At 43.3% G+C, this 538,954-nt stretch overlaps 10 protein-coding genes and 8 long non-coding RNA genes across 67 annotated transcripts; 8 read left to right on the forward strand and 10 right to left on the reverse strand.

Annotated features, from left to right (window-relative positions):
* Positions 1 to 9,505: 9,505 nt before the first annotated feature.
* Positions 9,506 to 92,624, reverse strand: FGFR2 (fibroblast growth factor receptor 2). 4 transcript variants are annotated; one of them, XM_083843728.1, is made up of 18 exons: positions 92,170 to 92,624; positions 87,789 to 88,045; positions 72,585 to 72,851; positions 71,815 to 71,889; positions 65,001 to 65,170; positions 58,246 to 58,369; positions 41,298 to 41,488; positions 38,643 to 38,787; positions 36,405 to 36,601; positions 27,879 to 28,030; positions 24,494 to 24,615; positions 23,805 to 23,915; positions 22,854 to 23,044; positions 19,276 to 19,398; positions 17,965 to 18,035; positions 15,989 to 16,126; positions 15,046 to 15,151; positions 9,684 to 11,425 (listed from the first exon to the last, which is right to left on the reverse strand). In XM_083843728.1, exons 2-18 carry the CDS (start codon positions 87,961 to 87,963, stop codon positions 11,261 to 11,263), a joined length of 2,523 nt encoding a protein of 840 aa, XP_083699854.1. In that variant the 5' UTR covers positions 87,964 to 88,045; positions 92,170 to 92,624; the 3' UTR covers positions 9,684 to 11,260. The 4 variants fall into 4 exon arrangements, with proteins under 4 accessions (XP_083699855.1, XP_083699856.1, XP_083699854.1 ...); XM_083843727.1 differs by lacking the exon at positions 38,643 to 38,787 and adding an exon at positions 40,422 to 40,569; XM_083843729.1 differs by lacking the exons at positions 38,643 to 38,787; positions 72,585 to 72,851 and adding an exon at positions 40,422 to 40,569 and having other exon boundaries at positions 9,506 to 11,425.
* Positions 90,526 to 95,664, forward strand: LOC310902362. 2 transcript variants are annotated; one of them, XR_014586678.1, is made up of 2 exons: positions 90,526 to 91,158; positions 93,768 to 95,664. It is a non-coding gene; the product is annotated as an uncharacterized lncRNA (long non-coding RNA). The 2 variants fall into 2 exon arrangements; XR_014586679.1 differs by having other exon boundaries at positions 93,771 to 95,664.
* A 2,812-nt stretch (positions 95,665 to 98,476) lies between these two features.
* Positions 98,477 to 101,907, forward strand: LOC310902366. Its single transcript, XR_014586685.1, has 3 exons — positions 98,477 to 98,848; positions 100,413 to 100,481; positions 101,647 to 101,907. It is a non-coding gene; the product is annotated as an uncharacterized lncRNA (long non-coding RNA).
* A 10,015-nt stretch (positions 101,908 to 111,922) lies between these two features.
* Positions 111,923 to 116,823, reverse strand: LOC310902365. Its single transcript, XR_014586684.1, has 3 exons — positions 116,520 to 116,823; positions 115,911 to 116,063; positions 111,923 to 115,603 (listed from the first exon to the last, which is right to left on the reverse strand). It is a non-coding gene; the product is annotated as an uncharacterized lncRNA (long non-coding RNA).
* Positions 116,824 to 116,835: 12 nt separating this feature from the next.
* Positions 116,836 to 123,128, reverse strand: LOC310902363. Its single transcript, XR_014586680.1, has 3 exons — positions 122,984 to 123,128; positions 121,064 to 121,221; positions 116,836 to 120,946 (listed from the first exon to the last, which is right to left on the reverse strand). It is a non-coding gene; the product is annotated as an uncharacterized lncRNA (long non-coding RNA).
* A 35,730-nt stretch (positions 123,129 to 158,858) lies between these two features.
* On the reverse strand, positions 158,859 to 247,148 carry ATE1 (arginyltransferase 1). Of its 9 annotated transcripts, none has more exons than XM_083843753.1 (13): positions 246,787 to 247,148; positions 244,878 to 244,941; positions 243,329 to 243,391; positions 242,520 to 242,623; positions 241,294 to 241,554; positions 235,189 to 235,421; positions 233,391 to 233,519; positions 218,924 to 218,956; positions 212,248 to 212,429; positions 207,427 to 207,526; positions 204,544 to 204,621; positions 181,016 to 181,136; positions 158,859 to 162,078 (listed from the first exon to the last, which is right to left on the reverse strand). In XM_083843753.1, exons 1-13 carry the CDS (start codon positions 246,872 to 246,874, stop codon positions 161,900 to 161,902), a joined length of 1,635 nt encoding a protein of 544 aa, XP_083699879.1. In that variant the 5' UTR covers positions 246,875 to 247,148; the 3' UTR covers positions 158,859 to 161,899. The 9 variants fall into 9 exon arrangements, with proteins under 9 accessions (XP_083699879.1, XP_083699873.1, XP_083699872.1 ...); XM_083843747.1 differs by lacking the exon at positions 233,391 to 233,519 and adding an exon at positions 232,231 to 232,359 and having other exon boundaries at positions 246,787 to 246,937; XM_083843746.1 differs by lacking the exons at positions 233,391 to 233,519; positions 246,787 to 247,148 and adding exons at positions 232,231 to 232,359; positions 246,474 to 246,715.
* On the reverse strand, positions 163,939 to 181,009 carry LOC310902367. The gene is made up of 2 exons (XR_014586686.1): positions 179,267 to 181,009; positions 163,939 to 178,857 (listed from the first exon to the last, which is right to left on the reverse strand). It is a non-coding gene; the product is annotated as an uncharacterized lncRNA (long non-coding RNA).
* A 1,184-nt stretch (positions 247,149 to 248,332) lies between the features above and the next one.
* On the reverse strand, positions 248,333 to 260,981 carry NSMCE4A (NSE4 homolog A, SMC5-SMC6 complex component). 3 transcript variants are annotated; one of them, XM_083843766.1, is made up of 11 exons: positions 260,527 to 260,981; positions 259,441 to 259,521; positions 258,736 to 258,866; positions 257,496 to 257,647; positions 256,158 to 256,257; positions 254,911 to 255,001; positions 254,187 to 254,281; positions 253,049 to 253,097; positions 252,251 to 252,345; positions 251,610 to 251,701; positions 248,333 to 249,314 (listed from the first exon to the last, which is right to left on the reverse strand). In XM_083843766.1, the coding sequence occupies exons 1-10, from the start codon at positions 260,837 to 260,839 to the stop codon at positions 251,618 to 251,620; spliced, it is 1,191 nt and encodes a 396-aa protein (XP_083699892.1). In that variant the 5' UTR covers positions 260,840 to 260,981; the 3' UTR covers positions 248,333 to 249,314; positions 251,610 to 251,617. The 3 variants fall into 3 exon arrangements, with proteins under 3 accessions (XP_083699892.1, XP_083699893.1, XP_083699891.1); XM_083843767.1 differs by having other exon boundaries at positions 248,333 to 249,361; XM_083843765.1 differs by lacking the exon at positions 248,333 to 249,314 and adding an exon at positions 250,992 to 251,089.
* Positions 260,982 to 266,485: 5,504 nt separating this feature from the next.
* Positions 266,486 to 397,788, forward strand: TACC2 (transforming acidic coiled-coil containing protein 2). Of its 20 annotated transcripts, none has more exons than XM_083843716.1 (23): positions 266,486 to 266,594; positions 276,147 to 276,270; positions 281,283 to 281,360; positions 293,119 to 293,291; positions 301,553 to 307,255; positions 323,055 to 323,180; positions 329,962 to 330,093; positions 356,478 to 356,635; positions 363,517 to 364,834; positions 367,780 to 367,815; positions 369,305 to 369,365; positions 370,391 to 370,598; positions 374,166 to 374,227; positions 375,072 to 375,187; positions 375,957 to 376,128; positions 377,267 to 377,407; positions 383,226 to 383,369; positions 384,443 to 384,519; positions 388,708 to 388,751; positions 394,340 to 394,500; positions 395,033 to 395,139; positions 396,189 to 396,309; positions 397,226 to 397,788. In XM_083843716.1, exons 3-23 carry the CDS (start codon positions 281,328 to 281,330, stop codon positions 397,289 to 397,291), a joined length of 9,159 nt encoding a protein of 3,052 aa, XP_083699842.1. In that variant the 5' UTR covers positions 266,486 to 266,594; positions 276,147 to 276,270; positions 281,283 to 281,327; the 3' UTR covers positions 397,292 to 397,788. The 20 variants fall into 20 exon arrangements, with proteins under 20 accessions (XP_083699842.1, XP_083699847.1, XP_083699841.1 ...); XM_083843715.1 differs by lacking the exons at positions 266,486 to 266,594; positions 276,147 to 276,270; positions 367,780 to 367,815 and adding exons at positions 276,687 to 278,558; positions 282,774 to 282,833; positions 378,318 to 378,407; XM_083843721.1 differs by lacking the exon at positions 367,780 to 367,815 and having other exon boundaries at positions 375,075 to 375,187.
* Positions 271,334 to 284,713, reverse strand: LOC310902364. 3 transcript variants are annotated; one of them, XR_014586681.1, is made up of 4 exons: positions 284,321 to 284,713; positions 276,118 to 276,295; positions 275,194 to 275,415; positions 271,334 to 274,582 (listed from the first exon to the last, which is right to left on the reverse strand). It is a non-coding gene; the product is annotated as an uncharacterized lncRNA (long non-coding RNA). The 3 variants fall into 3 exon arrangements; XR_014586682.1 differs by lacking the exon at positions 284,321 to 284,713 and adding an exon at positions 276,389 to 276,508 and having other exon boundaries at positions 275,194 to 275,294; XR_014586683.1 differs by lacking the exon at positions 284,321 to 284,713 and adding an exon at positions 276,389 to 276,508.
* Positions 397,789 to 397,927: 139 nt separating the features above from the next.
* On the forward strand, positions 397,928 to 421,800 carry LYPD3 (LY6/PLAUR domain containing 3). The gene is made up of 8 exons (XM_083843785.1): positions 397,928 to 398,442; positions 399,297 to 399,413; positions 400,005 to 408,040; positions 411,696 to 411,837; positions 412,363 to 412,441; positions 414,146 to 420,277; positions 420,632 to 420,692; positions 421,268 to 421,800. The coding sequence occupies exons 1-3, from the start codon at positions 398,388 to 398,390 to the stop codon at positions 400,208 to 400,210; spliced, it is 378 nt and encodes a 125-aa protein (XP_083699911.1). The 5' UTR covers positions 397,928 to 398,387; the 3' UTR covers positions 400,211 to 408,040; positions 411,696 to 411,837; positions 412,363 to 412,441; positions 414,146 to 420,277; positions 420,632 to 420,692; positions 421,268 to 421,800.
* LOC310902359 (uncharacterized protein) lies at positions 408,197 to 413,521 on the reverse strand (the record flags this gene model as incomplete). 10 transcript variants are annotated; one of them, XR_014586670.1, is made up of 5 exons in its annotated part: positions 408,197 to 409,528; positions 410,161 to 410,290; positions 411,815 to 411,974; positions 412,791 to 412,845; positions 413,302 to 413,521. XR_014586670.1 is itself a non-coding variant. In XM_083843783.1 (4 exons), the coding sequence occupies 4 exons, from the start codon at positions 413,519 to 413,521 to the stop codon at positions 410,249 to 410,251; spliced, it is 477 nt and encodes a 158-aa protein (XP_083699909.1). In that variant the 3' UTR covers positions 408,197 to 410,248. The 10 variants fall into 10 exon arrangements, 2 of the variants coding, with proteins under 2 accessions (XP_083699909.1, XP_083699910.1); XR_014586671.1 differs by having other exon boundaries at positions 410,161 to 410,773; XR_014586672.1 differs by having other exon boundaries at positions 410,161 to 410,778.
* Positions 419,763 to 424,569, forward strand: LOC310902326 (uncharacterized protein; the record flags this gene model as incomplete). Its single annotated transcript, XM_083843681.1, has 4 exons — positions 419,763 to 419,809; positions 421,606 to 421,717; positions 423,748 to 423,852; positions 424,564 to 424,569. The coding sequence occupies 4 exons, from the start codon at positions 419,763 to 419,765 to the stop codon at positions 424,567 to 424,569; spliced, it is 270 nt and encodes an 89-aa protein (XP_083699807.1).
* A 16,120-nt stretch (positions 424,570 to 440,689) lies between these two features.
* Positions 440,690 to 473,861, forward strand: PLEKHA1 (pleckstrin homology domain containing A1). Of its 6 annotated transcripts, none has more exons than XM_083845110.1 (13): positions 440,690 to 440,853; positions 454,011 to 454,171; positions 456,077 to 456,133; positions 457,780 to 457,825; positions 459,945 to 460,042; positions 460,764 to 460,895; positions 461,778 to 461,921; positions 462,722 to 462,790; positions 465,967 to 466,031; positions 466,527 to 466,590; positions 467,856 to 467,945; positions 469,056 to 469,130; positions 471,382 to 473,861. In XM_083845110.1, the coding sequence occupies exons 2-13, from the start codon at positions 454,031 to 454,033 to the stop codon at positions 471,709 to 471,711; spliced, it is 1,311 nt and encodes a 436-aa protein (XP_083701236.1). In that variant the 5' UTR covers positions 440,690 to 440,853; positions 454,011 to 454,030; the 3' UTR covers positions 471,712 to 473,861. The 6 variants fall into 6 exon arrangements, with proteins under 6 accessions (XP_083701236.1, XP_083701239.1, XP_083701241.1 ...); XM_083845113.1 differs by having other exon boundaries at positions 469,090 to 469,160; XM_083845115.1 differs by having other exon boundaries at positions 469,056 to 469,160; positions 471,382 to 471,522.
* Positions 442,004 to 454,004, reverse strand: LOC310902890. The gene is made up of 2 exons (XR_014587056.1): positions 450,806 to 454,004; positions 442,004 to 442,812 (listed from the first exon to the last, which is right to left on the reverse strand). It is a non-coding gene; the product is annotated as an uncharacterized lncRNA (long non-coding RNA).
* LOC310902891 lies at positions 470,331 to 495,484 on the reverse strand. The gene is made up of 2 exons (XR_014587057.1): positions 481,225 to 495,484; positions 470,331 to 480,015 (listed from the first exon to the last, which is right to left on the reverse strand). It is a non-coding gene; the product is annotated as an uncharacterized lncRNA (long non-coding RNA).
* Positions 480,347 to 511,645, forward strand: HTRA1 (HtrA serine peptidase 1). The gene is made up of 9 exons (XM_083845109.1): positions 480,347 to 480,892; positions 495,491 to 495,590; positions 495,921 to 496,125; positions 506,211 to 506,405; positions 507,106 to 507,138; positions 508,457 to 508,571; positions 508,696 to 508,753; positions 509,371 to 509,466; positions 510,929 to 511,645. Exons 1-9 carry the CDS (start codon positions 480,406 to 480,408, stop codon positions 511,095 to 511,097), a joined length of 1,458 nt encoding a protein of 485 aa, XP_083701235.1. The 5' UTR covers positions 480,347 to 480,405; the 3' UTR covers positions 511,098 to 511,645.
* A 10,227-nt stretch (positions 511,646 to 521,872) lies between these two features.
* Positions 521,873 to 535,318, forward strand: LOC310902889 (scavenger receptor cysteine-rich domain-containing protein DMBT1-like). The gene is made up of 13 exons (XM_083845116.1): positions 521,873 to 521,931; positions 523,482 to 523,555; positions 525,093 to 525,113; positions 527,457 to 527,492; positions 528,319 to 528,330; positions 528,762 to 529,067; positions 529,527 to 529,550; positions 530,339 to 530,380; positions 531,017 to 531,028; positions 531,460 to 531,765; positions 532,218 to 532,247; positions 532,638 to 532,681; positions 534,042 to 535,318. Exons 2-11 carry the CDS (start codon positions 523,492 to 523,494, stop codon positions 532,223 to 532,225), a joined length of 831 nt encoding a protein of 276 aa, XP_083701242.1. The 5' UTR covers positions 521,873 to 521,931; positions 523,482 to 523,491; the 3' UTR covers positions 532,226 to 532,247; positions 532,638 to 532,681; positions 534,042 to 535,318.
* Positions 535,319 to 538,954: the final 3,636 nt, after the last annotated feature.

A 538,954-nucleotide genomic window follows, 5' to 3' on the forward strand; every position in this document is an offset into this window, starting at 1 on the left:
CTGGCTCCTTTTAGGCTCATGAGGTTGCTGACATTTTTGCTGCGTTATGTGCCAAGTTCATATTATTATATCTGTAATTTTTTTTAAAAAAGTCATAGGTATCCAGATATCCTGCTAGTCATGATTTGAAAGTGAACATCCCATGAGAAGAATTTATCTAAAGGCTGTTCTAATAACTTAGCAATAATTTAAATTTTTGGAGTGTTTTTTGCATGTAGCTCTTACAACATCAGTGTTGAAACTACATTTTTTATAAATTCATTTTCCTCTTTATCTAAAACAAAATGTTCTATGCTGATCAAATTGAAGAGCCAGTCTTTTCAGATACAAACAAGATGCTGCTATGCTGTGTGTGAAGATTACCTCTATGCAGAGAAGGCAATGCCTCCAGGCAATTAATTCCATCCTTATCAATTAGCTGTTGGGGTGGAAGGAATTTTATCTGGTAGAAATTGGAATGGGAGCTGCTCTGAAAACTTGGAATATTTTGCTAATTGAGCTCACAGTAGGGACACTACTGTGTGTATACAAGACCTCAAACCACTTGAATAACTCCTCTGCCGAAATGTAAATAAAACACCACAAAAAATGTCTAACAAGTTCATGAATGTTTATATTAACTTAATTAGATCTCAGTTTTAGGATGAAGTTAAGAGCCTAACAACATAGATAAAAGAATAAGCCCTCATCCAGTGAAAAAGTCATCTAAATATTTCTTTACGCCATATCTTTCAGTAAGTCTCATTAGAGGAGCTGAGAAGAAAATAACTTCTCTACTAAAGCCACTATTCAGATATGGCAGTAATGGCAATGGTGTTCTGGTAATACATCGTGTTCTTGTGGACCCTGTAAAACTTAGGAAAAGATGGAGAATTTCTTGTGCTCTTTGGCTATCTGCAGATCGAAGTGACAGATGTAACAGCAGCATATGATATTGGTCAAAGAAAGCTAGACTCAAGTGGGTGCTTTTCACTGCCTGCCAAAATGCAGCAGCCTTGAAATGTTCCTGTAAGAGGAAGATTTAGAAGTGTCTCTGATTCCCACTGTTCCAGCTGCTTCTCAGGCTTATGGCTTCAAACTACAATCCAGCTGCTGGTATTTTCATTCCAATTAAGTTCTGAGTGTTTTTTAAACAAAATATTTTCATAGAGTGACTATTAAGAGATTTCATCATGGTCTGATTTCAAACAGCAAACGCTTACTGAATTGTTGAGACGGAGTCTGAGAGATGAAGAAACGTATGTTTGGAGATTATAAAAATGCTAAAAGGATTTAACTTGGCAGGCAGAAGCTTGAGAGCTAAATTTGACTCAAGGGATGCCAAAGTATTGAAGGCTGTGATAAACAGTAACCCAGACCTCCTCTGTAAGCTGTCCATTAATAAGGGACCTGAGGGACACATTATAAAATTAATAATTGACAAATTTAAAACATGCATGCAGAGTCCAGGTTATACAGTCAACACAGTAGCTGTCTTTAGAAGATCATATTGCAGAGGCACTGGAAGGTGGTTATTTGTTCTAAAACAAAACTGAGATTCATTTTTAAGGAAGCCAAGTGGCAGCCAGTCTGGCCAGGAGGAAAGCTGCGTGCTCCTGCAGCCAGCAGCATTGACGTGGGTCAGGTACACGTGACTTGGGGAGCTTCAGCGAGAACGGGGGTCCCTTTGGGGGAAAAGAGCAAATGTGAGAGAATGCACTTTTACCCCATCAGCTGCTTCTTCCTCTGATGCTGCTGCTGTAGGAAGAGCAGCTGTGGGTGCCTGGCGCTACACTGGGGAACAGAGAAGGTGTTCACAGAGAAGAAGGTGTATATTATAAACAACATTCTTCTCAAGGACTTGGTTTTGGACTTTTAGTGCCTTTTTCCAAAGCCTTTCAGCAGCCATTCTGTGGAGAGACAGCAGACATGCTTACCATATCATACCAGTTACCACAAGATTCCAGGAGAAACCAACTCTTAAATCTATTAAATCTGAGAGCCAGTAATTGCTGCAGCAGGGCAGCTCCTGTCTGTAACTCCTGACTGTGACGCCCAGAGCCACGTGAGCTAGGACACAGCATGGCTGTCTGCTCTGGAGCATCTTCCACACAGCTGGGGGCATTGTGTTTCTGTAGGGGTGGCTGAATATTTAAAAGAGGTCAACACATTCCTTTCATGTGAAGCTTCTCTGTAACTAATTATTATCATGAAATGGCCAAGTACACGGGTGATAAATACACAGTGATAATTTCCTGCAGATTGATGGTCTCGGTATTTAAAATGCTCACAGCCATCTACACGCATGTGGCCATTCCACCTTCAGGAAAAGTTTACTGTACGTGATGCATGTTTTTCAACATAGTGTGGTAAGAACCAAGCGATGCACCCTTCAAATCTTCTTTGCCTTTCAAAGAATAGCACAAAATGGGGATATTGAGATGGAAACAACTTCCTTACTGCTTCACTCCAGCACAGTAAGAAGCTTAACCATGGAGCTTCTGGCAAAAGGCTGACTTCCAGCGGCATCACACATACCGAGATTTTGCTGAGCAAGATCCTTGTTACTTTTTGAAGTTGTCTTGATTACTTGCTCCATAGCAGATTCAAAACAGAACTACAGATAAAGATGGGATTATAATGAGTAATAAATTTTCAAGCATAACTATTGACCTTTCATGACTATCAACCACAGAACTAGGTGCCAGAAACACCAAAAGATTTATTAAGTGACCTAACACATAGATCAAGAAAAAAACAAAGATGTTTTGTCACTGTTGTTTTCCAACTTTCCTTGTTCATTTTGGAAGTTGAGTCTGACCTTTCATTGTCAGAAAAGTGTCGGTTTATTTCCATTGGGTTTAAAACCTGTTGGGATATCCCTTCCCCAGTGTGTGCACAAATATATTCTTGATCTCCTATATAAATTCAACTCAGTATATGTAGCCAGCATAAGGTGCACAGGCACTAATATTTCCGTATCTTTCCCTTTTGTACTATATGAGGAGTACATTTTAGTTTACACATGCTTCTAACTGCAACAGATATAGCAACAGCAACAACGTTATTGACACTGCATTTGTTAATGCGTCTAACCTCGAAGAATACTAAGGATTTCTGCTCAAAGGTTATATGATGGATGGAAGAATAAAACCTCAAAATGCTTGGAAATTATTACATGACTATTGCAGCTAATTTGAGGAAAAATAATTGTATTCACTACTAGGAGTAGTAGTAGTGAAAGCAGTAATTCTAATGCTAATGTTACTTTCACTCTTTGGTATTTTTCTGGAAGTTGCTGGGGTATGGGTGTACACAGAAACACGGTGGAAATCAAGAAATCCAAAGCTATTTAAGAAAGTGTTTACAAATTCAGCGTGCAGCTTTGACATGTTGCGATCATATCTTTGCTATGAATTAATTAGGCAGGAATGTTCCCCCCCAAAAGGAACATGCCATTCATGCCTGCTGTTCCACTCGGAGTGAAAGCAGACATTGCGCCTGCAGAAACCATAAAAGCGTAGTGACTTCCCACTTCGTCATTTGGTGTTCCTTTTACCCCCACTTTTACCCCAGGAGGGAAAGCAAACCCCTAGCTCTGAAATGGCAAAGAGATTCTTGGCCCTTTATTGCCTAAAAAAATACTGTTAGAGCCTTTGTGGTTTGTTTTTGCTGACTGAAATAATCTGGAAAAACTTCCATCTTTTGTTTTCACTCCGTGCTTCTCGAAGCCCCTGCTCTAATGCCGTTTGTAAAAGATTTCACTAGCAGTATCTGGAAACTTCAGCCGAACCGACTGATTGTGCTTAATTGCATTTTGGTTTCATAAACGCGGTGCCATAAATCTACCGACTGTCAAACAGAGGGGGCTGATGAACGGAGCAGCGGCCGTCTGTAGTCGAGTTACAAAGAAGTCTCAACAAATACGCAAGCCTTTGAGGCCGTCTGTTCCCCAACTACTGATGTGGCGTGCGCTCTGGCAGGGGCTGGGCCTGCGGGTGTGAGGGCGGCAGGAGGAGGCTCCACAGGAGAGACAGCAGGCCCAGGGCTACGGCAGGCAGCTAAGCATTGCTGCTCTACTTCTCATCTGCCTGCAACCGGCGAAACAAAGCGTGAGGAAAACCACAGCAGATTTTCTCTTCTTGTTTATTGCCCTAGTAAAAGGAGTTCAGCTCTCATATCATGAAACTGCGAAGCCAGGTTGTATACGTGGAAAAATAACGACCACAGGCTTTTAGAGAGGCCCAGGAATCAATGAGTTCCTCAGGGCTGGATCCGAGTGGCATCCTTTGTCTTTAGGACAGTGGGGATTGAAAGGGAGACGAGGCATGAAATTCTGGGGTGATTTTAAGACTGGTTGGAACTGCCCTGCACGTAACTGTTGTTTCCCAATTACTAAGCCAGATGAGGATCCACAGAGTATTTGTGAACAATGATGCAAAAAGTCAAATGAGAGGAGCAAGCAAAGCACTGCCAAATACTAAGGGAAAAACTGCTTTTAACTTGCATAATAAAAACATTTCTCCTTCAGAATTTCTTCTGGTTAGTTACATTTTTATTGAATCTTCCAAAACCCTGTCATGATTACATCTGACTACCGAACATTTAAATGACATTAACATCATGATTTAGCAATCTATAGGGCTGGACCTACAAGAATTCTTATATAGATCCAGTCTTTACAGATAATTAGAGATAAACAATCCATTTCTACTGGAAAATAGCCCCAAAAGGCTACTGAATATTAAAAAACAAACCAACGGATCACACTTCATTGAACAGCTGATAAAAAAGTAGTACATCTCCTCTCCAGTGAGTAAAGTCTTAGATTACATCAGCTGAAGAAGTCTGCCATTTGCTATAACATCCATCAGGAAAAAAAGCCTTGGAAATTTTAAATGAGGTGAAAAATAGAAATATAGGAAAACAGGCAGTTTTTTTTAATTTACAATTCTTAGAAAAATTCAATTTCTTAGCAGAAACCCTTGTTTTTCCCCCAAATCTGTGATCTGAAAAATGCAAATACTTTTTCAAAAATCTTATTTAGATAGCTACTAAAGCTGGAAAGAAGAGAGTGTGGATTCATGAAAGAAAATGCTTCAGAAAAGTTGGATGCAACAGGCAAGTTACATACTTATTTCAACCCTGTTGGCAGTCCCACAGGAGATGAGCACAGAGGCACTCAGGTTGGTGGCTTCCCGGAGTTGGTGAGGAGGAAATGAGCAGTTTCACAAGGAAGCACTTTGATTTAAGAGCCAGTACCAGCTGTGCAAGGTTTCTTCCCTCACCTCATAACGTATTAGCTTTTTGCTCGCTTGCTGCTGACCATCGCTCTCCTTCTAGTTGAAGGCCTCTGCGTGTATCTTCTGCACCACTGGTATGATGTCTGCACCAAAACCATCCCTCATCCCTCAACTAGTTTTGTGCAGGTAGAAATCATGCACTGTGGGCCCTGTCTTCTCCAGAAACAACAGCAGTACTTCTAATAACTTTGGTGGCAGAAATTTATAAGTCAGGGAATACATTTTGTGTGAAGATATTCATTTTGTGTGAAGAAATTCAGTTCTCTGTCAAGGAGAGCAGGTGTGATCCAGCGAGTCAGAGTGAAGAACAAAGGTGTCCTCCTGCTGCTGCGCCTGTTTGCTCTCCGGGAAGCCTCATCAGAGGCAGGTTGCAGGGCCACGTGGCCAGCGTTTCCTCAGATGCACTGGCACTAACCCTACGCCATGATAAACTGTTCCCAAGTGCGACTGGCACTTAGGACTTAACACATTACACTTGAAATCTTCAGGAATGATCGTCAGGGATGGTGTAAGAAGATGCAACTCCATTTTCTCCAGTGGCGTCACACCTGCTCCTTCCAGACGTGGACGTAGCCCTGACCATCACTCCCATCTCAGATCCCTCACCTTCTGAATTTAGTAATATAGCAGTATTTGGCTTTCAGTTTGTGCATTTCTGTGGCAACAAACCTTTGGAAATAAAAGTAATGTATGCTGCTGAATAGACCAAAAAAATAAAAATAAAAATTACAGCTGTGGCAGGGAAACATGTCTAGACAAAATACTGCACCTTGGCTACCTTTTCCTGAGATGTCTTCAAAACAGTCCTTGGCAGTATTGATTTTTTTTTTCCCCATAAATTTTAATTCACTTTGGTTCCAGTATAACAGGCCATAGATTTCTCCAGAAAGCAGTGACACCAGGGCTCTCCGTTTGCTGCCCTGTGTCTCCATTCTCTCCCTGTTGCCTCAAACAATTCAAAGGCACGATGCCATAGCAGAAGAGATGAGTTGCTCCACTGCCTCAGGGAAATATTAGTCCTCCTTGGAAAGCCTCTGTGGCTTTGGAAAAGCTTGTCCAGTAATGCAGCTCTGCCAGGGGAGTCAGCCTGGTCCCACGGCACATGGTGATGGTACCGGGCTCCTCACAAACCCTCCTGAGGCACTGGGTCCTGCCCTCACTTCCATCGGGGTACTGGGTGTATTGTGCCACACCTGGTGCATCAGACATTTCCTCAAGAAATTCTGGTATTTGGAGGGGAACAACAACAACAACGATCTTCAGTCTGAACTGGAAAGAAAACATTTTAAAAGCAAAATTACTTGCAGGACTTGCGTGTCACTTTGAGTTAGTCTTACCATTCTGTCTGGACAAAAATCAAAATGCTAAATTTTTACTTTGTCTTTATATATAATCATCTCCTGTTAAATAATTTCAACATAAAGTGACATCATTTCCTTCTGACAAGATAACTCTGATAGGGTCATGACATTCTGATAAGGTCAAAATACTTTATCTTTCTCAAGACACTCATACTTTAAAGTTTTTGACAAAAACTTGCAGTTTTCCACTGCCCAGGAATTCAGTCAGAAAGTCTTTGGCCAGCTGTGATAATCAAAGGCAAGCCAGAATCTGACTTTTAAAACTCAAAAGCCTTGATAGAGGGCAATCACAGTTTCATTAAATGCATCACTAAATTGAATGTACTGAACAATACATCCACCTCACAAATTTGACATGATCCACTGCACCTTTCGAGAACGCCCCTGCAGACCTGGGTTACCTTTAGCCAATAATGCAGATTTGCAGAATCATAGAAAAGGCAAAGCTGGAAGGGACCCCGGAGATCATCTTGGCCACCCTTGTGTTGAAAGTGGGGCCTTAAATGAGATTATCAAAGCCCTGTCAAGCCAAGTCTTGAAAATCTACATCGAGGCAGGATTCATCACTTCTCCAGACAGCTCATCCCAACGTTACATTGCTCTCACCGTGAATCTTTTTTTTTTTTTTTTTTACAGAGCCAGCCAGAAATTCCCTGAACCAACTGGTGCCTCTTACCCCTTGTTCTATCTCCAGGCACCCCTGTAAAGAAAACAGCTCAATCTTCTCTCCTTTTAGGAGTTTCATGGAAAACATAGTTAATAGGAGCATTGTGTGGGTGGCGTGCTCCACAGAGTCCACCACATTTAAACTGCACATGACATTCAGAACTCACAGTGGTGAAAGTTCAGAGGTATACAGACATGTTTACAGGCACAGAAGGGTTGACAGCCTTCCCAAGCACAAACTGTTGGAGGTAATTTATGCTTTATGTCTCATCACAGCAAATTTATTACATTTACTGGGGGATGGGGGGGATAAATTAAATATTTTTATTATACTTAGATTAAATTATGCAGACACCGAACCTTCTGACTACAGAATGGACAGATGACCTTCTAAAAGCACATATTGGCTGGCTTTTTTTTTTTTTCTTCTGTGAAGAGCAAATTTTTTGCTTCAGTTTTTCTCTCAAGTATATAAGGGTAATTAAAAGTAGTATAACATAAGCTTTCCTATCACAGACACGGAGGACAGGAGAGACCATTGCAGCCAGCTCACCCAATTTCTGGATTCTGCTCACTGTGGAACCACAGAAGACCATGGGGCAAGCTCAATGGCATCCATTGGTACGCTGCTCCTACCACTAACTTTTGCCATCAAAGTTATGCTTTCCACCAAGCCAGGAGGTGCCTTGTTCCACATTCCAGGCACTGGATCTGGAGCTTTTTATGGGAGAGATCTTTATTTAACTGTTTTACTCTAACAGCAGTTTATGTACTTTGATCATGACAACTCAACCTTCTCTTGGATTAACTAATTACAGTGAGGTCACCGAATCTTTCACTAGAAAAATGCCCTCCAGATCTCAGAATTTTGCGGTGCTTTTTTCTGAATACCCTTTCATGGATAAATAGACTGGCTTTCTACAGTTTTACGCATGCTAATTCCAGAAATAAAATGATAAACCTACTTGTCCTTTGACAACCTTGAAACACACACCGTTCAATTTACTCTTGTAAAAGCGTAACGCAAAACAGATACTGAATGATATCACATCAACAGATAACATGACAGAATAGAAGTTGTCTTATCTACTGAATATAGCCCGTGCTACTTGCTGTAGTAGAGTAAAACAGTGAAACAAAAACAAAACAGGCAACAGGAACTTATTCATGGATTTGAGCCAAAATAAACCTGGCTTCTACATCCATATATTCTCATACACTACACAGAGTTGATTTGAATCAATACTTAAATGAGAGACAAGACACAATTAGATGCTGCAGGAAGCAGTGATTATACACAGAACATAATCCTTACTACCCACATCAATATAAACTCGTTTTCTGACGTAGAGCTGTTCTTCATTGTTGCTCCTATGTCATCAATGGCAACTATTTTTAGACGAGATAGCAGTCCAAATTCCTAACCTCTCCTTCTCATGAAAGGGCCAAAGGTAGTCATGGTAATAAAGAATGTATCTTCTTTGGATAAGCACAAATGCTGGGTTTTATTTTCTGCTGCCTCGCTTCCTCTTGCAAGTCCACATTCACTTTTCTGCTTTTCCAGCAGAAACTGAGTGCTTCTGTGCCCTACTCTCCAACCAGTGTATTCATAGAAGGAAATTAATCAGCAGGCAACAGAGAAGAAAATCTTCAGATAACAGAAAAGAATAAAAGCTTAATCCAGGGATTACACGATAAAATTGGAAAAGGCAAATGGTGTAATATACTTCAGCCAACATTTGTAAAATTGTGGTCTATCTCCAAGGTGCAAATCTAATGCTTTGAGAGCTAAAACAAATATGAACAAAGCAAAGGAGAAAAAAAAGCCTATAACTAAAACAGCTTAACTACACAAACTTACATTATTTAACAGCTCATTTCCATTAGGTTTCTGTCTTTACGTACTTTTATTTTTAAAAGATATGGAAATAGTAATCTGCTTTAAAATTCATCTCAATATGAGCACATCAAGATTTATGATCTCCTGATGCCCTGTGAGAGAACGTTAAAAACACCGTGTCATTAAGAATACTGAGGTTTCTGTTGGACAGTAGCAACCACTGCTGCTAATAAGGCTACAGCTGACGAAATAAACAAGGAAATATATTTTGTCTGCACCATGAACACTTCAAACCTTTCACACCATTTTCCAGCAAATGGTGTCTCACCCCACAAATGCCAGAGATTGTACATATATTTACTCAAATAAGCCATGTTATTCATAAGTCGACATTTTATAAGGCAGAAACAGAAATATTATTCCAGAAGGAATTGCTTGGCAACAGAAGATCTACGATAAGGACAGAAGGAAGCATTTCTGGATGTGTTCCATCACTTGGTGTTCAGGAAACCAGTTTGTATGACACAAACGATTAGGAAAAATAAGCTGCATGACATTTATTTTGTAATTTTAACATTAATATTTGTAGAAACATTTTATTGTCAGTACAAAAGTTAACAGATTTTAATACTTTTTACCCAATTTAAAAAAAAAAAAAAAACACATAAAACAGTGTAATTTGCATTCATATTGCATGGCCGTATCAGTGTAAGTGTTCTGAAAGTAAAAACACAAGACTTCCGTACAAAGATACAAACAACAGTGATATTTTAGCAGAGGCCAGTGCTATACCTACTGTTATGGAATGGATCAGAAGGAAATACTGGAGTCAGCATGAATTAATCCCTTAAAAAGATGCTGATATTCTATGGCAAATTGTCATTATAAACAACTTCTCTCTTTTTAACATAAGTTACAATAGAGGGATAGTCTAAAATGCAAGAGATCCAGGCCAAAAGATCTGGAACCTATTATCCAACCCAGAGAAGAGAAATCTAGTTAATTTGATGCATGTGCAACTCAGGGTAGAAGCTCAGCTCCTTTTAGAGAAGTACGTTCTGCTATGGTTATAGACAAATTAATGACTTTCTTTGCTTTAGAAACCCATTTTAAGTTTTTCTTTTTTTTTTTTTTTTGTGAAATGATTTTCTTTTTGTCATTGCCTAAAGAGTTAAGTTGTTAAAGTGACAGATATTGAGAATAAAAGACATTCTTGTTAAAGGATTTGGTTCTGATAATAATCATTTGACACTGCAGTTTTTAAACACAAATAAATCAAAAGTTTAATTTCCCCAAATTAGTTATATACTGTAAATATTTCTTTAAAAAAAAAAAAAGATCTGAAAACTAGTAAAGTCTGAGCAATATATCTACTAGTTCTCTGTGCTGCCTGCATAGAAATGCCATTTAAATTACAAAAACACAACAACCCTATAAACGATTAATTGTTTTGTACATTACCAATTAGTTAATAAATTAATGATATACCATTTTCCCTGAAAGCAAAGTATTTTCCACCTTTGGATGGTGAAAATTAAGAAATTCTGTGTAAGAACAGCATTTAGCAAATAGCTGTTAAAAAAAGAGACTAATTTGCTAGGTGGATTGGGACATCCATTTTTAAATCAATACAAAAAATAATTCATTGTAAATATATATAATATATATTTATACATATTTTGAATATATTTACATACATCCAGCACCTATATACTGCATTTGTGCTCTGTAAGTGTGTGCCAACATATATTTTCTCCAAATATTACAAAATAAACAAGAAAGGCAGACACAGAGTTTGCCTCAAGTCCAACTTGTCCATTGTACAAAGTCTGTTGCAGCTTACGGAGAGCCAGAAAATTGAGAGGGATGAGTATCTAGATATAGCTCATAAACATTCTTCTTTGTTGGGAATATTTATTAAAAGTCGCAAATTATGAGATTCTTCTGTAGGATCTGACTGCTTTCCTCCAAGTTTTCTTTTTTTCCTTTTTTGTTCTTCCATATTTCATATGTACAAGCAGAAACATTAAGGTCCTGGAGAAAAGGTTTTGTTTAGTATATGGTAGGTAGCTTGATGTTCTTGTTTCTTTATTCATCTATATGATTCCTTTTCATGTTTTAACACTTCCATTCATGTGTTGGTACTTGGGAAGACAAGGTTCGTAAGGCATTGGATCGGGAGAAAAAACAGAGTCATCACCTGAAGAACACGAACTCCTTGTGTCAGGGTAGCTAGGTGAATACTGCTCGAGAGGTCCACTGAGGTCCAGATACTCCTGCAACAAAATAAATTGCATTTTCAAACAGTGCATAAAGCTGGCAGAAGCGTGTTACTACTGCTCAGACTTGGCTTGATCACACAATGGGTAAAAGAACAGGTTAAAAATGACAGTCATTTCCTTAATGCAGCTGCATTCAAAACTGCCTGTTGCTGAAATATCTAATGAAACAAGGAGCTCAAACAAAGAAAGAAAACACAAACCAATAAGACAGTACTTTTGTGAAGCCCAACATCACCCGCATTAGCCGCGTCAGTGGAATAAACATGCCAACCACATCAAAAGAGGACTTTTCACTTGCAATGATAAAAATGAAATTTCATCCTAAATAGAACCATTTTTCTTTAGCACATGGTAATGATTTGGAGAGGGAAAGATACTTCCAACTTTATATTCCTTTGGTCAGTTTAAATATCTGTTTTATATTCTGTGATATTAAATTTGTGTTTAAACATGTAGTGGCATATGTGCAAAAAAGAATTAAAAGGAAAAGAAAATTAAATTCTCTAGATCTGCCTTCTTTATGCTACATTTTCTTCTGTGTGCGCGCACACGCCTGCATCCAAGAGTAGCCATCACCAAAGCAGTCATTAAAAAGGGAAATAATATCTGCTGAATCCAAGTTCTGGGTTAAGGCTCTTTTGCTAGAAACAACAGTTTTGGCAGGAGAATAAAGTTATTTTTCCCCTTGAAATGTTCCTTCTCTTTCAACTTCTAAAGGCAGCTGCATTCATTTAAATGCAATCTCTTCATTTGCTAAACCGCAAGTTATGATCATACTGACGAGACAAGTCTTCCACCTCAGTCAGTGTTTTATGCTGCTGTGCTTAGGCTTGGGGTAATTTTGTTCTTTGGTTAACATTTTTTTTCCCTCAGTCAGAAATTCAATCATTACCACATTACTCTTTAAATATGGGCACCATTTTAAAAGGGAGGAAAAATACAAGTTTTAAAATGCTCACAAAAACAGTCGGCAGCAAGGGAAAGCAGTTCAGATCGATGATTACTTCTATCTTGCTGCCTGGACATTCAAAGATCCACAAGGCCAATCCTGGCATACATTTATGTATGAGCAGCCCAGTCTTATGTGACAAGAAATGATCGAGCACTTTCTAGACAGACAGAAGAAAGTATTCCAGCATTTAAAGAAACAGCTTTCTCATGGGCTTGCAGACACAGCTTGTCATATCAAAAGGCTTAATTTAATCCAGCTATGAGTTCAGAACTCCAAGTGGGACCCTTATCTCCTCTTCAGCCTCTCCATCTGATGTAAATGGCCACAGTCCCGTAAAGGGGCATACGAAGCCCCCAGCATCAGGATGGTTCCTGGTGCCGATACAAAAACAGCCACGAGGCTGACTCTTGGTGACTTCTACTCATACAGTTCTGGGAAACAGCGGGTGATACTCTGGAAACATGGGGAAGAGGGAAAGATACAGCAGGGTGAAGAGCAAGAGTCTTAAGCAAAAATAATCACTTTCACAAATTCAGTAGATGCTGTTGGGTGACCAGTTTCAGAGTTGATGAGGGTTTTTAAGGCTGATGCTGTACCAACAGTGTCATTTGGTGGGGGGGGGGGGGGGTGCAGCTGTGGAGTGGACAAGCACAAGTACGGTCACACCAAAGCATGAAGGAGCTGCACTTCGGCAAAATTGCAGATTACTCAAAATCCATGGTATCAAAACCGCAAAAGCGCAAAAGAACATGACAAGGTTTCAGGAACATCAAGTGTGCTGCACAGAAAAGTGAAGTCGTTTGCTTTCTTCATCCAGGGTAAACAGGACAAAAACAGTATCTTGAGTTGAAGGCTTAGATATTAGGAAAAAGACTTCAAAAGGTAAAGGTAATGAAACAGAACAAGGGACTGTCACAGGGTGATGCACAAATACAGCACTGGAGATCTTTAAGGACAGGTTACACAAACATGTCAGGGATGACAAACGTATAGTGCATCCTGCTGCACACTGATCAGATGGACCGGATATGTTCCTGAGGTTTTTCCAGTCTGTTTTCCTACGATTCAAGCCCAAAGTAATTTACATAACCTTAAAGGCCTTTTCAGGTTACCTTTGAGATCTTTCCAGGTCTACGAGCAATGCAGAATCGGGAAGGCAAGATGGTTAAACACACAAGAGGAAGAAATATCCTCTCCCAGGCTTAGAATTGCAGCCCAGAGCCTCCCTCTTGAATTCACAAACACAGATCCAGTCCAAGCCACCAAGCACTCTGTGGTGGCAGCCAGCCCACCGCCAACTGCCCTTGTGAAATCGTGTATAAATTAGGCAGGAAAAGATTCAGCTGGTATTGGATGAGGGGAAAACAAACAGTAATGGTACACGAGCTACGGGGCTGGCTCGGTCAGGAGCATGTACTCCTGCCTCATGCCCAAGCCACTGCTGAAGGTGACACTTTTTGGAGTAAGCCTTAAAAACAGAATCCAGATAAATTTATAGCTGCTACTGAAGCCAAAGAATCTATTCAAACAAACATAAGCCTACTACACTCGGCAAATGATGTTCATAGAAAACGGCATCTTCTTACTCAGGTTCTCCTGTCACCTCTGTAGCATATAAGAGGCTTTCCTAAAGCCTCTTAATATAATTTTGTTGTTGTTGTTATTTTCTGACAATTCTGAAAAATCAGAAATTAATGTTGGTGACACGTATAATATGATCCAAACCTTCTTTTCCACTTTTTTTCCCTATATAAAGAAGTGCTGTAGTCATAGCAAATATGAAAAATTTGTTCTGAAATGGTCGAAGAATTTGTTGCAGCGTCTTGTCCCCGTCTCCCATTATCTGTCATTATCATTTGTCAGAAATCACAGGGATTTGTAACACATTTCTGGGACACCAAGATTTTCTCTCATAAAGTATCCACCAAAAGAATCAACATTTCCATTACTTGTGATCTTCCTCAAAGGTGCGTGTGATTTAGCGGTAAGAGAACCGATCCCTGGGTGAATACGCTAATCAGCGTGTTCGTTGCTAAAACTAATAATATTCCAGACCTCTGTAAGAATGCTGTTCAAATGAAACCTTTCTGCATTCATATACCCCAACCTGAAGCAGTGTGAGGCAGGACCTTTGGATAATTGGATGGCTGTTCACACGCTCCCTGCGGGTTCTTCTTCCCTCTGCTGAGAGCTATCTCAGTGAACCTAATTCACTCTCAGACACACAATCTGAAATCTGCCATTGACAATTTCTTCTCTTCTGACCTAGATATCACGGCTGGGAATCAGACTGAGCTGATAAATGAAAAACACCACGAACAACTCTCCGTCACATGAAACTCATGTTAAAGTATAAACACTGCCTCTCAATCTGCCACGTGTATTCCCTTGATAGCGCTACGCTAAATACATCAAAAGATGCAAAGAGAAATAAACAAAAACATTCTAAAGATGTGTTTGTTTTGTTACATAAACCAAGGCATAATGGCAAGAGACCGAGTATTTCATAGGATGCATAGTTTAGCTGCGTGTAACCTCGGAGGACAGCAACAAACAGAACAAGAAAAGAACTTGAGCAGGATTTCATAACTGAATAAATTCCATCTGTCTCCTGAACCGTTCATCCTGATCAGCAGCTTATGGGGGGAAACAATTTACCTACCTCGTTAGTTGTGAGAGTGAGAATCCGATCCAAGTCTTCTACCAACTGTTTAAAAGTTGGTCTCTGTGAAGGCACAGCATGCCAGCAATCTCTCATCATCATATAGCTGTAAGAAATGCACATTTTCTTGGGTTAATTAAAATCACACGTCCTTCTCATAAGCCTTTTCATATGCAGCCAGTGTTCTTCATCACAAGTAAGGCAGTGAGCAGCCCGCAGCCCTCCACATGGACCACTGTCTTTCCCAAAACCATGCAATGCTGTCACTTCCCTTGAAGGTGCATTTCTATTTCTGTATCTCTACTTAGCTCAGTGTCTAAATTTCCTCTTTGTGGACCTGATTCCGTAGTCTTCTGTGACATTTCAATGGTATTAAATTACATGTGCTTAAATATTTTGTCATGTTAGGGATTGCAGCCTTTGTGAAGTGAAGAAATTAAAATGAGGGGGAAAAAAGTAAAAACAGTCAAGGGCTATACTGAAATGTTAGAAAGCGAAAGCACTCTCACACCATCACTAGTAGATAATGCATTTTTAATGCAGTTCCCAAATGCATTTTGTTATGTAAAAAAACAGCTTGATGTAGCTTACACAGGATTAGTGGTGTGTGCGCCATTTGAGAATTTTCATGTTTAATGAAATAAAACAAAAAATAAGGGTTAAAAATACTGACAAAGAGTGGCTTGTAGATGATCCCTTCTGTTTTCAAGGGGATACAGCAGGGTGTGTAAAGAATTGTCCTCTATCAAGATTGCCTGGAGACCTTTCCATGCCATTCCTTTATGTATCTATATACATGCACATATATCTATATGCACAGGTATCCACAATGTCAGAGTCAACAATTCTGAAAACGCTAGGTTCTGCTGGGGGTAACATGAAACATGTGATTGCAGTACGGTTTGCACCCCTCGGTCCTTGTACAGCAAATAAGGGTCCTTACAGTTCATTGGTGCAGTTGGCAGGTTTATCCATTCGGTGCCCTTCTTTCAGCAGCTTAAAAAGTTCCTCCACTGGGATTCCTGGGTAGGGTGATCCTCCTAACGTGAAGATCTCCCACATTAACACACCAAATGACCATCTACAAAACAAAGAGAAAACTGCATTAGTAGATCTGCCTTACTGCTGAAAACAGAGAGGTTTTTGCAATGGATGCAATGACTGTCAAGATCTCTTCAAAAAGCTCTAAGCTTCTCTTCATGCATCTGCTCATCTCTGAATGCCATGAGCGGGACATCAACCTGTAAGCACATCAGGTGCATCAGCAGCACACGGAACAGAGACTGACCCGGGCACATTCTCAAACACATCCTCAGCCTCTGTCTGGTGTGCTCTGAGCACTCGAGTTTCCAGGCCCACTGCAAAGAACTACGTCTTCACAGTTTTAGCTATTTGCAGAACATCCATACTGTTCAGCTGGTTTGCCAGTATGGGGTGGGATATTTTGGAAAAAGCAGGCTGTTCAAAACAAAAGTATCTTGCATTATTCTGCTCTTAAAAAAAAAAAAAAAAAAAGTTATTAATTTTTGTCAGGAAATGAAGGAGGGTTAATTTCAGGCAGTTTTCCTGCCTGCTTGCCACCTCCTCCATGCCTGCCCCGTCACGTCGTGCTGGCAGCCAGGGGCTCTCTGGCAGGCTGCTTTGCCAGGTGAGCACAGCACAAAGCCTGCCCTGGCTCCCGAGCTCCTCTGCAGCTCTGCTAGCTTTGCAGCAGTGTATTTTAGTAAACTGTTTGCACACACTTACAATAATATTATCCTTAGCTGCCTTCAAAGCCACCATGGGGCCAAAAGCCTCCCAGCTCCAGCACTAAAATCCGTGTGCTCGGTGCCTGTTGTGTGCTTCAAGTCCTGAACCAGTGAAGCAGTTTACTTCACATTCACTTAAATATTTTGTCAAGATGTTATTTTAAAGCAAAAGTTTGATCCACCCTTAACGTGTGTATATAGTTTCCTTTATAAATAACATAAAGATGGCAGGAAAAGGCTCAGTAAATGCTTTTCTTAAGGAGAGAACAGCTTGGGAAGAACATCCAAGTTAAAGGAGGAGGAGACACCTCTTATTTTCTCCCCGCTGCTCTTTTCTATTTTAACTCTGTGCTGACTTACATAAGCTTTTACACCTGTGCTGGGATGCATCCAGCCCTTTACGGTTAACAGCTTCTCTCAGAGAAATAAAAAACTTAAGATCTTCATCTGCACTGCATAAAAAAAATACACATCTTAGAGCGTAACGCGTGCAAGCACCGAGGATGGGCCTAGGGAACTTTAATGGGAAGCAGAATAAATCTGAGCTGTTGCATCAGCCAGCTACACCGCACACTTTAAAAGATTCTGGAGCAACAGAGTCCAATGATTTCCTACTACATGTGAAGCACTGCTGGGAAGCAACAACGTCTCTAAAAGCAGGGAAAACTCTTCTGGTAAACCCAGCCTATGTTTTACTGTACCTAGTCTTAGCACAAATTTTGACAAGAAATTTTCAGGATCTTTCTTTACTTTTTTTTTTTTCTTTCTTTCTTTTCTCTCTCTCCCTCCCTCCCTCTCTCTTTTTAACCTGTAGGAAGTGCAGACTATGTCAAAAGCCAAGCAAATTAGATAGACTCTTTGTAGCTGCACATCCGTAAATAAGTTCAAGGGGGGAAACTTCCGCACTGACAGAAGGAGGTTAGCATTTTCCACCTTTCATGTGCTTTGAAGCTGGGCAGATTAGTAACAGAGCACTGGTTAGCAGTCTACCATAAAATCCTCACTTTCTAAGGGCAAGTCCTGTTCCATCTATTAATATGTGAAACAGAATGAAAACACTTAAAGGTAAAGGACAGCAGGGAAATACATTTTCAAAATATCCCAAACTTTAACAAATACAAACCAGCTTCCCCACCTGCCCCCCAAAAAGCACTCAAATAAAACTACTTACACATCACTTTGATGCGTGTAAACTCTGTCAAACAGAGCTTCTGGAGCCATCCACTTTACTGGAAGTCGTCCCTGTACATTTGGAGGGGAAGGGAAAAAAAAGTAAAATTGAAGCAATTTGCCGGATGATTTCAACACTGATTTTTTTTTAAAATATTAATCAGTTCTCAGGGATCGGTTTACTGATGCAAACAGTTTACCTTTAAAACTTTCAGGGAAAAAAGAATCAAATCAAACGGGCAAAAAAGAGCAGATAATTAAGGAAAATGGATATAACGCTGACGATAAAATTAAAAACACTGAAAGCTCCAAAAATGTTCCCATACTGTTTGCAAGTAGAATCATAGGATAAGCAGATCAAAGTGGAAAAATCATTCCATTCCATTCCACATTAAAGTACAACACACTAAACCTCTGAAAAACAAGAAGCTGACCATTCAACCCAAAAATTTCATTTTCCTTTCCACTTTCTGTAGTGGCCCAAAGCTTGCAGCCACAACTACCTGTTGCTTTGTAAAAAAACTCTGCTCAGGGCCCAAGAGTCGCACCAAATTTGATATGAAGTGGGTTCAAATTTCCTCCAGCACCAACAAACTCATACCTGGTTTCTCTGCCTTTTGGAATGATGCAGACAGATATTACCATTAAAATGCCATTAATAGCTGACTGCTTATTTTTCATAGATGAACCACATAAGATGATTAATTAGTATTTTGTATAAATACTATTTACTATTAACAAAGTCTGAAGAACTGAAAGAGTTCTGCAAAGTTCCCATCTGAAACTTTGTCTCCTTGATTTGGTACAGGTTAAACAATAGTTAAAAGGTTAAAAATAGTCACAGAGGGGGGAAGTAAAAATCCATTTTCTCAGCCTCTAGTCCCACTTTGATACTACTGCCATAAGTATTTTTACAGCAAGTACAGCATTACCACACATAAATAGGATTTTTATTACAGTTACTACTATCACTGTTTATACATAGTTTTTCAAGATCCAAGAGCTGGTGCAAAACAAGCTGGAATCAATTTTCCACTTATTTCAAGTGATTGAAGGCACGGACACAGAAAATTAATACTTATATTCTAGCAATTATAATAAATCATAAAAAATAAAGCCTATTTGTTTATCTTTTAACTATCCATCACTGTAGGAGAGGGACAGAAATGCTTATGTCCTTGATCCCTGTTTTCTGTCTGTGATTAAAAGTGAGTCTGCCAGGCAAGAAGCCCATTAAGATTATAACCATAGTTTTAAAGTGAAACATTGAAAGAAACACTTGTTTCCAGAGATAAGAAAACCATCCACTTACATTAGTAGTCTTTTTATAATAATCTATATTGTTGATGTCTCTGGCTAAACCAAAGTCTGCTATTTTCATGACATTGTTTTCAGTTACCAAAACATTTCTCGCAGCTAGGTCTCGATGGATACACTGGAAGGAAAGAAAGACAAGACAAAAATGCCCACTGAAATAAACTGTTGTAAAAAAAGTAATTATTTCTACACCATAACCATGTCTCCTTTACGGATTTTAACCCAAATGCCAAGGTGTGAATGCCACATTTACTATAAGCGCATGCAATAAGTATGTTGTAGTTACTCCACTGCAACCCATCCACGTCCATCCAAGTGCTTCCAGGTGGAACAACTGACCAAAAGTCTCTTTAAAAAGCCTCATTTTTAAAGCCTCGTATTTTGCTAAAGCTTTTGGGTGGCGATCCAAAATGTTTCAAGCTGTTTGAGATCCACTTTTTATTACACATACCCAGGTACAGGTACTGTAGCATTTTCATTAGTTTCTTCTTTTAAATTATATTCGATCAACAGGGTTAAAACCTGATAGTCTGGGTAAGTGCAACCATTTTTATTATGAAAGATCTTAATAAGATATATATCTGCAGTATATAATTTAAAGCCAGATGTCTAGGGTGTGTATATTTACTTCAACCATGAGACTACAACAATTTCATTTTGAAAAAAAAAAATACAATATGCGCTGGACTGTTTGCTTTTTAAACAGCTCTGATACTGAAAGCAAAACCAGTATCTGCTCAGATTTTTTCCTTCATGTCAGCATTATCCTGAAAACTTGCAACTGATATTCCTGACACTGAAAGGAAGTTGTGACTGCTCTACGTATTACTCCTGTTTTAGCAGCTTTATTAGGGTTCATACAGGGTGGCACAGCAGGGGCATGGTGAGGAACATTGCATTTGGAGTCCTCCCAGGACATTTCACTTCTTTTCAAGTTAAATAGCCTTTTCTCTCTTTTTTTTTTTTTTCCCTCATCAATTTTGGTTTATTCTTTGTGTTCTCCTCATTTCAGGATGTGCACAGACATGCTGGACTGAACCACTACAAGAAGAAAACAAAAAAACAAACAATCTGAAAAAAACCCACCACAACATTTTACAACACTCAGTGTTTTTCTCACATTATACCTTGCCCCAGCAATTTTCTGAGATCTCTCATCCTGTATGGGGGTAAAATGAGTCTGCAAAGTTTCTGGTCCTCACTGGGACAGCCTAGGGCAGATGTCAGGAAAAAACTGCTTCATCAGTGCCTTCACGTACATAGGACCAGACAACAGCACATGCTTTCAGTGTCAAATCAGGCTTCTAATTCAGCGTCAACAATGCTACGGCAGCAGATATAACACCGGCCAGGCTTCCTGCTTCCCTATCCCTGTTCTCAAACCCTACAAGAACATGCTCCAAGACACTAGAAACAAAATGCACTTGCCCAAATACAAGAACATACACATCCTCTGAGATGCCAAGGTATCTTGCCAATACTGCCAGATGTGGCAAAGGATCTAGAGCACATCTTCCTGTTCCAGAACGGCAGGCTGTGGGCAGAGCATCTCAAACAGCATGCAGCATTTCTGCATGAGTCCAAGAAGTGAACCAAACACCCATATCTTCTCTCGGGGGTATCTCTGCTTTCTCATACCCCGCAATTTTGCAAGCGAGTCTCCTCCCGTCTTCAGAATGGTGCCATTATTGATTGCCATGTCTGGCAGGTTTCACAGCCAGCTTTCTGGCCCCAGTGATTTGCTGTCTTTTTTCAACGGTCTGGGTGAGCGTCTGCATCTTAAGTTTCCCTGTGGCTCTTGCACTGTACTGGCATGTCAGACAGGACACATCAACAGAATTTTAAAAAGCATCCATCCACCTTAGAAACAATATCCCACTTGCAATGTACAATTGCTTGTACGGCAAAAACTGGAGTAGGCACCCACGTATCTCTTTCACATATTAAAATTATATTCTGAGAGGATACTCTATGTGGGTTTTGTTCTTTTTCAAAAGTGTCAGTGAGCCATTTATTAGATTGAAATAACAAGAACACTGGCCTTCTCACAGTTCCTGCACGCTGGAAATACCGTGAGAAGACCAGCTCTCTTATTATTCCAGCTCAGTAAATGGATCCCTAAGGGGAAAAGAAATAGAGAAATACAAACAGAAATGGTGGGATATCTGAAGAACTGGAATGCACAGTTTTTCTATGTGCTGCCTTTGTTTTCCTTCTTCCCCGTGCCTTGTGCAATGCCTTACATTTTGTCAAGTTCAGCACAGCACTCATCAGGTGTTTTTGCAAAGGAACTGGACCACAGATGAAATGATTCTGCCATGTGCATTTGTGTAAGTGTACACCTTCTTGCAGTGTCCTTCAACAGCACTTCAGAGCTTCTCAAGATTTTCCAGAAAGATATTTTTTCCCTTTCACAACAACTTTTTTTTCCCTTGGGACATGGCTTATTGCCAGGCAAATGTTTCACTAATCTTAGGAAGAGATACCCTAAGGTGCTTTACCTAAAACAATACTCACGCTTACTCTACTAGAGGGGCTTGTCCTGGGGTCACACGTCTCCACGTTTACCTTACTGCACTAAGAATTAGTTTCCAAACAAAGGAATAAATGCAAAATTGGACTTTCTCCTCACCCTCAAACTCTAAAAGTGCAGAAAAACAATAAAAACTCATGACTCTACACCGCAGGACTGGAGGCTCACAGTCAGCTCTACTCTGCGGTTAAAAACAGCCCCGTACTTGCGAGTGGACTCAACTGGAAATTGGTATAAGTCCCACTAACCTTGCAGGGGATGCTTAGCATCAACATCTGATGCTCTGGTTTAGACTGGGTCCGAACTCAACCTAGGGTACGTGTGGTTGCCTGCCCACCAAGCCACAGCATGCTTACACGGGCATACAGGGCTAGCTAAGGTTCCATAACTGTAATTTAATCAAGGTACTGGTTGAAAAAACTGTTTGAAGAAAAGCTGAAGTAATAAGTGTCTAGGGACATGACAGGATAAATAAACTCTTTTGACAAGCTTTTAATCCTGACAAAGGCCAGCTTCAAGTACAGTGCATAACTTACAGTGACTAGTTCACTCCACTTATTTTTGCCTCTTCTGTTCACAATTTCTGCCCAGGCACCTTGTGATCTTCTGCACTCTGCCTATTATCATTCTGTAAACCCTTTCAGTAACTGAATTAATTTATTTTACATCATTGTATGAGCCTATTTGATAGGTCTGATTGCAAACAGAATACAAACGATGCCTTACTGTCTCATGGGTGGAGTAATGTGACTTGTATAACCAAGTGATTACCTGTGCTTATGAACTCAAAGTGCAGATAGATATGCAATATTTACTTTAAATGATTGATTCCAGACCTCATTTTAGCAATGTTGTTAAACACTGGTATAAAACTAAGCATATGAATTTTCCCACCGATCTTCTGTATGGATTATGCAACCTGTTTGAGAAAGGTCCTTCTCCCTGCAAATTCTTGACCATAAGCAACATGGGAACAAAACCAAACTTAAAAACAAATATGCACCAAGTACTTTGCACGCTATTTACTGAGTTCTACCTACTTTTTGTGATGCCAAATACTCCATGCCTCTTGCCAGCTGGTAAGTGCAGGATACCAAGTCCTTGAATGTCATCTGTTCCTCTGGCACCCTGTTAATATCAAAGGAATACTCCATCCCAGGGGGGCGGCGTGCTCGCAGGTACTCACGCAGGTTTCCTTTTGAAGCATATTCTACAATCACGTAGAGCGGACCTTTGGGTAAACAGAGAAGTGGAAAAACTGGGGTAAGGTCAAAAGGTAAAACGATTTTCTGTAAAAAATCTTCCAGTGTTCTATAAAAAAAATGAACTGGATTAAGAAATGTTTAACTGCAAAACCAGTAAGCACAACTTGAATGAAAAGGAAGTCCAGAGTTTGCTAAGTGGCTGGCCAAAGCTACATACATAGCAGGATAGTGGCAGAGCTACAATTAGCAACTGAAGGCACCTTAATCCTGACCCACTCAGCATCTATTCCCTCCAGACCATGCCATGAAAAGCAGACATTTCCAGACGCAAAATATCACTAGATCTCAAACAAGGTGAAAGTGTTACATTAAATTTTCTCATTTCCAGATTTTTCATGCCTTTCTGCATGACTTTATTTACATTACATAATTACAGTTTAACAAAAACACTGTGGTCTACAGAGAGTAAAATTACTCATTTCAAATTCGAGGGACACAAAAGCAGAACTGACAGTTCAGAATGACAGATGTGGGTAAAGCCACTGTAAAATGTCATTTTTCCCTACAGCAAGGGATTAGAGTTTTCATATGATATAGTACCCTTTCTCATATTAAAGCTGCAAATATAATGAGACACAGAAGTTAAAATATCGCTGCTAAGCTAGGGAAATATCTAAAAATCCCATCACGGCATGACTGTTTCCTTAAAAACTCTTGAAAAATGATGATTAATGAGTTTCAGAGACCTGCGTGAAAGTTCTGGCTTACTTTCTTTACTCTACTCACCATCCTGCGTACAGGCGCCAAGAAGATTGATGATATTTTTATGCTTTCCAATCATCTTCATCATCTCCATCTCTGATACCAGGTCCGATAGATCCTTTTCTGTAGCATCATCTGTACAAGACACAGGTGCAGTTCATATTTTCTATTGTGCCAGCTTCTCTAAGGCTCACCAGCTGCTATGAAGTGTGTGCTTCAAAATGTAGAATATGCGATCTGTTTCCTAGTATACATTGTGCATTATACAAAGTCATGTGTTATGTCCTAATGAAAAATCTCTGCCTCTTTGATGGACTGACTGCCTCTTCAGTCATATGTTAAGAGTCAGTAATACATGACATAAAAATGCTGTCTTTAACTATCAACCCTTAATAATCATGCCTTTCCTAAAAGCTTTATAATTAAATTCAAAGCAAAAAGACCCCAACCATCTACTCTAGGATCTACGCAAGGACTGCTGCTGCGATTAACTCAGCTAAAAGCAGGGAGACCCACACGATGCCAATACATCCAAATACTCGCGGCTAAAGATAAACAGGCTGTCAAGAGCCCAGATTTACACCGCAAACCACCGAAGGCTGAGGTCAGCTATGTGCACTCTGACCCCCCTACAATGACAGAGCTCAGATGCCGCAAAGGAAACTTTTCATGGCTAAAAGCAGCCTCGGACCCTGCTCGGCCAATATTCTTACCTTTCAGCATCTTCACGGCCACAGTCACTGCTTCTTTCGGCCGGTCTTTGTCAATCCCCACCGCTTCAGCCATGACCACTTGCCCAAAGCAGCCTTCCCCCAGGGGTTTACCCAGCGTCAGCCTGGAGGTGTAAACAGGAGATTAACACACAGCATCTGGGGCAGGGGCGCAGGCAGTGAAATTCCAGAGCTAAATATAAAAACCTTTCAACAACTTGCTGCAGCACGAAGCCCTTATCATATGGAACTAATGAGACGCCCGGCGCACATCGGCTTTCACACGCGCTGCGGTCTGTTTTCTTAGGGACAGAGCAGGGAGCGTCTAATACAGACGGATCAGTTGCTAAACCCAGCTTTTAAGCTGCCCTCCTGCTTGTAAAGGGAGAGGCCATACTCAATGGCTAGCTGGAGGGATGCACTGCTTGCAGGGGAAGAGCTTGCACAGAGCATCGGGCTGCAGCCAAAACTCAGGCTGCAGGAACAGCCAGCAGCACCCCAGCCTCTCGTGTCGTCGTGGCCCATTTTCTTCTTTCTATGCAGACCGCAAGGAGATGGGAGAAAGGCTTCTTTGTGCACGCTGCCATGTGTTTGCTGTCAGGCAGCTGGTGGTTTATATGGCAAAGGGTGGTATCAAAACCAGGTGGATGTTTTAGGTATTACTAACTCCTGTGATACAACAGCACAGGGATGAAACAGTCGAACATACTTCCAGATAGCCTAATTTTAGCTCAGAATTCATATCCTTGCTTTCTGTTTGGGCATGTGGGCCACGCACATTTGCCTAACGATGTCCTGTGCCGAAGGCATCAGGCAGGGCAGCGACAGCAGTGACAGCAGTGCAGCAGCAGCACTGGGGCTCAGCTGCAGGCAGTTATCGCACAGTTATCACCCCGCTCCTCTCCCCAAAGCTGAGGAGGAGGCCAGGCAGCCTTCTTGGGGGAAAGAGGAGGGAGGACGATGGTGAGCAGGGAAATGAGGCCAGGATGGGCACGCAGGGAGGGGTTTGTCCCCGGGGGATGCTGCTGTGAAGGCACTTGGCAGGGCTCGGCGTCCCCTACACACCGCCTTCTCCGCATCCACCCCGTCCACAGCAAGATCGCTCTTCTTACATCTTCACGCATTTCCCCAGCACTTTGATCCTTTAAGGGGCGAGACGGGAGCCTTTATCCGCCCACAGCTGGCTCTGGTACAGTCTGTTTCTTGGCTGCAGGCTCGCTGCTGCCACGGCTGTCACGGCTGAGGGTAGCAGAAGACACCTCCTCCCTGCAGCACCCGGGCTCTGCTCAGAGTGGGAAGCAGACGGGGGGAAAGTGAAGCCCCGTTATCATCCTGTGTCGATGTAAGGACCCTTTGAAGAGGAGCAGTCACTAACTGGGCCAGCTGCCTACGCCACTCCACTTTGTGGAGCACATCCCTGGTTGCAAAGCTCAGCTATAACAGACAGAGACTTCAATCCCAACTTGAGGAGGATAAAAAGATAAAATACAACAAAAACTTCAGAGCCTCTAGGCAAGATCTTTTTTGTTCCAGCACAACGCTCACAGGCCAGATTCTGTCTCCTTTTGCCGCAAAGAATATTGTTTAGCTCCAGAAGCAGTGCTGAAGCAGATGTCACAGAGAATGCTGAGTGAACTTGATCCAGTTAACATTATCCGGTGCTGGGGCCAGATTTGGACAAGCATTTTCGTACCCAAGTTCTTACGGTCGTAGCTTCCCATGGTCAAAAGCAGGATTCACAGATACGACGTAGGTAGGGGCTGGTTGCCAAAAGCATGGACTTCTGTCCTCGCCCATGAATCCCAGGGGGTTGTCGTACCATCAGCAGAAGGCTGTTAGACTGGGGCTAAGTGGTTTGCAAACCCTCCTTGCTTATCTGCTCGGGCAAGAGATAGAGAAGCAAAGGGCGCTTCCTCCCCAGGGCAGCCCACAGATGCTTTGTCAAGCACGGTCTCAGCCGTGGTGAGAACTCCTCAATCTGTTTTGGATTGGTTTCTAAAGCAAACGCTGGTTTAAAAAGGTGCAAAGACTGAAGGGCAGCATATGCTATGCTGAGGTCATCCTGCACTTTATCCAGAACTGAAATTGAATTTAGGATCTTGGCAGAGAACAAACATTTGCATTGGAAACTGGTTAATTTATGTGCTATTGCCCTGCTAGGACTGAAGTAACAAACCCCTCATTGTGTGCCTCTTGCCCCCCAACCTAATAAACTGCCTCTAAATAGCCTCCTTTCATTGGAAATCTGCTCCACCTACATTTGTGCTGAATGTCGGTTTTTAATGTTTAGCACTCTAAAATTTTCCGCATTTAGTGTATCCCCCAAGGGTATGGGCTGACAGAAGTATGTATACAGGCCCCCACTGTTGACTAGAATCCTGCAGGTGGCAATTACTGCATTTTGCACTAATTTTCAGCTACATAATTAAAATAATTTCCAGAACAGTTGTCAGGAGGTTCAAAATTATGGCTCTGCTATCCAAAAGTTACAGTGCTGAGCTTTCAAAGAAAACTGTTCATGATAAAAGGTGTTAGTTTCTCAAATCCACCTAAAGACTTCTTAAAATTAGTATCAGATTTCATATATAATCCTGGCTCTACCTGTATTACTATTATCTATTTTACAGGCCAACTTTATATTAAGCAATATGATCATAGCTCTGATTATTCAGCAGCTCATTTTGTATGTTATTCAACAGACTTCAAAGAATTATTTAGCCCTGTTAATTTAAATGTATCAAAATTCAGTACATTCTGCTTGCAACCTAATACTTTTAAACCACAGAAATTGTACACACAATTACATAATATGCAAAATTCCCCACTAAATCAAAAATGATCACCATTAATACAGGTTAATACTAAAGCAACAGAAAATCCTTTCCATAAGGTCTAAGTGAAAGAAAAGGTTGTCTAATTCCATATTCTAGACTTTCTCTATCTCCTACTTGACACTGTATTACATATTTTATAAACATTATACCAAACTAAAAAACATGGTTTAATGCACAGAGGTAATGCTTGGGCAAATCTGCCCTTTAACTATGGTTGTACACTGATATCTCTCCCAGCCTAGATCGTATATATTTTTAAATAAAATTTCAGATTCACTCCTAAATGAAGAGTTAGATTTCAGCAAAGTATCTGAAAGCCTTTAAGAAATCAGAAAATAAATCAGAGCAACAGGCAGAGGAAATTCTACTTCCATGTAAAAAAATAATAATTCAGATAATTGAATTGGATCTTGATCTTCAGAGAAGGTTCAGGTAACTGAAATTCACTTTCAGCTAAAGAAACCCTGAGAGACATTGGGAAAGAAGCTCCCTCTCATACTGCGTCATGTTGTATAGATGCACGTAGGTAGCACTAAGGGAAACAGGCTACATACTTATCTCTCGGAAACTCCCATTTCGGGTCTTCTGGCAATTCATATTCCGAGACTCCTGCCAGCATTGGGGCATCAGCAGTAGAGGAGAGGCGAGTAGTTATCCTCACCAGAGGCGTGTTGGAGTTCATGGAGGAGCTCGAGTCGGCTGACACCTGTTGTTGCAATGCAAGATACAAAAAACAAAAAGAGGCAGAGATGTAATCTTGGACCAAAAGCTGAAAAACAGCAGTACATGAAAACTGAGCCAGCTAAGAACAGTGGTATTAGGGACTGAACCTCCTGTCTTGTTTGTAGTGGACTGTTCTCCTACATTTACGCTTCCCTGTAAGCACAAAACTGACTGCAATTGCTGCCCTGACTGTCAGTCTGTCCCATAGGCTGAAAACCATTGAATGAAATTTTAAAATACATTCACTCAGAATGGAATTTAAATGTATGCTTCTTACAATTTATCTTATTTTTATTTTTAATCAAGTGAGTATTTACAGCACCACACTCAATGGGCAGCTTCTACTGTGAGCAGAGGTTACCAATAAGCTCTCTTCTACTCATTTCTAGCTTCCCTTGTCATCATTTCTTTTTCCAAATCAGTACAAAATTTAGTATTTTTAGGTGTTGCTATTAAAGTAAAATTTTCATTTTTTTAACTAAAAAATGGCATTTTTGCAAAGGCTCCTTCCATTTTTTCCACCAGTGCCAGTGACCAAGGTCACATGTTACTGTGAAGAAAATGTAGGATATTCCTTCACATGTTTTCTAAACATTTAACATTGAAAGCATCAAAAAGCCATCGCAACAGTTAGGGGTACTTCAGTTTTCAATGAACTCCATTCTTAAGCAAAGATTCTGCAAGTGAGGCAGAAAAGAGCTCATAAAAAAACATTTCATGTCCAACACTTCAAAATGTAATTCACTTTGAGTACAATTTGTCATTGTCCTTAACAGAAATACATTTTCCTTAGAGCATCAAAGGATAATAAAATAGGTAATAAAGAAATAATGATAGCTGCTTTGAAAGCAGAGCTATTCCGTCCACGTAACAAAATTCTGTTGGTGAAAATGGTGCGTCGTCCATAAGGTTCTTCTCTTAAACCTGCAAACAGCCTGCTGTCTGCAAAAATGCATACCAAAAATGCTTGTATTGCCACCATGTCCCCTATTGTAAGAGTAAATCCTCCTCCTCTCTTCAGAGGCCATGCCAAGGCTGTAACTGGTGGCCGTGGTGGGACAAAAGTCACGTCGCAATGCAGTCGCTGGTACCCATCCTCACATCAGGTGGCAGAAGATACTTCTCGTCCAGCGTCGTCAGGACCCTTCCCAAGCTGGAAGCCTAGAGCATCGGTATAACCACCCCTCTTGACCTTTCTCCTTGTCATCTGGAGTCAACCTTCACACCAAGTTTGCTTATGTAAAGTGTCACCGGGTCACAATTTTGTTTCAGAGGTCTTAGAGCTAGATAATAAAGGCTGTTATTGGCAAACAGATCCTAATAGCATTAAAGTGCAAGTCAGTGATATACAGTGATACGAACACAAAATCCTCTTGTCTCTGTGACACCTGGTAATTTAAGGGAGCACGAAGTTGCACTCACGTCCAACTAACAATTACAAGCCACCGAGTTACTCGAGCTTCTTAGCATGGGGCTGAAAGGCTTTTGCAACCACATCGTGCTCTTACACAACGCATTTTGACAAGACGAGGTTATGGCTCTCAAATTTCTCATCAAGGTTTTGACAAACTTTCGGCTTAGACGTCTTTTACCGGGTAGACAACTTCAAGCCCATCCCAAAAAACAGGTTTGGGTTCTTGGCACATTTTTCTTAGGCCACAGATTAAGACTGGAAAGGGGTTTCATAAGGAACAAAGTGTTAAGGACTGCTTTCAAAAGATTAACTTTGGTAACCAGTTCTGCAGCTGACTGACAGACTTTCCTTGACACCAGAAACTCCACCTTCTGCTTGCATCGAGATGTACGTCTAGGAACAAGCAAGTCCAACCGCACAAATAAAGCTTCCATTCAAACACGAGAGCTGGACCGCCTTCCCCCTCGCCCATCGCACTGTCGTTAGCATTAGTGTTTGCTTTCTGCAAATATAAGTACCTGGCACATTCCTCTAGTGTAATAAATACAGTGACCACTTGGGATACAAACAGAAAACAGCTATTAATGCAGACTACGTAGCCATAAATAAACCAGTAAATGAATGCTGAACGGAGCCCTTAGAGAGGGGCACTGCTGTGCCCAGCCCACGGAGGAACACACCTGCTGATGCTGAGTTGCTTGCTCAGAGCTGTACGGCAAGTCAGCAGGAGAACCAGGCCCACAGTCACATTTTTACTTACTTTTTCCCCTCATTTTCATGATAAAAATGATGCTGAATGAAATGAACCAGCCCAGCACCAAGAAATGTACAAATCTCCACATTGTGACAACTCCTCTCTCCCTGAAGTCCAGTTTTCTCCTATTTCTGATTTCAATTTTTTCATCTTTCTCACAGCAAAGATGCTGCTAATTCTCTACAACCACTTCCTCCATATTTCCAAAATCCACCCACTGTTCTCCAGCCATTCTACCAAGATTTTTTATTCAATATTTATATTTTAGACATCACGTTCACGTTCTTGTCTTCCTTTGTCATCATAGACATTGTTTTTGTGGGACAATATGAAGGCATGGAAGTGAAACTGCAAAATTTAGATGATACCCCTTGGGCATCAGAAATGGACCAAAATGTTCTGGGGTCTTTTTCTTCAAGAACTCTATTTTTATTAGACATTGTTCAGATCTCTGCAAAAGCTCCATCTTTCCACTAGCTCTTACACTCACAACTCAGCAACCTTAGAGTAGTAAAAACTGGTAAATGTAAACATGCAATAAACCGAAATACTCCAGTGATGCATTTCAAACACAGAAGTTAAATAATAATAATGCTATAGTAAAATAAATGAAAGATTTTGCCAGTTTCCCTTTCAACACAATTGAACGTGTTTACTTCACACAATAAATGGACAATTGGCTGGAGAGGCTGCAGCTAACCAAAGTGCATTAACTTGTAGAGGAATGATGAGAAATCCAGAGGAACTACTCAGTGTCTGGGAGAATTAAAATGGACTGCACTCCCAGGGAATATTCTTCTGATTGACTAACTGGAGCAGTGCAAGTGGTTACAGGAGCTGAAGGGCTATAAAAGTCTGCTCCAGAGAAGACTAAGCCAACCCAGGCTGGACTTCAGTTGGAGGAGATTCTCTGTTTTCAAATGGCCTTTTCCCTTTTATGCAATAGTAAAGAATTAACCTTTGAACTCATCCTTTAAGCATCTCCTTTCATTGCTTTAGAGTGCACTATAAAACAATGAGGAAAGCCCTACATATTCGAAGGTCAGTAGACGTGGTCAACTTTAATCTGCATGTGTACACACAAGGAGTAGTGTGTAGAAAGCCTTTTTCCAGCCTGCAACTTTTCCCCTTTCTACCTGCAGCACCACCCTCCAGGCCCTTACCACGCAGGTTCAAAAAGCAGTGATGGTCCTGCGAGGAACCTCCTTCTCCTTGGTTTCAAGTATGTGAGTGCTTTTTTCTGGTTTCAATGCAACAATTCAAGGCACATAGGACTCAGGGGTAACAAAGGTCATACTGAGATTTTGGAGCAAGCTTGTAATTATACGAGGCCAATATACAGGCCCCGGGCCACTTTTGGGTCTACAAGGTGCCATAAAGCAGCAGGTAGAAATTTGGGCAAAATGCACAACCTTCTTGGGCAATTCCCCAGCCCACCAAAACATGCTGCTACGTTGGGACGTGACAAAGGAACAAAGCAGACCTGGGACAGAGAAGCAAGGGTTCACCTTGATACGGGTGAATGAGCCATCTTCATGCTCTACTCACTGCATTGGTAATGCCTGTTTTAAGCGATGACGCTACACTGAGGAGACATTTTGGGAGCTTGATTAAAGCAAGAAAGGCATAAGTCAGCTCGACACAAGCAGAATACTGAACGGACTGCTGTGCTATATGTTACCCCCAACAAAAAGGTAGTTCTCCACCATAAAATGTTTCTTGTGTGCTTCCTTTTCACTTCTAGGAGGTCAGAACCAAGAAGAATATCAGCTTCAGACAGATCCTCAACACCATTCTTGGGCTTTGGAAGGAGAAAGGCCCTCTGTCTCCGAACCTCATGTACCAACGCATTGTTATATCCCCATTTTAACTGTATATTTGTTCTTCAGCCAACATGCTGTATTTAATCAGCTTTGAGATAATACTTTGCAAGCATTTCTAAGCAGTGGAGCATTTAAAACTTAAATGAATCTTTAAATGCCATGTGGCAAAATCAGCTGCAGAGCAGTGTGTAATTGTCTGTAATTGATTATGAAGGGTGTTTTCCTCCCCTGATGATTTATACCATATCCTGAAGCTTAGATCTGTCAGTTCTGGCACTCATGCTGTGAGATTTTAGCAGCCATGCAGTGATTTCCTATAATTGTCAGTCTTTTTGAAGGCTCTGCTATAAAAGTTAATATGAAGTCATATGCATATATGTATATAAATATAATTGATAAGCAATGCAATTAGCTGTTGATAGAAATGACCCATCTCAGCGACACGATCTAGGAAAATATAAGGTAAATTCACTAGATGGAATGTAAGGATTCATGATGCAAGTACTTGCACTTAAAAACACTTGCACATGCACAATCCTTTCATGAAAAGATTTCTTTTCAAAGGACTTACATAACAGCAATATAACAAAGAGTACAACTAGGCAAGTCAACAGTTTCTATATAGAGAAACCCAAGGATAAAGCAAGAAACTAAAGTATGTATTGCAGTAAATTCCTTGCAACACCTCCTACTACAAGTTATCTATTAATCTTTGTATTTCAGAGGCTATTCCTCGAAACGAACGATACTTTTACAGCTCAACACTACATGTAATACTATGGTTCTTTACTTGTTCCAGATTACTCTTCTTTTTCTCAGGCTCCAGCTGCCATCATCCTTTTGAATACAGCTATTTTGGTTGGTGAACCTCAGTCTTACTTCAGACCAACCAGTCTTTTCTCATTGCAAACATGTTCACTGCATGTTTATGAACAACCACATTACATGTAAATTAATGTGAATGTATTTAAAATACTAAGCAAAAGAAATCATTCCTCCCTTCTAAGACAGACACACACACATAGCTGAGTGGTCCAAAGTTCCACAAAATAAACGCACATCCTATCGACGACTACTCTTTACCCTTCAGTTGGAAGAACCTGTCACCTAAAGCCCATGCTGCAAACCAGCTCACAATGCTCACTCCTGCAAATCCTTCTTCCCACCTCCTCGCGAGCTGGTGCTCCCATGCAGAGCGTGGCTAATCCCAACGGAGCACTGCAGCTCTCTGTAACTGCTTGCTCGATTTCCCTGTAAGCGGTTTCTATTTCGAAAACCAAGTACCAGATCCGAGTGAGGCTTAGGACTGCAGGGGGAGGGAACTGATAATTCCTGACTTCATCATGACCCTTCCTATGAATGCGGAGAGAACCGCATTTTGGCAGGAAAAAATGCCTGCATGTGGGGAATGGTAAAATCCTGTAGTAGCTCAGACTAAATAGTCAGTGTACGAGAATCCAGGCCTGCAAATCAAACCATATGTTACTCAGCAAGACTCTTATCCCACTTAGACGAGATGGCATCATGGCCATGCAAATGCCTCCTCTTGAACCGGTATTATTTTCATATCCAGATCCTTAGGGAACTTGACCTCGAAGCGGAGAGCTTCCAAAACAATATCACAAATTCCCCAATACATGGCCTCATTTCCCTGGAATCCCAACAAATCATATCCACCGGCCCCGGCTCTCTGCCGCGCTCACACCATCTACCTGTCACAAGCACTTCCCCTGCTCACTCGCACTTATCCTCCCGACAGCTTGGCCACTACTTCTGCTCTTCCCCTGCACAGCACAGCACGCAGCCAAAGGAGAGCCCTCTGCACCCGAGCCTCTAAACATAGGGTCAGTGACAAAGCCCTGCAAGGCTGTAAATACAGTTATCTGAAATACAAATAAAACAAAAAAGCAAGCCTGGTGGTACAACAAACCAAACTGAACTACCCAGAAGAACACACTGATTAAGTAAAACACCTCCTGGATTATTTTTATTTTCATTTTTGATTTGTGACAATGGTTCTGAAACTGAAAACCAGCTTTAAAAGATGCAGAAACCAAACAACTGTCGCAGCCTTATAGACTGGCAAGGCTGATAACTGAAAATCTAAGAAATCTTCATGGTTGATGAGCAAGTTTCCAGGGACTGCTAGTTTCATGCTGCCTTTGTAATCCAGTACAATCAGTGAGATGACCAGTGAAATCATAGAAACAGAAATATAGATTTCTTCTTAATATTTATAGTAGCTGTTTTCCTCTGTGAAAATATGACAGCAGAGAGCCCTTGAATGAGAAAGTCCTGTAAATGAAAGTATACTCAGGAGAATTGAGAATGATGGAATTTTTGCTCGTGGGTTGAAATAGGATTCTCACTTTCAAAAACGTATTGTTTTTCAAACAAATAGTCCCACTTTAAAAGCAAAATCCCTTTTTTTTTCCTGCTAAGAAGTTTGAGAAAAACAAAGTTAACGGATAAAAACTGACCTGACGAGCATGTTATAAGACAGAGATGTTTTCCTCTGTGAAAACAATAGCTTTGGAGAAGTTCCATATTGCATCATTTAATGATAAACAGCAAAACTGTGGGCAGCGGTTGGCACTGGAGTCACACGCACTGAAATAACACTTTCCCCTCAAGGAACCATTTTCAAGGGACACAACTGAGCTCACACCAAACCCTGGGCGTTTTTTAAGCCATCAACTTATCTCCGGGTTATAATGATGCTTTTATTTTCAGGCAGAAGTCTAATAAGTGTCTTTTATCTAAGCAGCTAATATTTATCTTTCTCTCTCTAGTTAAGTATACAACATTTGAAAAGCCACCTTTGTCCAGAAAACTACACTGAATTTTAGCCATGGAGATGTGTCAGTTGAGCTGGGGACTTCTCACTCTTTGGAACGTACTCATAGGCAAAAGTACCTCTCTTCCCCAGTGACTTTCAAGCAAATGAGAAAAATTACAACTTTTTTTTTTTTTAAGTGGCAAAGCAAGTCAAACAAGATAGGAATTAAAATTTTTGCTCAAAAAAACCTCAAACCAAATATTTTTCAGATCGGACAAAGCTCCTGTCCCCCACCTCAAGACTTTGTGAGACACCACCCCTTAGAGGATGACAGCTGATGCATTACAGGAGGGATTTCTCTGCTGTATTTCTAACCAAGTAGATTCAGAAAACAATAACACCGTTTGAAATCCCAATACCAAACTCCACCCTAACTCTAAGCACATCCAAAGTTTCAAACACCCACCTCTATTGGAGAACTCTTTTTAAGGTACGGTATTACTGTGACAGCGATAACGTGCTGGACAGGCTACAAGAACCATCTGCAGGAATTCTGTCCCACTCATTAATGTTGCAGATGAACCAAACCCTCAGATCCACACTGCCCTGACCAGATCCAAGCCCCACAAAAGGTCCCTGTTGTTAATAGCGAGGTGAACCAAAGCCTCAGCTGCAGGCAGCCCTCAGCCCTGCAGCGCTGGCGGTCTGGGTGTGGGTCTAGCTGTCTATTCTGAAGACTCACTGCAAGACAATCAAAACAATCTAAAAGAAGTCTTTAGGAGACGATAGTATGTGGGAATCAGGGCTGTTTTGGCAAGCGATGGCCTGTGACAATGCCAAAGGCCTGTTACTTGTTCAACTGGTTTGTTGTTTGTGGCGCTGCCCTCTCCAGAAACGCTTGCTGCCAGTGACAAGTGATTGCAAAATCTACTTCGTGCAATCCTGTTGTGTGCATCTTACATCTGGCATACGCTTTTGTTCCTCACTCAACAACATCAGCATCTTAACCAACTGCCTGAGATCTGATTTAGTATTGCCCCTAGTTTTATTTTATTACAGTCTTTCTATTTTGAGGTGGATTCTGGATGCTGAGCTATGAAATTCCCTCCCCTCAGTTCTTAAAATTTTTTCCCGGAAAAATACCTCTCAGTATCTCGTACCTAGTTACTACAATAATAGTCACCTTAGAAACATTATAAATACACAATTAAATAGGATTCTGTTCCAAAGTCCATTTAAGTCAGTAAAAAAATTTTCCATTGACTTCAATAAGCTGTGGGATCAGGCCCCAAAATACTTCAAATAGATTTTTTTTCCATCTATAGACTGCTAATACAGAACATATTCCTTTCTTTTCACATTTCTGCTCTGACATCCCTGATTTCCTTGCCTTGAAACACATAACGCTGCATTGGGATGTGCTTTCTTCCCATGCCAGCCTCCTAGGTGCCAGCCTAAACCCATCCCTAAATGCGGTTTGGTTTAATGCTTATTTATACCCCTTCCAAACAAAGCTCTCATCAGAAGGAGGTGCTGGCTTCATGCTTTGGTAAAAGTTCTTCAAACTCTTTATCTACTTTCTGTTACCTGTCTGCGCAGAGGGATTCGCTTTGTCAGCTTGTGGACAGCCGGCTGGCTGCTGAAGTCGGGCTTCTTGGTGGTGTTCTTCATGCGGCACAGGATGACCGTCAGCACCATGCAGGCGATCAGGAAGACCCCTATGCAGTAAATTGCTATTTCCAGGTAGTCTGGAGATGTCGGATATTCTTTCTCTTTTTCAGGAGCTGGATTCGCAGGTTTTCGGGAGGGAACAATCATGCCACAGAGTTAGCACATAGTACAGTATGTATAGTTCAGCACAGTGCTTGGAACAACATGACATGGTAATATCAGCAGTTCTTTCCGTGACTTTGTGACACTCAGAATACTGTGGATATTTAGGCTATTTTGCAATCTGGGAACAATGCCTCTGTCTCTCACTGGTTTAACTTCTCATTTTGCCATCGTGTGTGCTTGTGTATGTAAGTAGGCACATATAGACACGTACGTGTGTCTGCCTGCTCAGGTAGACAAACACACATCAAAATATTGAATGATCAAATCTAATTTCAGGGGAAAAGAAGGAACTGGAAGTATTCAAACTAGGTTCAGGTTCATTTTGTTGCTCAAGTCAAACTTCAAAAGCACTGTAATTATTTTTAACCACATAAAGGCATGTTTAAAGATATAATGTTGAATTTGCTAGCCTGAAAGAAGAATGTCTCAACTCGCAAATATAAGTTGGGGCTTGAGTCTGCATTGCTTGTTTATCCAAAATTCTCTCTGGGAGCTTATAATACAGAAGGAAGGCAGGCTGGTCCCTCGCCTTGTTTCTAAATTTCGCTGAATTGCTAACAGCATGTCTTAGTGAGTGCTCCTTTGTCAGCCACGCTAAGGCTGCGTGTTTTAAGGAACTTCAACAGCGATTGCTAGGCTATGAGATTAGGTTTTAGTGGAAGTGGTTCTACCTAGCTGTTACTGTGACTGAAACCATTTTGAAATCATCTTTGAGACAGATATATGTGCAAACACAGTCCCCTAATCCCTTATCTGGGATTTACCCCCCAGATCAACAGCATTCCACAGCAATCAGCAGTCACTCCACAAGCAATACGCGTTCAAGCTGAAATTTTCTTGTGCTTTGTTGGAGGCTTATAAAATATTCCATTCAAGAAAGTTGGTTAAAATATGCTGTTCAAGCACTTGCAAAATGCAAACACTGCTAGCAAAGCAAGCTTTACACTGGTACTGCCTGCCTGCTTGGTGACAGACCGCGCAGGCTTGGTGTTCACGTACGAGTGAAATGTAGTAACGTTGCCTCATTCAGTATATTTTAAAAAGGGTTAAGAAATTATCTGCAGAAAGTTTCACTCATGTACACTGAATCTCGGCAATATGCACATGCAGGTTTTGTACTTCTTACTCAGGATTAACAATTAATAAATGGCAAGCACAAGATGACCCAGCAAACCTCAGGTGGTTCACATTTTTTCAAAGGAACTCGTAAGGCAGCTGCCAACAGTTATAAACAAGAACATTTGACTAGTGTCAAAACCAACTATGGTTACATCTTCTAACAGCTGATAACAATTTTCAGGCAATAAAGCACATTGATGTTTGTTTCTTTTAAGGACAGAAACATCATCAACCCCAGAACAGCAAGACATGCTTTGCAGTAAAAGCAAATGACTACTTGTTTTCTTAGTGCATGCAATGTTTAAAGATGCATGGAGCTGATTCCCAAGATATGGAAGGCACTGCTTCTGTACATAATCCATCGGCATTAAAATTAGAATTTTCATTTAAAATTTGGATGAGAGGTAAAAGTGAATTTCAGCATATTGAGTAGCTTAGGTACTTTGATGAATCAGTACATGATTATGGCCAAATCAGTCCCAAAGCTTCTTAAGAAACTCTGAATTTCCTCCTCTTGAAGTTTACAATGATTGATGTGGTGATTTTCAGTTACCACACTTAAGTGAGAAGGAAGCACAGCTTCCTATTGTTTTTGATGAACATTTAACAGATGTAAAAAAATAATTAAATTAAGTGCAATAGCATTTTACTTTTTTTTTTTTTTTAACGTTTTTGGAGTTGCAAATTAGAATGTCACAAGACAAACCATTGGCTTGAGACAAGTGTGTTTAAATAAATATTTTATATAAAATCATTGTAAAAACGTTGAGGAAACCTGAAGTCATTTTCTGAGACAGAAGCTGTGCTAATTCTGCAGCAATCAACAAGGGGAAAAAAGAGGAAAAACCACTGAAAGAGAGCAGTGTATACCTGGCAGAACTGTCAACCATGCAGTGTGAAAGGATATCCCAATAGAATTACCCGCCAAGCATGTATACTCCCCAGCATCCTCAAAAGTTACATTCCGTATATAGAGAACCTCAATTTCTTTGTCCGTGGTGTTAACACCGGCAGCCTAGAAAAAAAAAAGAGGGAAGCAAGAGAAAAAGCTAGACATTGAGAGAATTCTTGTGGATAGGGAGATGAAGCCACAGGGCTTTGCGCTTTGGAAAGGCAGAGGTGGAGAGATGCAAAGCTCCTTCCCCATCCACAGTCCCTCATCCAAAAGGCGTTTACCAACAGGTCCCAGCTCACCTCAGAAAGTCATCAACACCCTTCACCAGACCTACACTCACCACCTAGACATGCATGCAATCAAGTGACATGGAAAAATTAACCCACAAAGATTTTTTTTTTTCCTTCTTTTTCAACAAAGAGTTGAAAGAAAAACAGAGAGAAAACACAATAGGACAGAACGTGGTATCCTTCACGTGTAGTTGCCTGTTTCAGAGGAATAAAAATATATTCTGAAAGGATGAAAGAAGATAAATTCTGCTCCAAAGGACACCACTTAACAAATGTCTCCAGCAATCTGTGGTACTTGCATCATCCACTGCACTAAAATACTGTACATTTTGCAGTGTTGCCAGATCTCAGAGTTCAATCTGAAATCCGGTAATATCTGATGGTTTGCTTAGGACCACAGTGGACAGAGTCACGATGGTAGGCAGATATCTGTGCTCATGTTCAGAGAGGATCAGTTGTGGCTCTCAGATGTGGAGAGAAACTGGATCCCAGTGGTGCAAGAACGAGGGAGGAGAAATACATATTTTTCTAAATCTTAGAGAGAGAAAGAGGGGAAAAAAATAGAGCATTTTTCTGCCCTTCTTCTGGACTTGCTAGATCTCTGGCATGACTGGTCATTACAGAGCAAACCAGTTGGTGTATCAGTGTTTATCCAAACTTTTACAAATAGACTGAATCCAAAATCCAGAGGCTTTTAGACCTGGGACTTTCCAACTATCCCAGGATGTGCGCAACAGGGCATCAGTGCCAATACCTCTGTTATGGAGACTTAGGGAAATTATTTTAAAAAGAGATACTGTTGGGTTTTGTCTCTGTTCCATTGAAAAACATCACTTTGAAGTACGTGATGAGGGAATAAGCAATTTTTTACTAAATCATTTTCGAGCAAATTTAGTTGTGAGTCGTAGACACATCATTGCCAATCTTTATTGTTCGTGATGGATTATAACCCAGGCAATAATGGGCGAATACAACTGGGATACGCTCCCAGCCCTGCAGCACTGCAGGTGATGTAGGAGGCCATAAGTGACTCAATTGACTTGGCGTATGCTTCAGTGGCTACTTACGTGAATGTTTCATATATATATGCACACACATACGCACGAATGTGTGTAAAATACATAAATACACCAATTAGACTGTAATTACATTTCCAACAAGTACCCTGTACGTGAATTACAGAAGTATGCAGAATTAAGAACAAAACTAAACATAGACGTGTACACACAGAGAGAGCAGATACAAGACAGAATAAAGATCAACATCAGAAACCACTGCTTGTGGTACGCACAGAATATTGTGGGAATTTTTCCATGGCTGCTGGTTTAATACCAGTTGCATCACCAAAGGAGGATTACAAATATACCACAAGGCCAAGGAGTTATCCTACAAGCTGCCTGCAGTTTCCCAAATCACCATTTTTTCCAGCTTCTACATCCAGCTTTCTTTAAAAAACATTGTTACCTTGTATACTCGGCAGAACAGAGAGCCAGGCAGACTGGTTGGCCTCCCCTATATAATTGGAGACCTTACAAATATATTCTCCAGCGTCCGCCTCTGTCACATTGTACAGTGTCAGCACTTCAGCATTGGAACTATTTATCCCCGAATGCTAGAATAGACCAATAACACAGGAGAACAATGTAACTGCTGCCCAAAAAGGACACAAATCTGTCTATGGTCCCACCACCAACACATCATATGAATACGCCTTCCACTTCATGCAAGCATCAGGGTCAAAACGTTGAGGGTTTGGGTTTTGCTTGTTTTCTGCTTTGTTTTTTTGTTTGTTTGTTTATTTTAAATCCAAAGCATCGCCAACCAGCTCAGAAAACTCCACAGTGCAGAACAACCCGGTGCCACTGATATGCCACATCACACTGGGGAAAAACAGACATCTTTGAAGGCTCAGCATGCAGAAAACCCAACCCTCCAACAAACTTTTGGCAGCAGGTGTCACGTAACTAAACAGTCTTTGAAATAAATAGGCTGAGGGAACATGAAAGAAATAGAGCACATACTCCCAGTATGTTATGGATGCACTCTAACAATATATAAATGTCAATAAAGATCCTTAAGAGGGTTTTCATTATTTTTTTTTCTGAATAAGTCATGCCTGAAATGTTTAGAGATATAGGACTTCAAGGAAGTTTAAAAAAATGCGTCTATAAGCTGCATAATTAGCATTTAGACTACCAAATGTTTATTTAACTTATTTTGTTTCTAACAAACACTTCCACTTTCAAAAGAGGTTCAGATCTCAGAATTCTTGGATTCACATCAACTAAATACAATGCTTTAAAGAAGTTGTCACCACCGCTAGCATCTGCAATGCCTCACCTTTAAAACCTGGAGATACGGCAGTCCATCTGGTCCGTATTTACTGCCATTCTTCTCTACATGCTTTATCCACTGAATGTGAGGTTGAGCATCACTGTAGACTTTGCAGACAAACTCGACGTCACCTCCGACTACTGCAGAGGCATTTGCAGGAAGGCCAGCTTGGAGGATAGGCCTGTGCGGTGATCGCTCTGCTCGGATGGGGAGGGCGAGTGAGAGGGAGCAAGGGAGAGAAAGAGAGAGAAATAAAGATGCATAAATAAGCAGAGCTGCCAAGAAAACTGCAAGTGAACTCGAGCCAAAAAGCCCTGTAAGCCTGTTGGCTGACTCCTCCGAAATAACACTGCAGCCAAAACGTATAACAAAAACTCCAGTTCAAAGGAGATGACTTGAGCACTACACTTGTAATATAAAGAATAGCTATCTGGGGGGAGGGGAAAAACCTTGCCTAAAAGCTTTACGCATTTTTCATAATCCAATCAAGCAAGAAATAAGTAAAATGCCTTCTTTTCTTTTTCAAGAGTTACTGTAATAAGTACCTCTGAGCTTTGAAACATACTAACTGGACTAAACATCCACAAATTAGAAAGAAAGATTAATTTTATTTTTTTTTAAATGAATCAACAAGGTATTGAAATAAAAAGGAATTTCTCAAAACTAGCAGAAGCCTCAGCGCTGAAAGGCACCATGGAGGACACATACCAGGTAGCTCACCTTTTCAGAGCACCGATCCATACAACAACGACAGATGCTCCCTACACCCAGATACAGCAGCAGAAATTCCAATTTTTTGTTATCCTGAGCAGGACACAAGGAAATACCTAGTTGTCTAGAAAACCACTGTATATTTAATGTGAGCTAACGCAGCTTTTCATCTATTGACTTGCCTAAGTATTTCATACATGTTCCTCATTCAGCCTGCAGCGCTGAACATGCTGAGTGTAGCCTTTATCATCTGGGTGTCCAGAGAGCCACTGCAGCCGGTGTCCCTAGTGCAGCTTTGAGCAAAGTGTCTTTGAGCAAAGCAGGGATGGGAGCCTTGCCCTCAGCTACGATGGTGAGGCAACTTTCCACCGCCCTCACCAAGCCTGAAAGCTGCTCAGATCTCCTGGGTGGTAAGCAGGGCACAAGCCCAGCTCCCAACTCTCTGGGGCCACCAGCAGCCTTTTTTTGCTGGACGAGGCAAGTAGGCAAAGCATAAGGACTTTTCACTTGGCCATCACATAAGGGAAAGCCCTCAAAATGGCAGCACTAATTACCGAACCTTTTTATTATTCAGTGAGCAGTATGGACAACAGCACCAGCCCCCCCCAAAAAAACCTTCAGGGAGCTGTGGCTTTCCGTCATCTAAGTGGGAACTTCATGAAAACTTAACTCTGCCCTTTCCTTCTATAAGAATATAAAGTTAATAATGACCTCTGTACGCATTCAACCTGTGAATCTAAAGTGAAGAGCCCACTGCTCATCACTGCCTGAGCTTTTCTTTCCTCCTGCTCCAGGAATTCTTTCGAAGACCGGGAAAAAAAAGAGAGTGAATCTAAATATTTATTTTTAGAGGCTGTACACTGGGAAAGCTTTGACGTTAAGAGCCAAATCAACTGAATTTCAAATCAAGCACTCCTTAAACATACTAGTTTCCAATAAACTGTTTCACAAGCAAACATTGCGAGTGTAATAGCAAATAATGATGCCCGTGGAACAATGGGATCTTTCATACAGTCCAATATATTTGGCATGCGGCAAACATCTACTGGGAATTTATTCACTGAGGCTACGCTGGCAGCATACTACAAAGCAGCAGTCTTATTTTACTTGTGGCAAAAGTGCATTTGTATTGCATTTATTAAATTATTCCATGGCTATGTATGTCATTTTCAAAAGATCTAGGAACAGTTTAAACTTTTTTTTTTTAATTTGTAAATTACAGTAGAACATATAAATTACTATTTTACAGTTCTGGAGAAAACTTTTAAAAGTTTCTCACCTTATGCTAAATAAGCTCTAATTTCACCTCCCTTGCTCCTTCATTTGGGTACAAAAACAGCAAGCAAAATCTCTCTTTAATAGAAACCTTACACCATCTTCCAAAACTTATTACAGCTGCCTTCAGTATAAAATGAAACCTTAGAGAATGTTATTTAAAATGTTTTTTAGAAGTCAGTAGGCCTCATGTTTCATTTCTCCACATCAGGGTTTGATTTCCTTTGTGACCTTACTTGCTGCCCTTAAACAAACCAGAGAATGAGGCCCGAAACATCTTGGAAAAGTTCCTACTATGCCAGCATCAACACACAAAATGTGTTTAGTTTATCCCGATAGCCATCAATGATTTAATCTTTTACTGATGACTGTCAAACGTTTCCTCTACCAAAAAAGAAAAGGTCAAGCAAAGAAGTAAAAGGAAAGTTCTTGCATTCTTGTCCCAAATTCCTTAAAGTCTAAAGAGAGTGGGTGCACATACAGGTAAAACGTTTGTGAAATTTCTTCTGAGGGTAAGAAATTAAAAAAAGAAAAGTTAAAAAACAAACTTTAGTTACCCTCCAACATGTAGAGCGTTGATTATTGTTCGCTCAACTCCCCCGCTTCAGCAGAAGGGAGTATTCCTGTGTGCACACAAGCAAGCACAAAAGAACGTAACATCACGATGCAAACTCAGTGGGGTTTCATGACAAACCTGAAGTCCAAGGACCACAAGAAAGGCCATCAGCATCAGGGAAAATAATAAAATATGGGCAAACTTCCACTAATTACAAATGACCAGCGATAATTCTGTACAGAACCATTTCTTGGCGAGTCATTTCAGAATGTTATCCTGTCTTCGCTATTTCTCAGCAAACCATACACATTTAAGGACTCTGTTTAAGTATACGTACTGTCACAAACCATATTCATAAATCTCACATCACTATTTCACATGTAAAATACAACCCTTACATTTGTAAGCAGCTATCACCACTCAAACAACCGGCTACACTAATATTAGATGGAAGCAGTGTTTTCCTTTTTATTAAATACTAACCAAAGAGTTAAAGTTGCCTAAAAATATCTTAAAAGCTGGTAACACTGATTTTATCACTTGCCTTAAATAATACAATGATCATAATTAGAATCATCATTAAACTACAGTAACTACATACATCTCTAGTTATTTCACTCAAACAATTTTCTGATATGAAACGAGTTGACAACCAAGCTTGCAGCTCTATCACTCTATTGATCTCAATATTCTCCTTCACTCATTGCTATTGAATTGAATCCGAACCTCAAGAAATAAATCTTTGCTATCTGACCACTCAAAATTTAGTGTTCTACTTTCACTGCTAACACAATGCATTTCAAAAACAAGTCAACAGCATATGCCGTAGCATGGAAAATTGCCCCATAGATTAGCTGTTTTCAAGCATACTGAACACTACATCACAAAGACCATAAAAAGTAGTAGATAATAATTTTACTACCATAAATATTAGTTACTTAGTGAACTACAAACAGATTACAAGATTTTTCATAGATATGCCCTGCTTGCTTAAACAGTCTTTTCTGGTTCAACTGAAATGTTATGGATGTTTAAAAATGAAGTATATCTTCTGTATATTGACCTGAAAGTGAACCAAACTAATAATTATGTATACATCTCAACACATTATATTTCATTTTTGTTAGCATTCTTCCCAAAGAGTAACTTTATACGACTTTTAGACAGAAAGCATGCTTGTTTCTGGATTCCACCTTAACAAGTAGACACCAGTTTGCTTTCTCCAGTTTGCAGTTTGACTACAAAAAAAGGACAGCTCCATTTGAGGAGTCAATTATCTACAAAAGGCAGAGTGAAACTGATTGTTCATGGGAGGGATATCATATCCAAGGCTACAAATATCTAACTAAATTTTACACCACCATAAAAGTATCCAGGACTTGAGCATTTCTGCTCAGAATTGCTCCAGCAATTCTGCTTGCTTATCTATAGGCAAACAGACTTGCTATCGGAAAAGACGACTGACAAAGAGAACTGCTCAGTGACTCAGAAGAAACTGCCGTTTAGCCTGTTAACGTCAAAACTTTAGAATACCTTCCTCCAGGAGAAGTTACAAAGAATCCAATAGAGCTGGAAAATACCAAGTTTCTTAGAAACGGTCACAATGGAGCGAGCTGCACAGGAATCTCCCAGCCCTGCAGGACACGTGGAGATGGGTGGGAAGGAGCTCATCCTGCCACCAATGGTGGAAGGAGAAGTGGATGGAAGAGCTACCTTTGAAGTGACTAGCAGAGCCCACACACTTCCCAAGGAGGTCCTGAAAATGTTTAAAGAGCCAGCTGTAAAGCCCCAAGACAGGTGGTTCCTACAGAAGATCCTCATCTTTGATGTTTGGTTTCATCTTCCCCAATTGTTTTGCTGACCAACTGCAGCCAACACAGAGGGAAATCAAAGAGGTGTGAGACAGGAACGTCACGATGCAGACGCATGAGATGAAGATGCCAGGGGTTGGAGGACAGTGATAGGGGCCAAAAGACAATTTCACAGTCAACAGCAAACAGAAGGCCAGATCCCACCACCCCAGTCCTAGGGCAGAGGGCTACAGGGATGGAAACACAGAGGGAAGAGAGGCTGCTTGTCGAGTGTGCCAGCTGAAGGAAGATGTAGGACAGGACTTGCTTCTGCCAGAGGCTGAAGTGGAGCGTACTGTGACTGAAAAATTGCCACTGCCGCTACTGGAGTGCGCTGGCAGGGAGAGGAGACAATAACCCCGGAAGGGGTGAACTCCGGGTCCTATCCAGAGGCCAAGTCTCCTTAGCAACCTGGCTGTGCCAAGGGCTGAGAAGAGCTCTGGTAATTGTCTATCCAAGCCTCCCTGTCACCCCAGGACAGACAGTTCAGGACCTTTCATGGGAGCTAAAAGCCAGAACCAAAGCCCATTGAAGTCAGGGGAATAACTCACATGGAATTCAATGGGCTTTGGATAAGGCAATTGATTCATTTCAAAAAAATGAAAACTACTCTTATTTTCTCCTTTTGAATGTGCCTGTTTCCTCTCCTTGCAAATGTGTGATTCAAGTGCAAGCTAAGGAAATAAAAGCTGAATAGCAAATGCAAGAGTTCTGGGGACAATGGAGAGACCCTCTATTAAAATGGGTAAATAAAAGAAAAAGTAATCCAATTCTTTTCCACAATTTTTCATTAGACAGACACATTTTCCAGAGCCTTTAATATCAGTTTTGAAATGTTACTGAATGCTTAGGAGTCATCTTGACAGCTAACACTGTGAAGCTACAGAGCTCCCTCCAAGGATGCCTCCAAGTGTGGCATCAGCAACCACTGTGGCATCAGTAACCATTGTGGATCGATAGCCTTTGGTAGAGGTTCTGCATATCCAGCCATCGTGCAACATCTATTGCTTTGGAAAATGTCAATTATCCTTTAAATTATGGGTCTCAAAAATCATCCTATAGTCTTTTATGCTAGACTGCAATCACATGCACTTTCCATGGCTTTGGCTTCCCAGACTTGCAGGACTGACTCTTCAGCCTTTTCATCACAGGCTTTTCTACCATACATTTGGACTGAAATATTTCTCCCATGTTTCATCCTCATCGTATTGGCAGCACTCTCCCAGTGCTTCTGCTGAGCCACGTACCTAACATGGGAGGTCCCAGAAGGCAGCCAAGCTCGGAGAATGGCTGGAGGAACACCCTGCTACAAGGTTCCTTCCTTGAATGAACTGCACGTATCCTCCCCTATCCAACAAGGCAGCACACCCATGGATACACACCTGCCTGATATCCCTCACGCCACCAATAGGCCCATGGACAAGCCTCATGGAGTGGGAAGATGACAGCATCACCCGTCTCTGGGGTCACCCAGAGCCTGCTCATCTTCCAGACTATTCCCACAGGACTATCAAAACTGCTCCAAAGGAAAACACAGCCATATGGTAACTTCACCATTGCCTGGGGTTGACGGGGAGGTGAAACCTCCCAACCTTCTCACAGGGCCAGTGCACACCATGCCACCTCAGAGCTGAAATATTGTTTCTTCACAACAGCAGCACATGGTCAGGCAGCTCAGAAATAGCCAAACGAAGCCACTGATGAGCATTTCAGCTGCAGTTTGAGGGAACAATTCTCTCTACCTGCACAAGTCATTCAGTCTCTACACTCATTCAATTTTTGTCATCCCTGATGAGACTGTACACATGCAAACTGTTACTGCTGGCTCTGATGATTTTTTTTGGAGGTGTGGATACTTACCATCGGGTGAGGGCATATACTAAAGCCACTGGACTGAGCACAGTGCACCAATCTGTGATCACTACCAATCTGGTTTAAATATCAACCATTAAAAAAGATTAATTCTTATGAATCTCTCACCATTCAGTGAGCAAAGACCCTTCATGTTTCTGTCCTGTTCTGCCTGACAGACAAGGAACTGGTTTGGAAGGAGAGGCATGACCGTCACTGTCCTTCAGGAAAGACCTCACCTACACAAGCTGCTAATCCGGCCCCAGTTCATGAGTACTCGGAGCCTGGGATTAACTTTTGCTCTCTGAATTACAGAGCGCCTTTGAGGAGAGTTCCAGGAGCAGCCAAGGCCTGAGGAACTGCAAAACAAGTTTCCCTATAAATCCAGCATCATCCAAGTTCATATGAAGGACCTGACTTGAAACGACACTTGCTTTCCATACCTCTAGGTGGAGTGGCATAGGAGGGGTCTAACCAAACAGATGTCAGAGTCCCCACAGGAATTTCCTCCTTCAGGGTAGCTTTCTACACACAGGCCAAGCCAAACCTTCACTTCCCTTCTCCAGCAATAAGCAGTTGCTTACAGGGGCCTGTGCTCCATGAAAGGCTGGAAGGAAAACACTGCTACCTCCACTGTTTGCTCAGCGGTGTGGAGGAATAAGGTTGGGTGCTGGCTGCTCTTGCAGAAGATCAGAAACAACCAAGCAGGTGTAGGCAAAATGCCTCTACTAATGAATGTCATACACGGTACATACGTGAGCCAGGAGCTGAGTAGCTTCTACCAGATGCACGTCAGTTTGGTTTCCCTTCTGCACAATATGAAGCACTGCGTGTTGTTTATAGCCAATTCAGAAGTGCTGCTGAACTGTCATGTTCCATTTATACGAACATACATACACACCCCTCAAATCACCACCCCGGAGGTAATTTATACGCATCAAGGTATCATCCACAGTGTGTCAGAGACAATGCTCTCTTTGCAAGCTCTCTGCAAAACCAGAAGATGCTTTAAGGCTACAAGGAGTAACAGATCACTGTCATTAAACGCTGGGAGATTAAGACCATCCCTGGCAAGAGCACTTGACAAAGAGCAGGAGCCTTTCAGACAGACTAGCAGAATAGCCTGTGGATCAGACCAGCATTACCAGTGCTAGTGAAATCATGCCTTACAAATTTTGGCATCTTTCACCAATAGGTGCTAGCCAACAAGCATTCGTGCTATCCAGCATTCCTGTGCAGCAGGAGTCTCCCTGTGTAGCGTTTCCTATCGGGCCAACGCTACTCGAAGAAGCAGCCTCAGAGCCAAGAGCTCCAAGGGGTGTCACTGCAGCTGGAGCTCCCGGCCCTCACACGTCAACCCAGCTAGGCCCAGAGCAGCACAGGGACCTGGCCATGGGGCTAGTGATGGGGCTAACCTCCTCAACCACTTTCTATTCTCCCTCTCTCCTGTAATTTAGGTGCCTTTGATATAAAGGTGAGGTATTTCTTTCCACAGTTGTGCCACACACTTCTTCAGTGCTAATTACAGGGCCCAAACGTCCATCAGGGACCAAAATCAGAAAACAGCCTGAAGTAAGACACCAAGGGACCAGGCCCCGTATATTCCCTGCTGTCACTGAACACTACTTTCTCATTAAATTAAATATTTTAACACTGATTATTAAACAACTTGCATCCTAAAGGCTAACATTTTGTCAAGCATCTTCCTACCCTTAGCAAAACGTTTACCATCCCATCCAACCTCCCGTGCTACCTAAACCCTCCTCCTTACCAAGATCAGTCAAGTAGAAGGCAGTGCCTTTTTAAATCTTTGCAGAAACAAATCAGGTATATTCAAACTCTTTGTCCTTGGCTTTACCACCTTCACCTCCAACTGGAAGTAATGGCAGTGTTTTTCCAGCAGGCAAAGCTCCCGCTGATGTTCTCCCATCTGTCTCTTTGGATAGCTCTACAGCATAGCTATCACTTGCTGTCCTATGTGCATTTTAGCTAAAATTCATCTCTGCATAACACCTTTACAGCATCAGTTCATCTGCACACCTTTTCTCATATGGCAGCAAGCCGGGAAGAAAAAAAAAGCTGCAGCAAGATTGATTTGGCTCAGCACAAAGCTCGATGTTGGTGGAAAGGGTAGAAAAATTACAATCAGAACTAGCTAAAAACTATCCTTTCAGCTCACACATATATGGGGGGGTTAAATGAGACAGAGGAGTCTCCAGCAAGTCAAGGGCTAAGGCAGACGACATGAACGATCTTGTTGCAAAATGTGAAACCATCAACAGGGCTTTAGGACCAGTTTGTCCTTGTTGTCAGGGTGACATAGGTTTCACCAACGTTGTGGGACAAAAAAAGTCACAGCAGAAAGTTGTACAATGCTGATCCTGGGGCTCCCTTGCCATACCCCTCACATAGCACGTGCATAAGCAAAAGCTTCGTGCACGTCTGAACAAAGAGGGGAGAGTCCTTACTTTGGTTTGAGAAAAGCATGGGAAACGGAACAATGAGGAGCTGAAATTTTCATTGAAATTCTTTCCAACGTGCCCTAAAAGAGACTGCAAGAGAAAATGAAAAACTACTTGTAACTTTCTCACAGACAAGTGGTAAAATTTTATTGCTCTGGCCATTTCCAGAGACTGCATTATTTTTTATGCGTGGAGATATCATCCTTTGTACTGTGCACAGCTCCCAGCACTCAGCTGCTCCACCATAACCACAGAGACAATGCTGGGGTCCAGCACGGCTGCACTGGGCTCCCCAGCAGGCTCTGCCAAAGGTTTACCATATGCCTAGCAAATAGCATCTCTCCTACAGGGATGATGCCCTCTCCCAGCTGCAGTGGGTTTAACTCATCAGTACACCCACCAATACCATAAAGCATGCAGCAGGAGTGACTTTTGCTGCTGTTATTGTGACTTGACTGCATATTTTTTCATCCTCCAAATTTCTTTTCCTGCAAGCAGCTCTGCCTTCAAAGTAAAAACAAAAAAGATTATGTAAACCTTTAAATTTTTTTTTCCTGCAGCACACTCACTATATTGAGGTACACGGGTTTGAAAATTATCACAAGGACATCACAAGGGATTTTACCATCACATGGCCTGATGTCCCACCACCAGAATCACGCTTGTTTCTGCTACATGGAATCTGCAGCCTCTTCTGAGCATCAGACCAGATGCTGACACGTTCCTTTACTGTTCTCAGGAAGACCAGATTATATATTATGTGCCATTACATTTCCAGCAATTCAAGCACAATCAGGCAAAGTTTTCAAGACAGAATATGCAACAGCTTTAATGAAAAACACTTAGGCTGGGCATGCTTGAACACAAACTTTGTGCTTCAAAACAAGATTTTTTTTTTCCTCTTATTTTTACAGTTTTTGATCTCTCTTCTATGCCTGTTTTGTTCTGATTTGCAGCATATGTTTCCTAATCGACAACTTCTTACAAATGCAAAATCAGCACAGATATTTATTCGCATCTGTCCATCTATCAGTTGTTTACAGTGAATTAATATACGTGTCAACTTGTAAATACAGAATACATGAACAATTTTCGAACAACTGTTTTGATCACTCAGTTTACAATGGTGATCAAAAATCCCTGCAAATGCATGCTTTAGACTTCTACAAGTACCTTGTAAAAATGGCAAAAAACAATTCTATTCCAACTACTATAAAGTTGTATTGAGTTCTTCATTCAGATCAAACTCTGATAGTATCAGTATTTTTTCTTCCATGAACAGTCAAAATTTTTTACATATTCATGCAACCTTTTAAATAGCAACCTGAAAAAATAATCATAATATTTTATATTTACAGAGCAGTTCAATATTCAAAAGTGCTTAACAAACTACGATTTTTTAATGTGGCTTTTAAATTATAATTGCATTATATTTTACTTCATTTCTACGTTTAAATGCAGCAACTGCTGTTAAAGCTGCACCATGGGAGCAGGAGTAACCCAAAGATGACCTAATGACTCAAAATCCAGAAAAGCTATGAAATCCAGCCACCTCTGGATTTCAAGCGGCACGGTGGTTTGCACAGCAGAGAGAGGAGAGGACGCCCGCATGCAGGCTGTCAGGATAAGCTTTACTTAAGAGCCACAGAATTGCACATTTCGCTGATTTGTCCACCCTTTGGTACTCCCAGGTGTCTCACACTCTTATCTATCTCCCACCAGTACCTATCTATCCCTCAAGGTCTTTTCTCTCCTGCACTGTAACACCCTGGGAAGAGCCCCCACACCCTTTCACTGCAGTATCTGCCCAGTCCCATTGCCCCCAGCCTCACTACAGCCGCACACAACCCTTGATATCTACCACTTCAATCTACTTGTTCGGTGCCATCTCCGTCCACTTCCACCACTGCTACACCTCTTTTACCCCTAGTTTAATCCCCCAAACCCAACCTTGGGGGTGAGCATCCCAGGGAAACTCTCGCCCCCAAGGGCGAGCATCCCAGTTAAAATGTGTCTCACTGGTAGAAAGTGGCAGTGGGATTATCTGCAGGCACAGACGTGGCTTTCAACACGTGCCAACTGCACGTTGAACAACACAGCAGTCTGCCTAGCATCTTCAGGCAGCCCCTGCAAATTCCTACTTGTACTTCCACGAGTGTGATATTGCAGGAATTAGGAGGCATGATTAAAAATGATAATAACAGGGCTGAAACAATATCCTGTTCATCAGTCATCAAAAGGAAGAGAAATACCTGCCTTGGGGCTGCAATAAGACAGAAAATGGGACAGGGAGACCAGTCCTCCCACAGCAGGCTCTGCAGAAAGCGCTCCAAACATGACAAATGCAGTGCTCACCCAGCAGATGAAGTAATGACACTAGTATTTGTCCATAAAATGTAATTTAGCCAGACTACTCCAATGAAATCAGAAGCTTTAGCGCTATAAAACTAGGGTTTGGGAGTATTTTTTGCCTTATTAAGGAAGGCGGGTGGGGGGAGGCGCGAGCTTTCCTTTTCCCTCAGCTGAACCATCACACTGCGGCCTTTGTTTTCGGGAGCGAACCGCACAGCCTCCAGCACCGAACAATTTGCGTAATTTTGTCTCAGATACACGCACCTTGCCAAAAGCCTAGTGCCAGGTGTAAAGTCCACACTCAGGCTTATCAGCACATGAAACAAAATCTTCTTCCCTCTCGGCCTAACCAAACACCTTAGGGCAAGCATTGGTGTGGATGCCTTCACGCTTGCAGCCCCTGTCTCGTCATGTCCTGGACCGCAGGCACCTGGGTGAGGATGTCAAGCCGAAGCTTGTCTGCGCTAGGATCGTCAACAACTACAGCCCCATCTGCCAGAAACACAAGCTGAGGCTTGGTAGCAATACCTGCATTTAACTCCTGACAGGCACCAGGTGATGCAACGCACAGTGCAGGTATCTAGCTGGTGTCAGTGCCTTTTCCATATGTAACCTGAATCCTAAAAACAAAAGTCTGGAAATTAAGGAATGTTCTGTAGTCAAGGTAAACTAATTCTGAATTTCGACAAAACAAAGTCTAGGCAAAAACAAATAATAACGCATATGTTTTTATGAATTCAGGAATGACAACGTGGAAACGTCTTTAAAAAAAATATTTTTATATATATGTATCCATATCATGGTCACAACTAGAGATTCTGAGAGCATAGGAAAATCCAAAAATAAAAACTGACTCGGAAAAAAAAAAAAAGGAAGCAAAGGTTTTCTTATGCCTAAACTAAAGGAAATATAAACAGTGAATAAGTGTCAAGATGAAAAAGAAGATTCCATTTTAACAAAATTTTGTTTGTTTAATAACATGCTGTAAAAAGCATGAGTAATATTCACCCTAAAGCCCCCTAAACCTCCAAGAGTTCAGAATACAAGTGTTTTTCTGCGCACCCACCAGGAAAACCACTCATATGCAGAATTTCTAGGGCACAAGCTTTAAGCTGAGAGTCATTTAAAATACTTTCTGGGCAAGAATTTATCCTTGCCATGTTTTTATATGAAAATACGAACTACTGCTAAGGGACAACTGCATGGTACTGTTCTAGCTCTGGAGCTCATTCCTGCGTGATGTGAACCAAAGGCACGGCTATCAGGCAAACTAGAAACTCAATGTACAGCTAAACTGGTTGCAAAAGGACTTATATAAATATATTTATTTGTAATATATATTACATACACTGTATATCTTATATATTATCGTGTATATTTTATATATATATATATTATTTGTGATATGTTATGTTCAGCTTTATAGTAAACAGCAGAGTCTCCTCACTCCACATTCTTGAGAGATGTGTCGTGCCATGGCAGCTGCGTGTAAGACCCAGTAAATGAGGTAATGTGCAGAACTCCATCTGAAACCAAACCAATCTTTTGTTTCCCTGGATGATGACATTAAATAGGACAGAAATGGCTACCTGCACTATGCGTGTTAAAGACTAACCTTTTTTGCAGTTAAAATATAAATTCAATTAGTTACTTCCACGCTCAAACAGAACTGCCGCTGCTGAAATAGTACTCTAGTGATAATTGCAATCCAAGAGTGATCTAATTATGTACAGGTCTCAGTGGCTACATTCCCACGTTGCTTCCTACAACCCGGATTCACTACAATACGACTCATAAGTGCAAACCACATAGTTTTCAATCATTCTCCCTTAAGACTGTATGACTTTATATATGTTTAATGAGAACTGAGTTAGTCTATTAGCACGCTTACTATGAAAATGTGAGCTTCTACCTGCCATTAAACACACAAAAAAAAAAAAAAAAGAAAGAAAGAAAGAAAAAGGCACTTGAGCTGCGTGTAAAAACCAGCTGATGGGCTGAACTTTACAAAGGAAATAATTCTTTTAATTAAAGTGTTGGAGGAGGACTCAAGTACAAGCTTTATTTTTTTGCTCTGCCACCAGCTTCCTGTGTGACCCAGGGCTAGAAATTTCATCGCTTTACAGCTGTTTTTTCATCTATAAAATGGACAGTGACATTTCCTTCCCCCAGTCTCTGCATTTAGGTTGTAAGTAATTACTGTGCGCTGGCATGATGCCTCCGGCAACAAATATCTGATATTAATTGAAGCCTCTGGGTAGTACTCCAATGAATAGCTGGAGACTGCTCCTCTCCCTTCCCAACAGCGTTTTGCATGGCCACAATTTTCCACTGGTACCACCACCTTATCTGCAGAACCCTGCAGCCTGCTCCAGTCCTTGCTTAGGGAAGGAGAAGGCAGCCCATGCAGGTGTCCTGAACTTTTAAAGAATAACATCATCCAGCACAGAATATCCTGCCCAACTTCCCTGGACTGTTCCCTGCTCACACTGTCAATGCAGACAAGTATTTGGTGTTACACAGAGGAGCTGCTTTATTCGGCAGTATTTTCTACTCCCATTGTAAAAAATTCAGTACGACTGTTTTGCCAGGTTTGTAAATTTGAATGAGACCATCTGAGCAGAGCTGACTGTTTTAAGAGAGTTCTTGCAAGTAATTACAAGGTAAAAACGAGAATACTTCACACCTACATTGGGGCTGAAAAACTTCTCAGCCCTGCTGGCTCCAGGCTTTTAACTGTCGAAAGAGTTCAAGGTTTGGAAAGTAATTGGCATCAAGTAATACTGGATATTCCTAACTAGCATTGTGTCATTCTTTGGCACGATTTTTGCTGGGATACCTCCCAAATCTGTGACATAATCAGAGGGTTCTCTACATTACACCATATAGTCAGATGCTTGTGTTCATATAATACATTACCATGTTTAATACCATTTGCTATTACTTACACTTAATCAACTCTGGAATCAGTTAAACCATGTAGGAAAAGCAATTTCAGAGGCTTTCAACTGACAGTTTTCCACACACAACCTGGCCTAAAATTATGACCTGAAGTTTGTAAGATGCGGTCTACATATGCAATAGCCTCTAAACAAACATCCATAACTCTGCACAACCCTATGGGAATGGAAAATTCATATGGAGAAAAAAGAGAAACAAAAAAAGGCAGAAAATTAACTTCTGTAGAACTGTCTTAACTAGAAAAAACAGTCAGAGTTTCCCCTTCTGGCTGTTGTAATTTACTGCTTCAGCAATTTCTTGCCCAACCTCCACAATTACTGAAAGCTTTCAGCAACACGGAAACGGACAAGCTTGCTAGCATCAATGCCCCTTTCAGGTTACAGTTCCTGTGCAGCATCTCTTGAGAGACTCTCAGCAAATTCAATGCACAGTATTAGTTATCTTAGGGTGCACAATCCCATATGTATGTTTTCAAAGTAAACTAACAATTACACTCTTTCACTCAAACTAAATGCAAAAAGGGAATAAAATGATGAAGCATGCTGAGCTCCAAAACACCAGCTGTGCTTTGCAGAAGTGACTTCTGGACATTTGCTTTCCCATCTCCTAGGGCCTAAGTGTCAGAAAATGTTGAATATTCCCCCAGGGAAAATCAGGTCTCCTTTGGGTGCCATGAATATGACATTGGTACCCAGCACCCCAAGTCGCCAGTTGCTTTTGAAGAACTTGACCTCACTATTTACTTTTCTGCCTCTCTATAGGAAAGCAATAGACATTTAAATAAATGACTTAATCCTTATTGCCATTCCATTCATTCATGCAGGTTACTATAATTTACTGCCAGGAAAAATAAACTTTTGCATAATATTCCTCAATGTAAGGCATTCAAAAGGCTCAAAGGGAGAGGAGGTGAGAGGGCTTCTGACAAATATTTGCTCAAGTGACTGCATCATCCATGAACACATTTGCTAGAAAGAAAAACTGGGTACAGAAATTTACAGTCACCGTGAAGCAGACTGGGACCTCAAAGGCAACAAGGAAAAGGATCAGGGAACAGAGGGGAAGGGGGATTTTTAACTATTTTTGTTTGAGCAAGGTAAAATCCCAATATTGCAAGAGACTTCTTCATCTCATGCAGCCTACTAAAAGCACCTTTTAGCAAAAACGAAGTTGAATCAATCTAGGCTCCCCTAAAGGATTAAGCAAATAGCAAAACAAATGAAGAAAAAACCTCCACAAATCCCTCAGCTGGCCACCCCCTTACATTCTCCCCCTGTAAGTCCAGCCAGGGCGAGCAGCTCCACACCACACCGGGGCACACGGGGAGCCGTGTATTACCAGCTCTGGCAGCCACTGCTGCACCCTCAATAAATGGTATTCAACAAGTGTTCAAACAAGAACGGCTCTACGAGTCACTCGGTTTCACCTCAACAATATGCATGGTTCATCCTACTGAGGATGACAAAATATTGCTAATGCTATAAAAATCCTCAGTCTGTTTTTGGTGTTAACTACCTAAAGAACAGGGATAGGGGAGTTGGGTGGTTCAGACCATCTTTGAAGACTTCAGTGTACAAGTAGGGCTGCAGCCTGACAGTATCCCCATCACAAAATTCTCTCCCTCCTTCTCTGCTGCACGACTCCCCTTTAGATTTGGGAGTTTCTGCAGATTAAAGTGGTCCAGGACAAAGTAAGGTACTAGTAAAGAGCATCCAAAACAACACAAGGGATGCATTTTTCATTCATGTAAAAAATGAATCTACAGAATGCAAAATGAAAATTTTGTCATTGCTTTGTCCAACTACACCCAAACTTACAACAAGATTTGCTCTAGAAGAGAAGTTGGGCTTCCGATCACCAGCCAAAAATCACTTACAATAATCATATTTATTTTTGCTTTCAGTACTGATTGACCAAAGTTTTACTCCCAGAGCTTGTGAAGATCAGACCACCCCACAAGCCTGGGGAGACCAAAGTCCATTCAGACACACTTTAGAAACTGCAGCTCAGATCCCCAAAATTACTACTGCCAAGTCCTGTTATAATAGCCAAACTGATTACTGTGGATAGCAATCCCTGCAGATTCAATAAATCTACTCACACCCATCCAGGCTAATCAGCAAGACTAGGGGTGAATAGAATCAGCTCCTGAGATTTCAAGCCCTAATTTAGCTAAGCACTTTAATAAATGTGTAAGCCTTATTAAAGTCAACAGGATTTTGGTATTAAGTTAATATTACTAAGCATATGCTTAGTAGTGCTGCTAAATCACAACACAACTGCTATTAAGAACTCACACAGCTTTTTAGAATTTGTCCTCAGGTGAAACACTTCGTAATTTTTGCTGTCTGTGTCTCAGGAACGGCCCATAGCCCATGTAACGTGCTGCATTCAGACCTCCTTATAGTGCTGCGAATGCCAAGTACCTTCTCTGCAATCCAGATCTGCATTGGCTTCCCCGAAGTCAATATCTAGCATTTCCTAAGAGGATTATTTCAGCTGTAGTATCAGCCATCTCAAGGATCACTTGACAGTTTTCACAACTGCAGTTATTAAAGTTGATGCCAATACAATCGTACCAGTAATAATTAAGTTGTAATACTAATAATTAAAATTGCATTAGTATTTAGTATCTGTTCTTTGTGGTAAGCTTTTAGGTGTATCGCAGCAACAAGCAATTAACAAGAGCTTACTTGCACACACAGATATTACAGCTTTGCCTAGGTATGGGCAGATTAGTCGTGCAGACACGAATGAGACAAGCGAATACATTAAGTTACGCAGGAATTGCTATGCAGTGGATTCCTATCTTCAGACTACCATGAAATCATCTTCAAAACTGACACAAAATGTATCAGCCTAGTTCTAAATGTTTTAATATAGAAATCAGTCATTAATTAAAAACATCGCCACGTATTTGACAGGCGGTTACTTACCGACAACGTCAAGATGGTACGTGTGATTGATGGAGCCGTACTGGTTTTCCACGATGCACGTATAATTTCCTTTATCAGACGGGACTACGCTCTCCATGATGAGACTCCAGTGCTGGTTGCGGACCTGGTGGGGTTGCAGACAGAAATTGAGATCTTCCCTAGCACAGCATCCCCATCTCGCCCTCCAAAACAACTATTTTCACAAATTAATTCATCTTTTGTAGTCCATGTTTAAAATTAGTCTCTTTGGTGCTCGTTTAACAGTTCCTGACATTTAAATGCTTTATTTATGCCTGATTGGGTACAGCACAGGTACAGAAGTTTTCATGTACCCCATTATAAACATACCTCATCCCTAATTTGAGCACTTCAGACTTCAGCGCACATCCAGTCCTACCAGGCTTATGACGATGGCACCAATTAGCAGCAGTCATCGTACCGGGCTTACCTCTCAATCCACTCCAATGTGAATTCACACCCTCCAGATATTTCTCATCTGTCTCCAAACAATCATCTGGTAATCTTAACTACCCACAAGCAATATGGGATAGATATGATCCCCTAACATCCCAGTCTGCTTTTTGCTCTAATAGCTCAATTACACAGCCCGTATTTTGGAGAAACAAAATACAAAGAGGGGCAATGCCTGGGCTCCCTCCTAAAGAAACAGCGGGGCCGCATCTCTTACTGCTATAGGGCTGAAAGAAATGAAGGCCTCCTGAAAAATGCTTGAAGGAAACCCTCACTGAAACAGAATATAAGGATATACGCTTATTTCATACAATCCTTCTCGGACACAATGTATTAAAGGTGCTGATTCCTTTCCCATTTGAACTCAAAAGGAGCGTTGGCAACGGTCTCACAGAAAATAGGATCCGGCCCAATACTGGAAGGATATAGAGTCATCCAGTACACATATATATTCTCTGCATCATGAATTGGCTCCCAGAATGACCTCTTGCTGGCTATCCATTAATCCCTTGTTTCAGCATTACATTTTTGACAAAGTGCTCAAAAATCTTAACATCATGTAGCTGTAATGTACAGCTTTTAAACTGCGAAGTACATGTTTTAGCAAATGGAATAAAATACAATCTGGTACAGTAATTTTAATCATCCAAATGGAAAGTAGTAATTCAGTGCTGTATACCAGAAAAATTTATGGACCATATAGTGACACTTCCAGTAACTACACGTTCTTGAAAGATTATTACAACCACAGGTTTGAAACCCTGCTTCGTGCTCGCCTATTGTACAGGTCCTCCTCCAGCAGGAACAGGCTGCTAGGGCTGCATCCACGCTGCCAGCAGCCCTCACACCTGCTGGAGTAAAAACGCCTTCAGCCCAAAGCTGAGAAGAGCCCTCTCTAAGGGTCTCCCACTAGCTAACGATTGGCCATGTGGGCTTTGAAAAACAAAGAAAATGCAGGCAAGCCCCCAAGGAGTAGGTAAAGGGCATGGATGCTGACCAAATGTCGCAGAAACGTGTGACAACAGGACCCCAAAATCTCCAGCCCAAACTTACAGCCCCTCTCCCCAGCTCCCCCTTTTGGTGGTATGCATCAGAAGAATACATTGGCTTTTTTTCACAGCATCAGGAGCTCAGAAATAAGTTTGTAAAGCTAGAGCTTATCGATACTATTCTATTATCTCCTTATTCTGCTCAGCGACGTTCAAAGACAGCATTTGGTCAGGAATAACTACTATCATAAAACACTGCCAAATAAGAAATACAACAGCTGTATATATTGAACATCTTACTGTATGAGCTCTTTCGGCAAAGACTTGGTCAAAGATACCTGAACTTTTTGCTATTACAAATTTAAAAATTCAGAATCAGAGCATTTTTTAACGTATTTGATTGCAAAACAGGAAGAACAGAACACGGATCCAGAAAAGCTACAGTTTTTGTTGCACTTTTTTAAGTAATCAACTGATTGGAAAACACAAGAAATTGTGTGGCATTCAATAAGAAAACATAACTTACAGCTACAGGTGGATATACTGGATGGCAACATTAAAAACTATTTGTGTAATTTCCCTTCTCGCAACTCCAACGAGAAAGAGATAATATCTTTATACTAAAACAGCAGCTTAAGCCTCTTTAGTTTAAGCTAAACAACTGCTGCGAAGGCCCAAAGCATTTATGACACATCGTCACACAACTGGATTTATGTCACGAATCTGGATTCAACTAGATTCAGCTTGTTGGCTTGCTGCTGTCTGGTTACAACTGCAAAGCCCAGCTGAAGGCGCCTTTGCCGGGGATGACGGCGGCTTCCCCTGCTGACGGCTCCCAGACTGAGCCCCTCATTCCAAGGCACACTACGATCCTGCCACGTCCCTGCAGCCACCCCGTATGCGACACCGTGACCACGCAGGCTGTGTTAACGGGGCCTTTTATAACACCCAGCCCTAACCACCTAACCCCAGGAAGGCTCTCTTCGGTGCCACTACTGAAAACCATCACCGAAACCACACCAGGCCACGTAAAAGCTCGTTTCAAAGCAGTGCTTCAACAGCGCCCAGACCCTGCTTTCTGCATCTGGATGAACAGGGATGGTCTTTTTGGGAAAAGCAAACCAAAAGAACCCTGTGCCTGAAGCTGCAGAGGTTAGAGGTACCTAAGAGATGCTCTCTTGGGAAGGCAGGTTAAAGCCCTCCTGGTGAAGACAGCGATCCTGCAGCTCTCCAAATATTCCCTAACAACTTTCCCTGGGTAATAGCAGCTGGGTCCGTTCAGAAAGATGACATGAGCTTGTCTGGAAGGCAGAACATATTGGGGAGTTTATGAGAACTAATCCACTAGAAAGGGGAGAAGGAAAAGAAGAAACACACGTGAGAACAGCAACAAATCACTGAAAGTGGGAGCATCCTCACCAGGCAGATGGGCTCCAGAAAAGGACAAGTGCCCACAGCCACAGAGTTGTCAGTTTTAGAAAATTTCTCCAGTTCTCCAACCTGACTAGGTCTTTGCCAGTTATTATCCTGTTATTTCTGCTATTTTGTTTCCTGAAGCCCTGCTATTAACTTTGTTCAAAACCCTTGAGAATACCCACGCAGCCCATCACATAGCCTTCAGAGCATCCCTTCCAATTTGTAATGGCCTGTTCTTGAAATAGGGCAAAATTCAGGGAACAACTCCATTCCAAGTATCATGAATCATAGCTTGACCCTTCAAATGCTTCGTTGCCATAGTTTAATAACAGTTTTTGCACTCTTTTTTTAAAAAAAAAAAAAAAAAAAAAAAAACTTTCTGCTTTGCAATACCATTTTCATGCTGCATCTGCGCTTCACAATACTTAACCCCAGTGCCCAAGAGGGCACTTTCTCCGCAAAAGTGTTAGGACAATAAATATAATCTCAGTATGGGTTTTGCCTGACCATGTATTGACACTTCTAGCAAATTACTGAGATGCTTTTTTGGGCAATTTCCTCCACAATTTTCTTTAACCAAACCTTCCAGACAGTGTCTCCAAACAACTTAATTTTTAAACTAAATCATCAATATCAAATATATGCAACTGCATCCTTTAGATATAGCTTGGCAGCGAGCAAACCCAAACTAGAATCAAAATGTAAAAGGGCAAGGAAAATCTCATAGAAATTCTTGGCTTTTGGAGTATCATATAAAAAAATGTGGAAAGTTCTGCTAATTTTAAAAATACAAAACATCCTCAGTAACCAGATATATGATGAAAAGCTGTCATTTAGAAAAAAAGTAATAATAATAATGGTACAAATGGATCAACTTTAAAAGAATTTCAAAAAAAAAAATCAACACAATGTCAGAAACCAAAATCTGATACCCCACAAAAATCAGCACACTTCAGGTGAGCTGCTACAGCTCAGGCTAACAGAACAAGTGCAAAACATCCCCACAAAAGCCCCAGGTTTCTGCAGTTCCTATATAGTCACCTTTCTTTCCTTTTCTCTGTATTTACCTGACTGAATTTAAACGTGTGAAAGACCACTGCAGTGATGAAGCTTATCAAAACGCATATGTGAAAACACACACCTGTTAATACTTAAACAGTAGCCACTGACACAAGTACATTTGCTTTCTGGGTGGTGTACACAAAAGTGAAGGCTGCTGTGGTCTCACATAAATGGTGTAGAGTATTCACCCCAAGAAATCTTAAAATGCCTTAAAACGCACAAGCAAGAATTATCATCACTTTTGGGAAGGCATAAAAAAAATGCCTAATAAGGGTTTAGAAATTCAATAACCATTCCTCTTCTCCTCGCTGTGGGAACTTCAGATATGCCTTGAAAAATCATAAGAGGTTCGATTTTGAATTTCACCACCCAGAATTAGTCACAGCGGAGGAATTTCGCTCTGGGAGCTATCTTGGCCAGCGCATACGCCCTTCTGCTAGCCTGCCTGAATGTAAATTGACTCAAGACATTCCCCAGTCAGAGGGACAAAGTGCTACAGGCCACTATCTGATTGTGATAAAGAGCATACAAGGAAGAGATTTCTTAGCAGCAGGAGAGAGGTGGCTGGAGGATTACTGGAAAACTTCACATTTTCCTTCCCTTTCCTTGTTCTTAAAGTCATGACCATCTCTCCCAAAAGGAATGGACAGTGTTAGGTCAACTGGTAATGGCTGTATGGCCAGGTTCCAGCTCTTCTAGGCACTCCAAGTATTTTGTGTATGAAGATCTACAGCAGAAATGCTTTACTTGTTGCAATGCCTACACTCAGGACCATCCGGTGTACAAGAATTATCATGGGCTGCCATTCCAGCTGGCTGAACATAGGCGAAGAAGGGAAGACTCACTCCTTTCCGAGGATTCCTTCACTGCAAGTTTGTTTGTTTGCAGTTGTCAAGAAAATACAATTCTCCCCATTCCACAACAATTTTGAGTAAGCCCAAAGAGACCACATACAGCTCCTCCAACAAATACAGGACACAGCCTCTAGAAGCTCTGGAGACCTCATTCTTTAATGGACATCCATTGAAAAAAAAAAAATTTCCACCTTAAAAACACAGGTATTCAAAACACCAGCTGAATCTGGAACATACTTTGGTTTGATAAGCAGAATGACAATAAGTAAATGTTTCCGGATCATTTTAAATGTGATGCATTTACAAGCAACAAAAAAGCCTAAAATCCACAGCTGTGTCCCCCCCCCCTTTTTTTTTCCTCTAAAGAGATGTAAGAAGTTTTATGATTTAGAATTATAGGTATATACTTCACTTATCCAGCTGGCTTTAAAAATTGGCATCTGTTGTTTCTTCCCTGAGCACATACATAGCTAGGAAATTGTACGCATTTCATATACAAGACCAAAATTTAATTTGTGCCACTTTGTGTGTATCTGCTACAGAGTATGAATGGGCTCAACCAGGTGCCTGACACAGGCTAGCGGTGGTGGTAGGTTTACCCCACCACAGATCACTCTCCCAAACCAGAGAGATCAGGTATCTCCGTCCTGTCTTGCGAGACACTGATTTTCTTTCACGGTTTTCAAGAGTAATATCTGCATTTCCCCTTCATGAGACGTAAAGAGTGCAAACAATGTCTCAGTCAGTACTGCAACAGTTACTATTATTTTCCAAGACAGGATTAAGGGGTTTTTTAATTGGCTTTTTTTTTTTTTAAATAAGCACTGTGAGAAAGGTGAAAACCACTGAATTGTAGCCAATTCGTTAACACTCCATAGCATTATGAAAGGCAGAAGGTGCTGCCAGGTGTACACTCATAAGCAACAGCAATTTATGGTGTAAGCAAACAGATGGAAAAGTCTACTTAGATAATTAGTGTTCACGCGGGGAAATTTTCTGGGCTTCATTCTCTGCTAACACAAACGTTGGAAAAATTGACACTTTCTACAGTAAATCTAGTTACAGAGGAAAGGAGGCTATGGCTTGTTCTCCTCTGCACTGGAAAACATATTTTTTTGTACCAAGCAGGATCTGAGTCAACGGCACATGAAGCAACATCCACGCTTGCTCCATCAGGGCACCAGGGGCATGAGAAGCCGTGGATGGAAAGCTCCCAGAAGAGATCCAGGTAGCTCAGAAAGCTGGGGCAGGATGGCAAGGGGCACGTATGAACAGCAATCCGCCATCCAAGCCATGCACTCCCATTCCGGGGATAAGATGACCCAGTTCTGACTTCTGACCTGCCCTAGGCAGATACCTGGAGGTTAAAGGTCCGTGCACTAAGCCAGAGAAAGAGCTGGCCTCCCCGAACCTCTCTCTTAATCAGTAACCACCAACTTCGAATGAAGCGTCTAATCTGAAGCTATTTAAAATTCAAACAAACCCCTGTAAGTAATTGCTGTTACTTTCCCTCAAATTCTGCTTCCCATTTCAGTTTCACAGACCATAAACTCTATAGAAAATAATAACTTTTGACTTCCGACCCTTCCGTTATTAAACTGCGTATAATCACCCCTGCAGATAGTCATGGTTTTAACAATGCAGCTGAAAACAAATGGAGTAAAGCCTTCACATCTTACTGTGTTTTGCAGTGTCAGTCTTTAGTTTTCCAAATAAGTCATTATAAATAATCCTTAGCTGAACTGGTATTGAATTTAAGAAAAAAAATAAGTTAAAGCTCACTAACAGCCAGAGAAACCACCCACCCTTCCCCAGAAGAAAACAATTACTTTTTTTTTTGCGTCTAAATTTGATCCAAGTCCATTAAAAAAGATTTTCTGTTGACTTCAGCAAGTTTTTTTTGATTTCTTATTCAAGCCTTGGTCAAGAACAGAAATTGCAAAATAACATAATGAGATCTTACCTTATAGCCGCCAATACGATGTTCTTGTTTAAATTCTTTCCCATTTTTCAGCCATCGCATGGTTGGTGTTGGGTTTCCCATGGCTGGGCAACGGAACTTGACGGTGTTGGCCGCTGGCACTGCATGTAACCTTTTCTCCATTTTGTCCGTGTGAGTCCAATAGGGTGCCCCTGTTGGGAGGAGAAGCGTGCAGAAATGTCAGTGCTCAGCATCCGAGCTCCCTTTCCAGCCCCTTCCGCAGATGGGAAGGGCTGCCGCACTTGGTTTAGTGGGGACAGCGTGGTTTAGGAAGAGTACAGGACTGGAAATCATATGCTGCAAGTGTTGACCAGAATTTTGCAAACGGCTCAGTCTGCAGCCTGGAGTAGATAATTTATGACAAAATTCCAATAATTAACCACAGATATCCTTTGTTTTGTGGATGTTGAGTAAGGCAGTTTTCAGCAGACCCCACTGATCAGAGGCTTGAGACCTCAAGCTGAGTTACTGCGAGCACTCAGCAAACTTTGAATTCTCCAACCCCAGTTTTGAAGAGAGACAAAGGCAGAAGACCAAAATGAAGCTTCAGCCTTAATCCTGTCCCCACACGTTTGAAGGGGGATAAGCACACCTACCTGCCTAGGAGCCTGCTAACGCTCACAGACCAACATGGCAAAGCTAACTGTGCTGTTGAGAAGCCGTTAAAATATATTTGCAAAGGGAATATACTCCTGAAATCTTAACCAAAGACGAGGAAACCGAACCAGAAATCATGGATAAGCAAAACTCAGCAACTCATTTTGTTGTTTTTGTCAACACAGCGCATCAAAATACACATCTGCCCACCTCCTTTTACCCAATAAATTTTTACTTGAAATACCCAAGATCACCCCACGCTCTGGAGCCACACACCGCTTTGGCTACATTGCATGGTGCCTTCCTGATATTGCTTTGGTTGTATCCCCATAACAGCTGAAAAAAGTTAAATATTCAAGATCTGGTTAATACTAGGAAACATTAATTCCTTCCACAATGGCATTTTCCTGAAGCAAATCAGATTAGCCTGGAATTTTTAGGACTAGAGGGGTCCAGAAAAATAACTCCATTTCTCTCAGCCCTGTTTCATTTCCTTCATTAGCAGCCTTACACTCCACTATAAATAAACTCTTCCGCTCCTCAAATATTTATTGCCGTTCTTACAATCAGCACAAACTCAGAAATCCTGCCACCCTCCTCCCTAAATAAAAATACAGCTGGATAGAAAATACAGGAATAAATCCTTTAACAACATCTCTCTCTGTATAAAGAAAACATTCCAAAAGCAAGCCTTAAAACGATGCTAAGAACGATAAGTGATTTTTTTTCCCCGAAGTAGCAATTAGTGTTAAAATTAATGAAGTAGAAAAGCAAAGCAAATTTGTGCATGTAATCAAAACAGAAAATCAGGTAACTATTGGAAATTTAACTACCGCGCTAAGAAATTGTTACATGGACTAAAGTGAATTAGAGATGCAAGGAAATTCACTGTTAATGCTATTTGCTAAAACCAGGATCGCATTAAAACAACAGAAGCCTTTAAACAAAGCCAACCAAAGGAATTACCAACTACACGCAAAGACCAAATTACATTAGGTCTGTACCAGGTGAAGGCAATCACAGGTTCCTACTGATACATTACAAGGATATTTTCTCTGGATGGCTAAAAACGTATCACAGGACCAATACCGGGCCTACCCGTGGTGTCCACAAAGCCAACCGAGGCAGGTCAGGTCATCAACCATCCCAAACTGGTTATACTGGCATCTCAGTGAGCCCAGCACAAGAAAGTCACGGCGCCCAGCCCAGCGGGAAGCTCCCAGCAGAGCACAGCCCAGGACCAGGGCATGGGAGTTGGTCAGGATCTGGCCACCAACAAGCAGCTCCCACAACCAGGCCGCTCCACGCAGCCAGGTTTTTACACAAATACTTTACACGAGTACCAGCTTGCAATGAAGTATGCTCACGCTCCGGTTGTCTGGCACGTAATCCCTTGTCCAACAACCCCCACACCCTTTAAAAAAAATCGTGTAAAGAAGCGCCCAGGTAATCCTTGTATACAAGAAATGCACAGAGAGGAAACGCTTCGCTCAGTGGGAGAGGTGGGAGCAGAGAAAAGGCTGGGAGGATGCAGGCAGGAACGAAGAGGAATGGACACAGAGAAACGGGAGGGAAACTCTGGGCTGGGAGGAAGGACTGTGCTTGGAAAGCTTGCACAAGGCTCACATCAGCAGGCTCCGTAATGTTCCTGAATTACAGGGGAACTCTGAGGAAAAACATGCGGACATCACATGCTGAAACCACGGCCTGAAAGCGCGTCAGGATACCCTGCCGTTTTTCACTGGATAGCAGCAACACGTACTGGCAGCTCACCAGGGTGGTTAAGGGAAAAGAGAAAGGCAGCAATATCTGCAAACCCTAACAGTCACAGCCCTTCTGCGACACGTGGCATTTCTCTTCACAGATTAACTTCTCAAAACCTAAAAGCACCTTTTCCGCTTTTATTTCTCTTGAGGGCAAAACCATCCAGATTTGCTAAAACGAAGAATAAATGTAGTTTACCAGCACACACCGACCACTGCCAACCCCACACAGACCATCTCCATCCCCCCTTTGCCTACGGGACGGGTGAAGGGAGGCAGCACCCCTGGCAGGAGTTCCCACTAACATCGGGGCCAAGCCCGGCGCAGCGGCAGCGAGCAGCAGGGGAAGGGGTGGGAATTCCTGATGGCTTTTCGAGCTCTCATTAGGGAAGAAAATATCCTGCTGACCCGCACCGCGCTCCGCTGCAAATGCATTACATCTAATCAGGCAAATCTCCTGCTTGTGAAATTGAAATTAGGCAGCCCAGGGGACCACTTCACTTCAGGATTCCCTGATTATTATTTTTTTTCTTCACATATGTAATACAAAGAAATACAGGAGTAGCCAAGCCCAAGCCTGCCTGAGAAGCACCTTGAGCACGTCAGTGCACCTGAAACGACCACCCCAAGCTACCCCAAGGTTTTCAGTACACTTGTATTTGACCTTTAATTAAAAACCACTTCTAGGCAGCATCCAATTTTTGCTGCTCCCTTGAGCGGGTTTCCACTCTGCAGGATTTGATGAATTTGAACCTTGTTTTATCCTTTCTGAAATTCTTCAAGGCATGAAAAGCACAGCATGTGGATTACATTTAGATACTTTTTGTTCTCGGTGCCAATTTACCATTGCTTGGCCCAGAAGAAATTGTTTAAAGGGTGATAAGGAAAGAAAAAATCCACAAAGCTTCCAGTCGCCTGAGCAGAGTTCAAGGCAGAATAGCAGCATCTTCAGGGCTACTCTCTAGAAAATTCCTGTCGGTCTGAGCATCTCAGCCTGAGTGCAGCCATCACGACAGCTGTTGCCTTGCCAGCACTGAGCACAGAGAGCCAGGATAACAGCAGCCTGAAAGTCAGGTTACCTCCCAAAATCATGATGACGATGAAGCAACGAGTACCAGCAAAGCATTCTTCACTGCCACCAGCGGGAAGCGACAATGGCCAGGGCTTGTAATAGGAAGCCCCAGGTCAACATCCATGGAGGTGATGCCCCAGCACCAAGCTGACGCACCTCTTTAGGGCAATGAAGGTAAAAACTGAGTTGCCAACAAAGCCATTTTGGGGAGAGAGAGGTCTGTTTTGCAGGGGAACCAACCCTACACCTTCACCACGAGCACTAATCACTCCGACAAAAGCTGGAAGTAATAAAAAGCTATTCAGGATGCAGTCTGGAACAAATCTAGCACGTTGTTTTTTCAGACAGCTGAAATCTCTGTCAAGCTAGGAGGACACCAAACACAGAGTGAAGTCTGCCGTGCATGCCTTTTACTTAAAAACACACACGGGCCGAACGGGCACGTGTACGTGCGAGCGCCCTCGCCTCCCCAGAGCAGGCTGCTGCTGAGCCACCTCCAGCCTCCATCCTTCAGGAGCGCTTTTATTTTGGGGTAGCCTTGAAAAGCAGCCTAGATTTCCTCCTCGGTCCCTCTGCCTGCCTTTGAAAACCTTGGCCTCGGAAAACATGTTTGTAACGGAGGCAAAGCAAATAAAAGAGCTTAAAAGAATACTTCCACTCGTAAATAAAACAGCTCTAAAAGGTTTGCTTTGGTTTTAAATATGCAGGAATGAGAATGCCAAGGTTCAGTTTCCTGTGGAAGGCACTACAGCCATTTCCTGCCTCATCACGTCATAATTAACATGCCAAGACAGCTGGACTTTATCAGAATTGTTTCATCAAAAAGCAACAACCTTTGAAGACTATGGCCTTTTGTTTCCATCACTGAAGGCATAACCAGGCCAATTTCCACCGCTTATCCTTAATGATCACAGCTGTAATTTGCATGTAAATTATCAGTTAAACGGTTTTAGATCTGCGATGCTCAAACCGTGGTTCAGGAAACGCTCCAAGAGCTCTTCTCTCAAAGGGTAGCAACCAAGGACTGGTGGGACCCTGAGGTCCCCAGGCTCTGCCCAGGAAGGCAGTAAGGGATGTTTGACCGTTTCGCACCACTGCCACCCCGCAGCACTCTCAGGATGGACTTAGACCACTCCTCCGCCTTCACTTTTCAACCTGCCCTGAAGTTCAGTTTCCTAAATTCGATCTGACCTTCTGGGCGCGACATAAAACCTAGAAGGGGAACGGCCAGGAATACTGGTGGGAAGGCTTACGAGATACCAGGCTCACAAGCTCCGGCAGCTTGCAAAGGCACCAAACCGAGTCCCACCCCAAACTATCATGCAGCTCTGATCTTGCCAAATCACAACCATCTTTCAGCAAAGTCGTATTAATCCAACTGAGTTACAGCGATGCAAGTTTTCATTGAAAACAGACTGTTTGCAGAGTTGCGGTGTCACAGCCCTTCCTCCGGCTCCCGCTCTCACCGCTGAGAGCTCAGACCCCAGAAGGCCGGCGGTGCTGTGCCCAGCGCCCATCTGCAGCCTGAAGGGAGAGCCAGAACCTGTGGACACCTTACTGAAGGGCACTCTCAGAAGGACTTGCTTCCATGGTTCTACACTACAAGGGGTTTTTGCACGCTCACCGCCGTCCGAGATGTTTGAACACGCACGCTTCAGAGGCATCTTTCACTCTGAGCAGGGAAAGTGTGCCTGACCCCTGCTAAAGCACACAGCCCATCCCCGGCAAACAGAGGTGGTCAAAGGCTTTTCACCAGCTCCTCACTACAGATGGATTAACAGTAGCTTGAAATGATGCTCGTATTACAAGAGCACAAGCGGTGTTACAGAAGATACTGCAGGATAGTTCTCCCCGTTCAGCAAAAGGCAAGGCAGTTAGCACAAAGTCACACTGCACTTGCCTTGAAATCAGGTCCTCGTCTTTTTTCTCTCGCTATATGCACTTTAAAATCCGTTTGCTCACAGTTCATCTCTATTAGCACGGCTTGGAAGCACAGCAGTATCCCTCGCACACCGAAAATATCACAAGCCCTTTTCTGACAAGCACCAACGAAACTCTGAGGCGATAACAGATACAGGGACGTTTCCTAAAAGGAATGAACCCATGAACCCTTTTCAGAGGAACACTAATGTTGCTTGGGCGTTTTGCCTACACAACTCCTTTTAAAAGCAATGTCCCTTTTCCAAACTCGCCAATTATCTCTGCCACCGCATTCCTTTGTCCGAGCAGCCTCCAGCTGCTTAATCTCAGCCACTTCAGGCTGCACCTGTGAATCAGGCTGGGTTAATCACACTAACAGATGGCGGGGCCACGCCGGCAGCTAACTACTTCTATCATTTTAAAGAGCATCTAATGTTTCACAGCTTCAGAGCAGGGGCAGTCGTATACAACAGTAACTAACTAGGGTGGCTGAAACGAGGCTCGTGCTCCATCATCCGAACAAGTGGTTCAAGTCCTGAGGATCGCCGCCGATCGCTACCTGGCTGAGGAGCAAACACACTGCCTGGCTCCTGCCCTCTGCAGCCAGCTGACATCTCTAACAAAGGATTTCTGTGTTCACGTTATCGACTTTCCAAAGCACGAGCAACAGCAAACGATCAGCCAACCAAGGGGATTTTGCAATAGTGCATGGGTGCATAAGGAACCAATATGAATTTTACTTTTCTTTTTTTTTTTTCCTTAGTGACTGTTCCATTTAGAGCCTATTAATAGCTTTCTAAATTCTCCAAAGGGACTGAAGTTTAACATCCAGCTAGGTTTAAGACTCTTTTAGCCCATTTTCATCATGCGTAAGTAACATTAAATGTATTTTTAGTGCTGGATTGCTTTATTTGTGACAAACCTTGAGGTCCTTTATACACAAAAGAATCCCGTTGTCTCCAAATCTATTCTCCCCAGTGAAATTTCTGCTTAGGTTAAAGACTGAGGGATTTGCCTCAGTGCAACTCAATTTTTAAGGTTTCCATACTACCTTTTAACAAAGCGAGTTGGATCTGTGTTTCTTCTGTTAGATTTCAGTCCAGGTTCAGGGAAAGGGAAAGTCAGATTTCTCAAAGATCAGCTAAAACAGACAAAGACTGAACTTCTATTTAGGAAGACAGGAAACTTCAGAAATGCTAGCAAGAAGGGAGACAGAAAGTACAGACCAGTAAAGCATGTTTAGAAGAATATTAGTTTATTTTTTTCTTTTCTTTTCCAAGTTACGAACCATGTGAAACAGAAAACAGGAAAGGACAAAGATACCGCTACTTGATAGCACATGCAGTTAACAATCGAGAAGCTCTGAAGGCAGAAGAGCAAGCAACTGGACGTTATTTTCCACGTGGATCTTGCTAGGCACCTCCGGCAGTTTGCTGTTACTTACTCATCTGGTTGCTGTCATTCACGAAGTCTTCAGACCCATCATTGTCATCTTCATCGTCCCCAGAGGAAAGAGCATCTGCACATTAAAAATAACCAAGACTTTAAAACAGTATATTTTACAGACTAATAAACCAATATGCTACATCTTAGTTTATCTATCAAGGAGAACAGATGTCATGTTAGTTGTGCAGGTGCTATAGTAAAAGAAAATGCATAAATATATGTTATTGTTATAAAATTCTAACAAAACTAGCTAATAATCCTTAAATGCTACAAAGCTTCAAAAGAGAGCTTGTTAATTCCAAAAAAAATCTTTCTACTGAAAAATTTATGTTCTTCCTTAAGACATTCAGCTGACCAAAACCAAGTGAGTCTAGAGTAATTTGTCTCTAAACTTAAAGCAGTGCAAAAGGATGTAGGACACCCCTTTTCCTCTTCTGACGGAGGGAAGAAAGCTGGCATTCATTTTAGTGGCTTTATCATCATCGTCACCACAGTGACCATCATTTAATCCTGTCCACAGAGGCACAGAGTAAGGGGGCTACTCAGCAGTAGCATTAGTCAGCACAGACCCCGTTAAATAGGAGGGGGTATATACAAACTGATGCCATTTCAGAATCAGGACAAAGGGGAAAATACCCAAAATACCACAACTACAGATCCAGCTGGGCACAGTGGGTTTAGCTGAGTTTGTTTCAAGTTACATCACAACTTGTCTTTACATCACATTTTACAGCTTCTACATGCAAAACCTACGTTTAGCTCACTCACCTGTAACATTTACAATGAAGTACAGAGTATCACTGTCTAGGGTCCTAACAGCAGTGCAAGCATAGAGGCCCGAATCTCTGGGTGAAGCATCCTTAATTTGTAAGTACTCCCCAATAATCACTGTCCTATTGTCAGGCCCCAAAGGGACCCCATCCTTAGTCCAACTGATCATGACGGCGTCTTTCAATTGACAGCGCAACTCAAGTGGTTCTCCTGGAAGTGCTGAGTGTACATCTGGCTGAGAGATTTGGTATTTGGTTGGCGGCTCTGCGAAGGTGGAAGGAAAGGAGGAAAAAAGAAGAAAGAGGGAAAGGAGAGAATTTCCAACACAAGTCAGTGACGGCCCTTTTTATCCACAGCAATCAAGTTATGTTAAATAAAAAGTTTCATCCAGATTAGCCCAGCCACCTGTCTTGTAAAACTGAACCACATGCAGGTATAGATAGGCTTTATTTTCAAAAGGTTAACCACACAGAAAGCTCCTTCTCCTTTGAACAGTGTCTGGTCGTGTCCCTTGTCCCTTGTGCCACACAAAGTCACAACTTGTCCCACCAGCCACAGCGAGCCAGCCCCGGAGAGACGAGAGCTGCTGGGCCTGAGGGCTTCGCAGGAGCTTGGAGGAGGCAGGAAGAGTTCAAAAAGCAAATTCAGTTCTATATCACAGCATTTGTGTCTGAAATTCAATATATATCTTCCCTCACCTGACTGTAGACATAGGGTTTTCTTAAACTTGGAAAGACCTGTTTTAGAAGAAAAGGATAGCCAAAAAAAATGCAAACCCTCACTGAGCCAGTAAACATGAGATTCTATACACAGCATATACAATGTCCTTTATTTTTCTCCCTGCACCTTTTCCAAAGCCTCTACACTTGCCTTCTGTACTGCCAACTCTGCTCCAAGCGACAGTAACTTTTTCCTTTATTTTTTCCCTCTTTTCTTATTTCACAGCCTCTCCTGAGCAGGCACAGCAGACGCCCAGGAACACAAATGAAGCTTTCAGAGGCATTGTGTACCAGACCTTCAGAATGAAACGGCTCATCCATCAGGTCCCCTTTGTAACCAAGTGTCAGGAAGTATGTCAAACCACAGTCTTTTTCCAGAAAAAAAAAAAAGTCCTCGGAAAATGACATCTGCCTGCAGTTACTACAGCTTCATCATCCCCATGGGGCAGTGGGATGGCTTGGTATGGGGTGGAGGGACCCCCCCAAGCCACCCCTGTGAAGCAGCCAGGCTGTGCCACACATAAGGACTGCTTTTTTCACTGGCTTCTCCTTAAAACCACAACAGCCCTCTCCCAGTATCCTCCTTCCCTTTCCAGGGCTGGCATGAAAAGTAAATAGAGGAGAGAAGCAGGAACACGCTTTGTTTGCTCCTGGGGAGGGTCACATCACCCAGCCAGCTGCTGCCCAGCTCTCACCCCTGCGCAAGTCCTGCCGCAGACACCAGCTGTGCACCCGTGTGTGCACATAAAAATAAAACGCACCGCTTTCTGTATGTTGTCCAGAGTCTGAGGGAACACTAAAATAGATGACTCCTTGGTGCCCACCCTTGCTTCTAAGAATACCGAACCCAGAAAGCCACATCCCTCCTCAGTGTGCTCGTTCCTTGCATCACACCTCCAACAGAAGACTGAAACAAATGTCATGTCTGGGGTAGCCTTTAGGTGAGAGCTTGGTCACGCTGAAGCTGCCCAAACCAGCAGTGGCCACCAACTTGGGCAGCTAAATATTTTGCTGTTCTCGAAGTTCGCTGCGTTTGAAACCAGGGAGCCCAATTTCTCCTCCCACTCATTTGGGAATCACATAATTTCAGGGAGCTCAGAGGTAGCTTCCCTGAAGGAAAGAGAGAACAGATCCAGGGACGTGCCCCTGCAAAGCCAGCAAAGCTTCCCAAGTCGTCTCCCCTACGGCAAGCGAGTTTTGTCAGGCAGACCTGGCACACATCGCACCCAGATGGTGGCCAGGAGAGCCCTTTAAGCAAAACCTGAGCAGGACCATTGGTGGAAACTGTAATGCTTCTCAGATTTAGATTTTATAACTGGGACTCTACGTTTTCTAGAGTGCAAAATTCCATCTCGAAGCCCATGACAAGCTACAACACAGCTTTACACGTTTTACAAACTCGCTGAGCCTCGCCGATGCAGTCAGGAATCCACGGATCTGCGGTGCAGGTGTTTTACTGAGAACCACACTGTGCCGGTCCAAATCTCATTTCCAGAAGGAGCACGGCCTGTTGCTACCTATATTTCATATCAGCAACGAGTATGCTGGAGAATATTTTTAATTCATATTCCACTGTCAGATTACAGTTAAAAAAAACAAAGGCGCTGAAACCAGCTTGCTAATTTACTCAGAAGTTTATAAGACTTCTTTGCAAGCACTCTGCCTGCAAAGTACATTTCTTTTACAGAGTTTACACTGTGCCAACAATGTACAGGAGTCTTTTAAAATGTCTTTGTTTAAACTTTTTAAAAGCCACCATGGGTGAAGATAGCTCGGCCCTCCTTCAGGTGCTTTAAAGGCTTTGCCGAGTAGCCCCAGGACACTTGTAGGGTGCTCGCACAGGTTGCAGTGGCCTCCTGTGCAGTTTGCCCTTCTTCCCATACAATCACAATGAAAACTATTTTCTACCTACCACAATTGACTTCATCTCTTTTTAAATTACTAACCCCAGGTTTACTCTTTCAACACAAATCCAACTCCAAACTCAAAGACAGCTTTAAAAGGAAAATTAATTGCAAACCAAAAAAGAAATAAAAATAAAAGTCAAGCCGGTATTAGAGTTTGGTAAACATTATCCTCCTGCATTTCTTTCTCTCTGGAGGATCAGGGAAGATCCAGCACTAAGTGTTGTCATGAAATAATGAAGTCATGTTTGGAAATAGTGAGCTCTTTCAGGTGAGCATTTGTGTTGCCAAACTCGAATGTAGCAGCACTTAAGACTGTCACTTTTTATAATGTTTGCCTATAAACTTTTCCAGTGTGGGTTTGAAATGGTGCCCAAATGCAAACAGAGAACAGGTGGGATTCGGAGGCATTAGCCCGTCCAATAGCTTCACAAAGCAAACCAATGAGTTGAAACTGTTCACAAATTCCCTGCAGCATGTAAACAGCTGAACCCTGTGAGGCAGCTCCCCACAGGACCCTGCGCCCGTTCACAAGCATTTGCACACTGCTCTGGGATTTAGAGACAAGTCTTGCACTCACTTGCGTGCTATATAGTCACAGCAATGCTGCCCCTGAGGCTTACATGAGGATTATTCCCCCATTTCCACATCTTCTGAGCATAGCAGAGAAGCAAGGCTGCACACGTGCTCAGCCCGCACTTGTACCCATCTTCTGGCATTTGCAGAAGCATCCCCTGGAGTCTTCCCAAACTGTAGGATCCTAAGTGAAAACAACCAGCAACAACTCAGGAGCAGGAGGAGATGGCCCAGCAGAGGCCAAGCAAGGCCTGACGATGCAGCATCACTTTTATGCCCCTCTTGCCTAAAGCCCCATCCCTGAGCCACGAGCATAAGCCTTAAGCCATCACCAAACCCTTTGCAGGCCGAGTTCCCCACAGCCCCAGGATGGCAGCGCAGAATTCTTCAAAGGGGCTTCTGCAAATCCTGTAATTGCGGCATTAGTTCCTACCACCAAGGTGCTTTAACTCTTGCGAATAACACCTGCCTATCACCCTACAAAAACAATCAAACAACAAAGGCATGTGTAAAATTTCTGTTGATGTTCTTAAACACTAGAGGACACGGGAGGGAACCTTGCTTCTGCTGCTGTTTACTCTCAGCTACATCCTTATTTGCAATAGTGGTGCACACAATGTAAGCATATTTAAGCTTTAGAGGTGGAGCTATTGAACAACACCCCACGGAAAACCAAGCCGCTGTTAAATAAGCAGACAAACTTTTTCTTTGCCTGTTCATACAGTCTCGCAGAATGGTTTATGCCATCCAGCCATCAAATGGAGTAAATATTATTTGTGTAAAAGCCATGACCACAATAGAGGACTGGGACATTCTGAAAGCTGTGTTTCATATTATTATGAGGTTCACAATTATACTCCAAATCATGACTCTATTCACGACTGGTCACTGAAACGAAAGATTTATACTTCCTTAGGTTTTAAATTATTATTATTTGTTTCCATTTATTAAAATGTTAACAAAGAGCTACTTATCTCAAGGCTCAAGGCATTTAGTTACTTAGTTACAGAGCCAAATAATTAAACAATCAGCTAACAGCTAACCCCAGCAAAGATTCTCACACAACTCTCCATAACACAAAAGCCTCAGACCCCATCAAGCCACTTTCACTTCAAAAGGCTTTAGTAAATAACTAAACGCTCACTATAGCATGCCCAGAAGGGTCAACAAACCTGACCTGTCAGGAATCCAAGAGGTTCCTTGCACAACTGAATGTCCCCATGGGGGACGCCAGGCTGCCAACCACGCCTGCTCCTGCTGCTTCTCCTACCCCTTCTCCCATCCTGCTGTTTGTCCTGGAATTGAGGAAGATCCAGCAAGACCACGCTGGATGAGCACCACAGAACGGGATGTTGAACTGGGCCTGAAGGAGAACAGCCACAGGCCCCAAACCACGCTCTCCCCAGGAGTCAGCCCTTGGAGGACCAGGAAGCTCAAGTGTAGATCTGGTTTACAACCTTCTCATCCCTGGTACAAGCTGATGGGCTTTGCCATCAATTTAAGTTGGCAGCCTAATTAACATTAACGGTAGATTCGTGTCTTCTTCTGGTAGGATGGTGGATGGTAAACTCAACCTACAAAAGCAAAAGCCACTGGTTCAAAACTGCAAAGAGTAATTCCTGGCCGCTGTGACTATCTCCTGCTAGCTAGCAGCAAACTGAAGTCACAAAGGCTGAGCACGTCTCCTTACACAAAAGGGGACAAAATAGTGTTTGCAATTCATCCATCTGTTTCTCCAAAGTCACTGGATTCCTGCTGTCTCATTTGTGTGGTGTTTCCGTCAGCTAGCTGCCAGCTATGCCCGGCTCTGCCTCGGCCAGGCACAATCAGGAAGCCTCTGTACTCTGATAAAGTACTTTCCTTTCAAAGTTACTCAAGTTCCTTCCATAGTTTTAAAACACAAAAATCCCTTGTCATTATGAACAACGCTCCAAAGAGTGGGAATCGTTCCCCCTCTAATGCTTCAAATGTTAATTTTATGCCTGATGAAAACGATCCAGGCCTTGCAGAAAACCTTCACCAATGCACGGCACCAACAAGGAGGAGACACTTGTGACAGCCACAAACAAAAACATGGTGGGGTCTAAGTCTTCAGCTCTTTCTCTAAAACAAGCTCCCAGCTTGCTCTATTTGAAAACACAGTGACTTCCACAAAACGTTAAGCAGCAGACTCTCCAAAATAAACTGAGGTATTTTTTCCTGGCATCTTCTTTAACCCTATTAACCTTGCTCTGTAAGGACCGAGTCTTCTGATGGCTGCACAAGAGATGAAACCAGGTGAAAGAGAGGGGAGATCTGAGGAGCAGGAGGAATCCTTTAGCCCTGGAAGTAAAAATTTGCAACCTGAAGCAAGCATTGCCACATCACACATGCAAGTGTAGCAAGTGTAGGGCTTCTAGCTACCCTGACCTGCTCCAGGCCTACAGCATCATGTCAACTCCTATCAAGTGTTACATGTACTAAGATCATTAAAAAAAAGAATCTCCTCCAATTGAAATACTTGCCAATGTCATCACTGGTGAGGGAAAACATTACACCACACTAACGTTAAGCTTTGAAGACTTAGAAAAATAAGTAATTCTGGTGAGCAACGAGGAGTTCCATCCCTTGCAGATCCCCCAGTCAAGAGAGAAGCTCTGCAGATTCACAAAAAGGAGTTATCCCCATGTGCTTACATCTATCTGCTGTGTGTCATGCTCTTTAGCAAGTCAACAGTTACAGAACAGTGGCTTCTCTAGGTAACCACCCCTGGTGGGCCTACATCAAAACAGAGCAGTGGAGGCAAACATGGGCCTCATACTGTGCCCTGGGGCAGGCCCCACTCTCTTGGCATGTTAGCTGATGTGGCGCAAGGTCCACAAGGCATTACAGCACAGTACTGATGGCTGCTGAGCAGCTGGGTTGATGTCTCACACCCCATTTCCATGTTTACAGAAAGTAGACTCCTTCTCAAAAGCAAAAAAAAAAAAAAAAAAAAAAATTGTACATGTCTAGGCTTCATGCAGAGATTAAAATTCCTACAGCTTGTTGCCTGCTTGCTCCTACCTGTCTTTATAGCTGTGATCCTTGAGTTACGGCTGCACAGCCACGCAACACACGTCAAAAATGCCAACTATCACATGCTCATGGGCTTGGCTGTGTGCTTTATGCTTTTGGAAGCCAAGCCAGGGAAGACTCGGAGCATGCCAAGTTCAAAGTAAACAGCAGAGAGACCAGCACGGCCACCTCCTGCTGCTGGGAACTGCCCTGCGATTTCTTCCTGTTTGTCCCCATTCTTCACGGTCTGCTCCTTACAGGATGAAGACTTTTTTACACAATAGTCACCGTAGGACTTGTCTCCAGATACAGGACAAAGCAAGAAGCAGGGTAGCATCAGTATATCTTCTGCATAAAGGCTTTGTAACAGGGAGGGAGAAACCACCCCCAAGTGGGAGTTGCCACACGAAAAACCCTAAAATCGTTGCGCTGCGTTTAATGCATCACTGGTGTGATGAGAAGCTAGGGGCCATCTTCAGGGCTTGAACCTTTGGTTGCACGCATCAAATCTTGGCAATTTCTGTTCAAGTCAGAAACTCCATTAGCTGCAACAGAGTGCTGGCCCCTGTGCTAAGTAAGTGTACTGGGGAGTACACTATAAACCTAACACATGTAACACAATCTCAAAAATAATTAACTAATCTTCAGACTCATTACAGAAGAGTCTTCATGTAATCTATTACACAATACAAGGGGGAAATGTATCATTTTTTTTTCCCAGAAATTCAAATGAAGAGCTAAGGAAAAAAAAACCTATATCTTAAAGGTAGAATCTAATAAGAGATTGGGATCATTTGCTCACTGTTTTTACTTTCAGCAACAGCAGAAGATCAAATCATCCTGCCCATATTCTGCATATAACCAAGTAGCAGATCAATACAACCAACTCCACTGTCCAGCTTAGTGCTAGAGTCTGCTTGGGAAAGGCTCTATATAGGATAGGCAGCCTTGGGAAAGGTATGAACATGTATACTTAGTTGCACTGGGTTTACTATTTTCCATATTTTCCTGCATCTATTCCAAACTATAGTTTTTTTTTTTTTTGCAGGTCCCTTATTTGCATTTCAAGAACAACATAAAAACATGACAGAACAAAGCATAAATCCAAACATAAAAACACAACTCTTTTTTTTTCCAGGTTTGCCAAAGGCTGTGCTTGGGACTATTACTACTCAACATGCAAAAGGAATAAATTACAACTGAGAGGTTAAAAATTGCACAATTTCATGTTCAAGTGCTAGTTCTGGATGCAGAGAACATCTATCCAGATTCCCTATAAGCAAGTCAGCAGTTGTTTCTTTTGTACACGGTCCCATTTTTACTTGACTATACAAATCCTCTTAATTTTAGCAGCTTGTCTGGAAGTCTCATCTTGATTTTTCCCCCCTCTGCCTCTGAAATCCATCTTCCCCCACTTCCTAAAGTGAGATTTGGAAAAAGAGCCACTGGAAACAGTATCCCCAAAACAACCCCTCAGCACTTGTATAAGTCCTATCCTCATCACGTATAAACCGTAGGATGTTCTCCAAACACTTCAAAATGACCGAGCTTCAAGGCATACCAGGCTCCCTTTGAACTGAAAGCAGTATTTAGTCAAAAGGCATCCCGAAGCAGCTCGGGGGTCCCTGGCAGCTCGGAGAAGAAGCCAAACAAGCCCCGAAGTGAAAGCCAGGCTGGTGATGTGCGCTTCCAGGTGGCCGCAGCCATTTAGGTGACAAGGGTTATTTTAAACTTGCAGGCACCTCGGCCACTCGTTGTTTTAGCAGGCACTCCTGGGCGCTCTGCCACGCTAATGGAAGATGGTTCGGCTCTTTCTGAATTGTTAGTAGAAGGGCTATTAGCGAGCAGTGGCGCGCTGCAGATTTATTACGAAGCCTCCATGCTAAATCCTGCACATCTGAAACACCTGTGCTCCCCCGCGAGTAAACAGTATCACCTAAATCTGGATACTTTCTCGCTGTAATATCTAAGCATGATTGTTTTTTGTGATTAAACAATGCTTAACACAACCGAGCTCAAGAACTGCTCAAAATTTAAATGTTTTTTTTTAATTATTATTTTTAAAAACGGCTGTGTGGCCTAAAGCAACACTCGGAATTATATATGTTACTTTCCTTGAAACAAATTAAACATTGCAATCAGAGACACTGCACAGGGCTCTGCACAAACTGGCAAAGCTGGTCCCATGCAGCGTGCTGCCCGCCAGCTCACCACGCACCTCTCCGGGCCATCCCAAAGAATATAATGAACCTTATGCAGTTTTTCTACACCACATCTTTCCGTTATGTGCAAGAACTAAGTCGTAGCACGGTGCTCTGACCAAGTTCTCTTCCAGCCAACCATGATTTAACCTCCTACAGACTTGTCCTGGTCAGCGCAGACTGCATGAGCACGCCTGGCTCCGGCTCCAAATTCCATCCAAACTTGGCCACGATGCAGACAAGCCCCCCGGGAGAAAGCCTGAGGTGATAACTACTACGTCTACTATGTCACAAAACTCTCTTCCAAACAAACTCATGAAAAGCTAGGAGGGGAAATAAAAAGGAAAAAAAGAAAAATCAGGATTTTCTCCTGCCTCCTCATCCTCCCTTTCCTCTTCTCCAGTCGCCCGGCACATCGCAGTGCCCACCCTAGCAAACCCTCCTGAATGAAGGCTGTTTCCCTCATACAAATGGATTTTCCCCTCCTCTCGGTCCACCTGGGTTTGCGAGGCGGCTGAAAATCGGTCGATGTCCCAAACTGATGAGCCAGTTCTTTTGCGGGGGAGGAAAAGCAATAATTACACAGAACTTGCAACAACACGCGAGGAAGGGAATTAAAGTAGGTCACATCTACGAGCTCCTCAGCTTCTCTGAGGTTCACCAGATATGCTTTCACTACAGTAACTTCAAGAATACAATTAAAATAAAAATAGCATGACAGCCGAAGGAAGCCACACGGTAGAATTCAGCCAGCGCTGAGCTTGCCCTCCTGTCCCTCTCTCCGATACGGATATTGTCATTTGTGAGGTGACGAGCAGCAAAAGGACCTGAGCCAGCAGAAAGTGAAGTCCGTGGGGCATGCACGGCTCTGTACCAGCTGCTGACTGCTCCGAGGCTCTGAAGCAGAACCAGGAAAACCAAAGCTCAGTACTCCCGAATAAAAGGGTTTCTTCTTGCCAGAACAGCGGTGATACTTAAGAGATGGGATGGGACCAAAGATGTACGTTAATCAGTAAGTGATTTATAACCTGTTTTTAAGAGTTTAAAAAAAAAAAATCGACATAAATATTTACTCCTACTCCTTTTACCAAGCATCTCACCCAGCAGCTGGCACTCGTCAGAGGTGCAGCCCCCAGCACCCCGTGCCTGCACCTCCGGCCCCGCTCCCACGGCAGCTCCCCGTGCACCCTTCCTCACCATAACAGAAGCCTCAGATCTGCTCTCGTTTTAGGATGTGCCTCTATTCAAAGTCGCTCCAACTTCACTGGAAGGCAGCTTAAAAGCCTGCTCTGTCCCATGCTACACAGAGGTGGCTCTGATTTGGGGGTACACGCACGGTGACAAATTTAAAAGAAAATGCCACAGTCAAGGGGCACAGTGTGTGCTGAACCTAACCTCCAGCCCAGCCTGCTGTTCAGATCGCATCCCAAATTGCGGTAAGGGTAATTTTACCCCACAGGCTCTGCGCCAGATCGAGCGCTATCTGGCTCCCCAGTGCCATTGCAAGCACACGTCTGCCCGACTGCCTGCACCAGAACCACTCACGCCTGACCCTGGGCAGCAGCACAGCACGGCCAGCGCCAATAACCAGGGATCCAGGCCCTCATTCACGTTGGTGCAAGCCCCTTCATCATTTCAGACATGTTTTGGGTCCCTGATGTCTTTTCCGCACAGATTTTGGACTTAACTCCTCTGATATAAATGCTCTCTTCTAGTTAAACCAGGTGCACCACCGCAAGGAGACAAGACAAAACTTGCCTACACTTTGAAAATCCAGATTTATGCTGCTGCGGAGTGCTGCTTCCAAGAAGGAAAGTCTCTGTTTTCGCTGCAAAGCTTCAATCTTAAGGTCTCACAAAACATTTAACAGTTTAAAATCTGACAGCTAAGGGTAGTTAATTAGTTCTCTCACGTTTCCATCTGTACCTGAACTTGATAGTCACTCCAAGAAAATACTCGTCTTTGAATTTATTTCCTGAAAGGCAAGTGAGCATTTCTACTGAAGCTGGATACAGAGACGCACTCATTAAGAGCTATGCCGTGGTTGTTATTACAACACCAAATAGTCCATCATCGCATGCATACACAACCTTGCATAACTGGAGTTGTCAGCATTTTCATTGCAAATTCTGCTTTCGAAGGCTTGCAACTTGCCTGTAAAAAGTTACTATAGCCTGAACTTCACTGCATGCTCTCTACCAAGGAAGAATTATTTCTAAACTAGAAAACTACCCTGCCATTGGGTCAGTCACTGATTAGGGGTTTTATCAATACGTATGTTTAAAAAATAAATAAATAAATAAATAAATAAAAATAAAAATTCAGCAGGTTTCAAAACCTTTTGGCTCCAAAAATCACTCAAAGACCAAATTCTTCAACCTTAGCTACCCCCTGCTGCCCTCTCCCAAAAAAAAATAAAAAAAAAAAGAAAAAGCTGTGATTTTAAAACATGGCAGATAGGCCCAAAATGTCCAATTATTTGTGTTACTTTACCAAACAGTTACCATGCTGACACATTATGTGCTTGCAGTGTCTCAACAACACCACTGGTAAACAACAACCCTACCCACGCCTCATTAGTCTCCAGCCCATGGAGCTGCTGAAGGACGGTGGATTGGACCGATTTAATCTGGCTGCTTGTCCAGTTCCCCACGATCTCAGCTAGCAGTTCCTGCACTGGGCCAAATAACTTACTGAGATGTAAGCTATGGAGGGCATCCAACCCGAATCTGTGCGGGTGTCACATTCCTCCGTAATGGGCTGTGATAATTGCCCTTCCTTACGAAAGGAGGAAAAAAAACACCCTCTGATTTAACTAATCAGTTTGAATTGTTACTCATAACTTGCAGATATCAAAGCCACTGCTCTTCTAAAAAAAAAAAAAAAAAAAAAAAACAAGTAACATTGCACAAGAACCTTGGGTTGATTTTTTGTTTTATTTTCCCTTCCAAAGCAGAGAAAGCATCCTGGCTCCTCCCAGCTCTGCGACCTCGTGGCAGGGACAGGGAGAGGACCTGGGGTGGGCACACCTTATGCAGCCCTGCATGGTCCCCAGGAGCCTGAGAAACACCTCGCAAGACCCCACAGCCTCATCCAGGTGGCCCACGATGGTTAATGAAGCATCTCCGACCAGCCTGTGCTGGGACCACGTGCGACATTAGCCTTTGAGCACTTGCCTGTGGATAAAGCAACTTTTTTTTATGAAGACGTACGTACTGCTGTGGGTATGGCACTGAACGTGTTTGTATGTTGTTCAGCGTCCACAAGCGGAGGTAAAGGTTGGGTGACAAAGTGTTACTCACTTTGGAGCCCAGCATAAGCACAGCACATTACTCATTACAAAAGGTCTCACCCGCTGCAGCTCCTAGGAGCCTCCCAAACACGCATTTAAGGCCACTTCAAACTACCATGTTTTTTCGCAGGACGCAGAATTAGGCTGTCCCTTGTGGAAAGCTTAAATGAATCCTTTGAAATTTGACCTAAATTAAAAGAACTGAAACACATTGTTATTGCACAAGGCGAGGGCTCCGAGCGGGTGCTCCAAGGACAGCGTCAAGGCACTGGATGGGGAAGAGACTAAATTAGCTGCCCAGCAGAACGATAACACACAGCCTGGGCAAGGGAAGGTCAAGGGAGAGCTTGCTATTTATCAAATATATGTCTAAACTAATTATTCAGTTCACAAAGTAACCCTTCAACCTATGTGTGCGGTCAAAGCCCTTGTGAAACGTTGGCTGTCAAAGGCCTTTGCGGGCTGGGTACACAGAAAGAGAATGGTTCCTTTATACACGCCGGGGTAGACTTATTTCTAAATATTTAAAAGCAGAAAGTCTTTACGCTCCCTGGGATAAAAAAACGTTTCTGTAAACACTTGATGTGAGACAGAATTCGATAGCTGACAGTCCCCCAGCCAGCTCCTGCAGGCCCTGTTTCTGCTCAGGCCGCCCCCCAGCCTTGGATTTTCCTATCGCTGCATAAGAAAAGAAAGCACCACAACCGCTAACAAACAGATTCAGGATCCGGCCCTCGGCGAGTGTCCGCGATAATCAATATTGACATTATCATTTACAATGGCTCAAGATACCATCTTCAGGGTAAATATTTTTATAGGTACCAGAGTAGTAATAGCTAGTGGTCACAGACTCGGCACCCAACGCATCCAGCAATTTATGAAAGCACCTTAGGGAAGCGAGCTCCCAAAGGGATCAGGTACGCTGTAGGTAACCAAAGAAAGCAGGATCTATCTGTTGGGGTATCTATTTATCTGTGCACACGTATGTGTGCGCCCAGCTACGCAGCTGGTTACCCCAACAGATAGATACTGCTCCTGCTAACGTAGGTACGTAGCCCGATACTGAAGAAAATGGTTGCAAATATCCCTAAAGTTGTGTTTAGCTAAGAGCCGACAGCGTATTTTAACCCGGGGTTATTTATTGCAGGCAGCGGAACAAAAAGCCACGCTCTCAATTCCTGTTAATGGTGCATACAGCTTCTTGAATATTCTGACTCACTAAGACAATAAATAGCAACAATAAAAGCACTTAACACCAAAAAAAGACAAAATTCGGGGCATGCCCATGAAGGAACAGATCAACATATGTCACAAAAGGTCACAGCCCCGGCGACCTTCTCAGCTGGTCCGAGATGTCACCGCTCTAATGACTGCACCGTCAGCAGCCCCACCGAAAGCACACATTATTGGAGCACCTGACCCCCCTCAAATTAGCTCTGACCAAAATGTTTGGCATTTACTAAACCAAAAAACAATAACAATAAAGCAGCTTTGTCTTTGAAGACCTTTTTTAAAGTTTTTTTTTTTGTTTTCTTTTCAACTCAGAGAGCTTGTGGGTGGCAGTGATGGAACCCAGAGAAGGTGATTTTTTTTTTTAAGGGGTCTAATGAAGTACATAAAGAAGGTTTTATTTCCCAAATCTCAGATTTAAGTCCCACACAATTCACTGTATTCTGCAGCATAAAAGCTCTTATTATACCATTAACTTAGAAGCCTTTTTTCCCCTTTCTGGTAATGATTCAGGTTCTCACGTCTAAAATTATCTCATGTAAGTTAACATTCCTACCCAGGGAAGAAGTTTTAAATAGTTTTTAGCAATTTACACTTTGATAAAACCCAGATTCCCACCCACTGGATATTCATTGTGGAAGAAGCGTATTTTTAAAGTGTGCTTTTTAAAATAATAGAGCTATTCTTTCCCTGAAAAATTATCAGGCATAAGTCAAAAATGTTACTCTTCTCCCTGCAAAATACTACACCAATCATGCAATCACATTCTTTCTGATTTAACCCTAAAACGAGAGGACCTCACTACAAGCAGCTAATCCGAAACCAGAATTATTCCTGATTTTGTCATTCCTCTGAAAAGCCAAAAAGGCACCAGATGTGCAATTAACAAATCATACGGTAAGTGGTGATGAGAGTTGGGCTTTTTTTTTTTTTTTAATTCTCAAGTTACCTTCAGAAGGGGAGGGGAAGAAACGAAAAAGCTTCGCTATCAACAATCTCTGTCCATGACAGATGACAATATTGCTATACTGTGTTAATTTTTTCAGGAATGCTTGCTAGGGAGGAGGGCTCATCGTCTCTACATAATTCTTCCCCTGCCATCAATAAAAATGTACTTGGAACGGATTCTAAAAATGCGTTAGCTGGTGACGTCTATTTTTAGAGGCAGTGGATAGAAACAAATACGTTTTGCATGAAAATGGATTAAATAAAAACAAAGCTGTATCCCTGGACATGAGTAGCAGAACGTGTAAAGGCCAAACTCTCTCCAGAAAGCTCTCCTGATGAAAAATGTTTTATGGACAATTGCATTGTTTTGACAGATGAGTTATTAGAAATGTAAGCACTCCTCCAATGAGGGATAAAAACCTTATGAAGGAAGCCTTGCTTTCCCCGAAGGTGTTCAGAGAGCAGAAAAGATCCCCCATAGCATAGTAAAATCAATCTTAAATACAATAAGACAATAAAAACAGCAGCCCTTCCTTAGCTCTGTAGAGAAGAAAAACAACTAGGAAAGTCAGAGGAAGGGATATACCTACAGGAACGTACCAACAGGTGCAGGCTCAAAATAGGAGATTTTATCAAAACATCTCTTTTAAAGCAAAGGTTTCAACAAGTTTTCGCTTTCACAGTAATCAGCTGCTATCCTTGCCGTTCAGATCTCCACCTCTGTACTTCCAGAGTTGGCGAACCAGCCAGTGTGCCGGTTGTTCTTGGATATTGACAACAATAGGAAAGCCTGTAGCAACCAGCTACAAACAATAAAGCCATGACACCTGCTTTTGCAGAGTGCCCTGCAAAATTAAACAATCGCGGCACATGATTAAAAGCAATCATGATTTATTTTTTTCCCCTCTTAACCTTCCAGGTAGCTCAAATCACAAAGACATCCAGCCGTGTCGTTTCTTGAGCAATATGCTACAGGTATACAAGTGCAACAGACCGGTTTCCTTAAAGACCCATTCCTCAAAACTTTCATCTGTACACTTTGATTATACAACGTGATGACAGTCCCAAGTCAAATCACTGACACCGCTTGCTTGCACAAGATTAAATAAACACATGCTTGCATGAACATAGCCCGCCGCGTGAATAGGAAAAGTTGGAAAACATAACTGTTGAGGACTCGTCTGTTACTTGCCTTGTATTTACCAAAGCATATAAAGGTGTTGACTTTAATTTCAGATGTTGAGGCATTTCGAAATAACTTCTTTTGCAGAAATAAGCACTCTAGAACGATTTACCTTCAGGTTCCAAAGTGGCGTCTTCGACAACTAAGTTAAATGACGGTCGAGCCAGGGAAATTCCAGCCATGGTGACCACCACCAGGCATATAAGGCAACCCGAATTCCAGCTGACCATCTTTTTAGAGTAAATTCCTGGTCCATTTCCATATCTCCATGTGGACTTTAATCCCATCTGAGCACCTCTACAGAAGCATGGACAGGACGCGGTGCCTTCGGCCAGGGCAATGCCTCCTCACCAGGAGCGGAGGCTGCTGCTGCGGGGAGGAGATTTAACAGGGTCAGTGAAACCATCCTAAATGCAAACCAAAAAAAAAAACAACTCACAAAGCCCCAGAAAGAGCTGAGGTGAGAGGGGGAGGAGGAGGAGGATGGGAAAAATAGTTTTCCAGCTTCGAGAATATGTGAAAAGTGAGTGACTTTTCATTTTCTGTTAGCAGTTTCCATCATCACCTGAGGCGTAACCAAGTCCTCCTTGTTTTCAGAAAATCACTTCTCAGCACATATTTAGAGAGCTATTTTACTGACAGAAAGATATACAGTTTAAAAAAAAAAATAAAGGCACACACATGTGCAGGCACATAACCTGTAATGCTACAAAATTACCACAATTATACAAAGTATGTTCTTGTTATTGTTTGAAGGTTTATGTAAGTTTGCCTTGTTTTTCATTCCTTTACCTAGGCAGTTCTGCAGCCAGCTGAATTTTCACTAATTCAGTAATTTTCCACTATAAAAACAGTTGAAAAAATACTCTTTAGGCTCTGATAATCCATAAAGCTTTGTTGTGCCTCAGCAATTCCAGCTCTCCTAGGGATGCACCTTCTCCTACCTCAGCTCAGTGTCCTTTCAACATCTGAGAGTCCCGCACAGGTAAAAGGGTCTGGTCCTTGCAGAGGCGCTGGTTAACTGGTTTAACCAGCAATTAAAATCCATATAAAGTTGGGTATGGGTTGCACAGGAGACCTCCCCAGCACCATTTTCCATTCATATACACTAAACTGCGCAACGTGCTCATAGAGGTTGCTGATCCCTCTCGCTCAAAGATGCTTTTTAATACATGCTTTTCAGTTGGGGGGAGGGGAAAGTTTAATCAATTCCCCATAAAACTAATTTAAATAGATGGAGGTGACTGCTCGGTATTACTGCCACGGGCCGATGGAAGAGAGAAGAGGAACAGCGCCAAAGCAGCTTCAGGAGACCTGCTGGCACCACAGCCAGGTGCCGGGCGGGCGGTGAAAAGAGCATCCTCAGAGGGCGACCCAACAGCTCACCCAGACAAGTGCACCTTGTTCTCCTCCCCAGGAAAAAAAAAAAAGATGGTACCCCTCACGAAATGGGTACATCAAGGGACTGCAGCAGTCGTTCTGCTCTGGCCAGTGATTCACCTGAGATGCAACGAACGAAACCCAACTGAAGCTCTGAGAGCACTGCTCTTGAAGGAAAGAACAACATAAAACCTCTCTTCTCCCTCCTGCCCTCACCCGTCAAAAGGAAAAAAAAAAATAAAAATAAAAGTAAGAAGCCTGTCATTTGGATGTGCTGCAGTTCCTCAGCATCCAGTACTCAGAAACGTGGACAAATGTTCCCCCTTTGCTGAGCCAACCTTTAAGGGGTTTGTTCAGATTTCCTTAACCTTCAGCTGAGGGCTGGAACACCCGACCCCAGTTCCCAGGGCTACGGGCAGACGTGCTGTGGAGGTATCTTGTACCTGGGGTACGCAGTAACCTACGTAACTTCTGGGGTCAGCAGGAACAGGTTTTAGAGGATATAAATAATTGGGGAAACAGTTCACACACAGTACTCCAGGTGAACCCCCGACACTTTGGGGCGAGCTTGTCCCCCTCAGCCCCACGCTCCGTCCCTGCGGCAGGGGCTGAAGCGGAGCGTGACCACACGCTAGCACCCAGCACCACATCTCCAGCAAGACCGCCACCAGGCCACTGCACAGACACTCACGAGGAGCTCGCTGAGCACTTCTTTAAGCGAGGGCAGAGCAGGTGGGGAGGTGGCCCTGACGGGTCTGCCTTTGGCGAGGGACCCGAGCGAGCCCTCGCGGCCACCGCCACCTGACTGCCTGACAGCCCCCGCTCTGCGGCTCAGTTTATCCAGCTGTAAAGCGGGCATAAATCCTAATTAACAGGCTGCCTGCAATGCTAATTTCATTCCCATAAATCATCCTGCAAAGCCTGATTACAGGCTACGTATATGAATGCAAAACTTAATCACATTTTTGCAAAAAGACAACATACCAGAACGCTACCATACATCCCAGACTCCTTTCTCAGCAGCATTAATTCCACCTACTTCTCGGCGGAGGAAGATTTTTAGGCTGTGCTCGATGCCCTGTAAAGCACGTACAGGGCTGCTGCCCTCACCACAAGCCGCGGCACGAGGCCACCTGACAAGGCGGCTCCTCACCTGGAGGTTTCTGCCCGCTTCTGCACCTGAACATCTGCCAGCAGAAAGACGGGGCTCTTCCTCCACAGGGCGACAGAAAAGCCAAAGCCGAGGCTCGCGAGGGTGCAGCAAAGGAAAAACGGGAGCTCGGGGCCCACCCGTGGAACCGCGAGGCTTTACCACCGCCACCGCGACCGCGGTTTGAGGGCTGCCCTTTCCCAAACCAAGCGGAGTCCAGCGAAGATGAAACGAACCCAAATTCTTTTCATAGTTCAATCGCCACAGTTGCTGGGGGACGACTCCCTGGAAAGACCTCCTGCGCCGGGTAATTATGTACCTCTATGGCAGTGTTTGGAACACAGCCCCAGCATGCTTTTTGGCCTCCACAATTCTGGCTTCCTGACTACAATACCATAATCCCTCCTGGAGTCTCAGACTCAGTGAAAGCCACACGTAGTGTTTATTTTTCCCCTTGAAAGGGAACTCTGTCTCTCTTCTCAGCCTACACTTCGGGGAGGAGTTGTCAGCCTCCCGTGATTGATGGCTCTCCTTGCCACTCGCTCATCAAGTCAATTTTCACCTCGTCACATACCTGCCCAAATTTCTTTGCCAAACTGACAAGCATGGGAAAGCAGACGGGGTTGGGAGCCCAACCAAATTCCTCCAAGCTGTACTTCAGTTTAAACGCGCTCGCACACAAACAAGTAGTACTTGTTCAGCAGTGGCATTAATTAAATTCAATGCTCAGTGTTCTTTTTAATCTACTTCCATTGTTGTTTATAAGATGTTTATCACTCCCCAGGGAGAGCACAATTTGTAGAGTATGTTAACCAAATCAATACAGGGCTCGCTCCACGGCTCTTTAGCATCTTTCTCTGTTGAGCAGGGAATAGGAAAAGCTGAATGAAACGGGGCTCGCACCCCGCAAAGCGGCACCCAGCAGCCGAGCGGCTTCACCAGAAACACCCAGGTAGGTAAAGCTCTCAAACTAGCACTTATTTATTTAAATATTTACACCTATTTACATATCGATGCGTATATATGGACGCACACACGGATATATCCAACTAGCCTCCTCATCCCGGTTCAGTTTCCAAGCAAATCTGAGCATCACAGCTATTAAACATTAATTCTGGAGGACTAATGGGAACCGGCTGGCAGCTTCAGTACTTTTGCATTGTTTGAACTTCTTTCATTTGCTTTCCAGGACTATCCTGTTTTTCTCAAGTCTTTTGCCACTAAGAGATCAGGAAAAAAAAAAAAATCTGCATTTTAATTGACATTCCAGAGAGAGAGAGAAATCCAGAGGCTGCTGATTGCTGTCTATTCAGCCCAAACAGGCTTTTCAGATGAAAATGAGTAAAGGCCAGTGGAAGATTTACAGGGATTTGGTACAAAGGAGACAATGAAGTTTTAAATGTTGATAGCGTTTCACACCAAGCGCATAATGGCTCACTGTTTGAACGGGCCGCTTTGCATTTAAATCTATCTATATAGCCAGATAGAGCCCAGCGAGGGCTTCTTGCCCCGGGACGGGGCTGTTCCGTGCCGCCGGCCCCTCCGCTCCGGGGGGGCTCCTCAGCTTCATCCCATCCCGATCCCATCCCCATCCCCATCCCGATCCCATCCCCATCCCCATCCCCATCCCGTCCCGTCCCCGCTGCCCCCGCCGCCGTCCCGCTGTCAGCGCCGCGAAGCGTCCCGCGGGGTTTCGCGGCAGCGGCAGGGAACGGGCAGAAGGAGGGGAGAAATAAAGCACAACTAAAGCAGGAATAGGGCAGAAAGAGGGCAAAAAGAGGGAAGAGAGCCGGCAAAAAGCGGGCACGGAGCGAGCCCCGGCCGGCAGCGGAGCCCCGGGGGACCCCAGCCCCGCATCCCGCCCCCCGCCGCTCGCCCCCCGGGACCCGCTCCGGGTCCCGTCTCGCCGGGTCTCCCCCGTTTTGTCCCCGTTTCGTGTCCCCCCCCCCCCCGCCCCGGTTACCTGCAGGCGCGGAGCTCCGCGGGCGGGCTCGGCAGCGGCGGGGGGCTGAGGGGAGGCGCCGGCCGGGGCAGGGGCGCTGCTCCTCACCGTGCGGGCAGCCCCGGCCGCACAGCCCGCAGCCCCCGCGGGGCTCGGGGCTCGGCAGGGAGGCGAGGCGGCGGCCGGCCCGGCGGCCCCGTGCCCTGGCTGGGCTGCAGCGGCTACCGCCTCACAGGGGCGAGCCCGCCGTGCCCGGCGCCAGCAGCCTCCTCCCCCGAGCGGGCATCGCCGAGCAGAGCAGCGCGGGGCCCGCTCCGCTCCATCCAGCCGCCCGCAGCTTTGTCAAGCCGACAACCCCCTCTTTTTTTTTTTTTCTTCTTTCTTTCTTTTTTTTTTTTTTTTTTTCTTTTTTCCCCTCCCTCTCTCCCTCTCCTCGCACACACTCCTCCGGCTCCTTCCTCCCTCCCCCGGTCACTCCCCCCGCTGCAACCCGAGCCGTTTCCTGGACGGCGCTGCGAGGCTCTGCCCAATCGCGGCGGCCGCGGTGCGGAGCCCCTGCCCCTATTCCTTCCCCTATACCTTCTCCTATCCCTTCTCCTGCCCCTGCCCCTATTCCTTCCCCTATCCCTTCTCCTGCCCCTGCTCCTATTCCTTCCCCTGCCCTTGCTTCTGCCCGAGCCCCTGCCCCGTCCCTGCCCCTGGTCCCGGTGCCCTCTCCCAGTCGGGGATGGCCCGGCCGAGCCCCTCGACCCTAGAAGGCGTCCACTCATCCCTAAAAAGAGGAAAAAGAGAAGGAGGGGAGCTGGGGTCCCGCCGCCGTCCCGCCCGCTCCCCCCCGGAGCTGGGATGCGCATCCCGCAGACCCTTACGAGGGGGAGAGCCCGGCCCCGGCTCTGGCACCGAGGAGCGCGGCCCCAAAAGCAGCACGGCCCCGGGAAGCTGCCCAGGAGGGGCTTTGGGATCAGAGGGTTTGGGATCAGAAACCGCGGCTGGCAGCCCCACGGCCCGCTCCGACGGCGCAGACAGCCCAGCTGCCTCTTAGTGCACTGGCATTTTGGGCTGACCCCACGCTGCACCTTGCTGTGTGACGGTTCTGCAAACAGGATTTGCCTAGGCACCCAGATTTAGGACAGTCCCCAATATTACTATCTAAAATTCGGTATAACTTAGACTGATATTTGCTTAGCAAAACGTTTACTTGAGATACCATTAGCTAAAGGGTTGCTAATACAGAGCCTGTGTTACTGCTTGCTTTGTGGAATCAGCTTGACAACCGAATCAATAAGTGGGGGTTGCCTCAAATTAAATCACTGTTGATCAATTTAATGTTACTTTATTCAAGCATAGCTCGACTGTGCGTTTTATACGTTGCATGCAATATCGATTGAGGGGATTGTCGAGGGCTGTGGCTGCGCCGCACAGCGTGACCCCGCATTTACATACTTCCAGACACCAAAACATGAAAACAAGTTTTCTGGGTAGTACGTACTCACCTCCCAGAAAGTACTTTCCCACCGCCACCAGCAGCAATGTGAGCTTTGTGAGGGGCAGCAGACAAATTTGTAATTGATTAGAAACACAGGTTTAATTTATTTATTTTTTTTTTGTCGTTCCTAAAGCAGCAGACGTTTGAATGTTCTAATTGAGAAGCTGCGATGTCACCGTCAAGATCCAATTTTCCCAGCTCCAGGCATGTCCACTGCCCATTGAAAACATTGTTAACGCATTCTCACATAAATTATTGTCCGGCACAGGAAGCTGCGATACCTTTCCCCATTCATCGGTATCTTTGCATGCTCTGAAAGAAAAGGAAGCATTCCACTAAAAATGACAAATCAGAACACCTATTCCCAATGTCTGGAAGCACTTGTCAGAATTTATTCTTTTTCGGGATGAAAAGATAGCAGTCTATCAATAGCACCCTATTCTCCCCAACGAGCCACATTCTCTTAAAGTGGCCCACAGCAGCCGAACTCCTCCATCGGAGAGAAAAGCAGAAGCATGTTTGGAATTAGAAGGGGGGGCGGGCGGGGGGATCAATTCTGTCATCATATTTAGGCTTCAAGAGATCTCAGTGGGCCCAGGGAGCCTTTCATAGCAGTTAGGCTGCTGAATGAGAGCATAATCTCTTTACAGTTTTTTCCTCCTCCTCTCAAAGTGGCTGGGATCTTTTTTGTGAGCCCTCCTGCACGTGAATGGTGTGGCTAATAAGCCTATTAATGAGGTTCCACAGAGGAGTGTGAATAGGTAAATAAGCCCCAATCTGTTGAGGTTCAGGAGCAAGGGCAGTAAAGCCATCATGAACTAAAGGTGACAGTTTGAACTGAAATAGGAACAACAGCTCCAGGTTTCAAGCGAAAGAAAAGACAGACAAGGCGCACATTCAGGCTCCTTCTACCCCCTACCGAGTTCTATTTTCTTTCCCATTCTTCCTCCTTTATAAAATGTCTTGAGTAGTCACCCATTTTTTCAAAAGCTCTTGAGACGTCCTTTTTCATCCTGGCAATGATACATCAATAGGGAGGAAGGAAAATGAGGACACCAATGCTCCTTTGCCCCGCCGGTTTCAAAAGCACGAACAGTGCTGTCCCCTCGCATATGGGAGCGGGGGAGGAGAAAGCAAGTTAAATTGAATCTTTCAGCGCTGCCAGCCCTTTGTCACCGCTGTCAGCTGGGCCCTGGTCCCCCCGCCACACCGCACGCAGCAAGGGATGAGGTAAAATGTTCTCCAGGGGCACGGCACCAGGCAGCTGTGGGGCCACAAGGCCCGGCTAGGCCCCGTCAGCATGGAGAGGTGAGGAGGGCGAGGAGATGCGTTGGTTGCCACCAGGCATCGCCATTGCCCAACGGGGTAAGGAGAAGGCACGCCTGACTTCAGGCTGCCCCTGAGCTGGATCCACCAGAGCCCAAGCAAAACACTTTGAGGAGCGAAGGTGGAAGTTTAAGCAGAAGACAACTTGTGTCTGTTGAGAGATGAGGTGAGGCAGGCAACTAATTCCCTTGAATAATGTGGAAAGGTCACCTTAGAAACAAACATAACACGCGGCTGCTGAGCACTCCTCAGTTCTAACCCTCGCAGAGTCTCTGACCCTTTTTGAAGTGCTGGAGGTACCGGTGAAAGCAGGGCCTGTGGAGACCCGGTCCTCCATGGGAGCTACGCGAGGAAGAAGTCACAGCTCCCACCACATCGCCGGCAGACCGCAAAGGTACGTGATGGAAGCACATTCTCCAGTGCCAGCCTATTCTCCAGGTGCTGGACTTGCTAACATGCAACACTTCTAACCAGCTGAAATAGGAGCACAACACAGAAAAGGAAAAGGAAAAAACACGCATTAAAGCTATGGAGAACTATGGGAAAAATCATCTGCATCCTAATTGAGCCATGAACATGGCTGAGGACTTCGCTTCTCCACAGACGATAATGGGAAAACAACATTTCTTCCCTGTTATTTCTGTCCTGTCCAAAAATTTTCTTGACCATGCTGGATACAATTAAATATTTGTCCTTTTTTATTTTTATTGTTTGTTTGTTTTTTTTAAGTTCTTCTAAAGCTAAGTGCCCAAACCCAAACACCAACAGCTGGTTTCCAAAGTATTTATGGCTCCTTTTCCTGACAGCTTTGAGCTGTGCTTTTTAGGGTACCAAAGGAACCCACTTCTGAAAGTCTGGTCTCAGTAGCTTGCATCCTTTGATTTTCAGAGATAGGCAAAGTTGCTCCATGTATTTGTCTGAGTCCTAAGGGAAAATTACTTCACATTGATGTAAACACGAACCCATCCTAACATAAAAACTGCTACTGAGAAACTTCCATCTCTAGTCTTCTCTGTGTTACTTCAAGATGCTGCTAAACTGAAAAAATTAGATAAGAATTTCTTTAATGTCACTACATTCAGTAATTATCCGTGAAAACGTGAACCATTGGCTACCGAGTTCTTTTGCAGCAAAATGTGCATAGGAAGGGGGATTGCCATAAAGAGAGAGTTTTACTGGGTGTTTATCAACAAAAAAACTCATTTTGGTTAAACTACAGCATGCGGAAAATTAACTTCTTTTGCCTATCGATTTTTGATCTTCCTCTCCATTATGCATAGCAGAATCTTCTGAGAGATTAATTCAGGCAGTACTGGGAAAAGAGATTATTTTCACCATTGTAGTGATGTTTTGTAATGGCACTTAATACCAGAACTCTCTCCAGATTTTTATGCCCTGTAGCCATGTAACTTCTCTGGTACGCCTCTCATTTTGTATGTCTTAAGGAAAAGATTCAAAAAATACTTGCTGTTATTATTAAATAAGAGATATATTTGAACAGGAAATGTGGTGTGTTACAATCAGGGTATTACACTGGGATACTGGACATTTGAAGCTTTCTGTCCTTCTACATCAGCTTTCCTATACAGTCCTGGGAAAGTCACTTAATCTGCCCATGTCCAAACTTTCTAGCTATGAAATGAGGATAATAGATGTTTCCTGTCTCCCACCCTTTATTCATCTCATCTATTTAGATGGTAAGCTCCTCATTTCTGACCATGCTTTTATGCACGGCTTAGAACAATAAGACACTGAGCTCGGCTGGAACCTCCAGGCACTTCCATAATGCAGATATTGAGTACTAAATTATCAAAATAAAAGAAAATCCTCAATTTATTGTGTATTCCTTCATAAAAAAAATTGTTACACAGTGTCCTAGTAGAGCACCTCTGGCTGCTGTGGAATAGTATCTCTTCTAAGACAGGGGAAAGAAGCACCCGTTGGAGAATAACTTTAAAAAGTGAATCCCCCTAAGCAGAAACCATGTGAATAAAACCCTTCTCAGCACTGAGCAGGGCACAGCAAGACAGAGGCAGACTTATAAAAATGAGAAGACAAAGGCTGCAAAGACCATTTGTCTTTCTGTTACAGATCTTGAATACATTTGGCTTGTTGGGCCGCGCACTTTCTGTTTCCAGTTGATCAATACATGCTGGTTTGTTTCACTAAAGCTCCGTTGTCTAACTAGACCAACTGGTGGTTGTGGCAGCTTCCCCTGCAACGTTACATCAGATGGGATTTTTCTCTGGTGACACCACAGGGTTCAGCGGGCGAGCGAGCGATGACTTCCAGGCACAACCTCAGAGCAGGAGGTGCTCGGCGAAGCTTGCACCAGGGCTCCTGTTACAGTTTAAGCCCTGGGAGTGGCAGAAAACTTGGTGGCAGGGATCCACAGGGCAGGTACTGTGCTGATCCTCATGGACACGGTTCCTCACCCAGAGCACCACATCCCTGCAGACCCCTCCTGCTTCCCACCTCCTTCACTGGAGAGCCACGCTCCACATCTCCTGCTCTCTTGCACAGGCCCAGCTTCAGACACAGAAAGGCATGGAGATGGCAGAAGTTCAAAAAATAAAAAGTCGTCTTCTTACTTTCTACAGCCCTGGAGCATACGACAGTAATGCGGTACTAAATGCCTACAACTATTTCCCTGTCTCATTCTCATCCCTCCAACGTCTGTAAGTGAGAAGTCTCACCTCGTGTTCTCTCTTCCCTTTCCGGCCTTCACACATAATTTCACTCCTCCGTCTCCTACCAGAGTTTTTGCAGGAATTTGCTTCATCCCATGTGTGTCTCCTCCAGTGAAAGCCACCTCTTTTGCCACCCCAGTCCCCAAGGTGAGAGGAGCTCCTCGCCCCGTGTGCCAGGTGATTAAGGTACCCACCATTTCACCTGAGAAACCGGATTGCCTTGGAGAGAAGCCACTGTCCTGCGCAAGAAAGCCTCCGTGTAAACAGAGGCGCCTCGAGGTTTAACAGCCCTTGTTTGTTAACTCCGTAACCACGTTCACAAGTCCAAAAATGAGGTGAAAAGGTAATGGTCCGGCAGACAAAGCCCAGGCACAAACAGAGATTTGCTATTTGATATAGACACATGGATTTCCTTAAACAAAGGCCGTAGGTTTTACCCCAGAAAGGTTTCCCAAGTCACCGCAGGCCCAGGGCGCCTTCACACAGACCCAGACACACACTTTTTTCCTTCATGTTTCTGTGTTTTAAGGGGAGGATTACAGGACAGCTCAGTTTGCATGAAATCTAGACTTGGATCGCTGAATATTCATGCCCACAGCAATGAACGTTCTTATACGTATGAACACGCAGCAGCATTTCAGGCCTTGAAGAGAAGGCCGGCTTTTGGTTTACATGGCCAGGTTGAGGTCCCAAAGATCCTTCCCATCTCCTAACAGGTAACACCGTATGTATCAGCGCTTGCTGGATGAGAAAACCCAACGACAATCACGCAGCTCTTCTGATGCCAGCTGAGCAGAGAAACAGATACTGCGGGAGGCTTCCAGGGCTGCTAAATGCAATAGATCAGGAAATGTTTTACATTGTGGATACAAGCGAGGAGGCCAGAAACTTGATTACAGGGGAAACTTAGTTAAATATTCACTGGGATTCATTATGTGAAAACCACTAGAAAGGAACATGTTTCTACAGGAAGGGTTGGGCTGCTTTATTCTAGCTTCTGTTGTAAAATGCTGCTGATGGCTGTGCACAAGAGCTACCGTCCTCTAGTGGAAGGAATATGGCAGGTCTGGTGGATGTGCAGGAACTCTTCTGCTTGCTCTTATTGTTAGCTAGGGTTACCGCTCCTTTAATTTGCTAAATAGAGCCTCGCAGAGCCAACGGGGCTTGATTATCTGACGACCTGACATTTGACAAGCAGGTAACATGAGCATTTTGGGCAAAAGGAATGTTATAAACAAGATTTCTAAAGTCTTAAGTCTGTTGCTCACTCAGTCTGAAATAATCACGAGCGCAAAGACTGAGAGCAAGCTGCACAAAAGCTTTGAGGCTGAGAAAGCCGCACAGCACCCTCGCTCCAGCGCAGCCATGGGAAGGTGGTGTCTGGGTCCCAGCTCATCCGGCCCAGCCAGCGCTGGTTCGGACAGATGCTGGTGGACAAGCACGGTGCTGATCCCACCTTGCAGCGCCTGCTTTCCCCTTGGCCGTGAAGTGCTGAGCGAAGACCGAGCGCTGATGGACCTTGCTGCGTGCTGCCTTCCAGCTGGCTGCGTACAGCGGGAGCAGAGCTTCCTGGCCCCAGCCCTGCGCTGCTTGGGAAGATCAGGTCCCGAGAGCAGAAACGCAGGCAGAGAGGCAAAACATCCCCGAGATCCCCCACAGTGGGGACACGGAGCAGCGTTGCAGCCCCAGTCACAGCAGCACTAACAGCTTTTCATGGCATGCAAAGGGTGAAATGCCATGCTGGCCAACAAGGTGTCTACCCAGTAAAAAAAATACAAGGCAAATCCTCTCCTTTAAATTTTATTCCCTGAAGCCTTACATTCAGCAGCCTATTTTCTGAGGGGAAAAGAGAAAAAAAAAAAGACTCCTACTCCCACCCTGCTCAGCATGTAGCAACAGGCTCCCAATTAAATTCTGGAAAACAGAGAGGCTGAGACATTTTAAACAGAAACTACTGTGATCTGCAGGGTACAACGAAGAGGGAGCTGGGGGGAAAGCAAGAAGTGAAAAATTAAACCAAAAGCAAAGAAGCTGCATTTGGAGTTATGCTCAACAGGAAAAAAATCACTTACAGATAAGAATTAACACGCTGTTTAACCCTGTCCCCACAAACAAAGAGACACCAGCAATAGTCAGCATTAAATTCATTTGCACTTAAAATCTTGTATATAGAAATAACCTGGTGTAACAATGCTAGAGATTGCCCAGACAAGTTAATGTCCAGAAGGGTTTTAATTCCACGCAGGGCAGAAATGCAGGTTTGGGTCTTGTCTAGAAAGGAAAAAGAGCCTGCGAGAGTAGCAAGTGTTTGCTCCATAGCAGGTAAAAGGACAGTGACAAGAAGTTCACCAGGGATGAGAAACACGTCCTTCTGCTCCTCTAAAGCAGAGGGTGGTCTCTTTCCCTTTGGTTAACCCCACCTGCCACAGGCATTGACTTGCAAAAGATCCCAGCAGAAAATCACGCTGTGGTTCCATCATGTTAGAGAGATCCAGCTGCTTTGTCCTCCAGGAAAATCTGTCCAGCCCTCAGCTATATCACATCCAAGCTTTAATGCCGAGGCCTCTTCTCCTCAGCTGCTGAGGAGATCACCAGATGGGCCCAGGAGGAAACTCCTCCTCATGTCTTGCACCCAAAAACCTGACAAAACTGTAACCCACTTAGAGCACTTCTGTTAATGGCGATGATAAGGAAATTAAAGTCAATAGAGGGAAAAAAAATCTTCCCAGATCTAGGTGTCCATGTTCTTGCCCGCTGCACAGAGCTCCAGCGATGGGAAACGTTCAGAGCCAGAGTGGCGCTGGGTCCTTTGGAGATGGTTATCGCTACTGGTAAGTTTTTAATACGGGGGTTTGAGCAGCAAGTGAAAAGGACACCGCCGAAAAGGCCCTGGGACATCTGGTGTAAGCTAGACTTGTTCATCAGTTTACACCCGCTGAGGTGCCGGCCCACCAGCCAAGGGGCCCTTCGAAGAGAGCTAGCAGAAAGCGAATGGTTGGCAGAACTTCCCTCGCCTTGCTCTATGCGGCGAGGAAGCCTCAGGACGTGCTTCTTGCTTGGGAAGCACAGCACAGAGAGACAGTGGCCTCCCAGGGAGGAGGCTGATCCTCCCAGGGAGGCTGTGCTAGCCGGGGGTGCCAGGGGTGGTCTGCCGGGGTCGGGGCTGAAGGCGGTAACGGAGCCGTGAGGAGAAGCAGCTCGCAGCTGTTTGCATGATACATATCTCGCGAATAAATAAACGCCATCGCCAGTGCTGCCACTCTCTAAACATCGATAGAGACATGCGTTCACTCAAAACATTCAGAAAATAAACAGAAGGAGTGCTGCTTGGCTGAACCCTCCTCTAGCCGAGAGCCAGCGCTGTGAAGCTGTCACCTTTCAGCAGATCGGAAGGTCTCGTATCAGCCCCCCCAGACTCTGTTCCCAAGGAATGTTGTCTGCGTTTTTTGATGCAGAGACCTCAGAGACTGGGGGTTCAAAAATGATGTGCATTTTTTCTACACATTCTAGCAGGCAGGAGATAAAGAATAGTTAAGTGAAACACAAGTGGAGATTAGCTCAAAATGCCGCAAGCTGTAATTCACATGGATTACAAAATAACCTCAGTAGTTTCAAGAATGTAACAAGAACAGCCTTAAATCAGCACAAACCGACTTGCTCAGCCATTTTCATCTGAGGATTAATGTCAGACTTTCTTCTGCTGTGCTGTGGCAGTAAACCATCCTCTCTAGTCTTTTTGGGGAGGGCATCCGTGGTCCCAAGGAAAGGGGGCCCATAGCTGCGTGGGACGCAGGGACTCCGGATCCCCTCCGGATAGTGGGCAGGGGAAGGCTGCCACTGGGGAGGGCACCCGGAGGCTTGGGGTGCTCTGGAAAGGCTCGGTGGGTGTTCAGTGCTGGCTCCCCCTTGTTTCTACCTGCTCAGCTATACAGAAGGGCAGCTGTGGCTGCTTTCAGTGCTTTTCCAAAAGCTTTTTTATTTTTTTTTTCCTTCCAGGAAAGCAATTGCTGCAGCTGCTCCTGCGACACTGCCTGATCCTCCAGACAGAGCTCACCAGAACATGGGTAATTCTGGTATTAAATCCAAGGAGCTTTGTGTACAGACACGAAGCATCTCCAGCTTGCTTCCTCCCACCCTCGCCTGTTTAAGGCAGCACCCCGTGTCCCCCTGCCACGGGACCTGCGGGACACCGTGATGTGTCCCATGCTATGCTCCTCCTCACACCCTCAGCAAAAATGGACAGCCTTTGGATGCAGCCCTTTATTCTAGGATAAATTCTGGAGATTTCTTGATAGCCAGAGAAAAAAAAAAAAAAAGAGAGAGACAGAGAGACAGGGAGGCACCTGTGGCCTCTGGGGTAGATTTCTGCTTTACAGTCGCATGCAAGCTGCCCAGGAGACACACCCTGTCTCCCTGGAGTACAGATAAGCTCCCAAGGACTTCAAAGGGATTGCTGAACCAGACTGCAATGAATTTCTGCAGAAATGTAATGTGCAGCATATGTCTGAGGGACTGGAGAAGAGCTGGGGTGGTTTAGATTAGATAGTGCTGTTTGGCTTTTGAGGGGCTCGAGGAAGTGAAGGACACGTAATTGTCTTTTAAAGTGTAATATTTGACTTCAGTTCACCCACACTGCAGAGGGGCTTGCAGATAAGCAATGGAAAGTATTTCCGTGTGAGGGCTGGGTATCTAATCTCCCGAAGATCAGTTTTCCATTCAAAATATCATTGTACTGGGGGAAGGCTTGGCTATATGCGTTTGGTTTTGTCTATTCCTATCCACTTAACACTGAGTGGACCTGCTGCTAGGGAGCACCTCAGAGCCATGATTTCCTTTACTCAGACAGCATCACCGCATGGCCGGGTATTTAGTAAAAGGGGTCTGGAGACATCACAAAGTGCTTTGAGAAGGAGGAGTTTTCTAACAGTGTTTACGTGTATCCAGTATTCCAGGCCCTCTGCATCTTACAGAAACACCAAAAGAAGGTTTCAGCAGCTAGCTGGCAACACCATCTACTTTGTCTACAATTAGGGCTTCTGCCCACTGCCTCTGGCCTCATCTACTGGAATGTTAAGGCTCGTCTTTATTGTCACAAACATAAGCTACAAATATATAGATAATTGTCAGGAGCTCACTGTGTGCTCTTTTTTTTTCTTTTTGATTAGAAGTCAACAAAATCTTTCATGGTTTCAACATATGGATGTGTTTCTTCTTCTGATAGAAGGGGCACGCAAATAGCCAGCTCTTACTCACTTTCTTCTTAGGTGAATGTTCCCATTTTGATATAAAGGAAAAATTGTTTTCCTTGAATATGTTAGACCACAAAAACAACGTGAAAAATCACAGTGAATCTGTTAGCAGAAACATTTGTTCTAGAAGTATGAATTTGAAGAACAGAGAGCCAGAGTCAAGCCTAGGACAATAAAGATTGACTATTCGCTCCAGGAAGCATTTTAAAATAGAGTGTTTCTCAGGCCAGTGTGGAAACATCTGCCCAGCAAAAATTATCTACACAAACTTCTCAATTGTATGCTTTGAAATTCATTGTATAAATCAACACACTGCCCATCTTCAGGGTATTCTTCCCAACTTAATATGTACCCTCCTGGTGAGCTACAACCTTAAAATGCCACCCCGCCTGTCTGTGCTGATGAAAGCCATGAAGTCAGAAGAACATAAGAATTTTCCCAGCTGCCAGCCCTGAGTGCCAGCCAGGGATTACAACCCAGCAGAGCTTTGCAGGTCTGCATTTCATTGCCAGGAAAGGCAGCTTCTGCAAGGAAAAATCTTGTGTCTATCTATTTATTTTCAGTAAACAAACACTGGCAGATCAACACATTTATCAACATTTATCAGTGAAATATTCTTTATTTTTTTTAAATGCAGTTTTTTTTTTTTTCTTAGAGTGCTCTTTTTTAATGAAAACATGGATTATTCTGTTAGTTTAAATGAATACTGGGCACTAGTCTCTAAAAAGTCATATGAATTTGTGAAGCTGTTTTATACATAATGAAGAATAATTTAGCATTGGCAAAGTGATGGATCCTGGCTTTCACTTGATAACAAGTCAAATAATCATTTTCTGGTATTTTGTCCCTTGAGCATTACCTGCTTTTCACAAAACCATTCCATGAAGAAAATAGCTAATTCAGTTCTCCTCTAACCCTTCTCTGTTTAGAATAAAAATAACCCACATTTATTAGAATTATTTCTTAATGTACAAAAGAGGGAATCTGATAGAGTTGTGACACAGTTTGAGTGCTAATCAATCAGATAACAATAAATTTAATGTAAAATCATGAGATACACTAGAATCTCTACACCGATTTCTTCAAAAAAACACCTTATCTACTTTCTATTCTGGAATATTATCAGAAGACTCCTCATTCACATACAAGACAAACAAATTTCACAGTTCTCAGCTCCTGTACGCATTCATTCACCGCTACCATTAGTGACAGAGAAAAAGACAAATAGGCCGTGCAAATGGGCCTCTCTTTTCCTTTTTCTTCAGGGTTCTCATGTAGGAACAGCTGAAATAATCATAGAATATCCTGAGTTGGAAGGGACCCACAAGGATCATCAAATCCTACTCCTGGCTCCACACAAGGCCACCCAAAAATCAGACCCTATGACTGAGAGCACAGTCCAAACGCTCCTTGAACTCCAGCAGGCTCGGTGCTGTGACCACTGCCCTGGGGAGCCTGTCCCAGTGCCCGACCACCTCTGGGTGCAGAACCTTTCCCTAACCCCCAGCCTGACCCTCCCCTGTCCCAGCTCCATGCCGTCCCCTCGGGTCCTGTCGCTGTCCCCAGAGAGCAGAGCTCAGCGCCTGCCCCTCCGCTCCCCTCGCGAGGGAGCTGCAGGCCGCCATGAGGCCTCCCCTCGGCCTGCGCTGCTCTGGGCTGAACAAGCCAAGGGCCCTCAGCCGATACTCATATGTTTTCCCCTCTAGGCCCTTCACCATTCTTCATAGACCTCCTTTGGACACTCTCCAATAGTTTTCTGTCGTTTTTATACTGTGATGCCCCAAACTGCACACAGCACTTGAGGTGAGGCCGCACCAGCGCAGAGCAGGACAATCCCTCCCTCGCCCAGCTAGCCATGCTGTGCTTGAGGCACCCCAGGGCACGGCTGGCCCTTTCGGCTGTCACTGCACACTGCTGGCTCGTGTTCAGCTTGTCATTGACCAGAACCCCCAGACCCCTTCCTGTGGGGCTGCTCTCCGGCCTCGCATTCCCCAGTCTGTACATCCAGCCGGGGCTTCCCTGTCCCAGGTGCAGAATCCAGCACTTGCTCTTGTTAAACTTGATACCGATGGCGATTGCCCAGCTCTCTAACTTGTCAAGATCTCTCTGCAAGACCTCTCTACTGTCAGGGGAGTCAGCAGCTCCTCCTAATTTAGTGTCATCTGCAATAAACACAAGGGTTCATCTAGATCATCAATATCAAATTATTTTAGCAGATCTTTACATTGCCAAAAGAGTATGAAGGGTACTCCTGGATTGCAGGAGTTACAACCCTCTGTGGGGTTGTAACAGAGACCATTTTCTTACTCCCTTCTTTCTTCTCATCAAAAACCTGCTACTAACTGTTCACCAGAGCTGTGTGAGCACTGCTTGCCCCTGCCCCCCCATGTCATTTACAGTAGTCCAGTAGTATCTCCAGTTATGCCCATACTGGTCCCCACTAGGTGCAGGGGACTGCGGACACAGGGGACGGCTCAGGCAGGTAGCAACGCTTTGAATGCAGCTACAACCACTCTGCGGGGCACTGGCTGAAGAAAAGGCAGCAATCCTGTCCTAAGGAGGCAGCCCTGGGGCCGGGGAGCTCCCTGCCATGCCAGACACAGGGGCTTTTGTGAAACTCACTTCTACACAGCAGTATGCTAAGGGACGAGTAGAAAAAATATACTTCTTAATGGCTCAAAGTCATTACCATTACTTTATTTTGCATTCCTGAAATACTTAAACACATGGATTGTTTTTGCAGGAAAATGAGTAGAAAGAAGGCTGCTGTACTATGCAGTTCATTGCTTGGCCTGGGGTATTTCCTGGCAAATTATCCCTCTGCTCCAGTATTCTACCAGGTAGGCTCTATACCATTTCCCAGGACAAGAAAAGAGATTAAGAAGCTCTTCTAAAGGTGATACAAAGCCTTTCAAGTCAAACACATTTAATGTCAGTTCAAAGTTACTGAGGAACAGACACAAAAAAAAAAAACGCAGCCCAGGAAAAAAAAAAGTAATCTGAAAATATAATTTGTTCTCACTTTTTCCCCATTCCTACAGGTAGGGGAGGTTGAATTAGCTAAGATCCAAAACATTAGGGTAAGCAATGCTTTAATATAACATTCCAACACTTCACCCGAGCGGAGGCTTGCAGGATCTAGTCTGAACTCTTATATTGCCTGGGTCATACGTTCGATCCCAGAAGCTCCAGCACCAAGACCATAACTTCTGGTTGAACCAGGTTGTTTAGAAAAAATAACCCCATCTTAATTTAAATTTTCAAAGAGAGAATTCATCATGTCCCTAGGCAAATTGTTTCAGATATTAAATTCTTCAGTGGCCAAGAATGCACACCTAATTATTGTCCTGTATTCTTCAGCTTTAGCTTTTAGCTGCAGAACCTCATTATAACTTGGCTTATTAAAGAGCCCTTTCTCCGTGCAAGCAGCCTTAAACTAATGTTGTTCTGTCCACACAGAGAAGAGTGGGGCAATGCACAAACTGTTATAAAGGGTTTGCACAGAATAAGATACAGTGTTAAGTTTACTATGCAGTAATTTCCTGAGTAACCAAAATTACAGTCAGTCCTTTTCTTTAGACCAAGTTACCATTTGGAAGAAAATAAAGCATGGTCATGGTGGCAGGGCATGCTCCTAGCACACCCCAGCTATGCCACCTATCCAATGAAGGTGCAACGCATCCCCTGTTCTGATGACACCAGGCTCCCAGCTCCCAGGTAGGAGCAGCCTTGTGGCCCCAAGCCCTCAACCCACACAGGGTGGTGGTGATGGGGTTTCTTCCCACCACCGAGCCTTTGTTCTTAGAGGTTATCCCCATATGCCACGATCTCACCCATCTCCCGCAGCAAAACCTAGAGTTACACCACTATATCACTACTGCAGCAACTTTCTTTTTCAATTGAATAGCCCGGTGGGCTTAGAAGAGAGAGGTGATTTGCAGCGAATGGGTTATGGAAGCAGTACATAGCAGTGCCAACAGCACCCGGCAAGTCCAGTTGGAGCAAAGTTGTGTTCCAGCAGCTCCCTGCCCCGACAACGCGCTAGGAACACCGGCAGCTGGTGGCACAAGCCCCCGCAAGAGCCCCCATCCCTCCTACCAATAGAGCATGTGGAATCAAACATCATTAAACCACAAGATGAACACAACACCGAAGCCCCGCAGCACACAGGCAAGGAGCTGTTGCCTTCACCACAAGCCCAAAGCGCACAGACGCGGCTGTGCATAGTCACAGATCAGCAGGGAAACACGCCGCACGTAGGCTCTTTCTGTGACCATCTACGCTTCACAGCACAGGGAATGTTTATTGTGTTTGGCACAGAAAATCTGAAAATAAACAATACACAGTACCTGATCGTTATTTTCCATTCAATATTTGAGCGCTAAAGCAATGAAAGGCGAGAGAAGGCAAAGCACGGCTCCAAGAGGTGTGTCTCGGTGCCTCGTGCGTGTTGCAGCTTGACACTGGGTAGCAGTCAGGCAAAGAGGCTGCCTTGCAACTCCGAGTGATAGCACACCACAAAGTTAACTCACTGCTTGCCTCATGACATACTGCACGGGGAGAAATAACGACTGCCACAACAACATCACTGCATTCTCATTCCTTTACGCTGCGACACTCAACCACATTGCAATGCTCTGTGATTCATTACCACTTGAGGGCCAGGCGTGTTGCTGGGTGAAGGACGGAGGTGAAAAAGTAGGCATGTAGCTTTGGGCACGGCAAGTCGCTGGTTTTGTGCGTAGAAAAAGTGAGTTTGGAGGCCACTGTTTCAAGAAAAGCTCTGCTCCGAGGCAGGATGACCTCCTCTATGTCGATGCTGCATTTTCAGCGGGGATGAGGGGGGAAGCTGCGTTGCTAACAAGCAGCTGGTTGATGACATCCCAAATCTACACCATCATGGACAGCAAGTCTGCATTTTAATCAAGGGAAGGTACTTGAGGTGCTGGAGGGATCCCAATGATAAGTATCCATTTACCTATAATTCTTATAATCTCAACATTATTGTGAAAGAAGCAATTTATTTTCACACACAACTCATTATTAAGGCTGACAACAAGCAAATGTGTCTTGCCTCTGAGAGGGTTCCAGATCCAAGAGCTCTGCACTTTCTGATCATTTTTATATTAAAAAGATGTACATCTTGGCCTCGTATTACAGAGACCGCTTCTTGCATGTCAAATGGTGGAAGAGGCTTACAACATATTTCAGCCACCTCAGGGGACTATAAAACACTGCAGCCTTACAGAAGTTGGTTATGGGCTGTTGCCTTACCTAAGTCACCTCCTGCTACCCTCCCTCCTTCACTTGGTTCCAGTCTACCTTCCACTCTTCTTAGGCTTTCAACGGCTGCTTATTTTATTCATTTCTATATGTCCTTGCTTTGGAAATTAGGACTTTTTAAGGCTTCTTAAATTCTTTCAGTACTGCAAAGAACAAATTAATTGAAATGAATCAATTCTTTGAACTTCCTTTCAGTAGGCTGAGCAGTAACAAGGGATGGAGGAACACTGCACTTGAACAAGCCAGCAGTCTCACCCCAGGTCACGGGCAGCTTTTGGGCAGAGGAACAGGTAACCCTTCCACCAGGGAGGCAGAGGTTTTTAGGGATGCCAGAGATACCATCTGAAACTGGAAGGGGGTTGTCAGTATGGAGAGAGTCAAGAGGAGAGCTCCCAGAAGAGTCTTGGGGCTGGATATATTTGGTATTTCATTAATATTCACAGGAAATAAAAACACGTTGATGAGATTTGTTGATAGCATGAGATTAGGAAGGACCATCAAATAGAGAAAGATAGGAATATGCATCCTGGGAGAAGGAGATTAGAACAGACTAGAGAAAAACAGACTGAATTTAGTGCTGCGACAAATACAGTTGTGCTGCTCAGGATTAACAGTGACACTTTGTGCTAAGCTCATCAGCTGGAAATGACATGGCAATGTAAAAGACGTGGAAGTTAGACAGAAGTTAGAAAGTTTCTATTGATGGAGATACTGAAAAAAGCTTTCCAGGTGGCATCGTGAGGGTACATTCCTACCCAACCAAAGTCTGGAGCTCCACACGTCAGTGGGTGCTCTTGCTAATTAAACCCTTTCCATGATGACCATCTCCACTACTATTTTGTAGGGTTGGTTTTGTGTTTTTGTTTCTTTCTTTTTTTTTTTTTTCTTTTTAGGATCACCACCACAGTCAAGCTGAACATCACGTCTCCATAAGTACACATTGATTTGCAAAATATTTATACCTAACTGTTCAAAGCCGACCTTGCTCCAGACTGCAGCATCTTCTTTCCCGGCAGCAGAGATCCTCCTCATCCTCAGCAGCTGCCTGAATAAACTTTCCTCTACAAACAACCCATTTGCCGAGACACCAGCCTTTGTGTATATGAAATGCTCTTACACTAAACACACCACGTACTTCAGAGGGAAAAGGCAAGGTACGTGAGGGCACTAGCTTCTGAAGTAGATGAAAGGAAAAGACATCCATAACAAGATGGTGTGATAGGCACCAAGCAAACCCGAGGAGGGTCAATGAGAGTAAAGCTGGGGTGTGACTGAAAACAGGACTGTGCCGTAGTACGCACTCCCTCCTAAGCAAGTTATTACTCTCGGTACATGAAGGCTCCGTTTCTCCTAGTAAGATGTTTCCAGCAAAACCTGGGTTAGAAATAGAGATATTTGCAATGCTTTTATTACCATTATAGTTCATCCAGAATGATGTGTCTGGTTTGAAAGTCACAAAAAACATATTCTTGTTAAAAATGCTGCCAAAAAGCTAAATGAAAACAGCCCGCTGCCGAATCCTGTGTTTGCAGCATTACCAGCGCGTTTTTTCAAGGGTGTTTATATAGACTGAGTTTCATTTAACAAGGCAAAAGCCGGAGCTCTCACATACTCCATTATTTCTCTGCAGGTCCTTCTCACCAGGGTTAAGTCTTTACACTACTTCCAAGCAAAGCAGCCAAGAAAAAGAAGAAACAAATGCTACTACTACCGAGCACAGAGGCCTCCTTTGCAAGAAATGTGATTTACGGAATGAAGTTCCTGGCATGTCTGCCGCGGGCTGTCACAACGTGTGCCTAAAAGCCGAGGCTGAAATCTGATCCCCGTTCCTTCCAAGGCACACTGGGGCTTCTAGCAAGTTCTGCTGAAAGCACAAGCAACCCTTTTCTCGGGAGCTGGGCTCCTTCTGCCCGTTGCCCCCTCTTGGTAATCACCCGTTGCCTCTCTGAGAGCTGTTTGGGGTGGGGTCCCTCCTCTTTTCCTGCACCAGTGGTGTTAGCGAGCACCGCTTTATTGAAGTTTCGGGAAACTGGAAAATATTTCATATAGTTCAGAGAACTGACGCGCTTGGAGAGACGGAGAGCAAAGCTTGCCCTGGTACCTGAGGTTCTCTCTCTGTTTGTAGTCTTTAGCTCTCACTGCCCACGCTCGTACACTGTACACCTGATTGCCAGGAACCGAACCACCACGGGGGTGTTTCTCCATAAGCTGCCAAAATGGCAAGCAGACAATAGCGTCCTGAAGGCTATCTGGCATTTGCTAGCCCTGAGCAGCTGATGCAGAAGACATTTTCAACTCCTTTCTGCAGCCCTTTAGGAGTTCCTTGTGTCCTATACGAAGCAAATGCTTTTCCAGCATGAAGCTTTTCCTCAGCTATATTTCAAACCCAGAAAATATTTTACCTTCAATGAAAATTCCTCCTGATTTTGCTGCTGTCTCTAAAGCCAGTGAGACATCAGCGTGGGCACATCCTCACAGTCCCCCTTGCGGTGACAGAGACCCCACCACTGCAAGACCTGGTTTTACCAGCGTGTCCCCAGGCTGCAAGGTGGCCCAGCCCCCACCACAATTTTGTATAAAATCCAGTGTATCAGTTGCAAAAAGCATAAGAAAGGAGAAATGCTGCTGATATTATCTGCATGATGAACAGGCATTTTCTAGCAGTAGCTGCTAGCAAACTGACAAACCTTTCCTCAAGACAGAGGCAGACAGAAATGAATCAAATGAAGTCAGCCTGACCATTGACTTTGCATTTGCTTCAGCAGGTTTTGGCGCTGACCCTGCTTGAGCCACAAAGTTTTGAAATCCATGCGTTTCTTCATTCTCATCTTTCAGTTTTACAGTAGACTTTTTTTCCCACAAATGTCTCCGAAGCCTTGTGGGACATGGTCCAGCTCCCATTAAGGTCAATGGGACTCCTGCCACTGGCTTCCCTGTGGGTCTCAGCCCTCTCCCATTGTATTACATTTCCAACTGCAATTGGAGACAGCTTATTTCCATTTTTTCCTCTCATAGTGCCCACAATGGGCAAAGTATTTTCCAAACAGAAAAGGAGGTCCCACTGAATGTCCCTGAATTCTCTAGAGATACTGGAAAAATCCTTATAATTAAATACATTTGACATGCAAGATCACAACTGTTCTTTCATAATGTCTTTTTTTTTTTTTTTTTAAGGCTTCTCTCCCATGTAGTTTTACTGTAAAATAGCAGGGATTAAATCCTGATTCTGCTGAAGCTTATGGGAGTTTTTCCAGCTTGCTTCATTGGGGCCACGTTATCCTCCTTTGTCTCAACCCTTAACGCTACTGAACCACTACAGAAAACACCCTGGCAGGAACCAACGGTGGCATAAGGGTCAGTTTGTCACTGCCCGTCACACACTTGTTTGACAAGTAATCAAAACGCACCAAAAAACCTGCAAAAGGAATGGAAGTGCATGAAAACTGTGTCCATCTTCAGAAAATCTGATGTCTTGTAGAGTTCATCAGGCTCGAGGTGCGACACGTGCAGCCTGGCAGCAGGAATGGCAGGGCAGGGTCTGAAACACCCCAACACCACGAGCTATTAGGGAGCCCACAGCGAAGGTTTGAGAGATGCAGCAGAGCTGAGAACCGCTTGGAAGTGGAAATGTTAAACAGAGATCTGTTTACAGAAGGCCTCATCCTCGTATTAACATCTGTTTGGATGACCTGTTCATCTTCGGAAAAAAATTAGTAAAGTTTCCCCCAGACAGCAAACTAATAAAGAGCAAAATGTTAGTTACTCTGTCTGATGTGGAGTTTTAAGAAAAAATGCTACAGGCAGGTGTTAACCTTGAAGCTCTCTCAAAAAAAAAAAAAAAGATACTTTAAAGACACCACAGACATCCCAATGTGGGGATTTTGTGAAGGAAAAATGAATTTACAGTGATGAAAAAAGTCATCTGTATGCATGAAGTGCTCGGCCTCTTTTCCATAACGAATTGATTAGGGGGCATGTATTTGGGACTCAACCTAGTTATCTAGGAAAATCCAGGCAACGGCTGCCAGCCACCAGACAAACAACCGAGAGGGACCGAGCCCCGGTCCTCTGCCTGTGCTCCAGAGATCTGCAGCACCTTGCTCTTATTCCTGAAGCGAAACCAGCTCGGTTACATGCTGTATTCACAATCCAGGCTTTAATGCAGACGTGGCTTTATGGATGCTCCTAGCTACCCAACTTCTTCCACAGCTTGGGGAAAACATGCGGATTCATTGTTATTTTACATACACTACAACGCCACAGATGAATTGCATCATCTACCAGTGCCATTTTACCACTGCCATACTCTACCTCGTCTGTAGTTTTTATTGATTACCTGTATTATTTGATATATCAGGACTTAGCATTCAGCAGCCTGGCAGGGCTCTGTGCCCCTCCAGGCTGTCCTCTCATGGAAGATCCTGCTCATTGTGCTGCTCCATCAGCCTTAATGGCATCGATATTGCTTTTTTTTTTTTTTTTTGCTTACAAAACCCTAAGACTAGGCTGTGGTTGCTGGTAGGTCCCTGGCTTCCAGACCAGCCTCTCAAAGCCATGAACTCTGCGCTAGCGTCAGGCTTACACATACACCCCCACTGTGTTTACCAAGGTAAAGTAAACTGCACGCATTCTTTATTTACCAGAAAAATATCCCCATTTCAGTGGCACGGACCCAAAGTAGGATCTCTGAAACCACTTCCTGCTGCTGCTGGAAAACGGCAGAGCCAGGATGTCTCCAGCCACATCGGTCTTGGCTGAACTTGTAGCTGCTGTGTGGGACTTGGAGCATCCTCAGCCTTTCTGAGGCACCTTGTTGGAGGGAGCTTGGGCAGGGCTCCGCAGAGCCAGCAGTAAAGGAGGGACGTACACAGGCATACACAAAAGATTCACTGAATTGAATTATTTCTGTAAGAAATATATGGACAACACCTGGGCTATCTGCCTTGCACAGGAATGTGATAAATGCCAATTATGATATGGATTCCATAGCATTTCTGTCCCAGCACAACTCAAAAGCCATACCAAGTTACTGCCAGGGAGCTTTGGTTCTGTTAATCACCTTGCAGAGGGTTTGGAGGGTGTGTTAGACTTCTTTCCTGTTTATCCCCCTTTTTTCTCCTGTGCATTTTGGTGGGTAGGGAATAAAGAAACAAGGAGCATGTCAAAAGTGCAAATGCCCCAGGAGGGAGCTGCTTCTGTTCCTCTGCCCCCGCAGCCACCTGCCAGGTCCTCCTGGCTGAGTTAAAGGAGCACTGAAATATCTGCCCCCTTTTCTAGGGTCTGCTGTTTTTCACAGCTGTGGGAAAAGATGCCTCCTTGGTTGACTTCCTGGGATGTTAGCAAGAGAGAAAGTTCATATTTGTAGGATATGTGACATTGGTCTGCCCCCATTTTAGGCAGACTCCATTTTAAGCAGACCCCAATAGCCAGCCCGTGGCTTCTCAGCAACCCCAGTGAAATTCCACTTCCCACTAGAGTTTGGAGCGAGACCTGGAAATGCACCATCCTTGGTGTGAAGATCTCTCAGATCAAATGAGAAGGCAGGTGGGAGATCTTTTAAGGAGCACCATGCTTCAAGCTGATGCACTCAGAATCACCAGCAATGGTGGCAGATCATCAGCCACATGAGTCAGGCATCTCCAGGGAATCCAAGAGGGAGAAATACCCTTTGGCTATTTCTTTCACATATTTAAGCATGAATAATGCTACTTGGAAGACAGAGAATGCTGTTATATGTAACTATCAAGACAAGCTGGACAAATACCATTATCCATAATTTAAAAACAAAAGCTGGAGCCCCAGCTTAGCCAAATGTTTATTATACATTGTTATTGAAAATGTGTAAGCCCCATTGACCCTAATAAAACTGAAATATATGCCCACATTATTTGTTCATTGGGGATCATTTCAGGGATGTAAAGTACTTCCAGTGTTCAAGGAACTGAACTGAAGTCACTGTTCCTGCTCTCTCTCCTGTTCTCATTACTTACTCATTAGGCAACTTCTTCACTTTTTCCTCCATCATCTGTTAATGGCTCTCAGCTACAGCTGTAAACAAGATTCCCCTCCCATATGAGGGTACATCATGCTTAATGTGGGCAGCATAAACAGAACCAGTTGTGTAAAACAAATAGGGATTTTGTTAGTACTTTTTCCATATCTAAGAAAACCTACACTTTTTTTTTTAAATACTCAAAAAGTAGAAAAATTGAGCATGTGTGGCCAAAAGTAATTATATGCCTTCTAAGTTTATTAAAAGTTAGTGTTGTTGCTCGTGAACATACTGAATGAATTTTACTAGTTTCCCATAGCGGAGCCTGGGCTGGCATTGCTTTAGAGAGTTTACTGCAGAAATGTCAAGCATGCACTCATCCCCCCGACTGCAATTTAAATCAGACAAACTAGACGAGACATCTAATAACAAGCTTTGTTCACTCTAGAATGGCAGCTATGGAAATATGCCTAGTTTTGTGTGTTATTACATGCACAATCCGAGAAGGACACTGAAAAAAGCAGCAAGTGCTGTTCTTCCTTTGTTTGTTTGTGTTTTTCTGTTCTGTTTTATTTTTAAATGACCAGTTTCATGCTACTTATTTGACCAGGAAAACAAACAAACACAACACATCAGACTCTCAGTAAAAATGTCTTCATAATTCAGTTTTTCCTCTCATAAACTACAGTTTGTATAACTAGACTTTTCCTACTAATAGAAGCTGGGGACATGTATGGAAAATAGAGTTACCAAAATTTGAAAGTAAATTGCAGCTAATTGTTTTGGATTAATTTATGAAGGCAATATGACATGGTCTATATGCAGTCCCAGTGCCAAAATAAAGAACAAGCACAATTTATAGTTGGTTTCTTATGTAAAAAGTAGTATTTAAACTTTTTTTTTCCCAGTTGTGTTTAAAAGATGGTCTGAAGACACAGGGACACTTTGTAAGGTCTGCTGCTGCTCTTTCTTCAGGGTGGTTTGCTATTCCCCCGTTTGGAGACCAAAAGCCCCTTTTCTGACATCTGACAGCCTGACACTTTCCACAGAGAAGATGGGAAAGAGGCACACATCCCTCATCCGAGCCCTCTGCTCCTTTGGAAATCAGCTCGCAGTAGTCCTGGCATGGGTGGAGATGCCTCCGTAACCGAGTCCTCAAAATGAGCGATACAGCGCCTTCCATAACTATATACATTAGTCTATTTGTACTCCTGAATTCCTGTGCCTAATTTCTAAATATTTACCCTAGCAAACATTATCCAGCCTGTGGAGTCCAGCTGCAAACGGCACTGTGCCTCCCTCCGAGTAGCTGGGCCGAAGGCTTTTCCAAAGGCCCCTGGGCGTCCAAAGCACTAGGCCTGCTTTCCTCCAGAAGAGCTCCTTATCACAGTAACGCGTACAAAGGTCACAGCAACAACTCGCAGGCTCTCTTAGCGAAAGGAATAAATGTGCAAACAAAGCCATTAGCAGTTTCCAAAATAAACTCCTATTCTCAGTGGCCAGGACTGCAGCGTGCCACATAGGCGCCGCGCAGAAATGCCTGCTCGCATGTCAGCCGAGCAGCTGCACGGAGCTGCGAGCCAAAGGAGCGCTCATCTCACCACAGAAATGCCACCTTAATTAATTATTTTGATACCGGTAAGCTTAAAAGCATTAAAGATAAGCACAGGGAGATCAAGAGAAGGGTTTTCACCTGCCAGCCCACTTCTTTATTGCTCTCTCTGATTAATACTCACATCACACAGGTGTCGCTGAGAGAAAAGCTCTCCTGGAGGAACATATTTCTGAAAGGATGTGCACGCAAATTACCAGGGAACCATCTGTGCCACAAAAATTTCAGCAGAGGTGCAGCAGCCAGAAAGAAATCATGGGCGGTGAAAGCAAACATTCTGATTTAAGATAGGGCAAAAACGTTTGAGTCAGCGCTAATGAAGATTTTCCCCAATTGTTCTTTTCCATATGGAGGTGGTGGGGACATCTCACCCCTCTTGTGCTTGGCAGGGACAGGCCACCCTCACCAGCCCAGCTCCTGCCCACTTGTTGTCCCCGTGGCTGTCTCCTTTTTCTGCCGTCTCTCCCCTTAGCACAGGGAGTTTGTTTTCCTGCTGCTATGGTTTTCCCTCTCCTGCTTCAAACAGCAGCAGACATCTCCTGTGTGGCTCGGGCTCTGTGCTGCTCCGAGTCACCCAAGTGAGACCCGAATCGGGTCCTCAAAACACAGACCCTTTCAAACACAGGCTTGTCCTCATGCTAGAAATCTCCCAAACACCTTGTATCATCAGACCAAAGATGTATTAGCACGCTGCCCTGACTGTCTTTCTTAACTCTCTCTCTCAGTCTCTTACCTTCACGTTACAGCCCGGGGAGCAGGAAGCATGTCTCCTTCTAGCTGGAAATGGCCCTGATGCATTCTGGCAGTACCAGAAACAAATTAACAAATCCTTGTAAAGCCTAACCTGAAACGAGCATTCAAACAGCTGAGAAGGACTTAAATAACTTGTAGTGAATGGTATCAGTGGGGCAAGCAAATTTACTGGGGCTGCAGGTTGTATTTCACTGATATGTTAAGCATCTGATGAGAATTAACACCCAGCTAATTAGCTTTGAAAAGTAATTCCCACCTGCCACCACTTTCACTTACTCACAAAAGGGGAGCAGAGTAGCTGGCAGCTGCTGTGGTCATCAGTCCAGGACCAGCAGATAATTTCTGTTTTATCCTCATCATTACCCAGATGCATGGACCATCCTAGAGCAGCTGTCTGCTCTTCCTCACTCTCCTTGCTCCCCAGCCTCCACATACCAGATACCACACTCTTCAGTCCACACAGGTGACTGCCTCCAAGTATTCTCTCCCCTTAATCCAGGAAAGGTAACCACGTTATCCATCTGGCCTGGGCACCTGCCCTCCTGGGGCATGGCGTGACCTCCAAGGCCCCAGGAGGAACTTCTCTACTGCTGGACTTAGGTCTGCAAACCGACTGCCTCTCCTGGAGCTGAACGTGTCCAGTCCTCTTCAAAAATGTTCCTCTGGCTCTGCTCAGCTCATGCTTTTTACCTCCTGGAGCACTTCCAATGCATCTCTTATTTTTATGCCTCTAAATCTTGATCTCTCCATTCGGAGCTTCCTTTCAGCCTACCCTCACCCCCACACTGAGCTCAGATGTTTCCCCTGGGATATACAAAGCAAACTCCTCTTGTTGTCCCCAAACCTGATTCCTGGCCAACCTCCCTGGTCCACAAGGCCTTGGTCTGTCCCCAGGACACCTCTCCCTGCCCCAGGTCCCCTCCTGTCCCTCACCAGGTGGGTGCTCAGGTGGCGCCTCCAGCCTGTCCTCTGTCCTGCCCTCCTCACCCTCACAGCTCCCCATGCTCTCCGAGAAGCTATGGTTAAACTCTAGGTTAAAGGGTCTAAGCTGGCTAAGTTCAAAAAGTATTAAAAAAAAATATCTTTGAAAGATGTGAAATATAAATGACTAATACAACCAAGCAGAGAGTGTGTAACAAATCTGCAGGCTCTGGTCAGGGGCCCGTGGAGAGCTGTAACACCTGAGAGGTGAAAATGTGCAAAGATCCGTGCCAGGAAGCAAAACTGGAGAGAGTAATCCACGAACATTCAAAGTTCAGTTTATTTCAGGGAGAGGTGAGGAGAATAAATGAAAACCATTGTTGGAGCCTTGCATGAAACGGTTTGCAGATTTTATTTATTTAACTTTAGTGGGTCCTTGGACTTCTTTTTCCACAAGGCATGTGTCTTTTCATTAAAAAAGGTGGCAAGGCACGGCTTTAAAGAATATTCTTCAATACTCAAGTAATTTTACCTGCATGGCAAGGAGCAGTCAGGCTTTCTTCAAGCCTGCAGAAAGAAACAAAGAACGAGCTCACACCTGTGCCCCATGCCAAAGTAAGTAAATAAATGCTCTGTGAGTTATGGGACATTCATCCTCTCAGCTGCGTTTGCTTGTTTGCTTGCCTAGCTCTTTTTCTTCATGGCAATGGGCCATTTAAAAAATCCTTTATCTGCCACTGTTTACATTAAGATTTCTGTTTTACAAAGAATGTCACCGAGAGTACAAACCAACCTCTTCAAGCCCAGCTGCCCGACGCTGGGTTTCTCTGTGCATACCCTCGCTCCTAGGCAGAGTGATCCAATTTCTCGGCGTACTGAACCCCATCAGAGCATTTTTTCTCAGGTGTTGCCATTACCTTTCCTCCACAGCAAGTGCCCCGGGCCAGCCACCCACTTTTTGATGTGTTCAAAGGCTGCCCAAGCTGCTCGAAGCCACCCAGGGAATTTCTGGCTGTATCGATCCCGCTGACTCTGCTATGCCAGGAATCCCACGGTCGTGTTGCTGCCTGATAACCAGGAACACAACCAGATGAAAGGAGACGAGGAGCGACTCAGGGGACGGGGAAAGAGGCAGAAAATACCAGAAAATAACCTCACCAGCATCCTACGCTAACTCAGCTGACTAAAAGCACTTTCTGTCTGCATTCTTCACCCTGCATCAACTGACAGGGCCAATAACGTTATCATGTGCCAGCCTGCACAAGCCCAGCTCTGCTCATCTCTCCTCATTCATCCTTTTTCCCGCTGAATCGCCCCGTTGTTGTTTCAGGTACCCTCGCAAGCCCTGGTACAAACCCATTCCTCCTCCTCAGAGCCCCCATTGTCCCCGTGGCTGTTTACTGCGGGCGCCCTCGCGCCGCGCAGCACCAGGCCGTCTGGTGACTGGCAGCACTGAGCATGGCAGAGACGCCTGCCCTCCTCAGCAGGGCCCTGAAACAAACAGCCCGTCAGTATCTCTTTGTGCACAAGCATCTCGAATGAGAACGGGGCGGATAAATGAGTTTTCTGCAGCAGGGGCTTCTCTCTGCTTCCCGTTCCCTCGCAGTGTTGTAGGCCCGGAGAGGAAAGAGCGCGGCCCCGGAGCCAGGCCCTCAGCTGACTGCAGCCTGCAGGATCCAAGGCAGGACGCACGCGGTGACGCCACGGCGCCGTATAAGCGACCGACGGCCCCGGCACAGCTCTGTGTTCTGTTTGCAATATATGTTCTCATGCCACGTTGTGTAACTCAGTGATCCCCGGCCAAAACCCTAATTCAAAACAACTAGTGGGTGGGAGGTTTTCAAAGCACAAGAGCCTCATGGAAAGAGCTGTCAAGCACTCAGCACTGGCCTCACTCCTTTGTGAACCAGGGTTTCACCAGCAGCTTCTGTGACAAGGGACCAGGCCAGGACCAAGCTCTTAGCAAAGGGCAGACCCATTTTCCAGCTCGATAGAAAGCCTCTGCATGGTACCTACCGTCCTCTGGTCAGAGGAGGAGGCGAAGGAGCATGGAGAGTCATTGTTCGTGCAGATATCAAGGAGTAGAAGAAAGTAAGAGTGGATGAATAAAGCTACTGTGCGTTTATTTTTAGTTGCATGAGACAGCCTTACACAGTCATATCCCTGAAGTGCACGCAAACAAAACTTATCCCAGCAGAGCAGGAGAGATACAACACTGGGCAGAAAAGGAGGGAACCAAGAGATGAAAACGTGAAAGAACTGGGTCACTCCATCCGTAAGACAAAGCCTTACCTTAAATTAACTGCACTTGGACTGTAGTGTTGAGTGATGACAGTTTGTAATTGTTTTACTCCTAATGGGTGGCAGAATTGGATGAGTGCTCTGAACTGCCTGTTTCCTGCGGTACCGGCAGCGGATGCACGGTGCCGGCTGCCTTCACACCAGTTGCCCTCGCAGCTCCGACCAGCTTTCTGGTGGCTTTCTCAGCAGCGTGGTTCATCTGAGTCACCGCGTTTACCAGCAAGTGATGAATCCAGCCTTCATTCATTCACTTAGTTCCTTTTTTAAATCATTTCTATTCCTGTCCTTCTCAACATCCTGTGGCAATGAGTCCCACAGTGGGTTTTGTGGGGGGCAGAAATTCGTTTACTTATCTTACCTGCTGCTTGACCTTGTCACTACCTACGCCCAGTTTGGTTTATCATAAGAAGAAGTCAACTCTGCTCTTGTGGCTGTTGTGCAGACTGGATCAGGTTTCCCTCCCTCACCAGATCAGGGGGAGAATTGTTCAGCAAGCAGCCTTGGAGAGAGCGTATTTCCTCAAAGCGCAGGCAGCAAGGAAGGAGGCAAAAAAGAGACATTAGGCCTAACGCGACGGAAAGAGCAAGGCTGGGGGAATCGAAAAGGTGTGAGGCACGGCTTGGGGTTGAGTGATTGATGTGAGGTCTTACAGCAAAGACCAGAATGCGATGAGTTTCATTTTCATAAAAAACACTGCCGTCATTATGTGGTGGCCAGGAGGGTGTACGGCACTAAATATTGCTGATGTTTAAGAGCCTCTTTTTAAGAGCTCACATCTTAAAATATCATGTGTGGGCACCAGCAAAGCAGTTATTTGTGGTGAGTGGTTACCAACGGACAGAGAGCCCGGCTGCCATAAACATCGCAACTTTATTTTCTGCCTTTGTACTGCCATTCCCCAAACGTGCCAAATAAAACACATTCTTCCAAACAGACCCACTATTATTTTATGGCCTCGCCATGCTGGGTTAGAAATTGCAGTGTCATGAAAACATCCCTTAAATAAATAATAAAACCCGATATTCCTAGGACAGTGTCTTTCATCTGGAAGGAGCCTGCACAGCCTCAGAAAGTCTCTCTGCGCCCTCCGCTCCCTCCAGCGCCTCGCACACCACTGGGACAGGTAAAGGCGCTCAGCAACGCCGCTCTGTATTGAGGGCCAGCAAATGTGGAGTCAATACTGCACTGGAAATGCAAGCAGAAAAAGAAATCCAATTATCCCTGCTGGGAAGCTGGCCAAGAGGCTGGGACAAACATCCCTCTGTGGGAACTGCGGTGGGCTGCAAGGGAGCAGGGTCCTACCGCGACATTGCCCCCAGCACTTGATGGCTCCTAGCAAAGTGCTCAACGTTGGGGTTATCGTTATGAACGCCCAAGTCCCAGGGGGTTGTGAGTGGCCTCCACCCAGCCACTGCCTCCGTGGTACCTGGTGTTGTCCGAGCCTTGGTGCTCCATGTGGCCTGAACGTGACAAAAAGCACAAATTAATCAATCTCCAGGAATGGAGTTACAAATTCCGCTTGATTCCCATGTTGTTTGCTCATCTGCAAAAAAAGACCTTTTCCTGAAAACGTACTGGCAGCCCGTGGAAATACACGATACGCCTCCTGCATTGTTCTTTGCATACCTCCGTGGGTGTGTTTTGTACACACAGGTGAAATTACATATTCCTGCCCGATTGATTTTACAATCTAAGTTGCAACAAAGCAAAGTGACTTTTGCAGCAAATCTAAATTGCAGCAAAGCAAATGAAGGGTGGAAAAAATAATATGAATCTCAAGGCATACAGAGTAGCGTCTGCTCATGACAAAAATACATGTGCTACAAGTTCCAGAGTGAAAGGCAGAAGGGAGAGGAAAATCAGAATCTTTCCAAAAAGAAAGCATGATAAGAGATTTACAAAGCTTTTCCAGGGGAGGAAAAAGGCTTTGCTGGACATGGCTTCAAATGAGTCAGCAAACAGATAAAACAAATTCAATGCCCAGTTCTAAAAATTCTAAAGTGTGCAGCCTGGACACAGCATTAATCGTGATCCAGACCGAGAAACATGGCCGAGACCGCCGCCTCAGAAGAAAATGCAGCTCCCCTCCAGTGGCTTCAGTGTAGCCAGCACCCCCCTGGGCTCAGCCACCTTCCCCGGAGCAGTCTGCAGCACCACGGGTGCGGGGCAGCTGAGCACCATGATCACAGCCAGCAGCATCCATCCTGGCTGGAGATCAGCCGCAGCTCACTGAGACCACGGTCCTGCTAGGGAGATGAGCAGACACCCAAACCTGATGAAGCATCCGCTGTTTCCGTGCAGAGACGCTTATTTTTCTTAAAAATTAATGCAATACTCATAAGAATCACCTACTTCACGGTCAATCCAATCATTTTGCTCCATTCAACTTCACGATATGAATGAAGTTAGTCAAACGTGACCCCACCCAGCAGTAAACACAAATTTCATCGATTACTTCAATCAAATAGCCCTTCCCCTTCATACGTCTTGCGTACGCTTAGGCAAGAAATTAAAAAGCATGTTTCTTTTTTTTTTCATTTTGCTCTCAATACTTTTTCTTTCAGGCGTGCAGTGATATTTCAGGTGAGGATGCAAACCAAAGGACCAGTTTCCCATCACTGTCAGAGAACAGAGGCTGCAGGGATTTTTTACCGATTGTGTTCAGCAGAGACAAGAAGAAAAGCAGGGCAGCGCCATAAACCCTTCCGTGTCCCCCTCCAAGTTCTGCTGCAGCAAAAAGGCCAAGTTTCGGCTGGGCTGAGCAGAGCAGCAGCCCCTGGCAGCAATGCAGAGGCTCTGGCTGCCTGCAGGCACAGCCCCAAGCCATGGATGTGGCATCTGCTGCACTTGAAAGGTTTCTGAAGCTTGGAGTTGGAAAAAGAAAGAAAATACATACTTTTTAAAGAACTCCCCTCTAAACTAAGTCTCATTTTAGGAAGTGTGTGGGTTTGGGGTTTTGTTTTTAATCATTAAACAAACAATTCTGTAGGGAGTAGCATGTCAGAGGGCTCTTTTTAGGAAAGCGGCCTGGGATAAGAGTGGGAAAGCTGCAGGGAGCACGTACAGGCACAGAGCGAGTGACCTGGAGATACAGGCTAGGGGAATCTGCTTACCCAGCTTGTGTGCAGAGGACCCAGTACCTTTTAATCCTCTGTTCGTAATTAGCAGTGGAGGAAAAAAAAAGAAAAAAAAAAAAGTAAAGGCATTTAGACATTTAATTACCTAACTGTTCCTCTGGATTAGGCAGGCAATGCGCACCGTGACGTCCTTAGTGCTCCGGCAGATGGGAGCTGCAAATCCACGCTCCCATCTGATTACGGGTTCAAATCTGTGGGTGCAGAATTCAAGGCTGGATTCCAACCAATTTTTAAAAGCTGCCTTTCAAGTGGGGAAAGAAGGGCCGCCGCCCGTTCCCCAGCTGCCCCTGATTTATCTGGGCTGTAAGCTTGCCCAGCGTCATTGGCAGGTAAAGAGGACCTCAAGCCTGCTATTTGGGGCTAGAGAGGGAGTTAAGGGTACTTTTCCACGTAAAGCTCGTTGGGGAAAGGAATGCCTTGAATTTTGATGATATTGGCCTGGTTCTCAGCTCCTCGGTGGTACGGCAGAGCAGCGCTACTGCATTCCACTTGCAACGCTGAGGAGCAAGTACGAGCCACAAGTGAGCAGTAAAGGCAAGCGATTAAACAGCAGGGCTGCATTCCTCGTCCCTCCAGCAGAAGGATGGAGAGTGATGCAGCAAATAACAGGAGGATTGCAGCAGTCCTAGGCAGAAGCTGAAATGTTTAAAAAATCTCTTTTCGTTTCTCATTTGGCAGTCCCCCACAAAAGCTGTTTGCGTCACACTAGATGACCTCTGCAGGACCGTCACCATAGCGGATATTTTCAGTGGTGTACCTCTTCCAAAGCCGGACCGTGACAATACCCAACAAATCACTCAACATTTCAGCCACACGTCCTAATCCTCATTTTGAGCTCCGCGCTGTTAGGAGCAGAAAGTGGGGCCGGTTTTGCACAACATTCTGGGAAAGCTGGGCAGAGCTGAGAGCTGGCACAGGAGACAGCTTCTGGGCAGAAAGCTGCAAGGAGCTTCGCTCAGGGGTGTGCAGAGCTCAGTCTTTCCGTTCAGAGCTCCAGGCCTGAACGCAAGTCTTGAATGTTGTCTTGCCATGCACTGAGCCACATGTTTGTTATCCTGGGGGGAAACAGCAACAGAGGCACTGGGATGATAAAAGCGCCTCCAACCCAGCCGTGTAGACACTGTCTCATCCGTGTAGATGGAGCCGGAGGAAGGTAGGAGCTCTCTGATCAGCCCTGAGACTGCATTCCAGGTTTTTAAGCATGGGGAAGACCCAGAGGGAAAGTCTGTCCCAGCGCCACATAATTTCCTCATGACTCTCAGCTGCTCCACTCCCGCTCTTCCCCGCTGGCACTCACCCTAGACAAACGCCGTCAGCTCACCTGCCTCGTTCACCACTGCTGGCACGCCAGGGAGACACGAGCAGAAAGCCAAACAGATAGGATTATTTGTGACGCCAGAAGGAGAGACATGTCTCTCATCCCTCTTCCAGCAGCCAGCCGTTCCGATACAGATGATTGCTCCCATTGGCAATCTTCCGATGAAGGCCTTGCTGTTGTGGCCATACACAGCACTGCAGAAAACCCTGCTTTGTCCCCGCAACCTGGCTCCGCTCCGTGGGAGTCTGGCTTTTGCCCTGTTTACTGCCCCCAGCAGGAGATGAGCACATGGCAGAAGTCCTGCAGCCGAGCTGGGGACACCGTGCTTCATAAGGTCCATCCCGGTTGGTAACATCCACCTCTTCCCTGAGGACTGGCAGCTGTCTGAGATGCTGCTGAGGACCCCAAGGTAGCAGCTGGCTGCACAAATCAGCAACAGAACAACAAAAATGAACCCACAAAAGCCAACACAGGCACTTCGCTGGGGATCCAAGGAGGACTTTCCCAGGACATAGATTTTTCCCATTTCTCTTTCTCCTGTTAGCGTTACCACTTCAGGCAGAGGGGATGGTCTTTTAGGAGCTAGCTCTTTTAAAAGTTTGTCCCTGTTTTTCAGTCCTCAGTAGCTTTGGACAGTCCTTGGAAAGCTTCACCCCGATATCCTGTATTTCGTTAACATTATTCTCTTACTCCAATCCTCCTTCAGCGTTCCAGGCAGACACCTCTCGGGGTGCCAGCAGCAGGCTGGGAGTGCTTCGGCAGGGCTGCAGGGAGAAGGCGATGACAGAGGCTGCAGTGACAGGACCATGTCTGGGCAGGAGGGGAACCAGGAAGAGGAGCAGCCCCTCTGCGTCATCCCTTCCATGAGGCTGGACTGATTGATCCCCAAATCAGGCTCCAAGATGTTGTTGCAGCCCAACACACCTCTCCTCCTGTTGTACGACGCACGCCAGCTCTCTGCCCATCCTGGCAGGCTCTGCACCCTTCTCACCTGGACTCACCACCCTTGCTCACAGCCCAGAGACCCCAAAAAACAGCACGTGTCCTGGTGTCCTCATTTGGGTGGCGTGGAACTGGGCTTGTGAGCGTGGCTGCTGATTTCACTGGCCATATCCTTGGTAGCAATTATGGCTCTGGTCGCATCGCTAATTTCAAATCCTCCTTTGATGTACACTGGAGCGGGATGTTTCTCCCTTCTCCCCATTTTCTGATTACTCAAGTTGAACTGAAGAGCCAAGCTTCAAAATTAGTCCCAGTTTCCAAATTACCTTTCAGGCTTGCTGTCCCTACCATTAGCATTTCACGTTATTCCCATAGATACCGTACCAGGCAAACATACGCAGCTCTTGCCCTGAAGAAATCATGGTACAGACCTGAGGTGTGACAACGAGCAAGCCCTAACAGAGCGGGGATTGGAAGGAATGAGGTCATGAGCATCAGGCATGTGCACTGCGCGGTGGATTTCTACGGAGAGATTAAATTATTTTTGTTTATTTAATTATTAAACTCAGAAGAATTTCTAGCAACCCTCACGGGACCAGGAACCACAGGTTTGGTTCAGGTCTATTCCTAGCGTCTAAATTAAAAATGAAAAACAGCTGGTGGGTTATTCTGTGGCTGCAACAGAAGCCGACAGCCTGTCCTGTCCCCACGCACGGCAGAGAGCGCATGGTGGGAAGGGAATGGCACAGACCGCGGGCTTCGTTCCTACCTGTGTGCCGCAGGGGCTGAGCCGGTGTCTGCACATAACTGAGGCAGCCAGGCTCACGTGCTCTGGCCAGGACTCCCCATCAGCCGCCCTGCTTTTGAAGGTTACTCACAAAGAAAGAGGAAGAAGATTAAGGGGTACTGTTAGTGTGCATCTCTGAGCTTCACCAAGGTTAAAAACCCAACATTAAAGAAAAAAGGCAGAACCTGCATTGTCTGTAGAAGAGGCAAGGTGAAGTTTAAGAAACCAGTATGTTATCAAATCCCGTTTTGTTGTAACTACGTTATCAACAGAACCAAAGAAAATGCTGGTGATAAAAGAAATTATCTGAATGCAGAAATATTTTTTTTATGTAGCAAGAAATAAATCAGGTTACCACACAGGGAAGGAGCGGCATTGGACGGTGCTTTTGAGAGGAAACGGATGCAAGGTGAATATGCACCTGCAATGACGGACGAGGGAAGGCTGATCTACAGGGTTGCCACACAGTTAGCAGTCATTTAGGAAACCTTTAGAAACCTCACCCCACCTGGCAGCAGCATTCTCTGGGCCAAGCAGAAGTGGCTGGATTGCCACTCCAGGATGATCTCCATTGTGACTTATGTGGCAGAAACCCTTGTAACAAGGAAAGGGATTATGATGTTGAAATCTGGTCTCAGGGGACCAAATTTCAAAATTCAAAATTCCCCTCAAAACAATGCATGAGCCATTTAACTCTGCTTCTCAGGTCTTTCTAAAGTGGGAGCATCATTTCTCCCTCCCGTATGGATTATGCAACAGAAGGAACATCACTGACTGGCAGATGCGGCACAAACGGAGATAGCAGTTACTGCAGGGAAGTGCTTTAAGCTGTGAAGTACAATGACTAGAAGCTGAAGTCCTTTAAAGCTTTACAGAAACTTTCCTCATTCAGTCATGGCTGGCCCGCCATGCGAGGCAGGTGGAGCACGCTGCCCTTGGGGGTTACTCTGCTGCTGGATGTTGATGCACGATGCATCGACTTGAATGTTCCCAGATGTTTTTTTCTTAGCAGATAAAGGATGAAATAAACTGAAGACTTGGGCAGATTTCATGAAGTATTTTCTAGAGCTGTCTATAGGGGAACATAGGACAATGTCTCCCCTGTTGCCTTCACCAGGGTGATGCCTGGTACACAGAGGTTTTAATTCTCTCGACAGAAAGACGCTGCACAGTAACTGAAGCTGCACATCCCTCTTCTCTGCAGTGTGGAGTGAAAAGACATTTCTTGCAGTTAGGGAATCATGAACTTCAGCAGGCACTCCCTTCACTCCCAGCCCATTGAATACCTGCCAGAAAAGAAACCCACCGTGTCTGTAACAGCATGCATCTTTTGTTTGCCGTGATGTTTTTGAGGGGGAACATTAAACTTGCCTGAACAAAACAAAAATTAACATCTGAAGTGTCTCAGTTTTAAAATAGCAGGTAACATGTTTGGCAGAGGACAAATCCATGACAAAGAATTCAATAAAAGAGGGAGATGGGATAGCTCATGGGACCGGTACCTTAAACTTCCAACAGGGGTATGAAATGGTGCATACAAATGGTAAATGGAAGAGTGTTGCTAAATATTAATAACAACAGCATCATGCCACCAGCCTCCTATTTACATATATATTAAAATGACCGTGACTTTCCTGATTGTGTTTTCTCTCTGGAAACATCCTGGGAATCAATATGGAAGACTCATAGAAATCAAGGATTACATGAAAATATTGGAGAGCATTTTTTAAACCAGGAACTTGTGATTTGTGATCTTTCACATTTTCTCGGGAATTCTTCTTCCAAGAGTTGTCCTCGTGACCAGTGCTGGGCATTCACACAAACGCGTGCACTGCAGCCACAGAGATGCCAAGGCGACGGCTCGTGTGCTGGCAGATGGTCTCACGCTGGGCAGTGTTTCTCACCTCCTCCCAGAAAATGGCAGTGGGCCAGAATCTGTGGTGCTCTGAAGTATGTAATTATCAGGGGTGATGTGTAGGCCCAGCGCTTGGGAACACTTCGTCTTGCTATTTGCAGGTTAATTTGTGTGGACAGTATTGTGACACAAACACATATGCTTCCAGTGACACCTATTATATTTAATAAAAGCAGAAGTTGCCTTGGCATGCCAAAAAATCCGGTATTTTTTCCCCACAATGTACTCTTGCAGTTCTTAACAAACTCATGACCAATGGATACCATGCCCGGCAAATGGGAATTTAATTTCCAGATTTCTGTTTTATAATTTCTTTGGACAGCTACCTTGGCCTTTTTAGCCACAGATTTTCTGGGATATCCCAAGAAGTAACCAGGTCAGGCTCTTCCATCCAGAAGATGAGCAATTCCTCATTAAGTACTACGCAATGGAAGTACTTTTACCAGCCACCCATTTGGCAAATACTTACTGCTTTCAAATGTCAGATAAATTGGCATCGAGCTTGTGTATTTAGGAGCCTTGAAAGTGCCAGGGAACTTAGGACGTGCAATAAATGTTGATGAAGACCTATGGGCCAAGTTCACCTTGCTAGAAATCGAGAGATTAACTTGATGGATCCATTTGGCTCCAGGTGCCTACAGCCATCGCCACATGCTGAAAAGTGTCAGATCTCACCGGTGCTCACCACGTTGCCCGTGCGGTCAGCCAACAAGAAACTGATCCCCTGTGCCCTGAGCAAACAAGCTCTGAACCTCCAGAGGCCATCACCTCGCTCGCTGGGTGAAGGACAGCTTGAATGGAAGAAGTCACGCTCGAGACTGGCTCCCGACTTGCCAAAGGAAAAGGTGAAAGCTACCTTTTTCACTCACCCCTTTCACTGGTAAAAGAGAAGAACAAATCAAATTGGGCTACAAAAGTATTCCTAAGCCTTGAGAACCATAAGGAAGAGAAGGAACATGTTTTGTCATCTGAAAAATCAAATGAAGTGAACTGCAGAAACCACAAGGTTTGTTTACTACAGGAAGCACTTATGTTTCCAGACTTGAGAGCAGTTTCTCCACAATCCTGATTAAAATTACTCATCAAAACATTGCACAGAATTAACTTCATTTCATATGGTGAACAATTATGCAGTTTGGGTAGAGTGGAAAGTATCCAGAATGTTATTAGTTAGTGTTCAGCAGAGGCATGTGGTAAAATTTCTTCTTTTTTCCTGTCAGAGCTGTATGCCAGTACAGATTTTTACCAAGAAAAGCAAAGGTGAGTGTAGATGAATAGGAGCTGGAAAGACTCAGACTTTAAAACAGCAGTGCAGGAACGAACAGCAGTGAAACGCGGTTTTTCAAAGCAAAGTTTCAAATCTTGCTCTTCTATAAACCAGTTGCAGAACAAAACAACTAGAGGAAATTGGTTGTGTGCTGCATGACACAAATAGCTTTCAAACAGCTTTTTTTTCCAGCAGCTATCTTGGATGTTACAGGGCTAGGGTTCAATCATGCAAATACTCACACCCCTTCTTGACTTGAAGAATTAATAGAGATAGGATTTAAATGAACACATACGCAACACCATAGACATGTGTGATGATCGCACTTGGAAAAAAAAAATCTTTCAATTTTGATTAAGCTGATCAGTGTGTTCTCCTCTATCACCTTTTCTGTGCTTAGGGAAATTACAGGATTAGACTCCTCATGATGCCTTTTAGCATTTCTGTGTTAAAGAAAGCTTGGCAGGCGGCTTACAAAAGAGAGACGTAGGAAATAGATCCACTGCAAACTCAGTCGTGGCTGGGACCTAACTTCTGGTGCAGTTTGTTTTAGTAACACAGCTTGGACTAGTGCAGTACTTAATAAGCAACGCTAATCCACAGTGGATTAACATTTCACCTAAAAGTATAATGTTTATTGTCATAAATCCATCACGAAATTACAGCAATTATAAATTAAAATAATGATCTTCAAGAAAAACTTACTGCAGAAGGAAAAAAAATATATAGTTTTTTCCTTCTGCTCGGGCACACGGCTGGAAAAGCCTCATGCTGACAAAGCATGTTAAAGATCTCACATAGAACTCTTATCATAGCCAGCCCATGTTTGCACAGCCTTTCAGTCAAAAGGGTTTTACTAAAGGATATTTGAACAAGAAAAGAACCCTTGAATCAGGCAGACACCGTGGATGAAAGATAATTTTGACAAAGCTCATACATGCAAGCTTAAAACAAAAGCATGAAACTCCTCCAGATTTATAGCCAACTTTGTTCCTTTCACAGTGCTGGCTTTCACACACTTTGTGAAAAAATGTTGTCATAACAATAAAGCGTGAATAGGCAAATCCATGTATTCCCAGTTGTTGTCCCAAGCAAACAAGAAAAACATTTCACACTTCACAATTAATACAATGTCCCTTTGTCCTGATACATGAAAGAGCTATTTGAAACAAATAAACGAAGGAATAACTAAATTTTTATTAAAGTCTGGATTTTAAAAAAATATTCAATGTATTTTCACATTTTCTTTTTGCAATTGAAACTTTTCCACCAGTTCCAACTACACAATACCAACAGAAAAAGCCCAGAAAAGATATCAAAGGGCAATATATTGTATGCTCAAGTCTCCCCTCATCAACAGAAAATGTATTAAGGTAATTAAAAGCCCTGCTCATAAACCCCGGGGCCTCCTCCCCAGAGTGCTCCAGATGAGTGCTGATGCATTGACTAAAACATTTAAAGAACAGAATCCATCCCAAGGTGTCAATCTATAAGTAGTTATTGATATGTAGCTCTGTTGACTCACTAGTCCCAACAGCCACAGCTTTGGTCTCTTCCTGATGGGCATTCCTGGTGTACCTACCACCCCAACATCACCCTGAGTGCCACCTAGAAAGGTGACTTAGGACTCCATGAGAAGTCATGGCCACAAGGAGACAGACAAGGCCAAGAAGCAGATCACTTTGAGCGAGTTGAGGTTGATGATGGTGGTGGTGGTGGTGGCCAATGCCCTGGAAAGACAGCTCCTTTGTCCCTGAGGCCTGCTGGATAGCAGTTGGATGAAGCTGAAGATCCCAGAGCCCATAAGGAGAGACAGGACTTGACTGGTGTCATAAGTCTTACGGTTTGGACAATACAAGTTGTAGTATTCAGTTAATCAATATACACCGTTCCTTTTTAAATACTTTCACCATAGCTAAGCCAAACATTGGAAGGTGGATTAAAAGAAAAGGATTCTGCATTTTTCTCCTACCCCTCCCCTTCTTTTGTCTTAGCAAAGGTTATAGTTTTCTATACCCAGGCATAACGTAGCTTAACTGAGTCACAGCCGGTATAGCCAGCTCTTTATTATCACCGACTGCGTACTCTTCTCTGAACCGTGTGTCCTTTGCTGATTTTTGCCATTTTAAGTATCCAGATTTTCTTCCTAGGCTCACACAGACTTTTAGAATAAGGATGGTCTCTGAGTACCGAGAAAAAGAGGTCACTCAATTTACTCCTTGTTCTCATTGTCTGCCTCTCTGCCTCACTTTTACTCTTTGCTCTCATGCATTATGCTCTGCAAGCTAGCCAAAACTTGCAATTACAAAACTATACGAGCAGGCAAAATCATTATTGGTAAAAGTTTGGCCTGTCTGTATCAGTTCTAAGTTTTTCATCCATCGTTGTTTGCTCGATGCATCCGTTTTCTTCCTGGCGTATCACTGCTTCTCTCCTGGTTAACGTCACGCCGAGCCCACCAGGAGCCCAGCCTTCCCCCGTGCCCAGGCTCCCCAGGAGCGGCGCGTAGCTCCGGGACACGCTCCATGCACACTTCTCCAGAAGCCAGCAGGAGCTGCAGGGTTGCTAGAGCTTTGGGGGCTGTAGGACTTTGTTGTTATTCACCACACATTTACCCTCCCGATTCCCAACACCATTCCACTTTTGCATGGCATTCAGTTTCCCATAGCTGGCTTAGGAGGCTGACATTTGCACAGGGAAAAGCAGAAACTGGGTCTTGAGCCTAGAGCTTGGGGTCTGAGCCAACGGCCTTTGCGGGAGGGCTTCATTTCTGTAAATTGAGCTGGTGCCTGTGAAAGTGTAGGTGCGTCGAGCTGCTCGAGTTCAGTGCTAGTCTCTCTGTAGCCGTGACAATCTGACACTTTCCGCCCTGAACGTTTTACGTCTGATGGCTTTTCCACTTCTCCCAGCTGAGAGAAAAACAGAAGGGCATTCCCAGTTCTCTCCCCATGCCCCTCACTGCCCCGCTGGTGGGCTAACAGGGCTTCCTCCACCGGGATCGCCACAGCCCCTTGTCCATGCTGAGGCGAGAGGTGAGGACGGGCAGCAGCCGCCGTACCTCGACGTGTTAATTAAGCAAAATGTGGCGATGGCAGAGCAGGCCTCAGGCCTCGCCGCCAGCCGAGCCCTGCCGCGCAGCAGGCCGGGCCTCTCCGGCAGCGGGGCGAGCGCGCTCAATGAAGATGCTGGGAGTTCTTAAGACATCTTTTGAAAGGGATTAAACAGACCCCACATAGGATTAGAAAGATGATGCCTGACACATTTAGTTTCCGTTACCTTTTGTGTACCCGCTCAGTGCACAGACCTGTACCAAACAGTGCATTGTAATGCAGATTTCCTTGAATCGCTCTGGGATTTCACAGCATCCATAAGACCCTCACAGCAGGAAACCCTATTATTAAGCTATCTGCACATATCATGTGGTAAGCTATGCCTAAGGGCCATCTAGAGGATGCTGAGTTACAAGAAAGCGGAGGGGTCAGGGGTTTGTTGTGAGAAAAAGAAGAACTTTAATCTCAGGGTGCCAGTAGCGGGGTGTGGGGAAGTGCCTCCGCATTCCTCAGTTTTCCCCATCCCTCCACCTACCGAAGTGTATTGTGGAGTAAATTAGAGAAATTCCCACACTGCAATGTCTGATCAGAAAAAATGGTTTGTTCCCAGAGGAACCACTTCAACTATAAATGACAAAGAATAGATAAGGCTGAGCAGAGCAACCCAATAAAACGGTACCATTTGGTGAAGATATTTTAATACAGTTCTTTCCTCCAGTGCAGGAAAAAGAAGGCTCCAGTGAAGTTTCCAAGAGAAATGTGTGTTTAATAGCTCTCTTGCACTCTCTTGAAGGAAACCGCTCAAAAATCTGAACCCCCTTTTTAAGAGAGGGGCACAGGAAAGAAAGAATCACGCAAATCATTTATCTCATGCATGCTAAGGAGAAGGAACAATTTCTGCCCTCAACTCATGACCACAGAGTTATTTTGAGGGAGGTCTGCTATTTAAGCCATGCCGTTTTTCTTATTTTTACTGGCACTGAAGAGGCAAAAGGTTGTGTGCGGAAGGGAAAGGCTTTGCTGCCTCTGTGAGAAATGCCAGCACTCAGCTCCACCGGGGAGAGCCGCGACGACCTGCCACGCAGGCTGCCTCCCTGAACCCAGCCAGCAAGCTGACCAAGCTCGGTCTTCTGTGATAAATAAATCAGTAAATGTGACCATTTGAAATCGCCGAAATCCAAGTCCGCCCACCAGCCCTTTCAAATGTTCTTCCCCAAGCCCCCAGTTCAGAGGAAGCACAGACCTCGTGGCAGATGCTCAAGTGCTTTGCTGCTGCACGTGCCAATGCAAACAAGCCAAGGGGAACTTTCAAAGCCCTCCCTAAAAGTTTCACTTAACACAAACAGGTCCTTCTACACACCTAAAATGTCAAAAAAAAGACTCGATCCTATTCTTTCTTGCCCTTGATTCAATTTCAAAATCCAAGACAAGCTGGCAGGCAGCAATGTTAGTTTAGCTGTCATAAACTTAAAAAAAATAAGGAAAAAAAATCAAAAAAGAAATCAGAAGGGCTCATTTTCTCCACTCAAGCTGCAAAGAGATTTTGCCATAGACAAAGCTTTAAATATAAAAGAGTGAATAAATGAATAAAGCATTCTCCACAGGTATTCATTGCCATCAATTGAATTCAATGAGAAGTTCTTTGTTTGCAATATACCCATCAAAACATCTAGGCAAAATCTGACAAGACAAAAAATCACAAATCTTAGTAGGTTTGTAAGGGAGTTTCATTACATCTTCATTGCAATTTATTGATCCAACCCCTTTGGAAAACCTTCATATGGCCATTCTATATGTCTTCATAGAGGAAGATATGGCTACTTGGCTTTGGAGGCTCTTATTCTATTAAAATCTCAAATTAAAATTAACAAAAAGGCACAGTCTACTAGATAAATATAAACCTCTGAAATAAGCTGCATTTTGTGTGATAAGAAGCGAAGCATGCTGCTTCTGATACTTCTTTTGTTCTCCTTAACAGGTTGCTAATGAAAAATATAAAGGTGGAATGTATAGAAGGAAAAGAAACTAATTTCTTCTGAGCCAAAGGGTGAGCAGAGAACAGCAGACAGGTATTACTACATCTATAACTTCATGATCTAGACCGTTACTGGAAGGGGATTTAGCCACTGCAGTTAAGTTATGCTGTCTTACTATACCATAATAAAGTTTATGAAGTTTCCTTGATAATAAACTACCATGCATTCATTTTATAATTGTTAGTAACATAGATCTCATTTGAAGATTTTCCTTTGATGTGTGTTTTTCTTTCCTTTTTTTTTTTTTCTTTCTGGGTGACTGATCTTTATGAATTACCCTCCAGTAACATTGTCCTCAAAATGCGGATTTTGTTTTTTAGACCATAGTACGTTGCAAATTAGCCCAGTGGAATTCACGAGGGGCTTATAGGACGTGTCAGAAAAGAGAGCTATTGTATCACAGATGATTTATGATCATCTTTAAGACTCCACCTTGCTTGGACTTTGCTCAGGGAAACCAGTTATTTTCAGCTGTAGCAGTGAATCAGACAGGGATGTTAGCAGAAACCAAAAAACTAGGGTTGAAATCTAACCTCACGTGGTATATTTTTCTGCCCACGAAATCGGATCGTGTAATGTGCATATGTGAAGGCTTGTTTTACTTGTAATTGATTTGCAGGTATAGCAAGACCATCTGGGACTGATAATAAGTAGATAGTTTTTAAAGATAAGAAAACTTGTCCAAAGAGACACTGCCGAGAGATACCGGTGTTGGCATTTCATTACATTGAAATGCTCGCTAGGATGGACAAATTAACCATAGCATAATACTGTCTGAACCCTAAGCCACTTCTTCCACCAGCACCCACAAGATCTTTCCCAAATACAGTAATAATATTCCACCTGCAACATGCCTGAAAGACCATTTGGGAGCCTAAAAGCAAAGGTAGGTTGAGGACTCAGCAAGTGGATCCTAACTCCCAGGAAGGTCCATGACACCACATTTCCCTTCCTGTATTTAGATGAATGAGGGGATTCAGCTAAATCTCCTCTACAAGAAGTTTCTTCAACATCTCCGTAAGAAGTTTCCTCTGACAAACTTGCTGTCGGAGAGCCCTTTGTTTTGCAGACCCTGGAGTTGTGCTGGCAGTCCACGCTCCACGGCTCTGTGGAGCCGTGCCATGAGAAAGCCGGGGAGAGAGGTAAAATGAACAATGTCTGCCTGGGAGAAAGTCCAAGATTTATTTCTGACACTGGCCAAAAGGCAGGAAGAAAACTGTTGCTGTTGCCCAAGCGGGCAGCGCTGTGGCGAAGCAGAGGACTTGTACCAAAATAAGGAAACCACAACGTGCAATACAAACTCCAGTTTACTTGTTCAGGTATACACACAAGTACTGGTCAGATCATAAAGTTTATTCCGTTTTCTCAAAAACACACTGACTTCTGCCTGAATCCTTTGCTTTTTAAAATCCAAGCAATACAGTGGGAGAACCAAGGGTGTCTAAATGGACTGAGTGCTGGGCAAGCTCTCTCAGACAAATGGTTCAAGGAAGAATGTTACTCCTTTTCTCTAACTACAGCCCCATAGAATACATAGAACATAAAAGCTCAAATCAGAGAAAAAAATTAAACACTCCATGCATTATAAAGGAAAGTTTGCTTATTGACACACTTTTCCTTTTAGGCATCATGGGTAGAAGAAATACAAAGAAAGCTTTAGCCCAAGTGGACTCTCAAGTTCACAGAATATGTCATATTCATGTTACTATTTTAGGGCTTTTTTTTTTTTATCTTTTTTTTCCTTTTCTCTTTTTTTAATAAATTGCCCTGTGGGAAAAGCCGGCTGCAAGTCAACACCACAGAAACCTAATTTTAACTCCAATGAATACAACTATTTACAAGGCCCCCTTTGCAAAGGAAAAACCCTGCCATTCCTGGCAGTTTTGATGTGATACGGACACATATTTCTAAGACATTCAAATGGACTGGCTTAAAAAAATACTGTTTTTTCACTCATGCATCTTTAATGCTCAAACTGTTCTTGGCAGTTCCCAGTCAGAAGTACTGTCATTCAAAATAAGAGAATGACAGACATTAATATGGAAACATTCAAGCTTTTAACTGAGCCGGAACAATAATTATGCCATCCAATTTTATTTTGAAGAGTATTGACCTCGGTCTCCGCTAGCACACAAGATCCAAAAGACAAAGATATAAAAAGGTGTTAAGGGAAAGAAACACAGAAGTTTTTTGACCACAGCACATTGCACAGCATCGTAACCCGCGTTTGAAACTAAAAATATCACTGGGCGGGTATCGGGGGGATTCATGTTATGACACCACAGTGAATCAAGTCTTTACTACAGGAAACACTAATGCTCCGAAAACACTGTGCTAACACATCGAGGAAACAGCCATCCAAAGGGGAATTTAACATTGTACAACCTACACCACACTTTCCCTAAATATAAATAAATTACATGAACATATGCTATGTATGCTGCTCCCAGATGCTAGAAGTGCAAAGACCAATAATGAAAACCAACGCCAGCAGTGAAAGTCTGTCATTAAACACAACACTCAGGGAGTGTTGGGGGGGAACAGCTTTTAATGAAACAGGTCATGACAGTCTGAAGGAAGCTGACAGCACCAGGGAACACTGGGGCTGACGTCTCCAAGTCTTCTCAGCACAAAACCGTGGTTAAAAATAACAGCCATAACCCCTCAGACAATGAAATTGCGTTTTATTACACCTATAAAAACATGCAGTTTTTTTCTGAGATAATAAACAGATGGTTGTATTACGCTCAGAAGCAAATGGGAGCGGACTATTTAGTACCGACATTAGATATTGCTGATATACTAAATTAAGTGTGGATGTTTATATGGACATTTGGCCAGCAAGAGTGCTGTCCCAGCAAAGGATGCACAGCCCTGCCTGCTCCTTTCTTCCAAACAGGAGGAGGGAAAGAAGGGGACAGGGGAGAGCTCAACCTGCAAAAGCAAGAGAGGAAAAATACCCCCAAAAAGAGAAGGCTGATTTAAATTTGACTTTGATTATCCTATTTATGGAGATGATCTCCAGCTACTCTTGCCTGTTCACGCAGTCCAATGAGGTGATGTCTCTGCTTACCACCTGCTTGTCTGCAGTCCAAGTCTGAATGACAGCTAGTGTTTTTTTAGCTAGTGCCAAGGGAGAAAAGAGGCTTTCCACTAGCCTGAATTAGGCATTTGCAAACATCCTGCAATGTTTGTGGTCCTAGTGACTGGTAGTCACCTTACAAACCCCAGGGATAAACCCGCGAGGTAAACCAAACGGAATTTTTTCCTCTGTGTGTGCATCTGCATGTGAGTGTACATTTACTAATGCAACAGAAATCTCTGTGAAAATCTTTATTATGTTTCCAAGTTGCAGCATACACTAATTTGTCAGGATTTGGAAACTGATTCAGGCACTAGTCTTGTCTAGACGAGACTATCGTAATTCTATGACAAATGGCATTTTTTTTCCAGCTGCTTAAACAGTCTTCATGAAAGTCCTGTCTCCCCACGCTTGCCTGCATCCAGGACAAACTTGAAAACACTTCTGTTCCTCTCCCTTTTCTTCACTGTGTAATCTCCTAATTTATAGACAGACACTTGAAATTGCCACACAGCATAGATGTACAAGTAAATCATCAGGAGCCCTAGTACTGAAATCATTGTGCCCGGGCTTAGCCTCAAGGAAATAAGCAGTGTCATTTCCCTTCAGGATGCTATTCACATGCTTCGGAACATGATGAAGCATTTGCAGAGTCAGGACCAGGATGGATACCTTGTGCACACTCTTCTGTACACACACACACACAGAAGAAATTTCTGACCTGTTACTAAACGCAGTTATATTCCAGGCAGCAGTGTCATAGCACGGCCACCGCCAGGTTTTCACAGATTGTCCTATCTAGGCAGCTTCTCAGGAGTCTGAATCATGTTCTCACCACTTAGCAATTCAAAGGCATTCTTTAATTTGATATCCAGCTCCAGTGAAACCTTCTCTAAATTTCTGATTTTCTTTGAAGACGTACCTATATAATTGGCCTAGAAGGAGGTTCCTGACTACTGTAGGAGATAGAAAACTTTTTAAGCCAACATTTCTGGCTGAAATCTACATTGCAGCAAAGCTGGAAGGGAAAATCTCTACACATACCCAACACGATTCCTATGCACTAGAAATTGTCTTTATTTATTTATTTATTTTTATTTTATTAGGAAAACCCTAGTGCTGACAAACAAAAGGAGCTTCACCATCTAGCAGGTGTTTAAAACAGACACAAAATGAGATCCAGGAAGAATAGGCAGAAAAGGGTGGGGGAGAAGAAGAAAAAACAACAGAGAAGCGTTCTCTTGATATCTTGAGAGTTTAGATTTCCAGGACTGATGGAAACTTCATTAGGGGATTACAGCCTTTTAACGAAACATCAGTTATAGCTGTCTGTAAGATTTTACTATTAAAACCCCAACCCTACAACAACCTGAAAGCTAGCTTTTCCCCCCAAAATTCTAGTTCTTGCTGCAGTTTGAATCTGACCTGATTCTTCTGTCAAATATCTCTTTATCACTGTAAAATAGCTTGAGGTGGTGGGAAATATCACTAAGGCATCATCTAGCCCCTTGCAAAAGCACTGCTCTGGTCCCATCACAGTTGTAATTAATGTGGCGCATCTTCGTTTGGGAAGGAAGGGCATAAGCCCTGAAAGTGGTCAGAAGGCGGTCGCATACGTCCTTTTTGTGCTGCTAAAAGGAGGTGCACAGAAAAAAAAAAAAAAAGGAGAGTTTTAACATCTGCTGGCCTGTGCCAGCTTCTTTTTTTCTCTGCTCCTCTGGCCCACGTTTGGACACTTCCATTCTGCTCTCGGTGCCTGGATATCTTGGCAAATTTCCTGAGATATGCAGTTAACTATTTTCTGGGAAGGAGGATGGTAATTGGGGGGATATTCTGCTTTTGATGTGCAGGGCAATTAAATCCTCAATGAATGGAGGAGAAAATGAAGCATTCGGTGTCACTTGAAAGAAAAGATGTGTAGTGCCATTCCTACACACCAGTGTGAAATACAGAGGGGCACAAGGGCAGAACAGAGCTCTTTATGTTACAGCCGGAGCTGCCTGCAGATGTAACAGCACAACAGCCCATTCAGCAGGGAAACTATACAATAGGTCATGAGAAAAACCTGTTGCTCCTGATTAAGTTTGCAAATACTGTATCTGTAGGGATTCGGAGACGTGGCTGCGCCAGATGAAAGGTCCCAACTGGAATTAGAGCGAGCAGCAATGGTACGTCACCATCCAGTCTGATTAAAAGGGTATTCACCAAATCACTCTGTTATTGCCTTGTACAATTATCTAGATACCAATTACTAGATACCAGTTATTTTGCCTAACTTTAAAGTAGTTATAACTACTAGTAGTTAATAATACACTCTGAAGCAATTAGTTCCATTAATTAAAAGAACATACTCTAATATTCATTTCTTTCATCCAGTCATAAATATTTTCAAGAAGAAAGCAAACTGCCTCTGGGATTCATTCCACCTTCAAAAGCTCTAATATAAAGAATTAGAGGAATGTCAGCAGATCTTGATTCTTTCTTAAATGTCACAGAGGTTTACTAAATAGAGTTTAAGTACTATATAGACGCAACTTCCTTATTAAACAGAGAGAAAATTGGGAAAAATCACAGCATTATTGATCAGTTTTTGCAATGTGGGCTTTAAGTTGATTCTCAAGCCAGGTATGTATTGACATTGCAGGACAGATGAGGGCATTTGTAGAATGGCTAAAGTATAAAAATCAGCATTATTCTACCTGCAAAAAACAAGAGGCCAAATTCAGGCATAGGTTAGGCAGAGTCTTTGGTAAGAAAAATACGACTGATGAGGAGACCTGGCTTTTCTGATTTGAGCTCAATGAAAAAGAAGAAAAAAAAAAAAAGAGAAAAAATATTGTAAGTATCTGATTCAGGGGGGCAAATCGCATTAATTCCCAGCTACTGCATGCTTACACAGATCTTGCTCTTAGCCACTGAGACTGCACAAGTATGACTGTAACTCAGTATAAGATCAGATTCAAATTCAGATATACGTAGTCCCAGGTACCCACACATACAGGTTATCTGAATTTGTCTGTGTAATAGGGGTGTCACAAAATGTATGATACTGGAGCTGTTCTTCCTAAAATGCTTCTCTGTCTCTAACAAAGATGGCATTTCCCAACGAACAACTTGCACTGTGTCTAGCTGACTTACACTTTTTAAACAGCTTCCATCTTCAGTTGTTGGATTTAAAAGGCCCCTGAACCTATTTACAAGTCACATCAGAAAACAGGCTGCGACTGTCATGTCATCACACTGAAACCAGAGGATGGTCAGCTGCTGCACAGAGACAGAAGGAAGTCCGTTACATACAAAATACCTCCGGGAATCAGCTTCATAACACAGTAACTATGAAGAAACCGGGATACGATAGCTGTGGAGGACAACGAGAGCCGAGCCATAATGTGAGAGATGCAAGGCACGCACAGGAAATACCACAGCTACGGCAGTTTCTGCTCTTGCTGCAGAATGCTTTTCATTTGGGGCCTGATGCTCGGCCTGTCGAAACCAGTGGGAGATCTGTCACTGACTGGAGTGGCAGCAAGGGGAGAGTCAAGAGCGCCAGACGCAAGAAGTGGCTTTATGTCAACATGAAGCAAAACGGCTAATACAGAAAGAGGCAATTTACTTACCAAAAGAAAAAAGGGGGAAAAAATGTTATTTGTTCAATTCTATAAGGATTTCAGAACGTAGGCTTTTAAATGTACATTAGCACTCTTATACCACCAAGTATTTACTTTTCCTGTCTAACTCAGTTTCTTCATTATTGAAGATCCCCAGAGTCTTATCTAGATCCAAGTGGGTTTATACTTTAACTCTCAACATACCATTTTAAAACAGTTTTAAAAAGCCTCTCTTGCTCTCCACTGCTTATATATCAGACCCGGGGTCATGACTAAATGTCTGTCCATAATGACATGAAAAAGATTGCTTCAGAAAGACAACTTTATTACTGTTTTCTTACATATGAATTAGAATAAAATCCCTCACTTTATTTTGCTACAATGAATCACAATTCTTTAAGAATGTCTTGGGAAAAGGACCATTTGCTTTGTTGTTTTTCTTATGTAGCTGAGGTGTTTTCAGATGAAAGCAATCAAGTGCTATTTTCCAAAGCAGTTGCATTGAAACCCTTTGTTGTGACTGCCTTTCTGGAGAAATACATTATAAATTAAAGCCAATGCAATTTGGCTACTTTTATGCCTATGCTATTGCATAACAGAAATGCAACATTCAAAAATCTCATATATGAACCATGTATTTATGGAAAACATACTATGATAATTGTGCCTAGAAAAGTCACTGCAAACCAACCATTTTGTAATGTATTCTCCTCCTTTTATATTTCCTTCCTTCCCTTAAGTCAGTCAGAAGTGGCTCAATATTCAACGAAGAGAAAACACAGATTACACAATCAACTTGCTATTCTGGATAATATTTTATCCATCAATCTGTTTAAAAACAGCAGAAAAGAAATTATAATGACCTCATTTTCTACATCCAAAGTGACAAGCTTTTTGGCCTATGCCCTACAACCTACCTAAATTTTTCCTCTCAAGTATTGCCAAGGAGGTATTCATACTTTTCCAAAAAGCACATCTTGGGCTTCTGGTTATACGGTTTCACACACTGGTTAAATAAAATTAGAAATCCAGCCTAAAAGAAATTAAACATGTCACAGACATCTAGACATGCTATTCCATTACGGAGATTATTTGGAAGTGCTACAATTTGAAGCTATGGTTTCCTTCATTTAATTTAAAATTACCTCAAGAATGTTAATCATCTCCCAGCAGTAAATCCCCCGTGTGCCAGGCGTTTTTCATAGTACCTACAACTCTTTGTCCACACTGATTGGGATCTCCAGGGGATTAGGTGTTCTACCTACAGAAAGGCAAAAGAGAGAGGATTATTCAAAACAGCCTTTGAAAATCAGAGTGCCTCATAATCCATCATAACCACTCGTGTTGAGCGGGAATCAATAGCAAACATCTGTCAAGTATATATTTGACATAATTTGCTAGTTTACCAGAATATAGGTATTATAGTTATCAGCTCAGAGTATCATCTGAGGGCTACAACTGAGCCTGCACTCCCAAAGTGCTGCACAAACCTCTAGCAAATGATAGTCCCTGGCCTTCAGGGAGCTGGATCACCTCCTGCTACAGCTACGGGCTGGTACCAGCAAGGGGGCTACACCACCCTGAAGCAGCCATCCTCCTGAACTGCTGCTGAAGGTCACAGCTCTCTGAAGCAGGACTTCTCACAGGGCCTGGGTGCATGGTCATACAGCTACTGCACTTCAGCTGAGGCATCACATCTCCCTCCGTGCATGCTTTTAGCCCAGTGCAAAGGCAAGTAATGACAATTAGCAAAACACAGTTTCACTGTAGATTATGCGAAGATGAATTGCATCACTTTTGCAGAAGGTTAGGAGCACACGTGAGGTCTGTTCCAAATCTCTGTTGACACAGGGATACCTATGTGTCTGAGCTCCAATTCTCCGGTTAGCCAACACGTAAGGTTTATGAACACGGAGTTCTCTCATATACATCTGTCACGCATCTGAGGTGTGACAAACAGAAATACAATGATAGTAAATGCTCTAACCACGGAATCTCACATAAGGTTAACAAGAAAATAAGTTTGGACTTGGCTGCGTGGACTCAGGCTGCCAAGCAACTTGAATTTTCAGAGTAAAAACACTTGTGCAAGCAACGGGTGCAAGCACTGAGTCTGACTTCAGAGGTTACCATGAGGGAAATCAGGAGGAGAAAATGGAAGTCAAATTTCTTGCTCTCTCACTGGGGAAAAGAGGCCAGGAGTGGACAGTGTGCCTTTGCCAACAGCAATGAACTCCAGAACTCCCAATAGAAGTGTTCAGTGAGTCCTATGATCTCAAACAGAAAGAGGCAGTAGAGGGATATCGTTCTTTTCACACATATCCCACAGAAAAAAGTCATGAAGGAAAAGAAGGGAAGCATGCTTGTACTGCAGAGCAAAGCGCTCTGGTGCTCTGTGTTTAATTTGGAAGACAAAACGGCATGCCAAATAGGGGTGGGATCATTTGTAGAACATGGGAATAAGTTGTTTCTCCAGCAGAAGAGATTTTTAAGAGGAACCATTCTGGGCTTGGAGAAATGCCTCCATGCTTCCGTGGCAGCTGAACAGTCCAGAAGGAGGAGCGGATAATGGCAGTCACTAGTGCGGAGCAAAGTGCGGGGCTGGAGACAAAGCTTACTGGCTTGGATACTGAGCATGAATGTCATACTCCAGTAGGAAAAGCAGCATTAAAGTCAGAGAAAAGGCTATCCAGCTTACAAATGTTTAGTGAAGGAATGTCAGAAAGAGAACTATTTAATGAAAAAAGCAGCTCGGAGGAGTTAGATAATCCCACTGAACAGGAGGATGTTGATAGTATGACTTCAACGGGCACGAGGACCCTTCCCTGAGGAAGACAGATGACTGACAGCTAACTCACTGACATGACTGGAACGAGAAGCGGTTCAGATCCAGCCGAACACCACGGAACAGCAGTAATACGGTGGAGAGACTGCAACCACAGAGCTGTGCTGGGAGGCAGGTGGCCATGAGCCAAGACAGGCTGATCACAGTGGCTTGGAGCACCGTGAATTAAACAGGCAGGATGCAGACAAAGTAAACAGGAGGCATCCCTGAGACTGCCACAGCCTTGTAGGAAGACACGGTTCTGCTCAAGAAAAGGGTCTCCATCACAGCTACAGGCTGAGGAGAGCAGCGCAAACCACCCCGCCGCACACGGGCCTCATGGCGTTGTTCCTACATGTCTCAGAGGGTGGTTCCGGGCCTCACGCTGAACAAACAAAACAGTAAAACCATTCATTTTTTGGAATCGGCCAAAATCCATCAAATGCCACGAGAGGCAAGGTGAGAGAGCAGCTGTACATACAGGCCCAGCGTTCATTTGGAGGAATGTTGCAGTAATCTCGGCAGCTTAAGGAGCTGACATCATGATGCGGATACAGCACCCAGGCCTGAGGGGAGCCAGGGGACTGACCGGCTGGTCAAGCACAAGGGGAGCAGAAAGCAGGCGTGCACAGGGCTGACAGCGGGACAAGCCCATGTGGTTCTCTGAAATCCCAGCCCTGGCTGAGGAAAAACCTGTTTGTTTCGCCTAAGAGCATTTCACCCACCAGCAACACGAGCAAGGGGTAACAACCCAAACGGCAGCGAGGCGTGAGTCACGGGGCAGGTACTAGCTTAAAACCAGACAGGACTCTCAAGACTCCCCACCTGAAGTGCTGAGTTCAGCTCTGGGGCCCACAGTGCAAGAAGGACATGGACCTGTTGGAGCAAGTCCAGAGAAGTCCAAAAGGATGACCAGAGGGCTGGAGCACCTCTCCTACAGAGACAGGCTGAGAGCTGGGGTCGTTTAGCCTGGAGAAGAGAAGGCTCCGGGGAGACCTTATAGAGAGAGGCCTGCCAGTGCCTAAAGGGGCCTACAGGAGAGCTGGGGAGGGACTCTGTCAGGGGGTGCAGTGATAGGACAAAGCGCAGTATTTTTAAACTAAAAGAGGGGAGATTTAGATTAAACATTAGGAAGAAATTCTTCACTATGAGGTTAGTAAGGCCCTGGCCCACGCTGCCCAGAGAAGCTGTGGCTGCCCCATCCCTGGAAGTGCTCAAGGCCAGGCTGGATGGGGCTTTGGGCAGCCTGGGCTGGTGGGAGGTGTCCCTGCCATGGCAGGGGGGTGGAAGGAGGTGGTTTTTAGGGTCTCTTCCAACCCAAACCATTCTGTGATTCTAAGGCAAAGCAAAAGACAACATGAGAGGTGGCAGAGAAGCCACAGCATGAAGGGAAAGGAGCATCAGAAGAGGAAGAGAGCAGGGGTGAGCAGGGCCAGGCACAGGCTGGGCCTCACACAGTGGGGAAGCATTGCTGGGAGCCAGCCCCATCAAGCAGCAGAGGGACCAGCCCATACTGCTTCCAAAAATCAATTTAAAACACAGTTTAAGTGTGCGCACCCCCATCTTGGCTTGTGAGGTCCTGGAAATGAAAATAAGGCCCAGTTACACAGCACAAAATGGACCGTGTTTAAACTACACAAGATGGATATTTTAATAGAAAACATCATGCGAGGATGAGGAGAGCATAGCACGCTGTCTGAACTCCTCCTACAGCATGTAGACTCCTAGCATTTCTGGAAATATGCTTAATTGCACACAATGCCTGAAAACGGCCTCTAGCTTGTTGTGCACTGTGGTTGTGCCTCACCTACAGGCACAAACCTTGCTGGCTTTCAGCTATCCAGCAGGGTAGAACTACAGCATCGCCGAACTGGCTCGTGTTCATTCCTTCTGACCTCACAGCGAGAATAAATACATTGAACATCAAGAGGAGTCCAGGTATTAGTCTAAGCAGAGTCTATATAATTACTAAAAATAGATGCTATGGAAAATCCCTGTGCTTTAAGCATAGCAGCTTTGGGCCAAATTCCAGAGGCTGTTACAACTGACAATGTTCACATTTGTTAAGCAGCATTGCAGGCCACATCTAGCCTACTGGGGACTCTAAAAATGTATGTTTTACTAATGAATTTTATGCTACCTGTGCCAAATCAGCTAGTTTATTTGGGCACATTCATGTAAATTGGACATCGACTTGGAGCAGAAATAAAATTCTTTAGCTTTACAGTGCTGTGGAATAAAGGGGATGTGTGCTCTGGGTCGAGGAGCACATTTGGCACACTGACTGAGGGTCTCAAATGCTTTGAGGAGGGTGTATTACAGCTTGGTTAGAGGCTCTGCCATTTTGGAATGGACTTTTTTTTTTCTTTTTTTGAGAAAATATTTTCCCCCACACTCTATTTCCTATCAATCTGGAAAAAAATAGGGTAAATAGTAGAAAAGCATTTATGCTCACAAGAAAATGTGTTTGGAGTCTGATGTTGGGTTGTATCGATCAAGAAAGCAAGAGGGGGAGGGCTGGTGCTGCACTTGACACTGGCTGTGTCCCAGCTGCTTGCCATCTGCACCCCTCGCTAACGAGACATCTTCCTCCCCATGACACGTAAATTCCTGTAGCTTGCCATTAAACAAACCAGGGAAGCTCATTGCTCATTGCTCCTACCTGCATAAGAGACAGGAAAATCCAGTAGTTCTTGGGTGAGTGGGGATTAGCAGACACAACATCTGTGCTTGCAGCATTGCTCCATTCCCTCCTAGGGACCTAAGCAATTAACCAGAGAGAAAATAGAAGTACCATTAGTTTGTGAGAGGAGTCAGCATTTCCAAGTGAAAACTTGTTTCTTAGGCACAGCGCAAGCAGGGAAGAAAATCTCATTTCATACAGTTCGTCACTGTCCTTTGATGAAGCCTTAGTTTTCCACATTTCCCCCCTCTTTGCCTCGCCTTCCCTCTTTCCCCCATCTCCTCTCACAATTCCCAGACTGTGTTTCGAACAACAATGCCACAGCTGAAAGGCCATTATGCAGATTCATGAATACATAATTCAAAATCAAGCCACCACAACAGTTGCTCTTACTTTTTAACCCCATTGTCGGCCAAGCGGCGATGTTCAGCTGCGACAGCAGCCGAGGGAAATGCGACACACGCAGGTTTTCCCACAGCCTTTCGCCCCTGCTGCAGGCTAATCCCATTGAGAGCATTGATGCCCGCAGCACAATGCAGCATCCCTGCCGCGGCCGGGGACCGGCCACAGCCCCGCCGCCCCGTGCCAGTGGATGCCCCGCTGCAGTTTTGGTCTGGGTTTTGGGGAGTAAGGACAAACCTCTTGGGCTGCAGTGGTCCCAGACGTTAGATGAGGGAGCTGCTGCATTAGCTTGAATGTGAGATGCATTATTATTGTTACAGTTAATAGTTATTCTAAGGTAGTGTTTGCCATAAAATGAAATACGAAAAAAAAGCTATTATATTCACATCCCAGTGCTCATACCATTTTATTGGCACCTGCTTGTTTCCTTCTGTCTTTTTAGGCTAAATTTTAGAGAATGCCAAGGAACCGGGCTTCAGGAACACACCTGCAGGTCTCACAGCTTAAAGGACAAAGGCTGTGTTTTGTCCCCCGTGCCACGCAGTTCAGGCAGACCTATGGGCAGCACGCTCGCACTTGCCATTTGGCTCTGCACAGCGTGCCGCGCTGTTAACTTGTCTAACTGCCCCAGTGCAAGCATTGTTATCTGTAAAACAGCCCCTTTAATTTAGCCAATAAAAGCCTGGTTTTGATTAGAATCAGATCAATTCAGTCTTCTTAGTAATTTGCAGGGGGTTCCTAGACAGCTCCGTTCTCCTCGGAAGACCAAAGAAGGCTCAGCCCAAAGGTAATTGTGGCACTTAAATTAAACCACAGTAACTGGGTGCCTTTTTGCCTATTTCCAGACAACTGCAGTGAAAGCAAGTACAGAAACTCTTTGGTCCTCTGCAAAGATCCCGCACAAGAGAATGAGATAACCGACTCTTTAGCGAGTGGATTAATAGATTGTGAAAAGCCTGTCTCAAAAATTCAGCACAAGCTTTTCTAATGGTCTATGGCCAAGTGAATGATGGGCTGATTTTTATTAAGTTTCGCACAAAGGTGAATTAGTGTCTTTCACTATGGCAACGGCAATAAAAGGATACAGAATGACTCCGAAAGGTCCCGGCTGTCTGGGGAAATTGGTTGACATTCTGCAAGCCTATTCAACCAGGAAAGGGGTTTATTGTGTGCACTTCCCCCAGGTTGACTGTGCCAGTTATATGTGCCACCCCGGTCAGCCCACTGTCCCGGGGCAGGACAAGAAGAGCAGGAAAAGGAGAGCTCAGCTGAACCCCCGGAATGGTGGGGTTTGAAAGGAAACCAACCTCTTTGGTGTCTCAGTAAGCGGACTATATGATGTCTTCCCCTTAAAACTTCAATGCTCTTTTCCAATGATCATTGTCATATTCTACAGATCCCAGTACCCAGAGACTTGGTTAATAATACCAAAAATACCTAGATAGAAAAGGCACCCTCATTCATGTTCTGAAAGGAGCAAAGAGAAAAAACACAAGAGACTGAGCACTTAGGCTAGTGAACGCTGTGTTGCTGGGCCAGGTTCCTATATCGTTCTTTTTTCTTCCTTGAAGAACCGTGCACCTGTGTGGCAAAACAGTCGTTTCTCTCCACTTTCGGTTTAAAAATGCCATTAGCCTGGCGTAAAAACACGAGTCTTAAAATTTTGTATGAACCCATCACGCACTTCAGCTGCCCTCTGCAGAGCCTGAACCACGCTGTTGAACTCTCCCCTCCTGCCTTCCCTGTCAGCTTCGGATCGAGTTGGTTGCACAAACCTGTGCTCCTCACCTCCTGCCACAGCCACATACCCTCACGGGGACGGAATTTTGTATTTGATTAAATCACAGAATCAGAGAATAGGTGGAAAGGAGGGACCCGTGGAGGTCAGGCGGTCCAGCTCCCTGCTATCCAAAATTTTCATTCAGCTGTCCATTTTTTAAATTTGTAAAAATTCTCTTGCAGTCTGTCCCTGAGTTTCACCCTCTCTGTCATCTTTTGATACAGGAACTGCTCGGCGGACTTCCCCTCTTCCGCAACACCCACAGCAGTTCTTTGCCCTGACTTAGATGCACTTGTCTGAGGATGCCGGAGTTCCTGGTGGGGCTGATTACACGGCACCCCTCCTTGCTTTACAGAAAGGAGGGTGGTGCCTTCAAAGGATTGGGTGACTTGGCTAATCCCTCCTGCGGGGCTTCTGCCCCACGCATTAGCGACATGCCCGACCGGGCTGCGCTGCGCACAGCATCACAGCAACTCCAGCTCTGAGGGACCTCTGCCACTAAAAGGGGTTGAAAACCACTTCATCAAAGAAAAAAAAAAATAAGAAAGGAAAAAAAAAAAAAAGCAACAGTAAGGAGTGACTAAAGGAGGGGGAAAAAACATGAAGAGTGGTCTAGGTCACAGTCTGAGGGCACTAATCAATAAAAATAAACAGTAATCTCCCCCCGAGGAGAAACGTTCCTTACCTTTTCATTTTATTTCTTCAGGAGTTGATAGGAGCTGAGGGAAAAGGCATTGACTTTATTTTCTTTTTACTTTTTATTTACGCTGGATGCCCAGGGTACTGACTGTCTTAGCTCCAGCTTCATTATTACCTTACCTTACTTGAAATTCTTCCAGACAGTTTGATAAATGAATTGCTAAGTGAACCAGCATCGCTCGTTCTTTCTATAGAGTTCTCAGCAGACAATGCTCCTAAAGCACAGATCTCCCAAATACCGGAAAAAAAAAAAAAACCACTTTCAGAATAGCAGCTGCATACTGCATATGTGCTATGTTTATGGAAAGAGTAAACATGAAAAACAGACACATTTGGTTTTAATTCACTTTGACTGACCCAAGGAGTCCTCCCTAGAGATAACAGTCAGGTCAGCCCATAAATTTTCAAATAAGTACGCATGATTTTAGCTGCATGTCCTCTATTAAAAAAGCCAGAAAGTTGTGCGGCTCAGCATCTCTGAGCAGACATCCAGCACAGACCCCAGTACAAAACTGGCTTGTTTGTGAGCTGCTTCACCAGAGGCCAGCCCTTTCACCAGCACACAGACATCATCAGGCCGTGTAAGCCCCTGCTTCTGCAGTTAGAAGTACCTCACGTTACGGGAGGCAAGAGGCAGGGGCTCAGACATGACATACTGAATAATATCTTACTCTGCGAGGAGCCTCGCCGAAGCCAATAGATGAACTCATGGACTATTGAACACAGCTATCGCAATTTGATCCATGATTACAGCTTCTGGGAAAACGTTCCCACTCCTTCCCTCCACCCAAGTTTTAGACAAGCAAAGGGATTTTTGTCATAGAAGTGTAAATTTTTGTTTTATCTTAGTTCTTTACAGCAACGTAAATCTGGAAAGTCCTGAAGCAGGTGCCAAAAACGTGGTCCTATTAATTACAGTCACCATGTTGTAAATTGCTAAGTGAGTCCTCCACAGCAGCTTGGAGCACTGGACCACACTGGGGTGTCCTGGCTCCGGTGGCATCCACCCCACCAAAACCTTCCTCCCCTGCTTAACTTTCAGCATCTTTTTGTGTGCTCTGCTGAGCCCAAGCCATAGGATGCAACAAGAAGTGCCCTTTGTGAAGAGAGCTGTGCTAATCCACACTGATTGATATCATTGTATATGATTTTGGTGCGTGGTGCTTTGCATTTGGTGTAATTCTGGTTTTTATTTTACTGACAGAGTGCCAATTTTGACCTATCGTTGGGAAATGACCGTCATCGCTCAGTATAAAGGAAACTAAGCCAGTTCTCTCCTGCCACACCGCTAGGTAACTCGCTTCTAATTTCCTGCCACTAACACGATTTCGCAACGCCAACATCCTAGCATTGTCTTTGCTGCATTTGGGGTTTGTTTCCTTTTTTCGTTTGCACTTCTGTCAACAGTGGTGAGGATTTCAATTTTACTTTAAAAGATGCTTAAGTGGTACCCAATCCAAATCTCTTACATTGCTCTGAAATTTGAAAATGCTAAATTCACTCTCAACAAAGGCAAGGCTGGAAGCACAGAAGGACAGCCCCGATGTACACCAATTTATCTTAATTCCTCAAATTCAAGCCAACTGCTCTCAGTAATATTCCACTGAGGAGGTGATATTGATGAAACTCAGCCAAATACAAGAGCAAAATCCCTTTTTTCAATTAGATGTTTTTAACATCTCCAAAACAGAGTTCCATCATGTGACGACATCTTGAATTAATTGAGCTACGGGCAATCCTCATTCTTTGTGTGTACGATGAAATGTAGGAAACACAGATGCTGTCTGTTTAAACTGTCAAACAAGTTTCCTGATGGTAGCTATCATGTCTGCTGCAGACTGTTGGTTTAGCAAATGTTGTGAATGCAAAGTTGGAACATGTGTGCAAAATATTCCAAGCTATAAACATCAGAATCATTAGAAGCTTCTTGAAGGTTTGTATCAGCGTTATGAGAGGAGCTGTAACTGCTCTGGCCATTTTGCTGGAGGCATCCAAGACGCCTTGACCACACCTACAGCGAAAAGCCTCATTACCCAAGAAGAAACCCATACTTAAAACGGCAGGCAAATAATGAAATTGGTTGGAGCACTGGTTCACACTAACAGCAAAATAAATACTACAGGTAACTTATGATCTCTCTTGTTAACACACCCCTTTAAAAAGGCAATGATTAACTCAGCAAGAAAATAGAAACATCTCGGATGCTGTGTCTAAGAGCCAGATACCACCTCTCCGCACGTCCTTCTGTAGGTAACGTTTCTGACAAGTATGACAAGCAGGAGAGCTTCACGGGGCAGACATGCCAAAGTTACAACTGCGGGTGTGCAGAAGGAGAGAGGGACAAGGCTGAGTGCTTTCAGAAAAAGGTTACGATCAGATGTGTCATTGTTCTACAAATCCACACTACACCCTAGCTTTAGCCTTTTAAGAAATGCAAGTGTTTTCTGATTTTGCTGTAGTACATGATTATTTCTTGATCCAGATGATTTTCAGCTCCTGGAAAAACAAGATGCATAAACAAGCGGTTGCTGCATTTGTAGTACCTCTAAAGGGTTCAGGAGAGTTTAATCCTGATCTTACTTACGATAAAATATGCTAATGAACAATGGTATAGAGAGGTTGGAAAAGGATTCCAGATGCTGACTGAAGAAAGGGGTTTTCCAACTCCTGTTCATGTCAGAATCAAAATTTATATTAAATATTCAACTATTACAGCACAGCACTAGCGATAGCAGGACCTCCAATGAGGACAGACTGTTGGTTTTCAAAACCACGACGGCACTTCTGCTGGATGCAGAGTAAGAAGGTTCTCTGTGGAACCTGTTCAGAAGAGACCGCAGCCCTGCTGAAGGGCAGATAGCGCTACAGCATCCGCGAGAGATGCCTGTCTACTTCTGCAATGTCAACTCTGGACAGAAAATTAACAGAGCAAAAGGAGACCTGAGTCCTAAAGTCCTCAGCAGACATTCTTGTCTCAATGCATAACAGCTGGGGCATTTTCCAAAGTGAAAAGACTTGAGTTGTAATGCATTGAGGCAGTTTCCCCCACTAAAGGTGTGAGAGATGAGAATGGTCCTCTGCCCTGTTAGCAGCCAAGAGAGCATCTCTTAAATCCAGCAAAGCTAGCCACAATGCTTTCTTCCCTATTTCTGAATCATAAATTGGGGATATAATTTAACCAGAGCGTGGACACAGCGCAAGATATCTTACACATTTGCATTTCCTGACCTTACTTTTGTAAGTGGGGTCAACAACCACACAAGATCTCAACAACCACAACTACATGTCTCAACAACCACACGAGGGTACAAAACCCTTCCGTACTCAGTTGTCCGGGTTTTACAGTAGCCTACCTGCCCCACAGTCACAATCCAAACTGATGGGATATTGTGAGACTGCCGAAGCACTTTGAAGTGCCAGCAAATTGAAAAATAAGGTGCCCACGGGGAGAGTCATGACATTGTAAAGCTGTAGCTCCGAGACGTTTTGGATCAATGTACAATGTGCTGCTCATAGGACTTAATGAAACAATTACAGCTCTCCCGTTGATTGCTTTTGTTTTCTACCATAAATCAATAGATTATTAACTGTAAATGTCAACGCGGTCTTTGTTTCCTAAGAGGTCACTTTGCAAGGTAGTAATGAAGAACACACTGCTTGACTAAACAAGCTTTTGAATAACTAGCTACGGATGGATGTATCAATTTCTAAAGAGTCTATGGAAATAAAAGAAGCTCAGATGTGCAGAAGAAAAACTGGGGGCACTGGGAAAACAACATCAAAACACAACAAGAGGGAAGTGAATGGAAGATCACCTGTTAAAACTGAGAAAAATCTGCAAGCACAGCAATTGTATTCTTATTTGTACACGGGAAGTATGTTCTGACAACTGCGCTCCTTTTGGTAGGATGGGTTTCTGCTAGGACAGCTGAGCCTTGTGAGGAACATCCACTTTTTAAAGAGTCGTTTTTCTACTGCAGTGTTCCCCCTTTTCCCATTACGGAAATATTTTTACAATACAAGGCAGTAAATAAAAAGTATGGATTTAATGTACTTAAAACAGTGCAACAGAAGATGCACAACCTCCAGCTTCATCGCGCTGCACTGGAGTTCCTAGAACAGCCCTTCGGTTAAACAGGCTCACGGACACGGGAGGATTTAAATGGTCACCACCTGAAGAAGATACTGATTTGGGGTGAAAAGTGTCAGTGATGAGACCGGGTGGTTCACGATGTCTTAAACTGGAGTTGTTGGTGTTAAACTGCAGGAGCTGAAGACTACACAGCACCTTAGCAAAGGCACGGCGTTATTGCAGAGGCTTTGCTGCCCGTTTCCTGGGGGAGCTACCTTTTATCCACGCAAATGCCCAGCTGAACACAGGTGCATTTCTCACCTCCAGCCTTAAACTGTTGCACAGTTTTGTCAGACTGCCGCCACGTTTATTTTAGCTGCGCAGGCATTGTCTGACATATCCCCTAATTACAACTCGGTAAGACTGTGCTAATTTACTCCTGGTTGAAATGTTCTGACAGCCTCCAAATGAAAAACCAGAAGCGACAGCAACACTGCTGTCGCACAGTGCCACGGACCGTCCCCATTTCCCATGAGAATAATAATGCCTCTCCGTAAAAGCATTTCTAGGAGACAAAGGGAACAGGCTATAGAAGTTACCAGAAAGTATACAAGCTCCCCAGGATGCTAAAAAAAACCAAGAAAAGTATAAAACTATACAGTAACCAAAGGTGCTGATTGGAAAGGCCAGCAAGGGAGAAGTCCTTTACCTCCCACAGGCTGTGGCATGCCTTACGGTCCCCTGGGAAGAGGCACAGTGAGTGGGGCACAACATTTCCCAGAACCCCAGGTCCTCCTTCAACTTACAACACATCGATGGAGGAAAGCACCTCAACAGAAACCACACTTGTGGGTTATGAACGTCAGTGGGTTTCAGCTTGGTCAGCAACAGCTCAACTCCTGAATTTGCAGAAGGCTGCCCAGTTTTGGATCTCAGTGAGCTCACTGGTGGGGTGGCCAGTGAGTTGGCACTGCTAATTTTGCTGAGGTTCCTGAGCTTCAGCTATTTTCTGTTTCATATAGGCTGCCAAACACTGTGAGAGAGTAAATAACCAGCTCTGGTTTCTAAAACTTAGAAAATTTTATAAACGCAGTCCTCAGTTCTAGCTCTACCCTTCGTTGTCCGTGTGACTGCACCAAAGGCAGCTGAGGAAGGAGTATTTGCATCTGGGATTTTGTGCACTTCAAAAATCTCAGGGATGAGGATAATCACAACTTGGGACACACGCAAGCAGCTGTCACAGCTCAGTCCTCCAAGTTTCTGGGCACCAGAATAATTTATTTGTATGAAGAATAATAAATAATTTAAAATTTGGAACTCTGTTTTTTCAACTGATGTGTCTTTGCTTTAAACTTGAGCAACAGAGACTAGTATCATATTCACAAAACAAATGGGTTACAATGCCCTTGGCAATAAAGAAAAGCATTGCAGTCTCTTGACCTCTGAGTTCGCTGTGTTAATAGAAACCTTATTTTGACAAGATTTTATTCCCTGTATAGGTGAGAAAGAAATTCTGACATGAAAGCAACTTAGGTTAAAAACAAAAGAGGCATAAGCAGAAGGACGAAAAATAATGAAAATTTGTTCTTGCTTTCACAATCAATGCCTCAGAAAACTTGCCAAAACCTCTGACAATGAAGAGATTTTTGAGTCTGTGGATTTTGAAGTAGGTGTGAACTAAGCAGTAATCCTTTTTTTTTTTTCCTTTAAATAAAACTATGTTTGACTCGAAAAATCAGTTGGCTTTTGAAAAGAGGGCATTAGCAAGGACACTGTTAATAACTGAAAAAAAACCACTGATACTAATAACTGAAAATGCAACTGCTAAGCAAATTGTGGATGAGTGCAATACCCGTCTGTCTTGCACCAGAAAATGTGAGCACACTGTTCATTTTTGGGGATGGCACTTTTTTCCTGAGAGGCACTGACTTAGTTGATGCAATCCCACTGAGAAACAGAGCTGCTGTCAAAATGCATGCAACAAACAGCATATGAGACGTTATTAATGCTCTTACTGCACACAGCTTGATAGAGGTTGATCAATGAAACTCCAACATGGAAAGGAATAGCAAGGTATTTGGTCTAGAATAGTATCTGAAAACATTTCAAGAGATGTAACTGCCAGCTGGGCCTGCCTTACATGTTCCACGGATCTTAGTTTCGGTAATATATTCACAGTACAGCTCATCTGATAAACCCTATGTCACAAAATCTAGAATATTTGGTTTTAAAATAATGATTAAAAGCTATTTCACGAAGTCTGTACTTCATTCAAATTTCTCAGCCCCACCTGAATCTATTTCTACAATGTGCCACAATTAGAGCAGAGTAGAAAATTAAGCTCAGAATGAGATGTTAATAATAAGAGACATGGAAAATTCAGACACTCAGACAACAAATACCGTCAGTGCGTGATGAACTTCGCAAGCTGGAACGTGCCCCCTGGTGGCTGCACACTGAGATCCTTTAAGGAGAGAAAAATGATGTTTGCTGCTACTGTTCGGTTGGGTTCTTTACCATATTTAAGTGAAGTGTGGTAGATTAACAGGAAATATGGATTTGTGCTGAACAGAAAAATCAGCATAGTGACTACTGTTATTTTGAAAAAGCAACACTTACTTGCTGGTGTAAAACACTGGAGTAGTTACTCACCGATTACTGGAGGAGCTAGCAGTAGCGATACTTAAGACAGCTCCATACAGCATCTAGAAAGCATGCCTGTTGGACAGGCGGAGGTAACTGGCAGCGGCCAGTTCAGAAAAAGCAAAGGTTGACTTTGTGACAGTCTTCTAAAATGTCTAGAGCTGCTGCAGGGGAACTGAAGTGATTTTCTTCGCAGTCAGTAAGACAAAATGAACAAGTTTACGTGCAACCAGAAGTATGAAAATTACAGAGCAGGCGTTAACACCAGGCATTAAAAGCTTTCAGTGACGAGGCTACTAGTCCCAGCAAGAAGTCCCCCCAAGGAACCTAGGGAACTGCAAACCGTTCAATTGCCCTCGGTGGGGACACAGCACGTCCTCCTCCCCTGTCCCAGCCTGGAGCAAAGCAGAAGGGAAGAGCAACAGAATTTTTAAACATCCACTTTTCTGCTCCTACGTAGACATAGAGGGAGAATTTCAACAGAATTTGTGCAATTTCAGTCCTTAACTAGAGCTCTTTTGCTTTAAATGCGGTACACTGACCTTAGTATGTTTTATCTTACTATTCTACAATGCTCTATTGATTCTCCCTGGACAATGACAGGCAAATGTCACAGAGAAAGGGAAATGAAAGAAACATGACACACTTATTTTAAAGTCTGCAACAGACTAAATAATAAATAAATCCTGCTTTTTTTGCAGCACAAAGGTTGCGAACTGACTGTCCCTGTGGACTCTGCTCTCTTCTCACTACCTAAATGGACTTTCTAACGCCGGCCTTTGTCCTGAGAGCCACCTCTCAGCAGGACTGCTGGCAGACACGCGTATTACGTGTCAGAAACAAAGAGGAAATAAGTGATGAGAAGCACAAAAATCTGATGGGAATAGTTATTTTAAGTAAATGCATAAACATCAAAACAGTGTAACATAACCACGAACAAATACAGCCAGCAAGCTTTTGAGCTATTAGCTCAATGCTACTTATTTATCTAGGAAGGTCACTAACTGCTAGTTTTCAGAGTTGATTGTTTCCTATTAATACTGATAGAATTAACATATGCTATACTTAGCTTTATATGTTAATTTCTTATATTTACCTTCCTGTATTTTAATACTGTTAGCAAGCAAATCTCTAACAAGATGAGCTTTAAAAGCGTGCTATAAAATGCATGTAACAAATTAATTCCGAGTTTTTTTTATTTAGCAATCTGCTGACCACAGCTACCACCTGGTTTAGCTTAGTAACAGCGAGCGTTACCGCTGCACATCTGTGTCCTGTAAACAATGTATTTTGGCATACACAACATAGTTCACATTTCATTCATACTTCAGCAGTTGTGTTCATTAAATCTTGTGTTTAATAAGCGTGTGTATACTCGGGCACTGAGTCACCGTGGTTCTCAGCAGCCCCTATAGAAGGGGGAATTTCTTGCAATCATCCTGGCTGGTATCCTCCTTTGGTTAGCAGCTACTGCAGAAACGACGTGGGGTTATTTATACCATTTGTTTCCTGCAGTGCATTTTATTTCTCCAGTGAGACTAAAATCCATCTCGTGCCTAAAGGCCAATCACACGGCTATTTACCTGCTAGCTCTCCTCTGACCAGCAGCCACCTTTTCTGTGCCACCGGGGCTCAGCACCGGCCGCTCCTCGGCGCCTTCTCTGCAGCACCTTCCTCAGCCGAGTCCCCAGCCTGGCGGAGGAGCAGGGCTAACCGCCCCGGCCTCCTGAGGAGAGCCAGTCAGGGCTTGGAAAGCCTCCACTGCTTCAACTCACTTAAGAAAACAAATTATTTGGCAAGTGGAAATGTAATCTGGCCTTTTTGTATGCTCGGTAAGTGACATCATAAGCAAGAGGCTCTGAAGGTCCAGCTTTATAAAGACAGTAGGTAAGACATGTGGCTGTGACGCTTCTGAAAACCGATGATTTCCCTGAAATGTGGTGAAGATTTCTGTCCTAAGTCCTGCCTGCAGACTTTTCTCTTCCTGCAACAGGACTGGGACCAAATGAGTTAGAAGAAACATTAAAGCTTGGGAAGGCTTAGGAGGAAGTGGAGAGGGAAAGACCGATGGGGAGAGCCCATAATACGTGTCTGAAGGATTATTTGGGATGGGCAGAACGAGGAGAAATTCAGAAATACACAGCCAGAGCAGTGCGTCATCAGGCTGCAGCTTCAGAACTGGCAAACGCATTGACACAGCTTCAAAAAGAGTCGTGGGTGTAGGCACCCTGAACGAACAATGAAAAGTAATCGTTCCCAGGAATATAATTTGAGGGGCAGGCCCTTGTAGCACATCACGCACTGCATCACCGCATGGCTTGACCAAAATTTAAGCCATGGTGGCACTGAGCTTTGATGAAAGTCTAATTCGGGAATCCAGAATTAGCTGGAATTCCTCCTCAGCCAGAAGGAAAACAGATCAGCATTTGGTTACCTCTGGGGAGAGCAGCATGTAATCCAGACTTCTGTGTTGCTTGTTTGGCTGCATAGTTCAGGGGAAGTTTTTGTTTTGTTTTGTTTTTTTCAGCCCACTGGAAATGGTACAGCCTAATCAAAATAAGTAGTTCTACCTGCTCTGCATTTGTGAAAAGCCTACCACTTCATTTTATTCCATTCAGAGAAAAATGAGAGCTTCTGTTTCAATGCATGCAAGTGAAATCTTAAATACATTCTCTAGCTAGAACTAAAATAAAGATCTAAAATATGGTTATATGTTTTCAGGTGATACATATACCTTCCAGTCACTGCTGCTCTGACTTCTCCAATTTTGCTGTTTGCTGGACACTTGTCAACAACCGGATTAATCAATTCCTATGAAGTAAGACAGAATTCACACTCAAAGGTATTAATTCTTTATAATAATTCACAGAGACTAGAAATAATTTTATTTTCTGTACTTACAAATCAAACAGGCCTGCTGAAAAGCAATTACAAACTCAACATGCGAGTTCTTTTGCATTTACTTAAATTTGTTGATGCTGGAAATGCATAAGCTCCCTGTTTATTTCCAATTAAAACAAAACATGGTGTTGGTTTTTTTGTTTGTTTTTGTTTTCTTGGAACGGTCACAGCTCTGCATTTTCTTACCACTATTCTACGCTTATTTAGCAACAGATAATAGAACAAGGCAAATTTACTTTAGAGATTAACTCTCACAAACTAATTACACTAAAGCAAAAATATAAAATAGTTTATACTAAATTAAATATCTCTAACTTCAATAATTCTCAATGACATTTTATTAAATAAAATTAAAATAGTGGTGAATTTTCAGCTCCACTGAAGTCAATGGCAAAACTTAGAGAACTTCATCCTCAGGACTCTATGCCACTTCTGAAATAGGGATAGAATAATCAGTCCTGAAAAACACTGCATTAATTTCCTTCTAAAAGAATACCAAAGAAGCAAATTAGATCTCAGCACACCAGATCAGATGAGCTCAATTTTTTAATTCATCTCAATTTTGACTCGTTTTTTAAATTTGAGTTCAGTAGGGATCAAAAGCCCACCCTGTTGCAGCAGTGCAGTTTCAGTGGAGGTCGGGAAGTGACAGCACCGGTTCAGAATTCACAGGAAATGGTCATTTACCTTTTGTCCTCACACCAACAGCTTCAAGCTGTACTCCACTTCTGGTTTTACACCTATCTCACTTTTCTTTAGCTGTAGTTCTTAAAAGCTCCACAAGAGAAAAACATTATCAGAAAAAAAAAGTCTATTACACATGTAGAAGGCAAATCAGTAAAAAATACTGGGCACAAAGGACAGGGCTCTTCTGAACCCTGGGTGTTAACACAAGTCTGCTCGCTTGTAAGTGAACAGGAACTTTATCTAGTAGGCTCAACAGGAGCACAGCAAGGCCATTTGATTTTCTTTAGGATATTCAAAGTCATACTGGAATAATTCTGTGCCTTTTACCTGATTTTATATCACATAAAAAGGTTTTCTCGTTTGTTTTGTTTTTAAGTTGTATGGGCATCAGCACATTTCAACACATTGTAGAGACAGAAAATGTTACGCTGTTCCGACGCTTCAGGCGAGAGATATTTTCTCCACAGAAAGGAACAACTTATAATATTGGTCATAGATACTGGCTAGTGGTTCTCCCGTGGCAGTAGGTTTAGGTAAGACGTGGACAGACAAGACCGTGCGGTATACACAAACCTTGCAGTTCCAGATAACAGACACACACTTGCCAGGTACAATGCTGACAGAAATAATCAATTTTGTTGCAGAGTGGGAGTAGCTCAATACAGTACATACCAATTAATAAAAGACATTACTTCCTAAAATTACTGATGAACCTGCACTCAATACCAGCAATATTACAGAGATCAAACTGACACGGACAAAAAAGTTAGTTAAATCTGCAACGCACTTGAATCTCAAAATTCTTGCAGCTATTCCACGTAAAAATCAATGACTAATGCTACTGGCCAAGTGTTTAAAATGAAATCAAGCACATGGCTTATACAAGTTGTAACCTTCAGAGACTGAAGTTGAATTTGATTTCTTTCTGGGGAAAAAATAGAATGTACAGATACATTCTTGAATAAGAATCTCCTTCTTCAAACGTTAACAGGAAAACTTCAAGTTGATTCAAGGTAAATGCTAGCTCCTGTTACCCAAGAAGATAAGTAAATTACAAACGCGTTGGGATTGTTATGATGTTGTAATACGTTACTGAACATACAGCCATGTTATTTCCCCAAATTCCTATAACTTGTATGATTTGATATGGACACAGACTACTAATGAGAACATTAATACATCGGTAATAAAGTGCTTTGATAAAGCATTGCAACTTTCTCTGTTTCCAATAGGAATATTTACTAAAATGTTATTAAAGATGTTAACCTGCGATCCACTGCAGCATAAACAAAACAGTCACTAGGACCTAGGAATATGATATGCAAGTCTCCCCACATGAATCTGCAGAAAAAATTTGCAACAAAAAGAGCGCAGTGGTACCTCATGTCATTTTTAGCATAGTTCTGAAATGTGCACTCAAGAGCTATAGGATGAATCTCCCAAACTCTATTTCACATGAATGATGTGCATTAAAATATCCACTCTTTTTAGATAAATGGTAAGGCTTATACCAAAACAAACAAACAAACCAAAACAAACAAACAAAAAAACACCCAAGCAACCAAAAAAAAAAACCACACCACAAAACCCAGTGCCACTTGGCATATCTTTGGTAAATAGTGCAGCTATTCTGTTTTGTCTCTGAAGGGGAAAGTTTTCCAAAGCACGTCATCTCCTGCCACTAAGAATCTACTAGAAATTGCCACGTTCACTAGGATCTCAGATGCTAACCTACTCTATCAAACAAACAAAGAATGTGCAGTGAAAATATTTCCTGTTTTTAAATACACTGTTGAAGTATAATTAAACCATGCCAGACTTCACATTGGAAAGTAATGGCACCTTTCAATTCTCTTGCAATAGTTTAGGAGCATACAAACGCGAGCACAAATTTCATGGCAATTTTAAATAACAGATATCCAAGCTGCTATTTGAAAACATCTGTAATTTAATTATCGTTAATCTAGATTTAGTCAACCTTTGTCCCTAGAAAAAAGACACCTGTTTTTCATTTTGCTTAGATACTTAGAATTATTCAAAATGCAAAGAAAGGCTAGAACTACTTAATTAAAATGTATTACAAGCATGTATTTCTTAGCTTATATTGCTAAAGCCTTGCTGTATTGTCAAAAGTTTTATTGGAGTTTGCCTTAAAACACAGTACCATGTACACACATGTGTCTAGATATATACCTGTATTTCACACTGCAATTTTAGTAGGCATACCAACACACAACTATGTTACATATCATCCAGTGGCAGTGCAATAAATGGTAGCGCCATCGAAATGTCATTCAGTGATTTTTCAACTTCTGAACAACAGCATTCTTTCTGAACAGGTCTGTCCAACCAAACTTGCATATTGCTGAACACTGGCTTCATCGCTTGGTCCCTTCCTTCTCTTCTTATACACGCTGTAAGGCATTATGGTTCTCTTGTGAAGTACTCTAACTCTGCCCAGGTCCTTAATACGACCTTCATCAACTGCAAAGAGATTCAGAGAAAATAAAAATTAGTTACATATATTGTCCGTATGATCTTAATTTATGCAACTAACTTCAATATGCATAATGAGAACTATCTGAAGTAATAAAAGTAATCTACAGATGAATAGCAGATGGAAGCAGAGCTGATCTACAGATCTGTTTTCTTGAATTATGGTTGAAAATAAAACATAGCTTGCAAAGTAACTGTATTTGTGATGTGTGAAAACATAAATCAAGCACCACCCATTTCCATCGGTGATGGAGAGCATTTCTGAAAGTACCTCTACTGCTGTACTTTAAAATTCACAAGACCAATGCCAAAAGTGAAACTCTATCTGGGAAATAATTTCAAACACAACTGACCAGAAAAGACTTCTTTTCGTTGCCATATTTGCATTTAATCACTACACAGTTTACAAAAACCGCCAGCACAAAGCACTCCTTTTCCCTGATGTTGGAAAGTGGATAAAAAAACAGCAAGAAGCTCTACACTTTTTGCCTTAGGTAAGCATTAGGCAATAAACTATCTTCCCAGGTTACACCCCCATGCCAAACCCCCTTTTTTCCTCATTTATACTGGTTTCTGAGTTTCTCCAGTGGAATGAGGCTGAACCCATGCCCTTGCTCATGTCTGACCCGCCGAGCTCTGCAGACCCACGAACAGAGGCAGCAGTGCAGCGCCGGCTGGGTTGGGTTGACAGGATTCCTTAAGCTTTCCGATAGGCACACCACCACTGAATCTCATTACCCAACCTACAGAACCCCTGTGACTTCATTTAACCAGCCATATACTTAAGAGCACTGTTGAACAAGGTGAAGTTTCCCTATTTTTATGAATTCCATTGATGCTACTTTTACTGAATAACAACTTCATATAGCTGCTGCGTGTCCAAAAATTGGCTCCACAGTGCTAGAAAACTCTTTAAAGAAAGTGCGAAAGCATGCCACATGCCTGGGGCAACTGCAGGATAAATTAACATTATTGCAAAATACTGGTAAAAATCTTAGGACTTGTCTGAACTTCAGGTTTAAATAGCCACAAATGTAAGAGAAACACAGAAGCTGAAATAGGATTTTGAGAACAGAGCTACATAAATTCAAATATCAACAGAGAAGAGATGCTAGAAGTCAACATCTGGGTACATAAACTACTCAGAAATTCCGTCTTTTTGGCATCAGGACATTATTCTACTGAAGAGACAGCACAGGTAAGTATAACTGTCTAGCTTTAAATACAGCATCAATCTCTGCCCCAAATTAAATTAAAACATTTTGTATGTTCATGTACTTGCTTCATTTAGATTTAAACTTTTAAGGCTCTGTTGACTGGACCTGAATGGTACCCACTCTACACCATTCTCAGCAGCCAACTCAAAATCAAACCAACTGCTGTGGAAATCAGTGGCTACGTCATGGGCAAAAATGGTCTTTACCTATTAGAGGACAAAAAGAGGTGGAACTTTTTCAGCAGGTTTCACAAATGGCGACAGATCCAAAGTACAGAGGGTAAGACACCAGTTCTGGGAAGTGAATTGGTCACCAAGTTCTGTCTTGCCTTGTTTTACATACCTGAAGCTTATTAAAGGCTGAAGCACAGCATTCACCTGTTTTTTATATATAAGTAATCTTTGGACTTGCCACAGGTCAGCTAAATGAATTGTCTGGAAGAATACGAAGAGATTTGTCTTACAAACAGAGATTTGTCTTACAAATCTCTACTCAGATGTAACCCTTACTACGGAAAAGCTTAACACTCCCTTTTGGGTCTTCTTTCTGCTTCAATAAAGACAAAGGAGGTCATTAAATGCTTTTTGTTGCGAGGCACTCTCAAGAACCTAGCCCTATTCATCCACAGAAATGCCTTATAAACATTTTTCTGCTGATTGCCTGAATTTAGTATGTGCAACTTAATGAAGCCTGTTTTACAAAGTCGAGAATGACTTCATTTCTTTTATCTGTGTTTTGATTCCTAACATGAAAGTACAATGTCTTTCTTAAAACTTAACTATGAAAAAGTGGTTTGAAGGAAGAAACTCTGAATAGGACTTGCTAAGATTGCATTCTCCACTAATTATTGTTGGCAATTGCTTTAGATAAAACACCAAAGTCAAAACCCCTTTGCTCTGGCTTTCTCTCCCTCTTTGAAATCCATCAGGTTTTTGATGTGTGGCCAATGCCTTCCTGATATCCCAACAGGCTGGTTTTACCACCAGCCCTACTACCTCGTCTATTACATCCTCCATCTTTCCGAAAGTGCACCAAAGAAACACTCGCAAGTTCAGCTTCTGGAGGTGACACAACCGTAAAGTTATTTTAACTTCTTAAATTGGAAAGTTTATATTTACAGCACCTCTAGGCTGACTGTGAGTTTGTGTCCTGCACTGGACGCCTGCCAAGCCTAGCCGTCATAAAGAGCCTTGTGCCAAAAGCACTTTCAGAGCTGCTCACTACTCACTGTTGATGCTCGCTGCTTTTAAATAATACTGAAGCCTGATACTCTGGATGAGTTCATCTTTTGGCTCGTAAGTGCTCCTGGCCCCAGCTTCAGTTTCTTACAGTAACTAAAGCTACTGTACCTTGAATTTCCCTATAGCCTCACTGGCTCAGCTGAACTTTGTTCTTGTTGTTCGGCATATGTTTTTACACACTTAGTCTACTTTTACTCATTACATCAAGCACAGTCGGTGCATTATCCTCCTTGGAATCAGACCCACGCTAGCACTAGCTCTATAGCTATATTAAACAGTTATTACTACCCGGGTTCTAGCAAATTTGCTAAACACTGCAGCCAAGCCCTTTCTGAAGCGGGGCTTGCCAAACCATGCTGTAGACCAAGCCTTTCTTGGACTGTGGCACGGTTTCATAACACAGCCCCGCAGGCAGGAGAAGGCCCTCCCACATTAATCAAGAAAATCCCAAATCTCTTGAAAAGTCACTGTAATATGAATGCTTCAGACATCTTTTAAGCTAAAGACAGACAGTGAGTTCTGTGCATAAAGAGAGTCTACACAAACAGAGCCTCTGTAATAACTAAAGTTTAGCATCAGGAAAGCTTTAAACCCAGGTATTTCTGCTCCTACAAACTTACATAGCTTCCCTATGTGACAAATGGTGGGACAGCAGAGTAAGAATAAGAAAATAAGAAAAACACATCTATTAACGAGTATTATTTCTGGGCTTTATTAAAGCAGTTTCAGTTAGAGACATCTGTTTCCTGAGGGACCCAGACTGATCAGATAGTGAAACTATGTTGGGGCAACTTTAATCATTATTGCAAGTACTGTATGCAATACTGTTACCACAAAAAGCTAAAAAAAACCACATTTTTTTTCCATCTCACACTTTCTTATTTTATATCTCCTGAGTCCGCCTCTAACCTCTGCTTCTCCTCACAAGCAGTCCATGCATTAACTTACATAAACCTCAAACCAGGTAAAATCATGGGTCTGGAAACACCTCATATTTACCATTTGGGAAGATTGGATTTGGTGGAAGGAGTTCTACTAACGAAGACTGTTATAAATGAGCAATAGCACTAGAAGGAGGCACAACCCTGCTAACATCCATTCGAACTCTTGGGCCCTTGCCTTTGTATTTGTGATTATCTTCTCACAGAGTTGTTGATTAATTATAGTCTCCAGAAGAGGAACCGTCACTTTATGTATAAAACATACAAGGTTTTACTCCATAATTCAGTTACACCTATCAATACCATTGTGACAGGAGTTACTTATTACATAAAAATCTAAACTTCAGAAAACCAAATCCTGTAGACTGAAAGCACAAATCATTTTAGGAAAGCGAGCAACTGAGGATGCCAACTGTGAGCCTAAGACGTAGGCCATACTTATAGACTGTACTTGTCCAGGCCAAAGAGCCATTTAGTTAAATATCCCATCTGCAGCAGTGGCCAAAAGTAAGTTCCTCAGCCTGAATACAAGAGATGGAGGCACCTCAGTAAGTACACTGTACCCATTTAACACCGCTACCTGAATTATAGTTTTATTCAAAGATGCCCCAACAGCCTCATGTTTCTACTTCACGTCTGAAAAATGCAGCAATCTTCATCTAGTGATGTTTCTCAGCTATGTTCTCACACTGATTTACAACAACTTTCAGGAGGCTTCCATCAGGTCACAGCATCAATTTAAAATCTTTTTTTTTTTTTTTTCCCCAAATGGCTTACAGATTTTAAGTATTCTCAATAAAAACATCTGAATGAACATAAAAAGAGCTATTTTATTTTTTATACATTGAATGAAGTTTTTTCTTTCTTCTCTGTAAGGTATCCAGTGTAATTTAATGAGAATTAAACTGAAATGTTCGACATTTCAGAAGGCAGGGGAACATTGTTTTTTAAGCCTGTAAAAAGAAGCATCCTGTAAATCTCCAAGCTAAAATTACATCTGAATTCTTGCTAAATAAACTAACCGCCACTTCTCTGTCTCCTCCCCCAGAGACCTAAAACACCAAATTATTTATGTAGCATTTCTCTAATGAAATTTGAATACAGGAGTGGTTTCATGTACAGCCCAACCATGGCACTGTGACGCCATAGCTGCAAACAGCTGTTAAAATTCTTCTCACCGCACCCCCGTATCACTATTCAACGCATTAAATTCACGCGTGTGCTCTGCGTACATTACATCTTTACCCAGCAAGTATGAATGGGCTGAGATGCTGGGGAAGGACACAAGTCAAGTCTGCTTAGGATTTCCCTTTACCAAACCTGCTGCCTTCGAGCAAAGGGAAGTAGCAGAAGTGCCACGGGGCATGGCAAGGCCTGATAACAGTGCACAGCCTCAGGATGCCACGGAATGGTCACTAATCAACTATCCCAGCAACAATGCACCCCCAAAAGTCTGAGCTAAAAATGACCCTTTTGGAAGCCAAAAAGTCACAGCGAACTTTTAGCAGGGAAAATTAATGCATGTGCCTGACAAGACTTCTTTAAATAAGTAGTAATAAGTGGAGGACTTTCCTGACCAACAAAGCTCCCTAATATCAGTAAAAAACAAAACATCAGTAAAAATCAAAGCAAGAAGTAGGAGTAATCTAAAGACCAGCTATGTCAAGTGTTGCCTTGGCAGACGCTGGGCAGATTTTGGCAGGATTTCTTGGCCAAGCTGCCCACACACAAACGGACCTCCGCCAAAAGCATGGACACCTTGCAGAGCGACACCAAGTAATGAGCTAACAGTAACAGCAGTGATGTCCAAAGGCAGCCCCATCCAGCAACCAGCCCGAGAAATGCTGCTATACTCAAGAGACCAGGAAGAACAAGGACAGAAGTCTGACGCACTCCTACACGACCCATTTTTTATTTCCTTACACGACCCCAACCAACCTCCTCAACGTGCTGCAAGCCCCTTCCCAAACCCAAAATGTGATTTGCAAATGCTGACGTGCATTCATTCGTACTGAAATACCCACATACAATAAGCGGGAGTAATTATTTTACCATTTTTATTCCCAACAGAAGCTGATCAGGCATCAGCATGCACTTACACACATTCAAATTTTTCATTTCTGACATTTTTTCTTATGATGTAGGAATTGATTAGTATTTTTATGAAGTTATTTTGGGAAGCTGAAATCCACGTATTTTTCTTGTCCACATGCATTAATCTTTATTATTATTACCTACTGTAAGGTGGAGTAGCTACATCTGGTCAGCAAGCCCACGATGCCTCTCTGGGCAAGCACGTGCAAAGCAGAAGAAGGGAGAATGGCAGAGCGAGCTCTGCAACCGCCTGCTGCAGCTCCGAGCAGGCTGGAAGCCAACATCCCAACGAAGAGTGTTACGGTTCAAAGGTTTTTGTAGCAGGCTGTTACTAAATCAACTTTTCAGCGGTGGCTGATTTAATTCAAGCTGGTTTTGATCAATATTGATTTAAGGAGGGCAGTGATCATTCAGGTCCTAAAAGCATTCTTTTTCCATGTCTGATAGGAACGGTAGAAGGAGAGGAAAGCGCTATTTAAAGCCGGTGTACGGTAAGAAAAAAAAACAACCACTGCATCAAATTGTCTGAATGCAAAAATCTGAATTTTTGACAACACAGAACTTTTTCCAAAAATGTCTCAAAGTCAGGCACAACTCTTGTGGCCAGATCACAAGCTATGATGATGATGTTTCCTGAACGAAGAGCAGCGAACACATATCAGTTGAGAGCCGTCCATGACATGTGCCTGCCAGCGCTACCCCTTCCCTTATCCCCTTGAATATACTTCTCACGTGTATGAAATCTTTAAATTTGCCAGTGGTGTAGAAATGGAAGCAAGGTCACATTTCTTTCAAAGTACATTTTTCCATTTCTGGGAAAGTAAGCGAAGAAATCATTAAAATTAAGTGACAAATATATTGACGTTCTTTTTTTAAATAGGAAAAAAAAGAGTATGCTGTCTTCCAATTTTTTAATAAAAATCAATAATCACAGGAAACTTTTTTATATTTTTTGTACATAATGGATTTAGGATTAGTAAGAAACCTTACTGAGGTCTGGTATTTCTAATTCAAAAAAGAAGCGTGGCACTCCTGCTAAATTCTGAAGCAACGCTGTTTCTGTTTATAACTTTCAGTTTCCTTAAATGCTACTTAAAACCCCTGGAACAAAGAAAGTATTTGGCCATCAAAACACCTCTTTCTCCAATGATACTGTTTGTATTTCTTTTACTGTAGTCATCTTGTTGGAGAGGTTTGTTGGAGGTTACAGGAGGATATCGCAGACATCTACCAGTGCTTCTCTTGCACAGGCTGGTGGTTCAGAGAAGGACATAACCCAGAAACTAAATACACCAGTTTTCTGTTGTTACTTATACATGTGCCTGAGGCGCATCATAAATTTAAAAGGCAAAGCAGCTTGGAAATGCTCTCCATTTAGCAAAGCTACTCTGAAAAAAGAAACTCATTGTTCACATCTCATGAGTAACAGCCGAGATCTAGAAATCCCCACATTTCTCTTTGCCTGCACTGTAGAAGCATTAAATTAGAAAACCCTGAAAAATCTGCAAAACTGAAATAAAACAGCAGCTAAAAAAATCTTGTTCTGGAGACTAAACATGACCTTACCTAACACGCCTCAAGGCGAGGGCATGGCGGAGAGGAGGATCTCAAAAAACCGCCCATGAAGACGACACCAGGTTTTTATTCACAACCTGGCCTCTGCTTGCAGATGGGCTTTAATCTTTGCCTGCTGCCTGCAGTTCACTCGCTCCACAAAAGACTTATTTCTAATACCAAACGCTGTACAAGGCATTGACCACCAGTACAACCCAGGCCAATAACAGCTTCTGGGACACGCCAGTTAATTGCTGGGTGAAATGAGGAGCAGTATCCAAGGCACGTTGGGTTGCTCAAAGGCTGCCCTACGCAGCGAGGACCTCCGCGTCCTCCCTCGTGTTCTTTTTGTGCTTCTGCATCCATCCTACACAGGGCACACAGACTTTATTTGCTCCGTAGCAGGATGGAACAGTGGAAGAAAGTGAAATTTAAAACTATGCCATGAATCCTGTGATTCACTGTAAAAGCTGTCTTAGAACGAAACTCCCAGGCAGATAACTAACATGATATATTTGCTTACATTTTGCTTAAATAATAGAAACTGAAAAACTATTTTACCTCTAAAGAGTAAATCCGTGGAAGAAACATACAAAGATTAACAATGGACAACTGCTGTATTTTCAGACAGACAGCCCAAAGGGTATGTTTGTTCTTTTGTTTCAAGTTGTTGGGGATTTTAATTTTAAATTTGGAAGCAGTCAGGACTTGCAGCAGTTTTAAAGATGAACACAGTATTCAAGTTTTTCAAAACAAGGAAAGAATCTAACAGCCTTAAAAATAAATTTATAAAGAGTTAAAAAGGAAAAAAAAAGCTTCATGACATCCAAGCTTTCAAACTAGGTGCAAAAATGATCAAAAGAGACATCCGCCCCTTACTGGAAACACATCAATGTTCATTTGTTTGAGAATAACTAAAGACTTGTCGAATTTCTTTTAAAAGAAATGCTACGTCTGGTTTACATGACCTCGTCAGGTTCACGACCAATGATTTTAAAACAAAGAAACTCTAAAAGGAGAAGACAAACTTTCAAATGTTACAACTGAAACGAGATATTAATTACCAGAAATAAAAATCACGTCCGTCAGAAGTCTAGTGCATCTGATCTTTGAATTCAAACTACTTTCTTACTCCTTTTAAACCATTATTTTTTTTTCTTGACCAGAAAAGCATACGAAGTCACCCACAAATCTGAAACAGGCAATATACAGTGACGAGATAAGCAATTTGCATTAATGCTAGTGTTTATGTAAAACTGTAAGTTGAAATGTACTTTTCCTCATATTGCTTCTTCACACACCAAGAAATATTAAGACCAGTATGCCTTGGGGTATGAAAACACCAACTCAGATGAAAACAAGAGTACAGTTAAAATGAAGCATTAGAAAAAAAATCAATGAAAAGAATTCCTAATTAAAACCAGAAAGCACAAGTCACAAAGGAAGTACAGTAAAAAGTTCAGGATATTCTCAATCAGCCAACCCTCTGCTGTTCAGTTACTCTAACAAGAAAAAAAAGGAACTTCTGAAATCACTGTTCAAAAAGAGAATGTTTCTAAGGGGAAAAGCGCATCTTATCAAAATATTATCAATGATTCTTTACAAAACGATGACAGAAGAGCTACAGTATTAAAAGTATAACTTACAGTGAGCCTTAGAATGGGTAAAAACAGGAAGTTTTGAGGGCAAATCTTAAAGACATCTTACAAACAAAAACTGTTGGGCTTTGTGCCTGAAATCATACAACTGGTTTATGATTTGCAATTCAACTTTGAGAAGCAAGCAGACTAATCACTTGACAAATGCATTCAAACTCTGCTAACCCCGCTGTGCCATGCGGAAACAATAACTCATTGTGTTTTGACTCTTATTATTCTAGTAGTAAACATGAATGGGGGCCAATGGAAAACATTTCCTGTGAATGCAGCAATTCAGAGCAGTACTTCTAGTTTTCAGCCATAATCCACAGCAACCTGCAAAGGCTTCTGCTTAACTGCAAATGCAATCCTTTGAATATATTGGCTTTATTAACAACACTTAAATCCAAGTACAGCCCACTGTTCTGGAAACATTTGAGAGAGATGCACATAAAACAGTAAGTATAAAATTCCAGGCTTATTTCTGAGGAGCTCTCACACAACATGATTATTCTAACCTACCTCAGTTTATTACCCTGGAATATTGTGACAGAGAAATAGCTACCAAAGGGCTAGATTTAAACAATACTGATAATTCTCCAAGGACTTGCCTTTCAGGGATGCACTGCAAAGGAAACTAGCAGTACCTGGGAAAATGTTAGCTAAATGACACCGAACAGCTTTCTACCTGAGAACACCACCCAGTTTGCTCCCAAAGTCAAGATACTAAGATCTTACGGACGGTATGTCAAGACAGAATTGCACTTTTAGATGCTTCTCCAGAAGACAAAAATGAACTAATCAAGTCTAATGAAGTTGTGTCTGTGGACACGCTGCTATTCTTGATGACTTCGGATCTGAGAAATGAGAATGTGAATTGACAAGAACGTTAACTGCATACCCAGTATGCTTTTCTTCCTATTTTTGCCTGTTTTAAATACCCTTTGAGGTCCTGCAGGCAACCTTTAATTATGCGTTCAGTTGAAACGCACCATGCATACAAAGACCAGAAGCAGAACTAGTAGGTAGAGCCAGCTTTTAAAAGCAGTAATTCAACCCTATCTCAAATCTGGAAGCATTAATGTCACCGCTGCGTGACGGGAGCCTGAGCTAACAAGCACCGTGAGGCTCTCGTTGAGCACGTGGCCCTGCGTGGCCCTCCCCAAATGTTGTGAGCCTGCAGGATCCAGGCTCCTTCATGCCTCAACGCATTTCTGCTGGACTCTGGAGGCATTCCTAATGCGTGACTGATCAGGTTGAGATCTGGGATGGTGTACGTGCTCTGGGTTAGCACCAGTGAGACTGACCAAGCTGCATCCTGCACCAGGAGCTCCTCCAAACCTTCATCAGCTGCGTTTGTCTGTTCCTCCAAGCACCCGAGCGGCTCAGAGCACAGTTCGGTGTTTGGAGCTGCTCGTTTCTTGTTAGAGACAGAAAAAAATCCAAACCAGTCCTTGGAAACTGCTTTTTCTTTAATTTCCTTGCTATTAGGGAACTAAAACTGCATACGTATCTTTCCAGTTTGCTTAGGCAAGGTACCCGTCAAACTCAAGAACACCACAGAAAGTAACTCGGGTACAGCTGGGAGAGACACATTATCATGCCTTTGTATCTGTGAACTAAAGCTCGAGAATACTCAATTAGGGATGAATCTTAAATAAAAAAATGAGGGATAGAAACCAACTGCTACATACACACTTTACATTAGGGGTGAATGAAATATTTCATCATTCCTTATGAAAAACATCAATAAGTATATTTCCTGTACAAATGCAGAATGCTTAGCTTGTTACTAAGTCTGGTAGAATTGTAAAACTAGTGAGCACACTGAGGTTTCAAAGAGAGCAGATTATTCCATCTATTTCCTGAACTTACTTTCCATAAGAAAACGTTTTTCAAGTTACTGCAGTTTTTAAAAGCACAAACACTACATAACAGTTGAAGTGAAAATGCAGTTTAACTAAAATACCTTGTAACTCAGTAAGATTTACCAAAAACTGCCAAATACTCAACCCCGCCGTAAGCAGTGATTTTCTAACCCCAAAACAATGCTAAGCAGTCTAAGGTTTGTAGCATGAGCAGTGCCTAAAAGGACAGAGTGACCTTACCGCCTGTGCGAGGGAGGGCAAATCATGACTGTCCTTCCAAATATCTGCATTTCTGCAGCTTCCAAGCATTGCAAAGCTGGCTTACACTTATGACCTAAGTGTTTTAGACTTCATTGTTAATGTCAAATCAATTTTACAAGGGCTAACAAGAGAGACAGAGCTGTTGCTTCATTTCATATCTCACTGAATCATTTTGCATTGCACAATAAAATTCAAAAACCACGTTTTGTAACTTTAACATCATGACCGTCTGAATTATAACTTTGCTTCAGTAGAGTTAAAAACTTTTTTTGTGGCTGAGATAGAAATCTTAAATTAATTAAAATAAAGGCCATTTTAGCCATCCTGTATGCTTTTTTTCCCAGTCTATTTTGTAAACATTTCCATCTACTCATTTTCATTACGTTTAAGCAAGAGTAAAACATTTTGGCAGCTTTATTTCTTTTTCTGAAGCAAAACCTTCCCATGGGGCTGCCCCTGAGCCAGCTGACGGTGAAGGGAAACCAATGAGGAGTTCAGACTTCCACAAGAAGGCTTCCCTTCCAGCTTCAGTGCCCAACACTTTCAACCAGGCTCCCCTGGACTCTCGCTCAGGGGTTTTAATGACGCTTCGAGAGCCACAACAAAATGCAGCACTGAGCCGCAGGCTTGCAACGACAGCAAAGGAATAAAAGACAGTACAAAAGACGAAGACTTACAGGATTACGCTTTCAGGAGCTGCAGCTCCAAACGACAGAGTGGAAAACAGGAAAACTTTTGAAAGGGCATGAAAGTTAAAAACTGTTTATTAAAATAGCTGAACTGTATTGAAGTGAACATGGCAGGGAGCGGGAAGAGAATTTTTCAAACAAAGGGCAAAGTCCTCATTAAGGCTGCTATTTGAGAATGAGTTCAAAAAAATAATAATAATAAAAAAAAACAAACACAAAAGTCAAGCTGAAAATTACAAATGCAAGCTTTTCCATGAAACAGGCAAAACTGAAGCAATTGGCAGCAGCTTATCAGCCAAGTAAATCAGATTATAGCAATCAATTTACCGGCTGAATTAATTAAAACATGGAATCAATTATGTCCCCTAAAGCTCCATATGCTACGTCGGGATGATGTTACCAGAGCACGAGTAAACACGCTGGGAGGCACCGGGGAGCGTTACACGAGGTCTGACCCTGGAAGAAGCTAGCTGTCGTGGCTGGTGGCATGCGGCGAGCCGGGCCTCAGCACATGCCTGTGGTGTCCCTGCCGCAGCTGCTCCCTATCTGGGCCTAATTACGGCTTTTAACTTTTATCACATTTGGAAACTAACCCCGTATGCCGGTTATCCTCTGCTTGAAATAAATCTGCACAACCCACCTACCGAGCCCGCTTGATTTAATTTTTAATTTCTGTTCCTGTGTTTCTAACACCTTCTGAGTAGGGAAGATGATGCCTACAAGGCTCGGCATCCTCGCCCTCCCCACGTCCCCCTGAATGAGCTCAGTCCTGGGTCTGATCACAGACAAGAGCAGAATTATTCTGCTCGAGAACCAAATGTTACAACAGTAAAATGGCGAACCCTGACCAGGAAGGGGCATCTTGAGCATGCAACCATCAAACACGTTGGTTCTGAGCAGTGGAGAAATATGCCGGTATATATCTACTTTTCAAGCAAAGTCCTCAGAAAATTACATAATTTCAATATTTATATGTTCATTACACAATCTGACGGTAATTTTGGGTTAAAACTTACTTGGGGGAATTTTTCAGCACAACCTCTGTATTTCATGAATTGCACAAGAAGCCAGATGCTGGTGCTTCCCGAGGTGCTTGGTTTACTCTGCTGCATGCACTATGTCAGAGGCGGACAATTTAGCAGATCACTGAGTGCAAACTTTAAAACAAACATTTAGCGAAGTTTGAGAGCTGCTAAAACAACACAAAATGGGCTTCGTATCGTGACTATACGTTAAATCCCATTCTAAAGACCTTTCCTTCTTTGCAACTGATTGCTTTGTGATACTCCAGCTCAGAGCTGCTGATCCCCTCTAACTTCCCCAGGCCAATTCGTGCAGCGCTCTTTGCGTGCGAATGTTCCTGAAACATTTTCAGAGCTCCAGCGCCAGCTGTTTAGGACCCACAAATTAATGAAGTTAGTAACTTTACCTTTTTATTACAGAAGCGCTTGAGTGTATTTTTGCATATTAGTCCAAAATCCCATGCCAGTCATCTCAATTTAATCCAAACATAATAAAAATTGAGTGAAAAATTTGCCTGGCTACACCTTATTGGCACTGCCTTCATTGTTTAAGTATCTTGTATGCTCGAGGATTGCATTGGATTTAGAAATTTGTGTTTGATGACTTCAGTTGTTTATAAACTAATTAGAAACAGATAAACTTGTCTCGTTCAGAGGAGCTGCTACAAATAATTGATAATTTGATATTAATGTGTCTTTTTCTTGGTTATAGAATTCACGTTCACTACCTACAGCTGTGATAAGATAGTGGAGAGTTAGCTCTTTAGAATAATTAACGATCTAATAGAATTTAATGATCTAATAGAATTTACTGAAATGCTTTCAGAACCTGCCAAAGTACACAACACCACAGCTTTAAAGGATGACAAACAGCAGTTGTTTTAGAGCAGACCAGCAACTTCTCCCGAAATCAGACGATTGCACGGTTCTAAACCATTTGTTTAAAGCTTTCCATCTGTGATATTTTTGTGGCTACGTTTTCGTGATCTCAAGAACTTCAGTGCGTTGATCCTCGTACACATTAATCTGCGCTACACTACCCTTACGGACATTAACGCGTGCTGTCATCTGAATCGGTTTGTCTGACCGGCTTTAAAGACGTGACACTACACCAATACATTGCCTTACCAGCGACCTCAACCACCAGGAGTGACCAGCTGGCAACCCATGGGTACAACATTCTGTGGGTACAAGTATGTGATCGTGGCTTTGCCTCCACGAGAGGGAGGAGGAGGAAGAACAACATCACGCAAACACAATATACTTCTAAATATATCTTCAAATCAAACAGCCCTTGTACTTGATGAGAAATGAACAAAATGTTTGTGTTCACAGATGCAACAAATGCAAAACGTGCTTGAAATAAGCCCTTCTTATTTGCAAAGAAAGGCATCTAAACTGGACATAAAATGTTTTGAAAAACATAGCACTAGGAATCAGGGTTATTGAAATAGTTGCAAGAGATTATTTTTCTAGTGAAAGCACTATGTATACAAATACGTGTTTAAAATAAATACACTTCTGCACAACCGCCCGACCCTGCAGACTTCTGGGTAGGAATTCTAGGTTTTATTTACGATAAAATTAATAATATTTCTTGCAAGAAACAGAGTTAAGATGCATAATCGAGAGGATTCAGAAGTTATTAAATACTTGGAATATTGTTTGTCTTTTACTGCTCTAGCTTATTATGTGCAGCAGAATAACAATGCTGTAAATCTGTTAAAACTTTCATTTTGTATGTAGCAAAGAAAATGGAGTTAGTAGCTCTGCAATATGTGGGAAGGATGTACTTTTGAAGAAGAAGAAAATATTTTTCAGAAGTTTTAGAAATCTAATAGAAACTTGCAATAGATATTACAGGACTACTACAGAGAAACACTGCAAAAGTCTTAAATCATTTTCTTAAGTTCAGTACCTCAGAAACAACGCTGAGCTGCTATCAAATCTATTCGTAAGATGGTTCATTGAGCGTTTTCACAGAGCGGTTCCTGTGAGCCTGAAGTGAGACCGACCTCACAGCCACCTACTTGTCCTCTACGTGGAGGTACAACAAAACCACCCATAATAGGGTAAGAGTCAGATGCACCCCACTGGAAGTACCTTGCTAGAAGCAGCAAGGTCTGTGGCTCTGTGGTGATGGCAGATGCAAAGCCTGGACCGATGCACAAAGACCGATGCAAGAAAGGTGGTTGTTGAACTAAGCACTGGCAAAATTCTGCTGGCACATGATGTTGGCTTCATAACCCCTTCAGGTTTTCATGTCAAGGTTCTCTCTACACAGAGTGTCTGACAAACAGCCTCTCTTATTCATCTCTACAAATATATATCTAGATTTTCTGGTTTTGGCCCAACCATTTATTATTTCAACCGCTCTCTTCTGTTCCTGTCAAGCCTTCTCATCGTTTTGCCCATACGATCTACTACAAAACTTGTGTCTTTTCCATGCGTCTCTCCACCAGCTTCCCCTACTCAAATCACACCAGACCAACCTCACTCCCAACAGTCTGTTTCAACCTCACTTGTTCATTCATCAACAGCTGGCAATGTAAGTTCTGCCTTTGACTGACTGCAGGATCTGGTAGCTCAGACCAATATTAGCTCTTCTCGAAGGAAGCTCCTTTGTGTCTCCCCATACTCCCTACTTCATTTCTCCCCCACCTCTCATGCTGGGAGAGATTTCTCCATCAACTCTAGAAGGTAACTAATGTAGTTCCCTAGATCCCTACTCAAAACTGTCCTCCATCGTAGCATTTACAAAAATATCATATAGCTTAGTCTGTTGATGCTTGATTACTATAATCTACCACACCAACTAGAGTTGTTTCTCTATTTCCTAAAACCATTTTTAGCATCCTTCGTATTTCATGTTAGACTATACTCTCTGGAGCAGAGAGCAACTTCTCTCCAAGAATTTGCAAAGCCAACACAGAGCAGTCTATGTACATCTTTATCGTGTAAGTTTCAACACTGGAGAAATGACTTTAATGTATTTGATATACATTTTAATTTCATTCTATTAGATATACAGTAAGTTGAACAGATGTGTATTAGCTTTGCCAATTATTAACTTCAGCAAACAAACCTGTCGAGATAAAAAAAAAACATTAAAATCCCTTTTGATCGGCACTACTCAAAGCTTCTGCTCCAAGCAGTGGGCACAGAAGGTGGGAAGCAGCTTACGCTGCTGAGACTGCCATAGGCCATGCCTTGTGACCCAGATCAAGCAGGGCTTTTTCACTTGGGTTAAAAAAAAAAAAAAGTTATAAAAAAGATGTCAGTGGGTTACAATCAGAAAAACAGAAATCAGAAGGATAAAACTATGTGGAGATATCGAGTAAATTATTTATAATTCTTTTAATACTATATTTGTTTCATGGGCATAACTGCTAGTGAAAGGAACAACAAAGTAAAACGATGAAGACCTGTTTTGCAAGGAGGCAGTTGACTAGTGTGAAAGACTGACCATGGCCAAGAATATTTTAGCGGCATGCTATCATGTGGCTGAATTTTGGACATCAGTTGTGATATACTGTCCAAGTCACTGACAAGTACTTTTCTGCAGAGCAATCTTTTAATTCAGTTCTTTTTTCTTCAACACAACTCAATTTGCATTTACAGATTCGTTTCATATACGTTCAATCCTTACAATAAAGGGAAGGACCCATATACCACTTCAAGAAAATGCAGTTTAGCATAATCTCTATTTTTGGAACTCATCACTATCCAAACTCTGTTACTACCCTACCTCACTAACTGCTGGTTTATTTGTAAGTAAATGACTGGTTGCTGCTTAATGATAAACACATCAGAACCTCAGCAAACCTCTTTCATTTATAAGATGATGCCAGGTCTTCTGAATTTTTCAAACTCAGCAGAGAACAGAAATGAAAAATCTGTCCTGTTTAAGACATGTAATATTGGCAGAACTGGTAATTTGCAAAAGCAAGAATATTTGACAAATGTGACCTTTTATCCATGAATGCTGTTGGAGCATTGCTATGCATTTTTTTTCTCCCTAAAGTCACTGATGTTTTTTAATACATGTTAGGAACTGCACATAAAAAGACTACCAGCATAGTTTGTTTAAATATTAAATCTGAGAGCTTGCTGGCACAAGAACTCATCGTTTTCTCTCTATGACTGCAGTGTTCTGAGGTTAAGTAAGGTTGAATCTCATTACACTGGCCAGAAGTGAAGGGTTGGATCTATTTCAGCCATCAGGCACCCATGATTTGCCACCCTAAATAGTAACACAAAAAAAAAAAGTTATTACAGTGTCTATGGTTGCTTTATTAGTTTATTAAATGTTAGACACTTTTTTAGACTTATCTCTGTAGTATAAAGAGTTAAGAACTTTGTTTAGTTCATCTCTCTTCTTCATTTTCCAACAGTTAACAGAAGTATTAGACGTCAGAGGAGAAGGGGATGGAAAACAATACACTCTAAAACCATTTGAAAATGTTCAAGCACAGGACAACCACATAATGCAAAACAGGCAAAATCCTCTGTAAATGCTGATGAATATTTTCTGATGCTTTAGAAAATTTTCACTAGTTTTTGTCAACATCTCAGGTCTTTTTATTTTTATTTTTTTGAAAAAAAAAAAAGGAAAGAGCTCTGCAAAGTAATGGACATGAATACTCAGTTACCCTTTTCCAACTGTAGAGACATGGCAGGTCTGAGCATGCAGCACCCTCTCCTGAAGCAGCACTAATGTCTGCTCTGTAATGCATTTTCACAACCTGCAATTGGTAAATTTATTAGGTAACTTTTTTTCAAGGGAGGGAAAAGGAGTTCAAAAATTGCCAAACTTGATGAACAAACTAGCGTGAGATCATGTTTCAAGAATTTTCTGTCATTACGGATCGTATTAAAAGATGACCATTTCCACTGGCTGTTTTATTGCCCCAGACAACAACGCAAGTCACACCGTTTCTCCCAGTTGTTTACTGGATCTGGTTATTGCCCTTAGTTTCTAAGTAGGAAGTCCCACTGCCGATAAATCACGACCTACTTAACTGACGTAATTATAGGCTGTATTATAGAAAGCTATTCATAAGGAATAAAGCACATCATCATTTCTATTGCTGTTTTTGTAATTCGCAGTAACTTAATTAAACTCATATTGCTGACTATTGTAGAGAGTAAAGAAATAAGAAGGAAACTGATTTTACTGTTGAGAAATAGCTTCCTTAGAACTAGCAGCTCTTTAAACCTCAAATGGCTATAAGCTCTCATCAGGTCTAGCACACTTCAACATGTAGCTATGTTTCAATTTCCTTAAACCACAGGACGTAAGTCACAGCTCCAGTAGTGTCTGGAGTGAGATATTTTGTGCTGATAATGATGCAGAGTTTTATATCCTGCCGTTTCTGAATGCGTGGTATCCCACAGGAATTTCACAGAATCAAGAAGATGACGCCCCTTCGCTTGTATGGGGTTAACACCTTCAAACACAGTAGTCTTATTGTCATCCCTGGGCTTCAATGAATGCACTTCTTTTCCTCCAGCATAACGAGAATAACTTTAACACCACCAATGCCCTCCATAACCACTTCCCTTCTTCCTCCTACCTCTATTTTTCTTTTTATTTCCTCTCACCAATCTAATGACAATTCTAGTTGATGAGGACACGACGTACCAGCTTTTCCCACGGTGATAAATGGTCTTTTCAAAGCGCACCCAAGCGCATTCCCTAGGTTATTGCCCACCACACCACATGGCCACCTGCACAGTCACTGAAGAACATTATCTATTTGTACAGGACACCTGGCATAAATTCTCCTACTAAAACTTTTAAACCAGTATCTATAGCAGAGCATCTGACCTGCCTTTTGTAATATTTTTGACCATTCTATGCTGGCAAATCACTAAGTAACTCTGCTACAGAATATAAAAACTATGTCCCATCTAATTCAAGATGCTTAAGGTGTTTCTGCCGTTCGTTGCATTCTTCAAAATCTCAGACAGATTGTTAAGCTAAATTCAGCAGTTTGTTTCTTCACAAAAACACCCGATGCCTTTAAGGTTCTCCAGCCCCTTCACCTTCCTGTACTGATTCTAACTAGCTTTATGCATTCATGAGACTAGAATCTAAGGAAGGAATAATTATTTGATCACTTTTGTTCACGCACCAAATAAAATAATTACCTGAAAAACACCAACATATGTCAATTCTGAACTACGTACAATCTGTAAAACGTAACGGACTTAAAAAATTTATCGCATATGTTCAAAGACAAAACTACCTATTTGATAATGCTTGCAGGAGGAGTTGTGAGTTTCAGACTTTTTTTTTCCTTTAAAGATAACATTTCTATAACGTTTCAGCAGCAGATGATACCAACACATTGCAAAGACGAGACAGACAATTTATTTATCATTACTTGTGAACTTACCTGCTTTTGCGTCCTGGTTGAAACGAGAGTATTTGGAAAGCTCGAGCAGGGGGAGACATTGCTCAATGGGCGTCCAGACGTACGTTTCTGGGCACAACAAGTCAGAGGGCCTGTACTGACCCTAGAAAGGAGAAAAGGAAAAAAAAAAAAAAAAAGTAGTAGTCATATCAGTGGCACAAGAACATCTTGACTACAAGTTTCCAGATTTTCCTATGAACAATAAATAGTTTTAATCTAATCTAAGCAAAACGAGTCAGAAACAGCCTCAGTGTAAACACAGGCTTATCCTTTAGTAATTTCTGCATAAACTCAGGAATACAAACTTAACCTTGGTGCTTGAAAAAAAATGTAAAATTAACATAATACATTTTAGAGTGTCCAAGATGAAATTGAGAAATTTTGGCTTTGCTTCCTGAAACTCAGTATTTAAGTTATCCTCTAGAGTTCTGTTGAACCGGTGCTGACACTAGAAAACTCGGCACCTCAAAAAGCAGCTTGCTGCAAATGTTCTTCGTTCTAGCGAGTAACAGACAAAAAAACCTTCCTAACAGAAAAAGAACATTTCACAGTAAGCAGGATACTGTTTATGCTACACCAGCGATGGAGAAGTTTGTTCACTGCCCCTTAAATAATAACATTTTCTTTTTAATTCATTGAAATTTTCCTGGACTAGCTTACAGGTAATGATTAGTGAAATTCTACCATTTTTGTTGATTTATTAAAAAGTTATTCTTTGCAGACGTTCCCAGAAACTAAACAGCAATGTTTTTTCCCCCTTCTGTTACACAGAAAATCACCACCTCAGCAACAATGACCTCCTCTAATCAGATCTTTGGCTGATTTAAAACAAGATTACTCATTGCCCTATAACTTAAGTCAAAAACCTATCTTTGACCAATTATTCATTTAATCCATTCCCTCTCAGCCTCTGTGGCCATATGGCAGCAATATTTAATTAATTTTTAAAATGGAAATTCACTACATATATCAACTTGAAAAACACAGATATACAGTAAATAGGAAGCAAACGTCTAAGGATTTCAGTTATGCAGGTCTTGAAGCAACAGTTAAAAATTCTGGAGGTTATCTTAAGTCACACTGCACTTGATGCAATTAAGAGTTCTTCATTTTAATGAGTTTAAATAGGCAGTGAAGATGATGATCTTCATAGGAGCAGTTTGTATCTTTGCCAAGTACTAAAGAGAAGCAGATGATTTTTTTTCAACACCTATGAACAAGGCAGCGCGGTCTGGAGTGCAGCTGACCGGTGTTTGGGCAGGAGCTGATATAATGCCTGTGCCCAGGCTGGTGATAAAGTCGCCGTTTAAGACGCTGCATTCACAAGCTCTGCTATCCTTCTTTCACAGACACACCCTTATGCAGCAGCACGTCACTTTGGAGGATCAGGAGCAGCATTTTTGAATGTTTACAGAGATTCCAGCTGCTTTTTGTTCTCTGACTGTCTGACTCTCGACGATATTTACAGTAAGAGAATGAACTTTTTTTCATTACGCACTTCCCATCAACTTCAAATTGCGGACAAGAGGTATTATGTCTGATAGAAATCAGAACTGTCCACATGAGAGAGTGGGGGGGGGGGGGGGGAAGCTTCATGCTGAATCTTGTCAGATCCCTGGCGGGTCCTTGCAAAACGCCTGCTCAGCCTGGATGCTCTGTTTCATCCCTTTTCTTCAGCACGAGCTCTGGCTAACTCACCCGGAGCGACCCCTTCTCTCCGGTCACCAACCACTCCCCTGTGATCGGTTTTCTGCAAATTTCCACGTGAAGTTACAACAATATTCCTCCGGCTCCACGCGCCAGCCGAAGCCTGAAGGCATCAGAAAGTTCTCTAAAGCCAGAGAAAGGATCTGGCAGCACTGCATACGCCGCTTTGAGGTGTTGCGCTCCCAAAACAGAAATCCTTGGAAGGAACGGGAATGCAATGCCTATGAACACGTTCAGTCGCTGTTACTCAGGTGAAACAAATTAAGGACTAGGTAAAGATATGCCTTTTCAGTCAGATATTACAACATTAAATACAATTACTTGTGGATTTACAGAAATTTTCTCAATTGCCCACAAAGGCAGAAATAGCCAAGCCACCATCTTCCTGAGCGGTCCCCGAAGCACAAGATGTACAAGGTGGCAGCACATCCTTCCCTCATGGCACGGACAGACACACAAATACGCTCACTTACCGTGGTCCTGCACGGCCCCGCCACTAGATCCTAAATTACACCCCACCTGTGAATCCCACAGGCGCACCATCGTACCCCCGTTCTGTATTTCCCACTTCTACAGCATCATTTTCTGTCATAAATACGATGCGTAAAATTAACTGCATTGCAGCACGACTGGATTGGCTGTAACAAAAAGCTTCTTTAGCGCTGAGCAAAAACAGTAATGGGAAAAAGGAAAAAGGATTATCCAATCCACCACAGTAGATTCAGTATTTAATTGGGGGTCATAATTTCCTATTGAGGAGGAAAAAAGTAGTAAATAGTTCCGAGGTTTCTTCTTCCCCCTCCATCTAGAATTGTGTTAATAAACTTCCCTGAAGATGTGTGAAACCGAGGTGACGACTCAGAGGTATTGCCAATCAGTGACATAAAACATAATTAGAGGGAAAAGTTAAACAAACTATTGATGCTCTTCAATATCCTTCTTTTTTTTTTTAGTTTTTATTTTTATTTTTAAAAATAAGTACTTCCAAACATAGTAGAGGTAAGATTTTTTTTCTCCCTTAAAAGTACCTTATTTACTCTACCGGTTGAACCCACATCCCATGAATCATCCAGCAGAGGAAGTGGAAACCCAGACACACACAAGGGTGAATATCCCAATAAAGTGTTGGGGAAGTCTCTGTATTGATATAATTAAAAAGGGAATACACAGAAACTGCTAAATCAAATGCAATAATTTCTAAGGCTCTTGCTCCTTTTTTTGTCGTCTAAGTGGTTACTCCAAATTTATTCTCTTCTTTAAAGATGTTAAGACTCAACATGAAAATAAATGACTACGAATCCATCTCTTTTTTTTTCATCCCCTTATTCCTGGACTGTGAAAAATTTGGATGTGAGAATCCAGTCAGATTACATGTCATGTACAGGAGTACTTGTACTTCAAGAAAAAGGGGCACGTTCAAATTTCGTTATTGACTCCAATGATTACACAGTCTACAAAAACTGACTATAAGAGTACTATTTATATTGCACCTTATTCTTAAAACTACTAATGTGTAGCACGCACCCAACATAATCCTACACTGGAAAGGGGATGTCCAACTGCAGAGCTATTTATCACAGTAGAAGAACTTCATAAGATTTGTAAAATTATTTCTGAAAATCATTACTTCAGATTGAACTAGCATGCATTTCAGAAGTAGTTCAGTCCACAGTAAAAACCCACAATTGAAAACATTTTGCTTTTATCTCACAATATAAAAGTCCTTGCACAGGAGCACTGTTTATATTACCCAGATCATCTTGGGAATTCTTATCTACAAGATTTTCAACAAAAAGGATCATCTTACAGACCATCCCTAAGCACTTCTCTTGTGGTTCAGCTTCTTAAATCCACTACAACCTGCTGATGAAATGCACTCTGTCAATACACAACTGTACATTTTTTCCCATTCACCTATTCTTTGTAGAGAAATATCCAACAAGACGGACAACGTACTATTTTGAAGTGTTTGTGGAAATAAAAATGCACTTGCCTAAAATTTCACCATTTTTGATGCTGTTTAAAATTCTCATGGATATCCAAAAACACCCTTCTTGAGACAGCCACTGCAGGGCACACCAGACATTTGTGATATAGCCAAACATCCTCTTTCTGACAGTGGTGAATAGAAAATACTCAGGGAAGAACAAAACAGTAATACAAGCTTATAGCATTACTTTGCCAATACTCTCTTGACCTCCAACAATTTGTGATACAGATACTTTCATAACCTGGTAACTTCAATAACAATGCATTTTGCCAGACATTTAACAACCCTGAACAGCTGCTGCTATTTACTTCCACCTGCAAGCTGCAGTTCCCCTTGATGATCATCACCACCACTATGGCAAGAATGAGTTAACAACCATTGCCTTATCAACATGCCACCCATGATTTTACAGATGTATAGGTCTGCAGGGACCTAAATCCTTTACTGATTCCTCTGACATAGGCTGCTCCATACTTTTAGTCACCTAGTTGATCTGACCTCTTTCTAATTTTGCCCTGTCTCCTTTGAAACACGGGGTAAAGGCCACGAAGGGAAAACATCCAGACTGCATTGCTCAAGAAGCAGGAGAGCACAAGGTAAAATAAAGGTATAAAGAAAAACAACAGAAAAAATGCATCTTAGTAAGTATCAATAAGTTTTTAATTCATGAAAAAGCAGTACTGAAAAGTAGTATGGCTAAGGAAATCCTGAGTGTGTGCTTTCTTCTACCAAGTCAACTTATTGCAATATATATATATATATATTGCATACATATATATATGACAGCCTATTTAATAAAAACAGCTCTAAAACTATTTTCACTGATATTTGCAGCACTTTCCTCTTACAAAAGAAGAAAACTAGGTGCTTTCCCTCATACTATTAGATATGCTCCATTTTAATTTGAAACTTCTGGAAATAAATTTTACAGTGCGGCTGCCAATTCTAAATTAATACTTCACACCATGATATTTTTTGTTTTACAGTTTCCAAATTAAAATCTTCTTCTGAACTTTTGTCCCATAGGAAGGGCAGAGGTTTTAATGAGACTTAAGTCTGGAGATTACTTTTTAAATATTTTGTAAAATCTGAGGGATTTGGTAAGCATTTGAGATGAAAAACATCAGCAGAGTTTGTTTTTGTAGTCTGAGTAAAACTTAAAATGTAAAACTACCACGAAAGAGAATAGTCTCAAAAACAAAAAAAGGTCAAGCACCAGTAGCATTGAAATAACAAGAAGGGAAGGTTAAACACACATTTAATTCTTTTATCAAGTGCAGTTTACATCTGTATTCTATTTTTTCCACAATAAACCCATTGATCTTTTATTAAAAGTAAATTAAGACTGCCTTCATCTCCATTTCCAGTCAGCTGCTTAAAAAGAAGCTCTCAGACTACATAAACAAAATAATTCCAAATTATCAACAGCAATCCGTTAGAGCTGTGCAGCACAACATGAGAAAGGGTGAGTCGGGCTGCAGGTTTATTAAATTCGGTCTTTTCGCTGAAAGACAACCCCACCGGAATCCCATCAGCAAAGCACTACGGCAGACCCTTACTCCCTGATTTCATTGCATAAACAGAAACGGACTTTCTCGATCCCCAGGAGAGCGCTTTGCGAGTAACTCTAACCTCTCTGTTTTCACGGGCTGTGTTTGGGCTGTGCCGGAGCCAGCAGGGACGAAGAGCTGGACATCTGAAGCCAGTTGTGCTTCCAGCCCTCAGCCATCATTCCTGGCCATCCCATGTGTGTAAAGGTAGACATGAAGGACTTATGAAGAAAACAAACAAAAAAACAACCAAACAAAGAACAAAAAGAGCAACCTGCACAGTTCTCTCCCACCTCATGGTCGCCATTCTGTTCTTTAGCATACATCAAAAAGGAGTTAAATCACAAAATGTATAGTTGCAGATAACTGTATGAAGTAAGTAACAATTTCGATTTAACCTAAATGAAATTTACAATTGCAAACGCTTCCCTGACACTCCAGTAACAGAATCACCTGAGCTGATTTGATCCAAACTGCAAACTTTGAAATAATTATGCAATCAGAACTTTTAGGACCCAAGTGTTACACTCCTGGGAGCTTAGCCACCTTTGGTTATCAAAGAATAACGCACTGTAATCCTCAAAGGTTGTTATTCATAATACCAAAATTGATTTTGTAGCCTGTAAAACATATACTAGTTCTAAGATGAAGTGTAAGGGAAATATTCTTTCCTATTCAAACAGATGTGCTGATTCTCATCCTTCTAGTGACATGCTTCCCAATGCATCTCTTACATAGAAACTCACAGAGGAAAGGCTCACCTTATCCTACATTGTTTGGCTTCCTGTAGCTGAAATGTAAACATTTCAAGTTGTATTTCAAATAAAAATTCAAACCAACAAATACTTAGATCAGTTAATTTGCTATGACATCGCTTTTTTTTTCTTTTTTTTTTTTTTCCTATTTCGATGTTAAATGTGACCCAGCAGTCTTTAAACTGACTGACCAAAGCAATGGTATCATTGCCAACTTTTAGCTCTTTTCTGTTTATTTCCCAATTTGACGTAAAGCATTAACAAAAATAACTAATGATAAACTGTTTCCAAACAGAAAATAGCTCTGGTAATTTTTTCCTACAACTCTTACAACTAGTAAAAAACAAGTCATTGCTTACAAATATTGATAGCCTATTCACACTTAGCTGTTCTTCACCCATTTATATAAACGTTTTCCATGTTTCAAGAGGTTTTCACGATGTCCCTCAAGTAAATAAAATATATCAGGAAGGTAAGTGTAAAACAGATTAAGATAAAAGACAAAAAGAAAGCTCAGATTCATACAGCTATCAAGTTGGTTTTTGGCCTTTACTTGTCTGTGTCCTTCTAATACACCGCAAAAATTGAATGAAATTAAAATTATCTTAAATTTCACTCCGACTTAAGGTAAACCTCTACACTGTATTTGCCTAAGGTGGTCTCCACAGAAGCACAACTAAAGGAATACTTTTATTCTCCTGCTCAAGATAGTTTCAGAAAATATTGTCATTTCTTTGCTTTCCTAAAATGTTATTTCTAGGAATCTTCCAAATTGTTTGGATTTTCTTATCTTTGTAACTCAGGGTACACTCTAAATAGCTGCTTTTGCCTTGTCCTCCTGTCACAAAAATAACCTGAAATATTTAACACTTCCTAGCTTGCTTTTTGATACTGGCCAAAAGGTCTCTGAAGAGGTTCACGGGCTGCTAGAGAAACAACTGCTTTCCGCTGAGGAAAAAGGAGAACATTTCGGACAGATTTTTTTTCCCCCCTTCAGTCGCTAACTCTGTCCAGCCCTTCTGACTCCCTTTATATGCCAGTGCCATCCTTCCCTCCACCTGCTGTGTACAAGAAGCTGAGGGAGCCGGGGATGCCTCTGTGACAAGGCCCAGGCTGCGAACCGCTGCACGTCGACACACAAACGCCACAGCAGGCCGGGCCGAGAGGCCAGCAAAGTGCTGCATTAGACAGCGTGTATCTATGGCCATGCTCAAATATTAAACAGATCCCATTAGCCTCTCCGACACCACCATATTAATCGATGAGATAACTTTTAAAGAAACCAGAATTAATAACAATCGGTGTGCTCAGGAGGCCTGTGCCTGTGGCGCGGCCCTCTGCAGCTAGCGTCTGGGCCGCTCTATCTGAAATAAGGCCCTTATATTAGAGCACCTACATTAAAACGGCTAACTCCACTATATCTGAAACAAAGCTGGTGATTAGGCTTGCACAAAAAAAAAGGAAAAAAAACTGTGTGTTCAGAAATTACATGATTAAAAACTATACTTTTGACATCTCCCAATTACATATTTAAATGCATACATGTAAAAAGACAAAGTAAAGATATGTTGTCAGTCTTTTATTGCTCATGTTCTTTGCATTTCGAGATTTATTCAGGCCAATGGGTATCTAGTGTCCAAGGACATTCCTGAACTTGGACACAAGCCATAAAATTTCTGTGCCTAGTCCTACCCCATACCTGCTCTAACGCTATTTTTCTGGCTAAAACAGACAGACGGATGCATGCATACATACAAACAAACAAGTTTAACATTTACCGTTCTTAGGTTTCAGTAAGCTTAATCTAAGTAATGAATGCTACCAGACTGAATTTGTGTGAGTTTCTAGCTGCTACAATAGAAGCATTAGGAAAGTCTCTTTTATGATTTTTCTAGTAGGTTTGAGCTGGGAGGATTATATATGTAATTCAACTTTGCCCTTTCACTTCGGAGATGTCAAGTGATAACTATAAATCACAGCACAAAATATGTGAGCTATGGTATAAGGCTGCTCAAACAACGTATATTTTTATGGTGTTTCAAACTGTTCAGAGACAATTGTGCAAGAGAGTGTAAAATGGTCCCTTTAAGACCAATAAATAGCACTATTCAGTCTACAACTGCTATTGAACCTGGGCTCCAGACCATTTTGATGACAGAAACAGCAAGTTTGTCAATTGTGAACTGACCTACCTTGTACGATTGTTTATCCAAACCTGAAATAATAACATCTAAGTGACAGACAAGTATGAAGAAAACTTGAAACTGAGGACCAAAGGGAACTATCACAAGTACATAGCTAAGCAAATGAGGATACAAAAAATTGGCGTCAATTTTTGAGTTTTTCTTCTTTTTCTTGCTTACCAGGTGCTTGCATGCAACGGCTCTATCTGGTAATCCATGCTGTACACAACAGCCTTTTATTAAAATAAGCTATTGAATCTAGCTATAGCTTTCAACATTGCTACAGAAACTCTGTGTTTGGCATTAAAAATAGGAGATGTTGAAAGGGGTGGAATTAAAGGAAAACCACACCGTACACTCCTGCCTGGAACTCTGCAGACTGACACCAAGAATATTAAAACATTGCATATCCTTAAATATTGCCATTTTTCTCTCTCTTGTTTAGTAATAAATTCCAAATTAAAAGTATAAACCAGTTAACGTTATTTATTGGAAATTGCTACTAAAAATCCACCTGGGAGTAAGTTAAAGACGGTACCACATGGACACAGTGGTGAAGCTGGACGTTGGTATCTGCCTTGCTTATAGAGAAGCTACTGCAGAATCCTGAAGAAAGTAGCATGGTTAAAAAGAAAGAGGCAAAAGCAATACGAAAGAAGAGTTAAACTCGTACATTTGACGAATATTAGCTTCCCTGAATTTTTGCCAACTTTTTCAACAGATTAAAAAATCAAGTTTAGTAGAGTGAAAAAAAAAATCTAAGTGCTTTTTGTCTTTTTACTTCAAAAACCAAAGGTCTTGGGGAATAAAAATCATGATTACTGGAATGGAACTTGTTTACTTTAAATCTACTGCAGAAATTCTTAAGGAGACCCTAGCATTAAAGTTGGAACGAGAGATTAAGAAAAGCTATGACAAAAAGATAAAACCCGTGTAGGGGCCTCAGGAGGAATGCTTCATTAGAGACACACCAACTATGTTGACTTAAGTCTATCGCAAGAAGAGTTTGTTTTGGCAGCTGTGAGAAGTAAAAAAAATAAATAACTTTAACAAAGTGAAATAATCAAAGGAAAAACACACAACCTAATGTATCATATGCATGCTTTACACATACATTAAACAGCATGCATATACAGAATTGTCACATTGATATGAAATAGCTTTAAATATTCATTAATACCTCACTAGCTGAAGTCGTATCTAGGAGTAAATCATTTATCTATGCAGCTTCCAGACACACTCCACAAGAAAGCTAAATTAATGTCCTGTCAAAGAGGCTTCTCCTCTCTAGTTATCATAGTAAAAATACTACAGATCATGCTCATTTACTAGAAAAATACAAATACTCAAACCTAGAGTTAAATTATTAAGTGGATAGAATTTAAATTAAACTGAACATGTTTTAAAATATTTTTCTGAGAAAATATATATTCACCAGTACAACACAAGTGGGTGTGAGGGCAGTGTGCATGTGTGTGCATATATATATATATATATATTTAACTATTGACTGTGATTATGATGTACCAAAAAGTAAAACTACGCGAATTAACTTTTGAATCTTTTGTGGTGTTTACACAAGCAGGGACCAAACCCACAATCCTTACTCATGTAATTCACTTCAACACATTTTTTTTTCACCTTTTAAAGCAATAAAGACCCTTAACAATTCTAAAGGGCTAAACAAGAGAAAACCACGTATATTCTAGAGCAAGATACAGTACTTAATTTTGAGGTACCTATAAAGTCTCCAGTTTCCCCTGTTTACACATGCATAACATGCACATCGCTCTTTCAGCTTAACCCAAGTGCAGCGCATCTGCTCCTGGATAAACGTATTTGCTACTGGGGTGCAGAGGACGCTGGTTTTTTCCTCTCCATGACTTCCTCCGAATCCAGGCCTTTTGACAATTCTTTGCCCATCTGTCTATCTTCAAATCAAACTCCCCGTTAGAGCTGTTGCGTTCTGTGGTTAACTCCAAGACCTTGCACTGTTTCCCCTGGCAAGCACCAGCGCTCATCAGCATCCAAGCCCTCTCCATCTTTCCTAACGCCTCTCCAAATGCTCTCCTCCGACAGTTGTCTCTGGAGCTTTCCCACACTTTCTCTTCTTCCAGCTCCCAAACTCAACCCTTCATCCCCACTCAACCACCCCAATGCCCCAAGCCTCTCTCTCCAAGGTCTTGCTGCTCTGTGCAGGATCTACCTGTGTAGCACTGTCTGCTCCCATCACAGCATCATCTTTGTCTTTTATCACTGGCCAAGCTCACATCACCACTGGGAATTGTGCCTCCGTACGAGACTTTCCCAAAGTCCTGCTTCTGCTTATAATGGGGTTTCCAAAAACCCATCCAGAAACACACAGGACTTGCCAAAAATCTCTCCAGACAAGACCCTGAGGGCAAGAAAACAAGACGTGCCCAGGAAAGTCTGGGGCTGATGGTAGCCCTGTACTGAGTACATGATTTCATATTTCACCCTCGTGCCCAGCTATTGACTCACCCTGTGGAATATTTGAAGACATAATAAATTACAGGACTAATTGACAGTTCTTCAAATTATGGAACACTGATGTTCATGAGTTGAAATATAGTCCCAATTAAGAATTCAGATGAGAGATGTTTGCTTTAGATTAAGCTATGCTATGTACATTACACGAAGCAGGATCTTTAAAAACGTTTATACTGCTTATGCAATTAAATCATGTTGAAAAACAAAGTGGCTTTAAAAATTGCCACTCCAGCTTTTTAAATTTCTACTTGCTTACATACATCTAAGAACAAGGAATAATACTCTGAACTGATACTCCAGAACTGTAAAGGATTTTTCCCTTTTAGGCTTTCTATCAATATATTGTATGCTTGGCATGTTTTTGAGCAATCAGCAATAGAAAGAATAACCTACTAAGAGCCAAATAATTAACCTTTAACCCTTCAACACTGAAACATCCACAATATCCAGTACAGTTGCTTTCCTAAATATTCAAATAACATCTACCCTTCAACACTTCTAAAAAATCTCAAATACATACATACATCACAATATGTTTGTTGTATTCACCAAGATCATTCAAATAATGAGTAATCTCAGAAACAGACGCATCTGGTTAGGCATTATGTACAACTGAGCAGATATTTCAATAGTTTTATCCTACTCTTCCAACTGAAAAATTCTGGTAGCACTTCACATGACTGGCCATGGCAGCTGAATTCTGGTTTCGAATATAATGGTTTTTATCTGAATTTTGCATATGGAAATGAAGCATTTTAGTCTGGACCTTTGGTAACTCTACAGTACGTTTTAGCCAAGCTGACTGCGGACACCGCACATTCGTTACAAATAAAACCTACAGTCTGGGCAAACGGGAGCAGGAGGAGAGCTGAGGGACAGGCACTGTGTGCCAAAGTACAGAAGTTGGTCCACAAAGAGAGATGCGTACATTAAAACCTGAGAAGCTGCATAGCTGAAACCACTTTAACAAGTAACAGTGGTACAAATAGATGTTAGCAATAATCTTACAACATAAGAGTGAAAATAGTGAAGTTGTAGGACAAGGAAGAGAAAATAACACAGAAAAGCTTACTCGTAAAAAAAATCATTTCTGTGGGATCATTTGTGACATTCAAACTAATGCATCCTTAACACACACAAAAAGATACTATTCAGACTAAAACTCTGAAGGAGAAAAAATTAGGCAACAATAAACCTCAGTGTTTAAGTACCCACATCTCACTGACAGGAATGAAAGTAACACACCACTGTCAGAAAGTCCAAATCTGCCTCTCTCCTACATCTGCAGACAAAAAAAAAAAAAGAAAAGGCTCACTTTGCCACAGTATTTCAAGCATGTGTTAGAAGTAAATACAGAAAAAAGTATCTGTGCAAAAAATCTGGTCCATCAAAGTAGTGCACTCTAAAGGAACTTTCTTCTACTGCCCATAAAAATGTTTATTTTCATTGTAAATTTTCATTCCTGAAATAAGCATTCTAATTTTAGGTCAACTTTGTTAGCTAAGTGTTCGTTAAACAAGCTTTCTTTGTTTGCTGGGAGAGGAGAACTTGTACGCAGCGTCCCTCTATGTGCTCCCCAAGGAGTCAGTCCGTGCGAGACCATCGCCCTTCGCCTCGTGCCCACCTCAGCAGGAGGAACTCACAAGCCAGGCGTCTGAACCGCAGCCATTCCTGGTAACAGTGGGGTAACCTCAATGAGACAAAAATCTGCACTGCAAAAAAAAAACCACACGTGTTGTCACCGTGGCAGAGCGGTCCCCCAGATGAAAAGATATAAAGGAGCTAGGCACGACGCCTCCCCGACAGCGCACGAACACACCTGCCGTCACAGCCAAAAAATCCAGCCCTGCAGAAAGCCGAATGTGAACTGACATGACCGTCCGTCCAAGCTGCTGCTCATCTGCTCAACCTTAAGGCTCAAAAGTGAAAAAACAGGCTGTAGCTCTGCTAGCTGCCAGAAGAAACGCTAAACCAAGATTCACAGTTTCTGGGCTTCAGCACATTTGAGTCTCTTGGGAACTGGGCTAAAGAGAAGAAAGCGGGAAAGGAATCCAAATACAGGAACACTAAACAAAGGCAGAGATAACACAGAAGATATGTCCAGATAGATAGATGTATTGAATTTTTGTCATGATATTTTGCAGGGAATGGTAACTGCCCGAAGACGTATCCTATTAAACATAAGAGAATCCTTGCAACATACCCTTTTCACAATGACTTGCTTTCAAATTCCTCACGTTAAATTATATCTCTTTTATTATATATAAATAAAATCTTAAACTTCTAATAGAGGAATCCTTGTCAAGTAAGTCCATTTTTATTAAGTATACAAAATTGAGAAAAAAAGAAATTACACTAGCAATACTATTGCAGTCATTCTAGATGCAGATTTTGGATCTACTAACAATGTAAATGCACACGGCTGTGTCTGTGGCTCAGTAAAACCGCTCAAGTTCAATGCTATTCTCATACTTGGTTAGAACAGATTCACTATTATGCTTTAAGGGTAATAACTCAGATTAAGAGGTACACAAACGTCCACTTGCATGTTTAGGAAAACATACTGCTTAACATTAATGTATCCCCAAAGTATTTGAGCTGAAATATCAACACTTCAGTTTTCTTTTAATGCCAGATGTTTGGAAACTGTTTTCTTTATAACCATGTTAGCAGAAAAAAACAAGTTTGAAGGTTGGAATCAGTAACTATACCATACGCTATGTACGTCCCAACCACACCAAAATCTGGTAATTCAAGGGTATATTAAATGTACATCTAAATATTGGATTAAGGGCATATTAAAAGTAGAATTGTATTTCAAAAAAATAAGCACTTTGTTGACATTCGATCAGTTTATAATTCCTACTTTTCAGAGTTAAAATAATAAAAGAAGTAAAATTGCCCGATCACCTTGTTTTATTTCAAAATTAAATAATGCTCCACAATGTATTCAAGTTCATGAGCATCTTGAAACACAGATGCAGATTTATGCACTTTCATGCATTTTTAACACACTTCTAAACTAGAGCAAAGTGTAATAAATACCTGAACGTTCATTATCATCTGCCAATAAGTCTTGATACAATAGTTAATCTAGATTTACATATCTCAAGGAAAGTATCCAAAGTCATTCTAAAACACTTATCTGCCCCCTATTTAGCCTCGGTGGCATGTAAAGCTGTTTTAGCTCCCAGTGGGCCTAATGAGGCCGATACGCTGATGAGGACGGGCCTGGATGTCCTCCAGCTGCCCCCGGAGGGAAGGTTTCTGTTGGTGTTGCACTGTCCAGGAGCCAGGCACCAAGAATTTGGCCCTGAACCTCAAAAGAGTTCATAAATCTCAGGAAAAGAACAATATCTGTAGTTTTAAGAGACTCTGAGGAGAAGGTTCACGCTCACTTGTGTTTGTAGTTGCGCTAAGGACATGCAAACACCACAAAGACCGAGGATTAAAGAAGGCCCACCTTATACACAACTCAGCTCATCACGTACTAAAGGCTTTAAATACTTTTGTGCCAGTTTGCAACTTTTCTAAATTAACTGGTATGAGACTGAGAAATATTATCACCTTTTCTCTTGGATCATCACACTATCGACTTCCCACAGCACAAATACAGGAGATAAACGTCCCATCATTTAGAATTTCATCAGAAGGTGGGGCTGTTGATAAGGGCATTGGGGGACCACCAATTCAGTCATCAATGTGACGAAGACGTTTAACATACAGAATTTCTTTATCAACACTTATTGATATATTTCCACCCACTAAAAAGCGTTTGTGCTGATAAATCCATTAAAGCTTCATCAACAGCAAACAGTGAAACATAAATTGTTTTCTTTCTCAGAATTTTATCTTCTAAAATAAATCTTCGGTCAAGACTTACAAAACAAGCTCTATCAAAACCACACAACGATGTACGAAAAACATATAAAAAAACACCCCGTTGCAATAATTTAAGCTGCACACGTGCTGAGCTTTGGATCTTTTCTCAGTGCCACATCTAAGTCAGCAAGAGTTGTGGTGCAGCAGTCACAAAGCTTCTCCCCGTGGAGATCCCCACTTGATCTCACTGCACAGCATCCTCCAATTACCCAAACTCAGAAACAGGGGCTGAAATTTGGAACTGGTTCTCTGGCACGACAGCCAGTGCTGCAGCATTTTAAGGAAAATTTATTCTTTCAGAAAAATTTCTTCTCAGAAAAAGTGGTTGGATATTGGAACAGATAGCCTGGGGAAGTGGTAGAGTCACTGGTGTGGTAGAGTCACCTGGGGGTGTTTAAGGAAAGGGTAGATGTGGTACTCAGGGACATGGTTTATTGGGCAATATCGGTGGTAGGTGGATGGTTGGACCAGATTATCTTGGAGGTCTTTTCCAACTTTAATGACTCTGTAATTTTGTGACTGTATTCAGTATCCTTCATTGTCATTGTAAGATATAAATGGAGGATGGAAAGAGTAGCAAGTCCTCCCACAACCGACTGTAACACAAAAATGTCTGCCAATCTCTCTGTTCCACCCCGAATGGAAAATATTAAGAAAAATTAATAACAAGCCACACAATGCCAACCAGTAAAGAGTAAAATGGAAAGAATGTACAAGAAAAAAAAATCATAAATCATGGATAAACTTTACTGAACTTATTAGCACTAGAGTAGCCCTGTGGGACACCAGCCTTAGTATCTTAAATAAGTAAAATCGATAGATCAGTGGAAAAAGCTCATCTTGTCTTCTATCCATCCATAAAACAATAGTGCATTTGTATTGGGATGAAATGAAGAATTTGGTTCCCGTTTACTTCTGTTCCATGAACCCATTCGTCTTCAACTAGTTAATAATGAGACCATTTTCATCCCTCTCTTCTTGTGTCATCCTGTTTTATTCATGAAAACATTTTCAAATTATCATTTTTATTCAGAGTGAGAAAGGCAAGGGAAGCAAGCAAACAGTGTAATATTTTACTAAAAAAGATGAAACCTCAAAATTATATTATACACACAACACACCAAATAACTACTCTTAAGAGCTTCCAGTACTGAAACAAGTTCAATCATTCCTTTTAGGACAGTTCAGTTATTCAGCTGAAAACAACTAAAAAGTTCTCGGCAGTGGTTAATTCTCTCACATGACAAACTGAAACCTCATGGCAGTGTCTGGAAACAGCAAGGGTTTTTTGGTTTGTTGTGGTCATCTTACACTCAAAAGACAACAGTTCATCAAGCTCACATATCTTTCTGGGTCTCCTCAGTAGGGTAACCCTTGAAAGCCTTGGGGAACCGATTTTATTAGATTAAGCAAAACCTTTAAAGAAGCTGTAACAAAAATATTTAGCTTCTCCATTGACCCTTCTGCTTGAGGCCCAGCTCTGCACAATCTCTCGGAGCTCCAGTGTCCCCATGATGGTTTTAGTGAAAACACAGCATCATCCAAGAGCCTGCCAGGCTTCATAAACTCAGACTGGAATGTGGAGCAAATGTGGTGCCTCTAATATCAATTAAAGGGAGTATGTAACTTAAAAACATCTATACCTCTAAATAATGTTGGTGGCTACCACAAGATAACACGAAGTAAGCTCCTCTCCTACTGGTGTTGTGAAAACACTATTAATTACTATCATCTGCAACCCAGTAGTAAAGTGTATTTACTCTGGGCTTTGACTATTCTTAATTTGTTCCTTTCTTTGAACAGCCACTTCCAGCATTTGCTCCAATAAGCATGATAAAACTTGTCCTGAAAATTTCAATAGGCACTGTAGGCAACCACCATAAAAACCTCTATGTTTTGTCACCTCATTTAATGCAATATTCTCCCCTGAAAAGAAGAAAAAGAAGAAAAAAGGAACTTTAAATAGATACTTAGCTGAAGCAGAGTGAGCAGAAGAGAGCCGCAAGAGCACATGCAGTCCTCTTATATTCAGCCACAAACATTAGCACTAAAAATAACTCAGCCAAATCCCAGTTTAGACCATCCTGAAAACTTTGTACTCATACAATTCCCATTTTTTCTCCTTTGCACCTTTTCTCCTTGCCTCCAGAGTCTAATATCTTCTTCCATACAATGAAGTTAACAATTCTTGTTATATAAATAACCTATAGAAGCTGTCCTCAGCATTGGAAGGCCTAATTTTAGATATCATTCTTTACAACAGAAATGGGACAGCTGAAGAAAATCCACTATACAGCATAAAGAATGTCAAAAGGTTTAAAAAATATAACTTGGACAAAACATTAAAAGGAACTAAGGTTTTTTTTTGTGGTTTTTGTTTGTTCGTTTCTTTGGTTGGTTTGTTTGTTATAGCAAAAATAAGCGCAAAAAGAGACATGATGGAAGCCATCAGGTTTAGAAAGAACAGTGTTGGTGAAAAAGAGAAAAGAAATAATATTGTTTAGGAAGAAAGGTTTAGGACAGACATTAAGGAAACAGTTCAATGGGAAGACCAATAAAGCACAAGGGTATAACTGCCAACACATGGAGACATATGTAAGTTTGTCGAAGGAGACCTTTGGCAGATGTATGTCCAACGGGTCTTGAAAGTCAACATAAATATAGTTGAATCTGTCTTGGATTAAGGGGATGGACTACAAACTCCCTCATAGGCCTTGACAAGTCTATTTTTCTATTTCTTCACGGTTCCAAAGGATTCCCTTCTACAGGAATTTGGGACTCTAGTTCCTACGCAGGCAACACTGATGTACAAGCACCCAGCAACCTTTGTCATAAACCACAGAAAACTCTTTACAAACTAGACTGTTGGAAGCATTGTGTTTAATATCAGGGATAAATAACAGAACCTCATTAATATACTTGTACTTGGAGACTCAGTACAGTGAGCAGCTAAACAAACTCAGACAAAGAAAATAATCATTCAGAATAATGAATTGTCATCTAGATTAAATGTAACACTTCAGAGAAATGTACTGTGATACCTCTGTAAAATTAATGAGGTCTTAGTAAAACCAGACCTCATTAAAGTATCTACCATTAAATCTTTCCTGGAAAATTGGAGAAAAAATGTCTCTATAGATTAACTGACTTGCCAGCCAGCTCCTACTGTAAGGACCACAACGTGAAATATGGCAGGGCCAGGAAAAGCAGGAGTTCCTGGCTTTCAGACCAAATAAATTCCACTTGACAATATTGCCTAATTTAAGCTAATATAATCAGTGAAATAGTAAAAATAAGAAAGGATACAGTAAGAGCAATCAAATGAGAGCTCCAATATTCCAGGTGTAACCAGTTTCAATAGACCTAGTGCACAGACAAAACTGGCCTGTGTTTCAATGACTTCGGTGACAGATTTAAAAGGCTGATTTTTCTCCAGGACACATGAACTTTGATACTTTGCCCAACACTTGAAAACTAGCATGCCTATGAACAACCTCACAGAAAGACTACGTCTGTGTGGAAAAGTGATGACCACAGAAATATTTCACTTTTTGCATCATGGCACTGTGAGATGCCTGTCTCTACATATTCAAATTCACTCATTTTTGGAAAAGCCAAAGACACAGACAGACAAAATTCAGAGTAAGGTTAACTAGCATTTGCAGGTCATCCAAAAATAATTACATCGATAAAAAATGAAATAAAGCTGACAAAGCATCACTATATTAATTCATTTGTTGTTAGAAACTTTAAAAAATGCATTTACTTATACGCAACTTACGCTTACTAGTGATGACCAGTGGATTTACAGAACTGTATATGGAAAATTCTGAAACATGAGCCATGACCTCATTTCTTGGATGAGGGAGAAAAATTAATAAAGTGAATTGAGAAGTAGATCATTCCACCCCTCTCCCCCAAACCAAACAAAACCCACACGTCTTTTGTCTACATATTTCACAGTTTATGGTTCTCACTTTAATTGCTAATAGTTGCTATGAGTCCCCAAACAAGCCTTCAAATAAGATTCAGTACAAGGCAGTAACAACCAGTGAATTTATGACTCTGCCGAGCCATGAATTAGACATGATAAATTTCTACCAGCTATTATCATTCAGAGGATGGTGTGTGTCAGGTTTATTAACATGACCTGAAATGAATCTTTTCAGCAGCTTTTTCTGACAGATGCAGTCAAGTTACCTCTAATAACTCTGAAAACATCCCCTGGTTGAGAGGTGGCCTACAGTTCAACAAACTGTACCTCTTACTTGTGTGCTTTTATTAAGCTGAGGTTAGAGTTTTGTTTACTTAGGCTTCACACAAATTAACAAAATTATATTTTATCAAAGAAACACTACAGAAAAGTCATCCCAAGTTCACCAAATTCCTGCAGCAAATGAAGCGTGTAGAACATACTCCTGTTGCTGTGCATAAGTAGGTAGTTAATAGCACCTCTACTGTATTTTTATTCTTTGGAAAATCTGAATGGCGAATCCTTTTTTCCACATACATATATATAAGTATATCCTTATGCACAGACATACATCTGTTGTATGTGAACCAAGGACTCTTTACTAATATTAAAATCATTAACAGACTCAATATTATCATCAAAATCACAAAATCAAAGTATTTTAATCACCTCATATTTGGAATTACTTAACTGACTTGGGACGTTTATCTGAAGGAACCTATGTGGGAATTCATTCTCTTGTGGATTGATTTTTTTTTGTTTGATTGCTTTTGACCGGGGAGAGGTTGGTTTTCAAAGACACATCATACTGTAGATAATGAATGGATAGATTTAGGAGAGTGTACTCCAATTTAATAATATTTATACCTCCAGTATAGAAAAGTTACAATTTAAACATTTAAAAAAGTTTACTAAATTGGAGGAAATTTGTTGTGTAATTGGAGCCATATCAAATAAAAAGTTACAGGTGTACAAGTGAAACTTCAGCAAGGCCATATCCTGCAAATACAACTTTAGTCCGCAAAATGACTTTCAGATCCAATTCCTTGAAAGTTTGCACAGCATACACCCCAAAATTTCTGCTTTTAGGTACATGGTGTTTTTTCCTCAAGGGACAGCACAGTAATGAGAAAAAGCCTTGTTCACTTCAGAGCTCTGCGGAGACCTATGTAACAGGCATTTCATTCTGTCCTGATAGAAGTCTACAAATAATATAGTCATAAATGCATGTATGGCTGCTACCTCAGTTCTGCCACACTTCAATCAACTTAAGCTTGAAGTAAGCAACTGAAAAGAAATCCACATTTCCAAAATTAGGAAAAAGCCAGAAGGGTGTGTTTGCATTTTTCCCCAAAGGAGTTCTAACTGACAAAAAAAATAAGTCTTGGTTATAAAAATTAAACAGGAAAATTAAAGTTAAGAAGAAAGATATGACTGGGATCTGCATTTGTTTCTAGCAGTAAAATGGGATTCCAATTGGTTTTAGCCCTGCAAATGTTGCGTGAAACCCAGTAAAGCTTCATGCACCAAGGAAAAGCCTGAATAAATTACCAATTACGCCCGGTATAAAACATCTTAAAAAAAAAAAAAAAAGTACTTGTAATCATTATCTTGAACTGCTATAAAAAACAATATGGAAACTGATACTCTACTTTTAAGCAATTTTATTTGCAGTGGAAATCCACTGTCAGCATTCAGTAATGGCTGTTGCTATCCAAAACAGAGGAGCTGCGTATTCCTGCCTTTCAGTGCTCATCATCATAACAGTTTTCACAACCTGGTGAAAAATATCTAAAAGAAAAGGGGAGAGGAGGGCAGGAAGGCAACATACAAAGTGGTCTCAAACACTTTATAATATGCTATCCAAAGTAAATAGGAAATATTTTAAAATATTTATCCCTAGCACTACATCAGGAACTAAAACTTTTCCTCCTATATTTTCTACCCTGTCCTACTTTCTCATAGTTGTTCGTTTCAACACACTTCGTAGCATTTACTCAGCAAGTGGTCTAAGTAGCTTGTAAGAGTCTTCCAGATGATGAAACTGCAAAGAGAAAGCTTTTATGGAAGAAAACAACAACAGAGAAAAAGAAAATAAATTAAAAGGGGGGAATAGCAAGGTATAAACAACGCTGCAGTCCCAAATACAGCAAAATATGACTTATCAGATCAAAAAAACAGATAGCCAACCTTCTAATCCAAAAACACTGGACAAACCTATACATAGGAGAGAGTTTTTTTGCACTAGTTACAACTTGAAAGCTAAAGCAACTTGATTTTCAAAAGCATTCAACACGTGTACACTGAATCATTCAACACATGCACAGTGAAAGATAAAGTCCCCCAGGAATGCCTCCCTTACAGCTGAGTCAAACATCCAAAATACTTTTCGAAGTCTTGGCCAGCCATTTCAAAAGACTCCTCAAAAATCCCTTTGGGTTTCAATGCCAAAACCCAAGTTATAATTCAGAGTGGTCGTTTTTCCCCTCAGCCACTAACGCAAACCATTAGGAGGAACACAGAGTACGGTCACTGCTCCAAAGAAACGAGTGCTCGATTCCAGCTGCTGAGACTAACATGGAGTAGTATCCTGACCACTGAGGAAGTCCCGTGAAGAAATGAAGAGGAACAAGGCTAAAAATAATGTTAATAAGACAGAGATCTAGAAACCACTGGAAGAAAAATGGGATAATTTCCACCTACTTCTGCAATTCATCGTTTTCAGATTATTATTAGTGTATGTTTTAGTCTTTGCTTATTGTTTCCTTGTTTGTTTTTAAATGGTCTTGACAAAAAAATAAAATCACAACCACTGTTGCCAAAGCCAAAAGAAAGCCAAAAAGTATGGCTTTCTAAGAGCATGCAATGGTTTTTTAACTTGGACTTAACCATTCTTTATTGACAAATAGAACCAAGCAGCACGTAACAAATATCAACTTTTCAGAACATTTAGTTGACAATTTATGATCTGTTTATGCAAGAAATCTACATTTTGGATTGATTTCAATGCATATTATTCCTATAAACCAACAACATTAATCCTGGAAAAGCCACTAGTACCCGCGCTAACAGACTTGAGCAGAGCAAGCCCAATCCTCCTAATTACACTCAGTTTATCATTTTTCCCACTGTCAAGGTAAATAATAATACCATGGAAAAAAGCAGGCTGGCAGCTTAAATATATGTTGAATAAAAAGATCAAGCATGAAGGTATAAAAATGCCAGGGATTTTTTTTTCTCTTTTGTGACATTTTGCAAAGCTATTCCAGTGGCAAAACTGTAACAGCATGTGCTTGTAACCAAAAATCATAGAGGTTGGTTTTAAGACACACTACACATTTCAGCTTACACAGTAAATCCAAGCTTTTTGAAAAGGTAAACTGAATTCCATGACCAGGAACGGTGAAGAAGTCCGGAGAACCGAGCATGAGGCAGACCATCCCAGATCCTGCGGATGCGGAGTTGCAGGCTACTACTGGGTTTCACTGCTGCAGGAGGAGCAATGCTGAAATTCCTAAAATCAGCCAAAGAAATTGGCTCCGGAGTTCTATAAAATTCCAGGGGCACCGCTTACGACCGCAGTCAGCCTGAGGTATTTAGTTTAAGGAAGATTAATCACAGATGAATCAGCCTTTTGTTTCTTTTTGACATTTCAGAACCCTTTCTAGTATTCCATCTATCTGAAGTCTGGCCATGCCTTGATACTGAAGTAGACTGTTTGAAATAATTCCATTTACTTTGGCCTGCATACAAGTCTGGATAAAGATTTCAGTCAAAACACCTCTTCAAATCATAGAATGGTCTTCAAATGGCACACGGAGATAGCGCAGCAAGAGGAACCAGATCTGTCGCGCACTTCAGAGTAGGCTGATGTTATTTACTGACGTTGTGGAGTGGTGTCAGGAAAAGCAGATGACTGGCCAAGCCCAGCGACAATATGTGCTCCAATTGCAATATTTGCATCCAATTATTGACAGTGAAAAAGCCTCAAAAAAGAAAACCAAAAAAAACACCAAACCAAAAGACCTAACAACAACAGAAAACCACACCACAGAAATAAGGAAAGTCACGTAGCAAACTTCACCAACGCCCCCTTCCCAACACAAGGACGTAGAGGAGAACGTGATTTAAGGTCAGCAGGGAGCTAAATGGCAAAGGCAGCAAGTACACCGACTATTTAGACCAGGAGCACAAAACCAAAGTCTACTTAGCATCAAGCACTACCCGACTCAAAATCAGTATCAAAGACATGTAATGGAAGTAACAAAAATGAGTAGATTAGGATCTCAAAGAGCTCAGTAGCGACTGGAAAATGCAAATTTAATAACATGGAGCCACAGAATAAAATTCTTGCAGGATAAAATGGACAGGAGCTCGGCACAGGGAAAAAAAATCCAAGATCTCTCAAGTATCCTTCTGATGTACGTGTTCACTAAAGCTGGTTTATTTCTGAAATTCCATAAATATGTTTGTAAACGAATGTCTTCAACTGAAAATGCATTTACAATTACAGATAGAGTACTTAAATACATGAGAAGCGAGCCTGAGACCAACATCATTCTAAAATAAAATACCTTCTTGTACTTAGACTTTTATCACTGGCTCCAAAATGCATTAGGAAAGACTTTGCATCTTATGAGTGCTGGAAAATTTTCCAGACTATTTTTCCAACATAAGAACTACCACATCTAACAGAGCCTGAAAAGTTTTACCACAAGGTCGTGAATTTCTACAGAGAACCATTTTAATCTTGTGTTACCCTATTCTACCCTGAAAAAATGGAATAAAGCCATTGCTTCATGTTTTTCATAACATTTTTCCATATTAATATAGTTAATAGAACTACAGAAATCCTTTTGTCTAAATTTAATGTAGGTTTTATTTTACCAGCTCATAAATATTAACCCATACATGGGAACAAGTCTAGGAGCTGAGAACTAAAAAGTAGTTTAAGATTACCACATATTCCCTTCCCCATCTTCGGTGACTTCCCTGGTGCTCCACCGTTTCAATAATCACATTGCAATCAAATGTGAGCTGTTTGGAAACAAAAGGAAAGGGAAGGGAGGAAGGAGTCAAGAAATAAAGTTCCCTTTTAAGAACTTGTGTAATTACAGATCTGTTCATTGGGATGGATGACATTCAACCCATCAGCTTGCTACCTGAGAACACCGGCTTCTTCAACTCTATTCCTGACCCACAGGAACACTGCCTCCAGAATCCTCTTCCAGGACATTCATGCTTCTGATCTTCAATAGGCAAAACACTTTATTTACACGATAAATTGTACCATTTGTAGAAACAGAATTGTGGGGATGAAAATGTGACACACTGACCACCAAAAACACACTGCCTGTGAATTCAGCCCAACTCGCTCAGCACTGGATAAACCTCTTGGCAGCTGCGCCCTGCGCAAGGCAACTGGTGTAAAGCTGTGGCCGGACTGGAAGATGGCTGCTCAAAGAAACGTTCTTGGATAAACATATAGATGGCATTTTAGGAGGAGGAATTGCATGAAAACTGAAAGCAGAATACTTCAGCAAAATATTATGTGGATGGCTTGGACCTCCTTAGAGCACACGACGTGACCAAGATGATCTGATACAGAAGCCAGGAGCTGTTATTAGATATGGCTCAGTCACTGCTGAATACGATCGCCTATTATAAATATTTTAAAACTGATGTTTAAAAATCACTTTACATGAACAAAAAAGTTAGAACCCAGAAGAGTCGTCTACGCAAAGTTTTAACATTTGCTGCTGGATATCTGTACCTCCAATCTAGACGTGTATTTAAAACTAAAACATTCGGCTATGTCCGCATGCTGACAATATTAACGCCTAAGTCTCAGATTGTAACATAAATGAGCGGAGCAGTTCATTGCACAGACCCCCAATTATTTCAGCCAGGTTGTGTGCAGAAGACTGAGACTGACTTCACGCAAAGTGGAACTCCATCAAACTCCTTAAATCAGCATCATAAAGTTACTGTTCCTTATACATCCCAATTTATCTGTTAGTCCTCCTCAGCAGGAAAAAAAGTCAGCTTCAGAAAGCATTCAGACTGAGAAATGCGAACTCCACCAGACAGTATGGTGCAAAGCAGTAGTCACGCTCAGGTGGTTTTGCTAGAAGCATTCTGCGTTTTCTTCCAAAAAAAATATCCAATTCAATTGTCAGCTTATCCATTTCCACTGATCACGGTCTGTGACTTAAAGGAAAATTTCAAAAGATTTCCCAAATCCTGTGACTTCAGTATAACCAAGTACAGCATACATGTGTTCTTAGAAGACACAGCTTATAGAAAGCAGCGCTGCTGTCCCTAACCTCCACTTCCAAGCATCCTAGACCAGGTAAGTTGCAAAGAAAATTACAAGCAGAGAATAAAAGAACGGTTAGCTCTTCAGCTCCGTCTTTTTATTCCCTTCATTTAATTTGCTTACATGGCATCTGTTCAACAATGTTTACCTATAGCCTTTCCCTCTTCCAGACTAACGTCAGTAAGGGAACGGAGCCTCTAACATCTCTGTTAAACGACAACCAAGCAAAGTCTCCAACATGTAATGCCAGTAAGTCAAGAGGCCATTGCTTAAATTGCTTAATCCGCAAAGTTGGTACTTACCCGCTCCATTCTACCACTACCAATCACTTCACAAAAGCAGCAGCATTATCCAGAAGCCTTTCAAAGCTTAGTTTTAAAATTTCGGTAGCATTCTCCAATACACTATTTCGTTTCCCTCAACATTTATATTATGTTTGTTTTGGCCCACAGATATAGACGATGAACTCAAGTTGGCAAAGCAAAAAAAAAGAAAAAAGAGAAACACCTTGTAACAAAAGGACAGCGGGAGAAACGAATCCTTATGGTCACCTGTAGCATAGGCCACGATAAAGCTCAGCTGGCTTTTCCTTCACAACCATCACTTCAATGCGCCTCACTGCTTTTTGACTATTTGAAAACTAGCTGAAACCAATGCAAGTTTTTAGCAAACTTTGGGGATGAAAAAAGTAAACACTGCAACTCTTACTCTAGATTTCATTAGTCTTCTACATTTCCAGATTACTATGAGATCTTTTTATGAGATATTTTGTTATGTGTAAATGTTCAGCAATTTTCTATCAGTTTTCAGTATTCTGAAATTGTATAGTAATATTCAAAAGCCAGCGACATGTTTATAAAGAAAAAGTGGGATCTAAACAACATAGAAGAGAGAGAGAGAGAGAGAGAGAGAGAGAGAGAGAGAGAGAGAGAGAGAGAGAGACATCCTTGGGTACTTACGTCTAACAATGCTGAGGCTAACGGTTTAAGGGTGATTTGGTGACAATGGTTATGCCAAACATCCTTACTCTTTCCTCAAAAATCTGCTACCTGATCCAAAATTGCTACTAAACTAGCTTCTCAGAGGTTTGATTTGTAGAGCAAGTCCCCTATACCTACCCAAGTAAAGCCAAGACCAAGAAGTCATGCTATCACTGCAAGCAGTCACTAAGCACTAACAACAAATATTCAGTCAAACCCAAAAAAGGGAGAATTTTAGCCTATTGCCAGATACATGGTAAACATGAGATACCCAGGTAACCAAATGACAAATTATTATCTGACAGCCTTGAAAACCTCTCCATGTGAAGAGCTTTTAAGCCAACTTGTAATAAGTACCACATGCAGCTAAATTAAAAAAGAAAATCCTAAGCCAAGTTAAATAGTAACTAACATTCAAATTTAACCATATAAAGTCCCCATTAAAATCCAAAATGACAATTACAAAAATATTATATTACTATGAACACTGTCAAATGCTTCGAATAATTGTACACTACGGAAATAAGTAAAAACACACTTTACCTTGTATCTCATTTTGGGGCATGAATGAATGTAGAAACCCATATAATAAAAACAGAGATCAGGAGCTTTTTCATGAAGTTTCCTAGTAAACGCAATTTCCCTATGAAAGGAAAAAAAAAAGTAATTATTTATGAATATAATTCCTACATTCATTTTACTTCTTCAGTTCATAAAGGAAATGCTTTACAACTACCTGGATTTTGGCTATTTAAAAGACTAGACTTCTATCAAATAAACAATGAAGATAATAAACTCAACGCTTATGCTTAAAAAAAAAAAAAAAAAAAAACACTGTGTCAGGCTTAAAAACACTTCCATTTTGCCCTGCCAAGTAACTGACTTCAAATTTGAAGAGAAAGGTGACTAAAAGCCTCTATTTAACAGGTTTCCTGTTAATATTCATGCACGTTGGAATTCTACAGAAACCTGACCCAGCGATTGTACACAGACTGGCTGATGTAGCTCAGGAAAACATCAGAGTCTTTTTAAAAAACAAGCTGCAAGGGTAAGCCTCTTGTTTGTTCTGCTCGTTGCACTCTAGCAATTTACATGTAAAAACATCCGTCTTTGTGCAACAAAAGCTACTTTTCACCTCTCGTGTTTGTTTGTATGATTTTCTCATTTATTTCGGAAGGGAAGTGTTAATGTATTCCAAAATACATTTGCTTCTCATTTTACTGGCAAGAGGCAAGCAGCGTTTCTACAACGATTCTGCCAGCGTTTCTAATACAACACTCATTTTCACAGCATTTGTAACTTTGCAGATCACATTTGTTTCAAACGTGGATGTTGGTTCTTACCTTCAACGCTGAAGGGATAAAAGGACATGAGCACGTGCAGATAGGAAGCATGTACAAATATTGTGGGTTTTTTTATCACTTCAAAATTAAGTTAGTAGTAAGCATGTTTAAATATACCAAAAACCCTTCAGTTGGATGTAGTTTGCTGAGACCATCATGACACATTGTAATTCTGCACTATATGCATCCATTCTAAAAGGAAAACGTCCAGAAGTTACTTCCTACCTGAAAATCCAGGTAAATACAGCAGATTCCAAAAGTGAGGTTTATGTACTACCAAAGTATACCAACCTGCACCTCACCTATGTCATCTTTAAGACGCAGCACGATGTCAAACACCCCTACCAGTCCGTGCTGATTATCCTGGACCTAATTAAACACACACCTCTGTGCAATTAAACAACCTGAAACGCTACAGGGAAAAAAAAAAAAAAAAAACATCCTTTGCATTTCAAAATGTCTTCAACACTGTTTGCAACTGGTCTGCACTGCCTGACTTAATAAAACAAAAAGACTCAAAGTGAACGGAGTGGAGTAATTAGGCCAGAAGGTAATGAGGTTAAAACTGGGCTGCAGTAGCAGCCCAATCACGGGCAACAAAGCTTCCTGCAAGCTTCTAAGGGGCCACAGCGAATGAGTGCACAATGCCAACACTGGCTTGCTTAGAGCTGCTGCAGGTGTCTCCACGTGAGGGGCAGTCCCAGCAACGTGCTCTAGGAAGGGCCAGCATCACTGGGGAGCGACGAGGCATCCTTCTCTTTCCTCCATCCCACCTCCCCTGCTACAGCACCAGAGTTTCACGCATTACAGCTGCACCTTCCTTCCAGATTCCTTCCTTGCGAGATCTGAGGCTCCCTAGCCCACTGACCAACTGACCACGTGGGTTCCCAAAATCGGGTGAGAGGTGCTGAGCTGCACGGGAGCGAGGAACGGGTGCTGCAGCTGAGACCCAAGGCAGGAGAAGGCTCTCCCTCCGTATCAGCCAGGCGGCAGCAGCGAGGTGCCACTGCACTGCACGACTCACATCTACCCACATTTTTTTCTGCCTAAATCATTCTCATGGAGAAGGGATTACAGATGTGCAACTCCTTTTCTGCAAAGCTTTCAGTCAAGATGCATATTTAAGGAATTATAACGGCTGTTAACACTTGGCAAGAGTGGGCAGCCAGTGAGCAAAACATATTAATTTCATTAACACAAAACTCAGATTTAGTATTTCAGTGCTACATAACCCAACTCCAAAATCTAATGCTTGAATCTAAGCTCTAGCATTTTTCCTTTTATAAAAGAGAGATAAGGGCAAATATGATTGTCTACTATTAATGGTCTTAGGTAGCGGAGGAAAGTTTAATATTTCTGAGCAAATAACAAGAAGCACTCAGTGTGTCCTGGTCAGTCCTCTACCCTTTTATTCAGGCTGGTATTTCTCAGGTAGCTTCTTCTACCCTCGCTTTTTGCTTAGATGCCTACGTATTTCAAATGATCTTCAATTCCCATCCTTTCTAGGACTCTGCAGCAAAAATTCTCAGAATAGCCCGAAGTGGAAGTGACAGCGCTGCAATGCAGTTTAACCTCCTCAGAGTAAAATTGGCAACAGCTTTTAAGGTATCAGATTCCTTTGCAACTTCCTAAATCCTCCCTAACTCTCAAGTTTTTTTCCCCTTTTTGAAAAAAGAACAAGGTTGGCCTCCTCTAAGACTGTTGGGAACTCATTTTTATTGCCTTAAATGCAGCAGAATTTATAAGCTGCTTTTTCACTAGTTGAGCCATGCAAGCATGTTGCACTGACAAAGTTTTAAATTTATTATGTAGAAAATTTAAAATCATTTCAAGAATCCATAAGCATGGATTATGTCAGTCGGTTATTACATAAAGTAACATGATACATACAGATACTAAAAAATAACTCTTAGGAGCTGTTTATGGCAACTCGCATGAAGAAAAAAAGTCTGATTTTAAGTATCTAGTGTATGTAATAAAACCTAGACCACTAATAGACAGAAAAAAGGCCACTTCTAAACCATAGGTGTTCCAATATTATTTCTACATGGTAATTCTGATTGATTTTATGAAATCGCCAATGCCACTGTATGCCTCAGAAAAAATGAGGATTAGAACTCTTTTAGCCTTAGACCAATGGAGATGAGAAATTGACAGATATGTTAATGCTCACAACAGCTTTGAAGTTACCTCTGATCTGAGCTGGAACTGGACCAGATGATGTCCCAGGGTCCTTTCTAACCTAAACTCATCTGTGATTCTCTAGTTTCTCCTTTGTAAGGAACAACTGTGGATCAAGGTGGGGAAAGCCAGCCGGGAGGCAGTGTTGTCAGCTCTAGTAAGTTGCTTTTTGGTAAGGAGAAATTGCACTTCAGGATTTAACTACCTAAAAGCCTGCCAGAGAGCAGGAGGAGGCCCTGCTCTCCCTGTCTAGCCATTCCACCGCAGCCCTTGCACCAGCTCTGGTGTTAACACGATCTTCACTGAGCCTGCTCAGCTCGCTAACCAGGTTGCTAAAGCACAGCCTTCTGCTTAGTAAATTAAAAACTGGCTCAGCAGATGATTGCTAGAAACCTGGCACATAGCAGAGATGGAGAGGAGTGATTGCAGCACTTCATTTCAGCAGCAATAAACCATTAGTCCGATGTCAGCAACTTAACAGTGAACTTTGTGGGAGAAAGCCCTCGATGTATGCATTTGAACAATTCAAGCACAGATATCCACAAATAATAAAATTCACCTCTACAGAGAGAGGAATATACCCAAAAAGCAGAATGATTAAAAAAAACAAAACACTTTGGAAATCAAGAGATCCTACGCACTCTTACTCTGTTTAGATTTTGATTAAACTTCTGAGACATTGAATTGCATGCTTCCATAGGTATTGCAGAAGTACATGAAGTAACTGATGGGAAGAAACTTCCTAAATATATATATATTTATATTTGCAATTTGTTTCAAAAGTCGTGTCATTTACTCATTCTAGTGGGTACACCTAAGCAGCAGCCAAGAAGCTCCCACCTAGAGAAGATACACTCAAACAGGATGCCTTGGAGAAAGATGAGCACTGGATTTCATAGCTGGATCTCGATTTATCACATATAACAGTACCTGAAGCAGTGTAGTGCAAATCTGAAAAGGTAAAAGCTTTTGCTAGAACTTCTCAGACCTACAGCAACTTGAAAATAGGCAGGTCTGGCATGAGGTCCAAACCCAGTTGCTTCATGAGGATCTCACTGGGATCTACATGCCTGTGACTAGTTTATTCCATGCAAAGAAGCAAAAAAGCTAAGAAAAAACTTGGGATGCACAAAGGTTGTAACAGTAATAGAATCTTAAAATTGCTTGTGAGAGAAAAACAGCAACTTGCAATTTAGCATACAAATCTTATTTACAACACAAAGCATTATTCACTATTCTTACTATTTTGTGGATACCAGGACTAGGATGATAGTTAATTTAAGGCTTTAAAATTCATAGGATTATTCTGTCTGTCAGGCTTTCTAAAGACAAAGATAATGAAATTAACACACCTGAAAATATACTTAGTGCTAGTACAGCAGGAGACTACTAATTCAGAAGTTTTTAGGGTGTCCGTTATTTCCGATCTCACCGTGCACACATGCATAAAAGTGATTAATTTCATTTGGTGACTAAGCTAAGAAAAAAGTCAAAGGAAAAATTATTTCTATTCAAACAAAAGAGGCTTCTTCTGCTGAAACCAAGCAATAGTAAGTTATTTTCTAGGGAATAAAAACCCAGGTACTTTATTTCTGAGTTTTTTGTTTTTCCATCTTTAGAAGTATTTAGCTAACTAGAAAGATTCATCCCTATTTAAGGATGAAAGTTAAAATCTATTTTGGAGCACAACCAACTGCAGAGAATTAGAAAAATAATAATTAAGTTTAGCTAGAGATAGTGTTACCAGTATATGTTTAGACTGGAAATAAAAGCTCAAACTTAGAAACAAGTATCAATTCTTACTATTATGTCTAAGCGGATAACAAAAATGTCCTCTTACCGTAATGCAGAGTAGACTCCCAAAGATAAGAAGGAATAGTCTGGATCGTAGTACAGATAGACAGAGGACACGCAGTAGGGCAGGATATCAATTACACCCACAGCAATTATCTTCCCATCTAGCCAATACTGCTGGTGAAAAGAACCATAGCCGCACTCTGGTCCGTTTGGGGGATTCTCTGCCTGGACAGAAATGGGACATAATTATCAGCCTGGTAGACTTCCAGTACAAAAACTATTTTAGAAAGGTTTTTAAAAGAAAAATAAATACTGTGAGAAGGTATTCCTGCTGTACACGTTTACCGAAAGGTAAAAGGGAATTTGAAAAGCAGGGAGAGCAATGTTAGTTCTCCATAGCGTTTGTGATTTTCACTGTATTCTTCACCAGCAACCTCTGTGTGTCACCTCACAAACCAATCAGTAAACAACCTCTGCCACCTAGCATGCAGATAGCACTGCAATGGTAAAACAACAAGATTCATCAAGCTATCAATGCATTATTACGCACAAATTCTGCAGATATTCTTTCTTTTCATAGTTTGGCCTACATACTCTTCAACAAGAGACAAAGCCCAGAGGCAAAGAGGTGATGGGCAGGCTGCCTGCGTCCCCCAGCAGCGCTCCTCCCCTGTTCCTCTCCATGCTTTCAGTCACCACCTAGATCCAGCTCCCAAAACACGAAAGCTCAGCTCGGATGCTGCTATTAACCCCCCCCCCCCCCCCCCCGACAAAGGCAGTGTCCACAATAAGAAAAATAAAATAACAACCAAAAACCCTACAAAATCCCTCGGTGCAGTGCAGAGAATCAGGCATCGAACACCGCAGACACTGGAGGCACCTTGGCCACAGACTCAGCTTCTCAGCACGGCCACTGAAGCTGTTTGAGAACAGCACTCCCAAAGAGCATGGAGCAGCTCACGTACTCTTTATGACCAACTAAACATTTTTCGCCTGAGATGCTGAAGCTCTTTGTGCCACGTAACTCGTGGAGCTCCTGCTTTGCCAGCCCACACCAGCACAGCTTCGGCAAGAGCACCGCGGGGCTGGCTGCTGCTGGGTGCTGGGCCCTGAGGTCGCAGGGAAGCACACTTCGCTGCGGGGAGAAGCTCCTAAACCAGAAACTGGTGCTTCAGATTACAAAGAAAACAATCTCCTAATTTAAACTGTATTACACAACCAACTCTGGCAGGGCTTTTTCTCCAACGTCAGGTTTACTTTAATCCTGAATTCCACAGCGCTCAACTTAATTATCCTCCTAGTCATGTTTTTCACTGTATTGCCAGGTCTTCAGAAAGCTGCTTCTCACTCAATAAATCTGACAACATTACCTGCTATTACCAACTGTTTTGCATTACAACAACAAAAGGTGGGTTTAATCAAGTATTTTGATACAGTAGCGTGGACTGAAGACATGATGGGCAGTAGAAGTTATTCTAATTGGTACCACATGTGTCAAAAGAAATCAATCACATGAACAAAAATCATTTCAACTGACTTTCCCAAGCATTAAGTCCCAAATAAAGGCGGTATAATAAAATGTTTGCATTTCTATATAGTTATATGGCATAGAAGTAGATATAAAAGTAGATATGTAGCTACAGATACTGTGAAAGTGAAATGATCCAATACCTGAGAGCTAAATCTGCAGCATACAAGGGTATTAGGGTAGGACACTGACATATCGAGCTGGGTTCTTCTCATTTAGAGAAATACTACTTACTCGGTAGTGACAGTTTCATACAATATCCTCAACTTTTCAGTAGTGCCAAATGAAATCAGAGGGCCAGTATTAGCATTTTTAAGCTGGGACGTGGTCAAAGTTTGAGAGCTTGGAAGAAAGAGGTTTTCTCTGCGGGCAACCCTAAGAGAACAGGTTGAGTTCTCTTGACTACTGCGGGGCAGAAGAAAGAAGCAAACCAAGGGGAAATGTGATTTGTCATCTAAGACAGACTTGCTTAAGTACCAGATAAAACAGACTTTCTTTGTCAAAAAAAAATCATCATACAGGATTTAATACAAGTTAAAAAGATTGTCTAAAACAACATGGAAAAGATTTCCACTCCGAGCAATGTCTCCTACAGTTAAAGGGCTGCTGTGTGTACAGAGCCCTGCCTCAGAGCAGCAAGGCAGGGGCTCGGGCCCGACGCCTGCCAGCCGAAGCATCAGTTAAGATCTGTTAGCGAGGCACGAACCACGCCGTTATTCCTCTAATTCAATTACAAAGCCATTTATGAACATAAGAGAGGCTGTGTTCTTTAACAAGGATAACAAGCACAGTACTCATTTCAGGCAAAGCGTTCAGGGATCTCCATTACGTTAAGAAAATAACATTTCTAAAAAGCACAACATTTTCATCCTCCTTGAGAAGTTTCCATACAATATAATCCTTTGTAACGTTTGTCCGCATTATGTTTTCTCCGATTTCTCAGTGAACCCTTGGCTCCGTTACCTTGATTTCCCAGGAACCAGCCAGGCAGTTTGACGTGTCACAGGGTTCGAGCACGAAGCCCTCTCCTGCAGCAGGTTGAACCATTTCACACCACTGGCGGGGCCTCCGGGGCCCCGGCTGTCAAAGGCGATGTAAAATACAAGGGACATCATGCGGGTGAGCCCCAGCAGAGAGGGCTTACCTTATCGACACGAAATAACACACTGTAGTAGCCCTTATGCTACAAAAACATGAGCTGCTCTTGGCACGGAAAGCATCACCACTTCTATGACTGGTGAATCAACAAACGTAATGTCAGAGACGTTACTTGGAAAGAGGGTGAGATCGAACCCAATATTCTCTTATTCCCTTTCACACTAAAGTTCAAATGACACCATGATTCTATGATAGATGCCTTCAGGTCTTCTTAAGCAAACAAAACCCCCAGTATTCTAGAAAACACATGTAAGAAAGAACAGCAGATCTTTAAAATTAATTGTTTGTTTATATTCATTAAATAAGTTGTATTAAAGGAGTAAACACTAAAAACAGATCTAAAACTCAGGCTATGATAGTCAAAGCACAACTAAACATGTTGTGATTACAAATTATTAAAAACTCAGAGTCTTCATAGTTATTTCTGCCTCGCATTTTCTTCTCATAAGGCCTAGGAATTACTTAGTTTCTTCAGTGTATCCTAGGAATTTAAAAATACAAAGGATTTCAGTGAGCCATCATCAGAAGACAGTGGTGTAGATGGCTCTTTTGCCTGTTTTTAAGCTACATGGTGCAGCCAAACGATTATGCAACATCTCCAAATCTGCAGAGGAGGAAAAAAAAATACAGAGGGACCAACTTGTTTAAAGTTAATAGTTTAAACTTGAGCTTCAAGACAATGAATTATTAATCATTTGATAGGGAAACAAAATCTATATAAGAACTAAATCTAAAGACAAAAATTAAAACAAATAGTTTCTTCAAAGTTTAGACTATACTGCAGAGAAAAGTATAACTTATTCCATTATTTATTAATTCTGTCTTCATATTCTGCTAGCTGTTTTTCATTAACATGTGATTGCTTACATTTAATAATGCCTTATTAAAATTTAAATGTTTAATATCATCTGATATTACAAGTTGCTCCAAGTGGGTCACTTCAATATAAGAAGTGCTTACGATGAAAATTTGATGATGGTGAGAGTGCTCAATGTTCTTCAAAGCACATTGGTCCCTCTCTTTATTTCTAGGAGATGTTTTACTGTTCCTATTAATCAAGAAATTGCACTTATTAACCCCCATGCCAGCTTGGTGTGCAACTGCAGACAGTGCTGCACAGTCACCCACCAGAAATGCATTGTGACCCTGATATCCATATGATTATTTTCTTCTGGAAGGTTTCATGAAACCTTTGAACATTTCCAGTTTACTCTCTGCTGTGGATGGAAGGAGGAGTAAAATATGAAATCCACACTATCTCATACAAAGAAAAAAAAAAAAGGCAACAACAACAACAAAAGGAAAGTCTTCATTTCTACACTCTAGTAGAAGTTATTTGCCAAAGTGAAATGATTAATTCCAGCAGCTCTTCTCCCAAAGGCACACGCACAAAACCTGCCATATGGTAGATTTCTATCTCTTTTGGTTAGCAACATATTTTCTGTTCACTGCTCTGTCCTCCTTTCGTTAGGGATTAGTGGAGGTGCTGTGAAAGCAGCCTACAAATATAGGCTGTGTCAGCCTACACCTCAGCACAGAGCCTCAGCACATAACCTCAGCACAGAGGCACCACTACAGGTTTCCATTTTTAAAAAAAAAGGAAAAAAAAAGAAAAAAATGCACCCTTGCAGCAAAGCCGTTCCCAGCAGCACCTGGCTGCACTGGGTGGACACTGCCAGCAGCTCAAGGGAGGTGTAGATAGCTCTGTTGCCTACATCCCTCCACGCAGTGCTGGTGAGGACGTGTCTGGGGCGCTGGGTCCAGTTCTGGGCTCCCCAGTGCAAGGAACACATGGACTTACTGCTGCAAGCCTCGTGATGGGCCATAAAGACGGCTAAGGAACTGGAGCATCTGACAGATGAGGAGAGGCTGAGAAAGCTGAGACCTTCAGCATCAAAAATCAAGACGACTTGGGAAGGTTTTATCAATGTGTGCAAATACCTGATGGGAGGGAATAAAGCTGAGGGATCCAGCATCTTCTCAGAAGTGCCCACTGATGGGACAAGAAACAACGGGCACACATTAAAAATTAAAAACCACATAAAATTCAAGCTGAACACAGAAAACACTTCTCTGCTGCAAGTGGTCAGACTGCCCAGCGAGGTGGTGGAGTCTCCATCCTTGGAGATCTTCAGACCCCGGCTGGACATGGTCCTGGACAAGCTGCCCTGGGTGGCCCTGCTCAGACTGAGCCGGTGGGTTAAAATGATGCACGTTGGGTACACAAGAGCTGAGTGCAAACAGCTACAGAAAGATCCCATAATATTGAGTAATTAATATGACAGAGGTCATAAATACAATGTCAAGCTCATGCAAAAAAAAAAGTGGCTATATGCGCATCCAAAACAATGGGTGTAATCAATTTACACTTCAACATATTTTTGAGACTGATCAGTTTTATAAAATAATCATCTTCATGCTTAGCATCAGTCAAAATGGAAAAAGACTAAAAAAAGTGATTAGAGGGGGATTTATAAAGTGAAAAAGCAAATCATTATTTATTGCCTGACACCACGGTGCACCTGAGAGGCCAGTTGCGGTCATCGCACCAGGATGACCCAGGAGAGCTGCAGAAGGACAAACGCACCCCTAACTCACTGGTCGTCGAAAACTACGAATCCACCCTGATCAGCTCCAGTTTTTCCCGTGCCCTCTTTCCATAAAGACGCTCACTGGGGTACTAACAGGGTATGAAGCCACGCTGGTTTTTGCTAGGAGTCCTGCAAGCTGCTCTCCTGCGCTGTGCCGCTGCAGCCACCCTGCTCCAGGCCAGGAGCATTTACATCTACTGACATCGCTGGAAGTGGGAGGACGGCAAATGCTCAACTGTAGCTTCTAAGAGGAAAGGAAAACTACACAAAAAAAACAAACAATCCGTTCTCCCTGCTGTACCCTGTTTACTGCTAGAAAATCGCCTAGCTTTCTGCTACCACATACTCTATCATTTTTTACACTGTTCATTTCTTGTGCCAGAGCCCGTAGCCAAAACCGAAACTAAACAGAATCCTAAAATTGAGAAATAAAAGAAGGCAGGAAGAGTCTGGGTGTTGATACTGTTTGCAGCTAATGATGGTATTAAAAATTCAAAACAATTACAAATTGAAATCATGTAAGGTTCAAATTTGATTTTAAATTATTTTTGTTCAAAAGAGTAAACAGACTGCACGCTCCTAGATTTGCTCGTGGCAACTGTTTCAGAATAAAGAATTTCAAGAATCCCTTGGCCTCTGATATACAACCGCTTTTATTTAACTTCATCTAATTGAAGACATCTGTAGTGGTGCCACACAAAATTTAATTCAAGCTTCGAAATGTCAATAAAAAGTGTCTGTAAGAAACAATACTGGTATAAACCTGGCAGGGAAGTGTGCATCAACATCTACGTAGCCATACAAAATTAAGAATATAATGGCAGTCTGCTGCCTGGGTTGACGAGGTGATAAAAGCCCTTTTCCTATAAAGTCTAATGAGCTCTATTACTCTTCAGCTTTCAGGAATGCAAAGGCCAGCGGACTCAGCAGAGAAAAGCAACAAACCCTCCACACATGGATCCATTCAAACCGCGACATATCGAATTACTCGCGTAATTACTATAACCTGACAATTTCATTACACTCACGTGGTCCTCAGCTCTCTAAGGCTAACAAGACAGACAGTGCCGCAAACCCGCAATAGTTTGCTTACTGGAAAAGAAGGAAGAGCATCTCTCCTTAACTTTTAACTCACATTGTAGTCAAACGCAAGGTCAATAAATTATTTAGGAATAGATTCTTTCATAGAAATAGATCACGAACACTAAACCACAGCACTTTCTGCCTTTTCCTTTTTTTTTCTTAATGCAGCGATATGAAGTTCAGTGATAGTTCCTTATCCAGCTCCACGGACTCCTTTGAAAATTCAGTGTTATCTTCCCTCCTGACTGGGGATGATACAAATACCGTGACACCTATCCCCGTAACGCTGTACTGCCTGCAAAAAGTGAAGAGGAAAGAACACGTTCATTTCAAAACTTGCGTCTAGACTTAATACATACCTCAAGAGGAGAATCACAGAGGAATCGTGTGAACTGCATCAAGGTAGATTCATCAGAAATATGTGCCCAAGAAGACAGTCCAAATATGCAAAGCAGAAAAGCAAGAAATATATTAGTAACACTTCAGGATACATTAACATTCAGACAGACATGTGCTTTCAAAACCATGTACTTGAAAAACACCAACAGGATTTAGGAGTTGAAATAAAATTCCCAAACAAATTCCCACTTTCTGTTTTGTTGGTAAGTACAAACAAATATAATAACTAATGGTCCAAAACACTTCATTCTCTCACGTCCCATTTTCAAACGTCTTCTATTCTAGAGAATTTATCACTATCTTTTATTTAAATTAGATATTGCCCTTCTCTGTGACTGCCTGCAACACGGAGTCTCTTCCCAGTTCCATTACCCGCCCCATCACTAACAGGATTAGGGCCATCATCTCTCATAACAGAAATTAATAAAGTCTCTTTGCAATCACAATGATGAACAAGCCTGTTCAAGTCTAAACAAGAAGAGGGGAAAAAAGAAAAATCAGCTTCCTGAAAGTGCAAGCATTTTCAAAACCAGATTCTTTACTCAAACAAAATGACGTGCTACAGATCATCAGACAAAGGCAAGGTTTTAATGATCTGGAGCCTGTGCAAGTTTCTAAGAGTAGTAAAATATAATAGCTATTTACCAACCGTCGTCTACTTATTTGATACGAATACCTCCTTAGTGCTGGATTCCACAAAGAACACATTAAAAGATATTACGAAGTTCTAGTATGTATTTAACCCCAAAACATTCCTTTGTTAAAAAGCTAGTTTGTGCTACACAGCCTAACTCCCCCTCCTCTAATAAGCTGCACGATTTGCTAAGTCACTGGTGACCAAACTGCAAAACAAGAGTAATCAAGAACTTCTAATTTGAAGTTTGACTAAAAAAAATTATGCATACCCATAAAAAAAACCTGACTGTTCACAAGATTTCTTGGTCAAGAATTCTATGAATTTCTCAGATAAATTAGAGAAGAGTTTTCTGCTTAAAGGAGGATACATAAAATGGCAGGTGATTACTTGTCAAGCATCCCATTTTTCCCTGCTCAGGGGAGGAGACGAAGGCAGGCGACATTAAAAAGTGCCAATTGCTGACTTAGGACAGAGTCCCACACAGTTTAAGTAATTAAAACTTTCTTTTCCTCAGAAAATGATATAAATCAGATTTTAGAAATAAAAATGCAGCCTCTGGTAGATATACGGGTCTGCAAACATTACCTGGACCATCCTTATTGTAGTTGGAAGCGAACACTGAATCTCAACCTTCTCTAAGATGCACTAGAAAGTACTCCAGCAGCGATGCTAACAGACAAGACTTTGCAGAAGTCAGACTGCTGATATTTTCCCTCTCCAACACACAACAGCAATCTAGTTGGTCTGTGAATGGACAGTAAACTTCTGGACACATACTTTTGGGATGAACACTGAATTTCTATTGGATGGATTGGATTGGAGGATGCTCTAAATTATTCAATTTAGAAAAAAAAAATGCCTGTGATGTCTTAATTCAATTCCAGAATTGTTATCAACTTGGTGGATAGGGTCAGAGATTAAGAAGGAAACAAACAGGCAATGTTTGAAGAGAAAAAAAAAACAATTCAAAATCCGAATTACCGAGTTATGTTCCCATAAAAAAAGACCAGAGATTTACAAATTCCTGCACTGCTCGTGCATCAGTCCTTACAGCCAACAGCTTGTGAACGTGCAGGCACCGGGAGGATAAGCCATGTGTTATTCATTTTGATGTCAGAAGACCCCCGATAGTTCTTAATCTGTAACTTTAGCTTTATAGTGCAAGTTAAACCCTATGGGTGAGAAAACCGAGCCAACACCACCTTTCAAATGGTTTTCTCGATCCTCCCGGCCCCGCTGTACAACCGCCTGGCTTTGGGGCAGGGGAGGACACCCCAAGCACACCCCAGCAGCACTTCGGCTTGCTAGGGGTGCTGCAACTGGTGGCCAGGAAAAAATTAACTGCACTCGAATTTGTACCGCCCTCGTAAGGGGAGAAATCGCTGCAAGTTTTATTACAGATTAGTTCATCTGTTTATACTCGAAGTTCTCAGGTCAGATCATTTTCTGAACCAAGTGCTAGAAAACTTCAGCAGATTGTGAATCTTTTCTAGAGGTCACTTAAGAAAATGTTCTGCTTTAAAAGGAAGACTTTAATAGACATATAGACATGGAAAATAGCAAATACTTTAGATTTCCTGACCCTTGCTATTGTCTTCTCAGCCCTTACTTTTTCCTCCCACCCCCACATCCACAACCCTTTCATCATAACCCAGGAATATACCTGGACTACACAGCTATTTAAAATAATGTAAACGTTAAGATTTGTTTTTTAAATTAAAAATACCTCATTTTAATACGGCAGGATAATTATGAACACAATTCAAAAATGATTCAACAAACCACGAAAGAAATACAGTCAAAAGCTGGTGTTTATGTAAAATAAATCAATCTGTCACACAAGCACAACTGAAATTCCTTTCACAAAGTCATACTCTTCTAATTTTCATTTCAAACCGAATTACTTAAGCTTCAGTCTTTAAAAACTATATATATATGTAATCCACAATATTCTTTCCTTGGTGCAAACTGATTACAATTGCCATAAAGAAGCCATTGCCACCACAGGAACAATGGGAAATAAATTCAAACATGGCCAATAAAACTAAGACGACACCACTAAGAATCAAAGCAGAGGGGGAAAAAAGGCAGGAAGATAACTGCTTGAGCGAAAGCACACGCACACCTTTAAAAAGCTGCAATAAAACCAGAACGCTAACACCTGCTGTACGAGGGAGGGAGGACGTTCAGATGCCGTGGATGCTGACGTACTGGAAACCCAAGCAGCCTGGCACATCTTGACATACCCACCGGCAGAAAGAGCCACAAAACGTTGGCGTTCTTCCTAGAGCTTTCCTGGCATCATCCCTGTATGTCCATTTCTGAGTTTTTCCCCCCTCGATTAGGGCAGTCTTTAGGTATTTTAGCTACGCAGGGGAACTAAAACCTTTGTAGGGAGGGCGGAGGGCTCTTGGATTTCGCTGCCCTGGAAGCTCCTTTCTAGGCCGAACTCTGTCCTTGTTCTGTCCAGCTCCTCTTGGCTTCCTGCGAACACTGCGCGAGCGCGTAGGACGTCCTGCTGCCACCGAAAGAGCAGTTTGCCCATTTTGAGTGCTTTCCAGACGTTATCACCTCTTACAAGTTCAAAATAAATACGTTTTTGCTCTCAAGCATGAATTATCCTTCCTCATTTTCACTTGTAGAGTGACAAAAGTAAAAAATACACAATTAAAAAAAAACTTTAGTCAAGCTTTCAGTGAGGCTAGAACCTATTAACTGACCCGCAAGATACAAGGAAGAGAAACTATCCAGGCAACGGGACTGAAACCGACCGAAGAAATGAACAATGCTCTGTAACACTGTGTGCTGTAAAAATACAGAAAATGAGACAATATCAAAGAAGATTCACAAGAAAAAGATGACGCCAAGCTATCCCACTATCCTTGAAACAGGAAATATCACCGTAGACCTATGTTAACAGAAAAATCAAAGATTTTATTTAGTATTTTATTTACTATTTATTTAGTATAGGTATATAGGTCAGCTCCAGAGTAAATCTTTGATTTTTCTGATAACATAGGAAGAGGGATTTAAAGTTTAAATGCATATCTTAAGGATAGTTTTCAGGCCAAGAATTGAAGTAATAAAAGAAGTGATTGGTGATGGGCCAGAGCTTGCATCTCATTGATTTCGATTCCGTTATGGGATGACAAATTCACTGTGGCTTTGCCCGCTCAAAAGAAACTCATTCTCAAAATAATGGAAATCCGTCAGTCTACAATAAGGAGTTCTTTTTAATTTTATGTGGATATACGTAGAAAACTCAGTGTCAAAATTAGGAAAACCACATAAACCAGGATGTAAAAGCTCTGATCTGAAATGGTACGGACAAGTCGCTCAGTTGACTGGACACCTAAATTCTTTGGCTCACAGGGCCTGGATCCACAGCGCTGCAGCCACGAGGCCACGCAAGCACACAGAAAGAATCAGGCCGATCCAAAAAGTGCTCTCGGATTTTAAATTAGGTTTATCGGAGAGCTGAAGTCCAAGGTAACTGAAGCGAGACGTTCTGCGGCAGCAGCAGCCCACCACGAGGAGCCAGGCATCAGATTAGCGCTGTCAGCGACTGAGATGATAAAAGAACCCATTCAAGAGCATTATAAAAAGGTACTGCTGCCTAGGCAAGCTAAGGCAGCTAACAATGACCACAAAGGCTTGATTTTTTTCCCCAGAATTCTCTCACTTAAAAAAAAAAAATCAAAAAAAAGAAATAGGAAACTGGGTTAAAGAGACCTAAAATTGGAAACTGGCTGCCGGTACCAACTTTGGAATCGATCAGAATGAGCTCCCTGGCATTTCCTAGGCTAGTCGCTCCGCTTCCTATATTAGTGCAAGTGTATTTCTGGGAGGCAATTAAAGAAACTGGAAAAGAAAAAAAAAAAACGATACCTATTTCAGTAATTTCTTGCACCTTTCCAAACAGTGTATCTTTTGTGTGTTGATAAATTCTTTTCTTCCAAGACAAATATTTAGTTAAGCATGAAGTAAAGAGAGCGTCCAGCTAGCTCTGCAGGCGGAACTGAGACACGTACTATTTTTCTACAAGCTTGTCATTATAAAACACCCATGAAAAGTTAAATAAAACGCTTGCTTCAGTAGGCCTAAACAGCAATAAACTGTTCACTCTGGCTCTTTCTGGAAACTACCGTCGAATTTTTATGATCATTTATGAAAATGTTTTCTAAGTTGTGTAGCTGCCACATAGCTTGTTTTGGTTACACTTCAGCCCTTTTCTTAAAGGCAAAATCTACTGTAAAAAGACTTAAAACCAAAAAAAAAAAAATCCCATTAGTGAACTAGGTGTATTGTAGTAGTGTTTTAAACCACCCATCACAATCATTAAGTTCACCAGAGAAGAGGCAGGAAGAAAAAAAAAATGCATAATTTTTACACGGCAGTATATTATGTAACGAACTCCATTTGGAATTACAAGCACTTTTTTATTTTGCACAAGAACTCATTACAGCTAAAGAACTGAATTAGTTGACAGCCAATTTATATATTTATGTTCTAATGTGTATATAATATATAAGACAGATATTATGTTGATTATGTCTCAAGAAAGATTCAAAAAAGGGCAAGATTGGGTCAGATATGCAATGCCTCTGGTGAGACGGATATTTCATTAAGATGAACTGGTAGAGAGCTACCCTATCTTGCCCAAATTAGCTAATGAGTACATTATTGGGATCAAAAAATTTCTCTCTTGGCATGGAAGGGCCCAGAGGAAATATTTTTACAGTATTCATTTTATTTACTGTTTTTTTCCTGTAGAGCTAGGCAGTTCCACATCGGCATCTACCATTTAAATGCTCAGAAATGCATTTTAACACCTCAGATTTAGGACAAGCAGGTATCAAAATGTTCCAAAACGTTCCTGTTAATCACCCCGAAGCTGGGCAGCTTGGATCACAAAATCCTCCAGGTGATTTATATTCTGCAAAGCCCCCCCTGCATTTCCTATGCAGAAACCCAGGTATTTTGCTGTCAAGCAAGAGTTGAAACATTTGCAAATCAGGATTTGTCTTCGCAAGGCAGATCTACTACTAAGCTTCCTTAAATCCAGCTTGACATCTGAAGAGCCAGACTAGCCTTTGGACCCAGTTCGGGTTTCTGTCTTGTTTTCAGATTTTTCTGCGGTAATTCCATGAAGCTAAAGGATAAAACACCGGTTACTCTCATATTCTTCCGTTCTTGAGGCAGCCCCAGCAAGGAGGCAGTGACACATCAGTAGGACAAGCTACCTCTGCTGGCACCGTGGGACACCTGCGCTTGACGCAATCACCAAAGCATTTCTGTCTCTGGGTCTGCAGGAGACCAAGTTCACTCTTTTCTTCTCAGAACATTATTCCATACATTATTCTACAGATTTTCTTCAAGTGGCCAAAACCCAGGTATCAGCCCAACAGCGCCACGAAGCACAGAATTGGTCATGTGGCTGCCTCTGCGGTCTTAGCAAGGACTTTGGAGCAAAAACCTGCCTGGAATTCAAATGCCTAGCCATTCAAATCTGCCAGCAGTCATCATTTAAATAACCATTTGAAAAGCGGGAGAATCCTACTTTCATGTTCTCTGCTCCAGTTAATTGAAAACATATATAAAATGCAATTACAAAAAATGTAATTATTTCTACTACACTGGAAAGGAAAATGTATTTCAATTCTGTTTTGTTTGGGGATAACAGTTGACTTAACTCCAAGACCAAAGGAAAATACAAGCTGCCAGAGCTGATGAAATCCACCGCAAGCATAAATCAAAATTCATTATTATAACAAATTAATAGCCAACATACAGCTGTTTTTACATCACTAATGGTAATAAATATCTGGTAATAAATGTTTGCAATAGCATCACAGCTTTTTTCTTTTATGTACTACTTCACATTCAATACAGACAAAGCAAGCACTGGAAAAAAACATCAATGAAAGAACAAGTTGTAGTTCACATGCATTTATGAGAATACATCAAGTTTGGATGAACCAAAGTTGATTTCTAAATACAAAGAACAACTGAAGTGCCTTTGTTACAAATTAAAGATATTTTCATACAGATCAACTGCAATATGCAGTATTGTATGCAGAAAGTCTTATAAAGATTACTGAAGAAAATAAAGACTACTGCTCTTACAGGCCAATAGTGAGCATATTTTACTGTGTCATCCAGCAAAATAACCAAATGCTATCAAAATGTGAGTTGCTCAACATCCACAAACCTACTGATCACAAAACCGCATTTGTCCCTTTTGCTGTGCAGAAATTATGACAAAGCTGTATTATAAAGACTCATTATATTTCTTCTGTCAATTGAAGAAAAAACAAAAGAGGGGACAAAGTGTCATTCACAAAATTTATTTGAACAATCACGGTACTCTTGATCTGCTGATCAGCTTTGTGTTCCAACTGATCCTGCACTGAAATACAGGCAAACAATGCCTATTTAATCAAAGGATGCTCAGCCTGATATCGCCTCTCTGTTCATTATAGAAGTTGCCCTTATTCAGGTTTTCCCAGGTTACATTTTTGCAATTTTTCTTGAATTACAGCTTGAATTTTTTCAAAATATAAATACAACTACAACCCAAGCAGAAAAAAAAATAAATGTAACTTGTAGATGTGTAAATAAATTCTTAATTACATTGTGGATTTTTATAAGTTATATACACAGATCCACATATTAAACATGAATATAGTCTTCCACTACTTTATCAAGAAAGAATAAATGCTAGCAAACAAGAGCTCTATTTGAACAGTGCATAAGAACTATCACCTTGGACCAGAGAAAGAGATCTGTGCGCATTATTTCCAAAAAGAAAAAAGGCCAGAAGAAGTGCACAAAACGTGACAAACACTAGCGCAGGTTCCTTCCTTGCACATTTTTACCTCTTTCAAAACCGAACATTTCTTGGGCTTGGTTAATCCAAGAGTAGCCTTGGATAAACTTGTTCAATAGGCAGTGATACACCTATTTTCCATGCCTGTATATTAATTCATTCAGCTATTAATACTTCCCCACTTAATAACCTGTTGGGGTTTCCCCTAATTCTCCAGATTTGCCCAACGACTCATTTAAAGATAACAATACATTACTCAGAAAGCAGATAACTGCATTTACATCGCAGCATAATAAGGCTTTATGTTCCCACAGAGGAAAAACTGAAATATCAGCTCTTCCACAGCACTATTTAAGAGCAACTTTTAATTAGAGAGTGGTTTGCTACGTTTCTCCTCAGGACACCAACCCCTTCAATAAAACCACGCCGACACAGATGCTGTTAGGTGCCTCCTACTTTGCAGGCCACCAGCAGCTGACTGCCTTCCGAAGCACAGGGACAAGCAGGCCAGTTCTGAGGCTGACTAAAGGGTTTTGAGGGTTTTCAGAAGGTTTTCAAGAGAAGTTCGGTTTATACCGGACAAAAAAAGACAAGAGAGGATAATCAGTAGCTGAAAAGCCTATACAAAAAAGAGTTGCAGCTTTTACGTCAAGACAAAAACAGAGATTTGAAAAAAATTCACTCACAAGCTAAGTTATCTGATTACAGGAGATGCTTAAAACTGTTCCTAGAATAGGATCTTATTTAGCAGATCGCAAACATACTTCTACCTTACCATGTTCTCTACTCAGCGCTGGAGATAGCGACGATGCCCTCACAGCAATGGCAGGTTTCCTCACCTCGGGGGCCAGAGCACCACTGGGACTTGGAGCAGGTTTAACGCCACTACCACATTTCTACACTCCTTTTTGTTAGCACAGACAGAAGCCACTGGATCTATGAGGGCTCAGCGCTGCCTCTCTCCAGCAAAACCCCAACCAAAAATTTGAGGCCTACACACTGAGGTGGATGCACTCACCCAAACTGCTCTTCCGGTACACCAACACCACGATACTCGAATGCAGCAAACTATCCCTAATGCGTTTAAATGCAGACTTTTACCTCAAAATTTGTACGAGCAGTGACTGTAAACATGGTAGCAGTAATACTCATGGCATGGTGTAATCTAATCTTAACCTTTCGGACAAAACAGTCAGCATGGCGCGGCAGACACTAGATCTACACAAGAGCAAGGTGGGTGGACGCAGCCTCTTCAGCTGGCCCAGTTTTACTGAAGCCTCTTCACAGAAACTTAAGCACACCGAGCACGTCCAAACCAACTGGCCCAGAAGAAATTCTCACATTGTCTCTCCCACCCCCCATTTTCAAACTTTAAACCAGATTGCAAGATTACTATCAAGCACTTGCATTACGCCAGGCTAGCAGCCAAAGACCACCTTAGAGTAAGCGTGACTCCAGATAAAGAATAAACAAATACGGCTTTTGCCAAAGCATTGAAAATACACGATTCTGCAAAACCCTGCACCACCATAAGTTATTCAATGCCTTAAACTAGATTATCAGAGTAGTAAAACAAGTACAGTTTTCCAAGTAAGGCTTAAATTAACACAAGGGACAAAACGCTGTTTGATAGCCAACTTATTCGGCAGGGTATGACTGGCCAAAGTTAAATACAGACAGCATGCGAGGAGTTACTGAAGATATGATAGTTCAATTTTTGTAAAAGGAACATTGTACAAAGATTAAATTACAAGAAGAAAGGGAGTTTCAGAAATAAAAAGTAGATAGCCCTGTATCAATACAAGCTGTGCTAAGAAACACTGCCAGAAAGTTAAGAAAACCACTGTCTTCAAAACATCACTGAAGAATGAGAAAACTGGAAAAAAAATAGTAACTGAGTAGAGGAATAAAGGGGAGAAAAAGCAATATATTTTTAAAGGAGATAAATTTTCAATGATAGAAAGCCATGGACAAGACTATAGGATGCTAAATCAGATACTGTAGCAGAATAATTACTTCTCTTTAAACATGTAAAAGCACAACTGCAAATTGCTTTTATTTATTTATTTTGCTACAGAAAGTTGAACTTTTCAGCTTTTTTTAAAAATAAACTTACTAAGGTAAACTGGTGTCAGAACCAAACTATATTTTAATAGCTAAAGGAACAGAATATATAATGTACAAGGCTTTAGTCAGAAGTGGAATTTGATCTTAGAACCGCTGTAGCTGTGAATTTCCAGAAAATATCCACTTTGATGAACCAGAACTAATAAACGAGTCCTATGCTCATCAAAAATAAACTGCATTGAAAAAAAAGACAAGACCTTTTCTACAAGAAAGGTTTGTTTTCTGGTATTTCACTTAGCACTTAATAAACTCCTGTACTTCCTTAAGCAGAAGATCTTCACTTATTCTGTCACACAGATACAAGCTCAAAGACCATAAACACACAGCACGCTGTGGTTTGAAGAGACCACAGGTTAAATCAAAATGAAGAATGCAGGGGGTTTGTTAAGGGCCTGTTAAGCTGACAGTGAAACTTGGAGTAACAAACCCCAAGAGAGGTTTTCTGCTTCCCAAATATTTAGACTTTGAAGATAAAAGCTTTAGCAATATATTTTTTCAGAATGTGCATTAATAACACAGTACACAAGTAATTCTAAAATTACAAATGAAAAAAAAACCAGCTATTATCGATCAAGGATCAAATCAGTGGCAGTAGCAGCGAGGGAGGAAAAGAAGAGAGGCACAACGTGGCACCCATGAGCTTACTAATGTAACTGCAGTCTCCATCAGAGATTCCAAAGAAGAGGAAGTCAGGAGGTGAAGGCAAAATCCCAAAAAGATCCACTGGCCTGAAGGCACCGAAACACCCGTTCCCAATGGTCTCAGAGCAGCACTAAGCAAAGAGTGCCTAAAAGTTCTAAGTAAGCTTTGGTGTTAAGCCTTCCATGGGTTCCCTGTACTGAAACTTACCTAGATCCCTCCTCACATAAAACCTTGATCAAAAGATGTATACACGTTGCATAGGTGCAAAAAGAGGGCCTTCTTTCACATGCACTGAGCAATAATCGTCTTCACGGTTCATGTACCTTATGTTAATATTGTGACTTTTTTTTTTTTTTAACAATTTTCCACATTAGTGTTATTTTCAAATCACCAGAATTATAAGTCTGTTCCTAAAATTGCCTTTTAATGTAATACTGTTAATATTAAAGCTAGTCTAGTAGATCATACAGGCAGACAGTATATTGCAATGCCAACAATTTAATAATATATTCCAAAAAGAACTTGTTAATATGTCCCACAATAATTTTTGTTGGATTATGAATTTAAATATAGGCAGGTTTCTGAATGTGAAGTGTTCAGCCAAATGTAAATTAAATACTTTTCCTAAACTAGAAGCTTTCCAAACACAAAAGTGTGCAGGACTCTCCCTGAAGTGGAGGCTTATCAGCGAAGGAGGTTCATCAGCCACACACAGTTATATTAGCTTGCACAGATTAAAAGCTAGATTTAATTTTAGATCCAAAAAATTCCTGGATGTTTGCCAGTTTAAAACCCAAAGCAGACTTGTTACTACCCTGAAAAAAGCCCTGTGTATAGGACAGAATTTCATTCTACCTTTACTTAAAAATTACTTGGCTCCATAATGTCCGTATGATATATTACAAAGACTGAAAAAGAGGAAGAAAAAATTTGAGGTCTTTCAAACAGCACTTTCCACTGTCCTTCTAAAAAACTTGGACCAGTTTTACCCTACTTACTATCTTTTGTTCTTAGAAGAGACTCCAGTAATTCTCCTCCTACAAACATTCAGCATAAGGGCTTCTAACCGACACCAAAATACATTTCGTGTAACGTATTCTTCAGTTTACTTCCTCCAGGGATCAAACACAAAATGCTTTTGATTGAGGTGACTGAGCTTTGGTGCCTAATAACTGTGAATAGCAAGACCTTCTTAACCAGACAGTCAGGTGAACACACCTAATTACTAGTGTTTTAGAAGGATCTACATTAAAACCCACCAGCATCAGACTGAGTTTTTACACTTACTAGAAGATTCAGAGAAGTTCCTTTCTCCCCTGGAATACTGTACTAAGCCTGCACAAACACGATGCCAGAGGAAAAAAAAAACAAACACCTATGACAAGTAACAGGGAAAAACAGCAAGATAAAATCCCAGTGAACTACTAGCAGCATGAAGAGAAATCCATCTCCTTCCTATCAGGAATTAACTCTTGTTAGACTTTACACTTTAATGTGGTGGAAATTTTGAATATACATCTTTAAACAGCTTTACTTCTCTAGACTCCCTCAGTTTGTAATAAAAAGATTAAATATAAATATGTGTATATGGCTGATTAGCCCCATCAAACCCAACCCGAAACCAAGCCATGCACTCTGACCAAACAGGGCTAGATGAACCGAGTGCCAAATGCCATTCAGAACTGAACTGCAAGCAGCCCTGCTGATATTGATTCTTCATGAGGGGAGTATGCAATGTATAATCTGTAATTCTGAACACAGAATGTATAAAATTAGGAAGTTCTCACCACTCTCTTTGCAGTAACAATTTGCAGAGCAAAAGCACGCTGGATTACATGTTCTATCTAAGCAGTAAGGCTGGAATACGTTCATTGTAGCAGGCAAATGAGGTCCCAGATCAGCCCAGGTAATGCATGTTACAAATCTAGTAAATAGCTCAGACTTTCTCGACGTTTCCAATTTTTACCATATTATAATTAACCCCATTTATGTCAGTAATTAAGAAATAGGCAGAGACTACTACTTATTGTTATGAGTCCTACTATTTTACAAAACAAAATGAAATAGAGTTTATGGTTTCCCACAGTAGCATTACACAGATCTTACAAAAATGCTCCCCGTACATTCTTTTGAACTAAAGCCAAAAATGATTATATGGTTTTATTATTCTACCTGGAAAGCAGCCACAGCTCGCTAGGTATCACTTCTGCAAGTCTTGCTCCCAAGAACCAAAAGGTCTGACAGAATTGATCAATACTGAAGTCTTATATTTGCAGCAGATAGAAATGAGAGAACTGAAATACCAGCTTTGTTAATTCTGCTAATGAAAATGTTGGGGCACCTGCCAAAGAACCGAAGACTTGCTGCTTGTTTAGAACCCCACTGGTCTTATTATTAATATTTTTAACCTTATTACATTAGGATTAGCATCCTGCAAACACCTTTTTCTATTTTAAAAGCAGCCTTATTCATATATAGCATACTCTCATTACATCTAAGGCAACCAGTCGATGGCAGTATTTTTTACTATTTCTACTGCAAAGTTGAATTCTAATTAAGAGGTATGCTTAACAATGGAATGTGAATGAAATTGAGTTTTTTAAAACCTTAACCTATTAAGTGAAACGAAAAAAACTTATGGACAAACATGAAGGAAGTAACAAATGACTTTAAAGCAGAAGATGCTTGTCATCAAAAAGGCATTTCCATACCATTATCCCATTTTCAGCAGAAATCTCTCCTTAACCTCTTTACAAATCACGTACAAACAGTTCTACTTAACTAAAAATAAAACCATTATTAGTCAGTTATGATAACGCATACTCCCTCCCTCTTCAGTTCAGTTTCCCCTGGGCTGAAGCCTACAACAGAAGCTTACTAAAAACCACGGAAGCTCGCTAGAAAACACATTTTCCCTCCCAAATTGAAACTCCATATTTTAATATTTAGAATCACTCTAGGAGATACCATTTCCCACCATTTAACTGTACAGTAAAAAATGTTTTCGTAAAGGCGCATGCAGTGAACTGTACCTCATTTTCGCCACATTCAGAAGGTGTATCCTTGTGTATAGCCATCTGATACTTGGCAAATAAAGTGGCTGACTGGTTGAAGGATGATTTGAACTGTGGGTCCTCAAAGGAGACAGGTACTAACCTCACCTTCAGAGCAAGGAAAATACAAGCATGCTATTTTGAGTGCATATAATCAGGTAATATGCTTCTGAAGGTAAGGCTAGTGAAAGATCTCCTCCTATGCATTTCAAAGCCTCTGAAGTCAGTATTTGACTTTAAATATAGTAAAAAGTAAAGCTCCTACAGGGGAAAGTATATTTATATGGCAACTAACACTAACCTTAAGCTGACTGCTGATAGCTCCATGAAAGAGTAAAAGTTCTGTAACACTAGAACACTCCAAAGCACTCGACCTACTTTGACCAAGTACCTAACAAATCAATTAAAATTTGTATTTTCATTGTACAACCTCAAGAATTTTTTAAATGTATTATTTTTAATGGCACATCACTTGTTGTTCCCGGTTTAGCAGTTATATATTCTTGCTATGTACACTTTTTTTCCTCCAAACTCCAGAATCTTTTTCTTTTTAGTGTTTGGGAGGCAATATGCCTGACACAAGTAACTATTACACACTACCTAGACATTACAAGAAGCAGTAAAGATGTGCAATTTAGATGGAGTGCACTAATCACTTCTTGAAGTGGTTTATACAACTTCTGCGAACCTTAAACAAACAATTTGTGTGTGTGATGATTCCTTCACTCGCATGTTGGCCTCTTATGCTTGTTCCTCTGTAGGATGCATTCAAACCACAGCCAGTGAGACTAGTTATCAGGACGTGTCCAGCCATTTTTATTTCCTAGGAAATTTGTATTCATATGGCCCACAACGTTTATCTCCAAAAGCTTTATCTCCTCCATCTCTTACTCAATATCATACCCAACTAACTTCCTAAGCTCTTCAATCTGCAATTAACATCAAATATTTGTGGCACTCACAAAGAGATATCAAAAGTTTGCACTTTCAGAATGTTGATTTTATTTGATACAGTATTCTACATTCCCCTCAGTATAAAATGAGTATAAAATCCACGTTTGTTTCTCCTAGAATCTATGCAAGACACATAAAATGGAGGGGAAGCTGAGCTTTGCATAAAATTCATTTGGCCTTCTGACCTGATTTATAGTTGGTTTATCAGGTGGGTCCTTGTGAATAACCATCTGGTAACGTTTATAGACCTGGTAAGACTCCTGAAATGTGGCTTTGAACTGAGAACTTGGTGGAGATGATCTCACCACCCTCACCTTCAGAAGAAGTTAAACACATTTGTTATTACAATATCACACAATAATTATATATTTAAACATATGCAAGCATCATGACAGAGAGACATTTTGACTTCCTGCAAAAGCACACTAACACTTCGATTAATATTAGACAATAGCCTTCCAATTCTTCAGCTCAATTTAGATTATTGAAGGCTTTTATGTTTACACTGATTGACATCCAAGGTTTTCAAATTATGAATCAACTAAAGTGCCTTTACAGGAACTACACAAATAGTTTTCAGGAAATAATACCAACAAATGGTATAAAGAATGTCATTTTAAAGAGATTTTCTATACATTTTCAAATTTTCTCTTCCTGAGGTTTCTTACCATACTGAAATATACTTGAAAGATCCACGTATTTGGAAGACTCATATCTGTGCTCTTTGGATAAAGAACACGTTTGCATTGCCATAATCCCAAAGGGACATCCAGTTATTTTTCAAATTTAAAGAGGAAGAGGAAACAATGTTCCCATAATCAATTATGAGTTAATTTTAATAGGAAGTTATGTGTCTTCCTCACCACCACCCTTACACACAAGAAAATGAAATAAGTTTTAAGGATCTATAAATTAAACTGTGTTTTTAGTAAAAGTGATTGCTCCCTGACCAAAGGTATGCTATCACATGAGCAACAGTGCATTTCTCTTCAAGCATACTTAAGGGCATGTTCATTTCAAAACCCACATTATTTTCAGTATGGTTTCATTTTCATAAATAACTATTGGTTCTACAAGAAAAAAAAAAAACACTTGACAGACATAGTAAAGAACAAAGAATCTAAGAAAGCACTGCTAGAACCATTCTTCTTTTAATTCTCCCCACATCTTCTAAATGAAAATGTTCAGACAAGGCCTTCTGTTATATGGCTCATCAGAAATATGGAAGCGTTAGCAAAATAAATCAATTTCATGGCTTCTTGTCAGTTATTTAAGGTGCATCTTCTAAGTCATCACCACTTCAAGTAATAAAAGGATATTTAAAATTTAATTTCCAATTGATAATCAGTAGCTAAAGGACTTTTTTTTTAATTCTAAAAGCTTTTCAGCTTCCAGAAGAAAAATATTGTGTTTATGATTAACTTATGTTAGGAAGTCAAAAAGTGACTGTCTCTATATTACAAATAGATTTGATTGCAACCAGGATACTATGCAAATTTTCTACCGTTACTTTAACGGCTTCCAAAGACATCAGTAAGTACCGCTGACATTTATAAAGAAGAGCTCTCTTCTTATCTGTTTAGCTTTATGAACAGTTACTGCTTTCTTGTCAAGTTTTAATAGAGAAAATAGTTCAACTATTACTGCAAAACTAAATATTGAATCTCTCTAATCATTCAGCACCCAGTTAATTCATAGTCATTCATTTTCAAGTCACTCAGTATGAAATCAATTTACAAGTATTTTGTTAACTGTACTTGTGTCTTCTACAACTGACTCTAAGTGCAAGAACACCCCCTTGTGGTTACACACAACTCAGCTGGACCAAATATATCATGATGCACCACATATATTTTAAGATTTAATCTACAGCCAGTTAGCAAAGTCACAGACACTAAGCACCTAAGCATTTGCAGAGTTTAAAAAACTACTTAACAAGACTTCTCTTTAATTTGCCTTCAACAGCAGTGAATGAGCCATTACCTCTAATTTGTGTGGTGCATCATCAGGCAAAGAGACAAAAATGAAGTCTTCAATAGATTTGGGTTGGTTTGTCGGAGTCTTAGAGTTTTGTGAGAGGAGAGCTTGATGCCCTGCTTGAAGTGGAGAGCCTTCAAGCGTGCCCATCTGGTTCTGAAGGAGTTTCTGCAGTTTTCTTTCTTTCCGTATGTCCTTTGCTTTTCGACACGGCGGCTTGCTCAGATCAGCCCCTTTGCCTTCAAAGACACAAGCAAAGAATTAAACACCACATTTTGCAACAAACAAGTGGCCCTCATATGACGAGTGAAAAGAAATGGTTAAAATTACCAATAATTGTAGACCATGGTCTGAACATAATGTGGTCATTCATTCACAGCTAGTGGCAACACCCAACACCAAAGTAAGTCGTGATGATCTTTTCCTCTATAGCTGTCTAAGCCAGAATCAAGAATATATTTAAAGTAGTATGAAAAGACTTCCCCCTAAGTCTGTCATTAAATCATTATGCCAGATCCTTCTCTCAAAAGCAAACAAAAGCTTCTATTTTGTGCCTGGTATTATGATGCCTTATATCCAAACAGCTACAGGATCAGCTTGAAATAACGAAAGGGAAAAACAAAAACAAACCCTCAACCACAAAACCTCATCGCCAAATTCATGAAGAGAATTCTTCTAGTGCATAAGAGACTCAAGTTGCTACACAATAGACTCCTACAGAAAACAAAGGAAAAAGGATTTATTTCTTGTCACCTAGAATCCCTACCCAGTACACACAAATACAAACACCACTAACGTCATGAAAGAGGAGCAAAAGGCCACGTAATTTTATGTCTTTTCTTAAGATAATATTCAGATATCTGTTTTTACTAGTAGATTGACTTTTATCAATTTAACTCTACTCCAATATTTTTAAACACTCATAATGTTTTATTAATGAAATGCTATTTACTTAAAAGAGAAGTCACACCTAGAAAACAAAAGGATCACCATGGACAATAGTAATTGGTACTGCAAGAACTTAGCCTTAAAGGAATACAAAGCCAAAGACCTGCACAAATAAAAACGTAGGTTGACCCAAATTCCTTAATAAAGGGTCCGGAATTTTTTTATACTTAGGATAGCAACGTAAGATTGAAAAGTCAAGATATGAGTCTAGGAGAACGATAAAAATATTGAACTTATTTCAATGTGAAAAAGATGCCTGGTCTACATTCCGCCCAGAAAATGCACTGAAAGGAATGTAGAGCAAACAAATAATCTATTTCCAAGTAGCGATTTCCCCCCATATTACTATTTTAATTGATACTGGCGGTAAATTCATAAATCCAGATTTCTAAAAATTTGCAGAAACGAGAAACAATTTTCCTAACACTCGTAGTTACATCTTTCACCTTTTCTTCAACTTTGTACACCGTTATCAGCTATTCCAAGTAGCACCGGCAAGTAACCGAACATCACATCCGTTCCAGAAGCTGAGTAAAAGCTGTATGAACCTGCTGCACTGCTCAAAACAGCGATGGAAGAATTAATGAAATTTCAACACGGAGCTGTCTCAGCCAATACAGAAAGTTCCACACAGAGGGAAAATTTACTTTTATATTATCAGCCAGTCAATGTAATCAAAAGTAACTCTAATTCTGTATTTAATATTACTTTTTTACATGCAGTGGTAGTTGAGCTGGAGGCCAAAAAAGAGCCATAATATTAAAGATTTCAAAAGGAGAGGAATAATGGAAGACTACTCCCACCGAGGGAAATACAGAATCATATATCTTGCACAGAACAAAACCTGCAACAAATATTATGACAAACTGCTGAAGTAGTCTCCTTATGCCATAAGCTTTCTCCCCAAATCCATATATTTGCAAAAAGACACACTGGCAACTTCTGAAAGACTGACTGACCTTTTCAGATGGGAACGTACCCTGACTGGTCAGGCGCTTTCATGTGAAGCATTAAGACGACACATTTCCAACTCTGCTAATATTTATAGGAGATAAAGGATAATCCAAACCCAGACTTAACTATGGCTTATCCCACTTTACTCTCTAAGAGGCCTGGAAATTATTTTGTCCAGAACCCCTTTGAAACTGTGGTTAGAGCTCTCTTTCCTTCCCCTCCTGCTTCTTACCAGTAACTTACTAGCCAACAGCGACACCCTTCTCCTCCTCTACCCACTTCAAATCTTCCCTAAGGACAAGGGTGAACAGTGGCATGCCTCTGCAAACTGGAAATGGTGAGAGCACTGCTACTTTAAAAGCTCACTGATGCATTTAGGTTCACTGCACCTGCAAGAAAGGAGCCACTGCCTGCATCCTTCTTTACCACTACAACACAGAAGTTGTCAAAACATATTGGGATCAATTTTCAAGCATCAGGAAACTATTCTTTTTAATGCACGTACCATACAGAATGCGATGGCTTAACCCGCACTAGGTATTCATCAGGAAACTTTGTATTGGTGTTTCTGTTAACACTACTACACCAAAAAAAATGGTATTTTATTTAAGGGAAAAACACTAGTTTATCACTTTTTTTTTCCCAGCTTATTTTACAGTCAAGATGGTGAAAGAAGTACTGTCAGCTGTTTTTTCCCATGAATGGGATTATTTTAATTAAATCCCAGGCACAGGCTCTAGAGTTCTAGAGAAAACGATATAGGAAACCAGATATAATATTTTTACGAGAACAAGCTTACAGTAATGGCAGCTGGAGTAAAGGAAGCAGATTTTACTTGCAAACTTATGAATTCTAAGCCACTAAAGATTATTTCTTAGCATCTTGCTATTGCTTCTTATGATGACGCATGCTAAACTTGGTTGCATGAAGCCCCCAGTTCAGTGGATCAAGACTCAGTGACTTGTAAGTCCACAGGACATGGGGAAGGTATTCTGATCTCAGATTATGTAGCCACCATTGCCCAAAGTGCAGCGTCCACTGCTCAGAACTTACAGGATACACGAGACTTCCACGGTAACGCCGCCTCAACTGCACTGAAACACCACGATCCTCTTTTGGAGATACATTCCAAAACAGGAAGAAAAACAACGAACTGGAAATAATCTGAAATCTGAAAAATCTGAAATAAAGCAAACAGTACGCCTACGCGTACGCCCTTTCCCTGACCTGCAGGATACATTTTTACCAATGTTGGTGGTTGCTCAGTCGAGGACATTCTCTACATTAACCGTGGAAAACTCTTGAAAACGGCGCTCTTAAACCAGTTTGTAAGCACACTCCTGGGGGAGCTCTTCGTGGCTCTCCCAGAGAAGCCCCAGCTGGGTTGTTCCACACAGGCTCCACGAAAACTGAATCATCGAGGGCATCTCAGGGACTCCGAAAGGAATCTAACGCTATTTCTGCGCTCTTCACACGTCCTGTAACTGAACCAGCCAATTTCACATCAAGTGTCCTTACCTCAGTCATGCTTCTTGAGTATTTGTCTCATCGCTCAACTAAAGTATTCGCCAGAAAAGGACAAATATTCTGAGGAAATTACAGACATTATGGGATCTGACCATGGGCAAACAACAGTCAGTGGAAGAGTTTATTTAAAATACCCGTGATAAATTTGAAGAATGTTACAGCACTTCATCTGCCTTGGGATCTGTTTCATGTCTCGTATCTTCTAAAAGCTGTAAGTTAGCTAGAAAAACTTCTTAAAACAATGAACGTGCATGCAGACATAAGCAAACCTTCTTTTCTATCTGAAACTGTGCAGAAACAGCCCATTATTCCTATAGGACAATGACCTGTTTTGTTTATAAAGGAATAAAAATGCAATTAAACAATCTTATTACGGAATAAGTCTACATTTTCCAAGAAGAAAACTAAACATCTTTCTATCTGGAAAATTTTAAACTAGATTTGACCTGTGACACCACCTATCCTAAAAAAATTAAAAAAGGCAATATCAAATAAGCTTTCTGATGCATTTCTTATTCCCTTTACATTTAATTTAAACCCTACAGAGAGAAGCACATTAATGATTATTTCTCCTCCATAAAAGCAAACCCCCTTTTTCTGAAACACAGTACAAACATTTCAAACTTCCTTTATCTGCATTTGCAGGGTTTGAAGTTTTACCCAAGGTTATTCCTAACATAACTAAAGACAGCACTTCGCCATTTTCAGACCAATAATCTTTACCCAAGACTGCCATCTGCTGTCAATTTCCACATAGGTGCTTCCAAAATTAAGGTTACATAACGTGAAGCTTTTCATTAATTATTTTAAGAACAAGAGAGTTTTGAAAATTTGCACAGCAGGGCTATAAAAGTTTGACTGTATTTTATAAAGTCAAAAAATAAAATGCAATCTTAAAACTTCTGGACACATTTTCCAGGAACTTGCAACAGTACCAATCCTATGCAGCACTGCTGGGTTTCTGACTGAGCATTTCTGGAAAACTTTCCTTTTTGTTTAGATGCAAAATTGCTTGTTGAGCTGGTGAAAACCTGCTGCAATTGGAATGAATGTTTGCTCACACTATTTTAACAAATACGAATTATTCTGGCTATAATCCATTGACCCCTTACCACATCCTACTAGAATAGGGCACACAAGCAGCTGTAAGAGAGGCAACCCGCAGCACTCTGCACGAGCATCCCATTAGCAGTACTTCCCAGCCTTTTCTTCCCCAGAGACCCTCAAGGACTCCTCTGCGCGACACGAAGAGGATTACCCACCAGCTGTGACACACGGTCTACCCTGTCACAACAAGCCGTGCGAAAAGCTTACCGCCACTGCCATCAGATGGAGATTCCAGGCTCTCGTGCCACAGCAAGGGGTTCCTAACAGCTATGACACGGAAAAGATTACAGGCTGACAATGAGCTTATCCTTTTTTAGGGTAAAGATTTTGTGTCTGAACTCAGTCCAAAGGCAGTATTTCGGAAATCTTTACAATTATGATGCAAAAGCTTGCTAAGAGATAATGTTCACCTTGGGGAAAAAGAAAGTGACCATGCTATTAGAATTATTATATTGAAATTATTTTTAAGATGTCATCAATATTTCCATACAGTTCCACACAAAACTCTAGAAATGAACATGCATTTAGGTTCAGTTTTTAGCATGGGAGCTTTAGCAGTGTAGAAATGCTTCAAAAAGTAAAACAACTGAGGTTCCCTTACTCAGTGCACAGTTACTGTACTTCCTTACAGAAATGTAATACTAAGTTCACAGCAAGAAAAAAGTAGAAATTATTACAGTTTTTCATAATTTCACATCCACTAGGGACACTGCTTTTCTAAGCTAAGGTTTGTCAAAATATAAAACAAGGCAGGCTCCCAAACAGATGAAAGATCTTAACTAGAAAATGTCATTGCTTATACAGAAGTATCCCTCTCTATATATGTTTGAATAGCTTTCTACTAAATAAATTTCCTTTAAGCCTAAGAAATAAAAACACTTTAGTATACTGAATGTATTTCCAGTGCCACTCAGGTCTGTGGCAATAGTATATGAAAACGTAATAGTGTCTTAAGTTATTCCAGGAGCGTATTCACAAGGTGTAAACTCCACAATCTGTATAACAACAAGACAACCTACAGATATGAAGAAATGTTAAAACCATACTTAAGGTATTCTTATTAGATCTTAAACTGGTTTCCCACTGCTACACAAGAGACAACGCTAAGCCTTACCCTAACGTAGCAGCCGGCACTGCTGCGGCACCAGCCAGAGCTGTGTCCAACTTTTAGTCTTGCACACACATACCTCAAGGTACGTAACGCCTGACCACCACATGCCCATAGAAGAAAGGGAAAGCTGGATGTGCATCTTATTCTGTACACAAAAGTATCCCAAACTGGGGAGAGGTCCCAGTATCTGATGAGATTCGATCACCTTATTTGACTGCAACTGAAATAGCTTTTCGAACACGAGAAAAGTGTCAGCTGTAGGTACATATTCTCAATAACTAAACTAAAAAACCTGAGTACGATGAAAATCAATGCAATTTTCAGGAAAAACTAAGAAAACAAGTAACATGCAGCACCTATCAAAGAATGCACTATAATTCCATAAATTGGCAAAAAATAAAGGATTGTGTTCAACAACATGCAAATAATGAAAACATTCCGATTCCTACCAGAACTGTAACTACCTGGCTTGGGTGGTGCATGAACTGTTTTAGAAGAATGTGATGGTTCTCCAGGGCCTGCTGCATCTTTATCTACAGGTATCTGAAGAGAACCCGACTCCACCTTCTTCACATTCGTTTCAACGTTGTCCTTATCTTCATTCTCCGCTCCTTCTGCGTGATCCTCATTCAAGGGAGTCAGTTCAGTCTGGCTGACCTGAGATTCACTTTTATATGCAAAATCGCTCGGGACTACATCCTCTATATGGGAATCCATAGGCTCTTCTGTAAATAAGTAAAGACTGCATGAGTTAATTTCTCTCTGTATAACTGCAGCCCAAAATTTGCACAATTAAAGTCAATATAAACTCTTTTCCAATTTTACAACTGTTTTCCAACACAGTTTGGAATAGTCTGAAAACAGAAATCTTCCTTTATGACCCTATATTACTAGCACCAACTCATAAATGAGAACAGATTTATTTTCTACACTGAAACGGGCACTAATCTCACATTGCAGATCTACAAGAGGGAAATTATAGCATCTCAGAACTGATACAACAGGTTCTCTATCAGAGGGTAGCTGGGTTTGGTGTTGGATAAACAGAGAGGGACTCTTCAGTCACCTGCCAGAAAAACTCTCCTTCCCCCCCCGTTGTTCTTCCTGTTCTCTGCCATTTACTGTCCTGCTTAGTAATCTTCAGACTATCACTTTTATGACAGAGGTAAAAACAATCTGATGGTACCAGCCACTAGGTATGCGCTCAGACTTCAAAAAAAAAAAAAAAGAAGAAGCTGGTCTAAGCAAAAAATAAGTAAACATGCTTCAACAAGGAGCAAATTCTATGAGGGCAGTGAGGCCCTGGCACAGGTTGCCCAGAGAAACTGTGGATGCCCCAGCCCTGAAAGTGCTCAAAGTCCCATCCAGCCTGGCCTTGGGCAACCTGGGCTGGTGGGATGTGTTCCTGCCCATGGCAGGAGGGTGGAACGAGATGGTCTTTGAGGTCCCTTCCAACCCGAACCATTCTGTGATTCCATGAAATTGTGGCAAAGCAAGTCGTCTACCACAATTTGTTCTCTGGGCAGCATAGTGCCCTTGATTCAAAATGCTGCAAAAAAACAACCTAGCAAGCCCTCTATAAAGGGGGCTGCATGCAAAAAAGACACCAGTGTATTAGCCATTCGATCAATCAGTCTTGATCCTCATTTCAAACATCAGTCTTGCTTTTCAATCACTAAGATTTTCTTACCTTCACTCACCACTTTCGAAACATCTCCTTTGGAAATAAATTTCAACATTTTCTTCAGAACTTTCTTGTGAGATTTGGAAGTCTGAAAACGCAACGCCTGGCATCTTAAAAAAAAAAAAGTTATGACTACTTATTTTGAGAAAGATGATTTCAAAGAAAAAAGTTACACTACACGTATATTTCCTAATTAATTCTTAAATTTCCATATATTAAGTGATCAAATATTTTATCAACACTCTTACACTCAAGTTAATAAAAGTTATGTTGTCTTGTACTCCATAATATTTTATAGCGATATACACAGATACCATAATCACTAAAATAAGCCAAGGTGACCTGAAGCACTGCAGGAAATAAGGTTTCCTAGGAGGCTAGCACACTACAATTTTTCACTTATCCATCTTACATACACAGCATTGATTCTAACTACTAATGGCAGAAAAGCCTCTTTGGAATTATTCATACCTAGTCTACTGATAGCCTCTCTTATTTGGGCTACTAAGGCAGTGTTTTTGGGATACAGACATACTGGTTCACCTGCAACCATCGAACAAGAGGGCAGTCACAGGACTCCTGCCTTGGACTGCAATCCAGACACAAAGGGCATGGGTAGACACCTGGCAGACTGCTGACAATAAAGCGCTACAGAGCCACTGATCTGCCTGTTCACGAGCCCAACAGAATATATTTAGTATCATTAAGACTTAAAAAGTTAATCTGCTTTTATGTATTTAAAGCAGTAAACACAAATGGTTGGACGCATTTTAAGTAGTCACATCAGTTACAGTTCTATATCCCAAGCCTCTTACCTTATTGTATACTGAGGACAACACGTCTGATTCATGATAGGTTTGTAGACATATTTCCCACTTCTAAAAAAAAAAAAGTATTGATTTCTTGTTGTTTATACTACAAATTAATGGAAAACCAGAAATTTTGTTTAAATAATAAAGAATTCTTACATAAAGAGTATCAAAAGCCAAGCAGCAAGTTTTTCAGCTTTTTGCCACTATACTGAATACTGTCTAAAATAAATGAGTATTAATTAACAAAACTCAATCATAGAGCATAACTAAGAAAAGCATGTTGCATCTGCTGTGCTCTTTATGTATTAAAAATGATACCCTGGATTCTCCAGCGCATTCCTGCCTGAAAGTCCAGACTCCTTCCCAGAAGCTAACTGGGAAGAATGTGACAAGAGCTACCCTTGCACATGTTACATTCATTTATTTGTGCTCCTTGTTAGAGCTCCAGCATAAGCTCCAATACTGATAACAAAATACCAATACACATATTCCTAAAAACAGGTGTTAGAAGAAGAGAAGTAGTATTTCTTGTGATGAAAAGACTCCATTAGAATAGGAGAGAAAAAAAAATCTCCCCTGAAAACATGAAGTTTCAGAATTGATCGGATTCCCATCAGAAAGGAGTATGAAATAGAAGATCCCAAATATATTCAGCAGTAAAGTTTCCAGGGATCCTAGTATTACAACAGAAGGCAAAGAAAAAGGTCTTTTATCAAATTTGCACCCAGTGAACAATCCTCAGGCCTGTTGATTGTGGCCAAGAGACGCCCGTGATCCTAGCTGTGCTTTCAATTGGCAGCTCTTGATCTGTTTATCTGCTTGGCTGTAATTTGTTTACGCAGTATGTTTAAAAAACATTCAGATATGTTTAAAAACATTCCTGAAGTCACCAAATTGTCCTTATTAGAGCAGACATTTGTTTTCCTGTGCAATAAGGAATAGGACAGACACTACCAGAAATGTTTGAGTTGTTTTAATTCATCTATTTACAACTTTCTGAAAATAACCTATATTTAGGGGCACTTAATCCTCAACATTCAAGTTTTTCATGATGTTGAACTTCCAGAAATTCCCCCTCCATCTGTTTTAAGGGCATAAGATGCAAAGTTAGCAGACTGACTTTAACACACATTTTTAGAGTGCAACACCAAGAACAGAAGTAATCTAAAACAACATACACCACTGAAAAAAAAAAGGAGCATAACACTCAGTATTTGCTTAATTAAAGAATATTTTAAACGAATATTGCCCTTAAATACAGTATGCTGTAAACACATATTTACCCTTTAATCATTAATAAATTCCCACATGATCTTGACTAATTTATTATCGCCATATTTGTGTTAGGTAGGAAAAGGAGAATCCTCTTTTCCCTGTTCAACAGTGTCATGCTTTAAAAGTCACAGAGCACAGGACAAATATTTCTATTTCCACCTTTTATGGAAGCTAGTTATCTGTTTTCAGAAGCCAAAAATTTAAATCTGGATTCTAAATCGAATCAAAACTAAGGTTAATCTACAAAGGCATAATGTTATTTTATTTTTAAATTTACCTTCGCCATCCTCTATCTATGAGATCCTGGTAGTCTTGAACTGTCATTGAATGTGCCCACATACCTGAAATGAACAGTAATACACTTGACTGACCATCGTTATGCTTTAACACATTAAAATATAACAAGTTCTACAGAAATCACTGTAAAATTAATCAGGTAATAGCGACTTTTGAATGGATGTCTCTCAAGGACTTGGCGTATTGATAAATCTCATAAATTACTCATTTCAACACCACGTTCCACATTAAAAAAAGCAGCAACGACAGAAATCTCTTGATAGAATTAAACACATCATCGCTCTAAAAGCGAAAGTGAAAAGTTCACGTTTCCACCTGTTATCTTTCCCCAAGATACACCAACCAAACGCCTTAGAAGCGCTCCTTAACTTTGTTAAACCGAGTGAGAAACTGGGCGAGAAGAGCTGTTCGGGGAGCTGCTGAGGCTCACCCAGCGCCTTTCCAGGGACCTCTCAGGGAGCACTTTGCAGGTGGATGCTGAGCCGAGCACACCTCGGGGAGCTGCCACCTCCGGACCGGCAAATCAGGGGAAAGAGCAGACTTCGCCTTCCCTTCAGCTGCCCCAAGAAAAACTTGTCTGACCGTCGCGTTAAACTCGTTGAGCCTCGCCGTGGGGATCAGCTGCTACTCTCTCTGAAGAAATCGCTTTGGAAACGTGAGGTTTTGGCCTTAAAATAAAAGCTAGCCTAAACGAGCAGGCTCAAATCCGATACTCAAAAAACGTAGAACACCTGTAACTGTTACATGTGGCTACTTTCCACCGGAGGAGGAAGGAGCATCATAGGACGCGTTTGGCACTTAAAGGAAGGTGTACAAGGAAAAGATCCTAAACTAGAGCATTTTTATCATCATGTAAGAGTTTGAAGCTACAGAGTCACGCACACTTGCTGTCTATGTTGAATAAACCCACCGCTCTTCCATGCTTGTCCCACTAGAGAACAGCGTACGTGGAGTTTCAGTGACGGATCTCCCACCCGACACAACAGATTGATAACGGAAAGGGTGGAGAGCAAGCATCATCCTCCTAAACAGCCCAATGCCATGCAGGTATATCCTCATATAACCTGTATTATCAGCGGAAGGGATTTTTTCCCCAAAAAGCAGGACTGCAAGAGGCAAGTCCCCCACAAACACGCTCTTCCCCTCTCTTACTCCAACGGCAATAGACAAATTTCGAGACACTGCGGTTCACTGCTTACTAACACCCTCCTCGCTTTTCCTCCATGCTGCTCATTTGACCTTCACGCGGAATGTTTAAACTTTCCTAGCACGCTAATCGCGCACTTGGCCTCGCCCTGCAACAGCCATCGCTCGGGCACCCCGACACAACGAGCTCCCGGGGCAAGGCTCGGGGCGCTGCCCCACACCGCTGCCCGGTGCCCGCCCCGCCGCAGGCCGCAGCTCCGGAGCCGGGGGGCCGGGAAGGGCTGAGGCGAGGAGGAGGAGGAGGAGGAGGAGGAGGACGGCGGCCGCTGCCCAGCGGCTGCCCCCGGCCCCGCCGCCTCCGCCCGCTCCGAGCCGCCCGGAGCCTGCAGCCCCTCGGTCCCCGCCCGCCCGGGCCGCGGCCGGCCCGCACCGTGGGAGAGGTTGCCGGTCTCGTTCTTGCAGTAGCCGCAGCGGTAGCCGTCCTCCCCGCCGAAGTACTCCACGATGCTCGGCGAGCCGCCGCCCGCCGCCATGCTCGCCGCCCGCCCGCCCGGCTCAGGGCAGCTCCCCGCCCGCAGCCCCGCACGGCGCCCCGGGCCCCCCGGAACCGGCCGCCGCCGCCATCTTGGGTGCGGGCAGGGCGCGGGCGGAGCCGGCAGGAAGGAGCGGCCCCGCCATGTTCTCCCCGGCCGGCCCGGCGCCTCCCTCCATCTTTAGTGAGGGCGGCCGCGCTCGGCACTCACCGACGGACACCTTGCCCCGCGCCGAGGCGCAGTAGCCGCAGCGGCTGCCCTCCTTCCAGCCCCGGTACTCCACCACCGCGCTGCGCATGGCGGCACGGCTCGGCACGGCCCGCTCCGCCCGGCGGGGCTCGGCCGCCCCGCAGCGCCCCGCCCGGCCGCAGCCCCGCGGGCACGGAGCGGAGCCGGGTCGGGGCTCGGGGCCGGGGCTCCCCGCCGGCACTTCGGTCACAACAACCCCGTGCAGCGCTACGGGCTCGGGGCAGAGCGGCTGGAAAGCTGTGCAGTGAAAAAGGACCTGGGGGTGTCGGTCAGTGCTCGCCTGGACATGAGCCGGCAGTGTGCCCCGGTGGCCAAGAAGGCCAACGGCATCCTGGTTGTGTCAGGAATGGTGCAGCCAGCAGGAGCAGGGAGGTGATCGTCCCCCTGTGCTCTGCTCTGGTGAGGCCGCGCCTCGAGCGCTGTGTTCAGCTTTGGGCCCCTCACTGCAAGAAGGACATCGAGGCCCTGGAGCGTGTCCAGAGAAGGGCTACGAAGCTGGTGAAGGGCCTGGAACACAAGTCCTGTGAGGAGTGGCTGAGGGCACTGGGGGTGTTTGGGCTGGAGAAGAGGAGGCTCAGGGGAGACCTCATTGCTCTCTGCAACTCCCTGAAAGGAAGGTGTGGGGAGCTGGGGGTCAGCCTCTTCTCACAGGTAACTAGCGATAGGACTAGAGGGCATGGCCTCAAGTTGCGCCAGGGGAGGTTCAGGTTGGAAACGAGGAGACATTTCTCCTCAGAAAGTGCAGTCAGACGTTGGGACGGGTTGCCCAGGGAGGTGGTGGTGTCACCGTCCCTGGGGGTGTTCAAGGAGAGGTTGGACGTGGTGCCTGGGGACATGGCTCAGTGGTGACATTGGTGGTAGGGGGATGGTTGGACCAGATGATCTTGGAGGGCTTCTACAACCCTAATAATTCTGGGATTCTAAGCCTCAGTGCCCCGCTGATGGTCAGGCATCAATATGCCTGATCTGTTGCTCACTTACATCAGTGCAAAATACTCTTGAGCCACGTTTCACTGAGCTGTTTGATGCTTTTTTCATCCTAGCCTAAAGAATAACCTGATAATCTCAGGACAAGCCATGAACAGCCTGAACAAACATAGCTCTCAGCTCACTGGAGATGACCAAAAATGCTCAGATTGTCCGTTCTGAAGTACCCTCACTACCTGACCAAATCTTATTACCATCCTCCAACAGTGCTGCTAGCAGCAGGACAGATCAATAATGTATTGCATTCTTCAGTCACCTACTGGTGAACTGGAATCTCAAGCAGAGTACTAGTTCTGTGAAATGAAAGAGAAACGGTTACTTTTTAAAGTTTTCTTTTTACTTAAAGAAAAAATCACCCTGCTGACTGCAGTGTAGGGCTTCAGAAACTAAAAGTAGACCCTCGTTACTCAGTTAATACCCATTACTTCAGTCTCTATAACATAAATCCCTATATAGTGATAAAAGGGGTCCTAAAGATAAAAAAATCTTAGAAACTCCAGAGACAGTGCTCAGAAGCACGTTTTCTAGAGACAGAGCAAACTTTTATTTCTTTTAAAGAAAATAAAGCTATGGCCTAACATAGCTCTCCTACCTAAGTTACAAAACCAAATACACGTGGCCATCTTCACCATAACGACCACAAAGTAGGCGAGTTTAAAATTTTTGGTGATAGAACTGCCACCGAAATTTCAACCCTGGATATGGGGAGAGCACGCTGCAGGCTCCTCGGGGAACTAGTTAGTAAGGGCCCCTGGGAAACTGCATTTGAAGGCGTTGGGGTCCATCCATGCTGGTCAGTTTCGAAGTATATCTTACGAGCACAGGAATAGGCAATTCCGAAATGTTGGAAGTCAAGCAGGCAGGACAGAAGGTCAGCTTGATATGCAGGGATCTTCTAGAGGTCAGGTGGAAGAAGAGAGCGTATGGCCACCAGAAGCAAGGTCAGCTGACATGGTAGGACTACAGAGATGCTGTTCACCATTATAGGGAGAAAATTTGTGTGCCAAAGCTCAATTAGAGTTGAAGCTGGCCAGTACGGTGTAGGACAATAAAAAGGGCTTTTTAAAATATGTCAATAACAAAAGGAGGACCAGAAATAGCATTGGTCCATTCCTTAGTGAGGATGGTCACCTCACAAAAACAGACATAGATAAAATAGAGACATTAAATGCCTTCTTCACCTCTGTCTTCAACATCAGTGATGGGCTCCGAGACCTCCAGAGTCCTGAGTTGGAGAACCGTAACTGCAGTAACGATACCGACACCGAACTTGTACAGGACTCGCTGCTCCAGCTGGATACATACAAGTCTACAGGGCCCAATGGGATTCATCCCAGGGTACTCAAAGAGCTGGCTGATGTCACTGTGAGACCTCTCAAATATTTTTCAATGGTCTTGGGAATCTGGAAAGGTCCCAGTTGACTGGAAGCTGGCAAACGTTGTTCTAGTTTTCAAGAAAGAAGACCCTGGCAATTACAGGCCTGCCAGTCTCACTTCAGTGCCTGGTGAAATTATGGAGAAGATTACTCTGGGAGTTACTGAGAAACACCTGAAAGACAGCGCAGGTATTGGTCACAGCCAACACACCTTCACAAGAGGAAAACTGTGTGATACACTTAATTTCCTTTTAGGACAAGGTTACCCACCTAGTTGACCAAGGGAAGCCAGTAGATGGAGTCTTTTCGTATTTCAGCAAAGCTTTCATACTGTCTCTCACAGTATCTTTCTGGACAAGATGTCCAGCATACAACTAGACAGATACATAACACAATGGGTGAACAATTGGCGGATGGGTCAAGCTCAAAGGGTTACAGTAACTGGGCTTACATCAGGCTGGCAGCCAGTCACCTGTGAGGTTCCCCAGGGCTCTATTTTAGGGCCAGTTCCCTTCAACATTTTTATAACTGATTTGGATGCAGGACTCAAATGCTTACTAAGTTCGCAGGTGATACTAAATTAGGAGGAGCTGCTGACTCCCCTGATAGTAGAAAGGCCTTGCAGAGAGATCTTGAAAAATTAAGAGAGCTGGGCAATCACCAACCTCCTGAAGTTTAACAAGAGCAAGTGCTGGATTGTGCACCTGGGACAGGGCAGCCCCGGCTGGATGTACAGACTGGGGAATGTGAGGCTGGAGAGCAGCCCCACAGGAAGGGGTCGGGGGGTTCTGGTCAATGACAAGCTGAACACGAGCCAGCAGTGTGCAGTGACAGCCGAAAGGGCCAGCCGTACCCTGGGGTGCATCAAGCACAGCATGGCTAGCTGGGCGAGGGAGGGATTGTCCTGCTCTGCTCCGCAATGGTGCGGCCTCACCTCAAGTGCTGTGTGCAGTTTGGGGCATCACAGTATAAAAACGACATAAAACTATTGGAGGGTGTCCAAAGGAGGTCTGTGAAGAATGGTGAAGGGCCTAGAGGTGAAAACATACGAGGACCGGCTGAGGGCCCTTGGTTTGTTCAGCCCCAAGCAGAGCAGGCCGAGGGGAGGCCTCATGGCGGCCTGCAGCTCCCTCACGAGGGGAGCGGAGGGGCAGGCGCTGAGCTCTGCTCTCTGGGGACAGCGACAGGACCCGAGGGAACGGCATGGAGCTGGGACAGGGGAGGGTCAGGCTGGGGGTTAGGGAAAGATTCTGCACCCAGAGGTGGTCGGGCGCTGGGACAGGCTCCCCAGGGCAGTGGTCACGGCACCAAGCTGCAGGAGTTCAAGAAGCATCTGGACAACGCCCTCAGGCATAGGATTGATTTTTGGGGGGCCCTGTGTGGAGCCATGAGTTGGACTTGATAATCCTTGTGGGTCCCTTCCAACTTGGGATATTCTGTGATTCCATGATATGATTAACTTACAGATAAAAATTCCTCCTTCCTTTTTTCCTAATTCTGAGACTAAAATTTCCGAAGTTGAATCTAGATTTGATTATGATTATGATACTGTCTTTCTGTCTTATTTCTCCTGTGGTACCCAACACCACCTAGGTAACAAGATTATCAGAGCAGAGATGGTTAACCATGTAAATTCCCCTTGCAGCTGTTATTGGTGAGAGACAATGAATGAAAGGGGGGCAGCATTTCATTTTTATAAAAGCTTTTAGCAGTGTCAGTAAAGTTTACAGAAAGCCATAAATAGAGCCATAATAAATTGAAAGGATAACTGTGTCATGTGAAAACAATACAGCGTATATAAAGTACCAGAATGTTCCAATAAAAATAAATTTAATATTACAATATATACATACAAAATCTTATTTGAAGGTAACATTTTAAAATATTTTTCTTTAAGGCACCTGGGGGGAAAAAAAACAAAAACAGAAAATAGTAACATTTACCTTACTCACCACACAGTTGAGATAATAAAATAATTCAATCCTATTGTTTGAAGGATTTTGGAGGGAAACAGACTGTCTTCCCTTTCTGCTTCCCTAAGCCCTTCTTCAGACTACTCTTAACAAGATCAGCTGTGTGTTAAATAAAAATACAGAAACTACACTATGATTCGTCACAGCATTACATTTCAGGTACCCATATAGAATTTCAAAAATGAACTGAAGTGTATAACTAAACTATCAACTGTAAGAAAAAAAAAAAGACCTTTTCAGTTAATTACCACACAGCAGACTAGATGACATTCTGACCCAAGACATCAGGAATGTAGAAGCTGTCAGAATGTTACCCAATTACCTTGCTCATACTGTTTCTACATATATAATCACAGATATTTCTCTGCCATTCTTACGCATTAACAAGGAACACATGCACCATATGTTCATTTATTTTGATTTATTAAAAAGAAAAAAAAGAACTTACTTGAAGAATTAAGTTATCTCCATTTCATCTTCATTACTGTAAGAAGGAGGGCTGATCATGGGTTCTGTTATTTCAAACGTTTCTACAATGTCCTGGTTAGAAATGACAGAAGGGTAAGTATGTTACAGGAGCTGATTTATTTCGATACAATTGCAGTTACTGCCTGGTAAATAACAAAGTTTCTCAAACTAAAGCACTGCTCCAATGACTAACTCTATTCTACACATTGAGTGACAAAGGAGAAAAGCTGTATGTACTAAGAAACTGTGGAAGATTTACTGAAAAATAGCGAACGCCCCCTCTGGGAGCAGGTATCAGACATAAGGAAAGAACCATTCTGTAGTTACGCAGTCCTCACAAAGCAGTAAAAGTGAGGCAATGCACAAGTTAAAAGCGCTTAAACTGACAGGGCTTTTTGGATCAAAGATGAAATCACTGTGCCACTTCCCAGTTTTCTTGCAGTTAAAAACGCCAATTAGATTTGTAGTTGTTCTAGAATCCACGAAATTAAATGCAGTGATAAAATATGCAGGAACACCTGTACTCATCTGAGTACGTTATCAGCACAGCTCTCAGATGTGTTCTTACACCTTGGGGAAAAAAATAAATGAATCAAAGTTACCAAATGCTATCTCTTATACCTTCCATTCTTGATAGCTCAGGGAAATGACAACTTGGTTCCGTGCTCGATTACTATGGTCATCATCCTTTCTTCCTTCGTTGTTTTTTACGGGCTCTGTTCAAAATATTGTATTTTCATAATGTTACAGTTGTTAAGCCAGTTTCCTTCAGGAACACAGAAGCTTTTCAAAGCTTAGTATCAATAATACAAAGATTAATATCAATAATACATACTCCACTAAATTCCTCTCTACCAGTAGTCTGTACTATATGCTGCTCAGGAAGTTTCTTTACTCCTACCGATTTAAGAAAGTTTGTTTCTAAATTTTTGAGTCCCAAAAGGGGCTAAGGGTTTAGCCATGTATGAAATCCCACCAAATTGTAACCTCATTGATACCCCATGAAAATAAAAGCTGGAGACCTCGTACATAGGATGACATTTCCTTTTCAGCTGTTTTCACATTGCAGCGCTTCTTAACTTAGAGAAAGGAAACCTCCTGCATGCAAAATCTCTCTTCTCAAAGCATAGCAGCATTCATATTACTATTAACTATTACTTACAAGGTAACAGAATAACCTTTAATTTCTATTAATTGAATTGATTTGTAGAAATATGGAAAAAGTCTATTAAGCTGATTTATATGTTTAAAGAGTCTCAAACTTTTCAATTACTCTTATAAGCTTCTTCAAGCCTTCAGTTACCTTCACTGCTTATTCCCAAATCTCTGCTGTTGCAGCTAACCATATACCTGAAGCTGAATGCATAAGGTATAGCTACTTTTTCAAAAAAACAATTAGTCTGTTAAAGCTAGACTTACCTATGACTGGCAATTTATCCTCATCCAGCTTTAATCTTGCAAGACCATCCTAAAAAACCAGTAGGATTTAAGATTTCAGATATTAAATCTGAATGAGATAATGCACTGATATATTACATCACCATAAACAGATATATATGTTGAACAAAACAGGAAAATATATTTAAATACAGAGCTTATCAAGGAGAATGCAGTTGCTGTAAGACAGTTGGTGACTGCTGGATTATAAAAATTTGATTTAAAAATCATTATAATTCATTTAATGTACTTGTGTTAGTCCTTCATAATTGCATCACTACATACAATTAATCCCTTGAAGTTGGTCAAAATGTACTTTTATTTTTTTCCCTTTTCCTAAATTTAACAAACACATTTTATTCACTAGAGACAAACTAATAGTTTGAAACACAAATCTATGGAATCAAGTATAGCATAACATCGCAAAACAACCTTATATGGAAAATAAAATACGAAGATACTTAGTTGAAAAACAACCTTTAAACAAGTAAGTCAATGAAGATGCAAGAATGAGAATGAAAGCACAAAACTGAAAGCTAGTTATAATGCTAGGAAAAAAAAAACAAAAACAAAAACAGGTATAGACACCAAGATCTTACAGTATGAAAGTACAATCTCCAAAACTTCACTCACGAATAAACTTTATAAAAACAGTCTAAAACAGACATATAGCTATACCCTTTGGCTTTTCAATGCTTAAACCTTATTATGCAGCATAATAAGCTTCTTGTCACTGTGAGCTACCAAAAGGACATTTTTAATCAAGTAAATATTAAAATACTTTAAAAAACAAACTATCTCAGTAACTCTTCTATGCTCTATGAATACTCTTCTATAATCTATAGTAATATATGTACACTAGAATCCTTTTTTAAAAGAATATTGATAGCAAAAATTTCATTATTGTTGACAAATTAACTGGAATAGTACAAAAAAATCTCGTAAAAACAGTCTATTTTCATTTTTATTTAATTACCAAAATATAGAGTGTTTGTGGAAAACAAGTCAGGAATCCAAATATTTAAACTCTAATATTTCAATACCACACAAAACAAAAAATCAAGATTTCCATATAATTCCAGCATTTATATTAAGATTTCAAGAACATGTCTCGCCTTACCCTTATAATGAAGGACACATGGAAGATGTTTTCCACAGTGCGTGCAAAAGAGTTTGGATCGATCACAAGATCAAAGAAGAGAATAGGTGTAGAAGCTGGAGATATAAAAATGGGTTAGTTAAAAGAACAGGTGATACACACCAACCTAATATATGTAAACACCGACTTAACTTCACTATTCACTTCAAAAGCTAAGTAAATATTTATGGTAACTTTACTACAATGCTGAATTCCCAACTGCATATGTGCAGAAAGAAAGTTTCCAGAGAATATTTCATTCCATCTTCTGCAGGGTGCACGCGTGTGTACACACTGATTTCTAAGTATGCCACTATTTGATTTCCTTCTTAAAAAAAAAAAAAGCTTGTACTACTAAGAGGAGGGTAGGATTTCAAACATATCTTTGCCATCAGAGAGGTTGCAGAACATCCATGCTTGGAGATGTTCAAGAACAGGACACGGTCTTAGGCAACTGGCTCTGTGTGGCTCTCCATGACTCTCGGAGGTCCCTTCCAACCTCAACTACTCTGTGATTATGTGAAACACCAACTGATCAGTGTGCAGAAAGAATATCTAGTCACTATGTGACCTTCAGCAGAAAGATTTTTACTTAGTAGCTCCATCTAATTCTGTTTCTATAGTTTAACAACTCATCACCGTGGAAGATGAAGAGTACTCATTTTCTCAAATTAATGAGATAAAAGCTAAATTGAATCATACTTACGATCATTTTTAAAGTGAGTCTGTAGTAATCCCAAGATCCTCTCTACTTCTTTTTCTGTAGCTTCCTGATGAGACTCCTCCATTTTTTTTAGCTGGAAGAAAGAATCATAATTTCATCTAATATAACTGCTGTTATAAGACAAGAATATGAAATGGTCCTTTTATGAACGTGTCAAGTAAAAGAAAATTTTCTCTCTATGGCACACATGCAGTTACAGATACTAATGCAAACTTGAGACAACTTCCAAAGTGCTTTGGGAATAAAATTCACATTGTACAATATCAAACTGAAGGGTCACAATTTATATGTTTTAGGCTTATTCATAGGTCTACTCTTCTATTTTCAAACAGTTCTGTGGAACTGAGTCACCCCTAGTGGTACGCAGCTTGAGAGTTTAACAAGTAAGCTTATTTATACAGAAGGACGGGTTTTGTTGTTGTGGTTTTTTGTTTGTTTTGTTTTGTTTCCCGCCCCCTGTAAAAGGCACCTAAGTTTCCATGTTGTCCTGGTTTTGTCTGGAAGTTTACTTACTCCTTGCCCTCCCCACCCAGTGAAATGGGGTAGAAAACTGATAAGAAAAGTGCAAGAACTTCTGAGAGTTCTTCAACTTCTGCTGTTCTGACAGAGTAAAGACAGAAACAGAAAGCATAGAAAACGTTTGAGTGAGCTAACCAGTTTGCTTTTGTTAAACCAACTTCTGTGTGAATGCCACAAACTTGCACACTTTTTTAAAATAAAAGTTGAAAATACGTTAACTTCAAGAAGTTTCTTTTCCATTTCCTTTCAAAGCAATGCATGTCAGAGCAAATAAACTTATGTGAACTTGTCTTGGTCTCTTCTGATGATGATTACTGTTCCAGGTGCTTCAATCTGGAACATGGCCAACTATGCAAGTGGATAGGTAGGCAAACAGAATATTTATCATTTTCTTTTCTATTTATCAATTCAACTTCTTTCCCCTTCAAGATGTATCAACATCTTAGAGACACAGACGAATCTCAGAAACAAAAGAATTTTGTAAAAATACTATCAGAGTTGCAAAATCTCAGTAAGCTGGGAATTCTCATTCTTCATGAGACATTTATCATCATCTTCCTCTCTTAAAACTGATGAAAACACTATCACACACTACCAAGATCTTTCTCTGCTGCATTTTGTCAGTTCTGCAGATATGACAGGGCATTTTACACCTCCTGATAAGTAGTAATGCCATACAATTCATTAATAAAAGATAACAGTTCACAAACCTGAGCAGGCATTGCCCGTTTTTCTTCCCCTCCTGCAGCCTTTTTCTGCCTCTCAATCCGCTGCCTTGGTACAGGAGGATCAGACTTGAAAGATCCCAACCTAAACAGAATAAAAAGAATATACATATGAAAAAAGACTTAAAAAAAAATTAAAAAAAGAATTTAAACCTCGGATAAAAAGAGATGGACTCAGGAAAATGTGTTTTTTTTTGTTTTGTTTTTTCCTGGAAATGAGTACTATGCTTTTTTAATTATTTAAAATGAACACTTTTCTAATATTCACACACCTTCCATCACGAGAAGCTCACCATTACTTAAGATGTCAAAATGCAACTAATGAGAGGGGAATAAAACAAGTCTTGCAGTCAGTTTTGTCTCAAGATCATAAAAATCACTAGAAAATTTTACGCTTAGAACTTTAATCTGGAAAGTGGAAACAAATTTGAAATATTTCAAGTAGTAATCCAACATCAAGTATCAGATACTGTACAAGCACATTACTGAATCCAGCAAATTTCTTAAAATTAGGGAGTGGAAGAAGCGCAGAAGCATAGACAACTGAATAATACTCTGCCAACTCTACTGCAGATATTTTAATAAAAATAGATCCTGCTATTGTAGGCTGAGTATGAGAGATTGAAATTGAAGTGTTGGCTATAAGCCAAATGACTAATGGTCATTTCACAGCAGCTAAAAAGTCCTACTGAATAGATTGCCTAAAGCATAAAAAGAGAGATGACACTGATCCTACAAATGGCCACCTGCAAGCAATCAGGTGGTTTCTCTTCTGAAGGCACAGCAAGAAGCAAGGTTCTAAAAAGACAACCCATTAACACAGACGTGAGATGTAGTGCTGGTCTCTTCAGTATATTACCATAACCAGGCAAAGATACGGGAAGACCGTTCATCAAGTTCTGTAAATGTCTGGAGGGAAAAATAAAGGTTCCTCAATTTGTACTTTTGCCTGCAGCTTGTACAGGGAGAGAAAAGGGACAGAAGAGTCAGCTTTCGAAGGAAAGAGGGACACTTACATCTTCTGGTTTTAGTTTGAAACTGATAAATCAGATGTACCTTGCTACCCCTGCTATATACAAATGATATTTTTGTATCCAGGCCAAAAGCAGAATCAAATAAATATGACAAATTTTGAAGATAAGGAGTTCACCATACCAGAAGAACAGAGGCCATGTAGAAGCTCTTGTTAACACTTTCTGATCGGAGATTAAACTCTACTCAAGAACAGGGCATTAAAGGTAAGAAATTTGGTTTTCAGAATGAACACCAACTAGGGCCATTAGCCTGTGCTGCAGTATACAGTATTTCCTTAAATAAACTTACATGTAGTGAAAGGAAGGTGCTCTTCTGAAGTACTTTTCTGCTTCTTCTCCCAGCTTATGCCAGGCATTACTAGGTAAATAGCCAGCTGAAACGTTCTCAGTATCGCTATCATTTTCGTCTACTTCTATACGATTTATACCCATGAATGTTAGCTGCAAAAGAAAAAAACCGCAATGAAAATTCACTTCAAGAAAGATGAGCAGACAGATTAACGGTAAAATACTGTATTATGGTGTCTGTCCTGCTAAATTAGTACTTAATATCACTGTATAACAAATGAACCTTGACATTCCTGACGATAATGAAAACAAAAGCACATTCAGACTTGTGACATATACAATCAAGAGCTACACTGTCTGATATTTAATTCCCTTTGATTAAAGGGAGTTAAATCCCTAAATCTATATACATTTTCATATAAACTAAATGACAAAATCCAGCATTAGTACTTAGCAATGTATTATTTTCATATAAAAGCGAATGACTTGTGAATGTTCTTCACAGAAGTCAGTCAAAACAGAAACAACATGTAAGAGAATTGCATGGACTGCAAGAAAATAGGGACTAAGGTTTAATCTCATTTCAAGAGATCTTAAGCTTTCAGATATGAATCAGTTTTACATTTTCCAATATTTCACTAGAACCAAAGAAATGCATTCCCCTCCCTCAATTAACCTGTTTCTTATATTACAGATGACAACGAAAGCTAGAGAATATGCACAGCCTTTTATGTTTTGAAGAGTGTTTCAATGCTATTGTGAATCCATTCTTCTATCCATCCACAATAAAAGCAGTCAATCATGGCATGTCTAAATGTCCATATAATACAAAGTCCCATTCCACGGGTCACAAAGGACCTTGAAAACTTCATCCAAAAACAAACAAAGCATTGGACAAGATAAAGACACTAGTTAACTAATGTGAAACTACTGAACACGGTCAAAGAAAGCATAAAAGACTACCATAAGAGCACGAATTGACGAAACTGTGATAAAGTAGCAGGGGGAGAGGAGATGCCTACATTTGCAAGTTAAGATTCTCCCCTACGCAAATGGGAAATGTTTTAAATCATGTACTCAGCAGTTAACAAAACTAAGCAGAAAGTTAATCAAAGAAATTCATGGGAAGACTTAAATTATATCAGAACTGTCAGGTACTGCCTGACAATCTTTTATGATTCTATAACAAAAAGGGTAAACCTCTAGCAAAACCGTTGGCAAATTCTGAGTCTGGAACTTACCAAGTCTTCTGCAAATGTTAGTGAATCAAATGTTGTCATCTCTGAGCGCAACTCATTAGCTTTCTCCTTTCCTAGATTTGATGCTAAGACAAGAAATTGGGCATCCAGTGCAGCCTCTCGCGCACAAGAAACTGTTACAGAAGAAAAAGGCTGTATATTAGTAACATGTCATTGTCAGAAACAATGAAATTTAGCATACAAAGCTCTATACCCAGGATATTTTGTAAATCATCTTATTGCAATGACCTCTAACGAAATTACTGACATAATACTCATATTTCCATTAAAAATGAGAAAAGAGGATGAGCCTGACAAAGGCAAGCATGAAGAACTAACATGTTATCTTGAAGAATAAAATGCATATTTCATTGACGTGTTTTTTGTTTCCCTCCAAGTGAAACGAGTAGTGCCCAAGACATTAGTGTAGGTAGGCTTATATACATTGTCCTGCAAAGACAAGATCAAGCAAGAAGCACTTCTAACTGCAAATAAACATTAAAAAAGAGAGATTTGTTTTCCCATATCACCTTTTTCAAACAATTCCTCTTCAGCTTATCTATTTCAAGTAATACATTAATATTTATGCTAAAGTACTTGGATATAAACTTCATCTTCTTGCCATTTTGTTTACTAATGCATCATTTACTCACGCATGACTAACTGTCAAGCAGTCACATCTAACAAGGACTACAGAATTTGTTTTACCTCCACTGAACAGTTTATTGGCTTCTTCCAAAGCTTCTGTCAGTCTGTTGCTTTTTGAACTCAGCATATCCTCACGATTTTCTAGGTGGAAAGGACACAAATGAAATCCTAAATTACTTAAGTATGGACGCATCAAAAAATACATACTTACTCCTTACTCAAAACTGTCTTGTTCATATTCCTTTATAAATAACAGATATGGAATATGGTCAAACATTCATTGCAAGATGTTTAGTCTCTGTTCTTATTAATGCTAATGCATTAGATTGGTTTGAAGGGGTAATTTTCCATTTACTTCAATGAAATATGATTCACGTGGCTGAATTTACGTAGAACTGTATCATCCACTGAAGTTGTGTTAGGTACGCGCATTCAACTTCACCACTCCAAAACTCATTTCATTACAAGCTCAAAACTCGGTAGATCCAACTCCTGTTGGTTCCAGTTAAATATCTGCACCTGTGCCACAGCAGCCACCAGGCACTGTAGTTTTCTTTGTGTCATTCATGTTACACATTCGCATTAATCAGGGACTTCCAGGGAAAAAAACAAATGAAGAGCAAATAGAAAAATGTATGCCTGGTGATTTCTGAAGATCACTGGGCAAAATGACTACTTATTGTATAATGGCACAAGTATGATTTAACAAGGCTTTCAGATGTCCAATTCTCAACAGCTACGTACATTCTTTTAAGAACGTGCTCAATGCATGGTCATAATGCTGTTGTTTTTCTTATATAAACACAGTGCACCATCCATAAACTGTGCTGCATTCTCTTATAGAACAACCCTACAAGTGTGGCAAGCCTGCAGAAACCAGCACCACATCCTGCTAAACCCGGCAGCGCCTCCTCAAACACCCGCTGCCACACTTCACTGAGAGAACAGACGTAACGGGAACTCCATGCACACGGATGACAGCCGTGTAACCCATGCCCATGGAAGCAGCAGAAACCCATCCTCCCGTCTGGGCAGGAGCCCCCAGCCGAGAGCTGTTACAAGCCCCAGCGCTCTCCGGCAGGCCCCGTGGCAGGGCCCAGAGGGCTCGGGGGTGGGTCCCAGCCCCGCTGCTCGCCCCCCGCTCACGCTGCACGCTGCAGATCAGCTCCCGGTACTGGTTGCGGATCATCCTCCTTCTGCGCTCGTCCACGCGGCCCTCGCGGCCCTCCGACCCCCGCGGCCCTTCTCCTTCCTCCTCCCCCTCCTCCTCCTCTTCCTCCTCCTCCTCGTCGTCGTCTTCCCCGGCGGCCTGCGGGCGGCCGAGCCCGCCGGAGAGCCGCTGCTGCCTGCGCTGCGACGCGGAACCGTTGCGGGAGCCGGGGGGCAGCGAGGGGCGGCTGGAGCCCGGGCCGGAACACCGCGGGGAGGGCGGCTCGCCGCTTCCGCCCGCCTCCGACATCGCTGCTCGCTGCCCCGGGGCCGGGAGAGAGGCGGCGGCGGCAGGGCAGGGGCCGAGCCCCGGGGCGCCGCGACCGGCTGCGATGGCGCCGCGGCGGGGCGGGGCCGGGCCGCGGGCGGCGGCGGCAAATGGCGGCCGCGGCCCGAGCGGCGGCGGCGGCGGCTTCCCGCCCCTCGCCGAGCCTCGCTGGTTCGCTGACGGAGCGGGAGCAGGGCCGCTATGGCCGGCACGGCCCCGGCAGGGGGCGCCGCCCGCACGGCGATGCAGCCGCGAATGGCGGCGGCTCCGCGGCCGGCTGGGAGAGGCCCGCACCTGCCCCTCAGCTCGGCGGGAGGGCTCCGAGGTGTCGCTGGGGTTAGGGGTGGGAAGCTGTGGTAAATAAATCCGTGGTAAACACCAAACGGGTGGGAATCCGTGGTAAATACCGCCAGATTGCTCATCTGCCTTCGAGCTTCTCTGACATCTGAGGGGCAGATGAGGTAAAAATTGCGGCCAAAGGGATCAGGCATCTGACTGGGCATCTCCATTATACGTATCACAGAATCACAGAGTCATCTAGGTTGGAAGAGACCTCCAAGATCGCCTAGTCCAACCTCTGACCTAACACTAACAAGTCCTCTACTAAACCATATCACTAAGGGCTACACCTAAATATCTTTTAAAGACCTCCAGGGATGGTGACTGAACCACTTCCCTGGGCAGCCCATTCCAATGCCTAACAACCCTTTTGGTAAAGAAGTTCTTCCCAATATCCAACCTAAACCTCCCCTGGCGCAACTTTAGCCCATTCCCCCTCGTCCTGTCACCAGGCATTTGGGAGAATAGACCAATATAATACACATAGACTAATTACTTGTTAAGTAAGGGTCTGTGCTCATACATTATATTATACATACATTAACAAATACAAATACATTGTATTACACATACGTTAACAAATGTATGCTCTGAAGTGGAGCAGGCTGGTAAGCTAGTTAATCAGGAGCAGTAGCATTGTTTATACAAAAGACACCAAAGTTAGATGTGAGAATGTGTGTTATTAATTTACCAGGCTGGAAGAAATAATACCGTCTGTATTTTTAAATGATCCAAAACCAAGCATTACAAGTCTAGAAAATTCAGCTATATTAAAATTTTAATTTAATGATGAGCAGTTTATATGACAGACCAAACCCATATTAAAATATATAATTTCACCTCTCTCGTTATATTCTTCTCCCTGTACCAGCATCATTAGAGTTGAGCTTAGTGTAATGCTGGATCTGGCTTCCGCTTGGGAGCACTGGGCCAACTAATGGGCACTATTTTCTCATACTTCACCATAACCAGCAGAACTGTTGCATAAATATCGGTTGTTCAGGAACTGTGCTGATCCACGCAACTGGATCGCCCATCAAAATAAATCCCTTGTGTGAATCCATTGACTCCAACAAAGCTAACATAAAGGGTGACTTTAACCAAAAACATTGTTTCAAAGGCAACATATGCCACAATATTTTGTCTTTTTAAAATGCTTACCCTATGTAATTTGACACAGAAATTCCAAATTAGAAGAGTATTATTATAATACATGGTTAGAGTAACAACACTGAACATTAGAAGTTGACTTTTAAGAATTTCGTTAAGTGTAAGCATATGCCTTTTCTTTGCAAGGAACCTAGGAATTTATTTGTAGTTTTCTCTGCTTAGAAGTTCAAATTAATCCTACAAAATATAAACAGATTTCACAGTACTTCATTATGTGATTAATACTATTGTGTTGCTCTAATCATCATGGAGTTTTGTTAGAGTATTTTTAGCAAGCATTCTAAAACATCTTTATAGATGAGACTGATTTAATGTAGAGCCACGGATCTACCTTGTGTTCCCCAAATCACTACTTCTGCTGGACTACAGACTGCAAAATATGCAGAAGATATCTTTCAAAATATATGTTTACACTGTTTTGTTTTTCAATGCAAAGAGGTCGAATTATAGTTCGGACTATTAAACAATTTTCTATTCTTTGTGTGACTAGTAGCATGCTGTCAAATTTATGCCTCAAGTTGATTATGATCAATGTGCTTTTAGACCCTAACACAAAAAGTCTCACGAGAGGATCCAAACAAGACTGGGGCCCATTGTACAGTGCAATACACAAACAAATAGTAAGAAATATTCCCTAATCCAAGGACTTTGAAATGCAGGGCAAAATGCAAAATGCTGAGGTGGGTGCAAGGCACACTGAAAGGTTCAGTACAAGGTGGAGGGTTCAGTGCCTTGCTGAAGAAATGGGGTTGTATCAAGTCTCATACAAACGCTAATCTTGTTTCTGAAGATGATGCTTGCTTTCTTGAAATCCACGTTTGACCTTTCATGGTGCTTAGACAAGCAGGGCCTTTTACTGACTGGGTACAAGAGCAAAATATCCCACAGACTGTTCTTTGTCTCAAATATACAATAAAATGGCAAAGTGTTCTAAAAGAGGCAACCCACATTAACCAAAAATTAAACACTAAAAAGCAGAATAGCACAACAAATACTGCACAGCATACAAATTCACTTTTAACAAGAATATTGCGCACTATAAAATGATTTCAACAATTACCATCACATTCCTTCAGCAGCTTGTATTTACATGGGAAGAAAGACCTCTCTGCGTGGATCAGTGGAGTGTAATGTGAAATCAGTTTTCAGTTTCATCACAAAAACGTCTTTCACTGAAGCTACATATGTCACTTGGGACTGGTAGGAGGAGAGGAGAAGCCTACTGCTGTTCTCCATGCGGACCAGTCTGTCACAGCACATGCTACGCAGCTATGTGTGAGACAGAAGGTGGATGCTACTCTTAATTCCTACCCCATGATCTTGTTGCAGACTATGGACTGGTGGTTTCAGACAGCGTAATCAAGTATCGTCTCCTCTTGGGCCATCTAGAGAAACGGAATCTGGGAGCACTGAGCAGAAAGGTATAACTGCATTCTTTTGCAAGAAGACAGCATTTCAGGAGTGGAAGTGTCAGCCAGCACAAACCTCAGAGTGTTGTCTCATGGCTAAAGAGTGACACGGGGCCACCCAGCAGGTAGAACTGAACTACAGTCTTCAACTGATTTCCAGTTCTGAGCACTGCACGTTTGGTATATATCATGATACAGCAGCTCAGATGGATGCTGTATTTCAGCAAGCAATAGGCAGTCTCTGTTGTCATCAACTACAGAGAAGTAATGTTATTTCTTATGGTGCTGAAAAGTTAATCACCTGTAGTGATGACTGTGTGTCTCAGGGAGCTGCCCAGCATGCAGCTGCTCATCTAGAGCCAACAAACTCTGGGACCTACCACCAGTAGATTTAGTAACAAATCTAATCATTTGCCCAGTTCTAGAAGATCGGTCTTCTGGTGCAAAGATCCCCAGTCTGCCTGCAGGTATTTCCAAGACTTAATGGAAAAAAAGACACATTTTAAAACGTGACAGCTTAGTCTCTGCCTGGGAGTGCTGCATATGATACTGAAGCATAAACTTTTTTGCATTTCCCTTGGAATACAGCAAAATAAATGCTACTGTTCAGGATGAAGAGACAAAGTAAGAAACTCATTATTTAAGAACATTGCAACATAGGACCTGTTGCACAGTGACAGCTGTTTCTGACATAAAGATAATCCTGGTAATCTGAAATGGGTCCTAAACTAATTGAAAACACCAGAAATAAAACGTCTGAGATACTTGCCAGTCAGCTGCCAGCTCTGCAAGCAAATACAGATGAGGGGAATTTTCTTTTATGTAGAAGTGTATGTTTATATTCTTGGTTTTTGCAGAAGCTTTTCTTTCCGTATTTACAGATAATCCCGTGGGAGGTAAAAATCTGGCACCAGATATTCTTTCAGCACAGTGGATTAGGTTACAGCCCATCACATCACAGTATACCTTGTGCCAGTCTAAGAAGTTATTTCCAGAGGAACAATTATTAATAGAACTCTGAAAAACATGTGGGACCCAATCTGGTGGGATGCTGGGGGGAAAAAAATGGGCAGGATCAGACCCTTATGGGCACCAGGAACTCCTTCTGTTTAAGGATTTCTTTTTAACGATCTGGAATGTTTCATTAAGTGACACACTGACACAGTGTTGCTACCACAACCTGCGAGAGTCACCCTGGCACAGGCAAAAATGCTCAAAACCTTCCATTATTTCCCTGCACTCAAACAGCAATGTATTTTAGAAGAAAAATAAATAAATAAATAAAAAGGAAAAAAAAAAAAAGAAAGAAAAATCTTTGCAAGGAGCAGGAAGCATATACATACAGTAATGATGCATCAGAGCAGAGAATAGCCAGACAGCTGCTGCCTTGGTGGTCCATCCAATACATTTTTAATGGAGGAACAAAGGAATTAAAAGCAAATGCAGAAGGGGTTTTTGAAGGGAGAAAAAAAAAAAAGAGCCAGTTAGCACTCTGTAGAGCTGTGTCCACGGTATTCTGCATAACTGCAGGTCAGTTATTTGGACTTTTAATATGCCAGTAATTTCTGTATTCCCAGAAAACCCATAGGAATTCATTTTTCTTTATAGCAATCCCTGGCAGTTATCACCCTTTAGACATTGCCAACACCGTGCAAGCAGTTAACTTAAACCTAAGCACTTCTGCAGTAGGCTTTATCTTATCACAGCAGTCATTTCTTCACATATTGTGCTGATTTTATTATATTTTTATTACATGTATTTAAAGGCATCTAGCTCCTAACCTGTTAAAACGGAATACGTTTTTTCCTCTCTGAAATAGTGTATTCCAAGGGAGAACTTTTCAGAAGTGCAACTGAAAATCTACTCTGCTTAAAAGTCATTTTGATGATTGCCGTGGGTTTCCTTTTTCAGTGGCACCTCCTTTGGGAGTTAAGACATCTCCATGCTGAAGTGGCAGGTTTTTTTTCCACAAAGGTCACAGACGTAATGCTCTTCTAGTTCTATGTAAAATAGTTAAGGCTTGCTCCCTTTGGAGTAAAATTAACCCTGTTGCTGGGCTTTCTTTCTTCAACCACTGCATTCAAACAAGTGGGCTGTAAGATCCATCTTCTCTGTGGTGAGACAAGACAAGCTGCTTTCCCTCCTTGCTGACTGTGTGGGCGAGAGAAGACTAAACACAGGCGAAGGGATGAAGAATGGCACGGTGGCAAGAGACTTCTGCTTTTTCCTTCTCTCCTCCTGCCAGGTAATCTACCAGCATTCCCAGACTTTGAGTGTTTGCAGGCTTGCAGTGCTTTTCTTAAGGCAACTATAACTTTTAGCCATGCCGTGGTTAAGTGTGTTAGTCATGAATAGTTTTCCCAAACTTAACTTACTGAGTTAGTCAAGTGGGAGAGACAGCCTGACACTTAGTTATAGTCCCGGAGTGAAAGCCAGAGGGGAAAATTCCAGTTACATTGGTGTATTATGGAACTTGTCTCACTGCCTTAAGCAACCTGTGTACGAACAACAACAATGACAGCAGACTGCACACAGTGTACGGGACCTATCTTGTGTTATTCTCATCCAGCAACTGAGAATTCCTGCAAAGAACTGATGTGTCACAGTCCTGCAGCTCCCTGGGTCAGATTCCTTACACTTCATAGCTATCCAGCATAGTGTTCTCAAACATAAGCCAATTCACATTAATAGAACTCTTTCATGTGATCCAGGGAGAAAGGGGATCCATACACCAGCTAGGAGTGAAGGAGTGCAGAAGGTTATAAAAATCAGGGGTACTCTGAGTGGTATATTTTCATTTTTAGTCTAGAGGAAAATTGGTAAGTAATTTTTTCTTAGTTCTTTGAATTTAAAAATGTCTAGACTCAGAACAGTTTGCTAATTATATTTTAGACAATACCAAAAGGCAAAGGGAGTGTCTTATAAGTAAAAGAAACTTTTCTGCTTACCAGAAAAAAAAAAAAAAGAGGCTCCTTTGAGGTTCTATAGTTTCATGATCTCTTGTATAACTTGTTTTACAATCCACATAACCTAGAAAGTAGTCTACAGGATGATGTCTATTTAATCGGTATCTTTCTAAGACCAACAGACTGATATAAGTATGCATGTCCTAAAATAGATATTTTAAAAACATGTTACAACATTACAGACTGTAATAGCTATTCGCAAATGCTGGAGTTTTTAAATATGGCTCTCCTCCACTGTTGTTCTTTTTTCAGAAATAGTTCTAAGGATTTGTTTCAGAAAGGATTGCTTGTTGATTTTAAGTTGCCATGTAACGACAAGAATGTGTTTCATATGCAGAATTTCAGAGATAAAATTAGCTGGCTAGTCGCTAGAAAGAGTATGCGGATGTATGACCATGTTCTGAAGTGAGAACTGGCCATCCTATGTTGTCCTTTCATAATAAAGTTTGCTTCAGGCTGTAAAACACCACACCGAATAGGCAGAATATTACCTCTGGTGACCCAACCCTTTTATAGATCTAGAGGTAGCTGAAGTCACTTCTAGTCTTTCCTACTAAGAGAATCAAGCAGATTAAAAGAACGCTTCGCTAATTTGGTATTAACAAGAACTTGATCATAACACTATTATTTTGAACATTAATGACATTATATTAAAATACGTTGCCAACATGTAAGACCACAGCAACTTGAATTATTTCTGCATTTTTCTGATGACTACGGTTTATATTGCCAGGGTTTGGGTATGTTTTGGAAACTCTTTTTCAAGTAATCCGTCTTTAAAAAGATAGGTTTATCTTCAGGCAGAAACTAAGGATCATACTGACAGACACAGAACAACAATGACAGACAGGCTCCTTGTAGGTATCTCCTACAAAATCTGATCTTATCTGCTAACTAGGGTGCTTAAAGCTTGAATTTATTTCTCACAGCTGATAATTATCAAGCTGATAATTACCTAGGAGCAGATCTTTTTTCTTTTACACACCCCAAGAGATGGGTTAACAACCTGCTATGCAGTTCAGGAAAAAAAAATACATTCCTTCATGTGAAAACGTTATTATAACCGATTCAGGGATGAACTGACTGATGTTAATACATACCTCCATAAATATTATTGTAAAGGGATCTGGGGAATGAGAAAGGTAGAATGGCTTGTAGTTGGCCAGAAAAGTCGGATGAGCCTATGGGTGGAAGTGCTAAGCCTCGCTGGCTTAGTTTCCCATGCCCTACCCTCTACATCTGCATCTGCATCCACATCTACACCTGTGCATTTTTCCATCTTTAAGACAGAGATCTGTGACAACGACGGGCCTGGCTACCCTGCTCTACAGAGATCAGCAATCAGTTTGCACGTGCTCCAGAATTATCTAGATAGTATTTTTCATCAAGCCTTTTGACAATCCCAGAGCAAGCTGTGCAAAGAAACTTAAAGCAACCTCGTCCAGGAAAAAGGTCTTACCTGGTCTGCTGTGCTATAGCTTGGTTAGTTATCAGTAAGCAACCTGTCAGTGACCAGATGTGCTTGGATTGCCACATGGGCACCGGTTTGTGGGACAGGTTAAAAGGACACCTGTCAAAAAACCTACTGAAAAAAAAAATCCAGTGAATGCCCCCAGTTCCAGCTGCGTACTTTGTACTCACAGATATGCCCGAAGACCGTTTCCCCCTGATAAAAAAGTCACATATTGTAAATTGCTTATTAATTATTTTGTGAGGCGTGATACAAAACAAGCAGAACAGAAATAGAATGGGAAGCAATAGTTTGGAGACCTTCCAGAGCCCAGGGATGGCAGAGGGAAGCAGGAGACTTCTCTGTGGAGGTTCACGTTGTGAAATCAGCTCCAGACTGTGGTAGGGTCTCTGTGCTCACTTGCAACTTCCATTCATCTGGATGGCAGGAAGGAGGAAAGTATTTTTGAAGAATACTGAGGATATTCCTCTTGTCACCTGAGGCTTTCTTTAAAATCCTCTTATCTCTCTAATCTTTGATGACATTTTTTGATAATGGGGGGCCTGTAGTATTGAGCATCTTTTAATCAGTGCTGTGCTGCTTCTTTCCACAAAGAAAGTCAAACTAAGCTTTCATACTACCGTCTGACCTTTTGTCTGAAAAGATGGGCCTTCACTCTGGGGGCGGCAGGAGCCACTACCCAACCTAAAGAAAACTTTCACATCAGCTTTTGTGTTTTCTGATGCCAGTGGAACAACATTTACAGAAGCCCCTCAACTCCATAACAAGACTGAAGAGAGTAAACATTTATCCTACATCTACGATCTGAGCTTAAACCTAATCGAAGAGCTTAAAATCAATTACTTGATACTATGTTCAATTGCACAATTAGTGGTTTGAAGAGTTACATTGCTGATAACCAGTATGAAAGATTTTAGTTTTTATTTTTTCTTGACATAATTCTTTTTAACTACTGGCTTCTAAATATGGCATGGTGAAACAAAGTTTGATTTATTTTTTGTATGTTATTTTTCAATAGAAGCTCTTGAGTACAGGGTACTGTGAAAATATGTCAGTTCATCAGCACACATGCAGAATATACAAGGCTCAGCAAGTTTGACAAAATACCAAAATATATGTTCTTGCCAAAATAAATTTGTCATAAAATGCGCGTTAGGACTTGACAGACTCATTTACTTCTCTGGTTTCACAGTAAGCATATGATCCAACTAGCGCTCTTGGTTCTTGGGCAAACCCAAGACTCAGCCAACTCTGAATCCTTGCAGATGGATTAGGATGTATTTGTTTGCTTCGTGGCCAAAGCAGCAGGGTGCTGTGGGGAATTGTATAGGACTCCTAGCAGTAAATGCTGTCTATATAAATAAAGGTAAGAATGATTTAATTTGTTACCTAGATGAAATCTGCTTTTCTGAATATATGTAACCAGAAAAGATTCTCTTATTCATGGCAAGCTGACTGGGTGCATAAGCACTTTTTCTTGCTACCAAAACAACAAAGTGTTTTGGTAGAAATGATCCTTTTGTGTGTGAACAGTCACCATATTTGCAACAGAGATATTGTAGAAGGAAACACAACCAATGTAATTGTGATTAAGAAAACAGGACCATGTGATAATCTCCTTAGTGATAATGAAGGAAAACAAGAAACTTTAGGAGTGCACCAACACAACACTACAGCTGTTTGTGCAGAATAGATCTGACCAAGGAAGTGATCAAATTAGACCAAGTGATGTGCATTTGTTAAGGAGTTCTTTGGGAAAGATAGTTTAAGAGCATTTTCTCCCATTCCCAAAACAGGTTTCCTCTCTAAGACCTGGAAAAAAAAAGGGGAGGGTGTGTGTGTGAAGGAGATATACTCTCCCTTAGCCCTATTTTCTATGACTCTATGAAGTGTTAGCCAAATAACACCACCTCCATGAACTTAAGGTTCAATGTCCAGTTTTTGCTCACCCTCCAAAAGAGGCAGAGATATGTCTGGGTCTTCTGGAGCACAAATAATCCTTGATGTTAACAATATTTGACATTGTAAGCAACACAACATCTTGTTGAAGCCAGGAGCACAAAGACTGCTGCAGGAAGGGAAGAAAAAAAAAAGTATAAAAAAACAACTCATGAGTAACAAAATCCTAGTTTTTATAGCACAGCTTAATAAATCTGCAGTTATGGACCTTGTGCGCCTAGATTTTAAACAGCTCCATTTTGTTTTTTCACATGGTATAGATTGTGAATTCCTTAACACTTGATGGAAATATGTGTGGGATGTATTAGACATAGCTGTCATTCACTTTTGTTACTATTATCCTAGCATAATGTGAGCTGTTGTCCTATTTTTCATCTTCCCAGAAGTTTTGATTAGCCTATAATGACTTGGTTTTTATATTTCTCTGTGTGTCTGTCTGTATTACATATACAACATATTGAATTGAAACTAGAGTAATTATTACTAGCTGTTGGAATAAGCTACTTGCTACATTGTCCGTTGCTCACAGTTTCCATGCCACTGTAAACTGAAAATTGCACTTAACTGCTTTCTTTATGGGAAAGAGCTGCTTTTAGCCACAAATTTGGAGCATTGCACAATTTTATGGAACCCATATGAAAATCTCTGCATGCTGCAAGGGGGCAGGATGTTTAAATTCATGCTCTACCCAAAATATTTTTTTTCTTCAGTTTCTCTGGTGGACTCTTAATTGATTACACTGTTTACATCAAAAGGTGATGTGTTGCAGGAGCATTGAGCATGAACATTATTTCACTAAGGATGACATTCTTGTGTTCTAATAAACTAGCCTTTCCATTTCTTAGTTGTTACGCATGTCATACTTAGTCCCTGCATTATTCCAGTATTGAAACCGTGGCACTATTAAACCATTTCTATTGGTAAAGAGATTTCAAAAATTTCAGAAATTGAGCTTAAGCTTTTTGCATTAACATATCCCACAGTCTCAACATACCTTTCTGTGGCAAGTTCTCTCCTTACCTCTGAAGTCTGAAGAGGTTTGGGTCAGCCTACAGGCTATCCCACTTTTTAGGGAAGAATACTCTTTCATTCTAGATGTACAGGACTACACCAAGTAAGCCATACGAGTTTGCTCACACACACAAAAAAATCACATCTGGGTACCAGAACGTACAATCTTTATTCACTTTACGGTTTTAACTACAGAAGGTGGTATTGTATAACCTCCAGTCTTAGATGGCCTTTAGACTGGACGAACACTGTAGGCCTTATTTTGTGCTAACTGTGCTGACTTGAAATTGGGTTACTATCCAACTTTTTGGGTACTAGTGACTGATTCTGTCATGGTTTCATGTTAGGACCAGAAGTTTTGTATTTTTTCATTCAGTAATATCTACAAGTGCTTTGTGATGACTTAAAAACAATTGCACCTGGGAGACAAAAACCTATGGCATCTGTGAACTTGCAGATAGCATCAGCCTAGACATCATTTTGCGTATTAGCTCCTGTTCTAACAGAAAATATGTTTTTGCCAGCAAGGCAGGGACATGCAGTAAAAAAAAGCAACTGGGTCTTTAGTATCCAGAAGAGACGGTCCTAAGGTTTGCATAAACACATGGTATTTGTATCTGAAAGATGAAATCTCGAAAAATCTGTCATGCTACACAACTTGAGTGCTGCTTTTCATGTTGCAATGGTCTCTTCTGCCATCATTTGAGATATTGTCACTGACTCGTGATTTTGCACGCCAGTGAATTACCATTTTCACTTTTGAGTCCACATCCAAATACAAATCCAGCCACTGGATTGCAGTGACAGCGCTGTGTACAATGGTTATAGACATCTTAGGTGCAGCTGGAGGAAAACTAGTCCAGTGTTACTTGTTTCCGTTCACTTTATTACCTTTTGTTATTTTCTCAGGAAAGAACAGCTCAATGACGGTTAGTAGATAAATAGATAAATAGCAGATAAATAGAAACCAACTGCAGAATCAAATTTCATCTGTTCATCTGTCAAGTTCCATCAGTCATAATGACCAAAACCAAAATAACTACAGCTGATGTTCAAAAAACATAATTAGATTTTGGTGTTAAAATCTTCTTGAGAAAAAATGGGGAACTGACATCTTGAACGAGGCTGTTTCCAGATGCAGAAAACCAATATTGCAGATGATTTCTAAGGATTTTCTTCCCAATTTTTCAATCATCATTACAGTCCCTGCTTTTAAATGTAAATATAGTGCCTAGTTCTGTGTAACAATATTTTGTGAGCCTAGTGTCCAGGGAAACTTCTCCAAATCAAAACCAAGATTGGGTTAAAATACTGCAAAGCCTGTGCCCAAAGTATTTACTGACAATAAAGACGGAAAAATACACCTGAAAATTAAGAGTGAACTTCTGAAACTGGATATTGTTTATATTAGTGGAAAATGATAACATGAATATAAATAGTGTAGACGCAGCAGGACAAGGCAATATGTTATATGAGTTTAAATCTGTCGTTAGGAGAAGCTGATTAGGTTTATGTCTGTCAGAAGGATGAAGGCTTGTGCCATCTGTAACAACAGTGAGCAGCTTAGTTAACTTTATATCAGCAAGCCTCGTGGATTGCTAGCACCACTTCCCATCAACATGGCATTAGATCATCTTTTAAAAAAGACACTGCCACAAGAGCAAACATCAAGAGCTCCAAGTTAGAGCAAGTGCATTTCACGTACCAACCATTGTCACCAGATCATCATAAGAACTCCAGGGACTGTCTTTAACTGACCTCTTTACCTTGTTTTGCATGCCTGCTTAGCTGAATCGAAGGAGTCAAGGGGAAAAATCAGTTTATAATTGACATTCACCGTAAGCATTCGCTTATTACATTCATTTCAAACATTTTGTTATAACAGTGATGGAACAATGGCAATGACAGTAAGGAAAGAGTCTCATTATTAAGCAATTATTATCCTTAACATGTAAAAATTATTTTAGCCTTGCTGCTTTTCTTTCCTTCTGTATTTGTGACGTCTTTAACAATGCCTCTGTGGTTCTGAGGACTGAACAGTAGCCCCAGTTTTCTGCTTAGTCCACAATTACACAATATATTAATGGCATAATCACTCAACCTTTCTGTGCCTCGGTTTCCACCTTTGTAAAATGTTGGCAGGGTTAATCCTGCTTTGTAAATCAGAGAAGATCTTGCATAAGTAGTCCTACCTACCTGGAAGCATTGTGCTTATTTAATGTAACCATTTTCCTGGCAAAGAAGGTTGGCAAGACACAACCAACTTCATTTCAAAGTAAATATTTTTTTCAGCCACCTTCAGCATCGTCGTAAACAACGACTCTGGCCTTATGAACACTATCGTGACTACAAAATTCAATTGAATACAATTTCAGAGGTTGGTGACTCAGTTCCCAGAGGCAGTCCTGCCACAATCTGGTGCACTTGATTGGACCAGAAGCCTTGCTCGGTCTGAAACCAACCCCAAGACTTGCTATTAACAAACTATCTTGACATACCAGTCTCCTGAGAGACTTATTTTCATAGCCTGCCCTCACTGCTGATAAAACAGCACATCAGGAGTGAGAATATTATTCATTGCTAAATATTAAGTTGCTGAGCTTATAACCTAATTTATTCTTAGCCGATGATCAAACAACTATCATGAGACAATGAAAAGCAGCTTCGAGCTAAATGGTCTTTGACATGATGAAGGATATAACCTCTGCAGGGTATATGCATTTATATATGCATAGTATATCATATATACATGTGTGCATATGCGCGTGCGTATACATGATTTTTTCGTGTATTAGGCCAGCACAAAAGATCAATGCACGTCTGCTGCCTGCCCAAACCCCAAGGAAAGGCTCTGAGGACTGGGGGCTGTGTAGAAGCCCAGGGAGGAGCTCTCCTCCCCTGTGACATTCGTGTGGGTGTGAAGGGTGTGCTAACACACGGCCCAGGGAGCAGCTGCGTCCTGCCAGCTCTGCCGTGTCAACACACACCTCAGGCCAAGAAAGCAGGAGATGAAATACTGCTGCCATCCACAATTCGGGACGGACAGTTGCTGACAGCTGGTTAAGGCTCCACGGCTAAAAGAGAACCAGAAGGAAGGAATCTCTCACCTCCTGAGCAGCTTTACGGCCTGCCTCCTCCTCTCTGCCATTCTCCTCAGATAGCAGAAAGCGTTTTCTGAGGAGGCATTTTTAATGAGGAGGCAATTTTAGTTTTTAACGCCTCCTCTCTGCCCTTCTCCTCAGATAGCAGAAAGCCAGACCTCGCAGCACCTTTGCTCTCCCTTGTATTTCCACTGAGTCTCTTGGCCAAAGGGAGGAGAAAAACGGGAACGCGTGGCCAGAGGAAACAGGTGAACTCTTCAGAGGGGACAGCCAGAAACATAGTTTGGGGGAGGAGGAATCTGAAAAGAGGCAAGAAGTAACTCACTTTGTGATGTGTTCTTCCCATGCGTTATGTGTGTTAAACCAACTGGTCCCCGCCTTGTTTACATCTCCTTTCTGCCTCAACGTAACGTGGATTTTTGTCTCTCCAAGTGGTGTCCCACCATCCCCAGTGCCGTGACTGGGCACCTCAGCAGGCTGACCAGCAGAGTCAGCAGGTTCCAGAAATCCACCCTTCACCTCAGATCTCCCAACAGTCCTTCCAGAACTTGCCCCAAGTCAGAGTAATGCTCTTCGTACCTTGTCTTTGAGGTTTAGGAACAGGCATCCTTCACTTTTAGTGGGTGGCTGTGTGCTTTGCGAGCATGAAAGCACACGTGCACTCTGCCAAGTTAGCTGTGGACCTGAATTACACGGTCTCACAACTGACGTCTCATAACACATTATGGGCGAGATACTTTTCATCAATCGTAATTAGCTGTTTATAAAAGGCAGGAAGTAATAACAAGGAAATCATCTGCAGTCCTGTGCAATGATAGGCACGGGCTGACCAGGTGAGCTATGTAGGGCAGCCTCCCCCACAGCTTGCTGGTTGTGGCATCGGGAACTTGGCTACCACGTCTTTACCCACCTCTCCAGAGCCACTGGAAATGGATGGTTAGCGAGGCCGTGCGTCTGTGCAGAGCTGCCTGTCTCTTCTGGACCCACTGCCTGAAGTGCTGCATATGGAATCTGGTGGAAAAATGCTGGTAGAGACGCAGTTTGGAAAGAGAAGTGCTCCGAAATCTAGATGTTTTTGGACTCGTGCATTGCCAAATACTTGTGCGCGGTCCTATAGGCAAGTTCTGGTTCTCTTTGGGGGAAGAACAGCAAAATGCCATTTTACAACTCTCAGGCTAGCTCAGCTTTTTGTTGCCAAATAGCAGCATGATTTTTTAGCAGATCCAGCTGCTGATGTTGCTCAGCAGTATCTTCCCCACCAAGTTCTGTACTTTTAAATCATTACATGTTCACTAGTTGTAATGATCAGATTATGATTTATCTCCCAGATCCTGATGTTTGCTCTGCCAGAATTTGAGAAAACAAGGGCTGAAGTACTACTGTAGGTCAGTCATTCTTGCTGATCTCTAAGATATTATTGTACTATGCAGAAAACACAAATTATTTTGCATTAGTTAAGGCCAGAGAAGAGTGAAATTCTGAACACTCCCCCTTTCTTTTCTCTTACCTACAAGAACAGCAGTGCATAACTTTATGCTCAGTGCTTCAGCAGAGCTTTCAGTGCTTAGTGTGTCTTATCAATACGTGCAAGTAAGAAACATAAAAATTTTATCTTGTTTTGGCAGTATTTCTACCATAAAGTAAAATGATCCCAAATGAAATTGTCTCATATAAATACTTTAGGTAGCATGTATTCTATTTATAAAAGCTAATGTAGCATGTGGTTGGTAAGTGTAACAAATATTGTGTATACTAGCATTAAATTTAATCATTCACGACAAACTATTTGGATCTTACTGAAATGCCTGATTCATTAACCACACACATAGCTTACCTTTAAGTCCGATCTGTATTTTCTCCTAGTTTGAGTCTTCCAGTCCTCTCGGGTTAGATCCTCTTTTGATCAAGAAAGGCCGATCTTTGTGGATGAGCTTGAGTTCCCTCCAGGAAGAGGCGTGGATGAAGAATCACAGTGAAGCAGCCCCATGTGAGTACCTCTTCTCCCACTAGTTCTACCATAAAATCAAAGAGAGTAAATTGAGACATCAGAGGATGAGGAGTGCTCTCACACTTAGTGGTTTACACAAAGTGATTTGACTTCATACTGGTGCAGAGCAGATGAGCAGCACTGCAAGGGAACAACTTGCAGTGAATAACTATTGCTTGGCACAGTTGGGATAGGGCCTGAGACTTGAGAGTGGGTCAGAAAACTGACCAGGTCAAAGCCCTCATCTCTGTCCAAGGCCAAAAATATAATGTCAGTGTTCTCTGACAGAGTTGCTGTGGGTCCAGAGATCAGAGAGCACAGTTGCTGCCTGTTAGCATGCATGTCGCTCCCTCATGACTCATGGTTCTGGCAGTAGTGCAGCTGTCTGCGTGGCTTTGCAAACCTTACACAAGGTTAGCCCAACAGGGGGATTCTCTTTTGCATGTGTGTTGATAAAAAATACAAATATAGAATCAGAGATCACGATCAACTACCAAAAGGTCATTTTCCCCTAAGCGTGTGCCAGACTGTTGTTTTGCAAGGCAGCTTCCTCACTTTCACTTTGTGGCATTTTCTTGCCTTAGCTTTAGAAATGGAAAAGCACCAAATATGAGCTCAGTTTCTGCTATGAGGAAACAATCCAGCTAGCAGAAGTGAGGGTATATTATCAGGCTCGAGTTTTCCTGAGCTCCCACAGGATCCTCATTCTTAAATTCATGGCAGAGAGCCTAAGCAAAAATGTTTCGTAATTTGTTGTCTATAGACAACGAATTTTACAGTTGCCGTATTTTGTTTTCTAAGGAAGAGCATACTAAAACTTTGATTTGATGAACTTCAGCTTTTCCGGACCATGAAGTAGGATGGGGAGACCAGAGAAGGGGAGATATGACAGCCACTTTCACATATTTTAGTTTCTGAGCTTCACTATAGACCTTGACTTTTTCATCTTGAACTCTTAGAGGTATAGCACAGATTTATTTGATGTCTTGTATTACCCACATGCCACCAAACACATTCATATGTACCTTAACATAAAACCTGGAAAAGCTCAGAAAATACAAATTATTTCTGATCTGTGGAATTCTTTATCAGTAGCAGTGGCCTGAGGAGGTGTAATAATGCCTGGGGCTCGGATTGCTGAATGACCAACTTCATAAAAAATGAAAGCTTGTAAAGGCAGGGCTACTCATGTCATCCCTGGCCTTGCAGCTGTTCATTGCATGCCTAACGCTAATGCTCTCAAGCCAGATGTTTGTAGACCAAGACTTTGGGGAGCAGAGAACAACCACAGGAATATCACCACCCAGCACATAAGCTACCATATGAAATTCATGCTTCTTATTCATGTAAATAGGAATTTGACCTGCTAGACTCAGTAATGCTGCCGTGCAGCTCTTCAAGGTGCAGTAAACCCACAGTTTACTATTCCTTTGCTGTGTAGCACCAGTGAGCACCACTGGTGAGTACAGAAACTCGTTAATCCCTTGGAGTTACCACTAATGATACTCTATCTTTTGTTATCAGCTGTCTCTCTGAGCACCCCTTTGTGGAAGCAATGCTTGAGCGGACAATGAACATTAATAACAGCAATTAGCTCACTCATAAACCAGTACTTCTTGCAACATCACATTTCAAAGAGTTTTTGTCATGTCTCCACCCTTCAGGACGATTAAATGGGAAATGATTTCAGCATAACTTGAACACGAATGTCAACATTTGTTAACAGATATTTCTGAGCGCTTCCAACAGTACTAAGAGAAAATGAAGGGCAAACTTAAACACACAAATGAGCTGGAAAACAAAGTGCAGAGTAGCTATTCCCCCCAACACTATTTTTCCCTTGACAACATGCATAACCTCACCGTGTTGTTGATACGGTTTCACTGAACAATTTTTGTGGTGCAGGAAGCGCTGGCTGTACCGTAGGCCAAGAGACACCAGAAGTGAAATCTGTTTTGACCAAGGCCCATTTTCTCCAGGCTTAATTTTGTGCAAAAACATTAGTGGAGAATTTATGAAATGCAGAGCCACGGCAGCCTCCCAGGAGCAGGGGGAGGCCGGGTGGAGGAGGTATAACTTGTTTTCTTTTTGCCTGGGGTGGAGGCAAGTTGGTTGTTGAGCAGGTTATGAAGGTGGGTCCCTGAAAGAAAGCCTACAGTTCATGTCAGTCTGGGGAGAAGTAGGAGGAAAATAAGGTGAAAACGTGTGAGGTGAAGATGGAAGGAATGGTTTGAAGACGTGCTCTGAAAGCGTCAGTGTATCCCACGCTGCCAGATAAATGCCAGAATGTAAGTGTAAAGTTAAACATTCTCGCTCTTTCTCTCATTTTCAGGAAAACAGTGGTTTTACTGTCCGTGTACAAAAGTTTCTATAGGCTGATGGCCAATTTGCTACTAGTGAGCAGTTTTGAGGTATGTAGTGCTAAAATAATTTTAGTAATGACATGTAAATTGTAAAAGATAGTATGGAAAGATGAGAAAGATTATCTTTAGGTTAACCCATGATTATTTAATGAATAGATTTTTAGCATGTTTATAATGTTTATTTGAAATTCCATACATATGATAAAGTGCATGTGTTTTACAACCTAAGTAATGTTTGTGCATTGAGAAAATGTTTTAGAAATAATGTATGTAAAAAAGATTAAAATTGCATTGTAATCGGAAGAAATATCTCAGTTGCTCAGCAGCGTAATTCACTCATTATTATTAATTATTATCGCCTATTTCATTATTAGAGAATCTATAAATACTTTATTCCCTCCTTATGACTTTTGTCTTCATTGTTGAGAAAATGGTAATGCGACAATTATGTGACAGTTGTGAAATTTCATGCTCTAAGCAAGGAAAAGAGTAAGTAGACATGATGAGGGTGAGACATGTATGTTAGTGGAAATTTGTGATAGCTAGCACTTTTGGGGTGTTTTTGTACTTTTATATTTTAATGGCTGTACATTTAAATAGAAAGCAATAAGTCATTAATGTATTTTCATTTTCAAGTGTTTTGTTTTCAGTTTTACAAATTCAGTCTCTATTTGCAGTTGCTGTTCTTAACAGTCAGTTTTGCTGAGTCGGTGCAGAAGCCTTGAAAACATGCACCGAAGTAAATTCACTCTAAAATAAGCAGAGCAACTTTATATCGTATGCTGTCTAATCCATTCAAGAACTTGACAAACTTTACAAAATTGTAGAATTTGCAGTTTGTGCCACTGATATACCAGACCGCACCCCAACTAGCCATAAGTCCATAAGGACTTGGAGAGTGCCACTGGTTCCCCAGCTCACGTTATTCCTGCAAGTGCTCGTGAGGGGATAGTTGTGAGAGTTCTCAATTTCCTGTTGTTTTCACATCACGTCTGTGGGAGCAGAAACGGAGCAGGGAAAGGAAAAGCTTGTTGGATCAGCGGCACGGAAATGCCAGTATATTCTCTCGTAGGGAAATGTGTGGCTGTTGAGGGAAGCATATTGTTACAGGGAAGTTATTTCTCTCCTGTGCATTGTAACTTTAGTTAGCTGCTCAAACTGCATTCGAGAATGTTTTGTCATAACAATAGATACGTAAAATATTATAATCTTAACCTGCTGCCTTGGAACATTTCACGGGGCTGCACCTGAAGAGGTTTGTGCATGCACAGCACTCCCCGATCGAACACCTTGTGCTTGGGGAATAGCCACTTTGAAAACATTCCATATGGTCTTAAAGTTGGTTCCAGTACTGTTTCAAAACAGTAGAGGACTTGGCAGTTGTGTTAGCAGATAAAAGCTAGTGCTGCTAATTAATCACTAAAAGTGCAGTCCTGGGCCCAGGGATTTCAACAGGAGCAAGTTCAAGCACCAATATATCCCCCGAAGACACTCAAGTTTAAACAGAGCATAGCTTATAAGCACAACACCAAACTTCTCTCTCTCTCCAAGCCTCCTGTGAAGAAAAATAGTCTTTCAAGTTTAAAAAAAGAGTGGTGCAGTAACGCGTAACAGCATTCCTTAAAAGCTTATATGGTTTCCTTGGCTAATAAAGTGCAATCTTTCTTTTACAGCCTGACTTTAGTGGAGGTTTTCTTGACACGTGCCACAGAGCAATCTCACAAAAAAAAAATGAAGAGAGAGTGTGTGTAATTTTCACCTATCCAGTAATACAATAAATACAGTGAATTTAAATGCCTGAGCTCCAAAATAGAATGTGTAGAACAAGAAGTACATGTCTACAACTGAATCTCTGTCGTGTACATTTCCCATTGAATTGCCTCTTGAAAAAAATACAGACATGAGTGGTGCCTGGGGAGGCACTAATTCCAGAGCTGCTGGCTACAGCTCTAATGCTTGGTGGATTTTTTGAAATTAAATAATTAGAACTGAACTAGTATAAAACCAATAATAATTAAGGCAGGCAGATCCGGTCAAGTGTAAAGAAAATGTGTTTCAGAACATAAAATTATAAGCAGGATATTGCTTAAGAAAAGCAGAGTGTAACTACAATAACAAGGACAAAAATCCATTTAGTCTTTCTTAAAGCTGAGCGCATAAATGGAAAATAGTTTCTGTTACAGAAACAGCCGGGTTTAACGTTGTGCTTCTAGACAGAGTGAGCATGCAGCTCCGTCCAGGATCTCCAAGAGAAATAAAAGAATTTAAAAAGTGGTTTGAATATGGTTAAAACAATAAGGTTTTCTTATGGGCTGTCCATCCAAAGTAACTCTGGCAAGGAAAATGCCGTCCTGCTCAAATGACATGGGATAATCCAGAAGCAGAGTAACGAAGCTGAGTTTTGAGGAGTGGCTGTCCTAGCGCTAGCAGAGCTAGTGTAGGAGAGGCAGCAGGGAGAGATTACAAAAGAAAAGCCCCAAGAGCTATTTTCCCCTAATCTATGACTTGAAATCATTGCAAAACTGAATGCCAGGAGGGGCAGTTGACAGGTTGACCGAGATGACATTCCTCCAAAATTCTGAGCTTTTTTATTTTATTTAATTTTTTAATGGAAGACTTAGAAAATTTCCTTTTTTTTTTTTTTTCTAGTGATCTTTCTTTAATTGCTGTGTGACACTGGACGTCAGCACCAAAATGGGCAATGAGAACAGTAGTGCAGAAAATCAGGTGAGTGTGACTGTGATTGCCTTGCCCTTCCCTACTGCCCGAGAGCAAACGTTACAGAAATCTGTCCATGGGCCATTTGCCTCACATTTGTCTTCTGCTCCCAGTTACGCTCGTATTTAATTGTCGTTAATGGTAATTGAGGGCAACTTTTGTTTGTTTGTTTGTTAATGTGGCAATGATAATGGCGCACGGCATTGAGGCACCATGTGGGTGGCTGCACCCTGGGGAATGGGAGCTGTGGGGAGCGCCGTGGGGTGGCCAGGGCTGTCCTGTCCCACCTCCCAGCCGGGAGCAGGGCAGAGGGACAGCCCTAGAAATTGGCATCTCCGTGGGGATAGGGAAGGGCCAAGAGGGGTCCTGGATGTCAGCCCATGGGTCAGCTTGGCTCAGCGGGCACGTGGCAGGGCAGGGACGGGCTGGAATGGGGGCCGGGGCCATGGGCAGGGGGGAAAGGGCCTGGGGGGCCAGGCCATGTCTCTGGGTGCTCCCGAGACCCTGATACACGGTAGCTTCTCCCTGTTCAAAAATGACCTTGCAATGTACGTGTGCTGACCCAGGAATTCACACCCCCGTTAGGAGAAGGGTGCTTCGCTAATGCGTGTTGCTGCTCGGTGATTTCTTTTTGAATTGCTGAAATGAAGGGAACCCATATGCTATGGCTAGCTGTGTACGGTTAAATTAGACATTACTATGTTGATCTAGGTTTGAATAAAAGTTGTGATTTTTTTATTTTGACAATTAAAATACCAGAACGTGTTTCATCCTCTCTTCATCCATATGTTATAGGAGATGGCAAAATGCATTAGGGCTCATTTTGCCTCCACTTCAGCTCTGAGCAAATCTGCTGTACCTTGTGCATTGCACAGTGGGCCCTCTCAAAGGAATCAGTATTAAAAGTTAGCCAATTTTTTTCTTGAAGTTGTTTCTAAAAGAGCAATCTGCTATAATTGTTGGTTGTTCTGGCCAAGTTGTATTGTTACCACAAGATTTGGCCCCAGCTTTTTTTAGTGGTCAGGAACAGGAGAATGTATTCATTCCTACAACTAAATAATGAGAATTTCTCCTCCAATGTATACACCTTTCACTTAGGAAGTTTCTGAAAGCCAGATATATATCTTCAGGAGTCCTCCTGACACCAAGAAGCCTGTACTTAAACATTATTAAATTTGTTAAGAAATTTAATAAAAAGCTCTTCTTTTTCAATAAGGAAATAAAGCTTCTGCTCTCCTTTCCAGACAAGCAAATGCTAGAAAATCAAATTACTTAAAAAGTCACTATTAACAGAGAAATAAATAGAAATAGCAATAACAGTTAAAAGCCACTTAATCTGCTGAACAGCCCTTGAAATGTATCCCTTAATGAATAGTCAAGCTTCATCTAGTCAATAGAATTTTTAAATACGTTTATTTTCAGTCAGACGTCCCCAATGCAAATAAAGTCATCCTTATGCCGCCCAGCCAAGGAACGCAGCAGGTAGTGGATGACGAAAACTGCTTTGCATGGTTTGCATTTCAAAATGTTAGCATCAGGCTTGGCTGTTCTTTTTCTTCTGCATCTGCTTTTGGCTTTTGGTTTTTTGACCCTAACTGCAAATTTGCAAGGCAGCTACATTTAAGTTTTCAGCAAGTTGTAAAAAAAAAATCTGGTTTCTTTTAACTTTCCTCTTTGGTAGCAATCTGTGCTTTAGAAAAACAACCTGCGTTTGACCCTCTTTGCATGCTGGCTTTCCTCTGCACCCTCACACAATTAAAACAGAGCAGTGGATGTTGTTGTTACAGTCAGCACCATTTGACAGGAGTTGTTGTTTCTGTTTGTGGTTTTATCAGGGAACACCATTCCCCAGTTCCAGCTCTCAGCTGAGTCGTTTGGGAGCTGTGCAAATGGTTTGAGTTAAAGATGGGAGAGTCCATGCTAAGTTTAGACTCATTTTGTAAGAGGGAAGGTCTGTGGAATAAATATGCTACTATGAAGAGCATAGTGGGCACTTACAGGAAAATAAATACCCAGTCTGTCTTGTAGAGACCATCCTCTGAGGAAAATATAATGTAAATTTAGTAGAAATTATTAAAGATAATAAATCAAATGAGGCAGGGGCCAGCAGTATATTTAACACGGTGATTTCACATACACTAACCACGCTGTTTTGCTCTAGCAGTGCACGGAGTCTGAACTGCTGAGAGATTTGAGGCTTGTGCCCTGCCCTGTTGGCATGACAAAGCTTGCTTCCAAACACGGGCCTGCCAGTGGCAAGGCGCGTTGGGCTTAGGCTGAATTACATGTAAGGTATTTTTAAGATGCGTTCTTTCTGAAAAGCAAAACTCCACGTGAAGAGAAATGTGTTTAAATTGAAAAAGAAACAATCTAGAAGAACAGAGATCCGGACTTTATCAGGGAAAATAGATCAAATTAAAGGAATGCCTCTTTAATGGGAAGCTATGAGAGGAATTATTGTTTCTGGAGCTCTACAAGATCTCAGCTGTTGCGCTGCCCATCTGACACATAGTTCTTCATCCACCCAAACACACCGGCCAGTATAGAGGAATGGCAAAGCTCAAGCTTTTCCCTGAATTTTCTGGAAAACCAAATGTTCAGAAATCATCCACACAACCATAATAAGGCTTACAGTTTCACAGAGGGGAAGTTTCACTTATAAAAGAAACCAAGCTGACTAGGACCGACAAAACTATCTGCTATTTAAAAAGTTGGGCAACACAAAACTTCCTAAAACTAGAATGAGCTAGATTTTCTAATATGCAATGATTTTAACGGAGGTTTTCAATTCTTGCCCCTCAGAGTTGTGAGGAGGAGAGCCGTCGTCTTCCACAGCCTTTCTCACAAAAAGCCAGAGCTACCAAGTGACTGTAAAGTTCTTTGATGGTGCAAACTGCTGCTGCTTAAGTGAACTCCTAGCAGCGAGGATTTCACCCCAGAGTGGGAGAGGAAATTTCAAAGTCACTTACCACAGAACTTATTTCTGTCTCTTTTGCTTTATCCTTTCTTCTCCTTTGTTTTCTGAATAAGGGAAGAGCCAGACAAAGCTAGTTACTTCACATCGATGTTGTTGTTCAGTTCTCTTCGCACATAAATCCTGATGTGTGGTTATCTTTTTTGTTCTTGCTTGTTTTTCACTGCGAAATGTGTGAGATGGGCAACACATGCATACTTGCTGCAGGGGCCATCATTTCTGAAGCGTCTGTTTGTCTGAAGCATCACGCTGTGCTCCTGCTCGGGTTTCTCCATTTAATTGTTGTGAACAAATCCGACTGCTCCCCGTTCTGCAGTTAATATTCTCCATTATTGCTTTTTCCATATTTCAATGCACTTAAGCCTATGGGTCCAGTTAACTGGTGGGGTTCTACTTTCAGGTCCCAGCACTACAGGGATTAGCAGAGAACACACTGGGCACGCCACCAGCTTCCCAGCTTCAGTCCCCATTCCCACGGAAGATAACTGGGCAAATCCCTCTGAGCTCCGGAGCTCATACTGTGTGTTTACATACTTCTTGGATGGTGCAATAACATCTGGATACATTCCATTGCTTATTTCCAATTGGCAACAAAAACGCATTCCCAATTTTCTGCATAATCATTTTGTGCCTGTAGCACTTTAATGAGGGACACCGTCACCCTGCACGCAACTCACCTCTTTTACTCTCTACGCTATCATTTTCTATCACTTCTCCTTCCATTTCATCCATTGCACATCAGGAGTGCGCAAGGCAGCAGAACTGCTCCACATCCTTTGCGTCAACATCTGTCTGCAGCTGAGTGGCGCTGGCAGTGTGTGTTCCTGCTACCTACATAGCTCCCGTTTACGTGCTGTCACCGTGGTCATTGGTGCTTGCTTCCAATGATAACTGCTGCTGGTCCCATATTCTATGGCAAGTAATACCAACTATTTGTCTGAATTCACAAAAAAAAAAAAAAAAATCTGTTTTAAGGGAATAAAACATCCATATATGCAAATACTGTGAATTCTGGGACATTTCTCACTTTAATGAATAATTATTATACTTCTTCTCATCTTCCCTTTGAATGAAGGAGGGGAAATAAAAGAAGAATGAAGATTCAAAGTTGTGACAGGGTTCTTAATTTGAAAGCGTAGTTAAAAGGTGGTTGGAAGACTGGTCTTAAAGGTAGTTGGAAGATTTTCCTTCCCTTCTGAATTAATGGTTAAAGCTTTCTTCACATCTTTAAAGCCAACACCATTTCTAATGGGGAATGTATATTTACAAGTACAGATGAAAAGGAAAAAGAACCATATATTTATAAAAACCTCTATTGTTATTAACTACATTTCTCTATTTGGAAATTGTGTGAGAATGTTGAACCTACATTTTTCACATCTGTGGATGGTTAGAAATAACTGGGCCAGCAAACGCTATCAGATGGTGAGGACAGCAGAGTTTGGATCTGAACTTGGAGAGGATTTTCCTAATAGTACTTCATATAAATCCGACTGCATCTTCTCAAATATTTTATTTGTAGGTTGCTAAGAATTACTCAGAAAGCTATTCTAGTTAAAATTGTACTGAATTTGAATTACAAATATTGTGCTGAAGACTTTTTTCCTGAGATCATCAGCTTTATCCCCTCTTCCTTGCTGTATTAATACACCTGTCATCCTTAAGAACAGAACCTGGATATTCATCAGGCCTTCATCCACCTGTCAGCAACGAGACAAAGGAAAATAAAAAGCTGCAGGAAGGCTAATGGAGTTACAAGGATAACTCTGACTTTTTCGTTGCCTACTGAACTTCAATTACATAAGCAAATGGGAAGATTAGGTTAACAAGAGCCGTGAAGGCAGTGATACAGCTAAGCTTCATCCAGCCCAGCGCAGGCTCATGGTATGCACATTCAGACTAAAGCTTAAACACAGCAGCAAGTTGTTCAGGAGACGCTTAGGTTGACATTACAAGGATCTGAAGATAAACAATTTAGTACCCTCGGTGGATTGGAAAGGTCACAAGCCTGAGCAGTGAAACCTGCAGGTCTGAATTGCTTTTGCTGTAGCCCAGAGGACGTGTATTCTGTAAAGCATGCTAAACCAAGGATCAGATGGTGACTATATATATATGCAACAGCGTTTATTTTTATGGTTGCAACTAAAGTCATTTCAGTAGGTTTGGATTTATTTCTCAGGAGGAAAAGTAACTCTTTTTGTCTAAGAAAAGGTCACAGGTACCTACAATAGAAGGTTGTAACCAAATTTTTTAAATACTGCTGTTACTGTATCGCACTTTGCTTGCGCGTTGAGTTTGTAAGAAGCAGCTTAAAGGACACCTCCAGCAAACGCCAACTTTTGCATTCCTGTCACTTTGAGGATTTTAATTAGAAAATGCATGAACATAAAATACTGCTCATGAGAGAGAAAAATAAAGCAAGCCAGAAACAATGGCAAATTACAACATTACTGATTAAAAATAAATAAATCTACTGTAGTTGCAAAATTCTATATGGAACCTCCCATAAGGAGACTGCATCTGATCGTAACTACACCCAACTTATTAGGTAGTCCTGATCTTTGGCCTTCTGTCAGCTTAAAGACAACACCCAAGTAGTCATGATGCTCATCCCCCTCAGTAAACTGCTTTCCCCAGCTCCTCTCAACACTGGGCAGGTACTGAATAACGCGGATTGCTGCACAGGGTGTTTATCAAAATCAGAATCTGGCTCCCTTGCGATGTGACAAGACCAAGTTCTAGAGCAACCCTTCAGGTCTTAACTGTCATCTGGAGTGCAAGCTTGGCCCAAGGTGTCAATTAGCAATTTGTTCCTGTCCCATGATCAGTAATTTTGCTGATTTGATTGAAAACATCTGGTTGTTAAAGCAATATGCATTCATTGTCTAATTTTCTTCAGTTTCTCCAGACTGTTAAGGATGAAACATTGAAAAATCTAAGTACTACTCAGTAACTGTACTGGCAGAATAGTCGTCAAAAAAAGAAAAAAAAAAAAAAAAAGCCAGAAGAGTGAAAAGGGAGCTCCTAAAACCTGCTTTAAAAATTGCAACAGCCATATTAAGAGTACCTCCCAGCCATGAGACCTCTGCAACTTTGTTTAGAAAAATTTCACCTGATTTTTTTTTTTCTGTCCCCTTTTCTGACATAGGCATGGATATTCGCATTTCATTGATTTTTAGTAGGTGGCAGGGCATTAGACTAATTCAGGAACTCTGACATTAGCTTGGTTGTTTTAAGAATCACAGCAAGCTATTTTCCGACATCTCAGTGCCATTTTTCGGAAACGGATTTAGTGCTGAAGTGCAATAAAATAAGGAGGAACGGGCTATCGCCGAAGGCTTTCCGTGCACAACTCCCGGCCACCTTTCTCTGCAGCCGAGTCCTGCAGCACAATAAGCGTTCGCTGCAGAACACGGCACCGAGAGCTCTCCAAGGACCGCCACGTGCACGCTTTGCTGCTGGGCGGTTGCCTGCAGAGGCACCAGGCTGCGAGGCTTGGCGGAGGAGGAGCGTGTCCTGCCACCCTTAACAGGGACCGTGTGTTCGTCCTGCCCGTGGTGGCTGTTCCTGGAAGACAGGGGTGGGTGCGTGGGGCCGACCTTCGCCCCGCGTCCTGCTGCTGCCGCTCCCCTGTCCCTGGCAAGGATGTGGGTGGTTGGAGCCAGGAAGCATGGGGGAAATAATAGGTGTAAACGTGCTCAGAGTGGAGGACGGGGAGAAAAGTAAAAGGTGAGTTCTGGTTTATCGATTGGGACGGGTAAAGGCTTGTTCCGGCTTCTCCCCTTCCATAAACGCCGGGGGTTACAGGGAATGGAAACTTCTCGGAGCTCCTCGGGGTTTGCTCCCAGCTGCAGGCAGAGCTGTGACACCAGCACCTGCTGTAAAAGGAGGTGTGTGCGGTGGCACCAGGAGGGTGCGAGGGGAAGCTGCTGTGTTGGGGGAAAGGGAGAAATCAAAGGATGTTCGCTTGTTTGGGGCGCCAGCGCTGGGTTTTAACACCAGGGCCCTCCTGTGCTTTGTGAGCCGGAGCTGAGCCAATTCTTGAGACACCAACGGTTTTGCCAAGCGGGCAGCGGGGTGCTGAGCGAGCAGGATCCCTGCAGCAGGACGGGAATCCTCCCCGGGGCAGCAGCTCGAGCCCGAGTACTGCCCTGTGTGTAATCCTTGCGGCTGCGGTGGTAACGGGGCTCTCCCTGGTAAAGGAAAACCAGAAAACCAAACCACTCGTAGGCACCTGCTCCAGGCCATCAGGACGGTTAAATGATCCTGGAGGTTTGCTGCGTGCTCCTACAGAGGCCAATGCTTGTGGCAGGGCTTAATGCAAATAATCGCGCTGCGCGGTTCAGGAGAAACAGTTTTATTCATTTAAATAGTGCTGGCGTAAAGGAAAAAAGAGTGGGTTGGTTAGCGTGCCTCCTGTTGTTGGTATACGCTCTGTGACCAGCTTGTTTGTTTGTTGTTTCGTTGTTGTTTCTTTTTTTCTTTTTTTAATTATGATAGGCAAAAAACTGCTGAGAACCTCTGCATTCTGACTTCTAATTATTTCATTAAGTCTTTCAATTTTTTTTTTTTTTTATAATCTCAGAATCCTTTGGAAAAAAGGAGCATGCAACATTTGAACCAAATACAAGAGTGAATTTAGCTGCAAGCTTCTGTAGTAGATCACTTCAGAGGCTGTGTGTGTTGCAACATCAAAAGTAATTTATTTAACATCAGCTTTCTGATGATATTTTTGAACAAAATATAGTCTTTTTAATTGTTTCCACAGACGTTCATTAAAAATAAAAAAGCATGCTCTGCAAAGCTAGTTCAGCTCCTGATTTGCATAACTAGCTCCAATTTGAAAAACTTGATAGAGAAATGGAATTATGTTTTTCTGCTGGCTGGCACAGATTCACAGAACATGTTTTTTTTTTGTGTTGATTAAATAGTAAATTAAATGTAGAAGACCAGTAAGATTTATTACGTATTACTGTTAAAATCCTCCTTTGAGCTTCCCTCGCAAATACCATTTCCAGGCTGTGTGCGCTCCGGCCTGGCTAGGTAAGAGGACAACTTCGCTTCTTGGCTGCTCCAAAAAAAGAAAGAAGTAAAGAGGGTTTCAGCAGGTCCTTGCTGCTCCAACAGGAGCTGGGTGGCAAATATTATTTTAATGTATGTCACATTTGGTCATGCCAGGAACTCGAGCAAGGATCAGATCTCTCCGTGACCCATTGCAGTTGTTTAGGGCTAGCTGGGAGAACGATAACCCATTAAACAGGAGATCCCTAGAAGCCTAACACTAGTAAAATAATAATAATAAAAAGCCCCCCACCCCAGCAGTCTATGCAAAATGTTATATGTAGTCTGCAGAACAGTGCGTTTCATTGTTTCCTTTGTTGTGGCCGTGCTCCTTGCCTTCACAACCTGCCCCTCCCGTGGTGTCGTTCTTTTAATATTCACACTTGGCACTTTAATATAAACACTTAATATTAACACTTTTAATATTAACACTTAATATTAACACTTACAGCTGAGAAAAGTGATTGGGACGTAGCACTTCTGGGTTTTAGTGGTGGACTCGGCAGTGCTAGGTTAATGGTTGGACTTGATGACCTTAGGGGTCTTCTCCAACATAAACGGTTCAGTGATTCTGGTTCTGTAACACGGAAGCATCCTGTTTTCGGTGAGAGGAGGTACCCAGGTACAGCAGGAACTTAAGTGCCTATACTACATAGTTACCTTGAGAATTACGGAGATGAATAAGGCATTTCTCTCTAATAACCCGAGTCTACATTGCTGGGCAGCTTCAGGTTGTTGTGGGGCTCCTGGGGCTCCAGGCTCTGGGCAGCAAGCTGGAGATGGCTGCGTGGAGCCGTGCTTGAGAGATTTGCGTGCAGGAGGCACCCCGACCACGCTGCGGCTCCAGGAATGGGATGACTGCAGGTCAGTGGGACAGGAGATTGTAACCTAAAGCAGCCCTCTGAGTTCAGTGACTGATCTCCTGGAAGAGAGAGTAATTAGAAGCACCGTGCAGGCACTAAGCCTGCGGTAGGTTAATGACTTAATTCTTTGCTGCGCTGCTTTCTGCTGTGGAAGATGACACAGGCTTCAGAAGAAGAAGACGAAACATTCAGCCCTTCCTCTTCTGAGAAGAGCTGTGGGCTACTCCTCCTGCCTAGCGCCCAGATCAGTTGAAGAAAAACCAGGATGATGGTGGTAGAGAGGCAGGAAAATAAAGAAGTAGTTCTCGCTGCTCTCGCCAACTGCTGGAGGCGTCCGGACAAATTTGTAAATTGCTCTAATTTCTTGGGGTTCTTCGTGTGGTTCTCCCTGCCCTGCCGGGGAAGGAAATGCACGCATTTCTGTCTGCAGCTGGCCTGGAAATTATACTTCATCGCGCTGCGGTTTTGAGGCAGTCATCCGTGACCACCTCCCAGCCGAGCGCCATGCTGCGCTAGCACCGAGCCCTGCACTAGGAGCGTGGCCCCGAGGCTGCCTGGTGTGGCCGGGGGGGACCTTACAGCCCATCGCCCTGGTTTTGTCCTGACCCCATGCTCGGAAGTCTGGCCGTGCGTGGTGTCGGGCCCTGCCAGCTGAGGGAGCTCCTCTGCTGGCAGGGCAGGAATCGCTGCCCTCGGCTCGCTGCGGTCCCTAAAGCGATGCTAAAAAATGAGAGGGGAGAGCTGTGGGCTACGGGGGTGGTGCTGGTGGTTGGTGACTGGTCCACGGACATGCATATGGCCCCAGAAATCGCCATTTCGGTTGTTTTTATGTTTTTTTTTGTTTCTTTCTTTCTGATAATTAATAATGCATTTTTTCATAGTTTGCTCTCTCTGCACACAAGTACGCTTGCTGAAGTGAACTCTCACTGCAAACTTTCTCACGCAAACAAAAGCAAGTCTTCCTAAAACAAAGCAGCAAAAGCAAAACAAACCCCCACATGCTAACTAAGCTCTTCTGTTCTTTTTTTTTTTTTTTTTTTCTGGCTGGAAAGAAAACAACTTTTCTTGTATAAATCTTGACGCTCTAGTAGTTTTTTGCTATATGCTGTGGTTTTGGGGCCAACATCCATACACAGATAAATATTCCAAATGCCAGATGTCAGCACATGCTGGGTAAATGCTTAATAATCATGAAACCCCGAGCCCTTGGTTCCGTCCCAGCGGAAAGCGGTGTGATAAAGGAGACTTCTGCAAACAAAGCTGTAGTGATGGGATTCCTCCGGGGAGAGGCAGAGGATATGAGAGTTAATCAAATTTGCCTTAAGTCCAAAGGAAGTCTTTTTATATTCGCTGTGTGCCCTGACCTTTTCAATTGCTCATTACATGGGCTTTTGTTGTCCACTGGGTGTCTCTCAGTCCTGGCTCTCATCAAGAGGCCTTTGGTTGTGTGAGCGCACACCAGGTGCACAAAGAGAAATGTCATTTTGCTGCCAATAACTTTCTGCAATGGGAAATCTATTGGCTGTATCTAGAACCAAATAAATCAGAAATTGAGAGTAAAATTAGAGTAATAAGAAGCTAATTGGAATCGTGCACTGTGCTTTTCATCTGTGACAGTCTTCCGAAGTAGTTCCCCTGTGGTCAGTGCATACACTTATGTGTCTTTACCTTAGGTGTGCCTTGGGCTTCTTACAATTACAGCTCGGAATTAAACCAGCAGTGATTGTATGTTGAGGGTGACCTGATGAAGCAGTTTTGCTTCTCTTTCACTGTTGCTCGCTATGCCAGAGGGTTTCAAGTGGCAGCTTCTTCATTCAGACTTCGTTTTTGCATTACACTCAGCTGTTTTTCCTCCAGTTCTTTCATTAGACTTGAAGAACACACTCAGTTACTGTTCAGAGCTGCTTTTGCCTTCTTCTCGTTGCCTTCTAAGGACAATTCTGCCATACAAACAATCAAAAGACAAAAAACCCAACAACCAAGCAACACCAAACCATCAGAAAGGTGCCGCTACCTCTTGTAAGCAACCTCCTGGACTTGCAAACCCCAGGGGTTTGCTGGCACACCCCGGTCACAGCCCTTCCCTTTGCACAGGACTCTGCTCCTCCCTGGAGCAAACCCAGCAATTTACAGTACAGTCGTGGTGGGGTTCTTTGTTTTTGTTTATTATTATTATATATTTTTTTCTATTGCATGTCTCCATGGGTGCAGATCCCACGTGCATATTTACCTTCAAGAAGCGGTGATGCAGCATTACCAAATTTGCGTTCTAGGTTTCTGTAGCTGTCCCTACTGGGACTGCAGCTTTTCCTACAGCTACTGTTACTGAAGGCAGCGTGGCAGAGGCTCAAGCTCCCCGTCTCACTTCAGAGGCATTCTGAGCATTGTTCAGTTGGGAGGGAGATAATGTGGACTTGGATTCAAGTCTTGGGTCTTGATTGGTGTTGGCTTTATCTCTAAGCTGACTCCAAAGATACTGCTAATATTGAGTGTAAAAGGTTTGTTTCCATCTTTTCTCCTTTCAAACTTGATTAGCAAGTAAGCATTTGCCAGGCCTGGAAAAAGAGAAGATGATACCCTCCTTGGGTCGGGAAAGGCCCTGAGCTGCTTTAGAACAATTGTTGCATTCTTCTCTCCCTGTTCTTTCCCTCGTATTTATTTTTGGCTCAACCACTTCCTTCTGAATTTCTGTCATTAGAAAAAAACAACAAAAAAAAAGGCTTGGCTTTGGGACCTGCAAGTTCCATCAACGTAGTGAAGTCTACCACAGGAGCCGTTTGGCAGAACAAAACTTAACCTTACATATTCTCCCAAATTCCCTGTACTCTAAGATAGCAGTAGCTATTTGAATTGTTCTTCTTCATTCTAGAGCGCTCCACAGGATTCAGAATTAGACCACCCACCTGGTAAGGGGCACGGCATAAGAAGCAACCCCCAGGAAAACAGCGTTGGAGGATCTGGAGCTCAGGACATCTCAGAGCTTCTTCCTGCTGCTGTGCGGCTGGCCGAGAGCACATCTCCCTTGATTCCAGAACGTACAAGGTAAGCAATGAGGTTTCTTCTCATTAATACCATTGAAGCCCTGCTGATGATCGTTGGGGGATGCTTGCTAATTTTCTGTTATTGTGTAGCTGATTTTCAGTATCTGTCATCCTGATGGATGATGATGATACAGTCTTCAAAATACCCCAACAAAAGCAAGGCCGCTCGCTATTTACCAAGCTGACTTCCTCGCCTCACTGCATAGCTATAAACAAGGCTCTGGCTGTTGTGGTAACCCTTGACCTCAACTTCCTATGCTTTTCCACACACTAATAAACTCTTATCTGGGACAGAGGAACGTTGAAAAGTCTCTTGCACGGTCATAGTATTGTGAAGTAAGACATAATTGTAAACAATTGCAAAATGCCATGCTCAGCTCTGTATAACAATCCAACTAAGAAGTACCAACCCAGCTACTATTTACCAGTATCTTACTTTTCTAAGTGTCTTAATATTCACCTGATGAAATTGATATACTTTCAGAGGTGAAGTATTCTTCAGTGGGATTAAGGGTGGCAGAAGGTAACATAATTTGGCTTTTCTTAAATATCTTGAAGGGAAATTTTTCTCTGAAGCATTAATATTTTTTACTTGAGTGCTTCAGTTTTCTTGTGCTACTAAGCTTTTCCTCTGCTACAGGGGAGAAACCATCTAATGCCAGCATGATTTTAACATGGGGCTGAAAGCTTTCCAGCTCATCAGTGTTACCTAGGATGGAATGATAAATACATTTTAGAATGAGTGGCCGTAATCTGCTGGTAAATGGGTAGGACTGTTAGGATGTGGACACCTTTTAAAGTGTTTTCACAGATTGGAGAACTCACTGCAGAGAGACCAGCCACATCCCTTCGAAGTGGAGTGGGTGTGCCATGGGCCACTTTGTGTTTCCACCAGCCCTGGCTACACTTTTTGATGGGTACCGTCTTTGAAATATGTAAACTTACGTGAAAAACAAGAGCAAACAGCAATCACAGTCAAGTGAAATATTTCAAATGCTATTGCCTGTGATAGCGTTAGCTTCATAAGCTCCTTTCTTCTTTTTCTTTTCTTATATGAAATGATGAAGATTAAGCATCCAATTATTGATGTGATGCAACGTTTTGTCATGATTTAAGTCCAAGTGCGGGTAATAACTGAGGTGATAATTGACAACTTCAGGGAAGCTTGGAGAAATGGCAGAATCTAAAAAAAAAAAATTACCTAGAGAAAGCAGCTTACAGTCCTCAAGGGTCGGTTTGGCTGTGCAATGGAGCGTCACTCACACTAGTTAGAAAATAATAAATTTGGAGTAGTGGGGTAGGCTTGATTTTTTTGTCGTTATTGTTAACAAACTGTACGTGTATCCCCTAGGTTCTAGTTTCTCTTGACGGCACTGTGCATAATCACTGAATTATATGCATGTGTAACGATGAGTAACCACGTTGTCCTAGCTGAAGAAAATAGATATTTCTTGTAAGCCACTTATGTGATTCATTGTGACTTGTGACAATAAAATAGGCGTTTTCTGCTGGTCTTATCAATACACAGTCATGCTAATAGAAGGCAAGAGAGAGATGTGGGGGGAATGATGACTATTAGCAACCCCTGAATTTCATCTGTAGGCCTAGAATGACTAACATTCCTGCAAGTTCGGGTTGTTTGTGAAACTGCCAAATGGTGGGGATTAGGCTGTGTTCGCAGAACTGCAACACCCGTACTCCAACAGCATTTGTGCCAGCATCCACCTAACACAGTGCCTGTGCCAGCCACTGACCTGCTTCACGTCCTGCCTTCAGCCTGGGAACGGAGCAGCAGCAGAACACGTCTCAGGGGGCTTAAATTACAGTTTGTGATCCTGTTTCTCGAAAAGTATCTCCCTGTATTTACTTTCTTGTCCACACAGTAAGGAAGATGTACACACAACTTTCTCCAGTGGCTGCCTATAAAGACCCAGCTAACCAGCTAGCAGGGAACTGGTAGGGAGAGCACCACTGTTAAATAGTCAAAGTGGAAATCATGCTGATGCTTTAGTACACTGTAGGACAACAGCAGTTTTTCCAAATATATATATATATATTTAATCTCAAAGTAGCAAGTATCTCTTTCTTTTTTTTCCTGATATAACTGGTTAGCAGAGCCTGACTTGAAGCCAGAAGTTGTCCAACAAGGAACTGGGCCAGATCATTTTCTCTCCGTGGCTCTGGATTTTAGGGGAGGCACAAGTTCAGCCTCCAGCTGTAAGCAGGTATTAGGAGTACAAAGCATGAATGGAAAAACAACGGCCAGTGCAGCTGAGCTGCGGCTGTGATGGTTTACTTTAGTGTCGGCTCTGCTTGCACGTGGCCTGTGCTAACTGAAGGAGGAGTAGCTACACGGTGGGGTTGTTTGAAAACAATAGATTGAGAACATCTCATGGACACAAGGCTATGCTGTCACCCACCTGGCACATTAAGCTGCCCAAATTGGTGCTGGAATGGATCGGTGGTGGTACCAGAGGCTGTGGGGTGGGGGCTCCTGTGTTTTGAAAGGATGTGGTTGCAGCAAATGAACGCTCTTCTTTATATATGCGTGTATATATATTATATAATGATAAAGCACAGGTATTTCTGCACTGTCCTGTGAACAATTTGCATTTTTTTTTAAATGTATTGCTCAAAGAATGGCACAGCTGCAGTTCTTTAGGGGCTCCTTTTAAATACAAGCACTGGGGATACCTAGAGTTACATTGTCACTGCCTGGAACAGCTTAACACATCACCATCCAAAATCATGATTCTTGTGAGATGAGCGTCAGAGGAATGACTCATTTTGAAGGGATTCACAAGACTTTTGTTTCAGGAAACATATTAGATGGGCAGGGGCTCAGGCAACTACTTTTTATTTAGCCTTACTCCTGAAACTGCTGGCACATGCCTGGTTTTGGGTGGCTTCTAGGTTATAGCCTGCCAAAATAGAAACAAAGACAATAAACGGAAAAAGCTTTGAAGTTTCAGATTCCAGGCTGCTTATTTCAACTTTCACCCCCATATGCTGCCTTGAACGCATCTTTTCCACCCAGAATTGAACTGTTATAATCTTATGACCTGCTGTCTTCTGATGGAGTATCTGTATGGAAAACTACTGCGTGTTTTTTTCCAATCTTCTTGGTGCCTTTCTTCCGTCCTCCAGAAATTCTCAGAAATTGTTCCAGCAAGTCTTAAATTCTCATGTTCTGGGAGTCGAAATGTCTGACTCTTAACCTAAAACACTGCTTCACTCCCATTTTTTTAACATGTTGTCACTGGTACCGTATGTTAAAAAGCAACAGCAGCAGCGATTAATCTGTCAACCCTCTGCGCGAAATAACTATTCTTCAGCGCTTTTAGCAAGCCTCGGGCTTTGCGTTGGTGTGTGAGATGTAGCCGTGCCTTCTGCTGGCATGCAGGCAGAGGAGACACCTGCAGAGCCCTCAGCTGGGCAGCCCTGCCCAGGAGAGGCACTTTTCCTGCAGGATGCGGAATAAGCAGACGGAGCAATTTCAAAGGTACACGCCCAGAAGCAGTGGAAGAGGCGCTCTCGGCGGATGCACTCGGCCGCCTTCCTGCTCCTCGTGCTGCGCACAGATCCTGTGGGACCCGAGGGCCACCTCAGGATGCCGAGCCCGAGCAGCCGCGCATCCTGTGGGACCGTGGGCGCAGTGCCACGCATCCTGCTGGCTCTCGGGGCCGCTTGGACGGGGACCGGGGGGACAGGAGCTGAATGCCTGGCCGTGGTTGCTTGCTGCAGCAGCACCGCAGTTCACGCGGTTAACGTTAGAACATTTTAGTTTGGTCGTATTTAAAACACTGCGGGCACCGCGTCTCATTCTGCGTATGGAACCAGGAGGTGGAAAGTGATTGGGGTTTCGGGCAGAAGAGGGAGATGGTTCCCAGGGGGATCATACAGATCATTTTCCTGCCTCACTTTTTCCTGAAATCTTAGCTAGCCAGGGAGGGCGGGGGAATCTGGCTGCTGTTAGCAGCCCTTTGGTGATGATGGATTTCTCATGTGTTTGTTTACACGGAGAAGTTCAAATAGCGTCTTGCTTTGCCTCTAAAACTCTGTTGTTTTTTTTTATTTTTGATTTTTGAAGGGAATGTGGAAATGATTTCCGCATTCCTAATTAATTTTCAATTGCTCTTAGGAGAGATTAAGATGCAGAATTCTGTAAGTAAAGTCAAAGGCCCCCAGCACGGCGTGTCCAAATGTACGAACTCCAAATGTAAACCCTGGTCTCTCGTGTGTCAGGGGAAATAGAAGAGAAACGTCTGAGAAGCAGCTATACTTGTGCCACGGCTGCAGGGCTGCCTGTGCATTCGTCCCCTTCAGTGCTTCCATACTCAGATTTCAGACTGTTACGCTCCTGGGAATATAACCCCTCCGAGTGATTCTGTGAGCTACATCAGCTGGGGATGGCAACCGTGTGTGACCGCTGGGTTTCAGAGGCTTTGGCATTTGGCGATTTTCCCTCACAGGTGGGACTGGGTTAGAAAGGCAGGCTGCCCTTTTAACGGCTACTAAATGTCTGAGAAGGAAAGCAAGGGAATAAGGAAAGGAACATTTCAATTATCTGCGATTTTTCTGTTGTTAGGTGATCACTTCTGGTTGTTTATCAAGTAGGCTTAACCTCTTTGGGCGTCTCAGTTTCCCCCCACACACACTCAGAGCAAACACCAGCCAGACGGCTTTTGGCTGGCTGCTGCTCTTTTTATCTTCTGGCCCCTTGCCCTTGCTGTGGATGGCAGAGCAGGGAAATAGGCTTCGTGTTTATGGCTGGTGGATTGGGCACGTCTCTTAATTCGGAAGTATTTATGGGAGACGCGCTGTAAGTCGTGGATTTCTTGACGTCCTTTATGCCTACACACCCTAAACAAAACCCAGCCAGTGCTGTCCTAATAAACGTCTTAGTAATCAGCAGTGCTCTTAGATTGGTTCAGGATAGCTCTGACCAACTACAAGATATCCTGGGGGTGGAAGGGGTTAACTACAGATATTAATTGGCAAATTGCAATGTGCTTCCAAACAAGCAATTTCTCAGTAATTATTTATGTAAAACAAAGACTTTAGATGTATACAGATTTAGCTTTTTTGTTGTTTGATGTCGTAACTGGAAGGATAGCATTCATATGGTCAGTACGTTAAAGCCCTGAACTTCCAAATCCTTAAATGTGTGCCTAACTTCTAAGACATGGGAAAGGTTCCCTTTGATGTCTCTTGTGTGCAGTGAGACACTTGGGTATTTCGAGTTAAATATGCACCTAGGTCTTTGCATGACTGCATTTTATTTTTATTTTCTTACCTATCATCAATTGCGTGCAGCAATTATTGCATGCAGCAATTATTCCTAGCAGAATGACTCTTTATGCCCTGAGCCCTACCCAAATGATGAGGAACTCTAACATTCTTTCATGCTTTCTCGTTTGCATGTTTTGTTTTAAACATTACCCTACGGTATGAATTTTTTCCTTAATAATGTCAAGCCAGTTCAGATTGCCATCAAAAGAGATCAAGTAACCACAAAAGAAAACACACATTTTTTTCCTGTATATAGGAAAAAAAAGTTTATAGCCACAGCTTGATGTTGTTCATAGTGAATGGGTTGTCTGAAAATACCGGCTCCCTGCAGGTAATTATTGATTGTTAATGAATTTTCATGTAGATTGGGTTTTCCTAAGAGGGGAATTATCTTCAGCCTGTGGTGTCACTTCCCTGTAGTGTCATTCCCTTTAAGAAGAGTGGAAGATAATGGGGCTTTAAGAGGTCATCTATTCCATCCTTCTGCCCTAAAGTAGGATCAACTGTGCTTAAGTCATTCCTGACAGATGTTTGTCTAACCACTAGCAGTGTCTTGCAGATAGCAAAGCAAGATTACAGGAAAAAATTGAAAGGAAGATGTAGGGTATGTTCCTGGTATGGTTTTCCTTGTTACCTTAATCAAAAGGAGAAACTTAAATGGAGATATCCAAACAGGTGAATCCAGATGTACCGTATTATGATTGGAAACTAAAGCCTTTAGTTCTAGGCTGTGGTCCTGAATAAAACATTGAGGCAAGCTGAAGAAGCACAGAAGATGAGCGTGCATTACTTCATTCAGAAAGTGATAGTTTAAGTTGCCCTCCAAGCATGTGCCAGCACTTTCATTTTAATTCTGTTCAGCATACGTTACTCACAAAGCTGTCCGGACTCCTCCTTCATCTACTCCCAAGTAAAACAAACAGGATTTCAGCACTATCATACACCAGAAAAAGTGTTGTAGTTGCTTTGTAATGGTGAACAGCTTAGTTCATAGGATTATTTTCTTCCCTTGAATCTGCAAAGTAATAAATTTGCTGTTATGACTCTTTAAACAGTTGCTACCAGCTTGGCAGTAGACAATTCATGGTTTTAGCAACTGTATTACAGAAAATGTAACCACGTCAGGCTTGTTTGGAAGAGTTTTGTATTTGATAGCTGCAAATACAAGTCTAATGCAACAAAAAGGCCCTGTCTGTAAAAGTCTTAGAGGAATTTCATAGAATCATAGAATAAAATCACTCAGCCTCCTGGGGGTTAGAGGGCTTCTTCCCCCCAGCTTGAACACTGTGTCTCTGCTGGGAGCCTGCTTCCAGGTTGAAGGATCCGGGGCACCCAGCTGCTAATGAGCAATTTAATCAATAAGAACGTAAACCTGCAAAACGAACAAGAAGCCAGAATGGCAATTGACTCCCACTTTTTCCATCCTCTCCCCAGTTCAGCTCTGTGGTTACTGCACCTTCTCCTCTAATTAAGCTTCCTGGAGTGCAAAATCAATGCCAGGTGATAAAGAGTATTCCTTCTTTAGGGAAAGCCTCCTGGCATCTCCTGGTTGTTTGTTCACGTCCAGTCATGCCCCACGTTGTCAGCGATCCAACAGATACCAAATATTGCTTCGCCATCGGTGGTGTTCCCAGTGTCAGTAAGTTTTATATGGAGAGGTGTTTTCAGCGTGCTGGGAAAAAAATAAATCCTTTTGGCAAAACAATTTCAAAGAGTTTAAATAAAACATATTGGTGTTATAAATTAAGTGTATAAAGTGATGTTAAGCATCGCTGGAACTTCATTAAACAGGAAATTAATTGTATGTTACAGATATTTTTCCTGAGCTTTGAGGTTTACCCTAATGTAGGTAAATTTGAATAGCTCTTTAAAGGCTAGCTCATTTTCCGTCCCAAGGATTCTGAAGAAAGACTTTTAGGATCACGTTCAGTTTTACATGCAGCCCTCTCATAAAGAAATTGCTTGTGGCATTGCCCAGTTCTCAGCACAAGGAGATATGCAGTGACCACACCTGGAAGTGCATTTTGTGCAGCACAGCACAGCCCAAAAGCATGGGGCATCCCGTCGCTTGGATGGGAGGAGGTGGGCAGACATTTCATGTCAGGTAAATGACGCCTCTCCTTCCTAGGTCCAATGTTATGTTCAGTTTTGGCTCTGTATTTCAGTGTCCTCTAAGGCAATGAACATACCTCCAGGCTCTCCAAGGGAGGCGAGGGGGAAAACAAGGTTAATCGATTCCACCGCCTGCAAACCTAGCGGTGGAAACTGAGGCCCACACAGTGCACATGAAAAATCGTTTCCTCTCTGCAGCTAGAGCATCCACGTCATCTCTACTTCCATTTTTTTCTATCTTTACTGGGTGGGGAGGAGATCACACGAACGTGATCTTGCACCTACTGAAACCAAACACTGCAGTGAAATGACCTCACAGGGTGTGTGTTGCTGTACAGCAGCATCGTTCTGCAGGGTGAGGCCTTTGACTGGTCGGCGAGGATCAGCTGTGCTGGCTGGCTGGAGAAAACACACGGCAGATGGGCCCTTAAACCTCCATGACTCAATAAAAGCACGGCCACGCGACAGCAGTCACAGCCTTGAGCTCTGTGCAACGTGGCCTCATGGAAAGGTTTTTCCTTTCTGCTTCTGCTGGTGTTTCTTCTGGTGCTTTTGTCGCTTTTTCCCGTGTTTCTCCCTCAGTCTGTTGAGGGCAGGGGGAATATCTAGCTAACACAGACTGTGGAAGGGTTAAAATACATGTCATGAGCATGGCGGCTGGTAGGCAGGACTGAGGCCGTTTGCCGCTGTACCGAGCATCACTCACCGGTCCTGATGGTTTGGCTCCTGGCAGCAGGTTAGCAGCTTCTCAGTGCATGTACTGCATGGCTTTGAGACACCAATGGCATGAGTTGTTTTTGTTCTTTGCTTCTTTGTCTCTATTGACGTGAAACGAATAAACATTTCCATTGTTGGCAGCGTCAGTAATGAAGGCATCAGTAGCTCCAGCGCTGAAGATTTGTCCGATCCAAATTCAAGCGTGGTGCCTGCAGAGGTGACAGGACAGAGCAGTGCCTTGCAAGACCATGGAGGACAAGCAGGCTGTAGTGTCCTACAGCAGACAGCGGAAGGAAAAGAGGGAAGTCTCCCTACCCCAATGCCTTTAGCAGGCTCTTCCGAAGAAGAAGTCGCAGCAGATCTTGCAAGCAGCGATGACAAATTGCCAGCCTCAAACTGCAATGAAGCTGTGCCACCGCCGGGTCCAGTGAGTGACAAAGAAGAGGGAACAGCACGTGGCGTATCTGAGGACAGAGGCCCCGAATGGGACCCTACTGCACCTGCTGCTTTGAAAACCTGTGAGGAGGATCCCAGAAACCCAAGCCTGCAGCCCAGCCCTCCTACAGCAATGCAAGGAGTCACAGAAATGAATTTGAGTGAGTTAGGGGCGTTGGGGCAGAGTGAGCAGCTGGGTGACATGAGGGAAGCACATGTCAGCACGTTTCCCCGGGGCAAAGAAGCAGGGGATTATTTTACTGCTCAGGAGGCCGAGCAGGAGCTGGGAGTTTTGGAAGTAGGTCAGCCGCAGGCTGTAATGCAGCAAGGTAGACAGGACACAGATGGTGGAGAGGGTCTGCTAATGAAAAAGGAAACCTTAATCCTAAATTATCCAGCAACAGGAGGCTCAGATGGTGAAAAATTTGGAGCAATTGCAAACACTCAGGGTTTCGCTGTGAGGCCTGAGATCAGTGAGGTCTGTAGTACACAGAAGGGGGCTGTAACAACAGCTAGAAGGAACGAGGTAAACCCAGCTCTGTCCGGGAGCCAAGGAGAGCAATCCGAAGCCTGTACTTCAGTGTCAGAGTTACCCCTTAACGCGCCAAGTCTCCTCCCGGTACCAAAGCCAGAAGAACCTTTGAGGGAATATGTGCCTGGAAATGACTATCAAGATCCGATGAAAAGCGAGGCAATGAAAATAGCCTCTGAAAAAAATGAACCCAGTTTTGAAAGAGAGCTTCAAAAGGAGGATGAGCTTGTTAGTGCTGAGCACTTCAGTGCGCCTTTATCACTTAAGCAAGAGGAAGAACAAAAATCAGCTGTCACAACTGAAAGCCAAAAAGATGAAGCCAGTAGCGATGAAATCATAAAAGCTGATGATGTGTCTAGAGAAAGCACCACGCTTTCTGAAGCAGAAACCATTACCAATCCCACCAAGGAAATTTCCCCGGTAGATAAAAGATTATTACTGGGAGAATATGCATTAAGTACTTCCCTGAGCAGAGCCGCGGAGCCAAATCAAAAGGGAGCTGATGTGAGTGTATCGGGAGGGAAAAACAGAATGAGAGCAGAGGAGGCACACGTGGCAGAAACCAGTGCATTACCTGAAGGGCCAAGTGGGGCAGAAAGACAACTGTTGAGCTCTCTTAGTAGCCACGAGCGGGATGCAGAAGAAACCCCCTTAAGCCCCAATCCCAGAGAACCCAGTCTTTGTGAAAAGGCTTCAGCAGGTGGCCCAAAGGAAGAAGCTGTGGGAAAGCCCCTGAATTTAGGCAGTGACTTTAAGCCACCTGAAGACCACTCAGACCCTCTGGGCTGTACGCCTGAACAACGACTGAGCGAGGAGAAAGCAGCTGCCACAGATGACCCAGAGAACAAGGGCAGCTTTGCGCTGGCGGCCTCGCCGCAGCGTCCGAGGGCCCGATGCCCGCCGAGCGTTGATTGCTTTCGCTCTGAGACAGAAGACACAACTTTGGGCCAGCCAGGCTCTAATGGGGCTGAAGAGGTTTGTTTAGCTGGGGCACACAGTTCGCCGCTCCTCTGCCCTGAGAACAGTAATGTTCTGCAGAGTAAGCAGGATGAGTCCTGGGAAGAGGCTTTTCCTAGAGAAGCCGCGTTAGGAACTGGGTACAAAACGGAGAGTCGAGGCAAGCCTGGGAGCTATAGCAAGTCAGAAGAAAGTGCAAAAACGTCCGGATCAATGCTTGAACGTCAGGGCTTAAATGAATTGGCAGGGGCTGTGGGTTGCATTGCTGTTCAAGCTGAGGAGGACCCACAAGTTTTGGAAACCGGAGAGCAGAGCGGGCACCTCAGTGACGTGCCTCGCAGCGCTGCCGCCTGCAGCACTGCCAGGGACGGCAAAGAGCACGAGGCTGCTGTTCAGCGGGAGAAGCACCACGCCGCGGTGAGAAGTTTTGTGGAGGACAAAGGTTTGGCACTGAAAACTGAGCACGAGTCTGATATGCTGATGCAAGCTCGGCAGGAGCAAGGGGCTGCAGAAAGTCACGGAAACGTGCAGGTGGCTTGTGCAGGAGTCGGTAGGGCAGAACTCGTTCCTCGGCCACCTCAGGAGGAAGGAGTGGGTGACGGCACCAGTGGGGACAAGTGCAGCTCTTCGGTGACCCTGGAGTGCAGTGTTGGAGATCTGCAGGAAAACGCGGATGTTCCGGCTGCTCTTCCCCACGTGGAGCAGATGGAGAAGTCGGTGAGTGCTGGTGACAGAGACTGGGCTTCGAACGCAGGACACAAGCAGCAGACACACCAAAGCAGTCCGACAGGAGTCGCAAGAGCAGATGATCAGGAACACACAGGAAGACCTCTAAAACCTGAGCTGGAAGTAAAGCATCACAGCGACATACCAGAAATGCCTCGAAACATTTCCGACAACCTTAATAAAGAATCTGCTGTGCTAGGTCCAGCCCAGCATCACCCTGGCACAGCAGCAGAAGAGGACGAGGCTGGGAGTAGTGCCGGGGTGCCAGAGGATGCGTGCAGCCGTGAACACCTGCAAAACATTTCTGGTGTGACCGTGCTTAATTTGCAAGAGTGCAACGAGCAAAACAAAACCAATCTCGAGGCAGAAGAAAACTGCTGCAGTAAGCAAAACTCAAACAAGCTCAAGCAGGGCAATAATTCTTTGATCTCAGCTAGTCAGCATGAAGAAGCATGTCAGAGAGATACGTTTTCTAAAGAATCTGACAAGAAGGAGCAGCCAGTCAGCATATGCAGGATAAAAGACAGCACTGGTGAAAGCCATGCTTCTGCTGTAAATGCTCTTCCAGGGACGCAGAATTCAGCAAGTGCCACTAACATAGCACAGGCTTTGCCAAGTGCTCCTGAAATAGCACATACTTCTGATAATTTTGAGAAAAACGATCCACAAATATCTAGCCCAGAAACTCAAGAGAAGCTGTCATTAGTGGCAAAAAGCTCAGGAGAGACCGAGGGTCTGGCTGCCGACGGGGGACCCGTCCAGACAGATGGAAATGCAAAGCTAAGTTGTGAGGACAGTGCTGCTGTTGACGAAACAAGCAATGTGAAAAGCGATAAAAGTCCAGGGGCAAAAGGATGTCGTTCACTGTTACAGGCTCACGGGGAAGCAATTCCCACCGATAAGCCTTATAAACCCAGCTGCATTCAAAAGACACCAGAGGAGCCTGGGTTTCCTCAAGCAAATTTGACGGCCCCCCCTCCGCTGACCTCTGCAGTCAATCATCCTGGCCAGCAAGCTGGAAGCAATGCAAACAACGGCACTGGGGGGGAATTACTAAATAATGAGCTGGGAGCTGTAGCATGCCAGAACGCCTTAGAAAGCAACTCCAATTTGCAGATGGCTCCAGGTTCTCAGGTGTCTGTGCATTTAGGTCCTCCACCTGGGGTAAGCGCAGGTGAAAGAGCCAACTCAGAACACAGCTCTGCAGGGGGCAGGGACGTCAGCGGCAAAGATGTCCAAAGTTTTCAGGGAGAAGGAGACAGAAGTTTAACCCCGCCAGAAGCTTTAAACACGGGGCAGGGTTCTGGAAACTTATCACAGTTTAATTCGGAGAAGCTGAAGAAAGAGCTATGTGCAATTAAATCCAAAGAAACAAAAGGCGATGTAAGCTTCAAAGCCCAGCAGAGTGACAGTTCAGCCGAGGCTCTGTTAGCTCTCCCTGCTCCAGAAGGGAAGCTGCTGAGCCTTTCTTCTGTTGGTAAACAAGGCGGCTGTAATGAGGAAATCGCAACCGGTATCTGCGTAGATGACAAGTACGGTATGATCTTAGAGAAACCTGGGAATTTAGAAAAAATGGAAGAGGTATTAAAGGAGAATAACAGCACAACCAGGGCAGAGATCAGTATTTCCAGGCAGTCTGCGGAGAAGGAGCATGAGGTTCTGACTCCCAGCTCTCTGGGCATCGGCTCCAGCCTCCCGGACTTCAGGGAACACATCAGCCAGATATTTAAGAAAACAGTCCACAGCACGCTGAGCGCTGAATTACCCCAGTTTGCACCCGAAAACCATGCAGGCTTCAAGCAGAGCACAGTGGCCGAGGGTAGGGCGCAGCTGTGCGGCGCTGAGAACTTGTCAGGATCGGTCGAGGGGGGCAAAGCAGCTCCTGGGGGCACCTCGGAAGCAGAGGGGCCAGAGCTGCCTTTAGCTGCTGAGGCTTCCTGCACTGCTCCCGCACCTCTGCAACAAGAAAATGCAGTGCCACCAGCGAGTCTCCGGGACGCTGAGAAAAGCAGGCAGCCTGCTGGCTGCTTAGCAATGGTCCCGAGGTCGGAGGGCTCTGCAGCTGCTGAGCGCTCTCTGGAAAACCTGCAGAAGCCAACCGGGGACGCTGAGCACCCCGAGAGCAGCGAGATGGAAAGAAAGGCAGGCGTGTGTGCTAGGGGTGTTGATCCTGAATCGCTAATGAGCTTGGAGAGAAAGAAGCAAGGACCGGCTTCATCTGCCGGGGCAGCAGCTGAGAACTTCCCTGCCTATTCTGACAGGGAGCCACAACCCAGCGGAGCTGGGATCTCTACAGGCGGCGTGCGGGAGAGTGACTTAGACGATGCTGCTACCGCAGAGGAAAATAACTTAATTACAGAGGGTACTGCAGAGCCGGTTTCATCTGAAGAGGATGTAAGTTGTCAGCCCGAACACTGCCAGGATCCTGAGCCAAACGAAGAGGGGAAAAATGAGTACAGTGGTCCAGACACTGCCAAGAGCATCTCTGATGTGGCAGCTTCAGCGCTTCTTCCGAGAGGATCTTACAGTTGTGAAAAACTGCCAGACAACTTTAATGTGTTACCTGGGGAAAATCAGGAGACACGCGTTCCTGGCAATCTTATGCACGACATTAGGTCTCAGAATGACACAGAGATGATACACGATGAGCCAGGAAATAGGAAGTGCCTGGAAACATCAGAAAGTACACAAGACCCACAGCAAGAAAAGGAAGGGACCACGCATGGGTTAATGGATTACTTAAAAAATGAAGCCAGCCAGAACGGTTGCTTGCAAACTGACTCTCAGCTAGAATCTGGCAATATGACTGAGGGCGATATAAAAGAAAACAGTGGCACAGTGTCAAGCACAGCAAAGGCAGGTAACGAAACAACTGGAGACATCCCTGAAACAGGTACTGCGAGGATGTTAGTCACCGGCGAGGGTGGCTTAGCTTTAAACACAAGGACTGAAGAGCTGCAGACAGAGCTGTGCAAAAATCCCTCTGCACCTATTGCCGGGATGGAGCAGGGCGAGTGTTCTGAGTGTGCAGACCTCCCTGGGGCTGCAAATCAGCCGGGCGAGATGAATTCAGAACATGAAGGCTCACCTCAGGATGCCACAAGGAAGCTATCCCCGCTTGCGTTTATGGAGCCTGCGACACTTGACCTCAGCAAACTTCCAGACGTGGCTGTGGCAGGACTGCCTACTGAAAGGTATTTACTTTAAATTGCTATGTGAAACGGTTGTCAGGACCCTGGGGCTCGACGGGGATACAATTTTCGAGGCGGCTACGCATTGTCTGGGAGGGCAGGGCAGTTACTCTGCTCTCGAATTTCTTTTTAGTTCCTCTTGTGTTTAAATGGGGATTAAGTGGAAGAAATTTGAAGTAATGTCTAGGGTCTGGGTGTAAGAGCAGAGGTGTCCTAAAACCCAAGGAGTGTGATCCTTAACTGTCCCACTTGCTGTTCCAGTTTCCTACACTTGTCCGTGCGGATTTGTTTATGCTTCCCAGCATTCACATCTCGTAGCCTAAAGTTAGGCAACCAAATAGCACTTCCTAGCCTGAAGTTAGTAGGCTTTTGCCTAGGCGTTGGTGACCCAGTTACATCAGACCTGCAGCATTCGCATGGCGGGCTGCAGCATTTAAAAACAAGCTTCCAGCATAACCCAATTACTCACAGTTAGTTGTCTGGGCCTCCCTCTTATCCTCCCGCATGTTATAATGGCACTGACAGTGCCTTTGATCACTGTATTATTCAGTGTTTCTAATGACATGAAGTTGTTTCAGATGTGAATTCGTAGCTGGGACTCGCGGAGTCTAGGAATTGTTGCTTTTTTATTATTATTTTTCAAAACCTAGCAGAAACGAGAAAGGCTTTTTTTTGTGGGAGCTTCTACTTTGCTGCCTGAGTTCCCGGTTCGATGTGCGGTTAACTCAAATGAATTATGAGTTAGGATCAGTGCTTTGCTGTTATCCTGTCACATCACTGCTGTCTTTGTAACCCCGTAAAGTTTCCTGGGCGCTGTCCCCCTCTCCTTCCCCAGCCAGGGACGGTGAAAAGCTGAGCCGCTTCAGCAGGAATGCTGAGTGAATTCAGATGGAGCCTTCCTCGGTATTACCAAAAACTGCAGGGACATTAACTGAGTAAGGAGGGAAAATGTCCCGGTGCCACATTCCTTCGAAATCAAAATGATAAAACCGTATTTAAGGTGAAAATATCTGAAGTGCTTGCATTACTGTGAAAATAAATGTAGGGGGAGGGTTGACTGGGAGCCGGGGACGCAGGCTGCACAGGATCTCCTCTCACCAGCAAAACGGAGGGCTACAGGTGCTGGAGTCTGACCTGTACGCCTTTCTCTTTGAGGCTCTGCCCGTGAAATGACAATGAAATTAGAGCCCGGTGTTTGTCTCCAGTTCCCTTCCTCTCTTTGTGTCTCCCTTCGCGGGCGGCTTCGCGGTCCCGTAGCCTTGCCATGACCACGGTGGTGGCGGCGCGGCCTGGTTCGGAGGCCTCCGGGGACCCAGGGGCTGCCCACGCTGTGTCTGCGCATGCGTGTGCCGGCAGGGCGGGTGTCACGCTTTTAATAAATACCTGTGGCGAGCAGGGCAGGGCTCTCGGAACAGCTGCTGGCAATGCGTGGAGTGGTTGCTTAATACTTGCATTTGTTCAGGAATTCACGCTCACCTGTTTTGGCAGCGGGCGGGTTTGTACCGACAGGCAGCTGCGACTGCGGGGCCGCGGCTCCCAGCGGTGCCGCGCACGCACCGAGCGAGCAGGCACGGGCAGGAGGTAGGGAGGGGTCTCTGCTTTCGGCCAGGCTCGTTTCTTAGAGGGACACGCGTTTGTCGTGTGGGCGAGAAGCAGAAGAGATGAGCTGGGCCGGCTGGTCTCTCTTCAGAGGGTTCGACACGCTGGCCGGTCCGCTCTCCCTCTGAGCTCAAAGCTGGGTTTGTGTAGTTGAACTTCAGGCTGTGCTTGGCATTGTGTGTGCTCTGGTCACAGCTGTCTGCTTGTCTCAGAGCGGCCTCCACGTGCTTATTGCCCTCTGATTGTTCCAGAGGGTAAACTGCGGTAGCTGTGCATAAAACGGCGTGCTTTTCGAGGAGCTCGGTGCGGGAATTTGGGCCTGATGGACAAAGTCCAGGGAGAAAGACTCCTTACACTCCCCTCTAAATCACCACAAAACAGAAGGAGAAAGTATAGTGTATTTAGGAGAAAGAAATGCTGTGCTCTGAATTACTTCAGTACTGCTTTTTCCCATCTCCACTGCTTCTGTGTAGCTCCATCTCTTACGAGATCCCTTATGTTGAAACCCCACTGATCTACGGTTGAAGGGGCAAAGTTGTGGTCGGAACATCCAGTCCTTGTGGGATTTCTTTCTGCAGAGGATGTGGAGGAATTACTTCTCCTCCCAGCTGTGGCACTGGGCAGGAAGGTGCCCTTGTGATGAGCAGGACATCCAGGAGCAGCGGGATCCAACGTGATCCCTTCCCCACTGCCTGAAGGAGTGGGGCAGTGGTCAACAAATAAGAAGAGCTTTTGTGACTCGAGGCAATAGTACGGCACCAGTAACTTCCCTTCAAATCTTCAGTGAAAAAGGAAAGTTAGCTTTGGAAAGGAGGCCGTGGCATAAGCAGTAGCTCCACTTTCCTCTGGAAGCACGCTTACTGTTGGGCATCTGGCTGCTTCAATTCCTTGTCCCTGAGTTTTACTCAGAAAAGAAGAACAGGACTTGAATTTTTTTTCCTTTTATTTTTTTTTTGTAATGTCTACTCCATACTTCTTCATCCCTTTACAAGGAGGAAAAGGAGGCTTGTATATGTCCATTTTGTGTGCGTCCAGGGAGTCCCTATCATAGAATCATAGGATGGTTTGGGCTAGAAGGTACCTTAAAGTTCATCTAACTCCAACCCCCCTGCCATAAATTATACCTTATGCCACTGAAATGCTTCAGTGTGCATCACGGGCCACGGCAGACGTTGAGCAGAGCATGGATCAAAATAGCAAATGATATCAAAATTTTGAGGTGTTTAGAGATGGCGTGGAGTTTCCCGATAACTTTCTGTAATTCTACTGGCCGGTACACGCGAAGTGCGATCGTCTCTTGGAAAAGGTGCCAAGGGAGCTTTTCGAGGCAGAGACTTTGTCATTCCTGGCGTGCGTCTGCGAGGTGCGGAGAGCAGAGGGCAGCACTGGCTGACCCGGTGGTGTGGCGAAGCTCGGCTCCTTTATAACCACTGGGTGCTCTGGGGCTGTGGAGATGCCTGTTGACCCGGCTTGGGGCTGGGAGTCCCAAAAAAGAGTCCATAAAGCACCCACCTTAAAGGGCGAGGGGGTTGAGACGCTGCGGCACATCAGGGCCTTCCCCAGCTGTAGCACTGCACCGTGGGCCCTCTCCTACCGCTGCCGATGGTTTTTGGAAAATCGAGAGTTCTGCTGCACTGACTGACATCAGTGATGAATCTAAACGGTGTTCTCATATGGAAAGAGCATTGCAGCAATTGGCATCCGCAAAGCTACTGGAAAAACGCCGTGTCCTACACGGAGGTCAGGCACGATCTCTAAAGTTGGTCCAGACATACTTTGGGATCCTCTTTGTGCTTTGTTCTTGCCATCAAAAATTGGCAAGTTCGATTGAACGAAAGGAATGTTCACTCCTTCGTAAATACTGACTTGGGCTTTTTTGTCTGCATAACAAATACAGTGCTAAATATTTTAACAGTCTTGCTGGATGAGGTACGAGGAATGTAGAGCTGCTTTTCAGATCAGTCAAGTGGGTTTTGACTAACACTAACACTTTGGGCCATTAACATCCAAAAACAAGATTTTTGGATTTAAAAGGAAATTTATCAAAACAGTGGCTATGCATCATTCTTTCTTCTTTTTTTCTTTTTTTTTTCTTTTTTAAATTCAAAATTAGCTTACCTGTGCAGCCTGTCAGGATCAGAAAAGAAAGGTGAAAAATAGCTGCAGGTGATTTACACATGAATAACATGCACAAAGTTAAACACTCTGTCTCTCTCTCCTCACCTTCTTCCTGACATCTTTGCATCTGAATTCTCTCTCTGTATTTTTTCCCATCTTACTGTCACTGTTATCCCCGGAAGGGGTAACTGTTAGCACCATTACGCTTTTTGAGATGCAAGGAGCTCGGCCTGCAGCCCCTGGCTGGCTGGTGAGTCCTGTGCGAATTCTGCCTGTGTGAAGACTGCAGGGTCGAGCCTGTGATACGCAATTTTGGGACTTTTCTATTAGTGGAAGAATAAAATTAAGATGACTTTGCTCTTACCCAACTGACATCCCATATTTCTTTCTAAGAAATCAAAGGGAGTTCTGCCATCTACTTTAGCAGATGCCATTGACCTAATTGAGTGGTGCTTTAGGCAGTGGCTAAATCAGTGTAAAGTATTTATAAAATGCTGATCTGACAGAATGCCCTGTTGCACTGAAAGCACATGCCAGTGGAAAACAACTTATGAGACACGTTGCTGTGTGTTATGTGTTTTTTTATTATTATTATTTTTTTATTTTATCTCTTCCTCTGCTAAAGTACAGGAGTAAATCATCCCTGGTCTTGCTAAATTGCAGGTACATCTTTGTACTGAAAACATTATTTAACACTCTTGAGAACCCTGGTCACACATTCGTTAGGTATGTATTGACACAGGTGATAGACGAGCTGCTGTTTTTCAAACATCCTTCAGTGCTCCACAAGAAATTACGTTTATTCAATCAGATACAGGGATTTGCTAAAGAAGTCTGGCAAGGATGCTGTGAGATTTTGTCCGATGTCTGGACAGGCAGTTTAGTATCCATTCTTTTCTCATTAAGTTAAAAATTACTTTCTGATTACATTTTTTTTTTTTCTGATTGGCTTTCAACTTTGCTTCTTCCAAGTAAGCCACCTATTTTCCCCAAAACGTTTTTGTGTCTCCTACGTATCCCCCTGTTTTCTGTATTCCAACTCTTATCTTCTGGCTTCCTGCAGAGCTGGATGCCATGCAGCGAGCCCCACTGTCCCTGTTTCTAATAGAATATGCAAAGTAGGATTAGTCCCAGCTTTGAACCCTGCGGAGGGCAGCTCTGAGAATAGCAATTACAGACACAGGCGTATTCTCCATGACTTGGATGTGGCTTCCTTCCAGTTTTTCTGCATCTTGGCATGCTTGCATTGCACTAGTGCTTCTTAACAGACTTCTCTGGAGCCTTGTCTGAAGAGCCAGAACTCCTAGTACTTCTCTTATCCTTTGCTTTCTGTTTTTCCTTCTACCTTTTTTCTCCCAACTTGAGCAAAGACCACACTTTGCCCTTTTTGAGAGCTCCTGTAGGTTAAACGCTTTTTGAACAAGAAAAGGTAAAGTGTGTGAAGTGCTGAGAGTTAGATTCTGAAAATGAACGAGGCGAGCAGCCTGGTGCAGTCTTTGTTTCCAAATCTAAATGGCCACAGGTAGCAGTTGTCTGTTGCTGTCACGATCTAGCAAAGATATTAAAGTTGGCTTTAGGCGGTGTGTGCTTTAGGGGCTGATACTAAGCATGCCTGTAGATAGACTCAGTAGGTAACCCAGCAGGTAAAAATGCAAGTGTTGGTGAGCGGGATGCCTGCTGCTGTCTGTTGCCTTGGATTGCCTGTGGTCACTGCAAGCTCAAATGCAGGTTTCAGTTCATGAGATCTTCTTATGTTGATGTCACGGAATCACAGCATGGTTTGGGTTGGCAGGGACCTTAAAGCCCACCCAGTTCCAACCCCCTGCCATGGCAGGGACACCTCCCACCAGCCCAGGTTGCCCAGGGCCTTGTCCAACCTGGCCTTGAGCACCTCCAGGGATGGGGCAGCCACAGCTTCTCAGGGCAACCTGTGCCAGTCCATTCTTCTGAGTGAAGAATTTCCTCCTAACCTCTAATCTAAATCTCCCCTCTTTTAGTTTAAAACCATTCCCTCTTGTCCTGTCATTGTCTGCCCGAGCAAAAAGTTGCTCTCCATCTTTTTTGTAAGCCCCTTTAAGTACTGAAAGGCCACAATGAGGACTCCTTGGAGCCTTCTCCTCTCCAGGCTGAACATCCTCCATAGGTCACCCTCGTGGCCTCCTCTGGACCACAGCAGGTCCATGTCCTTGTGCTGGGGGCCCCAGGCCTGCAAGCAGGACTGCAGGTGGGGAGTGTCCCTAGAGGCTGTCTTATCAATATTCACCTAAGTATGTGGGAGCTCAAGTGTATCACTAATAGCAGGAGGGACTTATCTAGGTTTTGTTATGCCTTGGCATTTGGGTACTGTGTAAGGAAATGTCATGCTTTCTGGATCTGTCCGCACTCTGTTCATCTACACACGCCTTAACCAAACCAGTATCTTGCAGGTTAATTCTTGTGGTGGAGTCCCTTTAACCTTTAAGAAGCTCTCCTTCTCAAATTGTAGTAAGTGGAGAGATTTTAATCGCTCCAATCAAAGGCTTAATTGTTCCGGAAACTCAGGTCCACCTGAAACGCTGCGTGGCATCATCTGGTGCCGTGGTCATGGTCCGGCCCCGTTGTGTTGTGTGAATCTCGCTCTTGCTGCTGAAAGGCGCCTGGGCTCGGCTCCGTGGTAAACTTTTTCTGGGGAGCTCTTCTGGGTTCGCCCAGGCCTAACCCGTCCTCTTCCCTGGTCGTGGAGGGGTATCAGCAGAGTTTGGCTCCGACAGGTCCGCCGGAGAGAAAGCTGCCTTGTGGTCCTGTGATCCTTTTTCACCCAGCCCCTCCCACACATGCTGTACTGCCCTCAGTCGCTTAAGTAAGGGGGATGTCTGGTTGTGTCCGCTTATAAAAATCAAATGAGGAGAATAGGCTGTATGTAGACAAGCAGGATCTGAGCGATCTGCTGGCCTGAACTAGCTGGTATTCTCCAGCCTCAAACCTGGCCTCCTGGCCTCTCTGTGTAAACGATGCCCTGAAAAACTCTGAGCGCTTGCTTCACCAGACCGAGACTCATCAAACTTCTGTTTTCTTCTTTCAGCCCGTTGTTTTTTCATAGCTCCTTTGGCTAATGAAACACGAGCAGTGTAATCAATACCGCCTTTTTTTTTTTAAAGCCACTCAAGAGCTTATGTAAAATCTTTGGAATTTGTTAGCATGATAACATTGTTATGCTCTCCTGGCTGATGGAAATATCAAAGCCAGCTAAGAATAGCTGCAGCAGGCAGAGAAGAATGGATTTGCTTTCTGGAATGAAAGCAAAAACTGTGTAGGCATTGCTCGGTTTCTAACAACTAAGGGAAAAAATTTAGCTGTCATGAAAATAAGTGGAGACTAAAAGCTCTAAAAGCTCCCTCCTCCCTTTCTTAACAGTGTCATTAAATGAGTCAAAATAGAGTTGGTTTGTGCTGATTACTTGAAAGTCTCCAGATTTTCCACGTCCACTTTTTTCTTTTTTTCCTCTCTTTTTTTTTTTTTTTTGGACACGAAACTTCTGTTGCAATCGGCATTTTTCAAATCTTATTTTTCTGATAGAAACTCCAAATAAACCTGGTTTGCTAGAAAAGTTATCACTGGAATTTTTTTAGGCTCTGAGGTTAGCCTAGGAGTTTGATTTCTTTTTAATCACTTTTGTTTATTTGGAAATTTCCAAAATGTCAGTCTCCTATCACTTTGATCCTCCACAATGTAATGATTTAAGATTTAACTTTTTTATTTTTTCAAGGCAGAAGCTTAAGGTGAAGGGCTGGGAGACAGCCATCTCGAAGCCTTGCCAATAAAAACTGCTGGGAATTGCACAACCTCATTTCCAACCGCCGCAAATGATGTTGTGGGCAATTTGTATGCGAACAGCAGTGGAAGGAAAAATTTCAGGTGTTTGTTACAGAAGTGGCTTGGGTATCTAAGCCAAGCTGCTCTGCAACTAATTGATTCTGTGGTTTTGCAGAGAGTACGACTCTGAACCCCTGGCTAGGAAATGAAGAAGAGAAATTCCTCTTTAATTTTAAACAAATTTAAGTGCACTTATATGGTTTTCTTTCTTGGAAATGGCCTTGAAAACAGGCACTAAGTTTTCACCAAGAAAAATTTAAAATTCCCCTCCACTTCCTTGAAGATCAGTCACACAAGACAGCCTCATTACTCAGGACAAACACACACGTTGCTGTTTGCAGGTTTATCACAAAGATCGTAGTATTTGGCTTTGCTTGTAGACTGGTGACAGTCTTCACCCCAACTTTAAGGGATGGAGACTGGAGAAGAAAGTATTTTGTTTTCACGCCTACTGGGAGAAGAATATCAGTCTGATGTGAGTTCATCCTGTACCCCCACAACCAGAAGGCAAATTTAAAAGAAAAACTGCATTTTAAAAATTTATTTAACGTAACATTCTTTTCAAACCAGTTTCATGTCCTTTCATGGTATTTTGTTGGTTTGTTTTGTTTTTCTTTTTTTTTTTTTTCCTCTTGAGGGCTGACTCATTTCCCACCCCCCGTTACGAGTGCTTTGGTTTGGCAGAAGGGACATGGTTTAGGGGAAAATCCCTCCGACTGAACTCTCAGGGGTGAGGCACCGTGGGTCACCGCTCCCACTCGTGTCCATCGCGGGCTCCCACCAGGTGCCCACCCGCAGCCTCACAGCACGCAGGCCGCCTGGCGATGACAGTTGTACCTTTATGACATTCCTCGAGCCAAAGTCCGAATTTCTGAAAACGTATCCTAAAATGGTGTTCTGACACCCAGTGCTTCTGGAAGTGCCAGGCTTGAGTCTGATTTGGAACAGTGAGGAACGAGGGAAGCAGGGGTGAAGGACAGACGTGCCTGCTGTGCCCATTGCGTTTTTGAAGAGCCCATCCCATCAGCACGCTCATCTTCTTTTCCCACCTGGGAGATCTTCTGCAGTGCCTTTTCCCTCTCTCCTTGATCTTGGGGCTCTCCCAGCCTGTAATTGTCTCCCACCTGCGTGGAGGCTGCTCCCCTCCTGTTGCTTCCCAGCTTGCTTCCTCTCCACTCCCCTAAGCCCTCTATTAAGACAGATCAATTAATTCTCACAGGAAAAGCAGGTAATTAATTGAGCACACCTTGGCTCCCTGCTCCTGCAGTTGCTCTCTATGTCTCCATTTCAATGGCTTGGCTGTACCTGCGCAGAGGGCACTGGCAGGAAAATTGGGGAGTTTTTGTGGCCAAGGTGGGATGAGATTGGTGGGTGGGAGGGGAAGGGCTCCTACTGCAGCCAGAGACTGATGAAGGAACAGGGAGAGCACGTTATTTGAGCAAAATGACCACTTAATTCCAAAATTGCTAAATTTGGTTTTGTTAGCAGGAACTTAGCTACTCCGTGTCCACAGTCTGTGCCAGACTATGAAGCAAATCAGTGTTTATTTTAATGAACCTCATTCTCTCCGGAGTCTCCCTCCCCCTCAGGGCTGCTATACCTGCAGAAGCCATTTGCGAAATGGTTTCCAGATGACAAAAGAGCTTAGTTCCCCCTCAAACGAGAGAGAGGGTGGCCGAATGCCTGTACCTGTATCAGAAACCCCAGTAACTTTTTCCGCCCCTGGTTTCCTGCTGCTTGGGAGGCAGAGAGCTGCTCTCCCCAAACCTAGCCCGTGCTTGGCCCTCCTCCTCGCTGTCCTGGCTCCCGGTGGTAGCAGCTGGCCCGGGTGTGCTCGCAGCCCAGGTGACGTGGATATTCTGGGGCATTTTCAGCTTTCTTGCCTGTTACGGTGTCTGTTCCGGTCTCTGGGGGTCCCTCGATATGTCGCCCCGTTTCCCATACGGGTGTGTGAGTGGTGTGAAGGGGCAGCGAGCTCACCTAGGGACAGTCCGTATCGGTTTGGGGGCGTTAGGTGGAAGGAATGTGAACGTACTGCTGTAACACACGATTTGGACAAAAAGCTGTTCCCTCCTTTAGCTCAGAGAATTGAACAAGGAGGAGAAACAGTTTGGAAAAACTGGAGAATGCCTTTCTCCACCCGAGGCCCAGCTCCAACTTGAAGCTTTGAGTGGCCCAACTCCTGTCTTTACCGCACCCGCTACGAGTGGGAGCCGCGCAGATCCGTGGAGAGCTGAGCTCTGGAGAGGGGACGTGTCAGGTTCGTCACCCAGACTGGCACCGCAGCTCAATGCCCAGGGCCTGGGCAGGGGGCACATAATGTCAGCCTCCAAACCCTGGCTTGGCTGAATTCGGTCTCTGTAGCGCCAGCGTTTTCCCCGAGCTCTCGGCACGGGGTGAGCCAGGAGTCCATCAGCTGCCCGGCTGTGGGATGGGTACCGCAGATGTTCAGTGTGGCGTGGCGTGGCGTGCCACAGCCGTGATACCGATCTCCCTGGGTAAAGACTAAATGAACCGCTGGGGTGAGGGCAGGTCTGCCTGCGCTGGGCTGGCGAGCAGAGGCTTCGTTAGCCACGCAGCCGGCCTTTTGTTACAACAAACCCATGGGAAACCCAAGAGATTAACCAGGGCGTGCAGCTCGTTAGAACTGCCCCGTTTTCCTGTAGTGCGAATTTAGGAGATGGGCTCGTGCCCAAGAATTTGAGCGCGATAGGAGGCTTTCACTCCGCTCCGTGGCTGTAAACACAGAAGCTGTTAAAAAGTTGCAGGAAAACTTTTGGAAGTCGGGCCGGCCGCCGGCCGTTCGGCTTCCTACTTTGTGTTACCATCTCGTTTTTCTTCCCGTTTTTCCGTGGGCCAAGCCGGGCCGGGAGGCGGCAGCGCCCCGCTTTCGGGCCCGGCCCCTCGGCGGGAGCCTCCTGGGAGGAGCCTGGGCCGTGCCGAGCCGGGCCGGGCCGGGCCGGGCCGTGCCGAGCCGGGGCTGTGGCGGAGGGGCCGGCGGGGGCGATGCGGCGCCCGCCCCCCGGCGCTGGGCTCGCTCTGCGGCTGCCCGGGGCGGGCCGGGGGAGCCGGGCGGAGCGGGGCCAGGCCCGGGCTGCTCCCCGAGCCGGGGATGGAGGAGGGCGGCGGAGCCCGGGGCTGCTGCTGCTGCTGCTCGGCCGCGGTAAGCGGAGGGGGGGAGGTTGGAGGGGGAGGCGGCGGGCAGGGCTCCGGGGCCGCTCCCGGCGCCGTCGGTGCTCCCGGCGCTTGGGAGGCTCGGGCTGGGCGGGCTGAACCTTGAACTCTCCGTTAACTGGGTTTTGAGTGCGGAAACCCGCCGGAGCTTTCAGCTCCCGAAGTGGTCTCACAGGCATTTCGGTGGAAAACGTCCCGAGGTTTTCCGCGCCGCTTTACGGTTACGAGGCAATCCCGTCGGTGCCGGAGGTGGGCGCGGACGCGAAGCGCCGAGGAAGAAGGGCTGGGGAAGGAGGGAGCCCCGGCCCGCAGGTAACGCCCGCCTCAGCCTCGCCCCTGCCGAGATAACTTGGGTGCCGGGGCAGGGTTTCCAGCAGCGCTGCCGAAACGCCTCGCTTCCCGGAGCTTGTCCCCTCGCCGTGTGCCCGGACGGCCCGAGGGCGCTGCCGCCACCGCCCAGCCCGGTGGGGTGACCGCCGGGGATCTCCGCAGCCGGAGTGCTGCCCTTGGCCGCGGTGAGGTGGGGCGCTGCCCCGAGCCGCTCTCCTCCGAGGTGCCGGGGTCCTGCTGCTCAGGCGGCGCGATGGCAGCTCCCACCCACGGCACGGGTGGCACCGGGGCTGGGTGCGATCGCAGCGCGCCACGCCGGGCGGCTCGGCACGGCTGCACGGCGTCCAGACCCGCTCTGCTCGCCGCTCACGTCCGGCCCGCACGAAGAGCCCGTGGGAGTGAGACCCAGCAGTGATTCCCCCCAGGAGCCAGCTCTGAGATCCCGCACGCTGGGCACGGTGCTCTGCCTCTAATTCACGAGCTCCTTTGCAAGAGGGGCTTGACTCGTTGAGTTACCTCGTGCCAGCCCACCTCGTGCCAGCCCACCTCCTGCGTGCCCTCGCTGCTGCCCGGCGATGCCGAGGCCCCGCGGCGCGAATACGGGGGCTGCTGTGAGCCGCTTACGCCGTGGTTTCCCCTGCGGAGCACGTGAGAAATCGGAGAGGTTTTTCCAAAATCGCGAATTCGAAAGCATAAGCGAGCCTTTGTTGGGTTTACAGAAGGCGGCGTATTTAAACTCCGACTTCAGGCTGGGGGTCTGCTTGCCTGCTCGAGCAGAGCCCTGGCTATGCCCGCGTGCGGCAGCCGGCACAAACAACTGGGGCCCTGCGCTCGCTGCTGCGGCTCGGGGCTGGGAAAGCTGCTGTGGTGTGGGGGCATCGGTCGGGTGGATGGATGTCCCCCTACTTCATTAGGAAGTAAAACTGGGCTTCTCGTTTTAATCTGAGCATCTCCTACTTTTCCTAAAATTCTGTTAATGTTAGATCTTAAATTTTCTCAGAAGTACTGTCGGGGGGGGGGGAAGAGCAATGGGTTGTCTGCTCTTTGTTTTTAATCCTGTGCTGGCACTTTATGTGGCCCTCCTGAGCTGTTCCCTGAGTAAAATTAGTTTTACTTTGATACCAGGGAGGTTGATTTTTAATTTAAGAAAGAACTTCTTACCTCCTAATCTGCTAAATCTATCAACAGGAGTCCCAATAATTGTGAAAATACTTTTAAAGAGCATAAATACCAAAGGTGCATAGAGTTACTAGGGCTGTTTGTTGGATTTTCCCAATGTGAAGTTTACTTCAAAGAATGTGGTAAAAGTGTGAGATAAACTACAAAATTAAGAGGTGGAAAAAGTGAACAGTATGGAGGAATTACTTAATAAAATGTAAGAAATGTTACAAGGTAGAATATGTTCATGTGTTTGAACTGAGGCAGGTGCCACTAGATTTCTTTCCTTTGGAAATAATTGCAGTGTAAGAACATCTCAGAAATAACAAATCCTCTCAATACTTTTCTGCAGTCGATTAATCAATTTGCATGTGTGAACAGAGGCTCAAAAATTGGCTATTGGGCCCGAGTTATTGCCAAGACAAATACAAAATGTAGAGGATTTTGTCTATCAGCCCTGTTCTACCCCGGTGAGCAACATCTTGTTTCTTGAGGAAAATGAAATAGCGGGTGATGAGGATGCTGAGAACTCAATCCTCCCTGGGGGTGTTTTATGCTGTTTTCCAGAGATTTCTGGAGGAAGAGCGGGATCTATAAATTTTCCTGTTATCTCAGTAAAAGCAACCAAATGTTTGGGACTGGGAGATGGCGGGGCTTGAAATGCTTATTGGTTTCCCTTGGAGTAAACTTGGAGCTGTTGTTGTTGACTGTTCAAAGGGAGCCACATCCAGCTCCTGATTGGAAAAACATGGACAGGCAGAAAATGCCAAGACCTGTAACTGCCTTCTGTCTCCAGCACCAGCGTCAAAACGTTTTAAAACTTTGGTATGAATTTGGGGCCTAAAGGTTTGCGTCTCACTGGCGTCGGTGGGAGAGCCACCAGAGCTGCGTTGGCAGAGTTGGCGCCTGGGAGCTCAACCTGCTTGCTTCCGCGTCCGTCCGTGCTTCTCGGCGTATTTAAAATACCCTGCCTGCCTTGTTTCAAAAGCTTCTTATGTAAACAGAAGCCAGGCTTCATATGTGTAACCAGAAGAAATGACATAGGTTTATGTGGTTAATCCTCATTCATTCGTTGGTATTTAACGCGCATGAGTCGTGTGGGTCAAGCTTGCTGTTTGTGTACCTGCCTTCTTAACACAGTGACTTGGAGAAAAATCTCTCTCCAAGATTAGGTAGAGCCTTTAAAGCTGAAGTTGTGAAACTCAGAAGGGCACTCGATGGTCAACGTTTTCACTTGTGGCACAAACAACAGGCTGCTCCCCTCGGTCTTTGGGCTGAATTTAGTGTGCTAGCTGCAGCTGTTAGTAAGCAACTGCTTGTTAAACTGTGAAGTATTTTCCTTGGAGAAGTATTTCAGTCATGCTTGTCATAAGTAGAATTTGGAAGTCGTTTTAAGTAGAGCCTCTTCCAGACTTGACCAAGAACGTGGGCATCGGAATGGAAAAGGCCCGTGGCCTTTTTCAGAAGCAAACAGGCCGGGGAGGCCAAGGCCGGGTGCTGCGCAGGGCTCGGAGCAGGGCCGGGTGCCTGGGGCGGCTGTGGTGCCCGGCAATTTCGCTTGGGGAACTCGTCTGAGCAGCTCTCGGGTGGATGGCTTCCTCGGGTGGCCGTGCTGAGCAGCGTGGCCTGGCGATGAACAGCTTCACCACCCCCTGCCCAGGCTCTGGGACCGAGTTTCAAGCTTTGGTGTCCGCGGACTGCCTGGAAATCAGGGTTTGTCGTGCAGCAGACGTGAGGGCCTGAGAGCAAACACTTCTCACCGGGTTAGGGCACACCTGTGGCAGCTTCAACGAGCACTTGATGTCCTTGTGCTGTGCTTTCGGTGTGTTTGTAGGAAAGCCTCTTAGTGCTCCGGTCACAAACCAGAACAAGGCCCGTCTGCCCTTGGTGCTTCACTCCTGATGTGTACGAGACAGGATTAGCAGTGCCCTGCTGTCACGGTCTACCCCGGTACTTTCTGCGTGTTCATTTTAAGGGAAAGCAGAGGTAGCACCCAAGTGTATGCAGCTCTTAGCGATGAGGGAAAACCTCTCCCCATGTACTCATCAGCTGGAGGACTTCAGATGTGGAGGCGTCTCGGCTCAGGCCTTCTCAACACAGCCTGGGCCCCAAGGTGTTGTTAAACCAGGGGGGACACGTGGACACTTAACTGTTTAGTGTTGTAATGAGATAAAAGCCATGCTGTAGGGTTTCCAAAGTAGCCAAGTGTGTGTATCTGAGGCCTGCGCTTCACAGGGCAACTCAGCCCTGCTCTGGTTGGCGGTGGTGTGGCGGCGAGGAGAGAGCCCCTGCCACACCGCTGGGAATGGAGAGCAGCAACGCCGCCTTACAGGGGATCACAAAGGCAATTAATTCAGAATGAAAATAAAAAGAAGAAAACAAGCTTGATGAATCGCTTTTCCCACGTGAGCATGCTACTTCGCAGTTGGGGTAAAATAAGCAAACTGTAAGGAGTGTGTTCAGACAGACGTCTCTAGTCGTTACCAGGATAACATGGACATTGCCGTAGTGTACTTTAATTCCTTTTTATGTTGTTTGAACCCAAATTAAACCACAGTACAGAATCGTACAGAACCACTGGATTTGTGGTTAGATAAGGAGGTAATTGTCTAGTGCTAGAGCTGAGTTACATGGTTTAGAGATTTTTATTTTTAAGCTGAAATGCCAAATGCTGAGGGACGGTTTTAAGTTTATACACCCCTGCTGAAATCCATCCGTGTGCAGGACCATCCGGCAGTGTGCGGGGTGGTATTCACTTGGTAGGACCAGGAACAATGTGGACAGTACGGAGCTCAGAAAAGCAGCACCCCAAAACCACTTGGGGAACCCACAGGTGTGAAATCGGAACCCCGACCAAGGTCACGTTTTGTGTTTTACAAAAATCCTAGGGATGCTGGTGAGCTCCGGGGAGGGGTGATATTGCCAGGACCTTGGTCTCTGGGTGGCTACAGAGGAAAGTCAGGTAGAAGCAGGCAACAGAAGCACTGTTTTCAGGCGGTTTCTCTGTTTTGGTGCCTTTGTTTAGAACAAACAAACAAAAAACCTTCTTCAGCAAGGCTCCCTTCCTTATTGATTCAAAGATGGCTTTACAGATTGCTTCCTTTCAGCATTTTGGTGCCAATACGAGGGGTTGCCCTGCCTGCCCAGGCATGGGGCAAGGCTGGGGATAGAAGCCCCAGGGCAGGTGGGAGGCGGGCTCCAGCCCCCTGGGTGTTAGGTGCTTTTGTGCAAGGAGGTCCTGCCACTTCCCTTGTTCAAGCAGTAGCTCGTTTTCTCATTTGCTTTTTAAAATCAGAATCACAATTGGTTTAATTTGCTGCTGGATTGTATTATCTCATTGCTCCTGCAGTTGTAACACAGACAAAATTCCAGTGACTTCAGTCCTGGGGGAGCTATAAAGCTGTACACAAACGCAACTTACATTAAAAATACCAACTTTCCCTGCATTCCCTAAGACACGAGTCAGCACACACATGCCAAACAGCGGGGGCTTCAGCCGGCCAAGTGACAATAACGCTGCAATAATTCAGACCTCTAAGGCTGCCTTTTTCCGTGTCTTTTCTCTCCGCAGCCCTCCTGGGCCAGGTGATGATATACAGTTGGCTGCTGCCCTTGATCCTTCTGAGCAACCGCTGCCTGTTCCTGCGGCTTACGGAAATGTTGAGCCCGGGGATGCTGCTGAGCTGACTGCAGCAAGGTATTGGGAAGGGCTGCGCCTGCGGCTGGCGTGGTGGGAAGCTGCTCCAGCTGCTCGCTGGGGCGCTGGGGGGCGAGAGGGGGCCCGCAGAGGTCAGTGCTGGCTGAGAAACTGCCGTCACTCTTCTTGGGGGGATGTGTGTCTGGCACAGGCGGTTTCCAAGGGGTTTGCAGAGTCTGTAGCAGGTGTAGCATTTGTATAATCTTTGTCAGAATTTAAATCTTCTCACTCAACCAAAACTTTCAAAAGAAGATGCTGTTTACTCTTCCCCTAGAGTGAATCACTTTGGAGCAGAGGATCATACTATGTGAAGGTGCAGTACATGCCGATATTATTTTTAGGTGCTTACACACACATATATATTTTGATCAGTATACAAGGTAACTGATCCTTCAGTCATTTTCTTAATCTTTAATCCTGAGAAGTTCCTTACCAGCATGATGCTGACTATAAAGCATTCAGGTGTCTCATTTCTGTTGGACACAGGGCCTTTTGTCTGCTTTTATTTGCACCGAGGAGGGAAACTGTTGCCTTGCTGTGCTGGTGGCAGTCGGGTTGTCAACATCTTTGGGCACGTACGTTTGTCTTACCTGCCAGCAGCAGAGGAAGCCTCTCAGGGTGTGTTTACCCTTCGGTCATTGTGAATTCAGCGGAGTGTAAACATGCACAGTATATTTAAGCTAGCAATAAACTGGTTAGCTGAAATAGCACCAGTATGCTATCAAAAGCAGAAAGAAGCTTGTGGGGTTTGCGCAATCCACCTTAAATGCTGGGTAACCTTGGTGTGTAGCTGGTGCTGGTCTTCCGTTGTCCCCAGGCTAGTTAGACTGCTAGTGCTGGGTGAATCTGTGAGAAACCAACTTCTTCCTGCGATCCGGGTGAAGTAGGATGGTCTAGAGAAGTTTACATAGGAAGCTAATGATGTAGATTTCATCCAGTTCTTGTAAGTTTTATTTTGAATTGTTGTGCTTCTTTGTTTTTAATAAATGTAACTAGGTTAAGGGTTTGTTTTCTTTGGGGGGGTTGTATTTTTTCTCATTAAGTCGTTGCCTGCTGTAGTAGCAAGCTGGTTAGAAAAGAGTGAGCAGTAATTGAGTTGGAGCTATGAGCTGCTTTCTGGGTGTGAAGGAGTAAAACAAAAACAAAATCGAAAGCCACCACCAACAAAAAATCCTACCACCAAAAGCGCTAGGAAGATTTATACGTGGTCTCTTGATTACAGTCTGAATTAGAAGACTGCTGCCCTTGGGGTGATGGTTTGCTGTTTGTAGGCAAAAAGGCACCCCCGCTGTCTATGGTAAATGTTGCCTTAGGAAACATTTATGAAGAGCAATTTTCATAGTGTCTTAATTTACTGCTTCTTGTAAACCTCATGAATTCACCCTGTTCGCGTTCTTATCTGGATCTGAGATTGAAGGTTCATCGTGTCACACCTTTTCTTTTGATCTTCATCAGTTCTGTCTTTAAAATGCTTTTACCATAAGCGTGCAAAAGTTGGTCTCGGGGTTCCTGTTATCAGGTTTGTTTGTTTTTCTCCCTCCTTTACTTCGTATCAGCTTTAGACACAAAAGCCTGCGTGTTCTCCTCGCCCTTGTCTTTCCTGCCCAGGGTGCCGCCGGCTGCCCACTCCCTGTTAGCGAGGCGTGCGCCTTGTGGCAGCGTTCCCTGCTGGCGCCCCGCGATAGAAAGGCGGCAGCTCCCGCGTGTGTCCGCCCGCAGATGCAGCTGGTCGGCAGGGTGGGCTCATCTCCACGCAGCCGGACACGCCTGGGCTCCCGCCTTCCAGCAGGAACAGCCGCAGCTGCCTTCGTGGTTTGTTCACATCGAACCCGAAAGTGGTGCTCCGAAAACACGGGGGGTTACGCTCACCACGAGGATCAGTGGTGGCAGGACTGCGCTTCTCTTGTCCGAGGGAAGTTTCAGTAATTCTCGTTGCTTCATGTCACTGCCTTATCCCTCACCTTCTCTTCACCCGTGGCATGGAACACAGAGTTGCCTGTGTAGGTAAGGCGATCTTTTAAAAGGCACTGCTTTTTGGCGTTTTGTGTAGAAATACCGTACTGCTGCTTCACTGTGAGTGCAGAAAAATTCTCTAATGCACACACGTGTTATGTCTCCATGTCAGTGCTTCCTGGTTACACCTGTGCGTTGTACTCCTAAATTCTTCGTAGGGTTATTAGGTGCCATGTTGCTTTTCCAGTCGATATGCAATAAAATACAGTAATGCAGTGGTTTGTTTTTTTTTTCAACATATTTAGTTATTTACTAATAAATTCCTTTTGTTTCCACATAAGTATTTCCCCATCAGGGGTGTCGTATAATGCAGATGGTGTGCCCTTCAACAGGGAAAAACAATGGTGCATGGAAGGCAGGGGTCAGTTTGTGCTAAATGTCTTCCATATGGCAGCGCATACTGAGAGATCAGGTTGTCCCTCCATCTGTCAGTCAAGAAACTCTATCTTGGTTGTTTCTTGAGGACGACTGTCTGCCTCTCCTCCCCTGCTGGTAACGTATTGATCAGGGACATCGTGGCATCATCTGCTCGATACCAGACTTTATTTACTGTATCCGCAGAGTAGCGCCCTGAAAAGAATTAGGTGAAAAGTTCCCTGGCTGTTCTGCCAAGCATTTTTGTTTAGCAGTGAAACCAAAAGGCCGAGTTCCCTCTGGTTTGCCAGCAGACACGTGCTAGGAGAAATTCTGGCTAGGCACATCTTCCTGCTTGCGCTGCAGGCGCGGAGCTGTGCAGCAGCACTCACAGGAGGAGCGGTAGGACTGCAAGGGCAGAGGAGGCAGCGCGGTGCCCTGGCTGTAGGAGACCTCCGCTTAGCTGGGATCCACGGTAACTCTCCTGCCTGAGATGCGGGCAGAAATCTTGCAGGTACCGGGGAAAGTGGCAGCTGCTGAACGAGCTGGCTGCAGGGGAGGCCGCAGGGAAGAGGCAGAGCGGCCCAGCCTGGGCCCTGCCTCGTGCTGGAGGAAGCTTCTGCTCTCGCCGTTAACCTTGTGCTGAGGTCGAGGAGCTGCAGCACGGCGTTCGGTCCTCAGCAGACGGAGCTCTGGTGTGAATACAGGGCCATTGAAACCTGAGCGGGCACTGGAAAACATCGTATTCGCCTGCACCAGGCTGTCTCCCAGCCTGCCATGTGGCATTAAGCTGCCAGAGAGGAACCTGTGCCAGGTGGAAGCAGCTCTGCCTTATCTGCAGGGGGGCCTTTCCCCGTCATGTAGCTCACGTCCTGGGAGCCGGTGATGCTTGGTGTGTGCCTCAGGGTTAGCAGGAGTACGCGGGGGGGCTGTGTGTGCCAAGGGTCACAAAATGGCTTTGGAGAATTACTTAAAAACAGAGGCAGGAATTGAAGTGTGTTTGTTTCTGGATCACCTCCTCTCAGCAGGATAAAGAGTGGCCAACGTACGGTTCGTTGTGCACCAGGAAAACTTGGCCCTTTTGCTAGTCTCCTTGCTCCAGCCATTTGAATATTGCCAGGTGGAAAAGCTCTTAGTGGCAAATCTTAGGAAGAGCTGTGGCGAAGCAGAGGTGTTAATGTAGCCAGCTGTTCCACCTGTAAACCAGCCTGAGCCATCCCCAAATTGTCACGTGGCAATACCAGCCCTGGTGTGATGGGCCAGCAGCTGCGTCCCGTGGCCTCGCTGGGTGCTCCTTGGCGCTGCGGTTCGTGCGGAGCCCCAGCAGGGGGGAAAAGGGCATGAGACCATCCATGGGAAACGGGGAGTTATCGCTGGGTTTATCGCTTCATGATGCTACAGCGCGTAAAAGCAAGCCCTGTGCCCTGTAAAGCCCAAGGAGCAGAGCTCTTCTAAACACGTCTGTGTTCTGGTAGCTGGTTTTGCTTTGCGGACAGCGTTAAGCAGTGACGTTAGCCAAAGGCTGAGAAAGTTTTCCCTTTGTGTGAAAAGGCGTAAAGGGGAAAGCTGAAGGATGGCAGCGAGCAGTGGGGTGTGAGGGGAGCAGGTGCTACTGCGAGTCATTCACTGCCTTGTTCTTGCACGTGCCTAGCACAGTGTCCACCAGTTTATGCCTGTTTGGTATCCCGCCTTGGCTGGGCCCTCTGGCGAAGCGTTTGGGTTTTGTGACACTTTGTTTGCTCTCCAAGCAGATGTTCAGCCTTCGCTTATTTTTAGCAGTTTACTTTTTGCTTTAAAATCTTACTTTCTCTAATCTCCGCCTGACCCTATATAGTCACGTCGCCTTTGTATACGTTTGACGCTATTGCTATATTAGGACAGAGATGTTTTTAGCAAAGGGAAAAGTCGTCCGTGTGGAAAAGGAAACAGCTCTTTATTTTTTGTCCCTTTTTTGTTTTTTTTTAAACTTGACGGGACTGAGAAGTCAGGAAGCCTGTGTCAGCATCAGACCAGCGTCGACAGGGTGGGGAAGGAAGGAAGGGAGAGAGGAGTGCTTGAAGCAGAGATTATTGCCTAGTTTCTTGGAAAGAATGACTTAGTAGCCAGCCCATATGGCACAGAGCAACTTCAGGGATGTCAGCTCTCAGAAATAGCTTCGTGATCTTAGTAAGTTAGTGGATAAGCACTGGGAATAACTGTTCTCATGCTCATATGTACTGACTGAAGTTAGGGATGTGATCTATGGCTGTCCTCGCTTGTGTACGTGTTTCTGAAGAAAGGAAGGATTTGTCCCTGAACCTCACCAACTCTTACTCAGTAATGCGATTTAATCTACCTTCCACAATTATTCAAGTATAATTACTGGGGGTGAGGAGAAGACATTTTTAGAGGAATGGCTAAAATAGCCCTTACTGTTTAACTCAGGAAACCGGAAAGAAGCTTCTCGCCCACGGGCTGGTTCCACCACCGATGTCTCCTTGTGCCTGAATCCCCAGAAGCACGAGGGGAAGCTGCTGCCTGCGGCTGCTGCCCTGGGACATCTCTGTCCCTCTGGAGCTGCCTGGGAAGGACTGGGTGCTGTGGGGGACAAGCAGGAGCAGTGCAGGGGCTCGTCGTGCACACCTGAACCCTGGCATTTTGCCCTTGGGGCTTGGTCTTTCTGTCATCACCTGAAGAAAGTTGGTTTGCTTTAGGAAGGCTGACCTGTCCGGAGCTACCTACTTAAATAGCCACACAGTTGTTAGCACAGTTCCTTAAAAGCTGAACTTCCTGCTCAGAATTGCTTGAGGTCTTTCTGGTTAGGCTGGGTAGGGACCCGTGGACCCCATTTCAGAGACATTTTATCCGAGAAGCATCCTCTTTGGAGAAGAATAGAACTGTGTGTGATGGCTTTTTCCTTCAGCAAACAGCTGCTCGGCAGGTTGCCCCTTGCTCCAGGTGGAAGAGGTATGGAAAGGGCCCCCCTTTAGCTCCTTTTGAAGTTGCTCTGTTCTGAATCACACGTCCTTAGTGGGAGGGAGCTGTAAAAGGCTGAGATCGTGGTGTGGGAGGAGGACACCAGGCTTCAGGTCCCACTGCAGGCTGACTTAGAGCAGACCAAACGTGGTTGCAAAGGGTGGGGAAGGACCCCGTACGTAGCTTTATGGCCCCCTGGGCAGAGGTGTGTTCAGATCTCTGGGGGCAGGAGGGAATCAGACGCACCATTCGCTTTCTCTCACATTATTTTAGGAAAGAGACTGACGACACTGGAACTTAGTATCCAAAGTGCAAAAACAATGTATTTTGGTATGTGCAGGCAACTGTTAATACAGAAATAGTTAAGTGTAACAGTTAGGCTGCAGTAGCCAGTGCTGATCTGGTTTTGTCAGCGTACAACAAACTAGACTGATTTGGGACATCTTGATGGGTTTTTGAGAGGCAGTCATGGGTCACATACTTTATTTTCTGTCGTTAGTTTAAGGAGTGTAGCCAAGAGCGGGGTTAGCGGTGTGCTCAGTGAGGGAAAACAAAATGAGGTCTTTGTGGGGTGATCTTTTGCAGAGGCAGGTGATTACCTTCTCAAAGAGAGAGAAGACCTGGGACGGGAGTGTTATTTGTGCTGCTGTCACATCTTTCCATCTCGTGTGGGCTTTGCTCAAGCAAACAGTTTATGGATGCGTGCCAGGGGCTGGGCAGGCGCCTGCTCGCCGCGCACCCCGTTTTCTGGCTGTGTCAGGTTGTCACTCCTGTCAGGGCTCCTTTTCTGCGGGGACAGGGAAAGGGCACTCCCCGCCGCTTGCTGTAAGGCGAGCTGCTCTGCCGTGTGTCGTCGTGTGCCCTGGGGATCGCTGCGGGACCCTCGGGCCTCTGAGGCCGGGCCTCGCGGGGCTTTGAGCAGGGGGACGTGGAGGAGGTAGCACGTAGAGGCCTGTAACCTGAACAGTCACGCCGTGACTTCAGGGGGTGTTGTGCTTTTAGCATCGTGGCATACCAAGGGCTTTTAACTTAAGACTTTTTGAGTCCTGGATTTTAGCTTTTCTAAAAGGCGAGTCATTGAACGGAGCGTTTGCCATGTTTGCTGAGGAGAAGGGGCCGTGTGAGAACTGCACAGCAGTCGCTAGGGACCCACTGACTGACTTCATGCACAGAAAGCAGAGAGGACTCTTGAATTCCTCTGGCGGTTAATGCTGTGGTCTGTAAGAGCTGTCAAAACTTCTCATTAATACTGTTGGGTTTGTGGTCAGCTGAGAATTTAAATAGGTTTTGTAGGAAGAAGCAATTTGTGGGAGATGGGGGAGAGAACAAGGGAGGGGACAGCGCGCTCCTTACAGAAGTTCAGACCTAGCTGAAGCTCATCTTTTCGGAAGACTTCGCTGAAGCTCCATGGGCACTTCTCAAGTTTTTCACCTTATGAATTTTCATGATTATTTTACAGCACTTCCAAGCCTGATAGCTGCGACGAAGCTGATAAGCTCGTTTCTGGGGATGTACCGTCGGCTGCAGCCCCTGGTGAGGGTGTAGAGCTGCCTCCTCAAGAAAGTGAAGGCTTCGCAGAGGAAATAAAGAGGTACTGCACAATGTTATTTCATATGCTAAAATACATTTCCATGTCTGTACATCCATGGCTTAAGAAAATAATGGGTGTTTTGTGTAAATTGTGTGAACGTTGTTGCTAGATTTTGAAACCAAATGCTGGACTATGAAGACCTCCTTGCTCCAGTACGTTTACTCCGAAAGACCAGAAGAGGGAGCTGAGACTACACTACTTAATAGTGTACTGATCTTCCCTGCTACTTTTTAAATTATTCATTTTTTTCAAATATTTCCCTTTTTTTTTTTTCCTCAAGAGGACTGTTCTGCTCAATCCCTTTCAGATACTGCCAGTGTCTTCCCCACACTAGTCATTTGCATTGTAGTTGTCAGCAATGAAGGAAGAAGTTCAGCTTCTCTTTCTGAAGAACTGTTCAGTTATCTTCATTTCAAAGCTGATGTTCCTCTCCTTCAGATTTGCACCGACTGGTGTTTGATAAATGGCCTCGGGGATTTTTGCTGGAAGCCCCCCCAGGCTGCTCCTCCCCGCTCAGATACAGGCAAGATGAGACGTGTGCTTGGATATTCATGTCAAAGCTTCAGGTGACGCCTGTCTTGTGGGTGATTAACCAGTGTGCTGTTGTGGTTTGGCAATAAAGGCATGCCCTTATGGTGACATCTATTAATGGAAAAGGTCACAGCACAGCTGAGAATATTAAATGGGCACTCCCCGGAGAGCATCCTTCTCCACCCCACAAATAACAGGTCGCCAGCTTGTGACAAGTACAATACAAGACAGGAGACAGCACGGGAAATGCAGCTATTCTACTTATCTCTGTTCAGAAACGTCAAAAGATGCCACTGCCAGCAGGAGGGTACTCTGGATCATGAATGGGAACGTACACAATAGACATGTTTTGCTGTGGAACAAAGAATTAATAGCTATCAGCCAATGCTAATCAGAGCCCATCCACAGGATAAAACCTAGGAAACATGTTGGTTATTACGTATTTATACGCTACTGAAAATTTTGATCAGAAAATGGTGTCTTGATCTTTAGTGTAAGTTACATGGTTGCTGTGACATAGGTTAGGTTGAGTCTTCTGTGTCATGCTCCTCTGTGGTACTTTACTGCACCCAGGTCTTCTTAACCAGTGTAAGGCTGGTGGGGAAAAGAAGTGCTTGAAGTTCTTGAAGGTCTGTTTGCAGCTGGTCTGCAAGTTCTGTGACCTAGAGAGGGTTTTCTGAATGAAGGATACCCTGGTCGTGCTCTAAAAGCTGGGTGAAGTGGTCAGGTGAGGTTGTAAGTTAGAAAATGCTCACCACAGGGTGTTGGCTCCTTCCGGAGAAGCTTCCAGACTTGTTTGAACTTCAGGGATACCCTGGCCTGAATGTCACATTCTGCGAGCGCTTTGGTGTGGTCACAGGTGACTACCGCTTATGAATCCAGAGGTTTATTGAAATGGAAACCACCAAACCACAGTGTAATTCTTTTTTTTTGCCTTTTCATCAGAATTCGGCATCAGACAAAGAGAGGAGGAATAATTTGAGCAGTGTGCGGATGGGCAGAGCTGCTCTGCTCACGTATTTAAATTGGCTTGTGCCTCTGAAGTTTCTGTTTGGTTTCAGCAGTGACGTGGTGTGTTTAACAATGTAAATATGTGTGCAGAAGAATCTCTGGGACGGGGTAAACAATTAAGTAATATTAGTAGAATTGCTTAATGCAGAGTCAAAATCCAGTGCAGGATGTCAGTAACCCAAACGTACCCTGGCACGCATCCTCATTATGCCCTGAGAACAGCACGCTGATCACCCACAGCGTTCTCTAAAGCTGAAATCACCTTTGCTCTTTTTGTAATGTGAACACAGATTTTTCTGAGATCTTTATGGAAATTAAGATGCATGCAGAATTAGAGATATCTGTGGGATGAAAGATGGTTATTCCATCCTCCAGAAACACAAATGAATTTCTGTCCAGATAGCTCTTTACTGTGATAATCAGCCCCCTTATGTAAATACCTCTTGGACTGTCTTACAGTTTTCTGTGATTCATGTGTATCAAAGTCAACTCAAATCAGCCATGGAAAATAACAGCGTTTGAGTCAGGTTATGTTTCACTTTGTCACATTTATGGCAACTGCCTGGACAGCGAGGTGCTAAACCTCGGCAAGTACTTTGCCACTGCACAATTTTCTGCAGAATGGCTCCTTGAGGCATTTCGGTCTCCTCGGCGATCGTGGCAATCACGTTATTAACTGTATCACAGACACTTCGTAATTTGGGAGAAGTGCTGAAATATTGCTCGTAAGTGTAACTTGTCATTTAAGGAACCACTTCTGATAGAGCCGGAAAGGCTCTGAAGAGCCAATTCATCCTTCTGATGGTCCTGTGAGGGGGAGAGACGGGTGTGTAGTCATTCTGGAGAGCAAAAAGCAAATGTTGTCTTTGTGCATGTCCTCATCCAGAGCCTGACTACATGCTTTAAATCTACACCCGAGATGTTAAATGAGGCTGGTGTGATTGAGAGGTGGGGCCTCCTTGTCAGGTACATAGCTTTTGAAAGAAAATTGACACTAAAATCGATTGCAATTAGATAATTTTGCGAGAAGCTGGGCGGATGGGGAGCTTCTGCTGATCTCTGAATCTCTGCAATTAAATGCGCATCTGTCTTAGCCAACGTTCCCGAAATGAGCGTGGAACCAACTGGAAGCACAGCAACAAATATTTCTATCCACAAGCAAAAAGTCTTCATGGGAAGCTCAGCTTTCTGTGCTGTTGGTTTCTAAAAGATGTTTTCATAATACTTGCCCAGGAGGAAGCAAAACTGAATTATTGGTGTCACATGCAAAAACAGGATGAGCTTTTTGACTCCTGAGTTGTATTTGCTTGGTCACGTGTTGAAAGTAAGTTTTCTCCTTTTGCCCACTTTTGGAGAGGCTTGCTGTAAAAATAAGTAAATAAAAATGAGTGTATTGCTATCATTTATGACCCATACTTAGAATCCCGGACCATGGGTGGCTTTTAATGATGTAATTGAAACCTGAAGGGATTAAAAGGGATTCAAAAACATGTTTTTTTCCTTGAGTTCATTTAACCCTTTTGAAAGGGATGAGTCAATCCATTAAGTTTACAAGTTCACTGAGCAACTAAGAGATGAGAAGTACAAGTGAGGGATACAAATGCAATGTCAAGGCCTTCTTATTTCCAAAAGATGGATTTTATTTTTTTTTATGTTTTTTGTTTTGGAGGGCGTGGGGTTTCTGTTTGGTTGGTTTTTAAGTGTTTTATGTGAGCTGGATTGTAGCAAACCCCTGATGTGTATCTGGACTCTGGAGCACAAATGAAGTGATTATTTTAGTAACACAGTGAACACATTGAAATAAAGTCACTTAGGTCTTGGAAACTAAAACCCAGGGATTTTTCTTGAGGCTTGGTGGCTGGTATCCTGGAAATCGTTCACCTTCTGAGGCACATCATAAAAAATCGATACCTTCCAAGTTACCTGCCAGCCTGCAACAAACGGCTGAGAGCGAGCCACTGCCCATTCGTTCATTTCCTCCGTTCCAGGCATTTTAATGAGATTGTGGCTCCTGGTCCTTGGCCTGCAGGGGCTGAGGGATGGGGGCTGAAGGATGTGTTCGGCTCTGCGCAGCCCCAGGCAGGAGGATGCTTTGTGCCGCTCAGTGTAAGTCTTGTCAGCCTATTACTGAGTAATAGCATCAAATCCTAGGTTGCTTGTTCTGTTTCAAAAGCGTGGAGTAAGTGCATTTTCTTGTAGCGGATGGTGTGGCGGGGTCCCCAGGCAAGGCACAGCATCCTGCAGGCTTTTTTGGGTGACCCCATGCCTGTGTGTGGTGGGCAGGTGCCCGGAGACCCCGCGGTGTCTGCTGGCAGAGGGCAGCTTCCAGAAGGCAGCAACGATTCAACCACCAGTTTCCAGTAACTGCGATTTTAAAGGCAAATCATGGTGCGTTAACGGACGATTGACGGAAATGTGACATTTCACCAAATTCCTACCCGTATCTTTGTTTCCGGTTTGTGCCCTCTGGGGTGCACCCCGCATGCTGATGCTCAGAGAGAGCCATCGCAGGTCCGTGTTGGAAAGCTGCTGCCTGCATGTGGCCGAGGACAAAAGGGTGGTGGTAGCCCCCTGTTGGCTCTGTATGTTACAGGTTCCCTCAGGCAATATATGGTAACTTCCTTGCTGCTGAAACAGGTTCAACAGCATGAAAATGAATATGTCATTACAGTAATCCATCCAGGAGGAGTTTTAGAAGGGCATTTATCATCTTGCCGTACAGGTTCTCGCATCTTGGCCGTGCAGGTTCAGGACCGCGATCGTACGTCTGGCCTGGTGCTGCCAGGAGGGCGGAGGACTCGCAGGGGATCGACCTCCTCTTGTCCTACAGCAGGCAACGCGTGGGCCAAAGCTGCCGAGGCAGGTGTGGTGTGCATTTCTCAATAGTGGCATGTCTGAACAGGGCCTGTGCAGGAGCAGGAGCTCGACCCCTAGCCCTAGGGATGCTTCAAGGCTTTGACAGAAGCACAGACGCAAGAAAAGCCCCCGCTGGCCATGCCGGTAGTTCTGCAGCCCCGCTTTGGGGCAGTGTGAGCAGAGCTTTGGGCCTTTGGCTCGCAGAGAGGTCTGCGGAGGGCGTCCAGCAGCAGAGCAAGCTCCCTCCTGTGGTGCGGTTACGCTTGTGGTCCCGGTCTGAAGACCGGGCCAGAAATTTGGAAATCAGAGGTTTGACGTTTGGTCGGTGACCCGGTGGGTTCACGCAGCAGTAACGTGGTACAAGCGGAACCTGAAGGTTCGGTGTCTGTGCCTCAGCAGGAGCGGAAGGCACAGGAAGAAACGAGAAGCCAAAGGCTGGGCAAAATCAGGCTGGGCAGAGATTTCCGTGGTGTTTGGCTGTCCAAGAGCCGTAACAGGGGTCTTTGTAGACGTGCCTGATGGAAAGCCCTCCTTGTTCCTTGGGTGACATCTCTACACAGCTGCCACGGAGGCTTCCACGCTCTCCAAACCAAATCCCCCTGTTTGCACAGCTTAATTTCATAAAACACTTCCGTGCGTGGAATCTTGTGCTGCGTTTGGTTCTCACGTTCGGTTTTCACATTACCGCCAGAATTCACCGCCGGTCCCTGAAAGACTGCAGGGCCGGTGGCATCCTGAATAGGGGCATTTAGGGGCCTCCTTTGTTATCTGTGCCTGGGGTTCCTATGCAGGAAATTTCAATAACTAAGCAGCCATCGTGGTTAGTCATAACTCTTAATGCCACCGATCTCACTCGCAATTTAGAAGAAGCGGTGACCTTAGCAACTGAAGGGTGATCGGTTGTGTGTGTGTGTGTGTGTCTGGGGGTGTTTCCTCGCTTTTTTTATTTTTATTTTTTGAAATGCATTCCTGTGTTTGTTTCCCATGAGCTGCAGTGTCTGTTCTGAGTGCGTTGTCGCCGGTCACCCAATGTTTCTTTGACTTGTCAGAGGGAAATACTCCGTCAGTGTGCTCAGGCTTCAAATTCTGTGATACTGGGGGGTTTTCGTAAACTACCAACGTGTCGGTGCAAACAGAGCACTGGCGTTAACCTGGAGAAGTGGTGGAGCAGACAATGTGCTTCTCAAAGCATTTTAACGTGCTTTGATTAACATTTTACTGTAGTTTTGTGTTTTTTGTTTTTTTTTTCTCCAGTGAACCAAAACGGGATACATTTGCTGCGTATTTCAGGTAGCTTTTCCTGGTTGTTCTCTCAGCTGTAGCGCAAAGTTGCCCCATGAAACTAAGGGGAAGACAGAGATGTTTGCTTGCCTCTGGCTCTCTGATGGCAGCAAGGGTTAATGCTCCTCATGGACAGTTGGCACGGCTCTGCGGGATGTGGCGTTTGCCTAGGCTCTCGGTTTGGGATGTCATTTATTGAAATAACGAAGACTTTTAATTTCAAGTGGCGTTCTATTCACTTGCAATATGGTGGCTATTCCCTACGGCAGCGAAAAATGTGAATTATATCTGTGGGGAGAAAGAGACTGAAGGGGTCAAGGCTGCTTTCTGGGCCGAGGTGCCACACTGAAGGGCTTGGTGGTACTTGGTGACGGCACCGGCGTTAGGGGCGGTGCGGGCAGCGAGCTGGGCGGTGGAACGAGCTGGCTGGAGAAGTCCGTGCAAGGTCAGCGTGGTCTTGCAGAGCTTCCTGCTGGCACATCTGCAGGCGTATCATTGTAGGGATAAACCTGGAAAGCGAAGATCCAAAGCGAAGGGTAGCAAACCTTGTGGCATTCACCCAGCAGCTCGTTGCCTGAGGAAGCCTTCAAGTGACCGCCCTCGAGGCAGGTGGGAGTTCCCAGGCAGATGGCCACATGGTCCCTAGAGAGGGAGAGAGGACTAAGGAGCAAAACCTGGCTACAGGAGTGAAAGGCTAGGAGAATAAACCAAAAAGAGGAAATCCTGGCTGTCACAGGACTAAAAAAATGCAAGGTGAGTAGAGAAGCCTAGGAAAATGTGCCATGTATTTTTGTGCAGCCTCTAATGACGAATGCTTGAACCCTTTAAAAGCCTGTAAAAGTGTTTGCTGTATCACCTTTAGAAAGACAAACTGCAAACCTCGAGTGCCCACGTGGCTGCAAACAGCCAGCTTCACCTCCTCTGTAGCACGAGGAGCAGCGCCGGTCCTCGGAGGCCTTTTTTTCTCTGGGAAGGGCTCAGCAGACGCAGCCTGGGCTCGGGCAGCCTGGCAGCAGCATGGCAGCAGCAGCCTCCGAGGGCTTTGGCGAGCAGGAGACCCTAGCCCCGGGGTGTCCTGAAAGGGCTGCCACTGCTGGGCCTCGAAAGGTGCCGGGGCTTTTATGTGCTGATGTGCTCTCCAGGGTGCAGCCGGCCTCCCCCGGGCACTGCTTTGCCTTGCAGCTGTGCCCATACAGAACAGCGCTGGGTTTTTGAGCAGCTTGGTCTTTGTTAGTAAAGATGATGTTTCTTATCAGGCTGGTGTTGGGGATGCCCTACTCACGAAGGCTTTGATACCAGGCAGCCTATAATAAGGGAATCCTTGGGATAAAACCTTCTGCCCAGGCTGCATTTAAGGCTTTGGGATCTGAAGGCAATGTGATCAAAATCGCAATTTTTATTTTTAGCATCCTGTTTAAAAAAAATCTATCCTTTGTTACCATTCTTATGTTAACAAAGGATATGTGAACCCCTTTTATTTTTTTAAATAGACAGTACTGTTCCTCAGAGCTCTGACAGCAGCCTTCAGGATCTCAGAGAGGCTCGTTTTGGTACTGGGATGTTTGATTTTGCTCCGTTCTGCGCTGTTTGCTTTACGCGGTGCTCGCTCCTGCGCAGTGCCTCAATAACGCATTGCAATTAGGAGGAACGGTTTGATATTCACCCACCCCTCCCCAAGGGGGATAAATGTGGGAGGCAGGGCTTTCTTTCAGAGGGCTCTTTGATGTTTGTGTGTGCGTGTGCATGCGGGGCCGTGTTTATAGCTAGCCTCAGAGCCTAGCAAGACGTGCGGAGAAACCAAGACCGACGAGACAGAACATAAATTGTAGCTGATCATAAATCTTATCGTGGTCCTGTCCAGCACTGGTTTTTGGGGGAAGCCAAAAATTTTCAAATTGGGTGCTGGTGACCTGAGTCTGAATTTGTATATAAACACGAAATGTAGCGAGACCAAATATTTGGGAGTCGGTGCGTCATTTTCAACAACTAACCGGTAGGCATCGAGGCTCAGTAAAACACCCATTTGGTACAGGCCGAAATGGATGAAACGAGCAGAAAGAGGAAATGAGAATTATTAAAGGATGGTTCTGAATGCTTAAATACCCATTTTTCAGCACTGGGATCACGGTAAGTGGTTATGGGGCCGTTGTGTAGAACAACCCCGGACTGAGATGCTGGGGGCATCCTTAACTCCTTAGAAGCCACAGTGACGCTTTGGGTTGGCTGGGTTTTGAGCCACAACTCTTTTTTTCCAGGTCCCAGGCAAGTTCTTACAAAATGTACTCACGGTATCAGCACAGTTTTGATATTTTTAAAAGCCAGCGCTAAATTTAGTACGGACTTGGCACTTCTGTTGGCAGGCCCAGGGGATGGATTGGGGCCAGGCGGGAGAGGGAGAGCTCCCCTCTCGTCGGGGCTGCTGCTCTGCGGACGTGTTGGTGCTGCGGCTGTGCTGTGCCTGCCTGCACGTCTGACTGCCCCTCTCCGAAGCGTGCCCAGCAAAAGGAGTGCCGGGATGCTCTCAGCATCTCGGGTGGCGTACCGCAACGCGTGGTTTAGGTGGATGTAGCAACAAGCGACAGGACGGATCCTCTCCAGACCTCAGCCCAGCGCTGGTCCCCTGGCAGCTCCGTCGTGTTACAGACCTCACGGCTGGATCAGAAGGAAAGCCACGGCCTGGCTTTTTGTGTCTCGCTGGCCAAGGACTGCAGCCTGACTGGTTGCGCTCTCAGCCCTGAGCCAACAGGCGCTGCCGAGTCCAAGGCTCAGCTACAGCACATCTTTTTTTTTGGAAGACCATTCCGGTCTAAAGTTTTAAACTGAGAAAATGTGTTCCCACCTCGGTAGTTAACTGAACTCACTGTTAGGGATTTTCATGTAAACCTTGATTTAATTTTTTTTTTTTTAATTTTAGTTTCTCTTATTGGATCTCATTATTTAATCTACTGGATCAGAGCTGCCATCGCTTTTAAGCGTGTGACATCTCCTCGTGCAGGTGCCTGTGGTGTAAGGAGGGGGCTGTGCCCTGCCTTTTGAAGCTGAAATGTTTTCCCAAGGCTCCAAGTAGCCCTCCTTTGGCCAGTCAGTGGACCACCGACCCTAGAGCTGACAGTGCCTCCACCAAGGTCTCGCTGCTGTTGTAGCCCGTGTTCTTGTTTCACCGGTCCTCCCGCTCACATTGCTGCAGTCGATGGTGGTTTTTGAAAGAGCAGAGTTAAATCCTGGCCCCTTTGTAAGCAGGAGTGGCCCAGAGCAGCCTCAGAATTACATCCAACCCAGGCCTCTTTGTGCGGGGGCTTTGTTTATGTAATAGATGTACACTTGAAACAGTCAACATAGGCATTTTAAATGTACTCTTTACACTTGTTAAAAAGATGCCACAATATTCCCATTTCCCCCCTGCAAGACGAACAGTGCCTCTGTTCTCCCTCTTGGCTTCCAGCGAGCTGCTGGGGCTTCGCTTTCTCAATGTGGTGGTTGCCTTTCGAAAGAAAGGCTTTCTTTTTTTCTTTTTTATTTCTCATTGTCTTCCTTTACTCTGTAATAAATAAAATCCAACAGGGAGCTCTTACGGCATCCAGGAGACCAGCTGTCTGTAGTTCAGCATAGCCACCACGTGCAGAACTGCGCGGTAGCCTCAGCCTGCGCGGTTCCCCAAAAGCAGCCCTGTGATTGCAGGCTGCGGGCTGGTGCCGCTCCCTGCGCTCGATTGCTCCCCTGCAGTTATTAACCGTTGCCAAGCTGCTGCCAGAGGACACGCGTTTTCTTTTCCTACCCTTTCTTTGAGTTCTCTATTTTATTTGCTGGGGACAAGCTTCCTGATGGCTGGATTTTGGGGTGGCACCGAAGTGGAAGCCAGAAACGCCGGAGCTCGGTCCCGGAGCAGGGCGGGGAGGCTGCCTCCTTCCCTGGGGAGCTGAGTGGTGAGCACGAAAGGCTGGATGCGAGGGTTGGGCTTCGCTCCAAGTGAAACGACTTCCAAACTGGAACTGGCTGGGAAGCGTGTGGCTAAACCAAGCGCGGGCTCACCAGCTTTTCCTGCGTTTATCCTGATGCTATTTGTAAAACCATTTAGGTTTAGGTGGTCTCTGGAAATGAGCTATGTGCCTTGTGTTCGCCAAGCAGCTTTTTGCTGCTTCTCACGACAGCAGTTTATGGCGGGTGCACCCTGTGACAGAGAGCCCTGCACACACACACGGCAGCCCAGTTTCTGTGAAGGAAGCAAACCCTGCTGGATTGCCCTTTTTGCAAGCAGGGAAAAAAATACAGCAGCTATTGAAGGCGTGAGCCTAGCGAGGCCTCCACTGAAACACGACAGAAATGCTGCAGTAGGTGCTTGACAGTAAGTTTTAATAGCTCTGATAAATATATCTGAGCCTGCTGACCTCTGTGCCCCGTCACGGATGCAGAATTGTCACACAGCTTCAGGCCACGCGTCTCCCCGGGGCTTAATTCCCAGTAGATGGAGATGTGGCTGGCTTTTCCTGCTCCTTGAGGGATGTGAGACGCGGTGTTTGTGCAGAGCACCTCGGTGCTGGACGAGGGACGGTGCCCAGCCCTCTCAGCGTGTTTCCCGCGTGAATCCCGGCACCCCACGGCAGCAGGACAAGCTGATCCACAGGGCTTGGCGCGTGGGCTGCTCCAGCTTGTGCTTTTCAGGCTCAGAGATCCTCGTGGCCGATCCCTCGGTGTCGGATTCGGAGCATCCCCGAGGGGCTCCGCGCCCGCAGAAGCCAAACAAACGGTTAAGTGCCCCGATCTCCTCGGATGGAGCGGCGCGGGTGGGGAAGGCTCCCACATTGCCTTGTTTACCTTGGCTGCTCATGATATTCTCCCTACGTCCCTCACGGACGGTTCCATTTCTGCGAGAGGGATGAGCTCGTTCGCTTCAATGAAAAAAGCGGCCGCTGCGCTTACTAACCCTCTCTGCGACCGTCCCGATATGTCGAACTCGCCTCTTATCGAAGGGAAATGCACGCGCAGCATCCCGGGCACACGTGCATTTGCATTTCAAATCAGCTGAGTCAACACAATGTAATGGTCCTGCCTGGAGGTCCTCAGGGAGCCACAGTAGCTGACAATGTGTGCTTAAAGGGAGGGTCTGCTTTTCTTCTTCTGGTTTTTTTTTTTTTTTTAATTTTTTTTTTTTTGAAGGCGGTTTCACTAGCCAGCAGTCCTGGGCTGGAGGCGCCTGCACCGTAGCCGCGTGGACCGCTGATGTTTAGCAGATGATTAGCCTGTCACAGTGGCCGGGATTTCATTTTATTTTCTAAACAGCGTTCATCTGGACGGGGGGGAAAAAAATAAAAAAAAAAAATAACTGGCAACAGTTCAGAGAAGAGAGGCTGCTGCTGAAGTGTTCCTGCTCGTGCTGCCACTGATGCAAGCAGCTGTTCCCATCTGCACTGCAGCACTGCAGCCTCTGCACAGCCGGAGCTCGCGGGGCTTCTCGCTGGAGGGACTGCCGAGGGAGCCGGCCTCGCTCGCATCTAGCCTCAACCCCAGGGCGCGCTGAGGATGGGAGGCTCGCAGTCGCTGCAGCAGGCACAGCCAGGTAGCCTGATCCGGGAGCCGTCAGAGGCGATGTAAGTCTGCGTTCCCTCCGCTCTCCTTTTCTCCGTGCTGCCGGGCGGCGCTCACCCCGCGCGGTGCGCTAGGCAAGCTGACTTTGTGGCCGCGGCCTTTGTTTAACGCTAATTGCGTTCAGCCGGGGGCATGGCCGGGGTTCTGCGGAGCGTGGCGAGGTGCGTTTCGTAACGCTTGCCTCGTCCGAAGGCACCTCGCTCGGACCGGCCGCCTCGGTTCGGTCGTGTCGAGCGGTGGCTGTGCACCATCTGGTTTGTCTTTTCATGTTTTGGGTGCGTAAGCAATCAAACACAATGACCATTTACAGTGAACAAAAACCCACCCCTTCCCCCCCAAACCCACCGGCGCTGTGTTTTCTGTTTAAAATGCGCAGCATGGAGCTGCATTTCTGTTTTCTCAGAGATCCCCTCTGCTTTTCTCTGTACAGATGCTGCTGTTTTTCAGGTCACATCACCCTTGTCAGCATCAGTCCTGTCTTGGCGTTACAGCCTCTGATGAATCATGAGAGCAAGGTGTCCGTAGCTCTCTTCTCACTGAAGGCCAGCTAGGAAAGAGATTCGTTTGGGGCTTGGAGGGGGAGGGAAAAGCAAGCAATTATCGGTTATTGAGAGCAAGTTAGCACTTTTTCACATGGCTACAGCATGTATGGAGGTGCACAAATACGTATGTGCACGCAGAAATAGCAGACTCATTTCCCATTCAGAAATAGGATTTGGTCATTTATTGGTTGAGGTTTTATCGGTTCACGCAGTTGACAGTCTCTTCTCCCTGACCTCCACCCCAAAGCAGTCAGCTGGCATGCCGGACTTTACCTCTGAACAGGTTTCAGAAGAATTGCTTTGTCCCTTGCTGGCCTTTCAGTCGCAGGGATCACAGTCATCCAACATGTCTGAACACGGAGTTAATTTCTGATCATCTATTTCAGTGAGTTTCAGTTATATCCACCGGCGCTAACATATAAACCAGCCTCTTGTAGGTCTTAAAAACAGAACGTAACGTCTGCTTATTAAGGTAGGTGTGATAAGATTGGAGGCATCGTTTGTTTGTTTGAGATAAGTGCTTCAGAGTCGAGGGGGAATGATGGAGCAGTGACCGATAGTTCTGCCTCTGATAGGCCTTACCGGTAGGCTTGTGCTCCCTGTTGTCATATCCCAGTATACCAGCAGATAGCTTTGCTTGATACTGGCTTGTTGGATTTGGAAGATGCAGGCCTAACAGCGTTTCTGCATCCTTTGTTCCCCTGATGTGCAGCTTCACCAATTAAGCTTTTTTTCTACGTAGTTCCCTTGTACACAGCACTACCATGGCTACGTACAGCTTCTGTTTAATGGCACACCGGGATGAACTGATGCCTCCTTGTCTTTAAAGTACGGAAAATTACATTTTTGCCTGCACTAACTGGGTATATTTTTAACGGTGATCCAAGCACTGGGCAGTAAAAGCAACGCAGATGAAGCAGCGGTCGGTGTTTTCCCTACGATTTTCACAGCCTTTTAGGAATTCATCCTGTTGAAGAACCTATCGAGCAGGCGTATGGAGTTTTTATTATGGCACTCGAGTGAATGACATTGTCACCTCCCTTGATGACTCACATTTAAATATACCTCATCTTCTGCAGTTGGGTATTGCTGTGGGCTTTGAATGTAATCTTTTTAGGCCCCGTGTAACCGGCACATACACTTTTAGCACAGACGTCATTCAGTAACTGTTGATATTCTCAGGAAGAGTTGGTGAAAGATATTACTCATCTTAAATAAATACTGAGAGTCCTCAAATAAATACTCATGTCCTCTCTTCATTCCAACTAGACACTCTTTAAGGTTAGGCAAACCAGGAGATGTTTCTTTATCCTTGAGAAAGTGCAGGCCTGGTTTCCCAAAATAAGAATCTCTTCGTAGGATGCCACGGCAATCTGCTCTGAGGTCTTGACTTGATACTCTGAGAACTGTAGCTTTACCAAGGCTTTTTTAATGAGGTTTCACTTAACTTGCTTTGCACACCCAAGCAAATTCCTTAACGGCAGGGAGAGTTCAGAGGCGAAAACACGTGGCCGAGTCCCTGGCAGGTTGGGTAGGGGCCTGTGGGGCTGCAGCATCCCGCAGGGGTCATTTCGGCGATGGGCAGAGGCTGCCTGCCTAACGGGCCAGCGTGATAATGAAGGAGGTAGGTTTAAAACAAAGGCAACGCCGAGCTGGCTTGGCTGCCCTCGGTTCATTAGGTGAAAGGGGTGTAAATCAGCAATCATTGCTGGAATGGGTTTAGCACCCAAAATCCGTTAGCACCAAAAAAGTACAGAGACAATTTCCTTCAGGAGCTGCTGTTTTAGGAGTTCCTCCAGTGTCCTACGACAGGCCTTTTCACTCAATATTAGTAAAAGTCCTGGAAACCGATGTTAGAATTTGTGCAGAGAAGGGATCTAGGTTAAGGTTTTAGAGCGTGTCCACTATTAAACATAAAAATAATTGTAATGTAAACCGTGTAAGTGCTGACAGCCCTGGGTGCTCTGCTGCGCGTTGTGGATGGTTGGCAGCTCAGTCACTGGCAGAAGACAATTATCCTTTTATTTGGAAAAAAAAAAGTCAAATGTGAATGACAAAAAAGGGAAAGCCCAAGGGAAGCCGGGGCCAATAAAAGTTAACTGCGGATGAAAGTGGCGTGGTTCAGACCTCGCTGTTGACATGATAGGCGCTGTCATGTGCCTTGCAAATTGCAGTAGGCGCCCTGCTGGCCGTGGATTGAGCTAAATGGAGCTCGGGTTTCAATCAGGAGTAGCTGAAGTGAAGGAGGTGGCAGCGTGGTGATGTTTCCGTGCCTGGGGTCGCTCAGGCGCATGCACCCTCACCTCGGGCGCCCTGCGAGCGGCTCCTTGGTGCCGCTCGCGCTGCGCCGAGACGCGCGGCGTGTCCTGCTGGGGCCGGGGGCAGCCTTCAGCTCGGCACCCGCTGCCGCCTGCATGTCCCCGCTTCCCTTTTTAACCGCAGTACAGCTCTGTATCTAGGTAACGCTCTGTAAGCATTGGAAAGCTGGAAGTCTCGGTAGGTGTTTAAATGTTGGTGGCTCGGATCTAGCTCTCACCCCGGTTTATTTTTCCTCTGCTGGAGAGGCTCCTTTCGCCGGGCACGAGGCGCACCTTGCCTTTGTGGAGCATCACAGCTGCTGTCCTTGCAGCACCTGGACGGGACTGACATTCGGCGCCCATTTCTTGGCCAGCCAAAAGGCTGGGGACGTGTTATTTCCTCCCATCAGCTCTACCTGCTGCTTCTGTAACATTTGCATCCCCTGCCCATCCAAGGGGAAAATGACCGGAGGCTGAGCCAGCTCCCACCGAAGGGAGCGGTGAGACGCCCACTGACTTCGGTGGGAGCTGGGTCGGACTCCAAGAAGGAAATTGAATGTTACTGATCAGTGGTAGCAGGCCAAGCTGCTGCCGCCCTCATGGGTGGTTGTTCAGCTGGTTTCGTTGCTGGTTGCTCGAAGGACTGGGAAAATTGAAGCTGGGTTGACTCAGCCTGGTGCGCGAGAGGTGGGAGAGCTGCTTTGTGCCTGAGTGTGCGCGTACGGCTGCGCACAGGAGTCATCTGCATATGTGCAAGAAGTGCAGGCCTTGCTGGCTACCAGGTGTTGTGCTTTTCTATCTATAAAACCTAGAGGAACCCACCCTACGTTTTTTAAAAGATAGAAGGAAATCTGCCTGGTTAAATATTTGCACAGTTTTATATCCTTAAGTGTAGGGGGTCACCTCAATGAATAGATACATACAAGACTGGGAAATAGACATTGAAAACATTGCAAGAATTTGGGTCTTTGGGGAGGAGGGGAGGCTTGTGTTACTGTAATACTATTTAGTTCCAGTTAATCCTTTCTTGACAGCTAGTCCTGCCTATTGTCAGCCTTCTACATATTTATTATTATTTTTTAACTCCAATTGACAGCCACCAGTCGGCATCCTCGGCAATGCGGAGAGCACGCTCTACCTGCTGGCTTTGCCTACGAAGTCGGGTAAATTGCTGGAAGACATGGGGGTGTTTTACTTGCGAGAAAATGAACCAGAAGTAACAGGCAAATTCTTCTGTCAAGCTTTCCTGCCTTTTATTCCAGCCTCCCTTATTTGAGCCCAAAGGATCTCGTCTCTGAAGTCAGCGACAGCGCTTCTTTTGATATGAAAGGGTACTACATCAACCGCTGCAGCTGTCACCAGGCACAGGCAGGTCACACTTAGACTTGAAGACAAAATAAAAAGACCCCAGAATCGCTCACCCCTCTATTAGCGAGGCATGCCACACATCTGGCAAATCCGTGTATATTATAAGGCTCTTTATACTAAATGGTGTGCCCTCCGCAGTGCGTGATGGAGCTGCTGTCATCTATTATGTATTGTGACATAGAGGCAAACTGGGAAATGCAAACTGATGGGAAGCAGTAGAAACATGAATGAAGAGGCATTCCTGCACATGCCTTGTGCCTGTCACTTACAGCGCCGCTTCCCTCTCTGCTTCTGCCTTTTGCTTTGCTTCACCCAGCAGCCAAACCTGCCGCTTGTTAAATGTAAATCAAAGATGCTCTTTGGTATTGGGCGCTTCGAGAAGTAATAGGCTGGGTGCTTTTGAGTTTCTCCAACGCAAAAATTAGTTCTGTCTGTTAGGAACGTGTTTCCTTTGTTTTAAGACCTTACGCTGATAGGGAGTTTTTGTATTTGCTAATATTTTGGATGCCATCTGTTACCAATAGATACCATTCCCTTGTAATCCTTGTAAGGATTTGTAACTTCTTGTGCTGTCCAGTTTTGACTTCTCAGTGGCAAAAGGCAGAGCTTTAACTGGAATTTCAGTGCAGTTGGCGTTCCCTTTGGGGAAGTGGGAGCATCTAAAAAATAACTTGGGGTTCCTCTGCGGTAAGAAACAAATGAAAAATGCTATTTTTATTATGGAAAAGCTTTCTGGAGAAGTAAAAAGTACGCGTCATTTCCCATTAGTTCCTTAGATGCTTTGAAGCAGCCATCTGAATTTAGTAGCAGCCTATGGATATCGTGCGTTAAACGCCCCGTAGCACCAGAGAGTCGGCTCAGTGGGAAAAAAAATGAATGTTTCTATTTCCATGAGTTTCCATTGCCCACCACAGTTCTGAGATCTCAGAGGTTTCTTTTAAGGCACGTCTTTTGGCCCGAGAACCTTCATGAGTGGTGGCATTAACAAGACGGCACCATCCCTCCTTAGCTCCAGAAACCAAAGAGCAGTTTGCACAGGAGGCTATTGAAGAAGTTCACACGTGAAGTGGGCAAATTTGGGGTTGAGTAAGTACAGATCTCTGACGGAGCCCTCCGGGTAGTTGTAGGGCTCTCCTGGATTTATGTTTGTCCCTTCCCCGCAGTAAGGCTTCTTACAGCTCCGATCCCACAGCTCTGGGGTCGGGCTAAGGAGGTGAGCGGGCGTTCGGGAGCCTCTTGCCTTCCAGAGAGGGAGTTGGGGTCATTTCTTCTGTTGGGATGAAAAGGAAACTTTGGGAAAATCTGGGGCTTTCCATGGCAAGTTTCTTTGGTTTAGATTAAACAGGAACCCTAGAATTATGTGCAAATGTATGAGATAAGGTTTTTCTAAACAAAAGCAGCTTGTTTCTAGGGCTAAATATAGATGAGATTGTATCTGAAACGTAGCAGTAGCTAAACTCAGCTCCTGCTTCTGAGTTTTGATCTGCTTCCAGCATGGAAACGTGCATTTATTGGGCTTGTTAACGGTTCACTGCCCTCGTTAAACAGGAGCCCAGTGTTGTGCTGGGAGAAGGGTTTCCTCCCTAAAGGAGGGGGAGGATAAGCGAGGGATCTGAATTCCTTTGTGTACCGCTCAAGTCCGGGCCTTGACCCTTCGGAGCCGGGCGGCAGAAGGTTGGGTGCCGTGGTGTCGCCTAGCCCAGCTGGGGGGCTCCTTCCAGCCGGTGGTGTGCGGGGCAGGCACTGCCCCAGCTGAGCTAAAGCTCAAATCGAGGAGCAATCTGCCAGCCAGACCCCGCTGGAGCATCAGCACCCACCTCGAGTCAGGAGGTGAAATAGCTATTGCCCACCAAGTGTCGTTTTGGTTTGTTTGTGAAGAGATGAAGGTGGTTTTTGTCCTTTGCTCCATCGCTCCCTGGCTGTTTGTAGCCCGCAGCTGCCTCACGCGTTGAAGCAGAGGACCAGAGGTTAGCAGGGGGCCGTGCGAAGCTCTGCAGGGCTTCAGGGTGAGACAGACACAACGTGGGGCACAGGGGCTCTTTGCTCCTCTCTTTCCTGTTGACAAAAGGACCCCCCGACTCTCCTCATCTCCATCCTCCGTGTAGTCCTTACCACCTTTCTGAAAGGAGGTGCTTTCACAAATCTCCATGCCTCTGCAAACCAGCCGGTCCCTCGGGGATTACAGGTACCATGCATCCACCTTTGCGCTTCCCACTAGTGTTTCGTCTCCTGCTGGTGCTGATGGGCTTGCGGCTGAGCGGAGACATGGCTGGGGAAAGCCTTGTTGGATTTAAGGGGTAGCTGCAATCAGCAAAGCAATTTCAGACGTACGGCTCCGGCTCCCAATGAATTATTGATTATTTTCCCTTGGAGCCCTCGCATGATGCTGTGTAGCGGCGAGCGCAGGCACCCGGCTTGCTTTCCAAGGATGTAGTTAACAGGATGTTGCATCCTGGATTAAAACTTCAGAGCTTGCTACTAAAGGCGGGGGAAAGGTATTTGTCATGGGTATTAAATCCTTAAACACCAGCTACCGGTCCCTGACCTAACAGGGTGATCACAGAACAAAGTACAGCGCTGATCGGGTTCATTGCGTATCAGCGGTTATACCTACATTTGTGGTGAGCATTTTTTTTTTACCTTGGGTACTGGAGGATCTTCACTGCTTCTCCTCATCCCTTAAGAGATTTATGTATTTGAACATTCAGCAGCTTCTGGTTAGTTAGGGACACATTAGGGTGTTTGCTGTTGTGATGTCTGAGGATGAGTGTCTTTAATTAAATGGTATTTTCCTGTTGTTCCTCTGAGAATAAAGCAGCTGCCTGAGAAGAGCACAGAGATTAAAAGATGTGCAGATCCTTCAGTTCTAAGGCCTGCTTCTGCAGAGTGGATGTTTTCATTATTCAGGCTAAAGTCGGTGGAAGGGGAAGGCTGGCCAGAAAGGCTGGGAATTCACTTCATTATTCATTTATATCAGTAGTGTTGAAAAACGCTCTGTTACGTCACAGGAAAAGCCATAAAAAGGAAAAAAATTAATGTGATTTAAAGCAATGCGGAGAACTTCTTGCTAATCAGTTAGAAAAACGAGTTAAGTAGTTTGAAGTGCTGCTCTAAGTACGTGATGTTATATCCCTCAATCTTCCTTTTCAGATGTGGCTTCCCACAGCTCGAGACATTTCTCTCTGGTTGCTGCGTGAAAGCAGGAAATGGCTTTGCTGGGGGAGTGTGAACTTGGCTCCTGCACAAAATGCTCTCGAAATCACTGAATAAACAAGCAGAAAAAGCAGGAGAAATAATTCCTTCTCCCCTCGTGGAAAGATTTATGGAGAGATTACTTGTAATGCAATAGGTATAACATAGAAATCAGCATTACTTTTAAATTGATTGTGTCCTTTTCATTCTTCTCTGCTGCGATTCTAATCCTGTCCTCCAAATGCAATCATCCTATGAAGAAAAATTACCCTTTTTATAGTAAGCGATTAATTTTTAAGAGATCCAAGTTTCTTTTTGTAACCTCTTGTAGAAAACACGTTTCCAAACTGACCCGTGTGGTTTGGGTAGCACACGAGGCATTATTTATTTTCCACGGCTGAAGTCCCACGTAACGATTTGAAGCCAGGCCATTTTATTTCTGTTTTCTCACCTACCTAAAAGACAAAAAGCAGATCCCTGCGTGTCGGTTCCGACACTGCTGTCGAGGACGTCAGGCTGCAGATTGGATGTGAAGTCGCCCGGGAGAGTTAGAGCAGTGGCTGTGGAGATCCGAGCCCTGTTTGCCCGCATCGCACCGAATTTCCGCGGGTGTACATCATTAACGCTTCAGCTGAACTCTCTGCTTTGTGCCGACACAACAGAGGGCATTACGCCCCGGCTCACAGCGCGGAGGAGAAGCAAGGAGCTGCACAAAGGAGGGAAGCAGCCCTGGCTGCTCCTGGGGTGATGCACGATGCTCTCCCTCCCTTGTGTCTCTAAATTAAGCCTTGTGCTTGTCAGGGCACGTCACTGATGGGCTGGGAGGCGTCGCCTTCAATGTAATATTGATTATTTTTCTGGGCGACCATGTTTTCAGTGGGTCTTGTAGGAATATTTATGCTGAAATCATCTAAAAATGCTTCTCTGGAGAGGAGTGCCAGCCCTGCTTTCTGCACACATCTGTGACAATATGAGTTCCTGTGTAATTGCGTTGCGCTGAAGGAGGTCTCTGTCAGTTCAGCAGAATGGGATTTATTTGATAAAACCTCTATTTTTTAAGCGAGAAATGCAAAGAATGCTTTGCTGCCGTGTCATAGCTCCAGCCATAAACCGATCACGTGGCGTTATCCTGGTCTTATATGGGCAAATGCCTCTGTCGAGGGAGAAACTGCAACTGGTTTTGTGTAGTGTCGCTTCTGCTGCAGGTTCCCATGAAAGCAAAACGTCATTCCTATTTAAGTCTTCCAATTCTGCAGTATATACATTCACAAAAACCTTTCTTGAAAGAAAAAATACACTATTTTTTTTTTGTCCTACCATTTAGTCTTTATTAGGATTTTAATGTATCTGTAAGATAGCAGAATAAAGAATGGAAATACCTAGGAAATTAACTTCATCCCAGTTGAGGGATAACTTCTCTAAAATTATTTTAAATTTTTGTGATTCAAGAAGCTGTTGTGCCTATCTTTCATTGAACCGTGCCCAGTTTTAAAGTAAAACCAAAAAAGATCTACAGGGCGGCAGTTGGGGATGTTATAAAGTGAGACTGAAATTACTTTCCAGCTATTTAGTCTAAGCTGCAACAGTCCTGTGGTGAAATTACCGTTTTGTCTTGGTGATCAGACTTTGCAAGGCAGAAGCCTATAAAACATTCCTCCAGTGTTGCAAGGCAGGAGAGTAGCTAGAGGCGTAATTGTCTTCTCTGGGATGTGCGCATACATTTTCTGTACATAAACCCCGTGCGGTACAGCAGGCAGCTTTCCCCCAGAAGGTGAGGTACTTCCTAGTACAGATTCAGCCCTAGGAAGCTGTGAATTCCCATCGGTTTCCATCACAGTCGGATTTCGCTGGAGCAGACCCTGGGAGAACAGTGCGCTTGGTTTTCCTCTGCTTTCCTCCTGGGTACCAGGCGCTGTTTTATTGGTGTGAGTCCTGAGGCTTGGTTCTCATCCTGCGGGTACGAACCAGTAGTGATGCTCCGCGTGTGATTTATTTAATTGTAGGTTAGATGCTCTTGCTGCTGGATATCCATAGAGCAGTGTGAGGGAAGTCCATCGATAGTTAATGGTTGGAAATGTGTCCCTAAAGGAGCTGCCTTGTAAGTGGAGGCCGGGGACGTGTAAGCGACATGTTTGTGCCTCCCCAGCTCCCGAATGTGACAGTCACACACCGTGCTGAGACCCTTCCCCGTGGGGACAGGGAGGGGAAGGGCAGGTGGCTGTAAGTGGTCCCCGACATGTCACTGACCCTTCAGCTTCGGTAGGCTTGGCCAAGGCTGATGGTTTTGCTTTTCTCTGCGTGATGTGTCGTTGGTACTGTTGAGTTGTTTCTGAGAAGTTTGGTCATTTTAATGGTGTATTTTACTAGAGAGAAGGGAAATATCGTTCGTGAGACGTATAACTACCACTCTTTGTGTTGCTTTTCAATACCACGAGTTTAACAGATCCGTGGATGACAGAAAGACTAGTTCAGGTACCAGATATTAATATTTAATACTTAACCAAATGAATCTACCATTGTATCCGACATGCTTTCTGTATGTTGCCATACAAATTTAATGTTAAAATTTAAAATCTGTGATGTTGTTTGTTCCTCAGAGCAGGTAGGTGCCAAATGGCCCAGCCGACAAGCACCACGTTAAGGGCAGCTGATTAACGTGGAGCCCTGCGTTGGCCTGGAGTCGCTGAGTAGGCAAATACCGTACGGAAACGACAGCACATAAAGCTGAAACGTTTTTGATATTACTCTAACCTTGTGCTGGGATGAAAAAAATGACCTTTTGTTGTAACATACGACATTCTTGTTTGCTGTGAGTAGGCCCTAGGGTCAGGTAAGGGCTGCTGGCTTGAATTGGTAGCTTGATCTCCGGGAAGGGCTGTAGAGTTGGGGCTCTCCTGCTGATTTGGAGTTATGACCCTGAACAACATTTGAAAGTCTGAAGGAAGAAAGGGGGAAAGGAGGTGATATGCATCTCTGTTACCGCGTTGTGTAACTGCAGCATGAACAATACCACAAGATGAATTACAGAGGGAGTCCGTTATTGAATTTTTTATAAATAGAATAAGAAAAAAGCTCAAATTTAATATGTACCAGGATAGCAGTCTTCAATTTTTGTTTTCCGCTGAACTCTGCGTAGATTCACAGCGATAAGCTGTTCGTGCCACGAAGAATTCACAGCCTGCGTGGGTGAGGCAGGCTTGAGGCGGATGCAGAAGTGGGTTGCCCAAGACCACGTACGTGCAGCACTTCAGTGGCACAGCTGAGGGTTGGACTGATCCTCAGGCTTGAGACTGACGCTGAAACATGCTGCCTCAGTGTTCTCTTTCCTGTTTTATTTTTTTAAGACCTGTACGGGAAAAATCAATTTAACTGTGAAAAATGGGACCAGGAGATTTGAAAAGCTTTTATCGGACTGTTCGCAGTGGAAGAGTCTGACTGAAATTAATGCACATCTCTGAGCGCCTTGCCTCTGTGCTGTATGGACTCGAAAGCTTAAAGTTACTGAGTGTCTCTTCAAATCTTTCTATCTATGGCTTTGCCAGGATAGGATGAGTATATGTGGCCGTTTAAGTAACGTGCAAGACAGGATTGGCCTCAGCAGTGTACAGCCAGTCCTACATCCTCGGCTCGGATCTCATCAGAAAACAGACCTGAATTATTCATGCAGCTTTTATGAGGATCATCTCTGAAAGTGATCGATGGAGGTGAGACTACGGAACTCATTCCTCCTTTTTATTTCCAGCGCATCTCCCAGTGGGATTACAGGAACGAAAACCAAAATTCATCTTCAGTACTAAACTGAGCATCTTAAGAAACTGCTTTTTTTTTCTTTTTTCTTGCTGATTTAGATTCCTCTCACGGTATTTGATAAATCATTCAGTAAATACTGATGTGAAATTTGTATCTTAACTATGATATAATAGCGTTCGATGCTTTGGATTGCCAGGTCTACTGGAATCTGTGCCTTGCCTTTAGGTGGTGCCACAGCTCACGCTTCTGAAACAGCACCGCCGCACTTGCTCATTTGGGTCCCTCCATCGCACGGCTTTGGGACTCCCAGTCCATGGCGGCGTATGCCAGCTCGTCCGGCAGCAGGACCCAAACCGTGTGTGATTCTTGAGAGAATGTCCCTCTGGTGACAGATGGATGTGCTTTGAGCACTTTACTTGTTGTTCGGTTCTCAAGGTCCAGGTTTTGTTGACAGTCTGCATGGCGTGCTTGAGAGACTACAACTAAACTGGGCCAAGCTGCAGTAACAAGGCGAGTTTGGTGTCACGCAGGTTGGAAAAGACCTTCGAGATCATCAAGTCCAACCATCAACCTCACCTATTTATTGTATTTTGTCCAAAGTGCTAAGTTTGGAAGGAAATACACAAATTTGAATGTAGATGGATGGAGAATGTTCAGCTTGGCTGTGATGGAGCAAAGCCCTGAAGCCAGTCTTGATGTTGCTCCTTGTGATTCGACGAGCCCTGGCTGCTGGGGAGCAGCTCCATGGCCCTCTCCTTGCTCCCAGCACGAGCGCTGCTTCTAGAAGATGGGAACCCAGCTCCTGCCTTCCAGATGCCAAAATACCACCCACCTGTTCTTCTCCAGACTGTGTGCAGCAAACGCCAATAGATCGCTGCTCCGTTAGGCATGGCTTTGTTTTGAAGCGGGCTAAACGCTAAATCCAAATTGTATAAAGGTGTGACTGAAAGTGGCGCGACCCCACAGCAGCTAGCGGAGCTCCCTCTGCACACACCAGTTCCAAATGCGCTCCCTTGCGCTCGTCAGCGGGAAGCGGTGCTACTGGCCGCCGTCCACGTGTCACAGCCCTGCCACGGGCGCCTTGTTTAGGTTCTTTTGGAGGTCAGACGTCCCTTTCATGCCTGTGAAATAAAACCTGAGTGCACACCTGCGCCGTTTGTACTGCTGTAGTGTCAGTACTGGAAGAACCCGAGGGAGACTGCAGGACTCCTGGTGGGGCTGGAGGCATTGTAACGGCTCCGCTGCAAACTCTGGTAACAAATCTAGGCTCCGAGTGACAACCAGGGTGACCGTGCTGTAGTGGCTGTCCTGCTTGCAGAGGGCAAACAGCGAGGAGAGGCACGGCTGGAAGAAATCTCATCCTTGCATACTGACTGCTTTCCGGCTACGGTGACAGAAAGGCAATTTTTCATTCTGAAGTGAAGGACTTAAAATTATAAATGTCCGTGGTCTACAAAAAAAAAGAAGGTAATGTAACTTCTGGGGCTGGATTTCCACGAGGCCAAAGGGAAAAAAAAGAAGTCAACCCTGGTAACTGCCTTCAGTTGCTCCAAGCCTCCAGGTGAGAGCAGGAGCGCTCCTACACCACAGCTCGTCCTGTAGGATGCCCGTATTTTGGGGCTCTCCCCTGCTCCTCTCCCTGCCTGTGTCCACTGCACTCACCGCTCGCCGGCTGCCTTCCCATTCACTGTTTACTGGCCATGTCTGAGAGGTGAAAGAGAAGGACTGTAAGAGTACTTCTAGTCATTTTGTTACTGTCATCTAGCCATTTTGTAGCTTCTGCAATCTCTCTAATTTTTTATTTTTTTTTTGCCCATTGTGTACACAACCAAAGGATGCAGATGGAAAGATGTGAGATACGTTATTGATGCAAGCTCCCCCTGATTTCCCAGGCTGGCTACAAGGCCGTGTGAATGCCTGCTCTACCCCGTAGCTTTTAACTGCTTGGACTCTGCGCTTGCAGACCCATTCTCCACAACGTTATGAGCCAGGACGAGCAAACGAGTTCTCCATCTCTAAACCCCACGTGTCCCATCTCACCCCACTTCGTCCTCGGCTGGAGCTTCAGGATAATGGTCAAGAGGACAGAAGGGGCTCTTCCCTCCACCAGATCTGGATCCGCGCCTGCTGCTCGGGCTCGGTGCTGGCTCTCATAGCACATCGCTGCCTGGCAAGCTCTCCTGCACCAGGAACTTTGCAGCAGCATTATTTATTTTTCCGTGTACTCCTGTATTTTTCAGAGAAAAGACATTACATATTTCAGCCAGTTCTATTCGTAATTTCCTTTTCACAGGAAATCCTGTTGTTCTGGGAAAATCTTTTGTTACGGTTTGAAAGTACAATTGCAGTCTTAAAAATATCCTATGCGAGAGAGACCATCCCGTGTTTTCTCTAAGGAAAACCGACCCAATTCAGCACAGGTTCTCATTTTCCCAGGATATATGCGATGTAGACCTTGGAGCTCAGTCCTGGGCTATGCTCCCAGGCTTTACGCTCTCTCCCACATTGCAGGAGGTGACAACGAACACTTCTCTGGTGTGGGGCTTCCCTTCAGACCTCCGTGCTAAATACCGAGCTTTGCTATCACGACTGCTCCTCGTAACAAACTCAGCTGCATTTGAGTTATGGTTAAGAAAGTTTTTACTGATTATATTGCTGCTTATGGAGGGGGGCAGGTGAAAATTAAAAGTATCGGATCGGAACCTTGCTGAGATTACTAAATATTGGCAAAACGAAGCTGTGCTGAAGCTCAGGCAATGAGAATCACGTGAAAACACGAGAGGGACGAATTACCTTTCATTTTGTTGGTTTAGATGATAACTTTCTAGGTTTATTTTTATGACCGGAAACATTTCTCTACAGGAAAAATACCACATTCTGTTTCTGTTTGGTTCTTCGACTTTGTTTCCTGAAGCACTTCTGTGGAAGGAGGAGAAAACATTACTTTGTTGACTAACTACGGTGGAGCTTTATTTCCAGAAGTTCTTTGTTCTCAGTTGTTCGTAAACTTAAAATATTTTGAACTTAAGGCACGCTGCCTCTTTGAAGGGATGTAGTTTAAACAGGATTCCAGGTTTTCAGATCTGCTCCTGCGAGAGTAGATTGCAAGTCCTTATGTGGTTTAGATCTTCACTTATCATTTAGGTTTCCCATCATTTCCTATAGGTGTTGCCTTTCAGGCCTGCATTTCCTTTGACTGGCTCCATGCGGGGTACTGCTGTTTCCTCGCTGGGCTGACACCAACCCGTTGGGGTCCTTCTCTTGCTTGTGGCTGCGTGAGCCCGCAGTGCTAGAAAAGGATTATTGGCGGTACCAGGACTGTGCATTTTACGCCTCATCTCACCTTTTTAACAAACCTCTACGTTTACTGTTTACAGAGGGCTAGGGAAAATTCTACAAAAAAGTAAAAAGTGTTTCCCTGGAAGCAGCATACCCAAGGATGAGCTGCACCTCAGGTATCTCCGTGTGTGCTCTCACCTGTAGGAGCACACACGGAACTTTGCTATTTTAAGAGCTTTTTTTTTGTTTTTTTTTTTTTTAATGAAGCTATGAAATAACTCTTGAGAAGATCCTTTTCGTTTTATGTATTCGTTTATGTACACTTGCACCAAGGAAAGTTTCGGAAACTGATATAGGGGTGTCGGTGTTGTGTGCATGGTTGAACCTCCTTCACACTGAAAAGCAGGCTCTGCAGCGTGGGTTTGTTTCCAAATACGTGTTCACTGTTGTGACACAAAGGAGTGACCAGAAGATCGTGGCCATGATATTCTGCTCTGGAAATCACACTGTGGTGTAATATCTCCTTGTGGGATCCCTTTGGAAATCGCAGAGGTGGCCTGATAGCTGAGGTCTCTGCCATCAGCTCAGAAAGCCCTGCGTTTCCGAGTAGGATCTTCCACTGCCGACATGAATCTTCCCTCTCCTCGCTAGACCAGGCTGTTAAGAAAGCTCTCTCTTGCTTGATTTTCCCCAGGAGCTCTGACTCAGAAGAAGCATTTGAGACCCCGGAGTCCACCACACCGGTCAAGGCTCCACCATCACCGCCCCAGCCACCCCCCGAAGCGGCGGCAGCAGTTGTAGCAGACCTAGCAGAACAAGAAATAAAGCCCCAGCTGTCCTTGGAAGACACGGGTAAGGAGCGTGCCGTGGGTGGGACAGGTTGCTGAGGAAGGTGAAGCTGAGGTGAGGTGTTTGTGTTAGCAGAGGCAAGGAATGGATGCTAATAAATTGTTTCCTGGGAGATCAGTTAGTGTATGCTGAGCCTTGTCCGTGCTGAGAGGAGAAACCCTGTCAGCTCCTGGAGTAAAGTATTAGAGAATCTGCCCATACCATTGGGCAAATAATAAAGGAAATAGGAGCTTTCTAGAAAAAATATTCTTCCTTTAGAATCAAATTTCATTCCCTCTTCCCAGTATTTTAGGAGCTTTTCAGAGTCAGGTGCCTAGAAAAAGGAGGTACGACATGCAGGCACCTGGCTGAACACTGCTAGCAGCGACAGTTAACAAAATACTATTTCAACTGTATTGGCACCTAAAGCAGAAAGTGAACAAAAAGCTCCTAGAACAGCAGAAATATTTATATTAGCTCTGTGGTACAGTAACAGAGCAGTATGAGTGTGAATGTATAGGTAATATAGATACATAAAAATGGAACATCTTGGCAAGGTAACTTTTAAGAAGGGAATATTACATTCCAGAAACAAAAAGCTTTGCCCTCTTCCCCCCCACAAAAGGTGTTCTTTGTTCTCCAAATTGGATAATAGAATATGGGGGAGTAGAAGGCACTCCTTATCCCAAAATAGCTTTGTTTGGGTTGTCAAATGACAGCTCAACAGTTTAAGACTGAATTGCCTATTATGCTGTCTGTTTTCCCATCCAAAAGCCAAGTCATCTTGATTACATTGCTAAATTGTGTAAAGGCAATTTTACTCTAAGCAGGCTAAAGCTGGCTTACGTTTCCTTTGGAAAGCTGCATAATGCTGCCATGCAGTGCTTTAAAGCTTCCATTTCCCACTGTAGTGGCTGCGTTTAGCAGTGGCAAAGCAACGTCCGTGGCTGGTGCGTGTATTGCAAATGCTGTCGAGCTTGATTTAAACCTTTGGGAATGCGACAAATAAGTCTTGGAAATGGCTTGAGACACCTAAAGCATTTCTGGGGCTTATGCATTAAGGAGTGCTCTTTAAGAGTGTGATTTTATGCTATGAGTTTAAAAGAAACTAGAAGGATGTTCAACAAACTGATTCCACGAAATAAAATACTGGGAAGAGCTCTCCTGGCAGTTTCTCCTTTACAGTTCCTTCTTCACTGCAGCAAGCAACATTACTCGTTCTCCATCTTCCTTCCTTTTTCTAAATCTTAGTATCTGCGATGACAAAACAAGTTAAGTGCTGAGAGAACAAAGAATGCATATGCTAAACAGCATTGCAGCATGTTTTTAATTACTGCAGTAGATTATCTTCAACCCCTGAATACACATGTGCGTCCCTGTCACATGCGATTCTTTTCTTCCTGCGTCCCAGACCTCCTCCTCCTTTCTTTTGGGCATTCCCAAATAAAGATAGGAAACTGACTATATCTATTCATAGCCAGCGTGAACTATATTAAAAGCCATTGGATGGCAGAGATGAAAATGTTTCATTTGCAAATCAGATTTGTCCATGGGAGGCGAATTGCCACAAACTACCAGAGCCGCGTTCCGCATTCCAAAATGATGCAAAATGCAGTTATACAACGGGGGGGGTTATACGGGAGAAGAGAGCTGTGTAATGCAGAAAAAATTCAGATGTAGGAGGGCAACACAAAGCATTCACTTGTTTCTGAAACCTTTTGAAGAAATTAACAACAGTGAGACTGTAATTTAGGTGTTTATATGCTTCAGAGAAGTGACATTTTGGTTTAATGTTTTGTGTTTTATAAACCACTCAAGTCCCAGTTATCTTACAGGTTACTTACCTCATAGGTTGTGTATGTGGCTGCGCACAAACAGGATGAGTTACCGGGGGGCTATGGGCAGTTGAAGCAGGGCTCCTCGTTGGTACCATACAGCTAAATAAAGAGGTTTCGCTAAGAGGAATAAGGAATATGGGCAACAGGAGAGCCCGGCACGCAGCGAGAGGCAGCGCCGGCCAGCTGGGGTTCTGCTTCGCCAGCCGCGCGCCTTTGTCTTCGACAGGACGCTGGTGATGAAGCGTGTGTTTGGGTGGAAGGAGGAAGCACAGAAGTGTTTGAAGGATCATTTGATCTGTGTCTGACAACAATTATGGATGCAGACGGTTGCGGTGATGCCGCATCGCGTCATTAGCGCAACAGCTGGACCCCACTGCTGGAAAGCCAAGAGGAGAGTTTTTAATTAGGTTGACTTCAACGCTGGCTTAATAAATATGATGAAAGTGAAATACAGCTAGAGACACCCTGGGTTTGTACCAGCTCCTGGTGGTGTGAAACCTGCTGCATGGCCCCAGTCCATCAGCGGCAGAGCGAGGGGCTGAGCAGAAGCGGGGAGCCGCTCGGCGGGCCGGTCTGGAGGGAAGCGCCCGTCCCAACGTTTTGTTGGCTGTGGGGAGCGCGGGTTGGACTCTCGAAGCAAATGAGCTTGAGGTTGGTATTTTGTTCTCTTCTTAAGTTTGGTAGCCTTTTAAATTATCGTTTGAGGTGCTTATCTGTAGGCCAGGAGCTTTCCGTGCACCTAGTTCAGGTGAAGTGAATGCACAGGAGGCTGCGGGTCCCCAGCCTGTCCCATCGGCTCCTCGCAGCAGGGTCCTCTTCTTGGTCCAACTGAGCACCACGAAGTGCTTCAAGCCCTTTCTCTCAAATTCCCTGTCTCTGGCCAGGAATTCTTGCTTAGGCAGGGGCATTTCCTCTCCCCCTACATTCTCAAATGATTTAGAGAACTCAGATTATACACGGGGGAAGATGCAAGAGCTGGAGCCCCGTCTGCTCATTACAACCCACTCAACTCTTGTGGGAGACCTGTGTCCAGTTCCTTCTTGTGCCAGGGGAATTGAAGTCAGCCCTCCCAGTAGAGAGATGATGACCCAGACAAAAACAAACTGAATTTTTCTATGGAAAACATTCTTTTGTGTTTTTGCCTGACACAAGAAAATTGAAAATAAGCTTTATATCCAACATTTTAACTCAGAATAAATGGCAGAAGTATTTTTACAGCAATTTTAACAATAGTGCTAGTAATTGATTTCATAACTTCAAAGGCCTTTATGACAAGCAGGAACGTGAAATAAGCTGTTTGAAAATGTGTAGTGTTAGGTAATTCCAATTCCTATGTGCTACAGGCAAAGTGTGCTTGTCTGCTGAGGTATTTCATTATAGCAGTGTGGGGGTGCATGCTGCATGCATTTTCCAAACGTTTCTTCATCCTTGTTTTTCCTCTAGAAAGCAGGAGTATAATTTAATTTCTGCTGTATTTGCTTTATTAGGCCTGGTAACTTTGTGCTCGCCGGTGAGCACCGCATGCCCTGCACGTGGGCTGCGGGGCTGCGCGGGGCATCTCTGCAGCTTCCTTCAGGGAGGGCTGGGGCTGCCCCACGATCCTGGTGGGCTGTTGGAGGTTTGCTGTCATCCGAGGTGCTGTCACAATCTTGGTACAAAATCATAACGCTCAAAAATTGATTTCTGTAGTTGACTAGAAAAATAAGAAAGTATCCGCTTTGTCGATTTTTGTTTGTTTATGAACGCAAGCAGCCTTATAATGGCTTTCCTGCGAGTTTTTCTTCTGCCACGGTAGGTGACATGAAAATGCCACGCACTGAATGTTTCATGCCGCTCTCACAAGAGGTCTCACCACCTGCAGTCAAGAAGCCTGGGGTTTGTTGGTGCTTTTTTGTTGTTGGCGGTGGGTTTTTTTCATGCCTAATCCAGGCAGACTTTCTGTGCAAAGAAATGTCCGTGCAGAAGGAATAGTCCTTGGGCCTTCTCAATGAATGCAATGGGAGATTTCTTTCGCGGAGCACCTGTTTTTCAGTACAGGTTTCTCTGCTGTCACTCATGCTCCTGGAATGCTTTCCACCACCTAGTACCCGCCTGTGGGCATCTCCTACTGGGACGATTTGTGGGGGACTGTCAGCACCCTGCTATAAGCCCCTAAAAGGCATGAGCCTCGTTTAAAACCTTGTGCTGGCCTCTCTCCAGAGCAAGTTCTGCCTTCCTTTGCAGAGCTTGTAGCGTGGTACCTTCCTCCACGATCGAGCTGCATTTTAATGAAATGCAGTAATTAGTAAGACTGATTTGCTTAATCGTGTGGTCTAAGAAGACAAATGGCTCTGCTCTCTGAATATGCTCTTAAAGTCAGGTCTTAATATCTCTTTGTAGTGCTACAAAGCTGTGCTACTCTGCGACAGCAAAGAGCATTCACCTCTTCCCCTCCCGCACTGCTGCCATTCCCAGGCAGGTGATCCCGGGCAGTGGGGCAGGAGCCGAAGAGCAGCATTGCATGGCTCCCAAAAGCTGTCTTCTCCATTTCCCACGTCGTTCCATAAAGAAACAACGGAAATATCGCAGTGGTGAGCTGAGCTGCGCTCTGCAGAAATCTGTACTGTGGGTGAAGGATTTGGTGAGGAGGAAGCTGTGAAATAATCAACCAAAGGGCTTCAAGCTCCGTGTTACATGGAGAACATCAAATTGGAAGGCTGGTCTACCCTGGGCATGGGAAGCGTCACACATTCATTTGCTGCTGTGATGCCTTCCCAAATTCAACTCTACCGCATCTGTCTGCTGCACTCCAGGTCCTGCAGGGCATTGATTTTATATATATCTATATTAAATATATGTTTGTACTGACTTTGAACAAAAAGCCTCACCCCTGGTGGGCACACGAGGGAATGAAAACCACGCGTAATTTCAGAAGGCTGTGTTCAGATCCCTCTTTTATTTCACGCTGACCTAGATTTGTTCTGTGCTGACGTTGTAGAGCTATGCGGTTTTTATAGCTCTGTATCCCGGTTAGGTGTCTTCCCTTCCACGGTGGTGTAAAACGCACAGATGAGCCTAACGCTGGAGTTTTACGACACTCTTTGAGTCCCACCAGCGTCAGAAGTGAGGTGTGTGTGAAGCAAACACGAGCTCAGCAAATTGTGCCTAATGAATGGCCAATCAGCCAGACTGAAACCAAGCACAGCCCCATGGAGATGAGGAAAAAATAAACTGTCCTGAAATACTGCCTCATTACTAGCATTCATTTAGGAAAAAAAAAAAAAAAACGCAGTAAAACAATATGTTTAGTTCACGTAATTCCGTAAAATTTGAGTCTTGAGAGAAACTGTGTAGCTGTCACTCCTTTGAAAATCTCTGAAAATACCTGGTGCTGCTCTAAGCTACTGCTATGGGAAATGTATCTGATTTCCTTAAACTTCTTCTGTTCTCTACATCCGTAAGTAATAATTCCCATCATTTCTATGCAGAGATACTGTTTCTTCTGGAATAAAGAAAAACAGTTCTTTCTGTTCTTAATCCACTCATAACTTCTGACAAAATGTGATTCATTCTCTGTCCACCTTGCTTTTATGAAAAGCAGTAATGAATGTAGCTGGGCAAAATGTAAATTGTTTTGCAAAACATGTCAAGAATGAAGTGAAAAAGATGCATAGAAATTTCTCTGAAATCATTTAAGGATGAGCAAAGCATTCATTTTTGCTTGAGTGTGCTTCTCTTTAAAATTGCATGACATTAAAATTGAAAACACGAAAAATGCTGCGTTGCTCAGTGGGAAGCACTGAATCATTTTGCTCCCGTTCTCATCAGAGGGAGCCCAGCTGCTGGGTGCAGCCCTAGCAGCCAGTTTAGCGTAGCGTGGGTTGTGAACTGGAGGGATTTCCCAGGGCTCCACACCCTGACCGGGACACGGACACGGTGGTGGAGGTGACGGTGTTAGGCTTGGGCAGGGACAATGACAACTGGAGCAAGCCATATCCAGGATCCGTAAAGCATTTTGGTAATGAACTTTAATGAGGTGGAAGGCAGAAGGGTCCATCATCTTAATCCTTTCCTACTGGTGTACTTTCTTTTTGATATGCACTGTATATTTTTCTATTTTGTCCAATATATAACAAGTCAAGAGGCTGCTATAAATCTTTTTAGGATTCCATTTGATAAGCGAGCCTTTAATTACAATGAAAAGATGTTCGGTTGAATGGTTCTGGCATATAATTCTCTCTATAAAATTTTCCTTTCATCACTGAGTTAGCACTATGCTTTGAGAAATCTGTTTTGAATAATCTGTAGGCAGCTTCTAATTGTCTTTCTTATAGAATATTTGCAACTGAGATTACTTATATAGTTGTTGAACTGATTATTTTTTTTATAATATTTGCCGTAATTTATTTCATATGAAATTCTCCATGATTCGTGTCTTATTGTAAACTTGGAATTATGAGGTCAAAGTTTAGTGTATTGACTTCTTGGGGCAGACAGAGGAGCAACATTGATGGGTTGTGGAGAGGAAGCCATGTTCCATTGTGCTGTCCCTCTGGGAAATTAGTAAAAATAGCACATGGGAAACAAAACTTAAGATCAACATGTAATTGCTGAAGCAGTGGCCAAATTTACAGGAAATTTACTGCAGAAGAGCTCTGACACAATGCTGTGAACTCTTTAGAATAGGAGAAAACGAGCAATAAAATGTTCAAAGTTCGGATTTTCTGGTACGTGGCGTATTTAGAATGTTATAGTAATATCCATCTCTTTAACTAAGTGATAATTAGTTCAGAAGGTATCCTCAAGAGGCTATTCCAATGCATATTTTGTGTTTTCATGCAACTTGACTTGAATCTTTTTCCTGGGGAGAACTTTTTTTTTCTTATCTAGTTCGTATATTGAAAATGTCACTTCAGTTCCTATGTCCTTCAATCATTGCTTACTCCATCTGAATGATTTTTACCCTTTCTTTTTTTACTATTTTTATTATTTTTTTGTGTGTGTGAGTATTAGATTATAGCAAGATTACTAAGCACCAGTTTTTAAAATGTGTTTAAAATTCGCTGATTTTTCTGTTTGTTCCCACAGGATTATCTTCGGAAACTGTCCCTGTAGCTGATGTGTCCCACAGTGAATCCGTTGAAGAAAGCCCTTTCCGTCCCCCTTCCCATTCTTTTTCCACCGTCTTTGATGAGGACAAGCCAATAGCCAGCAGTGGAACGTACAACTTGGACTTTGATAACATTGAGTTGGTCGATTCTCTCCATGCCTTAGGACCGAGCTCTCCGGAATCGAAGAATCGTGACCCCAAAGCGAATGTTCGAAGAAAATCAACCGATTCAGTGCCAATTTCCAAATCTACATTATCTCGGTCTCTTAGCTTGCAAGCTAGTGATTTTGATGGAGCGTCTTATCTTGGCAATAATGAGACGCTAGCGCCAGCAGCAGATGCATATGGTACTGGTTCAAGTAGTGCTTCCAGTACCCTTAAGCGAACCAAGAAATCCAGGCCAGCTTCCTTAAAAAAGAAGCCGTCAGCAAAAAAATCTCTCGATGCTCCGCCTGTGAAGGAAACGCCACAAGAGCCGTCTGACCTTGACCAAGCAGCTTCTGCCCCAGGTGAGGATAAACCAACATCTGAAGCAAAGGCTGACTCAGTAAAACCTGAATGTACTGAACCTTCTAAAATCTCTGCTGAGAAACAGGAGGCCCCAGCTGTGCCTGAGGGATCCTACCCTTTGGATCCAGACAGTTTTGAAGGGATTAGTGCGTTTAGCACTGGGGGCAGCAAAGTACAAAACTCTCCCCCTGCCAGTAAGAAAACGCTACCTCTTACAACGGCACCTGAGGCTGTGGAGGTGACTCCGCCTGACACCGGAGGACAAGAGGACCCTCCGGTCAAAGGTGTTGCGGTGAGGCTGGAGTTTGATTATTCTGAAGAAAAAGGGATCGGTGAAGACCCGCAGGAGAGCACTCCTCCTAAAAAAGCAGGTAAAAAGCCTGGTGCTAAAATGCCACTACGGAGGCCAAAGACTAAAAAGTCAGTGGAAAAGCTTGATAACGTTCCGACCACACCAACCAAGACACCCACTGATCCAAATGAGATCCCTATCACAAAAGGATCTTACACTTTTGATATTGACAAGTGGGATGATCCCAATTTTAACCCGTTCTCATCTAGTACAAAAATGCAAGAATCTCCCAAACTGCCTCAACAAACGTACAGTTTCGAGCCAGACATGTGCGAGGACTCTATTGACCCTTTCAAGTCGTCTTCTAAGATCGCCAGCTCGCCCACCAAATCTCCAGCCTCCTTTGAGATACCAGCCAGTGCCAATGAAACAAACGGGACCGATGGAGACAGCTTGAATAAACCCGCAAAAAAGAAGAAGACGCCTCTAAAGACGTAAGTTAAAGGGCTCAGCTATTTCTGGATTAGAAGCAGCACATCCCTACCCGTTAGCCCACTTATATCGGTTTTAGGGTTGAATAGAGAAAGGAAGATGCCGCTGAGTGTTGTTAACCATGCAGCTGGACTCCTGCCTGTATGTGCTTTCCCTCAACCTGTTACCTCAATAGCTTGACGTTTCCAGACCAAAAGGGAGAACCAGGGATAAATTAAGCCAGATGAGGCCACTGGGCTGGGTATTGGGTTTTTGAAGTTTAGGGGCTCAGTGTAGCTTTCAATCTGATTAAGTCCAAATTTTCTCAAGTTTGTGCCAAATTTTCTGTGACCTCATCTTGGAATTTGAAATTGTTTAAGCTGATTCATACCGGTAAAGAATATTTTATGAATCATATTTTTTGAGTGGGACATGAAATAGTAAGGCAAGAACAAATCCCCTACTGCACACAGGAGGTTTTATCCGGTGACTTACACTATTGAAAAGAAAACACATCGAAAGGTGCGGTGTTCTCAGAAGTGAAATGGATAGTTTTTAAATAGAGGACTAAAAAACTTGAAGTTTCCTTTCTGTGAAAGAGCTTAGGATTCTTCAGAAGGGTTGAAATCTCCTAGACTGCTACATGGTAGGGGAACATCCACCTTTAGGCACATTGGGCAAACTGCATGATAAATGTTCAAAATTGTTGTATTTAGATATTTGGATAGGAACCTCAGTGGCTAGTTCTGGTAATCCAGTGGTTCACTTGCTGGTGTGCATGTTCTGCTATCTTACCCTTATCTTATATTTTTTTGAGTTGGTAATCAGTAAGTTTATACCCCATTAATCTGAAATTGTTATTCTGTATGTATCTATAAGAAAATATCTCGCAGCATGTCCCTTTATCGTTTAAATGTCAGCTAACTAAAAATAATGTAACTAAAAATGGGTAAAAGCCAGGCAATTTGAAGATAATATAGTTGATGTAAAGCATGCAAAAAATGTCCTACCTCGTGCAGTGAGAAGAAGATTGTTCAGTTTTCCTGAGCTGCCAGCTACCATCCAGACATCTAATTCACTTCCCTTGCCAGATTTGAGGAAGCGTGTGCCATTTTTAGTTTTTAGGAGCATTCTGGAAGTCAGACTGCTGTACAGTTGAGACGTTTATTAAGGGAGGAGCCTGTTTATTTTTTTTTTTTTTTGGTGGTGGTGGTTTTGCTTCTTTTTGAGATGTGCCTCACATTTAGGGGGAATTAAGGTGAGAATTAAGATGGATACTAAGCTGATGCAAGTTTTCTGAGCCTAAAGTCCAAACTGGTTTGGTCCAAAAGAAAAAGATTTAAAAGTCTGACTGCAGGAGAGGAACTCTTTGAGTCTTGCTTGGGAAGTCCAGAAGGAGAGAGGGGGATTTTAATGTCACCAGATCCTGAAGTCCAATATTTAAAGCCAGCCAGAGCCTCCTTGTGTCATCCAGGAGTCATTGTGGAGCGGACAGACCCCCACTACAAACCTCGTGGGTCCACCATCTGCTGTGAATAGCGGAATCAATTCCAAATTGTTAACTTGGGGACAACGTGAATTTAAAAAGAGTTTCGTAAATCTTATTTCAGGAGGGTTACAGGATTTTTTTGCCCTTGCCTAGGACCGATTTTGCTGTGTTATGATACACATCTGCCCACTGCAGCCCCATAACCTGCTTCTGCATTGGGTTCCTAACAAAGAGGATTTGCACCTTAATGCCAGCAGCTGTAATGCCTCTAAAAGAAAATTGGCCTAAGGCTTGCTGGGGGCTGCTGTGGGAAGCAGTGGCTGTATTTGCCTCTGCCTGTCACTGGTTTCTCTGCAAAAAGGGCTCTCAGCATGGCTCCTCCGTGGGATGCAGGGCGGGCGTGGGGGCAGCAGATGGGGCAGCAGAGAGAAGCTGGGGCAAAATGCTTCGGCTCCAAGGGGCAGAAAGGAGGGTGTTTGGGGTGGAAGTGATGCTGTGATCTACCAGGACTTCTAAAACCCTACTTAGTGGCTTTTGCCAAGTCAGGGGGGTTACTAGCAGCGTTGGGGGTTACAGAAATAAAACTCCATGGGCCAGTTTGAGAACGTTTTCCTCATACAGCCAGACTTCAATTTCTAGGTGAGGCCTATGGGAGGTGAAGAAGCCAGGCACGAGCTTAAGCCCTTGCTAAGCTTGACTGCTTTGAGCCTGTGCTGTACGCTGCCTTACATCCCTCACAATCAATAAAAATAACCGGCTGTTGTTCGTGAATGAAACCTGAAGCAGTCGAAGGACTGACCCCCGTGTGAAGAGGGGGAATTTTTAGAAAAGATGGCAGCTCGACACAAATCACTCGCTGGTCGTATGCCTAAGTGCTGAGCTGTTTGGAGACAGCTCGTCGTGCTCAGGAGATGCTGAACAAAGAGCAGCCGATGCCTCCCGAGTGCCTGCTGACAGCGGTGAGGCAAAACAGGGGCCTTGTGTCGGCCTCGCTCCCCAAAGCGCCGGGCGAGAGGGACGGAAGGCGCCACCTCCCAAGGGTGCCGCCCGTGAGGAGGGCGGCGCAGCAGCTGCCGGGCTCGGTAGCAGTGCTCTTCCCCGAAGCCTAAGCGCTGCTCCAGGCGGGCCGACATCCCTCACCAACCGAGTGCTGCGTTGGGGAGGCAAAAAGCAGGTGGCTACCATCAGGGCTGGTTGATAAAAACTTAGCTCAGTGGCCTCGGCTTTGAAAAATGTGCTTTGTGAGATGGAAGCGTGGCTAAAGTATCTCACTGAATTTCACAACATGAAAGAACTTAATTAATATTTTTTTTCTCTTAAACTATTTCACAATAAAAAGTAGAGGTTAACATTATGCAGGTAGAAGATGTGCATGACCGGGTTGCCTTAACACATTAACATTAACGGACTGTTTGTAGGTTTATCTTTTTTGTCAGTTCCTTCTGTCTGTCTCTCTTTTCTTTGTCTTATTTGTCTTAGGATGGTAGAAGATGTGATGTCTGTATGTTCTCTGTTGTAAGTAATTCCAAGCTAACATTTCCAGTTTCTTCTTTGATTTATGGGCTTTTTAATTTTACTCATTTATTTTGCAGCATGATCAGTTAATCAGCATGAAGCTCTTATGCTAACTGTGTCACTTCACTGGCACATATGAAAGCTTTTTTAAGTAAAACGCCTGCCTGTGAATGAGCTACAAGAATCTGGTGCCTCATTATCAGTTTGCCTGTCAAAGAAGATCCTCTTTTAAAAACCATACAGATTTCCTATCCTTGAGCTAATACAGTAAAGTTTTATTTCTGCTGTTGTACAACAACATTGTACAATCACTCTTGCTTAAGTACCGCATAAAGTGTTTCTCCTTCTTAAAGGAATAAGTTATCCTAATTATTTCCAGCACCCTAACTAGATAATTAGTTGCATTGAACACCCTAATATTCAGCTGCCCAATTTATTTTCCCCTACAGATGTGGTATTGATTCACCCTCTACCAACTGAAACCCTCCATTATAATTTCCAGTGTTGACCTTGCTACTCATTGATCAGGGATGAGCTGATGGGCAGTAATTGTTGGCGCAGCATCTCAAATTCTAACATTAAATCTTTATCAGTGAGTTTGGTGTGATATTTTCCGCCTTTTCTAGTTAGTAGCAAAAATGTGTTTGAGTAGCTGTGGCGATGCACAGCAAGAGACCAGGTAGATAATTGGTTTATGTCCCTGTTAGGAAATACCTTCAACCAGTTGTGAATAAACATAAAGGCAACACTCATAAATATATCACAAATTCTTCATTCTTTTTGCCTGTTTCAAATTTGGGGGATTCTGAAGGGCTGCAGTGTGTGTAGTCCCAGTTTGCATTTGAGCTGTCAGGGGAAGCAGAATTGCCATATTGGTTGCTGTAGCTGTTTTTAAGGGTGGACTGTTGGGTGTACGAGTAAAGACGGAGCTTTGTGCTGGCGTCTTGGCAACAGCATCGGCCTCGCTTTTTGTGTAGTTCATCCAAAGCACACCCATTTCTTTCTCATTAGTGACTTATGGGGTTCTTAGAGCTTGCTGACTATCACAGTTTTAATTCTCAGGTCATTCTTCTAAAGATGTGGTTTGGGCTTGATTTTCAGGTGGGAAACTGAAGCAGACAAGCTAAGAAGTTTGCTTGAGGCCACTGAGGATGCCTGGGGTGGAGCGGGGATTTGAATTGCAATGAAGCAGCTCTGTAAACGTGTCAGTAGCTAGCATGAAAGGAAAAAAAAAAACTTTTTTTCAGTGAATTTAGAAATATGGCAATCCTGCTTTTCTCAGCTTTTGGGGAATCAAGGCCTGTTCCAAGTGCATGACAAAAATAAGTCCCTACAGCATGTTTCTCTGTGGTGCTGCTGCCTAATGGATGGGATTTTGAAGCAGAAAGGCTTACAGAGATTGCATTTTCTGTAGCTGCCTCTTGCTAAGTGTGAAATGACACGATTCTTTCTGGTTTTACCATATTAACTGTTTTAATTCTATTTTTAGTGATACTTTTAGGGTGAAAAAATCACCAAAAAGATCCCCACTATCCGATCCTCCTTCTCAGGTAAAGTACTGCATCATTGTGATCTGTGTTATTGTATTCTTGGAGGGGCACAGAGAGAAATTTCATTTACTTAAATGTAGAATCTAATAATAGAAGAGCTGTTGTAAAGAATATAAGCATATTGGTGTCCATGTATAGCACACAGGCCTATAATCATAAGGTATTAATCTTTTGGCCTGCATACGATGTATATTAGCTCCTGTACAATGTATATTAGCCCTGGGAATTGCAATTAGACTATTAATGAACGTGCTTTGGAAAGCCCTACATTACAACAGAGCAGCAAGATGAATAAATACCTTTAAGTCAGGTATCAGTCTGAAAAATGAAGCTAACTTTCTGACTTGGGAAATTGATATCAAAGTAAGAAACCGAATGCATAAAGCTGGTGGGCTGGAAGGAAAACAGAAATAAAACACATGGGCTGCTCTACCAGGAGCATGTGCTCGGATGGTTTTATTCCTTGTCATAAACAGCCAGCAGGTGGCTTTCTTGGAAGAGGAGTTAACAAAAGCTGCTCCGCCTGTAAGAGCCCAACTGCTTTGATGCGGCACGGCTCCTTCCGTGCTGCTTTCATCTTCCCCTCGGCCGTCCTCCCCTTTTACTGACAGCCCAGAAGTGAAGAAAGGGTTCCTGACCTCTCAGCCCTAGGCAGGCTTGCTCATTTGAGGGAAGCCTAAAAAGTCGGTGTAGCTACTCAGGGACTTCTGTCATGGGTGATGGGTGCCACTTATGTCAAGTGCCTGACAGATTTAAACCATTCTGGGTTTTCTTTCTTCCTTGTTATCAAGGCAGCTTTGCAACACGAGTGTTTATCATCAGAGAGTTTAGCTATACCAGGAGGACTTGTCACTAGTACAATTCCCAATGAAGCGCTTAATATTTTTCTGTAAGTATTTTCTACAGGGCTGCAGTGAAGAGCACGGAATTAAAAAGATGACTGTGGTCAGGCAGAGGAATTCAGCGTTGACTATTCTGTCCCTTAATGGAAGAGAAGAGCATTAATCAGCCCTTGTTTTCTACAGGATCCCACCCCACTGCCTACTCCAGAAACACCTCCTGTCATATCCACGGTCGTTCATGCGACAGATGAGGAGAAACTGGCGTCTTCGGTGACCAGTCAGAAGTGGACCTGCATGACTGTGGACCTGAACACGGACAAGCAGGATTACCCGCAGCCATCTGATCTGTCTACGTTTGTTAATGAGACTAAATTCAGCTCTCCTACCGAGGGTATGCTTTATGCAGGACTGTCTGCACCCAGCTAATGTTATTTTTTTAGGAGCCCTAAAAAATGGTGCTCTTTGGACCAGTTTGAGGAACTTGGCACTAATGGGGAGCTGAATAAATAACCCGAATTGTTTTGTCTTGGGTTTTCAAGAGAGAGTAGAAAGGCAGCTCAAAGGAAAATGAAAAGGTCTTTTGGAGAAAATTAACTTTTTCTTTCTTTTTATGGTTACTTATAGACATGCGGTGTTCTTCGGTGCATGCTACCTGTTCTCTCTGTGTCATCACAGGAGACTAGGGGTTGAAACAGCTCTTGTTTAGTGCTCTTAGATCCAGGGTCACTGCACCAGTGTTTTTGCCTGAGCCTGTCAAGTGAGTGGTAGAAAATGTGATCAAGTATTGAAGGCCCCAGGTTAAAATCCTGCTCAAAGGTTGTGCATTAAGACCCTTAGCATACCACCTCCCCTCCAGGCTTCTGGGATCCAGGTTTCTTTATGCCCAAAAATGCCAGGATATCCCCCATGGAAGACAGTAGACATTCAGGAGCCAGACAATATCACCTTCTATGGCGGCTTATTATGATTTTTCCTCTAGTACCTTTCTATAAGCAGCTGCAAGCTAAAGCTGGAAGTTTCTGTGAAGAGGCCTGTCATTCCAGGTCTGCAAAACATGGAAGAGAGAATTTAGCCAGTTGGAAATGTGTGTGTGGCCTTCACTGAGGTTACCAGAGGAAATACGGCTCTGCAACATCTGCTCTAGGCAGATTGTCAGCTTTGAGGGTGGGAGGAATGCAGGAGTTTAACTTGGCTTAAACTTTTCCTTCTTGATCAGGCTTCGTTATTGTTCCTGACTTTTTGACCCGAGTCCCAGGCTGCCACTAGAGCTGCTCTGTACCATTTTAGCCAGGGTCTGAGGAGTTTTTGCCTGATTAAAAACTGCTAAGCTTTTAAGTCAAATGTGTCTGACACTAAAAGGCATGAATGATCACCCTGGTTTTAATGGGACCGCACATATTCACATGCACGTGCTCATGACTTTATGGAAATCTGTTGAGTCTTCTGTTCAGATAAGTATTTCAGTCTGGGTTAATCCATTTGGTTTTCCAGTCAAACGAGAAGTTTTAGATAGCAGATTCACTTCATTTGGGTTAAAAGAAATTTTTAAGTCAAGAAATACTTTTTAGAAAATAACCACCAAAATCTGGGAAAAATTAAATTATATGGAAGGAATTAGAACAAAAGAAGAGCAAGAGAGACTCTAAAGCAATCATTTGAGCTATCAAAGAGGTAGAAGAAAGAGCACAAAGCTCCTAATTAAATGCTAATTGTCTTGTCTCATGTGTGCCGCATGGTATAGTCAGTTTCAGATTACGTGCTAATTATAATCAACAATGCTTCCGCTTTTCAGATCTCTTAAAAATAATAATTTTTTCCCTTGACAGTCTTGCTCCTGCTGCTTCGAGAGCCCTATGAGTAATTCCAGTGCTGTTGTCAGTGCAGATATTTTTACCCCTCCCAGACGCTGGTGTGACTGCTGTCCTGTAACCCAGCGCTGCTTTTGTACCGATACAGCCCGGCCACTGAGCCAGCCGGTACATCCAGCCCTCATCTGTTGCGTGCTCTGCTTATAACTGCTGCCTTTTTTGTGTTTCGCAGACCAGGAATAAGCAGTAATTATTAGCAGAAAATTCTGATGTAATTGTGCAGCTATTTGTAGGAGTTGGAGGACATCACGTAGTAAGTCTGTTGTATGCACTTATAAAAGATAATTATCTTACCTCATAGGGTATCCTGGGCATCCGTAGATTTAAATGTACAGAGATAACTGGAGCCTAAGGTTTTGGAGGGGAGATGGTATCTTAGAGGAGATGCCTTGGAGAGGAGATGGTGTGTAATTGTGCTGGAAACTTCTGAGACAGGCGAGATCAAACAAGCTGCGGTTAGCGAGCTGTTAGTGTTGTTCCTTTTGTTCCTAGCTGAAGTATTTCCATCTGTCTGCTGCTGTCTGAAATCAGTAAGTTAAATACGCGTTATCCCAAAAGCCAGTTGGGGTTGCAAATGCCAGGCGTGCTGCAGGCAGCTGCGGGATCACGGCCACCTGTGCCAGCAGAGGATGGTGGCAGCGCATCTCCTCCCCCTGCGCAGTGTGCCTGTGTGCTCACTCGTGGCTGTCTGGGGTCGTAAAGCTGCCCACAAGCACCCGTGGTGCACCTCATGGGCTGTGCGCAGGTAAACACAATACACAAGGACAGGTTCTTGGTTTCTCCTGCAATAAGACATCCAGAAGGTTGTTACCATCTCCTTGTTTCAGGTTTGGTTTTGCTTTCACTAGGTAGAGGCTTGTGTCTGGTACCTGAAGGTTGTCTGTCTTACCTGGCTTCCGATTGCTATTAAAACAGACGGTGCCAGGAATTTAAACGTGAGGAGCCTGCTCTTATCGCATTCTCTTCGCTGAGACATTTTACTTTAATATCTCCCAGAGGTCAGTTACTGTGAGTTTGTGGCTGTTCCTCCTCAGTGGTTGTTTTACAAAATACATAGACTGGGGCTTCTTGTATTCTGTGGTGCTTTTTATTCAAAACAAAACAAAACATAACAGGTAAGAGGTTATCTTTAGGGCTGCTTTGTTTTTAAAGAACACACGTTCTAACGATGGTTACCATTAGACTCATGGCAACAGGGTAAAATGCAGAATTAGGACAAATTAATGATGCTTTTATTTTTTAATGTCACGTAAAGGTGTCACTGAACAAAGTCTTTGCTTTTATTTGGGTGCAGAAAGGTATGCTCTCCTTTCCAGTTTGCTGTGTTTTATCTGTCTTCCTCTGTATCAGCTCACTACTAGGTGACCACGGATTGAAGGGAAATGCTGGTTATTCCCCCTAGTGTAATTAGGAGATTAGAAGTACAGCAGCAGTAAAGATTTGCATTTTTATTAGGGTTTAGATTTAGGGTTCTTTGTAAACCTTCCCGCCTCAGGCTTTTCCTCCATAACTTAAACATAAAACCAGCCAAGTAAACTGGGCTGTTGTCTCACCCCTTGTTCAGTGAGCATGCAGGTATTTTATACATCTTTTTATCTGAAGTGATACCACAGTTGTCCTTCTTAATTAAGAACTGTATGATATACATGAAGAAACAGAAGTGATTTTATTTTACAACAGCTTGCTTTTTCTGTACGTTACAGGAAACTGGAATCAACATTACAAATAATTGAAAAACGTGTTTTCTGTGATAAGATGACACAACAGGGGAAAGTTATCTGCTCGGGAAGTGCTCTGAAACTTTGTTAATATTCTGAGCTCTGAGGCAGAATCTTGGGCAAGCTGATAAAGCAGAATTTTTTCAGGCAACTCCATTTGCCTGATATGTGTCATAGATTCATTGTTGAAAATCGGTGCAAGTACATCTTCTGCTTTCTCTCTCTGTATATTCTATTTTTAACATCTCATAGAAAAGTATCAGATTAAAATTTCAGAATGGGAATGGCCCTCGTAAATGAGAATTCTCATTTACTTATGCAAAAATTAATTCATGGCATGTATTTAATGGCTCTTTTTTGTTTCTGTTACAGAATTGGAATATGGCAACTCATATGAAATAGAATATATGGAGAAAATTGGCTCCTCTGTGCCTGTAAGTTCTCACTTCCATTTCCATTCATTTGCATTCCCTTGTCATAACCCACTATCCTGATAATGCCATCAACCTCACTACCCCTTAAATTAATTATAATGTGCCTGAAGCAGATTTACAAACCCAGCTCCTTTAAATTGGCGTAACTGGGGTAAATTGCATGTGCTTTGTTGTCCTATATCTCGTAGAGCTTGTTCCATTTTATTATTTTATTTTTAAGCTAGTATCATAGTAGTTCTTTTTTTGGAGATTAAAAGCAACTCAGTAGTCCCAGCAGTGTAGAGTACAGAGCTGTCTACACCAGCTACTGAGCTATTTTTAGAAAATTAGAGTAAAACTTTTGAGAAGATGGAGGGAATCCTGACAGAATTCAGAATGAAGGTGAAATATAGAATGCAGTGCTATATGTTTGCTATCAGTTGTTTGGCCTTCCATTTAATTCATGGATTTGATAGCTTGAATAGATCCAGGGGGGGGTGTATCCACAGGGGAGTTTAAAAAATCAAGTATGTCTGTCAGTTACATAAACTGATGAGAAAAATGTTGATTTCAATGAATATTTTGGTAACTTTCAGTCAACAGGTGCCTCCTGCCTGACAGGACCAGAAATCTGATTAACTCCGAAGTGGGAGAGGAAGAGCCATTACAAAGAATGAACTGTTTAGGTTACGTTCTTTAATGGTTTCTTCCTTACAGGGATCATCTCACTATCAGTTAGCGTGGGCTGGGTTACAGTCCTATGTTGTCAGCTGTTCGTCAAGTCAATCAGTCACTTAAAGCAGTGAGCTAACTGTAAAGGAGAATGGCTGAACTGGTTACTGAGTCTTTCTTTTCCTGTTGCCAACAGGATGACAGCACCCCGAAGAAACAATCTTTATACCTAATGTTTGATGCACAGCAAGAGAGCCCAGTCAAATCACCTCCTATCAGACTGTCTGATTCCACGACGCCGTGCTCAGGGTATGTCGCTGCAAACAAATTCAGCAATGGAAAAGGGTGTCAGGGAACTGGGTTGCCATCCTAGCACGCAAGCAGGCAGTTCTTCCTCTCTCTGCTTCTGTGTTGCTGAGTTGTTTGTTTATAAATAGATTCCCATCTGTGTACACATATGATAGAGAACAGAGGGCAAAGGTACAGAAGTTGTGCAACGGGAAGGAATAAGGACATGTATTTCATCTTCATATTCTTACTAAATAGAGTTATAGTGGCAACTGTTTCCGTAGGCTGTGGCTTCCTTCTTACATTTTTATTCTCAGATAATGCGGTCGTTTTCATTTCAATCTAGAAATCATCTAATTGTAACTTGTCACTTGGACTTTCCTAGCTATATGTTCTAAACAATGAGTCTAGTTCATAAGGACAGGATGTGTGGGTTGTGTTTGCTTTCCAAAAATTTTGCTCTTTAAGGACATCTGTTCTTCTTATGAAAATTTGTTTCTTGGGAGAGATTTAGGTCACAATGAGAAAGGGGTAAAAAGGCAAGTGAGAAATATTTAAGGAATGTGAGTAACCTTTCTGACGGAACTGGGTTTATTTAGATGGCTCCAGTGTGTTGCTTTAAAGGATATTGCAAACTGTTGTGAGATATAATGATAGAAAGATGAGTTGAAAGAATATTTATATTTACACACATGAAAGTACCGAAGAGGACTTATTTAGGTGTTACCAGAAGCAGAATTGTGAAGGCCTTGTGCTCCACCCTGAAAGCCTGTACACAATCCTTTTCCAGGTCAAGTTTTGAAGACCCTGAAGCCCAGCAATCCTCTGGAATAAAAATACAACATCCAGCTTCCCGAGTCCTAACCGCTAGCCAAGAGGCGCACTTACAGTCCCCAGACAAGTCAAAACAGAAAGACTTGGAGCCCATGACCCTAGGAACAACTCCAGAGGCTATTGAAATAGTAAGTAATTTATGTTAAGAGCTTGGGAATCGTTCTGTTGCAGAAAATTCATGACATACAAGAGGCAGAACATGTGGATCTTGCAAGCAGAGCGAAAACTCAGACTAATGCTTAAAGATCTTAATAACAGCTTGGGGTAGGACCCAAATGAAGGAGAGAGTTTGATGGAACTGGTGGAATGCAGAAGAATTTTCCCATAGCTTTAAATGCTCTTTTGATCAGTTATTCCAAGCTGACGTTTTGAAGTGCTTTTTTCTTATACAGTTTTTTTTACTTTGTACTTTAACCTGATATATACAAAGATATTTTATACATAAAAGGGGCATTTTTAAACAAACATAGAGACATGGTTTGTTCTGTTGTATGTGGTGTAAGATTTCAAAATTACAAAACAACCTGTTGGAAAAAACAGGTGGCCTTTCACATTTTCTTGTAAACTGTTAATTGTGTTGTCATGTGATAATGTAAAATTCACTTTTTTGACCAAGAGAACTTAGCCCAGCTTCCAGTTAAATCACTTTTTTCAGTGGCTTATCTGGGTTAGATTTTAATTACTAGTGGCCCCTTCCTTTCTTGAGCATGCAGTGCACACAGACTTTAGAGCATTGCTTCTCAGGTTCAAGAAGGTTCCTTTAAGGCTTCCACTTTTCCAGAAGAACTTGTTTCATATATGCCTACAGCACTAGGCTCGCTAAGTTACATGACAACATATGATTTACTGAAGAGCAGAATGAGAAGCTCACCTTAATTCTGTGCATAATTTATATTGTTTAACGATGCTGTTGATACAGTGTTGCAAAGCATTTGAATTAGCTTGGAGAGTTTTCTCACTGTATGGAGCCTTGGGTGCTCAAGTCTGAGAGGTCTAGCTTTTGTCATAATTCGTTTTAGCCTCATATTATGTCTTTATCCTGATCATCTTATAACTGTGAACATAACTTAGGTATAACTCATTAAATTAGGAAGAATTATTCTTGAAGCTTATCTGTTACACCTACGAATTGTGTATTGAAAAAGGAAATCTTCTGTGAGGTATGAAATTAGTAGGAATCAATGATTTGCAGACATGTACGTTGCTGTCAGCCTGAATTACTTGGACAATCTCCATTACTTATTCAATATCCTTCTTACCCTCCAGACTTCTCCTGACGACTCCTTTGTCTCTGCTGATGCTCTTCTCAACAGGATATCTAAGAAAACCTCAATATGTGATCAGCCTGAATATCTAGATCCTGACTTAGCAGAAAAGAACCCGCCAGTATTTGCTCAGAAACTTCAGGTTTGTAGCAGACATATAAATGTCACTTTTACTTGAGTTTAAAAGTTTGTCTTTACATAGGTTGAGAATGCTTTACCTTGTCGGAAAGGGGTGGGAGGTGACTTGGAGTGGAGTTGGAAAGGAAGGAAAGCAATGATTTAATTCTTCCCAGGGTAACTTTGGCCTTTCAGGAACCTAAGGGACAGAAAGATTTTACTTTAATTCATACAATGCATAAAATTGAATTTAAGTTTCCTTGACAGTTTCAGCTATCCCATACCATTGATGTATATATATTTTCCAGTAGTCTTTATGAAGCAGCTCTAAAACCCTAACCCTATAAAGCTTGAACACAGGACTCTTGTGGAGAGTTATCTTGACACCTGACCTTAGTAGGTCTGGATACATTTTCAGAGATGAAGATCTGAATACTGCTGAAATGAAAATTAGGACTTGTTGTTCTAGTAATCTATCTAATGCAGAATTTGGCATAGTTTCTTTTAGGAAAAGCAAATCCGTCTGCAGAGCAGTTTTGCGTGTCAGGACATATTTTGTAGAATATTCACAGTGAAATTTCAGAACGGCAAAGGTTGAATTGAGAGTGGCAGCTGGCATAAATTCACATGAAATGAGAATGAAAGAAGTCTGTGAAAAACAGCTTTAACTGCAGAAAACATTTATTTTTACCCAAAGCGTTATCCATACTTACCCCCTAATAAAAATTGTCTGTATAGCTATCTCAAAACTAACCACAGACAGGCATTTTGTACCAATGTTCCGGACGTGAAGGGAATATGGGACACGTTTGTCACCCAGGAATTGTCAGGATTCTACATTAAAATATAACATTTAATTTTTTAATGTGTTCAACATTTTTGCTGTGTTCTGAATACATTTTTTTGTGGATTGCTTGTAACCAAACACTTGACAGGAGGAGTTAGAGTTTGCTGCAATGAGGATAGAAGCACTGAAGTTAGCCAGGCAGATTACCCTGTCTTCTTTCCGCTCCTTAGATGCCGAGGTATCTGTTTTGTGCCTGCCGCGTGTGTGTTGTGTGCTCAGACTAAGACAGTGCTGCTTTTACTTTAACACGGTACCTAAGGCTCTCAGAGTGCAGTGCAAAGCTGGGCACACCGAAGCGTGACACGGAAGAGCATGCTGCAAGCAGTACCGCACGCAGAAATGCTGTCACCTGCTCCACCTGTGGAGTACTGCTACACCCAAATTAACAAAAACTAAGGCAAGAAATAGGTATACACGCATCCCAGGGTTCAGAGGTGAGAAGTTTGACCAAGCCTGCCTTCAGGCTTCTGAAGAAAGGGACTGAAGCAGGTCTGGAAGGGCTGTTCCCAAGGAAGAAGACCTCCCTAACACAGTTTATCTTTATTCTTGAAGATTTAAAGCTCTTTTTCTGATTTTCATTTTATGGCATGCTGGCTAGTGCCTCCTCAGAGTGATGCTGTGCACGGCTCTAGGGATGCACATGGTCCTCACTGGGTTTGCACAGGGACATTCCCATGGCCCTGTCTCAGCCCAGTCATAGGATTTGTTTTAGCTGAATAATATGGATGTCATGCGAGGCTGGGAAGGACTTTTGTCCCCAGATAACTTTACTGTTTAGGTGGGACGTTGCTGATGTTAAATTAGCCTGTGATGGCAAACCTTGTGACCTACAGTGACTGATGGCCTGGATTACATATAATAGGATCCACCAGAAAACTGCAGCGACTTAAGTTCTGATACTACCTGGCAGGCTTCCCTTCTGGTTGGCTGGCCACAGTTCTTTCCTTCGTGTTGTATAACTACATTTAGCATTTGCTAAGCCATTGCAGGGTGGGTAACAAGCACAAACAGTCTCCATTACGATGTCCTGGGGTCATTTTTCTGTAGGTGCAACTTGAACAGAGCCACTTGTGTTTGTGTCAGCCACTCTGCAGATGCTGAGGTGGTGTAGAGTTGGGTGTTGAAATAAGATGTTGAAATAAGTAAAGGAGAGAAACTGAAAGGAAAGGCATAGGGACAAATGGGATTAGAGTATCAACACTTTGGGATGCTCGCCTGGTAGTAAGAGAGGTTTATTTCCTTCAGACAAGTATACCTTTTTTTCTAGTAAAACCACATGCAGAGAACTTACACCTGGATTTTACTTGCTTTTCAGTACAGTTACAAGCATAAACAGGTCTTGTTACACCTCCATTGACCTGTGTGCACATGCATCAATTAGTTAAAAGATCATATCATTTGATACGCACCTAGACAGTGTGTGAGTGCTTGTAGAGGGGTAAGCTAATTTTCAGCAGGGCTAAAGACATATTTCCCTAAACAGTATGATAAAAAGTGCTTATCATTTTCATTGCAGTGCCTTTCTTTGTTTTCTTGCACTTTGACCTTCTTGAAGCAAGATAACTGTAGCTGGTTAATCAATATGCATTTATTCCCGTTCTGGTCAGATATCTGGTTTCTGTAAAAGGTGCTGGGAAGAGAAGGGGAAGTGCACTGCACTCTCAAATATTTACACTAAGATCGCAGTGACCTACATTTAGTAGTAATTCCCTGCAGACTCTAATCTTTCTGTGTGAGGTTTGGTGACTTATAAATCCCTATGCTTATTATTATCCCAATTAACTGCTTACCATCTTGGCAGTTAGGCACTGAACTGAAAGAATCGACTGTCATCCTGTTGGGCTATTTTATTTTCCGATGATAGGAATATTTGGAGGTAGAAAATATCGACTAGTGAATTGGACATCAGTTTGGAGCTGTGTAAAATTGGCTTTTGAGATAAAACCGCAAAGACCAGTACAGGATGCTCTGACAGAGGGTTTGTTATGTTCCTGCCAAAGAGAGAAGCCAGCAGCCCAGCTGGGACTTGTGTGAAGTATTTCCAAAGTCAGGACAATACTGGTGGGACCAGTAACCGCCAGCATTTCTACTAACTGGTTAAGTTCTAAGAGCTTTTGTAGTAGTTTTTGGGAAATTTTAAGGTTTTCTTGCATGTCATTGATATTATTCTTTTGTACAATTTACTCAAATGCAAGAGAGAATTAGAGAAAACATCAGTGAGGTGTTGAGTCCTATATACAAAAACGCATAAGTATGTATTAAGTGCCTTAAATGTTCTTTTTTCCTTAAAAATCTTCATCATGTTGGCAGTTACTTTGACACATTTTTGTATGAGCTTAAGGAAATTTGTGTTTCCTATGCCACAATGAATATTTTCCATTAATCTCTTCATGAGATCCAGCAAATTACGTGGCAGGAGGCTTTTGAAATATGATATATACAGTTCAATGGATTGATCTTCAGGATGGCCTTTCTTTGGAGGGCAGCTTTGATATCTAATAGCTCTTTTTCATCTCTCAGTTTATCTTGCCTCATGTTTGAGGAGGAAGTAAAGTACATTTTTTTGAAGCTAGAATACAGAATTTGAACAGCAGTAGTCGTATTTATTGCCTGTTTTACCTTCACTGAGATCTGTGGACAGCACCATGTGTTTTTGTATATATGCATATACACAGATGCCTGAGTTTGTGTCCCAGATGTATTTTTTCCTGCGTAGTTGTTGTATATTGGGAGATAATTTCAAGAATACATGCTCTGTAATTTTGATAGATCTTGCGCTGAGGTAGGAAAATCTCTGGAATTGAGGTTGCACCTCCTTGTTGTGTTGGAATTGATTATTAGTTTGTGGTTAAATGCTGCAAAAAAAGAGATGAATGGCCTGCACCATAAATACTAGAAGTACAGAGTCAAATGACTCCTGTGTTTAAAAATGAGCAAAAAATACAGAGCAAATTAGTGAGACTCCTATATAAACAAACATGCAGCATGGTGTTTTGAAGTACTGTTTAGCATGTTAGTGCTCTAATTGAATTTTCTTGTCCGGTCTTTTAACATTGCTGATGTGGTATCGTCATGTTGCCCACAGATGTGGAATTCATAACATCCGTTCCTGTGTTTTCCTAGCATGAGCATTGCGTGTAATTTTTAAGGCAGCTTCTTCAGTAAGGTGTGATGTGAGGGTTCAGAAAGGATTGCAGAACCTTTGGAGCCTTTCTGTTATTTCTGAGGATACGCAAGAAGAGCTGTGAGCAAGTGAAGGATTTATGGAATAGCATCTGACAAAATTGCCTTCAACTGCGTTGATACAAAGCATGTGCTGCTGATATAAATGAGATCTGTTTGTGTGCGCCTTGCGGGGAGGAGGGCTGGGCCGTGATTCAGGCATTACTTACTCACTTTCACGTTCCTGTGCTTCAAGCAGTAGGATACAGCTCTCCTGTTTTACTGATTAAAAAATAATAATTAAAAAATGCTTTTAAAAAATAAAATATTTTATCTTTTCTATATATAATTATTAAAAATATCTACATACTAAGTGCAAGAGCAACATGGCGGGCCCTGTTTCTCCATAGATAAGCCTTATCTTGCCCTTTTGTTAGTGCTAAGCAACCATAAAATCCTGCTAACTCAGGCGGGCCCCTGAAATCTGACTTTATGCAATGTTCTGGCTAATGGGAAAGAAGTCACAAGGCTGTGGGTGAGCAGGGGACCAGCTCCTGGGTCTCTGAGTGAGCACTAAAACGAGCGGCAGAGCCCTGGCCCAGCGGACTCCAGGGCTGCCTCCTCAGACACAGGCTGTGGCCTCTCCTCCTCCTCCCCCGTAATTCCGATTCCTTGGCCAGTTTCATGCCTGTTTGAGAGAGGAGGAGAGCATTAAATCCCAGCAACAGGCATACGGTCACCTCCACCCCGAAATTATCCTGTGCTCCCCCAGCAGCTGAGAGGGAGGACATTTTGTTTCCCTACCGGCCTGAGGCAGGGCCCAGCCGGGCCGTCAGCGCGGGCACATCAGCTGCTTGATCGCAACGTGCAAAGCACAGGGAGGGGACAGAGGGACGTAAAAAGCTGTTGTGGTGCCTCTGATACAGAGGGTCTGCTCTGACGGGAGTGCTGCAGGGGAAGAAGTTCAGGGGAGAGGTGCTATGCTATAGAGTACAAGGAGTATAGACAAGGAGTCTGCTGTTGCTCCAGCAGCAAAGCGTACACATCCAGACCATCGGTCTGCTGCACATGGTGTCTCAAGATGTGGGTTTTTGTTTAGCACCTTCCTAACTGTCTTTTATAAACTTCTTGGTTTTAATGTACCATATGAATTGTTTATTTGTGGAGTGTTTGCAAGATGACGCATCTCAGTTTCTCATAACTCTTCCTCATTTCACATGCTGCTCTCCTTCTGAGTCAGTGTGGACCACCGACGTGAGCAAGAGCAGCAGCTGCAAATAAAACCTCATTTAACATACTAATTGCATGCTTAAATACCAGCAGGGCAACAACATCACCTATATATTCACAGCTTTTATGAAAGAGTGTTTTATGATAGGTAACGGTATACTGCCATGGCAGAACTAGGAAGGTGGGACATCCACTTTCTTCTGATTTTTTGATCTCATCTATTTTTATGGAAGCATATTTCCCCTTAATGAGCTCTCTGCCTCCAATTCTAGTTTCCTCTGCTGATGTGCATTTCTTGTGGATGTTTTTATGAAATCTCTGCATCAGAAAGTAGTAAATTGTCTAAAATATTGGGGACAAAGTGCTATCTTTATTTTCTCCCAGTAAGAGTTATATGGCTCTTCTGATGCTTACCATGGATTTTAAATGTTTATTTTATCGTTGCTAAATTGAAATTTCCTTGTCAGTGTTACTGCTGTTATAATTTAGTAGTGCACAGGCTTTTAGTCGTAGCTCAGGATCCTGGTGCCTAGCACCCAGAAAACATTAGCTAAACACATATTTAATGGTTCATTTCTTTGTATTTAAAAAAACAAACACACAGAGAGAACCTGCTATCCCAGCAGATGTTTCCATCTCTAAAAGTGCGCTGTACTCCCGGATCGGCACCTCAGATGCAGAAAGCACCACAAGTCTTCTCTACCCCCAGCAAGACTTAGACTCCGCACTGCGACTGGCCAGAGCAGAGGTAATTTTTCAGAATTTAGAAAAGGAAATATGTGTCCCTTGTGGTTTACTTTTGTCTTTCCTATTTTCTCCCAAATTCTTCATATTATGATTACTTTTACTATTCTTGAGACTATTCTCAGCCATGCCAAAGCTACACTAGAGGCCACCAAAGCAAATGGCACTACACTGCAAGTTTACCTCTTTTGATGTAAATGAAAATCAGATGTTATATGAGAAAAAATCTTTATTGCTTTTAACTGTATTCTGTGTCTCTTTACATTGGTATATAATTTTATAAAAATTGTAAGATGCTGGAAACAGGAATCATAAGTATTTTTCAAAGATACATATAAAATTAGTCTGGCTAGTATTAGAATAGAGTAGAATACTTTCAGGTAGAAGGGACCTCCAAAAATCATCCAGTCCAACTGTCAGACTATTTCAGGGCTGACACCAAATTAAAACATATCATTAAGAGCATTATCTAAATGCCTCTTAAACATCAACAGGTACGGGGTGTCAACCACCTCTCTAGGAAGCCCATTGCAGTGTCTAATAATTAGAAAAAATGGTACAGTCTCGTGTTCTGAATTTTATGATAGATTGTGTGAACAAAAGGAGCATGAAGGAACGCAGTCCTTGGAGTATAAAATTTAATGGGCAGTCAGCCCTAAATATGCATGCAGACGCTGTAGAGCTTTCTTAGAGAACAAATCATGGGACCATGTTCCAAAACCATGTACGAAACTATTTCAGGTCTGGCTCCAAATCAGACGTTGTATAGAGTAATATAGTATTTCTTGAAAAGTGTCCTTGTTATGATCAGGGATGAAACATGAGACAAGAGCGTTGCATCTACATCACTAAGATAGTTTTTTGAAATGAATATGATTTCACATCCAAACTTCTTAAATTGCATCTTAAAGTCTGTAAAAGAAAAAATCATTGGGAATGCATATATTTGAACCCATTATACATTTGAAAACTATACCTCTGTTAATTAGAATTGGATGTAAATTCATATATTGCACACTTATTTAATTTCTTCTTTAATGGATCACTTATTTTTGCTTTTCTTTTTCTTTGTTTAAGATTGTGGCCAAGGAAAGAGAAGTGTCTGAGTGGAAAGAGAAATATGAAGAAAGCAGAAGGGAAGTGATGGAAATGAGGTGGGTTATTAATGTGTCACTAACCACACTGACAGTCTCTCTTTTCAGACTGTGGATAGTACACAGAGTACCATGACTGTATAATTGTTTTGGTTAGCTGAAATTGTTCATTTATTTTTAACTGCACACTCTAGGTTGATCCTAAACTGATACTTTGTTTTTGCCATGCGTGGTGGGCACTGTTGTTCAAGGTAGTCATTGAAGACTTATATGTTGCTAATCTCATTTACATCCTCAGAATAGTGAGATAATGGGTCTTAATCTAATGTAATCTTAATGTAAGGAAAGAATTTTCTCCAGTTTGTGCTGCTCACCACACCTGTGAATTCTCACATGGATTGCATTGTGGTGTTTCTCTTGCTTGACTGAATTAGTCTGCCTGCAGTGCTGGCAGAGATGTGCACATGATAATTTAAAATTCACTTTCTGCAAATAATTTTGGCAACAGAAAAGAGCATGTGAAAGTTTGAATATAGGTATGAGTAGTAGAGGCTCCCTTCGGAAGATTATTATAAAATGTTTCATTAACATTAAAAAAAAAAAAAACAAAAATTCAGCTGGCAGTAGAAAAACATTCCTTGGAAAGGAATGACTCTGAGTGTTGACCTTCGAGAAAATTCAACATGCTTTTCTTTGAACTGAGCTACACTTTTAATTATCACACACACTAAGCTTGATTTCAGTTAACCAGTGTTTATCTTGGATTTTGCTGCTCCATTTGAGAGCTGACAGAAGGACCCTGAGCTTTTCAGGTCTTTCTAGTTATATCTGTAGTTCTAATGTATTTTATTTCTCCTTGCAAACCCGTCTCTGTTACATTAAATATTTGTATACTGGAACATAACAGGTTTGACCTTCCATCCCAGCCCAGGTCCTTGTCATTTGCAAAGGTAACAACAAAGTCACTGTAGTGGACGAGGTGAAGGGTGTTGCCCAAAGACTCATTTTTGCTTCCCGTTTAGTCAGTTGAAAGTTTCAGCCATTCTGTGTTTCTTTTCCAGTGGTAATGCCATAAGAGCAACATACAGATAAGTTTGACGTGCTCATCAATCTGAATCTGAGAAAGTCATCAATTTTAAAAGAGACTTTGTAGAAGTATTTTATGGAGTCTAAAGTCTATTACTTTGTACCATCAAACAGACAGACACCATCCTCAACCTCCACGCCCTTAACTCATAAATGAAAGAGAACTGACAGATTATTTGAGCATCCATCTTTCTGAGTAATAATTTCTGTGGTCGCTTCTGAAACTGACTTTTCTTCAAAATCACTTCTGTTCTTAGTGCCAACTTCTTCCCAAAGTTAAAAGCCCGGGTAGTTTAAAGCTAAGGCCAATGAACTGTATCAAGGGATGACCTGCACGTGCAATTCCTGCTGGCATCCCAGAAAACTGTACTTACGTAGTAGAGGTAATAGGGGATTGTGGTGCAGAAGTCAACAAACACTAGCAGGGATGCCAGGAGTCACACGTGGCAGATTTCAGTAGAGGAGTGCAGGGCTTAGAGCCAAAGCATCTTAAGGGAGGCGTCTGCAAAAGGCAAGGGCAGCCACTTGATTTCTTTGAGAGGAACCATGTCCCAGCACCCCGCTGAGTTCTCTCACCTCCTGCTCTCTGCTTGGGAAAGGAACCAAAACCCCGGCACAGCTCTTTCAGTGCATAATGAGGCAAAATGGAAAGGAGCCACCGCAAGCAGTCAAATCTAAGAAGCAACACATGGAATGAAAAAAAACCCTAGCAACTGTGTAAAGAATGACTCAGAGCTCAGCACATGCTCCAGTGTGGTACTTTGTCTGTTTTCTGGGAACTGCCTGGGTGCACATGCCTGCCAGCTGCAAACAAGCACTGACAGAGGTTGCTTATCCCTTAATGAAAGGAGAGCAGGGATGATGCAGAGCAGCTGACACACTGTAGATCTATACCTTCATGTTCCTCACAGGAGTTTGCTTCTGTGTCTATGATCTCAATAAGATTTGATTTAAAAAAAAAAAAAAAAGACCCCTTATGTAAGCCAAATTTCTCACAGACACATCCCTACCATACATGGGGAAAAGGTCTGGCAGATACTGTCACAAAATGATGAAATGTGCATGTGTGCCCAAAGAAAGATTTCACTTGGAAGGTTAGATGTTAAATCAGTCCATGTGTGGTAAATTAGAGATGCGGTAATTGGATGTGACATAATTATAAGCAAGAAATGAAGGGAAAGGCAGGGATTATCTGGCAGTGCAAGCATAAAAGCATCACTTACCCCAAAAGGAGAAGCAGTGCTCCTTTATGCAAGCCCTGCGTACTCTACCTGGAATATCCTGAGATCAGCTAGGTTTCCAGAAAAAATGTCAGTCTGGAGGAAATTCCACTCCAGAGAATAGAGCCCAAGATGAGAATTATAATATTGTAATATTTGTCAAACAGATAACCAGTGGTGGGCCATACCATAATCCAAGGGTGCACCCAGAGACAGGCCTGAAATACTTAAGTATGGTCGTTTGGAGGTCTAATTGATCATGCCTCGGTGTGAGAAGTCAAGCAGGTGACCTCTGGAGAGGTAGCCCTGGATTTCTGTGTTTTTATGACTTAGGAAATTGCAGAAATTCAATAGTAGACTGAAAGACCTAAAATCCCAGAAGTTAAGTCCATGTGGCATCTCAAGGGAGGGTTAAGATGCACCATCACAAAGGAATGATGTGGCCAGCGTCCTTGGGGTTCCCTTCCATAATGTGGTGTTTCTTTAGGCTGCTTGACTAAAAAAGCCCTTTGACATGAATCTGGAACAAGCCCGGATTTACCTCGCCTTCCAAACTGAATATTATTAGAATCACTGTGGCGCTGCAGTACCCACATTTATTGAGCAGCTGCTACGTTATTAGTAAGGGTGGGTAATGCACAGAATGCGGTGCGTGCTTGAACTAGCATAAGCTGCTGAAAGTAAGAAATAGAAAATATTCTTTCGCTTTGTTGCCAAATTCCATGGCGGAGCCCAGGCTGAGAGGTGTTGGACTGTAACAGCATTTAATGCTGTATTCATTGCCTTGAGTCCTTGGCTCATTTTTCTAGGATGATAAAACTTCCCAAAGGTGATCAGTATTACAGGGATATGACATGGCTTTAAAATCCTTCCTGCTTACAGTAGGTTTTTGAGGTAGTCGTCTTCGGACGTGAAAGTGATCCCGGTGTCTGGGGTCTGCTTCTGATGCAGATTTCCCACAGGCAGTGCTGGAGTGGCTGCGTTTGGTTTTGGGGAGCTCCACAGCTCTCTCCTTTCCTTACTGACTTCTGTCCTGGGATTTTCCCGATCCTTGCTGTAACCTCACCAACTGCAGCAGACTGAGCTGAAATGGGGCACGTGAATGCAAGCTAAGACTTGACAAAATATGTATTCAAATACCAGCGGGCTATTTTGAATATCCACTTCAGCTGAAGTGTGCAGTAATTTTGTTTTTCATAGGCAGTCCTATGTGGCTCACAAATCAAAGCACTGATCAAGCTAGTCTCATTTTATTAGCTTTATTTGGCTCTGGAAGGGGATGGATCATCTTTCTAAATCACACTTAATCTGCTTATTTTGGCTAACCTCTTTTCAAGAAGGAAACTCAAAGCCTACCGTGAGTATGTAAAATAAAATAGTCTTAAAAGTAATATTTTACCCCCTCTGTTTCAAAACAGATTTGTGAAATAGGGCATGATGGAATTTGTGCTCCCTAACTGAATGTTTTAGCCATTTTCTCTTAAGTGCTAATGGATCGGTTCTTCACATTTAGAGAGTGGAAGATGAGATACATTTTGGATGAGGGCCAGCTGTACTCCTGTTAGGTTTACTTGCCTACCAGTGATAACTTTTCTTAGTGTTTACATTAAAATAAGCAAACAGAATAAAGACGGGATGGAAGAAAGAAATCGATGCAATTATGTTTATGTTTAAAGCAGGATTGGTAATGTACTTTGGGCATGTGTCAAATAACACGTTTGTTTGTTTCGAAGCAATTCCTTTTCCCTCCCTGTAAAGGAGCAGCGTTTAAGCTGTCAGTTTTATTTGTTACGTAGGTAATAAAGAGCTTATAAAAATGTGGTGTGGGATCCGTATCCTGATTTTAATACCTTCGTTCAGTTATCGAGTAGCTTTATTTTCTACATAAGTATTAGCAATTATGATGTTTGCCAAAAGTTGTTTGTTTTTGTTCCCCTTATAGGAAAATAGTTTCAGAATATGAGAAGACGATTGCTCAGATGATAGGTAGGTATTTCTACCGTGAAAAGATGCTATCCTGCACTCTGATTTTCTGAAGAGAGCACAGAAACGTTTGTCTGTAGGCTTCGTTTTGATGCTAGCTACACTTGCTGATGCTGCTGGGAATTGGGATGCATCCGAGGACACCGGTGTGTGTTGCTGGGTTGTGATGAAAAGCCAGAGCTTCGTTTTACAGAAAGCAGACCCCGAGGCAGTGCAGGTAGTACAGCAAGGTCAGGGCTTTTTGTTCTGCATCGAAGCAAACTGTCCCACAGGAAGCATGTTCAGACGCTTTGCCCAGAATTCACGGGTGTCTCTGGGAGAGACTCTGAATGACCTAAAAACCCTTTAGTCATCTGCTCACAGCTGTCTGACAGGAGATACCAAACTTAGCTCTTGACAACAACGGGGATTATCTGTGGTAAGTGCATTGGTCAGACCAAAACCTAGATTAACTTCAATCCCAGCTGAGAGATCGTGAGTGGTCAATCCACCTCCCCAGTTACTTACTGACATAAAGGTCTCCTCTAAGATCTGTATTGTGGCAGAGTTTGCCTCTCAGTAATCAGAAAATACCTTTGTTATCAGAATGCCCCATGAGTGAAAAACTCGATAGCCTTTCAGAACCCGCAGGACTCTTGCACTTCCTTGGCACAGGAGGCCTGACCCCAGGGTGCGATGTTAAAGCCTCTTCAGCAGGTTTCCAAAGCTCTTTTCCTGCTCTCACTGAAGAAAGCACCAGTGCCTTGTGCTGTCCTGTATGGATTCAGCTCCAGAAGTGCCCAGGACTGCACGGGGTCATGGGTTCTCCCCGGCCAAGTGCACGGGGATGAGCAGGAGAAGAAGCGGTGGCTGATGAGAAGCAGCACCGTGCTCACCTGGGCAGGCTTGGGTAAAGCGCTGGGAAGCATCATTAACAGCAGGGGAGCAGCCTGGCAGTTAATTGTGGGGTTTGAGACACAGGAAAAAGGCTCATCTAGGTACTGATATCCACGAGCAGGGAGAGTGTTGTGAATCTAGCATATTCGCACCGGTTATTAATAAATCAAATTACTGCTCTCACTCCCCTGGGAGAGCTGTCAGAGAGAGCACAGCATGCCGGAGACACAAAGGGCAACTGTGCGTCTTTCAACAAAGGGTTATTACACGGAAGGACTTCTGTCACAGCTATTGACTTATCATATGTATGTTGGCTTGTCCCTTTTCAAATTGGCAGTCCCATGGCCAGTGTTGTGCGACCCCCAATTTTTGCATTTCTTCTGTTTTTTAGCATTAAGGGATGGGGAGTAGTTCAGCTGTCTGGTGCTTTTGCTGCTTTTCTACATTTTATAGCCCCTGGGAGACAGCCCGGCTTCCTATCGTGTAAAGAGAAAAAAGGGTCTAGAAATAAATATTTGTTTCCTTGCTTCATTCCCTAGTGTTGTGCCTCCAATGCCTTTTGTATGTGAACCTGAACGAATTTGCCTGCTTTCTGGCATAATGTCTGTCGTTCTCATCATGCAAGCGTTAAAATAGGAGTGACCAAAGTATGCCAAGAATTTGGTTCCCTTTGTTTTGCCCTTAATGTACTCTGGTATTTCATGTGCAATCATGGAAATTTACCAAACGTGGCGAAGAATCAGGGTCGCAGTCCCCAAAATGTGATTTCATTCTTCTTTCTAACACTGGAGAAATTGTGTCCTGTTCCATGTGTTCTGCTGCTGCAAAGTGATTGTTTTCAGTACTGCAGAGTTTCATCTGAATGTTTTCAGCATGTAGGTAGAAAAACACTGTGTCCTGTATCTGCCCTGTGCATAGCTCCCCAGAAACAGTGCAGGGAGCTCGGCAGCTTCACCTGGCCATTCGTATGGACAAACACAGGGCCTGCCCTTTTATCCCCAGCATATGCATGTAGTTTTAACAGAATTTTCTTTCCGATTTCAAATTCTTCCCTGAGAAACAGATTTAAAAAATAAATAAATCACATTTTGAGTCTGTAGTGCAACAAGAAGGTACAGAATAGGGATCCTAAGATAAAGGCACAGCCATGGCACGCATAGCACATGCTACAATTGCCAATTCCTCTTATTTAAAGAAAACAGGAATATTTAAAACATTGTATCTTTGAACACTGAGGAAATAGCAAACTTTAAACCTCTAATTCCGAGGATGTCAGAGTCTTTCAAATGATCTACAGCAAGTTTTTAAGAGCTGTGGCTGTGAATAATGTAATTTGCTGTCCATTTTCAAAACAACCGAAAGAAGAGTGGCACAGAAAGCATGTGTTAATTGGAGCAATATGCAAATTCTGCAGCATAGTAAATACGAGGCTTCTTCTCACTGCATTTAATGTAAATTTTTGATCTAATTAGCCCACTTTCTCCTGACATTTGTGCAAATTACTGTCCTTCTGATAAACGAATTTACTCACCCAAATGCCACACTGTAGAGGCAGATGATTGTCTGCGGGCTATTTGCATGCACTTCACCGAGCTGTGTCCCAGTGATGTCTCACTGCTAACACAAACCGTGCATTCCAACAAAAGCAGTGCCTCTGCTCTTTCTGTTTATGATTTAACCCTTCGGAGCTATTTATACAGGGGCATCGCAAGCGAACCAATTTCACAAATCCCTCTGATGACTGTTCAGTGTGGCTGGTGGATCCTACTCAGCCTTTTACAGGTTGCCTTGTAGGATGAACACAAACGAGTGGTGTTACTGACACAGGGTGGTGGACGTGGTCGCATATAAAGGCACTGAAAGCACGCGTTGCAAACAGTAACTGCCCTTGACTTCAGGGGCTGTGGCAGCTCTCGTATTTGCTGGTGTGTACGCATAGAGCCCAGCGTTACCCGGCGCAGCTCGTACAATTAGTTTCATGCCACGTGCTGTACCGCAGAGCTTGAAGCTGCCGGTGTATAGATCCCTTTTGGTGTCTCTTTGCATAACTTTTTTTCTGGTGCTTTAACGCTTCTTCCTTTTTTCTCACACTTCCTAGCCCCTGACACACTCCCCTTCCTGTTGGGAACGGGGACAAAACAGAAGGGCCTTGCTCGGGGCTTTGCGGGCTGGCTGCTGCTTGTGCTGCTGCTGGTGCTGCGTGGTGCCGAGGCCTGCAGCTCACCCTGGGTGACTGCACACGCACACCGGGGTCACGCTCACCCGCAGCCCCCTGCCGAAATCCCTCTCGTGGTTTTACTTTGTATCGTTGGATTTGTAACGTCGGGCTTTTTTTTCTGTTAAAAATGTATCCGTGTACTTGTAAGTGTAAAGCCATAATGAAATGCTCATTATGAAAACCAAAGAGATGTTTTGCTGTGTGCATTATGGGATGTTGCATTACTTGTTTTCTGCTTTTCCTAACAATTCCTGATTTTCTATTTTGCTTCCGTTTTTGTTGCTTCTTGCTATTTGCTTGCAAAAACAAACAGGCAAGCCTGGTAAGTAAAGCTTTTCACCAACTTTCACACCAGCATTCTGCATTTTTTGTTTTCTTTGGCTTTTGTTCTCTGTTTGCTGCATTCCCATTCAGTGGTGGAACACTGGGCTGAGCCCCAGAGCGGGTCTGCTCGTCCTGTGGTGGTGGTCTCATCCTGGCAGTCCGGACAGCGTTATTCCTGAGCATCCTAGTGGTGGTGGGGAGCCGTGGGCAGTGTGTTTTGCAGACGTGGAAGCCATTTAATTAAAATATTTTCATCAGATAACTTCATAAACTGATTTTAAAATAATTTAGAGGCAAGCATCTGTAGCTGCTTAGCTAAGATGTGGCTGGCAGGCTGCTGTCAGCGTAGCTCCGCTGAGCAGCTTTTCATTAAAACTAAATGATAGCTGTAGAAAACATCTGGTAGGACTGCCAGTCCTGCTCCAGCCAGATGAAGCACACCAGAAACGTTCCCTCTCTTCAGGTGACCCGTTCCTCCTTGCTCCACCGGTAGAAACACCTCGTCTTCAGCTCCCTCCCCAGTCCCTGGGCCGGGAGAGGAGAAAGTGAGCGTCTGGCACCAGTTGTCCCAGTTCACGTGTGCTGGGGCAGCTGGGCTGGGGGCGTTTGAAGGAGCTGGTCCAGCTGAAGAGAGAGCAGGGGTCCGGGATGTGCTGGGAGGAAAAGAAAGAGCTCCCTAGTTGTGAGGAGTGAGCCTTGGGTCACCAGCTTTCTGGATTGCCCTCGAAACAAGACAAAGATGCTAAAATATGGCAGTAACCTGACAAAGTAAAGGCAGATTTTATTATTTTGCGTTGCCACATGAAGTGCTTTTAAGTACTTCACTTGGTGATGCACATGGCTGCTTTCTTCTGCACGGAGCTGTGACGGGCGAGTTTTTGCCAAAGAGCAGCGTCCTGCAGTCAGCGGCTGGGGACTGAGCTGGGCAGTGGGAAATCTCCAGCGTGCCTAAAGGAGTCTGCTGCTGGAACACAAGGTGACAACGTGCCAGGTTTTGGAAAAATAAATAAGGAATGGGAAATCAGTGGGTTTCTCCTTTTATTTGGGATTACAAATGACCACAGTATGTCTTTAAGAAGTCAGAATGCAGAAGAGTGCACGGGGAAGTTTGCTTCTTTCCGATGCAATATTGAAAGTTTTCAGACTGCTGGGGCATTTCTTTGCTGGTAAAATCATGGTATTGCTACGCCCCGTGCTGCAGACTCAGTGCAGTGTGAACTGGGGCACTTCAGAGCCGACCGACACCATGAAATACTGATTTCAGATGAAGGCTTCTGTCCGAGTAAAAAACTCAACTCTTGGCAGAACGTTTCTAAGTATAGGAGGCTTAAATGAGAAGCTGTAGAGTCTAAACTGCCTTGTGCTTTTTAGCTGGGAGAACTTTTATTTCGATTTCTGTCAGAGGGGGAAAAAAAACACAGTACTATAAAACAAAGTAGTGTAAAGGTGCTGATTTTTCTGGGTTTGCCTTCATTGCAATGTCATTCAAAGGAGCCCTTAAAGCATGGACACAAAAATCGTATTTTGTGATATGGAGCAAACAGTAAAGCATTTTACTAGACAGTGCCAGACGTTTCCTTCTAATGCTCTAAAGGTGTTCTGATTTATTACTAGGTCAATACCTTTGAAAAATGGCATCTTCCGCACAGATTCGGATTCCTGTTTTCCACCCTCCCTTAGTTATACGCAGGAGAAGCTTAGAAGATGTTTTCTGCAAACCAGAATTTAAGAAGTCTGTCCAGGGTTAGATTTCCTTTCTGGCACTTGCCTACAGAGCTCCTAAGAACGAAAGTTTGCAAAGCAGTGTTTGTCCAGGGGAAGAATTTGAGTTGGGTTAAATTAAGCAAAGTTCCATGCTTGATTTAATTCTGTGTATGGGATTAAAAAAGATGGTGCGAGAGTTCAAAGAGTTCAAAGAGCTGAGTTCAAAGTGAAATAAATTGTCAGTTAGATGTTTTCTCATTTTTCCCTAATATCAAAATATTTAATTACCACTGTATTTAGCAAACTTTTCCAAATCAGGATTGTGTCTCTGTATAAAAATGGCTTTTCTGGATCTTCCACAAAGTTAGTAACATGCATTAAAGAGCACAACACAGTAGAAGCTATAGATGACAGTGAAATCAGCGTCCTTACTGATTGCTTTTTTCTCCTCCCATCTTCTTTCTAACAGAGGATGAACAGAGAGAGAAATCTGTCTCCCATCATACTGTTCAGCAGCTGATAGTGGAGAAGGAGCAAGCTTTGGCAGATCTGAACTCAGTGGAGAAATCACTGGCAGATCTTTTCAGGAGATATGAAAAAATGAAAGAAGTATTGGAGGGGTTTCGAAAGGTGAGTCATATTAAAGTTCCTTCCTTTTAAGAGGAAAACCAGCAGACTCTCACGTGGTGGTAAACCAAAGCTGCTTAACAGCAGGCACATCTTTGTTTCCAGTCGTGAGTTTGAATTACTACATCAGACTGCAGTGTGCTGTGGGTAGGGAGAGCATGAATGCTCGGCTGTGCTTTCTTTTTCTAACAGCTTTGAGAAGATAAAGATTTTGCACGAGAGTAGCTTGTTCCCATTTTTTGTTCCCATTATTTCAATAAATGTCACATAACTGTGGAATTGTAGCAGGTATCAGGGCTGGCTTGTGGACTGAGTGTTCTGGTAAATCTAATATGTGATTTCTGGTCAGACAAAGGATTCCAGCCGGGTATCAAATGCAAACAGAAGCATTGTAAAGCTTTTTGCACTGCGTAGTATTGCTTCGGTTGGCCTCTGTGGGGGGGTGTCAGACAGCATCCCTTAAATATATGAATGTGAGTGCCTGTCATACACTTCAGTCTCTTGGGTTAAATTTAATGTAATGTTTTCATTTAAGAATGAAGAAGTATTAAAGAAATGCGCGCAGGAGTATTTATCCCGAGTAAAGAAAGAAGAACAGAGGTATCAAGCACTCAAAATTCATGCTGAGGAAAAACTGGACAGGTAATTGACTGTGCACATCTCTTTTTAGGAGTTCATGCTGCAGGAAGATCCCTGTGGCTGGACCTTCATCCCAAAACTATTCCTTCAATGTGCCAAGCCAAGGCTGCTCTGTGATGGAGAGTTTAATGAAATGCCACACTGAGCATTTCTGCAATGTGCTGGTGACCATAGCTAAAGAAAGAATGATATTCATATTGAAAGGGTCCTCCAAGAGGAGGCCACATAAAGCACCTTAAAATTCTATCTTTATCAAATGTCTTCATGTTTCTTTAACGTATTTTGCAGGGAAGATCAAGAAAGAAGCCGTTAGCTAGGTCTGTGCAGCCGTGGAGGGCTGCGCTCAGATATTTACAGCTGCAGCTAGTGTTCATGTCCCCGCGGTTTGCTATTGCCCCTGTGCTGTGTTATTGCCCTTACACCAATCAGCAGAACAGAACGTGTAAGTGCTATTCAACTGTTCCAGTGCAAGCGTCCCTCTGTTCGTATTGGATCCCTGCTCTAAGCTGGATCAGCACTTGGGAGGGTGATAAGGAGTTGCACAAAAGGTCATGCCAGATCTGTATGGACAAGTGACTCCATAAGCCACTGGTGAGGAGAGAACATCTGGTTGTGGCTCAAGACAGGCAGGTCCAGCTGATATTATTGTTATCGTCATCTTTAATGCTTCCATGTAATGCCCAAGGAAGCATTGCTGGGGTTACATCCAGGACTCATATTACAGTCCTCTAGACCCGAGAGTCTGTGAGAACTGGAGATCAGATTGAGAAACTTCCATAAAACACCTCCAGCTAAGTAATACCTTTGACCACAGCACGAGTCTGAGAGAAGTAGAGAGGGAACAGACATTTAGCAAGGATTTTACAGCCTCTGCTGAGCAAGGGAGGGAGTCATCAAAAGTCTCTAGGGACAAGTCTCAGGCTGCTTTCAAAGATACAGCGAAAGCAGCCCTGCCCTCCAACACCCATCTTTTGATACATAGTCCATTCTTGGGTACCTTCTGTCCCCTTCTGTAGACAACCTGACGTGACAAAAACCTCTGTTTTTTCTAGAGCCAATGCTGAAATTGCACAAGTGAGAGGCAAGGCTCAGCAAGAGCAAGCAGCATATCAGGCCAGCCTTCGTAAGGAGCAGCTGAAAGTGGATGCATTGGAAAGAACACTGGAACAAAAGGTAAGCAGCAGCTCAGCTCTTCTAACACCAAGTCAGGTGTATGGCCAAGGTGAAGCACAACCTTATCCCCAGAGTGGCTGCATCCAGCTCTCCTCCGGAGCTCAGACCATGGCCAAGGTCTGCCCAAGGACCCCTCCTGCTCCTCGTGCCCAGCAGCTCTCTGCTCTGAGTACGCACCCTGCTCAAGCCTTAAGCAAAATCTGCTGAGTGCCCCAGGCAGTTTGGGCAGATGGCCCCATCTGCCAGGCTGTGATCGCAGCCACTGGCCAGCCTCGGGGGCTGATTCAGACCCAGTCAAAGCTCAGCGTGCACCTGTGTACCCTTTGTTTGCTTTGCTTTGGGGATTTGAGGTCTTCCTTGGTTTAATTCTTTCATTTTTTGTTTGTTTTTAATTTTAGCTGTAATCCCAATGTTAGCTGAAATGGTAGTAGGTGTTATATAGACAATGGTCAGGCACAGGTCTGTACAGCTTGGAGCAAAAGTGATGTGTAAATCCCTATTTATATCTCGTGTTCTCTAGCTTAGCAAAGGAGCTTACTTCCAGTGTAACACAGAGGTCCTGGCTTACAGCCTCTAGAAAACAGAATGAAAATAGTGCTATGAAGAGCAGCCTAGAAACAAATTTACATTACGCGCTGTCATCCCAGGCTAGGAACAGCTGCTGTAAAGCCACGTGCTTCAGTGTGAAATTGTATTTATTGAAGTAGGAGGTGCTCTGTCTGGAAACAAGCATATTGCTTGAATGCATTATATGTAGCTCTACTATGTACGCATGTATTTTATATATTCTGTTCTCACTATTGGAGAAAATCTAATTCCTCCACACCTCTCCCAAAGGTTGAATATTTTTTTTTAAATGCTCATCTTAATGCAACAATATTTTTCATAATATTTAATGTTACCTTTTGTTTTCCAGAATAAAGAGATAGAAGAATTAACAAAGATTTGTGACGAACTGATTGCCAAAATGGGGAAAAGCTAACTTTTAACCAAATTTCTGGACTTCAATACTGAGTGCAATATGACCATTGGCACACTGATGTCCATACATTTACGTGGACAGGTTATATTTTCACTTTTTCGTATGCACTACTGTATTTTCTTTCTAAATAAAGTTGATTTAATTGTATGCAGTACTAAGATGACTATCAGAATTTCTTGCTATTGTTTGCATTTTCATAGTATAATTCATAGCAAGTTGATCTCAAAGTTCCTGTATCAGGGAGATTGTCAAGTTCTCTAAGAAATTACAAATTGCTGATCCTAGCCTTCCCTTTGTACATGAGTTCCCATGTTGGATGTCTTTTGGATTTAATATAAACATGTATTACTTGCATGGGGACTCTTGCCTTAAGGAGTGTAAACTTTATCTGCATTTGCTGATTTGTAAAATAAAATTAAAAATGAAAAAAAAATTAAAATGCATGTCACTTAAATGAAATTCTCTATTGTAAATAAATTTTTTCGTTGAAACTTGAAGTGGCTTTATCTTATTTCACTTGCCTACTACGTGTGCAGCTCCAGATACAGCACCCTTTGTTATGGAAGTCCTTCATAGGGGGCACTTTAGGTGTCCCTGCCCAGGGATGGTACCCGGAGCACCCCGGGGGTCAGCTTGCAAGGTTATACTGCGTGTGTGCACCTATGTGTATGTCTAGGTCTATATCTATCTATATGCATCTTGTACTTTTTGTAAAAATATATGCTAGATTTGGACCATTCAAGTCTCAAGCATAGGCTTAATCCTACAAAACGTCTAATACTCTGACCCTGATCCTGCAGATCACACTGTAACGAGACGGTGTGCATGGGTTGGTGGTTTTTAAGCATATCTGTCACTGATAGGTGAATACATTTTCTTCTTCCTGCTTCTGGTAGAATTTGCCTGCAGGGTTTGCGGAGATGAGGTACGTGTGATTAGAAGTCCAACCAGAGTAAGCTAGATAAGTAGCATTCCTGCACACCTCTTTATCCTATAAGACAGCGTCTGCGGAGGATTAGGTATGTAAGATAAGCATTAAGGCTTTAATAGCAAACAAACTGCTTTCTTTGCCTAATGGTACATCTCCTGTATCTCCATGATGTGGACAGTCTTCAGCCTGGTTCTCGTCAGCTCCCTTCTTATAATAAAAAGTAAGTCAGCTGTCTTCTTTGCTTTTTAATTTATTTTTATTTCCTCCTTTAGGAATGGCTCATCCTCTTTGCCTCTCTGGGCTTTTCTTCTAGGTTTGTTTTCAGAGTGTTTTGTGTACGTGTTTAGCAACGCAGAATTTCACTTCTGCTGTGTAATGTAAATGTAAATACGTGTGCAAACAAATGTAAATGCACGTGTCCCTGTGGACAGCAAGTGTGCCTTCTGCTCTGCAGGTTTTACGTATGGTATTTTAAATGTGTTTCAAATTCATGCTTGCTTTCGGACATACTTTGTAGTTTGAACCAAGGATAAACTTTGGAAATAAAGAGAATTAAGTTGTGGTTGTCATATTTAAGCAAAAGCAAAACTCATAAGGTAAACTGTTGTGTGTTCCAGCTGAACTAATAATTTAGGAGATAATTAAATATGGGTCATAGTCAGATTTTAGGTGTTTACAGTGTACTTTTTCATAGTGCTGTGGACCAAAGACCATGATGGAGGGGAAAAAAACATGATACTCCTGCTTGTTACAGCGGGCTCTTCTCTAAAAATGTTACAGGAAGGTGTGGGTGCAATGACAGACCAGATATTCTTGGATTATGCTAAATGCAAATTTAATAATCAAATAACATAAGGCTAATTTAGTTTTATCTTCAAAGTCATTATTTGGACCCCATTAAAAAAGGAAAATTGATAAGATTTGCAAAAATCTTTAGATTTTTTAAAAACTTTTTGGCAATATTTGCATGTGGTTCAAACAGAACTAGACTGTGTAGCTGATATTTTAAAACTTTTGTTCTTTTGTAAACTCTAAACGCTACTGTTACACAAGTTCTTTTCTTCCTGCTGGCAGGTGAAGCACTGCAGTGTTACACCTGCGTAGGTTCTAGCGATGAAGACTGCAACAGACAAGGAACGCAGCAATGTCCGGGGCACTCAGATGCGTGCGCGGTCATTAGAGGACAAGCAAGTAAGTAGTCACCAACAGTTCACTCGTCAAATTTTTAATAATAGAAATAAATAACCTAATGGTGTTAGAAAAGTATAGCCAGATAAAGAGGAGGAAAAAAAAAAAAGTTTTCTCTCAAAATAAACCCGATTAATGAATCTTGGTTTTATTGGCTTAGCAGCAGTCTACTGTAAAACCTTGCTGAGAATGATCTGTCAGTATGCCGTGATGCTGAGCCATATCCCACAGGATGCAATAGCTATAAAAGAGCATTTTAAGTATTACCTACTTCTTTCTTAAATCTTATCTTTTAAGTTCAGTGACTTTCTTGGAAGTTGGGAAAGAAAAGAGCCCCATGGAGGCACTGCACTTTGATGCTCTGAGATATTTAAGGTGCATCAGTTGTCCCTAAGAAAAATTTGCAATTATTTAGCTTAAGTGGGAGCTTCCTGGTGTGCTGTGATGTGATGCAATGGTACTCATTTACTGGTAAAGAATGGCCAAACCGGGGTGGTTCCTCACTACTGGATGGCCAGATCCCTGCTGGGAAGGTGCAGACGGGCTGGTGCAGGTGAGCGTGCCACTCCGTGGCTCCTTGTGGCTCTGTTGCAGGCGGCGTTATGAAGTCCTGCTCGTTCAGCTCGTTCTGCGAGCGGGCAAAGAGGGACGGATCCAGAGCACCCGGAGTGAGCGTCCAGTGCTGCTACTCCAACAACTGCAACGCAAAAAGCCTGGGCTCCAGAGTCAGCACCTCCACGAGCTACTTCTCTCTCCTCCTCTTGTCCTTGTGCTGGCACCCCTTGCTGAAGCTGACGTGAGGGGGAAAAACAAGATCCTGAAGCGACAAGTCTGCCTTTTTAGAGAAGGGTGATTGTACTTTCTAAATCATGTTACTCCACGTACCGTATTTCTCAGTAGGAAAAAAGCAGTAGGCAGACCTGACAGATAAGATAAAAAATTGTTGCATCTGTTAATAATGCCCTGACCTATATGTAAGCATCACCACCCTCATCTTATTTATCCCAAGGGGTTGACCGTGATAATATGTAACATTTTCCCACGACGTAGGTAGTATGTACAAAGAGGAGGAGAAATCTTAGCTGCAAGTAGCAGCATTTGTAGTAAGGTAAACGACCAATGTGTTCTGGATGCTGTTCGCTGTTGGCATACATTCAAAAACAAGCTAAAATTTTCAGGCACACAATGACTGAAAATTCTAGCTAGCTCGTTAGTTTTTCAGAGAAAATCTGCAAATGGAGCAAAGCCAGAAAACCTGAAATAAGAGTAGTTTAATATTAATACGAACTGGTAAGAGAAGTCAGTTAAGAGACAAATGTTTGGAAATATGTTGTGTATATTTCCTGAGATAAAAGAACTTTTCCAGTCTCCTCTGATACTTTGAGGTCTTACCACAACACTGGAAGAAGAGGGAAAAAAAGGAGCTTGGAAGTTGTTTTGAAGAGGTAAGCCCCCCTTCAAAGATTGCTACTGCTACTTCTGAAACCATGTGGTCATTCCCTGCATTGTAGGGATAATTTGAGTAATAACATTTTTGTTTATCCAAATTTCTCTTGCAGTTTTGACTATGTTCTTCAGTGTCCTAAACTTTATCCTTTGAGAGTAGGAGTATATAGCCCCTCCTTTCACTGATGTCATGAAGAGGGTGAGTCGATGTGTGGTGGTTTATATCTCCTTTTAATTTCACAGAGTGAATGAAATTACGTGGGGATCTCTAGAGAGGCGAGGAACTAAATTGACATTTTTAATAGTCCCATTCATTGCAGTATTACCCAGCTAATGATCCAGAAGGGCCACATCACAGAAGGCACTGCACATCACTGGCTCGTAGGCAGGTGTTGCTTTGAAGTGGTGATGTTCAAACTAGGCAAGACGAGAAGTGACATAATACAATGTGATCTCAAGGAGCAGGGTGTTGGGTCTGTGATACTGGAAAGTGGTGCTGGCAAGGCAGGGGTGATTCATAACAGTGAAATGTGGGCAGATGATCGATCTTTGCAGATTTCAATGCCCAACTGTATTGATCTGGTCTAATCTACAGCACAGATCGGCTTTAAATCCAGCTGGTGTAATTGCAGTAGAGGCGGTCTGTCAGTGAAGAATTATAGTTTTAGTTGCCCATTTGGAAAAAGATTTGGTTAGCAAGTTTATGGAACTCACAAAATATGTGTCAAAGTAGTTTTTCAACTAGCTTTGTGTTGTGATTTTTTTTTTAAGTATAATTCTTCACAAAATCAATTCCAGGTAGTGTGTCGCAGAATCCTGCAAAGTTTTCAAAAGTTTTCAAAAATCTTGTCAAGGTTGCAAACTAGCGAGCTTCTTCGAGTGAAATCGCTGAAACCTCTGAGCAGAGCGTACCCCTAACCTGTCTTTTAGCTGTTGCCTCTCACGCTGGCCAGACTGTTCCCTTTCCTCTGGCTGGATCCTGTCACCATCTTCTGTAGGCTGGGGCTTCAGACTGGGACTGTTCTCTGGGGGCTTGTCGAAGGGGCTCTCAGATGATGGGCTTTTGCTTTATAATTAGTTGCTATGCACGAGTCTGCTACAGCTGTTAAACAAAAAGATTGCAATAATGCAACGTCTTGGCTGAGAATATTAATTTAGGCTTAAATATCTCATCTGTGTAAAAACCACTTGGTAAGTATTTTTCATCTCGTTCTCAGCTTGAATCAGTTCCTTCAATCTGTTCTGCTACCCTAAATATGTGTCGATTGTATCTTTATTTTCTGATTGTTCTGTAATGATAAATTTGTATTGGATGTAATCTCTGTATATGCTCTGTGCATTTCCTGAATGAGAAATTAAAATATATGCAAAGTCTGACAATGTCTCTGGATAAAAGAAACCACACTTTTTAATTGCCAGTTTCATCCGGCTGCTTCTCTTCCAGCAGGAATTCCGTCTTTTTTTCAGTGAGATCTATTTCTTAAATTTGTTAGCTAAAGCAGTGAACATTGATAGTTTTCTTACTGTGAAATTTCCATGATAAAATAAGAAGGCGAGGCTCTGTCCCCTTGACAAACACCATCTGTCACTGCTGACTACAGCCAGGGCTCAGATCTTCAGGCAACTCACAGCCACCCACTGCTCCCACTGGATTCTGCCATCCAGCACCGAATGGGCTGTGGTTTTCTTTTTACAGTTCTGACATTTATCCTGCCTAATTATGAACCTGTAGTGTGAAAGCATGCATGTATCTGTAAACGATAAACTGTGCTCATGGATTTATGGAAATAGCAGAGGTATTTTGCAGGGGTTCTTGGCATAAACATTAACAGGAACACAAGCACAGGAACAAAATGGAACAAAATGAATGGAATATTTTTTAAACTCTCCATTAAAAATGCAACAAAAAAAAATTGAAATTTACCATGACTGCAAAGCTATTCCAAGCTATATATAAAATAGAAAATAATCATCTTCAGTTTGGTTGCTCTGGAGTCTCAAAACCCACTTAATTGTTTCTGGCACAGCAGCATACTCTTTCTGGCTTCCTTAATGTTGACAGCAGGGACAAAAGGAGCAGAAACATAGCGGAGTGGATTCTGCTGCGACAAAAAATGATGGGACTTCTATTTTGCCTGTTGGATCTATGTAGTGGATACATTGGGTAAGTATTGGGTTTGAGTTTAATCCTGGCCTCTCACCTTCAAGGAAAGGTCTCCAAAGCATGAGACTTATAATTTCTGCTTTATAAGTGAATAAAATTCTGTCTTATATAATTTGCTTATAGCATTTATAGATAGCCCAAACTAATAATTTGTGTGGTTTCTTTATATCCTCTTGTTACCAATAGTACAGATGGTGATTCCTTATTTCCCCATCTTCTCAAGAAGAGCCCTTGGAAACCTACCAGGAGGGGACACTGGAGGAAAGTGCCCCTGAAGCATGCAAATGCATAACTGAATTTGTATCAATATTCTTCCAGCCTGACTTTTCCCATAGCCAAAAGCAGGGTCCAGATTGGTCTCCGGTTCTCTGCAAGGCTGTGCTATTTAATGAAACAAAGTGTAAGTACATCATGGTGTCACAGACCACAGTTTATTTTTAGCCCCCTCCATGTTCAACATCAGCCTTGTGACTCTGCTCACTAGAGGCTAAAAGACAGAACGCCCTTGTACCTGGTGCTATCGTGTCTTTGTGTGCAGTGAATCAATGGAGCACAGACTGGTGTGGGTTGGAAGGGACCTTACAGACCGCCTCGTTCCACCCCACTGCCACGGGCAGGGACACCTCCCACCAGACCAGGCTGCCCAACCTGGCCTTGAGCACCTCCAGGGATGGGGCACCCACAGCTTCTCTGGGCAGCCTGGGCCAGTGCCTCACTGCCCTCATAACACAGGATTCTTCCTAATATCTAACCTAAGCCTGCCCATTTTTAGTTTAAAGCCGTTTGTTACTCCTTTTCCTAAATGAACAAAAGCTCCGGGACAACTTTAATTGCTAGTATCATTCCAAGATGTCTCCACGTTTCTGGACCCTGCAGGTGTTCAGGGCAGAGCCCGGAGCTGTCGGCTGTGACTGGTGGCTGCCCCTGGGGCCTGGTCTCATTCTGAGATCAGAAGTCCTGACCGCGACCCATGGGGCTTTGGTGACCGCCCTGGAGACACACACCCTCACACTTGTGCACAAGGTGTTTTTAATTGGTAAATTTAGGATGTGTGCTTAGCATATTTACTCCCAACAGAGTGGAAAAAAATGATAACAGTGTTATCCCAAGTAACAGAGTGTACAAACAGCATAGCTAGAAATCCATCTCGCTGGTGGCGTAGGTACAAGTGAGTCTTGTTAGTACCCGACCACGATAAGGGGAAAGCCGAACTGGAATTCAGTTCAGAGAGAAGTGAAGTCACACTCACGCACTTGTCAGCGTGGCTTGGTGGAAAGTAGGTCTTGCCAAAAACATCTCGTTTGAGGTTACGGATTTTTGCTGATAAAGTAAATGCACAGATTGTGCAAAACGTTTCAGATAAAATTACAGTCATGATGAGAGTTCAAGAGCCGGAAGAGTGAAAGACTGAAGGAAGAAAAAAAAAAGGTATTCAGTAGAAAATCATCCAAATGGTGCCTCGGATACAGGAGGCCTCCCGTCATCTTTGACGCACTCATGATGTTACCATGAGAGGTGTCACAAAAAGCACGGGCTGTCAGAGTACGAGCACGTCTGCGTCAAGATACTCTGTGTGTTACCATAGGGACGTGTTTCCCTGGCAGACGGACGCTTTTCTGGGACAAAACTGCAGCGGAGGAGTGAGGGTGGGAGGAGGATCTGAGTGCAGGGTAGCCGGCCAAGCCTCCCCTCACCTGCGCTTCATGGCCCGTGAAGGAGTGCAGTATCGCTGACACCGCTCACCATGCCACATACAGCCCTTCCAGCAACCAGGTATTTCCTCATTCAGCCCAGCAAGCAATACTTCACTCAAACACTACTCTTTTAGCTGCTAGCTCAAACGACTCATATGTACAAGCTAATGCTTGAAAGCTGGAGGGGAATTTCTCGCTTTGTTTCTGAAGACTTCCTGCCCTTCCTGCCTCAGAAATGTTTTTAATTTTTTGCTCTGTGCACTCAAGGGGAAGTGTTTGAACAACAGCGGAGACTTGGCCAGAAAAAAATTCCAGCTGGTGTTCAAACGCAGTCGCCAATTCTTACCACCCAAACTCGAGATGTCTGCAGCCTGACCGTGGGCAGCCCTTCAGCCAGAGCAGAGCCCCTCTTTGGGGGGCTGACTGCAGGTCTGTGAGGCCTGGTGTTGTTCCTGTGCCCTTCTGGTGACTGGAGGTGTTCCTTGCCTCCCCTTGGCAGCGTGTTCGCAACCCCTTCTGCAGCTTTTGGAGGACTCTCCGCAGATGAAAAGAAAATATCCAAGGTGTCAAGTGACAAGTGTCAAGTGAACTCGATGTCAAGTTCTCACAGGTATGTGCCACCAGAACAGAATTCCTAACAGCATAACAATCTCTGGATTGCCTCTCTCCATTCAGGGAAGCAGGAGCCCAAACAAGTCCCAAAGCAAGGCCCGTTCGCAGGGAAGAAACAAGGCCGTGGGCCTTGGGGCCTCTGTCGGTCCCTTCCCTGTGGTGCCCTGCCCCTGGGGACACTGTATGCAGGCAGGCTGAGCGCTTAGTGGCAGCTTCTGCCTTCATCTCTCCCCTCACTTTGTCCTTTTAGGGGTTAAGCTTTACTTTGGGGAGTTTTGGGGACATTTTGCGCTGCAATATTAAGAGCGCTTATGACTGTTTGTACTTCTGCTCCCAGGCCAGCTACGACGCCTCATGTTGGATAAACATGCCTCTTCTCGTTAAATATTCAGTTTCAATTAACGTGACTGTGGAAAGAGAAAATGGGTTACCAGGGCAAAGCGAAGAAGTGAGCGGGGCAGCTAAATGAGCCAAGGAAAGCCTCCGTGGGGAGGCCATCCCAAGGCAGCAGGGCCTGCGTGGGCACCGGCACCATGCTTGGCTGCGTTCCTGCAGCCCAGCGTGGTCACAGCTGGTGGTGAGCAGGGTCCTGTGCGTTTTGTGGTGTTTCTATTTCACATAGAAGTCCAGCTTTGTACCCGGATTGGGTTCGGTCAGCTCTCCCCAGGCTTTAGGATGGGGAAGGGTTTCTGCTAAAGTATTGTCCTCTGTGTGTTCAGAGAGTGTTGGGCTTAAAATGGCGGCGGTTGTGCAGCCAGGCTGGCTTTGGCGATCGGCGATTTCTTTGTGGTTCAGGAAACATTAAATACTAAAATATTGAGTATTTTAGGAGCTGTGCTCGCCAGTAGAGCCCACCTTGGTGAGACTCTTCAGAGGATCAGGAGATAGAGAAAAAAAAAAAAAAGAAAACTTCCGTAAACTTTCTTGTTAATGATACTTAATCCCTTAAAAAGCCATCTTCTACCTGCTCCAAAATCAGGATCCGTTGTGGAAACTGAAAATAAGTTGCTCATAAATGATCAGACAGTCCAGTGATCTAATCTGCCCTGTACTTTAACATGGCTTATACAAAGCTTTTTACGCTTATCCAAACTTTGGCTCCACACGCTGAGAACCAGAGCTATTTGGGGCAAATCCTGGTGACCTCTCTTTCAGCTTGCGCTCATCAGAAGGATGACCAGGGGATTACAAACCCATGGGCTGGGTGTCCTGAGCCAGCAAACAAGTAGTGCTCCCCGTCCTGGGGATGGTTCCTAAGGCACCAGAAGGACCTCGCCGTGCCCAGCCTCTGGTGCAGCTCTCCAGGAGGCAGCTGGCCTGGGGGTGCTTTGGTCCCCTGCAGTACAGAGAGAATCCCAGCTCTTAAAATACTTCTCCCTGACTTTCTTTTTTTTTTCCTCTCTCTCGCTCTCTTTTTTTTTTTTTTTTTCAGTTTTGCTCTAAATTTGCCCAGCAACTAGAGAAACATTTTCATTCATGTTACAACGAAAATAGCTTTCAGCCCTGCTGGCTCTGGCACGTTGAGGTAGTTCTCAGGAAGAGCTGTTTGTGCGTAGTATTTTTTACCATAAAATGTAGTTCAAATGTGCTTACTTGAGCTAGAATTGCATATCTCAGTGGAATCAAAAATGTTATAGTTAGCTTAAGGTAACCACCTCGATTAGCAGAGACTCCTGAGAGTGTGCTGTGCAATAGCATGCTGTCATTTAATTGCTTTTAAAAATAGCACTATATGACAGCTGTGTGTTAACCCTTGCCTGCCTCCAGAAAGGCCAAAGGACCTCACTGATGGTCGGGGAAGAGCCCCCAGGGAGTGGCACAGGGGGACGCTGGTCAAACTCTCAATCTACCATCGCTATCTCGCTATAAAGAAGGGGATGATCCAATCTGCAGTGTAAAGGTGTCAGTGAAAACGCTCCTGGATGCTCTGAATCCAGTGGTCAGATACAGATAGAGCGTGAGACTTTCAGCTTGCTGTTTTGCCTGATTTTTTCTGAGAATGTACCTATTTTTGCATATCTTTTCTTTAGACTGAGTAAAACTTCTTGCTGGGCTGAAGACTTACTGGGTCACTGTACAACTCTCTCATCCAGGCAGGGTCCATCACACCTCGGTGGGCATCCTGCTTGCCGGCAGCGCTTGCCAGCATCATCAGGCTAAACCCAAGTGAGCAGGAGCTCTATTTGCAAAGCATTTAAGTTAACGTGGTTCTTGCAATTGAAATGCAGCCAGGAACAAATGTGGTCGCCATCACGCACACGTGCCGTTGAGACGTGGCTATCTGTAGGACGCACACAGGGCTGCTGCTTGAGCCATGCTGGCACCCTGTATTGCTGCCCGCTCGGGGTGGTGAGCGTGATGACCGAGCGGTATGTTGAGCTGCAGCCCAGATTTTTCTGTGCTTCACTTTTCAGGGGATTATTCCCTGTGTCTCTTGGCAGGGGAGCCTCACTCAGAGCACTGCCAGTATTTTTCTTGAATTATCAGAGTGCAAAAACCTCTTGGCAAGCAGCAGCCAGATAAACTTGTTTTGCAGACAGAGATTATTAGTGTCCCTCTTCCATATATGTGTATAATTTGCTTTATTTGATTTGTTCAGATGTCTGGTTTGGAAACCTCGTTTTTGCACATCCAGAATAATGACAGAAATGATTGAGAGGAATTTTGAAAATTAAGAACTAAAACCACTGCAATTTCATCTGCAGCTCCATTCTGTGAGTATTTAAGTGTCCTTAAATCACACTTAATTTGCTCATTCACAGTTTGTTCCTTTGATGGAGCAAGATACCAAATGGCAATAGAGAAGCGACTGATTAGGATCATCAGCAATCAGTTCTTTTAGGTTCATTAGGTTACTTCACAGCTGCCTGATATCCTCCAGATAGGAGATTAGAGGAGCTTTCACACTGAAGTGAAGCAAAAATAAATTAGTCTTTCAGGAGGAGTATGTCAGTGGTAAGGGATCTGTGTACAACTATTCTCTGATACCTCCAACAGGCTGAAAAGCAGAAATATGCCTGTTTCCTTTTCACCCCGATGAAAATTAAATCGATGAAACAAGTTCTGATGGTGGGGAAATCAGGCAGATTTTTACAAGGGGTCACGTATTTGCTCCTGTGAATGCGGTGCTCTTTTTTGTGAGCTTATCCAAGCGTCAAAGCACCTTTCCCCCGAGGGTTCGGCAGCCCTGCAGCCACCTCCAGCCTGGCCTCCCCTGCCCTCGCTCTGCTTTCCCAGCCCCACAGAGGGTTCAGCCATCACCTGGCACTACAGCTTTGGCATCTTCCCTCCCCTCTGCCCCTCTCTGGCTGCCTCTTCTCCATCCGTTTGTGTGCGAACCATGCTTTTCTTACAGTAACAGTGAACAGCACCCTGTCCAGGGACTCTGTGCACATAATGCTTTACAAATATTTTTGTCTCTGTGCCACCGGTGTCAGTCCACAGTGAGGCATGGAATTTGCTTGGCCACACCTGTAGGTGTGACTTTGCTGCTCACAAGGTTTAGGGCAGGTGCCCTGAGCTCAGCAGGAGGAATGCCCCAATCTCCCCTGCCGGGGTCGGATCCTGCAACCCCCCACTGCTGTCAGACACCTCCAAGCTCTTCTGCATGCATTAACCTGCCTGTAACGTCACTGTGCGCGTGTCTGATGTTACAGTTTGTGTTGTGTTACTTGGCAAAAATCGGGCTTGAAATCTGTTACCTCTGGCATCTACCCAAATTGGAGATGCTGAGTAAGCCGCACGCCAATTTATGTCTGTCTCGGGTGTGATGTTTTCGGTTGCTGAATGTCTTTCCTGCGGAGCTTGCACTTTACAAACATGAACAGTTTGATGAAATTAACTTGAAAATAAAATTATATTCATTAAACATCTGCGTACTGGTAGGTTTTGTGCTTGAAACGTGGCCGGGCTGGCAGGAGGCAGGGCATCGCCGCGCATCCCACCGCAATGGGTGGGTGCCTGCGAGGCGCTGGGTGCTGCCTGCTCCCGCCAGCAGATGGTACCCGGGATTTACAAATGTCCTCGCAGGGCCTCGTGCTCTCTGCTGTTTATTTAATCAGAAAATAAAGAGGAATCCCTGTGGTCTGACTGTGAAGCAGCTCTTCTGCCAGACTCGCCCAGGGAAGCTGCCCCAAGGTTTGGTGCATTTTGCGCTCCCCGTCCTTTCGGCGCGACATCACCGTCCCCAGAAGTAACGTGTCCTGTTAAATACACGGTGGGCAGGCCATTTTTAGCCTGTTGTGCAAAAGCGATCATCCGCTGGGCTCAGCTCAGCCCCGCGATGACGGCAGCCGTCGTGGAGAGTGAGGTGAGCCAGGGCCCCAGCCCCGCTGCGCCCGGTGCTCCACAAACGCGAAGAACAGGGCTGAGTCCCCAGCCTCCACCCAGACCCAGTTCCCCACAGGGGTCCCATTTCTACACGGAAACCCTTGCCTGCCTTTGGGGCTGTCTGTCTATCTGTACTTCTGGGGGAAGACGTCCCAGGGCAATGCCAGGGACGTGCTGCCTCACAAAGGGGCTGATTCCTCGCTGCTGGGTGACCCCGGCACTCCGCAGCAGCCGCCCCAGAAGGCCCGTTTCCCAAACCTGCTGCCTGCAGCTTTGTTTTTCGTTACCCGCTCCTGTCGAACCCCACTGCGTGCAAACGCAGGAGCTGCTGCAGCCCCTGCTTCATCTCCCTGCCCCGGGTCGGAGCAGCCGGCGTTTCCCTGGGGCTGTGATCCCCTGGGGCAATGAGGGAGCACTGGTGTGGCACTAGTCCACCAGCCCTTCCCACGGGGTTGAGCGTGGGTTTGGGGAGAACTCCTGCCCTGCACTGCTCGTAGCACCTTACCTACAAAAGTCACTGACGCCCTCTTTCTGTTCAGGTGTGTGACTGAGCCCATCTCGGTCTCCTGCAAGGACTCCCTGTGCCGTTGGTGTCACTGAGAGCTCGCCTGTTCCGAAGGGTCACGGTCACATCCCTGCAGGGACAACAACAAAGAAGGGTCGGGGTCGGCCCTACAAACACGGCCACAGTGACCCAGAGCAGGGGGGAGGCTGGTGGGAGAGGGCTCGGCACCGAACATCGATACGTCTTTTACACCCAGATACGTAAATAGCCTGTTTTCAAAAGATAGCTAAATCTTTCCCCACAGATTTATAAACATTCTTCCGTGTCTGGAAACAGTGTTGTAACGTAGCTGACCACGTCCACCAGTGGAGTGGAGCATTTTAAAACAAACAAACAGGAGTGACGATGGCCATGACAACATGAAGGCAAGCTCTCTGCGAGGTTCTTGTTGCTTCCTTTTGAAGTGGAGCAGCCCGGAGATCTGCAGGACGGGGCACAACACCAACAGCCCGGCCCCTCGGCCTCTGCCTCTTGGCTCTTCCACCTCCAGCTGGAGTGCAGCTTTTTGGTTTTAAGCGTCGTTTCTCTCTAACAAAACCCCATCTGGTTAATTCTGTTCTAATAAGAAAGAAAAGGGGATTTAGTGAAAGTTAGAAATAATTAGTGCCATAAGCCGCTCATCATAAACATCGACCCATGAGAAATGCGATGAAGGGCATTCTCCCTCTAGGGTCTTGCTTTTAAAATCTAATCTGAAAGTCAGTGAAATGAGATATTCTTCACAGATAAACACACAGGTGATGCCAGCCAGCGCACCGGTAAACAGGAGCCGTCCCCTATCTGTGCAAAATTGTCATTACTCAAACAAGATGTTAATTAACTTGAAATGAAAGAATAGGATGTAAAACACCATCAGAAATGTAACGCAGCATTGTCACTGATCTCTCAGCGATACCTGAATGAACACTGGTGCCAAAGGACCCGAGGGAACGGCATGGAGCTGGGACAGGGGAGGGTCAGGCTGGGGGTTAGGGAAAGGTTCTGCACCCAGAGGGTGGTCGGGCACTGGGACGGGCTCCCCAGGGCAGTGGTCATGGCACCGAGCCTGCTGGAGTTCAAGGAGCGTTTGGACTGTGCTCTCAGTCATAGGGTCTGATTTTTGGGTGGCCTTGTGTGGAGCCAGGAGTAGGATTTGATGATCCTTGTGGGTCCCTTCCAACTCAGGATATTCTGTGATTTTGTGCTGATGTGAAGTTGGCTCCTTTACTCATGCACATTCACATTCACTAGCTGCTGGGTTTCTCCATTGTAATAAAGAGCATGGGTCTCCTGCGGTCCTGTGCGCCCCGAGGTCACTGTAATCACAGGCAGAGTGCAAACGTTTAATTTGGACATACCCAATGTCTGTTTAGTTACCTACATTGGGCCGTGCACCACCCAGTCCTTCACAGACAGTTTGCAAACTAAAGGCTGACATTTTCAGGCCCGTAAGGCCTTCGGTCCCAGTTACACTAATTGCTTTTTCCTTTTTCCAGACCCGACGTAGCTCACACTGCCGTCGCTTTTCCCACTGGAAAACCAGAACTTTTCCCTCTGCTCCTGCTGCCACCAGCAAACAGCCACGCTCACCAGGCTCCTCGGCACACGCGCTCACCTTCGCCGCGGGCTCCTCGGCACGTACGTGTGCTCTGGCCAGGCCTTGGCTTCTTGTGCTTAGCCGGTGCAGAAAATCTGCTCGGCCTGAGGTGAGCTCCCCGCTATCTGCCTCTGAGCGCAGTGGTGGGAGCAGCACCCTTGGAGCTTGTTCTGCATCTCTGGTGTTGAAGGAAAATACCATTTAATAAGCTTGGAAGGCCAATATGTCTCCAGCCATTAATAACCCACAGCAGTGAGATAACGCACTGCGGTCAGCAGCCCACGGGGCCACTTGGTGAAGCAGGCTCCGGGCTGCCCCACGCTTCGATGCCCCAAACTCCTGTGCAGAAGAGGCGCTGGGGACCAGAGACGAGGCCGGCGCCAGTCTGATGCCTCCCCCAAATGTTTGTCGAAGCCTAGCCCACGACTCCCCCTAACGCATCATCCCTTCCCAATGTACCACAGCTGGAAATGGTGGCTCACAGCTGCTGCTGCTCTCCCTGACCCAGTAGGAGGGCTTAAGTAATTTAAGCCAAGCCATTATTAACAAACCTGATCTTCCTGCAGGTTATTTGTGCTCAGTGAATCTCACCCACTGGAAGCAGCTCTCTGGCGGGTCTGCCAGCAGTGCTATCCAGCCGCCCAGGTAAGGCCAGTGCTGTTGTATTTTAGCAGGTGAGGGAGTATATTTGAGTGGGAAGACATTAAAGTCAGCAGCTTATTTTGAAAGATAAATGTTAATTTTGTAATGCATTTTCCTACATCAGCAGGAATTAACTCTTAAATAAGAAACTTTTCTGAAGTGCATACTTTTATTTTGTCTTCCAAGCATTCATTGAGAAGCAGCGCTATCTGTTTTATTTATTATAGTAACTACAGTATAGAAGTACATAATTCACCTGGTGCAACATCCTTAAGAAGGAAAGGTGCTTACCCCAAGGTCCCAAATTATGTTCTGCTGGAACCCGAGTCGCTTGTTAAGTGAATTCACTTACAGTTCAGTGTTGCGCCATTGTCTAGTTTTGTGTTCCTGGCCACCTGGTATTGACTCTGGAACAGAAGGCAAGATGTGTTAATTACTCATAAATAATTATGTAAATGCACATAGCAATGCTTGTTGAAATTAATCATCCATTAGCACTTTTGGAAAAAAAAAATGGAAATCAGATGAGATATTGCTGCTGAAAGCTGAGTTGAAATGCTGTTTTATTTCACAATCAATTTCCATGAAATATCTTGATGTGTATCGATTTACCCTGCTGAATAAATCTGCCCGAGGGGGAGTCGCTTTCAAGAAGGGACGTGCAATATTTATAACATCTATGGGACCATCAAGAGAGCTCAAAGCAGCGGGTGGAGGAGGCTAAACTGCTCTTACTTGCATTTGTGAATAAGGAAAGAGTAATGCAAAAGAGAGACTTGTGTAAAGCTGCTAACAAGGCACTGAGCATTATGAATAAAAATAAAATTAATAAAAAAAAAATAGGAGAGAGGGTGCCTGCTGACCCTGGCTTGCAGCGTGGGGAATCAGAGGCCTCGTGCACACCAAGGGCAACCGCTGGGCATTCACTGAAGAGAAGCCCTCTGTTCCCAGGGCCTTGCAAGATGGCGTGAAATCCTCTCTTGATTCTGGTTTTGGTTGCCTTCCTGTCCCCTCGTGGGCACTGCCCCTGTGCCAGCAGCTCCCGCAGAGGCAGGGGAGCTGGAGGATGTCTTGGGACCACATGAGCAATGCAGAGATGGCTGAGGGCCTTTGCTGACCTTCTGCCCTTTACTTGACTGCCTGTTCCTTTAAAACAAATTTACTGATGGGTTTTCTTTAGTTTAGTTTTTTTTTTTTCTACCGCCATCCCCATGAGACGTTCTTTCCTATGAGTCATGCACACCATAAAGAAATTACTGTTTGGCTCAAAGTTACGCTCCCATGCCTGGAATCAACATTTTTTCAGTGAGAGATAGGAAATGAGCTGAATTTGTGGGTGATTCATTATTTACTATTTTGACCTGAAAAGTGCTTTTACCACTAGCTTTAAAAGAAAAGAAAATCATACAACAAGATTCCTGAAACACGAAACCAAAGCTATACGTGACTGAAGACACTGAGCATGTTCTTTAAGGGCTTATTTACGCCGTGTACAGAAATAATCCCTTTTATCTTTTGAGGCTGATTGTACATTTCATCAAGATTATTAATGTTACTAGTTTCACTTCAGAATTATATCTTACTTATATAAAACACCCTTCAAGAGCATATTTCCTCATGTGACTAAGAAATATGGTGTTGCTTATGCATTTTTATTCTTTTGAGTACAATATGACAAAATGAGTCATTTTTTAACACCCTGTATAGGCTGGAAGTAAACATCATACGTATACCTACGGAGCAGTCCTGGGCACTCAGGCCCATCCAAGCTCAGAAACCCAGATTTGGAATAAAGTGGAATTCCAGATGATAAAAGAACAAATTGGAGCAAAACCCAGCAACCCAAATCTGATGCAACAGTCAGCGGCAGAGCCCCAGAAGTGACTTCCATCAGCGACAGCTGAAAGGAATTGTGGAAAAAAATGCAAAAAGGTTGAGAACAGAAGGAACACAGAGGCCCTTCTTGCTAGTGGGATTTTTAAGAGTATTTTAGTATTAATTCCAGGTGGATTATAAAAGCTGTGAGTTGCCAGAAGGCTCCAGCAGTGCTGTTTGCCCAAGCTCCAGCCCAACAGGCAGGTCCCAAAGGCAGCCCAGCCCGTCGGGGACAGGCTGTGATCAGAGCTGGTAACGAGGAATAAAACGATGGTGCTCAGGGACGGATTGTGCATTCGGATCAAGTGGCACCTCCCCAGAAATGATGTGCAGTTTATTCACCTGAGGGCCTACCACCCTACTCGGGCACCCATTGCTCCCCAGCTCACGCAGCCAGATAACCACGCTCAAGATGCAGCAGTCAAGGTGTTACCAGACAAACCTTAAACACAGATGACTGAAGAAGACGCGTTTCTGCTCGCAGCCTCTTCACGTCACCAGAATCCTCCTGGGAGCAGCCAGTGAAACCCAACCACGGCCTCTGCCGGCTGGGATATTTACGGTCTGCCTTGAGAAGTCGGTCCGGGAACAACAGCCACGGCAGTGCACAGCAGCAACCACACACAGGCCGCACGGAAACAGGGCTCCTTGCACCTTTCCAGCATTGCTGCTGATTTTTCCTTGTTGTTTCGCCAATGGCCTGGTGACTCCTCCCGGGCTGACATCCTGCCCGCTCTGCTGCACCTTTTTTGTTTCAAGTGCCCTGCCCGGTTAGCATAGCCAGCATTATACCGGTTACATCAAATGTCAATATAGGTTTTAACTTCTGCTTCGTGTCAGGCTTGCTGAAGGTTTGCTCAATACCATAGCTTGCCCATTTTTCTTCAACTCTGTCAGGTGGGTATTGAAATGTGTTCCCTCACCCTACAGGCTTGCCTCTGGGTAAGTCAAAGCAGCTTTGAGGGCTCGGCCCCCCTCCACCTCCATCACAACCAGTGCTAATATCTGAAAATGTGAGGGCCTTGTGACTGCGTCTGGCGTGGGGCCTACCACGGACCTGTAAACCAACACTGACCATGTAAACGCCAGGAATCAGCCCTTTGCTTAAAGGAGTGAAAATAAAATCAGGACCAAGCTGTGAAAGCCTTGCTTGAACCCTTTAAAAGTCACTTTCTAAAATTAGATTTAGACATTTAGGTCATTATACAGCAGATGCTGCCACCAAATTTGTTTGGATGTAACTCACTGCAGTGCTCCTGCCAATGGAAACAAATTAGAAAATGCTGGATAGCTCACCAAATCCTCCTGATTTATTCATTTAGAACTAAAGCAGTTGAAGAAAGTTCTTAAGTCGTGCATCTCCATCCTTGGCAGATATTTACAAAAAAAGGCAATGATTTTAATTTTTACTGCAGGAAATGGAATGCATCTGGGACTTTTATGGTAGCCACTACTTCAGGTGGGAGGGGAGGAGGAAGAGAAAGAGGTGAGGCAATGAAGTTCCCAGAAAAAGGTCACAACATATTTAAATACATATATACAAACTAAAATATTGTTCAGAATGCTTTCTCTTGGTCAAAGTGACCATCGTAGCACCATTCTCAGTTCAGTTCCCCCAGGACAGCTTCTGCATTTGAAGATGGGTTTTTGAAGTGCAGTTGGCATTTCTACCTACATTTTAAGTAGTCCTGTGTGGAGCCAGGAGTTGGACTCAATGATCCTTGTGGGTCCCTTTGAACCTGCGTTATTTGATGATATAATGATGATTTTCTGATTTCGTGTGGCAATGATATTGCCTTTCTGTGCTCCATGCAATCAGATGGAGGAAAGTAGAGGCCATCGATGACCTCTCTTCCCATAAAAACCACCCAACATATGCACAATGTTGCCAACTCTTGCAATCTTTTTTTTGCAAATCCCATGATTTGTAGTTAGGAAGAAGAATGGTTTTAGCTGGAAGCAGCTAAATCAGCATTCACCACCCCAAAAATATCTTGAGTCACAGAAAGCCAGAGTTAAACAAGCAGAGCCCCTAAAGGCTAATTTCCAAACAACAGCGAGATTTCAAGCCATCCCATGATTTTTGGAGGCTGATTAATGAGCCTGAACAGTGGTGTGTACAGCTAGCACACAAGCAACATCTAACATTTTCCTATTTTCGCTTGCCTGCAACTACTTTAAACAATTACTTCAGCAGGGTTTAACTTCCAACAGGGTATCTGCACTGCTGCTTGTGGCAAGGAGACCAGCGGCCTCTTGACCATCACTGGGCACATAATGGATGATTATTTAATGAATATCTTAATTACCAGACATGTCGAGGCTTGTGTAGCTGCAGAGAAGCCCCAAGACTTCCCTCCCACTCCTCACCCGGAGCAGCGGTCAGGGGAAATGATCTCTGTTCCCCATCCAAAGGGGTTGTCCTTGGCCAGCCAGTTTCACAATCCGCTCGAGCTGTTGGGGTTCTTTCGCTAATTAAAAGCAGACCCATTTTTAGCCTTTTTAACCTTGGATGAGTGATTTCGGAAAGATGGGGCAGATATTACAAAATGCGACGCTACCCAAAAACCTGTGGTAGGACTGCAGTGACTGTAGCTTTTTGCAAGCTGTTTTACAGGAAATGAAATCTCAATGGCATTTCTGTCTCATTTCTGAACAAGCCGACCACGTTCCTCTTCCTTTTCAGAGCATGAACAATGTGTAGCACAGTACATACATTACTACCGTGAACTGTTTTTGTTCATTGTTAAGGCCGTTGAAAATACAGTATTTTCACACAGCTTCCTTTGTAAAGCCAGCAGTTGACTACCAGCAAATGCTCTGTGAGTACAGGATGCACACAGTACAGGGAAGAACGCTATTAGTCTTGCAAAGTCAGGTCCGCAGAAACAATGAAATGACAGGATCAAAACTTCCTATGCAAGGTTAATCTGGGACCCTTTTGTGTAAAGCTCGTAATAAAGCCTTATGCTAAATAATTAAAGAACCGTTTTTGTCATTGGATGCCGGAGTGGCAAAGCATTCAAAAAATGAGGTTTCTGCATGTTTTGATTGCTTCTTGCGTCTTGCAATATGCTGCTTAACCACTTCTATGAAATCTTGATAATTAATGTCACCACCAGGTTTACTGTGCCTCTCCTCTCAGTTTTGCCCGGTGAACACCACAAATATTTATTGATGATGTACTTTCAGACCATTTTAAGGTGTGAAGATTGGACTCCCCCACATTTTTCCCTCGGGGAACACGGAAATCAACCTCAGAGGTGTCCACCCTTGGTGCCAGTTGCTGCCTAGCACCCAAGATTTTTGCAGAGGGTGTAGAGGCAGGTAGAGTTTCATTTACCTGACATACAACTTTAGGTGACTCCCGTTACAGCGAGTTATTGACAGTTCTGGAGCTCTGAATCAGAGGTCTCCAGAAAATAAATCATGAATTACTTTTGGAATTGAGTTTAACTCAAACTGTTCGGGGCATGCAGCCTCTTTTCCTAAACCTGGTTCATGTCCAGAACAGGTCCTCGGCCTGCGCGGTGAAACAGGCAGGTGTCACGCAGTGCCACCATGGACCTGCTGGTTCTCGGTGCTGATTTACACGAGGTTAATTTAACCCCGAGCAAGTAACCTTTCGGGGTATTACTTAATTTAATTTCATGTTTCAACGTGTCTTTGTGTACGAGGGAGGCTGTGGAACCTCCTCCTTGGAGTTCCTCAGAAAGCAGGGCGGCCTGCGTGGGCACGGGTGGGACCAGACCGACCCAGAGGCCGCCGCCATTCTGTGACAACCTCCTTCATGTCCAGCAGTGACAGTTGCACGGGGAGAGCTGATGTTAACCGTAGGGACGTCCTTGGCATGTAGTCCATCATCCGCAGGCACGAGAGAGGGCATGTCCTGGGCTGAGGAGTGGGGATATGGGAACGGCTCCTCCGAAGCATGGCTGCTAAGCAGGGCCTCTTCTTGAGGAGACAGAGTGGCTTTGTGCTTGGATGTGAGACCTGGGGCGAAGCGTAGTAGCGTGTCTTGGAGGTGCTGCTTCAGAACAAAAGAGAAAGAGGATCTGGGGCTTCTCCAGCCGCAGTGGTGCTGCAGCAACACTTTAAAAGGCCATAGTGTGAAATTCTTTGCTGGACACGCGTCTGGGTTTTCAGCACAGCTCAGTGGACGAGCTAGCCCTCATAAGGTAAATAGTCTGTGCCTTGGCATTCACGTCTGCTGAGGAGGCTGCATTTCAGGGCCTTTCTTATTTGTTTTTCTTACGCTGGCATTTTCCAGCACGCCTGCATCTTCAGGTGTGGCACATTATTTGTGTTAGACCTGAGCTGGGATTCAACAAAAGCCAGCCAAGCCAGAGACACAGCGCCTCAAAGAGAAAAGGTGCCACGGAACATGAATGCTTATTTACCCTGGAAAGAAGCAGTTCAAACAACGTGTTTTCTTCCACAGTTACCATGAACTTGCTGTTTAACTCCTTTCTCACCAAAAGCTGCCAAATTCCCAGGCTGAGACAAATCACTGTTTCCTCCTCAGAAAATGGAAGTAGCATACGATTGTACATTTTTTTATTTTTTATTTTTTTGGTGGGAAGAACGGTTCCTTTACCGCTTTCTGAGCTGATGACACCGACCCAGGCATCCAAAACCTGGCACTGCTTGGGGGAGCAAAAGAATTGCAGCTCTCTTGTGACCTGCAAGGGTCCCTTTGCGAAGCCGTACCCCTGCCTCAGCAGGGCCAGACCCATGGGCGCACGGCTGCTCGGAGAAGCAAATGACTCACATTTCTCTTTCATTTCCTTTCGACGCTGTTGCAGTGGCAGCGCTCAGCCGAGCGGTGCGTGCACGTTCTTTGCAATCGGGCCGTTTAGATGGCTTGAAAATGCATCAACAAAGGGCAGCATATGGAAAATTCTGATTGAAAACATATGGGATGTTACATCACAAGAGGGACTTCTCTTCTGCGGATGTTGATTTGCTCCACTAACAACTATTTGGGGAAACAGCAGGGAAAATAAATTTCCTTTTTTGCTGAGCACCACCTAAGCCCTGCGGATCAGGGAGTTCAGCATTACCGTGACCTCCACCGCTGGCAGCATATGACTACATTTTGCCAGCTGTGAGACTTCTCTATCTTGAATCACTTATTTCCTATCAATAATTACTCAACCAAAGTTATTAGTTATGTATTACACAAGTCCTTGACACCACCTTCACATTACTCCGAAAACCAGCCCTGAATCAGCTTTCACAGCCCTCAGACAGATTTGGGTGTCACCAGATGAAAAATGGGACTATTACAGTAAAACATTTTCTTATTTTTTTTTCCTTCCTAGAGCTAATTGTTTTAATCATTTACCACTTCATGACCTGCTAGTAACCAGCTGCTTCTGCTTGCCGTGCCTGTGATTGTGTTTCTTTGCTAATGCCAAGAAGAGAAGCTGCTGCTGCAGGAGTGGAAATGGTGCTAAATCCCAGCCTGCCCATCGCACGCAGCCCCATGGACCTGTGAGAGGCTGTGTGGGTCTGTAAGTCAGGCGGGGCCCTGCGTTCCTACACCAGCAAAAACTCAAAGCGAGCTTCAGACTCAGGAAAGTGCCAATAATTACAGAAGGTGAAATTGCTGGCATTACAGCTTTCTTTTAGTTTACGTCCCAGGTTGCCACAATTTGTAAGTGTGAATAGCAAAATCCTAAAAGCACCTTGCAGCTCACGAAGAAAATTAAGGTCCAATTTAACAAGTGCATTTCATGTAACTTAATTTTAGGTGATTTTTCTGCCCATAAACAAGAAAAAACTACCAACCTGACAAGAACAGTATGCCTAACATTGTGTGCCTGTGCAGACACTACTTCCAGCACAACCAAAAGAGGCAGCTGCCGCCTGTGCCAGACTTACAAGCACACGAAGCTTTTTATTTCAAGCATTCAAATTCTGGTTTGATGCAGTCGGGAATTTGGATGCCGGTCTGGAAAGGTAAGCTGGCAGTGAAGCCCGCCTCACAGAGGTGCTGGGTGCCGAGGCTGAGCAGGGCTGGCGCGGGGAACCTGGCCCCACGTCACCGTCCCTCACCAGGGGCACCACTCCCAGCCGCAGGCCTGCAGTCCCTCTGGCAGTGTGTTTGGCATTGCCTTTCCTTCATTTTACTTGCATGGGATCAAAGACCAATCTCGCAGCATTTGTTCTGACATCGCCATTAAGCCTCATGTCAATAATGGCGTTATTTTTAATACCTAAAACTGGCTGCAAGTCATTTTGTTGTTGTTGTTTTAATTCACCTGCTTAAAAAATGTTTCTTCTCTTCCCTTCTTTTTCTTCCTCCAATTTCAGCAGGCTGAAGGGAGCAGCAGATACTACTCAGTCCTAGTTTTGGCGATAGATTGGTGACCTGGTGAGTCCTTATCTTGGCAAGACCCCCACCCTGAAGAAGGTGCAATTCTCAGCTGGGTATGAGAAACAGCTCTTGGTTGTGATCTCCAGCTTCGCCAAATCCCTGCATCGAGAAGAGCTACTTGCTCTCACTTTTAAAGAGTCCTTAAATGTACTTTTTACTCTTTTATGCTCCTTTCAGATTTTATGTGCTTTATTTTACGTGCTTTGATGACAGTACAAATTATTTCTGGCCTTAAAACTAAAGGTTTGAGAAGGACAGAGACAGGCGGAATGAAGTTTTAAAAAATTTCCAGACCGTTTGTCAGATCATTTTTTTCTTCAGCAGGAGGCTGGCAGAAGTGACCTGTGCTGGGAAATGCTTAGTGCATCAGCAGGGCCTTGGTGTTTGTAGGCTAATTTTTGTTTTGAGTATAACTTTTGACTCATGGAAAAATAATCTAAGTGTTTTGGGCTGGTCCCAGCCTTGATCTTCCTTGAATTCATGACTGTCTGTTTCAAAATAAGTGTGGAGAAGCTTTTATGATAATGTTTTTATCCTCTTGCTCTTTCCCTTGCCTGCTCCTTGAGAGGCAGAAGTCACCTCGAGTGCATTCCTGGGAGCTGTTTGCTAGGCGGAGGCTGGGCTTTGCCAGACAGAAGAAATTCAAGGACCAGCTCCACCAGGCTCCTGCTGCCACACCGCCGCTGCCGCCTCGACCCACAAAGCGAAGTCTCGTGTTAAAATTCAATGCTAAGACGCGAAATGCAACCAGCCAGTTTTATCTAGAGGGCTCTAACAGTAAGCATCCCGCTGAAAGGCAGCAGGCTGGGAGGCACACACACCAAACAGAATCTAAACAACTAAATTTAGTCCGGATAGGAAATTAGCTTGAGGTTAAGTAAAGTTTTCTGCTACTTTGTTTTGTTTTTAGATTACCCAAGAGATGTTCCTTCCTGGAAAGGGAAATAGGACAGAGATACATAGCTGTTTTTCAATCCCTTCGTTTACATGGCATCATTTCAAGTACGTTTTATCGTGTGTTTGTGATTTAAACCTTACCAGCTAATATTTTCAGAAGCAAGGGTTTGGCATGCCAGTAACAGGTCTGTGTGCAGCACGGCTCCATGTCGGTATCTGCCTCCTTTGCAGGGGTTTTCTTCTAAATGCTTCCCCACATGTACACAATGTGAAAGTCTATTAAAAATTTCTCTTCTCACCTAGTAGTTAGAATCAGTATTCATCACAAAACGACATTTCAGAATAGGTGGAAAATGACGAGCTCTGCTATGTAACGTGTAAGCCAGAGCTCCTCAGATTCTGCAGCTCCAGCCAAAGCCAAGTCAACTCGAAGCCACGGAGTTTCTGAATTCATATTTTGTCATCTGTCCTAACACTTTTGCTTTGGCATCCTTTTACTTTTGCGCTAGAGAGATGCTACGGAACCTAAATCCTGGAGCTAAGCACTCACAAAAGGCTGTGTGTTTGCCTACAACAAACCAAATCTAAAATTTCTGATCTTCTTCATTAAAGATGCCAATTGAGGTACTGTGGCTCTGTGCATACATGGTTTTTTTTTCTACTTGGTTTGTTTTATTTTGCAATAGCCAGGGTAGAAGTAAGTGCAGGAAAGCATACTGCTACAGGTTTATTTACTGATCCAGGACATAAATCTAGTTGCTTGAGCAAACCCAAACTGTTTAAACAGTTGTTTAAGCAAACACGAAGCATGAGGTACACCAGAAAGGATCCTAAACAAGCTCTGAAAGCTGGGGGCTTTGGTTGTTTTTTTGTTTCTTTTCTTCTTTTTTTTTCTGTTTAACAGGGCTCTGCCATCACTTCTTGTAACTGCTGGGGAGGCTATGGGAGAGGAAGAGGGCCCTCAGCACTTGTGTAATGAGGCTTTTGTGCACTTTGCTACCTGGGCTGGCTGAGCAGGCATCGCAGGGAGAAACCATGGGCTTCCACGGTCACATCTGCTCACCCCTTCCCAACCCTTTGCTGGATGCACAGGTGGGTTGGAGCCAAGGGCTGCTCAAGGACTGCTGGTGGGGAACTGCTGCCAGCTTTTACTGCCTTGTTGCATCCGTGAAATAGCTTTTGTGGCACACCTGGGGATATTAGGTACCCTGCAAATAATGGAGGTGGAGACAGAAATAAAGAAATGTTTAGCATAGTGGATTGACTACAGTAACCCTTCCATGCATTTTATAAATAATTTTGTTTTGCATGACCTGGTTTAGCTGCTCTTGATGCCCCATCTCCTTGTATCACCATATTCCTCCATGCCACCGGAAAATACCATTACAAAGCGACACCGTTTTGAAGCATTTTCTGCAGCACTGGCTGTGCTGTTTGGACAGGTGCGTATGGCAGAGAAACAGAAGTGATGTTTAGAAGTTTCAGGATTTACCGCGTTGTCCAAGGGGTGCCAACACGTTACATGTGTAATGCGTATATTTCTGGAAAACTATGAATCACATACTTTTTTCCCGTCAAAATTACAGATGTTTTCTAGGATGTCAAATCTGTAACCCCTTCCAAAAAGCAAAACAAATTAAGTATGACTAGCCAGGCTTGTAAGGAGGATTTTTTTTAAGAATGGGACGTAGAGCAGATCGCATCCCATTTGGCAGCCTACCTGTGACAGGGAAGGGCAGAGGCAAGTGCCATATGGATAAGAGGCATGGGACCAGTTCATTCTGGTGGTGACTGAAAGGTGATTTTACAAAATATATGGGCTTCTTTACTACACAACACAGCTAATGCACCTTGCTGTTGATTTTCCCCCATGTGCATTGAATTAAGCCTGCAGCGGATGAAGCGGCTGCAGCAAACCAGGTGAGAACTGGCTTGGTCCAGCTCCAAATTGGCAAGGACCTTCCAACAAACACTCATCATCCCCCTGAGCATGAAGGAGCTAAATGCAAACAAGAAGAACCTTGTACAGCGAGGAACAAACTCCTATACACTTGAGAAAGCCTTCACGGCTTTTGCAGCATTGCAAGAAAACTTTGCTCACTAGTGTCTTTGTGAGTACCTGGTGCCAGTGCTTTTCTTTTTGAATTGTATTTAGAAGCCAAAATACCACAAAAAAAAAAAAATAATTTCCATTTATGAAGTCTTCTTTCAGGTAAAAGCAGTTAAACTCGAAGCTTCAGCAAACCACTTCTACAGCAAGGTAAGAATTCCCATAGCAAAAATGGTGCGTTTGTCTGTTTGTGAAATTACCTTCATTTGGAGGAGTAATTTGATGTTGAGAAGAAAGGCAAACAATTACAGCAATCTCATCCTGCAGTGCAAGTATATTCATGCTTTTTTCTGCCTTCTGATGGCAAAGACAATATTTACATACGCATACAAATCATATCACATGTTTAACTAGCGCTAGAACTGCAGCTATTAAAGCCACAATGATATTTTGTTGATATTTTGAACACTTGATTATCAGGAAAAAAAACACAAGATATTCATAAAACAGCTGGATCTCAGGTGTTTTGCAGAGCCTACCTCCAGGCAGTCGGTTTCTGAAGATCTGCAAATGTTAAGTGTCACGACCCCTTTCTAACGAAGCCCTTTATCATCCAACAGGGCATTACGGAACGGGCCCATCCCAGTACTCAATGCATTTTCTATTTCTTTTCTTCCCGAGGAGCAGGTAAGGCTCTGGGAACGTGAAGAGCAGCATTAAAAGTCCCTCTACCTCCAGCAGAAAGTTGCACGTTGAGATGCCAACCGAGAAAGGTTATCATCGTGCACATGTTGTTGCCATTTAATTATTCCCTTTCCTGTAAAGAGTCTGGCTTTAATTAAACGGCAAAACAAAGTGCGAACTTTTCTCCAAGCCATTTTAAAGTGCTCACTTCCTCTTCTGTGTTCTGCGGTTTATTAGATTTGAATGAGTAATGGGGTGGTTTCATTTGTTTAGTTAAATTAAAGTGGTCAGCAACAATTTCCTGCCTGAGCAAACCGTGGGCTGATTAATAATATTGGTGGCGGTGGTGAGCATGGCTTTTCTGCCACGCGGGCCCTGCTGCCAGCCTGCTGGCGGGGCTTTCCAGGCTGCTGCTGCCTACCAGCAAAGCACCCGCCGAGACGAACCGCGTGCCCACGGGGCTGGGCCGGGACCGTGCCTTCCGACCAGAGCCCCGGCATGGAGGAGGCACACGTTGAACCCAAACCGTGTAAGTAATTTACCCCTGCAAGGCCCAGGCTGGATGAGGTACGAGCGCTGGAAACAGCAACGAGGTGTGGAGCTTGCACCTCTTGCTCGGGATGGTGGAGGAAGTGTAGGCCGGACCTCTGCTAAACTCTGTTCCCTTGGGCTCCTGAATCCCTTCGTTTTACACAGAAACACTCTGAGTTAACCACACACGGGAGTCTTGCAGGATCCCATGACTGTGAGTGAAAACTCTAGAACATCCCATTAATTTGAAACAGTGGCAAAAACTGTGGGGAAATCAAGTGTATTCTTGGGTGCCTTGGCATGGGATTCAGTGTTTTCACTCCTGCCATGGAGAACTCCATCAGCCCATGTGGCTTACACAGTGTGGCAGGCCACTTTCTCCTCTAGCACAACAGTAGGCCATTTGGGGCACAAAATTAGGGACACCACCACCAGAGAATGTGCTTATCACTTCACATCTCTGAGATCTCTAATCCAAGCAATAAGAAATCAACTCCTACTTCAGCCAGGGCTTCCTGAGGCCTTTGCCACACACGGAGTAGCAGTGGTCTTAACTTAGCACTTCTACTGGATTGACTGTGTGCCAGTCTCCCTACATAAACTGTACAACATATGCATTACAGAATTTTGACTGAATTTTATTCATCGCCTCTTCAGAGAGTCAGACCCATAGACCCAGTACTGAGCAGCTCACCCAAAATCTGGAGTGATGCGATCCTCTTGCAAAAGCCAGGTAGGCATTTGGAGAAGGACAAACTCTAACGCAGCTGTTCTTGCTACATCCGGACACTGATGTGGTATTTGTGGCAAGTAATTGTTTACTGTAATAAAAGAGCTTGGACTCAGATATTTAAAAAATAATAATAAAGAGTCGTAGTTCATGAATGTTAAAATGTAGTTGCAAACACAGAGTGCCAGAGAAATGACCAGAATTTTGCAACAATTACTGAGTCAATGACAAAAATGCTGGCTCCAATGCTGTTGTCCAGTGCTGATGACAAAAGCATAGAGTGCTTAAAAAACCTACATTGTCTTCTAGCAGTTTGTTTAAAGAGCTGAGTCAAGCAGACTGCTGGTGGGTTTTTTGCTTAACTTACTTCAGTTTTCGCCCACTTATCCTCCCATCTACACATGACCATACCTAACTTGGCTCTTCGTAGAAGCTGCAGAGAGTTTCAAGGGGCACAGGTAGCTGGATGGCTGATCAGCGCAGATTCTGTAAATAAAGCACTCTGTGCATGAGTGCCAGTGCTTTGTACAACTGCTGCCTGAGCATGTACAGCCTCTATGAGAATCGTTCCACCCAAAGTTCAGTCCTGGAGTGTTTGATTTCTCTTAATTTTTACAGAAATCGGTGACAAAAATGGATGCTTAGCACTTTGAAGAGAGTTTTGGTGGCACATGGAATCAAGCCCTCATGGAAAGTATTAATCGGTCATCTCAGCAAAGCAACTTGCTGAAGCAAGTTTTTCAGATGTTTCAGCATTAAAAAAAAAAAAATGTAAAATGACTTCTCTGAAAGGAAAAGCACACGCTAAGTATATCTATCTAAAAACTTCTTAAAAGAAGCATATTTCTTTCCTTAATCATACTTCCTAATGCAGATAACACCAAACCTTTGCACAGAAAGGAAGTCAGAGAAATTATGCTGTTACGCACGAAGAAGCAGGTTGCGTGGGTGGAACTGAAATCAGAAATTACACTAATAAATAATGTCTCTCCTCTGACGGTTCCACAGTGCTCTGCAAATGTGACTTCAGTTGAGCAGCAGAAATGGGTGAGTATTTAAAATGTGAGCGCCGAAAGTGTAGGGATCTTGGTCGAGGTCGGGCAGGAGGCTTACAAAGAGCAGGAACCAGCCCCTTGTGCTGGCACATACAGACCTGTGGTCTAACCACCAGACAAGAAAGGGCTTATTAAAATTAACAGTATTTAACAAAGACTGTACTCCCCAACAAAATACCAAGTTCCTGTGAAAACCTGTGAATAGGCGGCATGGCTTTTTGCAAAAGGTTATTTAGGAGACATTGTCTGTGGTTCCTCTGTGCACACAGATGTTAAAGCTTTTGAAGAGTTACTCAGAAGTCAGATGTGTTTCTTTTCACCTTGTCTGCAGAACTCAGATTTCAGGTATAGATTACACACTGTCTGCTTCACGGCAGGAAAACAAAGGGCCCAGGCTTACCTCTTTGTAATTGAAAACGGCTTTTTTGCTAAAAGTTCAAAGAAATTAGATTGTAGCTATTTTGCCGACCCAACTACTTAGGCAGAAGTCACATTAGAATTTTAAGTTAGCAATAAATTAGATCAATTCCTGCCATATTCTCAGTTGGTTTGGGGTGTAGGAGCTGAAGCGTGGACATCATCCCTGCCAGTCCTCATGACACACGCTCATTCTCTTCCACCTTCTTGAGTAAATAAGGACTGGTGTTTCCTAACTCGAGAATCAATTTTAGCACCTGGTGGGACTGACGAAGCCCAGTAATCATTTTGTCACAGTGAAAATAAACAACTGCAGCCTCTCCTCCTGCCATGCTCATTTGAAGGTTAAATTCGATCAACAGCCTGTTCCCATTACCCACAGGTTCTTGCTGAAAATTGGCAGTTCCCCCTGCATTAGGCATGGGCTCGGATGACAAAATCTGGCTCTGGATTATGGGAAGAGAAAGTTTGGGGGTGTTTGCATCGCAGCTTTCCCACAGTTCCACACATATTTTCTAATTTCTTTTTAATTGAATTATGTTTCCCAAGTGGGCTCTGACTTTATAAAAATCACGAATGAGCCTAATCTAGGTAACTTGTGGAGCTGCTTCTGAAATCATTATGAGTTTACATGGTGCTGGGTGCCCCGCTGGCCCTCTGCCCTATGTCCCCTCCTCCCACACTTCTACACATTGAATTTTGGTCCACGGCTTTTGGTCACCATCGTTACCCACAGGTAAGAGCTTTTCTGCATACAATTAGATCCACACCTTGGGTCTAAATTGCTCTTTTTGGTATGTGTTACAGTGGAAATATTGTGCAGCGGAGTGGTACGGAGAGCGCCTTTCAGTGCACAAAACATCGGCCTTCACTCTCCTTCCCCTCTTTCTCAGAAATCTACTTGCAGAGATGCGATTTGGGATATTTTATGCTGCCAAAATGGGCTGCAGATTATTTATTCCTCCAAACCTTCTTTCTAGATGGGCGAATCCTCTGAAGAAGCGCTTCCCAGGCATGGGGAGGGGGCACCTGCGGGGCACTGATGGATGCCCCAGGGCCACGTTGGACCTTCCCTGAACTCGGGCAGGTTTTGCTTGGGACGAAGCATAGCTCATGCGAATATGGATGTGTCAAGAACGGGATTTAAGCCAAGTTTCCCATGTTCCTCCAAGTTCTCACTGTGCTCCCCTTCCCTCCTTCGCCCAAAGGGAATTAGGGCAATGGTGAGTGATAGAAAAGAGCTCGTCTCCAAGCCACCGGGGAATAGAGTCACTTAGCTATGGGAAAAACATGTGTCTGAGAGGGGTTGCCTTGACATTAGCACACACATTCTGCTCATTATAAACCATCTTTTTATATATCTTGACCTAACAACATCTGCAAAATTCTTGCTGTTTTGAAAGGGCTATGAATAGGGCACTGTTTATTTCTGATTAAGCCCAATCCATCTATCATTGCAGTTGGACTTTTATGCTTGTAAATACTCTCAGGATTCTCATCATATGAAATACATATTTTGTGGTAATTCTGGGGTCAGGAAAACATCCTGCCAGAGACCATGTACACACTTCTACAGCATAAAATGTATTTTTTGCTTGCAAAAAAAAAAAAAAAGGCAGCGTGTTTACACTAAATCACTATTCTGAAAGGGAATTTAAGGCAATCATTTCTGCCAAAGTTTTAGCAGTTACCCGTTGGCTGAGTATTTCAGTCTAAGCTGTTCCTAGAGACAGTTCAATAAAACCCCGGTTTGGTTATTTGTGTAATTACAACTTTGACATGTTTTAGGAAACGTATAACATTTTGAGATACCCTTAGCAGATATCTCCTGTAGGCAGTACGCTCCCAGGTTCACACGCAGCATTTTGCACGAGCTCATACCCAGAAGCCTCTCCAACTGGGGCTGGACTCATTTCGGCCCTCTGATGGAGCTGAAATAAGAGTTGCCTGTTCCCCGCACAGCTGCGCTCTCCTCTGGTTATGATTTCATCTGTATTTCTAGAAATCTAGACGTCTCCAGAAATATCCTACTATGTAATCTCGTCGCTGCTCTTCAGCATCCCCACTCAACCTGTCTGTTAAAACTAGCAAAACATGATGTAAAGGCCAAGACGGTTTTCATCGGGTGCAACTTGGTCGCTTTGTTGTTTTGTTAGGTGAGTTAAGCTCGAGGGTGTTTAACGAGCAGCAGCCAAGTAACCGTCCTGGAAAGGTCAGCACGCAAGTGTGGGAACTTGCAGGAAGCATGATGTAGCTGCGACGAGAATGCAGACAGATGTGGGAGACGTTGCTCTGTTGGTAAACAAACAAACAGCTGAACACGCAAATCGGGCCAGTCTGGTGGAAAATATCGATGCCATGACCGCCACCAAGCGAAGCAAAGCAGGCGGATTGCGCAGCAGCGGCTCTTGCAGGGCCCTGGCTATGCCACGCTGGGGTTATCGGGCTGTGAGGGGAGCCAAACTAAAGCGACTGCTCTAGGTCCCAACAAAGTGTTTTTATTTCATCACTGCCATCTTTAAGAGGACAACCCAGCCTCCATTTTGTTTGCTTTCTCCCTGGTAATCTCCCCTGATTTTATGCTCCAAAATTCCCTTTCTTTTTTTAACATCTCCCCCATTCATCCCTGTTCTCTTCCTTTGCTCTTCTACTTCACTATTTCCATTTACATTTCTCCTGCCAACAAACTTCCTTAGTGCTCTGAATTTTTGCCTTTAAAACTGAGTCCTTAACCCGCCACTGTTATTTATACACATTTGTTCAAGCATTTCTGAGCCTTCTGGGTCACTCGCTGAGCCATATTCCCTAGCTGCAAGCAGGCCATAGCCTACTGCAAACATAAATAAATATATATATTTTAAGTTAGCCTTCCATGTGGTTGAATTAAATTGTTAGACACAATAACTCAACCAGCTGCAACTGGGTGGCCCCACCTTTTGTTCTGCCGAGGCACAGCCCCATTATGCTGCAGCCCGTTTGTATCAGCCTGGTGCAGCCCGTAAGTGCCCCACGGCTTTGGCCCTCTGTTTATTTTGCAGTATTGAAGAAATGGACATTTATGGTACCACGTTTACCACTTTGACTTTGGTGCCTAGTTCCATTGCATGTGATGGCATTTGGAGGTGACTTCAGGAGTGGAATATTTTCAGATTTTGCATGCAGAAATCCCTTTTGCTCATCTAACCTTTTGTGTACCTGGATTTATGGCGAAGATTTAACAAAGTCAGTGTATTCGCCAACGCGTGCACAGGCAGGGCATCCCCATTTACCTCCTCCATGTGCTATGGAGGTGACTGGGAATGGTGCTGCAGCTCTTTGGCAGGGTCCCCCACGGCCCCTGACGCCCCAGGACAGCCCCACTGACTGGCACCTGGGCAATTCGTGCCCACCCTCCCCTTGCAGTGACTCGTTTCTCTCCTTGGAAGAGCCTCAGGGCAGCAGGGAATCCAGCGAAGGAGGACCTGGCCCTGCTCTTCCCTCCAGTACAGACCTTGCCGCTGAGACAAAGCCTCTGGGGAATTTGGAGGGTATTTCTTTGTTTGCTTAGCTTGTGGGAGTTTAATGTTTAATCATTGCAGGGTGAGCTGGTTAGTCATGTAATTGTTAGCCATCACCCATCGTTTCTGCCTTTTTTTTTTTTTTCCCCTTTTGTCCTTTGTTCTTCCTTATCTCAGCTCTTTCATTTTGTGGAATAAATTGGTTTCCCATCACAGCCTCGGTTTCTCAGTAAATGGGCAGTTTTATAGCACTGACAAGAGTCTCTGAATTGACTTTCTTAATTGAAACACCTCCCGGGCCCCAGGGCGGCAGGCGGCACTTTTGGGGTCCCCCAGCAGCGCCAGCTCTGCAGATGCTGCCACCAGGGCTCGAGGAGGGGAAGAAATGTTGAATTTCTCCCATCTCACATGGCGATGGCTGCTGATTTCTCAAATGAGAGAGGAGTGGAGGGGACAAATGGAAGTGTAACTCCAAACCATTTGCAATCAAGTAACTGGGACGTGCTTTCCCCACCAGCCTCAAACTATGCAGCAATGTCAGGACCAGTTTGGGGAAGGAGCTTGGCAGATAAGGGGCTGCTGATGTGCCCTGCGGGCCAGGCTTGTGCCCAGCGAGCTCCTACGTGTGCATCACTTCTTCCTTGGAAATGTCAGATCTGGCCACGCTCTGCCACTGTGAGCCACACCGCCCGGCTTTTGACAGAGGGCCAAATTTATTTAATGTATTTGATTGCTCCTGCTGGTTAAAAATTAATTCAAAACAGCACCACAAGACACTTCAGTTAGGCTCTTTTAACAAAACTGAAAGGTGCTTTTAATAAAACTGTAACTAACCTCTATTAAAATGAGAGCTATGCATCTTCATTGCCATCAAATATTTGTCTTTTTTTCCCTGCGTCATCTCTATCTTAATCCTTTCTAACCTTAACTCATCCTTGTGTGCAGTTGTTCCTAAGACATTATTTAACATCTGCAGAGGTATTTTCATAGTCCTGTGGTCATGCCCAGTCAGACACGCTATTACAGTTTCTTTTAGCTTTTTCGAAAAGTGCAATGAGCCTATCAAGTAATTCAAAGAATAAATCACTTCTGCTATCTTTTCCCCAAGACAGAGCAGGCCTGCCAGAACCAGCCAACTTTTCATTATTAATATCAGAATTGCACTCAGTCGGAAAGGAAAAAAGATTGAAGCATTCCATAGCCCCGCTGTCTACAGAACAATAATAATAAAGAATCCTAAAATGTCACAGTGCAGCCCAATGTTCCTCGTGGAAACATCGCCCTGCCAGATAGCAGGGGAAACAAAAATCCACTACCATGGAAATAGGGGCTCTGCCTCCGAAATGCAAAGCCACCTGGCGAACGTGGATAAATTATTGCTGGATGAGCGTGGTAGGTCGATGGTAGCACGCAGCATGAGAAGAGCTGTCAACATCCGTCACCTTTGGGATGACAGATTGTGAGGAAAACAGAAGGCAGCCCGGCCATTGGCTTAGCAGAGCTGGAGATGACCCAGCAATACCTCTGTTTACACAACCCCTCCGAGCTATTGCTACAACCAGTGGAGCTGGTTTTAGCAAGAGTGGAAAATCGGTGGAGAGAAAGGAGATGCCGAAAAGCCAGACAAGCTAGAGCAGCATCTGGAACGGTGCTGGGTGTACTTTCAGTTAAACGATTTTCAGTAGTGGTTCAATTCAATATTCAGCCAGGGGTGTATTCGTTGACGGGTCCAAGGCTTAGGAAAATGGCACTGGAAAAAAAAAAATTATCTCCTAGAGCATCCTTGGAGAAGGAATGGCCAAGACTGCCTGTGTGCCCTGGGCACAGGGCAGCCACCCCGCTGCAAAACCCCATTCCCCATGTCCTATGGGGCCGGATCCGGGCCTGGTCCTCACCCCAGGCAGCAGTCACAGGTTCAGAGCCACTCCTGGACACGCACTGCTGGCAACAGGGGGCTGTGCAGGGCAGCTGAGCTCATAACTGCATCAATTACCGTAAAAACATGTTTAAAAAGCAGCAGAGCTCACACGATGACACAAAGGGAGGTATAAACAGCGATTCATGACAGGAACTCCTCAGAAGCATTGAGGCAGGAAAAATTGGGATTGCCCTAGACAGACGACGGCCATTTCAGCTACACAGGCTTCAGCAGGGATTAGGCCTGAAGGCAGCTCAGCTCTTCTGCTCAGAAACCAACCGGAGACATTACAGAAGGATTTTTCTGAAGATGTAGAACAGCACCTGGGGAACAACCTGGGAAGGGACACCAGGCGCTAAAACACTGGAATATGGGAAAGTCCCCAGAACCTCATAATTTCATATATGCTGAATATAGTAAATGTAGAGGTGGATTTACACCTCAGTAGCCATTGCTGCAGCAAATAAGAACATAATTGAAGGTTTGTGGATAACTCTAGCATCATCCACGTTGAGGTATAAGCCTGCTTTCTCTGGGACTGTGAGGTGGATTAATACGGTGGATTTTGTAGAAGTATACGAATCCTTTATTAAATCTATAATAATTGCCTCTTTTATTTTATTTCATGAGCTTACAAGTTACAATGTCAGCTGTTAACCATGGTCCCCCGCACTTCAGTCCTTGCACATTTTTTAACGGCCCCCGATATCAGTTGCTCCCCAACCCTGCAGCTTGTTCCCTGTCTATACAGAAAGCAAGAAAGCTCGTTGTCTTTACAAAACGTGCTCTGAAGACACATCCACAGGCTTGCAACCTTCCCGGAGGCACACCAGGCCCCAGCCAGGAGGGGCAGCTTCCTGCATGCTGATGGAGATGCCGGACTTCGCTCCTGAAGGCGTGTGGCTCCTGCAGCCCTGTCACCTGCCCCGGCTGGAGGAGCCTTCCAGAATCTCTCCTGAGCTCTCACTGCCTCCTCAGCACGGCCCCGTGGCATGGATTTGGTCAGGACGCTGCAGAGGAACGAGCCACGTGCCCTGAGGAACAGGCCAGCTTTCGGCTGTCACGCTGCCTCGGTGGCAGCTGTGGTGTGAGGTGACACCTGGCCTGGCACCCAGCCTGCACATCCAGAAGTAACGTGGGAGAAACATTGTCCCCATCCACAATTATCAAATGAGCTTGTGCTGGGTCCGTGCCGTGTGTCATGGGGCTGAGGCACTTCTGGACTTCACAGAATCGCAGGCTGGCAGAGGTGGGCAGGGATCTCCGGGTCCCTCTGGTCCCATCCCTGTCCCAGCATGACCACTTGGAGCAGGGTGCCCAGGGCCATGTCCAGGTGGGTTTGGGAGATCTCCAAGGAGGAGACCCCACAGCCTCTGTGGACAACTTGTCCCAGGAGCCCTCGTAGTAACTCCTGCGTTACACCATCCGCAGAGAAACCAGAGTAAGGTTTTTTCCCAGCATGGGAAATATCAGACACGGCTCAGTCAGAAGGGTGTGCCAAGGGCAGGGCATTGCGAATGGCTTTGGGATCTTGCTGTAACTGAATGAAAGCCTTCACGCTTCCACCCGGAGGGACTGCAACGTGGACTGTCACCCTGGGGCTCCGTGTCACTACAGTGGAGCATTGGCTCATGGCTCCATGGAAAAGTACAAAAGTACAAATACAGCCTCAAACATCCATACTACACACACTTTTCTCTGTACTATACTATAATATAAATGCAAAGGTTCACTGTAATACAGTGCAACGTGAAAAATTAAGTAAATAAAAATGTCTCTTCTTGCCTGTGCCTCACATTCTATGTGCTCCAGTAGAGTATCACTTTTTCTTGTAAGAAATCAATTTTACACTATTGTATACTTTCAGATGTGGACCTCAACCCCCTGACAAGTGTAGGTATTATCAATACTGTGTGCTGACTTTCTCTGGGGTATTCTGCTGCTGAGCACAGTAACAAGAGGCAACGTGTGGTTCTGAGCTGAGTAAGTGACGGCAACAGCATGGCAAGCTGCAAGCCCTCCGGGCAATTAGCATAGATGTCAGTGCAGAATACGCCCTTTGCTGAAGAAGATTAAGCTTTCATCTGTTAAGCTTTGGGAAAAGAAAAAAAAAGAAAAAGAAAAAAAAAAAGAGTCATTCTGCAGCTAGAAAACCATTTCAAACTTTTTATTATTGGAATTTTAAAGAAAATTCACACTTTTTTATGAAAAAGGACTCAGGGTTAAAACAAAATGAGGGTGTTTTTTGCAGTTTTCAGTAATAAACATATCTAAAAATGATGGAAGAAAATTAGAAATGCACTGTTTCATAGAAACTGAAGAATCACTGTGTGTACTTCTGTATAATATGCACACAGGAATGAGGAAAATAACTGCAACATAAGCATACTAAACACCTACTGCTAATGAACTCGAAGCCTTTGAATATGGCTTTGAGGGAAACAGAGAACTCAGAAGGCAGAGAAATCTCTTCATCACTGTGTGTCAGTTCTTACACAGCAGCTCCGTCAGGGTACTTCTCTATCTCAGCAGCGGATGAATAGCAAGATCCAGCGACTGGCAGCTAACCTGAATGAATTCAGCCTCCCTGTGAGATTCAGTTCCAAGCTCTGTCTATACAATTTTACCAGAAGACATGAAATTTTGGATCTCACATAGAAGCTTTAAAACGTGTATTTTATACATGCTTTAAAGCAGCTTCTGAATTAAAGTCTGTGCTCATATGTGCCGGGATTTTAATGCTTCTGCTCCTTTTCTGGCTTCAGGAGGTGTGGAGGGAAGAGGCTTTCCTGCATTTTCCCCTCAAGGCGCTCATCACACTCAGTCTTGCTGCGAGGCAAGGACTACGGGGAAACCTCCTTCTTCACAGCTTTAGCTAATTGCCTGCAGGGATCAAGAGGGCATTTTCCCTTCACCACCCATTAGCTAGTGATAGCTCGGGGATTTCTGCTGTTATCTTCTCAAGCTTCAGAAAGTGTCCGTAACTGCAGACAACCAGAGAAAATAACCGTGTTTGTCAGACGGCCTTGCTCTCATGTCTCAGCTCATAGCGATGAGTGAACCTGAGGTACATGGGCTGGTTTTCCCCCAGGTCATACTGGCAGGAACCTTGGAGAACTCGTCTATCCCTACATTATGGCAAATAATTGAATAAATGTTACCTATCAATCCCATGCCACTGCAGAAAATTCAAACCTTCATCCTTCGTGCTAAGATGTAATGGCTGAAAGCTTTCCCTGACTGCTGATCCGCAGGCGGTTGGGTGAGAGGCGAGGTGTCAGCGCAGTAACAGCCTCGCCTGGCCATAACCTCCAAGAAAAGCAGTCCCATTGATTTCAGTAACGCTCCTCTTAAAATAGTGCCCAGGAGGCCTGCTGCCTGCGGATGGAATTCGCAGTATTGAACCCACAGAAATAGGATATAGTGAGAGCATTTTGCCACACACTTAGCAATTCACTGGCCAGGCTTTTTCCTGTTTTCCACTGTAACATAACTGTTAGTTTTAACAAAAACGTTTTGTCTAAGGCAGAATAATTTCTTTATAGCAGTGAAGTGAGGTTTTGTTCACAGTTCTTTATTTCTGTGCGTGTGTAAAGTTGATGAACTTCCTCTGCTGGATAAAATTATCCATCATGAAAATACAATGAGAAAAGTTAAGAATTTTGATATTTTGGAATTGTTGAATATTTCTGTTTAATTATGCAAGACGCACACACATGTGATATGCATATTTATATGTGTATCTATGTATCTATGTAAATGTATATACCTATTATTCCTTTTGATTTTACTGTTGTACATCCATTTTCTACTGGGAGTTTCCATACCTTGTGAAATAAACACTTCAAATTCGAAGAACAGTACACTGCATTATAGTTAAATACCAATATCACAAAATGATTATATGGGGCAGCTGTGTAAATTAAATAAAAATATATAGAAAATTATATAAATAAAATAGTTTCTTAATTTTTAAAACAGAAGCACAGTATAGAACAGTGGGCCCATTAACCATTATTTTACTGTTTTGACAGCAGGTTGATTTTTATTTGATTTCAGAATTTATACAGCCCTTCAATAGTAGTGTCACAGGTTGGGGTTCACTCGGGTAAATACGAGGTTTTTGGGACTGTGCCTGGAACCAGCAGGCTGGGCCATGCGTGAGGATTCCCTCATTCTCTCCGACTGATCTCACTCACGATCAGCCTGACTCGAACTAAATGGCACTAAAAGCCCTGCAATACCAGAATGAGACGTTCTGGAAACTTTCACTGAAAGCTGCCATTCCTTTAGTCTTGTAAAAACTGTCCTAGAGTAAAAGTGGAAAGGAGTCTTTAGATGAGCCTTCCTGTTTTGATGTCTATGAGAACACATCTGTTTGACTTGAATGAAACTTTCCCCAAGTGTCGTGTTTGAAGCTATTTGCTAGGCACTAGAGAATGGCTCTTGGTTTAAGGCTCTTCACCCTGCTTTGCCCATAGAGTAGAGGGGACAGAGATAACACACCTTCTTTATCAAGAATAAATGCCTACAAATCAGGGGTGGTCACCTTATAATGGTGGGCTGACTCAAGGAAATGTCATTATTTAAAAAAAAAAAAAGAACAGAAGGAGCAGAAAGAGCAGCCCCTTACCTGGCAACTCTCCTTCCAAGACAAATGATGAAGAGTGGGGCTTAGGAATGTAATACTCCACCTTGAAAAATAGGAAAGGAGCGTGGCAAAGCTACATTTCAAAAAAAGGAACTTCAAGCATGTAAAAACGGTGAGGTTAGAAAACAAAATTACATACAGTTCTTTTTCTATCACTCCTTGCGCTTATTCCTATAGGTGCATAATTCCATAAGTCACCAAACAAACATTACTTATTACACAGTATATTTTGAGTAACTGGAATCCCAAAAGGAATTTACGTCCGAACTCTCTTACTCTCTGCAGTTCAATGATGAGAATCACAAGCAACTATTTTTATTTTTTTCATTTTCACAGGCATGAAGATTGTTGTGAGAATACCTGACAGCTTTTGAAAAGTATGAATAGAGACAACGGAGAGGAAATAAGTGCCTGTCTTATACTTCTGCTGGAATATACTGGGCTCTGAGCCAACCTCTAAATTGAAGCCAATGGCATTGCATAGGGCATAAGCCAGTGCAGACTTTATTCTTGCAATTTTCTACAAATTGCAGGGTAGGTAAAAAATAGATTCTGTCCTTTGTAATCTTTGCACATGTACTTTGTATTTCAGAAGAATGGGAATATATCTGAGTGATCTAATCACTTCATAGCTGAAGTTTACCTATTCGTCACTACAATTTCTTTCAGTTGTTTCACTGAGACACTTAATAGAAAGGATTAAAAATATTGAATTGCCTCTGAGTCACTGAGCACAGCCGAGCTTTAAGTCACCTATGTACCCGCTGCATACAGTACAATGTCATAACATTGCAGCCGTCACCAGCCTCCAAACGAAGGAGGTTTTGATTTAAATAGAGGAATTAGAGATGACTACATTTTGGTTTCCATACACATAAGGTGTAGACGTATGCTGGGTACAGAGGGATGGGCATAGCTGACAACTGACTTTTCCATCTCGTGCCGAGCAGTGGTTGAGCTCTTCATCTCTTGGTTCTCCACATGCATATTCCAAAACTTTCGTGAACGGTGTCACTTAATAGAGGGCATTTGGCTATTTTTAACAGTTTGTATCTCTTCTTACACAAAGATATTTCTTCATTTACATCATTTTCTCCTCACTAAATTGCAAATATCGGATAAATTGGACCTTCTCAAAAGTAAAACTGCAGTCATCTTCCATGATGGAAAATATGGTAATCTAAAATACGAGGTTTGCTACCAGACTCCAATACAATGTATTCCTCTTTTAAATGTAATCATGTTTTTTCCTTTCTTAAGTCTTGCTATCACAACACGTTGTTATTCAAACCCTGTTGGGGAGGCTGTAGAGAGCACCTGAAAGTGAAGGTGCATCAGACTGCAGAATGCCACGCAGTTTTCATTTGACCACCCTCTGCATGTGTTACGAAACAGCTTTTAATCACTTTGGCTTTTTGCTTGCAAAACCAGCACATCGTTTTTGCAAACAGCTTTTCCATGCACAGTGCAATGGCAGGCCACATCCTGGAGTCCTTTAGCGAGCTGCCACAATCACGGTCATTTTGTCAGGAGCAGAAATGCCAAATCAGGACCGAAGCGGGGGAGGGACGGCATTGTGCTGGCTACTGTCAATTGTCTTGTATTAACTCCAGTAGAACACTGTTAAGTGAAAATCATCAAAAAAAATGTATGAATAATTGTGAATGGAGTACAGATTGAAAAGATTCTGGCTCGTGCAGCTGCAGAGTGTGTGACCTATCAAGGATTTGATAGGAAAAAGTTGCCAAGGGAATTGTAAAGCATTGTTTGTAGCTGACTTCAGCTTTTATTGTTGTACTCTGATTACAGCTTTTGTTTCACTGTAAAGTACAGTTGTTAAATGCCAGCTTGAAACAAAGATGTATTTACATGCAAGAACCGAGTTCAAATGAATTCTATTTTTGGAGATATCACTGCTTTGAGCTAGGAAAAAAATATTACTATTTTGGAAAGCACAAAAATTTTAGTATAAATTTAGTATGTGCTTAAAACAGAAATAGATTCCCATTCAGATTGGTTAAATATCATTACTGGAAATTGTAATGTGCCACTAGGAAAATAGTGGCTGATGGCTTCAAAAAGGCTTTGAGGTAGCATCTGAACTGACAAGCCTTCTGTAAGAGGAGAAATGGAGTGGAGGAATCCCCTACTGGCCCCTCTCCATTAAAATTAATGTTAAAATCAGAGTAATTGCATGTCAAAAAAAAAAAAAAAGCCAGGAAATTACTATAAGCAGTAAAACGTATTTGTGTAATGGCTCATAGTTCATGCTTTCTCCTGTGTATGGCTGGTACATAGGCCTGAAATTGGCATGAATTTTAGGGCCACAACTCCCGGACTCCCACAGAACCTGGTCCAAAGCAGGCTGCAGTCCATAGTGCAGCTCTCCAGGTCACACCACCATTGTGTTCAACACCGATGACTTGCATATTCCCTGTCTCAATTCCCCACAGACAAAACGGCTGCAGTATCGTTTGTAGCACTGTAACCACTGCTGCTCTGCGTCACGTGGCGGCGGTGTACCCGTGGGGTTCAGATCAATGCGTGCTGCCTGCTGGCCACAAGGCTGGACAAAAGCACTGCATCACCCTGCTGTGTTGCTGCAATTACTGTACATAGTTATTGTACAAATCCTTCCCTTTTTAATGGGACAGAGGATTGTATTCACTGCCCCTTGAAAGACTTTACAAGAAGTATTTACAGTACTAAACTGTGACAGTGCTCTTTCTTGCCAACTATATTTGAAAGGAGCATGTAGTTGCCGTATAACTAAACTAAAGAGTGTGGAGAAAATAAAGGAAACCAAATCTTTTGCCATTTGCCACGCTGCCAAATCCATTTCTGAAACTGAACTCAGCTGCTCTTTATCTACGGTTTGGGCAGCTCTTTGTGGCTGGCTCTGAGGATCTGGCCCTCAGGTGTGGGCACCATGAAATGTTGGTAATGTCACACAGAAATGTTGGTAATGTCACAGGGAAATATTGGTAATGTCACAGGGAAATGTCGGTAATGTCACGGGGAAATGTCGGTAATGTCACAGGGAGATGTCGGTAAAGTCACATGGAAATTTCAGTGAAGTCATGTAAAAATTTTGGTAAAGTCACACGGGAATGTTGGTAATGTCACAGGAAGAAGCATCTTCCCCGTCGGTGCTGCACACTGAGTGGCCTTGTAGCAAGCACGACACCACTTTGTGAAGTGCCCTGGATCAGTGTGTGGGCCTCGTGGTGCCGGGGAATTTGGTGCTCGCACCGTCCCGTGGGCACTGTGGCCCTGTCAGTGCCAGCTCCACAATGCCGCGGTCGCTCAGGCCCAGTGACCACAGTACTGCCGTTTGTGAGGAGGATGCCCCCGCATTTATTTAATTACCACCCCCAAAACCACACACTCCCCCCACAACCGCAGCACACCACGGCCATTTCGGTCCCCCCCCCCCGGCAGCACACGGCGTGGGACTACACCTCCCGTGAGGCCCCGCCGAGCGGGGCGGTGCCTCCCCGCCCGCCCCCCTCACTACAACCCCCAGCAGCGCCCCGCGGCGGGGCTGCGGCGCATGCGCGCGGCGGGGCGGGGCCGGGGCCGGGGCCGGGCGGGGACCGCGCAGCGCCGCCAGGGGCCGGGAGCGCGGCGGGACCCGGAGCGGCGCCGGGACGGGACCGGGAGCGGAGCGGGACCCGGAGCCGGACCCCGACCCCCCGCGGCCCGCCTCGGCTCCTCGCGGGGCTCCTGTGAGTGCCGGCACCGGGCCCCGCGGGAGGCGCGTCCTTGGGTTTCTCCCTTTTCCCCCGGCCTTTGTGCGGGGCCGCGCCGGGCCTGGGACTGTCCGCGCTCCCGGTGCGGTTTAATTACTTGTTAATTAGGGCCTGGAGGGCACCGCCTCGGGGGGGAGCGCGGCGGGGGGGGCTCGCCGCCTGCTGGCACGGCCCGGAGGTGAGCGGCCTGCCCCGTTGCCGTTAGGGAGCGTGTCCCTAAAAGGGGCGAGGGGCTGGAAGCGGGCTTCGAGCTGTAATTTTTTCCTGTGCCTGCAGCCTGAGGCTCCCCAGGTGCGTGGCTCACCCCGCTGGCTTCGCCCCGCAGCCCCCCGAGGGGTCCTTGGTGCAGGCGGGAGGCGGCAGGTTGCTGGGTGAAGCGGTCGCCCCGTGGCTTGAGGGGACGCCGTGCGCTGCTCGGGGTGCGCGCTTTGGTTTCGAGCCTGCTTTTTTTAAAAAAAAAAAAAATTATGTTTTAATTTTCATCGGTTGGCTAAGCGTGATAGTTGAAATGATCGAACGTTGAGCGGCTCATCTTCGAGTGGGGAAAAGATGAGTTATATAGCTTATAGTTACGTAGAAAACGCTGTTATTTATCTGAGTAAAGTTGAGAGGGAGAATAACTTCTTACGTTTTGAGATCGATTTGGGTTTCTCCATCTCACCTTACGAATGCACGGTGCTTCCGAAGAGGTCCCTAGCCATCTGCGCATGCAGTGGTCCAAACGGCGTAAGCTTTTTTGCCGCTTTCTGACAAACTGCTTACTGTGCTGACAGAAGGCCGTCACGCCTGTGAAGATGCAGTTTCTGTTCTCGTCCTGTTACCCAGCCCCATACGTGGTACCGGGACAGAGCCATGTTTGATTGTACGGTGTGGCGCTGTGAGGTGTCAGAGTAGCTTTGTGCTGTGGAATCCAGCAGGGTTTTTCTTTTTTTTTTTTTTCATCCACTTCCTTTTTACATAGTTAGGCTGCATTCGGTATGATGCAGCACAAACACAGCCTTCACTGAGATGGAGCTGCGTCTGGCACCTCTGGCTGGCTGATGTATGATGAGTTACTCTTTCTGTCTGTCTTTGCTGTATTTTTAAAGATTTTTTTTCTACTTTTGATTGGAAAGTAGTTACGAAGTTTGAAGGCTTGTATCGGTTTATTTCGCAAGCGAGTTACAGGTGCAACTTCCAAGCAAATTGAGTAGTGCAGTTATCTGTGGGAAGAGCTCTTTCTCTGAGTTTAATCCTTCTTGGGAAGCACCGTGTTGGATAAATTCACAGGAATTTACTGTGTCCTAGGAAGTCTTAACAGTGAATTTGCAACTTGCCTTTTAGGCCCCTGCAGTTTTGTGTCCTGTTCCTGGTAATTACTTGCTGCTGTGGCAAGTAGCAATACTTAGGTCAGGTTTCTAAAGCAGGGAGGTGTGACAGTCCTGTTTTCCTGTTTGTCACATCAGTAAGCATTAGGAAGTGGGCTGAAGTCTGTCTTAGCAGAGAGAGGTTCTTAGCCTTGATGGTGTTTGGAAGAGAGCCTTGTAATTCAGGGATAAAGAGCACTGATATTGCAGAGAGTGATAACTCACGTGAGGGTACTGTGTTTGTGTGCTCTAATAGAGCTGGCACTCGGCTTGGGAGCAGCAAGTGCTGGGCTGCTGGGGATAGCTTGGTGTAAAGAGTAAGATTTTGTGAATCTGTTTGTAGTTACTCAGCGTTGTTATTTTGGTTTGTTACTGCAGGCAAACTTGATTTTGAGTTAGTTGTGAAGATGGAGTCTGTTTTCTGAAGCTCCTGTGTTAGATAACTAGAGTTGGACAATCTTCTGTTGTGTATCTGTGCGTTTATGCATTTCAGAGGTGGAAATAAAAGATGTGCAGTAGATGACTAACAGGTAGATCGCGGTGTTTAAGGGTTTTGGAAGAACAGATGCTTTCATCTAAATCGGAGGATCTACAAAAGAAGTAGTAGTATATAAGCAAAATAGGAAACATCTTAATGCTTTTTTACTTCTTCCTCCTCTCCCTCTGTATTTGTTCTTCCTCAGGAGCAGTAACCGAGCGATAGAGAGAAGACAGGCGCGCGTGTGGGGTATAAAGGTGTGTACGTGCAGGGGGAAAACCCAGATGCAAGAGATGGCCTTGGTTTTTCCAAGCAGCCGTGCTTCAGAAGACAAGGAAGTCATACCCCAGGACTAATAAAGGCTGTCTGTATGTCAGAATGTTAACGCAGAAGGGAGGAAGCGCACAAGTCGGGCGTTATTGACTGTAGCAGATTTTAGTAGTGCCCTGAAGTTTTTTCTAAAGCGCTTATCGCTTCTCTAAAGCGATCTCTGCTTGTGATACAGTCTCCAATGCAGTATTGGACACGGCCCAGAATGCCAGGCCTGCAAAATCCTTAATCTATTTTAGTAGGTTCAGAATTCCATCAATGTCGTTATTGCTAAATGGTTCTGGTTACTCGAGCTGACACCTATCATACCGCATGTAGTCGCTTCAAAATGCAGCAAACCAGAAGCACGGGAAAGTGAGAATGTGCTAAAAGTGTGAAGTTCCCTTGCATGTGTGTGGTGCTGTGCACTTTGTGACCAGCTGTACGGCAGTGTTTGTCTGAACAACAGCTTGCGATGCAGGGGAACGCATCTTTCTTGCAATTCGTTTTGTTCCCTGATAATTTGGAGCAATGGAAAACATCCTCAGAAAACGCTCGCTGGGATTTTGAGCCAAGTAAACCTTTGTGCAGTTGTACAGTTGCATGAACGTAGAGGGCAGTAACTTGCTTCAGTGCCAACATATGTGAATTTAGGTAACCGGATTTGGCATAAAACATTTTTACAAAATGGAGTAAGTAATGCAGATGTCACTAGGAAGCAAGAAGCACGTGTGTGGTTTTCTCATTTTGAATCGAAATGCGGCAAGACGTGGCCATAAATGCTGCTCTCGGTGCTGTGGAAAGTTGCATAAGGAACCCAAGTATCAAGATTCCAGTGAGCTTACCTTACACGAAGGTAATGTGGCTTCTTTAAAAAGTGATAATAAAGAAGTGTGTGCTGAAGAGGTTGGAAAAAGAAGTTCAAGTTCAGGTTTTGAAGTTCTGTGTTCATGCATAAAATGACTGAAAGGAGTTGGGTGGAAAGAGATGGCTGGGCTATTTAAAAAAAAAAAAAAAGGCGTTCTGCACTTAGTCTGCCCTCTGAAATAAGGGCTTTGTGAATCTGTAGGTCAGAGGTCGGCTTGTTCCATGCAGTGGCCTAACCCTGAAACACTCCGATACTCGCGTCTGGCTCTCTTTTATAAATAACACCTTCCTGTTGGTGCTAGGTACAGCAGCAGGGTTTTGTTACTGGTAAGGAAGGAAGCTTGGTTCATTGTCTCAGCACTGAGCAGCGTTTTCTCCCTCCAGGGACTCAGCGAAGCATCTAGAATGTGTAGGTGTTTCTTTAATCTTGGAGAAGGAACTTATTAAGCTTTCTGGTGCAGAACTGTATGAGCCACTTACTCTGAGAGATGTTATCTGCGCAGGCAGGGAGTTGCAGGTCTGGTAGACGTTTGTGGCATTCACCAGTTTAAACAGCTTTCAGGTTTGAACATATGCCTTCGCCTCGAAAAATCTGAATAGTTTCAGGTGTTTTATGGAGAAGGAAGGTGGTTCGGTGGGGAGGCTGCCGCTCCGGGACTTGGGGAACAGGTTCAGCTCAGCGCCTTGCCAGAAGCTGCCTGTGTGGCCTGGGCCGGGCTGCTCCTCTGCCCCCCGCTCGCGCTGACGCTGCGGAGAGGCGCTGGGTGCTGCGGGGACGTGGTGGGCACCTCGGGACCTGTGGGGCATCTGGCTCCTCTGCTGCAGAGGTAGAGTCGGGGGGGGGGGAAGGTTTTCAACTGGAAACCTGTCAGGTCAGCGTAAAAGACAGAAAGCAGGTTGTTAAGGCTTTGGGGAGCACTGCATCGTTCTGCCTATTAAAAAACAAAATATAAAAGCAATGCTTAAAAACCTGAGTGAACCAGGCAAAGCTTTGCTGGTGTGATCCTGCTGCTCGAGGAACACTGGCAAAGCGTCCCTGCTCCTCTCTCAGCTGGTCTCTTTGGGAAATGGTTTTTGTTCTAGGCAGGCATTACCTCTGAACGTCTCAGCTACCGGTGTGGTTTATTAGTTCCTGCTGGCGCGGTGGGCAGAGTGCCTGAAGTTGTGTTTGATTTATCGACTTTCAGGTGGAAGAGAATGAGAGAGGATCGGCGTCTGTACCCCGCCCCACCCGGGGTGGGGGATGATTTGCAGCCACTCCTACGCAGCGCTGTCTTTGACTTTATGGAGCTAAAAGCGTTTTGGATTTACAATTCTGCAGGTGGAAATACGAAATGGTCTTGTCGCTGTTGTAAACTGAAAGTGCAGACGAGACCTCGCTTACCAAGCTTTGCAAACGTGAGCTCTCCTTGCTGAGAGCCTACGCCCCCAGGAACAGCCCCTGTACCGACAGAGCTGTGATAAATTCATTACCTTAACATGTAATTATTTTGCGTATGCTCGCTGGGGGTGCTTTGGTCCCCATCGCATTTACATGCCATGTCCAAGGAGATGTTTGAACGTGTTCAGACTGGTGCCTTCATTAAGCGCTCCTCTGTTAAGTGCTAAGACAGTTACATGTTGGGCTTGTTACTGGAGTGAGCAGTCCTCTCGACGCTGCGCTTCAAAGGAAGTTGGTAACGTATTGGTTAACTCTTCGGGGAGGATTTTGATAACGGATGAGAACTTAACCCTGCACTAATAATTCAGCTGGCAAGTTTGTTTCTTTAGCTTGTAGGCTCTGTGTGCTAGTGCTGTGAAGTTTGGTAGCGGTGTTCTTGCTTCAGACGTGTTCTGCCACTCACAACTTCAGGCTTGGGCTGCATGAAGCTCGTTGTAAGTGCTGTAGCTCCTTTATTTATACAGTCTTCCCAGTTTGTGTTAGTGCTCTGTTTCTATTTTTGGGGGGATGAAAAGAGCAGGATTTCTTTGTGGAATCCATTTGTTCCCTTTCCTGGGAGAAGGCTGCAGTACAGGAGTTGAAAAGCAGTGCTGCCTGCTCACGGTAAGCCCGGGATTTCCAGGCATGTCGTTGCACATACGCGGGATTTGTGCTGCTTTGGAGCATTTCCGTCTTGCCGTGCCACAGGTCACGGGGCAATCCTGCAAGGTGCCAGGAGCCCGGTGGCTTCCTGCTGGCATCGGGATCGCTCTGTGGGTGGAGTGTTGTCGTCCTCCACAGGCATCGTGCTTGCCGCTTTGAGAAACGCCGGTGTCAGCGCAGGACAAGCGTGCAGCAAACCAGCATTCGCCTCTTTTTGCACATGCAGAAGGTGAGGGGGGAATTCAGCAAGCGGGCACGGGCTGTGCCCGACGTGAGGGCAGCTCTGTAGGCTCACGGCTGGCTTCCATGGAGGAAGGATGCTTGAAAAGAACTGTGTGGGATAAGTTACGGCAAAGTTTGTGCTCCAAGTGAAGTGTGAGGTTTTGTAGCACAGTGGCTGCACGGTCATAGCAGAGCAGCTTTTATTTTATGGGGTTTCTGCTTATGACAGAGGAGACTCTTATCGAGAGTGGGGTTTTCTTTAATTTAAGAAGTATTCAAAAAAAAAAGAAAGAAAAGGAAGGCAGTGACCTGAAAACTTTGCCATTTGATGGTCAGAAGAGAAAATTAAGCTTCCATGGTAAACAGGATCTGGCATGTCTTCTGTAAATGAGCGTTGGCTCGCTTGCAGGAGGCAGACAAAGCCTTGCTCTAACTAAAGAGCTCTCGCTGAACTTGCTCTTGCTGAAGATGCCGGAGGTTAGTCCCAGCCGCTGCAGCACTGCCGTGATTCCGTAAGTAAGCTGGGTGCTGGGGGAGTCCCCCAGCCTTCGGAGGGCAGGGTGCTGCCCCCGCAGTGCCTTACACCACGAGCTGAGCGTGGTGGAGCCCCAGAACATTAAAATAAGCCAGGTGAAGCCTCGATGGCAACAATTTTTCATCCTGAAAGTTTTAATGTGGGTGAACCGTTACATTTTGATTCTGCATTGAAATTGTCTATAAAATCGAGTTTGATTTGATAATTAGTTACTTGCTTAGAGTGTTTTGGTTTCATTAAATCCTTTTGAATTTAAAAAAAATCAACCCAAATATTCATTGGTGGTGTTCCTTTCATTATGTGATACTTGAACTGAACCACAGCAACAGTTATTTACGCAGTTGTTGTTAGACTTTGCAGTTGGCTGCAAGTGTTAAAAATAGGCTTACATGCCTTGTTATGATCTTTTTGTAGACAAAAATTGCGAATCTTGCTTTAATCCTGTGCTCATATAGAAGCACAGCATGTTACAGGCTGGTAGGCGTGCGTAATGTGAAATCCCAGGCTGCAGACACCCAGCTCTCAGGAGCTGGCTCTAGTGCCTTACACGTGGAGTTTAATGGCGCTAGGCTGAGTGTGATATGCCTGTGTTTGAATCTGAAACCTGCCTTTGGATCTGTGTGTGAGAGGTGATCTTTTAATATTACAATACCCCTCAGTTTCCCTCCGGCTTCTGCTCCTCAGTGCTTTCAGCACACCACGTTGAAGCTAGCACAGCTCTATTTTCTTTTCCTGTTCTACTTCTCTCTCTGGTTATATCTCGCTCTGAGTAACTCTGTATTACCTCGTGTCAATATGAAGTGATGAAAACTGTGCTCCTGGCTCTCTGAAAACCTTGCACTCGTGATTGTATTCTTTTGACTGGTCTTATTTTATTGCTTTCTAGATTAGTCCTCACCCCTAAAGTATAGATGCGTTTTGAGAGTTCATCTTGTGGCCTCGTGTCATGGGATGCTTCCTCTTGAAATGCTCGTTGCAGAGAGGCGAGTGCCGTTAGGTGAGCTGCTGGGGTTTTGTTCCGGCTCTTGAGAGGTCAGTGGTGGGCAGGAGTTCTGCATCCTCTGCTGCGCCTTCCCTTTTTTTTGTGCAACACCACACCCAGGGCTTTGGGGTACAAATACCTCAAAATGGAGGCAAGGGGTTAAATTAAGAGCGTGAAACCTCACTTGTAGAAACGCCCGCAGGAACTTTGCAGGCAGCATCAGCCTGGTCCACCGCGGAACTCGTACATCACCCTTAGGAATCGTGGACGGCGGAGTCGAGGAACATCAGGACGTTTTCCTGAGAACACACTGAAGGCTTTACCGAGACAGAGGTGATGCTGCTGCCGTGTAACCTGCAGGTGAAGAGCCGGCTGCGTGGCCACGTCTCTGCCTGGGAGCCAAGAGGCCGGCGGGGCTGGCTGCCAGCGGGCCCGGCCGTGAGAGCACGGGGAGGTGGCGTGGCCACGGTGTTCGCTGCGTGTCCCTGCAGCAGTTACTGCCGCTGCGGTGCTGCTTTCCACGCGCTGCTCTGTGTCCTGTGGGTGTGAAGTTGTAGCTGGTGTGGAATACAATTACGGTCGCTTGACTTGAGGCCTACTGGAAGAGGAGGGAATAGTTGTTTTAATCCCGACCTAACGAGCCTTCCTGGAGGACAGCGGATCAGATGCGTTCCGAAGCCAGCGATGGCGGAGTAAGGCCAAGTGTGAGATAAGGCTGCTGTGTCTCGGGGGTGAGTCACCAGCGCGAGTGGTGACACTTCTGTGTTGCGGCTTGGTTGGGAGCTGGATGGGTGCTGGGGGAGGGCCGTGCTGCTTGACGTGCCTCCTAGTGTGGTCGGGGATAACAGAGCCCGCTGGTGCTTTTTGTTTTTTTAATTTTGTATTTTGAAGACTGGCTTCATATGTTTAAGAACTTCCTTGCAAGTAAATACTGCCCTTTGCAGCTGCCTTTTTTTTTTTTTTTCCTTTTTAAACCACATTAGAGAAGAAATCTAAATTTAGGGGTCAGCATATCCTGGCGGCTTCCAGTTCTCATCTGCAGCATGCTGCTGATGGCTTCGTATCTGTCTAGCAAGTCAGTCGTGTCATCTGCTGACCCGAAGCACTCCATGGCTGCTGTGCCCTCTGGGAGAGAAATGGGACGGTGAAGCATCTTGGGGAAACGGCCAGTCCTAAATTATCACTGGAGTAGTGCCCAAGTCATCTCTGCAGCTCCTGGGTTAGCTTTTTTTCCTGTTGTGTTTTGGTTGCTTAAGAAAATGGGGACTTCAAGGGGTCTGGGAAAGGTGAGCGAGAAGTTGTCTCTGGACTTAAGTTATCTATACAGCATTCAGTGCCCCTGCTGGAAAGCTTTTCAGGGGGCTGAAAATAAAGAAGTTTAAACGACTGTACTGAAGATTATCGTGACTCGTTTTCAGCTCAGAAGAGCCTCTGGTTGTCTCAGGGTTTCCCCCTTTATTGCCCTGTAGGTAGGCAAGAAGGAGAGCTTTCATTGCTGTGCCTTTCGGGGCGTAAGCAGGACAGTCTGAACTCCTCCTTTCCCTTGGGAAGCCAGTAAATGGTCAGTAACAAATAAAACCAACTGGAGAGCTGCTGAATTACAGCAGGAGGCTCTCAGTAACTGCTGAGGGCACCCAGTGACCGAGCTGTCCCCAAGGCCGCAGGGAAGAGCAGCCCCCCGAGGGGCTGGGGGTGCCGCTGCCTTCCCTCTGCCAGCTGGAGCCGTGGGGAGGAGCTGCAGGCATGACTCAGGGCATCGTGTTGTGTTTATCAACCTGCTTTTATGGATGTTGTTCATCACGTCATAGAGGTGAGTAAGTAGTCGTGCATTTTTCTCAGTTGTCTTAACTCCGTCCCAGCCTGGCCCGGTACAATAATCTAAAAGTCTTCTGTGGTGTTTTGAACTTTGGATTGAATTTTCAAATGCTAGCAGAGCAGGAAGCTTAAGTGTTAGTCTAAGTTAAATAAATAATAAAAATTATATATACACACAAAGTTCAGGGAAAATACATGTAGAATAAACCTAAAAGGCCTTAAGGACCAGTGCCCGTCTTGCTTTATTTTTCAGTCCAACTTTCATATGGATAGTACAAAGCCTGTTGCATGTTCCCTTCATTCATACCGAGTTCCCCTGCCTGCAGTGAGCCAGCAGATCTGTTTTTTATGCCCGTTGTGTAAATTAAGCATTAGCTATAAAAGGCGAGATGGAGCTATTGAGATGCTACCTTGCACGCCGCTTTCGTAGTCTCGTACAGACTTTGTACTTGGAGTATGGAGGAAGCCACTGATCTGTAACAGAGGTAAACGCCAGAGCAGGTGTTGGCATGAGGCTAAAAATAGAAATTAGCGTAGGAGAGCTTAACCGGTCGGTTATAAATGGAGAAACGAGATGCCTCATGCCTCTTCAGGTTCTAGTCGTGTCATTGTGCGCTTACAGCTGCAGGCTGCGAGAAGGTGATCGGTGGCTTGTTTTGTGGTGCCCAGGAGGCCAGGCAGCCTTCAGCTGTGATATAAATATTGAGGAATGCTGGTGTACGGAGGAAAAGAGTGGTGAGAGGGGAAATCCGACAGAAGTTGGGCCGAGGCATGTACCTCCTTAAATTAGTACTCTGCTGCTGGAAAAAGGGATGTAAGGCTACAAAAATAAGCGAGACGTCCTGTTTGGATTGTAACGCAGCCCTCAGAGTGAGGAGCTTAGAGGTGAGGTTTTTTTTGAATTCCTATATATGAGAGAATTCAGAAAATGGGTTTTGAAAAATGCTTCAGCTTCTGATGGGTTATGGCAGAAACCAGGGGCTGCAGGGATTTTTTTCAGAAGCAGCACTGTGTCATCGCCCCATGTTGCCTCTCCCTCCAGGAAGGGAAGGCAAAAGAAAATGAAGCTGTATGCAGTCTGTTACAGGGCTGATACCTTCAGCTTTTTTCTCTGGAGATCAGTCTTTTTATAGGATTAGATTGTAAAAGTAGGCAAAGAGAATTCTTACGCTGCTCTGTGCTGCAGAAAACAACTGTGTGCATGTAACCAAGAGCTGTAAAAAGTGCAAAGACTTGGAAACTTTTATTTTCTACTCCCTGAAATGATGACTTCACAAACAGTAATTGATACCTGTTACATAGCATCCACGTTGTGAGGAGCAGCTTTAATTTCAAGTTCTAGGGAGCTGTCAGATTGGTGGCCTTCGTGTGCAGGACACCTGGCTGGGTATCACTACCGTCAGTATTAGTCATGGGGCAGTTCTGCCTTCGTTGTCAGGCGTGTTCAGATGCTTTAGTACCTGGGAGAAAGGCATAAATTGATTTTTACATGCACCAGCAGATTATGGTTCTTTAATGAAAGCCGAATAGAATTGGTATTAATTTGCAGTGGATTCCTGCCAAGGTGTGGTATGATGGAAGCAGTGCTTTAAAACCGGAGAGCAGTTGCGTGATTTTACGTTTCATTACAAGTTTATAACAAAGCTTGAGGGTTTTTTAGTGTCAGTCTGGTAGGCTTCAGTAATCCTATGAAGAATTTCGAACTAATCTGAAGAAAACATCCATTATATAACCAGCTTTTAAAATTAACTGGTCACTTATCCTGTATTTTCATCAGAGGATAAAGGAATAGAAATAATATTTTGTAGACAAGAAATTAGCTGTTAGCACTTTGAGACGGAAAATCTGTATGAATTTTTTCCCACTGTGGAAATTGATTTATTGATGAATAAGAGAGCTGCTGATTTTTGTATTTCACCCTGGAATAAACGGTGGGTTGCAGTTCAGCTGCCCCTAACCCTGTGCTCACGGAGGAGCATTTGAACGCTGCACTCGCTTTTCCTTAAAGCTTTTCTCAAACGCAAGTCCTCCCCCAGGGGAGAGGGGCTTTGAAAACTCAGTTGGTTTTATTCGGTGGTTTTTAATCAATTTGTGTCTTGTCTCAGAAACAAGTTTTCCTTGTTTCATTTTCTTCACATCTGCGGAGGAGGCAGCATCAGCCTGCTCAAACAGGAAACCAGCCACCAGCAGCTGCTTTTTATAGGCACAGGGCTTTTCTGGGCTTCAGAAACACTTTATAGCGAGCTGAAATCGAGTCCCAGAAGCGCTCCGTGTTGAGGACAATTTAGGACAACGCTGGTAAATGACAATTTTAAAATTGATTGAAGTTAAAACAGTGTGGTGCCAAGCTCAGCCAGCGTAGAGGTGAAGAATAGAGGGCAGCCACCCTTCAGCCTGCCCCAGCTACAGGCGTGGGGGGGGGGGTGTTTATGGGATGAAGATGTTACTCCAGCGTGAAGTGATCCCAAGAGCCAGTGGGGGAATTACTACTGAGTGCTAGTTACTGTTATGGCATTGTCTTGAGAGTGCTCAAGTGTTTGGGTTTGTTATTTAGGAGCAGCGCTCACTCACAGAGCTTGGCTTAGGTCTGTGCTATTGAAATGGTGAGCACGCACTAAGAAAACTTAATCACCTCAGTAAATCTTTTTACTTTCTTGAAGATCAAACCCGTGCCTTTGAAGTTTTGAACCATCATCTCATACCTTAAATGTGGAGACTCCTTCACCTTATGAAGGTGGAAAGAACAAATCAGTCAGGGCTCAGTAGAAGGCTTATACCCATGTCGTGTCCCTGCAGCCATGTAGAAAATACCTTGCGTCTCCAACAAGTGTGCCGACTTTGTTTTACACAAAAATGCATGAGACTTTAGTTTTAAATTGCATTCTAGTACACACACACAATTTTTAGTAGCCTGTCATCGCTCTGAAGCTGTGGTCTCTGTAGGTTTTTGCCAGTGCTGCTGAACGGGGTTTGTTAGGCCGGGTCCCTGAGGGCTGCGTTTCGGACTTGAACTGGCACCAGGAGATTTGTGTGGTGTTTGTTGGGTACGAAAAAGGTTGGTTACCTCAAGGCTGAGTTATCGGACTTAGCAGTGGTTAATAGAAATCGTTCTAGTCTTGCGTTGGAATCGTGACAACACAAAATGATTTCTCAAATTCTTGAAGCAAAACTTGAATTGTAGTCAAATTCTAACTGGTGATACAAAGCACAGGCAAGTAGGTGCAAGCAGATATCTACATACTTGTATACCTGATGCCCAGAAAGAAGTACGTGCTGAAGTGTGTATCTGCCAAAAATGAATGCTTCAAAATGTATTTAACAGTGTGTTGTGTTCTGCTGTGGTATCTCAATAGCTGCGTACAGATAGTTATCGAGTGTCTGCCTCGTTATGTGTGCGTATAACTATTTAAATAAAATTAAGGAAATAATAAAAGTAAATTTCAATAACTATTAAACTTTCATATTACGCCGAGGAAGCTGAAAGATTTTATGAAAAGGGTCTGAAGTGCTTAAACCTTTTATGTCTTGAGTTAATATTTTTGGGTGTGTGGCATTTGATTTATTTTTAGCAAAATGTAAAGACGACTGAATTGTTACAGTCCTGCTCTGGTAAAGATTGGCATCAGCCTGATTTTATTATTTAAATGTTGGCTTATTGGCTTTTCTGTATTAGTATGGGAATTTACTTCTGGTTTTAGAGCTGGCTCTTAAGGTAAAATGACTGTCCCTTAAGATAAAAAAGCAAAGAGGGAAGAAAAAATGGAGCCGTAAAAGGCAAAGCAGGCAAAATGGGAATAAATGGTCGGCAGTACAGATTCTTTAAAAACAAACAAAAAACCCTAACCCGTGACCCTTAAACTTAACCCCACGTGGATATTGAGAATTTTACTTTTGGACTAGCAAATGTGTTCGTGTCTCTGCTGCACACAGGGTCATTCTTACTTTTTTACTGCATAACGTGTGAGGATGAAAAGTTGTCTGTTTATACCATTGCTAGCCCTGAAGTGTTTTTTTTTTTTTTTTTTTTGTAGGAGAAAAGAGAAATGTGAACAGTGTTTTTAAAAAGCCTTTTTCTTGAACTTACTTGAGCAAATGTGAAAAACCGTTTTGGACAGTAGAGCTGCTGACAAAGATCCTTTCTTGACCATGAAAGGCAATGTCAAAGGAGGAAGTGTAAACCTAACATTATCTCAACTTTGTGCAAATTGTGAAGGAGAATCTGTGATTATTCCTTAGTGATTTTTTGTAAAAACTAGTCTGTGCTCTTTTATTTATTGCTTAGATAGCCTGAGTGCATATTTCAAGGAAGTAAGAATGACCCGTCTGAAAATCCAGTGCTGGTGGTGGGAGGAAACAGCTATACTTCACTTACTCTTCGGTAGAAACTTCTTTAAGCTGCTAGCAGAAACTGCTCAAAAAATAGTGGGTGGGCACAGAGCAGTTGTAAGATCCGTAATGAGGAACCTCGTGTAACTCGTATGCTTTTTGTCCTGCAGTGTGATGTTCAGGGTCAGAAATGCCTTATGTGGATCGTCAGAATCGCATCTGTGGTTTCCTAGATATTGAAGAAAATGAGAATAGCGGGAAATTTCTGCGGCGGTACTTCATCCTGGACACGAGAGAAGACAGTCTGGTGTGGTACATGGATAACCCACAGGTGAGATGTTCTTGGCAACAGTTGTTTGGCCTCTGTCAATTTCAACTTTTTTTCTTCAGAAAACTTGTTAAAAATCTGAAGAGGGGGTTTAGTATTAGTTTATGGACCTGGAAACTGTTTTTTTAAAAAAGGTGAAATCATGTAAATTAGTGTTCTTAGATATGTGCAGCCTTTTAAAGAAAAACATGATTCATGTTCTGATTAAAGCACTACTACTTGCAGTTTACAGTAAAACATAAAACCAACTTGAATATCAGTGAGTTGCCAGTGTATGGGAATCTTAAGTATTGACAGGAGAATTGGGGATCAGATGGGAACTGGAATTTGATACTGCACTTGAATCAGTTACTAGTTTTCTAGCATGGTATATTACTACATTTTTTCTCTCAAGTGTCTTGAATGTGCATTGCAGGTTCTCGCAGGCACTAGGTAGTTCTGTACTGTATAACCAGCTGAGCCAAATCACATACTAGCTTCACTACGCAGGTCTTTTATTTCACCTTTAAGCCCATGTGGAAGTTCTGTAGCTTTCCTTGCACTGCTTGGTCAGTTAGGTCTTCGTTACCTTACCTCAACAGAATCAGTCACTGAAAAGCAAATTCTAGTGATGCTTGCAATTGTGTTGTGACGTGAATGCTATATGAAGGAGGAAAGCTTTTATTCATCATGACTGAGAGCATCCTTCACCTAAGTTACTTTCAATATGTACACGCATTGGTGTTTTGTGGCGTAGGGGAGAGCAGATAGTCCCTTAGGGTTTGGGTACTGAAGCAGTGACAGCGCAGGACCTAGGCCAGCTGACAGCAGTCTGCCAGAAGAATATTTGGATACCATTCTGTCAGGAAGAATGAGTTAAAATGCAATAGAAGCCCAGTGTTCAGAGAAACGAGTCGGGAAAAAAAAAAAGGCTTAATGAATGTGACGTGACCAAATCATTCGGAAGTTCTTACTGAGGAGAAAAAAATAATTTCTGGAAATAAGGAGATATTTCAAATGTTTTATCACAACAAGTGAAAAGAAGCAATTCCTTTTTTCAGTTTCTTCTGTGATATATCTAGGATGTGGGTAAAAATTTGAGGTGCTGCAGAAGTTGCAGTTGGAGCCACTTTGTGGAGACCTTTCTTAATCCTTAAAGTGATGCAGCCCTTGATTGAGGATGAGTCTATGGTGTGTGCAGAAATTCATTGGGCTTTTTGTTCCTGATGGAGTTGCTCTATTTGTATCTGTGAAAATCACTTCAGCTGTTCAAAGAATCAATGCTGTTAAGTCAGCATTGTGATGTAAAAACAACAGAGGAGTCCTGTTTGGATTGTAAATATGTAAATCTGTAAAATGCAAACTTGCCTGCAACTTTAGGAAGTATCATGGTCTTTCCCTTTTACCTTGTTTAACTTTGCATAGTTCTTCTAGTTATATAGAATGTGTCCTTGCTTTCTGGCCAGTAACTTTAATATTAAAAAATCAGAGTCTGCTTTTAATGTTTTAGAAAATATGTGAGGCGGTCTTTGAAGTATGTGACATAGATGAGTGTCACTTCGTGTCCCTTCCGCCTGCCCAGGTCAAAATACATAAGACGCCAACATCTGTTGAGGAAAAAGTATTCTTTCCGGATTTCCTGGATGCAGACCTGCAAGAATCCTTTTTCCTCTAGTAAAATACATAAACTTTTGAAACAATTACTACTTGTATTGTTTCTAGCAGTCTTTCTGTTTTTAGTTGATTAACAGATGTGTGTATAATAAACAAGGAGTTTAGATCCTGTTGCAAGCATGCATTGTGTATTGTCTATAAAAACTCGCAGGGCTTTGTTTTTGTTTGTCAAATTGAATTTGTTTTTTTTGTGCGTAAACACTGAATGTGAATGAGAATAACTCAGTTTCACCTTGTAACATTGATTTGTTTCAGAATCTTCCCTCTGGGTCTCCACCTGTTGGAGTCATTAAACTTACCTATATTTCAAAGGTAAGATATGTAAGGCACTGATTGCTAAATATTGGTGGTAACTGCTAAGTGATGCTTATAAATGCTTCAACTTTGGACAATTTTAACTACCTCTTATGTAGGGCATGGGAAGCTTTTTGCTTGTGTGCTCTTCCTGAATTTTAGTGAAGTGTTACAAATGCTGGAGTAGTACCAGATTAAAGTCAAAGCAGACAACTGTGTTGTATAGGTTTGTTTTCTGAGTTGAAAGGGCAGCTGTTTAGTGCATAGAATTAATATTTCTGAACAGTATGCTTCAATTCTTTATGAGCATTTGAATTCCAATTAGTCTTGGAGAAAAGACAGGGCATTTATGGAGTGAAATGTAAGTCATTGGGAGTGATAGTTTGTAAATAAGAATGACTTTTAATAGTGCAGAGAAATTTATAGAAAATACTTAGTTCTTTATACTCTCTGTACATTCAGTTCCAAATACATGTAAAGGAAAATGGAGAACTAAGTCTGTGTGGTTAAACTTGCAGCAGATACTGCATTGACAAATAAGTAGAGAAAAACAATTGACCTTCTCTTGCCTTTCTGCTTTTATCACCTTTTCTTTGTATCAGCTCTTTTGTTCTCATGCTTCATCTCCCCATCTTCCATTCTGTATTTTTTTTATTCTTGTAAAGACATCAGCGATGCTAGTAGTATCATGAGTACAGAAATGCCTGATGTGCTCATGTCCTTCCTCATTTCTTTCTCACACTACTTTGACCAAAACCTCACATTTGTCATCTTAAGAAATCTTGTATCTCACTTCTAATGGGCACAAGGGTGGTACAAAGGCACCTGTGTGCCTTTGGGCACCACGGCAGGCAGCTCAGTGTGCCTTCTGTGCTGAGGCTCCACCAGACTGTGACAGTGTGGTTGCGCTGGCATTTGGGCCATTGAATAAAACACATTCAGCTGCAGGATGAGTCAGGACTGCTGAAACTGGCTTTGCTAGACAATATCTTCATGCCCAGCCCAGTGTCACGCATTGAATAGTATGACAAAGGCTACTCATGAGTCCTCTTCCACGTGTTTTACTTTGCATAGTTCTTCTAGTTATGTAGTATGTGTCCTTGGTTTCTGTCCAAGGAACGATTTTGAAGCAAGAGACTGCTTAGCCTTCTCTTCCCCCCTCAGTAGAGGTGCTCTGTAATGTGAAAATAGCAGTGCCTCTCTCCTTTGCCCCTCCTTCCCCAGCATCCCAGTGGTTTAGAGAATCTCTGAAGAAAAGTAGCTGATATTATGGTAATGAGCCAAAATATACCTGATGCCCTTGACAGTACTAAAACGTCCTTGAATTTTTAGTTCAGTTGAGGGATGGAAGTTCAAAATGAAAGCAGAAGTGTTATGTTCACAGATTTCAACGTTCTGTCTGAGATTTTTCCCTTAATTAGGAAGGTAATGAATCCTTAAACTTAAGGAATTGGAACATATGGCTTAAGCTGCCTTCTTAACATAGGACGTGCATCTTGAACTGAATTTTATAGTGTTTTTCTTTATATCTATGTATCATTATACTTGATGAGCTACCTGATGCTGCTCATCCTCAAATTCAGCTATTTAAAGGAGAAAATTGTGATATTTGATGTATATTTTTGTGTACACGGTAATATTTATGGTGTTAATTTTCCTCCTAGGTTAGCGATGCAACTAAGCTAAGGCCAAAGGCAGAGTTCTGTTTCGGTAAGTTCTCGTGAGCAGCGTGCATGCCAACTGTGTTTTTCAGAAACCTGAAACAGAGAGATGTTCTGCAATTCTAGTACGAGATGCAGCTGGTAGTGTTTTTCAGAAATAACTTGCGTTCGCTGTTTCCCCTTTAATAAGGGAGTAATGTTGGCTTCTTCATGAGGTGTTTTTATGGCTTTTTCATGCTACAGCTTAATGAGGAGTAGGTGAGAGGTTTTTATTCAGACGTTTGAAGTTTCTGAGGCAATAATAAGCTAATTAAAAACGATGGGTGTTTTCAGAGACATGGCATGCCTGTCAGCTATGGAGATAAGTAATTTAACTGTTTTAATCTGTATTGCTCACAAAACAGTTTAATTGATCTAAAACTACTGTCGTGCCTGCCAGTGCTCTTACATCAAGTTTCAGCCTATAGTGCTGCACTGAAGAAATAATTTGCTTGGGGTACCTTCAAGGTTTATTGATGTTTAAACTTGTTTCAACTTGGGTAAAGCTTTGTTTGCTCGTAAGTCCCTTTTTATTAGATTTTTCATATTTATAAGTCACTTGTCTAGAACTTACCATAATTCCAGAATTTCATGACAGGCAACTTGCACTCACAAAAGTATACATAAGGACCGGAATCAGCCGCTGCTCTGTTCATGAATAACTGTTCTTTATGGCTGCCTTCACGTCAGCATTATCTCAGCTGAAGGCGCTGAGAACGCCTGCGGGGTTTGAGGCAGTTCGCTGAGGCGCACCTCGCCGTGGGCAGCGTTATGCAGGCCGAGAGAAGGCAGCTCTGCTCGAATTGGGCAGATCCACAGCAGGCTGGCTTGTGCTGCGAGCCATGCCATGTGTGATTTTGGCCCTGGAGAGGATTGTCTGCTCTGCACTGGATTCCTCTGAAGTCTGTGCTGAGCTAGTGAAACACTTGGTAATCACACTGGGTGTAAGGCTTCGGGGGTTCTAGAGCAGTACCTCGTGTGTCAAGGCAGCTGGTGATTCCTCTGCATATGGGCACACGTTTATCCTCATCAGCTGTAGGCCAGCTCTAAGAAGGTGTAATAGTCCAAGATGCTGGCTTACAGCTCGTGATTTTCTTGATCTATTAAACCATCTTTGATACTCAGAAGGAAGAATCACGTGTATTCTTTTCATTTAAATATTGGGAGTTGTTACACCTACCTGCCAACTCATTATGCAGTTTTGTATTTGAATTAATATTTGCATCTAATAAAATTTGTTTTATATATACATCCATTTTAATATACATTCACTTTGTGGGGAGAGGGAGCTCAGGGAGACTGAATTAATGGACGAGAAAAGTATTTGTTCCTAGCATGTATTTGCTTTTAGCAATGACTTGAGCTGTTATGTTATATGTAGGGCAGCAAATGCTTAGAAGTTGTGGGAGGGTTTAGTTAAAGTTCACCTTAAAACTAATTTCAGAATAGGCTTGTGAGATACCTAATCAGGATTATTTTGACACAAAGGAAATATGTTTGTCTATTTTGGATAAAGGACTGGTAGGTGTTGCTAGGTAGAAATAGAAACTTATTAAAAATATGCTTTCACTGCTAAGTCACTAACTTTTTTTTTGTTGTGGAAATCTTAAAGATGCTTGGTCCAGAGCATCATGTATTTAGTAATCAATATTGATTTTCCAGAAATTAAAAATAAAAATCTGTGATTGTCATCACATTAATATGTTTCCTGCAAATGATAACACATACTGGTCAGAGGACTAGGGGGAGAAGCTTCAGAAATCCCTGATTATAAGCCTTGATGCTTAGGAAAGTTGAGACTGAGAAAAAGAAATCTGTGAGAAAATTCTAATTAAAACTCAAGGGTTTATTTCTATGTAATAAAAATATTTTAACAAACTCTCTATGCTTCAGATTAAGCGGAGAGTTTAAAATAAAAAAGGGAGGGGGGTTTAAGGTGGTATTGTTCTGGCTTTTTTGAATGAAGGTGGTCTGGCATGTGTGTGCATCTTTAGATGACTTCCTAAAAATAAATGAAGCATAGAGCTTAAATACTCAAAGTGGATTTTCTATCTGAAATTGTTCTTATGGTTTAAAGTTTGCTCTTAAATTTCAGTGTTGTTAGTGTTCATAATGTTTTTTTTTCACAGTTATGAATGCAGGGATGAGAAAATATTTTCTACAAGCCAATGATCAGCAAGACCTTGTTGAATGGGTAAATGTTCTGAACAAAGCTACCAAAATCACAGTAAGTCATTTAGCTGATATTTGGCAATGTTTTCAAATGTTGACTTTCTCAAGGTCTGTTACGTTTCCAGTTTTTACACTAGAGTAATCATTTCATTTCTATTAAAAAAAAAAAAGCTTTGTCTAGTCTGCAAGACTTGAAGGAACTGTACAGAGATCCCCCCAGACTTGAGTTCATTTTAGTTTTTTGCTTTTGGAATTAGATGACAATGTGTTTTCAGCTTTATTACAGCATCTGCAGTCTTTGTGCCATGTATTGGAATGTGAATGAAAATTTCATACTAGTCAGACATGCCATTTAAAAAAAAGTCTTGATACCGTAGCACTGTGTTCATGGCCTTACTGTGAGAGCTGCACAGGGCAGTGGGGAGTCTCCGTTCTACAGCACGTGTTACTGAAAGGAAGTGAGAAATAAAGAACTGCAAATCAGGCGTGCTTCTTGAAGATCAAATATAGCACTTAGGACAAAGCTGGGAGTTGATTTTGAGTTTTCAGTACACCTGGGGACTTGGCTTAAGTGGCACCAGCTTTATTCTGAGGACTAAAGCTTAGTCATTGCAACATAATTTAATGTAAATTTTTTCTAGCCTTTAACAACTTAAGAACACTTCTTAAATCCTGCTGAAAACAAATTAACAATGCTTGAATAATACTTAGTGTTCTTTTCTGTATTTATAAAACCTTATGTTGACTTATGTTATTGTTTCATGTTTGACTTTGAGGTACCAAAGCAGTCCGATCCTCTGTGTCAAATGGATACTGCAAACCGTCAAGCTGAAAGCCCAGGTGGAAAGAAGCAAGTGTCTTACAGGACAGAAATTGTTGGTGGTGTTCCTATCATTACACCTACCCAGGTAATAACTTTAAAACGAGTCGGGTGTTATTTGTTAGAGGAAGCTTTGTTATTTGGTAGGTGAGAATAGGTTGTGTGTCATTATACAGCTGTCAGCTTCTAACCTTGCTCAGAGGACTGATGTTTTGATGCACACCTTTTAGTATTACTGAGTAGTCGCTCACTTTTGAGGATTTTATTCCCTTTATACAAGATTATAAAGAATTATGTAAGGCTATAAATAACTACATGAGTGGGCTGGTGCTCTTCAGTGTGCAAAAGAAATAACTAAAGGAGGATATAAGAGGTCTACAAAGTAACAATTGGCAGAAGTAGATGGCATGTGTAATGTATGAGAGCTATGAACTCCTGAACAAAGCTAATAGTAAAACAAAGGGATAGAGGAGCTCCTTCAGTGAGCAGTAAAACGTGAGATACTTCTTGCCAAAAGATTACACGGATACCAGAACCTTTGAGTTCAAGAGATTAGATGGGTTTATGGAAGAAGCAGTCATGTGGTGTTAAACCTACAAAGCTATATCTGTTTCTGGAAGTTCCCTGAGCTGAAAATAGCTGGAGATTGGATTAATGTCATGTGAATGACATGCAAACACCTGAATTCTGTGTTGCGTGGTCCTAGAAATTGTTTTTTTGCTTTAGAAAACTCACGCTTTCTTACTGTAACTTCTAAATGAACTTTGCAAGTTCTCAACCAGAGCCTTTAGAGCCTCAACAGTTGTCTCTAAAAATCAATTGAAATATTTGGTTCTTTCAAAACAAATCAGAAATAGGATTTGTGAGTGTGGGATAATACAAATATTTCCTGAGTAGTCATAGGATGGTTATTCTTTGACCTTTAGAAAACCTGAAAATATTCTGAGCTTTCCTAATTTTTTTTTCCTAGAAAGAAGAAGTCAATGAGTGCAGTGAAGGTGCTGATAGGAATTATCTGAAACGATCACAAAGTCACCTTCCTTACTTTACTGCTAAACATCCTCCAGATAATGCTGTTATCAAAGCTGGCTACTGTGTTAAACAAGGAGCAGTGGTAAGTACTTGAGATCAGCGTGTTTCATCAGTCAAGAAGGTAGTTCTACTTACCAAGTAGATGATTTGAAGGGGAAAAAAAAAGACAGCAACTGTAGCATTATTGCCACTATTAAGGATGGTTAAAGATAAAACCTTATCCTCCTGTGGGATATAATGTCTGCATTACTTCTTTTCATGACTACTTTCTTTAGTATTGTTCTGTTGATGTTTTGGAGAAGACAAGTTGTCTGCAAGCAGATTTTCACAGTATGGTTAGCACATGCAGCAAAGAATTGTTCTCTATTGCTGTTATGTAGAGATCCTTATTTTGTTTACTAGAAGCGTCTGAATTAAAAGAGAAGTCTTGCATGCTCTTTAAAATCACTGAAGTGTTTATCCAAAGCTACTTTTAGTGAAGTTCAGAGGAAGAATGGTGAAACTTGTCAGACTGAATAACCTCAGTGGAGCTGAGTGTGGTGGCTTGCTGAACAGACTAAAAGTAAATAAACAGTTCAGATATGTGTGCTGTGAGTTCTCAGACTCGTTTCATCTTGGATTATGAAGCTTCTTGTAAAACTACAATTTTCATTAGAAGTCAACCAGGAGCATTTAACGTACTGTCTTTTAATGTTTTTTATAGGGTATTTGTGTTGCTGAGTTGCTATGATTTCAGTGGAGGTTGTTGCGAGAAAGATTAAAACTTCTGGAAGCTAATATTCTATTACAAGAGTTTTTTCAGTTCTCCTTCCCTAAAGAACTGGGCAGACACTTGCTGAATTACTTTGCAGACTATGCATATAAAATATTTTCTTTCAACAGATGAAGAACTGGAAGAGAAGATACTTTCAGTTGGATGAAAACACAATAGGATATTTTAAGTCTGAACTGGTAAGTTTCCAATTGTGTGTTGCTTACCAATGATGCTTACAAGAAAATCTAAACTACGCTTGTATTTGAAAAACGAAGTGTTCTGCTCCTGAAACTCTTTGCTCTGTACTATAATAACTCTTTGTGGTTGGGAAGAAGAAAAAGCTTTTAGGGTGGCTGTTAACTTGGACTTGAGTCTTCTCTTTGTGAATCTGTGAGTAGGGCGTTGAAGAATGACAGGGTGTATTCTGTAATCACATTAATTTTTTTAGCATTTTACATCACTTTGTACTTGCATATACTTTGCTCTTGAAACAGCCGATCATTATGGGGTGCTTATCATGCAAATGATGGGATCTTTCCCATGGCAGCTAAGACGTGTAAAGAATTCTGCTGTTCAGAGGCAATGCTTACAGAGTTTGTTTGGGTTCCATCTTCCTTCCCCACTCATCACTCTTGAACCTCTTGACAAATTTTGACCAAATGTTAAGTGCCTTCAGGCTTCATTTGAAAATAAAGTGGGAGGTACTGGAGATAGTGTGGAATTCCTTCCAACGGAAAACAGACCAACAAACAGGAGAAAATCTGTACATGAGGCATGAAACCTTAGTGTTACAAATCAAGGTAGATTGAGTTTACAGGCTAACTGTAAGAAACAAAATGTCAAACTAAGTTTTAGGCTCTTTCTGGAAAAAAGCTTTTTGGAAGTGTGAGGTGTTTGCCTTATAGGAAACGAGGAAACGCAACGGCAGCAGGAGTTTGATCTTGTTGTTGTTGTTAAGCAGTCAGCATAACACAATTCTGACATGTTGCCTATAATAAAACTTTGATTTTAATTGATTTAAAAAAAAAAACATACAACCTGAGTGCAGATTACTCACTAATAAATGCCAACTCTGCAAAGAATTGTGATGATAGTCTGCTATAGCAATGGTAAAAATGCATATGCTTTTTGTGTTTCTTTCATCGTACTCCTTTCCAGTTTAACTATTTGAAAGGAGGAATACAAAATCATGTAGTGTCCTCTATTCTTTGTGCTAATAGTCTCTTGCTATAGTGTAAGGAAGGTACCAGACTGGCCATCTGTCAGATAACAGGAAGGAGTTTCACCTTCGCAATTTCTACTGAAATCAGATTTTTTTTCAAGTTTTGAGAGTGTCATCCCTCTTCTTTTCCGGGAAGTACGTACCCAATAGATAGAGAATATTGTGTCCTGTTGTTGGACTGTAGTGGTTAATCAAAAAATTCCATGGTTTGCAAACCTGATCATTATCATCATGTTTCATATAGTCTTTGTAAACAGATAGGATCCAGCTCATCTGAAACTGATATGTTGGAGAAACATGGCTCTTTCCAGGACAGGTTAAAAACTTTCGCTGAGTACAACCCAGCAAGAAGAAAACATCTGCAGCAACTTAGCTATATGTCAAACCTTTATCTTCTACAGTTACCAAAAAAAGTGTTCTCTTCTAAAGATTTCAAGTGGTGAATGATTTTTCAGTGGTATGTGGGATCTCAGTTTTCTTTGTATTCTTCTGTTGCTAATGAGAATAATTCAACAATAGGAATAAAATTCAATAGTGATTGGTTGCCCTGCATTTCTGGCAAAGAAGTCTGTGACTTCTTCAGTATATCTAGTATGTAGTGTATATACCTAGCGTATCTTATCTAGTATACCTAGCATACCTTATCTAGTATAACTTCAGATTTCTAATTCTGGGAAAAAAAACTTTCTATTAGAGTTCAGTTCTCAGTAGCTGTGGTCCTCAGTCAAGTATGAGTTTTACTTGAAGCTGGTTTGTCTTGAGAGCCAGCCTGGTCACTGGTAGCTCAAATGAGTCGTGCTGGATACCTTGAGATGCTGTTGTTTGGCATCTGTAGAAGTACATCTGAGATCTGTGCTCTTACAAAACAAACAGCAAAACTAACAACAACAAAAAACCAAACACTTCTTTTGCCAATTTTAATTTTTTTTCTGTTAAGGATCTGTTCTTTTCAGTTTGAGGAAGAGCCCATGTCTGTCTTCGGGTGGATTATAGTGAAGCATACGCAGTATCAGACTAGGAGAATAATTTCTAAGCTGAGGTCTGCTAAGCCTGTGACTTTCCCAGAATGTTCAGCTTTGTGGTTTTCCCTGTAACATGTCAGTATTCCAGGGGAAGTCTTGCGGTTCATGTTCGATGTATTACTTTGAAAACTGTTGTAACGGATGGGTGAACCCAAGAAGACTGAAGGGTGAAGGAAGAAGGGCAAAATAACTGAGGATATAGATTTTAAAACTGTTCTATGCTATCGAAACAAATGATCAGAACTGACATTTGAGGATTGTTTTATATGGGTGAAATTCACTGTTCACTATACTAACATAGCTTTCTTATGTATAATAGAAATTGTAATTTAGAGAAAGTCATTCCGTAGTTGGCAGCTTTTGTTTGCAAGCTGAAGTAGTCCATTGTAACGTTAAAGAATGCTTAATGCTTAAAGAAAGCATTAGGAGATGAAATCATTTTTTTTTTTTACTGCAATAACCACATGAAAATAATAGTGCAAATGCCTTTTTTCAAGAAGTCAAATTATGTGTAAAATTACTCTGTCACAGCAAAAATTGAATGTTCTCACTTTTTCCTACTGTACAAAGCTTTGGCAGAATTTTAACACTTGTATTTGGTGCGGTAATAGAATTTTCAGACACTTTAAGAATACTTCCTCTTTTTACAGGTTTTGGTATGACTTCATTCTATGGTCAGTACAATAGAAAGTAATAGAAATAATCCTAAAGCTGTGTCATGCTATACAGTGAATGAAGCATTTTTTTTCATAGCATTTCATTGTACGTTAATATAGTGACAGTCCTATTGAAATAATCTGCTGGAGGCCAGAGTTTTCTTCTCTGGTTGGGGGACAGGACAGGTGTGGCTGTCTCCATTACAACAAGATGAAAGAATAGGTGTTTGTTTTTCCCCCTTACCTCTTCTTTTGGCATCCTCTTCACTGCAAGTGCCATGGTTGGTTTAATACTAAAAAAAAATAATAATAACGAATCTTGGTTGACATCATGCTTTGCAGATGTGACTGTCCTCATTTATGCAGGTCTGCTGCAGTAGTCTGTCCCGATCGTTGGCTTTCTGACTATATTCTAGTTGTTAGATATACTCTGCTAAAGTATTTTTACCTTTTTTTTTCTTTTTTTTTTCCAGGAAAAGGAACCTCTCAGGGTTATACCACTTAAAGAGGTCCATAAAGTTCAGGAATGCAAGCAAAGGTGAGGAGAGAAGCACTGAAAAATCAAGGGACTTGGTACACTGCATTGTCATGACTAGACTGCTTCTTGGAAACAATGGAGAGCTTTTGAATTTCTTTTGAACTCTATTGAGTTATGAATGTGGTACTTAAACAGGCAACTATTTAGGAATAATACTTTGCAAAGTAAAAACAAATATAAATGTGAAGTTTTGCAGAAATCTGACTAGAACAATAAATATTTATTTAAACTTAATATAATATGTTTTAGCGTTCTAACTAAAAATAACAAGTAGCACTAACTGCTAAAGAACCTTAAGACTAAGTTGACTATGAGGTGCTGTTCTTTTTCTACTTGGCGCTTGCAAAAAAAAAAAAAGGCAAATTTAGAGCTAAAGAATGCAGAGATCTTCAGCCCACAAATGCACATCTTTGGTTCTCTGCACATCCTAGAATATTTATGAAATGAAGTGGGAAAGTTGAACTTGTTGTTTAAGTATTTGTGTTTCATTTGCAGTGATATAATGATGAGAGACAATCTCTTTGAAATTGTAACAACTTCTCGAACCTTTTATGTACAGGTAATTTTTTAAAAAACTTTGGGCAAAACCGGGGGCCGGACATAGTCAAAGCAAAGCAGCACTGACATTTTGCTTTTTAAGTTGTATTTGGGCATGCCATGATTTTCGGAGGGAATGCAATCTTCATATTTCAGAATAAGTTGCATATAAAAAATATTCCACATAACACCAAGTGTTGGTAGTATATAAAAGCAACGAACAACAAATCATAATGTGATTTTGTTGATATTTGGGTCTTCAAATTCTGTAGTATCCAATCAATATAATAAATCTTTTATTTTGAGGTACTGAAATTTTATTTATAGTAATCAATTTCTCAGATTCAAAGTAAAATATCTACTGCCCCATTAAAGTATCTACTAAAGCACTGGAACACTTAGGCTTCGTATCTGAAGATACTTTTGGTAAAATGTATCCATAAGCACTTTATTTGGTGCATCTTTACCATATTATCTTTTTAAGATGTGGATATAATGCAAATCACAAAGACTTGCTTTGTCTAGCTGAGTAGGAATGTGATGCTCATAGTGATGTCTCTCCTGTTCCTGGAGGAGGAAATAATTTGAGTTTTTCTTGTAGGATCAGAAAGGCCCGTATTATCTAATACAGGCAGTGGAGCCAGATGCTGAGTTTTGAGCTGTCTTATGGCTGAACATAATTAAGTGACATATTATACATGTTTTTGCTGGGTTGATGTGCTAGTTTCGTAAAGCTGCCAACTGGCTAAGAGGGAGCTTTAGCTTTTTAATCTGTCCCAGATAAGCGCACCCGTGACACTCGCTGTTAATCTACTGCAGTTTTGTAAGACTCTTGTTCTGAGTAAATGTACGATGACCCTGAATATAGACTGCTTCTTATTTTACTGTAGCTCTTCAGTAATTACCTCACAGAAGTGAGATGCAAAGAACTAAAATGAATGAAAAATACGGAAGCTATGTCATTGTGCGCAGTTTGCTGAGAGGGGTCAGCAGGTCTCCTTTAAGAATTTCTGTAGGTGCTTTATTTGTTTAAAATAAGCAAAAACTGAACTAGAGTATGTAAATAGTGTATGTGCGTATACACGCATTGCTTATTTTATATAAGTGTATGCATAAAATCTTGCCCTGAATTTACTATTATAAGAAATGTCAAGGTCAAAAAATGCAAGTCCCTTTGGCTTTAAGTAACAGACTACTAAAGTAGGCTAAGGCTGTGATTTTAATGCAGATAGGAGACTGGAAGAGTGAAGAGCTGGTGTTAACCGTATCTCATGTCGTTTGATCCAGGCGGACAGTCCAGAAGACATGCACAGTTGGATAAAAGCAATTTCTGGGGCCATTGTAGCACAGCGGGGACCTGGAAGATCAGCAGCTTCCGTATGTTACTCTGAAACTTAGAGGAATACAATTGATTGATGTTGACTTGTGCACATGAAGTTCTAGTTGTTTTTCCTTTTGTCTGTCCTCTGTCCTGTACTGTAGTAACACGGCATCTTTGCATGAAATTCATACAGATTGGCATAAATTTATGCACTTTTAATTGAGCACTTATCTTAGTCTTACCTATATATTCTGCTTTATGTGCATTGTACTGTCTTGGTCACGTAGATAACATAAGTGCTAACCTATAAAAATTCTTCAAGATCAGTTGAATCTTTTGTCATTATGCCACTAATAGTTTGGAAGTAGCTATAGAGCCTTTCTAATTCCTGCGAGGCATTTTTGATAATTGCTGAATTTTGCATTCAAGTAACAAGATCCTAATTTGATCTTAACAACTATCACTACTACACTGTCATTCTCTGGTTTTGGTAGTTTATTGTGTATGCAGATACAGATTCACGTTTTAAATAATTTTTCGAAGAGAGATCTGCTCGCATGAATTAGCTTTTGGTGTTGGAAGCTTAGTGTGGGCACCCTCTAGCATTACTGAACTGAGGCACTGTGACAAATCTTACTGTTTGTGAAGCCACGTGGATGCCAGCATTTCATACGTACTTGCATTTAAGCTGTACCAGACCTTCACTGCTTTTCCACAAGTTAATGTGCTTTGTGCTGAAGGCTACTCTGGTGTCACAGTGTCTCCAAGTATGTCCAGATATAACAAATGGAATACTTCACAGTTCAGATGCTGCACGGTATGGCTTTTCGCTGTCTGGCTATGGGATGTTTTGTAACAAGCTGAATATATCATCACCCCCATAATCTGAAATCTAATAACTTAAATCTGGCCTTTAAAGATGTACTTACATTGATGTTGTTTCTGGTGATTGAATCTAAGCTCTCAGTAATTTTTTGCAACTGAGAGCTGGTTTTACATAAAACTTCCTATTATAAATCTTGTTTCTTTTGGGGGGCATGAAAATATGCAGGTAACTTTTCTTTGTGTATGCTCTTTTTTTTTGGGGGGGCTAACTGAGCAACCTAGCTATTACTGTCTGCATCACTTTTCTTTTTCCCTTTCTTCTCTTCTTTCCCCAAGTATAGGTTACTCTAATCTTAGCTTTGCACTGTGTTCCAGATGCGGCAGGCCAGAAGGCTGTCGAATCCTTGTATACAGAGGTATACATCAAGAACTGGTGAATGCAGCACGTATGTGGGCTCTCATGTAAACTTGCCTTCTTAACAGAGGGCTAGAACTAGAGACTAATTTGCTCTATAAAAAACTAAAAATAATGCTACCTGTTATCATTACCATTACTGAAAACTAACTCATAAATTACATCATTCACTTACAGGTTTGCTCTTTTTTTCTTGCTTTTAAAATAATTGGAATTAAAGTGATAAAAACAATTATTTGTACTTCAAAGTATAATAGATATTAAAACACAGTAAGTTATGTAATGTCACTTAAAAAGGAAAGTATTAAAACTAATTTGCATGAGAGTTCATATTTCCATTTTACTTTACATTTTTTTGAAACTGTGCAAAAGCAAAATTAAATTTAAGCTACCCACAAACTAATACAGATGCGTGCACGCAAAATGCACGTCTTAACTCTAGTAATTGGAAGGATAATTCTGTAGCCTGATTTGCATGGCTTATAAGTCTCTGCATGAAATTATTTGTTCAAACATAGAAGCGTTATAATATGTAATCGGTGTGCTGTTCAAAGCAGGACACCTTAAGAGTAATAAAGCAGCATAGTCTCTTAACTGTGAAATTACAGGCAGTGTGGGTAGTAAAATCTGAGTATTCTTTGGTTGATTTTTAGCAAAATTTTTGGAGATCTTGTCATAACTTCCCTTATCGTTGTCCTACTTGTTCAGCTACCATTACTAATAGAAAGAAGAACAGTAGTGAATCACTAAATCATATGTTCTCCTAAAGCAAATGTTTTTCTTAAATTGAATCGTCAAGGCAGGTATGAAATACAGAAATGTGTATATAATGTGAAGTACTTCACTGCATTTGAACTTAAAATTGAATTTCCAGAAGAAGAACAGCTCCTTCACCCAATAATACTAATTCATAGAAAAAATACAGTATTATTTGACAGAAACCATTGTGATTGAATTTTTGAATCAGTCATAGCATCCTAAAAAAAAAAAAAAAAAAAACTAGAAAACTGCTATTGAAAAAGAAAAGTATTTCACTTAGAATTTATATTTGCATCTTGGACATGTCTGTGATGGGATTTTGCTAATCACGTGCTTGAAAAGTGGCTTGATTTCTGTACACACATGGTTTCCCAGACTTAAGTTTCATGTACTAACGCTGGTGATGGCAGAAGTGGCAGTAGCTGCAGCTCCTAATACGTGCAGAGAAGTATTCAGTGCATCTCTGCATGTCATTCCGATTGTTATCATTTAACATAGCATCCGGTGCTGTCTTAGATACCCCCAGGTATTTGAGACATCCTTACAGAGCTGATAGGTATGATGTCGAATATGAGAAATCTTCTTTTGTGGAGATACAGCTGTAGGTGAGGCAGGATATCCTAATGTCGTGATCTAAAGGGGTATCTGGCCTGTGGGTCTATAGAGGTCACCACAGCAGCTTGCAGGATTTCAAAATACACAAGGGTATAGAGACTTTATTTTCTAAGGATTTTTGCTTATTACAGATCACCAAAGATCTTTAAGACCTCTGAGAGGCCACCTCAAGGGGTCCAGTTAAGAAAAGTGATCTCAGAGGAGACCAACCAGACCCAAAGTGGGCCCTGAAAGGGGTATGAGGTAGCCAAGTCTCACTACAAAGTTGATTTGTGTCATGGGGTATGGAAGGTCACGGAGCTGAGAAGTGAGTCTGAGAGTTAGGAGTCAACCTGATGTTCCAGCAAAGATACAACATGCTTAGAATAATCAAGAGAAGTAAGAAAAGAGGCAGCTCTCTTTCAGAAAGAGGCAGCCTCCATTTTGGGTAAAATCTGGGGCCTTTTTTGTATTATTAAGACATAGAAGGTTGTAGGATAGCAGCACCAGATTTAGGATGTGAGTGCCTGTTGTATGTAACCGATTAAATACAGTTCTTTCTCTGAAAAATGTCACTGTCAATAGCCTTTTAAGTGCACATTTTCAAAAGGTAACTTAAGATACTAATAAAATGACAAGCCTCAATTTGCTGGACTACATTATAAAGCCTGAAGAGCTGCTGAGCTTGATTTGAGAAATGAAGAAAATGATGTTGCTGTCACATACTGCTGTAAGCTCACACTTAATGCACTGCCTTGAGAAAGCACTTGCCTCCTCCTGCTGTGGCTGTTGCTTTGCTTTGTATATTTCCTGTCTTGATTTTTCTGAGAGAAATCTGAAACTGCATCTTTCTAAAGTGATGTCAGTGACTTAATTTGACACGTGCTCTTCTTTTCCAGGAGCATACCGAGTCTCCTCCCGAACCCACCGATGCTCCCCGTTCTGCCATCCCAGCCCCAGCCACCTCACATTCCACAGCCGCTCACAACAGCCCTCTGGTCCCAAACCCTCACGCCAAATACCCTGCCTTGGAGAAGCGAGGATTTCACGAATCTTTTACCAAGGCCAAGCCAGGGAGCTACAAGATCCAGGTTGTCGCTCCAAGAGAATCAGCTGCCAAAGTGACTGAACAGGGCCTCTCGGAACCCCAAAGTAAAAATGGCACTCAGGAACAGGATCCTGGCCTTGTGGATCTGGATGATGCAAGCCTTCCAGTTAGCGATGTGTAATGTTGGAAGCGTTTGGAGAATGATCCATTTGTTCGGTCCTCTAATTTCCTTGCTCGGACTTTTAACCAAAGAAAATTACGGGAAATAAGAACAAAAGAAAAAAAAAACAACACTGATAAATACATATGTCTGTGTGTGTTTATCTACACACACGTGCATATATATGTATATTGCCTTTTGGCTAAGGGTCAAAAATTGACCTTATGCATTTTCTCAAAGCCTGATAGTAAATCACCAGGGAGGGGCCAAACTGCACAATTTAAAAGGAAATAAATGACAAAAAAACCCCAAAGTACTTTTGCAAGTAAGCAAGGTACCAGCAACCTTTCATTCCTAATCTGGCAAACTAAATTAATCCAATTAATGCTATGTTGTGGAAACCTAATTGCCAACAGACGTGATTATTTAACTTCATTCTGAACTACAGTAAGATTTTATGCATATATGAGAATTTTCTCTCTATGATTTTCAGATACCAGGAAATGCACAAAATGTTTCTTCTGTTCTTTAGGATCAACAGTGTCAACTGAATTGTTATCAGAACAAGAATTCTGGGCTCCCTTGGAATTCTAATTATGGTGCTGTAAAATTTCCACTAAAATAATATTTTGAATAGTCAGTCTATTTTTGATGCACTCCTAAAGGTGGGTTATAACTTTTTGCACATTTGGGTTTTGATGGACTGCATGTAGTGGTGTTTTGGAGGGGGGAGGAGAGAAATTGGACTCTTAAATTTGGACACTTCAGACCTTTTGAACTAAATAGGGTTTATATTGTGTTACATTAGGCTTTGCAGCAATTATTTTTATTAAATGTCTAAATGTATCGTTTGATTACTGTTTTTGCAAATGGTTTTCTTATCAGTGCTTTGTGAACAGTTATTTCTGTATTGGATCAGTGGAAGACCTCAGTTAAGTTTTGTTGTCACTGGTACTGAACTGTTCATAGTCATGCAGTTGTGGCCTATAACTTTTGGTGCACTAATAAAATGAAGTGCCTGTGTTTTTTCTCACACTGTTGAAACACTTTCAGATTAGGTATGTACACAAACCCATTCTTAATGGCTTTGAACGTTGGGTTGGAGTTGTTCTGAATAGTGTAGTCTGAAACAGCTATTTAAAGTAGAAAAATTATGCTAGGGGTATACCAGTGTTCTGGTATTGCATCTACTAGCTGTGCAATATGTTTTTTTAAAAAATGAATATTTGTTGTTTGTGTACACTGTGTTAAGGGGCTTCAGTGATGCAAATGGAAAGAACCTTTACATTTCAAGTATTGGATTAGACTGAGTGTGTACTTTTCATCGTTTTTAAAAAATGTTTGTTTTAATCAAAACCCCACAAATATCTTATGCTGCTGCTTATTGTGATTGAGATTGTCCAGCTTTGTTACTTTTTTTTTGTCTACTGTAACCTAAGATACATATCATACAAGTCCATCTTCTCTCCAACTTCCAAACTGACTTCCTGCTCGAGAGATATGGATGGCTTTACCATGATAATTTGTTGATCCAAGGATGGAATAATTGGTGTCATGTGAGAATGAAATATAATCTAATTTCACAACCTTAAATTATATCAGCACCTTCATTTTTTATCCATAAGCTATCTAACCACAGTCTTACGGCAGTGGTGTTTGTATATTACTGGTTTTGTTTGACTCTTTAAATACATGTGAAAACTAGTACAGAATTGGAAGTTTCTGTAAATGTCTAAACTAGTATTGTAGGTTTTAACTTCTATAAAGACAAAACAATAGCTCTTTAAAGGCATATTTTTTCACAAGTACATTCTGTGTGGAAGACACTTTGCATTGAAATATTTTTACTGTAGTCTAACATCTGAAATCACTTGCTCTGGTACAGCTTTCACACTGCATGTTCATTTTACTATATTTTGGTATTGGCAATTTTACACATTGGGTGGAGGTAAAGCAGCTCCATTATGGGACTTTTAAAAGGGGTGGGGGGGAGAACTACTGTTGTAGTTCAGTAGCGTAGGGAAATATTTGTGGCTGGTAATTGTCAGGGTCTCCTATTTATCAGTACTTTTTTAAATCTATGAAAACTGTTAAATTATTTTAGAAAAAACAGTGCTGTAAATATGTCACATTTAAATTGTCAATAAATCAGTTTGGGTAACTTAAAGTAACAGCTGACTCTGTTTTCTTGGAGTGTGTTACATGTTTTACTAGAACTATATATCCCTTTTTGCCATATAACAGGTCAAATTATCTTTTTCACTTTTCAAATCAGATCTGTTTGTGTAGCCTAAAGAAAAAAATTGAACAAACTGAGCTGTTTTACTCTTCTCAGTTTCTTTTGTGGAGTTTTCACATGGTATACAAGAGAAAGCTATTCATTTCCTTTCTTGATCAATAGTAGGGAAGAGGTGGTGTGTAATCATTTTCAAGTTAACCATTTGGAAACGCTCTAGGCCCTGTCTGAGACTGGGGAACAAGAAGAGAAGAAAACATAACTTGCCTTTTTTTACGGCTTTATACTGTAGCATAACAAAATTTCTCTTTTGCAGAGAAAATGCTTTCCTGAAATAACTGCACCTACGTGACATCTGGAAGCAGCTCACTCTGTACAGTAGATAGGATAGCATCACACTGGAGTGACTGTACTTCAAATCCAGTTTTGCCTTTTAAGTGAGTCGGTGTCTCAATGGTATGCAAACTTCAGATTAAGATCAGCAATTGAATAAGATTTCTATATAGGCTGTACATAGTTACCCAAATTCCAGTCTGTGACATCGTGAGTTACTCCATACACAACTGCAGTTACAGTAGTATCAAAATGTACATGCTATTATCCCCAACGCCTTACTCCCTAGCCTACTACTATGAGAAGTCACTGCATTGTCTTGAACCTTCCATTTTAACCAGTTGTGTCGCAGGCTGTAGTTGGTATGAGAGATGTGTACAGCTGTGCCTTTGCCTAGCCCATCTCCGTTTGAACTGGACATTTTGAGCTTTATCACATCAGCAGTAAGCTCCCAAAGCAGCTTGATTGCAGCAATACGGAGTTGATGCTTCAGTAAGGTCTTTGCTATATCAAGTTAGATATACCATGCCATGTGCAGCAACACCATTTATTCTTAGTAATAAATGTCAGAATAAAACACAACTACTGGCTGCAGCTCACTCATTTTAACTGAGCTAAAATGCCACTTCTAGTTCATCTATCGTACTGCATGCTTTTCTGCTGTTTAGCTTTCAGCTTCTTTATCCTCTAATGATTCTCATAAAAACCTTAGTTTTTTTCACAGGCTGAGACCTGATCCGCGGTCACTGAAATGACTCGGATGTGTTTACTACAGGCTATCTTGCATTTTTCATCTGTTAAAAATTTGCTGTTGTCCCTTTATTGAAGAGGGAATTGAATTATTCTTTATGATTATAAATTTCTGTAAGCTTCTAATTGTAATATGGTGGGTTTGACCGCTAAACCTATGATTCAAATGCTTTTAAGGCATATGATGTACATACTGGTCCTGAACGTAGTTTAATATTAATAGGCATATGCCTCAACTCCTGTAATAACAGGGTGTCAGCACCACCTAGAGGTCATACTCAAGTTTTTAAAGTGATCTGGCTTGGGCTTTTATTTTAAGAGTATTCCTGGATGTTAAAAATCCTCTTTGAAACTCCAGTTGTTAAGTCATGGAAAAAAAGCTTTTAAAACTTTTTTTCTCCTGGTAAGCTTTGAGTAGAGCAATGGCAGCAACCCAGCTGAAGACAAAATATCCCTCTTCCTGCCCCACTTGTTCACAGCACCAACTTACCCCTGTGCAAGCTATAATGTTGCAGGAATAACGTGAATAAGCCTAGGACCTTGTGCAGTAAATAGTGCAAGCGTGAGGTTTCTCTCAATGGTACTGAATGTGGAAAGCACCTCCAGGCAATATGAATCAACAAATAGTCAAAAATAAAACAGAAGAAATTAAAGAACTATGCAAGTATGAAAAGCAAATTCCCTAAGTTAGCAAAACCCAAACCACAGCACTAACGAAATACATCGGTCTTAAATAACTCATGTTTCCCTGTGACAAACCAGTTCAGGAGGGGTCTGTTGCTAATAGCTAGATAGTAATCCACTCTGGTAAGAGTAGCCTTTTGAGAGAAAAGCAAACACACGCATGGTCGACTACAAAACGTGCACTCTGAAACCGCTAATTTGTGCTTGCCAGACGTGCACATGTCTAGCCGTGTAAGGCAGTGAACTGTGAGAGGTGGTGATCTGAGCTAGCTGGCTTCAATTACTGACGCTTAAAAACTGCGGAATTTCACTGGGAAACTGGTTAAAATGATGTGGCTGCTCAGAAGGACCTGTGAGGGGTCTCAGCCGAGCACAGCCTCAATCTGCCAGGCTCGGGAGCGGTGTGTCTGCTGCTGGCAGCAGGCAAGGAAACGGGGCCTGGTGTGCGTGGCACGGGTAGGCCGGGGTAGTCGGGGCTGCAGGCGGAGGGCCGAGGCCTGGCCAGTTTGGAGCTTCCTTTTTTCTCCTTACTGAGCTGCTATTTTAATCAGTTTTACTCTTTTTGGTTTTTAAAACTCTGAATTTTTATTATTGTATTCCGAGGTAGTTTGGGCAGTAAAAAAAATTGGTACAAAAGTTAAAAATAGACGCTGCATCACAGAGAATCTTCCCTCATAAAAAGTGACTGTATTAATGGAATATGTTGATACACAAATGCTAATATTTTAGGCTTCATAGGAAGTCAGTGTTGTAAGGGATATAGAAATCAGCACCAAAAAGTTCACTCCGAAGCTGTGGGACAAATATTACTGTTCTTAGGCAGATCAACTATTTTTCATTTGAGGCTGAGGAGAGGGATGAAAGAAAGGGAACTTGGGGAATTTTTAGATTAAAAGCATAAACAAAATTTAAAAGATCGTCTTAATTGCTCTGCATTACAGATAGTTTTCAGTTTTTCAGATGTGCTGAATGTTTTAATTTCCATCTGTATCTTGGAGCACAATCTATGCAACCATTGATGCCCTGAGCCAGCGAGCTGCTGGAGCTCTCCTGGGGTGTTCCACTGAAGCAATGAAGGTTGCTTTCTGGAAAAGTGAAGTGTGAGTCCAGCTCCGTAACCAAATCATGGCCTACATGTCCACCTTGGTTTTCTACTTCAGATTTTCCGTGCAGACTTTCTTGGGGGGAAGGGAAAAGGGAAAAAAGGAACTATTGCTCGTTTGTAAAGGTAATTAATGGTGTAGCAGTAGCGTATTGCCCTTCAAAGTGGCACCTTTGACATTTTAATTTAGGGCTTTGCATTTAAAACATCTAACAGCACTGTCATTCTGCATATCTCTATGCAAGGTGAACCCATCTTTTAAGAATTTAAACCACTCTGTCGCACTGCATTCCCAAGGCCACCATTCTCCTGCTAACTGAGCCATCAGGAAGGCCAAGTCGTGTCTGTAGCAGATAGGCAGTGGTAACAGCGCGTCTGTAGAGTCCTGGCTGGGACCCTTCTGTCCTGCTGTAGCCTTAACCCCTGCCACGTGGACTTTCTCATCCCTTAACCTCTTCTTCCTTCCCACCCCTTCCCTTGTTCCCAGATGCTGACTCCACAGCCACCTCCTTGCCCCCCTTGCAGGAGCAGCGTAGGAATCCTGCTGCAAGTGCTGCTGCCTTGTGTTCCCTCCTTCCTACAGGCTGCCCCCAGGTAGCAGCTCTGCCCTGAGGAGCTTTGCTCTTCCCAAAACCGAGCTTTCAAAGTCAGTAAATGGTGCGTTTGGTTATCACGGGAGTATCTTCATGGGCGTTGAGGAAAACTTGCTTTCATAATAGGTGAGATAAGGCTTACTGTCACCTGCAGGACTGGCTTTGCTGTGGGGCAGGAGATCCACGAGGGCTGGGCTGGGATGTCGGGGGCAAATTGGGGATCTCTATCAGCAGGATCAAAGCCTGTGCTCCTTTAGAGGATCTCATGGCATTTGATCTCTCGGGGTGGAGTCTCCTGCCATTGAGTTCCATTTGAAAAGCAGGAGTTGAAACGTTTTACTTGTAAGTCTCCCAGGTGTAAGCACCTCTGAGTATTGGTAGGTGTCTCCTGGCTTTGGAAAGCTGTTTTGTGTGAAAATGTTACGATAAGGGGGAGAAACAACTTCTAGGTGTATAGGGCCTTTCGGGTGGTGGATGCAGATGGGTAATTAAGAAATTTGTCATTTAGCTAAGATATTAAACCCCTAGAGTTTTATCTCCCTTATTCTGGAAAGGGAGGTGTTTGCTTTCAGTTCTGTGTGCATCCATGTGAAGCCTGTAGAACTCCCATAATAAAACCTAGGTTTTTAATACTCAGTACCCATCCTTCCCTGGTTTAAAAATAAAAAATAAAAATAAAAATAAAAGCTTGAGAGCTGAAAGTCATCAGTACTGGCCCACTTGTTTGAAGGCAAACTGCGAGTTCACTCTTTCCACACAGGACTTTGTGACAGATTCTGGTTCCTTTGGTGCAGTGTTTAACCCTTCCCTGGCTCCCCATCGACAAAGGTACTTCACATTTCTGTGCTATTAATGTAAGGAAAAATATTGGCTAGTGTATTATGGTCTGTAAAAGAGCTCGAAGCTGATAGCGCTGGCACAAACTGTGGAGAAAAGTCAGACATCACGGAAAAGAAATAGACACAGCTGGTGTTTCAAACTCCTGTGCAAGAACACTTCACACTTGCAGTAGTTCTTGAAGTAGTTAAATATATGGGTTAAGATTTGTAAACTTTCTAAGCTGAAGAGTTAAGCGAACACTTATGCTTTCATTGACCAATTTACCCTCACCTGAGGTAAGGAGGCATTCGCTTTGTTTGGGTTTTGAACTGGGGTGTTGACTTACTAACTTATAATTATTTGGAGTGTGTTTCTGTCAGCCAGGCACTGGTTGAAGTGCTTTAGGGTCTGTTCCTGCCCAGGGGTGTTTAGCTGGAGGGGTACGAGTGTCCAGGCAGAGAGGATGGCGGGACAAGGAGCTTTCACGCTGCGCAAAGTTTTTTCCTACCTGCCAAGATAAGGCTGCTGCGGCTTGAAAGAGCTCTTGTAAGTTCTCTGACAGAGGCAATGTGATAGGAAAGCAGATGGCCTTTCTGGGTGGGGACAGCCTGTAGGAATTCCCTGCTTGGGCTTTGCTGAGTGTCTTGATCATGCTTATGCAGTCTTTTCTCAACTTGTATTGCCAATGTTTTTGTGCTGGTAACTGTTCATCTTCCCTTAAAGTCTTGTTTTTATTTCAAAAACTGAAGTTTATCAAAAGTAGCTGATAAGCAAGGGATATATAAATAATAAGTTGGGAACATTTTACCAAAATATCTAATATATATATATATATATACACACATATATGCATACATTTAAAATATTTGTAAGTATTTTTGAAATTTCTTTAGACTTTTTTTAACATTGTAACAATTCTAATAACCCAAGTGAGGAAGTTTTGCTGCAAGCTGTTCCAGATGACAATTTTGGTCACTTCTGAAACCAAACAATTCTCCTGAAATCTCTCTTGTTGCGCAGCATAGGAGTTACTGGAAAACAGCAACCGTAAGGGGATTTGACTGGGGATGTTGGAGTCGATGTGCTTTTCTGCCTTTAGATAACCAAGCATCCCAGTAAGTACATTAGTGCTTTTTGTGGTCAGTTTGTTAAGATTTTTTCCCTGGAACTTGGTATGGTGTCTTCCGCTGGCGTAGGTGGCTGGTTGCTCCACTGTTTGCAGGAGAAAAGCCATTGTATTTTTCTGTACTAATGCCGTTGCTGGCGCTGCGCATTTACTGGCAGCAGCTCAGTTCAATAGCGTTTCATTTGGCCTAAGGGTTGGTGAAGTTCCCTAGGTCCTTGGTTGGCGGGTACCTGATAAAGATACACTTAGATGATTACATATTGGTAGCCTGTTCAAAAGGTCAGTCAACACCTAGTTAACAGTGGGGCTGTGCTCACTTTCCAGTGGCTCAGCGGAGACCTTATTGCTGTCTACAGCCACCTGAAAGGAAGGTGTGGGGAGCTGGGGGTCGGCCTCTTCCCACAGGTAACTAGCGATAGGACTAGAGGGCATGGCCTCAAGTTGTGCCAGGGGAGGTTCAGGTTGGAAACGAGGAGACATTTCTCCTCAGAAAGAGCAGTCAGGCGTTGGGACGGGTTGCCCAGGGAGGTGGTGGCGTCACCGTCCCTGGGGGTGTTCAAGGAGAGGTTGGACGTGGTGCTTGGGGACATGGCTCAGTGGTGACATTGGTGGTAGGGGGTGGTTGGACCAGAGGATCTTGGAGGGCTTTTCCAACCTTAATGGTTCTGGGATTCTCTGTGGGCTGGGTGTGTGGGGAGAAAAAATATTAAATAAATGAAAATGAGTAGTAAAATTAAAAAGTAAATAAATAGGATAAAGTAAACAAAGTAAATAGAATAAAGTAAATAAACAGCCTAAAGTAAATAGAATAAAATAAATAAATAGGACAAAGTAAATAAATAAAGTAAATAAACAACAACAACACTAAAAACCGGAAAAAAACCCCCGCCGGGGGGTGTTGCGGCTGGGTCTCCCCCCGTGCCCGCCCCGCCCCGCCGGCCGCGCCGCCCCCGCCCCGCCGCTTAAAGGCGGCCGCCGCCGCTCCGCCGCCGTCCCGCTGCCTCCTTCCCCGCCGCCGCCTCCCTCCTTCCCCCCTCCTCCTCCTCCTCCTCCTCCTCCTCCCTCCGCCGCGATGCCGCTGTGGGCCTGGAGCCTGGTGCTGGCGGCGCTGCTGCCCGCCGCCGCCTCGGCCCCGCCGCCGCCGTCCCCCGCCGCCGCCTGCCCGGAGCGCTGCGAGCGGTCGCGCTGCCCGCCGCTGCCCGCCTCCTGCCCCGGCGGCGCCGTGCCCGACGCCTGCGGCTGCTGCCGGGTGTGCGGAGCGGAGGAGGGCGAGCCCTGCGGCGGGCCCGGGGTCCCCGGAGCCCCCCCGGTCGGCGGCGGCGGCGGCCCGCCGTGCGGAGAGGGGCTGCGCTGCGCCGTGGCGGTCGGCGTGCCCGCCTCGGGCACCGTCCGCAAGCGGGCGGCCGCCGGGCGCTGCGTGTGCTCCAGCAGCGAGCCCGTGTGCGGCAGCGACGGGCTCACCTACGGCAGCCCCTGCCAGCTGCGGGCCGCCAGCCGCCGGGCCGAGGCGCTCCGCCAGCCGCCCGTCATCGCCATCCAGCGCGGAGCCTGCGGGCAGGGTAAGGGGGAGCGCGGGGGGGACGGTGCCCCGGGGGGCGGAGGGGTCTCGGGTGCTGGCCCTGGGTCGGGACTGGGCCCCCAAGGTGCCCCCCCCGCCGCCGCCCCAGGATGGGGCTCGCACCGGGCGGCAGCAGCCTGCGGGGAAGGGACTGGCCTTGGCTCGCCGCTGGAGCTCGGGTCCAGTGGGCAACTAGAGCGAGAATATGGGTTTGCAGCCTGCCACGCATCGGGGGGAGAGGGTGCCGTGTCCAGCTTTAAACCTCCCCTCCCGCCCACCCACCCCAAAATAAAGGGATGCTCGAGGATGCTGGGCTCCAGCCGGGGGAGTTACTTGCGGGACTTGGGAGGTCGGCGTGGCGAGGATCCCGGTCTGCGCGCCTTCAGCGCGCTTCGGCAAAATGCTGGAGCGCGCTCCCATCCAGGCACTTCATCACGAAGTAACGCCACGGGGAACAAAACCAGGAGTGTAGAAGCTGCTAAAATCTGATCGCAACGTGTCCGTGACAGCAGAGCAGAGCCGGCTGCCCTGGCCCAACTTAGCAGATGCGCTCTGCTTATTAATAATGGGTTTGCTAGGGAGGAGGAAACCAGTGACAGCACAGGAGGCTGGCTTGCAGTGCTTTTGGAGGACAGGAGTGGCCACTGAGGAGTAACAGTATAACGAATAGTAAGAAGTTGAGTGCTTTTGCTTGGGCTTTATGGTTATTTAGTTGTTATTGTAGTTGAACTGGACACAGCTGAGTGCACCGCGCAGGAGCATGGGTTAAGGGGGCGAACCGCTGGTGCACCAGGCAAAGGCGCGTGGCCGTGTTATGCAGCTGCCTCTCTGCCTGCAGGACTGCCGAGCTGGGCAGCAGGGCCAAGTCTTTGGCCTCATTTCTAGGAGCGATTCGTGCAGGATGTGACACAGCAAGGCAGAAACGCACAGGTCGATAAGCACGGGATGGTCCTTGCGATGCGTCTTCTTGCAAGCCCTCATTGGCTTAAATCAAAGTTTAAGCTAAGGCTTTGCATTTGTTTCAAGCCACTCGACACATTCAGAGGGTAACATGTAAAAACAGCATGCAGTAAGGCTTTATTTCTGAAGCGGTAGTCAGTCGTGTTTTAGTGAGTGCTGTTTCCCTGAGGACTGATCCTCTGGATGCAGGCTGCACCATTTCTGCACTTCTTTCTTTACAAACAGCTGTAATCTTTTCTCCGTATTTAGCCCTCACCTCTCCAGCAGAATAATATCCTGTCTTATAGCAGCTTTGTGCTGAGCTTGGGCAGAACGCCGATCCTGCCTCAGAGATCAAACTCTTGTATCAGTACAGTCCCTTTTTGTACCCCTGTTTTCCCCCCCGGTTTAAAAGCTGCCTTGTGTTTTGTGGAACATTGCTGGCATTTAGTGACGGAGACAATCAAAGCTTTCACACTACAGTTTCCTGATCTGCAACATAATATAATGCCTTGTGATTTATTTTTTCTTTCCAGCTCTCAATTCCTGAAGCCAATATTGTTGCCTTGCAGCCTTTTCCGCTGAATGCTCCCAGCGTTTGAGCTGGAGAGCAACGTGCATCTGCTGTAAGCTGTGCAGAGAGCTTGTCGGGCGAATCGGCCCGGTGCAGAGCTCTGCTTGGCAGAGGAGCTCTTGCAGGACCACCAGGGTGCCTTCAGCCTTTCGTTTTGTCCCCATGCACCTCTGGTTGGAGCTGGGCTGCTTTTCTGTATCAGCAGGGACAAAAGGAAGGTGCTAGAGAGCAAACCAGTAGCACGTGGTTATCCCTAGTACACAGCAAACAGTGCTGCACACAGAGCTTTTTTCATATGCAAAGGACCTAGAATAAAGAGAAATGGAGAGTTGGCTGAAAACCTCCAAAATGAAGAGAAATGGAGAGCAGGCTGTAAAGCTGCATTCCCTGGAGGCAGATGAAGGGCTGCTTTGAAAAGCCATTGCCTAATATGTGGCTCCTCACATTTGTTAATTTTTTATTTTATTTTGAGTTCATTTTCAAGAGTGCTTTTTCTACCTGCAGATGGATTATCCTTGTTGAAATGTTTTTGTGTTCACAGTAACATGTCTTCATAAATAATCTAGTGAATACAGTGCAGTGACCCAAGGGAAGCAAGAGAATGGGGACGTAGAGAAAGCAAGCTTCCCACCGCATTAGTAGTTGGACAAGTAGAAAATGGGTGTTCCATGAAATAAAACTGTTGTCTTTTTCAATTCCCACCTGTGACAGTCCCCTCTCTTTGCCCTTAGTGATTCTCAGTGCCTGTGTCCAAGTACAGGGCATGCTGTGGAGAGGGCGAGGAGAGGCTGGGGAGGCGTTGCTCTGGCTCTGTGTGCATAAGGGGGGTGCTTTCCTTTGCAAAATAGGGATTTTGAGCCTTAAAAAGCTTGAAGAAAATTTCACCGGCCTCGGACTTAAGCTGTGGCGAGGGGGTGGTGGTGGCGGTGGCACTGAGGTGCTGAGCGGGTGGGCTCTGGGTGCGGGGTGGGCCGGCAGCTCGCTCTGCAGCCAGGCACACGGAGACACAAGAAGGGCGAAATGAGCCGCGGCTGGCGAAATCCCGTGAACTGGTGAGGGCCAGGCCGCAGCATCCAGCCGGGACCGACGCAGGCCTGGCCTCCGTGTGGTGAATGCTTGGGATGGGAGCAGGGCCCAAATGCTCCTGGGCAGGCGGCGGGCAGGGTTACGTGCTGCTGGGCCTGTGCGGCGGCTGCTGACCCTTTCATTAGGGCCTGTGTCCACGTCTGGGGAGGCGTGTGCGCCTCTGTCCTTCCTCCTTCCCCCCCGCCGCATTGCTGGGGCAGCGTAACCGGCGGTACCCGTCCCGCTGGCGTGGGCCCTGTCCCCATCCCATCCCCGTCCTGTCTGCCCGGTGGCAGTGGACAGCCTCTGCAGCGGCTTCAGACCCGGGCAGACGTTCCCTCTGCCTCTGGCGGAGGACGTGGCCCTGCTGCTCGTACCGAAAACGCTGCCAAACGAGCCCCAGCAGCCCTGGCAGGCTGCGTGCGCTTTGTGCAGCAGGCCGGGCAGGACTGCTGAGCTGCGGCTGGGACAAAATGTAGTCTCAAGCTTAACAAAAAGACACCTTCGCTTCCCGTCAAGGGCGAGCGGCGCTGGCAGAGAGCGCTCAGGCCTGTCAAAGCACACGCAGGTAGAGGGCCCGCGCAGGGCCCGGCTCAGCACACGTGAAAATAAAATGTCACCAAAAGAAGGCGAACGTCCTCCGAGCAGAAGCCACGGCCACGTAAATAAATGTTGTCCCGCTCCCAGGAATGAGGTCAGCGAACGAGACCTCAGTGTTTTGCGTGCTGATGTTCATCGTGTTGGAGGATGTTTTCTTTTTCTTCTGCAAATATGTTTGTGGTGCTCTCGAGTCCCTGCTGACCGAGGGGAGTAGGCTGAGGACCTTCAGCACACCCTTCAGCCGGTTTTCCTTCCCCTCCTGGCCTCTCCCGGCGCCTTAGGGCAGCGTGCTGTTCTTTCCATGCTGTGCTCTGGGCAGCTGCCGCGTAAAACACAAATGGGCCCAAATCGTCTTCTGACCTTTAATCAGAGTACGAGGAACGAAGTTCCTCACAGATGCTCTCAGTTCCTAACTTTCCTCTGACCCTTTCTGAGGCAGATTTGTAGGCTTTCATATTTTTATTAGACTTGTATTAGGCTCGGGATGCCGGTGCCTGTCACAGGGCGGTCACGCTGTTCTGTCACAGAAGTGCTCACACCACGATGTCGCGTTCAGTTCGGTGCGTGCTCTTCTGCTTTAGGTTAGGCAGATCGTTTGCTCCTTGCACTGGGGGAAGCAGGAGGTGAGTTTGGGGGTAACCCTCGGTTCCAGGGAGGCGGATGTGAGTTTTGCTATTTCTTGTCATCACGTTATCATTTTGTAGCTCCAGAGATGATGGGAAGAGAAAAAAATCCATCACTCAAACTCAATTTCTTGCAAAGTAGCTGACTGTTCTGAAACGCACCAGGCTGAATTGCGTCCAAGTGCCTCTGTATAATTATCTGGCAGAAGAAAATGACCTCAGCGGTCAATAAACCATTTGTCATTAATTCTCAGCCCTTTGGAAAAAAAATATATATAAAGAATGAGATTGATGCAGCAAACAATGGGAAAGAGCAGTAGATGGAACTGCCTAACTTTGCCTGCCTGCAGTACTCACAGAGCTAAGTGGTCTGGCAGTGGTACGCCTTGCAGGAATGAATAACCAGGGCAGGAAGAGAAACTCGGTTGAGAAACCTGGGAAGGTCAGGAAATAAGCCAGAGATTTATCAAGAGGAAAGTTGATCTTGTTTTTGTGAACCAGGCTTTCAGCTGTTTCCCTAAAGATCATAACAGCCACGTCACGGTTAGCGTGCTGAAGAAATGTTCAGAGCTTTGCAGGTTGCTCGGCACGTGTGGAGCCTGTGAAAGTGACCCAGGAGGATGGAGTGGAAAGGAACAGGATGCACAAAGGCACTCCAGCACCACGGACGTCTTCAGCCTCCTTCATCTCCCTCAGTTACTGTGCCTGGGTGGTCTGAAGTTGTCTTCTGCCTCCACTGTCTCTTGTGGCAGGGGGAGAACGGGAGAGAGGGAGGGAAAAGGAGCAAAGTGCAGTGGAAATAAATAGCAACATATTTCCAGAAGAGAACCAATTCCCCAGCGTGGGCTTAAAAACTTTTCCAAAGCCAAGTATTCAGCTCTGAGAGGAGGGGACTGTAAGAAGTGGTTTGTCTGAAGAGGCTCACCTTTCCTTGCTCCACATCTAGATTTCCTTCCCGGGGAGTAATTCGTTAGTCTTTAGACTTCAAACAGTGAAGTTAGTAAACACAGATTTTTGGAACAAGGGAAGGTTCAGTGCTTTCATCTTCTGGGCTTTGAAATTTGAAGGTACCTGTGGACTGAGCAGGAGCGCTCAAAGCCATGAGTAAGCAGGAGGAGTCGTGTTAAACAGAGCCTGGATGGGACGGAGGCAGCGTATCCTGAGCGGTTGAAGGAAAGAATCTGCTGTCCAAGAAATAGGAGAAGCTGGAAAATATTTTTCAAATGTGAGTTTATGTGTGCTTGGAGTGAAAGAAAGCAACGTTACAAATAGAAACCGGGGTACTGCAGAACTTAGCTTTTGTGGTAAATAAAGTAATTCCCTGCTCCCATAAATTGCTGGGGCCTCCAGGATGCCTGGCAGCATTGTGTGTCCCACATTAGTCATAACTGGGCCCAAGTCTACATATAATACTATTTTGGGGACTGTGTTCGGGATGTAGGGGAAAAAAGGAAAACTCGATTTTGTCGTCTGGATAGAGGCCACTGTGATTCCCAGGTTGGCTTGCCCGCCTCAAAGAGAAGAACGTTTATAAAAGGCAAGTCTCAGCTTCCCTGCACTAATAAACCATAAAATAATGCATTCATTTACGCTGACTGAAGATGTTCCCTTCATGTCTGTAACAGGAGACTTATAATAATATCTTAAACTTCCAAAAAAGGATACAGGTCGCTGATGGTGTTACTTTAAAGTTCGGTGACTTGGGAAGCCCTTGGCTTGCCGTCATTTTATCCTGTCAAATTCCATCAGGGTTTCTTGTTCCGTCTCCTGTTTCCCTGATCTTGTGAAGTTCCAGGAGCATTTTTTTTATTTTTTTTTTTGGCAAGGTGAGTGTTTCCTGCATCCAGTTTTGCAGAAATAGGGATGATACAGAGCGACAGTGGTAAGAATTAAAAATCGCTCCGTGTTTCTGGCAGCAATTGGATTTGCGTGTTTTTACCGACAAATAGCCAACGGATGAAATAGTGCATCGTGTATCTACTAACCATGCCTAGAAGCTATCTGATGGTCTGAAATTCAAAAGGGTTTATACAGCAGAGCATTAAGGGATCTCACAACAATTTGGAGAGGCCGATGTTGCCACCCCCTCTTACAGATAGCAAATCTGGGGCAGAAGAAGATAAAAATAAAGGGCTTTGCTCAGGGTCACCACGTAAGCCAGTAGCAGAGCTGAGCGCAAACCGAGCTTTCGAGTCTCTGCTCATTTTTCTGCCCCTGGCCAGCATAGCTGCTCCATTTTCCATTACTTTTCTTTTCCATTACTTTATTTCTTAAACTTGCAGACTGCAGTTTTGGCAAACTTTTGCAAACAGCATTGATGATCTGTCAATCTGCTTCTGCAGAAAGTAATTTTGGAGAAGGCAAGGCGTGGGTGGAGCGTGCACCGGCACGGACAAGAAACCCAAACAGCTCCCCCCCACCATCCCTCCCCGAAAGTAAACGCAAGCCCCCAGGACTCCCGCACTTCAACGTTTGTGTTGGTGAAGGGATGATTCGTTCCCTTTTCCAGGACAACATGCACACAGCTTGGCATGTCTGCGCATTGGGTGCCAGATCTGTATGTAGACCTCCGTCTGAAGGCAGTCAAGTGGGCAAGCAGGAGCCACTTACCAGTAACATGACAAATTTTCAGTGCCGCCTCCTTTCCGTAAATACCAGAATAGGGTGGCAGGAGCACAATCTGCATGAATCCAGTTTCGTTTCCCAACCACTCCCCGTTTGCTGATGCTGCATTAAAACAAATGTGGATGCTCCTAGAATGACTCTATAGACACGCGTAGAAAATAATGACAGAGACGGGGGGACTTGTTCCCTGCGTAGATATTTTGTGGCCTTTGAGTTATGCTGGATTTATGTGTTGTACAATTATGAAGCCCCAGGCTATGGGCCATGTACATTTTATTACAGTTTTGAGGTTTCTTCTATAGATTTGATCCTTCTCTGTTGTCACCACAGGAGGAGTCCGAGTCCAAGTGGTGAAACCAGTCCCTCTGGCTGGAGAAGTTGCATCTAAAGAGTTTTTTTTTTAAAGGTTTCTCATTAGAGAAAAAACGCTTAAAATAAACAAACTAAAACCAACAAAAACAAGAACTTTTTATACTCTGGTGTCTTCATACCAGGGTTCCTAGAAGCTGAAACTAAATCTCTCTTAAAACTCTGTCTTCTAGACACTCAGCGCGAAAATTTCTCACATACTTAAAATGAGACTTTAATGTTTTCATAATGTTGAGAGGAATTTTTAGAGATCAGACAGCTGCTGGTTACAAGTGGGGTGTCGGGATTACCACATCGTTGGTACCTAATTGACTTTTCAGTGGACTTCTTGCCCCTTCTCCCTTCTCCGCCTGCGATGCCTGCGGCTGGGAAGCGGAGCCGGGTGACGACCCGAGCAGGGAGGGACATAAACCGAGAGCTGGGCTGGAAAAAGGAGTGGAGGAATTATTCCTGACTCATCCGCTGTATTTTCAGCATTCGGCAGAGAAGAGAATACCACGTCTGCGCTAACCTGTCGCCTGAAATATTCTTTTAATCTGTCTGCAGGAAATAAGGCAGACTCTTTTCCATAACTACCTGACTTAACGTTTCTTAGTGTTTCCAGCTCGGCCAGCACTACCATTAACAATGTTTTTGAGCCCAGCACTCTGCCCGTGCCCTGAATTGCTCTTCTTTTTTACTTTTTTTCCTTTTCTTAGTCTTTCTCTCCGGTGCTGTGCCCTCCCTGAGCTTCTTGTGCGAGGCAGGGCCGGGTGCGCGGTGCCTGCCGTCCCCAGCAGAGCACCGTGCCCACCCAGTGCCTCGCCGTCACCGTCCTGCTGCTAATTTGTCATCGCCGATGAGCCCGGGCTCCGCGTTGTATTAATATGGCCATGTCGCTGCCCGGCGAGCTCAGGGAACGGCGTGTTCCCTGCGGGCTGTTTGCGCAGGAGCTGGGCTTGCTCCCACCTCGCCGCCGGTGTTTACAGAAGAAATCGCAGTTTCCTGTTGTGTTGGATGGAGCTGGATCCTCTCTGGATGCCTTCCCCCTGCTTTTTTATCCTCATCAGCTCGGGAGCCTATTGCTTTTGCTCTCGTATTTCTGCTGTTCTAACTGTGAGAGGTTTGGTTTTCTTTTTTTCTTTCTTTTTTCTTTTTTTTTCTTTTTTTTTTTTTTCCAGGGGCTGGGCAGCGTGCATGGTTTATAGAAGAATTTCTGGCATTTGGGGGAGGTTTTATAAACATATTTCCTCCCTGTGAGGCTCTGCAAGTGTTGCTGAAGTCCGTGACTATTCCTGTAGGATAAAATAGGGGTTATGCCCACTTTAAAGATAAACCTAAGACACGGAGGATTTAAATTACTGTTCTGCAAGTTGCACAGAGACTGAGGAAAGCAGCTTAGATGCACGCAGCCTGGCTATTACTCCTCCTGCAAAACGTCCCAACTATTTGATATCTATCTAGCAATTCAATGGCTGATTTGCAACACAGGTTTCTCCCGGATTTGCAACACAGATTTCTCCTGGATTTATATATTATTCTGCCTTTTAGCCAAGGGGTAGGAAAAGTCCCTGTCTGGCTAAAACTTTACGTTTTGTATCTGAAGTTATATAGGGATTTCCTACAAGAAAGCTGTGGGCGTATTACCTTAGGTCATTGACATTTTGCCATTTCCAGTGGAAAGACAGACTTGAAGCACACTGGAAATGGATGCTGAAGGGGTCTGGTTCTCACTGAGAAAGAAGCTGGGCTGAGGAGACTGGAGCAGTGCTCTCTGCAGACCCTCTGCCGATGGTTTGCTGGTGGGGTTCGCTTGTTCTTTCACACTCTCTTGCCTGAAAATCATCAAAGTCAGTTCTTGTTCTTGAGGATAGCAATTAAAATGTGTGACTCACCTTCATTTTTGTCCTCAAAAGCGCAGTTTTATATAAACAACTGCACTCTGGTCTGGAAACTGTTGGATGCTCATGTTGTTGAGAGCTGTTTTCTTCTATGAACATTGTATAGATTCCCTGGTTTGTTTAACTGGCACCTTTTTCACATATACATTTAAAATCAGCACTCAGAAATAAGGGTTTCTGGCTTTTGTATTAGCAGGGAGAATACAAAGTTTGAAGCCTGTTACTTGCAAGATTTGTGACGCGCGTGACACAGTCCTTGTGAAAGGTTGCCAAGAATGAATCGATCATCTAAATATTGTGGAGACGAAAATTGCTTTTTGGCATGAATGCAAACTTGCAAAGGTGAAATAGAGTCAATTTCATTTAAAATCCTCATTTCAGTCTTGCAGTGGCACTTGCTGCAGGAAATATGTTAAATGACTACCAGGTTTGTTCAGTTTGCTGTTTGGTAGAATAAGACACTTGGAATCTCTCCGTTATTTAGTGCTATGTAAATATTTTTGTTGTTAGGGATGTCACAGTAATACAGACTATCTTCTCAGAAATCAGTGACATTTCTTTACTTTCTCCTTTGATTATACAGGAAAAATACTGATGTAATGGTGGTTTTATTAGCACCGTACTGCGGTTTAGACCTCTCAAAATTCCCTCCGCTGATCTCAGAACAGTTCCTGAGCAAATCGTCTGCAACATGTAGAACGTTGTCTTCTCTTCTTAGTGTTTTTCTTGCATAATATCCTTTTCTGGTTTCTTACACAATATATCCTTGAATAGGAAGTGGAATATTTAGGCTTGCAGTTTTATGTTTAAAAAAAAAAAAAAAAAAAGAAAAAAAGTGGCAGCAGATTCCCATACATCACTTTTTCCTTGTGTCTCTCCAGCGGAGCTTGCTGATAGCACCGTTTTCAGCGTGAGCTAAGCACATTTGCTCCAGTTTTTGTTTCCACAGCAGCGTCAGAGGTTTGCCGCTTTCCTATATGACATGAATGGGGGTTTGTACAAACAGCCGCGGTCGGAGTTTCATTTGGGAGGGTGGAAGTCCTCCAAGGAAAACTTTACGGTCTTGTGGTTTGTGTTAGTAGTCGCCGATTCTGCCAGCCCAGAGGTTCTGTGAGCGCCTAAGCCCTGCTGGCTTCGTGCTGCAGGAGCCTGGCGGCCGCAGGGAAACCCAAGCTTTTCTTTCAGACCCCAGCGTGCATCCGTACCTGGGGCGTGTGGACACAGCGCTAAGCAAGCAGCCAGTGCAGGAAGAAGCAGTCATCTATTTTCAGCGACCTGGAGCTGCTTAATACATTTAGCTAGCCCATAAGCTGCAGTGGCTCTGCTCGTCGCACCCTGTGTGACTGGGTAGGGACAGAAATCAGTCCTGATCTGGTCGTCACGGAGCCTACGGGAGAGGAGAGCTTGGCTGTGGATCCCATCTGGGTCCCGTTTTCTTCTGGGCTGATGTTAGCAGGCTGTGGGATCCCGGCCCTCGGGCTGGTATCCATGGGTCTGAGGAGCGGGCTGGGGGAGAAGCGGCCCCCCAGTTCAGCTGCAGTCCAAAGGAGATGTTAATTTGGTTCCCCTGAGAGGAGGGGGTGTTGCCCTTGTCCAAAATGAAGTGCCTTTAGGGATGAACCCGGAGATGGCCCTCCCTGCAATTTGTACGTGAGCATCTTCTCTAACAGGTTTTAAAATATGTATATCGATGATTGCAGCTATCTAGCTGATTTTTGTTGTGTGCAAAGTTTTTTGGTTTTTTTTTTTTTTTTAATCTTAACGGGAATGAAGTGTTCATGCTGTTTTTAAAGAAGTCGAAGGCTCCGTTCCAGACTGAATCTGGGCTTTTTGACTTAGACAGGACACGAGGCTGTCTGGTGTGGTCACCTCCAGGGAGGTGGGGAGGGAGAGACTTGCTGGTGGCTGCCCGCCGGGTAGGTGTGTTGTGTCTCAGTGCAAAACATTATCCCTCTCACGTCTGCTAGGCATGCATCAGGGGGCGCGTGGAGAATCCCCTTGGCTGTCAGCAAGCAGGGGAGGACGGGCAGCACGCTGGTCCTGGATGGATGAGAGCAGAATCCTCTTGTTTGAGAGGGGAAAAGCTCAGGAAAAGTGGATGGGAAGATCTGTTTCTGTGCCTACAACTTGATGCGAAGGGCTGTTCTCATGAGATGTGGACCTGCCTGTGTGAGCGGGTGCCGTTCTCACAACTGAAGGGGAGAGGTTACTTCCAGGAGATTTCTATCTCCAAAGCATCCTTTCAGTTTAGCTCAAAATATTACCAAAAGCAGCATGTGGGAGATGTAAACATTAAAGCATCAATGCCACTGTGAGTCATGACCTAATCAAAACCTAGATCTTAGTATGCTCTTTTGGCTCCTCTTTCTGAAACCAAATTATTTTGGTTGTTTACAGCGTCTTGTGCTTTTTTCCATGACTTGGTGTTCAGCCCTTCCTTTCAGCAGTTTGTTTACTGATATTAGCACCATTAATGTCAGTTGGCAGAGGTCTTCCCTTTCATTCAAGGGCTGACAGCCAGCACACCTTTGAAGTCCTTGAAAATTTTGTTGCCTTGGGAATTTTTCATGCTGTAACCTATTTATGTTTTTAAGTCAGTTTTTGGTCATTAACTGAATTCACAAGAATCATCTTATTAATGCCATTAATGAAAGTTTCTTAACCATGCTCGTGGGCATTTAGGGCATTGTGCAATAGTTCAATAAAAACATTACAAAACGCAAATAATCACTGCATATAAATAGACAGAGAACAGTCTGCAGAGATCTGAACATCGAAGCCTGAAGGTATTTAGGAACTGGAACTTCATTCAAGCCCACCTCTCAGTGTTTCAAAACAAATAAACAAACAAACAAACCCCCAAAGTAATAAAATGAATCTACTAGGAACAAAACTCCAGAAGGGTGTGGTTTAAAAAAAAATATATGAAAAAAAGCCAGAAAACTGGGTAGAAATATTCACATGGATTCAACATCAGTTATACCAAAGAAGCAGTTTTTAACCAAAAAATCTACGATTTAAATATGGAATTAAAGAGCTATCCACCTGCTTGTCAGGTTCCCTGTAAGTCAGGATGGGCATGGTGATTGTATGTACTGGAATACACAGACACGGGATTAAAGAGTGAAAACCATGTCATGAAAACCTCGGTAGCCTGTGCCTGCCGGTGTTTCGAATCTGAGATAAAATTGGTGGCTGTGGCTTGGAGGAAAGATAAACACACCTCTCAGCTCCCACGTGCATTGCTCATTAATCCCAAGGAGCAATTAGCTATGGTGAGCTTAATGTGTGTACCTAACGGTCAAAGAGGATGCATACTCGTGTCCCTTTTTTTTTGTCTGTTTTTCCCCCCATGCTACTTTTTCTCAGTTTTAGAAGAAATTTTCATCATGTTAATTCTTTTACTATTGCCTTTAAATTCTGTTTTATACGATGCTAAAGACCAGTTGCTAGGGATTTTTTTTTTCTGCTGGTGTTCATCAATGAATTCGTGTGAACAGCGCTTTGACTTTTTGTTTATTTGCTTCAAAAAGGTATGTTTTCCATTTAAGTGGGCAGTCGTTCAAGAGCTGTTGCAAAACTGTGTTACACAATGCAAGAATTCCTAATACATAAGCAAAGGACAGGCGTGGTAAGCTTTTTAGGTCAGTATGCCATGAATCAGTATTTATTATCTAACTTTTTCACGGTGTGAAATTTTGACCTTTTAACTGTGCAGCTTAGTTTGGGACTGCACAAGCTGGTTTATATGCAGAAAAGCCTCACTTCTGAAATCTTGGCATTCGTAGCTGCAGACTCAAAGTGAAGGCAGCTCTCTGAGATGAAGTATTAGTAGTCTCACCATGTACAGCTTAGGCATCCTTTCTCTTCTTGAATAGCCGAATGCAAAAAAAAAAAAGACTGAAGACATAAAAAAAACCTGTGTTCCCTGTGCAGTTTCCCTCATCTGTGGCAGCTCTCTTTTTCAAGGGCAGGATGTGACCTTTAAATGTCTGCAGCGCTGTAACTTAGACAAAATCATTTTAGAAGCAGTGATCAAAAAGCGTATTGATGGATACGGTCATGCCCCGTGGCGTTTTATCCCAATGTCACGTTAATCCAATCTGATAATCTGTCCAAGCTCCTATTCCATGTGAGTGAATGCTTCCAAATGCATTCTCAGTGCGGTTCTTCCTCCTACCAGTTTTCCAAAACACGCCCATTGTAGTCGCCAGCTTTACGTATAGCAATGATGTGGTTTGTGTAATGCTGGGTATTTCTAATAAAGAGAACACAAATCCTTTGGATGAGATGTCTGTTAATCAGAACACCTTTATGCCTTTCTGATATTCAAGTCCAAGGATAATAGTTTAAGCACAAGTCTGACAAAGCACAGAGTACTTTTGAGGAAAGCAGTAGGTGAAAGCCCTACTTTCCTGATCAATGTTCTTGTGTCGTAAAGCAGATTAATGTGTCCAAACCGTGATCTGAAACTGCATAGTGGATTATGTGGTTACTGCTGCTGCTACTGTTCATGACTGATGGCATTTCAAAGCACTTGAGGTGCTTCACAGGGTACAAATGGGAAGAAAACAGATTTGTGAACGGTCAGGTGGTGGCAGAGCTGAGCATCCTCCCAGCTCCTAAGGGGAGAACATACCAGCCGGTGTTACTAAACCATCTGAAACCCAGTTTTCACCCCTGAATCAAGCCAGTATCTGGTAAGAGCAGCAGTGATTTGTTCCAAACCATTCCTCTAAAACTCCTGTAGTGGGCTTTTGTCTTCATCACATACGTAAACAATTTCAGATTTTTCCAGTCTGGTTTTAACAGATAATGCGGGTCATCCAGCTATGGAAAGCGGGATTATTTCAGAGGAGTCCCACGTGCCCTACAGCTCTGCGAATAAATCCTTCTGTTACACTGTCCCAGGCACCTGCAGCATCCACAAGCTGCTTACTGCTTTAAGCCGTGGATTGAAAACCCAAAGGGCAGGGATGGATGGAGCAGCACAGCACGTAGTACTCATCTGGAAGTCAATCACCGATTTTGTTTGTGCCTTTGTAATGCAAGATGTGTCAGATAAAATGGGAGTACTGGTGAAAAGAGGGGGTTCTTGCCTCTAGGGAAGTACGAAATAACTCCTTGGAGGGACAGATTACTTAGTTGCTCCCCATTTAAAAAAAGTTGTATCCCTGACCTGTGAGAATGGGAAGCTGCGTCAGAGTTGTGTGTTTTTTCCAGAGATTTTTAGCCATCCGGTGGTGCAGACAGGTTTTCTGTCGGCTACAATAGGAGTTTGGGATCCAGTTGCTTTTGGAAATCCCAGTGACCCCTCTTGAATACTCGGTGGCCACGCGCTTTTGTGTTACAATACTGCCCAGGAATGCAAAGCTTTGCGGTCCCATTGTTTTCCTGCCCGTATCTATTTTTACAGCTCCGGGGGCGGTTCTGTAACTCCAAAGTCCATGGGCCCCACAGCCCATGGCCGGCGGGCGGCCCTGTGGTGCTTGCCAGGGGCCTGGTGGAGGCCTTGCATCCGAGGCGTGTTGAGGTGGCATCGGGAGAGGCCACACAGCCCTGGGACCTGTGCTTAGCTTTCCCATCTCGAGGCTCAGGCAGGGGTTAGGGCCTTGTTGTCCACGTGCCGAACCGGGGGAAGCCCGAACGCAGCCGGTGTTGCAGCCCCGCTGCCGCCTCCATGGCAGATTCGCGGCCCAGTCATGCGTGATTGAAACGAGAGGTGCGCGCGGGCCCTTCTGCTGTCATAGCAAGGCTGCTGCCCCTTCTGTGCGAAAAGCCAGAGGGGGTCCTGCGGGCCAAGGGGTTGGTGACATACAAAGAGGGGAAAAACACCCACACAGGGTTTTTAATTCAGGTGTTTTGCAATGGTCCTCCTCCTGTCGCTTCAAGAACTCATGACATGTTTTCTGTTTCTATTTCAGGCCAAGAGCATCCTAATAGCCTGCGGCATAAATACAACTTTATTGCAGATGTGGTGGAGAAGATAGCTCCTGCTGTGGTTCACATTGAATTATTTCGCAAGTAAACAAGATGCCCGGTTTTGATTTTGTATTCCTGAAAACAGCTGACTTTGTGCCAGAAATGTTAATTAATGATATGGAAGAGCACAGAGGTTTCTGAGCTGATAGATATGGCATGTGTAAGAATTAAAGATAATTTAAGAGTCCTGGCAAAATAAATAAGTAAAAATTAAACTAATGCATGTACATTATCTTGTTAATGACAGCAAGTAATAGCAGATATTCAAAAGCATAAAAAACACCACATTCTTTTTGGCTTTGTATTATTTGGAATGATATGTGATCTTGCACCCTTTTGCAGAGAAAAATATTTATTTCCCATGTCTTTTAGACTTCCTTATTCAAAGAGGGAGATTCCTGTTGCCAGTGGCTCAGGGTTCATCGTCTCAGAAGACGGACTGATAGTGACAAACGCCCACGTAGTCACCAACAAAAACAGGGTGAAGGTGGAACTGAAGAACGGTGAAACATATGAAGCTAAAATTAAAGATGTTGATGAAAAAGCTGACATTGCACTAATTAAAATAGATGCTCAGGTGAGTGAGGACAGTGAGCAAGAGACATTTTATTCCTCTTAACATACTTTTCTAAAAGCTATTGCTGATTTTGATATTTAAATGAGAGAGCAATAGTTCGGCGGTGTGAGTTTTAACCAGCCTCAAAGCTAATAGGGTGGATGTGCATTTTTTAAAAGCCAAGTTTGTGATTGCTAGTGGTTTATTTTCTGACCTCTCTGTGTAATGCAAGCAAGCACCTGTCACTTTTGCGTGCATCCTCAAAATAAAAACCAACAATGTAGTTTACTGGTTGATCTACACGTGCTTTGGCTAATGTAACTCTCTTGCTCTGAGAGGAAATTTTTGTATGTGGGGGGTTGTTTCCTTGCGCTTGGTAGAGAGAGGTATTAGTCTTTCTCATGTGCCTATAATGAAGTTGCCAAATTGCTTTTAGGAGATAAGTTTGTGCGCCTGAAGGACTTTACCGCACAGATGTAGACATTGAAATGGGAAAGTATCCTAGGAAGTATCTTGAACATTCAGTTTAAAGCCAGCTTGGAAAGGTGCTCTTCCACTGCAGGTGGCTTTCAGAACAAAACAGAACACAACTTCCCAGCAGTAGTCTTCAGCCATATCAGGCTTGTGGCTCTCAGCAACAGTAGAAATATCATCATGTTGTTCTGCACATGTGTAGTGCAAGTGGAATACTGTGTTGAAATACGCCTGCATGCTGTAGATGAAGTTAGATGCATGTGATTGCTTGAGGTTCTGCTCATATTGGTTTCCCTTGTTTAGACTTAGTTAACAACCTCCAAATTTAGTGGGCAATAATATGCTGTGTGAAACACTTGACTCAAAAATGTGTAGATCTTGCAGGGTTGTTTTAGTTCAGACCTATTCCCCAGCGAGGTCAGAAGTGTTTGTTCCAGAGTTCATGACTAACTCGGACGTCTGATGCAGAACTCTTGGATGACCCAAGAGATGAAGTACTCCTGCTGCTCCCTTGCTACTTTTGTAATTTAAAGGCTCTGTCTTATTTTTCTTATTTAAAAGCTGTGTAACAGCAGCATGGCAAAATATTTATATATATATTTTTCCTGTTTTCCTGAGGCAACCTATTTAAATATTTACCAATTGTTTATTTCCTTATTTTTATATTGAAATAAGCAAAAGCAGATCAGCAGGTTGAAAACATTGACAAAGCAAGGGGAAAGATCCCCGGGATGAGAACTGACAGTTTTAGGCTGAGTGGGATATGGCAGGGATGGAAGGGGCAGCTGGAGAAGTGATTTAAAATTGGAAGCACAATATTAAAGGAAAACAGAAAGGAGTGGTGAGAAGAAAAGGGCTTAAACGGTGATAGGAAAGTAAACTTCAGAGAAAGAAGCTGCTAAATTAGAGAGAGAGGAGAGACATTGAACTGATGCAACAGATTGTTTTGAGGCCATCAGAAGACAACCGACAGAGTTTTGTGTTATCTGATACTCTAAAGAAATTGCTCCAACATTTCCCTGGCACTAGAATGCCTAATGGAAGAGCCTGAGCACATTCAAAACAAAACAACAAAATAACCCCAAAACATAACAGACCTCACTTGTGCAAACAGTGAGCGCTTAAGGACCCAGGGAGGCTTCTGCAGACTCCTTGTGGGCACGGTCTCAAGAAGAGCCTGGCTCTTCTGCTCTCCTCTTCCCACTTTTGCAGCTCCATCAGCTGCTTGCGGGAGGGGAAAATCTGGAAGACTGGAAGCAGCTTGGAAAAAACAGAATGCAACCAGATTAGTTGCCTGTGGTGGAAACCACTGCTAAGCAGGACTTTTGAATTGGTGATTCTAGTTGTTGCAAGATGATAGACGCATCTTTAAAAAAATAACCTAAAAAATTGCAGCTATGTAATTAAGTGATAGTCACAGTTTTATTCCATCAGTTTAATATTTGAACATAACTGTGGCCCTGCTTTGCAAATGGCACACCAACGAACGGTCATTTTACAAGTGTTTATCGTTCCAGGTTATTATCCTCCTATGTTGTTCAGTCATGGAACAGAAATGAGTAGATGATTTTTGATCTGACAAGCAGTCGCTTTTACCTTTTTTTTCCCTTAAAAAAAAAAGAAAAAGAAAATCTTCAAAAATTCATAGTTCTCTGTATACAGCTTGCTAGCTCAAGACACAAGATGGTGTTTTTGGCTTGATGCTCTGACTTCCGAAGCTGGCCAACATAGCGCATGCTTCAGATTATGAGCATTGCAACCTAATTCACTCACACATACTTGCGAATTCTTTAAGGCAGGGAATGTTTTCTGTCTTAGAGCCATCATGAGCTAAATCACCTAGATATTTCTTGTTTAGGGGAAGGAGGGATCAGCACTTTAACATCATTTTCTGTGAGAAAAAGCGTTGATTTTAATGAACTAATGAGTGTTGGGAAGTGTCTTGATGCCTGGAGGCTGGACTCTTGCATAAGGAAATGAGCGGGCCCCCGCTGCCTTCCTCGTATGATGTCAACTTAGCACATCCATCTGGGTAGCAGGAGATCAAATATCATGTCTCTGCTCAAAATTAGACAATGCAAGGTTATATCCATAGTCTGCTGTACCCTTGGTAAGTTTCCTATCAGTTGTACAACTCTACCTTCTGTATTGTTCCTCCCTTTCCCCTGCCCGTTGCATCTCAGGATAATCTGTTGGAAGCTCAGATTTATTTGATGACTAAAGAAGGTGGTACAAATAACCCCTTAAAAATCTAGATAGGACATGAAAACCACCCCTAACGCTTTTTCTGAAGTAAGAGACAAAGTCTTTCTTTTTTGAATAAATTATGTGAAGGTGCCATCAAAGATGTAAAATTTTTTTTCCTATTTTTCTGTAGCATGTTCAGGCAGGATCCAAAGGATGAAGAATGCCTCTGTGGTTAGGAACAGAGCTGGGCTTGAAGTATGAGTCTAGGCTGTCAGCTGGTATTCCTAAAACCGTTAAAATTTTGCAGCAGCATGCACTCTGTTTTTCTTTAAGCTGTGAACATCTGGCCAAAGACAGTACTAGAACTACTTTGGTTTTTCTGAGTAGAATAGGAAATTAAAAGACGACTGGGGCACCAGTAAGGAGGAAGTTTCCCTGATTAAATTCTTCTCATTGAAAAACATAGTGAAGTCAACGAGGAACAGAGATCTTAGGATTGTTCTTCTAATTCTAAAGTAGGTTCATTTTCACAATCTATAAAAGAGAGAAACTGTATTTCTTGTGTCCGTGGTGAAACACAGCAGTTTGCTGAAGTGTTAAAAGTAGGAAGCAAGGTTGGGGTCAGCTGTGTTAAACTTGAAGGCAATGTAACTCTACAGCAGGGAGGAATGTCCTTTCAAATGTGAGCAGCATTGAGGAAACAGCAATAATAGAAAGAAACTGCACAGTTGCAGACAATTTGGATACAAACTCCCAAATTTATAAAACTTCCCTAGAAAAATGAGGACTTTGGCAGCATAGGCAGAGACTAGTGAAATAATCCGTCCTGTGTGGCACATGGGATACTGCAAGGAGCATAAAACCCGTGAAAAGTGTTGCACAACACTCCGAAGCAAACAGATGCTTTCGAGCTAGCAGAGCTTGATTATGAAATTCGTCTTAAGACAAATAACTGCCATGTCGCTAAATGGGAACGACGTGTGATACGGCTGCTGAAAACCGTAAACACCAGAGGAGGAGGAAAAACTTTTAGGGTGGTCTGACGTACAGTGTCGGGGTTAAAGGAGGGAGGTTTATGTGACCCGTGCCCTCACCCACATCCACAGGGGAAAGTGGAGGTGGCTTTTGTCTGGAGACCCACTTCACCCCTCCAAATTTGCCTCTGCCTGCAGGGATGATTGATCCCTGTAGCAGGTGCTGATGGTTTGGCAGCAGGTGCAGGAGGGAGCACTGTGAATTACTTTGTTTTGAGGTGTGTCTTCTACCTGCACACTTCAAAACCAGCCGTGAGGCACTTGCCACCGACTCTGACACAGCCCCTGTGTCACGGAAATGTGCTGAGGTCTGGAGGTTTTCCTTCCCCCGCGTGACCAGGTATTTTTCTTTTTGGTATCTTAGAAAGAATTTGGCACCTAAGTGATAAAGCATTAATGAGTTTGGGACCGACCTCTAATTTGTGGCTCTTTCGCTTATGTTTCCTTCCAGCATCTTACTAATAACCACTTGGTTTGACGGTTTTAAATCAACAGGACCTGCCCTCATTCCTTCAGCGGTTTCGTGAGGCAATGCAGCGTCTGTGTCCTTGTGGTCAGAGGGGATTTGCTTCTTTCCCTGTGTGTACAAACTGGAGGAAGCTGGAAAGCAAACTTTCCTGTTTATGTATCAATATTTTAAAAGCCCACATTTTGTAAAACCAAGCTACTTGAATTCCAGATGTAAGTGGCTTTTCTCAAATGCCTTTTGACTTTGAAATCTGTCGCTGGATATTGCATTGCTTCCTCTTGAGTCTCCCATCAGGAAGCCCTCTTATTGCTTCCAGAAGTCTTCAGGAGCCATGGAAATGAGCTAGCACGTGAAAAGCTTGGATGCTAGCTCCTTGGTGCTCCTCAGGGTGGGCAGCAGCGCGGGGACAATGCTCTGCTCCTGCACTCCATACGGCGAAGTGCTTGCTTCTGGGGCTTTGCTGCTTTCCAGCGCCGCAGCCCTCATCCAGCCCCCTGCCCCATGCCCCTCTCTTGCCTCTACAGGAGTTTTTTGTGTGTTAGTATTCCAGTTTCTGTCTTAAGTACAGAAAATGTTACCATATTCATGATGTGCTACAGTGCTTCCTTCCGTGCACATTGAAAACAGCCGTGCATGCAGCACAGCTAACTGCCTCTGCAAACACGGCTGGACGAACATAGCTTTTACTCCTGCTACACTTTATTTTAAGGGAGAACAGCAGCATCTTTCCAGGTAATTGAAATTCCAGTGACATAGCAAAACTGTGCTTTGCCTCTCCTTTTTTTTTTTTCTTTTTTTTTTTTCTACAAGCTTCCCATGCTCTATATTTAGATAAGGAGACTTGGTTTTGTTTTTCTAACTATAGATGAAATACTTTCAGAGACTTGTAATGCTTTCAGTTTGGTTTTTCATTTTCTTTGGCGTTTTGTCAAGCAGTTTCTAGATTGTAGATGACACTCTACATTTTTTTATGCTCATGGCCTGTGTTTGTTTTTTCGCTATAACATATTCTGAAAGTTAAATAGTTCCACTAATGAGAAGAGAAATGCAATTCCCAGGGAAGTTGCATGTTTTGCCAGAGTTACGTACAGCTGAATTAGTGTACCATACAAACATCTGTTTCTTTTTGACCTGAAAATAGAAAGCATGAAGGCAATCTGTCAGTTTTTAACACAAATTGAGCTCAGAACATTCGTCTCCATCGGCTTATTGAACTGCAAACCGTTTTCTGCACATTCATGGTCTTCCTGCCACGAGCTAAGGGGATGATCATGCAGAGAGGGGATTTACTTTCTTTCTGTACCAGCTTAGAGGCAGATTCATGTATTTCACGGATGAAAAGCTTCCAACCGAAACACCTACTGCTTATGGTCCTCTGCCCGACTCGAGTTATGTGGCTAATAATGCGTACCAGGCCAACATCTGGCCTCTTGCTGAATGTGTGTGCCTTCTCCGTGCGTGTCCCGGCCTTCTCCGTGCGTGTCCTGGCCTTTTCCGTGCATGTCCCGGCCTCTTCCATGCGTGTCCCGGCCTCCTGTGCCGAGCTGCTGCCTCCCACCCACTGATAGCTGCGTTTTGTTGCTGGATAAACCACCTCCCGTGGCGGCGCGCGGCTCGCTGTTTCGTGGGAGTTCTGTTTACCCAGGGCCTGAGTCAAATCCCTATATTAAAATGTGTGGAGCGCTTCGGGATGAGAAAGGCTTAAAATATTAACGCTAATTAATGGCTCCCTCTCCGGCTGGGCGTAAACAGTGAGTCATGTGCCACTTATGGTTTTGCTTGTTTGGTCCTATTTCTGGGTGCTCGCAGATTTGTCTCGCTCAGCCAACGCTGATCCCGGCAGAAGCCCGAGGGTTAATCAAATGAAAAATGGAGGGAAAGAAAAGAAGTTATGTGTCGCCCAAGGTCATGCAGTGAGTCACTGGGAAAGCTGGGTTTAGGCGCTGGGTGTTTCTGCCTCTCTGTTCATCGCACTGCGAGGCATGCTAGCTTGCCCGGGAGTTTAATTAACTGCTGTGGCAAATCTGTAGTTAACCGAAGAGGATCACGAGTTGTAGCAGTAGCTACGTCACCCTTGAGACCATCAGATGTTGTGTGAGAATTGAAGAGTGTCCATTTAAGCATGGGTACGAAGGGTCCGGCACCCAGGCACTTGAACCAGCCCTAGAGCTAGCCCAGGGCTTGAGGTGGAGGCGAGTGAGGGCACCAGCAGGGCCCCTGGCAGGGCTGCAGGAGGACGTACTCACCGTTTGGTACCCAGGCAGTTTGACTGCATTTGCACTAATTTCACTTCCAACCCCTCCCCTGCCCCCAGAGTGAATAAATACTTTATATATATATATATATATTTGATAATTGAAAGTTTAGTTCTGAATATTTACATGCAATGGTGTGAATTTTGCAGCGTGGTGCAGGTACGCTATAAGAAAGTGTTTCCAAAGCTATGTGAACCCCCCTGCCTTTCCTTTACCTCATAGACTCCAGGGCTCTGTAGCTCCTCATGAAGCGTGCTGAGCATCCTCCTTGTTCTGGGGTGTGCAAAGACACCTGGGGGGGCTACACAATGGGTAAAAATTCATTGCCTTGATGAACACAATACAGCAAATAACTATGCTTGTAGTTATTTTGAGATAGTGTATTTTTGCATAAGGCTGTGTCTTTTCTAGAAGCATACTGCATAGAAAGCACATTTTCCAAAGCTAGTTTTCATGCAGAGCAAGGCAATTTTTGCAGATTTTTGTTGCTAGCAAACGAGAGGTTAGCCTAACTCTTTCCAGAAGGCGTGGTGAATCACAGAGATGACCCACGCCAATCCATGCAGTGCTAGGCTCTCAGCTGAAGCCTGGCTGGTATAGGCACAGGCTTGAAAACTCAGCACAATCAGAAATAATTGTATTAGTCAGAGATTGTTCCATGTTTTTTCTTTCTGCTGCCAAATGCGATTTTGGCTTCGTGACTGTTTTTGTAACTCAGGAACATTGTATAAATCTTAACTTTGTATGGAACCGATCTTATGTCTCTATTAATGAAAGATTTTTTTTCTTTTTTTCAATCTCTCATCCATTTCATTTATTTATTGTGTCCTCTTTCTCTATGAAGTATGTGTTTTCAGTGCACTGGCATATAAATAAAAGACACTTTTTGCCCCTTTTTTTTTTTTCCTTTGTGAAACAAGGCAAAGCCGTGCCAGAAAGAGATGCGCTGCTTGATCAACGGCATCTTGAAAACACGTGCTACGTAAGCTTAATAGCATCTGGAGACAAGGAAGGGCCAGGGTGCTCCCTCTGTCCAAACAATACCCATATGGAGCCGTTCGCTGCATACGCTGCGTGCTTCCCAGCACAGCTAAGCGTAGCTGCCTCTGTCCTGCTGTACTGGAGGGGAGCCTTGGAGTCAGGTCTGATGTAGGAGCTGGCCTGGGATGTTGCTGCTCATTCGCTGTGTTGTGGACAAGATGGGGAAGCTCGGTATAGCCCTTAGATCCTTCTCAGAATCAAACCACAGCTTTAGATGGGTTTATCCATGGCTGTGGCACTGATAGCGATACAGATAATTATTACTTAATAGTAGGGAATTGCTGCTTGGGAAAGCTCTCCTTGAAAGATAATTAGAAAGGGAAATGTTTTTTTCTCTTTCCCATATTGCCGATTCCCGTTGCTCTTCCAACTGATTCTGTTTAACAAGCAGTTGGTTAATTATTTTCTTGCAGTCTTGAGACCGAAAGATGAAGTTTCCACAGAGTATCTGATCCTGTCTGGGATTTGGCAATGAGTTTTATTGAAACAACATGTTCATCTCAGTAAAATTTTGCTGGTGGGATTGTAGCGAAGTCGGATAAAGGATACTCAGAACCAGGCTTGTAAAATATTAGAGCAGTAACTTCTGTATCATCAGCAGCATATAGTGACACGACTGGTGTCTTCTTTTTTTTTTACTTGTGGACATTGTGCATCTCCTAGGACACTTGAAATAAAACTGTAGGTGAAAAATACAAAGCAACATGCATTTGGTTTAGTTTAGATTAGTGGATTTTTGTCCCAAGGGGTGAATCACTGATACATGCTTTTGAGGTGCTGATGAAAAAAGACAGCTGAAGAGCTAGCTCTTGATTTCCAATTTAAACACTTGTAGTATTTTCACTTTTTGCCAAAATTTAGAAGTGATTCAGCTTTTGTTAACTTTTAAAGCAAAGTTATCACTAACTTGGGAATATGTACAGATAATCAGGGCATACTAAATACTTCCTGTGTCTTTGCTACGCGAGCACACGGTGCACCTTTATGATCCCATTATGTAGCCTGTAGCACGTAATTTGTGTGCTCTGGAACAGGAATGGGCTAAAAAGGCACCTTTACGTGTTTCCAGGAAGGAGTGAATTACAAGGAAGGGTACTAAGCCAATTTTCACCTTCATTTTAGGGAGCTCAAGAACACCCCAAAGGTACCTCCATGTTTATTAAAAGTGTATGTTACCCATTTGAAAATTGGTTAATCCATAGCTTGGGCATCTACTGCATCTAGAATCACCGGCCTAGTTTGGAAGTTTATACTAATGCCTTTTTCTCTTTGGGGCTGCGTTTCTTGAGCAGAGGAAAGAATTTTGAAGTTAGGTGATCGTGTAGGAAACCTATCTGTAAGTTAAGTCTACCAAGCAAGTGATAGGTCTTGGGAGAATTCTGGTTTGATTTAGGGTTCAGTACCTTTCTAATCCTGAAAAAGGCTAAAGTTGAAACCTCGAATTATACATGTCCTAGTCCGTTGATAGGAATGGAAGCGGTCTAGTGCAATGGTTAAATACCTGGAAAGGATCAAGGTCATTTAGGCTAAACTTGAAAGAATTAAAAAATGTGCAACATCACTGAAAGGGTAAAGAGTGACTTTTAAAGATGTGAAGCAAAGAAGTGAAGCCCAATGCATATTTTACAAGCAGATGATAAAAAAAGGCAAAGTATTTCTTTGAAATGCTGTCTGTTGCAGAATGCCCTTAATTGCTTTGTGAGCAGGAGGCCCTGGGGACTTCCCTGCCATTTTCTGATCGCTGCTCTTGGAGGGGGGGGGGTTTTGGTCTACTGTGAACCATCTGTTAAGCAGCAGCCAGTGCAGCTCCTCTACAGATGTCTTGGAGAAACAATGCCGAGTTCCCTTGATCCATTGCATTGGCAAGGGTGTTTAGATCCAACCTTTGCTTTTTTTTTTTTTTTTTTAATTGCTGTAATTGCTGGATTTAGGAATGTTTTCTGTGTCAGTGGGAAGATCTTTAATAATGTAATAGTTCATGTTTAGAGATAAAATCTTGAAAGGAAAGTATACTATCCCTTTCTGTCATAAAAGAAAACTACTATAAAGTCTTTAAATCTTAACATCTTCAGAAGAAGACACCCAGTGTATGTAGGAGGCACTCTAGCTGTTTAGAAGAGAGAGTCCATTAAGCAATAAGGGAGATGAAACATTAGCTTGTGTCTTACAAGAAGATGAAATGCTTTAAACTACGCATATGTTTGTTTGATACACTTTGGTTGTTGCTTTCATGACTCTTTAGTGTTCACCCTTAAACAATTTATTATTTTTACATCAACATCTGTTGTCTAATTACTTCAAGAAACCGTTGGAAACAACTCATTCGTGGTATCATCAAATGTTTGTTTTGTACAACAGTGCATAAATATTCCTTTGGTCTTGCATTGTTTTTGATTTAACGGGTACCTGTTGTGGAAAAAGCACTCCTACAGCCTAAATAGCACTCTTTAGATCAGGTGTTCATTTCTGCACATAGCCACGTGAAATATCCAACATAAAAAGAGCAAGCCAAATTCCCAAGCAATAAAAGCCTCTTTTTTTCCTCTGCTTTATTCATGATTCTTGGTGGTCAAGAATTTTTTCTACCTGCATAGTAATGTCTTAACAACATCTGATTTTTTTTCTTTTTTTCTTTTCCATTTGTAGGGTAAATTGCCAGTACTTCTACTTGGTCAGTCTGGAGACTTGAGGCCAGGAGAATTTGTGGTTGCAATTGGAAGTCCATTTTCACTTCAAAACACGGTGACAACGGGGATTGTTAGTACCACGCAGCGTGGAGGAAAGGAGCTGGGGCTCCGCAACTCCGATATGGATTATATTCAGACAGATGCCATCATCAATGTATGTCCTGCTTTGAGCCTTGTCCCGCTGACCTCTTAGATTTCTTGAATAGTTGCTTTGAAAATTTCATCAGTAATATAGTTCTTAAGAACAGTGAGTAGAGCTGACTTTTCTTTTATCCCTGCAAATCTGGACATCTGCAGGGCAGCAGTACTTGATTGTTATTAAAAAAAACCCCGAAGGGACCACACCAAGTACAATGTCTGCCTTCTCTTCAAAACTTCTACAGATTGCAAAGGAGGAGGCAGTATTCTCTGGCGAATAAGTATCTTTTCAAAATCCATCATTCTTTCTAAAAAGAAGCCAAGCTTACTTTAAGAATTCAAGTTTGTTTCTGCATTAAAGCAAAACAATAGTTTATTTTTTTCTACTGTTGGCCTTGTAAGGGATCTTCACTGACAGCTCCTGGAGCTGTATTAAAATCTTGTAAGTTGCTGGTGTGGTGCTATTAAAACCAAAGAAAAAACTCAAATTTCTTAAGTTATTTTGGCAAGAGAAGAAGAACAAAGTATTTGCAAAGCTCAGCTAAAAGGGGGAATGTTAAGTGATGGTTAGGGATTTTAAAAGCGTTCTATTACATGTATTTAATAAACAATGAAAAATTGGTACAGAAACATTTCAAAAATTTCTTGAATGTTTTGCTTACCATGGATTAAAAAAAGTAGATATTAAAACATGTTCTTGCCATATTTATTTTCAGTATGGAAACTCTGGAGGACCCTTAGTAAATCTGGTAAGTTTCTTTAAGTTTGCTTAATGTGAAGCTTGTTACTTTTTAGCTTAAAAACAAACCAAGCACACCAAAAGTGTGATTCAGAGCTTTTGATATTTGGCTGACTACACAAAATTCACATGGTTCTTACTAATCACTTGTCTGTGTTTATGTTGGCAATTCTCAAGCTACACTAGGATTTCAATATTTAAGGTGTTTATAGTTTGCATAGTTTTGAACAAGTGTAATTCCCAAATAATTTGCTTGTGCCTTTCAAAAAGTAAAAAGCACATTTTAAATTTGAGGTTTTTGCACTCAGTGTACCGTGCAGCTAAAAACCGTGGGGTACTTTTGCATACTGAAGCTCAGTTTAATGGTTCAAAACATATCTGCCCCTTTATTTCGAATTGCGTTGACAGGGTAGAAAACCCCACACATTTACCAGCATATTAGGGCTTTTATTTGCTGATAATGTAGAAAGTAGTCAGAGCTTCCTTAACAGCAGCTGTGGATAAGCCCAAGGGAGAACAACTGAGGCAGGTTTCAAAACCAGACTGCTGTGTGAGAGCTCGTGGCTGGGGACTGGCAGAGGAGAGGCAGTTGTCCTCAGCATGGGACAGCACAGACGGGAAGAACGCCTGTCAAAGTTTCTGCTTTAGGGATTTGGTGACTTTTTTCAACCCAGCTAGCAGTACGACTTCAGCACTAGTAACCTGCTTTTTAAATGTTTTCAAAAGTTGGGTGGTTTTTGTGTTGAATAGGTCAGAAGCTGCTGTTACCTCTTCCCATCCAGAAACTTTTCAATACAAAATTATTTTAAAATTCATACTTATTCCAGTATATAGAGAAACAGGGCTAGCGGCGTTGCTAACAGCAAACCCCTCAGCTCTTCTTGTGCATCTCTGTTGAAGGGGAAGCTCTCTTGGAGCCACATTACTGGGAAAAACTTTAGTGGTTTTTTTTTTTTCTATTTATCATTATCCAATATTTACTCAGACCCTCAACTGCCACTCAGTGCCATGCTTTGCAGACACCCTTGCTGAAAGAAACAGGCTGAAATTCACAGTAAAGCATGGTGCTAACCTGATGCACGCTGGACAGCTGCCAAACTCTGACTTCTCTTCTGCTGGTGTGAATACGAATATTCACATCTGTTTTCCAAAATTGTACAATACTGTCTATATCAGTAGGTGATTCAGAGAAATGACATTAAAAGGAAAATTGAAAACCAGCTACAAAATGCGTTATGCGAATTTTTCCTTCTGATTGCTCGGAAGAAATCATCCTTTTCTCTTCAAGACATTTTACATTTGCTAATAAAAATTTCTTATTTCTCCAGGATGGTGAAGTCATTGGAATAAACACGTTAAAAGTTACAGCTGGGATCTCGTTTGCTATCCCATCTGATAAAATCAAAAAGTTCCTGACTGAATCCCATGACAGACAAGCTAAAGGTAATGTACTTCACTGCTGTGAAAGAGAGAAATGTAAAAATAGTAACACAACAGAAAGCTAACAGCCCTTAAGACTCACTTTTTGATAAAAGCAATTGATAAAGACCTGTTTTCCTTTTTGCAGGAAAAGCGATAACCAAAAAGAAATACATTGGTATACGAATGATGTCTCTAACACCTAGGTAAGTAAAAATGCTAATTCTTTACCTTACTGAGCTCTGATCACTTTATGTATTCGGATCAATCTAACAACCTACAGAAACAAGCAGAAAAATGAGCCAGCAGCATGTACCTCACTGTAGGTGCAGTGACAACTTTCACCTAACTTCTGCTGTCTTTTTTGTGTGCGTCCATTACATGGTTGAACTCTCCTGCAGGCTCTTGTATGAGGTGTTGTTAAACAACTCCCTTGATTTTTGTTTTCCTTAAGGCTTCAGAAGAGAATATTTAGCAATTGTTAATTTGTCCTGGGGCTCCACTACTGCTGTTACCGTCTTTCTGTGCTATCACCAGGGTCAAGGAGAAAATGGGACAGTATGTCTTCAAGAAACACAGTTGATCTTCTGTATCTGTTGAAATGATTGTCTTTGCCAGAAATAGTCATTAAAAAGTTGTATGTATGCAAAAAGTATAGTAATTCTTGAATTACTTTTAAGGGTTAAAAGATGTTGTGAAATGTCACATCAACATGTGTAAAATACCTCAGCTAGTAAATGTTAAGTAAGTTAACCAAGTGAAAATCCATGTTTTTTTCCCCATCTTGGCAAAATATTTTTATGGATGTTTCTTCATTTTCCAGCAAAGCTAGAGAGCTGAAGGATCGCCATAAAGACTTTCCTGATGTTGTCTCTGGGGCCTATGTTATTGAAGTAATTCCAGAAACACCAGCTGAAGCGTAAGTTGGAGTAATTTTTCTCAAAACCACTGCCACTGGCTTAAGAGGTAACAATAGAGAATGTTCTGTGCTTAGCTAGCTATCTTGGTTATGTTAAATGAACAGAATTGTGACCATCTGATAGCTATTAGGTTGTCAGCTTGAAATCAGTTTGTGGTTTTAGTTGGGTCCCCGATCGGCAATAATGCAGACATGTCAGCGCATTGCAGCAGAGCCCTGTCAGAGTTCCCGGTTGAAAGGGCAAGGAGTCAGTGGGTGTGAAAACCCAATTTTCTCTTTTCTCAGCCATCGCTTCTAAGATTTCTGCTGTACCAATGCCAGAGCTGAATTAGAGCCGCTCGCTTGTGCATGCTCCCGTGGCCCTGGAGGCCACCGGTGCAGGAGGGCAAGGGAGAAGTTTCGCTTCTACCTTGTGAAGATGTCTCTCTCAGCCCCAGCACTTCGGGTGCTTGGAGCTGGCATATTTTGTCATGTAGAGAGAGAGACTGAGAGGATGGCCATCCAAAGGCAGGCCTGGCAATTAAAATGCAGCTCTTTCTCCCCGACTCGTAGTCCCCTTATGTATGGGTGTCCCCATTCTCCTGGTTTTCTCTCCACTGTACACTGTGTAGACATGCTGGGTAGACATGCAGGATTTGAGTTGAGGGTAGAGGCCTGTTGAGCTGCTGGTGTGAGAGACCGGGATGATCTGGGATGGATTCTCTCAGGAGAATGCTGAAAGTCATGTCTTCAGTAGGCAACCAGATTTGTTAGTGGGTTGAAAACGTTGGCCAAGGCATCCTGCTTGCAAGAGGCACTCATGTAAGGCATTTTCTGCGGGCGGAAAAGGCCTATGACTGCTCTGTGGTTTTGTAAAAAAGGATTATGCTGAAGGGCTGAATCATGTCTGATCTGGTTTCTCGGTTAATATTTCCATGACTTGGAGCCAGATTGTTGTGCAAGACTGGGCAAGACATTCTGGTCGATGGCATCCCTCAACACCCCGTTTCCCAGTCCCAGTAACCATCTCGACAGCCCCAGGCAGAGGAGCCACGCTGTGCCGGCCCCGCTTCTGCTGTCTCTTGCCTTGCAGTGCGCAGAGGTGGTGGGGTTTTGGTTTGTGTCTGGTGCTTGGGTCAGGAGGAGGCTTTCTGGGTGCTATAAGCGGGCAGATAAGGAGAAGGACACCCATGCATTTCTATTGACTGGGCTAGATCTCAGCATGTGTTGTTCTTCTTAGGTTTAAAATACGAAGGTAGGATGAAGTGACTGCCAGGCTGTGTGTGGAGAATGGCACGGCATGTCAAACCTGCAGATCTGCATCGCTAAATAAACTCGTTTTTTTTTTTTTTTTTCCCATGGGCCTGCTGTGTCTTTGTCTAGCTGGTAGGAAGTCAGAAATATCCAGTGATCTTCTTTTCAGAATATTGTGATGATGGTAAAACGGCAATTATAGTAATTCATTGCTTCTTTGTCTTTTCAGTGGTGGCCTGAAGGACAATGATGTGATTATAAGCATCAATGGACAGTCGATAACTTCAGCCAGTGATGTCAGTGACATTATTAAAAAGGACAGTACTTTGAACATGGTTGTACGCAGGGGTAACGAAGATGTTATGTTAACAGTAGTTCCTGAAGAAATTGATCCCTAACCAGAAACATGAGCTGGATTTCATGTTTTCTTTTAACAGCATTGGACTGCTTATATTCTCTCTGTGCTGGTACAGGAAACGTTAGACTTCTGACCAACATTCTGCTTCTTCAGTGGATTAGTTTTGGCCAACAGAGTAACTTCTAATAGGTTTAAGGTGCAAAAATCTGTGTAATTTCACATATTCCAGATGATAATTTTTCCTTCTGTATTATGTATGCAATGTATTCTTTACTGGCTATTACATCCCCGCTTAACAAATCGACATTTGCTTCCCTGTGTTGAATAGATTTACCATTATTTCCGCTAAGATTTAAACAACCCCCACACACACAGTGTGTGTTGTGGTATTCAGGTATTTATAGGTTAGCTGTGCTTTAACTGGAAATACCATTTTAAAGAAGTAGTTGATTTAAAAGACAAACACAATTGGGTAAAAAGTTTGGTTTATAAACACAGAAATCCCAACCAAAATAACCCTTTGAGAGTCCCATGCAGGATTTTAATACTATGATATTTTCCTAGTGTTATTAAAAGAATTCAACAGTTCTTCTTTTTGTGAGTGATTCATTTTGCTTCCCCTTATGGAGTGTTTTGTCTTTGAACAACGCATCTGCCTGAAAGGATGTTCAGATGTTCTCATTTTTATCAGCATAAACCAAAACACTTGGTTCTCACTATGTGCTTGTATTTGTGCTCTTGTGCATCTGCTTTTCTCAGCCTGGCTGGCTCAAATTTATCGTATTGGCTATGCAGTGCTGCCTGTTTTCCATATGTCAGTATGTTTTCCTTATCGTTTTGTTTTAATTATGACTTACCACTGCCTGAAATACTGTTTGCCCACTGCAGTAATTGTCATCGTGGATCACAGAGCATATGCCGTTATATCTCAGATGGTCGGGTACCTGTAACCTTTGCAGATCTGGCTGACCTTAAGCTCTTTAAAACAGGATCTTTTATTCATAATCTGAGTGCTGGTGTGCATATGATAGGACCTGGGTTTGAGTAGGATATTGGGCATTATTGTAACATGAAGACTAATATTTATATTTATGGATGCCCTTAAAGCTTGAGGAGCGAATGGGATAATCTACTGTCAAGGTGAACAATCAGCTAAATTAAATTACATAATAATTAGTCAACAAGATAAGCAGCTTCTCCTTTCCCTGTTGAAATACGTATTTCAGAGAATAAATGCAAGGTCAATCAGCAAGTTTCAGCGACTGTCAATCCTAAACATGCTCTTTTGGAAACTGCTCCTTACTAAAACTCTTCACTTGGGTTGCCTGCAGTCTATGATTTTCAAACAAAGGGTTGTATTCCACACAAGTACAGCAAGAAATCCTCTAGAGCCAGGTCCCTGGCAGTCTCCCACCAGCCGTGTTTCAGTTCTGTTTCAGCCAGCTTGTGCAATTTTAGGGAGCCGCCGTATCCCCAGATGCCAGAACCTGACCATCCTTACCTGGATCCCGGGGGTACTCGCACAGTATATTGTCACCGTGGGAAATCACCTCTGAAAATATGCCAAGATGCTAGGGTGCCAAGTGCTGAAGGTCTACAATACTTTGTAGCATGAAAGTTATAAGGTAGAATAATCTTGCAGAGCTGCTTTTTAATATGCTTCGTTAAGTGTTCGTTTTACCGATGCTGATTACTGTTTCAGCCTCCTGTTGAAGTAGCACTATATTTTGCAGACCATCCATGGCCTGTGTAGTGCAGCGTGGTCACAAAAAACTCTCAGCAAAGATGAATTAAAAAATCTCATGTATCTTCTCCACTCATGCACCTCACTCTACTAACCGTTAAAAAATGAAGCCAAAGCCCTGAAGTCAGAAAATTGTTTCAGACAAGTTGTTTCATCTGCCTTTTTATTTCAAAACAAAGGGTTGCATAATTTAAAAAGTTGGTTGCCTCTCTTTGTTCCTAGTGTTTCTCGTTGTGTTCTCCGCTTGTTTTAATTCCATCTTTTTTTTTTTTTAAGCTTGGTTTCTACCTAGCTACTTTTGGCTTCCTGATGATGTCCTTGCAGTAACAACTAGCACAGTACATCTTTCCTCCTGTGCTGTACAAAGATGCCGTTGCAAGGCAGAAATGCCTCAGGACAACAGCTAAGTCTTGCACGTAGAATAGGGAAGAGGCAAATGAGCTTAAATTCTATAAATGGGTTTCCTGAGCCACAGGGATTAATGAAATGCTTGACCAGATTTCTCGCCTGTGTACCCAGGGCCCATAGCTCCACCTAGTGGGATGCCAGATGATCTTTTATGCAGCTGGTCGTTTTTCATCATGCGTTTGAAAGCACTTTTCTGATTTATTTTATTATTTTTATATGATTGATTTATTTGCCTGAGATACCCAGAAAGCCATGCATCTCCTGAAAAATGTTCAGAATTTACTCTGCTGGTATTCAGCCATATTTACAGCTACCCAGATGTTTTCTTAAAATTGTCTCTAAATGTTTTGTAAGTGTTTAAAATAAGATTATTGATACACAGAGACAAGGAAGTGAAGTTTGTGTTTCACTAATTAACATATATTTTGGGTGTATTGATGGGTTATAGAGTTGGAATGGTTTTCATTCTTTTCTGCTTCAACAAAGTTCTTTCCAAAGTGCAATTGAAAAGGCTTTGTACAGAATAGCTTTGGCACAGTTTGCATAAATATCAGATTCCTGGAAATTTTAGCAAGTGTTGGACATTAAATCAGGGAAATCAAGTGTTCTGGCGTGATTTTCAGTAACGTGGAATGTCTGAAATGGAAAATGGAGCTCCTGCGTATCTGATGCTGAGTAGATTGCTACATGTGGCTGTGCTCGGATGTAGTTCTGAAAAGCTAAGTCACTTATTCCATGAGGGAAATGGCTCCAGAGCTGTAAAAAAAAAATAAAAAAAATAATGACTAACAATTGTCTGGTTTTTATAGCTGACACACCAAGCAGTAAAGTCCTGTGGCTTCAATACCAGAGGATGTTTTTTCAGAATACCTATTTTGTATTTATGTCATTCAGGAAGCTGAGAATGTTTTTAAAACTACATCTTCCTGTATTACTAGAGGTGTCTTACGGTGAGCAGGCCTTCAGATATTAGATCATACACTTGTTCTTATATCAGACAAATACTATGGGGTTGATTAAAACTGCAGTTGCCAAGACTCAGAGGAGGAGCAGTGGTGACCAGCAGCTGGTTAGCAGTCACCACTCCAGAGCAGTGGTTGTTTGGTGCCACCAAGTGTTTGTTTGCACTGTAGGTCACAGCAGGAGTCTCTTCATCCTCAGAGTGAGAATCAAGCAATGTTTGTCTGAAGTTGCAAGGATTTCCTTGACTGAATTATATTCGAGATCAATCCCGTATTATTTGCCACTGTGTCCTTTTCTACCCAGAAAATAAGGATGTGACTTGGCAGGCCTTACTCAGATCCCCCCTCCCGTTGCTCTAGCTGCCTTTCCATTAGTAATGCTGATAGCTGCCGGAAAAAGGAAACCAGAATTTCACCCTCGGCTGACGTTTAGTCGGGCGTTGAAGTTAAATGTCAACAAGCTGTTGTGAGGCTCTCTTGGTACTGAGAGGAGAAACATCCCGAAGAGATGGGGAGGAGTCAGCCAGCAGAGAGAGCTGAGGGTCTTGCTGTAGTCTCAGCTCGGCAACTTGCCAACCAGACCACAGAATCTGACCAGCATCAGATAAAGTTATAGCTGGAGGGGCAGGGACTGGTAACATTGGGCATAATGAGAAGTTTATTGTCGTGCTCAACTATCGAGATTTGTAGCACAAAGCTTATTAGCTGATTTCATGTTCTCGGTGCATGTGTGCTGTAGAGCTGTGTATCACTCTGCCATGCGTCCAGCTGTGCTGTACAGATGTCTGACAAACTACCCCAGCCCCAGACTCCTTTTGCACGTGCAAGATGCCAGCAAGTCGGGGCTGGGCCCAGTGGGTGTCAGGAATTCCTTCACTTTGTGCTGGGACTCTGTGGACATGCGATAACTTGACTTGTTGGGTGTTCTCTATTGAACAAAATTAACATAAAACCAGTACATATGTAATTCAGCTAAGAAATTAGAGAAAGTAGAGAAGGCGGTCACGGGGTAGGCCATGTTTAACTACCAAAGCAGCTAATTGGTTTAACCTATCCACATTTTCTGGAAAGTTTTCCTTCAAAACTCATAGTTTTGTTTAGTAGTCATGGTACAGTAGCATCTGTGAAATGAAATGGATAATAACTAAGAGGTGATTCGAGAGAAAATGGGGTCAGAACTAAAGAACTTCAGTCAAATTTATTCAATTTCATAAATAATTAACCGTAGTAGGTTGGAAATACTGCATAATGTGCTGGAGAAGAAAGTTAAATATTTGTTCTGTTCCTTCCTGCTCTGCTCAGTGTTTATGCAGGGAGGGCACGGTGATTTTCAGAAGTTCGTAGTGTGAACGGCTGAGGGATGCAGCCTGTTGCCCAAGCACCCCGCTGCTGCAGTGAGCCTGTTCTGGTGGCTGTCTCGGACAGCCCAAGCAGTTGCAATAACCGAGCTCATTGAACCTGCCAGAAAACTCCTGCTTGTGTGAATTTCCATCTTCCATGGGTACAGGCACAAAGCCATCGACGCATCAAAAAGGGAACGTGTCTGCCTCGGGTGAGGGGATTAGGGCACAGTGCAATGGCAGCTGCTTCGTTTATCTGTGCCTATTGTTGCTCAGCTCATTGTGCAAGGCTCAAATGGTCCAGCTTCTGAAGAGTGGCAGTGCTAAACAGAAATATTTTCAAAGCAAGTTGAGATGAAGAGTGGTTATGGAAAAGCCTAAATTACTCCAAGGTGGTCAGTTAATTTTTCTGAGTACAGATTGGATCTTTTTTGGACTCTTGCACAAATACATAAAATTACCTGTCCTGAATAATTAAAGCAATTTCTCGGTGTTACTATTAAAATCAGACCAGTCTCCCTTCTCCTTCTCCATTCCAAACTTTTCACCACTTTTGCTCACATCCACTACTTTTTTTTTTGATAGTAAACAGGCTTACCATTGCAGTGGGTTTGATCCTGTACTTTGGGGTTTTGGTGCATGCTCCCTTGCTTTCGTTTGAAGCCCCGTAGCACGCAGAGTTTAGGCACTGTGAGTTAGGCCTGTCTGCTTTTGAACTCCAAGGTAACCTCGTATACTTGGTGTGGGAAAGGAATTCGCAGGTGGCTTTGCGCTGTTTCACACGTCCCTGAATTAGAGATAATGAGGAAACAAACGGTAGAAACAAAAACTTGAGCAAGGTTGAGATAAAGTAAATTGGCTGCAGCGTTAAAGATGAGCTTTGGGCAGTGGCCAATTGCTGGCTGGCTCGAGGCGGGTGTCTGAGGGTCTCTAATCAATTGTATGACAGATTCGGGTGCGTGGACAGCGTGTGGGGCTACGGGGAAAGTATATGTAGCAGTGAAAAAGGGCAACAAACGTCTCCTGTTCAAGAGCTGTCAGGAGTCCGTGTCTTGCATCCCTTCAACTTGGGCCCTTGCCATCTGGCGATTCCCTTGCAGCACCTGCCCAAGAAGCGAAGTTTTCCATTGTCCTGCTTGCTTCTCTGCGGAGTTTCTCCAGCTGACAGCAGATGTGGAGCTGCTGCGTTCCTTCTGTCTCCTGTTTGAGGGGTACGGCCGCTTCCAGCAGAGACACAGCCCTTGTTTCCCCGCCTGTAGATCTGGTAATGACGGTGCAGATCACATCTCTGCAGAGGAAACTATCGCTGTTAGGTGTTATATCTGATCAAATATAGGTAGTAATGGTTCACAGTCCCCATCATGTCTGTCGCCTTGGTGGATGCTGTGATTTAGGCTGTGTCCATGTGGTAGCCGTGGGGTCTTGCTGTGTCTGCCAGGCTGTCCCCGCTTCCCAAAGCCCCCAAAAGCCCAAACCTCAAAACCATAGTTGAGACTGGGGGAAAGCTCAAGCTTAAGATGGGGAGAAAAGAGGGGAAAAGCAGAAGTGCATGGAAGTGGGTACTGAGTGTCTGCTCAGGAAGAAGCGCTGGAAGTTATTTTCAGCAGCAGAGCTGATTTCAACTCTTTGAGTGGCTGAGCAGCTCTGACAAGGAAAGAGTATATTTTGTCTGCATCTCGGGTAAATTCACGTGTCCAGCAAGGAAGGAGAGTTGACAGTCTGGATTGGAAACAGTTTCAGGATGTTGTGACTGGTTCAAAATCCTGTACAGCTTTGCTCTTATAGAAAAAAACTGCAAGTCAACCAGAAGCTGGCAAGTATCACACAAACCAAGCCCTGGCTGTCACTTGGTGCAAAACAAACCTGTAATAAAACACAGTAATTAACTGGAGGTCGAAGTATATTTCCTCGCCTCTGAATCAGAAAGGGAGGTTGGATATAGTGCCATGCTTGAAAAGAAGGGTACTGCTGCGGCCAGGGGAGGCTGAGAGCTAAAGCGTGGTTTGGATTGCTGAATGCAACTGTGGGTGTAGTCCCAAAGAAACAGAAACAAAATGCTTCCTGATATCTGGACAGAACCAGTCAGTTGGAACATTGTTCTGGTTCGTGCCCGTAAAGAATAATAATGTACTGAAGCTATGATGCACATCTTTCTTTCTTTCTTACAATATATTTATTTCTTCTCAGCTAAAGGTGGGTTTTGTTCATTTGTTTGGTTAGTTGGTTGGTTGGATTGGTTTGCTTGAAGGAAAAGTACTTCACAAGAGCGAGGAGGAGCGCTGTGCAGAAGAGCGAGCTCTGCCGGGTTGGTTCCAGCCTGTGCAACAATTTCCTGCAAGCACCGAGGGCCATTACGCACCTTGTCACCAGCTGGAAGGGCTTCCTCTGCTCAGTTTACTTTATTGCCTGAAGAGCAGAGGAATATTTTTTTATTAAAAGCTAGTCCACCAATGCACTGTGCTGAATGCTGTTTCTGCCCTCAAGAAACAAACAGAAAAAGAACAAATCCCAAGCCACAGATGTTCGTATTTATTCTTTAACCTTGGCTTCAACCTGTGTTTGAAATTCCAGCCTAGCATAGGCACCTGATTCCTCTCTCTAGGGGCTGCTGTGCTGGCTTGCAGCGTTCGCACACCCTGTGCATCCGTGGCACCATGTCCGCTGACTGTTAGCACCACCCGAACCAGGGTGTGAAGCCCTGCAGCCCTAGGTGAAGGGAAAAGATCCCAGGAGATTTACCTGTCACTTCTGATATGTTTTGAATTCTGCTATATTACAAGGGAGATACATGTGGGTTTGCATTATTGGTGTTTTAGAAAAGAAAGGTAAGAAAAGTAAGCAAATGCATTAAGTAGATATTTCTTGCATTGTATGTTTCGTCTGGATTAAAACAGACAAACAGACAAACAAACAAACAAACAAAAAAGCCCACACCTCTTGCTTTAAATTGACTTACTTTGTTTATATTAAATATAATAGTATTGTTTTGATGCAATGTGGATATGTAGAAATAAGTGGATGAATGCAGAATACAGCTCACAATTACATACAATTGCCATGGTAAGTTAGTAATCCATTTTTTAGAATATAGGTTATGCACACTTTATTTTGTGTGTGATTTCATGAGAAATGGGAGGCCTTCATGTCTCGCTTCTCATTGCTCACATTATCTTGGCAGTAAAACATTATCAAAGATACTTATGCTATACAGTAGTTATACCACTCAGTTGTTGACCATCAGATAAACTGATGATGAAACAAAGCAATATGTACTTTTTTATCTTTATTACAGAAGTGCTAGGCTTGATTAAACATAAATTAAGCAATAGAAGCTTTATTGCTGGAAATAAAGTAGTTGTTTTGTTTATTTTAACACAATCTGGATGTCATGATATCCAGATGTTACTACAGGTAAATCTTTAACCATCATATAACCATCACATGAATGTAACATCTGGTATTAAACACTTATCTATTTGTAAATCTCCTTTTTAAAAACCAATAATAAATTATAATGTCCATGCACACCGCTTTAGTCAAAATTACAACAGTATTTTTTGTTGGGTGCTGTTGGTCATTCATGACTTTGGTAAGAGCTTGGGCCTCTGTGAGTAGGATATTCCCCAGGCATAGCCTTAGGTTTCTGAATTTCTGCCATTTGGTGTTGGAAGTCAGCTTTACCTCCAGATACTGTGCTGAGTATAGGCTGAAGGACACCTGGCTATACTATGTGGTATTTTGGAAAGCAAATTGCAAGAGAGAAGCAGGACAAAACTGCAGAATTCAGTTATATGTTCATGCTGGTCAAACATTTGTTCTCCTTATTGAGCATACTTGTGTGGTTTCTTTCTCGCCTTTTACATATCTTTATAGACAATCTTTCTCTCCTTTTTTAGTAGAAATGCCCTTTGCCTTTTTGGATGGCTGTGGAATTACTTATTTTGTCAGGATGGCAGAAGTATTTGATGCAGTTACTAGTCATATTGGGAAGGAGGTGGAACTGTTAAGGTCAGAACTAGCTGTGACCAGCCCAGCCCAACAGAATTCATTAAACTGTTACCCTAAATTAAAGACTGTACTAGGAAGTTGGCCAAACTCTGTATATGCAAACTTATGCATTAATCTTTTATAGCACTGTTGAGGTAATGGGAAAGAAACTTCATGGGAACACTATCCTGCTTAACTTTTTTTTTTTTTTAAATGCAAATATTGATAGTGTTACCATGAAGTTTTTATTTTTCAATGAAATTTTATGGGATTATGATTTAATGGATCATTCTACTAATCATTTTCCTTCTCTGGAGGAAACAATAAGAAAAGATTGTTTCAGACTCATCCTCCTTCTGCAAGCTGCTGCTAACCTTTTCTAACTTCTGTTGTTTTGTCAGGTTTTAGACCAAGTCTGTTCAACAAGCATCAGGCAAGATTCAAGGCAGATTTACTTGCCTGTCAGTCTCAATTCAGTGTCTAGTAAAATTACAAAGAGGATTATTTTGGGAAATATTGAAAAACACTTGAAAGACGTACAGACTAGGGGATGAGAGGCTGGAGAGCAGCCCCACAGGAAGGGGTCTGGGGGTTCTGGTCAATGACAAGCTGAACACGAGCCAGCAGTGTGCAGTGACAGCCGAAAGGGCCAGCCGTGCCCTGGGGTGCATCAGGCATGGCTAGCTGGGCGAGGGAGGGATTGTCCTGCTCTGCGCTGGTGCGGCCTCACCTCGAGTACTGTGTGTGGCTTTGGGCATCACAATATAAGAAGGACATAAAACTATTGGAGAGTGTTCAGTTAAGGGCCACAAAGATGGTGAAGGGCCTAGAGGGCAAGACGTATGAGTATCGGCTGAGGGCCCTTGGTTTGTTCAGCCCAGAGCAGAGCGGGCCAAGGGGAGGCCTCATGGCGGCCTGCAGCTCCCTCATGAGGGGAGCGGAGGGGCAGGCGCTGAGCTCTGCTCTCTGGGGACAGCGACAGGACTTTTTTCTCTTGTTTACAAATTGTCAAATGTAGCACTGCCACTCATATGTATTTGTTCCTAAATAGTCACTAAGAAATGACCATTACTGGAGCAAGTACAACGGAGGGGTTGCCAGGAGGCCTCTGTACAAGGAAGGAGGCCAGCATTCCCATGTCCAAGCTGCACGGCTGGCGCCAGTTGTTGACTGAATCTTTTAATTTTCACTATTTCACGTGCTAATTTCATTATGCAATGAAACTATTCCAGCAATGAAATTAGCTTTGAGCAAACTCATGTAAACAAAGCTTTGGACAGAGGTTCAAGGCGAGTGAACAAATGAAGGGGAGAGAAGACAGGGACCCGGAGAAGGCGTGTGCCATGGAGGTTAACTCAGCTTTGGCTAAGTGACTGTTGGGTGCCTTGCCGTGTCCCAGGTGAGCGACATCACTGCTGCTGTAACAGGATGAAAAGCAATAGAAATTCAAGTATCAATTGAATTTAAATGAATTTGTGGGAACTAGTAATAATAATAATAAAAAAAGCCTGAACAGCTTGTATCCTCTCTCCCACCCAAAAGACAAACATTTCATTGTTTCATTCAAGTTGACTTTGAAAGTGAGTGTGGATCTGAAGCTGATGAGTTCATCATGTTCCAGTTCTGGGGAAATGAACCAAGAGTCAGTAAACAACCCCCCACCCTATATGCCATCCTACCTGGCGTGAAGAAAGGCAGCTTTGTGCAAAATACAGGTCAATATCAGAGGGCTACTTTTGGTATTGGCTCTTTGGATTTTTTTCTGCAGTGTCAGGGACTATGCAGAATCATGGTCATAGAATGTAGTGACCATTGCATATGAAAACATTGGTTTAATAAAATATTTGATTTATTACTGATAATAGTTTAAAGTAATAAAGCAAATACTTAACTGTTGAATATATAATTATATCCCTTTACTTCAATTACATTCCATTAAATCAAGAAAATCAAATCAAATCAAAAAAAAAAAAAAGAAACAAGAAAAACAAAGTAAATGCAATCCAGTACAGGGTAGATTCTGTCATTGTTTTGATTGTGCATGCTGGGAAAATGTTTGTTACATCTTAAAAGGATAAATAAATTTTGGTGTTAGGACAGATATTCCTTAAATGAATAAATATTCCTTCAATGGAAGCACCTGTGTTTTTTTCTGTTGACAGCAGGTGGCTGGCTGCAGGGTCAATACCTCTGGGAGGAGAAGAAGCTGGGGCTGCCCCACTGGAGGTGCTTCTGGGAGAGCAGATTTAAGCAAGGGCAAAATACTGCCTGGCACTGAGGGCTGAGAGGGAAAAAAAGAGAGAAACAGCCCTGTAAACACCAAGATGAGAGAAGATGGAGGGTGAGGTGCCAGGAGCAGGTATCCACACAGCAGGTATCCACAGGGACAGCCCCATGCCAGAGCAGGCGAATATGGGGAGGAGCAGGAAGCAGGTGTTGTTTTAATTAGTCTTTTGTTTTTCGCTATCCAAATCAATTTTAATTGGACATAAATTAAATTAATTTTCCCCAAGTTGAGTCTGTTTTCCCCTTGACAATGACTGATAAGTGATTTCCCTCTTCTTAGCTTGATCCAAGAGCTTTTCCACCTTGTTCTCTACATGTGGTGAGTGCCAGACCCCGAGCAGGATGTCTCTTTAGGCACCTGCCACTGCAGCCTCTTGAGGCTTTTGGGGATCAGCCACTCACAGAATCACAGATTGTTAGGGATTGGAAGGGACCTTGGAAGATCATCTAGTCCAATCCCCCCACTCTGAGCTTGCCTCAGGCTTAATCTTTGGAGTTATCTCACACGTCCTCCTTCTCCATTCAAATATTAACAACTTTTGTTGACTTTTCAATGTTTTTAATCTGTTTTTGCTTTTTTTTCTTTTCTTTTTTTTTTTTTTTAATATTTATTTATTTTCCTAGCTCTTCAGGTATATGCAACAGCTGTCCCAGCTTATTTAATAAGCCACCTCCCTTAATTCCCTCAGTTCTTCTGAAATAACTATTTCTTCCATCTGGCTTGCAAAACCATGATAAGAAGTTGCTTATATTTACAGAGTCAATGGACTGTTTGCATGTCTAACAAAGTAACTTTTTTTTCTTCTCCTTTCTGCTGTGGCATTTGTTCTTCCTTTCTCCTTTTGATGTTCTCCTGACTCTTCTCTGCTATATCAGGTTGGGTGTCGGCTGTTCTGTGCCTGGACATTTATGTTATGGGTTTCATGAGACGTGAGAAACATGTTTCTGAGTTCTTGAGGTGTAATATGTCTGCCCATCAGTGGTGACACCAAACCTATCTAAAATAGCAACAGAAACAACCAGCATGTCCAATCTTCATCTACATAAAATAAATAAATGCTTTCTCTAGATAAAACTGCAGATTTTTTATGAAAAGAATAACTAAGACCCTGAGCCATTTGATGACCACTGAAGATAACCCTGCTTTGACTTGGGGTTTGGACCTCCAGACGCCTCTTCCAGACCAAATCCTTCCGCATTTCTGGAGTTTTATATACTGATCAAATGTTGTCAAACTTAGCAGTGCTGTACAAAGGCAGTTTCTTCAGTGGGTACTCAGATCAAGTGAAGAATCATCCATGACCTGAAAAACAGCTTCTCTTCATAAAAATCCATTATAGGGTTCCACTGGATCCCGTTATTTATTCGTTTGATTAAATCTGTTCCAAATTCCAGATACCATTCGAAACCAAGAAAGGGATATGTTACATCAGTGACGGAGGGATTGGATGGAAAGACTGCAGCTATTGCAAACACTTTTCATCCCTGCCTTCTCTGAGGAAGGTGTCAGATGTTGCCATCTTGTAGAACCAGGAAGCTATAAAAAAGTTGGGTAGCAAATCAAGCATATCGTCATGTGTTAAGGAAGTAAGAGTAGCAAGGGAATGTATTTGATATTGATTTAGTGAGGGGACAGGTTGGGCTGCTACACCCCTTTAGAGTCTCTGTCTATAAATTCTGGTTCCTTCTTTTATCAGGAGCTCCAAGATGGCTACTACCATGATCTTGTCTTGGATGGTAATGATGAGTCTTCATATTCAGGTGGATACAGGTAAAGAGTCCCCCTTCTGATCAACTTCATGGCTATATTTTACATCAAGCTAATGTTGGGATTTAAAAGTAAAAGAGGATTAAATTTAGTAGCATGGCTTAGCTCAGTTGAAAACTATGAGCAGATCAAACCTGTCAGGTGAGAAAATCAATACTTATGTCCATTATTTTAACAGTTTTTTATTGAAACTGCTTAATGAATTTCAACTTGTCTTCTCATTTTTTCTAAAGAGACTAGTAAAGGAAATTCAGATAAATACATTGTAAAGCCAGTGATAAAAATTTTCTTAATCTTTGTATTGGAGTAATGAATTTAAAGATAAATATGCATTTTCTTGATGAAATGCATGTTTATTTTAAAGGTTGTGAGGTGCTCTTTGAACCATTCATTTTGTATTTGATTAAGTTTATTGTTATCAATCACACATCGGTGGTGGTGTTTAATAACAGTGCTCTAGACAAAACATTGGCACAGGTTCTTGTTCTTATTATTACTGTAATTATTAGAATATAATAGGAATTAATGTAATTGTATGTTATTCTAATTTGCTGTAGTCTAATTCCTGTTATTAATGTGATTTGATTTGGTTGCAGAGGCAGTGATCTCCACGGCCATTTTCATCCTTTGGGGATCAATATAAATATCAGCAGGTCTCATGGGAGGGAGGACGGTTGTCCAAAAATCACTTGCACCTCCTTTTCCATGTGAGGCTTCCCTGGCTCAGCAGAGTGCCAGGATGGTGTTGTGAGAAACAGGCTGTTTCTCTTCAAGCAGCTGCTGTTGCATTCTTTGTGCAGGAGGAGGGAACAGAAGCAGATCAAAAGCCTTTCCAACAGCTGCTATTTTTCCATCCATTCCTCTTTCAGATGAAAAGTTCTGTCTTTAACTTGACTTGGACTGATGAACTGAAAGCAAAAACTTATTTTCCCTTTCTGCGTTACCCCCCCATCTCTACACAGTGGAACGAAATAGTTATTCAGTGCTAGTTCCAGGTTCAGGTTTTTACTTAATTCCTCTGTAAATATTTGAGGCACATTTAACGACACTGAAAAGTGAACTGGAATATTGATGAAGACCTCAGAAATGCTGAGGAGTTGCTGTTTAATCCTTTTATTACCATCCAATTCATTTAGATTTCAAGCCTTGCATGTGTGAGGAGCGGTGTGGTGAGAAATTCAGAAAGTTCCCCACTCATTGGATAAATTACGTATCTCCCCGTTAGGATCTTCCTTTACATCCTGTAATCACTTTAAACATGTAAACTGTGTGTTTAAGGGCCAGTGTTACAGGTCTTGTTGTACACAGTATTAGTCAGTGAAGGCATATTTCCAACTATCAGGCTGTCCATGGAGAAGGATTTTTATCCTTGATGGTAGCTGGACCTAATCCTTATAAATCAGCATATCCCCCTGTCAGTGTCACTAGGGTATCCTGTGAATGCAAAATTTCCATGTACGTTACCTTAGTTCACGTATTGTTCTTTCAACTTGTTTTTTTTGGCTGCTTGCGATGACAATATCTGCGGTTTGGACACCAGCATCAATACCTCCAACAACAGGTAACTTAAAAGTAATATAAAAATGCACATTGTTCATAGAGTTGACCTTGCTAAATATTCTCTCCAAGCTGATGCTTACATTTGAAAGCCTTGCTACCCTAGTTGTAGCAAATGTAGCCACCCTACCAGTATAGGCAGGCGTTCAGTGCCCTTCAGACTGGGCTCCCAGGTGATGAAATGGGAATCAGCGTATGCATGCACTTCAGTTTCAGCATATAACTGTATATATACATCGCTCTTCTCCAAGAAAGAATGCAAGTAATTGCTATAGTTACCTTAAATAAATCAATGTTTGGTCTAAAACATTAAGATAATAAATGACATGAAAAACAGAGGCTGTACAAAGGTGTCTGAATGTCTAGAGAAAAGTTATCCAGAGTTTGAACAGACAGAAATTTTCACCGACTACAGGTCTGTAGACTGGTTCCTGGTGACTTGTACTCAGACTGAGCAGGACCTCACTACCGCTATGAAATTCATTTTGGTTGTAGGATTGTTGCTGTCACCTGATCCTATAGCCTAATTCTTCCATGCTCTGCTGTGCTGTCATCTTACCAGACTCATCAGCTCAGTTTTTTCAAAACTGCAGTTCTTACAAAGTAATGTAGTGACAATATGATTAAAGCAATCAGTTTTGTTTCAGGAACTTAAAGTAATTATTAAATTGACAATTATTAAATGACAATTATTAAAATGAGTCAAACATTAAAACAAATATATTTGTTTTGAAACCATTTTTAAAGAGCCACACTCACCTGTTTTAAAGCTTTTAAACATTTCTATGTTAATTATACCTTTTCTAAAGGTGAGATTTTAATCTAATATGCAAATCATGCACAAAAATATAAAAATTTACTCTGTAATGGGTACTTGCTGAGTTTATTGGTGTTGGCTTGATGAGTCTAATTCCAGATGCATTTTTGGAAATGTTTGTTGATTTTCACTGGTATGCATACCAGTGAGATGAGTAATAATAATAGTATCCACCCATGTAGATTTTAATACTTAATAAACTGAATTATTTATTAATTAGTATTTAGTTATTAAGTGCTTGAGTTTTCCAAGCTTAAAAATTTCTACATTGATTAGCGACCGGTACATAGACATTTTTAGTGCTTAGAGAACTGCATTTTGTGGAGGACTTTCCCAGTTACCTCTGAGTTGTTTCTAAACAGTTGCCAGCAAAAGCCTACACCTTTCTGGAATACACTGCTAAATATTCCAGTATATAAAATACATGTTCACTTTAACAAGGATATAGAATTATCTAAGACTGTAGCTTGATTTGAATGAAACGATTCTTAAAAAAAATAAAATCATAATTCTCCAGGGATGTTTGGAGAGCTGTCAGCCATGATGCAGGAAGGTCTATATGGTCATGATGTTGGTGGTCTACACGCCGTCCCTCTCACAGGGTTTCAGTAACCCCATAAGGCCCTACCTCAGAACAGCTGAGCTCTCTAGGTCAGGTTAAAGGCAACACTGGAAGGAGATAGCCTGTTAGCCTGCCAGTCTCTTTTCCCACAGGATGTCTTCAATCTGTTGGTGCCACCTGGAGGATTTTCCATAAGGGGTACTGTGCAAAACCCTTATCAGGGACTGATGCGCTGACCTAGAATTTATGTCATCAGCTGCAGTTAGCAGTGAGATATGGATGAAATCAGAAAAGGTGTTGGAAGGAGGTATTTTTGTTCTTGCTATGGAGAAAGAGAATCGTTCATAGGCTATTCCCACAGAAGAAGCAGAGCCATCAACTTCTGATTATATCAAGTGAAAAACAGCAGATATCTCAGAGAGATCCTTTCACTTAAATGCATTCACTTAAACTTAATGCATATGGAACTCTCCAGGCCAGTTGCACATGAGAAATTTGTGTGGATTCACAAAGAAATTTGATAATTAATGGGGAAAAGAAGTCCTGAAGTCTACAAAAATATATATTAAGAAAAATAATAAATGTTCTGGAGCTAAAGTTTCTCAGACAAAAGTTGCTAGAGACTGGGACCGTATATTACAGAACTTTCAAATTATATTTGCTTTCTCAACCACCCCATAGGGTATCACTTATGTTTCTTTCTTCTCTAGAAGAAACAAGAAATACAGCTTCCCCATCAACAGGGGCTGTTGGGACCATAACTGTTTCACTTGGTGAAACAGGTGTCAGTGCCAGCTGGGGGTTGCTGGTTTCTGTGTAAAGGGGCTGTTCCCTTTCTGAGGGCTTCTTCTGGTAATGGGGTGCTGATTCTGGGGTAGCATTTTGGGGAAGTTTTCAATTACGTTTGCCTTCTCAAGCAACCCATAGAGTATCATGTTTGTTTTTTCCTTCTCCAAAATTGGGAATAGATACACCTGTTCCAACAACGATCAAGCCCACTGAAGGTAAGTAGCATGTATAAGATTTATTGTTTTGTAATGATAGCAATCGCTTTAGATTGTTCTAGTCCTGTTTGTCGTTGGGCAGTAATTTGTCTGATGAAGAAGCTCGTGTGCTCGCTGTTTGTGGGGGTTGGGGGGGTGTGAGAGCGAACAGTTATTTGGAGGGCCTTTATCGTAGAATCATTAGGGTTGTAAAAGCCCTCCAAGATCATCTGGTCCAACCATACCCCTACCACCACTATCACCCACTAAACCATGTCCCCAAGCACCGCGTCCAACCTCTCCTTGAACATCCCAGTGACGGTGACGCCACCACCTCCCTGGGCAACCCGTCCAAATGCCTGACTTCTCTTTCTGAGAAGAAATGTCTCCCCTGGCTCAGGGGAGACCTCATTGCTCTCTATAGGTACCTTAAAGGAGGCTGTAGAGAGGTGGGGGTTGGTCTGTTCTCCCACGTGCCTGGTGACAGGACGAGGGGGAATGGGCTAAAGTTGCGACAGGGGAGGTTTAGGTTGGATATTTGGAAGTACTTCTTTACCGAAAGGGTTGTTAGGCATTGGAATGGGCTGCCCAGGGAGGTGGTTGAGTCACCATCCCTGGAGGTCTTTAAAAGACGTTTAGATGTAGCCCTTAGTGATATGGTTTAGTGGAGGTCTTGTTAGTGTTAGGACAGAGGTTGGACTAGATGATCTTGGAGGTCTCTTCCAACCTAGACGATTCTGTGATTCTGTGAAAAGAGCAAAGTGTGCTGACAACTCCCAAAGGATTCATCCTAATTTTGTTCTTCTCTCTGTTTTTCCCCACTGCTGCTGCTTCACCACATGTGCAGTCATAGCCGATGGTGAGTCTGTCTGCCAGAGCACTGTGGCCCCATGCGCCGAGACGTGCGTGCCTGCTGCTTCCCCAGCCTCGTCGCCCACCAGCGGGGAGCCCGGGAAGGGGCTGCCGGCCCTACGTGGTGCTGCAGGCGGCTCCTGCTGGGGTTCAGGGCCGGGTGTGCTTGGGGTGCAGGCGGGAGGGAGCCTGCGCTCTCCGGTCCCCCTGCTGGGAATCTGAGAGCTGGAGTTGGAGAGCGCAGGCCCACTTGGCCAGCGGTGGGGTCCTGCCCCCTTGGCTGTCCCGGGGCATGTGGAAGCCGGGGCTTGTGGAAAAGGACCTGTGGGCCCCTCTGGACCACAGGCACCATCCGCTTTCTCGTGCACGAGGAGGCAAAGGTCTCTGCCTGGAACCAGAGCCCCACGCACCTAATGCAGCTTCTCATGTCTTTCCAAGAGCTGGAGCTGCGGCTGACCGACGGGCCAAACCGCTGTGCAGGCAACGTGGAAATCGACTATTTTGGAATGAACGTGAAAGTGTGTGGTTTCCTGTGGGACATGGACGATGCTCGGGTTGTGTGCAGGCAGCTTAACTGCGGCTCGCCTGTCAGCGTGATGGACTATTTCCCCTCGAGCGATTCGTATCCGTGGTACCACTGGACTGCGGTGGATTGTAAGGGCTCTGAAACCTCTTTGCTGTTTTGCCCTTATGAGCACTCACCCTCCGACTGCCATCATGGGGCTGCTTCTGTCGTCTGCTCAGGTAGGATGTTACACTGTGGTGGCGTTTTCCTGAAGGGACCGGTCTGGTGTTTGTCTGGGGTTAGACAAAGCTGGCCAGCCCTTGCTGTGTGCTGTGCAGGGCCGCAGCTTGTCGTGTGTCCGTGTCCCTGCTGCAAGGGCGCGTGATGTAGGGGGAGCTCAGGGGCTGTTCTTGCAGGCTGTGCTTGGGCAAGAAGGGAGCTGGGCAACTGCTTCTGCATAGGGCAGGGTCCCAGGAGGGGACTGGTTTTGGCCCAGGGCTCTCTCGTCAAGGCTCACCCATAGCTCCCCATGAGCTTCCAGCCCGTGTTTGAAGGGGAGCGTGTGCCTCGGCGCACAGCGCCCTTTGCAGTCTTGGTGCGGCAAGGCTCGGGGCTGCAGGTTTGGCGTGTGTGTCCCTGGGGTGAAGCCAGGATTACTAATTACTAGTGCCTCACACCCTCTGGTTTTCTCCTTTCAGATTCGGGACTCCAAGTGCAAAATGGTAAGCAGAGATTTCTCTTTGTATCCATGTTATTGGTGGGGTGCTCTGTGTCCATCAGAGCAAAATACTCAGGTGTGGGCTGCAGTTAAAGAAACTGGGTAACTTTCTTGGTATTCAGAGAGATGTGGCCATTGCCAGTGATCCTTTGGGATGGAACAGCTGCTTAATGTGGCAGAGAAATTGTGTGCTGCTCTGCTGTGTAGCCTGGTGGCCATGCCCTTAAGCAAGTCCTGGGGCTGTTGGGACCATATCCATTTCACTCAGCCCAGCTTGGTCACAACGCTGACTGAGGGTTTCTGGTTTCTGTGTCCCAGAGGCTTTTTGGGGAGGTGTTGACTCGCAGTGAGCTGTTCCTCTTAATCAAAATGTTCCTCGTTCACCTTCTTCTTCCTACCTGCAGTACCAGGTAGCCTCAGCTCAAGTCCCACTCTACCTTCAGTGTCAGGCACATCTGGAGGGACTGGGGCTGCGTAGCTCCTGCTGGTGCTTCCCGCTGGTGGTGACGGGAGGTTCTGCAGGTGCCAGAGGTGACCTGCACTCCAGGCGGGTGGGTCGGGGGGAAGTCTCTGAGGTGCATCTGCAAAGGACAGGCTTGCTACACATGCGGGAGGGAGTTTTTCTGTGTGGCTTTCACAAAGCTGCTGTGTAAAGGGGCTGTTCCCTTTTCTGAAGGCTTCTGGTAATGGGGGTGCTGACTGGGACAGCATTTTGGGGAAGTTTTGAATTATGTTTGCCTTCTCAAGTAACTCATGGAGTATCATGTATGTTTTCTCCTTCTCCAAAATAAGAAATAACTACACCTGTACCAACAACAATCCAGCCCACTGAAAGTAAGTAGCACATATCAGATTTATTTTTTTATAATGATAGCAATGGCTTTACATTGCTCTAGTCCTGTTTGTTTTTGGGCAGTAATTTGTCTGACGAAGAAGCTCGTGTGCTCACTGTTTGTTGGGGCTGGGTGTGTGTGTGAGCGTGTAGTTATTCAGAGGGCCTTTAGCAGGGCCACAGAGCAGGCAGCGAGCTGGGGCATGCCTGGTGGCCCCGCTGAGCCAGCTCTGGAGTGTGTCCAGGGCCAGTTCCCTGCCAGGCTGGGGGAGATTCCCCGCAGAGCTCGGCGGGACAACCCAGAGCTGAGCCCTGGTGGGTGCACAGGCCTGACAGCCTGCAGGGTTGGAGGTGGCAGAGCACAGGCTCCAGTGGGGGACTTGGTGGGCCTGAAGCTGGCTGGGCTTGGAAAGATCATGCCCAGCTCTGCCAAGATTTTGGGGCTGCTTGGACCCCTCGGGCAGCATGCATCGCTGCCAGAAAGAAAGGGATCTTCTTGCACTCATGCTTTTGACAGGGGATTGCCTGGGCTCACTTGGGAGAGAGCAAAGTTTGCTGACACGTCCCAAGGGATTCATCCTAATTTTGTTCTTCTCTCTGTTTTTTTCGCTGCTGCTGCTGCTTCTCTCCATGTGCAGTCATAGCCGATGGTGAGTCTGCCTGCCAGAGCGCTGTGGCCCCATGCGCTGGGAAGCACATGCCCACTGCTTCCCCAGCCTCGTCGCCCACCAGCGGGGAGCCCGGGAAGGGGCTGCCGGCCCTACGTGGTGCTGCAGGCGGCTCCTGCTGGGGTTCAGGGCCGGGTGTGCTTGGGGTGCAGGCGGGAGGGAGCCTGCGCTCTCCGGTCCCCCTGCTGGGAATCTGAGAGCTGGAGTTGGAGAGCGCAGGCCCACTTGGCCAGCGGTGGGGTCCTGCCCCCTTGGCTGTCCCGGGGCATGTGGAAGCCGGGGCTCGTGGAAAAGGACCTGTGGGCCCCTCTGGACCACAGGCACCATCCGCTTTCTCGTGCACGAGGAGGCAAAGGTCCCTGCCTGGAACCAGAGCCCCACACACCTAATGCAGCTTCTCATGTCTTTCCAAGTGCTGGAGCTGCGGCTGACCGACGGGCCAAACCGCTGTGCAGGCAACGTGGAAATCGACTATTTTGGAATGAACGTGAAAGTGTGTGGTTTCCTGTGGGACATGGACGATGCTCAGGTTGTGTGCAGGCAGCTTGACTGCGGCTCGCCTGTCAGCGTGATGGACTATTTCCCCTTGAGTGAATCATATCCATGGTATCAGAGGACCGAGGTGGCTTGCGATGGCTCTGAAACCTCTTTGCTGTTTTGCCCTTATAATTACGTGTCCTCCGACTGCCATCACGGGGCTGCTTCTGTCACCTGCTCAGGTAGGATGTTACACTGTGGTGGCGTTTTCCTGAAGGGACCGGTCTGGTGTTTGTCTGAGGTTAGACGAAGCTGGCCAGCCCTTGCTGTGTGCTGTGCAGGGCCGCAGCTTGTCGTGTGTCCGCGTCCCTGCTGCAAGGGCGCGTGATGTATGGGGAGCTCAGGGGCTGTTCTTGCAGGCTGTGCTTGGGCAAGAAGGGAGCTGGGCAACTGCTTCTGCGTAGGGCAGGGTCCCAGGAGGGGACTGGTTTTGGCCCAGGGCTCTCTCGTCAAGGCTCACCCATAGCTCCCCATGAGCTTCCAGCCCGTGTTTGAAGGGGAGCGTGTGCCTTGGTGCACAGCGCCCTTTGCAGTCTTGGTGCGGCAAGGCTCGGGGCTGCAGGTTTGGCTTGTGTGTCCCTCGCGTGAACCCAGGATTGCGAGTGTCTCACACTGTCATGTTCTCTATTTTCAGTCTCGTGACTAACAAGGCCTCTAATGAAAGGTAAGCAGCATTTTCTGTTTGTATCCATGTTATCAATGATGTACTCTGTGTCCTGGCTTCAGGTTTGGGCTACGGTTAAAGAAACTGGGTAACTTCCTTGATATTCAGGGAGGCACTGCTATTGCCAGTGATCCTTTGGGATGGAACAGCTGCTTAATGTGGAAGAGAAACTGTGTGCTGGTCCGCCGTGTAGCCTGGTGGCCATGCCCTTGAGCAAGTCCTGGTGCTGTTGGGACTGTATCCATTTCACTCAGTCCAGCTTGGTCACAACACTGACTGGGGGTTTCTGGTTTCTTTGTTCTGGAAGCCCCTTTGGGGAGGTGTTGACACCCAACGGGTTATTGCTCTTAGTCAAAATGCTGCTCGTTCACCTGCTGCTTTTGTCTGCAGTGCCAGATAGCCCCAGCTCGACTCCCACTTTGCCTCAACTTCAGGTATGTTTGGAGGGTTTGGATGCTCTGATTATCTCCTGCCTCTGTTCCGGGTCATGGACTCATAGGATGGTTGTAGTTGGAGGGGACTTATAAAGATCATCTTATCCACCCCCCTTTGCTAAGGCAAGTTGCCTATAGCTGGTTTCCGAGGACTATGCCTTGGCCTCTTGACTATCTCCAACAGTGGAGACTCCAACATCTCTCTTGGCAACCTGTGCCACTGCTCAGTCACCCTCACAGTACCGTTTCCTTACGTTCTGATGGAACATATACACAGCGTCAAAGGCAGTGCCCCTGATGGAACGTCTCAAGTTTGTTTTGCGGTGTGTGTGGATGAGAGTAGGCAGAGCAACTGCTTGGTCATGGCTGTAGTCAATGAGGAGAATGTTACTGCTCGTAATTTTAGGGCATATTCTTCTTCATTTAATAATGAAGAAACAACTAGATTATTCCCCAAACCCTCAGATTATTCCAAAATAATAGTGCAGGTGAGTTCTCATCCAGTGTAGTTAAATATGTCTGTAGTTGAGCAACAGTTATGCAACTTCTTACGAGTTATTGGTTTTGGTATATTGTTTTAGGTTGGTCCATATTTCAAATGTTTATTTGTTCATATAGTTAATATTAGATCAATTAGTGAGACAAAGGTTTTTCATATTTGCTAGAAGCTGAAATTAAAACTTGAATATCTAATTTAGAATACATCTATTCTAGATGTATTTGGAATATAATTCAAAAGATTTACACATTTATATTTTCTCTGAATAGCTTGAGCCTGTACTGAAAAAAAAATATATAGAAATCCATGTTTATTTTCCTCCTAAACTTTCTTAGATCTTGATTCATCTGTTAGGATGCAAGTGATCTATCTATAAATACTGTGTTCAGTTTTGGGCTCCTTACTACAAGAAGGATATTGAGTTGCTCAAGCGTGTGCAGACTCTAACAACAAAGCTGGTGAAGGGACTAGAGAACAAGACTTATGAGGAGCAACTGAGGGAATTGTGTTGTTTATTCTGGAAGACAGAAGGCTGAGGGGAGACCTGAAAGGAGGTTTCAGTGAGGAGAGTGTCCATCTCTTTTCTTAGGTGACAAGTGATAGGGTGTGAGGAAATGGCCTCAGGTTGCACCAGCGGAGGTTTAGGTTGGATATTAGGAAGGATTTCTTCATGGAGAGGGTGATTGAGCATTGGAACATGTTGCCCAGGGAAGTGGTTGATATATCTTGGATGTATCAGAGTGCAAGAAATAGATGCATATTTAAATGACATCTAGAATGCCATTTTTCTCCCCATTTTTTATGTTTTGGAAATAACAAGATGAGGAATCAAATGTAACCAGGACCTCTCATCCTTCCTAGAACTGGACTCTTTTGGCATCCTGGAGAACGTGAATTCAGTTCCTGCTCCAATCGATATCTCTCATACTCCATTTATTACTGCTGTCATGGCCCTGACAGCTCCTGTTTTCGCTCCTGTTGGGTTTCTTTTGAAACATATAGTGAAGAAATCAATTCCATATCAGATCACATGAGATTTGAAAACACCTGCAGCTGATAACATTGGTTGAGTAATTTGATGGATTGAGTAATGTCCTTGCATTGAGAAATCTCCTCGACGATTCAAGATTAAAGGTCTTCTGTGGTGATAGATAACCTCATGAGAAGGGATGGGCTTGACATAACTCAGCACTGAATGAAGCCAGAAGACCAGCGAAAGTTTGCAGATCAGTAACAACCTTCAAATTAGTCAGTTGCCACCTACAATATTAGGCTGTCAAATCTTAACACTCCATTTGAATCAGCTTCCTCCTCTCAAGATGGAGATCTGGCCTCTGCCACTGAAAAATATAGCCTGGGTTGTGGGGAACCCACATGGCCAGTTCTTGCTCCACACCAAACAAGAGTTTGTTTCCAGTTTCCTCAGATGTAAATTAAGATCAATAGTCCTTCTTTTCCACAGGGGAGTTGTGAGTCCGTCACACAATGTGTGCTGTATGATAACCAGAAATGGGACTTGTCTAAGTACCTCTGAAAGGCAACAGATTGCAACTCCACAATAAATCGCAATGTGATGCAATGTGTGTATTTCAATTTACCCTTCAGGCAAGGCTAGGACTATTGAAACTTCCCTGTAATGTTTTCTGTTACCACTACGGTCAGTGCTAGTAAGCAAAATATTTGAATACAAGTATTGCTATTATACTTTAATAAGATTTCTTTTACGTCGTGTTCTGTCACTTCAGATTTTCTGAGATGGAGATGAAATTTTGCATGGCATAATGAAATGTTTCAGATGGAGAAGGTTCTATGCAGCTAAAATACCTAGACAAGCATACGTGACTGAAAAAAAAAAAAAAGAGAAAGAAATGATTCTTCCAATTGCGTATGGATCCTCCTGAATAATGTCTGGATATTTTGTGACTAGTTCTTCAGGAAGATCCTTCTTGTTGAGAAAATGTAGATTTGAGCTATTTTCAATTATGGCTGATTTCCAATATAAAATATGTAATCACAAAATAAGGAAGGCAGTGTTTCTAGTGTGGTATTTCTGTTTTAATTCCTGCAACTGTCTTTGCATTTGAACTCAAAAGTTTTCCTGTTTCGATGAGCTAAAATAAAGAAATTTTTCCAAGCAACATGTTGTGTATATATGGGATTCTTCTGTAAAAACACAGGCACATGACATACCTGGGTTCTGGAAAAATCCAGGAAGACCTTATTTGTCTTCCTGGTCTAGATCCTTATTTGTCACAGGCCCAGATCTTCTGTGAGATAAGCCCTGCATAATGTTGTATGTCTGTGACTTAGAGGTAACACAGGTACATCTCTAAAACTCATACAAATCCTTAATATACTATTACCACAATGATATAATTACTGCTACAGCCTAGCCTAGCACTTCATTCAACCAAAAGCAATTCTGGAAACCAACTTGAAAGTCCTTTGTTTATTTTTCTTTGTTAATGGATAAGGTCAAATGAAATCAGTACAACTTTTTAGGTAATAGCATAACTCTGCCTTATGCAGCGGTGGCGATTCATCAGCTGGAAGGAAAGACAATTAGCAGGTGAAACAAATGAGCATCACTGGAGCTTACTGGGGCTTAATGACCTTCTCAGAATGCAGTGTGGAACAAACGTCTTGGCCATCACAAGAGAGCGAACAGGGTGTTGGTCCAAGAGTGCCAGTTAAGGCGTCTTCTCCTCCTGTTTTCCCGAGCAGCAATAAACGTTGTGGATGGTACGTGTTGGACCGAGATACCAGGAGATCCTCCTCTGCCAGCCCATCAGGGGGCAGCTTCTGAGAAGATCTTTGGAGAAGCTGACCCTTCTAAGAAGTGCTGTACTTCCTTGTTACTTGCCTGCAGGTGCCTTTGTGAGCTGGACTGTGCCTCTAGAGACTTTGGTACAAAATGGGATGTGGCAGAGGCAGAGCACAATGCTGTTGGCAATGAGGAGCACCTCACTGGAGCCCTCATTGCTGGGCAGCTTTGGTTTGATGTCTCTGGATCATGCGTTTTTGTCTTTTATCACTGCATTGTGTGTGTTTGAGGCTGGCTCTGGACTGTGGCCAAGGCAGATAGAAACAGCCTTTAACAGCTACTGTTAGGGCAGTCCCATTTGAGTCGATAGACCTTTGGTACCTTTATTGCAACATTCAGACACTTAGGAAAGTGAAGAGAGCAAAGCCCTGACTTTTATTATTCCTAAGGTTAACCTGCTTAGGTGTATCTGGGGGAGGAAGCTATACACGGACAAAATGAGCTTCTGTTACAGCCTTCCTGCTTTGGAACATGTTCAAAACTTCCCTGAGGAAGATACCTAGATCAGCATTCAATGTCTTTTGATTTACTGCTGTAATAGAGTAATTGCATGCTGCAGGGGAATTTTTTCCGTGGAAGGTTGCTGATGAAGAAGGAGATTGAAAAGGTGGAACTTAGACTGTGAACTGGACTGGATGAAAATTTGATGATTCACATGTACTTAATGCTTACGACCAAAGAATATGGAGTAGCTAGAGAGCTATAATAAATTCCTGGTTTTGTGAAAATACAAACCAAATTGCCCTCATAATTTCCTCCTTTATTAAATACTGCTGAATGAATGGAAAAGATATGAGCATCACTACAGCCATATTTACACTGACGTATTTGCACTAAGATCTGAAGTTTTCCTCACCATTTCTTAATTATGTGTTAAGTCTCATAGTAATATCTTGTGCATCTACATATCAAATCTCAAATTTTAGGTGAAGGTTATGGTTGTTAAAACTCTCTTAGTAAATACAAATAATGGTTGGTAATAGCTAACATCTACTCTTACACTTTTTAAATCATTCTTACATGCCCTGCTAATGCTTATTTGAAAAGGCTTGTGTTAATATTTATTTCTCTTTCAAAGCTTTTTGTCAGTTCAAGGAAAACTTATATTATTACTATTCTTAGCTCAGGTTCTTGGTTCAAAACTTCACTAATTTTACTACAAAATGGGGCGGCAGCTACAAAGTGTATAATGGAATAAGTCAGTGGCTCTTGTATTTTTCCTTTTTTAAAGGATAATTCATGTGTCCTTATGACAAGACGGAGTAGATTTATTATATTATTTTATTCACATGAACCAGGCAACACCAAAGGCTGTTGCGACACAATGAAATCCTCAGGATAGAAATATAGATCTTACAGGGGATGAGATGTATGAGATTCTTGCAAAACCTAACTTGCAAACACAAAGTATAATCCTTTTAGGATATTTGTTTTAAACAATTCTATAGATCTTCACTGTTCTTGGACCATATCTGTTGAGTTTGCAGTCAATCTAATAAAACTGAATGTCAATGAAAACCATAAGAAGATATTTTAATCACTTCATTTTAGGGTGTATACATCACCTTTCCCTCCCTTCTGATTTTTTTTTTAGAAAAATGGAGCAATACAAAATTCTTATCTAACAAGGATGTACTTGCAAGGTCCAAGGTGACTGGATTAGAAAGCTAAAGTCTTATCATCAGGCTGTGAGCATGTGTGCCAGTGCGTGTAACTCGACTGAGGAACTGCGGCTGGCCAGTGCTTGGCCCTGCATTATTCTACAGCCAGCTTCTAGGCTCTCTTCTTTAAACTAATGCTTAGCTGTTATTTAGGTAATGCCAAGCACAGGCTGGAGCCTGTTAGATCCCATTGCTTGCTCTAACTACCTGAGAGAACTCTTGTGTTTTCTCTTCATACTAAAAAACAAAACCTACTGCTTGACATTGGTATGGTCATGCCGCAGTTCTGCTCAGCTTTGTAGAAAGGCATTGCATAGACTGGCTTGGCCTTTGGAAGTTTTCCAGTGTAGGATCTTGAAGTATGGTGCCCTCAGTCATTGTGAAAAGTATGAGCTGAGGGCATCACCTGAGCCATAAGCATTTCAGCAAATATCTTCATAATGGATTTTGAGAAGTATCTTGGAGGCCTGGTTTTGCAGAGAGGTAGGCAAGCATTTAACGATGCTGAGTATTTCCAAAACTTTCAGGAGACTACTCATAGCAGAAAAGTTATGCACATAAACAACTGCAAAGTTTTGTTGCTAATTTTAATGTTTAATTTTAATGACCTACATTGGCTCCCAGTTAAACTGTAATTATATAGTGCAACATATAATGCAGCAATATGTGTGTAAAATTGACTTCATGGGGTGTGGTGAAATTCGTTAACTTCCTTTCCCTGTCTACAAATTTTTATATAATGCCTAGTAATGGGGAGTCAGGGGAGAGGAAAAGGTTAGGTGTATTTATACCTTTAATTTAGTAAGTACAATGCTCCTGTTGCTTCACAGAGTATCACATGTGAGGTACCTACCATATTAAAAAAGCACATTTCTGCACTGGCAGAAATGACCCGCACAGTTAGGTGTAAAAAAAAAAAAAAGAAATTTAGCATACTGCACTTTGCACGCTATCCTGACACAGTGGAAAATAAGAAATAGATATAGGTCATAAAACAGGGTCATGTTGAACTAAGTATTAGATTGGAGATATGAAGAAAAATTTTTATTGATTGATTTTTTTTTTCCTTTGGTGCAGATTTTAAGTATTAAAAATACACATTCCTAAGTCAAACTGCCACAAGAAGTAAAACCAAACATTTAGGGAAACGTTACTTTAGCACTCAACTTTGATTTGTCATTTAAAGTAGAATTATATTGTTGTTAATCTTGCAAAAGAAATGCAGTTTGTAGCTATCATATTTCTTAACACAATACTTTTCATTGCATTTCTTCATTACACTTATCAAA

The sequence above is a fragment of the Anser anser genome (assembly GCF_964211835.1).
Source record: "Anser anser genome assembly, chromosome: 7".
NCBI lineage: Eukaryota > Metazoa > Chordata > Aves > Anseriformes > Anatidae > Anser > Anser anser.

What these genes read in the sequence shown, in the direction of transcription:
- ATE1 (XM_083843746.1), bottom strand. Translation starts at nt 246,576, where the DNA reads ATGGCGGCGGGCGGCGGCTCGCCGAGCATCGTGGAGTACTTCGGCGGG. An exon ending in TGTCCTCAGTATACAATAAG is followed by an intron (nt 242,624 to 243,328) that starts GTAAGAGGCTTG and finishes TTTTTTTTTAAG; the next exon opens with ATGCCAGGCGTTGCGTTTTC. An exon ending in TCATGCACCACCCAAGCCAG is followed by an intron (nt 235,422 to 241,293) that starts GTAGTTACAGTT and finishes GTGTCTTTGAAG; the next exon opens with GCAAAGGGGCTGATCTGAGC.
- LYPD3 (XM_083843785.1), top strand. Translation starts at nt 398,388, where the DNA reads ATGATGTGGACAGTCTTCAGCCTGGTTCTCGTCAGCTCCCTTCTTATA. An exon ending in CTCCCTTCTTATAATAAAAA is followed by an intron (nt 398,443 to 399,296) that starts GTAAGTCAGCTG and finishes TCCTGCTGGCAG; the next exon opens with GTGAAGCACTGCAGTGTTAC. An exon ending in GGTCATTAGAGGACAAGCAA is followed by an intron (nt 399,414 to 400,004) that starts GTAAGTAGTCAC and finishes GCTCTGTTGCAG; the next exon opens with GCGGCGTTATGAAGTCCTGC.
- FGFR2 (XM_083843727.1), bottom strand. Translation starts at nt 87,963, where the DNA reads ATGGGATTAAAGTCCACATGGAGATATGGAAATGGACCAGGAATTTAC. An exon ending in CTTCATTGTAAATGTTACAG is followed by an intron (nt 71,890 to 72,584) that starts GTGAGTGAGCTA and finishes TTTAATGTGCAG; the next exon opens with ATGCTCTTTCCTCTGGGGAC. An exon ending in GTACCATCTTGACGTTGTCG is followed by an intron (nt 41,489 to 58,245) that starts GTAAGTAACCGC and finishes CCATCCGAGCAG; the next exon opens with AGCGATCACCGCACAGGCCT.
- LOC310902889 (XM_083845116.1), top strand. Translation starts at nt 523,492, where the DNA reads ATGGCTACTACCATGATCTTGTCTTGGATGGTAATGATGAGTCTTCAT. An exon ending in TGCTTCTGTCGTCTGCTCAG is followed by an intron (nt 529,068 to 529,526) that starts GTAGGATGTTAC and finishes TTCTCCTTTCAG; the next exon opens with ATTCGGGACTCCAAGTGCAA. An exon ending in GGGACTCCAAGTGCAAAATG is followed by an intron (nt 529,551 to 530,338) that starts GTAAGCAGAGAT and finishes CTCCAAAATAAG; the next exon opens with AAATAACTACACCTGTACCA.
- PLEKHA1 (XM_083845110.1), top strand. Translation starts at nt 454,031, where the DNA reads ATGCCTTATGTGGATCGTCAGAATCGCATCTGTGGTTTCCTAGATATT. An exon ending in AACTTACCTATATTTCAAAG is followed by an intron (nt 456,134 to 457,779) that starts GTAAGATATGTA and finishes TTTTCCTCCTAG; the next exon opens with GTTAGCGATGCAACTAAGCT. An exon ending in TCGAATCCTTGTATACAGAG is followed by an intron (nt 469,131 to 471,381) that starts GTATACATCAAG and finishes CTTCTTTTCCAG; the next exon opens with GAGCATACCGAGTCTCCTCC.
- TACC2 (XM_083843715.1), top strand. Translation starts at nt 281,328, where the DNA reads ATGGGCAATGAGAACAGTAGTGCAGAAAATCAG. An exon ending in GCTGAGCTGACTGCAGCAAG is followed by an intron (nt 323,181 to 329,961) that starts GTATTGGGAAGG and finishes ATTATTTTACAG; the next exon opens with CACTTCCAAGCCTGATAGCT. An exon ending in AGGGAAGTGATGGAAATGAG is followed by an intron (nt 384,520 to 388,707) that starts GTGGGTTATTAA and finishes TTCCCCTTATAG; the next exon opens with GAAAATAGTTTCAGAATATG.
- NSMCE4A (XM_083843766.1), bottom strand. Translation starts at nt 260,839, where the DNA reads ATGTCGGAGGCGGGCGGAAGCGGCGAGCCGCCCTCCCCGCGGTGTTCC. An exon ending in GCTGATCTGCAGCGTGCAGC is followed by an intron (nt 259,522 to 260,526) that starts GTGAGCGGGGGG and finishes CTTTCCACCTAG; the next exon opens with AAAATCGTGAGGATATGCTG. An exon ending in AACGGGCAATGCCTGCTCAG is followed by an intron (nt 255,002 to 256,157) that starts GTTTGTGAACTG and finishes TCTTTCTTCCAG; the next exon opens with CTAAAAAAAATGGAGGAGTC.
- HTRA1 (XM_083845109.1), top strand. Translation starts at nt 480,406, where the DNA reads ATGCCGCTGTGGGCCTGGAGCCTGGTGCTGGCGGCGCTGCTGCCCGCC. An exon ending in TAATTAAAATAGATGCTCAG is followed by an intron (nt 496,126 to 506,210) that starts GTGAGTGAGGAC and finishes TTCCATTTGTAG; the next exon opens with GGTAAATTGCCAGTACTTCT. An exon ending in AGACAGATGCCATCATCAAT is followed by an intron (nt 506,406 to 507,105) that starts GTATGTCCTGCT and finishes ATTTATTTTCAG; the next exon opens with TATGGAAACTCTGGAGGACC.